Raw genomic sequence first — 553033 nt, 5'->3', positions numbered from 1 at the left:
GCTTCCCGAGTGCATGCAGAAAGAGGGTCGGGGAGCCACAGTGGGGTTTGAATCTGAAAGCCATACTGGATCTTCTACTCAAGGAATTTGGGCTTCTTATTCTGCCACCTGTAAGGAAAAGGAATTCCTGCCTACCGGGATTCTTCTAATAAACTTCAGCCTTGAGGTCTCTGAGTTCCTTTGCCACAGAGGAAAAAATAAGCCCATTCCATCCAAACGTGTTGGAAACACATCTTAACTCCAGGTTTGGTAGAGCTGGAATCTCTACCCGCTGCAGCAGTGTTTGGGACTGGCAGATTGCCCACGTATATATGATTGAATAAAACATGTAAGTGTCCCCAGGAAAAAGGAGAGAACAGGTGGATTACCTGGAGCACGCTGCTCCGGCCTGTCCCCTCCGTGTTTACAGTGTTCATGCATGTAGAATGTAGCCCTTCCTAAAGGAACGCTTGTCCCTAAATACCTCGGGGTTGCCGGAGCTGCTGTGGGTTAGGAAGACGGGGGCCTCCAGGAGTCCAGGGCACACCGCAGCTTGAGGTGTCTCAGTAGGAAGAAGTCGCATGTTTACCTAGTCCTGTTTCTCCAATGCACTGCCTGCCCACCTTACCATGGATGACTCTAGGCTCGAGGGCGACCGTTGCCCAGCCTCCTGCGCGTGGTGCATGCCGGTGAGTAGTCACCAGCAGCCCAATCAGTGGTCTACGCCAGGCCACGACAAGCACCCCCTATAACTTCTGAATTCCCTGACCTCTGACCTCCCTGGTTATTTGGCAGAGAATGATGTCCTGCATGGTGTTTGGGTGGGGATGGGAGGGTGAAGGGGTTGACTCTTGGACCCTGAGGGATGGTCACAGAGTTTCCCTCTTCAGTGTGACCAAGCCCCACCTGCAAGTGGAATTTGGAAGTGACTCCAAAAAGACATCATTCCTGATCATACATAGGGTGAACCGGTGCCTCTTCCCGCTGTGCGCACGCACCCCAAACCTTCTCGTGTTGAATTCCTGGCAACCTAGCCAAAGCAACTGTGCCACGTAGCTTCAGTCCGGCTGTGACCCTGGCTCCTGAGACGAACTTCTCAACAGCCTGTGGACAGGGCCCAGCGCTGATTAACTGGGCCCTCTGTTTCCCAGGATAGCAAAACTCCTTGTTAAGACCCAGAGATGAGGCCAACTTCAAATGACAGCCCTGAGCCTTTGCCAGGGGTGTGTGGCTCTGGTGGCGTAGGCTCCCTTCCTGGGATAGGGCTGTGCTCGCCGTCCCCAACCTGTATATATTTTGTGAAGAAAACGTCGTCCCTGAATATACTGTAGGTGAGTCGTCCGGCCAAATTTATATCTCCAAAACATTTTTAGCTTTTTCTACATGCTATGAATTGAGATGACACGCTCCACTTGTAAATAAGTCTTTTTGTACATTAAAAAAGTAATTTTTTCATAATTTATCTTGTCTATCTGCTTCTCCCTTGACAGTCGTTAATGAGAATCTGGGCAGTAAATTTGGTGCAATTGAACGGAAATTAGGCTGTATTTTTTCTTAACAGTGTCAAAATTGACTTTCCCACCTTCGCCAAGAGATGTTTAATTCTGAGGCATTTACGGGCTGTTTGCTTATCCCTTTGGGGTGGGTGTGGGCAGGGTTGATGAATATCAGCTGTTTTTCCATCGAGCTGGTCTGCACCTCTTAGCAGCTTTGCAGGATCCAGGTGTGGGCCCAGCGTTCCTCTGTTAGAGACCTCCCCGTGGTGGGTAAGCATGGAGCCCATCTGTGCCAGGCTGGGGGTGGTGGCAAGGAGATAATCGGGCCCCGTGTTGGGCAAGCGGTGTTTCCTGGTGCAGGCCAAGGAAAGACTTAGGGCAGGCAGGTGAAACCCGGATACCCACCTGCCATCTTGGGCAGAAGGGACCATGGGGAGCAGCCGTGAGTAGCAGTCAGCTATAGGGAACCATTGAACCACTGTAATAAACCTTCAGAGAATCCAGAGGGAGGCATGAGGCCCATCCTGGGGGTGGGACAGATTTAGGAACTGTGGCATGAAAACAGGAGAGAGTAAGCCCTGAGGTAGAGGGCTAAGAGGGCACCTCCGGCAGGATTAGGCTTCTGATCTCCCAGTGCAGGTCCTTGAACTCCCTCCTTTTCTCCCTGAGAACTACCTTAGCTTCAGGTAGACTACCTTGGCTTCAGGTAGTCTTGAAGCCAAAACCACATGGGACATCATCTGGCTTAGAGGGCATTCAGTTCCAAACAGATGGGATGCAGCAAGGTCTTATGGTCAAACAGTGGAGGAGACACCTAGGGGGAATAGAATTTCACTGGTCTCTAAGAGCACACCAAAGCCATCACTGTGTGCCTGGGGAAGGACCGACCTCTTCTGGGACCAGAGTTCTTGGTGGAAAGAACACAGCAGGAGCCACACTCCCGTCCTTGCTCCTCCCTCTTCCGTCTCCCTGCTTCTCCGTGGGAATGGTTGCTGGGATGGTGGGAGGACCGGACCCGGCTTGGCTGGGCCCACACTCTCTGCTTTGCTACTTTTTCCTTGGAAGCATCTGTGCTCTGGTTTGGCAGGAGAGCAGCAGGTCCCCCTATTACCCTGTGCTGCCTGAGATGGGGTGACCCCCAGTCTTTAGAAGCCCATTAAGATTATTCAACAGAGCCCTCTCTTTTGTTCCGTTAACTCTGACCACCACCGTGCCACTTGACGCTGTCCCTGGAAGCCCAGCACCATGCAATAGTGAACGCTGACTTCGATCAAGAACCTGGGTCTTCTGGGGCTTGGCTGATCCCAACTGACTTGGTTGATGTGGCTCCTGCCTCTGGGGTCGGCTGGGGTCAGCTAAGCTAGATGGCTTAGCTGGGGCAGTCTGGCTCTGCCCCACGTGACTCTCATCCTTCCCAAGGAGCAGCACACCAGCAGAAGCACAGGAGGAGAGCACGCAGGCAGAGGTGGGTCCTCTTTAGACCTCTGCTCAGAACTGGCCAAAGTAAGTACCAGGGCCAAACCTGCCATCGGTGAAGTCAATAATAGCCCGGTCTGCCCTCAGCAATGGTCATTCATGTCCCACCTGTAAAATATACTCAAGATTCCAAAAACCTGTGCAATCAACTTCAGGCTTGAAGTTCAAGATTGTGTGGTCTACGTCCATTCTGGATGTGGCTTTTGATCTAGAAACATGCAAATTGAAAAAGACAAATTATCCAGCCGACACACCCTGCACATGCCAACACCCAACACCCAGTGGGATGGATAACCAGGGGACATGCTCATCTGAGGAACGGAGACGGGGAGGCATTTGCTAATCACACATGGCTAGTGTCCTCCTCTGGGAGTGGAACATTCCCTGGAGTGACTCCCAGTTCACAGTGTTCCACACTCCGGCTTCCGCTGCTGAGACAATCATCTTCCATCACCCTTTCAACTTCTGAAAGGGACATTGGAAAATGTGCCTTTACAATTATCAAGAAAACAAGTAACAACAAATGTTGGTGAGGATGTGGGGGGAAAGGCACACTCCTACATTGCTGGTGGGACTGCAAATTGGTGCAGCCAATATGGAAAGCAGTATGGAGGTTCCTCAGAAAACTTGGAATGGAAACACCACTTGACCCAGTTATCCCACTCCTCGGTTTATACTCAAAGGACTTAAAACCAGCATACTACAGTAACACAGCCACATCAATGTGTATAGCAGCTCAATTCACAATAGCCAAGCTATGGAACCAACCTAAGTGCCCTTCAGCAGATGAATGGACAAAGAAAATGTGGTACATATACATAACAGAATATTACTTGGCCATAAAGAAGAATGAAATTATGGAATTTGCCCATAAATGGATGGAACTGGAGAATATCATGTTAAGTGAAATAAGCCAATCCCCCCAAACCAAAGGCTGAATGTTCTCTCTGATATGCAGATGTTAACACACAATAACTGGAGGTTGCAGGAAGAACAGAAGTTCACTGGATTAGACAAAGGGAAATGAAGAGAAGGGAGGGGAGATGGGAATGGGAAAATAGTGGAATGAATCAGACATCACTTTCCTATGCTCATATATGAGCACATGACCAGTGTAACTCCACATCATGTACAACCACAAGAACGGGAAGTTACACTCCATTATGTAGGATACATCAAAATACATTCTACTGTCATGTATATCTAAAAAGAACAAATTTTTAAAAAATAAATGGGTGGAGAAAAAAATGTGCCCTTTGGCAGAGGAGTAACTTTCAACCCCTTCCTGCTTCTATGTAACAGTTGGGAGCTTGCAATTCTTTGTTTCAAAAAGTCTTGGTCCCTTTGTAGTCCACAATAGCAATGCATTTGCCTTGTGTTCTCTCAAACATCATGTGGGTTTCCTATGTATTTGATTTCAGTTGAATCTATGTGCCAAAAGCTGTACCCACGATTTCTTTGGTAATATACCTCTCTTAACATTTGATGACTGATGTCCCAACATCAGGCTGCTGTGAACCATGTCCTTATGCTTTCTAGGCACCTTACTCTTGCTAAAATATCATTTTAAATGGCATCACTTCAAGAACCTTAAGACACAGGTCACTACAGTCAATGGCACATACATGTTTTGTTTTTTACTCTGAGACATGTTTCACTGGCACTCTCTGGATGTGGTCTCTGCTTCCCAGGTCGGATCATAATTTAAGAAACTTTTAGTGGCTAAGAAGACTAGGGAAATAGTCCCATTTTCTAAATTGTGCTTGCAAACTGGTCAGTTCCTTTTCTGAATTCATCTCTTGCTTGTAGTACCTTGTTATTTACAGCCCAAAGAAGTTGATGTTTATTCTGTCTGGAAACCATCCTGCCCAACTCCACTAATTTATGGATCCATCTTCTCCCTCCCAAATTAATAGCTTTCTGGTATAGTGGTTAGCATAGCTGCCGTCCAGATAAATACTAATTTTTCTGAGCAATTCTTCACCACATAACACAGGGCACCATTTTTCCCTCTTCCACCAAATTTCCTCTTTGCCTGGTTCCAAACCACTGTACATATTTTAGGAACAACAGCTTCCCTTCCCATTCTAGGTACCAATATCTGAATCAGTTAATCACTGGTTAACGACTAATGTCGTCTAATAAAATCAGAACAAAAAGCAGCAATGTAGCTCAGGTGATCCAGGTAGCCCACTCCAATTCCCTGCCTCAGCCACTTCTACGACCAACCAGAAGGGCACAGGCGAGACGCCAGAGAAGAGAGTCTGAAAAGCAAGTCTCAGATTCGACACCACGTGAACTGAAGCCCAGAAACGTTGTGAGAAGAGAAATGATCAGAATGACGTGTCCCTTATCCTCCTCAGAGACAAGAAAGAGGTGGATAGGGACGTACCCACGAAGGAGATTTTGTACCTAAACACCGCTGTCGGTTCTCCCAAACCCGCACTGTCTCTTCTGTGACACTGTCCCCTGGTAGACGACGTATGGGATCTCTCTGGCCTTGTAACCTGTGTCCCCTGCAGGCCAGTTTTGGGGTTGGCACCCTGCTGCACCTTGGGATCCATCCAGTCATGACTGCTCATGCAGGCTGGGGACTGAGCAGGGACCAAAGGCCTCAGAGCAGACTCCCACAGTGAAGCCACTGTCCCCAAGAGCTGACCCATCCCATATGGGTTTAGAAGGATGGATAGGAGTCTGCAGGAGGGGACTGGAGATTCATCTTCAGTAACCATGGAAGCCAGAAAAAAGGGAAATATTTTAAAGTGCTAAGGAAAAAAAAAAAAAAAAACCTGAGGAATGCCAGCCCGGCCCTCCACGTCCAGGACAACATCCTTCAGGGGTGGAGGTGAAACTGACACTCAGAGACAGGCAGGAAGACCCCAGGATGCGTTGCCCGTGGACTTGCTCTCCACGGCAGGAGGAAGATGTCGGATCTTCAGGATTAAAGGACGAGCAATAGAAACAGTGGACCCTTGACCATTCTTTCCTCTTGAGTTGTCAAAAATATATTCAGCAGTTGAAAGTAAAAGGCATGCGGTCCAGCGGGGTCTTCAATGTCTGCGCAGCCACAAGAAGAAACAGAGAGAATCCAAAAAACAAATGGTAGACCAAGTCCAAACCTATCCATCATCCCATAAAATGCAAATGCTCTAAAAGCCCCCAATTAAGAGAAGGAGAGTGGAACTGCAGCACTCACCCAGCCTGGTTTTAAGACTTCCTATAAAACTGCCCGAGACAAGCCAGGAGGGTATTGGTGAGGGCAGGGAGGTGGATCAATAGAGTCGAGCAGAGGAGGGCTTGTTTCGGTCAGCTGTTTTCATCACTGTGACCAAAAGACCTGACAAGAACGATTTTAGAGGAGGAAAAGTTTAGTTAGCGCCCACGGCTTCAGAGGTCTCGGTCCACAGGTGGATGATTCTACTCCTCGGGGTTGGAGGGGAGGCGGGACATCATGGTGGCAGCAGCTTAGAACATTGCACCAGAAAGCAGAGAGAGAGAGAGCGAGAGAGAGAGAGAGAGAGAGAGAGAGAGAGAGAGAGAGAGAGCGCTCCCCTGGCCACAGACAAGATATATACTCCAAAAGCACACCCCCAGTGACCCACTCCTCCAGCCACACCCCACCTGCCTACAGTCACCACCCAGGTAATCCCTATCAGCAGATTAGGGTACTGATTAGGTCGAGGGGCTCATAACCCAGTCATTTCACATACGTCCCCAACTCTCTTTCATTGTCTTGCTCTCGAGCTTTTGGAGGACACTGTATATAGTCCAAGACCAAATCTGATCATGTTCCGTTTGGGGAAGACCATGAGCTTAGAATGGTCTTTACATTCTTAAGTGTTTTATTTTTTTTTTAAATAGAGTTCCATGGTAGAACATTTGCCTAACCTGCTTGAGGCCCTGGGTTCAATCTCCAGCATCACCAAAAAATAAACTAGAGACTCACAAAGCCTAAAATATTTACTATTTTCCCCTTTGTAGAAAACATTTGCCAATCTCTGGAACAGAGAATCCAGATATAGACCTGCAAAAATATGACAATTGATTCTTGACAAAAATACGAAAGCAAGTCAACGATAAAAAGATAGACTTTTCAGCAAATGGTGTTGAAACAGGTGGATATCCATAGGTAAATAAAAGTAAAAGAACCTTGACCTCAACTTTATACCTCCTATGAAAATTAACTCAAAATAGACTATAATACTGACATAAAAATACAAAAATCATAATTCTTTAGAAGAAAACATAGCAAAAATATCTTTATGACCCAGACCAAAAATCTCATATGCATGACATCAAAAATATGACTCATGAAAGAAAAAATTTGAGAAGTTGGACTTTATAAAAATGTAAAGTATTTTCTCTACAAAGGACATGGTTAAGAGAATGAGAAGACATGCTATCCACTGGAGGAAAATCTTTTTCATCACGTATTCAACCAAACTGGATCTATAATATATAAAGAACTCTTGGAAATCAACAGTAAGAAAATGGGCACTTTTAAAATGGACAAGAGACTGGAACAGATGCTTCAGTCAAGAGGACATATGGATACAAATAAGCAAATGAAAAGGTGTTCAACGTCATTAGACGTTAGCACAACATGAATCTAAACACAATGAGACAAACCCACAGACTCCTGCTTTCCATCTGCTCTTCTGTATACAATGAGGATAAATCTTTTCTTTCTTTTGAAGCCACAGACGCTGCCTATAGGAAGAGCTAAGAGGCATGAACCCCAATGTCCTCATCTGCTAGATAAGACTGAAAAATTGTCCACCCCAAATATCATTTCAAAGATGAAATGAGAACCGATTCATAAAATGCCACACCTCTGCAGGAGTCCAATGCCACACCTCTGCAGGTGTCTGGCTGTCCGTCCCTCCTTCTCCTTCTGAGATGCCACCATCACAGACATTCCTGTGCCTAGAGACTTGGGACAGGAATTCCCCTGGAAGTCGACCCTCAGCCACATCATGGCAGAACTTAGTCGGTAACTTTGTCCCCAGAATTGGTCCGGAGGGTACATGTGACGTCTGTCGGCTTTGTGATGTGACAACTTGGTGAAGCTGAACTGCGGTCACCGGAATCCACCGTCCTCTTTGTTTCTGGCTAGAACAGGTCACAAGAAAGATACCATTGGGAACCTCGCATGAGGGCTGGGGAGGCACAGCCAGGTGCCACTAGCTGGGCAGTGACGTCTCTTCCTGCCCCAGCTCCTCTTTCCGCCTTTGGAGTCAGGGTGTGTGCTTAGTCCCTGGGGTGTCCTGACTTCAGGTGCCCAGTCCACCAAGGCCAGAGGTGACAGAAACGGAAGGGACTCGGCCTGTCCTTGCTGTCTGCAACTCTCCTCCACCCTCCTTCCAAACCACCTGCCCGTGGGCAGACGCCAGGTTCCAGCCAAGGTCCAGCCTCAGACACAGGCAAAGGCTCGCAGAGGGCCCCTGACCAGACCCACCCTACAGAAGGCCAGACGCCGGCCACAGACACATTTCTACCTCTCCTTCCTTGCTGCAGGCTACCCGTCTACCCTTTAGATGTCCATCTATATTCTGTGTCACCTATTACCTGTCTCCTGTCATCTCTCCTCCTATCACCTGTCTATTCACCTGTCAATCATCCATCCGTCCCCGTGGTCCCTTGTCCCTCGGGAGAGGCAGGCAGCTCTGCAGGTCTGGCCCAGCTTTCCAGAGGCAGCCTGGGCACGTGCCAGAGCCTCTGCGGGCAGGGAACTGTCACGAGTGCTTCCTGTGTCACAGGGGCTGTGCCAAGGACAGGTCCTCTGTTGCCACAAAGTGCTGGAAACAAACCCTAACCCAAACTCCTGGGCTTACACAAGGGTCGCTCATTGGCACCGACCTCCAGGGCTGCCCGGGCTTGGCTCAGTGGCCCTGCTCCGTGGGTAGTCATCCTGGTGCCAAGCTCGAAGGGCAGCGGTGACAGTGGCAATTGTCATGGCAATGGCTTAAGAGGATCAACAGGAACTGGCAAGGCCCCGAAGGCCTGGGCCGTGCACGGTCCCTCCTGTCCCATCCTTTGGACCACAGCAAGTGACATGGCCAGAATTCAAGTCCCAGGGCCAGGGCTTTCACTGTACCCATGGAGAAGTCAAGGCCAGGCATGTCGACGACGAGTCGGAGCAGGCACTTCTCCCACCACACACCCACCTGCACACGCACACACACGCACACACACAGGTGTCTGCCGTTGCACTGATTGGGTTCTGGAATTCCCACAGCAGCCCTACCAGATGGATTGCAAGTCAGCTTTCGGTTACTGTCACAGACGCCCGAGAAAAGCGGCTTAGAGGAGGAGAGTCTCCTTCCGGCTCACAGTCTCAGAGAATCCAGCCCATGGCTGATCAGCGCCAAGGCAGAACGTCACGGAGAGGGTGTCATGAGGCCAGCTGTCAGCCCCTGGCCCCAGGAGGCAGCGGGTGGGGAAGGGCCAGCGGAGGACACAGTCCCCAAGGACACACTCCCAGGGCCCTGCTTCTTCAAGCTAGGTCCCCCCTCCCGAGTACCCACCCACTCGGGTCATTACTCCATGAGATGGGCCATCCATGGATGAGGTCCGAGCCCTCCGGGTCCCACCACCTGCACACAGGATGGCCACCACTGCACGCGGCTCTGTTGGCACCGAGCCTTTACATACCCGTGTCCTCAGGGAACATTCCAGATGGAAACCACAACAGGCTGGAGCCACCTCACCTCTAGTGGCCTTGTCCAGGCCTCCACTGCTGGCCCTGGTGGCAGCCAGAGATGAGAGCTGGGAGAGTCTGCGTCCTCCCCTGGCTGTGGTGAGACCGTGGTGAGCAAACAGGCCTAAATGACAGGGACAGCTGACCTTGGTCATGGCACCAATGAAGGGACGACCACAGCTCTCAGGTCCACACAGGACAGACTCATGCTGCCATGAGACACCATCAAATCCCTGAGCAAGACATGAGCCCAGGGAGGACTCTCCAGGAAAGCCTAGGTCTGAGGGATGACCACACAGGGCAGGGAAGCTATTCCAGGCAGGGGAAGGGCCTGTGCAAAGGTCCTGAGGCAGGAGGGACAATTAGCTAAAGAAAGCCCTGTGGCTAGCAGGGCAGGGCCCCATGTGGGAGGGGCTGGGGAAGGAGGAAGCCCATAGTGCAAAACTCCAGGAGAGGGAGCAGCGCCAGACAGCGTTACAGAGGCTGTCACAGGAAATGACAGGTAAGGCCTTGTGCTGGAGAGCTCCATCTGAATGTGCTTTTGAGACGCCCGGAGGAGACTTTGGGGTGATGGGCTGTCGTGGTCCAGGGAGAGCCTGGGGCCGGGATGCAGCTGCGTGTGGAGACCTGGGAGCGCAGGTGTGCTCACCCGGGAGTGTGGAGCCCCAGCGGGGGCAGGCCTGCTCCCGAACCTGGAGACAGCCCCCCATCAGGGACCAGACCAGGGCTTCTGAGAAAGGCGCAGGACACGGAGGAGGAGAGCAGGGCGGGAGCTACCCAGGCTCCCAGGGACGGTGGCATTTCCAGGAGGCTGGTGACAGCAGAGACACCTGCATCCCAGGAGACGGAGCAAACTCAGCATCCGCCCGGAGCCCGGTTCTTCCTCTCACATCCCACGTCCAGTCATTCTGGAAAGTCCTTGGCTGTCACTTCAGACAACATCCAGGGACCCGTCCCCTGCCATCATAACCCCCGGGCTCCATATTAGGCTGAAGCCAGTTCACAAGGTGGTGTTCAGTCACAGGTGAGCTGCGTCTGTCTGTCTCCACCATGATACGGCGCCCTCTGGAAGGTGCCGCTGCCGGATCCCCATCTCATCCTGAGCCTCTTGACTGGTCCACCTGCACCCCCTGGCCTGTTTCCCCCGGTCTATTCGCATTCCAATCAGAGCGATCCTTTCCAAGGGTGTCACTGTTCTGCTCAGCACCCACCCCATGCTCCTCTGTCACCCAGCTCAAGTCCCATCGCCGTCTAAAACCTCAGTGCCTTTCCTCCCTCTCTGGTTTCATTTCACTCATCTGGACTTCTTACTGTCCCAAGTATACACCCAGCACAGTATACCCCAGGGCCTTTGCACTGGCTGTTCCCATTATCTGGAATGCTTTCCTGCTAGCTATCCAAAGGACTCACGCCTCACCTCCTTCCGTTCTTTGCTATCCCAACCACCCTATGTAACATTATAATTCCCCACCCCCTCCTTCTTGCGGGCTGTACTTCTTTTCCTGAAGCACAGCTGAGCTTCAATCTCACCGTGTCGGGCTGGGGACGTGGCTAAGAGGACTTGCCTAGCACGTGCATTGATTGTGCAGGGCCCTGGGTTCCATCCCCAGCATTGGGACAGGGGGACTCCCTGTGTGATTGGCACTTGCTGAATGAGCTCACAGGTGACAGGAGCCAGGCGTCATGTTGGCCTGTGTTGGAGCAGAAAGTAGTGAAGGGCGGGGAGGAGCATGGGAGGTGGGGGATGAAAGCAATTGGGGAGGAACTTTCTAGAAGCTGCCAGAAAGAGGAGAGGGAGAGGAGGGCAGGGGGAGGGGGTGCATTCTATCCAAATGCAATGCTTTACAAGGTGATGGGGGGCCCATTGGTCCCGCTGCCGGCACCCTACCGTGCAGCCAGCTGCTGGGGATTGAGGTAATCCCCCCCCACCCCCACCCTGTGTCTTTTACGGCCTCTGCTCAGTGGGAGTGACACTGGGCTCTGCTTTATGAGCTGGCAGCGGTCTCAAGGAGCAGGCCCGCTGCTGTCAATGAGGGCTGTGTTTTACATTAGGGGCGGGAGGATTTATGGCCCGCCCCAGCACTCCACAGACAGCCAGGGCCAGGGAGGCCAATGACCTCACGCTTAAGAAATCCGAAAGCTAGAAAACAGCTCACGTGTGTGTGCGTGTGCGTGTGTGCATGTGTGTGTGTGAGTGTCGCTCACACGTGTAACCATGGCTATACGGGCTCAGCCTCGCCTGCTGACCTGCCAGGTATTGGAAAACAGGAATCGCCCTGTTAAATAGGTTGTCTAGAAAAATGACATAAAATCAAACGACTCATTTCCTTTTGGCTAGGGCCCTCACGTCACCCACTGGCCATAAAGTTCTGGGGGAGAGGCAGGTGACAAGTGATGGTGGGTTCCTGCCAAATCAAACTGGACCACGCGTCCTTTGGCTGGGTGGGCTGAGACTGCGCCTGGCACCTTAGCAGAGAGGCTCAGTCCCAGGTTGTTAAATCAGTGCTGAAAGCACAGGTCTCCCCACTGGGCACCGCAGTGGTCTCCTGTCAACCTCCCCAGGAGACACAGAGCCCCCCTTTCACAGATGCGCCATCTTGGCCCACACAGGCTGGGAGCACTCAGAAACGTGCATTGGGCTGGGACGGAGCAACACAGTAGAGATCGTGGGTAAGGTGAGTCACCTTGCAACAGGTAGACCCTCTTCTTAGCCAGAACAAGAGACCAGGTGAATGGTCTGAGGCCAGGTCATTTCTTCTCCATCTTGTTCCCGACCCTCCTCTTGTCCCCCCTGCCCTGGGGATGGTGGAAACGCAGACATTTCAATTTCAAAACTTGCCACAAAGCTACAGGCATTATACAGAGGAGTACTGGCGTAAAAGTAGATCCGTGGAATAGAATTGAGAGTCCAGAAATAAATCCATTCATCTGTGGTTGATGCATTTTAACAGACTATTCAATGAGGAAAAGATATCCTCTTCAATAAATGGTGGTGGGACAGCTGGAGATTCACAGGCAAAAAACCAAAATGACACTAGTTCATACAATTCACAAAATATTTTTAAAGGAATCAGACTTATTTGGAAAAGCTACAGCTATTAAGCTCTTAGAAGAAAATACAGGGTGACTCTTCATGGCCTTGAGTTCATCACTGGGTTCTTAGCTGTGATAACCTGAGGCAGACACAGGAGAAAATGTATAAATTGGACTTCATCTGGATTCAGAACTTTTGTGCTTAAAAGAACACAATTAAGTGGAGACAACTCACTGAATGGGAGAAACATATATAAACTACTCATCTGATAAGGACCTTCAGTAGACTGAATATTCATGTCTTCCCCAAAGTCTCCTACTGAACCTAATCCCCAATACGGTGGTATTACAGGTGGGGTCTTCAAGAGGAGATTAGGTCTTCAGGGTGGGGTCCTCATCAATGAGATGAGTGCCTCTATAAGAGGCCAAGGAGACCAAAGTCCACCTCTTCCACTGTATGAAGGCACAGTTAGAAGGCACTCTCTATGAACCAGGAACGTTCAAGATCAAGGAGCCAGCAATGAGTGGCTCAATTTCTGGCTCCTTGATCTTGAACTTTCAGTCTCAATAGTGAGAAATAAATTTCTGTGGTTCACAAGGCACCCAGTTTTTAACATTTTAGTATCATTTTAGTATCATTTAGTAAAGACAGCTTTATTGTCCAGAATATATAAAGAGCTTTTACAACTCAACAATAACAAATTTTAAAAATGGGCAAGGGATCCAAACAAACATTTCCAAAGAAGATACACGAATAATCATGAAGCACACAAAAGATGCTCAATGTCTTCGTCATTAGAAAATGTAAATCAAAACCACAGTGAGATGCCATCTCATACCCGCTAAGATGAATAGAATAAAAAGACAATAACTAGTGTTGGTGAGGCTATAGTGCGATTGGAACCCTCATAGATTGCTAATGGAAATATAAAACGAAATAGCTTCCCTGGAAACAGTTTGGCCGTTCCTCATAAAGTTGAACAGAGAATTATCCTAGGACCCAATAATTTCACTCCTAGGCATAGACCCAAAAGAACTAGAAACAAGAACTGAAACAAAAATGTATATATGAATGTTCACGGCAGCATCATTCACAATAGCCAAGAGGTGTAAACACCCCAAACCTCTGTTTACTCAGGAAAGCATTAAGAAAATTTGTTTATCCATTACAGCATAGTGTTCGGCCAAATATAGAGAGGCAGTGCTGATTCAACCTACAACATGGGTGAATCTTGAAACCATTAGGCTCCGTGAAAGGAGTCAGACACAAGTGGTCACACACTGTCCTGTAGGAACTATTCAGAACAGTTGAACCCAGAGAGACAGAAATTAACTTTGTGATTGCCAGGGACTTGAGAGGAAGGGACATGGAGAGCAATTGCTTTTGGTTTTCTTTTTAGGTAAAAGAAGCATTTTAGAACAAGATATAAATGATGGGTATAATAAATTGCATTTAAAAGTTTTTTTTAGTGGGGGAGGTACCAGGGATTGAACCCAGGGGCACTTAACCACTGAGTCACATCCCCAGACCTTTTTGGTATTTTATTCAGAGACAGAGTCTCACGGAGTTGCTTAGCGCCTCACTTTTGCTGAGGCTGGCTTTGAACTCACGATCCTCCTGCCTCAGCCTTCTGAGCTGCTGGGACCACACATATCGGCCATTGCGCCGGGTGAAAGTGCGCTTTAAAATAGATGGTTTTTATGTTATGTGAATTTTACCTCCATAGCAAACAACAGGGGCTGGAATGCCCGGAGATGCGGATGGACGGCCAGGTCGGGATGGACTGTTTGGAGGCCACAGAGCGTGGAGCACAGTGGGAAGGGTAGAGTAGGTTTGGGAAGGGCAGTGAGATCCAGGACGGGGTGGGGTGGTCCTCTTCCGGGGACTTCCCTGGATCCTCCTTAGGAAGTCAGACCCTGCTCCCTGCTTCCCCTCCCCCAGAGTCTCCCATCACCTCCTCAAAGAGCTGCTTCTGTCCCCCAAAGTGTGGCCTGCTCATCTGCCACGGCCTAGGGCTGAGCCAGGCTCCCCGCACGAGTTACTCCAATGGCCCCTCACCACGAGCTTCAAAGCAGGGTTGCTACGTCCTCCTACATCCTCCTTCTCCCGCTGAGAAAGCCGAGGCTCTCAAAGGATAAATATTTGCCCACAGTCACTTGGGCGGACTTGAGAAACCAGATCTGCCCTTTGCCAGAGCCCAAGCCTTGGTCAGCCCCACTGCTCTCCTGCCAGGGCCTGAGAGCCCAATTTCCTCCTCCACCACGAGCCACCAGGCTTCAGGGACGTGCCTGCAGGTGCCACCAACAGCCTTGTGCAGGTGGCTCTCAGGCAGAGAAACCTAGACTCAGCAAGGTCCCCTGGCTTCCCCAAGGTCCCGCAACGAGCACAGGAGGCACCCAGGGATCTGGCCGTGTGTGCGTGTGTGTGTGTGTGTGTGTGTGTGTGTGTGCGTGCGTGCGCGTGTGTGTGTGTGTGTGTGTGTGTGTGTGCGCGTGCGTGCGCGTGTGTGTGTGTGTGCGTGTGTGTGTGTGTGTGTGTGTGGTGGTGAGGATTGAACCCAGGGCCTTGTGCACCCAAGGCAAGGCACTCTACCAACTGAGCCACACCCCCAGCCCGGGAGCTGGCCTTTTAAGGCCTACATGTGCGGGACCAACCGTGTCTGTCACCAAGTGGGCCATTTGTCACCTGCCCTCCCCTGCCACAAACATTATCCTGTTCTGTATATGGATATTGGATATATCAGCTTTATATTTGCTATTGTATGACACACAAATCATACACAGGCAATCATTCAGGGAAAGAAAGAAGTAAAAGAAAAGGAAAGAAAAGAAATATTATATTACCTAAAACGAAAAAACTCGACTATTTATTCAATACTTTTTTCCATGATTTTTTCACCCACCAGTTGGAACTTTGGTTCAAACGACAGGCTGAGGTCATACTATTTTATATAACTAATTGTCTCCTACTTCATAAGTGAATTTCCAAAACGCCTGTGAGGTGTACAAGTTAGCCACTTACTAAGTCATACAGTGAGGTACTGTTTCACTTTATTATTACAGAATTTTGAAATAGCCAATTTACCACCAAAAATATACATTCAGACCTTACAGGTATTTTTTGAACTTTTTCAAATCGTTCCTGTCCAAACTAAAGCCTGCACGTCCCCAGTGAAAACATTGCATCTCGCCGTGGACTGGAGCCCCTGTTTTCAATTCTGACTGCTCTCCAAGTTCTGGGTCTTTGTCTTTGGAACCGCTATGCACGAGGAGTTCATGGCCAAGGCCGCTGGAAACAGGAACCGCACCCGAAAGGGGTCGGAACAGAGTGAAGCTAACTGTCCAACCAGGAGCCTCCAAATCCTCTTCCACGTGGAACCTCATGTTGGTGAAAGGATTGATTAATAAAACTTTAGGATTGGGGTTGTGGCTCGAGAGCTTGCCTAGCATGTGCGAGGCCCTGGGTTTGACCCTCAGAACCACATAAAAACAAATAAAATGAGGGTATTGTGTCCAGCTACAACTAAAAAATAAATATTTAAATAAATAAATAAATAAGATAAAACTCTGCTCCTCTGAAGCTTAGCTGTGTACTGTAAAATTGCAACCCGTGTTATTGTTTAGATCTTGAACCAACAAAAGAATCTTTCACAGAGGGAAATGTTTCCGCCGGCCTTTAGAATTGCTGGCACAGGTTGACAATACAAAGCAGATCAGCTTTTCCTGTTTTATTGGTTTGTTGTTGTTTTTATGCAGCTGGAGATAAAGCCATCACCTCCCACGTGTAGGAAAGCGCTCTGCCACTCAACCAGCACTCTGGTCCATGTTGTATTATTTTGTGATTTTTTTTTTCATAGACTGTGTACCCATAAACCACCTGTATCCGGGGGAGATCTCACCACCCCCGTTAGCATTTTAACACAGTTCCCATCACAGCATCTACTGCCCATGTGATCAAATGAAAGCAAGGACCCCTTCTGGCCATCTAGAAGGACAAACTTTCCGGTAGATTCCTGCTCCCTGCCACAGACCACTCCCAGGACCCCCGGGCTGTCGGTTCAGCCTGTGCCTCTCTTGCTGTCCAGGGCCCAGTTCACCTCCTGCGTCCTTCAGGGTGCTGGCTACCCCATCATCCTTCCAATGCAGGTGTGTAAGGCCAGCCACCTGCACACTGCCAGGCCTTTGTTTGTCCTGCACGGAGCCACCCCAAGGTGCCTGTAGGGAGGGCCTCAGGATCCAGATCCTTTTCCATGGCACCCAGCGCCAGTCATGTGGTTGGTATTGCTGACGGAAAGGGCAGAGGATGGAGGGGTCACAGTTAGGTGACCGGAATTCCACAAAATGGCTTGATATTCCAGCAACCTGGAGGTTGCCCTCCTGTGGGAAAAGCACATCGCTCACCCCCACTTCCAGGGGGACCATGAGGGTGGGAGGTGGCGGAGGGTTAGCATCTCAGCCCTCTTCCCGGCCAGACTCTGCGCTGAGCACTGGGCATGATGTCCTCTCCAACTCACGATGACGTTTGAGACAGTGGTGTGCTGGCAGTTTAGAGGGGACTTGCGGTCTAATGAGGAGAGGTCTTGTCACTACTATGACCCTCATTTTACAAAGAAGGACATCAGAGAGAGGCTTGATGACTTGCACCAAGGCCGGGCCTCCCATGCACTGCGATCCAGGCCCTTGCCATCCCAGATGTCCTTTCCACTGCTCGCAGGCTGCAGCAAATCCCCTGCAGGCCCCGAGCTGTGTGGCTACGGGTAATGGACTGCCTGTGCAGAGTTATTAAGCTATTTGAAGCCGTCAAGGGAAACCCTGCTCTGCGTAACTATCAGCTCTGCTTGGCAAAATACCTGGAGCGGGATTTTATTTCTGCTGGGCATGATTATGGCTATTGATTTTAGAATCTGAAAATTCAATAAAACAGATTAAATCTCCCAAGGAATGAACGCATGGACCACCAAGCAGCCTCGCCGGGGGCATGAAGGCACCGTGGGTGGGATGGAGACCGTGGGTCGGTATCAGGCTGAGTATGAAGGCCCCTGGGTGAGCAGGAGGCAGCCTCAGCCTAGCTCCAGGGGAAGGGTCTACCCACAGGGTCTGTCTGTCCAGCGCCAGCCTGCAGCTCCCCGCATGCACTTTTCAAATCCAGATGAGAACTTTTTAAATCTCTCCTGCAAGACACCTGACCTAGCTCCTCAGAAAGCTGACATCCTCAGAAAAGCAGAGAGAAGGTTCTAGATCCAAAGAAACCAAAGGGACCCAGCAACCAAATGCATCTGGACTGAATCCAGACAAAAACAGGCAGTCCTGGCTCAGTAAAAACTAAATGAGGGTTAGGTGTCAGAAGATACCAGAGAATGGCTATTAATTTGTAGGTGGGATAAATAGCTTTATGAGAAAATGCCCTTATTCTTAGGAGACACACTGAAGTATTTCAGTGAGAAATGTCCTGATGTCACTTTAAAAGATCAGTCAAAAAATATCTACTGATCCTTGATCGGGTTTCGGAAGCAAATAGAACAGACGGTGAACACTTTCCAAATCCAGGAGAAAGGTTTGCAGGTATTCATTGTACCGTTATTCCCACTTGTTTTCTGTTTTTAATTTTGAATAGCAAAATGTTAAGGAAATAAAATGACAAGAGACCCTGTCTTCAAGAGATTCAGAATCTAGAGAGTTCTGTAAGATATTCACTGGTACAACAGGGAACAGGGAACTCAGCCCCTGGCATGTGCTAATGACAGGTCGGTCGGGAGATCCTGCCTCATAGAACAGCTGTTTTCTGACTTCTGACAGAAGAATGAACAAGAAAGAGGCCCAGTGAGTGTGCTTAGGGGACAGGACTCAGGCTGCCCAGGGCAGAGGCAGATTGTGCTGAGACAAGCCAAGTGAGTAACTATCATTTACCTACAAATTTAGCGGGGAGCACTTCTCATTTTGAGGCCCAGGGCATTTTAACACAGTGGCTTTCATGAGTTGTTTGGATAGATCCCTAAAAAACAAAACACTCAATGTGATGCACCAATAAAAAATATGTGGGGAAAAAATAAACACTAAGGCTGCAGCTTTCAAAAATATCACCAAGCACAACACAAAACAGACCTCAGCCCACTCCCAGCATATCGGCAATGCCCATCTGCAAGGCAGGAGTCAGGTCTGGGCCAGAAACCAGGCTTGGGGGGCCGGACGCAGGATGTGAGATGAGTTCTTCAGGAAGAGCCGATGGGCATAGCTGAGTGTCCCCGGATGCAGTTTGAAATTCTTCATGACATTTCCACAGAGCTTTAAAGCAGGGTCAAGACAACTGTGTCAGTCTCTTTGGAGAAATGACCAAGGCCAGAGATGGACAGGGAAGCCACAAGCTGAGCCTGGAGCACCTCTGCTGTGGCAGGAAGGGAGAGAGGGCTGGAAAAAATGAAGGGGACATCCACAGGAACCCAGGAGTGTCCCTGATGGGGCTCCTGCTGCCAAATCAGGGACCCGTTGGGCACCAGAATGAATAAACTATTGGAATAGGAACCTTTGTGTCTACACTAGGGGTTCTCAACCAGGAGCAACATTGGATAATGTCTGTAGATACTTTTGACTGTGAACTGGGAGGGAGATAGGCTACTGGAATCCAGTGGGAAGAGACCAGGGATCCTGCTAATCATCCTACAGTGCCTGGGACTGTCCCTATAACAAACAATTGTCTGGTTCAAAATGTCAGTAGTGTCCAAGGAGAGAAGAGATTCATAATAATGAGAGAGAGAGATTTATATAGTGGTGAAAATAAAAAGAAATAACTAAACGGGGGCCTGGGGTTTGCCTAGCATGTGTTAGGCACTGGGTTTGATCCTTAGCACTGCATAAAAATAAACAAATAAAATAAAGGCAGGCTGTCCATCTACAACTACAAAAATAAAAATTCGAAAAGAAATTAAAAAGAAATGAAACAACTAAATGGTGGTGAGTAGGGTGCAGGCTTCTTGCTTACAGAGGATCACTGCATATTGATTTGGAGGCACCTAAGCTGGAAAATCATGATTCTGTCATGGTAAAGATTGCTGCAGGCATGAAGCATTGCTGGATGCTAAATCCAGGGTGGGTAATTTTGATAAGGAGAAGAGTTTTGCAAGATCTAAAACATCTCTCCTAGATTGTTTGCTTGTTGCAAGGGGCGAGAAACTTGTAGAGAATTGCTGCCACATCTTGGCATGATGGAAAGTAATGTCACCAGGAGGGGCCAACAATGTGCCCTCCCAGTGAGAAGAACCCGACATCATCAGTGCAATATTCCAGCCAGAGGGGCATCACCTGAATCTAACCTAAAATGAGAACGTTCTAAGATTCTTTTTGTTCTAAAAAGACCTGTATCTTTCATAAATGCCAATGTCATGAAAAATAAGAACCGTGGATATCTTCTAATGTATGTGAGACAAAGAGATGTGATCCAAGGCAGGATCCTACACTGAAAGAGAAACACAGCTATAAACAACTGACGAAATTGGCATGTGACAGTAGATTAAGTATTCTATTTAAAAAGCTCCTGAGGGCTGGGGAGTGTGGCTCAGTGGCAGAGTGCTTGCCTTGCACATGTGAGGCACTGTGTTCGATCCTCAGCACCATAAAAAAATAAATAAACGAAATAAAGATTTTTTTAAAAAGTTCCTCTTGTTGCTAATTATACTATAGCTATTGTATTAATCCACTTTTCATTACTTGAATGCAATATTTGAGGCTGGGTAACTTTAGAAAGAAAAGAGGTTCATTTGGACTCATGGTTCTGGTCCATGATCAAGGAGCTATATCTGGGGAGGGTCTTCTTGCTGGCAGAGTCCCAAGGTGGCATGGGGTGTCTTGTGACAAGAGACAGGGACTATGTGTATCCTCTGATCTCTCCCACTTCTTATAAAGCCACCAGGATTCAGTCTTGGGGATGCCACCCTGATGATCTTGTCTATGCTAATCACCCCACAAGGCCCCCATCTACAAACACTGTAGTCAGATTAAATCTTCATTCTCTTAATGCCTCACAATGAGGATTAATTTTTAACACATGAACTCTTGGAAACCCTTGGGGACACTCAGACCAGATCCAAGCCATAGCAGTGATGTAAGAGAAAAATCTTATTCGCAGGGAACACATACTGAAGTAGTCATAGGCAAAGGGGCAGGATATATGCAATACCCTCAGGTTGATCAGAAAAAATAATCTATGTGTGTATGTATACATGTACTTACCTAAAGGAAGAGAGAGAGAGAGAGAGAGAGAGAGAGAGAGAGAGAGAGAGAGAGAAACAGTAGGCTAAATTACACCCTTCTAAAGAATCCACACCCTAGTCCCCCAAACCTGTGAATCTTATCTTATATGGAAAAAGGGACTTTGCGAATACAACTAAATTAAAGATCTTGAGATGGGGAGACTGTCTTGGATCATCCAGGTGTGCCCTAGATGTCATCACATTAAAAGGAGCCTTCTAAGAGGGAGGCAGGAAAGCGGAGGGAGTGGTAGGAGATGTAACAACAGAAACTAGGCATTGTAGAGATGTGAGGTAGGGGTCTGTGTTAATCAGCTTTCCTTTACTGTAACAAATGCCTGAGATAAGTCAACTTAGCAAGAAAGATGTTTTCTTTTGACTCCTATTTTTAGGGGTGCCAGTCCACGGTCAGTTGGCCCCATTACGTCTGAGCCTGTGGCAAGGTAGCACCTCATGACAGAGGAAGCTGCCCTCTTTGTGGCAGGGAAAAGAAAGAGAAGAGAAGAAAGAGAAACTGAGGTCTCACAATCCCCTTCGAGAGAACATGTTCCCAATGACCTAAAATCTCCCAGTAGGTCCCACTGCTTAAAGGTTCTACTATCTTCCAAAAGCAGAAAGCCAGGGACATTGGGTTTTGGGGGACATTCCAGATCCAAGCTTAAGCAGGGCCACAAGTGAAGGAACATGGGTGACCTTCAGAAGCTAGAGAAGGCAAGGAATTGGGTTCTCTTCTGGAAACTCCAGAAGGAACAAGCCTGCTCACCCCTTCACTCTAGCCCCTTGAAACTGATTTTGGACTTCTGGTCTACCGAACTCTAAGAGAATAAATCTGTTGTTTTAAGCCACAAAGTTTGTGATGATTTATTATAGCAGTCATTGGAAACTAATATCTTTGCATGCACATGTGTGTGTGTGTGTGTGTGTGTGTGTGTGTGTGTGTATGCATGCACACAGAGTAGATCTTCATCATTCATGCAAAATATTCTACTCACTGAAATTTCTTTGTAACACCCAAACCAATACTCGGGGGCTTTTGTGGTCATTAGCCAGTGTGCACAGCAGTGGTGAAAAAATGTGACACAAGGTATACATTCTCAGCTGAAGTAGAACAAGGCCTTCTTGTTTTCACTCTCATGCTATGAACAAATGTCCTTTCCATGGTCTATTTACACATTTTATGTTTTCTGTTGGTGATTTCACTCTTTAACGCAGCCCCCAAGCATAGCACTCTGGTGCAGTCTGGTGTTCCTAAGTGAAGGAAGGCTGTGATGTGCCTCATGGAGAAGATGTGTGCATGGGATGGGCTTGATCAGGCATGAACTGTAGTTCTATTGGCCTTGAGTTCAATGAAAATGAATCCATAATATAAAGTGCAATGATATCTTTCAAAAAGAAATAAGGCAGGGGGCTGGGGATGTGGCTCAAGTGGTAGCGTGCTCGCCTGGCGTGCGTGCGGCCCGGGTTCGATCCTCAGCACCACATACAAAACAAAGATGTTGTGTCCGCTGATGACTAAAAAATAAATATTAAAATTCTCTCTCTCTCACTCTCTCTTTAAAAAAAAAAGAAAGAAATAAGGCAGGCTGGGGATATAGCTCATATATATATTAACCAGAAGCTTACATGAAAAAATCCTGTATTTTCCTCAGAGCTCTAGTTCTGCATGCATCCATTGGTCACAGTGAAGTTATATAACATAACCATCAAGAACAAAGATCAAAAGACTCTGCATTTAGAGAAAGAATGTGCAAAAGTGAGAAAGCAAAGGGAAAGAGTGATTTGGGGTAAGGGACTATGGGTGCTCTTGGTAATATTCTTGCAACTTTTCTGTTAAGTTTGAAACTATTTCCAAATAAAGTGTTGAAACAAAGAGTGGTTGTGTGGACCCACTTGACATACAAAGTCTCATATCTGATCAGCGTGTCAACCCTCCATGTTTTAAGTTTAACGGGGAGCTGGTGTGAGGAAAAGAGATGTGGTGGTACCAGGGTGGGCTCACAGGAGCAGATGGGCTCCCCGGAGTGGTCTCCCCAATGGCTACATCGCATGGGGTAAGGAGTGAAGAAGCAGGGTAGAGACTTGAGCTTTGTGCTCCCCTGTGGCACCAAAAGCAGCCATGTCAGAGATAATGGAAGGGCAGCTCCGTGGTCACTATCCATAATTTCCTTGAGCAAGAGAGGTGGACAAGGCAGTAGCTCAGGGAGAAGCAGAGCACCTTCCTCTGTTACTGGCTAATCAGAAGAATCTGTCAGCCTTGCAATCAACCTGGCCTCTACCCAGTCTGCACACCCAGCCATAAGCTCATCTATCCTTCTTGTATTCCCTCAGGCAGCTGCCTGATGGACATTTTAAGTGGTTTCTCATCTCCAATGGAACGTGTGCACAAGGACAGTCTTGGTTTCCTCCAAACCCGACTCTCTTCCACTTGTCTCACAGATGCAGACGGCACCATTATTCACCTAGTTGTCAGTGCTCCAATGTTTTGAATGATTCTCTGACTTCTGTTTATTTTTTTTTGTCATTGCTGTGTTTCTGGTAATGTTCAGTTCAGCAGAATGGACAGATCCTAAGTGTTAAATCTGATATGTTTTGACACATGCATACACCTGTATAACCAACACTTCAGCCAGAATATAGAGTATTTCCATCACCCCAGAAATTTCTCTCATTGTACGTTGTTTGATTTTTCAAGTGTCAGACCAGTTGTGCATTCTTGGAAGTAATTTTTATTTAATCATGATTAGTACCTTTTGATATATTACTGGATTCGATTTGATAATATTTTGTTCTTCTTGGTTCGAGATAGGACTGTTTAGATTTTCTATTTCTTAATGAGTCAGTTTTGGTTAAGACATGACTGAATAATAGCCCTTAAGAGGTGCCCACATCCTCATCCCTGACATCTTTTCTGTTCCCTTCTGTGGCAAAGAGGGTTTTGAAGATGGGATTAGGTTGATGATCTTGCAATGGGGAGATAATCCTGGATTATCCAGGCAGGCACCTCACAAGTAGGAGGCAGATGGAAGACCTGACCCCAGAGGAAGAGAAGGCAAAGTGAGAATTGAAGCAAGAGACTCCCTGGCTGATTAGCTCTGAGGATTGAGGAGGAAGAGCAAAGACGGCAGCCTTAGAATTGGCAAAACGAAGGAAGAAAAATTCTCCCCTGGATCCTCTGTTGGGAGTTTAGCCCAGTCAAGCTGAATTCCAACTCTGACTTCCGGAACTGTAAGAGAGTAAACCTGTACAGTTTCAAGCTGCCAATATTTGTGGTGATTAGCACAATGGCATTAGGAGACAGGTGCAAGGAATTTTTTGTATCTAAATTCATAAGGAAAGTTGTTCTACAATTTTTTTTTATTTTCATGTCAAATGTCAGCCTTTGTATCAGGGTTATTCTGGCTTTATAAAACAATTTAGTGTTTCTTGTTCTTCCCTTTCCCGAAAAAGTTTGCGTCAAATTAGCATTATTTCTTCCTTAACTATTTTATAGAACTTCCCAGTGAAACCATCTTGACTTGGAGTTTCCTTTGTGGAGAGAGTTTTGAATTATAAATGTTCTTCTTTGTTTGAGATAGGACTGTTTAGATTTTCTATTTCTTAATGAGTCAGTTTTGGTAAGACATGCTTGAAATCTGTTCATTTCACCTATTGTCAATTATTAATATAGAGTTGTTCATATTATTTCCCTTCTTATCATTTTAACATCTGTTATATGCAGTGTTATTTCATTTCTGATGGTGGTAATTTTCACTTGCTCTCTCTTTTGTCCTTGATCATTCTTGCAAGTGTTTTTTATCAATTTTATCTTGTCAAAGAATCAACGTTTTTCTAACTTCTTAAGGTGACTAATTTGATCGTTGATTTTAATTCTTTTCTAACATGTTTCTAGTACTTTTATGCTTCTTCTAGTAGAAATTTGGCTTTAAGCACTAGGTTAGGTGCTTCCCACAAATTTTGATATATTATATCTTCATTATAATTCAGTCCAAAAACTTTTAAAATTTTTCCTTCTTATTTTTCTTTGATCTGTAGTCTATTGGCCATTTACAAATATGCTAACATCTAATCCTTGGGAATAGTCTCCTTTTTAAAAAAAAATTCCTAATTACATTCTATTGTTATTAGAAAACAGGCTATGATATTTTCATCTTTCAAATTTTATTGAGATTATTTTATGATCTAGCAAACTGTTCTATCTTCATAAATATTTCATATGCACTTAGGAAGAACTTGCATTTTGCGGATTCTCCAGGCTTGCATCCAGGTCAATTCCTTTCCAGTTATGTGAACTAAGCATATTACACAACTTCCCTGAGCCTCAATTTTCCTGAAAGTAAAATGGGAATAAAAGATAAGTTATGGATCTAAATATGTTGTAATGAGAATGAGAAAACAAGCTCTCAGTACAATGACAGCCGGTTCAGTGGTTACCTCTTCTTTCCCACTTTCACTCCTTGTTATCATGATTATGATTATTACTGTTACTATGTTGCAACCATCATCAGTTGAACTTCCCAGGGTGCTATTAAACCCTGCCCCCAGGAGAGGAGTTTCCAATGGGTTATATCAGTCAGTTTGACAGTTCTTCTCCCCAGGACGTCTATGTTCACCAGCATAACTACATCACTTGCTTTACCTGTCACTCAGAGGCTCTTATGGAAGGGGGTGCCTTCTCTACCATGTCATTGGAGCCACGGTGGTGCCCTGCTGCAGCCAGATTTTCCCAGCCTCCTGGGATCCCCTGGTGTTTGATAAACAATCTGCTTGCTGTTTGGGGGGTAACCTCGATGGTGTGTCTGTGACTGACTATCTCAGTTTGCGTACCTGCATCCAACCCTCTATATCTCTTGCACATTACAAGCACTCTTTGAGTTGTCTTTACTCTTGGCAGATGATGGGTCTAGAGGTGACCTGTCAGGCTGCATAGGAACCCTTTTCAAAATTGCCTTCTCAACCTCTGTTGCCTTCTGGCACCTGACATGGCAGAAGAGCACTCTGAGGCCAGCCTGATTCTTGTTCCCTGAAATGTAACCCTTCTCCTCTTCTGCCTAAGTGCTTAAGATGTTTTTCTTCAAAATGTGATCCAAAAAGATTCACAACAGGTATCGATAAATAGCTTCTGTGATCGGTTTTGCTTTCAGATGACTTTTTCTTGAGCCACCTACACAGTTCTTCTTTTTTTTTTTTTTAATGATACACTTGATTGCTAGTTCCACGTTATTTTATTTACTCAAAAACTATTTCTTGAAAACCACACAGTACTCCAGGGACCGGGAGGATCTAATAGGGAACTAGATAGAATTCCCGTCTGCAGGAAGCTTATAGATTAATAAGAAGCAATCAATAAACAAGGATCAACAATAAACATGGCAGCTGTCCGTAGGTCAATGGGTAAGATAAAACAGCATGGGGAGATGGGAAGAGCTGGCCAAGGGGTAGACAGAATATTAGCAGAAGGGTCTTCTTTCCTTAGGAATGTCTTTTTAAAGATTATTTATTTGTTCATTTTATTTTGTTGTGTTTAATTAATTATTATTATTATTATTAATTATTAACGACAATAATAATTGTTAATAACAACAATCATTACTTCTTCTTCTTCTTATTTATTATTATTAAGCAGGACTGAGTATTGAACCCAGGGATACTTTACCACTGAGCCACATCCGCAGTGTTGGGTTTTTTTTTATTTTTTATTTTGAGACGGGGTCTGGCTAAGTCGCCCAGGCTGGCCTCAACTTGCCATTCTCCCGAGCAGGAGTGCTCTCAGTTCTGTTCTCTAACCTGAGTATGCAGTACAGTCATTTGCAGGATCTGCATCTATTTTTCCCTTTTTCTCAGCACTCCGGAGTCACTTGCTAAATGTGTCTTCCAGTCATTAACTCGTGCAGTCCTTCCTGTCTCTGGTGGGGACCTTCCTTCCCTCTGGCATGTGGGTCCCTTCCTGCCCTCCCTCACACCTTGCTGACCTCAGCCTCTGCCTCCCTCTCCCCCAGCTTTCTGTCTCTTGCTCTTGTTCCTTGGAGCAGCCCCCTTGGCGTCTCCTTGAGACTGCTTATGTTATGCTGAGATTTTATCCTGACTTGCATTAGACGGTTCTCAGGAGCCCTCTCCCTCCTCTGCGGAGTCCTCAGAATGACTTGCCTTTCTCTTGCTCTGCAGTGTCTTTCCATAAGTCCCACCAGGAAGTTGGCTGGTCTCAACCTGCCCTTGAGTGGGGTCATGAAGTCCCCTTCACTGAGGGTCAGTGGGCAGGATGGTATTGCGGAGCTCGGGCACCATGTAAATCCCACTTGGAGTGACCACCTGGTGTGGGTTACAGGTCCCAGAGCCCAGTCCTATCCCCAGGGCACTGGGATACCACTGTCTCCTCCCCACTGCATGGGCTCGGTCACACCCAACAGATGCAGCTCTAGAAACACCTGGTTCCCAGAAGGCACTGCTGCCATGATTCCCACCTTCAGTGCTTGACTTAGGCAAGAGACCTTGGAGGGCCACAGAACCACACACGGCTGCTCCTTGAAGTCTCCCCTCCAGAGCTCCCAGAAACCCCACAGCTGGAGGGGTTATTTACGTTAACCTCCTGTTTAGAAATTAAGCTCCGATCTGGAAATTAAGGATTGTAATTTAGCATTAACCCAGATGTCAAGACGAAATGAGACACACTGTGAGGGAAATTGAATTCCATATTGCCAAAGACCCATTTTATTTATAATAACCAGCCACTCACATCGTGCCAATATTGATGGATCATATGTTTAAATTTTTGATAGCTCATTCATTTCTATAATTACATTTATTTCGAATTAAATAAGTCTCACACACCCTTGATATACAAAGAGACAAAATTAATTTGTGGATCTGAATTAACCTGCCATTCAACCCCCCGGAACTGTCCTTTCTCAAAGCCCTTGGAGAGTGGCATTCTGCCACTTCAGAGAAGACTATTTGCATATGAACAACTTTTAGCCTGGTAGGGGCTTCATCCTTGGGCTTGGAGGGAAGTGTCATGGCAAAAGTGACCCGGAGTGGACTTCCTCATCGATAGGCTCAGATATGGAGAAGAGACCATTTATCAACAGAGCTGCTCTGCCCAGAAGATAGCAAATGTAGTCACGGGTGCAGCAGCCGAGGGTTACATGAAAACGTGTGTGTGTTGACACTTGTCCCCATTCCCCAGTAACCTCAGGCAAGATTCCTCCAAGTGCCCTTCTAGAGTAGTGTGGTAGAAAAGCAGGGGAGCAGAAATACTCACTGTCCCCTGCTCACGCACACCCATTGCCAGGGCCCCACCCCCTGACCACCCCTGGCCTGTCTGAGAGTGTAGTCATGAACAATATGGCTGACCAATGGGCAGGGAGAGGAAGCTAGGCTTGCCCTGGACTCCCTGGGGCCAGTTCCTGGCACAGCAGAGCTATTTCCTCAGTATATCCTCTTGTGAGCCAGGGGACCGTGGGAGCCAGGTCCAGAGAAGCACAATCCCACAGGTCCTGGCGTGACAGTAGGACGTGGAAAAGTGGCGGGTGACATCTAGGCCTGAGAGGGTTACAGACAGCCCCCAAGGAGGTCCTGCTGGAGGGACAAGATGAGCCTGTGAGACCTGCTGCGACTCAGCGCTGGACAGAGGGATGGCCTGGGGCAGAAAATGAGGGATCAGCTCTATCCCAGAATGTTAGGGGGGTCAGTAAGGACCCCACATAGGGTGGCAAGGTAGCACTGGTCATGGCTACATGAAGACATGGCACTTTTAGGTGCTATACAGACCCAACCCAGGTGGTCATTGGGAAGTGGAACCACCCTCCCTCAGCATGTGCCTCCCACCCTCCCCCTCTCCGAATTATCCTGGTCCCAAGGACTGGAGGGCAGGGGACATTCTCAACCAATGATATTAATCGATTTCTGAATTAAACCCATCATGGTAAGAAATCACTGAATTGGACTTAGTTTACTTGTAAGTAACTTGGATCCATTTTTTTGACAAATGAAACAGGAAGTAAATGGAATGGCTCCAAAAATGGATCTTTGCTTGGTGTCCTTGACTCTAAGCACAAAATTCCACTCCTGAAGCCTGCATTTCATTTCCCCTCCAACCACGCTCGGAACCACACTGAACAGAGAACACTCCACGGAGTCATCATGACGGCTTCAAAGAGCTGGAGAGTTGGCACGTGGCAAAGCGGACTGTGTTGCCTCCTCAGAGGATCCAATGTTGGCAGCCACAGGGCCACTGTCAGCTCTTCACTGTCTCCATCACTGTGTGGAGGCTCTGCCCCAGGATGGCAGCCCTGTGTCACAGACTGCAAAGAAAGACACTCTGTTAGGCGGGCAGTTCTGCAAAAGGACTTCTTTTTTATTTCCTGATAATATTTATTTATTTATTTTTAAATATTTATTTGTTAGTTTTAGGTGGACACATATCTTTATTTTTACGTGGTGCTGAGAATCGAACCCAGTGCCTCATGCATGCTAGGCAGGTGCGCTACCACTTGAGCCACATCCCCAGCCCTATTTTATTTTTTCATGTATGATGGGGGTGATGGTAATGCAGGTACACTGCAAGCCTCTAGCATGGAGTCATGTATATTTTTATTGACACATAGTAATTACACATATTAAAAGATACAATGTGGCATTTTGATACTGTATGATTGATCAGATCAGGGTCCTTGGCTTATTTATTGCCTCAAACATTTATCCTACCTTGTGTTGGAGACATTCAAAGTGCTCTCTATTAGCTATTTTGAAACAGTCAATTAACAATTGTCCAGCATAGCTTTCCTACTGGGCTCCAGAACGTTCGAAGCCATTTCTCTCACACAGTTGCACCCTGCACCCATTGGCCATTCTACCTCTGCTGCCCCTTCCCACACCCTTCCAGGGACTCACTGGCACTCACTGTCTGCTCTCTAATTCTGTGACATCAACTTTAGCCTCCACATATCCAGAATAGGTGGTATTTGTCTTTCCCTGTCTCCCTTATTTCACTCAATGTAATGTCTTCAGCTCCAACGGCGTTGCTGCAAATGACAGAATTCCATTCTTTTTGTAGCTGAATAGTATTCCATTGTGTATATGGAACACATTTCCTTTATCCCTTCATCTGTCTGTGGACACTAGGTTGATTCCACATCTTGGCTATTATGACCAGTACTGCAATAAACATGGGAGTGCAGATATCTCTTCAATACATTGATTTCATTTCCTTTGGACATGTATTTGTTATGGTTTGGACATGATGTGCCCCCAAAAAGTTCCTACATTATTAATGCAAGCATGTTCAGATGAAATGATTGGATTGCGAGGGTTGTCACCTTATGGGTCCATCCTGGTTTGAATGCACTAACTGGGTGGTAACGGTAGGCAGGTGGGCTGTGGCTGGAGGAGGCAGGTCACTGGATACAAGTGCGTCTTCCCGATGGCTCCTTACCCCTCCCCTACTTCCTTATCCCACCACCAGCTGAGCAGTGTCTCTCCGCAGGGCGCTTCTACCATGATGTGCTACCCCACCTTGGGCCCTGAGCAATGGAGTTTGCCAACTCTTCTACCAACAGAGACCTCTGAAACCACGAGCCCCAAATAAATGTTCCCTCCTCTAAGTTCTTGCTGGGTATTGTGGTCACACCAACACAAAAGTCGACAAAAACAATACTCAATGGCAGGATTGCTGGGTCTATTGGTACATCCATTTCTAGTTGTTTGAGGAGCTACTGTACTGTTCTCCATAGTAACTATACTAATTTAGACTCCTACCAACAGCGTCTGAGAGTGTCCCTTGTCCACATCTTTAGCAGTCTCCATTGTTATTTGGTTTTGGATAGTAGCCCTTCTTATTGGGATGAGTTGCTATCTCATTGAGGTTTTTGTGTTTCTGTTTTTGGGTTCTGGGGATTGAACCCAGCAGGTGCTTAACCATTGAGCCACATTCTTACCCCTTTTTGAGACAGGATCTTGCTAAATTGCTTAGGGTCTCTCTAAGTTGCTGAGGCTGGCCTTGAATTTGTGATTCCCTTGCCTCAGCCTCCCAAGTCATGGATTCCAGTCCCGCACCGCCACTCCTGGCTTGGTTTGCATTTCTTTGGTGATTAGTGATGTTGAATATATTTTCATATACTTGTTCGTTGTTTTCATATACTTGTATGGCCTATTTAAAAGAAATGACTATTTGGACTGTTGGATGAAAAGATTTCTAAAAGTTCTAAGAAATTGGTAACTTTTTTCTCTTTTTCTTTTTTTTTTTTTTTTTTTTTTTTTTTTTTTTTTTTTTTTAGCAGTACAGGAAATGGAACCCAGGGCCTCATGCAAGCTAGACAACTGAGCCACATCCCCAACCCAACAATTCCTTATATTAAACTCCTGTTGTTTGTGCAGCTCTAGAATGAAAAAAAGTAGATGAAATCCAAGGCAAGACCCTGGGAAACTCCCAGTTACAAATACGAAGTCAATAGGGATCCTAAGCTTCTGGAAAGATTAACCCCTCAGGGGACTTGATACTCCTAATTAGCTCCTCCAATTGCATAGCAATCCAGATACTGGAATTATTATCCTGATTTGACAGGTGATAAACCAGACTCCATGGCAGTAATTAACCTGCCCAAGGTTATGCAATTAACTGGGAGCTGAAGCAAAAATGAAGCCCTATCTCTCATGCCCTTCCAAAACATCCAGGTCTCTTTAAACAACCTTTTCGTCTAGGAGAAAAAAAATGTCAAAACCCCCAACTTCCAAATCTCTTGATTACATTCTGTGGACTTCAAACAGATTTCTCAAATGAAGCCTCCACTGGTCCCATGCAAACTCTCCATCATTTTTGCATGTTTTTTTTTTCCACACCTGGAATTCAGATCTCTTTGCCTTCCCTCCCCTGAAGTCTCTTGCTCTTAGTATGGTATAAATATTTCAGACTCTTCAGGCCTACAGAAGGAAAAGGAAAAGAATCTCCCTTCATGTGCTTCCATGCACGGGTTCTGGGTCTCCGTGGACAGGGCGCTGGGGACTTCTCACAGGTGCGTGCTGCCAGGCAAGAGAACAGTCTCCACCGGTGATTGATCAGGGCTTCCTGCCCTGTCTCCTGGGGCGGCTGAGCAAGCATGCAGGTAGTCCATCAGGACTGACCCAGGCTTCCTTACCTGCTAAGGTGCTTTGTGGCTGTTACTTAGAGATGCCATTTAAAATTCAGTACTCACGGATGACTTCACGCATTGCAGACTCTTGATACTCTTGTTTATGAACTGGGAGGGAAAGAAATGGTAGAATCCAGCATGTATTGCTCACAGGAGTCTGATGCAGAGAGTCCCAGGCAGGGCTATGGGTGCCCTGGAGTCCCTGTTCTGACCCTGACCTACCCTCCCAAGTACCTCTCTGACAAAATGTGGCCACCATGAGAGCCCAGGTTACAGACCCATCCGAGGCTCCTCCAGGAAAGAGGAAGAAGGCATCAGGTGGGGGGACTCTGAGATGGAGTGTTCAAGGTCACCTAAACCCAGTGCTTTGACCAATCGTAAAAAGAAGCCTGTGGTTTCCAATAATGAAACAAAACACCTTGCTGGCTTCTCATGGTATCAACTGCTTAATGCAATAAAAATTAGACACTGGAAGAGTTATGTGAGCCCAAGACTCTCACAGAGGGTAGAAGGAGGGTTTTGCTCCATGTCTCAGGCCTGGGCAGGGGGACCCCCCGGGAGGGAACCCCTCTGTACCAATGGAGCTTACAGGTACTACAGTGATATGAACTTGCCACGTGCTGTTTGGCACTTGACTTATGAACTTGGCTCTGGCACCTTCCCCAGAAATAGTACTTTGGAAAGTAGGTATCCACTGGGCCACCTTCTGCTATGAGAGAAACTTCATCTTGTTGAAACAACAAAGTAAAACTCACTGGTTGGCAATTTTATCCTTGATTGTGCCTCCATGTCCTAGGGCTGCTGCAACAAAGGACAAACTTGGTGGCTTAAGACAACAGTAACATATTTGCTCACAGGTCTGGAGGTTAGAAGTCCAAAATCAAGGGCCCTGCTTCCTCTGGAGGAACTCTCTTAGCCGCTGGAGGCTTCTGACACTCTTTGGATCGTGCTGCATGACACTGAGCTCTGCGTCTTTCATATGGCCTTCTTTGTCTCTCCTTATGTCTGTCTCCTTCTTACAGGACAATCATGGGATGAAGGGTCTGCCCTGGTCCATTGTGACCGACTCTTAATTTCTGCAAAGTGCATCTGCAAAGACCCAATTGTCCTGAGGTCTTGGTTTAGGCTGCTACAGCAAGATATTATAGACTGAGTGCTGGGCACTCACACTGGTTTCTCACAGTTCTGCAGGCTGGAAGTTCAAGATCAAGGTGCCAGCGAGGTTCTTGGTGAAGGCCCTGGTCCTGATTAATAGATTGCTCATATTTTCACATGGTGGAAAGAAGAAGAAGTAAACACTATCATGTCTTTTCTGATTAGAGCACTTATCTCATCATGAGGTCTCCATCTTCATGACCTAATCACCTCCCAAGGGCCCCACCTCCTAACACCATCAATTTAGGAAGTTAGGGTTTCAACACTGGAATTCAGAAGGGACATGAACATTTAATTTAGTCCATGGTACCCATTAAGGTTACATTCTGATGTTCTAGTGGACAGGAATTTTGAGGACCACTCTTCACTCGATTCTAGGTGCCTGTCATTTCAGATACAGCAGCAGAAAATGAGGATGCAGGCCCTGGTTAGTATCGGATCTCTCTCCTGCTACTGGACAGAAGCTGTAGGTATACACTGCGGGTATTCTGCCCAAGCATGCTGGAGCCTTTCTACTAAGTCTGTGCAGCTTGCTTTTTAACAGCCTGTGCCCGACACTGCCCTTGAAGGACTGCCCTGTGCCAACAGCTGTTCCCTGCAGCAGACTCCTCAGGCTCTCCCAGAAATTACCCCCAGCCTAAATGCCCCCTTTCCCCCACTCAGCCTCACCCCGGGGCACTTTCTTGAGAAGATACCTGAACAGGAAGCATTGTTGCCAGGCTGCATCTGGACAGAGTTGCCAAGTTTGGCAAAAATACACTAGAAAATAATAAACAACAACAAAAAAATGTTAAGCCCCGTTCCTTCTGAATTTCACATGCAAGAAATAACTTTTAGAATATCATGTGCAATATTTCAGACATACTTACACTAAAAATTATTTGTTGTACATGTGAAACAAATTCAACTGGACATCCTGGGTCATTTTTTTGTGAGGTTTTGATGTTGTTGTAATTTATTTGATAACTCTACCACTAAGAAATCATATTTAAATCAAACTTTACTCCGATTGGACCAACTCTTGCTCCTGAACCCAGTCACATAGCAAGTGGGATAGGATAATTTATTACTAAATATAACCATGTATTATGGTTGTAATAGAATTAATATGTATTAATATAGAATTGATATGTTATAGCGATAATATAAAACAATATAGTATAATATAGTTAATATGTAACTATAGTATAATCAATATATTGTAATTAATATATGATATAATTAATAATATATTATAATCATAACATATAGGAATATATAATAATGTAATTAATATATAACAATATTATAGTAGTTATAAATAAAACAGAGAGAAGTTATGGTTATAATACACAGTTATATTATGTTGATATAGTTATGATGCATGACATCAACTATATACAGTTGATTTTTTATCTCTCATGGTCTCTGATGTCATGAATTAATGGTTTCCAAGCAGTTACTCCAGGAGAAAATACAGAGCTAGTTCTCTGATCACTTCTGGTCACAAAGCTTTGTCAACCAATCATGACTCATTCTTTGAGTGATTCTGTTTAAAGTGACCTTATTTAATCTATATTGTGACCCACTGGCATTAAACCCATGGCTAACTGTGCTTATCTCCCGCCTGAAGGAGGCATATTTAACACACATATTTTCTCCATACAGCTGAGGATCACTAGCTAGAACCCAGGAGCTATGTTTGAGAGCTATTTTAAACAGTAAAATCACACACAAAACAACACAAAGAGTGTGGAGAACGGAACATTAAATAGACTGTGGAAAGAACCTGTGCGTTCCTGCCCCTGGTCTCTACACTTACAGCCAGATCCAGGAATTGAATGAGCCAATTCCTTGGAGCAAACCTCTTAACACATTCAAGAGCTGAAGCAAGAAGGCAGAGTGTCGCCTTGTTCCATCTCAGCTGGGAACTCGCACACCCCAAGGCTCGAATTTCGCCACCCATCACATGTCTGCAAATGACCAGGAAAGCCCTGTGAGTATTGATTGGAGGGGAGGCTACAAAGAAATTTTAGCAAGTAGTTGAATTGACAAATACAGAATCTGCAAATAATAATGACCTGTAAAAATCAATGAATGACTGTATTTGCCGAGCTGCCCAGGGCTGTTTCAAGTATTCTCAAATTATGTGACCATTTCAGAGAATCGTCTACTAGGAAAATACAGGGGCTAGCTACACAAATACAGAAGTTGGACAAACAGGCACTTCAGGGAACTCTGTTTGTACAGCTATCAACATGCAGCCTCTACTTGCTGTGTAACTATAGCAGCTAGATGTATATTTACAGTGTTAACACAAACGACTTCGTACAAGGCACCATATTTGCCAAGCTATTTAGTGGCTGTATGACATGAAATTCCTGAACTCGGCCTCTAGTTGTATGATTTGCAAATGGAGTGCTGGCCTTTTTTTTAAAGAAACAGCTCTCAAAGGGAAGCGCTGTGCCCTAAGCCACTTTATAAGTTGCTGCTTCTGTTTACACAGCCACCTGCTCCAGTTCTTCTCACACTCCCAGGGTCAGTCCTTTGCAGGCCTGTTTAACCAAGGGTCTTTAAGTGTTTGGAAGGGATCATCCGCCAAAGCCTTCATTTATCTTGTGAAAAGATACTTATCTCTTGAACAGATTGACTGTTTGCCTCAAACAATCAAAACATCAAAAAGTTTTCCCTGGCTGGAGTTGGCGGTCTCCTCCCTCCCAGGAGAGCTCTGGTCACTTTTCCCAGGCACTGGAGAGGATAGCTTGGCGGGCCTGCAGGAGGTTCAGGGAGGAGGGGGCTGCTGGCATAATCTGATATTGTCATGGAAAGCCACCACAAGACGCTTCTCATGATTTTCCATTTCCCTGTATGCTCACTGATCCTGCCTGCGTGCTTTCCTGCCCCTGGACTCCACACTTACAGCCAATTCCTTGAAGTAAACCTCTTAACGCATATACACATCTTCTGGGGCTCTGCATCTCTGGTCAGTTCTAAGTGTTACTCTAGCAAAAGATCTGCCTTCCCCTGGAGGATACTGCTGTGCTCATGACGCCAGGGTATGGCTGGGTCCTGAGCAGAACCTCAGGCAGGGGCTGCCTCCCTAGGATGTGGGTCAGCAATGGCCCTGGGCAATGGTTCTCAAAGTTGGTCCCAGACCAACGGCATCCGCATCACCTGGGAACTTGTGAGAAATGCACATACTCAGCCCATTCCTGGAAATTCGGTGACGTATTCTGTAACTAAGTTAGAGAACTATTGTTCTCAGGGGACCTGGAGATGGGCCCTCTTATGATTTCTGTGCAAGGTCTCAGGGAGGGTTGGGCTGAGTCCTGTGAGATGGCCAGGTCAGACGCACTCTCAGACACACTCTCCTATCCAGGGTCCTGTCCCAGAGCCTTGTCCTCGGAGGCAATAAATCATGCACTGCCTCAATATCTGGCCTCTTCCACCATGAGCAGTTCCAGCCAATGGCTGCCCATGATTCTCAGAATGAGAACTTGCCCATGGTGTCAGGGCAAGGCCCTCATGACCTGGCCCCTGCCAGCCTCTCCAGCACCCCACCATCTGGCCCCCTCTCCAGTCTTGCTGTAGTTCCCAGAATGCTCTGAGCTCCTTCACCCAGGGCTCTGTGCACATGCTGTCCGTCTGCCTGAGACCCCCATTCCTCTTAGTTCACCTGGGCAGTCTGGGAATTTCCATAGCACTTACCACAACTTGGAATTATATGTTTATTATACATTTCCATATTCATTACATCTACTGGAATAGTATACTGTCTATATTGTATTTACACTGTCTCGGGAAGTATGCATACAGTATTGTGTGTATGTGTATATGTGATATATATATATATTATATATATCATATATATTATATATTATATATATAGTATTTTGTGTGTGTGTTTGTGTATATATATATATATATATATATATATATATATATATATAGAGAGAGAGAGAGAGAGAGAGAGAGAGAGAGAGAAAGGGAGGAGTTGGCCGAGTGTATCTGCAGGTTCTGTGTCCTTGGAGTCAATCCCCTGTGGATTGAAAATATTTGAGGGAAAACGTGCTTGTACCGAACATATTCAGACTTCTTTCCTGTCACTCTTCCCTAAGTGATACTATTTAAAACTATTTATAAGAACTCTTTATATAGGATTTCCCTTATCACGCATTATAAGTAATCTGGAGATGACTTAAAGTCCATGGGAGGGTCATGCAGATTAGAAGCAAATACTGCATCATCTCACATGAGGGGTGTGAGCCCCTGTGAAACCAGGTATCTCCAGGGCTTCCTTGATCCATCCACTGAGAGCACTAAGGGACAAATGTGTGTCAACAGCTCTATCCCATAAAGTCTAACCACGAGGACAGAGACGGTATCCACTGACTGCTCTTAATTCCCAAATGCCCAGGGCAGCCGGTGACACTGTAGAAGTCACTGATAAAGGTTGATTACATGAATAAATGAAACCTAAGTGAGTTACTCCACCCCTCTGAGATTCAGTTTCCTTTGGAAGGAAAGGGAGCTGATGATACCCACCTGGCAGGGATGTTCTGAGAGGGGCCAGTCTCCGGACCAGTCTGGCCCTGGGCTTCAGACCTCTCCTTCAAGGGCTCTAGAGAGTGAGTTAGCCTTAGGCTTGCCCACCACCGGCCCAATTAACCATCTGTTTAGAGAAGAGGGTTGATGGGCACTATAATCCCAGTAGCTCAGGAGGCTGAGGCAAGAGGATCATGAGTTCAAAGCCAGCCTCAGCAACTTAGTGTGACCTTATCTCTAAATAAAATATAAAAAAGAGCTGGGGATGTGGCTCAGTGGTCAAGCGCCTCTGGATTCAATCCCTGGTACCAAAGAGAGTGGGGAGGGAGAGGGAGGCAGGGCGGGGGGAGAGGGTGAGGTAGGGAGTCGGCATCCTGGCCCTTGATTCTCTGCACCTGGGCAGGCAGGCTGCCCAAGAAGAGATGCAGGTTCCAAAGGTAAATGCACAAGGTGGGGGGCACCCAGATGGTAGAAGGACTCTGGGGGGCCTGGGAGGAGCATCACCTCACCCGCTATACTTAGCAAAGGCTCTTCAACACTGTTCCTAGGCTCAAGCTGGGGTCTCCCGATGACAGCCAAGAAACTGTACCATTCCCAGCAATCGTGCCCGGGCGCATGGGTGCCAAGGGAAGAAAGCCCCTCCTGGCCTCCTGCACAACGCCTGCCAACTCTGCTTGTCCCCAAAGCCCCAACTAGCTTCTGGCGGCCCCCCAGCCCCCTGGTAGGTGGGCAGGGAGAGCCCTGCTCTTCCCCTGCCACTTGGGAAGTGGCTGTGGCCGCGGAGGTCAGAGAGAGCTTGGCAGACCCTTCTCCAAGGAGAGTGTGGAAAAAGCCAGATGGAAAATCCTGACTTGGCCAATGTATAGGGGCCGCAGGAAAATCCCTAAATTGGTTCCCTAACAACCAATCTCTGTTCCTAAGTCCCTGGGAAGGCAGAAAAAAAAAGTATCCCACGTAAAGGAAAATTGAAGTGCGCCCAAAAGTTCATCAATACTTTTCTGTCTTCCCCACCGGATTGCCAGCCAAAGTTGTTAGAACATGCCTGCCTCTGGGTTTAGGCGAGGTAATTTGATCCAGGCAATAATCGTCATAAATATTCATGGTTCTGCCTTAACGTTAGGATAACATCTGTTTCCAAACATCTGCAATCTGTTTTCAATGCTTCGGTAAAATGTAAATTAGCTATAACTAATACAATAAAGCGCTAATGGGGGTAATGATAATGAAAGACGCCCATTAGGGCCGGAGTCCAGTTCTGGCTCCAATGAAGTTCTGGAGTTTTCCAGAACTTTCTTTTCACCACCCAAAACTTCCCCCAAATGAAAGGGACTTTGAAAGGCCTCCACTGACTTCTTGGTGTGCAAGACGCTCGCTGGTCCAGGGCCCTCCGTGAGTTCCCAATCCTCCCAGCTGGGCAGGTCCACACATGGAACCTTCCATAGCCCACATGACACAGTCCTTTCTTTAACTTTCATTTGTCCTTTAGGACATGGTTAGTGGCACCATGAGATGCTGGGGAGAGATACTGGGCAGTCATGAGGAAATACAAGTCGTCAGGAATGATGTGAACAGAGGTTGGCGTGTGGCTCACTGGTTGAGAACTTGTCATGCACGAGGCCCTGGGCTCCATCTCCACCACCACCTCCACCCACAAAAAATCTATGATGAACAACAAATACTAGAATTTTATGCTGTAAGGAGCATAACAAGTGAGTTACAAAGATAAGGCTACCCTTCTCATTTGTTAAAAAAATATGCATACATACAGGGAGAATATTGATGCACAACAAATTGTTGTTCGCTTTGAGAGGCAGGATTGGAGGAGCTGCCTTTTCTTTTTATTTGAATTTGCTATCAAGAGTAAGTATGGATTTGCTTTTTTAAAAAAAAAAATTCACCCATTTATTAATTTTGAGTGGGAAAAGAGTAACTTTATAGTAGACAAATCCCAAGACACTCTCTTAATCGCGTTATCAAAAGGAGCATCACCCATCAGTGGTACAGATCCGCCAGGTGCCCTCTGACATGAATATACATCCCTTCTAGGGCAATTCCTGAAAAAAATGTGTGACCTGCAGGGAAGCACAGGGAATATCAGACAAGCCCAGGTCAGGGAACAATCTACAGAACAACCAACGTGCAGCCTTCAAAAACTGATGGGTCACAAACTACAAAGACGGACTAGAACGTAACTGTTCCAGATTCAAATACACTAACGAGATGGGACATTTAATCTTGCATTTTTTGTTTGCTTTGAGGGACATTACTGGGGCCACTGGAGAAATCTGAATGAGGTCTGTGGGTTTTAAAAATGATATCCTATCGACGTCAATTTCATTTGTATTTAATTGTAGGCAGGTAGAGAAGATAAGGCAAAGGTTACTTGAGGAATTTGGATAAAGTATGTATGGAATTTTTTTCCTAGTATTATTGTAACTTTCTTTGAGTCTAAAGTCACATCAAAATAAAACAAAAAAAAATAATAATTTCTAGCCAGGCATCACAGTGTACAACTATAATCCCAAAGACTCGGGAGGCTAAGGCAGGAGGATTGCAAGTTTGAGGCCAGCCCAGTCAACTTGAGAGACCCTTTCTCAAAATTAAAAAAAAAAAAAAAAGAGCTGGGGATGTGGCTTAGTGGTTGAGCACCCCTGGGTTCAATCTCCGGTACCTCAAAAAAACTTTTTTTCTAGAATCATTTCAAAAGTGTCCTCCTGTAGGAAGCCCTCCTCCATCACCTCAGGAAGCCCTGCAGCAGCCTCGTGTGCTGTAATTAACAGTTCATGTTTCCATCTTCCTTTCTTTGGTGGGGAGCTCAGGAGGGAAGGAACTTGGGTCTTTCCCATCTTACTGTCCACAGAATCTAGCACAGGGCCAGAAAAGGAGGTTTCCGAGGGACAGCCCATCCCTTGCCCTCAGAGCTCCAAGGCAGTGACGGAGGTGACAATACACTGTAACTTGGCACAGCCTTGGCTCAGTCACCCAGACCAAACTCCTTGGGTCCACTGAGCACTTGCATCTGGGAAAGGCACAAGGAAGCGCCCAGAACAGGGAGAAGAGGGATGGATCCCCAGGGAGGGCAGCAGCTGACCCTCCCTGGCCAGCAAGCCCTCCCCACCCACGGATGATCACCCACCACTGCCTAATCTCCTCTGGAGGTGGCTGGAGGCTCTCCTGATGAGTCCCTTTGCACAAACACCCATGCCACACGCTACGCAGTGGACGTGTTTGGATATCTATGCATCCACCCAGTTTGAATGAAGGATCCCACAGTGTCTGCGGGGAGATAGCACCTGGACAATAATAGTTGTCCTACTTGGATTATTTGGGAAGGCTTTGTAGCACTGGAGCTGGGATTTCATCCCCTTGGGCTTCCTCTCTGGTCCCTAGGGACAGGTGCCAGCCCTGCCTCTGTGCATTGCTAAGGGTTCCTCTTTCTGAGACTGGGGGATCCACAGGACCGATGGAACCAAGGAGGCTAAGCTGGGGTGCCCACCTCTACTTTCAGACTGAGGCAATAATGCACTTTGGGCATCGCTGAGCGACTTCTCTGGTGGGACGTCTATTATGGCCTGGATGCCATGGTGGGAAATAATCCTGCCCCAGAAATATTCTGTTCCACTTTATAGGAGAGCAGCAGGAAATCAGCAGTCCTGGATCCTGGATCCACCTCCACAAAAGGCTGCCTCTGCTATACTTACGCCAACTTTCTGTGGCCTGAACTTCACCGTCAAACAACTGGATTTACAAGAAAAAGCCAGACAGTGCTACGGCAAGCCCACAGCATCCCCAAAAGTATGGCAGGTGGAGTCTGGGATTGGTTTCTTGTTGGTTCTCTGGATTCACTCCTGAGTCAAAGGACTTCCTATGTCCTGGGTGCTAGCTGGCCAGCACCTTGGATCACTAGGAAACCCCAGGCCACTGGATCCCTGCAACCCCTGGTGCTGGGGCTCTGTGTCCCTAGTTTAGCAAGCCCCATGTGGACAAGAGTGGTAGTACAGTGCATGCTGGGCCTTGGACCCTCTTCTTCTCCACTCCCCTCCCCTCCTGTTCCCACTAGGACTGGAAACACCCTGCGCCATTTGCAAATGCAGAGCAGGGTCTGGCTCTCCATTTTAACCATGTGGGGGACTCGGGGTCCCTTGGCACAGGGTGGCTGGCCTGAGGTTCACCCCTGCTGAGCCCATGGGCACTCTGCCTAGGGTTAAGCTGGGCTTCAGCTTGCTGCACTGCAAAGTCCTGTTTCCAGCTGCCGATGTCCTTTCTTGGCCTCCCAGGGGAGCTTAGTAACTCACCCTCTGCAAGAGAGGCTGACCAAGCAGGAAGTGGGGTGAATGTCCTCCCATGATGCCCTCCCTGACCACTGGCAGAGGCATCTACTCTGACCCTTCACACTCTAGAGCTGGGGGACAAGGGCCTTGGCCAGACACTTTCCTCTAAGTGGTGACTGCAGCGAGGGCCTGAGCCAGCTAGAAGGACATGCAGAGCAGTGCAGGTGTCCATCTTGGTTGGGGCCCTGGCCACTGGGAGACAAGGGGCAAGTGACTGAACTCCTGTGCCTCCCTTCCCCACAAGCTCAAACAAGTCAATGCCTACCGGCATGGTCCCCAGAACATTCTAGAAGCTCAACACCCCTCTATCTGCCCCTTAGCGCACCTCTCTTTCTTTGATCAAGATTCTCCGAAGAATAAGGCTGGGAGACAGAGTCCTTTCCCACAAACCAGTGGTTAGTGAGCGAGAACCTTTCCTTCTCATCAAGCAGGACATCTTTGAATTTCACCTCATGAAAACCCATGTCACAACTGTCAGTCACTAAGGATATGGCCCAGTGGGTCTCCTGCCTTTTCTGCCTGGCCCACGTACGGCTCGACGTCCATTTGATCTCATTTGTTCGTGTTGGTACGTGAAAGCTTTGCTAGTCCAGATGCATGTGCCTTGCTCTCCACCGGTGACTCAGTAACTCCAGGAGGGTAACTGCAGCATCTTCCCAAGGAACAGCAGTGATTTGAAAATCGCCTCTGGGTTCTCTCACTTTGATCTCCTTGTCAGTCTCCTCATGGCCAAGTCTTGCCAAGAGCCTGTGCCCATCTGTCTCTCTCACTCGCTAACCAGATATTTCTAAGGCATTGCTATGGTGTGAATTGTGTCCCCCAAAAGATATGTTGAGGTCCAAGCTCCCAGTATCTCAGAATGTGATCCTTTTGGAGATAAGGTCATTGCAGAGGTAACTGGTTAAAATGCGGCCATACCCTGAAGGCGGGCCCTGATGCAACATGGCGGTGTCCTTGTAAGAAACAGCTGTGTAAAGACAGCCGCTCAGGGAGGAGGCCTGTGAAGACAAAGACAAGAGAGATGCAGACTGACAGCAATCGCCAGAGGTGAGGAAGAGGGAGGAGGGAGTTCCCATGGGCTCAGGGGTTCCCATAGGTTTCAGAGTAGGGTCCTGCTGACCCCCGACTCAGATTCTTAGCTTCAGAACCGTGACACAGTGGATTTCCACTGTTTGAGGCCACATGGTTTATGGCACTCTGTTACAGAGGCCCTGGGAACCAACTCAGGTACCTACTCTGCACCCAGAGGGTTTCTGGAAGCTGGGGTTCCCGTGGGGAACCTTCAAGCCACACCATGGCACTTACCCCCACCACCTCTGTAGGTAAAATATACCATAACTTTCTGAAAAGCTATTGATAAAAAAGTTACTAGTACAGACACCTGGCCAGGATTTCAAATGATTTCATGTATTTTTCTGTATTCAACAAACATCCTATATTCTTTCAGTACACAGAAAAAATAATTAAGTTAAAAAAAAAAAAAGTGCCTGATATAGTTTGCCAAGTAGATGGCCAGTAAAATAGCACTATTACCTTTGTGCGCTAATAAGAGTGTCCCATGTCTCATGTAGTTCATTATTAAGGACATCCTGTGTTCTCCATTCATAAGGCATTGATGGGGACCCCTGGGTCTGGGGGTTACAGAAAAGAGAGAGACTCAGTTTCCACCCTCCAGAAGCTTCCACAAGGTGGGTAGCAGAGTGCGGACAGACACCCCATCCACTGGTCTGGGAGACTCAGGGAGGGCCTTCCAAGAAGGGCATGGGGGGACAGGGGCTCCCAGCAGGGAGCAGGAGGCCAGGAGCAAGCAAAACCTTCCAGCCTGGGCACATAAATGGGTGGGGTGCAGGGGGGTGCCAGGGTAATGTATTTGACTTTACATGGCAGAAAATGGGGTTCCCTGTGCTACTTCTTGACCAGGAAAGTGGTCTAATCTGAGTCTCAGTTTGCGTCTTCAGTTAGGACCGCAATTATTTGCAAGTAGCAGAAATGGGATCACGGTGTTCAACGGACAAGGGTCTTTCTTGTTTGTTTTCCACAGAACATGGAATCTGGAGATGAGAGAGTCCATATCTGGTCCTCAGGATGCACTGTGTTATGATCCGTCAGGGGCTTCCCACCTTTCTGCTCCACCACCCTCCGAATGTGGCATTCATCCTCAGATTGCTACCTGGGAACAAAATGGCTGCCAACTCTCCAGCCTCATGTCTTCAGTCTTGGTAGGTGGGAAAAGCAGGAGGATTTGGAGGAGAGGGAAAGGAAGAAGCAACCAGAGTGATTATCTTGGGGAAGCAAAAGATCCCCAGGAATCCATTTACATTCTATCAGCCCAAACTACAAAGCCATAAAAGAATCTACAAAAATGGATTTTTCAGCAATGATTCTATGAGCAAGAAAGACCAGAAAACAGGTATTGGGGGCAGCCCCCAGCACCTGCCATGGTCACCTTGAGTAGATTGGGAATGGACTTGAGGACAGGTAAAAAGAGGCCTGGGGCAGGAGCAGCTAGAAGGTAGCTTGCTTTGAGCTGATGGGCGCAGGAGGTGAAGGGAACTTGACAGGAGGACTGTCATGCAGAAGGTGTGTGCAACCATCGCTGAGCTTTTAGCTGAATCTGTGCACCTTACTGGCAGTCCTGACCCTGGCCCAGATTCAGAAGGAGCACCAGGGTACCTTCCTACAGCAGCCGCATCAGGATGGAGCAGAACCTTCCTCACCTTTGAGCTCCTTGATCCAAACATACGCACACACACACACCAGGGAATGGGCCTCCTTCTTGACGGACAGGAGACGTCAGGTCAACAGTTGGCCTTGACTTTCAACACATGGCCCACACTGCTTCCCTTCCCCGCACCCTGCGTGTCCCCCTTGGGCTTCCTCCACCAACACTAGGGAAACCCACAGGGTAAAGAAAGGGGGCATGTCCAGCAGGGACCAGGCAGGTGACCTTTCTCCAGTGCAGGAGGTGTGGGCTGAGGGGGCTTGGGAGAGGACTGGAGACTGGGATTGTGTCTACCAGACGCTTTCTAGGTGCCAGGCATGTTCAGGACCCTTTCAGTGGCTTCCAGAACTTGTCTCTCCTTGTTGTTCAATTTCCTTGCTTTACAGACGAAGACGCTGATGGTCAGATGGGCTCCGATTTCTGAGGCTGCCCCAGCCTCTGAGCCAGAGTGTGCTCAGGGAAGGACTTGTAATGGATTCCATGAGGCTGGTGAGGTGGAGGCAGGTGTCAAGGGGGGTGTTCATTCTAAGTAACCCAAGTGAGAATGCCTTTGACCCTCCTGTCTGCCTCAGATGTTCAGAGGCCCCCACAGACCAGCACTTGGTGGGATCTGCACACATCTGGATTAGGGATGAGGTAGTGCTTAGCACCCACTGCCAGAAAGGAAGTTAGTTGACATGGGGCTGGAGGAAGGAGGTTCAGGCATGCGAGTTTCAGTCAGGAAAGGCTAGGTTAAGCTGCAAAAACAAGCAACCCCATGATCTCTGTGACTTTAAGCATCATGAGCTTATTTCTTATGACATATCTATTTTAGTCAGTGTTTTTCCTACTATGACCTGACAAGAACAATTTTAGAGGAAAAGTTTATTTGGGAGCTCACGGTTTCAGCTGTCTCAGTCCATAGATTGCTGGTTCCATCCTTGGGGCTTGGGGTGAGGCAGAATATCATGGTGGAGGAGACTGGCAGAGGGAAGCAGCTCACATGATGATCAGAAGGCAGAGAAAGACTCCACTCACCAGATACTAAACATATACCTCAAAGCCACGCCCCCAATGCCCACCTCCTCTAGCCACAACCCACCTGCCTTTAGTTACCACCCAGTTAATCCCATCAGGGGACTGATTCACTGATTGGGTTAGGACTCTCACAACCCAATCATTTCTCCTCTAAACCTTTTTGATTGTCTCAGGGACTTTTCAGGGACCCCTAATATCTAAACCATAACAATATCCACGCTGGAACTCAGTTGGTGTTACTCGAAACCCATCTGATGAAGAAGCCACCATTTCAAATATTGTCACTTTACTATGGTACAGGAAAAGAGCAGCTGTGGGGTCTCCCATCAGCAGAGAAGAGTCCAGCTCCTCTGGACCTCACTCACAACTCAGTGAGCAGAGGCGTAGGTAGGGATCAGCCTGGCCACCAACTGTGAGAGCCACTGCCCAGCCACCGTAAGAGAAGAACCGAGATCAGCACGCTAGCAGGAGCTAGCTTGGGAAATAGAAATTCCCAAAAGTGCATCTGTAAAGACGTCCTACTTTCTCAGCAGGCAGTGAGCAGCCCATTCCCAACTAGCCCTCGCTCCCTGGACCAGGCTGCATGGGGGGCCACCCCCACGGCAGGATTCACCTCTGAGCTACTAAGGAAGGAATACTGAGACCTGGTTCCTGGGAAGCAGCTTTCCTTCTCTGGGATCCAGTGACTCGATTCTTCTGTGTAGATTCAAGAGAACTGAAAACATCTTCCAAACTTGCACTCAAAGATTCACAGCAATATTCTCCAGAAGAGCCCCAAAGTGGAAACAACCCAAATGTCCATCAATGGACAGGTGGATAAAGAAAATGTGGTCTACAGAAGGGAAGGGAATGTGATCCAGCTATAAATAGGAATGAAGTCCTGAGACCTGCTCCAGCACGTTATCCTAAGGGAGAGAAGCCAGTCACAGAAGGGTGCATAGTCTATATCCTATTCCTGTGAAAGTCCATCATAAGGAATTCTATAGAAATAGAAAGTAGATTAGTGGCTGTCAGAGGCTGGGGTGGGGAGCAGAGTGACAACTGAAGAGGACAGGGCTTCTTTTGGGGGGTGACGGACAGGTTCTCACATCGACAGTGCATGCATATGTGTGCAAAACCACTGAGTTGCACACTTTAAATGGATGGATTGTATGGTATGTGAAGTATCCCTCAATAAAGCCTCTTGCTACTGTCTGACTGTGGAGAGCAGGCTTCCTGTCCCTTAAGGTGGCATCAGTGTGATTCAGAGACACCCTCTTAGCAAACGTTCATTAGATCTACCTTGTGCTTCCAAGATTCCCAACCGCCATCCGCACAGAGGTCCTCTTTCTCGTCATTTCAGTTATCTTAGTTCACATAAATGTATTGAGCATCGACTGTGTGCCATCTACTATGTGATCATCATTAAGATCAAGTGCCCAGGACACACAAGAACACCTGCCCTCCAGTAATGATTCCTTAAAGGAAAAACATGCAGTTATCTACAATTTTATTTAGTATAATGTTTCTTATATATAGGAGCTATTTGAACCATGCACATCTGTGCAATATGATCCAGCTGTAAATAGGAATGAAGTCCTGAGACTCCTCATGCTTATGGTTCTTCTGGAACGCCAGAACCTAAAATGGAACACAAGACGGGCAGCCAAACCAATGGAGAGGTGGAGGGCTTTCTGCTCTAGATTTGGATGTGCAGACGTGAGTCCTGGGAGCCAGGTCTTCCTCTACATCTTCTGTCCCAGATCCTGTCCCATGGCGTCTCTTGGAATTCATTCACGTGGCCAGCCCCCGTCATGTCATTTCATTGGTGTTAGTAGCCCGTGACAGTGTTCACAGTTATCAACAGCATTCCCGTAAGCACCAACCTGGGCACTTGGCTTTCAGGCTGGTCTCCCACATGATTCAGAATCTGCACAGTGATCTGAATCTGCCTGCTAATATCCTGTCCCAAGATGTCCCACCACTCAGGATCCTTTCCTCTGGCCCCATCATTCCAGCCCACCTTTTAGCCCCGTAAGACAAAGTTGACTCACTGGACATTCTAGAATGATGGAAATGCTTTATGTCTGGGCTAAGGTGGGAGCTATTGAGTCCTTGAAACGGGTTTAGTGGGAGATGGAACTGAACTTGCATTTCATTTCAATTAACTGAAACTTAATTTGTCACCTGTGGCTGCCGGCTACCTTCTGGGCAGACAGCTCACGAGGTGCAGATCTGCCCTCTGGAAAAGACAGATGCACAGACAACAGTGTGGACATATGCACACGCCGAGCTGGACCCTCACAAAGGGTTCAGATGGCAACCATTACCACAGTAATAATAATAAAATAATAAAAGACGGCAGCACATCTTAAATTCTCCCAGAGACCGGCAGGGGGCTGAGGACGTTGGGGGACGGCACTCCCAGAGCCTGGATGCTGTCCCCTACCCCAGTAGGGACTGGGTGGTCCAACCAGTGGGTGTGGATGAAGGTGCTGGTCAGGTCTGAAGGACGAAGAGGGCCAGGGTAAGGTCAGCAAGGCTGGGGCCCTCCTGGGTTGAGCAGGGGGAAGGAGACCAGGAGGCAGAGACAGTGGCTGATCCCCGGAGGTCACCGAAGCCTGAGCAGCATGGGCTCCTGAGGAGTGGGCACCATCATGGCCCAAAGCTGGAATGTCCCCGTGGACTCAGCTGCTGAAGGCGTGGTCTCCAGGTGGCACTGCTGGGAGGGGGAGGTGTGCCCTTGGAGGGCATAATAGGTCCCAGCTCCCTCTTCTCTTGCCGCCACCATGAGGTGAACTGTCTCCTCTGCCACACGCTTCCTCCCTAATGTGCCCCCTCACCTCACACCCAAGGCACCAGGGCCAAGTGACCGTGGGCTGAAAGGCAGGAAACCCTGAGCCCAAACAAGCCTTTCCACCTTTTAAATTGATGGGCTCAGGTATTCTGTCCCAGGGTTGGTGACTACTAACACAGGCACTGTCCCTCAGGTAAGGACGAGTCCCCAGAGCATAGGGGACCTCATAGGGGTCCACACTGGCCCCGACACAGAGGGCAGATGGGAGAATGGGCAAGGTGGGAGGTTGGTGGGCATCTCGGGGGGGAGATCATGGATGCCAGGCCTCGGCCGGAGACCCAGCTGGGGGTCAGCCTGCTGGACATTAGGGATTTCCTGAGAGGTGGCACCTGATGCACAAGTTCCCCCAAAGTAGAGGAGACAGAGCTTCCTTGGGGTCCCAGATGAGGCCCACGCCAGGGCTGGATTGAGGTCCCATGAGTCAGGGGTAGCCACCAGCGTGGCGCTCCCTTGCCCGACACCCCCATGGGCCCTGGGAGGAGGGGCAGACGCGGCATCCGACAGGCTGGAGCCCAGAGGAAACAGATGCCCACCTTCCCAGGCCTGTTTTTCATTCCGGTGCCACCGTAAATTGCCTGGAGCAGCCCCCCTCTCCCCCCGGCCACTGTTTTGCAGTCGGGGAGTATCAGTCATGATAAGACATTACTTAAAGCAGCGGTGACAGGGCCTAATCAGTCTTGTGAAATATAGACTTCTCCCCACACTGCGGGCAGGGCCAGCATTAATACACATTTATGCAAAGCAAGAGCTGTAGCTGTCGGGGGCTAATCTTTACAAGTATGATAAATGATGTTTATTTTCAATGATGGAACGCAACACCCCAGCCCGACAGTAATTGTAATAAAAAGGACAGATCAACTTCTATAAAGTGATTGAATTACCCAACGATTGCATTAATGTCCACACCAGCTTCCTCTGGGTTCCGAGGACAGTGGGCAGGACAATTTCCCCTTCGAGTCGTGACTGCCCTTCACCCGGGTCTCCTGGGGCAGAGGTGGCCGCCACCTGGCATGCTGTCGATCACCCCCGACTCAGATATTTTCTTCTCCTGCATAAAGAATCTTAGCTGCATGGGCACAGTGACCACCAACCTGGGCAGCCTGGAAGTGGCCAGGTAACAGAGGGAGGGTGAGAGGGATGGGATGGGTGGGGGCCAGGGGTGGAGGCGGTCTGCATCAGCCAGTCCTTTGAAGCAAAATAAATTAATAAATAAAAACCCAAACCTGTGACATTGACTTCCCTCCACCATGCTTAGAGGTTGGGACTATTATTCTGTTTCTGCAGGTAAGGAAAGAGAGACTCAGAGAGGTTAAGCAGCTTGTCCAGGGTTGCACAGGGTTGCATAGGTGTCATTAAAATGAGTCTCACGGGGTTTGAGTCAGCTTGTGACCAAAAGACCTGACTGGAACAATTAGAGGAGGAGAAGTTTATTTGGGGCTCTCCGTTTTAGAGGTCTCAGTCCACAGACACCAGACTCCGTAGCTCTGGACCTTAGGTGAGGCAGAGCATCATGGTGGGAGGGTGTGGGAAGGGACAGCAGCTCAAGACAAGACAGAACCTTTCTGTGGAGGAAATTCTGCTCACCAAGGACCAAAGATAAACCCCAAAGGCACGTCCCCAGTGACCCACCTCCTCCAGCCACAACCTGGCTGAGCACAGTTACCACCCAGTTAATTCACATCATAACCTAATCCCCTGATCGGGTGACCACTCTCATAAGCTAGTGATGTCACCTCTGAGCCTTCTTACATTCTCTCACACATGAGCTTTTGGGGGACACCACATTTCTGATCCATAACACACACCTAAAACCATTTCTCAGGTGCCTAAGGGGATCCTGGCCCTGAGCTCAGCTTCTGATTGTGACCGTGGGCCTGCCCAGCCCCGTAGCAGCCCAGAGGACCCCAGTGTCAGGCTGCTTCACAGTGGAGGTCTGCAGGAGGTCTGCTTATCACAAGGCCTGGACCAGGGAAGTGGCGTGTCCTGTTTCAGCAGCGCAGCCCAGGCAGGTGCCCGAGGGGCAGTGCAGGGACTTTGCTGGCTGATGGGCCCGGGGTTGGAATCTGGCTCTTGGGACATCATGCTCCCACATGCAAGACAGCCCCTGTCTGACAGAGCTCAATGGCTCGTCGGTGGAAAGACTTGCCCTGAATATGAGGTATCCCCCCCAAAAATCTCACGTGCCAATGCAGGACTGTGCAGAGGTGAAGGGATTAGATTCTGAGAGCTGCAACCTCATCGACTGATCAATCCATTTGGTATACTGATGATTCCAATGGATGAGTGGGTGGTGGCTGTGGGCAAGCAAGATGTGGCTGGACAGAGTAGGTATTTTAACCACCTTTTCCCTACTATGACTAAAAGACCCAACCAGAACAACTGCAGAGGAGGAAAAGTTTATTTGGGGGCTCACGGTTTCAGAGGTCTCCATCCATAGACAGCTGGCTCCATTCCTCAGGGCTCAAGGTGAGGCAGACCATCATGGCAGAAGAATGTGGCAGTGGGAAGTGGCTCATGTGATGATCAGAGGCTGAGGGACTCCACGTGAGGCCTGACCCCAATGCCCACCTCCTCCAGTCACACCCCATCCGCCTTCAGCCACCGCTCAGTTAATCCCATCCGGGGATGAATTCACTGATTGGGTTAAACCATAACAGTAGGTCACTGGGGGAGTGCCCTTGGGGATCATATTTTGCCCCTGGCACGCCTCTCTCTCTTTCTCTCTCTCTCTCTTTCCCCCCTTCCTGGCTCTCGTGAATGGAGCCCTTCCATCATGCCCTTCCACCAAGTTCCATCTCACTCAGGCCCAGAGCAATGGCATTGGCCGGCCATGGACTGAACCCCTAAAACCATGAGCTCAAAATCAACATTCCCTCCTCCAAGTTGTTCTTGTCAGGACTTTTGGTCACAGTGAGAAAAGGTGACTAACCCAGGGTTCTGAGTACCTTGGCAGGGTTCTCCCCCAAACTCAGGCACCTCTTGGAAGGTTCGGTGGCCCTGAGGGTGGGAGATGCCCGTGAGCCCTATCTTATCCACAGGAGGCAGAGGAATCTAACAAAGCAGATTGGCTGTGGTCACTCCTTTGCCTACAGCCTCCAGCCCGCCAGTGACTTGTGTTGCATTCAGAACAAATTCCTAGCTCTTTACCTCGCACAAGTTAGTCCCAGGGTCCAGACATCCCAACGTATGATGGCCCAACTTTAGACCGTTGGACACAACAGTGATGTGAATGAGATGCACTTGCAGTAAAAATCTTGAGCTTGGATTGTTTCCCAGGCCGGCAAGAGGAGACCTGATCCTCTCTAGAGATGTCAGGTGACAGCAGCCACAGCCCCCAGCCAGCCCTGCCATCCCAAGGGAAGGAAGTGACCCTCTACAGCGCACAGTGCCACTGAGCCGTGATGCTCAGTCTTCGGTTCATTTCCACTAGATGGGTTCCTCTGGACTTAGCCCCTCCATAAGCAGAGGGGCATCAACCACAAGATGACAATTTCTACTATCAAGCCTGGTTCCAGGTTCTCTGTACTCACCCTTACTCGGCCCTTTACAGGGGAAACTGACCTTTGAGAGGTCAGGGCACTTGCTCAGGGACACACAGAGCTCCTTAGTGACAGACCCAGGCTCTCCACCCACAGCAGTGGCTCCTAAGCCCGTAGATCTCTCAGGGTCCTCCTCTGGCTTTAGGGGGAGACAGAGCATCTATTCTGAACTAACAAGGTGCCCCACCAAGGAGAAAATTTTTGAGATGAGGCATTTGAATCACATTTAAGCTCAATCACAGCCCATCCGAGAAGTGTGGGTGAACAGAGCCCTGCACGTCAGGGATGCTGTATTGGCTGTGGATTTGCAGGTCTGGATCCTCATAATTAGCAGCATTCTGAGTATCACACTGCAGGGTCCCACCAATTAGCATGAGTGGACCATTGCAAAGATGGCAGCAGGTCCCTTACACCCCTAAGAAGGCTGAATGGAGGCTGCCAGGGAGCTTCGCCTCCCAGGATTGCCTCCCAGGATTGCAGGGCGGAGCCTGTCAATCAGAACCACCACCAAGCTGGTGCAAACCTAAACTCACACGGGTTAACATAAAAATTAAAATGGCTGCAAAATGGTCACATGAGAGTGTGGCCACCAAGACTTCCCATCAGGAACTGAATCCTCCAGACAGAACAGGTTTGGGAACCTAGCAAACTCTTGAAAAGTTTGAAATACATAAGGTTGGTCAGTTTACCTCTTGACTTGGTTGTTCCAATGACCTTGCGAATTTTACAATCACCCTGGTTTGTGGTAGTTTCCAGCCGCTGAACTGACCTCAATCTGCTTATCTTCCCTAAATTATGCACCTTTGGGTTCTAGAAGCCCCCTTTCTGCTGGACCTTGGTGGGGCCCTAGTCCATTTTTTAAACTGAGACCGTGGTCACAATTTGCAAATATATTCTGTGCCCGGACAAAAGTGTCCTTGCTTTTATTTTAGCCTCATCTATGATTACTTGGTTTGTACAGGTTCTATCCATCTATCGGAATACTACCCAGCCGTAAAAAAGAATGTGGTACTTGTGTGTGCTGCAAATGGATGAATTCAGAAAACAGCACCATCAGTGAGAAAAGCCACACATGAAAGTCCGCACATCCTGTGATTCCATTTAGGTAAGATATCCTGAAAATGTCAACCTATAGAGACAGGAAGCAGATTGGTATTTGCCAGGGCCTGGGGAAGAAAGAGGGCCTGGGGAGAAATGGCTTCATAGGTCTGGGTTTCCTTTGGGGGTAATGAAACTTGGATCTAGGTAGAGGTGGTGCTTAGTGGTAGCCAATTCTGTGAAGCGTCACTGTATCGTACGCTTTAAAAGGGTTCATTTCACGTTATGTCATTTCACATACAATTTTTTTTTCTATTTTTTAGTTGTCAATGGACCTTTATTTGATTTATTTATATGCGGTGCTGAGAATGGAACCCAGTGCCTCACACATGCTAGGCAAGTGCTCTACCACTCAGCCCCAGCCCCAGCCCCTTCAAAAAGTAAAGCAAAAAAAAAAAAAAAATAGTAATAAAAAAATAAAAATCCCCACAGCTTGGGGGGCCACCCCCAGAGTCTCTGATTTGACATTACCCTGCTGATCCTGGACCACACTTTGAGAACTCCCTAGGAGGTAGCCCTGGCCTCCAGGGGGCTGGGAAGACCCCAGGCTGGAGCCAGCTGCTAGCAGGAGGCTGCAGAAGGGCCGGGTGACATCAGATTCATGGAGCGGGGCATCCACGCTGCACATTAATAGTTTGGGCTTATGCACGTTCTCCTATCTAAGTTCTCATTTCATGTTTCCATAGTTTGTTCGTTATTTTGAATATTCTTCATATTTTAGCTAAAAAAGGGCCATCTCTTAAGGAAGTGTTTTTAAACAAGGCCGCTGTTTTCAGAACTGACGAGGGATGAGCTCTTCTCTCCTCCCTCCACGAGGCTCTCCCCGCACCTTCTGGGCGGTCAGAGCGGGAGGGGACTGAGGGCAGCGTGCCCTGGCCAGCCGCAGCTGCTCCCTGGACCCTGGACTCCCCAGGAGCTCTGAGCTGCCCTCTCCCCAGACCTCGGCTCCAACCCTAGGCCCCGCCTGCCACCTGGGTAACCTGCAATGGACCTGTCCTTAAACAGGGTCCTTTCCTGGCTCTCCTCTTACGGTGCACGGCCCTCTCTGTCCCCTTATGTCAGCCAGGACACCAAGAGGCATCCCTGACACAGCCCTTTCTGGAACCTTCCTAGTCCACCCCACCCACTGCCACTGCCTCCCTATTTGTCACTTGCCACCCTCGTCTGTCACCACCACCCAGGTGCAGAACATCCTAACGGGTCCTCTGCAGCCACACCTGCCTCTCCTGTGGTTCTCTACCCCCCAGGATCAGCCGACCCAGCCATGCTGCAGCAGCAACCAACAGTCCCTTGTAGCCCCCTGCTCTGGCCCCTGTGTGGCTCTCCGGCTCCTCTCCCACCACCATGTTCAAAGCCACTGCCTTCTCCACTCCATCCATCTCCAGCTGGCCCCAGGACCTTGGCTCAGGAAGTCCCCCTCTTCCTGGAGCCTCACTCCCTACTCCCTTCGCTGGCCCACCCTCTCCATAACCTCACACGTTCTTCAGCTCTTGCTTCTGAATCACATCGCCAGGGACACCTTCCTGATCCCAGGCCAGGCCAGGCCCCAGCTGAGCTCTCCTGTACCTCAGAACTCTCAGTATCTTTCCTTGGCTGTAGTTCTCCTGGTTGCTTTGCTCCGTGGGCTGCTGTAAGGCCTGGGTCTCTTTGCACACCGGGAGGCTCACACAGGCCCAGCCAGGGAGCGTTCAGCCCCCAGTCTGGTGCCTGGTACAGGAAAATGCTCAGGATCTCCTGCTCGGCCAGAGAAGGGGCTTCCGGTCTTTGTGGAGGGCCTGAGCTTTGCCCCAGAAGAGTGAGTGTGAGTGGGAGGGGTGGAGAAGAAACGGGAGCCAGGACAAGCATCCCAGCCATCTCCCTGGACTGGTGCGGGGAAGATGGCCAGGGTTGCCCCGAGTCTTCCACCCCGGGGCTGCTCTGCTTGCCTGGCTCTGGTACCCAGCAGGGCTTTTGAAGGCACCTACCTCCATCTTCAAGATCTTGCTGGCTCTGGACAGAGCATGCCCTCTCTAGATTCCTCCCCATTCCAGCCCATTTCCCCCTTCTGCTGGAACATCTCACCACCTCCTGTCACCAGGCAGGCCTGCAGGTCATCTTCAAAGGCCAGGGGACCCAGAAACTCCACAGACAGCCCAGCCACTCTGCTGGAAGATCATTATCATCAGTCTTTGATTGGGGTAGTGGCCCTTGGGCAGTGGCTAAGTGTTTGGCTGCTCCTCTGTTGTGGAGGACAGTCATCTGTGACTAATGTCACCAGAGGCAGAGAGCCTCCAGGGGTGTCCTCCAACCCCCTGATTCTAGGAGCCCAATTTAGATCCCGGGAATTTTAATCCAAAGGGAAGATGAGAAGACGTTGACTTTCCATTTATTCCTGCAAGCCACAGAGCTGGCCGGGCACCCCAGATGTCACCTACCTTCAATCGGCGAGGACTGGCAGGGAGCTCACGGGTGAGCAGAGATGAAGGAGCTCAGGACTGGGCGGGGCCAAGTGGGTGTGCAAGGAGACACCCTCCTGGGGGTGTCAGTGTGAACAAAGGCGCAGAGGCGGGCTCATCCGTGGCTTTCCTGAGTGGCGCCTCTCCCGAGTCCTTGAACTCTCAGGAACCACCAGCAGCTGTTCATTAACGGGGCAGCAGCAAGAGAATCAGTCATTTGCCAGGGCCGCCTGCTCGGAATGAATGTCGCGGCAGGGGTCTCGCACTCCTGGTCCTGATCCAGTTTGGCCCAGGCTGGAATGATCAGGGGCCAGGGAAAAGGGAGCTAATAGGTTGTTCTTAATTATTATTATGATGGCTTTTTATTAGGAATCCCGGCTGCCCAGGCCATAAGGCTGTGTATCCCCCACCTCTGCTGGAGCATAATGAAGGGGAAATGTTGGGGGGGAGACTAATGAGTTTGGCTTGGGTAAGAAATGGAAATCAGGAGGGGAGAACGGCCGGTTGGTGCAGAGGAGCTTTGCACATGGCGCTTGCCAAGATTCTTGTTAATGGGCCCAGCCGCCTCTGGGCTTTGGGGGCTGAGACGCTACAATTCCATGTGATTATCAGGGCTGTGTTGGGGAGCTTGGTTGCAATTTCTACCCTGATAATAAGGAAGGCAGGTGATGCCGCTCTGGGGGCCATTTCCCCCAGCTGTGCGTGGGAACGTGGCCCTGGTTCTCCAGAACCCTCCGTGGCTATCCCACATGGAATGAAGGAGGATCTGTAGGGACCTGGCACCATCTATGGACCTGTTGACATCTTCTCTTTTTTTCCGTGGGGCTGAGCTCTGGAACTTGGTCCAAATAAGGCATCACCCCACCTGGGATGCTTAGGCATCCAGTTCTAAAAGCTATTGTCCTTAGGAAACTTACGCAGCAAAGAAGTCTACTGTCTCCACTGGAAAATACAGCTGCCTCCTATAGGAAGCCTCCCCAGATGGCGGGACCACAGGAGGCTAATGCATCCTCTGTTCTGTCCAACAGCACTGGTAACAACTAGTACTGTTGCTCTTGGGATATTAGAGTATGATCTATTATTCACATCTCTGGCTAAATGTGAGGATCTACAGATCAGGGACTGTGTCCTGGTCACCTGGTTACCCCAAGTGCCCAACTTCTCAGAAGATGTGTGTTAGGCAGAGATGGGGTACTTACATACCTGGGCACCATTCGTTGCCCAAAAATGGATCACAGGGAATAGAGGCTATGGGGGAGGAGAACAGGGCAAAAGAAGAGACTGAAGGTCAGGCAGACTTTCAGAATGGGCATCCTGAACAAGGCCTAGAGAAAGGTCAAGCAGTGTCAGTCAGCCACACCAGGGACTGGCTCACACGTTCCCCTGATCTCTGGAGTTTCTGTGATTTATCCCCAAGTAGGCAGGACAAAGTTCTAAAAACAGCAACAACAGCAAAAGTGTCCCTCAGCTGCTACAAATTTGATTTCTACAGGGAGGCAGGGGAGGCTTCTTAACCCTGGGTTCTGAACCAGGTCTGGTGGCTATGGAGTGGGGAGGCTGGGGGCGGATTATGCCCAGATGTGTCCACCAGCCGGACAGAGGAAGATGCCCAAGAGAGACGGGCCATGGTTTCCTGTGCACCAGTTCAACGAAAGCATGGGGACACTGAAACCTTCTTTCGGTATCAAAACAAAGACAGATATACTGTAGAGAGAGGTACCTATTTTGAGTATTTTTGAAATAAAGAATGAAACATCCACGAAATGGCACATACTGATTTCTCTCCTTTGACCAGGAGGGCTGGCTTTTTTATTTTCTCTTTGCCCCTCTGGGACAGAAATGAGTGGGGGGCCACCCAGGGGAGAGGAATGATACCAGAAACCGTGGCTGAAGATGCAGATGAGGTTCTGAGTCCAGATGGTGGTGGGTTGGGCACCAGTGGTCTGGACCAAGTCAGAATTGCACACTTAGCTTCAAGGCCTGTCCAGGACTGGTCAGTTCCCTCTTCTCTTCTCTCTGGGGCTGGAACCTATGGGCAGTTCCCAGACCACCCTAAGCCCTGCCTGGCTGGTAGCATCTACTGGAATGGACCCTCCTACCCTCCAGGTTTGTTGGGGTTCAGCACTGGGAGCCCACCCAGGTTGCATGAGGGAGGCTAGAGACTGAGGCCAGGGTCTGATTCCCCAGGCTCCCTCCCCTGGAGCTGGTTTTGGGGGGCAGGGGAATGAAGGAGGTGCTGTGTCTCTCAACCAGGCAGCTCCTTCCATTTTCTCCTTCCTGGTCTCTTGCCTCTTAGGTTCTCCCGTTAGAGAGTTCTGGACTCCCCGCCCACCCACACTGCTGCACTTAGTTCAATGATTCAAGCCTCCTAGATCACCCCAATGTGAGCACAGCAGGACATCTCCTGTGGCTGCACAAGGGGAATGGGATGGAGAAGAGAGAGAGAAGCGCAGGTGTGTGGATTGGGACCAGATCCCAGATGCCAACTTTGATCCATTATCAGCGGCCTGAGCCATTGTGCTGAAGGGAACTCAGAGGCCACGCCCCAGAGTGGCAGGGGGAAGAGTGCTGCCATCCATTAGTAATGTCTGCCACTGGAGCAAGGGCTGGGAGGAGGAGTATGTGAGCCATGAGTTCTGCTATCCCAGGCCCTACCATGGAGGGTTGGGGCTGCGGGAAAAGGGACTTGGATTTTATCTTATAATCACTGAAGAGAGGGAAGGAAGGCATCATCCAAGCCATTTTGAATGGGGAAGTACCGCTCCAGGCCTTCTCTCTTCTGTGGTGTGGTGGTGAGGATGGAAAGACAGGGACAGCGGCAGGAAGGCCACTGTGATGGAGATGAGGAAGGTCAGAGAAAGGGAAATCCTGGGCACGGGGAGGCGGGGAACCATGCGGGAAGGTGAGAGATTTTGCAGTAAAATTCTTAGGACTTGGTGGGTTGTTGGCTGTCAGGGGGGATCTGTAATCAGGACCCTGGGACGCTGCAGAGGACATTTAGCAGGAGATCCCAAAGGACAAGGATGGGGAAGCGGGAGAGGATACTAGGAAGGGTAAGAGGCTCTTCTGTCTTGGAAGAAACCCCGGGCTCTCGACACACAGTGACAAATGGGGCCTGCGGTGGGCTGCTGGGCCTTGTACTGTCCCTGGTCCTCCTTAGCTGGCTAGTAATGAGGGGACCTAATTGGGAGTGTGGTGGTGGCACCATCTGGCCTCTAGGAGTGAATGACAGGAGGGGAGGGGGGTGGCAGCTGGCCAGGGCAGTGAGGAGTGTGCAGATACCACACAGGTGTCTTCTGGTCCCTGCCTCAGGACCCGGCAGAACCACTCTCTCCTCCAGGGTGAGTTTTCCTGGTGGTTTTGCATGTTTCTTTTCTTTTAATTTTAAAATTCACATCTGCTCATTCAGGAAATTAAAAAAAAATACAGCTCACTATTAGAAAAGAAAAATCACCTTCACACACACCCCCCACCTGCAGAGAGAGGTGCTATGAGGGTTGGGCTAGGCCTTTCAGACTCGTGATTTTCTTTTCGTCAGTGTATTTGATGGGAGGACCCCCTGGGCCACCAACTTGGGCCTGCAGGAAACAGCACACCCCCTTTGGTTTATAATCAACAAAGTGTGAATTTTGAGTCCCTTCTGTCCCCAACTCTGGATGGTTCCCTGGGTCTGGATCTCACTCAGAGCCAAGGTATGTGTGAGTGAGAAGGGATGGGGGAAGGCCCTGGGTCACCTGTCACTTATGTTTGTCCATATGAGTGACCCTGAGGGGGGACTGTGGCTCTGCAGCAGCCTGTGCACCTCTCTCAGATGCAGGGATCCTGGGAGAGTGTGGACACTGACATGGTGGAGCAGCTGCTGGGGGCTCCCAGTGACCTCGGACATCTGGGGCCTCTGGACCCGCCACCTCCCTGCACCCAGACTCGGCACAGAGAGTCTCCCCATCACTGATGCAGGGTGGGGGTCCTCCCTGACCCTGACCTCTCCCAGTGTCCGGCCTCTGCCTGCCACACGATCCGCCTCTTGTCCTTTCCCAAAAGACTTCAAAGGCCACAAAATCCAGAGCCTGAATCATTTGTAACCAGAAACCAGCTCCTCTAACCCCAGGGCAGGAAGGGCTAAGGCAGGAAATCCTTCCAGGAAGTGAAGGACGATAGTTGGCAAAGAAAGAGAAAAAAAAAAAAAAAGAAAAAACAACCACCAAACTAAGTCTCCTCCATGAAGCCAAGCAACCAGGTCCGTCCAGGCAAACTCAGGCACAGGTACGAACTTGAGATGGTGCTGCGCATGCTCAGCTGCTTCTCAGTTCTGTGCTGAGCATTAACACTGTGAGCATTTTCTCGTGTTCTGTGAAAATGTGATTTGGGATGGTAGTTTCTAAGTTCCTTAGTAAATGAGCCGGAACCAGGGCATTAAGTGGGTTAGAATCAGTCGTGAACGGGATCAAGAACAGATCTCCTTCATCGCTCTTCCTTTCCTTAGCCCATTCCCAACCCTAGCACCCTTTCCTGAACCCCCACCAAGAGTCTACCGTGGGCCTGGCATGGTGGTGCACACCTGTGATCCCAGCAGCACGGGAGGCTGAGGCAGGAGGATCGTATGTTCAAAGGCAGCCTCAGCAATTTATGGAGGCTCTAAGCAACTCAGCAAGACCCTGCCTCTAAATAAAACACAAAAAAAGGGCTGGGGGTGTAGCCCAGTGGTCAAGGGGTTCAATCCCTGGTACCAAAAAAAAAAAAAAAAGAGTCTACCTACCAGCTTGCAAACCCTTTCCTTAAACCAGAAGGCCTCTTCCCTCCTCTGCCCGCTCCACCCCCAGCTCTTGCCACAGGCACCCATCTTTCCCTTCTGGCCATCAGTCTCCCAAAGCCCCCACAGCCCCACCTAGCACTAGGTCCCGTTTCCTTGCTCTGCCAATGTCCCCGTCCCTCTCCAACCTTGCCCACCTTGGCCAGCAGTCTTCTAGCCCAGCAACCCCTCTCATCTGCCTGTCCTGGCATCTTAGGGTAGGGTCTGAATTGCTGCTACTCCTCAGGGGAAATGCGGGGTCCCTCGGTGGGCTTCACCTTGCTCTCCTGAGCCTGGCTGCCTGGCCCAGCACTTCTGGGAGGAAGGACTTTGCACAATACCTGCCTCCAGGTGCCTACCTCTGGGTAGGGTGTTTGTTGCCACCCAGGAGCCAGGCCCAACCACAACCTGTCCCTGGGGTTGGCAAAATGCAAACTCTGCTTCTAACTTCTCTCTTTGAGGACAAACTGCCAAAGCATCAGGGATTGGAAGGAAGGGATGTGGATTGCGGTGTGTGCTGCAGACCTGGTAGGTGCGGGCTCCACCCTCCCCGGCTATCCCTCCTGGGCAGCTCCTTCAACCTCTGCAAACCCCTGCCCCCTCTCTTGGGGGTGGGTTAAGCACTAGTGATCAGGAGGGATGTACTAATGAACAATTGCTACCAAAACCCTGGTAATGACATAGGACAATGACAGCCAGGTGCTGCACAATCTCACTGAATGGTCCTCCATAGTCTCATGGTATGGGTCACTGCTTTTATCCCCAATTTGCAGCAGAAGAAACTAAGGCCCACAGAGCTCCAGCAGCTTGGAGACTGCAGGTGCTGCAGAGATTAGTGGTAAAACTCAGGCACCTGTGCCCAAGGTGAGGCTCTGCTGAACACCTTGGCAAGGCCACATGCTGAGGGTGTGGTGCAGCCACCTGCTGTGGAGGAGGTATGGTACACCCTCCGTGGATGGGACTCAAGAACCCACCGTGGCTGTCCCTTTGTGCCCTGTCTGTGACTCTGTGATGGAAGATACCAGTTTTTAGTTAACGTGGACCTCACATCTGTGCTGGAGGGCTCCATCTTACATAAGCATTGAAGGGCTAGGAAAACCAAGGCTGGGCCATCTCCACACACTGGGGGACATTCACAAGACACTGATTAAAAACAGGAAGCAAGATAAATTTGTACCCAAGTCATGCCCAGTCCCTGAAGCACTTCTGAGCCGCTACTTGAGGGCAAGAAGTAACCAGTGTGTAAAGAATGTTCTGTCTCCACTTGTCCCTCAGTCCTGTGAACCATTCGATCTGTCCCAAAGCTCACAGAAACCTTTCATCAGAAATGTTGTGCAGCTTGGCGCAGTGGTTACACCTGTAATTCCAGTTGCTCGGGAGGCTGAGACAGGAGGAGCGAGAGTTCAAATCCAACTTCAGCAACTGCGAGATGTTAAGCAACTCAGAGAGGCCCTGTCTCTAAATAAAAAATACAAAATAGGGCTGGGGATGTGGCTCAGTGGTTAAGTGCCCAAGTTCAATCCTCAGTAGCACTCCCCCACCCCCCCCCAAAAATGTGGAGTTCACCGCCAGCCCACAGGGCAGAGTGGAGCACAAGAGGCACCCTGGATTTTCTTCCAGGACAAAATCACAAAAAGTCTGCCGCCCACGGCCCCGCCCACCCACTTCCCACTTCCCACTTCCCACTTCCCACTTCCCACTTCCCACTTCCCACTTCCCGGGCCGGCTCTGAAAGCCAAAGTTACATCTGCCTTTAAGTCCTCAGAGTGAGGGTTCCAGCATCTGTTTGAGAATGGATCCGGGAAGGGGGTTTTTAATCCTGGAGAAGAACAAGCTGAGATGGGGGACCAGAAGCCCGCCAGCGCCCCCTGCCGAAAGGAGGGATGTCCCACGCTCTGCAGGCGCAGGAGGCTGCCACCTGCCTGCCCTGGGGCACCCACCTCAGCCCTGGGAGGCCATCCCAAGGGCATCTAGAACCCCCCCTCCCATTCCCAGCCCTTCTTCCAGCCTCCTCATCTCCCATGTGAAGAAACCGAGCCCCACAGGGAAAGTGGCCTGTCCCCTGTCACAGAGGGCGTTCCCAGAGTGGACACAAACCTTGGGCCCTTGATCCTCACCACAGCCCTGGAGTGCAGGCTCTGAGAAGGCCTTCCAAGGCGTCCAGCTGCCGCTTGTTAAAGGCCCAGGCCACCCGGATGGTAGGACTGCAGATGTTCTGGGATTCAGACCAAGTACCCAAGGATGGACAGAACCCCAGAGAACCCAGGGCAGGCCTCCTGGAGGAGGGCTGATGTGTGCTTGGCAGGACAGGAGCCTCAGGAACCGGACAGGGGACCCTGGGGGAGGATTGGGCGGGGTGAGGGAGCCTGGGAGAAGACCCTGAAGAGACCCTTCTTTCCAGGGCTCTCTCAGGAAGCCCAGGCTCAGGGGGGTTGTTTGTTTCAATTTTAATCATTTTATTTAAGCCATCTGGGTCAGGTTCCCGAGACCACTCCCAGGTCCTGTGATTCACTCGGACCCAGCCCATAGGTGGAAGATGGTTAACATCGAGCAGTTGGTGAAATTTGCTAAGATTGTCTTTATTTTCAGTGCTGGGATGGAAGCCGGTCCCCACTCATACTAAGCAGGCTCTCCACCCCCCACCTGCAGCATAAGATGTTTTCTTCCCAGCAAAATGGCACAGAGTTCAAGCAGCAAGGGGTAAGGGTGAAGTCCAGGGGAGACCAGGTGCAGCTTCCTAAGTACGCCCCCCCAACCCCTGGAGAGTCACACAGGACAGAGCTGTGACAGCACCATGAGATGCCACCTACCAGGAAAGCTCCTCAGCGACCCAGCACCTGGGGGTCTGCTGCAGGCTCAGCGCGGAGACACCCTCAGCCTGGCACTTAGAGGATGCCAGACTCCCAAAAGGAGAACAGGTGTGTGGGGTCAGCCACACTGTGGTCCACATGGTCTCAGCACAGTGAGTCAGTCGCTCCCACCCTTCAGAGAATGGCGGGGACTCCGCAGCTCCTGGGTCCCCAGTGATTGCTGTCCTTACTCTGTCTTAGCCATGAGCATCACAAACCTCCATGCGGCGCTATTCCGGTCTCCCTCGGGCCCTGCTGGTTACTCCCTTTAGATCCCCTTCCCAGGGTCTCTCTCACACCTTGAATCCTAAATGTTGGGGGGCCCCTGGCTTGGCTCCCTCATCTGCTCCCGTCTACTCTGACGACTCCGAATGCCATCCATGACCCTGCCAACATGCTCCATGCAGCCCTCTCAGATGCCACCCCTGGACATCTGGTCAGCTTCTGGATCTAATGTGACTCTGCTGCCATTACCCCATGTATGTCTTCCTCCCCATCTTCAAGAAGAGCCAAGCCACCTGCTGGCATTATCCTTTCTGCCCTCCCAGTGGCACCGTCAGCTAGATCTGTCCTCTGTCCTCTCCTGCTTCTGCTCTCTGTCCCAGCCCCAACCAACGCCTCTAACCTGAATGACCACCAGGACCCTCCTGGTTCATCTTCTCCCTTGCTTTCTTACAGACCATTGTCCCTATACCAGCCAGTGTCAATTCTGCACCATGTCTAGCCACAAGCCTCCGCACAATCTAACCCTGCTTACTTCTCTGGGGTCACCTTTTATTGGTCTGTCTCTGTTTCAGCCAGCTGGGCTTCCTTCAAAAGCATCAAGCTCACCCAACCCCAGAGCCTTTGCACTTGCCATTCTCTGACAACGTCTGCTTCTAACCCTCTTCACGCTGCCTCCTCCTCCTCAGCATTTAGATATTGAATGACAGCTGTTCCTAAAGGCTGTCCTCATTCACCAGAACCTAAAAGGCCTGCTCACCCCACTCTTTGTCCCCTCAGGCTGCTGTCCATCTTCATCGGACTTACTGCCAACATTACATTGTGTAGCTAAGTAACACTGTGTCACGTGTTACCATGGAAGCTCTGTGGTGGTGGGCACTCACCTGACCACAAGGGGACTTCTTCCCACAGGGCGGTGATACTGGTGGTCATTCTTCAACTTGACAAAGACCACGACCACTACAACCCTGCTATTATTCTGTCTCCAGGCTGGGGGGACCCTTCCTTTCTGGCTATGCTTCTGACAAGATGCCGAGGATGGGGCCACACTGCATGATTCTTCTGTCCCTAAGCCCTGCCATCCTAGAGCTCCTGGTCTCACAGCTCTCTAGGTCCAGGCTGGCCCTAGAAGACACCGCGATCACAAGACCTATCCTCACATGGCTGGTCTGCAGGGGCCACAGGGCGCGACCCCTGTAGGAAAACTCCTCATGGTCCCCCAGCAGGAGACCAGGCTCCACCAAGGCCAGGTTCAGCTTCCTCTAGACCTTTAAATTCCGGGCTCAGCAGGGACCTGCGTCCCTCAAGGGCACTGTCCCACTGAGGAGCCTGCTCCTGTTTTTTCACATGCTGTTCCTTCCGCCAGGAACAACTTCCATGCATTATGCAAAACCCACTGAACGGGTCCAGTCCTGCAAGGGTTTTCCCAGCCCCTTCCCCTCCTCTCTTCCTCTAGGCTCTGCTCCTTGTCAATCAGGGCTCAGTTAGAGGCGTAGAGACACTGGGGACACACACAGTCTGTCCTAGGGACGTGACCTTACACCATCCTGCATATGGCTAGCCAGTCTAAGGGAGGCTCTTCGGCTGTGTCTGGTGCTTGGGGCTAACAGGACAGATGGCGGGAAGACAGGATGGCACGCAGTGGGCAGCAAGGACACATGGAGCCTGCCCGGCTGAGCTGGGACCCCTGAAGAAGTACTGGGCCCAGGTCTCCACTTTCCAGACTCCACCTGTGATGATGGGTGACCTGCAGAAGCTGGCACCTTCCTGAAGCTAAGCACATGCCTGGCTCCACAGCTAGGCACGCCGAGGAGGGCCCCGGGCACCAAATCCACCACCTGCCGGTCAGCGACACCAAAAGAGCGTCAGAGGCCACCCGCACCTTCTGAGAGTGAACCAAAGACATGGCCACGGTTCCACTTCTGCCCCCACATCACATGCAAACTGTCTTGGGGCCTTCGCTCACCTCAACTGCACAGGGAAGGGGGTTCTCGTAACTGCAGCTCCAGTTCAGCTGAGTTGACCATCTACAAGTGAGCGAAGGCCCCAAGACAGTTTGCATGTCATGTGGGGGCAGAAGAGGAACTGTGGCCTACTCGGGGGCTGTGGCCACTGTGCCCATCCTCAGGAAATCCAGCCTCTCTTGGGAAGGAGGACAAGCCAAGAGACAAATCTAAAACACTTTGGTTAGGTATTTCAAGAAGTGTGAACAACGGCCATGGGAACCTTAGTGGAGATCTTGTCCCCAGACAAGAGAGATCCTGCAGTGGCCCCAGGCATGGACACCAGAGCTGGGTATGGAAGGATGGAGGCTGCCAGGAAGGGCCTGGGCAAGAGAGAGTCACACTAAGACCCAGGACGGCCATTCCTAGGCCTGGAGAGGATGGTGCTTCCCTCAGACGGCAGGAGGGAGATGAGCAAAGGTCAGGTGGGACCGGCTAGGGTCAATGCCAGTGTCTGTGCCCGCTTTGCCAAGGTGGGGCTCGCCAGAAAATGGGGCTTGGGGGTGAACTCAGGGCAAAACCAATATAAATATTGCCATATCCCAGATGCCCCAGCCCAAACTAGGCTATTCCTGAAATTGATGTTATTGGGTCTTAAAAATTCCCAAGGAAATTGGGTGTTTTTTCATAAGACTACTCACAGCTTCTTTGAACTTGGGAATTGCCACCAAGTGCAGAGGGGACTGTGGGGGCCATCCAGGTCTCCCGTGACCCCATTCATCCAGCCTGCAGCACCTCATTCCCCACAAGGATCTGCAGCCAGCTCCTGCCATCTGCCGTGATTTATGGAAAGGAGGCAGTGATTAATCAGCAAGTCACCACCAAGTGCAGCCATTTTCTCTCATTTACCTGCCCCCTGACCCCCCCCAGCCCAGTCAAGGCAGCACTGGGCAAGTGTTATTAATCATGCACTTTAAAAATATTTAAAGGAGGAGCTGGGCCCGGAGCAGAGTTGTCTTTAATGGACTCCTTTTCAGCTGAGGGTGAGTATGCTAATTAGGAGATAAAACAAACGGGCTGTTTGAAATGCAAATGAGCGGGTAGAAGCACTTCTGGTCCCTTCCTTCCCCGCTGCCTCTTCAGGAGGCTAAATCTTACTTCTCCCGGCCACTTCCCGCCACCGACTACTAACCAAAAAGGATAGTGGCTGATTCTAAAGCTGAGAGAGGTGCTAGGTCTTCTTTCCACCCCTCTTACTAGGATCAAGGAGACCAAAGGACAAGTCTGTCCAGCTCCACGGTGTGGAAAAGCCGCCTCTGCTGGTTTACCCTCTCCTGGTCCCACACAGCCACACCCATCCAGTCCCCTCTGTCCCCTCGGGTTCTCTCCTCTCTCTCTGCCTCTGCTTCTGGTGTCCTCTGAGGTGCCCCACTTGCCTCCCTGCCCAGTGAGTCCCTCTCCACCCGTCACATCCAAACGCTTCCCCGGGATCTTGCCTCCCAACAAGTCTAAACCCTGCCCCCCATGCACTCCGGCCCTGTGCCACCCCATGCCACCTCTCCTTCCTAAGAGAAGCCCCGAGGCTCTTCCTGTGTCCTCCAGGTTTCTGATCTGGCACCTGACTTGGGTGACAAAGCGAGTGTGTGTTCCCACTTGTGACCCCAGGCTCTTGATCACAGGCTCTTCCTTCCCCACTGTGCCGCGCCCGCGGGCCAGGAGCTAGCATTTACTAACCGCTGGCTGCTGGGGTACCCTGGAGCTCCCAGAGCTCCCCATCCCTGTGATACGCTTGGTACCAGAAGAGGGACCTGCAGAGTTCAAGGATGACCGCCTGCTGTAAGCCTGGTCTGGAAAAGCAGCAGGGAGCATCTAGCCCAGGGCTCCCCTCATTAAAGACATCCAGTGCTCCACCTGGGAAGAAGGGCCCCCAGCCCACCCCTACAGATAGGGCAAAACGTTATTGCAACCTCTGCTGTGAGGGAACCAGGGACCTGCCCCCTCCGGCAGGTTCAGATGCAGCCTGTGAACTTGAGCCTGCTCTGCGGGTTTACTTCACACAGAAGTGATGTGATGGACAGGTGGGTCTTGGATAGCTCATTGGGTCTTGGATAGCTCATTCAGCCTAAGTAGAAGGGGAGGTAGCATGTGACAGGCGGGTGCATTTGGGGTGGGAAGTCATTGCCCTCAGACTGTTCCTTTTTCAGTATAATAATAAGTAAGATCATTGGCCTGAGAGTGTGGAAAAGGGAGAGGCTGCTGGGGATTTGAAGAGAGAGTAGAAAATGAGAGAGAATCTCCCAGAACAGAGTTGCAGGTGGTGCTTTGGGTGTCTCTTCAATCAGGCTGAGCACATGTTCCAGATACCCCCTCTCCCCCTGGAGAGCCCCTAGGTTCCCTGGAACATGCTTTAAAGGAGGAGCTAGGCCCGGAGCAGAGTTGTCTTTAATGGACTCCTTTTTAGCTGAGGGTGAGTATGCTAATTAGGAGTTCAAGAATCATCCCAGGCTGGGGGGGGGGCGGGGGGTGCAGGGCACAGGGACACATTCAGGAAAGAGGGTTTCATGTAGTCTTGGTAGACATAAATGCTTCTCATCTCTCCTCCTTGTGCCTCAGTTTCCCACCTGTAAGGGGGTGTGTTTGAGCCTGGGGAACATTTCCATCTTTCTTTGCACTTCTGGGAGGCCACACCTTCAGCCACAGGGACAGACAGGTCAAATGCTCTCCGAGTTTTCATTGCAAACAATGCTGACTGCCACAGTGCAGCACTCATTTCCATCATCTGAGCAGCTTCCAGAAAAAAACAGAATCCTTTAGGTCTTGGAGGACCATGGCTGCAAAATTCAAACTTGAAGGAACTAGGGCAAAGCTGCAGTTTTCTTGGACTTCTCATCGCTGGGCTTATTTGTCCCCAGAACCAGTTAACATCTCTTCCTCTGGGCGAATGTCAGGGCACAGCCTGTCCTGGCTGGTGACCCATCTGCCTGATGAATTCTAGTATGAGCAGAGGCCACGTCAGTGTGCTCACTGCATCTGCCCCTTCTAGTGCTATGACTCTTATGGAAACACTGTCTCTGTGTGGTGTGTGTTGCACGGTGCCTGGCGCACAGTAGGGGCTGTTTGCTGAATGGCTGAGGAGGGAGGTGTCCTGGTGGGACTCCACCTAACTCTCAGCTTTCTCTTCCTCCTCCTCCCTCTCCCTTCCCTTTGGGTCCTCGGAAGCATGGCCCTCCCCATCCCTCTGATAAATGGCCAGTCCCCTTTAGCAGAAGGAGGGGCATTTTCAGGGCCCCGCAGGGAGCTGCTAGGGCCTTGTTCTGCCTGACACCTTTATTAATCGCTCGGCCAGGAAGATAAACAGCTCTTTAATTAAATTTGCAGATGTTGTTAAGTTGGGAGGTGTTCTGATTGTTCAGTCCCAGGAAGACCGAACGGTCCCATATTGGGCCTCGGGAAGGTGGGCCTGGGTGAGAGCCAGGACCTGGGTGGCTTAGCTGTGAAGGTAACAGTCATGCCAACGTGGCCGACCCTTGCTGGGCATCCACAGTGTGCCAGGCTCTGTACGAGCCTGGGAATCATAAGCTCGGGTCCCAGCTCCTTAAGTTCTGGGGACCCAGAGTAACTTTCTATCATTCCTCAGGCCTCGATTTGTTCATATGTGCAAGATGGGGTCCCTCACAGCTGCGACATCTGTCAGGCCCCAGCCCCATTTTCCAGTTCAGAGGGTGGCCAGCACCTGGATCCCCAGTTAAGCTCCCCCACCCAGAGAGCTTAGGGGGAGCTGGGGCGGAGGGTTCTGGTAGGTTTGGGGAGGGTTGAAGCCTGGGGTCTGCAGCTGTTTACAGTGTGTAGCTGGGGAATCTCGGGGTCTGTGGGTCTAGGAGACTTAGTTGGTCTGGGGACGGTGTGTAGGGGCTTGTAAGTCAGAGTAGGCAGGTCTAAGAACATGGGGGCTGAGACTGGGAAAGCTGGAGGTGCTGGGCAGGGGATCTCTAAAGCTGATGGTTTTGGGGGGCTTGGATGTTATGGACTCTGGGGATCGGCGTTTAGGGTCTGGGACTCTGGGATGGTTTGAGAGATTGGGGCTCTAACATCTAGGATATCAGATGGTACATCTGGGGGTATGGGGAAACAGGGATCTGGGGGTCTGTGATATAGGGGTGATTGGGAGTTGGTAGGGAGTCCAGGGCATAGATAATCTGGGGAGTCAGGGGCTCTAGAACTGAGTTTGAAAGGTGTGGGTCTGGAAAGGGAGGTGGGAGGACTAAGGTCAAATATGGCTGGACAGCGCCACCTAGTGTGCATTCCTCCACACTACAGTCAGAAAGGCAGCCTGCAGGCTCTGGGCTTCTCCTCCAGAGTCTTGGGGTGGCTGGGACCTCTGTGCAGGGAGCGTGAATGAGCAGAATCTCTAGGGTTACAAACTTGCAGTGTTTGCACACACACAAGGGTCAGAGAGCGTGTCCATCTTGCTCACTGCTGTAACCCCAACACAGAATAGCGCTAGCACGTCTTGCACATGTCATACGTGTTTGTGGAGTGAATAAACAAGGAAAATTTATTCACAAGGAGTTCACCCAGCAAGGATAATACAGAAAGTCTAGACAGAGCCACTCACCAGGTGCAGCTGTGTAGAAGTTGGTCCTCCTAGAGATGAGCTGATGATGTAACTCATGCTGGATTTCAAAGAGTTTGTTTCTTAAAAAGTAGGTCTCACTAACAACGGTTTGTGCTGAGTACACATTGAAGATCACGTTTTTGAATAAGCTCACGGCATAAAATATATCACTGAAATTAACAATACCATTTTGTTTCGCTTTTTAAAACACAGCTACTAGAAAATTTTAGAATGACATCTGTGTCTGCCATTCTGTTTATTTTGGACAGTATTGGTTTGGGGTGAACCACTGATCACTGAAGAATCGAGTTCAAGGTCTCCATGTGGGGGGCAAAAATGGCTCCAGGGGGTCCTAGAGGTAATGACGGGGGAGGGGGAGCCTGGAGAGTTGCTCTTCCTGTGAGGGAGAAGTGAGCCCGGAGGAGAAGACTAACCAAGGGTGTTCCACTGGAGACAGCTGATGAGGGGCCAGACGCATAGTGCGTATTGATGGGTGATCTATAAAATCCCACCCCCGATTTCCTCTCCCCTTACCTTGTCCTTGACGCTAGGGGTACAGACAAGCTGTTCTAGACAAAGATGTCAGACTCAGGAGGAAGACCCTTCACTCAGGGAGGGATGATAGTGGGCAGAGCCAACTGGGTGGGTGCAGGTGACACAAACCTTGAGTGCAGAGTAAAGAGGTCTGCATTTGGGGCAAGTGACAGTGGTGAACTTGGGCTGCATCTGAGGGTCTCCCTGGTGGAGGGGACACCTCCCATGTGCTTGGGGCCCTGACACTTGGCTCTGAAACTCGGTTGCACCAGAACCCTGGAGGTCCCCAGTGCATGGGTCCTTCAGGGAGGCACCCAAGTGTCTGTTTGGGATGTCGAGTCTTGTGCAATTGCTTAACTGGAAAGAGATCTGCTCAGATTTTGTCCCCCGTGAAGAATCACCTAGGAGGTCAAAGCCACTCCCATGCCTCCCCGGTATTTTTTTTTGTCCTGGCTGAAGTCAAAGTCTATGGCCCTGGGTGTGAATCACATGACACTTTTTGGGCTCTGCAGTGACTTCCCAAACACGTCCCCCGAGCAGCACCTGTGCCTGTGCCCTCCAAACACCGGGATGAAGGCAGACCTTGGTCCTGTCACTCTGAGCCAGCAAAGGATCAAAACCCACACTCACAGACAGCCCCCCGAGTGTGAGGTAGACGGGAAATGATCGCACTTACGGCACACAGCCGGTCTCAGGCTGTTCTGCTGCCATCACGAAACCCCAAAGACGGGTGGCTTTTAAATAGCAGAAATCTCCTTCTTATGTTTCTGGAGGCTGGAAGTCCAGGATCAAGGTGACAGATTCAGTGCCCAGCCCATTGCCCAATTCAAGGATGGCGCCTGCTCACTGTATCCCCAAGCGACAGAAAGGACAGGCAGCTCTGGGAGGGGGGCTTCTTATGAGAGCACTAATCTCCACCCTCACGACCTGATCATTTCCCAAAGGCCTGGCCCCCTGAGGACATCCCAGTTTGGGCTAGGTCTCTGCACAGGATTTTGATGGGACACTGACATTTCTCCCACAGCACAAATGGGCGGGGTCAGAAGGGGTTGAGGCAACATCCAAAGGAGGACATCAGGAGGAGCTGGGGGTCTGCAGAAAGTTTAAGGAAGCGAGAGTGAGAGACAGGGAGGGACAGAGGCCAGGCTGGGGGACGGCGGCCGTGGTGGGACACAGCCGGACCTGCCTTCAGGGAGCTCCGTTAGGAAGGGTCCCGCCATTGCTGGGTGGAAGATGGATGGGAGAGGAGGCAGGAGGCTGGCGCATCCGTCCAGAAAGAGACAAGGCCTGGCGGTGATAAAGCAGTACTGTTGATAACAATGCGAGCAATTATTGAATGCTTACTGTATTCAGTGCATTAGCTCACTGAACATTTTCCAGAACCTTCTGTCTGCTGTGAAAGCCCAGAACAATTGAGCAACTTGCCCAAGTCACCTAACCAAGGAGCAGGATCTGTCCCCAGGATTCAATATGATAATAACACAGCGTGATTGAAAGAGGACTTTGGAGTCCTTCTGGGGCACTGGCGGGGGAGGGCGAGGGGAGCACTAGGGGCTCCCACTGTCCCTCCAGCATGCACGTCACCGTCCCCCTCACCTGCCTTGTGCTGGTCTTCTAAGTCCCCCACAGGATTGTCTCCCTGGTGGCACTCACAGGCGTGTGGAACCCCACACTCCCTGGAAGCCAAAGCCCCCTCCTCAGCCCCCCTGGATTCACAGGGAAGCCTGTATTTGATGGATCGCAGTGGGGCGGCAGCCATCTCTCCGTCAGGCCAAGAACGGGTGGGTGATTAAATTTCTATAGGTGGAAAGCGGAAAATGCAAGTTAATTTTCTGAGGAAAGAAAATCCTTGACACTTCAGCCCGATGATGAGTGGGAACTCCAATCCCCCGAGGAGGGAGGCGGGGGTGCTGCCTCAGCACTTGGCCATGGCCCCAGAGAGTCTCTTCACAGCGGGCCCCACGTGAGCGGGGACGCAGGTGTCTGGGCGAGGCGTAACAGCTGCTAACTTGACACGAACGTGGCGCGAAATCAATTCTAAGAATTTGTCAATGTGCACGCATTGAAGATGTTTAGATTTTTTTATTGCCTGTAGGGAAAAAAAACATTATTTTCTTGATGTGGATGTGGTAAGAGGTATAAATCCAATAAGGAATCACAACTTTGGGAACTGGGCACAGTGGCGCACGCCTGTAATCCCAGCGGCTCAGGAGGTTGAGGCAGGAGGATGGCAAGTTCAAAGCCAGCCTCAGCAACTTAGTGAGGCCCTAAGCAACTCAGGGAGACCCTGTCTCTAAATAAAAATAACAAAAGGAAGAAAAGAAATTATGATTCCGTGAATACACCAACAACTGTTCAGAAAATTCCAGACAGTGGGAAATGCTCATCTTTGCCATGATGGCTTGTATTGCTGCACCTTGCCACTTGTGGGGAGCGTCATACCTGGTTCTAACTCTAATGCCTTGACCTTGGGTCTTTAGTATGGGGTGGCAGGATATTTGAGGGATTTTTTAATTGGTGCATATTAATTTTATAGAATGGGGCTTCCTGTGGTGTTTCCATAATGCTTTGATCAAATTCATTCCTTCTTACCTCCCCTTGTCCTCTCCTTTCCTCACCTCCTTTCTCTACACCAATAGTCTCTCGGAGGCAGGTGTTTTGAAGGGAGGGGAGTCCCCTTCAAAACAGAGAACGCATCTTGGTTACCCACAACAGTGGTAGCAGCTGTACTTCTGTGCCGCCAAGAATTTTAACATCGCACTTAAGCATAACCATCAGTCTATAAAGAAAGTACTTTGAGGCTCAGAGAGGGTGTGGTTTGTCCAAAGTCAAAGAGGTTGAATTGAAATCTGCCTGACTCTGAAGTCAGACCAGGGCACTCTGCCTTCAGGTAAAGGTCAAAGCCAAGTTCAGACACCCTCCCCCCACCATCACCACCACCACTCCCCACCCCCGCGCAGGATCTGGAGGAAAAAACGAAAGCCATAGCAAGTGCATCCTGGGGTTTGCTGCTCTCTGACCAAGGGAAGCAAAACCAACCAGTTCCAGTCTTTTCTCTGTCTAGTAAACCAGCCAGAATGCTGGTGACACTGCCCGTGGCTTGGTGCGCCAGGTGTTCAGGCTGCTCCAGGGACTACAGATGATGGCACCTCTTTCCTGTGAGTCTGTGTCTGGCTTGATCCCCTCCCCCAGTAACTCTGTAGTATATCATCCCCGACTCAGAAAGGTTGGTGAACTGGTCCAGGGTCACACAGCTGCCACATCACCTAGACAGGATTAATACCCACGTCCGTGTGAGGACCCCAAGGACTCTGTTCATCCTTACAGACCTCTCCCTGGGGCAGCTCCCGGGGTCCTTTCTCTGCCACCCTGCACTGCCAGTGGCCTGTGGAATGAGACTCAGGCATCACCCAGACCTAGTAGCACCCTCATTTTGTCTTTTGCCCATAGTGACTTCTGGACCCAGCATTTTCTCTCCCTGAACCTCGGTTTCCTCATCAGAGAAATGGGGGTAAGAGCAGTCCCAGCCCACAGGGGTAATGTGGCCCAGGGCAGTGTCCTCCACACTTGGCTTGGTGGGACACAAGTCAAACATGCAGAGTCCTGACCCCTCCCCAGAAGTTCAGACTCAGTGATGAGAAGGGGGCTGTGAACTTGAGCCTGGGAGACCCTTTCACGAGGCACATCTGGGCCACACCTCTTCATCCATCTATCCCCTCCCCCAGGCCACTCACAAGGGTTATTATCCTAGGGCCAGGGTGGGGCCACTGCTACAGAAGGCAGGACATCTTCCAACATCCACAGGGGACATCTCAGTGGGGTGCCAGGCCATGTGCAAGCCCATGATCCGGCACCCCAAGGTGTGTGCAGGACGGGTTAGGAACCAGGGTCCCCTCGGGAGCCCGTGCCACACAGATAGCTCTCTTGAGGGAGCACCCAAGTAGGGTGACCCAGAGCCACCGTCTCCCACTCTTCTCTCCTACTGCTAGCCTGTCAAATCAACAAGGGTGTCACACTCTGTCCCCTGAGAGGAATCATCAGTCCTTTATGCAGGTTTACCCATACTGTAACCCCCCCCCAGTACACCCCAGAACCCAAGGAGGAGGGGCGCAGCTAGCACACCTGGCCCAACCTCTCTCACCCCCTCACCCCACTCCCTCCCCAGCAGGATGAACTCATCAGCAAACCCAAGTGCTTGTTCCAAGGCGTGAGCTGACAGGGACCTGCAGCCCATATCCCAGGGAGCCTGGGGTCTAACAAGCCCCACCCTGAGGCTGGCATGTGTGGCTTGAGACAGGAGGGTCTGCCGTGGGGAGGGGCTGGGCCAAGCTTAGGCATCAGGACCCTGGTTGCATATGACTTTCATGGGCCCCTCTGAAGAGCAAACAGCCTGTTTTAGGACTATCTTGCTATAAAGACCAATATAATCCACACAGATTCATTTATATATGTCCACAAATTATTATATTATTTTTGCCTTCGACTCTAAAAGATATGAAAATCAAAATATTTCCAGGGCATCTAGGAAGGTCATGGCTCTTGGTAGAAGTATGTGTCCAGTGCAGATATTGCCCACCAGGACCCACAGTCTGAGTGACAGGAATAGGGCCAGAAGACCAGGCTGGGGGAGATGCCCACCGTGCCCCTCAGGCGCTGCCTGACGCACTGCCCACCCTCTCTGAGCCACTGATTTTGTGTAACTCAAGTTCGTCCTGCCTGCTGGACAAATTACTTGTGGAAGGGACTAGAGGGACCTAGGCAGAGGGGGCTCAGAGCATCCTAGGACCCCTCCCCTCCTCCAGCAGAGAAGGAAAGAGGGAAAGTTATCTTTTCATCTCTCCATCTCTCTGCATAGATGTGTGTGTGTGTGTGTGTGTGTGTGTGTCTTATTAATATAAATTTTTTAAAAACCCACAGAGTCTCACACACTCATACGCACACTGACATTTTTCCAGGGCCAATGAGACATCTCCCTGATCACTGGCTGCCAGGCAACAAAAGCCACAGGGGACTCACTGCCATTACAGAGCCGTTTGCTAACTGCCCTGGTTTCCAGGAGAAGCCATGGTGCACGGTGGGGCCGGTGGCCCCTTCCCCAAGCACCTCTCTCAGAGAGATCACTTACTCCAAGCAAGCGGGGGCGGTGTGCCAAGGTGAGGCTGGTCCCCGGGTGCGCGCAGGGACTTGCACAGAAAGGAAGCCCGGCTGAGCAGGGAACTTCTGATAGGTCTGCAGAGGTAGAAACTTTGGTGGCGAAGGGCCCTGTGTTAGTCGGCCTTTCCTCTCTGTGACCAAAACGCCTGACAAGAACAACCTGGAGGGGGGAAAAACTTTGGTTTGGGCTCATGGCTTCAGAGGTTCAGTCCGTAGTCAGCAACTCTACCCCTTTGGGCGGGAGGTGAGACAAGAACATCGGGCAGAGGAAAGTGCTCAGCTCATTGCAGCCAGAAGCAGAGAGAGAGGGAGGAGCCCCTGGGGACAAGATGCAATCCCCCAGGCAGCCCCAGTGACCCCCCTCCTCCAGGCAAGCCCCACCTGCCCACAGTTACCACCCATTAGTCCTTTCAAATAATCCATCAAATGGATCAATGCAATGACTAGGTTACCAATCTCAGTATCCTAACTTTGCACCTCTTGCATTAACACAGGAGATTTGGGGGGACACCTCATCTCTAAACCGTAACAGGCCCCTAAAGGAGGGACAGCCAGACCTGATGCCTGGGGAAACTGAGTGTCACCAGGGACTTCCAAGAGCTTGGGAAATGTCCAAAAGGCTGTCGACTTAACAGACCTGTGCAAACCCCATCTGGCTGCATCTTGCCAGACCTCAGCATCCCAGGTGGGCAAGGCGATTAAACTTGGGGCAGGAAAAGCAGGGCAGGGCTGCAGGTGGCCTGGCAGCTGCTTCTAGGCCAGTGGGCATTCTGCAGCACTCAGGGCAGAGGCTTCTGGTGATCGGTGTGAGGGTGTGGGAGGCTGGAAACTCTACAGGACTTGAACGTGAGACCACCTGGAATCACAGATTGTGCAGAGTTTAGGTGCCCTCCTTTACCAGAACCAGCCAGTCCTGTCTCACTTCTTAGCAAGGAGACCTTGGCGCCTTCTCAGCCCCTCCCTGTTCCTCCCTGACCCTCAGCTGCCCATCACCTACCATTGTAGCGGCTGCCCAGCCCTCAGAGAAGGAAAGAGGGAAAGTTATCTTTCCATACACGCAAGGCCCAAGGACCAACGCTGGAATGATGGGGGTAGCAAGACCAAGAGCAAAGGGCTCCCTGTGTCCCCAGTTGACCCTAACACATAGAAGGGTCATCCAAATGTCCAAACCTCCCAGTGCCTCCCCACTTTGGCCAGTGCAGATCCCCTTCCCCTGAAGTCACATGGGGGGGGGGGCGGCAAGAAAAGGGAACAAAGGATCCTTAGAAGCAGACTCTGCAGTGCAATCTGCTTCTGTAAGTGTGCTTGGAGTGACCTTGACACGGCAGGGTCCCAGACATGGGGGGCCTGACATGGGTCTCCCCACAGACCCTGGAAACAGTATGGGGTGTTTTGTTTTTGTCTTTTGGCCAGTTTGGGGGTGCTTCTCGCAGACAGTGGTCATCTACATTTTGCAGAAAGTGAGAGCTTGCGTCACCCCGTGTGACATGGCAAGCTAGGGTGAAGATGTAGGACCCTGGCTGAGTAGACACGCACATTCCAGAGGCCTGTCAAGGTCCCTCCCTTCCTGCCTGCCTCGGAGCCAGGAGGTGGCAGTGACTGTGCCCTATACAGATGTCTGGGCAGCTGTTTGCTATTCCTGCCCACTGCCAGGGGCTCCCAGAGTCGGCCCAGGTCTCAGGTTTCAGGCCAGTGGTGCCTTCGTTCGTCATGCTGCCCCATGGCACAACTCCTGGCAGGGGCTGCTGCCTAGGCCAGGGGACCTGGGTCAGGCTGGCTTGGGAGGCTGTGATGGGATCTATCCTGCTGAGCAGGCCAGGCTCCAAAGACCCCTAGGGGTCCAGCCTGCAGAGTGTAGGGGTCTCCTGCCCCTGGTCTGAAGCCTGGAGCTCAGAACAATGCTGATGGTCCTGGTGAGGAGACAGATAGAGGCAGGGACCAGGGAAGGGGGTGGGGTGGGATCTTGCCAGATGCCAAGGGGAAGCCCGAGGACGGGGGGGACAGCTGCTGTAGCAACTAGAGCACCTCCCCACAGGGACTGCTGTAGCTAGGAAAGGGACAGGTGGGCATCTCCCCTCTCCACAATCAACTCTGTGTCATCCTGGCTGGGACCCTTGCTCTACACCAGCCCCTTCATGGAATGCCCCAGGAGAGCGTCCGTGGGCCACACTGGGAGACAGGCCCTTGGGGTGGATAAGGCAGGCCATCACCCTTGGGGAGCGCAGCATCAATGAAGAGCAGAGGAGAGGATAAATCAGTAGGTTAGAAATCAAGGACCAAACACAGGTTCCAGACAGCCATTAAACTGAGAGTCCAAAATAGCAGCTACTAGTTATTCGCTATGCTCTGTCCTGGCCGAGCATCAAGCAGGCTGTATATTTTTCACATTTACTTTTGGTCAGAACCCCATAAGGAGGAGACTGAGGCAGAGGGGCTCATCAATGTGCCTAAAATCAGGTCCTTGTATGTGGCAGAGCAGGGCTCCCCCATCACTAGCCACGGCTGTCCCATGCCTCTGCCCCTCCGTCTCTGAATCAACTCTGAGTCTCCAAGTGATGGGGGGAGAGACGGAGAAGAGAGGAGGAAGAGAAGGGGAAGGAGAGGTGGCGGAAGAGAAGAATAAGAGCACAGACTCAGAAAGAAGAGGGGGCATGTTATGGGATGCCACAAAGAACAAGAGCAGCACCTGTGAGCAACCCTTCAGGTGTCTGGGAGCACCCTAAGGTCCCTGTTGGGACCACCCAAGACTGGCCTCCCCATCCAGGAAGATGAGTCCTGGGGGAAGAGGGAGAGGCAGCAGCCTGCAGAGAGCTCAGGGGCCGCTCAGGAGCAGGAGAGGACGGAACCAGCCTGTTGCGATGGCAAAAGGTGCGGCTTATGCAGCCGAGAGGAGAAATAAAGAATGTCCACGCATGTGGGAAAAAGGGTACTCTTGTACATTGCTGGTGGGACTGCAAACTGGTGCGGCCAATATGGAAAGCAGTATGGAGATTCCTGGAAATCTGGGAATGGAACCACCATTTGACCCAGCCATTGCCCTTCTCGGACCAGAAGACCTTAAAAGAGCGTACTACAGAGATACTGCCACATCTATGTTCATAGCAGCACAATTCACAATTGCTAGACTGTGGAACCAATCCAGATGCCCTTCAATAGATGAATGGATAAAAAAAATGTGGCATTTATACACCATGGAGTATTACACAGCACTAAAAAATGACAAAATCATGGAATTTGCAGGGAAATGGATGACACTAGAGCAGATTATGCTTAGTGAAGCTAGCCAATCCCTAAAAAACAAATACCAAATGTCTTCTTTGATATAATGAGAGCAACTAAGAACAGAGCAGGGAGAAAGAGCAGGAAGAAAAGATTAACATTAAATAGAGACATGAGGTGGGAGGGAAAGGGAGAGAAAAGGGAAATTGCATGGAAATGGAGGGAGACCCTCAATGTTATACAAAGTTACATATAAGAGGTTGTGAGGGGAAGGGGAAAATAAACAAGGAGGGAAATGAATTACAGTAGATGGGGTAGAGAGAGAAGATGGGAGGGGAGGGGAGGGGGGATAGTAGAGGATAGGAAAGGTAGCAGAATACAACAGTTACTAATATGGCATTATGTAAAAATGTGGATGTGTAACCAATGTGATTCTGAAATATGTATTTGGGGTAAAAATGGGAGCTCATAATCCACTTGAATCTAATGTATGAAATATGATGTGTCAAGAGCTTTGTAATGTTTTGAACAACCAATAAAAAAATTAAAAAAAAAGAATGTCCACGCACTTCTGCCCCTTTCCAGTGCTTTATTCACTCAAATTACTCAATACAATTTCACTCTATAGGTTCTTAATCAAGAAAACGACAATCCTTAAGGCTAGGCACTGCAATAGACATAATCAATTCACAGCCAACAATTCTAGATTAATTCTGAGCACTGCAAAACACACTTAATCATGACAGGCTCATGACAGACATTCCCTGTCATGCTAAGTTCAAGAGTCAGATCAAAAGTCTCAAGCCTTAGGCTCTAAGTCCAGCAGGTGCACACTCACTCAGACCGTGGTGATCAGATCAGGAAGCAAGGCAGGCTTCTCCTGGGGTGGAGCTGATGGCCAGTTGAGGAGAGGGTCGCAGGGAGAAGTTGGGGGTCTCATCAGGGTCAAGATGTGGCTGTGGAGTTTGAGAGTGGTGAGGAAGATGCAGAGGATCAGGCAGATGATGAGTGGAGTTGGATGACAGTGTAGGTCCTCATCAGGCTCTCCTGTATGAGGGCATCAGTGTCGGCTGGCTGAATGCTCATTTGCTCCTTCATTTATGCTAAATCTGGGGGCTTTGACCACCCTCTCAATCCCTATCAGCTGCCACCGGGTTTCTAGTGACATCATTTACCGTGGGGGTAAAGCATCTGGTCTGGTGGTCCCCACCCTGATTTTCTGGACTTTCCCTCTTATGGAGTGAGGAAACAGGCCAGAGGCTTCACTCTGAGTTTGTCAGGGTGGGGAGAAGTGACTTGTTTGTGCCTAGGACCACACTGGAGGGCTCGGTGGGTGTACCTGGTGAGACTACAGGTTTCAAACTGGAGTTCTAAAATGGAGTTGCTTAGGCTCAGGCCCAAGGCCATCCTCACAGAGCCTCAGCAGTGGAGACCCCCAGCAGGCTCCCAACTCCCTCCTATAGGGTCAGCAGAGACAGGATGTCCAGAGAGTTCTCAAGGTCACAAACTGACAGAGCACTCCCCATGCAGAGCTTCCCAACAGTAACAGGAAGTGGGAGGAAAAACAAGACAAGTAAATGACACATCAAAAGAGGAATTCCAAGCTGAGTGTGGCAGCACCCACCTGTAATCCCAGTGGCTTGGGAGGCTGAGGCAGGAGGACCATGGGTTCAACATCAGCCTCAGCAATTTAGCAAGGCCCTAGGCAACTTAGGGAGACCTGGTCTCAAAATAAGAAATGAAAAGGGGCTAGAGATGTGTCTCCGTGATTAAGTGCCCCAGTACCAAAAACCAAAAGACAGGAATTCCACCTGAAGGATCCCCAGGAATAAAGGAGAAATCAGATAGTAGTTTTTCATATTAAGAAAAAATAATTAGCCAGTTATAATGGTGCACAGCTATAATCCCAGCTACTCGGGAGACTTAGGCAGGAGGACCATAAATTTGAGTCTAGCCTCAGCAACTTGGTCAGAGCTTGTCTCAACACAAAAAAATGAAAAAGCCTGGGGCTGTAATTCAGTGGTAGAGTTTCACTGGGTTCAGTCCACGCACCACGAAATACATACATACGAACGAAAAGCCAGGTCCAGTGGCAGGTGTCTGTGGATCCAGCTACTTGGAAAGCTGAGGCAGAAGAATCATTTGGAGTTCAAGGCCAGCCTGGGCCACATAGTGAGACTCCATCTCAACAAATAAACAAATAAGGATAATGTGTTTCTTAGGATTCAAAACAGTCTTAAAATAGACAGGAAAGACTAGAACAGATAGAATTACATCAGAAGGAATGGGAAATGATCTAGAAGAGTTCAGCAAAGAAAAACAAGAGGACAGTGAAAGTATAAAAGAAATAAAAGATACATGAGAAGCTACAAAGAAGTGAAAAAAGAGCAAAATAGAGTGGTTATGAAGAAGATGATAAATATAGAAGGATCTTTCTGAAAACAAAAACAGAACAAATGAATTTTAAAAACTAAAAATTTTAGTGGAAGAAAAACCTCCTAAAATACAAAAAGGTTAAAATTCACATAACCCAAAAAGATGCGTATCATGTCCCAGTAAAAATGATAAGTAGGGCCACCTGGACATGTCCTGGATCGTTCGTTGAGCATCAAGAATGACCCTGCGTGCGCTCAGGCATGGGGACCAATGTCTTGGGTCAGCGTCAGGGAGTGGGGGTGGGGGACAGGCCAGCCTCAGACCCTCCCAAAGCAGAATTCAGGGCCTGAGGGTGACAGTGTGAGCAGGAATGTCACCGTTGTCCTTCTGGTCTACCGTAATAGGACAAGAACTCAGGGAATGCAGTCCCAAGAGGCTTCTCGTTCAAGAGATGCACCAACACGGAGAACTGGTGAAAGGAGAAGTGCTAGGAGGTCATGGCTCAGCCCCTGCTTGCCTGCAGGACTTGGCTCACACCAAGGACTCAAGGACCAACAGGTGATGGGGGGGGGGGCAAGGGGTTTTGAGCCACTGGATTGGATGTGAGATCCAGTCGCAGCCTCCTTGAGATCCAATTGTAGCCTTTTAAACTCTAGCCCCTCCCTTTGCCCACCCCAATTTTAAAATCAGCCAATCACATCAATGGTTATCCCGAGCTCCTCCAATCAGAGGGAAGCGCAGAGCTGCTCTTGCTAGCCCCGTTCCGCAGCCTGCCCTGGTGCAGAAGTCAAGTTTGCCCGGCCCACCCACTTCTGAGCCCATGGTGGATTGCCTGTGCCACCTCGGTTTTTTCACACCTTTATAGACTGAGGTCAGCCGTGTGGGTCATTAATCAAGAGCCCAAGGTGAGCTTCCCTGATGGCCAGTACTCCTGTATTGTGTCACATCCATGTCAGGAAAGTCAGGCTGACCCCAAGGAGAAGACAACAGGCCCTGCACTCCGTGGTCCCCAGGCTTTACCTGCCTCTTCCTTTGGTTGATGTTCTTCTGTATTCAGGAGCCTAACAAGAGTGTAACAACTTCCAGTAAAGTTCTGTGTCTTTCTAGCAAAGTATCAAACCTGAGGATGGTGTGAGCACATTCTTCCCCATCCTTGCAGTTGGTATCAGAAGTGGTGATCTTGGGGACCCCAGAACTTGTCACTGGTGCCAGAAGTGACATGGGTCTCTTACGTGGACTGTGTTCCCTCCAACTTCACAGTGGGTTAGACTCTTTGCATGTGGCAAACATTTCAACACTGACATTTAAAATGAAGGCTTTGACTTCTAGACCAGATCTACTAATAGAAAAAAAATATATAAGCTCCAGTACAAATACTAGATATGTTGATTAAAATAAAACCAACATTTTAAATGACTTGACGGCATGAACCTAAAGGAAGTTGAGGGGAATCACAAAGAGCCCCAAACTAGTGAAGGGCCAAAAGGAGAGTGGTAAATATGTTCTCTGGTTTCCTGAGCTGCCTTAGGAGCTCATGGAACTATCTGGAACCTGCAGTCACTGGTTTTAATAGCCATACAGGTGAGAGAAGATAGGCCGTGGGAAGGAAGGAATGGAGGGAGGGAGGGGGACCTTTGGGAAAAACTAGAATCCTGGAGGATCCATCTATATCCTCAGCGAAAGGTGGGATAGACAAAGGAACTAATAAGAAATTTGTCTACCTTGACATTAGCTTTGTGTAGGGAACACAGGGAGGAATGGAGAGGAGGAGAAGGAGGAAAGATATCTTATCTCCCCATCCCCACTAAAACTTGAAAGGCAAATCTCCACCCATCTCATGGATTGGGGGATCTGGATTTACATTACAGGAAGGTCCAAGCAGAGACTTATTTTAGTGTGTTTCCAAGATGACAGTGGATGCCAGGGCTCCTAGTTAAACAAACAGATCCCTCCAGAGGACTGACCCCCTCAACCCAAACATCTTGGGATTTCCACAGAGTAAGATCAGCAAAACATGAACTCACAATAAAAATGAGCCAACACATGAGAAAAGAGTCCATCATGAGCAAGGGTCAGCGGAAACAACCAACGTCAGCATTAGAACGGCCAAAGACCTCACATGATGGAATTATGAACAGCAGAATTCAAACTTGTACCTTTTAAGTCTAGATAACAAATGAAAAATTTTTAAAAGTGAAAAATGGCTGAAACATCAGTTTAGGTGTATCTGCAAAAGAAATATGAATTAGACCAAGAAAGAAAAAAAGAAGAAGAAGAAGAAGAAAGAGTTGTGGGTCTTGACCATAGTGTAACTCAGAGAAATAATGACATGAGAATGAACTCCGGATTCCTCTTGCTTTCTCCCCTTGGAGAGCAGCCATGAGCTGGGCATGCAGAACAGGCAAGTATGGACAGGAGACACTGAGCTGCCAGAGGTGAACGGTGCTTCCTGGCGTTCCCTCTCAAAAGCTTCCCTACACCCAGCCTTGCATCTGCTTTGAGAGGGATTAGGGAAGTATTTGGTGTGTGTGACTTGAACCTCACACTTCACCTGAAAGGCCTCAATACATCTGTCATTCAGGAATTTACCTCAACTGAAGCCTTTTGTTTCTTGTCTGTTCTCTGTGAGCAAATCACTTTCCCGTTTTGAATTCATCTGTACCATGACCTGCTCTCTCCAGTCATTGCCAACTGTAATATTACATTGTGTTATGACATTCTGAGATGCTGCACATCACACAGCTGCTCCAGCAATTTGAGCCCTATACTCAAGGGCGAGTCAGAGAGCCCTGGCTGTTCTGCCTCCCTAAATTACCAATGCACAGCCTGAAATTTCACCATTAGAGAGTCATTTCTTTGGAGGTAAACAATGTCTTACTTCTATTCAAATGATTTTTCTTTTTCTAAATGGCCTGGGTAAAGGATGCTAATCAAAGTCAGCATCAGCCACAGCACCTCCCCGGGATTATTTTAACTATGGTTTCACAACAAACCCACACCATCCGAGATGGATCTGGTGGTAGAGGGAAGGGGGGAAATGTGGGATCAGTCACCACCCCCTGGAGGATGGGAGGTTCTGACCCCCAGTCCTAGGTGCAGGAGAAGCACAGCTGGGTAGTGAGTGTCCCGCAGCCTCGCTGCTGTTCCACCATGATGTCCAAACATGTCCTTGGTTCCTCCCTAGTCACTCTGAACAACCTTGACCCAGCCTGGCCAGCAGATGGCAGTGCAAAGCCAAAAATGAGCATGGTCAGGGTTGTCATGGTCAGAGCTGAATGGGTTTCTCTTTAAGGTGGCCTGGTGTTCAGTTTGAAGAAGGGGCCACAGGCACCCGGGTAGTCAAATGTGTGACAGATGCCCAGGCCTTTTTGCGTTTGACCCTCAGTCCCCAGGAGGTGGCCTGGTAGTGGACAGAGAAGCCTGGTGCTTGACAGGGAAGCCCATGTCTAGGGTGGGACACATCAGACTTTGTCCTTCAGCCTTGGAGGTGTGCTAGGGATAAAATGAGAAACTTAGGGGTAGACATGATTGATGGATGGATGGATTGATTGGGGCACTGGGGATTAATCCCAGGACCCCATTACCACTGAGCCACATTCCCAGCCCTTTTTATTTTTTGAGACAGGGTCTCTCTAAGTTGCTTAGGTCCTTGCTAAATTGCTGAGGCTGGCCTTGAATTTGCAGTGCTTCTGCCTCAGCCTCCATTGAGACTGAGAATACAGGCATGTGCCACTGTGCCTAGCTAGAGATGGATAGGTTTTATAACCTTCCTGGGGCTGTTCCCCCTGTGAACGTGGAAGGTCATGGGTAGGGGGCATGGCGGGCTCTGCAGGGTGCAGACAGGTTCACTTGTCAGAGACTGTGGTGCAGGTCTAGTCCCTTCATCCCTGGTGGGATATGGTGATCACGGGCAGGGAGAGGTAGAGCAGGGGCTGCTTGGGCCTGGGCACCAGACTGAGGCTGGGTGACAGTGGCCCTTAACCTTCTAAGCCTTGTTTCTAGATCTGTCTGATGTCTGTGAACTCCCCCAGGGGACCAGTTCTTTATTACAGCAACTTCTCAGAGGTGATAGAGCTCGGAGTTCAGGGGGGCAAGGGTCACCTTCACCCCACTCCCTCCAAGTCCTCTGTCCCCATGAATGCAGGGGGCTGATGGTGTTGTCTCTCCCAGGGTGCTCTGGGCAGCCTCGGCACCCCAAGCAGCCTGGCTCTGTATCTTCCCACTCAGGTCCCTGACTTGCCCTGTCCCCCCTTGCCATCAGCTGCCCAGTAACCCTCCTGAGCAGGGGAGAAAAAGCCAGCTGCTCGATGCAAAGACCTTCCTGGGAGGCACTGCCCATTCTTCAGGCCAGCCCAAGGCCTGCCCACGGGCCTCTGACCCGTCCACCCACCACAGGGGCTGGGCTCGGGGCCCCTATGCGGCCTTCGGGGTGGAACTTCTGCAAGGAACCACGCAGGACGCTGTGGTCTGACACTGCCTTCCCCTGACTGCTCCTGAGGATCTCTGGTGCTAGTTGACGTTCATATTCACATTTCAGGGCAAGGCTGGGAACCACGGTTCAGCAAGCACCAGAGGAAGGTCTTACACTCAGTTTGGGACAGCCACAGGGGGAAGGGACCAAGAGACCTGGAGCTGCAGGCGAGAGGCTGGGAGAGAAGTCTCAGAGTGAGCCCAGCTAGCCTCAGTCCTGAGGCTCCGTCTGCAGATGCCTGGGACATTTCCTCCCACCTCTTCCCTCGGCCTGGGAGAAACCAAACTTGCCAAGCTCCAAGGACCCTGCTGACCCCATGCTCATCTTTCTTTTTCTTTCTTTCTTTCTTTTTTTTTTTTTTTATAATCCAAGGGGTGCTTATAGAAGGTGGAATCATGGTCTCCCTGTTCTAATCCCCAGACCCTAGAATAGTCACTTGGCAGGGTGTAGTTGGGAGCTAGTGTCCTCCAAAGGCCTGTGGGTTGAAGGTTTGTTCCCCGGAGTGGAGTTATTGGGAGGTGGTGGAGACTTTAAGAGGCGGGGCCTCGTGAGAGGTTTTCAGGTTAATGGGGGGCGTGGTCTTGAAGGAGACAGTGGGACCCCAGCCCCTTCCCTCTTTCTCTTTCATGTCCTGGCCATCACGTGAGTAGTGCCCCTGCCATGATATGCTGCCTCGTGACAAGCCCATAATCAGTGCCTCCAACTAATCATGGATTGAAATGATTGAAAACCTTTTCTCTTTATAAGTTGAATGTCTCCGGTCTTTGTTATATAGTGACAGAGCTGACTGATACCCATGGGAAAAGGGTCTTTGCGGATGTGATTTAATCCACCATTCTGTGATGGGAAGATGATCCAAGCCTGTCTGGGTGGCCCAATAAGATCTCCAGGGTTCTTCAAGAGGGGATATCAGGGCCAGTCTCAGAAAGAGGCAGAGATGCCACACAGCTGGCTTTGAAGGTAGAGCAAGGAGCCATGAGCCAGAGAGTGCAGGTGGCTTCCAGAAGCCCACTGGGCTGAGGAAATGGCGAATCCAACAGAACATCCGGGAAGAACCAGCCCTGGACATCAGCATCCTGATGTCAGCCCAGTGAGACTTCAGTCCTGAAGAGTTGTAGGGTCACAAAGTTGGTGGCGATGTGTCACAGTGGCCACAGGAATGATACAGTGGTCTGGGTGGAAAAGCTGCTCTAGTCATCGTCCTGCCCCGTGCATGGACACTGAGGGAGCCAAGGAGCCACGGGCTTCCCAGCTCGGACCCGTCCTCCTGATGGAGAAGAGGCCACTCAGCCCCCATGTCCCAGCCACAGATAGGGGTGGTCAACATCACGCCCCGCGCGGGGAATCGACTGGTTTGCTGCGGAGAACTTTCCCTTCACCTGTTGTGCACCTGAGATCCAAGGTGCTCCAGGGAGAGGCTCAAGGGGGATGGGATTCCCAGCACCCAGCCAAGGTCCCACCTCGGCCGAGGGGCCCTGATGCACCTGGAGCATGTTGACGGAGCTGTCTCCTGATATCCTATTATGCAGCCCATTTGTAGGGACGTCACATCGCCACCCAAATCCCGTGGCTCAAGGTGACTCTTGGAGCTGGGAACACTTGCATCTTAACCAACTTGGAGCTATGCTTTCCCACGTTGATTCAGCGTCTGGCCTTTAGTTATAGGGTAGTGCCTGGAGAGAAGGGCATGGGTGGAGGGACAGGCTGGGAGAGACGCTGTGGGCAGGCGACAGCAGGCCAAGGGTGCAGGCATGTCCACCCCATCCCCACAGAAGGTCCACCCCTCTCATGGCATCTGGGGTCTAAGACACAGCATCCATAATCAGAGTGGACAGCACTGTGAAGACTCGGATTAGAGGCTGGGGGTGTGACTCAGTGGCTGAGCACTTACCCTGCATGTGCCGGGCCCTGGGTTTAAGCCCCTGCACTGGGGATTAAAAAAAGGGGGGGGGGCCTGATTGGATTCAAACCCAGCTGGTGTATCTAGCAGCTCGACAAGTGACTTAAATCCTCTGAGCCTCAGTTCCCTCATTTGCAGCTTTACATATGCACAAGTCCCTCTGTTTCTTCTCCCAAGAGGAACTGGAAGCTAAGATCTGCCCTTGGTGAAAGGGGTTCTGATCATGGAGGGAGGCTTAGTGTGGGGTAGCTGGGGCCTCTCCTTAAATCACCCAGGCCAGCTGGCTCCCTGTTCTGTTCATAGGTAAGTCCCAGGGGAGCAACCTTGCAAAAGCTGGAAGCTCAAATAGAAGTGGCTTGAGGACCTGGGAGCCTGGGAACCTCCGCCAGCCTTCTGGTGCCCCCTGCTGGCCTCACTAGGAAAAGAGATTGGGAGATCAAGGTCACGGAAGTTCCTAAGGTCAACCACGGGGGCACCTCCAGGTCTCCTTCCCAGGGACAGAAGCCTGAGGTAGCCAACTAGGTAAGGACACCCATCTCCGCAGAGCAGGATCCTGCCCTCTCCCTGCACCTGGCTTGGTGTCTATACAGGCGGTCTGGCCTGTGGGTGTAAATACCCACCAGCCAGGGCTCTGATCTGGGGGAGACTGTCACTCAGAGGGATGGGATCTGAAAATCAAATTGGCAGGACCAGACAGAATATTCCATTCTGCTAACTTTCCAACCAGGACACGTGAATGAGCTGTGGGCAGGGTAATTGCTCTAGGGGGTTTATCTGGGGCGTTTGGCAGAGACGTCTACCCGAACTAACATTTCCCTGTTGCCATGAGAAGAAATGACGATGGCCAGGTCTGGCTTGCTTCCCTGGAAGGGAACAGGCATTTATGTCCCTGTCACTGAATGAGTGCCTTCCCCTCCATGACATCATTTCTCCTTGCTGACAGCCTTTGACAGCAGAGGTGGTAGTTCTATTTTACAGATGAGTTCGTGAGGTTCAGGGAGGTGACGGGACTGTCCCAAGATCACAGCAGCCTGGCCAAGGCACTGGATGCCCGACTCTGAAGGCTTCGCACCCCTCACCCAGACTCCAGCTGGTGCATTCACTTGTGCCCTAGAGTGACCATCACGTGCCCAGACTGTCACATGGTGTTTGAGGTGTAAAACAGCCCTGCAGGATTTGGGGGTCTCTCCAGGGCCTGGCCCGGCCCACAGGGAATAACCAAGGATTGCCATCTCTGAGCACAGAGGCTTACGACTGCTTTACTTACCAACACAGAAGGGGAGACCCCCAGCCCTGGGGAGGGCTGGGGAGAGCAAATACCAGTGACCACGAGTTCTGGAACACACTGGGCTGGCGGGTGCATGGGAGTCCGGTTCTGGGTATCCCAGGATGAGGGAGGGTCTGGACCAAGAAGTAGCTGGCTGCAGGGTGGGATTACTATCTGGAAGCATGCTCTTGGGCTTGTCATTTGCCGCCTGTTTCCAGAAGCAGAGCAGGAAGTATTCAAGGACATAGCTAAGGGACAGCCCCATAGGCAGTCTGCTTGCTTGGACTGGGTTTATCTGAATTCACTCAGTTCCTTTGGTAATGAGGAGCTTCCCCACATGCCGACTGCAGACACCAGACACAGATGTAGGTGTGGGTTGTGGTGGAAAAGAAATCAGCTCCAAGAACCAGCAGCTCCGTTGGAATGAGGTGGTGTGGGGAGGGGGGGGTCCTGTACCGGTCACTATAACTGTCCATGGCTTTTTTTCCTTTCTGCACCTCTGTGAGGACTGACCACATGGTCCTTAAGGTTTATGCCAACTGCAAAGTTCTGTGATTTGGAGAGTTCTACAAAGCTAGGGGCTACTACCTATGTAATAGCCACCAAAATTCTCAGATTTTCTGGGGAGGTATTCCAAGCTGTGTGCTCTACAAAAAGCCCGGCAGTAAGCTCTTGGGCTGGAGGACTTTCAAACGCCTTTCTTGGTAGCAGAGACTAGAATCTGCACGTGGAAGCAGAAGGTTTGTGCATGGCCAGGGTTGCTGGGTCTCTGGCAGGTGGCTGGAACCCGAGCCTCCCAGCTGTGGGTAAGGGCAGGGGTGCAGGGCAAGACCTTCAGGCTCAGAGAGAAGCCAGGAGCAGGAAGTCCATGAATAACCACCTCCCGGAACATTCTAGAACACTTGACTAAGCCGGAATCCTCTATTTTTATGGGGGAGGGTGCTGTATGTTAGGAGCTTTATCTAAGATATAATTTGGTCACCTAGACCTTGTTCAAAGCCCTTGTTTAGCTGTGGTGCTTACAGCAGGACCTTCTACGGTTAGGTCAACAGCCTCCCTTGGACACCCTGTGGCCTCTGCAGATGCTGTCCCACAGCAGCCCATACAGGGTAGATGACACAGATAAGGGCCCAAGTGACCCCGGGGGAGAGTACCTGCTGGGAGCCACAGCCAATTAATATGATGCATGGCATTTTTGATTGAAAGGTGATGCCAGCTAGCCATTGAGATGATATGATTATGTTAAAAATTACATTCATATGGATACCGGACTCCTGCTGCGGGACTCCTGGAGAGTTCCCATTGGTTGGGAAAGTGCAGTAGGAGGGAATTCCGGGGAGGCGCTTGCCGGGAAGGAACCGGTAGAACGCCGCGTGGGTGGATCGGGAAGCTTCCCGGGGCACGGACGTGTTATTGGCGGTTCTTTCAAATAAAGTTTGTTCCTGTTTGAGTGGCTCGTGATCTTGTGCCCAGCCAGAGACTGCGGCAAGTACCAAATTGCTCTAAGGCCTTCCTACCAACATTACCCAATGACTAAATCAACGGTGGTAAATGAGTGGCTTTCTTTGCCAATTAAAAGTCTCAGCAAATTATCCACAGGACCAAACAACATTTAAATATAAGTAAAACCAAAACTGTCCATCTGTCGTTGGAATATGTTCTTCTACATTCTTTGATAAAAGGAAACTTTTTACTTTGGTCCTCCTCCTCCTCCTCCTCCTCCTCCTTCTTCTTCTTCATACTGTGGATTGAACCCAGGGATGCTCTACCTCTGAGGATGCTCTACTCCCCAGCCCTTTTTATTTTCTTTTGATACAGGATCTTGCTAAGTTGCCCAAGCTGGCCTTGAACTTGTGATTCTCCTACCTTGGTCTCCCAAGTCATTGGGATTGTGGGTAATGTACCACCATGCCCAGTTCTTTGTTTTAATTCTACTTTTTTCCAAAAAAAAAAGTATAATTGTGGAGCCAGCACCCAGTTTGGGGAGTATCTTGCTTTACCACTCACTGGGTGCATATGTATGAATGCAGGTGTTCAAACTTCATCCTATTCAAAGTCATGGACCATTAATAATGTCTGACTGCAAAACTAAGGAGCCACTAAATATTATAACTATTTATAAGTAATCTGTTGCCCAAGGCTTTGGGCTACTTAATGAAACTTTGAATTAATGTGTAACTTAAGAAATAGATCATTCTATGAATATAGACTACCAGAAGCATAATTTAAGCTATTCTAATTGCTCCACTACTTGGATAGGGGTAAGAGGAGTAAATGAATCACAAATACTAATAAAATGTATTAGTTTGCATGTGTCACCTCCTTGGCCATCATAATAACCCTCTAGGCGAGACACTATTACTATTCCCATTTTACAGATAAAGAAACCGAGGCTTAGGAAGATGTATGTAACGGGCCCAAGGGCACGCAGTGGAATTCAAATCCAAGTACATATGGCTTTTGTAATCACTGGACAGTGCATCTCTAGGATAGAAAGAATGAGGCAAGAAGGTGCTAGAGATCAATTAATTTGCCTTAATGCAAGTGTGGAGTTTGCTTGAGCTCACACTGATTGGTTAGAGAATGAGATAGGGAAAGGTGACTTTAGGTAGCTATATGGGTTTTATGGAAAAGCCCTTGGGAGAGGGCTGGACAGCCAAGTGGTCAGTGAGCTGCAGCCTGTGTCTGGTAGCTGGGGTGACCTGGTCACTAGCCAGGGATGAGACCGGGAGAGCCTCAGGGATCCTAGGAGGCTGGGTAGTGCTAAAAGACGCCCAAATCAGACTCATTAAAACCTTCTTGATAAGTACTTAGGAAAATCCTCCCAGATGGACTGGGCTGACCTTCAGGGGCCTCGCCATGAGCATGACCCATGTGGCCATCAAGGGAGAGCTCAGCCCACCCTCCCTTCAGTCCCACGTCCTGGGATGAGCCAGACAGAGGCTCCGTCGGCCACTGTGGGTCAATTCTGATCACACACCAGTCTGTCTCCCTGGCGTGAGACTTTGAAAGCAGTAGTGGGCAGAGAGGAGACAGGTAGGTGGGAGGGTGGTCAAGGATGCAGGGGAAGGAATGGGCATGGGGGGCACTGGGAAAGCCGGAATCTGACTGGAAGCCAATTCTGGCTGCAGCATCCATGATCCTGTTCTGTTCCCTGCGCCACATTCTTCCGCACATCATGGACCCACCCCGGGAAGACCTGGCATGGCTTGCAGATGGAGGTCCCCCAAGGAATCTGGGGCCCACCGTCATCATCCCCCTGGCTCATGTCCCTGGCTGGTGACAAGCGGGCTAGAGTCCAGCCTTCTTAATTGCTTGGCAGGTCACGCCTCCCTTCCTCTCCATTGGACATATTTAGCCCAGCACTTGCCATATGGGGAGCACCTTCTTTTTATTTCACAGGGTTGAGAGCCGAGCTCAAGCAGACTGAGGAGTGTCGACAGGGGAGGGCTCCAAGGCACTTGTTTATTTAGGAACAAAGGCTGGATTTTGGAGGAACTGGCGCTTCGAATGATAGAAGGTTCTAGAACCTCAGGTCTGGAGGTAAGGAGGGAGGGAACTCAGGGGAGAGGGGCTGGCAGCCTGAATGGAGGTACCCTCCTCTGCTGCCACCATTCTCTTAGCCTCAGACATCTCTTCCCATCGTCTTTGACAGCCTGGGAACTGTCCAGCCAGCAGTCTGCTGAACGGCAGTGGCCGCCTGAGGCTGCCCTGATGGGGAGGAGCCTGTGGTTAGTTAGCCGGAGACCTGAGGAGGAGGAGGAGGGACGAGGCTGGGGCCTTGGAGGGCAGTCCTGCCCCACTGCCATGTCTGACCCGTGAGCATTTGCATTCCTGACGTTCATGGTTGGTTAATTAAAAATAAGCCCAAGGGCCTCAGGAGGCCCAGAGCAGGGTGGGAACAGAACTGCAATGTGAGGAGATTCCAAGTTCCAGACTAAAGGAACATGAAAGGAACGGATTTTTGTTTGAGAACCTGCTGCTGTGGATGGGAGCTTGGAGACCCTGAAAAGGACAGGAGCAACTCATGGTCATGATGCTTAAAGGACACAAAAGAAATTATGCCCCCCTGGACAGTCACACCACCTGCACACAGTGGTTAGCATCTTTCCATATCTTACCCCATTTTAATAATGTGTGTGTGAGTATGTGCCAGCACCGACTCCATCAGTCCACTCAAAACTCCCACTAGGCAGGAGTTAGCCTCGTCAATGGGGAGTGGAGGCACAGAGAGGTTAAGTCATTTCCCTGGGGTTGTTCAGTGGACAGCTAGGACTTGGACACAGGCCATCTGACTCCTAGGGCCCACTCTTGACCTTAGCACCGTATGCTCTCTTCAGAAACCTTTGCTGGAAGTCCAGGTGCATATTTGAGCTTTTATTTTGAAGAGAGTAAAAACAATGAGGATAGAAAAGAATTTTTTTTGAAGATAATGGTGGCCAAAAGTCTCAGGGCCACCTGGAAATCTTAGCTTTGATTATCTCAAAGAATCTGGGAAAGACAGACACCATCCTATTCCAAATAGGACATACCCACAGCTCAAAGCCCTGGGGTCTTTCAGGTCAGGGTCTCTTAGCTGCTGGGCTCTTGTGAACCTTACCCTGGATGTGCAGGACTCTCAAGCATGTCCCCATGGTGGTCTCCTCTCATCCTTGGAGATATTCCAAGACCCCCCCCCCGGCCCAGTTGATGCCTGAACCACAGGTAGTATTAAACTCCGTAGATACTGTTTTCCCTGTACATACATCCATGTTATTACTCAGTTTTCCATCACTGTAGCAAAATTCCTGAGATAAACAAGTTATAAAGAGGAAAGGTTAATTTTGGCTCATGGTTTCACAGCTTTCAGTCCACAGTCACTTGGCTTCATTGCTTTTGAGCCCGCAGCATATCATGGTGAGAAGCAGTGGTGGAACAAGGCTGCTCACTTCATGGTGGCCTTAAAGTGAAGAAGAGAAAGAGAGGAAGAGACTGAGGTCCAAGTATCCCCTTTAAGACCACCCCCAATGACCTAACTTCCTCCCATGAGGCCACACCCCCAATGACCTAACTTCTTCCCATGAGGCCCTACCTTCTAAAGTGCCCATCCCCTCTCAACAGGCCGGCAACCATGTTTTTCACACATGTGCCTTTGGAGAACATTCTAGATCTAAACTAGAGCACCTAGGATGAACTTTAATTTGTAAGTTAGGCCCAGTAAGAGATCAACAACAATAACTACGAAACTGAACAATTATGACAATACATTATAAAACAAATTAGGCAAATGTCTCTCAAAACATTTTATTATTTCTGGAATTTTTCATTTAATGTTTTTGAACTATGGTAAACTGTGGGCAACTAAAACCATGGAAAGCAAATCCACAGATAAGGGAGGTCCACAGTATTGTCTGCCCTTCCTGGTCAATGCTTCTGTGATTGGCAGGCAGGAGACTTACCTGAGAGCCAAAGAGGCCACACCCTGTGCCCTGTGAGTGGGCCAGGTGCTAGTGACCTCTGGAGCTGCATAAGGACTGCATCAGCTCATTTACTATTTTCTGTACTTTTCTGTATCTTTGAAATTTTCCATAACAGACATTTTTTATTGTTGTTGTTTTGTTTCATTTTGCTTTGGTTTGTAGGGCTGGAGATTGAACTCAGGGCCTCACACGAGTCACCACAGAGCCACATCCCAGGCCTGTAAGTGTCTTTTTTAAAAAAAAAAAAAACATAAATAAAACATCTTTTATAGATGCCCTGTCCTCAGGGAAGTTCCAGGGAGTGGACCATCTGACGGCAGGAAGGTCTGCATGACCAGCAGTTGAAGAATCTGAGCCAGGAAGCGGGGATAGGATGTTTTCTGGAACAAGGCAGGAAATATCCCCTTAATGACATCCACTTAATCAAAGAAGACTTTTTCTTTTCTTTTCTTTCTTTTTTCTTTCTTTCTTTTTTTCCCCCCTCTTGTACCAGGGATTGAACCCAGGGGCATTTAACCACTGAGCCACATTCCCAGCCCTTTTTTGTATTTTATTTAGAGACAGGGCCTCCATGAGTTGCTTAGGGCCTTGCTAAGTTGCTGAGGCTGGCTTTGAACTCACAATCCTCCTGCCTCAGCCTCCCAAGCCACTGAGATTACAGGTGTGCGCTACCATGACCAGCCCAACCAATGCTCCTCATTGAATTTTGGTGGAGATTGAATCTTCAATGCACCTTGGAGTCAGACTACCCAGCTCACCCTCTGACCAACTGTGGGAATTACTTCCCTCTCTGCCCCTCCATTTCTCATCCACACACACATCTTCCTTCTTGTCTGGCTGCTTCCTCTCCACAGTGAACAGAGGACATGTGGCCTGCAAAAACAGGAAACACTCACAGAATGTCTTCGCTCTGCTCTCCAACAGCACACAGGCCCCGTTGCCCACGGAGAGCAAACATGCCAATCAGTTGTGTCTGGTTCCACCTGTGCCCCAGCTGTATGGATTATTGTAAGTACACAACTTAATCGCATAGTGGATTGATCAATGAAAGAAAAACACGAAAAAACGTGTCATTTCTATGAAACTTAGGTTAAAAGCTCTCGGGAAAAATCAATAAACAGGTCACCGAGAACAACGAACATTGAAGCATGAGCAAGAGAGTTGTAAAAATCTGGGGAGGGCCACCAACCTGGGATCATTTTGCATTCAAAGAGCTTTGTAAACACCTTTCAGGATCCCACTAAGGAAACAGCAACAGGAAACCGTCAAGAATGCCCCGAGGGTAAGGTTTGTCTCTGAAAGGTGGTGTGGAACTTCACAGCAGACTCACATCAAAAAAAAAAAAAATCTTAGCTCTACATCAAAATATTGGGTAGGTCTGTATTTTGAAAGTAAAATTTGAGGTTCAAGGAATATACACACATACAAGGTTTTCTGAGTTTTTGCCTATTTGTTTTGTTTTTGGGGACTGGGGATGGAATCCAGGAGCTCTCTACCACTGAGCTACATCCTCAGCCCTTTTTATTTTTTATTTGGAGACAGAGACTCACTAAGTTGCTGAGGCTGACCTTGAACGTGCAATCCTCCTGCCTCAGCCTCCTAAATGACTGGCTGATTGACTTGTACCACCTCCAGGGCTTGCTCAAAAGAATTAAAATTATTTGGGGGAAAAATATGAACCATTCAAGAGTATGAGATGATAAAACATTTGCAACAAATGTAAATGCTCCTGATGAAGCACTGCTCTCTAAAATACACAGAGAACATGAGATTCAACAATAAGAAACGGAACAACCTGACTTTGAAATGGGCAAAAGATCTACCAAGAAGATATACGATGGTAAGTGAGCATTCAAAAGGAGGCCTTATGTCAGGGGAGGATTGCATGTCAGGGGAGAATTGCAACTTAAAACAACAATGACATATACCACGCGCCACCCATCAGGACAGCCAAAGCAGGACCATAACACATGCTGGTGGTGGCTGGGGGAACAATAGCCACTCTGATTGCTGTGGGAAGGCAGAATGGCACGGCCACCGTAGGGGACAGCTTGGTGGCTCCTTACAAAGCTAAACATACCCTTACTACAAAACCCAGCGATCACACTCCTGGTATTGACCCTCATGAGTTGGAAACCAGGTCCATACCTGCACACAGATGCTTTTGGTAGCTTTATTGATAACTTTCCAAAACTCAGAAGCATCCAAGATGTCCTTCAGTAGATGGCCATCCAGAAATGTGATAGATCGAGCACTAAAAAGAAGTGAGCTGGGGCTGGGGGTGGAGCTCAGCGGTGGAGAGCTCATCCAGCGAGCTCCAGCCGTGGGTGGCAGCCTCAGCATCATGTCAAAAGCATCATGCAGGAATGGAGCTATCAAGCCATGATCGGATACGGATAAAATTTGGATGTCTATAACTAAGAGAAGAAGCCAGTCTGAAAAGACAACCTAGTCGATGATCCCTGACTATATGACATCCCTTAAAAGGCAGACGTATGGAGACACTCAAAAGATCAGTGGCTGCCAGGGGGAAGGGGAGGGGAGGGGAGGAAGAGATGAATAGGCAGAGGGTTTTCAGGGGAATGGAACCATTCTGTAGGATACTGCCTTGATGGACATATGTCACTGTACACCCATCAAATCCGGCAGAAGCTGCAACAGCAAGAGGGTACCTTAATGTCAACTCTGAACTTTGGAGGATAATGAGATACCAGTAGATCCATTGATTGTGACAAAGGCACCACCCTTGGGAGGGTCAAAGGTCAGAGAGGCCGTGTGCAGGGATGAGAGTGTGTGGGAGCTTTGTATAGTCCCACTCAGTTTCCCTGTGACCCCAAAACAGCTCTAAAACATCAAGTGTACGTATGTATGTGCCGCAGTCTGGCTGGGCACAAATCACGAGCCACTGAAGCAGGAACAAACTTTATTTCTGAACTCCACCAGCACACTCCACACATGCTCCCTGGGAACTCTCCCGAACACCACTCGGCTCCTCCAGGAACCACCAACCGGAAATCCCTCCTCCGGCACTTCCCCAACCAATGCGAACTCTTCAGGAATCCCCACGGGAGCGCAAGCGGAACTCAACCGGAACTCAACGGGAACTCCTCGAGAACTCAAAAGCCACCATCTTAATGGCTCGCTGGCGTCACCTCTCAACCACTACTTCTGGCAAAAATGCCATGTGTCATCCCGACTCGGCTGTGGCCCTCAACATGTATGTATAAGTATGTAAAACAGTTATTGAATATCAAATCATCCTATATAACATGACACACAAATACATAGATAGCCAAAAAACAAGGAGAAAGACAGTGAGGGATCTGCGTTATAGTTTTAAAGACGGCAAGCCCACGCAGCCTTAGAAGCAAGTTCTATCGTCACCTCGAGGACGACAGGAGCCCCGCCCGTGTGAGACCAACTGCCCCGTAATTTGACCAACCTTAATCTTCCTGCCTCTTTTTATAATCTTACCATGCAAATATCTTAAATATTAGCATCATGAATTCACTCTTGAATTAAAAGAAAAAAAATCCATCATGACCAATTGAATTTTTCTCAGAAATGTACAAGGAATGTTCAAGATAGAAAGGAAACTCTGACTCTAGATGCAAAGACCTGAAACCTGGATATATGGGGGCCACGCAGTGTTCTAGGACAGGAAGGATCAACCCCACGTCAATCTGTCAGTCTACAAACATGAGTCCAACAAAAACACCCACAGGATTTCTAATGAATTGGGACAAGGTGATTCGCCTAAAGTTCATCTGGAGTAGGAAATGCACAAAGATAACAAAGTGGATTTTGAAAACCATAATAACCAGGAGGTGTGTAAACTACCTTGAATCAGCTGGGTTTGGTCAGAGCAGGCACAGTTACTACAGGTGGATAAAAACTAAAATACACATGAAACATTTTCAATTTAATTAACTAAAATACTGGGAAACAGAATAAAGTGGAGAAATAAACTGAATTATTAAAATAGTCATCCATCTGACAAATATTTGAGTTTTTGTTTTGTTTGGGGTACTCAAGAGTGAACCTAGGAACACTTAACCACTGAGCCACGTCCCCAGCCCTTTTTAATATTTCATTTAGAGACAGAGTCTTGCTAAGTTGCTGAGAGCCTTGGTAAGTTGCTGAGTCTGGCTTTGAACTTGCAATCCTCCTGCCTCAGCCTCCTGAGCCACTGGGATTACAGGAGTGGGACAATCATGCCTGACCAAATATGTGTTGAAGACCTACTGTGTGTCAGCACTGTTAGAATATGCACAATGGATAAAAATAAACCAGATGTGAGAATATAAAATAAACATGGCTGGGTGCGGAGGCACACACCCATAATCCCAGCAGCTTGAGAGGTTGAGGCAGGAGGATCACAAGTTCAAAGCCAGCCTCAGCAACTTAGCAAGGTCTTAAGCAACTTAGTGAGACCCTGTCTCAAAATAAAAAATAAAAAGGGCTGGAGATGTGGCTCAGTGGTAAAGTGCCCCTAGGTTCAGCCCTCAGTACTAAAAAAAAGAGAAGAAACATAATGGATAACACCCTGGTCCCCTTGGAACGTGAACTCTAGTGAGGGAGACAAAGAAGAATGAACAGACATATCATTTCACGACACACTATTCAGGTTGGTATTTTTAGATCAATACTTCCACCGTGGAAGTATTGATTTAAAAATACCAACCTGAATAGTGGCCGGCATAGACGTGGTGGGTACCTGGAGACTGGACGCTGAGGTGAGAAACTAATGTGACTCCATTTTTTAAAATAAATAAATAAATAACAGCAGCTTCTACCTCAAGGCCTGTCCTAAGGAAGGGGGCGTGACCCTTGTCCTTGGAAAAACCCTCAGAGCACTCCTCCTAGGCACATACCCACCCTGCTGAGTTGTTTGTCTGTAAATAACAGGAGAGGTCTGAAGCACCAGGTGTCCCTGACTCAGGCTAGGTGAGGACCCATAGCAACCCCCTAGCCACCTCCAATCAGCATGAGACAGGGAAATACCTGGGATGCCAGATGACCCCCAGTAGTTTATGGTGGTTGATAACGTGTTGGGAAACCATGTAGTTCAGCATGAACGCCCCTCGTGGCTTAAACCAGTCAGTTCAAATGAACCCCCCTCTTGTACTAACCAATCACCCTACCCAACTTGTTCCCACCACTGAATGTGCTGATCAATGTTAAGAGTTGCTGTTTGATTTTCCCGTGGTGTGAAATGATTTGCTGTGTGATGTTGTGACGCATAGAGTGTCTCCCCATAACCTATAAAATCTCACTGAACGAAGCGCCGGGGACTCACTCCCTGGGACCGCTGCCTGGGGAACGGTTGTGAGTCCAGGCTGGAGCTTGCAATAAAGACTCTTGTGTGACTGCATGGGATTCAGCTCCTGGAGGTCTACTGGGGTCCCAGGAATCTGGCGTTACAGAGGGAGTGTAGGCAGGGAGGGCCAGCCGTCAGGGTGAAGGAGACGTGGGGGGGCCATCAGTCAAGTGGGAGGGGATCCAGAAGATGGAGTCCCAGGAGCAGGGGGAAGAAGCCCCTCCAGGAAATGGGTGTGGTCCACTCTGCCAGAGTCAGGAGGGAAGTCCAGCACCCATCGCTGCATTTAGCATCGTGTTGATTATCCTCATTCAAACACGCAGGGGGCCGTGCCCCGGCCCTTCAAGAAGTGTCATGCTGCACACCTGTGATCCCAAGACTTGGAGGCTGAGGCAGGAGGATGGCGAGTTCGAGACCAGCCTCAGGAACTTAGTGAAACTGTCTCAATACAAAAAAAAATAAAAAGATCTGGGGGTGTAGCTCAGAGGTAGAGCACCCCTGGGCTCAATCCTCCATACTGGAAAAAAAGAAAAAGAAAAAACTAGAAGAAAGAATGGAATTATGGGAAGAGGGGAGCTTTGTACGCTACGTTCTTCTTTTTTTTTAACTAAGAAATAAAAACAGCTCTGATGTGAACATGGCAACATAGTTACTCACTCTGACATGTGGTAACCAGTGCTTGTTATGATATTTATTTTAAACATTTTGTTTCGAATGTTGTGAAATCAAAAGGAAAACCATTTTCCAGGTGAATACTGGAAACATACATATGTGAAAAGTTGAGAATGATGGCCAAGAAACTGGGGAGTGGCTGTGCCTGGAAAACCCACCTGCATTAGAGATTTCCTGGGCATCCTCTGCCCTTGTTAAAAATACTGGAATTCCAGCTGATCCCTGCTTTGGTAGCAAGACAAACATGATATAGGCTGGATTCTTTCTTATATGCTTATTATGGCTATGTTCGTGTTTCCTTCTGATTTTAAAAGAAATTAAAATGAAACCCTCTTCAGGGCCCCCTTGGAAGAAGTGTGGCCGTGGGTGCTACGGGGTGTGATCCATGGGGGTCACCCTGGGCACTGGGCAGCATCTGGAGGCCAGGGAAGGGGGGCTTCCTTTTACTCTCTAATATCTGTTTCATTTGAGTTTGTAAAATCATGTACATTGGTCCCCTTTTTTCAAAAAGGAGGCAGGCTCTATAAATAAATGAATTTTTAAAAGGGTGGATTTTTTTGTTCTTTTTGGATATACATGACAGTAGAGTGTATTTTATGTATTATATGTACATGGGGTATAACTTATTCTAATTAGGATCCCATTCCTGTGGTTGTGCATGATGTGGAGTTTCACTGGTCGTGTATTCAGATGAACATAGGAAAGTGATCTCGGGTTCACTCCACTGTCTTTCCCATTCCGTCTCCCCTCCCTTCCCTTCATTCCCCTTTGTCTAATCCAATGAACTTCTGTTCTTCCTTCCCCACCCTACTCCCCTTATTGTATGTTAACATTTGGCCTTTGATTTGGGGGGAATTGGCTTATTTCATTTAGCATGATATTCTGTAGTTCCACCCATTTACTGGCAAATGCCATAATTTCATTCTTCTTCAAGGCTGAGCAATATTCCTTTTGTGTACACATACCACATTTTCTTTATCGACTCATCTGTTGAAGGGCATCTAGGTTGGTTCCATAGTTTAGTGATGGTGAATTGAGCTCCAATAAATATTGATGTGGCTGTGTCTCTGGAGTGTGCTGATTTTAAATCCATTTGGTTTAAACTGAGGGGTGGGATAACTGGGTCAAACAGTGGTTTCATCCCAAGTGTTTTAAGGAATCTCCATACTACTTTCCAAAGCAGTTGCACCAATTTGCAGTCCCACCAGCGATGTACGAGTGAGCCTAGAGAAGGTGTTGTTGACCTAACAGAAGATTGGGCAAGGACAGAAAGAAGCCATCAGCCCGCTGAGTAAATACAAATGCCTACAGCCACGAAAACCAGGCTCTGCTGTCTGAGAAGGAGGGACATTCTCGTCACACATGAAGAGTTCCCAGCTGGGAAAAATGGAGACTCCTGTGGCTGGGAGTGGTGCCGTGGGGGTGGGGAAACGGGCCTCTGGCGATGTCGCGGCAGGGGTGATGGGTCGATCTTTCAGGAGAGCAATGTAGGTGTTTTCTCCAGGCGTAGTGCAAATGCCTTTGGTGGGCGACTTTTATTCTAAGAAATCCAACATATAGAAAGAGTCTCTCGCACACACAAAGGTGCACTCATCAGATTTCCATTGCAGCGTTGTTGGTTTGAGCAGAAACTTAGAAATACCCTAAATGTGCATATGTTCTGGTAGGTCCGTCCTACGAGATGCTAATGAGTCACCCAGAGTAATGGGGTGAGCCTGCGGCAGGACGGGACTCCGCCATCTGCCCGGGAGGGGAGCCCGTGGCTGTGCCCAGTTGGCATCCACCTTCCCCTTGGGATGGACCTGCTGGATGAGCCTTGGGGTGACAGAGCAGGCCTGGGCAAGGGTGTGTCCCAGCTGTGCCCCTGAAGTCCGAGGCTCACCAGGAGCCTCTCCTGTCCAGGCGGTGGAGGATGGGGATGGTGGTCCTGAAGCAGCTGCCAATGGGGGAACAGGAAGCATTCCCTGGAGGGGGGTCTGGGGCCTGGACGGCCACTCGGGCAGCATCCTCCCCCCCCCCCAGGCAGGCTGGGGGGAGACCATGCGCTGTGCCACAGGCTCAAACCAACAGACCCGGGTGACCGTGGATGGAAACTTCTGAAACCACGCGCCCAAATGAACCTTTCCTCCTTTAAAGTCGCACCGGCTTAGACTTCAGGGCCGCTGGGACACTCCTCTGAGGTACCTAATCTCACAGGCAAGGACACCCGGCTCTGGGTAGGGGGTTACTGGGCCTCATGGGCAGGACCTGAGCAAGAGGGGCCTCGTGACGTCCTCAACTCGTCCCTCTCTGGGCTCTTCTGGCACTCCTGGCTTGCCGTTTCCTGGTCTCCTTGAAACTCCAAATTGAGCTGCCCTGTGGTCGAGTCAAGGTCCTGGGGCAGAGCTCAGGGCTCTGGGCCTCATCTTTCTGTGTCTCTGTGGAAGATGCTGGAAGCCAGCTCTCTTCACGGAATCTAGACAAATCTTCTAACTGACGGGGGAAAAACTCACCACAGAGACTGAGAGCTCCCACTGGCAGGCGGTAAAGTGGTGTTCCAGATGTTTCCACACCGGCTCCTGCCTGGTCTGCCCTTCCTGTGGCCGGGTCCCCCAGGGTGGCCGACTGGCTGGGCTCTTGGCTCGGCTGTCCCTTGCCAACATCTGGGCTCGGACCTGACTGTGCAGCTCCATGTCCAGGCCCCGCCCTGCTCCCTGGGCTGCTCTAAGAAGGACAGGCTCAGCCCGGGGAATCTTGTCCTCGTGCCACCATCCTGAGGAGCGCAACGTCACCCGGGTGTCTGAGTCCCTCCCCTCCGCGGCAGCCCGGCCACCTCCACCACTGCGGCAGGCTGTGTCCTGGGGGCCAGGAGCTTCAGCCCTCCATCCCCACCTGTCACGGAGGGCCAAGTTGGATCTCCACGGTCGAGCATGGGCAGCGCCACCCCGGCACCCTCCCACGTGACCCTATTGGAAGCCAGGTCTTTTCGGATGTGATGAAGGTGAGCATCTTGAGCCCGTCCTGGATTTAAGGTGGACCTCAAGTCTGATGACTCGTGTCCTTGAAAGACAAGGTCAAGGGACATTTGAGACCTGGACACAGCATGCAAGGTCCTGCACGTAGATCAGAACGTCACAGTCCAGGCCAAGGGACAAGCAGGGACAGTGGGGGGGGGGGCATGCCAGGAGCAGCGAGTGGGCAGGGGACAGGGCAGCCGGGGTCCTGGCCGAGCCTGGGCCAGGCAGCGTGAGGACAGGGGAAGGGCTATGTGCTGTCCTCCTGCCTGAGGCTCTGGGGGCCTGTCCTGCAGCTGTGGTGTCCCGGATCCCAGGTGACCCGCCCGCCCCAGCCCCCTCCCCAGAGCCAGGTGTCAGAGCCCGGTGGGTGTCAGGGAGGGTGCAGAGAGGCACGTCACCCCCTGCCCAGGAAGGAGTTCTGACTCTGCTGCACAGGGCACGGGGACAGGAGGTGTGGCAGGTGGGGCCTGCCGATTGCATGTCATTTTTCCCCTACGACCCCAACCAGGCACTTCCTGCAGACCCACACAGTAAAAGCCACACCCAGAAATGTTCCTTCAGGGAAATGGAGCTCTGTGACATCTAGGGTAGACAGCCACCGGGTGAACTTACTCTTTCGACCAGTGTTCTTGTGTTGTATGCAACCCTCACAACCGTGCCCAGCATCCCTAGGCTGGGTCTGTCCGACCTTTGGGCCTGAGAGGAAGGTATGGGCAAAGGAAGTCAGTGAGCAGATGAAGGAGGAAGGGAAAGGGGGTGACCGGTCCCCCAGCCGGAATGGCAGAGCCAGGCGTCTATCTCTGCCAGGAGGGACTAGATCTCAGGCTTTGCATAGCAGCGAGGGTTGCAGAGAGCTTGGGCCTTGTTCGGGCTCTGAGCAGTGGCTGGTCTAGAGGCCTGAGCGCTGTCCAGGAGGGGCCTGAAGCTGAGGCAGGCCTCTGGGTGTCTGCTGGATGAGCACCCAGGGTGGGGTGGGCGTGCTGCTGCAGAAGACCCTGGCAGGTCAACTGAGATGGATGCCACCCTGCCGTGAGCCCCGCGCAGGGCCAGGGGTGCTGATTCTCTCACAGAGGGTGCAGAGAATCAGCGGCATCAGTAGACAGAAGGGGAGGCGGGCAGGAGATTGGGGTGCTGAGGACCAGCCCCTGAGCCGCAGCCAGCAGGACCTTTTGGAAGAAGGCTTCAGGTGGAGGCTGCTCTGGGAGCCAGAGATGTCATAGAAAGTGATGGACTTTGGGACCAGGCAGAGCAAGTTGCTTTGCCGTAGGGGTCCTGGGATCTTGAAACAGGAGGGACAATCAGGCCCCCCGGTGCATGCCAAGACAGGAGCAAGTCTCCCGGTGACTTGTTAAATCTCCCGGGAGCTTGTCACAGGGGACATGACTATGCAAGGGCCTCATTCACGGCTGGATGTGACACAGGCCAAGACTGCCCCCTCCCCCTCCCTGACCTCCAGTCACCGGGTCCCTTGGTGCCAGAAGCACCCACTGAGCTCCAGCAAGGTGGCGCAGGGGGAGACGCCGGGCCAGCAGACATGAGTCCTGCCCTCAACCCCCGAGTGACCCTGGATGGCTCAGCGTGGGACACTGTGGGATTCCCGACCTTTGTCGCCTGCGTAAGCGAGTAGCACCGTCCGACTTAGACTCTCGTCTCCCCGAGTTTCTTTTTGGTTATGATTCGCACTGACCTAATTAGTCCTCCTCTGGGTTCTATTAGTAAGAGATTCAAAACCAAAACCTCCAGACAGATGGACTGGGTTTTAAAAAGTGATATTGAATTTCGAGTTAGCCTGTGGGATATTTTGGCGTGGGGGGTAGGGTGTGCATGTGTGTGTTCACGCGTGTGCTCTGAAGCCACAAGATAGGAGCGATCATTTCTTTTGAAATCAATAACAGTGGTCACCCTTTATAATCTTTTTGCCAATTTGTTCTTTCTTCTCTCTCTCTCTCTTTCCTCTCTGGTACTGGGATCGAACTCAGCATCTTCAGACCTTTTTTATTTTATTTTATTTTATAGGTTGCTGAGGCTGGCCTCGACTTGCGATCCTCCTGCCTCAGCCTCCCGTAGCTGGGGTTACAGGTGTGTCCCCACACACGGCTTGCTAGTTGACAATTCTGTATTCAGAAATGATCATGGGCCCCTCGAGTATTAATGAAGTCTACTGAACCTCCTGGGTGGGACCCGCCAAGCCCCAGTTCGGGTCCCAGGACTCCTTCCCTGTTCCAGCCCCCAGTGGGCCCACAGCCTCCAAGTCGGCTACCGCCTGTCTGTTCTATCGCGAGATCTTGGTGACATGCAAATCTGATCATGTCTGGCTTTTGTGTTTTAGTTTTTTGCTGTGCTGGGGCTCAAACCAGGCCTTGCTCGTGCTGGGTGACCACACTGGCCGCCCTCGATCACGTTGGTCTTCGGTTTTCATCTTTTCTCCTGCTCCTCTGGCTATGGAAGTCCAGTGTCCTTGTGTGGTGGACAAGGCCTTTTACGGAAGGTCTCTTTGCGTCTCCACATTTAACCACCTCATGTCCCACCCCCAGCCCAGGCTCTGATGGAATATTCCGGGCTTTCTGCCGCCAGGCCTGTGGGGGTTGGCTCTCCTGGAGGGGTCCTGCCCCTGCCCGCCCCCCCAGTCCTCAGCAGCCAGCTCCACAGTCTGCAGGTCTCTGTCAAGGCCAGCCTTCTGCGGTGATGCTGCTCCTCTGCCCTGGATGCCTCTGGCCACCGCTGCCCATCCTCACGTCCTTGTCCAGGGCCTCCAAGGGGCTGTGATGAGCTCGCCCTTCCTCCCATACACCACTCCCTCCAGGATGGGCTTATTTACTGCTCCCTCCCCACACCCAAAACTACCCTGGCACCAGAGAAGATGCGTGTGTAAAAGGAATCCCTAAGAATCCCAGAGACTAAGGAGGCTGAGGCAGGAGGATCGAAAGTTCGAGGCCAGCCTCAACAACTTAGCCAGGTCCTGTCTCAAAATAAAAAAATAAAAAGGGCTGGGGGATATGATGCTCAGTTATAGAGCATCCCTGGGTTCCATCCCTGGTACGGCAGAAAGAAAGAAAAAAGAAATCCCAAAGAATCTTTTGCCTGCATCCTACTCAAATCAAGTCCTTCTGCTTTGAATTCAGTTTTTAAAAAATCTTTCAAACCCTGGGTGATCTTGCCCTCTTCTGTGGAATCTACCACAATGTCCCCATACTTATTTAATAAGTCTGGGGACATGAAAATACATAGGAAGTAAGTGGGGAAAGGAGGAAAAGAAACAGGGTAAAGATGATCCATAAAAGCATGCATTATAATGCTAGAAGTGGGTTAAATGGACGAGCTTCCTAGTGGGCAAAGCAAAGAGGGAAAGATATAAACAAGGTGATTTCCAGAAACACAGGTTTTCCTAAATTTGAGATCTGAAGGTGAATTCTCCTTTGGTCCCAAATAAAGGTGGCGTCATGGGATAAGGGGACCATGTCCTGATAATATCCCCACAGCAGTGAATGTCTGTAGGTCCTTGTTAACCAGCACAGTAAGTATTTACTCTCATGACAAAATGTAATTCTGCAGACTCATGTGTCCAAGGCAGGGCCTGGACAAGCCTGGCTTGTCACAAGTAAGACATGGCGATAAAGAAACAAGGTCAGACCCACGCAGAAGCTCATCCGCAAAGGAAAAACTAAAAGTTGCTCATAGCAACCACAACAGATGCTGTTAGAGGCAGTATGGTCCCCCACAGAAGGAGAAGTTGGAGAGGTTGTGCATTTGGATGAGAATGTTCTGTTTCTTTTCTTTTTTTATCTTTTTAGTTGTAGATGGACACAGTATCTTTATTTTATTTATTTTTTGTATGTGGTGCCGAGGATCGAACCCAGCGCCTCACATGCGAGGCAAGTGCTCTATCACTGAGCCCCAGCCCTGGCCCTTTTGTTTCTCTTTGGAGGAGGAGGAGGAGGAGGAGGAGAAATTGTATTTTATGCTGCTAGGTAAGTGCTTGTCATAGCTGCTGCCTCTGAAGAGCTTCATGCTGTGTCACCCAGGCAGCTTGAAGTGGTGAAAAGCTCAGGAGTGACAGTCAAGTGGACCTGGGAACCAATCCTAGCATTGCAGTATTTTAGGTTGGGCAAGATTCTTTGCCACTCAGAACCTCAGTCTCCTCTTCGGTAGAACAGAGACTAGTGACAGAATCTCGTCCTATGCCACTTGGCTAGGAGATACTCAGTCTTTCTCTCGTGAAAGGACAGGAGGCTGCAATGTCAACCTGAGAAAGAAACCCCGGCCCACGTCCCTGATGGAGACATTAGGATTCTCTCCCTGAGCCACCAATCCAATCCTAGCCCTGGGGACTAGGATTTAGACCTAGGTCTAGGTCTTTCGACGCCCCCCCTGGGCCCTGGTTAGGAATGTGCCCTTTGGGACCACCAGGCTCCCTGGAGCATGTCAGTGGCCTGCCCTCCTGCTCACCCCAGTGGACAGGCCTGGGGAGGAGTTTTAATGGAAATTCATTAACATTTTTCTCCTACTTCTTGCTGATTTGCTGTGGGAGCATCCCCTAGCTGGGGCAGGCCGTGGGCCCGGTCTGTCTGTGGCTGCCCATGGCTGTGCTCCCCCTGGGGGGGTCGACCACGGATGCACGTGCTCAGAGCCAACCTGCCGGCTGTCACCTGGACCCCACGAGGGGTCACAGCCTGCCTCCCTGATTTTACAGATGAGGAAACCGAGGCAGCTCGCAGCCCGGCCTGAAGCCCAGCAGGCAACCTGAGGCCCGGGCAGATGGACGCACGCGCTCTGGCCGACTGCCTTGGGTGCCCATCCGTGGGCACGAGAGGGTCACCAGTGCAAGTCCCGGCCCTTCAGTCCCCCTCTGCCCAGCGTGGGGCTGGGACCCTCTGTGCCTCCAGGTGCTGGTGAGGGTCTAGAACACCCTGTCCTGCACGGCCATCATGAGCCCAGGGGCCACGTCAATTAAACTCAATCACATGAAGGATCCAGGCCCCCGGCGGCTCTAGCTGGCTCATCTGGCTGCTTAGCGACAGTGTGTGTGCGGAACCCTCCTTCCCGGTGACAGAGGGCGCAGGTGTCAGGGTTAAGTGGACCTTAGACCCCTTCTTGGGGCTCTGGGGGGAGGGGCAGCGGGCTTGGTGACTAAGACATCAGGGTGGGCGTGACACACACCTTCAGATGCATCCCAAGGTGAGGCCTGCTGGCCCCTGGGTGTGTGGCCCCCTCTGGGCTGTCTCTGCCTTCTCCGGCCCTGAGCAGGGTCACCCGCCAAGCCCCGTGCTTGTCCCAGGCCCTGGAGATGTCCGAGTGGAGCACAGGCCTGGGCTGGGCCTCTTGGGTACAGAGCTTAACACCCAGTGGCCCTGTCCCCAAGGCCAGCTGAGCCTCCCCCGTCCACAGTCCTGACTTCACATGCCAGTCTGCGACCTTTCCCCCGGCAGCCAGAGCTGGGCAGCTGATAACCAGGACAGCGGCCTCTCTGCCCAGCCCTGCCCAGCAAGGGTCCTCGTTCCCTGTTGGAGAGTCAGGCTGAGCCCCTGCTCCTGTCAAGAGCCGGCCGTCCACGCCTTCACTTCCCACCAGCACATGAGTGTGCACGTGTGTGTCTGTTTGGGGGTGCGTGTGTCTCTGTGTGCACATATGCATATTCTGTTTGTGTGTGCATGCACACACACGTAAGTCTGTGCAGATGTCTGTGCATGTGTCTGTGTACACGTCGGCATTATTTATGCACCTGTGTTCATAGGTACACGTGTGCATCTGCACATGCATGTGTGTGTGCTCGTTGTATATGTGTCTGCCTGTGTGCATATGCATTCCGGGTCCATGTGTGCATGCACGGGCACGTGTGTCCATGTATATGGCTGGGTGTGGGCATCTGTTGTACATATGAGCATGTATCTGTGTGCCCGTGTTTGTATGTACATGTGCGTGCGTAGGTGAATCTCTGTGTGTGCATATACGTGCAAGTGCGTGCTCATGTGTGTCTGTGCATGTAGCCTGTGTCACATGCATTCTGTGTGTGTGTGTGCATGCATGTGCGTGTTGTGTGTCTGTGTCTGTGTGCATTGTGCATGTGTCTGCATGTGACTATTTTTCTATGCTTTTGTGTGCTGTGTGTTGTGCTCTGTGTGTGTCTCTGTGCTTGTGTTATCCAGGGTGGAGGCCAGGGGGCCAAGGACGGAGCCCACGGCCCAGATACCCTCTGCTACCACAGACTCCCTACTGAGCAGCTCCCAGGGCCCAAATCCCACCCCTCAGAATGCACTCTGCCTGATGCTGGGCGTCCTGGGCTCACACAGCGGCGTCTCTGAGCCGCGTCTGAGATCCCCAGAGCTCCCGCCCAAGCAATGGCGCGGAGGACTGTCCCCTGGTGCAGAGAAACGGGCCTCCAGGGCAGAAGCGTGAAGGAGCTGTTTGGAGGAGCGAAGGGAGGGCAGGTGGTGGGCGGGGCCAAAGTGGGGAGGCAGGAGCCCTGGGGGGGTGGGGGCGGTGACAGGGACCGCGGCCAGCCAGGCAGCTGCCTCTAAGCTGGCAGGACGGCAGGGGAGGACAATGACTTCATTTTTAGATTATTATTCTTTAAACACGGAAAAAAACAAGAATCACAAAAGAGGTTTGTTTTGGCAACTGGACTTTCAGCATGAGCCTAGGGCTCCCCAGGGATTTGTTCCCCTGAGCCTGGGGTGCGGTGGCCTCAGGCCCACGGGGGGCCGGCTGTCCCTGTGGAGGAGGGGCGGGGGGAGCTGCCAAGTGGGATTGGACGTGAAGGAAGGGCGCAGTCACAGGGCCCCTTGTTTTGACCCTTTGAGGCCAAATGACCCGAGTAGCTGATTCGTTCTCAGTAACTGCGCCACCTGGTGGACTGAAATATCACTGCGGGGTTTACTTTTGGGGGTTTGGGGTTTTGCTGTGATTTGTCTGGTTCTTGTCTCTGCTGACTGCTGTGCAATGTGACCAGAAGCAAGGAGCCACCCTGCCAGGGCCTCCCCTCCCTGTGCACAGGGCTAGAATGTCCCATCTCCCCACTCCTGGGATCATTGTGAGACACCTGGCCAGGTTCGGGGATCCCACACTATTGATCAGGGGAGACCCTTATCTAAAAGGGCCTCCTGTAATTTAAAATCAGCATGCTGAAGTGACGCAGCCACATCAGTTTATATCAGCTCAGTTCATAAGAGCTTAACTACAGAACCAGGTGCCCTTCAACAGATGAACGGATAAAGAAAATGTGGTACATAGACACAATGGAATATTACTCAGCCTTAAAGAAGAATGGAATCATGGCATTTGCCAGTAAATAGGTGGAACAGAGACTGTCATACGGAGTGAAACAAGCCAATCTCCCCAAACCAAAGGCCAAATGTTCTCTCTAATATGTAAATGTTAACACACAATAAGGGGATGGGGAGGGAAGAATGCAAGTTCATTGGATTAGACAAAGGGCAATGATAGGGGAGGGAGGGGCATGGAATGGGAAAGACAGTGGAATGAATGAGACCTACCTTTCCTATGTTTCTCTATAAATTCACGGCCTGTGAAACTCTGCATCATGTACAACCGCAAGAATGGGAAATTATACCCCATGTAAGTATGATATGGCAAAATACACTCCACTGTCAGGTATAACTAAAAAGGACAAATTAAAAAATTTAAAAGAAAGCAGCCTACTCCAAAAATAAATAAGTAAGTGAAAGTCCCCCTGTGCCTCCTCTTCTCCTTCAATTCAGATGAACACTTTTTTCAAAGTTTAACTCCAGTCCTCCCTTTCTGGGACAGGTGGCCCTGTCTTACCCCTGGCTTACCCCTGTTGCTTTCTCCACATTGTGCAAACAGCAGGAGGGGTTCGCATGGCGACCTCCTCTCACCTGCTGTGTGATTGGAGCAAGTCGCTTGTCCTCTCTTGCATAAATTGCTCAGCAGAAGACTGGAGGCGCTGCTGGTATCAGGAAGTCCTGGGAGGGATCTGCAGCTGGCCTGGGTGCAGCTCCCCAAGGCCTGCGCCCCTCCTCTCAGTGACTCCACAGCCCTGCTTGTCCCACAGCTCAGGTGGAAGCTCCCAGAGCAAGTGTGGACTTGCTCTCCACCACACCAGACGAACAGAGCCTGCACGCAGTAGGTGCTCAATAAACAGGCTGAGCCCAGGAATAACCAAATGCACACTTAACTCTCCTCACATCCATCTGTCTGTCCAGCCCTCTCCCCAACCCATAGCACGTGCTGTAAGTGCCCTGCGCTTGGTGCTAGGAGGGCAGGCAGAGGCAGGGGCACCGCATTCTGGAGTTCTCACAGCAGAATACGACGTGTGCGCACGTGTGTGTGTGTGTGCGTGCGTGTGTGTGTGTGTGTGTGTGTGTGTGAGCATGGCTTCTCTGTACGTATGTCCTGGCCACTGTCCTCACTGCCCTGCAGAAAGACAGCTGAAAGCCAGACCCGGCCATTGGCTGGTCCCTCAGAGGTCAGCAGAGAAGGGTCAAGGTCACACCCCACAGAGTGGAATTTCTCCATAAGTCAGGAGCTCCCGGGCAGCCGCACCCGGATGGAGCCAGTTCTTTATCTGTCTGGAGCATCTGGAGGCAGCTGGGAAGGACTGGCGCCACTGTGACCTCTGCCTCAGTAAAGCAGAGGGCTGCTTGGCCTGCAGTTGGCTGTGTGTCCCCCCTCCACACCCTGGGCAGCAAGAGGCTGGCCAAGCCTGGTCAGTGCAGAGGTTCCTAACGACAACAGGAGTGACAGCAACCGCTGCATAAAGTTTGCAATCACGTGTCAGCGCTGGGGACCGGGGACCAGGCGGAGCATTGGCCAAACCTTTTTTTTTTTTTTTTTTTTTGGCTGTGCTGGGAATGGAACCCAGGGCTTCACACATTGGGCCGGTCAGGGCTCTACCTCTGAGCTCTATCCCCAGCCCTTCTCAATTTTTTTTTTTTTTTCTTTTCAAATTGAGAGCATTCCCTCTAAGAACTGAACAAGACAGGGCTGCCCTCCTTTTATTCAGCATCGTCCTTGAAACTCAAGCCAGAGCAATTAGACAGAAGGAAGGAATTAAAAGGGAGACAAATAGGAAAAGAGGAACTCAAACTATCACGATTTGCCAGAGACATAAGTCTATATTAAGAAAATCCATTAGATTCCACCAGGAACATTCTAGAAGTAATAAATGAGTTCAGCAAAGGAACAGGATGTAAAATTAACACCCATAGATCAAATGCTTTTCTTTCTTTTTTTTTTTTTTACTATTTATTTTTAGTTGTAGTTGGACACAAGACCTTTATTTTTATGTGGTGCTGAGGACCGAACCCAGGACTTTGTAAGTGCTAGGCGAGCGCTCTACTGCTGAGCCACAACCCCAGCCCCTCAAATGCTGTCCTATACATCAGAGATGAATCCACTGAAAGAGAAACTAAGAAAACTACCCCATTAACAATAGCCTCCAAAAAATGAAATATTTGGGAATCAACCTAACAAAAGAAGAGAAAGACTTCTATAAGGAAAATTATAAAACACTAAAGAAAGAAATTGAAGAAGACCTTAGAAGATGGAAAGATCACCCATGCTCTTGGATAGGCAGAATCAATATTGTCAAGATGGTCATATTGGGCTGGGGATATAGCTCAGTCAGTAGAGTGCTTGCCTCACATGCACAGCACCCTGGGTCCAATCCTCAGCTCCACACACACAAAAAAATGGCCACACTACCAAGAGCGTTACACAGATTTAATACAATTCCTACTAAAATCCCACTGACATTCTTCATAGAACTAGAAAAAGCAATCATAAAATTCACTTGGAAAAATAAGAGACCTAGAATAGCCAAAGCAATCCTTAGCAAGAAAAATGAAGCAGGAGACATCACAATACCAGACATTAAATTATACTACAGAGCAATAGGAACAAAAATGACAGGGTGTTGTCACCAAAATAGACTTATAGAGCAATGGTACGGAATAGAGGACACAGAGACAAACCCACAATAAATACAGCTATCTTATATTAGACCAAGGCACCAAAAACGCACATTGGAGAAAAGATAGCCTCTTCAACCAATGGTGCTGGGAAAACTGGAAATCCATATGCATCAAAATGAAATTAAACCCCTTCTCTCCCCCTGCACAAAACTCAACTCAAAGTGGATCAAAGACTTAAGCACTAGCATAGAGACCCTGAGCCTAATAGAAGAAAAAATAGGCTCAAATCTCCACCATGTTGGCTTAGAAACTGACTTCCTCAACAAGACTCCGAAAGCACAAAAAGTAAAATCAAGAATCAGTAAATCAGGGCTGGGGATGTGGCTCAAGCGGTAGCGCGCTCACCTGGCATGCGCGGGGCTCTGGGTTTGATCCTCAGCACCACATACAAATAAAAAATCAGTAAATGAGATGGATTCATACTAAAAAGCTTCTTCTCAGCAAAGAAAACAATTAATAATGTGAAGGGAGAACCTACAGAATGGGAGAAAATCTTTTCCACATGCACCTCAAATAGAGCATTCGTCTCTAGGATATATAAAGAACTCAGAAACCTTGATACTAAAAAAAGAAAAAAGAAAAAGAAAAGAAACAACCCAACCAATAAATGGGCCAAGGAACTGCTGAATGGACAATTCACAGAAGAAGAAATATAATCAATCAACAAATATATGAAAAAGTGTTCAACATCTTTAGCGATTAGAAAAAATGCAAATCAAAACTACACTGAGATCCCATCTCACTCCAGTCAGAACAGCAATTATCAAGAATACAAGGAACAATAAGTGTTGGTGAGGTTGTGGGGGGAAAGGCACACTCATACGTTGCTGGTGGGACTGCAAATTGGTGCAACCACTCTGGAAAGCATGGAGATTCCTCAGAAAACTTGAAATGGAACCACCATTTGACACAGACATTCCATTCCTCTATCTATTCCCAAAGGACTTAAAATCAGCATACTACAGGGAGGGGAGGGAGCTTGGGGGTAGGAAGGACGTAGAATGAATCAGACGTCATTACCCTATGTGTATATATGATTACAGGACCTGTGTAACTCTACATCATGTAAACGGACAAGTGAGAAGTCTTACTCATCTATGTATGAGGTGTCAAAATGCACTCTGCTGTCATGTATAACCAATTAGAACAAATTAAAAAAATAAATAATTTTTTCCTTTTATTTGGAAAGCGGGGGCGGGTCTCCCTAGGTTGCCAAGGTTGGCCTTGAACTTGTGATCTTCCTTCTGCAGTCTCCCGAGCAGCTGCATTAGAGGTGTGTGCCGCTCCCCTGGGCTCCATATCTCATTTAATCCAGGAGTGACCATCCGGGAGGTACCATTGTACCTTGTTTTACAGACAGAGGATTGAGGCGTAGAGGATGGGCTCCTTTCTCAGGAGAGAGGACCCCCCACACTAGAGGCTCCCTCTTTTCTGCTCCCACGGGGGAATCCTGAGCATGGTTCTTACCTCCCTGAGCCTCAGTTTCTTCACTTGGTTAAAGAGCCAGCAATGTCCCTTCAAGGGGCTAAGGCAGGCGTTGGGGACGACCTCCAGCCCTCAGCTCAGTGACTGCCATGAGGCCAGACTTAAGTCAGGGGTGCTGGGCAGCTGGGGCCTGCTCCTGCCGGGCTGCTGCACCCCTCACATCTCCGTCTGAGGCGCGTAGAGATTGGAGCTGCGGCCTCTGGCTCCAGGGGTGAAGCTACCGCCCTGCTCTGGCCTCCATGGGTAGAGGACGGCAGACAGTGTCCGCAAGCACAGAGCCAAGGCCAGCAGAAGCAGCACAGGCCAGTGCCCACCTGCACCCACACTGTGTCCCATCTGCCCGGTCAGATCAGTCATGAAGGTGGCCTGAGCTTCGGCCTTAGGGTCCTGGTGTGGGGACCTGGGGACCTGGGGACCAGGGGTCCTCTGTGGGTGGGGAGCAGGGACCGACCCTCTATCCACCCACTCCAGCTCTCTGGGGAAACTCCCTCCCGCCCTTGAGTCAGCTTGTTCTGTGTTCGAGAAACAGCATTCCTAAACCCGGAGGGGGCAGCCCCTTTGAGGGTTGTGTTTAGTGGCAACAGCAGATCTGTGGGGCAGAAACTCCACCTTCCTGTACCCCGCCCGAAAGGGAGGCCCCAACATGAGGCTCAGGGAGCCGAACAAAGAAATGCACATAAAAGTCTCCAAGTGTGAAACCGAGTACACCATTCCTGTGACGCGCGTGTCACCTGGAAAAACTGTCTGTTGTTGCTGTCAATCTAAGAGAGTGCTTTACAGAACAGAAGGGCACATGAATCCACGGGAAGGTTTGGGGCAGGGGCACAGGTGTGGGGACCATCAGACCTGCTGGCATCTGGACCTACACGTGGGCCTTTGGGGCCCTGCTTCTGGACTGTGGGTGGACGCCGTGATGGCTCTGAGCAATGCATGAGTTGGCCCATGTAGCACCCCCTGGCACATAGTAAGCGCTCAATAAAGACTTATTTATTGAGCAGGTATTTATTGAGAACCTACTCTGTTCCAGGAACTCATCTGGGGGTGTAGACACATGAGTGAACAAAACCCAGAAGAGTTTATAGTTTAAGGGGGAGAATGAGTTGATGAAATCAGTAGATCGCATCAGTGTCGTGTCCAAACCATCATGGCCAAAGCCAAAGCCGTCGAGTTTCTCCCAGGTTTTTCTTCAGTGAGCTGTAGTTCTAGTCTCACAGTTGGGGCCTTTGGTCCATTTCAAGTTGAATTCTGGGCACTGTCACCTGCACCAAGGCAAGGTGTGAAAGCACAGCACAAGGCCAGGGTCCATGTTTATTCTTGTGCATGTCCCCAGCCTGTCCCCAGCACCGCCTGCTGAAAAACCTCTCCTTTGCCAGTCGAATGGCGATGGCTTGTCTTAGGTCTTCTGCCATCTGCACGAGGCTTTAGTTCTGGGCTCTGCCTGCCAGGCCACTGGTGGACACGTGTCCCTCCAGGCCCCTGCTTTGATCGCGGTACCCTTGTAAGCTTTGAAATCAGGAAATGTAAGACCTCTGATTTCTTCTCTTTCAATTTTGTTTCAGATATCTGGGTTCAAACATAGATATTTTGTTGTTTTTTTTCTAAACTTTTTAAATGAAATGCTTCTAGACAATACAACGGGCTCTATTTCACAAAAGGGAACAGAAGACAAATGCACCCTTATACAATTTTTTTTTCTTTTTACTCGCTTTAGTGAGACTTTTAAAAATGTCATTTAAATTCTGTTTCGGCTACAATTTTGAAGAGAGCCGATGCAAATGAAAGGTTCTAAAAGACTTTTTTTTAAATGTCCAGGCACAATCCCATAAATGTCCAGTAGGAAAGAACATAATTGCAAATGAATCAAAAAGAAAAAAAAATAACTAAAAAACTGGTGACATGGTTCTAAATATTTTGGATTAAAAATTAAAAGGGTGTCAGTTTTTCCCAAAATGGATCTGTAGTTTAACCAAATTTATGCCAGAATCTTTAGATGTAGACAAAGTTTCTCCTAAAATTTATATGGGGCAGCACAGGAGTTAGAAGAGCTAAAGCCATTTTAGAGGAAAAAAATTAAAAAAAAAAAACATGGCGGGACTTGGTGGTGCATGCCTATAATCCTGGAGGCAGGAGGATTGCGAGTTCAAAGCCAGCCTCAGCAATTTAGCGAGAAGCTAAGCAACTCAGTGAGACTCCCTCTAATACAATACAAAATCGGGCTGGGGTGTGGCTCTGTGGTCCAGTGACCCTGAGTTCAATCCCTGGTACCTGCCCCCCCAAGAAGTAGAAGGAATCCCTGTACCCTGTCTTCTCCTTTGGGGGGTGGTGGGTGGGTTTGAATTCAGAGCCTCACACATGCCAAGCAAATCCTCTACCCCAAGTCACATCCCCAGGCTGACTCTATAATGACACTAAGATCAATGGGCAGAATGGAGAGTCCAGAAATAGACTCACCCAAGGGCGGCCAAATGGGTTCTATCAAAGCCGCAAATGCAATTCAGCGGACGAAGGGCAACCGGCTCAATAAACACCTTGCTGGACCAGCAGACATTAAAGGGGAAAAGCGCCCCCTGCTGGCCTTGTGAAGCCCCAGTACAGGGTGGTGGCTTGTGAGTCAGGGCAGCTAAGGGCACAGGTAGGTCCCCTTTTGCTGTGGTTGTGACCGTCCTGTGATTGAGGGGGATGCACTCTGTGACCCCAACTTCCACATGACCGTGTAAAACTTTCTTTTTGAAGTAGCCTCTTGCTTGCCTAGCACCGTGGTGACGACTATAATTCCAAAAAAGGGAGAGCTGAGGCTGGAGGGTCACAAGTTCAAAGCCAGCCTTGGCAATTAGAGAGGCCCCATGCACCTTAGCAAAGCCCTGTCTCAAAACTAAATAATAATAATTTTTCAAAGGGCTGGGGATGTGTCTCCGTGGTTAAAGCATCCCTGGGTTCCATCCCCAGTGCCAAAAATAAAAAATAAATAGAAAGCACCATCTGGCTTAATCATATTAAATTCCTTTTAAAGGGTTAGCTTCCAATTAGGAACATTTCAGGCAGAAGTCAGTTGGACGATGACATTAAAGCGTGAAAAGAAGCTCCTCACACTTCTCCCCTGTGTCCCAGCCCAAGGCCAGACAGACCCTTCCACAGAGCCGCATAGAGGGTTCTAGGATCCTATTTAGATTGGGAGGGTACAACCCAGAGAGTGACGGGGTCTTGGCTGAAGTCACACAGCAAGGAAAAAGTCACAGGCAGGGTCCTGAGTTCACTTCTCTCCTCCTCTCTGGGACGTCAGATGCCTGGACTCCACTCTATCCCTGTTGACCAGCTGAGTGACTAAGGACAGGATGTCATCTTCTCTGGAGGTTCACCCTCTGATAAAAAAAAGGACAAGGTGGCACCAACTTCTTTGCCAGGTTCTTCAAATTCCAAAGTAAAAGCAATCAACCCAACAGCCCTCCCAGTACCGATGACAACAGGGTTTGGGGTCCGTTGGGGTGGATCTGAGGTGCCACTGAAGGGCTAGGTGATCTCTCTGACCCTTGGTCTCCTCATCTGCTAAAGGGAGCAAACAGTTCCACCCACTCTGCAGGACTGTTGTGAGGTTCAAATACAAAACTGTGTGTAAAACAACTAGTACAGTGACCGGTGGCGGGAAACAGTGACTCTTGGGGTAAGAATGATCAGTCACTTCTGGCGCTGCCCATCCCCAATCCCCAGCACCACTCACCATTGACTGGGTCCAGAGTTCCCAGGGGGCTGACCCCCCCACTGTGATTTTTTTCTCAAGGTTACAGTCTAAGCGTTGGCTGGGAATCTTGTTTATGAGTAAAAGAAATATCCCCTTCTGTTGTTTAGATAAACTCACGGGGTTCCGTGGAGACTCAGGGGAGACGTGAGAGAAACAGAGCTGGATAGTGACAGAGAGGGACCCGAGAGGAGCAGGACCAGGTGGAGACGGGAAAAGAGCAGAAGGAGAGGCGAATGGGACGGCCCGAGACAGGAAGAGAAAGGGGGAGCGATCCAAAGCAAGCCAGAGATGGAGACAAGCCCAGGAGCATGCGGCCAGGAGCCCAGGGGGGCAGGCACCCCCCACCCCCATCCTGGGCCAGTTTGGTCCAGCCAGGCCCCCCAGCCCCACCCCTTGGTGAGAACTGTCATTCTGCAGTCAGGTGAGTTGGAGGCAAAGGAGCCTTGATCTCATCATCTGGGTAGAAAAAAACCACCTTCTCCAGGCCGCCTGTTCTCTGTGGGTGGCTTGGGTGGAGTTGGAGGACAGGGTCTGCCCATTTACTGCAGGGGGCAGAATGGTCCCAGTGGGTAGGGCTGGAATCCCCAACAAGGTCTAGGGCCTCGGTAGGGTGCATCAAAGTGTGGAGGATGTGGGGAGCAAAATGAAGAGTTGGTCAGTGTCGGGTGGGAGTGTCACCAAAACACAGCAAGACCAGTCAGTGGGGTAGAACAGCACCCACTGTCCCTGCCCAGAGCCCTGATTCTAGAACAAAACCTTTGCCCTGACTCAGTGAGGCTGTGTCTATTGGGAATCACTCAAGAAAACAACCTAGTGCAAAGACATAAATGTGAGCCCCTTTTTCTGGAACAGAAGACAAACAGCCTCAAACTCCTCACCGTGGGACCACCCAGGGGTGTGCGCCTGCAATCCCAGCGACCCGGGAGACTGAGGCACAAGTTCAAGGTCGGCCCCAGCAACTTGGAGAGACCCTGTCTCAAAATAAAAAATAAAAAGGGCTGGGGATGGAGGTCTGTGTGTAGAGTGCCCCTGGGTTCAATCCTCAGTTCCACCAAAAAAGAAAAACAAAGAGAGAAAGTCCCCTGTCCTCCAGGAATTTTGCCCAAAGTTTTCTGCAAAGCCCCAGGTTTGCCATTCTTCAGGTCACCTCTCGCTCCAAGCACCTGCTCCCGCTCATCAGCTCTGTTTTGTGACCATGGTGTCCTTGACCCTTCCAGGATCTGCACAGGGACCAAGTTGGGACTTGGTCCACCCCAAACCAGCTCTCCTGCAGCAAAGAGCCTGTGGTAGGCAAGAGGCATGGGCCTTGCATAAGCCGTAACTGCTGCCCAGGGGACAATGGACAGGCCAGCCCTTTCCATACCCCAGCTGCTCCTGTGGCCACTTTGTTCCATGTTGACCACAGGCTCACCCGGCCCCTGGCTCCTCTCTCCCTCTGTCTTCGCAGGCCCTCTCCTCTCCGTCTTGCCCATCTCCAGGAAATCCAGGTGGGTCTTGGGGTCTCGTGGGGAGGGGGTTTCAGCTCCCCCGAGTTCTCTTGACCTCCAGTAGCCTCTGTTCTGCAGATGCAGGCCACCCAGGGACTTCCCTCCACTCTTCTTGGAAAGAGACAGGTTTGTTTATTTATTTATTTATACCAGGGATTGAACCCAGGGGCTCTTAACCACTGAGCCACATCCCAAAGCCTTTTTAAAAAGCCATTTTATTTAGAGACAGGGTCTCCTTGAGAGGCTTAGAGCCTCGCTAAGTTACTGAGGCTGGCTTTGAACTTGGGATCCTCCTGCCTCAGCCGCAGGGAGTACAGGCACGCGGACTTGCACCCCGCTGAGACTGGGATTTTGAACAGTGAAACCCTCCTTCTGCAGAGTCCTGGACCCTCCGGGTTTGTCGCCAGCATACTTGACCACAGCACGGGCTGGGGACTCAGGAGAGGGGGGCTGTGGAGGCAGAGCCACCTCCAGGTCTCCAGCCAGGGTCTGGCACCTCTGTCTGTACCGGGTGCTGACAAAATACCTGGAGGAGCCTTCAGCCAGCACAGCCCCAGGATCACTCCTGGGGTCTTGCATCTTGTCACCCCCTGGACTTCCTCATAATAGAGCCAGAGTGAAGGCTCTGATACACAGGCTGTGTGCCCCTGCACCATGTGCTCTCTGGTTAAGGTTTATGTGCCTTCACATAACTTGCAACATTCTGCAGGAGGGAGCCCCTGCCCAGTTCTGCCACCCCTCGGGAGCCCCAGCCCTCAGAGACACCACTGGATTTCCCTAGAGGGCCTGATCTTTGGAAGCAGAGGCTTGGCCAGGAGGATCACCGTCCCCTTCTCCTGTACCTGCTTCCTTCATACACAGGTGCCCCCTCCTGTCCCATGCCCTGTCCCAGCGGCCCTGCCACCCATGCCACAGTCCCCACCCCTGTTCCGCCCCATTCCCCCAGAATCTTCTCCGTTCATCCCCAACGGCTCAGGTGGCAAAGGGCAGTGACCCAGGGCCTGGACTCTAGATGGGGGGACATCTCATGGAACCTTATGGTCATCATTCCTGAGAGGTTGAACCAATCATCTCTTACGTCATCCTTTTCTGCAGATTCTGTTTTCTCCATGTTTCTCTTTACATTTGGGGGAGTCTTCTGGAGGCCAGCAATGCCTGGGTTTGATGTGGTCCTGGCTCTTCCTAGGGGGGAGGCTTCAGGCCAATTCTTCAGCTTCCAGGTGCTTCTGAGGCTCAGTTTCTTGTGTATACAATGAGGCGGGAAGAGCTGGGGAGTGTACCTCAACTCAGGGAGACCCTGTCTCTAAATAAAATAGTTTTTTTTTTTTTTTAAAAAAAAAGGCTTGGGATGTAGCTCAGTGGTTAAGTGCCCCTGGGTTCAATCCCTGGTATAAATTTTAAAAAATCAATATAATAAAATATATTTATTAATATATAAATAAGGTAGACCTCTTGCCTTAGCAAGAGAGGGCCCTGGGTTCCATCCCTGCACCCCTAAAATAAATAATAAATAAATAAATAGGGATGAAGCTTGAGGGGTGCTGTGGGATTAGAAAAATATGCATATAAATGTAGCGTTGTTGGGGGCACCGGCCAGACGGAAGCCTCATCATTTGGCGTAACTCTGGTTCGGGTGAGAGCATTTTGACCCGGCAGCCATCTTGCACAGACAGGCGCCCAATGGAAGGCCACCCTTCTGTGTGACATGGAGAGGAGGGAAGGAAAAGGAACAGAGAGAGGCAGCTGGTGTTTTGAGTCACACGCTTGGTAAAGAGATTGGGGAAGCAGCAGCCGGACTCAGGGACCAAGCAGAAGGTTCTGGTACAATCTGCTAATCAAAAGTCAGAGTCACGGCATGAGCTACGCAGAGCCCACATCTGTGTCCCTGCCACGGTCCATCCCCAGTGTTTCCCTGAAGGACACCCACTGTCCTCTCATGCTCTCAACAGGTCTTGTCTGGAGTTCCCACCCAGGGGTGGACAGGCGGGTGATGCCTTTAATGGACATGTCCCCAGCTTAGCTCCGGTGGGTGGCCCACTGGGCCAGTCTGCAGAGTAGGGCCTTGGGGGTCTGCTCAGATGTCCCCTTGTGTCCCCGTCCTTGTCTCAAGTAGGCCCCAGTGCAAAGAAGACAGAGCTCACTCTGGCCCCCCGACTGTCTTAGGTGACAGTCCCCATCGAGACACTAGCTAATGTGACCTTGGCCACACTCCCTAAACTTTCTAAACCTCTGTTAACTTCCTCTATAAAAGGGGAATGACCGAAACTAATCCAGAGAGTTGTTATAAGGGAGAGAAATCGTAGGTGAAGTTTCTGGCATATAATTTCCATTTGATACGTGTCAGCTATTATGATTATTAGAGTCACAGAACTCCAGGATAAATAAAAGGTCTCCAACGTAAACATCTTAGACATCATGGGGTGTGTGAGAGAGAGCATGCATGTGAGTGTTTGTCTGCCCATGCTGGGCAGGGGCTGAAGTTCATCTTGCATCCAACTGCCAAGCTCAGGGGGGCCTCCGTCCCCCGCCCCCCCCCCCCCCCCCCCCCCCCGGCCACCTCAACTATCATTCTGCCCCCACCCCCACCACAGAACTCTGGGCCAGACAGTTTATTGACAGGGCTATATTGTTCTTATTTTCTTCCACATAACGTATTTAAGATGCTTAAAATTTCCTATGTCAAAGGAACCTTCTCATCTCACAGCTCACAATCCATGTCTGAGACATAGGGACATGTTAAAAAAAACTTCAAGGACCAAGTTCATGGCGCACAGGTATTAGCGGGTGAGGAGAGAAGAGGATTAGTCCATAAATAAAAGAGTTCTTTGTCTTCATGCCCACACTCACATCACTTTTTTTCCAATTCAGTTCTCCAAGGTAAGTTGTAGAGTTCCTGGTATCACCATTCAGACTACACGGTTCATCTGAGTCTAATCATTTATAGTCCTTGGATTCTGTGTCATTTGGTCTTAAAAGGGATTGAATAACTCAGGCATTACCACAAGTCTAGGAACGGCAAACAGATTTCATGCTACACGCCAATGCCAACGGACTGGAGGGTTGCCCGGAGAAGATTCCGGAGACGGATTCTACGGTCTGGTCCAGGTCTAGCTAGGAAAGACCTCTGATTGATCAGACATGTCTGCCAAGGACTAAATCTTGGGGGAGTACTGTGTGTCTCGTTTGCCATCCCTGGGTACACTGGAACGGGCTGACAAACTTTTCTATAAAAATAATAAAGTGAATATTATCTATTTTGTAAGATTAAACCCTGTCCCTATCACATATTCTTTTCTTCCTCTTTTTAAATGTTAATATTAAGGAATCAACATCAAGAAAATGGACACACCAGTATCATTCTGTTAATCTACACTTCCATCTATTTCTCTATGTAGGCATTTGGTGTTGATCTTTCTTTGATGAAAAACTACTACACCAGAGGCTTCTTTGGGCCTTCTCACCGGGCCTGCCCACCGTGGACTCTGGTGGACTTCTGTCTCCGCGGTTTTGGCTTGACAACTACATCTAACCGGTAACAATTTGCTAAGGTGAGATGTCATTGAGAAAGCTCTGTTTGACTCAAAAAATGTTTTTTTTTTCTCCTAAATTCTTCTACAGAAAAACCTCTCTTTCTGCAGTCTTTCCCCTCATTATTAAAGTAGTAAAAAGAAATCCCATGCCTTGAGGATGCCCCATCATTTACAATTTTTTGTAGCTCTCATTTTCCAACCACCATAAAATGATATAAATATGTAATTGGTGTTTATGTAAATAGTTTCTCAGCTGAGCAAACTGCTGGATGGTGAACCCTCTCTCATCTCTCTACGATGCTTTCTATCCACCCTTAACTTTGTTGATGTTCCAACCATGAGCTATGACATCTCTAGGTGAGTTATCTTTGGGTAGGTATGATTTGCCCCAAAAGTTTCTGCCCCAAACTGTAGGTCAGACATTTGGAGTGTCTCCAAAGACCCTCTGGTAAAGGCATGGCCTCCACCTTTGGCGCTATTGGAAGGTGGAAGAAACTGTAGGGGGATGGGGTCTAGGGGGAGGTGTACCTTGAAGGAGACTGCTTAGGGCCTCACTAAGTTGATGAGGCTAGCCTTGAACTGTCAATCCTCCTGTCTCAGCCTCCTAAGCTGAGATAGACCCTGTGTTTTATCTCTTGGCCACAACTTGAACAGCTTTGCTCCACAACATGTCCCCACCACGATGTGCTGTCTCGCCACCAGCCCAAATATGAGCCCAACCAATCATGCATTGAAACCTCCAAAACAGAAGCAAAATAAACTTTTCTCTGTATAAGTTGATTTATCTTGGGTATTTGTTATAGTGTCGGAAAACTGACTTACACGACATTTTTGCTTTTCAGTGCTGAGTTGTAAATAAGCTTTTTCACGGTTTTCTTAAACCCGTTAGTTCCAGAAAATGGAGCTCAATGATGACAAGCCTTGAATGGTTAGTGAGGAGATTGTACTGTGTTTAAGGGCACTGGAAGTGCCCAAACCTTTTTTAAAACAGCTGTTTGATGTATAATTGACATATAATAATCGGCACATATTTAAAATAATTATGATTATTAATTTAAAACATAACTATAATTATGTTTTGACAAGTATATACTCAGAAGCTATCCCCAATGAAGCCAATGAACATGGCTGTCCCATAGAACTTTCCTTTTGTCCCTTGGTAATCTTTCCTCTTTGTCTCTCTCCTCCCATGGCAGCTACTGATCTGTAACTCATCATAATAAATTAGTTTGTATTTTCCAAAATTTTGCACAGGTTTATTAGTATGCTCTCAATAGATCAACCTTTTTTTATTGCTGAATAGCATTTTATTATCTCTTCGTCTTTTGTTGGACATTTGAGTTGTTTCAATAGGTAAAGCTCTTATCACTTCTACAAATGGCAAAAAATGCCAAGCGCAGTGACACACACCTGTAATCCCAGCAGCTCAGGAGGCTGAGACAGGAGGATTGACAGTTCAAGGCCAGCCTCATCAACTTAGTGAGACCCAGCACAATTTAGCAAGATCCTGTCTCAAAATAAAAAATATAAAGGGCTGGAAATATGACTCAGTGGTTAAGCACCCCTGGATTCGATCTCTGGTACCAAAAAAAAAAATTGTATTTTATAATTACAAATAAACTGTTATGAGCACTTGTGTACAAGTATCTGTGTACACATATTCTTTTTTTTTTTTTTCTAATTCCCCCTTAGCTAACCACCTAGGAGTAGACTGGCTGGATTATGTGTGTAGACACACATTTAAATTTTTAAGCAGCTGCCAAACTGTTTTCCAGAGCTGATGTGACTTACCAATCTACTATGAGCATGTAAGATCTGCATTTCCTCACCAGCTTGGGGTAGTTGATTGTTCAAGTTCAGCCACTTTAGGTGTGAGCAACACCTCCATATCTCAATGAGGTTCCTTGTGAGATTTTTGTAGGTGCCCTTCCTCCAACTGAGGAAATTTTTTTCTATTTCTAGTTTGCTGAAATGTTCTTTATCAGAAATAGATGGTGGATTTTTTTCAAACACTTTCATTGTACCTGTTTAAGTTGTGCTGATTGACTTTAAATGTTAAATCAACCTAATATTCCTGAAATGATCCTAGATCTGTTGGCTAGTGTTGGATTCACCTTGTTAATTAATATATATATATATATAATTGTATTTAAGAGGAATGTTGGTCTGTAACTTTCATTATAATGTCTTTGTCATCTTAAAAAAAAAAAAAAAAAACAGGATGGGGCTGGGGATGCAGCTTAATGGTAGAGCATTTGCTTAGCATTCATGAGGCCCTGACTTAGAATTCTAAACTCTGCAAAAAGAATTAAAAATGAAATTTAAAAATTCAGAGGGCAATGGTGGCTTCACAGAATGAATTGGGAAGCATTCTCTCCTCTTCAGTTTTCATCAACTAGTACTGTTTCTTCCTTAATTGTTTGATACAATTCACCAGCAAAGCCATCTGGACCTGGCAAGGTATTTTGTGGGAAGGTTTTTAACCAAAAATTCAAATTCTTTCTAAATACAGGCTACATAATATTCATCTGTTTCTTTTTCTAAATTTTTTATTTTTAAATGTGTTTTAATTAGTTATTCATGACAGTAGAATGCATTTATGCCCTTTGATATATCACATATATATATAGGTGGGTGTCATTTCTCATTTTTCTGGTTGTGCGTGTTGTAGAATAACACTGGCCATGCGGTCATAGATCCACATAAGGTGATACTGTCTGCTTCATTCTACTGTCCTTCCTGTCCCCATATCTCCTCCCCTCCCCTCCCTTCTGTTTCTTTAGGGTCATCTATTTTTCCTTGAATGAGCCACTGTCATGTGTCCTTCAAGGAACTTATGCAATTCCTCTAGGTTGTTCAATTTGTTAGCATAAAGTTAGTCATAATATCTCTTTTAACTCTCTCAATAACTGTGGAAACTGCAGGAACGGCACCCAGAAGCTGTCCCTCCTGATATCCGTAATGCGTGTCTTCTTTTATTCCTGATCAATCTAGCTAAAGGTTTATCCATATTATTGATTTATCTCAAAGAATCACATTTTGGTTTCATTGATTTTCCCTATTCTGTCTCCTATTTCATTGATTTCTCTTATTTATTATCTCTTGATTCTATTTGCTCAGTGATAAATTTATTCTTTAAAAATTTTGTTCTTTTTTTCTTTCTTTTTTTTTTTTAAGACAAGAGCTGAGGTCATTGATTTGACACCTTTTTGCTTTTCTAGTAAAATTGCTTAGTACTATAAATTGTCCTCTCAGTACTGCTTTAGGGACACCCCACAGATTTTGATCTGCTTTAATTTCCATTCAGTTAAGAATTCTTTCTAGGGGCTGGGGATGTGGCTCAAGTGGTAGTGCACTCACCTGGCATGCGTGTGGCCCGGGTTCGATCCTCAGTACCACATACTAACAAAGATGTTGTGTCCGCCGAAAACTAAAAAAAAAAAAAAAAAAAAAAAAAAAAAAAGAATTCTTTCTAAAGTTTCTTTCTATTTCTCTTTTGACCTATGGATGGTGTTATATTGATGGTTTTCTGCTACTCCTTTCTGATTCAATTCTAGCACACTTGTATGGTGTATTAGTTTTCTATGGCTGCTGTAACAAATTCCTACAAACTTAGCGGGTCAGAAGAATACAAAATGATGATCTCACAGTTCTGTAGCTCAGGAGTCTGACATGGGTTTCACTGGGCTAAACCTACAGCGTCAGCAGGGATGCCTTCCTCTCTGGAGGCTATGAGAGAGAACCTGTTCCCTTACCCTTTCTACCTTCTAGAAGTTTCTACAATTCTCTGATTCGTGGCCTTCCTTCTCCATGTTTAAAACCAGAAATGTTCTGTACTCCATTGATCTCTCTTTTGTTTTCATAGAATCCCCCTACCCTTTTTCTTTTTCCTTATTTTGAGCAAAAGCAATGAAGAGCTGTAGGAGAGAGGAAATAGATGAACCTCCCCTGTGAGTGTTAAAATCTCTGGGCAACAGAAAATGGGTAAGTTAAAATGGTGAGACTGAACCAAAACAAACAAACGAAAATCCTGTGGGTTTCAGTTGCGATTGCTTATGCAATTTCTGAAATACTTTCATTTAACTATAGAGGAGCGTAAAAAATTAACGCTCAAGTTCTAGTCGCCGACTGAACCTCATAGCCTTATTAGCACTGTTAAACAGAGAGATTCTCCATCAAATTTACACTGCAGCTGGGCGCTGTGGCGCACACCTGTAATCCCAGCATCTTGGGAGGCTGAGGCAGGAAGATCATGAGTTCAAAGCCAGCCTCAGCAATGGCAAGGTGCTAAGCAACTCAGTGAGACTCTGTGTCTAAATAAGAAACAAAATAGGGCTGGGGATGTGGATCCGTGGTCGAGTGTCTCTGAGTTCAATTCCCATTAAGTCACCGACACCTCCAAAAAATTTACACTGCAGTTTTTGACAAAAATATTCTTGTGCTTAGCAATGGCTTTCATTTCCCAAGCTCATTTTCCACTTTATAAGTATGGAAAATAAGCACATGCTGAGGGTGGTGCTGGGGATTGAACCCAGGGCCCTATGCATGCTAGGCAAGCACCGTACCAGCTGAGCTGTATCCCCTGCTGAAAGAAATACTTTTTTAAGGAAGCTTGTCTACTACCAAGGAAAAGGTCAATTATTTTTTCTTTCTAAACAGGAAAAGGAATGTACCAGTACCTAAGTGAAGTAAAAACCCAGGCAAATCCATTATTCAAATGTTCACATTGACATTGTTTGGTGGATGAGATACTTCTAGAACTCTGCAATATCAATTTATCCTTTGCTGTTCTCCACCCAAGGTATAACACTGAAAATGGTACATTTCAGGCAAACAGTCCTCATAGGCATAGGGCAACAATTCTTCTACCTCTTCATTTGCTGCCTAGGCTCATCCAGGGACCTATAATTCATTTCCTCTGGTTCGCTGTGCAGACACTATCAAGCCGAAGTCAATTAATCACAGGGTGACTTTTAAAATCAACATCATTAACAGGTTACTTCACAGCCAGAATACTTGATTAAATACTTGATTTAAATGAATAAGTAAATGTTGGGTCACGTTCTTCTCATCTTTTGGGTTCTCTCTCTTCTTTCACCTAATGACTATTTTGGCGATTATATTAGGCCAAAATAAGTTCCCCATCTCAAAGGAGTTAATCAGCACCTTATACCCCCTTTCCCTGTAGCCTAACATTTTCTAGTGTCAGGGGATCAGAACATAGTCTTTGGGGAGGCTGTATTCTGACTACCACCCATGACTTGCACCTGCACACTTTTAAGTGTATTGAAACTCATGGCCTGAATATGATCCATCTGGTAAATGTTCTCCATGAACTTGAACAGAGTGTATTCTATCACCCTGTTGTTGGCTGGAGTGTTCTATCAATCAGGTCAAGTTGGTTGACAGTGTTACTTTGTACTTCTACAACCCTACTGGGGTATTTTTTCTACATTTTTATGAATCATTGAGAGAAGGATATTAAAATCTCTGATTATCACTTCAGATTTGGCTATTTCTCCTTACAGTCTCTCAAATTTTCCTTTGTTTTGAAGCTCTGCTATGAGAGGCAGAAACATTTAGGATTGTCATGCTTTCTTGAAAAATCGACTCCATCACCATTAAATGACTTTCTATGTCCGTGGTCGTAGTTTTTTGCTCTTAAATCTACCTTACCCAATACTAATAGAGCCACTCTAGAACTAGTTAGTGTTACCATGGTATATTTCTCTCTCTCTCTCTCTCTCTCTCTCTCTCTCTCTCTCTCTCTCTCAACCTATTTGTGCTGTTAAGCTTAAAGCAAGCTTGTTATAGTCAACATACATCCATTCAAACTCCAGTCTTCCCTTCCTATACAATCCAATAATGTCTGGCTTTCATTGGAATGTTTAAATCACATACATTTAATGATGTCATTGATGTGTTTTGACTTAAATATAACATTTTATTATATATTTTCTCTTTGTCCCTTATGGTTTTGTTCCTCTTTACCGTTTTCCTGATTATTTAATATTAATATTTAAGCAATATTTTTTTATGATTTTGTTTTATCTCCTTTGATGGTTTATTGACAATCACTATTTTGTTATTTTAATGGTTGCTTCAGGGTTTATTTTTCCCCTTGGACAATAACTTTTATTTATTTCCCAATATTTGGGTTGGTGCATTGTAGGTGTACACAACGGTGGGACTTGTTGTTTCGTATTGGTCCATGCACCTAATAGAACAATACAACTTGGCCAATATCATTCCCCAGGGTTTTCCCCTTTCCCTCTCCTCCTCCTCCCCCTGATCCTTTTCTTCTACTGGACTGATCTCCCTTTGATTTTGCTTCAGGGGTCACAGTTTGCATTTTTCTCTTAAAACAATCTAACTTCGGGTGATATTATACCACTTCACATATAGTGTATGAAACTTAACAAATGTCAACTTTGTCTCTCCCTCCTGGACTTTGAGCTACTATGTTCATGTATTTTACTCATACATATGTAACCAACCCCATAACACATTGTTGTTATTTTGTTTATTTATTATTATTATTATTTTGTTAATAATCTTTAAGTATATTCAAATCATTTTTTATACCTTTATTTATTTATATGTGGTGCTGAGGATTGAACCCAGGGCCTCGCGTGTGCCAGGTGAGCGCTCTACCGCTGAGCCACGACCCCAGCCCTATATTCAAATAATTTTTAAATCTCACATATTTATCCACGCAGTTACTTCTGCTGCTCTTCATTCTTTTTTATGAATTCATAGTTCCAATTAGTGACATTTTCCTTCTCCTGAAGGACTTCAATGTTTCTCGTGCTGATCTGTTGGTAATAAATGCTTTCAGCTCTTTTATGTCTGAAAAAGCCTTTATTTCATCTTCATTTTTAAAATATTTTTTTGCTAGGTACAGAATTCTACTCTGCTTTTTATATTTGTTTATGTTCTGCCTGTTACTATTTTATTCTGATGCAATTTTCTATTCTTTCCTTCCTCTTCAGGTTGCATAATTTCTATCGCGGTGTCTTCAAGTTTACTGATCCTTTGCTCTGCAATGTCTAATCTATGGCTAATCCCATCCACTGTATTTTTTTTTTAATACAGACATTTTTTTTTTAATCTCAGACATTGCAGCTTTGTTTCTAGAAGTTTAAACTGGATCTTTTTCTATCTTCCATATCTCTACTTAGCTATTTGAACACATTAGAGACAGCTGTACTAATTGTTGTAATACTCTTCATGACTCATTCCCACATCTGTGTCAGCTCAAGGCTGGATTAAGTCAGTTAATATTTCTCTTCATTATGAATTGTATTTTCCTGCTTCTTTGAGTGCCTGGTAATCTTTGATTGGAATCTAGACAACGTTAATTTGGCCTCTGAATCACTGGATGTTTTAGTGTAAATGTGAATATGGTTAAGATCTGTTCTGACACGTAGTTTAGCTACTTGGGAACAGTTTTTGGTGTTTTAGGATCTTGTTTTCATGAGTTTTAGTTGAAGTCACATCTAATTGAAGTTGTCTTGCTTCCTACTACTGAGACCGGTCCCTTGAGGGTACTGTACCTGACCCGTTATGAACTGCGGAGTTGCCCGGCCTACTGATGGAAGGAAGCCTGGCTCCTGGCCCTGTGTGCTTTCTGGGTCCTGTGACCTCGTCTCTTTCCCTTAACCTTGAGTAGCTTCCTCACAACCCCCCTACGCTCTGCTGAATACTCCAGAAAGATCCTCTGCGGATCTCAAGGGCCCTCTCTATGTAGCTCTATTGCTCTGTCCTGGGAACTCTGACTCCCCTCCCTTGTTCTCCCTGGACTCCCCACCCCATCTCAACTTTGGGAGTCCCCTAATCTCTCTGAACCCCTCCTCTGCTTCACATTCTTCAAACTTTCAAGGAAGGGTGTTGACAGAGCTTACTTTTTTCCCCATTTCTGAGAAATTGCTGACTGGCATGGTGTCAGATTCTTTTCTTTAAAATGATTGCTTCACGTACTTTATCTGAGCTGTTTAGATAATCTGGAAAACCTTGTTCCTGTTACATCATCTTGGCCAGAAGTGGAAGCAACTGCAGAGCTTCCTGAGCAGAAGAATCATATGCAATATATATATATATATTTTTTAATTTCAGTAGGTGACCTGGTGTAGGATATAAAAAACAAAAATCAGTACAGAATAGGAAGGGGGAAGAGTCTTCAAGAGTGTACATTGTCAAGGTTTTCAAGACATTCTGCTCCCATCAGCATCCTCCCACCTATGTTCCTGAAGAAGTAAACTTCAAGGAGCCATGACCCACTTGCCATAAGCCCAAAGATTATGGTTTCTCTCTGCTCTGACCTTGGGCCCTTAACTTGGGAAAAAACTCACCATATATGACAAAGTCATATCCCCAAGCAGGCTCCTATCTATGAGGAAAGTTATAGTCCCTCCTGCCAGCTCCTTACCCAGCATGCACTTTGTGTTAGTCAGCTTTCTGTTGCTGTTACGAAACACCTGAGAAAATCAACTTAGAAGAGGAAAGATTTATTGTGGCTCACAGTTTCAGAGGTTTCAGTTCATGGCCAACCGGCTTCATTGATTCTAGGCTTGTGGTGAAGCAAAACATCATGGCAGGGGTATTTAGGAGAGCAAAGCTGCTCACCTCATGGCAAGAGAGAGAGAGAGATCTTTTCTTCCCAGGCACACGCCCAATGGCATACCTCCTCTATCTAGGCCCCACTTCCTATAGTTTCTGGCAGCTTCCAATAGTCCATTTGATCATGTGCCCATCAATGGCTTAGTCCACTGATAAAGGTTGGAGCCCTCATAATCTACTCTTAAAACTTCACCTGTGAACTTCCCCACACTGGGGACCAGGCCTTCAACGCTCGGGCCTTAGGGGAACGTTCCAGATCTAACCTCTGACATGCTTCCTGCATCTCTTCCCTGTCTTAGGCCACTCCCTGACCTACAGCTGAATGAGGTGTCCCTTCCCACTTCTCCACAATGCCTGTGCTTTATTTGGTATAATAATAATCTGTGAGCACGTTTGGAGCCCCCCAACTGGAAATGGGTCTCCAACACTCCTGTGCCCAGCATGGAGCCAGCTCAGAATGGGCAGCAGGATTGATGAGGTGTCTTGGTAAGAGGATGAATGGAGAAATAAAAGACAGTCGGGCTCTGTGAAACCTTGGGCATGCTTTGCTGCCCCCCCCCCCCCCCCCCGTGGCTCTATCAGTTTCCTGGGGCTCTGGGTAACTTACCCAATCAAACTGAGCACCTGGGTCCTGATCCAGCCTTTCATAAGGTGGAAGGAGAAAAACAACCACTCCCTAATCTCAGAATGGAGGCTGAGTCACGGCTGACTCGCAGTCAAGGTGCTTGTAGGAAAGTTGGGGCAGAAGCGTCCATTTTTCTATGCGGTAGACTTCACTCTCTGCCCTTCCCTCCAAGTCTATGTCTCAGTGATAGAAATAAAAGGCACATGCTTTGTCCCCATCTGAAACAAGAAGGGGACAATAGCTTCTGAGGCCACAAGCCTGTCTTCCCAGCAACATCCTTCAGGGCCAGTATCTTGTTGGATCCCAGCATGCCCACGGCCAGGTAAGAAGGAAACTCCAGCTCCGGAGGGTCAGGAGGCTTGCCTAAGGGCACACAGAGACTCAAGAAGGGACGTTACTAGAATCTTCCAACCTAAGACCCCTGGCCCATGGGGGAGCGCGCGGGGCACACTGGGAGAGGTCCTCCTTGAGACAGGGAGCTGAGACTGATTGCAACTAGCCTATGAACTGGTATTTGCTCCAAGAATCATCCGTACTGTGATTACATAACATCCCATATATCTTCTCATTGACCATTTTTTTCAATCTAAGTAGTTGCATGCTATTGAAGAAGTATAAATTCATTTAAAAAAATATAACTACCTACCAGGCGTCTTTATAATTCTTATCAAACCATGAGTACCAGAAGCCCAAGGGCCGTAGCACTTTTTGATGTTTTGCTGATGTTCTTTGTATTTTTTTAGTTGTAATGGACACAGTACCTTTATTTATTTATTTTTATGTGGTGCTGAGGATGGAACCCAGGGCCATCACGTGTGCTAGGCAAGTGCTCTGCCACAGAGCTACAAAACCTCAGCCCCTTGCTGGTGTTCTTAAGAGGAGTTTCACCTATCTAATAAGTTTAGAGACTTCTGGACTCCAGTCCCTGGGATTCACGGTCCAGTTTTTTCTTTATCATGTCTGCAGTAGGAGTGCCGGAGCCCAGAGGACCTCAGCCACCCCTGGATTCCCTCTCCAGGTGGGGGTGGAGTTCACCCCAAGGACAAGGGGTGGGTAAGAAGGAAGGACAGATGCCATCCTTCCCCTGAGGCTCAGGCTGGATCTACCCAGGCACCACTTTTCCCTCCCCACCCCTCCATTCTTCCCTGCCTATTCATGCATCGGGAAAACCACAGGCTTGAGCCCCTTCCACTTTTCTGATCGTTTGGGTGCCTGGGCCTATTCTGCCAGCTTACTCTGTCACCCCGGGCTGGCACTGCACACCTGGGAGTTGTCATTTGATGCTCTGACTCTTCCTGCAGAAATTCCTGACCCTTGTGTCCAGAGGGCCCAGGAAAGATGGATCCCGAACCCTGAGAAATTATCTTGAATTGTCCCAGGAACAATACAGAGCCCTATGTCCATTCCCTTCCCAGGTATGGACCTCCTGGGGCATCAGGATCTAAACTAAGGCAGCAAAGATGATGATTGAAAGAGATCTGGGGTCTGACAGAATCCCCATTGTGCAGAGGAGGATGTATCCCTTCACCTCTCCATCTGTGAAATGGGGATAACCACATAGCTATTTTAATGGGTCTTGGTAAGGAGTAAAGAAAAGTATGGCAAGTTCCCAACTCTGAGTCTGGCATGTGGCTGCGTCTTATGTGATGTCCTAGATGCGTCCTGATGTATTGAATTCACTCCTCTCGGTGTTTGCCAGCCGCAAGAGAGATACCAGTGAGAGATAGGGAGCTAGAGAGCACGCAGGGTGGGAGTGAGAACCACAGGTGTGAACTTGCGTGCTTGCACACACATGTATGTGCGGGTACGCGTGTGCCCAGAGGAGGCAGGCCTCAGCAGGCAGACTGAAGGGCTCAAGAGAATTTCTGCTTCCGTGGACTACCTCAGATCTCATGGGGCCATGTAAGCCTCCCAGAATCAAAGCATCACCCTAGAAAAAGAAAGGAAAGCTGTGTCATTCCTAAAGAAAGGGGGGACAATAAAACTACATGTCCCTGAATGCCCCTTTCTGTTCCCAAAAACCTAGTCAAGTCAAAGGGAAAATGAGAGCAAGTCTTCAGTGGAAGGTCTAGATACGTGTTCTCTCTCTCTCTCTCTCTCTCTCTTTTTTTTTTAAGAGAAAGAGATGAGAGAGAGAGAACTTTTTAATATCTATGTTTTAGTTATTGGCAGACACAACATCTTTGTTTGTATGTGGTGCTGAGGATCGAACCCGGGCCGCAGGCATGCCAGGCGAGCGCGCTACCGCTTGAGCCACATCCCCAGCCCCAATACGTGTTCTCTTGAAGGACACTGGCTTTCTTCTGTGAGGGTGGCCTTAGGCCTGAGCCTAAGCAACTCCATTTTAAAAACTCCAGTTTGAAACCTGCAGTCTCACCAGGCACCCACAGAGCCCTCCAGTGTGGCCTCAGACAAGTCACTTCCCCTCACCCTGATAAACAGAGTGAAGCCCCTGGCAGGCTGTCCTCGTCTGATAAGATAGAAAGGCGAGAAGATCAGGGTGGAGACCACCAGACCAGGTGTTTCTGACCCCAGGGTAAATAATGTCACTGAGAAATCTGGTGGTAGCTGATAAGGATTGAAAGGTGGGTCAAAAAAAACAAAACAAAAAAAAAACCAAATTTAGTATAAATAATAGAGCAAAAGAACAGGGATTCAGCCAGCGGAGACAAGGATGCACTCTAGCTGGAGAGCCTGATGAGGACCTGACACCCCATCACTTGTCCTCATTCCTGAGCCTCTGCGTGATCCCCACCCCTCTCAACTCTACCGCCTCGTCTGGACCTTGGTAAGAGCCGCAACTTCTCCCTACAACCCTGTCCTCAACTGGTCATCCACTCCACGCCAGGAAAAGCCTGCCTTGGTTCCAGACCTGGTCACCGTGGTCTGAGTGAGTGTGCATCTGCTGGACGTATAGCCTAAGGCTTGAGACCTTTGATCTGACATTTGAACTTAGCGAGCAGAGGGAATGTCTGTCATTAGCCTGTCATGATTAAGTGTGTTTTCAGTGCTTAGAATTAATCTAGAATTGTTTGCTGTGAATGGATTATGTCTATTGCAGTGCCTAGCATTTAGGATTGTCATTTTCTTGATTAAGAACCTATAGAGTGAAATTATATTGAGTAATTTGAGTGAATACAGCATTGAAAGGGGCAGAAGTGTGTGGACATTCTTTATTTCTCCCCTTGACTGCATCCATCGCAATTTTGCCCCCTTGCGACAGTTGGGAATGAGGGCAAGTTACTGTTATCTGTAGAAAGCGGCTTTCTTTCTTTTTTTAAGTATTCCAGGTGGGCTGCTCCTTGGGATGCTGGTCATACAAGAAGCAAAGCGAGTTAATGCTGCCGATATCACTGCTTCTGTGTCTAACTTACACACCGATCCCTGTGGTAACTGGTGCAGACCAGGGCACCATGGAGAGGCAAGTGCTTGTCCAGGTGGCCGCCCTCTGCCACAGAGTGACACCAGCCTGGCCCATTATTATTGTACTTACTGACAAAGCATCTGTCCAGCTCATTGCCACTGGCTTCCCCCATAAGCATTTCTCCACGAATCCTAGTTCTCAGATCCCACCCCTGTGTATCTTCCTTGGTCTCCTGGAATTCATCCACTGCCCTAGGGAGACAGGAAGATAGACCACCCCAGGCAGCCAGGAAATGAGTCTCAAAAGAAGAAAAGGAGATAGAGAAGATTGGGAAATCGTGCTTATGGCCCCCAGTGGTCCCCACAAGGATGATCCCTTAATAGCCACCAACTACACCCAGCACAGTATTCCTGGAAAAACACTTCGGCTGACAAGCCTCTGCCCCCACCCTGTGCTGATTAAGACTTAAAATAATTTTTTTCTGCAGATTTGCTAAAGAAGACAAAAAAGGAAAGAGCTGATTGGTCCCTTTCTGAGTCCTGTTTTTAGGACTACAGGGACAATCAACTAGAGGGACAAATCAAGCCCATAAAAACCCCTAGACAGAAGACAGTCAGCAGAGTCCTCCCGGAGACCCCTCCCGTGCTGCAAGAGCCTTTCTCTGCTTTAAGTAAACCTGACTGCTCTACCCTTCGCTTGTCTGTGGATCTCATTCTTGGAATTTGTGAGCCAAGGAACCCACCTGGTGTCCACATTCCGCCTTCCACCAGAACAACTGAGCAGTAGACCGCACGAAACCTCAGACAAACTGTAATTTTTTTTAATTACTGACTTGCTCTTCCAATGAAATGAAGTCTCAAAACGAAAATGAATGTGAATGACAGAAAACTGAAGTTATAGGGGCTAAGTCTTTGATCCACTTTGAGTTTTGTGCATGGTGAGAGATAGGGGTTTAATTTCATTTTGCTACATATGGATTTCCAGTTTTGTCAGCACCATTTGTTGAAGAGGCTATCTTTTCTCCAGTGAACGTTTTGGCAACTTTGTCTGATATGAGATAACTGTATTTATGTGGGTTTGTCTCTGTGTCCTCTATTCTGTACCACTGGTCTACATGTCTGTTTTTCTGCCAATACCATGCTGTTCTTGTTATTGAGGCACTGTAGTATAGCTTAAGATCTGTTATTGTGATGCCTCCTGCTTCACTCTTCTTGTTAAGGATTGCTTTGGCTATTCTGGGTCTTTTATTTTTCCAAATGAATGTCATGATTGCTTTTTCTAGTTTTATGAAGAACGTCATTGGGATTTTAATTGGAATTGCATTAAAACTCTATAATGCTTTTTGTAGTATGGTTATTTTGACAATATTAATTCTGCTTATTCAGGAGTATGAGAGATTTTTCCATCTTCTAAGGTCTTAGATACTAGAACAGAGACCCTTCCCCTAATAGAAGGAAAAGTAGGCTCATCATGTTGGCCTAGGATCTGACTTTCTTAACAAAACTCCTAAAGCACAAGAAGTAAAATCAAGAATCAATAAATGGGATGGATTCAAACTGAAAAGCTTTTTCTCAGCAAAGGAAACAATAATGTGAAGAGAGAACCTACAGAATGGGAGAAAGTCTTTACCACATGCACCTTAGATAGAGCATTAGTCTCTGGAATACATGAAGAACTCAAAAAACTTAACACCAAAAAAAAAAAAAAAAATCAATACATGGGCTAAGGAACTGAACAGACACTTCACAGAAGAAGAAATGCAATCGATCAACAAATATATGAAACAAATGTTAAACATCTTTAGCAATTAGGGAAATGCAAATGAAAACTACACTGAGATTTCATCTTACTTCAGTCAGAATGGCACTCACCAAGAATACAAGTAACAATAAATGTTGGTGAGGATGTTGGGGAAAAGGTACACTCATATGTTGCTGGTGGGACTGCAAATTGGTGCAACCACTCTGGAAAGCAGTGTGGAGATTCCTCAGAAAACTTGGAATGGAACCACCATTTGATCCAGCTATCCTACTTCTTGTTTTATACCCAAAGGACTTAATATCCGCATACTACAGTGATGCAGTCACATCAATATTTATAGCAGCTTAATTCACAATAGCTAAGCTATGGAACCAACCTAGGTGCCCTTCAACAAATGAATGGATAAAGAAAATGTATAAGATTATATATATATATATATATATATATATATATATATATATATATATATACACACACACACACTCACATATATATACATACACACACACACACACACACACACACACACACATATATATATATATATATATATATATATATATAAAATGGAATATTACTCAGCTTTAAGAATGAGATCATGGGAGTTGGGGATTTAGCTCAGTGGCAGAGTGCTTGCCTAGCATGTGCAGGGCCCTGAGTTCAGTCCTCAGCCATGGGGGGAAAAAATAAAATTATGGCATTTGCAGGTAAATGGAGGGAACTGGAGAGTATCATGGTAAACAAAATAAGCCAATTCCAAAGAACCAAAGGCCAAATGTTTTCTCTGATATATGGATTCTAATTCACAATAGTAGGGGGCTAGGGAAGAATAGAGGTACTTTGGATTAGGTAGTGCAGGGAGGGGAGGAGGTATGGGGGTAGGAAGGACAGGGCAATGAATCAGACATTATTACTCTATGTGTGTACATACCGATACGATTCCTGTGACTCTACATCATGTACAACCAGAAGAATGAGAACTTATATCTATCTATGTCTGATGTGGTCAAAGTGCATTCTACTGTCATGTATACGTAATTAGAATAAATTTTCAAAAATACTTATAGAAAAAAGAAAATTGAAGTTCAGAGTTTGCACACCTTGGACTGAAGGGATGGAATCGCAGCCTGCCCCCTCTCCTTGCTCACTTGTGCTCTGTACCCTGTGCTTGACTCTCAAGTCCTTCCAGGTAGAAAAGCTGGCCCGTCCACAGCCACTGGATTTCCTAAGCGAGCGCCATGGCTCCGGCCTTGTGCACACTCCATCAATATCACCAAAGAAAACACTTACAACTACCGAAAAGAAAATGCAAAAAATAATAAGAGGAAGAAAGCAATGAACAACAATGAATCCTTTCCTGGGTAGCTGCACAGGACGCATGCGCAGCAATGAGCTGCCCCCCACCTACTGCAGCCCCAGGAAAGGGCTCCTTGTCCCTGGGACCAGTATTCCCTCCTTCAGAACAGGAGCCAGACATGCCTGAACACCGCCCCACCCAGACCTGCTTCCTGGGAAGTTGGCACAGGGGCCTGTCCGGGCCATTGGCGCCTGAGGCCTCTGAGAGGCAGGTGGTGGCTTGGCTCAGCTGGCTCTTTGTCTACAGCATCCAGGCAGGCCGGGTCCATGCTTGGCAGTCACCCCTGCCAGGCTGGGCCTGCCAGAACAGGGGGACGAGGCCGGGCCAGGGAATGTGTCAGGAGAGATTCCAGGGGTGAGTGGGGCGCCCAAAGAGGAAACTCCCAGGGCACCTGGGAACATGTCCCAGCTCCCCGTCTGCCAGGTCAAGCTGTGCAGCCCACTGAGGCCAGACCTGCTGTCAGGGGCAGGGAAGTGACAGGAGTCCCCAGAAATGAGCTAAGAGGTCATAAAGCAGCCAGCACTTAGAAGCCTGGGGGCGGGGAGCAGAGTGTGTGTGGCTGAAACCCGGGACACGTGTCTTCTGTTCTCTCAATCTCCATCCTTTTTCATCACCCAAACACGACCCTGCTTTCCCACCTTTGGGTGGGTGGACTAGGGTGGACCCTGCCCTCTGCCTTCCAGGTGGGCTCTATACCAGGTTTGGCCAATAGGGGGCAGCAGAGGGAGGCTCAGCATTGAGAAGTGGGCGTGGGGGGGGAAAACTCCAGCTTCAGGTCTCCTTTCTCTCTCCCGGTGACCACAGCCCGCAATACTGCTTCACTTCGGCAGCAGCTGGTCCCTCCTGCATCAGCTGCTGAATCCAGTCTGCACTTTTCTAGACCTTGAAGAACCAGCCTCTTAGGGCAGCATGTCTCTTGAGTTTTCTATGATCCCACAACTAACCTGAAGCTCCAACCACACGGATACAATGCTAGACTCATCCTGGAAGTGTAACAAGCGATACTACTGGGAGTAGAGGTGAGGAGAGCCCACAGCTTGCCGTAGAGTCGCAGAGACCTTAGAGGTGACGTGGTGTTACGCCACTGCCACTGTATCAGCCTCTGAACACACCTGCTGAGGTATTCATGTGATTGTGCATTATGCAGAGTTACCCTGGTCATGTAATGATATATGAACACAAGAAAGTTGTGTCCAATTAATTCTACTGTCCTTCCTACTCCCCATCCCCACTCCCTTCCCTTCATTTCCCTTTGTCTGATTCAATGGACTTCTATTCTTCCCATCTCCACCCTCCCTTGTTGTGGGTTGGTGTCCACATATCAGAGAGAACATTCAGCTTTTTGTTTTTTGAGACTGGCTCATTTCACTTAGCATGATATTCTCCAGTTCCATCTATTTACTGGCAAATGCCATAATTCCATTCTTCTTTATGGTTGAGTGATATTCCATTGTGTATATGTGCCACATTTTCTTTATCTGTTCATCTGCTGAAAGACACCTAGCTTGGTTCCATAGCTTGGCTCTTGTGAATTGAGCTGCTGTAAACATTGATGTGGCTGCATCCCAGCCGTGTGCTGATTTTAAGTCCTTTGGGATAGATCAACAAGTGGGATAACTGGATCAAACGTGGTTCCATTCTAAGTTTTCTAAAAACACAATTGAAAAGTGGGCAGACCCACACTGGAGCCCAGGCCTCCCCCCAGGACAGTGCTGCTGAGGCCCCAGCCCAGGACCACCCCTACCTACTGGCAGACCCATGCCCAGAGCCCATGCCCAGGCCTAGGACCCACCAGTTTGGGAGCCTAGGCCAAGCCCAGGCCCAGGAACACCCTGCCAACAGGCAGACCCATCCTGCAGCCCAGGCCCTGGCCCACCAGTCGGCAGAGCCATGCCAGAGCCCAGGCCTAGCCCACTTTCATCTTGAGACACTGCAGACATCACCCTAACCCTCCCCGTGCGGTAGCTTCCACCTTGGGACAACACATAGGGCCTGGAGACAGCTGCACCTCCTAGCAGGCAGCCCACCCTTTCAGTCCCATCTCTGAAAGTGGCTGCAGCCATCTTGGGACACCCCCACTGCTACCTTGAGTTACCTCTGTTATTGCACCACCTCCTTTGCTTGCAGTAGCATTTATCATGGGACACCGGCCAAGGACGAGAAGCCCAACACCAGGGTGAGGTACAGGTAATCTGCAGGGGCACAATAAGATTATAGGGTGGAAACTGTAATATCTCAGATCCGCCCTGCTACAAAGGGAGACACATAGATAACATGAAAAAGCAAGGAAGGAAAGTGCCCCAAACAAACCAGGATACTACAATAACAGAACCCATGGACAGAGCAGTTGATGGAATGTTGGAGAAGGAGTTCAGAAGGTTCCTAATTAAAGTGATCTGTGAATTAAAGAATGACTTCAATGAGCAAATACAGGCAAAAGTTGACCACTCCAACAAAGAGATAAGAGAGCAAATACAGGTAGCAAAAGATTACTTCAAGAAAGAGATAGAGACTCTGGAAAAATAACAATCAGAAAACCTTGAAATGAGGGAAACAACAAATGAAAGAAAAAACTCAATAGAAAGCACCACCAATAGACTAGATCACTTGGAAGACAGACGTCAAATAATGATGACAAAGTATTCAATCTTGAAAAGAAAGTTGACCACACAGTGAAGATGGTCAGAAACCATGAACAGAATATCCAAGAATTATGGGAGAGCATCAAAAGACCAAATCTAAGATTTACTGGGATAGAGGAAGGTACAGAAATTCAAACCAAAGGAATGCACAATCTCTTCAATGAGATAATATCAGAAAATTTCCCAAACATGAAGAATGAATTGGAAAATAAATACAAGAGGCTTCCAGGACACCGAATGTACAAAATTACAACAGATCCACACCAAGGTACATTATAATGAAGATATAATGCTAGGCAGCATACAGAATAAGGATAGAATCTTAAAGGCCGCAAGAGAGTTGAATTAGATCACATAGAGGGGGAGACCAATTCAGATCTCGGCAGATTTTTCAACCCAGACCCTCAAAGCCAGCAGATTGTGGAACAACACATACTAAGCTCTGAAAGAAATGGATGCCAATCAAGAATCTTATATATAGCAAAATTAAGCTTCAGATTTGATGAAGAAACAAAAACCTTTAATGATAAACAAAAGTTAAAAGAATTTATATTAAGAAAGCCTGCACTACAGAACATCTTCAGCAAAATAATCCAGGAGGAGGAAATGAAAAACAACAATGAAAATCAGCAAAGAGAGGGATTACACTAAAGGAAAGGTCAATCAAAGGAGAAACCAAGTTAAAAAACAAAAATAAACCAAAATGTCCAGGAATACAGGTTATTATTTCAATAATAACCCTGATTGTGTATGGCCTAAACTTATCAATTAAAAGACATAGGTTGACAGATTGGATTAAAAAAAAAAAGACCCAACAACATTCTGCCTTCAAGAGACTCATCTCAGGAAAAGACATCCACAAACTGAGGGTGGAAAGGTTGGAAAAAAACATACCACTCACATGGACTGCAGAAGCAAGCAGGGGTTTCCATCCCCATATCCAATAAAGTGGACTTCAAACCAAAGCTAGTGAAAAGGGATAAAGAAGGACATTTCCTACTGCTTAAGGGATTCATATATCAACAAGACATAACGATCATAAATATCCATGCCCCAAATAATGGGGCATCTATGTATGTCAAACAAACTCTTCTCAACTATAAGAACCAAATAGACCACAACACAATAATACTGGGTGACTTTAATACACCTCTCTCACCACTGAACAGATCTTCCAAACAAAAACTAAATAAACTATAGAATTCAATAATACAATCAATAAGTTGCACTTAACAGATATATATAGAATATTCCATCCATCAACAAGCAAATACACTTTCTTCTCAGCAGCACATGGATCTTTCTTCAAAATAGAGCATATATTATGCCACAAAGCAAGTCTTAGCAAATAAAAAAAGAGATACTACCCTGCATTCTATCTGATCATAATGGAGTTAAGTTAGAAATCAATGATAAAATAAGAAATAGAACTACTCCAATACCTGGAGACTAAACAATACGCTATTGAATGACACATGAATAACAGAAGACATCGGTGGAAGATAAAAAAAAAAATTCTTGGAGATATATGAGAACTTATCAAACTTATCAAAATCTATAGGACACCATGAAGGCAGTGCTAAGAGGAAAGTTCATGGCATGGAGTTCATTCATTAAAAGAAGAAAAAGTTAACAAATAAACAAGCTGACATTACAGTCCAAAGCCTTAGAAAGAGGAACAAACCAACCCCAAAAGTAGTAAAAGACAGGAAATAATTAAAATCAGGTCAGAAATCAATGAAATGGAAACAAAAGAAACAATCCAAATAATTGACAAAACAAAAAGCTAGTTCTTTGAAAAAAATGAATAAATAAAATTGACAAAAACCTCAGCCACACTAACAAAAAGAAGGAGAGAGAAAATTCAAATTACTAAAATTTGTGATGAAGGAAATATCACAGGAGACACTATTGAAATACAGAAGACAATTAGAAAATATTGTGAAAATTTGTACTCCAGTAAAATAGAAAACCTCAAAGTCACCAACAAATTTCTAGAGGCATATGATCAACCCAAACTGAGTCAGGGGGACTTACACAATTTAAACAGATCAATTTCTAGCAAGGAAATGGAAGATGTCATCAAAATCCTACCAACCAAGAAAAGCCCAGGACCAGACAGATTCACAGCCAAGTTCTACAATAGCTACAAAGAAGGATTAACACCAGTACTCCTCAAAGAATTCCATGAAATAGAAAAGGAGGGACCCCTTCCAAACTCATTCTATAAAGCTAGTATCATCCTGATCCCCAAACCAGGCAGAAACACTCAAGGAGAGAAAATTTTAGAACAATATCCCTGATAAACATTGATGCAAAAATTCTCAATAAAATTCTGGCAAATCTAATTCAAAAACATATTTAAAAAATAGTGCACCATGATCCAGTGAGGTTTGTTCCAGGGAGGCAAAGTTGGTACCACATATGGAAATCAATAAATATAATTCATCACATTAATAGACTTAAAGATAAGAATCATTATTATATTGATTGATACAGAGAAAGCAGTTGACAAAATACAGCACCCTTTCATGTTCAAAACACTAGAAAAATTAGGCATAGTAGGAACATACCTCAACATTGTAAAAGCTATCTATGCTAAACCAAGGCCAACATCATTCTAAATGGAGAAAAATTGGAATCATTCCCTCTGAAAACTGGAACAAGACAGGGATGCCCTCTTTCATCACTTCTATTAAACATAGTCCTTGAAACTCTAGCCAGAGCAATTAGACGAAAGAAATTAAAGGGATACAAATAGGAAAAGAAGAACTGAATAATGATAATGTTTATCATTATTTGCTGACGACATGATTCTATACTTAGAGGACCCAAAAAACTCCACCAGAAAACTTCCAGAATTAATGAATTCAGCAAAATAGCAGGACATAAAATCAATACCCATAAATCAAATGCATTTCTAATCATCATTGACGAATCCTCTGAAACAGAAATTAGAAAAACTACCCCATTCAAAATAGCCTCAAAAAAAAAAATATTTGGGAATCGCCTTTAAAAAAGAGCTGAAAGATCTCTACAATGAAAACTACAGAACACTAAAGAAATAAATTGAAGAAGACCTTAGAAGATGGGAAAATCTCCCATGCTCTTGGGTAGGCAAAATTAATATTGTCAAAATGGCCATACTACAGAAAGTACTATACAGTTTCAATGTGATTCCAATTAAAATCCTAATATCAATCCCAATGTCAATATTTCTCAATGAAATAGAAGAAGCAATCATGAAATTCATTTGGAAAAATAAGAGACCCAGAATAGCCAAAGCAATCCTTAGCAAAAAGACTGAAACAGGAGACATCACAATACCAGACTTTAATCTATCCTACAAAGCTATAGTAACAAAAACGACATGATATTGGCACCAAAATAGACATGTAGACCAATGGTACTGAATAGAAGACACAGAGACAAACCCAAATAAACACAGTTACCTCATACTAGACAAAGGAGCCAAAAACATACATTGGAGAAAAGGTAACCTCTTCAACAAAGATAGCTGGGGGAACTGGATATCTATATGCAGCAAAATGAAACTAAACCCCTCACCATGCACAAAATTTAAGTCAAAGTGGATCAAGGACCTAGGAATTAGACCAGAGACCCTGTGCCTAATACAGGAAAATATAGGCCCCAATCTTTGTCACGTCAGATTTAGACCTCAACTTCCTTAACTCCCAAAGCACAAGAAATAAAATCAAGAATCAACAAATGGAATGGATTCAAACTAAAAGTCTTCTTCTCAGTAAAAGAAACAATCAATAACGTGAAGAGAGAGCCTACAGAATGGGAGAAATTTTTTGCCACGTGCACATCAGATAGAGCACTAATCTCCAGAACATATAAAGAACTCAAAGACACCAATAAAACAAACAATCCAATCAATAAATGGGCGAAGGAGCTGAACAGGCACTTCTTAGAAGATATATAATCTATCAACAAATACATGAAAAAATGTTCAACATCTCTAGCAATTAGAGAAATGCAAACTAAAACTACATTGAGATTTCATCCAGGTTCTTTTTTGGGGGGAGGGGGCAGGTACCAGGGGCACTCGACGACTGAGCCACATCCCAGCCCTATTTAGTATCTTATTAGAGACAGAGTCTCTGAGTTGCTTAGTGTCTTGCTAAATTGCTGAGGCTGGCTTTGAACTCGCGATCCTCCTGCCTCAGCCTCTAGAGCCGCTGGGATTACCCAGGTCCTTATAAATACACTTCTAGCTGAATTAAGACAAAAAAAGTAAGTGGCCATTAGGTTTCTGGGAAAATGATGATGAAGGTTTTAATATTCCCCAATAATACCAAATCAGCAGCGTATCTAAGACAGCAAAACTAAAGACCCAAACTCCAACCCAAAGGGGTAATAAGGTCTCCCCAAGAGCCTCCTAATGTGAGGGAGTGGAAACCAAATACTGGCAGCTGCAAGAACTCGGTGGTAGCTCCATCTGTGCAGAGGGCAATGGGGAGGCCCTGGACAGCTGGTGGCTAGATGGAGAGGATAGCCCGAAGTCACCAGCAGGAGCTGACTGAAGCACTGGGCCAATCGGAAAAGGTCACTTCAAGCTGGGAAGGAGGGGAGGGATCCAGTAAGGGCCCGAGCCCGGTGGGACCAGGACTGAGGGTGCTGGAGCAGCGTGGGCCCTAGAAACTCATGACATTAGCAAATCAAGACTCTCCCCAGACAAAGGGTCACGTGGAGAGGAAGCAGATGGGAGAGGAATCCAAAGTAAGTAGGCCAGGGAAGAGAGAAGCCAAGGAAAAAGAAGTAGAGCAGGTAGATCTCAGGGAGCCTGAGGCCACATCTTTCATCCTCTGTGCATCTTGAGCTCTCTCAGCACACCCTAAAGAGAAAGCAAAGTCATTATCAACAAAAAGCCAACAGCAGATAGAATCAGAGTCCTGGCAGAAGTTCACTCTGAGTAAAGAGAATATGGAATATCGTAAGATTCTTTGAGAATACAGAAGAACAAGACATAAATATCTGCCACGGTGACACAAACCAGATAACGAAGCATTTAAGAAAGACGGGTCTTGTCTGTTACTGTGGTGCACGTTGGTAATCCCAGCAGCTCGGGAGGCTGAGGCAGAAGGATCACAAGTTCAAAGCCAGCCCCAGCAACTTATGAGGTCCTGAGCAACTTAGCAAGGAGGCCCTGACTCAAGATAAAAATATAAAGAAAGGGCTAGGACTGGGTGCAGTGGTGCATTTCTGTAATCCCAGTAGCTCAGGCGGCTGAGGTAGGAGGAAGGAGAGTTCGAAGCCAGCCTCAGCAAAAGCGAGGTGCTAAGCAACTCAGTGAGACCCTGTCCCTAAACAAAATACAAGAAATAGGGCTGGGGATGTGACTCAGTGGTTGAGTGCCCTTGGATTCAATCCCCAATACCAAAAAAAAGCAATGGCAAAGAACAAAGACTACAATCTGCCATTCAAAAATACCTTCTTTTTCTTTTTCTTTTTTTTAAGAGAGAGAGAGGAGAGAGAATTTTTTATATTTATTTTTTAGTTTTCGGCGGACACAACATCTTTGTTTGTATGTGGTGCTGAGGCTCGAACCCGGGCCGCTCGCATGCCAGGCGAGCACGCTACTGCTTGAGCCACATCCCCAGCCCCCAAAACACTTTCTTATAGTAAAAGAATTTATCACTAACTACATCATAAAAGAACTTACTCCATACCTAAGCAAAGTAACCTGCATGGCCAACACCAAGATGCCTTCTAGCAAATTTACTGAACATTATGAAAAAATATTTCATCATTCAAAGACCAAGTAACTAAACTTGTTCACAGGGACAGAAGATATATTACCAGGGGTCCCCAGGTTTCCAAAGGGCCATCGGTAGTGACTGACACAGGGAATACAGTTCCTTTTTTAGGGTGTTTAAAACACTCTGAACTTGATGATGATGATAGCCAAACATCACTGTGAAAACATTCAGCATTTGAATGGTGAATGTGTATTTTGCCACAAAAAAAATAGCAAGGCCCAGCTACATCCTGTCTACAAGAATTATACTCTAAACATAAAAACCAAAATAAGAAGTAGAAAATGGTAGAAGATATACCATGCTAATACTACTCAAGATGCTATTTTATTATCAGATCAAAACAAATGATATTACTAAGGATAAAAAGTTCACTGCTTAATAATGATAAAGGGATCAATATATCAAGATGATATTATAATTCTAAATATTCCAGCACCAGTCAGCAGAGTTTGAGTATATATGAAACAAAAATTGATTTTGAGCACTGAGCTCTGTCGTTTAATCTAACAAAAGAGGTGAAAGACCTCTATAGTGAAAACTACATAACACTAATTAAATTGAAGAAGGCCTCAGAAAATGGAAAGATCTCCCATGTTCTTGGATAGGCAGAATTAATATTGTTAAAATTTCCATACTACATAAGCATTATACAGATTAATACAATTCCTATTAAAATATCAACAATGTTCTTCATATAAATAGAAAAAGCAATGATGAAATTCATTTGGCAAAATAAGAGACCCAGAATAGCCAAAGCAATCCTTAGCAAGAAGAGTGAAGCAGGAGGCATCACAATACCACACCTTAAATTACACTGCAGAGCTATAGTAACTAAAATGGTATGGTATGGTATGGTATTGGCACAAAAACAGACATGAAAATCAATAGAACAGAGACACACCCACATAATAATATAGTTATTTCACACTAGACGAAGACACTGTAAACATACATTAGAGAAAAGATAACCTCTTCAACAAATGGTGCTGGGAAAACTGGAAATCCACATGTAACAAAATGAAATTAAGCCCCTAAGTCTCACCCTGCACAAAACTCAACTCAAAGTGGATCAAGAACCTAGGCATTACACCAGAGACCCTGTGTCTACTAAAAGAAAAAGTAGGCCCTAATTTATATCATATTGGCTTAGGAACTGACTTCCTCAACAAGACTCCTAAAGCAAAAGAAGTAAAATCAAGAATCACTAAATAGGATGGTATCAAACTTCTTCACTGCAAAGCAAACAGTCAAGAACATGAGCAGAGAGCCTACAGAATGGGAGAAAATCTTTATCACCTGCACCTCAGATAGAGCACTCATCTCTAGGTCACACACAGAAGCCAAAAACTTAACACTAAAGAAACAAATAACTCTATCAATAAGTGGGCAAAGGAACTGAACAGGCACTTCACAGAAGAAGACATACAAATGGTCAAAAAACATATGAAAAAATGTTCAACATCTCTAGCAACTAGAGCAATGCAAGTCAAAACTACACCAAGATCCCAGGTCACTCCAGTCAGAATGGCAGTTATCAAGAATACAAGTAACAATAAATGTGGGCAAGGATATTGGGGGAAAAGGCACACTCATACATTGCCGGTGGGGCTGCAAATTGGTGCAACCACTCTGGAAAGCAGTATGGAGATTCCGTAGGAAACTTAGACTGGAACCACCATTGGATCCAGTTATCTCACTTGTCAGTCTACACCCAAAGGACTTGGGCAGCCAAGAAGACAGGCAACTATGACCACAGGTCCTCAGTGTGTCCTGTGAGTGACTGAGGAACCATGAATCTCCAGGACAGGCGATGTGGGGCCTGGCAGGAAACCAACCCAGCCAATCGGTCCCATTGTGGAGAGGAAGACGGGAGGAGAAGGCCAAATCCTTACTTGGGCAGTCACTTTGGGGAAGGAAAACAGAACCTTCAAGGGTCTGGCCCACTCCTACTGCAAGGTTTCACCATCAGCATTTGACACAGAACATCGTCTGCAGGGCTCCATAAATGCGTACGAGGTTGACCTGAACTGGAAATGCAGAACCATAAATTTATTCCTATTAACTCTGACCTCGTTAGACTTGGTTCTTTGTAGTAAGCTGAGCTCCTGCTGGATTTACCTCCTCTCCATCCTTCACTGTTTGTTCCTAGATCTCACCTGCTTCATGACATCACAGAGCTGGTAAGTGCACACATGCTAAATCCCCTCCCCGTGGTGAAATATGGGAAGGAAGGGGACAAGGACAAAGCATGTGTGTGGCCTGCCTCTAGAGACGTCCTCAGCATTTTCCACTGGCCATTAGTTATCCATGCCTGAGTGAGGCCGTGACTCAGGGCGTCTCCACCCAATTACCAAATAGCAATGACCTCAGTTCACTCAGGCTGTGCTCCCGCAGGCGCTAGGCACAAGGCACCATGCAGAGCGCTTTCTATGGATTAGATGATTCCATCGTCAAAAGAGCCCTGTGACCAGGAAGTCAGGTGGAGTGTGGAAGGACACCATCTCTGCTCGGATCCCAATTAGAGATTAACCAGCCCTGTGTCCACAGACTCGCAATGACCCCTCCTGGTTCTGCTTCCTCTTTAATGAAAGGAAAGGATTGGCTGATAGATCCCCCTCATACGGGATATCCTCCTGTAGTCACTGTGTGACAAACTAAGGTGACACATGTGTAGTGCCCCTGCCATAGGCTCTGACAGCAATGTGCACTTAATCCACAGTAGATACTTTTATCCTTACTCCAAAGGCTGAGGAAATGTAGGATCATGGACAGTAAGTAAAACAGACATATGACAGAAGGTAGCAATCACCAAGCACCCGACATCTGCTCCCTCCATCTTGTCCTTGAGGACACCGTGAGAGATCTCACCACTGTCCTAGTGGAGTTCCAGTAAGCTCTATCTCTCTTGCTCAACAATATTTAAAGCCTGGCTTCAGAAAGACAAGTCAGTGGAGGAACTCAAAAAGGAATGTCAGAGACAGGCGCGGTGGTACACACCTATAATCCCAGCGGCTCGGCTCGGGAGGCTGAGACAGGAGGATCGCAAGTTCAAAGCCAGCCTCAGCAACTTAGCAAGGCCCTAAGCAAATCAGTGAGGCCCTGTCTCTAAATAAAATGGTAAGAAGGGCTGAGGATGTGGCTCAATGGTTAAGTGCCCCTACGTTCTATTCCCAGTACCAAAAAAAAAAAAAAAACAGGAATGTCAGAGAACTTCTCTTCTTGGCCATTCCCTCTTTCTCTTTTTCTAGATTGAGAGACCCGGGACAACAGAGCAGGAGAATCACCAGAACAAACACAGGGTCAAAAATGAGAACTGAATGAATGGAACAAATAAATGGATGGATTCATTCATTCATTCGCAATTAGTCTGGACATTGCCAAATTGACCACAGGCCAGGTCGATGGCGGTGTGGGCGGCAGTGGTCTGCCATAGTGACCACTTCTGTCGCCACAGGAATCCCTGGGAATTTTCTCCTTGGCTCCTCAGGAAATTGAACTGCTGTATGACACACGGGAACATTTCCAATGTCAAAAATTACAACCAACTATAAAACTTTTTTTTTTTTTTTTTTTTTTAATCCAAGCCACAACCACCTGTGTTGTGTAAACATGCCAGGACGGAAAATGACTTTGCCCAAGGACCCTGGCCATAAAATCCAGGCCCACACCCAGCTCTGTCGCCTGTCCCAGCTCCCATGAAGTCTTGTGACTTGTGTGGCACGCTGAGATCCTACAGGGGTGATTCAGGCCCTCACGCCTTGCCTGGAGTGAAGAGCTCACCTGGGAACCCAACTGTGCCAAGCTGAAATGAGTTATTGACCTCTCCTTGGACCTTCGTCTGCCGTGTGTCACGTGCAGATATTTTCATTGGGGCCCAAATCAGGGGGTAGAAATCCAAAGATACAGAGCAAATCATCTTCTGTATTAAGTAACTCAGGTTTCCAACAGGTGTCCACCACTCTGACCCCACCTCTCCCTACACTTTACACTCTACAACATGCACCTACCAACGAGAGCCCCCCAGCACCCATGGCCTGGCAGACCCAAGCCCCAGCGGGTGTCTCTTCACTACTCTGCCACATTTAAAGATTCAGTTCAGGGACCTGGGGTTGTGACTCAGTGGCAGAGCACTTGCCTGGCATGTATGAGGCACTAGGTTTGATCCTCAGCACAGCATAAAAATTAATAAGTGAAATAAAGGTGTTGTGTCCATCTACAACGAAAGAAAAAAGATTTTAAAAGATTCAATTCAGATCTTCTTTTCATTAGTGGAAGTTTGGAAATATCCATTACACAGGGTGTTGTTTTACAAAATCCCAGCTCAAGCAGTGCCTCCTCCTCTTCCATGAATTTTTCGGCCAATTCAAGTGTCCTGTCCCTCCTCTGGGCTTCCTAAAAACCCCGAGTCTGTCTCTATTAAAGCAGCACACAATAGCGGTCAAGGTCTTGGATTCGAGGGCAGACACATCTGGGATCAAATGCCGTCTCCACTACTGACTTGCTGTATGAACCTGGCCCCGAATTCTACTGTTGTAAAATCAAATTGATAACAACACCTCAGATGGTCACAATATGTAAATGAGGTCAGGCATTTAGGACACTTGTATAAAATCTAGCAAGAGGAATGTGCTAAATAAGGGATGCATTTGCAGATTATCATCTTAACCCAGCTGACACCATAAGGAGAGTCCATACTCATTGTCTCCCCTCTGCTCCATGGGCTGATTTTTATTCCCAACTCCTGGTAGAGGCTGGGAACAGAATATTTTTAGAGGAAAATATCTTTCAATGGACCATCCTCTCTGCAGATAACTTTTTTGAAATCTATCAAATCTGCAGACTTAGAAGCTCATTATCAAGTATTTGTTAAATAATGCCCATTCACTGGATGCTCTGAGGGGTGCAGAAATGAAACATGCAAAGTCCTGCTCCTCAAGAGGCTCCTGTTTTGGTTGGGGACAAGCAATTTAAGCCTTTGGAAATTTCAAAATAAAATTTAAAACATTGATCAGTGCATGCTGCAGGTATGTGTTGAAATATCACATGGAATCCCATAAATATGTACAACTCATTACGTGTTAAAAAATTTAAGGTGTGAATGACTGCTAACAGGTAGGTGGGTTCTTTTTGGGGTGATGGAAATGTTCTATAATTATATCGTGGTGATTACTGCCTAACACCACGAGATTACTAGCAACCGCTGAGTCATACACTTTCATATGGTGCATTTTGCCGGGCGTGGTGGTGCGCTCCTATAATCCCAGCAGTTCAGGAGGTTGAGGCAGAAGGATTGCAAGTTCAAAGCCATCCTCAGCAACTTAACAAGGCCCTAAGTAACTCAGTGAAAGCCTGTTTCTAAATAAAATATTTTTAAAAGGCTGAGGATATAGCTCAGTGGTTAAGCGCCCCTGGGTTCTGTCCCTGATACAAAAAAAAAAAAAAAAAAAGAGAGAGAGAGAGAGAGAGAAAAGAAAAGAAAAATATGATGCATTTTATGTGAATTTTATAACTCAATAAAAAAAAGAATTGCCCCAAATTTTTAAGGACGGAGGGTATAGCTCAGTGGTAGAGCATTCATCCAGTATGCTCTACTCAGCAAGCCTCTGGGTTCTATCCGCAGCACTGCAAAAGAAAAAAAAATAAATTTACAATTTTAAAAAGCAATACCTTGAATAGCAAAGATGGTAAAATAAAAATCTAACCAAGAGAAAATCAGAATTAATTGCCAGGTACCTTGCCTCCATCCCCCATAGTTCCTCAGAACCAAGTCCCTAGCCCCATCCTGGATCCTCACCCTGTCCCCTATCCCCTCCCAGGTGAGGAATTGGTTTATGAGCAGCCCAAGTCACACTCTGTCCTCCTGTCATGAGGTCTACCTGCAGAACCCAGGAAGTAGGTGTCTTTTTACCCATTTTATAGATGAGAGAAACCAAGGCTCATGGAGATTAAATATCTGCTCAGAGCCCCAAATTCAGCGAGTGGCAGAACCTGTATCCTATGCCAACCGTGTTTGACAGCCAAGTCCAGCATCCCTTCCACCTGTCCCCCACCAGGGAGGCATTGACTGAGAAAAGCACCAGGGTGTAATGCAGCCTGTGTGCCCCCTGGGGGCGTAGTTCAGTGGGAAGAAGTTATGTGCTCACCTGGAAAAGTTGGGTGTCCCGCAAAGGCGAGACTGCACACTGGGTGCAAACAACAGAAACTTAACTCTGGCTTCTGGGGAGCCCACAATCAACAGAAGGATGGTAAAACAGGCTCAGGAGATGGACAGGAATCCAGGGAGGCCCAGGAGCAAAAACCACATCCCAGAGTCCTCTGGGTACGATCCACAGAAACCTTGCTGCGCCCCGCCACAGTTGTCATGGAGAACACAATTGAACTCTCCCTTTATATCATGTTTCCCCCTTGAGAGCCCCATTGCTGGCTGGTAGGTTCTTTTTAGCCAAGTTTTGGTCCATGTGCCCAGAAATGCAGTGAGGGAATGTCTGTCCCGTTCAGTTTCCACAGTGGGTGGTTTACCTCCTGCCAATATTCACAGGACGGGGACTTACTCTTAAATAAGAAGTGGGAAAAGTATACTAAGTAGTCCCCTCCCCACCCCAATAGCAAAATCCATTGCAATGATTTTTTCTTTCTTTCTTTTTCTTTCTTTCTTTCTTTCTTTCTTTTTTTTTTTTTTTGAGAACAGCAACCATGACTTTAATACTTCTTTTATCTTATGTTGTTTTTTTCGTTATTTTTTTTTAATTTTTTATCCATTTCAATGATCAAGAAGTCGAAAGAATGAAATAGAGTACATGAGATGTGGACATGAGGAGGTGGGGTCCATAGTGAGGGTGAAATGAATTCAAGAGAGCCCCATGAAGATCTGTGTCTTGACCAGGGCCTTTAGGCACAGAGAGGACACGGCCTGTCTGTGATGCATACCCTGACCTGCTCAGCAGCCTTGCCAGGGTCCTCCGAGAGCGTCCAGGGCCTGTACACGGTGCATGTCCACATCACCATCCTTGTGACCACCATGCCAGGATCTAGCAGGTGCATCTCCATCTTTCCCCGTGATCTTGCAGGCTAGCTTCATTGGCCCTGCGTTACCAAGAAACTGAAGCTTAGAAATGACAGGTGTGACAGAGAAGTCCGGTGGGTCCTCCGGCCTGTGCCACCAAGCAGCCTGCACTCCCCTCCCAGCGTTTCATTCCTGCTCAGTGCTTTTCCCAGGACTTTTTTCACATCCCTCGTGACAATGCTCTAAAACGGTGACAGCCACCTGTGATTACCCCTCTCTCAAGCAGCCGAAGAACCCAAGGCCAAGGTCACCCAGCTTTCAAGGACTCGAGCCCACGTAGGCCTGGAGCTGGCTCTCTGCCCTGATCCAGCTGGGCAGCTGTCTTCACCCTGTGCCCCAGGTGAGGGGTGGAGCAGTTAGGGGAACGGATCCCATTAAGCCTTGCCCATCTCCACGAGGTAAGCCCACGCCCAGCCAGCCCCAGGATGCCAGCTCCCCAGAGTGCAAGGGAGCACTTGTCTGGGAGAACAATGGTATTGATTATTCTGGCAGTTGCAGCTGGCACGCTCAGAGGCTGTTTGCCCTGGGGTTTGGGGTGGCTCTAGCTTGGACGTGTGGCCCAGTTACTCATCATGCCTGCTCTGCCCGGGCCCCTGAGCTCCCTGTAACAGCCCAGGGTGTGTGCTGTCCCACCAGTCCCTGTCTCCTATGCTTCCAGGAGAGACCAGCATTATGCCTTGGCTGGGTAAGGTCTGGCCTGTGTCCCTCCAAAGACTGGGACAGGCACCTGAGCTCTCTGGGCTTGGTCCTCCCAACCTTCTTGATCCTGGCCGCGTGCAACCCATGAGAACTTTCTAAGCAAGGCTATGTCCATGCTCCATTTGCTGGCCAGCTATACGATACTCCGAATATGCTAACACCCATGAAAGGACAGGCCAGCTCCTGCCTGCCACACTGTGGTCACCTCAGTGGGCTGGAAGGCAGAAGACCTTGAACCACTCCTGATTTAGCCACCCATACAAGACCTTCTGCAGCCCTCTCGGGCCTCAGGGCCCCCAGATGTAAGATAAGAAGCGGAGTGGGCCAGACCCCAGGCCTCTGCACCCGTATCCTGCTCCAGCTGACTCTGTGGGGACATCTCTGAGTACATGCCCATTGGGCTTACCTTGCCTGGAAAGTCCTCATTCACAGTCCAGAAGAATATCTTGCAGAAGCAGCAGAAGAATCCACCTCTTTTCTCCCCAGGATGACGTCTGTGCAGCATCTGGTAGCGAGGACCAGGGATCCACCTCCAGAAGCTTCCTGACAGTGGTCATCTTTCCTGCTTCACTCCTTGGCCTGTGGCTCCTTGTCTGCTTTAGAAGTTCCCACAAAGGAGCCCAGAGCCTCAGGTTCAGCCTTTTGGGAGAACCCAGGTGAAGACGATGGGCTTGGGAAGGTCTCATGCCTCTATTCTGCAACACATGAAGGATGTTCTTTTAAGAAACATCGAGAACCAGGCATGGTAGTACACGCTTGTAACCCCAGTGATGTGGGAGGCTGTGGCAGGAGGATCACAAGCTCAAGGCCAACCTAGGAAACTTAGCAGGATCATCTCAAAATAAAATATTTTTAAAAACTGGGGAGGTAGCTCAGTGGTAAAGCACCCCTGGGTTCAATCCTCTGTACCAAAAAAAAAAAAAAAAAAAAGAGAGAGAGAGAGAGAGAGAGGGTGGGGGAGGAAAGAAGGAAGGGGAAATGGCTGCCCGTGGAGCCCCTAGAAGGTTCCAGTTGTCCCTTGAGAGGCGCTGCCTCCCGGCTGGCCACAATGGCAGAGGGAATCCCATGCATCCAGAATTTCACATGGCACCCCACCTCACCTCCCTCGTCCACGAGCCCCAAGATTCAGGGTCTGCAGGCTGGGTAATGCACACCCTGGGTCATGGGCCCAGAATTGGGGCCAAGATTCCAGCAGGTGCTCAAGATCAACAAGCATCAGGTTTCCTGGATGAGGTTTAGCACGTACAACATTCTCCCTCTTTCCAGAAGGAGGGGGAGCCTCAGAACCCAGCCCTGGTGCTTCTCTGACACCCCCTCCCAGCCCCACAACCCCTGGTCCCCCTCCACATCTTAGCCCATCCACCTGAACAGATGGGGTGCCCCTTAGAGGCACGTCTCAAGGCCGCAGGCCCCACTTCAGCTTGAAGAGCTCTAGTACCCCCACTCCGTGCCCTGAGCCCAGGTCTTACCCTGGGTGGAATGTGGCCGCGGGGACTTTGCTCCCGCAGGACCGCTGACAACACCCTGGTTCATCTCTGGCTGCTGTGGAGCCCCGGGCAGAGCTGGGAGCACAGGAGGGTGAGAGCAAAGGAGGCAGGGGCCTGCAGTTTGCTCTAGGCCATAGCTTGCTCCGCCAGGTGGCCACGCATGGGCACTGCCCCCAGCCCTCTGGCTGAGGCTGCAGGTTGCCCAACACAACCCTGTAGAGCCATTGACCCATGCGGGTCCCTGAGTCAGCTACAAATTCTGCTCGGCCTACAGTGGAAGGCCTCCCGCTCTCCCACTCCCCACTCTGCTGCCAGCACCGCTGAGGCCGCATGTCTCTGAGGGACTTTGGAGTAGGCACGGTGTGGACCACATCATCACACACCCCTTGTTTCCTTTCCCAACCTCTAGGGTCTCCAGATGGTGGATGTAGAGCAGCTCACACCAGGTTGATCCTGTGCTCAGAGTTCTTTCACAGAAGGTCAGCCTTCCAGGAGAAAGTCCTCCAGGGCCTCTCGCCTGCCCAGAGACCCAGCGTTATCCACCACCTGGCCCTCCCCAGGCCCACTCTGTCCAGGTACCCAGAGCCCATGTCACCCTTTCTCTCCATGGGTCACGGAACACTGTGTTCCTGCTCACTGGGATGCTCTTCTCCTCCTTGACAGGTGGTAACCTAGGCATCTTTCAAGAGGGCTTCATCTTTAGGGAAACTCCCCAGATGGAGACGCCCCCTGGCCAGGCTGGGTGTGGTCCTCTGGGTCCCTCAGAACTGGAGCTCATTTGTGTCCTGTCATGCCTGAGCTGACCCCTGTTCTGATTCCATCTGCTGACTGGATTCTTGGACGATAGTTCACATATCTTCTCCATCCTCTCTGTGCTCAGCAAAATCTCAGAATATAGTTTGAGAATGTTTATGGGATAGATGGATGGACAGATGGATGTGTGAATGGATGGATGAATGAACAGATAGTTGGAGAGATGGATGGATAGATGGATGATGCATGGATAGACAGATGGACTTGATGAAATAGGTGGATAGATGGATGGATCGATGGATGGATGATGGATCGATGGATAGATGAACAGGCAGATGGATGGATGGATGGGCAGGCAGATGGATGGATGGACAGATGGATGTATAGATGGGCAGATGGATGGATGGATGAATGGGCAAATGGATGGATGGATGAAGGGAGGGGTAGATGGATGGATGGACAGATGGATGTATAGATGGGCAGATGGATGGATGGATGAATGGGCAAATGGATGGCTGGACGAAGGGAGGGGTAGATGGATGGATGGATGGATGGCAGATGGATAGATGGAAGAAAGGAACACTGAATGGATCAATGGATGGCTTGAAGATTGGATGAATGGATGAAGAAGAGATACCTATAAGTAGCAAAAAAAACTTCCTAAATTTCTTTACATTTTCTATGCTTGTTAAAAAAAAACTTTGAAAATAAATAGGTTAAATCAAACTGAGACACTTTCATGAGGGGGAGAGTTTTGCCCTTGGGACACTGACTTCATGCAGTCAGCATTGATTGTAACACCTCTTGGGTGCCCAAAGCAGGAAGAAAGCTCATAAATAGAAAGTCAGGACCTGCCCACAGGAAGTTGGTACAATCACCCAAAAAAGACTAGGTGCACCTGGGAGAAACACAAGAGCCAGTCAGCCCTCTACTGAGCAGGTACCAGTTGCCAAGAGAAACAGAAGGGCAGGTATGAAACAGTTGGAGAGGGGCTCACCTGGGCTGCTCTGTGGTGAGCACCCAAATCCTTTAAGACTCTGAATCCTCAATTCCAGTTTCCTCATGGCCGAGATGTATACAAACCCCAAACTTTGGAGCTGACCCTGCAGCTCTGGTTAACCTGATGATATCGTGTGTGTGCGTGTGCGTGTGCGTGTGTGTGTGCGTGTGTGTGTGTGTGTGTGTGTTACTGGGGATTGAATCCAGGGCCTCATGCATGTGAGGCAAGCACTCTACCAACTGAGCTATATCCCAGTCCCTAACATTAACCTGAAACTACATCTTAGCTTTATCCTGGAGGCTGACTCTTGTCCCCATCCTGACCTGCACCTGAACCCTAACTGGGGTCAGATCTGGATGCAGAAATGAGTCTTCACCCACAAGAGAGGGCTCAAGAAACCATTGGAGGGGCTGGGGATGTGGCTCACGCGGTAGTGCACTCGCCTGGCATGCGTGCGGCCCGGGTTCGATCCTCAGCACCACATACAAACAAAGATGTTGTGTCCGCCAAATACTAAAAAATAAACATTAAAATTCTCTCTCCCTCTCCCTCCTCTCTCTCACTCTTTCTTAAAAAAAAAAAAAAAAAAAAAGAAACCATTGGACACAAAGGAGATGGTGGAACTCAGAAACCTATGACACTGGCAAACACAGAGCGATCCAAACAGCAGTTCCTTTGAGAAAACCCACAGCCAAGGCCCTGTGCCCATGGTGCTGATGTCCCAGAGACACATGTCCCTTTGATGCCTCCAGAAATGAATTGGGGGCTCCCAGGACCCAGGGGCCAGTCAAGTAGTCTTGGAACAGCAAAGAAGAGCGGCTGGACTTCTGTTCTGTGGGTGCCCCACCCCCATGAGCCTCATTTGTACAGCCTCTGCCAGCCATTGACCCTCAACCTGCCCTTGAGAACCTTCCTGCATGGGCCAGGACCTGAGCTGGGCACTCAGGCTTCAAGAGACAAAGTACATGATGATCTTGCCCTTGACACCCAACCTCCGTGCGGGAGGCCAGGCTTCGTTCTTCATGCATTCAACATTTCTAGGCCATCTTCTGTCATTGCCAAGCTCACAAGAGGAATGTCCCATAGCTGAAGGGTTTGGGCACCTGATTCAGGGACACTCCTGCTATAGCTCCATGTCTCAAGATGAATTCACATAGAATAAGGCTTCAGGCTGATGTGTTCCTTTATAATGAGCAATCCGGGGCCAAGATGGAAAGCCCTCTTAGCCCATGAATGACACCTCCCAAGGGCAAACATTCATCACAAACCAACCACCATTCATAGGCTACTTGGTGCACATGGATCGGAACACACAGAGCTAGATAAACTAAGTGGCATTGCCAATAGGTCCAGAGTCCTAACAGTACATTGACTAAAATGTCTCCTTGTCCTGGGCATGGCTGGCATGGACACTGTCAGTATTTACCTCTGTGCCCCCTGCCTTTCTGAGTGGCTGTATCAAAAACATTCCTTCATTAGATGCTGCAGCATGTAAAAGTGCATTTGGCTTCAGATGCTATGACAACTTCTTCCCTTACAGTTATTGGCTCATGATGAGAAGGTGGCTGCTGCCTCATCAGTCTTGCAGCCATATTCCAGCCAGAAAGACGAAGGAAGGTAATGGGGCCAAAGATTTCTTCCTGGAAAAACTTTGTCCTTCCCTGGGAACTTCTGCCTAAATTCTGGTGTTAAGGGCTGTGCCATGCGTCCATTCCTAAGTGCAAAGGAGAATGAGCAATTGAATGATTTTTTTTTCTTTTTCTTTTTCTTTTCTTTTTTCTTTTTCTTTTGGTACCAGGGATTAAAACCAGAGGCACTTCACCACTGAACCATATCTTCACAGGGAACCCTGTGTTGCTCTCTGATCTCTCTCTTGACCTTACACTGAAATGCTCAGAGACCAGGAGGCTTCTGCATTTTGAAGTCCTTGTTGGGGGACCTCACTAGGGAGCTAAGTCCCCTGAACTCCCCTCTGGGTGGCATGCTGAATGCGTGGCATTCTCTGCCCTCTGGGAATGGGTTCCAGACGTGCCCAGGACCAGGCACTCCTGGTCCTAACGTCAACGTTTGAACCCTCCATCTGTAACGTGCCTGCTCCCAGCTCTGCCTGGGCACCTGCAACCACCCTTTCCTTGCACCAGACCCACCTCCTCCAGGAAGCCACCCAACTTTACTGTGCTCTGGTGTGGAATGATGGACAGGAAGTACCACAGTTACTGGGACACTGAAATACTAAGGACATTGTGGACTTCAGTTTGGGGAGTTCCAGAATAAGGCAGTGCTTTTTTTTTTTTTTTTTTTTTTTTTTTAAGTTCTGGGGATTGTGCCCAGGACCTCACACATACTAGTCAGGCACTCTACCACGGAGCCACATCCCCAGCCCAAAGTAGGACAATGACTCACTCCTTCATCCAGTGGAGCAGTAAGTGAGCAGGACTGACATGGTCCTGCCCTCCTGGAGCTTACATTCCAGGACAGGACAGATGTAACTCCACTTTCTTCCATCCAGGTCAGAGTCCACCAGATTGCTCGCCCAGGATGGGGGTGAGGGGCATGATCTTTGCAAACGATGCTTTGAGTCTTCCATCCAGGCCACACAGCACCTGCCCCTTTTATTCCTATGTTGATCCAGCTCTCATGCCTCTTCGTCCTCCATTGTGAGCCAGGTACCATGTGCTAGAGTCGTCCTACCTGGGCCCCACCACAGCAGGGAGGGAGAATTCACCTGCCTCACCCCAGCTACTGGGTATGGAGAGCTTCTGGTGCAGAGCCCCCAAGCCGGGCCCTGCTAGGGCTCCTTAGTCCCTTTACACAGGATTTTTTAAAAAAATTTTTTTTTTAGCTGGGCGTGGTGGTGCATGCCTGTAATCCCAGCAGCTTGGGAGGCTGAGACAGGAGGACCACGAGTTCAAAGCCAGCCTCAGCAACTTAGTGAGGCACTTAGCAACTCAGTGAGACCCTGTCTCTAAATAAAATACAAAAAAAGGGGCTGGGGATGTGACCCAGTGGTTTAGCACCCTTGAATTCAATCCCCGGTACCAAAAACAAAAAGTTAAATTGGTGCATTACAATTATACACCACAGTGGAATACTTGGGGACATATTGGTACATGCACATAACATAATTTGGTCAATAAGCAGGACTCAGATTCCGGCAACCGAGGACCTGTTGCAGGCTGAACTCCCTGGAAACCAACGTGCTGGAGATTGGTGCGCAGGGCGTCTGTCCCTTAGGGAGGGCTCTGGGGTGCACGTGGGGGTCAGAGGGAAGAAAGCAGATGAGACAGAGGGACGAGTTGGGCTGTGACACAGTCTTGGTGGAGGTCTCCCCTGGTCACAGGGGCAGCTCTGGAGCTGGAATGGCCCTGCAGAGCTGTCCCAGGCTGGAGGGAGGGGCGTGCCTTTGTACCTCCACACTGTGGCCACATGAGGTCTCTCCACAAAGGGGTACAAGCTCCCTCTGCCCAGGAAGGAGGTACAGCCTTTGACCAGGGGACCAGAGCCATGCTGAGAGAGACTATGACAGGCAACCTCCAGCAGCCAGGGACACAGCGCCCCCTGTACTGAGGCAGGAGCAGGGTGACAGGGTAGCTCCAGTGTCTCCCAAAACCCCGGCAGCAAGAAGCAGTGTGGCTCTGGGGAAGAGCTCTGGGCAGCTTTGGAGCCAAGTCCCAGCCCTCTACTCCTGCAGCCACCCCCGGGCAGGCAGGGGACCCCATCTCTCTGCACCTCCTGGTTTCTGGGAGGTTGATCATGTCCGTGTGGAGCAGAAGGCTTCCTGGAGGAGCGAAGCCCGAGCTGAGGCAGGAGGGCAATGGGAGGAAGGAGTGGGCCTGGCAGACTCGTGGCTGCTCTTGGACAGGCAGGAACCTGTGCACCGTGCGCCTGGGAACCTGCACAAGCTGCCCTGGAGGGATCAGAGTAGCTAGAGATACAGCTGGACAGGACAGGGACAGGTCACACAAGCCTGGCAGGTCAGGTGAGGGGAGGCTGGCCTCATTCGCCCTTAGAAAGGAGTCTGTGTCCCTGCCATGATGGCTCCTGTTTGTACGTCTTAGTCAGTTGTCCTGGTCACCTAGCTAGTAAGTGGCTCCCAGACTATCTTGCCCCAGGGAGCACCTTGATTCTGCTTGACCCCCCCAGGGGACACCTTCCCTGGGCCAGCCAGGTGGAGATGCATGCTGATCTAAAGCTCTCCAGACTCCCAGCCCTCAAAGCAGCTTGTCTTCCAGGGACAATGCGGCCGATGCCAAGCCCTGGGGTGGTGGGCCATGGGCCAGGGACATGGTTTGGCTCCAGAACATCACAGTGATCTGTAACACCTTCAAAACTGCAAGGAGAGGCAGCGAGGTGCAGGAGGGTGGCCAGGTACTGGGTCACCCCAGGGGGCAGAGGAAGGGCCTCTCCCCACTCCACCTCCCCCCACCCCATCCCTACTGGCAACTTCTCTCCCTTACTGTGCATTGCCCGGGACACAGCCAGCCTTGGCCTCCGCAGTCACGTCTCTGAACTCTCTCTACACCCCAGGTCTACACCCCGACTGTTGCTCCTGCTCTCTCCTCCTAAGCCTCAGTGGTTCCGTGTGCAGGGGTCTTCCAGGCATCCTGCAGGGTCCTGCAGCAGGGTGAGGTCGGCTTGCTCTGAGCACCACCAACTCCAGCTCAGGGAGCTCACCGAGCAGTCACCTGCCTGTGGACAGGTGCTCTGGTTTGAAGGCCTCCTGAGGACCTGCCCCAAGCTAGGTGCTGAGTTACAGGCTCTCCCAAATATCAACAGAACCCCTCCTGGTTGCTGCAGCTCCTGGCCAAAGTGTCCAGGTGAACTGGAGCCAGGCTAGCCCTCCAGGTACTCACGGGCATTCAAAGGATGTCTTGCAGCTGGGGAGAAAAGCACCCGGGAGCCGCAGGCCTCACCCACAAGGAGCCTTGGAGGCTGGAAATGACTGAGCCCGGCTTGTACTGGGGCCAGCTCGGTGCAGAACACCCCCATCCCTCCTGGTGTCCCTCTGTGACCTCCACGGCACGGACTGAGTCCTGGAGGAGTGCAGCCCCTTCCCCAGCTCCTGTGCCCATCACAGGGAGACCAGAGCCCGGCTCTGAGCTAGTCCACAGGCACCAGGGACACAGAAGATAAATCGGGGTTGGTTCCCCCTGCGGCTAGAACAAGACGCAGGACACAGGGAAGTGACACGGAAGGATCAGGCCCTGAGAGAAGAGGTGACTCACCAGGACACATTGCAGGTTACAAAACAGACAGGGCTGCCACCAGACGCTCGCTCTCGGTGGCTTTTTTCCATTCCTTCCCTGCCCTTCCACGCCCTGCTCCCTGGGTTGCTTGAGGACATCCTGTCCCCATTGAACTTCTCACTGAACAGGGCAAGTCAGTTTTTCTCCTGTGGACCAAGGGCCCTCGGCCGACTGGGATCATCGGCTCCAGGCCCGGGCTTCACACAGGACCTGAGAGGGCCGGGCTAAAGGGCATGACTGCGCCTGCGGCTACCTGGACAACAAGTGACCAGCTAGCTCCTCATGCTTTCTGGTCAAGTTCAGCTTTGGGTTTCCTTTTTTCTTCTCTTTATCCTATTATTTTTTTGGCAGAGGGGTACTGGGGATTGAACCCAGCACTCCTGAGCTACACCCCCAGCCTGTTTTGAGACAGGATGTCACTAAGTTGCTGAGGCTGGCCTCAAACTTGAGATCCTCTGGCCTCAGCCTCCTGAGTCACTGGGAAGAGAAGGATAAAGGAAGAAAGGAAGTTAAGAAGGAAGAAAATCATTTCACTTTTGATATTATCATTAGTATTATTATTATCATTGTTACTTGCAGTACTGGGGTCTGAACCCAAAAGTGCTCTCCCCAGCCCTTTTAATTTGGAGTCTTACTAACTTGCCATCCTCCTGCCTCAGCCACCTGAGTAGCTGGGACTACAGGTGGGTGCCACCACACCCAGCTAAGGAAATTTTTTTTTTTAAGTTGTAAAAAATTGGAGCGGAATAAAACCACATTACCCTCAAGCACCCCGGGTCTTCCAAGCCGGGCTGCAGGGTCCCTTCCAGAAGGCTCCTCCCCCACCTCCCTGTGTCCTTCCCGCTTCATTTTCAGGACCTGTTCCCCACACTAGATGCTGGGTGCCTGGAGGGTGGGGACGGTGTCTGATGCTGATCTATGTCATGGTATCTCCAGCTCTGTGCTCGGCAGGGCAAACTGGTGTCTGGAGCTCAGCATGGAACAGGCACGTGCACAATGAATCACAGTCGTGCAAACCCAGCACACAGCCCAGGTGCCCGCCCCAGCCAGCCTCGTGAGGAGCCCACTGCTCAGAGCCTTGAGGCCCTGCCATGCCTGCCACCCATGTCCCTCTATGGACATGCAAAGGGAGGGCCCAGCAACTGAGGGCCAGTGGGTTATGTGGGAGGCTCGGCATGGCCACCAGGGTCTCTGACAGAGGGAACTATGGCCCTGACGTTGTAGGAACTGAGAAGAGAGCAGGTGTTTGGGACACGAGGTGAAGCCCAGTCACGTCCCCCTTTCTCCTCACCGAGCACCTTCTTGTCTGGGCTCTGCTCCAGGCACCAGAGAGTCAACAACAAATGAAATAGGACCTCGGACCAACATCCTAGCCCCACCCTGTTGGGGGGGTCTACAATGCACCTGGTCCTCTGTGGCATTGTAAGGCAGAATAAAACAGGGGACAGACAGAAAGAGACGGATGGGGGAAGAGGTTCTACATGAACGATGGGGAAAGCCCTGTCTGCTCAATGACCTTCGGAGGTGTCATTCATATGAGCCAGTGTCACATGCTGGCCAGGGCAGGCCTTTATCTGTGAGCCCTGAAGGAAACAGGAAGGAGCTATGCAGATACTGCAAGGAAGGTCTTCCCAGGTAAAGAGCAAGTGTAAGGGTCCTGAGGCAGGGAACACACCAAATATACCAGAAACAGCAAGAAGGTGGTGGTGCGGCTGGGGTTCAACCTTCAGTCCCTTTCTCCTCTCCTCATCCCAAACCTCGAATCCTGCCCTGGTCTCTCTGATGACCAAACACACTCCTGAAGCCATAGAGGGGTGGCCAGCATCTTAGCTCATTAGCGTACGGCAAACACTATCACTTTGAAGATTCCCAGGATTTTTTTTTTTTTAAGTGCTGAAAATCTAGCCCCATACTTGGTAAAGCTTTACCACTAGGCTCTACTCCCAGCCCTCATCCCAAGAACTCCAGGAGATACATGCTGGAAAACCGATGGAAACCAAATGCATATTTCACAACATCACCGTGGAGTCTGTTGCCGTCCAGAAGAGTCTTTGGCCCCCCTGAAGAACTAGCTCCTCAAAGGCCTTCTTTACGTGTTTGTTTGTACTTCTGGGGATGAATCTCAGGGCCTTGCACATGCTAGACAAGCACTGTGCCACTGAGCCGCACCCCAGCCCCTGAGCTATCTTTACTGAGGTCCAGGGATAGCTCTCTCACTGTGTCCAGGCCCCGGACCAACGCTGGAGCCCCTGGGATCTGGCAAACAAGTCCCCTGTGCTCCAGAGGCTTGACCCAGGGGCCATGGGAGCCGAGGACAGTGGCCCACACCACCTGGAGGGGAAGGAGGTCTGGAGGCTCCCTGCACAGGGGACGGCACTGTGAGGCCAGAGAGCAGACCGTCGGGCTGGGGCTTGGACTCACTGTCACTTCTGCAGGAAGAGAAGGTGTCGGTGGGCATAGGAGCCACACACATGGGCCCTCTCCATCCAGTGTGTTGCTGTGTGCATCACTCAAAACGAGGTCACCGTCCTCGGGAAGCAAGTGTGACTGTCTTTATTTAAGAGGCTCAGAAACCAGGGCCTGTTAAGTGGTCAGGGTGGAGCCACCTTGGTTCTTCCACACACCAGCAGGCCCAGCAGGCAGGAGGCCAGAGAGGCAAAGGTCCACCGCTGCTCCCACCCAGGAGAGGCCTCCCTGTGTTCCGGAGCTCCAGCCACAGCAGCCTCAATGGGAAAGGACAATGGAAAAAACACGCTGACCTCCGCCTGGCATGACTGCCCAGGGCACATGGTGGCCAAGGGCCAGGCCCCTGGGGAGGTGCCACATCTCCTACTCCCAGACCAGGCGTGTGGACCCACAACCAAGCCCTGCCCATGACCAGCATGTGGAAGAAACCAGAGCAAGGCCGGTGGGTGGGTGACAGGGAGGAGGCCCCCGAAGGTCCTGGGGACCACCTGCCAGCCCAGGTGGCCTATGTCCCAAGCCCAGGTCCTTCGTTGGCACATTTCATTTACTCTTTCTTCCTCTTTATCCAGCCAACCTCATTGTGCAGTGGAGTCAGTATACAAAACAGACGCACAGCCCGATGACTTATGACAAAGTAAACACCCATGAAGTCCCAACCTGGTCCAGAAATAAGTCACCTTTGTGCTCCCCCAGAACAGGAGCCAGCCCCGGGCTCCTCCCACTGCCCCTCCCTCCCTCCCCGTGAGGCTGGGCCACTCTCAGTGAGTCAGGACCTTGGGGTCCACACTGATGTCTCCGGCCGGGTCTCCTCGGACACCAGCTTTGGTGGGTTTTCTCACTGAGCTTTGCTGTCTCCCTGGCTCCTATCCTGAACTTCACAAAGGGACCTGCTGCCTACCAGGACATCTTCATCAAGAGCGCTGGCTGGGCTTGGGCCCAAGAGGCCACTGGCCGCTCTGGCCCCAGCCCTTCCCTGCAGGGCACTGAGCAAGTCCTGAGACCCGCCACACCACGACCTCCTCTAGGAATGTCAGCAACTTCTCTGGAGCATCTGCAGCAAGGCCTGGCATAGAGCACCCAAACCCTCTGTGATCTCCTACACCACCGAGGCCATTTGTCCTTGACCCCATGTTCTCACAGTTTCTAAAACAACTGTCATTTCCTGGGTGCCAGGGGACTCTTTTGTTCTAATGAGGCAACTCTGGTGGGCAGAGTCCTTGGCACTTTCCACCCCTCCCCTGCCCACAGGGAGCAGAGAGCTTGAGAATGCGCATGCCCATGTGAAGCTGCTTCATAAGGATCCCTGAGGTAGCCTGCGGGTTGGCTCAGAGGTAGCCGGAGCGCTTGCCCAGCATGAGGGAGGCCCTGGGTTTGATCCCTAGCACTGCAAAGACAAAACAGAAAGAAAGAAAGAAAGAAAGAAAGGAAGGAAGGAAGGAAGGAAGGAAGGAAGGAAGGAAGGAAGGAAGAAAGGAAGACGAAAGGAAGGAAGGAAGGAAGGAAGGAAGGAAGGAAGGAAGGAAGATCTAATTATAGGACACTGGGTTGGTGTCCAGCGAGTCTGCGGGAAGTGCCAGGCTGGTGCAGTACAGAGAAAACAGCTTGCTTTTCCTGCACACCTGGTGACACAGGCTCCTGGGGTCCCTGTGCTGCTCCCCTCTGCGGATCGCAATTTCCCCAGCAGCAGGAACCACAGACATTAGACCAGCTCTGGGTCTTCCCACCCTGCCGCACTTCTAGGTTCCTCCGGGGGTCCTCAGAGCCCCTCCCCAGCCGGCAGCCCCGCCCCATTGTAGTGGATCCTCGGACCACCCAGGGTTTTGAGTGTCCCCCAACCCTGTTTCCTTGGATAAATGTTGGGAGGGTCAGGTTTGGCCACAGGCCTGGGTGCGTTCCCAGGTGCCCTGCAGCGCGCCTCTCCGGGGAGGTGGCGCTGGGGTCCAGCTGGAATCCCACCAGCACGCCACCGGCCGGCCGTGTCACCCAGGAGCCTGCCCAGTCTCCATCCTCTTCTGGACCAGAGACTTTCAGGATTGCAAGAGGCTCCTGGGGAGCCCTCTGCCCTGCCTGACAGTGGGCCTCTGTGCGCCCAGCCCAGCCCCTGCTCACCCAGCTGTTTTGTATACAAACACCCACGAGGCTTTGGCAACCTGCAGTCTGGGTTTATCTTCCCAACAACATGGCATTTTTTCTTTTTATCCTTAAAGGTGACAGTGCTTAGAAGGTTGGCCAGGCAAGTAAGAGCCTCGCAAAGACTCCTTTGTTTCCGTTTTTGTACTGGGGCTTGAACCCAGGCCGGTAGACCACTGAGCCACAGCCCCAGCCCCAGCCCTTTTTATTTTTTTTTGATTCTGAGATAGGGTCTCACTTAGCTGCTGAGGCTGGCCTGAAACTTGTGTCTTTCAAGGTGCACTGAGTGGAACACCTGGAATCACAACTTTTGGGGGCAACTTAATGAACTTCTCTTGCCCCAGTGTCCTCCCCCTCCCCTCCCCCTCCCTCTCCCCCCTCCCCCTCCCCCTCCTCTTCCTTAAATGCCATCATAGGGGAGAACGCTGAACCTCCAGCTAGACTGTATTTCCCACCCAACCCAGTTGCTGGATGGGGAGATGTGACCGTGTCCTTCCTAATGTCTTATGACCTGCTGTGTTGGGTACAGTTCCAGGCCTGGTCTCCAGAACTTCTCCTTTCATCCTCCAGTTTCTCCTTAGGCCCCTCCTCTGGCTGGAAGAAGCAAAGAGTTAAGGGGTGGGCTCTGAGCCCCTGCACCATGACAGATCTACTAAATGGAAGAAACAAGGACCCCTGAGAGGCCACGTGGAATGCAGCCCCGGAGCTCACACTGGCCTGAGATAGGAGGGGAAATACACCTTTATTGTGTTGAGCCAGGAACATCTGGGGGCTGGGATTTGCAGCATCCAGCATGATATCACCTCTGGAGAGTCGCCTGCATGTTGTGGGTTCTGTGTCTTCAGACTTAACCGACTTTGGATCATGACTATTTGGGCCAGGCACAGAGGTGCACACCTGTAATCCCAGGTACTTGGAGGCTGAGGCTAGAGCAAGTTCAAGGCCAGCCTCAGCCTTCAGCAGGAAGGCAATGCCCCATCTCAAAGTAAAAGAATTTTAAAAGGGGCTTGATATAGAGGTCAGTGGTAAAATGCCCCTGGGTTCAATCCCCAATACCAAAGAAAAAGAAGAAAATATTTTGGGGGAAATTTTTGTGTCCGTACTAAACCAGCAGTTTTTTTTTCTTATCACCATTCCCTAAACAATACTGTAGAGCCACTGCTTATCAGCATTCACGTTAGATATTATAAATTATCTAGAGATGATTTTAAAGGGAGCCAGGCACAGTGTCGCATGCCTGTAATCCCAGCCACTCAGGAGTCTGAAGCAGGAGGATCACATGTTTGAGGCCAGCCTAGGCCACTTACTGAGACCCTGACTCAGATGAAAAAGAAAGGGGATATAGCTCAGCAGTAGAGTTCCCCTGGGTTCAATCCCCAGTACAGAAAAGAAAGAACAAATTAATATCTCCATAATGTGAGACTATTTTATTTCATTACTTTACGATATTTCCAACTTAGTATCTTTCTCTAATAAGGATTACCCTAGTAGTACTGTTTTATATTCTCAGGAGTCTTTTTAATGACATTTTCTTTGGAACAATTTACAGTTTAGTTGGTCTATAAACCCACTCTTCAAACTCTTAAGTCACTAGCAACAAATAAAACAGTACCCAAAATACTACTTAGCACACGTGGTTCTTCAGCCCGGGGCCCCCATGACCCCTTTCCTGGAGTCAGATTTATTTCAAAACATGGGCAACCCTCCCCAGGGAGGGGGTTTAGAGGATGGGGGGGCCACAGCTCCAAAATGGGCAGGTTGGCAAAACTAGAAGAAGCACAGAGGTTCCTTGAGATCCCAGTGGAGCCCAGAGTCCCCATTGAGGGGACAGGGTCTGCCTCCACCCTTCAGTGACTCCACACTAGGGTTCACTTACAGCTCAAAGAGAAGAGCCATTCCCAGCAGCCCAGTCCTGGGAGCAGGGGTCTCCCAGAGAGTGACATTTGCCACAAGGGGAAATTCCAGGCAGCCTGACAAAATCACCCTTCAATATCTATTCTCCTAGAATATTTATGTTTTTTATGTTCAATATTTGTTTGTTTGTTATTTTTTATTTTTATTTATTTATTTTTCACGTTTCACATTTTTTAGTTGATGCCTTATAGCCATGCATCATAACGGGATTTATTCTTACGTATTCATACCTGCTGGCCTCAAACTTGAATCCTCCTGCCTTAGCCTCCCTGGCTGATGGGATTACGGGGCATTAGTCCCCCCTTTTTTCACTTTTTGGTACTCGGGGTTGAACCCAGGGGTGTTTTACCACTGAGCCACGTGTCCCCGGCTGTTTTTTTTGTTTGTTTGTTTTACTTGGAGTCATAGCCTCGCTAAGTTGCTGAGGCTAGCCTTGAACTTGTGCGCCTCCTGAGCCTCTGGAATTACAGGCGTGCACCACCGTGCAATGTGTAGAGAGATTCAAAAGCCATCAGTCCTTGGATGTCAGAGCGGGGACCTCCCCAAGCCAGGGGAGCTGCCACTTTCTCCGAGAGCCAACATGCATGCGTAGGAGGGACAAAGGAAGGCAGGCAGAAAACGCTGAGCAGGCTTCCCTAGTGACCAGCCAGCCACCGCCTAGAGGCCAGTGAATGGTCGGAAGACCATGGTGAGCAGGAGGCATCTGGGGAGATGGAGGACTGAAGAAGTACCTTTGCAGAGCAGACGGCCACATGTTGCACATGCGGGGACCCAGGAGCCGGCTTCCTCTTCCGGGATGCACATCTCACATAGCAGCAGCATGGTCAGCAGAGGACATTTGCAGTTGTAGGGAAGATACCCATTTAGTGACCATTGATAGGTTGGGGACCCAGGGCCCCCTGACTGGGGCTGGACTCCAAGCTGAAGGCTTCCTAAGGTGGCCCCCCTGGTTGCAGGCCTTACCTCTACCCTCCCTGACTCAGGGAGGCAAGTCCGGCTGGACTGGGAGGGAGGAGGTGGCTTTAGTTCCTCCTTTTCATATAGGGCCACAGTCACAGCTGACAATTCCATAGTCATTCCCTTCCCACCTTGGCCATGCCCCAGCGGTGAGCGCAGTTGGGTAGATTGCCTGCTCCCAGGGCCCTCCTTCCCAGGGTAGGAAGATCTGGACCGAGGTGGGGTGTCCCCAGACCTGTCTGGGCCTCCTCCTTCCTGGGGAGGAGAAGCACCTTCTCCAGGATGCATCTGCTCCCTGACATCACATGGCACCGTGGAAAGACGGCAAGTCTTTGACGATGACAAAAGCCTGACTCTGTCCCCTGATCAGCTGTGTAGGGTACCCGGCCTTGAGGAGGCTACCCCACCTCTCTGAGCCTCAGTCTCCAAATGGAAATAGTGCAGACTAACGAGCTGAAAGAGGGAACTGGGAGAAAGAAGACCGCCTCCCTTACCTGAAGCACCCAGATACATGCAGTGATGGTGGGCCCGTCATTCAGTTGACAAAAGATAGATCCGTGGGTGAAAAGGCCAATTTTTATTCCCATGGATGTGGAAGCTCACACCAAAAATATGGTTCAAAGAGGTAGGTAGAATTTGGGACAGGCAATACCATCTTACTCACCGGGCACGGTGGCGCACACCTGTAATCCCAGCAGCTTGGGAGGCTGAGGCAGGAGGATTGCAAGTTCAAGGCCAAACTCAGTAACTAAGTGAGGTTCTAGGTAACTTAGTGAGACCCTATCCTTAAATAAAATATAAAAATGGCTGGGGGTGTGGCTCAGCTGTAAAGAGTCCCTGGGTTCTATTCTAGTATGAATAAATAAATAAATACCAGCTTACTAAGAAAAGGGGAGGAGAAAGGACTTTATGGGAAAACAAATTACTTTTGGGAAAGATAAATTGGCCCTTAGGAGAACAGAGAGCAGATATAGGTCTTATAGTGACAATGTCTGTTTAGATGGTCTCTTGTCCCTCTCTGGCTTCTGGACTTCTGTCTGCTGATAGGAGTCAATCCCCCTTGATCTCAAAGCGCCCAGCAAGGGGGCTCAGGACAATGGGGTTCTTTGGGAAGTCCCTGCTTTCAGGCAGATAAGCAGAGGTCAGAAAAACACGAACAAAACCTTCTTCCCCGTGTTTTCTTTCTGGGTCCCTTTAGAAGTCTGGGGATCTCCCAGTGTATGGTGTGCATTTTAGTTCTTAACTTTTTTTTTTTTTATATATATAGTTTCTGATATGTATGACCAATGTAGCCATTGCTTTAAACATAGGCACATTCTAACCAGAAAAAGAATAAAGAAGAAGAAGAAATCTAGAGAGGCCTGGGGCTGGGGGTGTGACTCAGTAGCAGAGCACTTAGCTAGTGTGAGCAAGGCCCTGGGTTGAGGGGGACGGGGAGGAGGAGGAGAGGGAGGAGGGGGAGGAGGGGGAGGGGGAGGAGGAGGGGGAGGAGGGGAAGAGGAGGAGGAGGGGGAGGAGGAGGAGGAGGAGGGGGAGAATATTCCTTTGCTCTGTGCTTTGGACTCTTCCCAGTCACCTCCTCCATCCCAGTGGTGTGTCCTCTTGTTCTAAACTGATAGTCCTGTCAGGGTACATCAGCTGAAGCACAGGCCTGAATCACAGTGGCAGCCCTCGGGCAGTCCCCTGTCTGTCCCCCAGGAGCACTGCCCAAGGAGGAAGGAGGACAAACTGACAGTCCTGGCTCAGGTACAGGAACTGAGGGGGTCTGGGGCATAAGCCCAGGGTCTGCCCAGGTCTATGTAGGTGCCAGGAAATAGGGGAGCTGCCCTGACATTGGGAAAAAGGGACCAAGCAGAGAGAACACAGGGAGGGAGAAGGAAGGGAAGGAGGAGAGGAAATGGTGGGTTTTCTCCATCCTCCTTCTCTGTGGGGTTGGGGCCCAGCCCCTTCCCCTTCCATGACCACCTCTGGGATTATCAGATATCCCCAATAGCTGCTCCTGCCTGATAAGTCCTCTCCAGATAACCCTTTTCCCTTGTAATTGAGTTTAAATACTGATCTTGCCCAACCAAGGCAGGTTAAAATTCAACCCGCCATTTGGGATACCTCCCAGCCACCAGGCCCTCTGCCCTGGGGTGGAATGACAGGAGGCCAAGGGGGGGCTGGAGCAGGCCAGGGTGCAGCCTGCGCTGGCTGCCTCTCCTCCTGGCCCTGCCAGGGTGCTGCCTCACCTAGAGGCCAGAGGAGCCCTGTCCAAGCTGAGCCTCGGGGTCCAAATCTGCAGAGTCCGGGGTCCAGTTTGCCCTCACCAACGGAGGATGGGGAAGGCCAGTCCGCTCCACCCGCGGCTCAGCAAGGAGAAGTTGCTCTGACACCTTTCTCTGGAGGATTCTGCTTGGGGGCTTATAGTGACCCCAGGATCCAAGAGTCCCCAGCCCTCCCTCGTGATATAGCCTTTACTCGATTCCCTCGGGCTCCTGAGAGTTTGGTCCTTGGGGGTCAACCTCCCAGGGCCCATCCTGTCTGCTAGCAGTAGAACCTCTATAGTCTGCTGGCACAGAGCTGAACAGTAGGCCACCCCCTGTCCTCCAGGACTTTCTCTGGTCCTCCTTGTGGACCTCGAAAGTCAGCAATAGGGCAGCCACGACTGCTCTCCAGGGCCCAGGAGAAGTGCTGGGTGTGGCGACTGGCCCCTGGCTCAGTCCGCTTTACCTTGGAGTGAGAACGGGAGATCTCAGAGGTGTGCCACAGCTCCTGGGCCTGAGATGACCTTCCTGTCCCTTGATCCCGACCTTTCCTGTCCTGCTCCTTTCCCCTCCACCCTTAGCTCTCCCTGGGTCTTCACACATTTAATTAGTTAATGTATTGAACTCTTGCAGCGCTGGGGTTGAATCTGTGACTCATTTCTCCTCTCTTCTCCTCCCAGGAAGAGGACAGGTGCCTCAAGGCCAGTGGTTGTTGGAGTGTGACCCCCCCACACTGGTGGCACCAGCACTCCCACTCTCTGGAACCTGTTAGGAATGTAAATTCTCACGTGCTCCCACCCCACCACGGAATGGGAGATGCTGGGAAGGGGGACCCAGCACTGTGTGCTAGGAGTTGCTTTGAGCTGGCTGCAACCCAGGGCCTGATCCAGGCTACGCATGTGCTCTGTGGGCCCAGGACTATCTCCCCAGCTCCCATGGAGACACTGACACCCCAGGGCATCTGTTCTGGAGCTGCAAGTCAGAATAAAAAGGCTCCTGTGGGCTGGGGATGCCTGAAGGTAGAGAGCTTGCCTAGCATATGGGAGGCTCTGGAGTTAATCCCCAGCTCTGCAAAAACTAAGTAAACTAATTAAATATGGTGTAAATTACCCCATTTAAAAAAAAAAAAAAACACCTCTGGGTGTGGTGGCACCCATAATTCCAGTGACTCAGGAGGTTGAAGCAAAAAGATTGCAAGCTCAAGGCCAACCTGGAAATCTTAGTGAGAACTTGTCTCAAAATAAAACAATAAAGCCGGGCCCAGTGGTGCACACCTGTAATCCCAGCAACTAGGGAGGCTAAGACAGGAGGACGGCAAGTTCGAAGCCAGCCTCAGCAACTTAGCGAGCAAGGACTTCAGCAACTTAGCAAGACCTTGTCTCAAATGAAAAAATAAAAATAAAAAAGGGCTGGGAATTTGGTCAGTGGTTAAGCACCCCTGAATTCAATCCCTGGTACCCAAAATAAATAAATAAATAATATATAAGAAAGGCTGGGAACAATTGAAGTCAGTATTTGCTGAAGCTAGGAGTGCCCTAATTAACTAGCAAATCAGAATGACAGTTTCTTCCCAGCCAATGAGTTGAACTTTCTTTGTATGGAAATCCTCCATTAAAAAAAAAAAATTTTTATAAGTCTCCAGTACTTGCTTTGCAATATTCAGAGTTATCTTGATTAAATGTACCCAAATTGCAAAAATAATAGTAATAATAATAATAATAAAAGGGCTGGGGATGTAGCTCAGTGGTAGAGCACCTCTGGGCTTTGTCCTCAGTATCACAACAACAAAGACAAAAAACTTTACCTATTTCTGGTTTACTGTGTGCCAACGCCTTTCAAAACTCTTCAAAATTGTTTAGTCCTGTAACGATTCCACAAGGCAGGCCCCCTTTTAGGTTTGATTAGCCCCCTTGTAGGTTTGAGGAAAGTGAGGCTCAGGAAAGCTAAGTAACCTTACCCAAAGGCACAGACCCAGGCACCAAATTTGAAGCCAAGCACCATTACCACTACCCCAGGGGTCCCCAAAGCGTGGACCCTTGACTGCAGCATTTGCATCATGGCCTGGGAACTTTGCAGCAATGCAGATTCTCAGCTCAGACCTGAAAAGTCCAAAGGTCTGGAATGAGAGGGTGGGGGAGGCAGCACCTGTTGCAGGATGATCCAGATGATTCTAAGGCAGTTGGAGAACCCAGCACCATCCCCTGATGCCCCCAAATGAGCTGTCTTATGTCACTGACCCTGAAAGCTTTGAGCCCATGTCACAGCTCAGGGATCATTGGCTGGAAGCAAACCATCCTGTCCCATGATGTGGGATTGCTTCTGACCTTGGAGAGGCAGCTGGATGGTAGTCTGTGCCCAGTGGGCTCCCCTGCAGGACCTGCCCACTGCAGAGCACCGGGCCTCTCTAGACCGCAGCCTAGAGTGTGGGAGCACCAGGCCTCACACCACCCAGCTCCTGCATCCTTCTGGCTCCTGTCTGGATTCGCTGATGAGGTTAGCGGCTACGCAAGCAGGGAGTCAGATGTGGTTAGCAGCTGTGTGGCCAGCAGTCAGGCAGAAAGAAAGGCAGGGGGTGCAGGGAAGCTCCCCAGGGCCTGGCCCCTCATGCCCTCATCAAGCACCCTAATTCCACTCTGAGATCTCACACCCAATCCCCTTGCTGCACACCCACCAGGGTGTTCCTCCAAATTCACAAGGTGACCAGGAATACCCCGAGGCTACGGTGGACAGAAGGGCCTTCCGGAGGTGACGGGGTCATGCAGGCGGAGTCCTTGGCATTGGGGTGGGTGCCCTTAAGAGGCCAGCGGGGTCATTCTCCGCACCACCACGCCAGCACGCACTGAGAAGGCGCCTCTGTGAACCAGGAAGCGGATCCTCACCAGATATCAAATCTTCTGGGGCCTTGATCTTGAACTTCTCAACCTCCACGACGGTGAGAAATGAATTCTTGTGGTTTCCGTCACCCAGTTTGTGGTATTTTTGTTCTAGCAGGCTGAAGGGACTATGACAGCCAACAGGTTCCTTCTCAAACCCAGGACGGCCAATGCTGTCCTCACTGAACCTATAGCACAAATCAGGGGGCGGGGGGCACCATCCACCTGCGCACTCCTGCACACACGCACGTGTGCACACCCACGCGGTCTTCGAGGTATAGTCAAAGCAGGGCAGATCCCACAGAGGGCAAGGAGTCACCTTGGCAGGCCGGGACCTGCATTTCTAAAGAAAAGAGTCCAAGTATTGTTTCACGAAACTCCTAAGATGTGGGTGTGTGCCGCAACCCTGAGAACTCCTGAGGATCACTAGGTTATCTGGCCCCATCTCCGGCCACACCCACGGTCCACCGTGCCACTCGGTCCACAGTGCCACTCGGGATCAGCTCCAATCCCTGCGCTGGGATTCTGGGAAACACCAGCTGCTTCCCACCCCAGGACCCCTGCCTCCTCGCGTGCTGGCCTGTGCTCACTTCAGCACCCCAAATGTGCAAGGCACGTGGCATTCCCACTGCACAGATAAGACTGAGGGTCATGGGGGGTACAGGGGATCCAAGATTCTAACTGAAGCCTCCCGGCCTGTGCAGTCTCTGCTCCTCCCATGGGAACATGCAGGCAAGTAGAGAGGAGAGGTAAAGACCAAAGTGCTGTGTAGGCATGTTGGTGCGATCGCCAGCCATGAGACTCAGGGCATACGTGATTGGAATCAAGCAGCGGGGACTAGAGATGGGGCAGACAAGCTGGGCAAAGGCATGTTCTGGGGAGGGAGGTTTCTGAGCACAGTAGGGAACGAGAGCACAGAAAATGGTCTAGGAAGGCTGATTGATGGGGTGGTGGGTGGCTGAAGCCCTGGCCCCAGCAGGAGGTGGCAAGGGGTTGGTTGGGGTAGCTGCAGAATCAGCAGAAGTGTTCAACCTTGCCCACCTGCTGATCATGCTTCAAAGATCCATGACTTTCCAGTTAGGGTGACCTGCTAGGATGGGCTGGCGTGGGGCTCTGTGATCGAGCACTTATCTAGCCTGGGCAATGCCCGGCTTCCCCAGTTCCATCCTCAGCAAGCCAAACACACACACAAAACAAGAAGAGAATAACAAGTGTTGAAGAAGATGTGAAGTCCTCGGAACCCAGGAGCAATGTTGGTGGGGACACACAATGAGGTAGCCGCTGTGGAAAACCACAGGATGGTTCCTTAAAATATTAAAAATAGAACTACCTATGATCCACCAAGACCACTTCCAAGTTACAAAATAATTAAAAGTAGGGTCTTTCTTTTCTTTCTTTTTTTGGTACTGGGAATTGAAGCTGGGGTACTTTACTATGTACCTCATCTCCAGTCCTTCTTAAAATTTTGAGACAGGCTCTCTAGTTTGCTGAGGCTGGCTTCCAACTTGAGATCCTCCTTGCTCAGCCTCCCAAGTCACTGGGATTATAGGCCTGCACCACTGCGCCTGGAGGAAGGAGGGTCTTGGAGAGATATCCACCCAGCCATGTACACTGTAGGCAGCGTCATTCACAATCCTTAAAAGGTGGAAGCAGGCCGAGCATGGTGGGACACACCTGTCATCCCAGCAGCTGGCTGGGAGGCTGAGGCAGGAGGAACGCAAGTTCAAAGCCAGCCTCAGCAACTTAGCAAGGCCCTAAGCAACTCAGTAAAGCCCTGTCTCTAAATAAAATATTAAAAAAGAGCTGGGCTGGAGGTGTGCCTCGGTGGTTAAGTGCCCGGGTCCAGGGACAATTGGAGGATAAAAAAAAAAAGAAGCACCCCCAAATATTCACTGATGGAAAAATAAAATGGGGTCTAGTTACACAATGGACTACTATTCAGACTTAAAATGGGAGGGGATTTTGACATGTGTTGCATCTTGGGCCAGACACCAAAAGACAAATATTGTATAATTCCATTTAAATGAGCTACCTGGAGTCATCAAATTCATCCAGACAGAAATCGATGGTGGTTGCCAGGAGCTGGGGAGGGGAATCAAGAGTCATTGTTTGATGGGTGCAGAGTTTCAGTTTTGCCAGGACAAAGAGCTCTGGCAGTGAATGGCAAGGATTGCACAACGCGAATGACTTCACGCCACTGAGCTGTACTCAAAAAAAGGTTAAAATGGCAACTTTTTTTCTTTTCTTTTTTTTATCCTGGGGATTGAACTCAGGGGCACTCAACCACTGAGCCACATCCCCAGTCCTATTTTGTATTTTATTTAGAGACAGGGTCTTACTGAGTTGCTTAGCACCTCACTTTTGCTGAGGCTGGCTTTGAATTTGTGATCCTCCTGCTTCAGCCTCCCAAGCCGCTGGATGACAGGCATGTGCCACTGCGCCTGGGCTATGATGGCAACTTTCATATTTAACCCCAATTCAATAAGCAAAAGAACTGGAGGCTGAGCCACAGAGGTTTCTTACAAATGAGTTTTATTTGCCTTCTGACCCAAGTACAGACCCCACATTCAGATTTCTCTCCTGCACATCGGTACAGTAACAAGTGCAAAATATGCTTTATTTCAGGTACAAAAACAACATGGCGGCATGATAGCCTGGATTTCAGTGGCCTCCTCTATAACCACTCACACCCATTTGAACCACCCCAATAGACACCCACCACCTTTAGAAAAGAATCACCCAATCTGGAAGAAGGTGGGCAAGATACATATTAACAAAGAAACCACATTAAATGCAAGAACATTACAGATAAACAGTAACTTGCTAGCCAGCCAGTGGAGGCTGCTACTACCTAAGTAGTAGTAATGGAGGCCCAGTTGCTCAGGGCTGTCTGCACCTGAGGGGTCCACAAGGAAGGACAAGCCGTGGGAGACAGGGACAGCCCCACTGCAAGATGGGCCACACCACTCCGTGCCAAGGCTCCTCAACCTCCAAGGACAGCCTAGAAACCCAGGCCTGGGCAAGGCCCTCATGGTCACCTACCAAGGCCAAACCAAGCAGGAAGAGCAGCAAGACATGTGGGAAAGTATTTGCGGACCCCAGAGAAGCTAAGCAGTCCTTGAAACTCCAGGCACTAGTTCGAGGCTGACCCCTCCCGGAACAGAAGTGACCAGCTCAGGAGACCACCACCCTTCGAAACTCAGCCGTCCACACAGATCAGCACAAAAGCCCTTTTCTGGAATCAAGCCCCAGGACTGTGGCCAGGGGATCCAGGCCAAAGGTCAAGTAGGTCTCCAGGAACTGGGGAGCAGGTGGGAAAGGGGAAGCCGAGGCCTGCTGTTATTCCCAGGGACAGGTGAGCACATGCCACGGGAGCTACTTCCTGGCCACACCAGAAGTGGGACCCACAACAGGCCCCGGGGACTCAGAGACTGCACCTCCTGCTTCTAAGCAAAATAATTTATTTAAAATAATCCTTTAACTATAAATAATCTCAGAGAATGAAATTTAAGTCTAGCTCAATGGCTAACAAACCTTTTCTGTATAGGGCTAGCATAAATGTCATAGGTTTCAAGGGACAAGAGGAAAAACTGATATTACATTGGCACAAGAGAAAACAAATTTCCACAATTGATTTTTTTTTCCACGCTTGAGTTGAGCCAGGACCTCACACCTTCTGTCAAGAGCTCTCACCACTGAGGGATGCCCCGGGACCTCCATAAGTTTTTAACTGGCGTAATTAAAGATATAGTAATTGAGCCCATTTTTGGGGTAACCAAAGACGACTACTGAGAAGAATAGATTTTGGGAGGGAGGGTCAGAAGAGGGGATAAAATGAGGTAAGCATTTCCCTTAACTGGGTTCATCAAATCAATGGCAAAAACAAAGAGCCGGGTTTGCCCCCATTTGCCCGCCCTGATGGGAGAGTGGGCAGATACTGGTAATGGTGACACACTGAGCCACAGGGTCCCCCAATACAGGGTTCCCTGTTCTCTCTGCAGCCCACCTGGCGCTTCTCAAGGTGAAGGACACAGGGACCTGTTCACACTGTGGTCCTCTGGAGAGGGAGCAGCTGATGGCCCCACCCCAGGATCTGTTAACTGTTATCATAGTGTGCAACCTGGGTCTGTGCTCAGGACAGCAGCCAGCCCCACAGCTCCCTCAGGGACCCCTGAGCATACCCAGCCAGACATGTGCTCATGGTGTAGCTGGCAGGGAACATCCAGGAGCCCTGGTAAGCATGCCAGCAGGTGGGAGTTAGAGTTGATTTCTAAAGACACGACAGGGAAGGTTCAACTCAAATTACGGTGCATGCCACCTGAGCACTGGGGGGCACCGTGCTCACCCAGGACAAGCAGGCACAAGGTCATTTGTCTATTATGTTTTTGTATTTGCTGCTGGGGGTTGAACCCAGGAACATTTGACCACTATATCATTTGAGTGGTATCCCCAAGCCCTTTTTTATTTTGAGACAGAGTCTGGGCTCCTCCTGCCTCAGCCTGGCCCATTGTAGGATTTTGATAAATGGACAGTGAGAAAAAACCTGGCACCCCTCAGATTCATGTGGCTGCAGACTTCTGGGGATGGAGCCCAGGGTCGAGTTCTCTAACAATGAACAACACTCATGGAGTACCCAGCCTGTATTCTAAAGGACAGACAGATACTCAGAGAGGCAGACACTCATGCCAAGCTCAGGTTTGGGCCCAGGATTGCTGCCCTGACCCTCCTCCTGCATCTGAGTTCAATATTCAACACTGGACCCTCTCACCTCACCTTGCTCCACCCCCTCATTCCCAGCTTTTGGACCTTCTGAGAGCCTTGCTTGGGCCTTTCTCCTCTATTCTACTGACAACAGCAAAGGAGTCTTTTTCCATTCATCTCATCAACTTGTTAATCATTTTCAGAACCGTGGTTGCTCAGGCCAGCCCCCCAGAGCAACTCTGGACTTGGAAACTTGTGACATACACTACTCAGCTCCAGCTCGTTCCCAGAAAAGCCTTCTCTAGGTTAATAGCTCTGTTTAAGGGGCCTGAGGCTGCCTGGGCAAGAGGTCACTAGGGCAATGACTGACCTTTGCTTAGGATCCCAGGCAGGACTTGGAACCCGGCCACCCCATCCAGCCTTTTCCAAATGTGTACCACCCCTTCCTCTAGCAAATCCTATTGCGGCTCTAGTGAATAGACTCCATGTCGTCATGGTACAGGTGCAAACTAGTGAACAGAGAAAGGTTTATTACAACCTTGCAAAAAGATGCTGGCTAGTCTAATAGTAAAGAACTCAGCCTGGGGCTTCCAGTTCAAGATGGCGACCTGGACCATGAGATGAGTACATGCTTGTACCTTTGTTTTCTCTGTTATAGTTTGAGTATGAGATGTTACCTAAACATCATTGTGTTGGGCAATGATGCTAGAATATTCAGAGATGAAACTCTTAGATTATGAGAGTTGTAACATCAGTGAATTAAGTCTATTTGAAGAATTAATCATTTGAATACCCACTGGGTGGTAACTCTAGGCAGGTTGTGCCTGGCTGGAGGAAGTAGGCCACTTTGGGTGTGTCCTTGGGGATTATATCTCATTCCAGGCTCCTTGTGCATACTACCTCTCTCTGCTTCTCAGCTGCCATGAGCTGACAACTCTCCTTCACCGTGATGTTCTCAACCTCAGACCCAGAGAAATGGAGCTGGCTGGCCAAGGACAGATCCTCTGAAATTATGAGCCCAAAATAAACTTTTCCTCCTCTGAGTTGTTCTTATCAAGTATTTAAGTTACAGTGACATAAAGCTCCACCACCACCAAGAAGAAAACATGACCTAGGACACATGGCCGGGGTGGTGGGAAAGGCTTGGAAGGAGATGAAGGCCCTGCAGGTCCAGGGTCTGGACTAGGAGCCCACAGGAAAGACACTGGACAGAGACAAGAAGCACAATGGTTTTTCTGTACTCTAAGGAAATGATAAACAAAACCTACTATGGTAGCTTATCTGACTCCCAAGGAAAGGATCAGCTGCTGAATTAATAGGCAAGAGAGAGATTTTGGTACCAAATAACCATTTGTACTCTACCATTTTCTCTTCCACTGTAAGAGGCAAGATTTAACTATAATCGTTAGAAGGTAAGAAGAGCAGATGACAATGAGCATGTCAGAAAATAGAAGCCTCTACTAACAGCAAACTGCAGGTGACAGACCTTTATTAGGACCTCTTTTGAAGTTAAGTTAAAAAGATCAACCTACAACATTTTATTAGAATTAAAATTTAGCCTGCCATCGCTTGGTCTGGGTGGTGGCATCACTTAGGTGTGGCGACCACAGACACATTGAAGGGCTAAAAGTCAGAAGATGAAAAAAGGTCCAGTCTTGGTCCTTCCACGAATGAGAAGTATGTCCTTGAACAAATTATTCTACTTCCGTGTGACTCAGTTTCCTCATGATTCAAAAAGGAAATGATTGGTCTAGGATCATCCAAAGGACTGGGATGTGCCATTGGAACACGGCAGGATATGTTCTGCCAAAGATGGCAGAATATCAGAGTGGAAGGACCCCAGTATTGGGAGACAGGTAGGGAGAGATGGCAAGAATAGAACAGGAGGAAGGCAGCTGTAAAGGTTGGGAACCAAACAGACTGGGGAGGGGAAAGGTGAGCTTCGTAATGACAGGATCGAGATCCATAAAGAAAGTAAAAGTCAGGGACCATTAGCAAGGGCGCCAAGATAATTCCATGGAAAAGATTAGCCTCTTAAACCATCAGGGTGGGAGAAGTTGATAACTACATGCAAAGGCATGAAGATGAATCCCTACTTCACAACATGAACAAACATTAACTCCAGATGGATCAAAGATCATTGGGAGAACTAGAACTATGAAATTTTTTAAAAGAAAACATAGGCAATCAATTTCTCCTGCCCTTGGATTAGGTGATGGTTTCTGAGAGATGACATAAAAGCAGAAGCAACAAAAGAAAAAAAAATAGATAACTTGGATATCATCCAAATTTTAAAAACTTTTGTTCTTCAAAAGATATAACTAAGAAAAGGAAGACAACCACAGGATGAAAAGTTTTTTATGTAAATCTTGTATCTGATAAAGGACCTGCATCTAGAATATGAGTTATTGGTATAACTCATACAACCTGATAATAAAAAGATAACCTAAGTTAAAATGGGCAAAGGCTCTAAATAGGCATTTTTCTGAAGAAGATATACAAACGACCAATAAGCACATGAAAAAATTCTCCACATCATTAACCATCAGGGAAATGGAAATCAAATCCAGGATGAAGCACCACTTCATGCCTACTCTGATATCATAATAAAAAAAAAGACATCATAGCAAGTGTTGGTGAGAATATGGAGAAACCGGAACCCTCATACATGGCAGGTGGGAAAGTGAAATGGTCCAGCTGCCTGGAAGTTGCTCAAAAAATTTAACACAGTTACTATTATGACCCAGAAACTCTACTCCTATGTAAATTTCCCCCAAGAAATGCATGTCCACATAAAAACTTATACAAATATGTTCATAGCAGCATTACTCATATTAGCCCAAAATCCAAAACATTCCAAATTTCCATCAATGGATGGATGCAGTAATATACATACATTGGAAAATTATTCAGCAATAGAAAGTAAGGAAGTAATGGACTGGGGGGTGGGTGTAGCTCGATGGAGCACTTGCCTAGTATGTGTAAGGCCCAGGGTTTGATCCCCAGTCCTGCAAAAAAAAAAAAAAAAAAAAAAGAGTACTAATATGTGCTCAACATGAATGACCCTAGAAAGAATTATGCAAGTGAGAGAAACCAGTCACAAAAGATCATATTATATGATTCTATATGTATAGAATATCCAGCATAGGTCAATCTATATAGAAAAGGACAGTCATGTTTTCTCTGGTGTGGGGAAGTTGGGGATCAATGATAGCCTAAGACCATAGGATTTCTTTGGGGGTGATAAAATACTAAACAACTGATTGTAATTTTATGAATCACTATAAATGGGTAAACTATATGGTATGTGAATGGTATCTCAAAAATTCTGTTAACTCACTCTTCTCTTTCCCCTAGAAAACGAATCAGGAACCCCTTTCACTCTATAGGAATAGCACAGCTACTGTATAGCTATAGAAGTGTCTCATTTCTTTATCACTGTGTGATATCACACAAGTGGCTTTGCCCTTCTGGGTCTCAATTTCCTGATCTGTAAAACAACATCTGCCCGGTTCTGACAATCTTTGAACCTAGCACAAAATTCTACAAAATTTACATTACTCAATTTTCCCATTACTTCCAATATTCCACAAAATTTCCATTTCAAAAGCTGTAACAGGCTACTCTGATAGGCACGGGGTTCACCATGGTTTGGAGGATGAGCCTAAATTCTCAGAGGTGAAGCCCTGGGTCAGTATAGATCACAAGCATAGAAGACAAAGGCTACATCCTGACTCTACCGTAGATACTGATACTCAAATCTCCCATATTTAAGATAATCCAACCATTCCAATGTTGCATTCCTAAACATACCCCCTTACAAATGAAAAAGGACAAAAATGAAGGGGCCCTCACAGAAAATACATTGTCCTTATGAAACATGAGAAAGTGAGCACTGGTCAAACAAGGTCTTCTCTCAGTGGGATTCTGCCAGTGCATCCTAAAGGTCCTGGTATTTTGATGATCAAGGTCTTCTGATGATATAATAGAATGATAATTTCCTAGACCTCCTTACCCATGATGGCTTAGGAAACAGAATTATACCAAAGTAGCAAAAAGAGGAATCATTGGGTGCTCATTCCTTCCCACTCCTGAAGATCTACCTGGGAAGAGTCATTCTATTCCACCGTGCCCACCTCCAGAACACAGACAGGCCTCGGCATTAGCATCTGTAGGCCTGGCCGTACACATACTCCGTGGTAACTATTGTACCCACACAGACATGAGCACATCTCCCTCTGGGCTTTGCTGTAACACTTAGAAACAAGGAGAAGGTGAAAGAGGCAGAAGGCAGAGAATAACCCCTCTCCCAACAATTCACCCAAGAACAGGGAAGGCAGATACCACCGGGGTGACTGATAAAGGAAACATCCACGTAGACAGAGAGAGGAGAACATACAGGGAGCAAGAGCTTTCTCTGGGGGTGGGGGGGGGCAGCAGAGTGGCCATAAGGGATCCATACAGGTGGCGCCAAGACCCTCAGTGAGCCTCCAACTAAGAGGCCTGGGTTTTCAGAGAAGGTGCCCCACGGCTTGCCTCCTTAGAATATCGAGGTTGAGAAAAAGCCCAAGGAACCATTCAATAGCTCTAGGCCAAGAGGAAAGGAAAGTGAGGGGCCACCGGCTCTCTGCATGCCAGGTTTTGTGTCCACTGGTTTCTGCTAGTTCGTGGTCTGTAGCTTTCGTAGACTGGGCAGGGTCCCTCCTAGCCTCAGATTTTCTGGTGAGACTGGAGCTGACAGTGGTGCCATTTCAACATCGCAGGCGGTCCGTGGGGCTCGGAGCAGGTGAGTGTCCTACTTCGGCTCAGAGTCCACACTTCAGGATGATGTGGTAGCCATCATTGCTCTCGGCTGCAAGAGAGGAACACCAGGCATATTTCACAATAAGGAAAGGGTCAGCGCTGTAGCGCTGTAGTACCTGGGAGTCCCACGGAGGCTCATGGTTCCAAAGCCCATAGGTTCTCATTGGCTGAGCTACAGTCTGCACCTTAACTGTTCCCCAAAGGACCATGTATGGGAGGCTTGGGCCTATGACACTATTGCGAGGTAGTGGCCCCTTTAAGAGGTGGGACCTAATAGTGGGGAGGAGCTATGTCAGTGGGGGCGTGTCCTTGAAGGAGCTGATAGGGCCCTAGCCCCTGCCCGTCCTCTGTCTTTGCTTCCCAGATAACATGGGTGAGGGGCTTCCTTTGCCACACACTACCACCACCGTGTGCTCCCACAGACCCAAGAGCAACAGGATCAGCCAGCCTTCAAAACTGTGAGCCAAATAAACTCTTCTTTAAGTGGATATCTCAGATATTTTGACACAGGCTAGATCCACAGAACAAGTGGGGGAAGTGGCATCACCATAGATGAGGGCCCATAACCCAGCCAGAGGGCTTCTGTTCTGACATAGCCCATCCACTCACCCTCCCAGACCTAAGGAAAGCCACAGCACACCTTTCTCTGCCTTTTGTGAATAAATGCATGCTCCTGGCACACAGGCTTTCTCTCTCAGCAGGCAGTGGGCATGCTGATGTCCTCTCAGGACATCTGGCTCAGGTGGGTACTCATGCTGCCCCTCCAGATCCAGACCCATTCTGCCTACCACCACATTCTATACTTGGGTTTCCCGCAGACTTCATTATGAATAAACTGAAACACATCTTGCTTCCACTTAGCATTGACTCCATGGTTCCCGCAGACTTCATTATGAATAAACTGAAACACATCTTGCTTCCACTTAGCATTGACTCCATGGAGAACAACTTGCCTGACCCCCAATTTCCCCTTCAGAAGTGACTTAGAAGCCAATATCACTAGTTCTGACCTTGCTGGGGTTAGTCTAGCAATGTTTCCGAAGAAGTTCGTATTGCTTCTTGTTTCCAAAGAAGTTTGTGTTGCTTCTTGCTGAAGGCCGCTGCAGGTAGCCACCCTCGGGAGGGGTGCTGTGCAACAGGCCCCATCCAGCCAGCTCTCCCTCGCCCCGTGCTCCCCCCACCCCAGAGATGCAGACAATGGGCTTGAAATAAACAAGGTGGGAGGGGCTTTACCTTTTAATGTGCTGAGGATAAAACAAGATTCATCTTGAAAATTCTGCACCATCTGTAAGGCAAAACAGAGAATATGTTCCCTCAATGATGAGCACATACCAAAAAAATGGCTCGGTGACACGGAGTCCAGCCACTCACAGATGTAGAAATGACTTCACCGCCGTGTCTACACAAACGCAGGCACATGGTGATGCTGGGACAATCATTGAGAGGGTCATGATACAGATCAACGTGAACTCTGTCCACAAGATAGGACCATTTCATAAGGGGCTGTGGGTCTGATTTCTTTGCTCTTGTTTTGCTTTCTCCGAGTTACTAGGTCTTCGGATCTCTACAACATACTCACTACAGGGAGGAGCATGTGTACAATAGCAACAGATAAAAAACTAAACACAGCCATGCACTGCACAACCATGTTTCCATCAACAGAGGGCCACATGCATGATGCACTGGGGTCATAAGATTATAATGGAGCCAAAACATTCCTGAGTTCCTATGACCAAGTGGTGCCACAGCAATGTAGTGGCAAAACATTTACTCATGTGTTTGTGGTGATGTTGGGGTCAACAACCTACTGCACTATCAGTAGAGAGTATGCAATTATATACAGCACATAATACTGGATGGTGATAATAAATGATTATGTTACTGGTTTAGGTATTTACTATACAATACTTTTTGTTGTTATTATTGTACTTCTACTTATCAAAAAAAACATTTGCTGTAAAACAGACTTCTAGGGCTGGGGCTGGGATTGTGGCTCAGCAGTAGAGTGCTCGCTTAGCATAGAGTGCTCACTTAGCACGGGCGGGACCCGGGTTCGATTCTCAGCACCACATAAAAATAAAGGCATGTCATGTGTCCATCTACAAAAAAAGATTCTCTCTTAAAAAAAAAAAAAATCCGACTGCTGTTATGCCAGCAGCTGCTGCAGACAGCTTGTGTTCACTGCATTATTTTGTTGCATCAAGAGCCTGTGTACAGAGATCGACAGACATCATCTATGCTTGTGTGGATGTTCACAAATGAGCCACCTAGGATGCTCACATCATGATGAAATTGCCTAACAAAGCATTTCTCAGAAGGCATCCTGTTGTTTTAGTGGCCCATGACTGTAAAAATCTTAAAAAAGAAAAGAAACTTTTGATAATGAGTAGGAGCTATGTATGAGTGGTCTAGAAGAACAAAATATAAAGGAAGATTGCCATTCCCTGGGTCTGCAGATATGGCAGGAAACTAACCAGGACTCAAGAGGCATTTCTCTGGAGTTCTTATTGTGATTAGCTCCCCAGTGACCTTGGTCAAGTCCTTCTCTCTTCCTGTCCCCTATCTGTAAAGCAGGGCTGTTATGATGATTATAAATATCAACCAGAGCCAGGCATGGTGGCCCACACCTGTAATCTCAGTGACTCGGGAGGCTGAGGCAGGAGGACTGCAAGGCTGAGGCCAGTCAGGGCAACTTAGTGAGACCCTGTCTCAAAAATGCAAATATGAAAGGACTGGGGTAGAGACCGCAGGATTCAATCTCCTGTGTGTGTGTGAGAGAGAGAGAGAGAGAGAGAGAGTGTGTGTGTGTGTGTGTGTGTGTGTGTGTGTGTGTGTGTAGAACAATGGCATCTGCTATGGGTAGGGGTATAAACCTTCAGAAAACCATTCATGTGACCTAGTGGAGATGACCATAGTGTCCTCCTACCAGGCCTGTTCCCTAGATGAACTCCCAAGTATGTACACAAAAACATGCATTAAGAATGTTTATACCCGTGCTGCCTCTAATAACACAAAATTAAGGCCAATCCTGACATCAGCCAATAGCCAACCAACTGGGATCTAATCACATATGCTGCTCAGCAGCTCCATGACCTCCAACAACGCCCCTCAACCTGCGTGAATCTCAGGGATATAAATGCAGAACGAAAAAAAGAGTCACAGAAGAATACACTATTATTCCATTTATACAGTTTTAAAATTGGCAAAATAAATAATATGTTAAGGAGGAACAAGGGAATGATTAATATAAAACTCATATTAGCAGGTGAGGGGTGGACATGAAATGAGCCACAAAGGCACTTGTAATGTAATCTTCTAGTAACCTAAGTGCAGAGATAGGGGGACTTATTAAGCAGCACAATTAAGTCTCATGTACTCTCTGCATATGTGTGCCATATCTCACAATATACATTTAAATCTTAATATACACACATATATAAACATGCACACAACACACATACCCCAACAAGATAGCAAAGCCCCTTTCTAAATTAAAAAAAAATGCATACACATTTTATCACCTGCTCTGGATTATTGCCTCAAATCTTGCAAATCCATCCTCCTGCCGACCCCTGCCCCTCCCTGCAGGGTCTAATGGTGCGTGAAGTACATTTATTCTATACCTGCCGCCTGCTCCATCTAGGACTCTTGGCAGGCCAGCCACCTGGGTATGCAAAGCCCTAAACAGAGCCCACATGGGCTTAATAAGTAACTCTCCTGTTTAATTAAGCACCCTTACACCCCGGGGCCGGCGCCGCGGCTGACCAGGTCGCCTCCAGCGCTCTGGGCAATTAAGAACCAGGGGTTTCCAATTGATTCAGGGTTAAGAAGCAAGGAGACTTTGGGGAATAAGAATCACCTACTTAGCCAAGGTGGCATTTGAGTCCTGTTCTCTGCTTCACTTGCTTAACTGCCTGGTCTTAAGGGCATGGGGTGAGCCAGGGAAGAACTTCCTCGGAGACCCATGAAATTGCAAGGGCTCCTCACACTCTTGCCTTCCGAAATACAGAGTGAGGCACCTTCCATGCCAGGACCAACTGCCCACTGCTCAGGGCACTTCCACCTTCCTGACTATTCTCAAAAAAAGCTCTCAGAACAGGAACTCTGGGCTTTGTTTTCCTTATCTATAAAATGGGTACAAAAAAATAGGAACAGGACGTTACTGACAACTTTGTCCAGATGATTTAAGGACATTTTCTACATTGCCCATGAACAAGTGCCTACTATGAACAGGGTCAATCAGAAGGTCCCCGGCTTATCTGGTGTCTCCTGGTGCCTACCCCGTTTTCTCGTTCCATCCTCACCACAGCCTGGCTGGTGAGTGTGATTCTGCACAGGCAGAAACTGAGACTAAAGGCAGTAGGGACCAGTCCAATTTCCAAGTTCACATTTTCTCTCCTTTCCCCAATCACTATTCCAGTACCTAGTTTCCTCTATAATCCTCTAAACAGGGGCTCAGAGTTCCTGGAATTGGCTTGGGTCTTCTGGGGGCTGAGTCAAGGGCTGGAGTTCGATGATAGCACCCACTTCACAGGGAGGCTGCCAGGGTTCCATGAGCCACTACATGGGGCCCTTACAACAGTAGCCCCAGTACAGTAAGCACTTGCTAGAGTTTGGGTCTTGAATGTCCCCAAAGGCCCATGTGTTGAAAATTTGATCTGAAGCCTGTGGCTCTATTGAGAGGTGGGGCCTAATGAGAGGAAGTTAGGTTATTGGGGGAGAGGGTCCTTGAAGGGGATACTGGGACCCAGGTGCCTCCTCTTTCTCTCCCTTTACTTCCTGGCTACCTTGGTATTTGCTATAGGGAAAGAAAGATGATTAACACAATACTCCACACACGCTGCCCCTTGAGACTATTATTATTTAGAAGAAGCTGGGCATGGTGGTGCATGCTTATAATCTCAGCAGCTTGGGAGGCTGAGACAAGAGGATCTTAAGTTCCAGGCCAGCCTCAGCAACTTAGCAAGATTCTCTCCGCATTTCCCCCCCACACACACATTATTTTTTGAACTTGAGATTGAACCCAGGGCCTTGTGCATGCAAGGCAAGCACTCTAGAGCGAGCTTAAACCCATCAGTTAGTTCTATAATGTGCAAGGATGCCTAGACTGTCAGCAACCTGTTAAAGACTCCCCTTCTCCAGGCATCAGGGCCCACAGCTCCCAAAGGACCCTATTCCATACCTGAGCTCACCTCTGTGGCACAAGCGTCTTTGCAGGGGACAGACCCAGGGAAGCCAAGGCACCTTAATCCCTCAGCAGAGACTTATGCTCTCATCTCCCATGAGCTACCTCTGCTCCCTCACCCAAACCCAAATCCTATTCCCCTCTCCTGGGGCGTGCTCTGGGGGCTGCCACCTACTTTGGAAGACCTGCAGAGCAAGGCTTGAGTAGGGTGCAGCTACCCAACAGCCATTCAAACCCAGACATGGACAGAGCTGTCCCCACTGCAGCTGAGGGCAGGTGGCATGCAGATGAAACCTGTCTGCCACCGGCAATCCCTGCCATCCCCGTGGGAGACATTCACGGTATGGGGTTTGGGGGCTCCTCCTGGAAGTCCGAAGCCCAGCCACCAGGGCTAGGTTAAGCAGCAGCCCTCACCTCGTTGCTCACCACCACGTGGATGCCGGTGGGGCCTTGCCGGTAGACGCGGTGGATGTGCTGGGGGGGGATGCTGTACAGGTTGGCGATCTTCTCAATCAGCTCCAGGGTGGTGAGCTCTTCCAGGAAGATGGCGTGGTATACTGGAGCAGGAGGAGCAAGTGCCTTCTTTTTAAATGGTTGTTAAATTAGCACGCGCCTGCCTATGACTCTCTCTCTACCCCATCCCGAGAAATCATTGACTCATTGGTAAGGATGCTCATTCCCAGAGTGATGGGCACCTGCCAGGAAGCCATAGCTAAGAGCACAGGTGTGATCCATCAACAGGTGAACATGTGGGCCCTGGCTCCCGTTCACTGTTTCAGTCTCCCAGACTCACCCAACACCAGTGACACTTAGCTGGGGGTGATGGCTGGAGGAGCATGAGGTGATTCTGACCTGTGTCCCTGGTGCAACCTCCAGGGACAACCTGGGGTGGATTATTCGACTTTAAGGAGGCTTGAATGCCTCAAAAGTAAACACAATTGGATTATATGTGCATTTCCTTCACTTTTTTCATACTTTCTCTCTTGATTTTGCAGTAGTCGTAGGTTTGGATCCAGGTGCACATCCCAGCCCTTTATATTTTGAGATGGCATCTCACTACACAGTTGTCCTTGCACTTGCAATCCGCCTCTCCTGGGCTCCCAGAGAGCGACTGCATCCAGCCCAAACTTCTCCTTTAACTAAGGAACACTGGTTCAGAAGACCTCATCAAAGGCTCTATGTTTTATAAAGCACACACAGAAGCGGCTCCCAGCAAGGGTGGCAGAGGAGGCTCTAGGGTTACAGCCACACAACAGATGGCTTTCAAAGAGGCAAAGCCACTGTCAGATCCTTCCTAGGGAATGGGATGACTGTCTGTCTGTGGTCCCTTCCAGGACTGACCTACCAGGTAAGAACCCCACGTCTCCTTCCTGAGACTCAGATTTTTAGAACCAAATTCTAATGATACTGCATTTTTTTTTTTTAATTTAAGAAAATCAAAGAATTTTTTCTCAATTTAATAAAAGTTTAAGTTTCTTAAACGTTTCAGAGCCAGTTCCAATTTTTCTGAATCTATTCCTAAAACAATCAGACCACCAGTAGGAAAGAACCAGAAGGATTGGAGGCTGACACCACTCATCACAATCTTATGTCGGTGGCCTCGGATGCCCCAGCTGGACATGGCCCCAAGGAGTGCTCAGAGGCAGGACAGCGAGCGAGGCCCGGGAGGGACCGTCACAGCCTCCTCAGGAGTCACTCGGGGAGCACTCTGGGGAGACGAGAGGCTCTAGCAGGGGCAACCCGGAGTGCAAGTCCCAACTCTGCCCCTCCATGAAGCCAAGCCCTGGGACCACCCGACCTCCCGAGCCCTGGGCTTGGGCTTGGAAGCCAGGCTGCAGGGCCTGAGTATCTGGGTCCCAGCCGTGGTCCCCACAACTCACCACAGAGGTTGCTGTCCCCACTGCTGTCCCGTTTCTGTTGCAAAGGTACCCGGTTCTGCTCCATCTCCTGACAGACGTAAATGGTCATCTTTGGCCTCACATTCCTGATAGGAGGAGAAGAAATATATAGTACGTACGACCGACCAGACTCCAGTGGTCTAGAATGTTCTAGAACATGGAGTGAAACCTGCGGCAGGAAGGACTTGGAGGAAGAAAAGATGGTGGTGAGGATACAGAATGCCTTGGAGGTTTTCAGCAGAGACCTTGGCATATAGCTCAGTGGTACAGGCGTGAGGCCTTAGGTTTGATATCTGGCACCAGGAAAAACAAATTATGTTCACTAAAGTTAAATAAAGTTGAAATTAAGTTTGGCTGTCTCATTATTAGGTCAATGCTCCAGGGCCCCACATGGCCAGCAGCTCCTGGACTGGTCAGCACAGCTGCAGAACATTCTGAATCTGAGAGGAAGTTCTTTGGGAAAGTGCTGCTTTGGAGTGTTCCCTGGAAACTGTAGGTGGCAATGGTGTTGGCCCTGTCCTAGTCCATGGCCCGTTAGAGGGACATAGTTCTGAGCCAGGGCCATACAAACATCCCAGAACCCAGGAAGTGGCCAAGGGCCGGGAACCAGAGGCTGGAGTCAAACGGAGAAGAAAGAAGGGCCACCAGGCAGGAACTGCTGCTGCAGACTGTGTGTCACTCCCCTGCCCTTCCCCCAGCACCTCCTCCTGCATTTGTCCCCACACTGTAGGAAGGTCCCTCCCGCCCCTTTTCCCACTAGCTGGACTATCTGTGCAGTCTAAAAGCCCTCTAAAAGAGGGGCTTTTCCTGCCACACCTGGCTGAACCCCAGCCTCCAACTGGCTTCCCCAACACCCACCTGCCTTTGATGGCATTGAAGAGGCGGATCCCATCTGCAGGGCCACAGATCTGGACCAGATCGTCTCTGGACATCTTCAGCAGGTCGGCACCTGGGTAGGGAAATGGGCTGTGGGTCACAGAGGGAAGGCTCCATCTCTGAGCGCCTGCCGACTCCCATTGAGGCTGGGGGGTAAAGAAGAGCTGGCCTCTCCCCTGGTGGGCACCCGACGTCCCACAGAGAGAAACAGCAAAGAGCCAAACAAGATCACAGCACAGGAGATGAAGCAAAAGGCTGGTGCTCACAAAAGAGCACAGAAGGGAGGCCAACAGGTCCTGCCCGCTGAGGCCTGCCTGCCCCCTCCCTCTGTACTTTTTATGAACATTAATCTACATGCTCAGATCTTATCAGGATGTCGGCATGGATTACATGTGCATGTCTCTGTGTATTAGTATTCAGCTCACTGGAGGCTGACATTCTGAACACAGCCACAGACCAAGGGGCAGAACATTACCAGCCACCCACAGTCTCGTGACAGCCACTCCCCTACCCCTGGGGAACCCCTACCCTGACTTCTTACCCAGTTTTGCTTGTTCTTTGAAGTTCATGGAAATGGAATTGAACCACAGGGTACTTTTCTAGCGCAGGCTTCCCTCACCAAGTCATGTTCAGATCTCATTTGAGTTTAACACATTAGAGATTTTTTTTTTGGTGTCCACGATGATGCAGTTTATTGCATGACTATACCATAATTCATGTATCCACTCTCTGTGGATGGGCTTTGGGGTGCTTGCAGCTTGGGGCTGCTAGGAATAGGCTCGTGAAACACTTTTCTACGTGTCTTCGGTCAATGCATGTGGCGTGTCCGCTGGGTGGTGGGCGTGCAGGTCTGGCTCTGGCAGGTAATGTCCAAGTGTTGTGTCCACCCCCACATTTAAAGGCACACATGAAGACAAGTGTCTCGTGGGGACAGACACTGGCAAGTTAGTAAGACAGCTAGCACGACATGAGGGCTGTACCCTCCTCAAAGGCAAGGGTTCCCCTAGATCCCAGCACCCAGCCGGACTTTCAAAGGGACATGTATACTAGAAGTCAAAATTCCCATCCCTTGTCTCCTGATCAGACACTCTTGGCAGAATGGCTTCCTTTCCACGGGGAGTAAAAGCCAAAGTCCTTCTACTGTTCTACCAGAGGTCTAGCCTGCCTGTACCCCTTGGACCTCAGGGCCTCCCCAAGTCCACTCTGTACCAACCACCTGGGTCCTCTGTATGACCATGCCAGGAAGCACCCACCTTGCGGTCTTTGCACTTTCTCTGCTTGGAACCCACCCCCCCAGTGCCCACTTGGTTCTGTCCGGCCTCTTTGTCCAGCCCTTGCTCAAGGTCACCTCAGTAAGATCCTCTCTCTTTCCCCGCCCAGCCCACGTGAAGGTCCATCGGTGACCAGCCCTACCCCAGCACAGACGTGCCCTGCTGCATGAAGTGGGCAGGTGGTTCACAGATCTGCACTGATTCAAAGCTGCCAGCCCTGAAGACAGGGTCACTGTCTGACCTTCCCTGCACCGTCTGCCTCAAACATCAAGAAGGCTCTTAGGGACATTGAGTTGAAAGATGAGCGGATGCCATTTCTCTTCCACGGCCACAGACGGCCTTGGAAGCCACCGCTCTGGCTAGGGCCAGACCTCTGGTCCCTGTCACTCTGGATGGGCCCTGTTCAGTGGCCAGGCTCCCTGCTCAGGTCACCTTTGTGACCCACAGCACCTGGACTTCTGCCTGAGGGCCACCAGTTGGGCCTTCGAAAAACCATTTAAAGAAGGACAAACCAGTTTCCTCATGTCCCCAGGTCATGGCTCAAGACGGCAAAATTTTGGTAAGAAAAGTGCAGAGAAGACTGACCAAGCATGCAGCACCCTGCTTGGCTAAGTGGGCTCCTCCTGGGCAGGCCAGAACCCCCACACCCCAACAGATGAGGACATCTAGATAAAGTTACCCGAAGAGAACCCTGAAGTCACTTGTCACTGGAACCCTCCTGGAGCAGCATCACGTGTGGGGAGCATGGCATCTCCCTAGCCTCTGGCCCAAGGTCACACGTGAGAGAGAAGGGACCCATGCTAGCGTGCATCTCCCAGACAGACACAGCCCAGGCCCTGCAGGGCCCGGGACAGGTCCTGGATGGTGGCTGGCCTGGCTACATACTTCCTGGACACCTGGGGGTCCTCAGGCTCCGTGTGGAGCTGCTCACCTGAGAAGCTGGCGAAGAGCCGGCAGAACTGCGAGAACCGATTGCGGTGCAGCCACTGCTGGGCGTCCTGGATAGTGGCCGACGGGAGCAGGTGCTACGGGAGAGGGGGGGCCTTCAGATGGCCGCTCAGGACCCACAAAGGGACCCCCAGGCTGAGAGCCCCGAGTACACTTACATCAGTGCCCATGGGCAGGGTCTCCACAGGGTGGGTCGGAGAGCTGTTCCTGCAACGGAAAATGGAGAGGCCATGAGGTTGGGGGGTGGGGGGAGGGACCAGGGTTCCATCACCTGGCCTGTGCTTAGGTCCTGACACGGGTGGGCCTTGTTTTAAGTGAAATGACTCAAGAATTTCCTGAGCCAGGGGCACAGAGTGTGGCTCGGTGGTAGAACACTGGCCCCAGCATGCACAAGACCCCCAGCACTGGGGAGGGAGGAGGAGGGAGGAGGAGGGAGGGGGGGAGGGAGGGAGGGAGGGAGGGAGAAAGAGAAGAAAGAAAAGAATTTTCTGGATCAGAGCAGGAAGCTTGGTTCGATCCTCCAAAATGTCTAAGGAACCCATCTGTCAGAACAGAGGTTCTGATGGGCTACGCTGCCCCCCCAGGGATCATGGAACCTCCACCCTGAGCAGTCAGCAGCATCACCAAGGCCCCTGTGAGTGGACCTCTGTGGGTCTTATCAGAATCCCCTCTCACTTGGGGGCTTCCCCGCTAAGCCCCAGCACAAGGGCAGAGCAGGCCGACCAAGGGGACCCAGGCCCAGGTCTCCCAGTAACTCAGAACCTAAGTCATCCACTAGGTCTTCCCTGTACACCACGGACCGGGGGGGGGGGTGCCCTGCAGGGAATCAAGCCCCCACAGCACAGGCCAGGCTTCCCCAGTAGGGTGGCACAGGCCCTTCTTTAATGGGAGACTTGGGAAGGAACACCTGTGCTGTTCGTGGAGGGTGCTTTATTTTGGTAAAATCAATGTCATGGACAACCTCACTGTTTGATTAGAAAGTTCTCTGTCTGCTAAGCAGGGGGCTCTAAGGCCCTGGTGGGTTCTGCACTCCCTCCTTAAACCCACCTGGCTGGGCCTTCTCTCTGCCTCCACCTCCAGCCCTGGAAAGAACCCACAGAGCCATCTCAGTGTTGCCTGGGCCTATAGTCCTGCACTGTCCCTGTCACCACATCCCTGGCCATGTTGCCTGACCCTTGACAGAGCCAGGCAGGCGGTGGTAAGACCAGCTTCAGTTCTATGAAGCCTGAAACCCAAGGTGGACCTGCTCCACTCAGTGACAACAGCTGGACAAAGAACCAGGAAGGTCCCTCCTTGTCGCCGGGGCCATCCAACACTCAGTTGGGAATGCTCTGAAAGGGTCATTCTGCCCCCAAGGGGCACCTGAGGCCACTCCATGAGACTGTCACAACCCATCTAACCACGGTGAAGCCCAGGCAGACCCCAGGCTGTGGAAAGGAGAAGAGATCAAGAAAGGAACCTATACCCATCTTCATTCTGGGGACCCACAGAGAGAAAGGTGGGACATACCCTTCACCGAGGCCAAAGCTGTTGGGAGAGCCATTGTAGCTTGGGGACGGGGCGCTGTTCACCTGGTAAGCCACATCAGGCCACGGAGAGCACTGTGGGAGGAGAGACAGGGCCAGGTGAATGGAGGTCAGCAGTCCTCAGAATGAGCTGGAAGCTGCAGAGGCACCAGCCCATGCTCCTCAGGCCCTTCCAAGCACCCATCAACACCAACACACGAGACACTGACCCATTAACACACACCCCGTGTTTTCTGGGTACCCACAACGGGCCATGGTCAAGCAGGTTACTGTGGTCATACTGGGGAAACCAAACATGGCAAGGAGACCTAACAGTCCGGAAGTCATCCTCGGAGCAAGCAAACTATGAAAGGTATCTCATCAAGCTTCCTGGTAATCAAACCACCAGAGGTAAACATCACAGTCCTGTGATCAGTTTTTTCTTTTTTGGGGGGTGGGTGGGTACCAGGGATTGAACCCAGGGGCACTTAACCACTGAGCCACATCCCCAGCCCTTATTTTATTTTATTTAGAAACAGAGTCTCGTTAAGTTGCTTAGGACCTCGCTAAGTTGCTGAGGCTGGCTTTGAACTCGTGGTCCTCCTGTCTCAGCCTCCCTAGCCTCTGGGATCAGTCATGTGCTCTTGAGCCAACAAGGAAGGAGGAAAATCAGAAACACTTTTTTCCTAGTACAGATACGTGTGTGAACGCATATAAGAAGCTAAGGCAACTTCCAAAGGAAAAATAAACAATAAAATTCAGTCCTGAAATCCATGCTGTTTGAAGTAAGAAATCCTGCCGAGAGGCTGAGGCAGGCAGAAGAGGCACTTGCACAATCTATGAAGGCCAGCTCCCCATAACGCAGCTCCATGCGTGTTTACTGTGTTTTAGGCATCCTGCTAGAGGCTCTGGGAGACACAGAAACACAAAAGATCTGATCCTTGCCCTCAAGAAACCTGAACTGCAGAAGCCAAAACCCAAACACACACGGAAGCCTCCTAAGAGAAAGTCAAGACCTCCAGGCTTTGCCTGTCCAACTGAGAGGACAAAGTGTGTGTTTCCTCCCTTGGTGGCAGTGACTTCACCTTGGAGAGGGCTGGTTTGAAGCATTCCTGAAGATTTACTATCACCCACCCAATCCAAGGGTTGGTAAATATTTAACTGTTGTGCATATGGGCTGGAATTTGTTGGTGCTAAATCCTGCGGCCTGAGAAGGAAAGTCGATGAGCTGATACAAGGGGTGCTGGCACCTCCCAAGGTCATGGCCCACTGAGTGGGCTCTCCAGCACCGCGGAGGGGGCACTGGAGATGCAGCAGGAGGCTCACCAGCACCTCAGCTCTGCTGGGAGGCCAGGAGAGGAGCAAAGAAGTCAGGCAGAGAAAAGCATCACTAGGTGGGGGGACACTCCCAGCAGTGTCACTAGCACAGAAAGCCACCAGGCATGGGAAGAAAAGGGTCCAAGTCCTAAAGCCAGAAAATGGAGCCCTCAGGTCCCGACACTTCTTTGCTGGCTGAGGGTGGGACCCTGTGGTCTTGGTGGCAATGCTCCCCAGCTGATGGTTGTCCTTAATCAGACGAAATGACAGTACCCAGGTGTGTGAGCCGCATGCATCTTTTTTGGGGGGGTGATACCCAAGATTGAACCCAGGGGCACTCTCTGCCACTGAGTTACATCCCTACTCCCTTTTATTTTTATTTTTTTAATTTTGGGACCAGGGATTGAACTCGGGGGTACTTCACCACTGGGCCACATCCCCAGCCCATTTTTATTTTTTACTTTGAGACTGGGTCTCACTATCAATTGCCATGGCTGGCCTCAAACTTGCAGTCCTCCTAACTCAGCCTCCCAAGTTGCTGAGATTACTATGGGTGTGCATCACCTAACACTACAGTAGCTTTCACACTGTCTTATTGCAAACAGTCTTCTACATGTGGCTTATTACACACATAGGAATGTAAAAACAGCAGGAACCGGCACCCTTTTCTTAGACATTCTGTGCCCAAGCCCCACCCTAACACAGCCTCAAACCCCTCGCCCCATGGCCAACATGGGTCTTATACATGCCCAGGTAGTAAACCCGATTAGTCAATGAACAAACACCAGTGCCAGTTAGTTGGTCTGACTGTAGAATAGTTGTTTCATAATAAGATAACAAAGGGCTGGGGCTGTAGCTCAGTGGTAGAACACTTGCCCCGCATGCACAAGGCCCTGTCCCATCCCAACCCCAGCCCCCCACAGAAGCCAGTGTTAAGCAATCTGACCCCACTGAGAATGGAACCCTGCAGACACTGTTCCCACATGCAAACCTGCACCTGCCAGGTACCAGCTGCACCCCCATCTGAATGACAGAATCCGGAAAGAACCATCTCTGCACCAACAAACCATCACATGTATATGACACATGGCCAGGTAAGGAACCTTGAAAGAATAGGATCAGATGACAAATAAGCTGTTAAATAAAAAAAAAGACATGGTGCAGAATAGAGTGTCACACTCTGTTGGTGTGCAGACGCAGGAGCGGGGCCGAGGTGTGTGCACACTGGTCTACCTACAGAGAAGGTCAGGTCAATACACCTGGGACCAGACATACCAGCTGCCTTGGACTGAGAAGCTGAGAGGCCAGGAGGGCTTTTTTGGGGGGTTGAAAACTCTTTTGGATTTTGAGCTGTGTAATAAAGCACATCTTCAAAATAACAAAAACGTCCCCCACTACTGCAAATGCATTCCAAAGCAGCAGAGAGCTCACAGTGGCTTCTGGAATGTATCCCCAACCTCTGGGTCTTATCAGATGAACACGAGTCCCACAGGGCACACGCCACAACTGAACGGGCTCCAGTGAAGCTCTCACCCAGGTGGGAAATCTTCCAAGACTGAACCACAGCCATGTTCCTGGCAGAGGGCCCTGGAAAAATCTGTGCCGGGCCTGGGGCTCACCTCTGTGAGAATGGTGGTTTCATAGGACGGCTGGTACTTCTCCTTCTCCTGAGCTGTCCTTTTCTCCATCTTCTCCCGGTCGGTCTTCTGTTTCCGATCAGCTCCTTTGGGCTACAAGTAGACAAAGCCACAGGGTCCAATTATTCCAAAACAGGCTAAGGAGAAAGACTCTAGTCCTACCCGCTCCCTGCCTTGCCCCAGGGCCACACAGTGCGGGCAGGATCTCCTGAACAGGACAGCAATTCTCTGACCTCCCTGTGCTCCGGACATATGGAATCTTGGGCCTGCCACCCGGCAAATCCCAGGGAAGTGCTTAGAAAAAAAATTGTTACTGATGCCCAGTGGTTTATGGAAAGGAATCCTGGGGAGCCAGGACACACAGCAATGCATCCCCGGGGATGTCCAGAGGTAGAGGGACGCTGCATGCCTGCTGGTCTCCCACTCTGAGCACTCCTGCCAAGACCTCAGCTCACAGGGTATTGTCACAGGGTCCACACTGCAGAGTACCACCTCTGTCCCGACAAGGCTAAGTTACAGCAGGAGAGGCTGCCGAACCTGGGTGCCTAGCAAACCCGAGCCATTTACAAAGGCTGGCCAGGCCTCAGAGACACCATCCTTCCTGTCTTTAGGGATCAGGAGGCTGGATGAGGGCTGAGTGGCTCCTCAGAGCTGGAGACTTAGCAGGTGCAGGCTCAGGGTCCACCTGAGTGCCCAGGTGAGCAGCCCCAGCCCGGGGCCCTCCTTGGCCTCACTGTCTGCTCTGCCGTGTTTCCCTGACAAGCTCCCACTCTTGTCAACGAACAGGAGAAAGATGACAGCTGCACAACCGAGCAGTTTTGCTAAGTACACATGGTGGCAAAAAGTCCAGGTTGGATGGCACCTTTGGAGATTTTCTCTCCAGTGCTTTCCTCCAGTGACAGTTTTTGGGTTCCCAGTCAAGGGGTTTTAGGGAAGCATCCTTCAGAGTGATGGATGCCCATCCTGGACAGAGGCAGGACAGGACTTCAGGGCCAGATGGGGACATGGAGGACAGATCAAGCACCCAGTGAGTGACAGGTATGTGGCAGCCCTACCTAGCCATCCCTCTCCACCCGCAAGACCCTGTCCCTCAAGGAGGCCTCTCCATTGTGCCCAGAAACCACAGGTAAGGGATTACAGCTAGATCATGGCCAAGCATGAACGTTTGGGGGCCACAGCACCAGCCTCATGAGGCCTTCACGAGCTCGTGGATCAGAGCAGGACTGGCCCTTTCTTCCATAACCCCAATACCCCACAAAGACACAGAGAGCAACTCCAACCCTTCAGGTGGACAGGGTCAGAGGGATGGTGGGCAGTCCAGCCTAGCTTCTGCACTCCTCTGTGAACACTGTGAATGAGAGCAGGTGGGTGTTTGTAGCTCCCCAGAGCTGCTCCTCCTGGTGGGGACTGCTAAGGCCTCCTTTAGGAGACTTGGATATGGACGCTTCCAGCCCAGTTCCCCAACCAGCACCTGGTGAGTGGTCCAGGAGCCTGGGGGAAAGACCCCTGGAGCCTGAGTTCCAGATGTCCAGCTGGAGAGAGTGGGTGGTGCAGGGAGAGGGCAGAGACCCAGCCCTTGTCCCCTGCCCCAGCCACCCAGCACAGTGAACACAGCAGAATTTGAGCTTCCACCTGTGATAGAGGAACCCAGCTTGATGGTAGGGAAGAGGGGTCACCATAAAAAGGAACTGCAGGCCAGGTGAAGACCACCAGCCACGCAGCCACGGAGAGAGATGTCCAGGGAGGAAGAGAATGACCAAATCCCAGAGTGGGCAGAAGGCCCTGAAGCTCCAGTGCCCAGTGGATGGGTGTGTGCAGCCTGCAGCGTCATGGTCCCCAAAGGTGAACATGCTCCAACCCCCTGGACATGGGGACATTACTTTATGTGGCAAAGGGGGACGTATGTTTGCAGACAGTGTTGAGATCAACTGACAGTCAGTCAGAAGATGATCCTGAGTATCTTTTTTAAATATTTATTTTTAGTTGTAGTTGGACACAATACCTTTATTTATTTATTTTATGTGGTGCTGAGGATTGAACTCAGGGCCTCGCTCATGTTAGGTGAGCACTCTACTGCTGAGCCATAACCTCACTCAGGGACCCCCCCAACACACCATACTCTATGACAAGGACAAGGAATGGCTCCTACCAACTCTTGAGGGTGGAGCCAGGGCCCCAGGCCAAGGAATAGAGAGGCCCCTGGAGGCTTGCAAAAGGACAGAACAATTCTCCTTAAAGCCTCCAGGAAGGAGTTGCAGGCCAGAGGACACCATGGGCTCAGTGTCACCCATGTCAGCCTCCTGTCCTGCCAGCACACTGTCAGATAGTCAATGCACATGAGATTTTGTTTGTTTGTTGGAGACAGGGTCTCACTCTGTTGCCTAGGCCAATCTCAACCCCCCCCCCCACGTGATGAATGTGCTTTATTTTTAGCCACTAAATCTGTGGTAATTAGCAACAGGGATCCTCCCACCTTCCTGGGAAGCCCTCTTTCCAAGGCTTCCCGGTCCTCAGCAGGTGCTGGTCCTCCAGCAGGAGAGACAAATGCCGTCCTCCCTGCCCGAGGTGAGGTCCGTGACAAGGTATCCAGATTAATCCACTGAGATTGCCCAGGGCCACAAGTCCTCTCTCTGCCCGCAGTCCTCAGGAGCCAGACCTGTTGCTATAGGGTCCCCTGATGGCAGACAGCATGGCCTCTTCCCTAAGCTTCTGGGACTGGCGTGTTCCACGAATCCCTGCCAAGGGCTCAGTCAGTACCAGATTCTTTGGAAGATGCCACACAGGATGACACACAGCCCTGGCTTCAGGGGCCACCGGGTACTAGGAAACAGCCTCAATGGCTCAGCCCCCAGGGCTTAGGGTTCTACCTGTGGGTATTTACCTCCACCTCCCTTTCCCAGCTTGGGAAGATCAACCCAGACCTATCTTTCTCTCTAATGAGTCCCTGATTCTTGGATTTTCAGCTCCAGGAAATGGAATTCTTTCAGCAGGTTCCAATTTCACCTGGACGTGAAGAGGGGCCTATGAGGCCTGCATGCGGGCAGGTGACTCAAGGCAATTCCTCGCCACAAGCTAGCTCCACCCTCTCTCTATAGGACCCTGCTGGAGTCACCAGGGCCAAACCAGCAGATTAGATGTGCAGGCGACAGGGCTGCAGGCCTGCATGGACAAGGGCCATCCTCATGCCTAGATAATGACACACAGGCCTTACAGCATCCCTCACTTCCCTGAGGGCATGTGGGACAAGCAGCTGGAATGCTGGCTCCCAGGGCCAGGAAATAATCAGTGCAGACTTCAGATGAAAAACAGTGACAGGTGAATGCACGGGATGAAGCAAGAAGGGGAGAGATAGGAAATCGCCTCTGAAAATGTTTTTCTAAGACATACTTTTTTCTTCCCCCTCCAGGGCTGGGGATAGAACCCAGGACCTCATGTGTACTAGGCAAGCACTCTACCGTTGAACTACATTCCCAAACCTTTTGTAAGATTTTTAAATTTTCAGACAGGGTTTCACTAAGTTGCTGAAGGTGGCCTCCAACTTGGTAATTCTCTGCCTCGACCCAGTCCCCTCTTTTTTTTTTTTTTGGTATCAGGAATTGAACCCAGGGCCATTTAACTACTGTGCCACATCCCCAGTCCTACACCACCACCCCCCCTTTTTTTTTTTTTGAGAAAGGGCCTCACTAAGTTGCTGAGGCTGGTTTACACTTGTGATCCTCCTGCCTCAACCTCCCAAGCCACTAGGATTACAGGCGTGCACCACCAAGCATGGTTCCAGTCCTCTTTTTCTAAGGGAAGGCCACTGCAGAGGGAAAAATGGCCAGGCCCCCAAGAAAGGAGCTGCCTGCCTTCATGTGAGAATCCGTGGGCAACTACAAAGTGCTTGAGAGGAAATATGCAAAACCAATTAATCTTATAGTCAAGTATGGACATCCAGAGATCCCAAAGCTTCTGAAGAAAGCTGAGCAGGTGCCACAGGTGACAAGAGGTCCCTGCAGAAAAGGGACAGGGGCAGACCCATGGCCCAAACAGACGTGCCGTGTGCATGCCCACTCAGGGTCCAGGTAGAAGCCCTGGGGCACCCGCTCGCTACATTCCTGGCCGGGCCTGAGAGCACGCGGGTCGACCTTGGGGTGTTGCTGGTGACCCATGGCCAGGTAAAGACGGTAAGGCGGTCCTACCTTGAACACTTTGATCTGGCAGCTGGCCGAGTGCAAGTGCTCCGAGTACTCTCCATTCTCACTCTGCTTAAATGTGTCGATCTGCACCCGGAAAGGCACACCCTTCTCACCCCCGTGCTTCCTCTGGGTGAATTCTGTGCTGATACAATGTACCTGGGAGGGGAAGGCCAGGCAGGGAGTCAGGTGGGGGTGCAGACTCCCGGGGGTCTCTCCCCCATGGAGGTTTCCATCCCTGCCTCCGAGAGCAGGCCTGCCTCGACCTTCCTGCTTTCCCAACTCCACGTCCACCCCATCAGGCCAACAGCTCCCCCATTTTCTACCTCCAGGATATGCCCTCCCCCACCTCTGTCCCTGGACCTCAGGGGCCCTGGGATCAGCTAAATGCTTGTCACTGCTCCAAGCCGCTGACCTCAATGGATCCACCCTCTCTCCTCACCCAGGGACCCTCCCTCGGCAAACCCTAGGATCTCAGGACAGATCCAGCACAGCCTTCTCTGACCCCTCTCTAACATCCGGGTGCCTGGGTGACCGGGACCAGGCTCAAAGCATAACCAGAACATTGAGACCATGACTGTATTTCCAGTAAGTATCTGCTGCATAGAGAGCACTAGACACATATTTATGGCTAGAAAGCTGTAGTAATGTTGCAATGTTATTATAACATCATAATAGTTTTACATACAATAAGATTAATGTAATTATAAAAAAGAAATGACCCCCTTGCTCTTCTTGAGTGATTCCCATGGGACAGACATTGAGTCAATGGCTTTCTGATGTATAAAATGGGCGGGGGAAACTAAAAGGTTCAAAACTTGCTGAGAAATCCGAGGTGAGAGTAAGTGAGCGCCCAGGGGAGCCCAGAACTCTACCACAAGGCACCGGCCACACCCTCCCCCGCTGCCCTCAGGTCCTGCACAATACAATGTGGGACCCACACCAGGAGCAGATAATGAACTCACTCATTCAATAACAGAAACCCTAGTGGAGAAAATACTTCCAATTATTTATGCTAGGAGATCCTGGTTTTGAAAAAGCTCTTATATTCATCCCATAAGCAGACCCCAGATAGAATTCTAGAACAGTCCAAGTCCTGTCCCCAGCTACTTCTGGGACTCGGAGCAGCACTTTTGATTCTTCTCTCCTCAGTTCCCTTCAACAGAGAACCCTTCCAGATAGGCTGGTTTTGAGAAACTACAAACTGGACCCCAAAGCTCTCCCACTCACCTGAATGAATGCAGAGGCTCTCTTCGCAGGGTCCCACAAAAACTCAACTGCGTTCAGCTGGGTAGGGCTGGCCCTGGGGTCCAAGATACCAACAGACAGTGGAATATCTGTACACACACACACATACACAAAAGGGCAACTGTCAGCCTCTCTTGAATGTTGGGGGAAAGATACTTTATCACAGTCTCAAATTCCTGCACCACAATTTGAAATGCCAAAAGTTCTGGAAGCCAGGTTTTGAATAACTCCTCCAAGGCACAGCCAGACCTGAATCAGCATGGAGCTCTTAGGAGTCTTTATCCTATTTTGTGTGAGTTGTCATTTTATTTTGCCATAAAAATACTGTGCTTGATCGCCTGATGGAAACGTTCCCTAATGCTACAGATATATTACAGCCAACCATCACTCCAGCTTCTGAATTCCAAAAACCAACTGGCCTCCAGGGGGTAAAGGACTGGGATCCGTACCTGAGCCCCCCAAATTCCATTTCAATTGTCCATCTATCTCTACGGTGCTCACTCTTCTCCTCGATCCTTATCAAACTCCTTTATAGTTCTGTATACAATAAAACTATCCTAATATAACTATCCTAATAGTTTTATATACAATAAGATTAATGGAATTATAAAGAAGAAATGATCTCCTAGCTTTTCTTGAGTGATTCCCATGGAACAGGCATTGGGAAAAATGGAAAAATGAAAAAAAATGGCCAGGCCTCTAAGAAGGGGGTTCCCTATCTTTCTGCAATGCTTCATTGAAACTCCCCTACAGGAAGTCTTGAAATCCACAGGACTTTCTTTGCTTATAAATAAGGGACTGCCCTAAGGGCAGGAACCAATGGCGGGGTTACCTCTGCTATCTCCCACAGGGCAGGGCTACACCAAAACACCCTGCAGGCAGGGTCCAGATGGCGTCCACAAAGAAGCCCAATGTGGCCTGAGTGCCTGAGGCGGGGACTGGCTGGGGAGACTCACCAATGTCCAGGATGCGGTCCCCAGGCCGGCTCCACCGCCAGCCTTCCAGCTGCTGGTGCTCCGTGTACTGTAGCCGGCGGTCATGGAAAACCACACGGATGATGCTCTAGGGGAGGCAGATGGGGTTAGCTCAAGAGAAGCCCACATCTCCACCTTACAAGGCCTCTCCTCTTGGGGTTTCTTTTCCTCATTCTCAGGTTCCACATACTAGCCCCTCCTCTGAACCCCAATAATACTGACAATGGTAAAGAAAAAAATGACTACCATTTTTTTTTTCAGGATAACGTCTAACTTGTAAACCTTTTTGTGCAGGTGGGCAAACAAGCTCAAAATGATTTAATAAGTGGCAAAGCCGGGTTTGAATCCGCTGTTTGAGCCAGAGCCTGCTACATCAGCTACATCAGCCCAAGCCCCTCTGCCCCCCGCCCCCCTCCCATGCTGCTGGTCTGGCTTTTCTATTCCCACTGGGACAATGTGCTCCAGGAATGGAATGGAGGCTGCAGGTCACCAATGGGGCCCAAGTAGAAACCCACCTCTCCCTCCCGCTTTCCCTCCCTGCAAGCCCATGTGCTCAGACCCCCAATCACCCCTCCCCTGGAATACAAGTGCCCCCAGAAGCTTACCTTGACATATTTAGTGTTCAGATCCTGAAAGTCTCCCAGCTTCCGGTTCTCCAGCAGCCGGATTTCATAGGACTGACCTGGAGGGGGGTGGTTAAGGTACATTTTCCATTTCTGAGTTGTTTCCAAATTAGGGATTCGCCCACCTAATGGCCCTCAGTGCTCACCCAGGCCTCAAGGGACTGAGGAGTTAAATAGAAAAAAGTGCATGGCCATCTCAGCTCACTCTCTGGACTAATGACCCAGCCTGTCTGTCCAGCATGGTTGGGCCTGGGACATCCCAAAAAAATGTACCATGGGACCCTACAGGGACAGTACTCTGTAACTGCCCACAAAACAGAACCCAGGCAAATATAGTTAGCATGAAAATTACAGAGCATACCAGGCAGTGGCGCAAGCCTGTCATCCCAGCGACTAGGGAGGCTGAGGCAGGAGGGTCACTTAGCAAGACCCTGTCTCAAAATTAAAAATGAAATAAAAAGGACTGAGAATGTAGCTCCGTGGTTCCATCCCCAGGAACAAAGTAATAAAATGAAAATTCTAGAACTTAACCATCTGTCTTCACTCACCACCCCCCCCCCACACACACACCTGGATGAAAACAAACCACAGCTACCTAAATCCACACTACTGAGTAAATAACTGACCACGCCATTCCTGAGCACAGGTTTAAAGGAACGACAAAGCCTGTTAAACATTTTCTCTAATGGTAGAATGAAAAGCATTTTCCGGAGTTCAAGGAATTTCATGTATTTGAAGGGTGTGGGGATCCTAGGCAGTGTGACATAAAACCAGCACAAGCTGGTGAAAGGGTGCAAGTGGAAAAAACAGCCATCCTAATAACAACAAAGCTCAATGGATCGGCAAACAGACTGAAGACCACCCCACACATCATTGGAAAAAACCCAGCTTGCATACATAGGATACAGTGCGTCCCTGTATCAGATGATGTCAATTTTCCCCCAAGTTAAACCACAATTCTGAAACACCCTAGCCCTCATCACAACTTAATAAGATATACAAAAATAAATTATTTAACCATTGGGATTGGATTTTTTTGAGTGTTGGTCCAATCCACAGCTACACCCATGCCAGGTAGGTACTCTACCAATGACCTGCACCACCCTCCCCAGCCCCCTTTTTATTTCTAATATAATTATGGGCTCATAAGAAGATATCCCTCAGTGGTGGCATCTAGTATAACTAAGGTACATTATCCAAACCAGGAAACCGACACTTTTGCACAATATAATTCCCCAAACTATAGACCTCGCCTGGATTTCCGTGGGATTTCTCTCTCATGTATGTGGATGTTACAGATCTGTGACGTTTTATGAAAAGTAGAAACTAGCTATTTTTCTGAAAGTGCAGATCCTCACCTCGCAACAAATACCCAAATAAGTTACCACCGAAATAAAAACTCCCATTTCTTTAGTTTGCTTTTCTTCTCTCTTTCTCAACCCAGGGGTGATCTTCCCCTGAGCTACACCCCCAGTCTATTTATTTTTTATTTTGAGATTTTATTTGGGGTCTTACTAAATTGTGGAGGCTGGCCTAAAACTTGCGATCCTCCTGTCTCAGTCTCCCAAGTCACTGGGATTATAGGCAGGCACCACCACAACCAAGTCAAGTCAGCTTCTTAAGGGGAGAAAGGGAGGCTAATGGTTAAAGTATATAAATCTGGGAATGCAAACAACAAACTAGGAACAGCAAACCCAGGAGCTAACAGCTATTAAGCATCTAAACAAAACAAAGCAAAAGCAAAGAAAAAATTGATTAGAAAAATGCAAGAACTAGGGATGTAGTTCCGTAGTTGAGTGTTTGCCTAGAATACAGCAGGCATGCAGCTTGATCCTCACTACCATGAAAAGAGAGAGAGAGAGAGAGAAAGAAATATGTATTAAGACTCCACACACGCTTCCAGTGGGTTGCATGGTGGTCCCCAACAAGCTATGTCATGTCCTACTCACCAGAACATGGAAAAGTGACCTTATATTTGGAAAACGACTTGGCAGATATAATTAAGGATTCTGGGATGAGATAATCCCGGATTATCCTGGTGAGCCCTAAATCCAACGACAAGTGTCTTTATGAGGGACACAGGAGGCGGCAGCCGTGTGACCTCAGAAGCACTGACTAAAGTGATGTGGCCACAAGTCCAGGAAAACCTGGACCCACATGACAAGCAGGAACCACCTGTTCTAGACCCTCCAGGAGCAGGTACCTGTGGATTTCCCACCTCCAATCTCCAGAACTACTGGAGAATATCCCTCCAGCGATGTAAGTCAACACAGGTACTTTCTTTTGTGACAGCCTCTCTCGGAGTAGCTGGGGAAAGGACTTGGAATGTTCTAGAATTCTATTTGGGTCTGCTTATGGAATGAATATAAGAGCTTTTTCAAAACCATTGAGAGAGGCTTCGCAAAACCCAAAGTCATTCCTTCCCCTCCTCAGTGAACAGCAGAATGGCAAAAAAAAAAAAAAAAAAAAAACAGAAAATTAAATCATTCATTCCAAATATCTGCTGAGCAACAATGACAAGCCAAGTACCCCGTGAATCCCAGGGACATGGAGGGGACCAGAGTCACCCAGGTGTGCATCAAGGGGCTTCTGCACCTTGCCTCCACTGGACCTGGTGAGGTCTACTGGCGAAGGCTGCCTGGCCTCCAAACACAGCCCTTGTCAGTGTCACCTTATGACATGACCAGCCAGCACATCTGGGCACACGCCAAGCCCCAGCCCTACTCAGGGGGCTGGGCTGGGTGCCTTCCACATCCCAGGCAAGAGGAGCGAACCCCAGCCTCTGTCCTGCCCTCCTGCCTGCTCAGAAGACAGGACACTTGGGTCTGGCTGCCCCATTTCACAGCTAACTTTTTGGAAAAAATTTTAAGATACATTTCCGGGCTCCTGAACCAGGAGTCACAACACTCCCTTTGGACATAAAAAAGAACATTACACACCCTAACTGGTTTTTCCAGTGTCCTCCGCCTTTCCTGATGAAGAATGTAGATGGCGCTGGCATGAGGCCCAAGGCCCAAGTGGTCATTAGGTGAGTTTACAGGTGCCCCAGGGGGCCAATTTGCACTGACCCCAGGCTCCCCAGGGCAATCTCAACTTAGGCAAGCAGGAGGTACCTCCTGTCTCAGGGAAAGTAGTTTCCAAGCCTGCACTAAGGGACAGCAACTCACGGGTGGCAAGGTCACAGCCACCATAGGGGCTTTAGACCAGGACCCCAGCCAAGCTTGCCCTCTGCATATCAGCAGCCTGATGTGGATGCTTCTCCCTCCTGTCTCCCCCCTTCACCCTGTCATCTCACAAGCACCCTCAAGGACCCCTCGCTAGCCACACTGTTCCTCCCCGCCTTGCTGGGCCTAAAGCTGGACATCCAGCCGCCCTGTCTGTGAATGCCACCAGGACAACACACGGGGAGCAGACACCTTCCCAGCCGCTCCTGCAGCTCAGCACCACACCACCGCACAGAGTCACAGACTTCTGAAGGAGGACAGGTGGACCTCGTTGACCTAGGGCACAGGCCACTTCCCTGCTTGGCCAGCATGAGCGGGAGCCATTCAGTGGGCTCTGGCAGGGCCAACGGTGCAGCTGTTTGGCACCCCCCTGAGCTATCTGGGCTGCAGAATAGCAAGTGCTCAAGACATGCTTTGATATTCTTTGTAGCGCTCTTCTAGGCTAGAATGGCAGAGAGTTTGCAAAGACACACTCTTGTCCTCAAAGGGTGAAAATCTTTAGGGTGCAGCAAATTAGCCAGGAAAATGCTAGTAGAAGGCAGAATTTGGAGAGTTTTCTAAGAGACAAAAGAGCACCAACTATAAGAAATACTTATCCAGACTGGAGAGGGGGAGCACAAAACGAGGCTTAAGGGGAAGACTGTATGACTGTATGGGCAGGGAGGAGTGGGCAGGGTTTCTACATGTAAGAGAAAGAATAATGACAAAGAAATCCCAAGAAAGGTTCAACACGGTGGGGAAGGGGGGAGGTGAGCATCTGGGAGGCAGCTAATAGGTTCAGTCACTGGGTGCATACAGGTGGCAGTCTACTGGGTCTACCCAAATCTCCCAAGAGTCAATAGCAGCGGTTAGGATTATGATCCCCATTGGCCTGGAGGAAGCAGAGGCCCAGAGAGGTTACCCAACTCAGGCAAGCTCACACAGCTAGCAAGCCGCAGAGCCAGCAGCAGAATCTGCTTCCAGCACCTACCACACTCTGCCAAAACTTCCCTTGGTGGATGTCCTTTGTTGGGCCCAGAACATTCCCAATTGTGCAAGGTTCTCTTTCAACTCCTCCCTTCTGGAAAGCACCTGCTTCTATTATGCACACCAATTAAGCCTTAACACTGTTTGTTTGTTTGTTTCTTACAGTTTTAAACAATGATTTGAGAGGGGAAATAAATCACTGCAGGAAATGAAAGTTCTAATTCACTTCTGAATTGCAGAATTGTGACCTGGTAAAATCAACAAAGATTGGTCTTAGAATTGAACCAACAGAGCAGGGCATGGGGCATGGTGGTGCACACCTGTAATCCCAGCAACTCACTGAGGGAGGAGGATCTCAAGTTCAAGGCCAGCGTACATGTAACTCAACAGGCCTATTCCTGGGTTCAATCCACAGGACCGGAAAAAAAAAAAAAAAGAAAGAAAGAAAAAGGAAAAAATTTTTGAAAGAACCAAAACTGCATAGAGGCTAACAAAAGGTCCCTTCTGGCTCTAATATTCACAGAGTCTATTCATTGTGTTTCGCCTGAATTTCTTGATATTCATTTATCATGACTCCTAACATACATCAAACCCCCCCCTTCTCTCTGAGGTTCAAAGCCCTAATATAGGTGACCTTGTTTCTCTGAGATGAACTTTAGAAGCCTCACTGATATGTAACCACGTTGTGCCACGCATTTCCTCATGCTCATTATAATACTCTCCACATTCTTTAAAGCCAGGTCTTCTGACACAAAGACAGACCCTTGGAAAACAACAGGGGGCCCACATTAGACTTAACACATATGGAAACTTGACTTAGGTCAGTGAGAAAAAAAGATGAGCCCTCTTTTTGCAATATTGTGGAATAGTTGGTCACCCATAGAGAACCATGAATCCCTGCCTCACACCATACTCACCAATAAATCAATTCCAACTGATTAAAAGATCTGAATATAAAAATAAAACATTAATATTGCTAAAAAAATATATGAGACTATGACTGTGGGTAGGAAAAGATTTCTTAAACTAAAAACAAATAATTAATAAAGAGAACTCATGCTAAAATTTACATCTTCTGGAATAAAAGACAGCCGTCTAGAAAAAGTTTCAGATTCACAGAAGACATTTGCAACTAACAAAACAAATACCCAAGGAAAAAAATCGTACAAATCAGTAAGAAAAGTCTCAAAAACACACTGTTCAACAAAAAGGTCCAAAGTGGCATATATGAAACTACTTGTAAGTTTGAAGACATGCAAAATAGTATCATTCATTTCTATAGCTAGGACATAGAGCAAAAATTTCATAACATTTGGGAACTACCAACACCAAATTCTCATCATCAGTTTTGATTCTGGGGAGAAAAGAAGGACAAAAGAAGAGAAAGGGTTAAAACCACAAACAAATTTAGCAAGACTGAAAACCTAGGTCACGTCCTCCCTCCCCGCAACACCGCTCTCTGTATCCTGGTTGCCAGGCCCTTCCATCAAAATGTTCCGCCTTGGGTGCAAGCCAGCCATAGATTCAAACTTGTGAAATCAGGACTGGGAATGTAGCTTGGTGGTGAATGCTTGTCTATCATGTATGAGACCTGGGTCCAATCCCTAGCACTGGAGCTGGTATGGGAGGGGAAGGGAGCAAACCCTCTGAAAACCAATTTTTGCCACCTTTTCTGGAAGCCCGAAGAAATGCTGCAGTCTGGCTGGGCACAAAATAACCGAGCCGCCACGAGGAACTTATAGGTTCTAACAGGAACTACTTTATTGCCCAAACTCTCTCCAGCACTCCACGCACACTCCCCCGTGCACACTCTCCGGGAACTCTCTCCTATTGCCAGACAGCAGGGGTCTATATACAACTGAATGCATATCCTGTTTCAATCCAGCATCATCCAGTCACAGCAATTATACACAGCTTAGCTTAATTATCATCATCTTTTTTTTTTTAGAGAGAGAGAGAGGAGAGAAAGAGAGAGAGAGAATTTTTTTTTAATATTTATTTTTTAGTTATCAGCGGACACAACATCTTTCTTTGTATGTGGTGCTGAGGATGGAACCCGGGCCGCATGCATGCCAGGCGAGCGCGCTACGGCTTGAGCCGTATCCCCAGCCCCAATAATCATCATCTTAATGGCTCGCTGGTGTCACCTCTCAACCACTCCTTCTGGCAAAACTGCATCTTTTTGTACTTGTTCTATGCTACTTAAAACCCGTGTAAGTTTGATCTCCAAAATCTAGGGGGAATAAAACTCAGTATTATTCTACAGAATGGGGGGCACACACCTGCAATCCAAGACTTAGGAGGCTGAGGCAGGAGGATTGCATGTTCAAGGCCAACCTCAGCAATTTAACATGGCAAACTGAGTTAGACCCCATTTCAAAATACAAACAGAAAAAGGGGAGGGGTTATAGCTCAGTGGTAAAGCATCCCTGAGTTTAAACCCCAGGACAAAAAAAAAAAAAGAGAGAGTAGTAAGAAGCTCTTTGAACTTTTTACAATTCATCTGATGCTTTAAGGACAACCCAACTGGAGCATGTCTTTCTCTGAATGAACCTAAGTTCAACTCAGTTCAATTTGGTTTTAACAAAATACAACTCGCTGGTCTTCAATGTGAGTTATTAGGCTGATTTATTTTATCTATCTGTCCATCTGCACACACACACACACACACACACACACACACATATACACACATACATACATATATACATACACATAATACATAATGTGTCGCTCATTTGTAAAAGTGTAAAAGTGCAGAGTAACTAAAATTCTACCAAGTAATCAGTAGCATCATTATCATGAAAGACAAATAGAAAGGTCTTTTTTTTCCAACCTTTTAAATGAAATCTTATAGAATCTGTGGAGTTTGGGGAATGTTTCGGTTTATGGTAGTACCAATGTTTTGGTTTATGGTAGTATAAGATGGCATTTGCAGGGTTTATAATGCCTAGGTGACTTTTTGTAAAATATTTTAAGAAAATTCTCAGAATTATGCTATTATTTGGAATAGAATTGGTGCTTACATGGGTACAGTTTAAAAAAGAAAAAGATAGGGCTGGGGATGTGGCTCAAGTGGTAGCGTGCTCGCCTGGCATGCGTGCGGCCCAGGTTCGATCCTCAGCACCACATACAAACAAAGATGTTGTGTCCGCCGAAAACTAAAAAAAAAAATAAATAAATATTAAAGAAAAAAAAAAAAGATAAACCGTTGTTGAGCACATGGATGCTTTTTCTCTTCAATCTGTTAAGTCAAGGGCTGGGTTGAGTCTCTGGTAGAACTCTTACCTGACATGTATGAGGCCCTGGATTTACTTCCCAGCACCAAAAACAATACAACAAAAATCTGAAATCTCTCTCTCTCACACACACACACACATACACACAGAAAAATACTTGGATCCATTGCTATTCTGTGTTGAACTACAGTTAAGAGCTTACTCTCCAGCCCCACCCTATAGGGAAGTTCCCAGGGCTACCTAGTGGCTGCACCCTCTTCTCACTCCATTTGGCCCAGCTACACGTGAGCGCAGGGCTAACAGTCACACAGCCATCCACATACCATCCCACAATTTTGGTACTGCAAAGGCTGGGGCTGGGGCTGGGGCTCCGTTGTAGAGCGCTCACCTAGCACATGTAAGGCGCTACATAAGGATAAAGGTATTGTGTCCATCTACAACTAAAAAATGTTTTTTAAAAGCACACCACAGTGGGTCTGGGGATATAGTTCAGTTGATAGAGTGCTTGCCTCACATGCACAAGGTCCTGGGTTCAATTCCCAGCACCACAAAAACAAACAAACAAAACACCCCACTGCACATGATGAGTCTATTTTATTTAATGAACTCACTTTTCAACTTAAATTTGGTTTTCACATAGAAATATGGTTTTCAGTGAGAAAACCATAATCATGCACCATAAATAAATAGTCAAATATGTACATAAGCAGCTGCCAATGTGCTCCTGAGTTCTCTGTTGGGACCCTGGATCAGCAGCCGAGTGTGAGCCTGGCTCACTTTCAATCCCACAGGTAGGGTGTAGCCTGGGACAGGCTGTAGTTGGAGCCTCCCTTTCTACCTGTCCAATATGTGGACAATATTAGTACTAAATGCATAGTATGCCCACAGGGTGGAGGCGCAGCCAGGGGAAACTGGTGCTCCCCAGGTCTTCAGAGAGTCTTAGAGTGGACAGAAAGGGGACAGGAAACCGGCAGGGCTAGGGACACCACTGGAAAAAGTTTCAAGGCAGTTCCCTCCAAAGACCAGGCCTAACCCTTTACTTTCAAACTGTTAAAGTCCTTAGAAAAGTCACAGAGGAAGGAGCCCCAGGTCACTGTGTGATGTAAACCAGTCCAAGGCAGGTGGCTGTCAGCCCCACCCAGGGAGTCAAGGTGACCTGGAGGGGCGGAGCTGGGGCAGAGCAGGGGCAGAGCAGTCACAGGCTCCGCCCACCACCCCACCTCCTCTCTCGGTGAGGGCTGAGCCAGGGTGAGCCGCAGACAGGGAGAGGTGGGAGTTCCTCAGCTGGATTTAGGATCAGTCTGAGGCCACTCCCCATCACACCCGTGGAGGATGGCTTGGAACCTGCCCAAAGGGGCAGGTGACACAGAACTTCCTCCGCCCTAACCTTAGGGTGGTGTCCACACTCTGGGCCCTTGCCCTTCTCGGAGTGGCAGGTTTGGGGTCAGGGATGTGGAGCCAAAATAAAACACACTGATCCTGAGCACTCAACAAACCTCACCCTTAAGCAATCCATAATATTTCTGACTTCCAGCCCAGGGTCAGCCATCAAGGGATTGGTAGTACTATTTTTGGCTTTGGGGGCCTTGGATCTCTGTCCCAGCTATTCTACCATTGCAACAGGGAAGTAGTCATATAGACCACAGAGGGACAGGGACAGGGGCAGGGGCAGCTGAGTTCCTCTGGGCATTAAAGCGTGAATTTACATATACCCTTTACCCTTCCCTTGCACTTCTTCACTCATGTGTGTGTGTGTGTGTGTCTGTGTGTCTGTGTCTGTGTGTGTGTGAGAGAGAGAGAGAGAAAGACAGTCAGACAGACAGACACTGGGGATAGAAACCAGGGGCACTACACCACTGAGCCATCCCTGTTTTCTTATTTCTGATTTTGGCACCTGGTCTTGCTAAATTGCCTAGGCTGGCCTTGAACTGGTGACCCTCCTGCCTCAACCTCCCGTGTCACTGAGATTACTGGCTGGCCGTGGGCACCACACTCAGCTTTCCCGCTTCTTTGAGTGCTTTGTCACTTTGATGGATACCCCTGCTGGTCCTTCTTCAGTAGTGATGGAGCCACGGATGCTCAACTAGTCTGAAGGCTGAGGACAGCCCCCTAGTCACCAGGTCCCCAGAACAGGTCCCCCTCCTTGTTCATAGTTTGAGATTTAAAATGAACTCGAAGTAAAAATTTTAAAGAAATTTAAATTAAGTTACAAATACCAGAACCATCAGGTGACAGGTTTTTACTTAATGGTGGCCGAATCTCATGATAAACCCCTTAAAGCAAGGAGAGCTAGAGCCAGTCAGCCAAACCAAGAAGAGCATGAAGTCTCACTCGCCCTCGCTAATGAGAAAGAAGGGCCAAGAGAAAATAGGACCCGGGTCAACTGTAAGATTGGGGGGGAAATACACATACAAATAAAATGACTTATTAACATCCCACAAGGACAAAGACACGGGGAAATGGACCCTGGCCTCACACGTGCTGGAGCGGGGAGATCATAGGTCATGAGTCTGTGTCTACTGGGCGTTTTGACAATATTCATCAATATTAACAACGCACACAGCCTAGGAGCCAAGACTCTCGTCTGTAGAAACTGCCAGCCCACGAGCTTAACTTTTTTGTGTTTAAGTATTTGCACAAGGCCATTGATGCACAAGAACTGTGAAAGCTAAACACTGGAAAGAAACTAAGTTCCTCAGTCGTGTTGCTATGCAATTATGGAATACTACGCAGCCATTCATCATAGAGAATAGAGGCACAATACCTTCACCTGGTGGTCCAAGTTGGCACTGTGTGCCTGTCCTAAGGTGGGGCCCCAGGAAGGGCAATGCCATTACTAGCCATCCCTGTTCTAGGGGCATAGCCTGAATCTAAGCACGAGGAAATGGCAGGTAAACCCAAGTGGAACCAGTCCACAGTCACCTGGCCTGGGCTCATCTTGGGAATCGTCAGTCATATAGAAGACAGAAAAGGTGAGATGGCCCCAGTACAGCAGCTGAAGGAGGGACAACCCAATATGACACCTCATCCTGGACTGATCTTGAACCCTGGCCGACACCTGCTGTAGAGAACATCATAAGTAACTGGGGTGTAGCTCCATGGTAATCTGATTTTAATAGGGCTATATGATAGGGAATGATCTAACATCAATGTTAAATTTCCTGAATTTCATAATGGAATTGTGGTTATATAAAAAATGTCCCTGATCCTAGGAACTACATGCTAAGTAGTGTTTAAGATAAAAGATCACGTTGTCTACTCGCAAATGATTCGGGAAGAAAAAAAATAAGAGAGATATGTACATTGATATATCTGTAGTTATTCCTACCTACACACAGATGTAGAGAGACAAATATCTATATATCCACAGATGCATATGTACAGATATGCATAGCTTTCTTTAAATCTGTGCATATGTATATTATGTATGTGAATGTGTGTGCATATGTATATGTATTATATATGTAATTCAAGTGAACGTAACAAACTATTAAGAAGTGGGTCAATCTGGTGAAGGATATACAGAAGTTCACCACACCAACCTCTCTACTCCTCCATAGTTTGAGATTTAAAATGAACTCAAAGTAAAAATTAAAAACAAATTTAAATGAAGTTTCAAATAAAGCCCGGGCGCAGTGGCACACACCTATAATCCCAGGGGCTCTGGAGGTTGATGCAGGAAGATCCCAAGTTCAAAGCCAGCCTCAGTAACTAGCAAGGCACCAAGCAACATAGTGAGACCCGTCTCTAAATAAAATATAAAAAAGGGTTAGGGATGTGGCTCAGTGGTTAAGTGCCCCTGGGTTCAATCCCTGATTAAATTACAAATAAAGATTAGGAAGATGTATCTCTATTACAGACATGAAAAGCCATCTGACACACACACACACACACACACACACACACACACACACACACTCTCATACACACGGGAAAGCGTGGGGCTAGAATTGTGGCTCATCGGTAGAGTATTTGCCTAGCACATGTGAGGCCTTGGGTTTGATCCTCAGCACCATATAAAAATAAATAAAATAAAGGTATTGTGTCCAACTACAACTAAAAAATAAGTATTACACACACACACACACACACACACAGAGTGTGATTGCTCTTTTGTCAGACACAGGGTGGAGTGCCCGCCTAGAATGCGTAAGGTCCTGGATTCAATCCCCTGCACTGCAAAACTGAATAAATAAACAAAATAGATTACTAAATTATGCCCACACCCCTGGATCTGTGAGTCTAACATGCATCTAAAGTGAGGGGAGGGACCTTTCTCTTTTCGATTATGCACAATTCAGCGTTGGCTTTAAACATAAAAAATTGGAATATATCACTCATAAATTTGAAAAATACATAGGATAGAGAAAAGAGACAAATGCCTCTAATTATTTCGAGCCCATAACAGATGCTCATAACAGCAGTGGCTGGGATTTATTCTTCAAGGGGCAGATAGGGAAGTCAGTCCAAGTCTTAGGATACCAATCACATGCAAGCAATGCCAAACAGATGGAGGGACATGCCCAGGGTCTCACTGGGAGACCATCCTGAGGGACCCACAGTAAAATATGAGTATGCTCATTTTAGGGATGAGGAAACAAAAGGCCCAGAGAGGGTAATGATGTACCCAAGGTCACACTGCAACTTAGTGCAAAGACTCAGTGCAAAAACTCGGTGGCTAGCTGTTGGACTGGCCCAGGATAGGAGGGGAAAAGGGTTGGGAATCTGGTAAGACTCACTGGGGTTGAGTCCAGGACCCTGAAGAACCAAGGCAAGTTCTTCCATTTCTCTGCATCTCACTCTACATCTGCAAAATGTTCTTTGCAGAACTGCTTTGAGGACGAAGCGAGATCGTGCAGTTCCAACCTGGCATGTGACAGCACTCAGCCAGTGTCAGTCACCATTACCACATCCAAACAACAAGGTCAGGAATGCACTCTCCTTACCAGGCCCCACCCAGGGGCTAGTCACTGTGCTGTGCTGCACAAATAAAATCTCCTCCCAGACCTCACAAAACCCCACTTGGAGTGACCTGGCTGCCCAAGGTCACCAAGCCAGCAGGCAGCCAGGCTGAGATGCACCCCCAGGCAGGGACTCCACCAGCCACAGCTATCTTCCAGAGGTCAGCTGCAACCACCCCAGCCCCCCTCCCCTTGAGGTGAGCCCACCAGGTGCCCCAGCAGAGCAGGGTGGACAAGCCAGAGTGGTTCTGCCCTCTGGGGAGAACCTGAACAGGAGAGCCTCTGCCTGGATCACGGTGTTCCCAAGAACAGGAGGCAATTGCCAGGCCAGCCAAGATTTACAGGTTGTTTACTCTCCAACAGTTGCTGCTTTGGGTAATTAATGCCACATAAAACATAATAGAGGCCATCATTACCCAGAGAAAGGAGGGCAGGACGCCAACAGTCCTGGAAGAATGGCAGACACACAAAGCACCACACTGCATCCATTGTGCCTGGAATGTGGAGTGTGTGTTGTCACTTGCATATGCGGGACACTGTGAAGGTGCCCGTGCCCGTGACACAGAGCACCTACAGTCAAGGAGACAGCAGGCCGCGGGGAATGGGTCTGCCGTCAACAGATCCTGAACCATGCCCTGTGTGACCTTGGACAGGGCACTCAAGCTTCTCAGCTGCTCAGGAACATCAGGGGCCAGGTTCGGTCTGGCACACAGTGGAGCCAGATAGAGAGAATGTGCCCAAAAAAGACAAAGAAAAAGGGAAGGGAAGAAGGGAGGCAGGAAGGAAGATAGAAAAAGAAATAGAGAAAAAGGAAGAAAGATCTCAAACCATCTAGCTCTGTCTGGCGCTGGGACTCACGCCTCTAACCCAGCTCCTCAGGAGGCTGAGGCAGGAGGATCATCAGTTTAAGTTCATCCTGGGCCACTTAGCAAGACCCTGTCTCAAAATAAAATATAAAAAGGGCTGGGGATGCAGCTCAGTGGTAGAGATCCCTGGTTTTCATCCCTGGTACCAGGGATGGGAGGGAATTCTCTTAATAATACAAAGGTCAGGGCTGGGGATATAGCTCAGTTGGTAAAGTGCTTGCTTTGCATGCACAAGGCCCTGGGTTTGATTCCCAGTAACACACACACACACACACACACACACACACACACACACAAAAGGGCATTAAAACATATGAAAAGTACTAAATGTCATTTATAATCAATACTATGAATTAAACAAAAATAATTTAGGGGCTGGGGTTGTGGCTCAGTGGTAGAGTGCTCGCCTAGCACGCACAAGGCACTGGGTTTGATCCTCAGCACCACATAAATGTAAATAAAGATATTGTGTCCACCTAAAATTTTAAAAATAAATATTTTTTTAAATTTATAAATAAATAAAAATGATTTAAAATAAAATACTACTATTTTCTTTTTTAAAAAACATATGATAGCAGAATGTGTTTTGACGTATTATACACACATGGAGTACATCTGCCCTTTCTTCCGGTTGTACGTGACGTGGAATTGCACTGGTCTTGTATATTCATGTATTCACTTAGGAAAGTAATGGCCGATTAATTCTACTAACTTTCCTGCTCCCGTTCCCCCTTCCTTCCCTTCCTTCCCCTTTGTCTAATCCAAAGAGCAGTATTACTCTCTGTGATTACTAATAAGAAAAGAGTTATCAGCTGGATGATAGAGTCCAGGTAAAGGTGTGGAGACCTCTGCCCAGCAGCTGGGGTATAAGGAAGAACCGTCTCTGTGGAAGGTGATCTGATGTCTGTGAATATTAAATGCACGTATCCCTCCATTTGTGTATTGAGGAAAGAGCAGACCTGAGTCTTCACTTGAGGATTCCTGAAAATATACATGAGCAATGAATAACACAGGCAGCCTCCGAGGAGAGGAAGTGGGTGCCTGGGCAGAGGCAGAAGGGAGAGACTCCATAAACCCTTTTGTGCCACTTGACTTTTGAACCAAGTAAATACGTTAACTTGCCTAAAAAATAAACGAAGAAACCATGAAGGAACTACCTAGTAAGTTAAGTAGGGCAAAGGACAGTAGAGGGTAGAAAAACACATCTCTAAGATAAGGTCAGAACTGTGAGTGACAGGCCCCTCTCCTCCCAGCCCCCGAAGACACCACAGGGTGTGACCCACTGAGGAGGAGGTCCCTGTGCTGGGCCCAGGGCAGACCCCAGTCTTCCTCCTGCAGAGGACTCCCGAGGTGGGACCAGACCTCCAGGCACTGAGCTTCTACCAGCTCACATTATCCTGCCTGCCCTGGCAACTTCCTATTTTGGCCCCTGGTGACAGGAGGATCTTTGGGGGACAGTCACTGAGGAGACAAATGGGGACTGTCAGTTCTCCCCCAAGGCACTAAAGCTGGCCCAGAAGCACTGGCACCTCCCAGGGAACTGCTCCCCGAGCCCAGCCTCAGGCTGCAGAGAGGAGAAGGGACGGGCAGGTGTAAGATCACTCCTTTGGGCCCAGCTGTGTGCCTCACAGGGTCCAGGTAAATATGTGGCCAAGTCAGGCCCACAGTTCTCTCCCTAGGACAGGGGAACCTGAGCACAAGTCTCACTGGATGGTGGCCTTGGTGTCTGTCCTGCTGCCACAGAAGCAAGGAAGCTGGTGGCAGAGGGAGCATATGACACATCCCCAGAGGGGCCTAGGGAAGACAGACAAAGCCTATGGACCCGAGTTCCAGTTGGCCTCTGAGGCCCAGTTACCACCCTGCTCCAGGGTCTCCCGTTTGCAAGGTGCCAACAGGTGGCTAAGGGTAGCCACAATAAGGGGCCTCCAGCACCCTAGGCCGAATCCATCAAGAAGCTGGACAACGGGCCTGGTGTACTAATGCACTCCTAGTCCAAGCTACTCAGGAGACTGAGGCAGGAGGATCACAAGTTCAAGGTCAACAAGACTCAAAAAACAAAAAAGGAAGTGTGGTGGGGGAGGCTGGGAATGTTAATGTTGCACAGTAGTGTTGGCCCTGAGTTCAATCCCCAGCCCAGGAGAGAGAGAGAGAGAGAGAGAGATACACACAGGCAATAAATAACCAGAGCTGGATATGGAGAAATTGGAACCCTCCTCTATTGCTGGTGCAAATGTAATATCGCACAATGGCCTTGGAAAACAGATTGACAGGCCATCAAAAGGTCGGACACAGTTACCACTTGGCCCAGCAATCTCACTCTTCCCTACAGACCCAAAGGAAAGGAAAACATAGCTCCTCAGGAAGCTTCCAGCAGCATTCTTCATATTAGCCCCAAACTGGGAACATCCCAACTGACCATCAACTAAAGAATGACTTTTGAAAATGTGGTCCATGCATACAAGGGAGTATTTTTCAGCAATGATAAGGAATGATATTCTGATAGGTGCCCGACATGCATGACCCTGAAGCATGCTGAAAGAAGCCAGTCACAAAACACCGCCATTTGCATGACAAGAAATGCCCAGAATAGGCAAACTTATGAATATAGAAAGTAGATTACTTATTGCCAAGGGCTGGGGAGAGGGAGGCAGACAATGGAAAGTGACTACCAAGGAGTGTCCTTCCTTTTAGGAAAGATAAAAATGTTCTAAAATTGGTAGTATATTTAGTTGAATATACTAAAAAAACATTGAATCTCATTCTTCAAACAGGTTAGATTGTGTGGTATGTGAATTGTCTTCCAATAAAGCTGATTTTTTAAAAAAATATTTCAGAAAGAAAGAGACCAGATGAAGTACCCCTCGATATTCTGGAGCAAGTCACCCAGTCCCTCTGGACCTCAGTTCATGTAACCATAAAACAGAAAGGCTGGACCAACGCTTTTCTAATTTTGATTAGGCAGGTTCTGATCCATGATCCTGCAACAGGCCCAGGATTCTGCATTTCTAACAAGCTCTCGGGCGATGTTGACCCATGGACATTTGAAGTATCAAGACAGTAAAGACGTTATCAAAGGCCCCTCCTGGCCCTCATCTTTCAGGAAAGGACGCCTGTCCATTCCTAGAGCATGTGTGGTCTCCCCTTCCCACTCAGCGTCCTCTAATCACCCAGACGAGAATTTCCAGACATGTCACAGGCTGAAGAACAGGAAGGTCAAGAATCCCCCAGTTACACCCAAGGACAGACCTCCCGGCTGGACACAGAGGAGGCGCTCAGTCTGCAAAGCACAAGCCATGATGAGACAGGGATGAGATGGCCCTTAAGGGACACAAAGCACATTCCCACCTAAGACTTGGTGAGAGGCAAGGTAGAAGCAGGTCAGCTGTCCACCTCCAGGCTGCACAAGGAAGACTCTTCCAAGGGAACCTCATAAAGGGACAGAGTCCTGAGAGAGTAAGGTCTGAACATCGTTTTCTAAGTTCCACAAAGAAGCACCTGTAGCCTCCACAGGTTCTTTAGCTGCCCAGCCCAGGGCCTGGTTGAGAGCCCTGGAATCCCACCAGGGCCTGGGGTCTCTAGCAGGTTGTATGACCCAGAGACACTGTAACTTTCCTCTGGGCTTGCTTCCTTCCCTTAGGAAATGAAATGATGGGGACCATCCTGGTAGCTACTCATGTTTACAACAGAGCCCCAGACACCTTCCTCATTCAGAGCACAACTCTGCACACATTCTTCCAAATACTCATTCGAAGCCTAGCACAGTGGCGCCCGAAACCTGACTCGGGAGCCGGGGTCTTCCTACCCAGGAACTTCCTTCCCACTCCTTTCACCTCCAGACACCCATGAAATACAGCTCAAGTTGGCATCAGATGGATGGTAACATTTACCAAGACACTTTGATGTACCTGGCTCTTAAATATAATGTGTCATATAAATCATAACCTTATTTGTACAGTGATCAGAGCAAAGCTTACTGAACGGTCATTCCTTCCCCCAGGCCCACTGGATGGCCCATCCTGATTGCCAGCATTTGCTTGGTGTAGGGGTAGAAGCCTCACGGGGTTCCAGGTAAGCAGCAGAAGTCACTTGGGACTACGAGACATTTGATGCCTCTTCTCGTTGAGCACTGGGGTCTACCCTTCCAGAGCACCATCATTAAGCCACGAAATGAAGTTTTAGAGGATTCGCTTATCTGTTTTCCATCAAGGAGGTCTATGGGATCCCCCCACAGAATAGAAGTCGGGGGATCCTCTGGTGGATCTTTATTAAGTGCTGCCAATCACCGTCAGTAAAGCCAGAGGAATGATTCCACTGAGGGAGCTCTGGGACTTCCGTTCTGCTCCCTGACTTTATAATCCACTTCAACTTGGGCAGGATATATTTTGGCTAGCTGTTTTTCCTTCAAAGTGTTCACAAAACATAGAGGGTTTTAATGTAATTTTTAAGAATACATCATTTCGGGCTGGGGATAGAGCTCAGTTGGTAGAGTGCTTGCCCTGCATGCACAAGGCCCTGGGTTCAATCCCCAGCACCACACACACACACACACACACACACACACACACACACACAAGAATACATCATTTCATGTCAGGCATGGTAGCTCAAGTAACTCCAGAGGCTGAGGCAAGAGCATTACAAGTTAAAAGACAACTTGGGCAACTTAGCATTTGTCTCAAATAAAAAATTAAAAAGGGCTGGGTGAGAGGTCAATGGGATCAATCACTAGTACTGGGGGCAAAAAAAAAAAAAAAAAAAAGTTTGACAGGTTAAGCAGCCCTAAATCCAAAATCCAAAAATGCTCTGAAATTTCAAGCTTTTTGAGTATCCATATGATGCCACAAATGGAAAATGCCACACCTGACCTAGTGGATCTGGTCACAGATGAAACACAACTACACTAAAAATATTGCATAAAATTACTTTCAGGCTACATGTATAAGCATATGAAATATAGATGAAGGGCTGAGATGGTGGCTCAGCGGTGGAGCGCTCACCTAGCACATGCGAGGCCCTGGGTTCAATCCTTAGCATTATGTATAAATAAATAAATAGATAAATAAATAAAAGGTATTGTGTTCAACTACAACTAAAAAATAAATGTTTTTTTTTAAAAAAAGAAATATAGATGAAATCTCATGCTTGCCAGTGGCCACACCTGCAGTCCCAGACACTAGAGAGGCTGAGGCAGGATTGCCTGAGCCCAAGACTTTGAAGCCATCCTGGGCAATGTAACAAAACTAAGTTTCAAAACAACAACAATAACAACAAAAACCTCGGGTTTAGACTTTGGTCCCATTGTCTCATGGTATTTCATATATATTCACACAAATAATCCTGAATTTGAAAAAATATCTGAAATATGCCTGGTCCCAAGCAATTCTGACAAGGGATATTTAATTTAAATTTTAAACTAATCAACTGCTCCATTATTTAAAACATAATCAAAGTTTAACATGACCAAGTGGCTATCTTTGAAGCTGAGTGTGATGGTGCACACCTATGATCCCAGCTGCTCTGGAGGATGAGGCAGGAGGATGAGGCAGGAGGATCGAGTTCAAAACCAGCCTCAGCAATTCAGCAAGGGCCTAAGCAACTTGATAAGCAACTCAGTGAGACCCTGTCTCTAAGTAAAATAGAAAAAGGGCTGGGGATGTGGCTCAGTGGTTAAGTGCCCCTGGGTTCAATCCCAGGTACAAAAAAATAAAAATAAATGAATGAAAAAGTGGGAAAACATTTCCAATGTGTATTTTATTTTAGTCTATTCTAGATGTTGATGGACGTTTATTTTATTCATTTATTTATATGTGGTGCTGAGAATCGAACCCAGTGCCTCACACATGCTAGGCAAGTGCTCTACCACTGAGCTACAACCCCAGCCTCTCCATTGTGTATTTTAAAATCCAAAATATACAAAGAGCTCTTACAAATAAACAAAAAAATAAAATTATCATTAATTCACATGAAAGGCAAAAAGAATCTGAAAAAAAATTCAACATTATTGAGGAAATGAAAATTAAAATTAGAGTACCTTATATTTTCCCTCACAGATTACCAAAGGTTAAAATCTTGGCAAAGGTAGAGACAGAGACATTGTCCATTCAGCAGGGCTGGGGATGCTGGCCTCACATGTGCAAGACCCTATGTTCAATCTCCATCACTGCAAAATAAATAACTCCATAAGTCCCTTACTTAATTCAGGCACAGAAGTTATGTATGCCAGGCACCAGGCTAGGACGGGCAGTGAACCAAGACTGAGTTTTCAGCATTCAACAAGTTTTGTGTTCCAGGTACGATAGAGGCATATACACAGAGAAGCTCACTGAAGCACTGGTTTTAGCTATTAAAAAAAAAAAAAAATGGAAACAACACCACTGTCCTCAAGAAGGCAAAATCAGGCTGTCTCCACATGATACTTGCAACCAGTAAAGATTGTTTGGTTTCGTATTCAGCTATCTATTTATTTATTTTGTGATGCTCAAAAACCCAGGATCAAACCCAGGGCCTCGTGCATGCTAGGCAAGTGCTCTACCACTGAGTACACGTCCTCCCAGGTTTTTATTTAATGTACCAACATGGAAAGAATCGAGGATATTTTATTTGGAGGAGGAAGAAAACATATGTATATATTTCCATTTTTCTTAAAAAGGAAGAGGTCCACACATCCCTGTAAGTACACATGTATGTGTGTCCGTGATTATAAATATATTGAGGGGCTGGGGCTGTAGCTCAGTGGCAGAGCGCTTGCCTCGCACGGTGAGGCCCTGGGTTCGATCCTCAGCACCACATAAAAATAAACAAATAAAAATAAAGATATTGTGTCCATCTACAACTAAAAACTTTAAAAAAAAAACAAATAAACATTGATTAATGTATGACTAAGAAAAATCTAGAAGGGAGGTCCATATTTTTATAATGTTTGGCTGTTCTGTGTTCTAAGAATGTACTACTTTCATAATCATGAAACAAAGAAGGGGCGTGGATTTTTTTTTTCTTATAAAGTAATGGACTTCAGGGTCATTTGGTGGATCCGGTTTATATTCCCAAACTTCAGGCTAAAAATTAATCTGGAAAGAAAACTTCAGCGATGAAGAAAAGATAACAAACAAAGTGACTAATCCTTTGCCTCATTCCTTAAATTCAAAGTCACTGATATAATTGGGAAGAGGGGGGAAATCTCACTGGATTCTTGCCGTTTGCCAGACATTCTCACTGAATCCTCAGGGCTATTGCCCAGAGTGAAATTGTCCCGGTTTCACAGAGGAGGAAATCCAAGAAGATGGTAGAGATGAAGTGATTTCCCTGGAGGAGAAGCAGGTACCAACAGAAGCCCGTCCCCCATTGGGTTCTGGAAGCAGAGGAGACAGGCCTGTCTACTGAAGCTCTTATCTCCAGGCTGGGGACTCTGTGGCCAGGGCAGCTTGGGTGGGGTGGGGTGGGGGTAGGACTGGTTTGGGTGTTCCTTCTCTAGGTAAGCAGCTTCTCCCCGACTCCATGCCTCCTTGCCCCTGCCCCTCTACCCCTATCCAAGCCTCATCCATCTTTCCTCGGAGCCACATCCCAGGACCAGATTGGCAGGCACAGCTCAGAGAAGGGCCCAGTGTAGAATCTTGACTGTTAGGAGCTTTCAGAAGACCATGCAGCACGCACCCACCACAGCTCAACCACTCCCAGGCCTGCCTCCTGATGGGGTGGGACAAAGGGAATCTGCGTTCACCTCTGTCCAACTGTCATCTGAAAGATGGGAATAATATATTTGGGGAGAACAACTTTAAAAGAGAATATCAGGGCTGGGAGTGTACCTCAGTGGTAGAGTGCTTGCCTTGTGTTTTCAAGGCCCTAGGTTCAATCTCCAGCACCAAGTGATAGATAAGGAATTGAAGGCAAAGAGAGGTTTGGTGATGAGATAGCTTCCCAAAGGCTCAGCCTCAGTAAGAGCTAGAGCTCTCGGTCATCTGGTCTACCCTTCCACACCATTCCTCCTCTTCAGGTTCCTAAACCTAGACATCCTGAAGCACTCGGGATTCCCGGGACACAGCACATTCAGCTGAATCCCTGTGCAAATGGCTTTTCTCGTGTCACTGAACCACCCTTCTCTTCTTATCAAGAGAACATTTTATTTTGTGAATGAATCAAAGTTAAGAGTCCTGTGAAAACTTGATATCATATTTAAAGACTCAGGGTTGTTTTGCTGGAAAATACCAAAGCTTTCCCCAAAACAAGCCATTCTTGCAAAGTTGTTTCTTATCTCCAAGCCAGGATTGCCTGGGGTTCTCTCCCCCACCACCCACCTCCTCCCTTCCCTCTGGCTCCAGCCTTCAAGAAAGATCTGTCCACAGTGACCTTTGGCCAGAGACAAAGAAGTTATCTGAGAGTTTGCAATTCAGCAGCTGTCCACCCCTTATAGAGAAAGAGGACATACTTGCTTTTTTCGAACTATTTTCACAACCTCCAAAACTAGCCATTGGGCGTGGAGTCTGAAAACCCACATGTAATGTACCCTACTCAGGCCACATGTCGCCAGGACGCGGTTTTGACACTGGTATTAGACACTATTGGAATGGGTTTCTAACCATGGATTTACAGACAGGCATCCCTTCCATGATTCAGAGAACTTTAAACACATCATGCCAGGTGTGGCAGCACAAGCCTGTAATCCCAGCAAGTCGACGGCTTGAGGCAGGAAGAGTGTAAGTTTAAGGCCAGTCTCTGCAATTTTAGCAAGACCTTCACCAGTTTAGTGAGACCCTGTCTTAAAAAGAAAAAAAATAAATAAATTAAAAAGGACTGGGAATGTAGCTCAGTGGTGCAGCATCTCTGGGTTCAATCCCCCAGCTAAAAAAAAAAACAAAAACAAAAAACATATCTTTACAAGGGAGAGGGCATGGGATGGCCTCAGATAATGTAATAAATATCATAGAGCCAATCCAATAAACATTAATAACTGAGTAGCAGACATTTTTTTTTTTTTTTTTTTGAGATTGAACCCTGGGGCACTTTACCTGAACCTTTTTATTTTTTTAATTTAAGATGGGGTCTTGCTAAGTAGTTTAGGGCCACTGCTAAATTGTTGAGGCTGCATCACACTTGGAATCCTCTTCCCTCAGCCTCCACTGTCGCTGGGATTATAAAAGTGCACTGCTGCACCCTATGAAAACTTTTCAATTAACCAAGAAGGTCTTGAATAATATGTCAAAATCACTTTCAAAAAATTTTTTAAAAAATATTTATTTTTTAGTTGTAATTGGACACATTATCTTTATTTTTTATTATTAATTTTTATGTGGTGCTGAAGATCCAATTCAGGGCCTCACACATGGTAGGTGAGCGCTCTACTGCTGAGCCACAATCCCAGCCCCCATTCAAAAAAATTTTTGAGACAGGGTGTTGCCATGTTCTCCAGACTAGTCTGGAACTCCTGGGCTCAAGTGATCTCTAGCCTTGACTTCCCAAGAGGCTGGGACTATAGATGTGTCACATCACACCCAACTCAAAAAGTCTTTTTTTGGATTGAACCCAGGGGTCACACGGAATCCCATCACCAGCCCTTTTCATAAATATTTTATTTAGAAACAGGGTCTTGTTGAGTTGCCTAGGGCCTCACTAAGTTGCTGAGGCTGGCTTTGAACTTGTGATCCTCCTGCCTCCGCCTCCCGGGCTGCTGGAATTACAGAGCCACCTCACGTGGCTCAAAATAAATTTTTAAAACTGGGTCAAAATCTATTTGTCATCTAACATAAAGGACAGACTACTCAATAAGGTATGCTGAAAAAGATGTCTACTACAACATTATTGATAATACTGGAAGAACAAACAGGAAAAATGGAAATAAAATCAATCATTTCTATTTTTAATTTGGGGGATAATTATAGAGCAGCGACTATCAAGGCATGAGATTAACGCTGGGGAGACCGTGCGAAAAGATGAGACAGGACTCAGCCATCGTCATTTCCATTCCGTATGAAAAATAGACACTGAAATAATCACTTTGTATATTTTCTTCCAGCAATTATGACAATATTCTATCCTAAGAACAAGAGGCAATAGTGAAATACATACTTTAATAACAGTGGAAAATGTTATTGTAAGAATAATGTTTGGCGTACAGTAGTGCACACCATAATCCCAGTTCCTTGGGAGGCTTAGGCAGAAAGAGTGCACTTTTGAGGCCAGTTGAAGCAATTTAGTTAGACCCTGGCTCAAAATTTAAAAATAAAAAGGATTGGGAATGTAGCTCAGTGATGGAGCAACCTTGAGTTCAATCCCCAGTATCAAAAAAATTTTTTTGAAAAGAATAGTATACAATAAAAGCAGGGCAATTGTAAAAAGTCTATGATCTTAACAGTTCTTTAAAAAAGTATAGACGTCTCAATGGTTATAAAATCAATCTGTAAGAATAAAATGATTGGGAATGGTTAAGAAAAATTATGAAAGGAACTTCTGTTCTCAAATAGTAAAACATACTTCCAAGATACAATAATTAATTCAATTTAAAAAATTCAAAATTTAAAAAAAAAAAATCAATGAATATCAGTGTTTAGGACAAATAACTACACAAGAGTCCATTTCTGACCATTTGTTTTTTAAAATGTTTCAAAAGTAGCATTTTTTGCCAACGAGAAAAGAACAAATTATGCAGTAACTGTTAGGTTAATTATCCAGAAAAAATAACCAAATTTATATCTTTATATTACATCATATATTCCAAATTCAGTGTTAAAATTATAAACTGTTAAACAAAATTTCTAATTTAAAAAAAAAAATCATTGGTTTGAGACTGTAGAGCACTGGTTTAGCATACATAAGGTCCTGGGATTGGTATGTGCGTACACACACACACACACACACACACACACACAATCAAGGTATATATCCCATTTCATAAATATAGTTATCACAATTTAGTTAAATGGACAACAACCAACAGGGAAAAAAATATTGTAACATAAGCAGCTAAAATGTTGAAGTTCTTCATAAATGGTATTCCCTTCAAATCAATAAGAGAAAAAACTTTGCAAAGGACATGAATATAGTTAATGCAGAAAAACATCAATAAACATTTTAAAATATTCAACTAGATTAGCAATCACAGGAATGCAAATTTAAGATCAAAGTCCGTGGTTTACTAATCAGGTGAAGAATGACAGAAAAAGAAAAATGGCAGCAATGCCCAATAGGGAAACAGTGAAATCTATCCTGTTGGCCACTTCTGCTGAGAAGTAATTTGGCAGTATGTATCAAAACCCTAAGGTCTTCTGCACACCCATAATCCCACTGATTTGGGAGGCTGAGGCAGGAGGATCGCAGCTCAAGCCAGCCTGGGTAATTCAGTGAGACCCTTGCCAAAATTTAAAAATTATATAAAGGGACTGGAGATGTAGCTTGGTGGGTCTTGACCCCTGGGCTCAATCTCCAGTACCAAAGGAGACGGGGACTTAACGTTCAAGTCCAGTAATTCTATTTCTTAAGTATATACAGCTGGGGCTGGGGTTGTGGCTCAGTGATAGAGCACTTGCCTAGCATGCGTGAGGCACTGAGTTCAATCCCCAGAACCACATAAAAATAAACAAAATAAATGCATTCTGTCCATCTACAACTAAAATATATATATATTTTTTAAAAGTATATATAGCTAAAAATTGGGCTGTGGCTGTAGCTCAGTGGTAGAGTGCTTGCTTCACACATGTGAGGCACTGGGTTCGATTATCAGCACCACATAAAAAAAAATAATAAAATAAGAGTGTGGGCTGGGGATGTGGCTCAAGCGGTAGTGCGCTCGCCTGGCATGCGTGCGGCCCGGGTTCAATCCTCAGCACCACATACAGACAAAGATGTTGTGTCTGCCGAAAACTAAAAAAAAAATAAATATTAAAATTCTCTCTCTCTCTCTTAAAAAAAAAAAAAAAAAGATAGTGTGCCCATATGTAACTAAAAAGATATTTTTTAAAAAGTATATATAGCTAAAAATTAAAGAATCAACATTTCACATAAAGATTTACATACAAGAATGTCCATCACAGTTTAATCTCTAACAACTGGAAAGTAAGTGTCCACAATATGAAACAAGCCAAAGGAACAGAACCAGACAGTGTAACATGTAACATGTAACCGGAACTGTACAGTGTAATCATACGTAGCCAGGACAACATAGTGGCCAAAGCGTTTTTCTTTTTTCTTTTCTTTTCTTACCTTTTTTCTTTTTTGCAGCCCTGTATGCTGAACCCAGGGCCTCACACATGCTAGGCAAGTGCTTTACCACTAAGTTATATCCTCAGCCCTTTTTAAATTTTTTTCTTTTGAGAGAGGTTCTTGCCAATGCTGGCTTGAACTCTCCATCTTCCTACCTAAGCCTATTGGGACTATAGGTGTTGCCACCACCACCAGCTCCCAATGCATTTTTAATGAGAAAAGTTCACAAACTAGTAAATGTCAGAAAAAAATAAATAAAGACAGAAAACCAGGATAAATTTTTGTAGCATGATCAGAGTTTGAAAAGATGTAAATGCAATTAGTTATGCACAAATAAGGTTAGCAGTTATTCTCTGGAAAAATTGGAAAAGATTTTAATTATGTCTTTTAATTTTTTTTTTTACAATCATTCAAATGAACATGTATTCTATCAATAATCCAATAATCGGGAAAATGTGGGCTGGGGATGGGGCTCAAGCAGTAGCGTGCTCGCCTGGCATGCGTGCAGCCCAGGTTCAATCCTCAACACCACATACAAAGAAAGATGCTGTGTCCGCCGAAAACTAAAAATAAAATATTAAAAAAAAATTCTAAAAAAAATAATAATAATTGGGAAAATGTAACTTTAGAGATATTTAGGGCCAGGGATGTAACTTGGTGGTCTAGAGTGCCTGCCTAACATATACAAGGCCCTGGCGGGGATCCCTAGCAGTACTGTAAATAGAGAAAATCTGAAGCATAGACACCAAATTAACACGGTGTGAATTCGGAGGCTAACTCCTATGTTATACAAGAGAAAAAATGCTCTTAAATCTTTCTAAAAGACCTAGCCCAGTATAGCAGCTCATACCTGTCATCCCAGCAACTTGGGTGGTTCAGGCCTAAGTATCTCAAATTCTAAGTCTCACTTAGGTCCTGACCAACTTGGTGAGACCCCAGCTTAAAAAAAAAAAAAAAAAAAAAAAAAAAAAATTGAAAGGGTGGGGGATTGGGAAAAGAAAAAGAAAGACCTAGCATGCTGACTTTCAAATTTTGTCTCAAGCTGACTGATTAGAAGGAATGGGGTAGGGGTGTCTCACATAGTGAATACAGCCAACGGCTTTGCAGATGGGGGAAGGGGACAGACGAAATGTCCTGGTCCTACAGCAAGATCCCAGACTTCTCTGCACCATGGACGTGGCCAAGAGCGGGAAAACCAGCAGCTCAGCTGACTCTGTAAATACCTTGTAATCCCTTCATTCTAAAGCAAGACAGCAGAGATCTAGAGAGGAAGGAATCTGCTCAAAGATACAGCAGTTAGGAGCATCTGACCTTCTTCTACCAAAGAGAGGAAAAAGGCAGAAGCCACTGCATACACAGGCTCAGACAGAGGCACTCGCTCTTCCACTCGGCTTTGTCCCCCAGAACATTGCAGATGGAGCACAGGTCTCAGCCCCACAGCAATCTGAGTACAGGCGTCAGCAAGACCAGCTCAAGACAACAGGGCTGCCCCCGGGGGATAAGCCTGTCCACAGAGTAGACAGGTAGACACACAGCCACCTGCTCATTCTGAGCTAGTTTCTTGGCTCAGAAGCCAGCAAGTTCCTCCGCCAGAGAACACGATGATCATGCTGGACTTCTACCCTCACCCACCTGGAAACCCAGGAGGCAAAGTTCCACTGAGGGGAGGCGGCCACGGAGGACACACTGCTGTTCCTGTAACTCAGTGTGGCCCAACCAAAACCAGGGTCCTTTGCCCTTCTGCGCTTCCAACGTAATGTAGACAGCGATCAAGCCACTAGATGCCGGGGATTTATAAGGTGACCAGAAAGAAAGTGCACTAAACACATTCACATCATCAGGACAGAAACCGCAGAAATGCCATCCACCAGGACACGATCCGGGTGCTCTTGGTAAAGGGGGCAACTGACTGAACAACCTCTAACGGGCCACTTACCTTCAATCTTGCAAGCTTCACACAAAAATTACACTTCTCGCTTTACACATGAAAACACTGAACTTCAGAGAAAAGGAAAAGGCAGTTCAAAGTCACAGAACTATCAAGAGTTAAGAGTTGGAATTCAAACTCCAAAGCTCATTCCTCCCAAGACATGAGGAGCAATCTTGTCCCCATTTCCACAAAGGGCTTCTTTCTGCCAGGCGGAACCCAGCCCTGTGGTGCACAGGTCAGCCCTCCTACTGCCCGCCAGGTGCACATCCAAGGATAGCAGACCCAGTAAATCAAAAGTACTCAATCCACACAGAGGACCATCAACCATGGTCACAATAAATAGTATTAGCAGCCGCAGTCAACGGCACGTCTGCTCCCTGAAGGTGCTATATAGTAATATTACCACATCTGGCCTCCTTTCTAACGACACAGTTGATGTTTATTTCTTTGAAACATGTTTCACTATGTTGTGAGGCTGCTCTCAACCTCCTGGGCTCCAGTGATTCTCCTGCCTCAGCCTCCCAAATAGCTGGGACTACATATGCCCAGCTTTTAATGTTTCCATATTTCAGATGAAGACTCAGAGGTTCATAGAGGCCTGAGAGCTCAGAAATGGAATCTGAACAGGTGTCCAACACCAAAGACTTCCTGAGCCCCACCCCACCGATTGGGACAACTAATAAAACCCAACAGGATCTTCACATCAACTCCCCGTTGTTCTAGAGGATGCCCCCACCCACAGGTTCCACCCTGGCCTAGGGCTCCAGTCACTACCTTGGTTGAGGTAGGTCAGGGTCTCTTCATGGAGCTTCACTGCTGGGGACGTGGCGGCACACAACACGTACTGCAAGGGTGGCAGCCGGGCCCCATTCTCGGGGGACAGCTGGGGCTCCTCTTGCTTGAAGATGGGTAGAGCCAGCACATCACTGCAACACACAGGAAGGCGGTGGTCAGGAGCAGGGCCCAGGGAGCCCACCGTCAAAGACAAAGCAAAGTTGGAGACGACCGAGACCGAGACCCCGGGGACCAAAGGCCATTCAACAAGGCCCACTGCAGCCAGCTGGCTTAGATTTGGATCCCTCCTGTCACAAACCCTCTAGATGTTTTCAAATAGAGTAAACCAGGCTGGGGCAGCAGGTGGTGTGTCTCAGTGATACATGCCTAGCATGTGCAAGGTCTTGGGTTTGAACCCCAACACCAAAAGACAAAAAAAAAAAAAAAAAAGAAGAAACCAGTCTTGCATGATTCTCGTGTTACCTGATGGTTCTCAAAAAGATTTACTGAATCAAGTTGTGGAGGAGATAAAAATGTAAAGTTCCTATTATCTACAGAGAACCTCTAAGTGACAGAGGCCAGTAACAATGAAGTAACCTTTAGAAGCCATTTGGTTTCCGTCCACCGGAGACTGCTCATCACGTGCTTTTTGGATAATAATAATCTGAACAACAACTTTTAGTTTTGAATCAACTCTTCTATTTATCAGCCACTTCTCAGACCAGCATAGCCTAGACCCGGGGCTAAAATGAAAATAAAGAACCTGTTGGCCTCACTCACCCAGGACAAGTCACCCCTCCCTCCCTTCTGAGAAGGGGACAACTGGCCCCTACCCTGTCTAAGGCTCACACTGATCTCTCAGAAATGCAAAAAGAGGAGAACCTTGGTTTTGACAGTTTTGACAGAGTTTCCTTATCCAAGTGAAAAATCTTGAGATGCTCAAAGATTCTTTTACTTCTAAACAAAACTCCCCAGGGCATTAAGAATGAGAGTCTCCTATCAGGGTGGAGGAACTTGTGTCTGGATTGTTTTCTTTCTTCCTTTCTTTTTTTTCTTTCTTTTTTTTTTTGTTGTTGTTGTTTATTTTGTTTCTGTATTTTTTGTTTGTGTTGTATTTGGGGACAGGGTCTTGCTGTGTTGTCCAGGCGGGCCCCAAACAATCCTAGGATCTCTGACTCCCACCAAAGTAGCTGGAACTCCAGGTATGCACCCCTCCAAGGAGTCAAAGAAATCCTTGAGAACATGAATGACCTGCAAGCAGGAGAGACTTGCTTAAGCCCTCTGAAGTATAAGCAGCACCAAAAAAGCAAGCGTCCTGCCCGGTCTTGACAACCCTCCTCCCTTCGTGGGTCCTGGGTTATGGAATCAAATTAGCTGACCCCACTTCACTGCATAAACACAAACTCCCTGGTACAACCTGTTCCTTATACAATATCATAAATGAGTGTCTCTGAAACACAGACCGAGCACACACCCCAACCATGTCTAACCCATTCTCGGAAAGAAAAGGCTGGCTCTGGGTACCCCTGGGAAATCTTTCCTTCAAAGGGCTTCCCTGCCACCATCTGCTGCCCCAAAGAGGGAAAGCACGGGGCTGACCCGACTTCTCCCACTACTCGCCTTCCTCTTTCCACCCCAGGAGGTTCTCTAGGAACATGGGAGAAGCAGGCAGGCTTGCTCACCTAGAGATGGCATCATTTCATGTTTGCCCAGACCATGTTAAGTTAATAATCCATGCACTGCTGCCTTTAAATTTGGAGGAAAAAAAAAGGGTGTGTGTGTGTGGTGGGGGGTGGTTTGCAAAGAGCCATCATTCAACAGTAACTTGTTTCAAACCTGGCATCCTTATTTGCCAAGAAATAAAAGTCACCAGAACATCAAACAGAAAGGGAGAAGGAGTAAAGGCCACTACTGTCAAGGTCAGACGTTTGCAGATTTTGCAGAATGAGGAGACAACAAACCAAAGACAAAAATACTCCCCCCGCCCAAAAAAAAAAAAAAAAAGAAAAGAAAAAGGACAAGACCCTCTCTCTAGAGTAGGGAGAACAGGGACATGTGCACTGACCCCACTACCCTGGCCTTCATTGAGGTCAGCCTCTATGAAGGCAAAACCCCTAGCAAGAAATAAAATTCTGGGGCTGGGGTTGTGGCTCAGCGGTGGAGCGCTCGCCTAGCATGTGCGAGGCCCTGGATTCAATCCTCAGCACCATAGAAAAATAAGTAAAATAAAGGTACTGTGTCCAACTACAACTAAAAACTAAATATTAAATATAAGAGGGCTGGGATTGTGGCTCAGCGGTAGAGTGCTTGCCTAGCACGGGCGGGACCCGGGTTCGTTCCTCAACACCACATAAAAATAAAGGCATTATGTTGTGTCCATCTACACCTAACTAAAAATATAATAAATGTTTTAAAAAAATAAGAAATAAAATTCTATCTATGTGTTTATTTAGCAGTACTGGGGATTGAACCCAAGAGTGTTCTACCACTGAGCTACATCCCCAGTCCTTTTTATTTTTATTTATTTATTTAGAGACAAGGTCTTGCTAAATTGCTGAGGCTGGCCTCAAACTTACTATCCTGGGCTCCCCAGTAATTGGAATTATAGGCATGCACCACCACACCCAGCAAGAAGTGAAATTTTGAAGCCAGGTGTGGTGGCCTACACCTGTAATCACAATGACTCCCAGCCACTGAGAGACTGAAGCAAGAGGGATCTCAAGTCTGAGGTCAGACTCGGCAACTTCACGAAGCCTTCAGTAACTTAGTGAGACCCTGTCTCAAAATAAAATAAGTAAGTAAATAAATAAATAGGGAAGAGGATGTAACTCAGTGAGATAAAGCACCCTGGGTTTAAATCCCTAGAACACCCGCCCCCCCCATAAAAAGAGGTGGAATTTTGAAAAAGACAGGGCTGGGGCTGGGGATGTGGCTCAAGTGGTAGCATGCTCGCCTGGCATGCGTGCGGCCAGGTTCGAACCTCAGCACCACAAACAAACAAAGATGTTGTGTCCGCTGATAAATAAAAAATAAATATTAAAAAATTCTCTCTCAAAAAAAAAATCTTTAAAAAAGAAAAAGACAGGGCTGGGGGTGTAACTCAATGGCAGAGTGCCAGACTAGCATGTGATCGATCCCCCAGCACCAAGTATGCACCTTCTTCATCTATGGTTTCCCAAAATAACCCCCCCAAACAGTATGTTTTTTTTATCCCCCACCTCCTCATGCACAGCCCTGGGGACCCAATTCAGGGCTTTGCACTTGCTAGACAAAACACTATACAACAGAGGTACATCCCTAGCCCCCCAGGCTTTATGGCACCTTTCACCCCAACTTTTGCCTTCCTCCCTTCATGCAATAACCCAAACCTGCAAACTTCCATGAGTAGCAGATGTTAGGAAAATTGTACTCTCATTTATAGAATCACTACCTAATAGGATGATATTTCAGGTATCTGAGAAGTTTTAAGTACACATTATCTTCAACTCAAGGTCACCTTCAAACTCATTTTGAAGATATGACAAAATACTTAACGGCCACAAACCAAAATTTAGACAAAACTTCCATGAAAACAGCAATGTGAAAATGGTAAAGACATACTCTGTTGTTGCATTTTTCATAAGGGAACAGCCACTTAATCTCCTGCAGGGAATTAACATCCTCCCAAGTGGGTTCCACCACTGCCCAGAGCAGCTTCCCTCGGGTGACATGGCCACAGTCTGCCGGCAGGCAAGCAGTCCTTAAGACCCTAGATTTTTTTTTTTTTTTTTATCACCCACTACTCTGAATAAAAACACCGGATACACCAGTCAGATCCAAGGGTTCCTCTGCTTTCTGGCAGGGGAATGTCTTCAGGGAGAAGGACTAGACAAATACCTATCAGAAGCTGGAATTTCAGATAACCTGTCGTGGCAAAACTGGGCAGGAACTTCTGGGGGCCCAAACAAGCGCAGACGGTGGGTAGCTCGTTAAGTGCCTGAGCCGCCTTCCGCCTCGCAGTTCACTTTCCCTGAGCCCACCTCAAATGCCCTTTGGGTTAAATTAGGCACATTTAATAAACTGTGACTAGGATGGAAATAAAGACAGGTTAAAGCTGGTTCTGGCGGGTTCAGAAAGTGAAATGACTGCCCATTAGTACCAGGCCAGCTGCACAACATGGAAAAAAAGGATCTTCCAGGAACTGAAGCAAACGGGGGTCCTGCTTCCTCAAAGGTAGCGGGGCGGGTGTTGCAGAGTACTTTGCAAAGCGGGCAGGACTTACTTTTCCCTTTGAAGAGCACTAGTCAAATCCCTGCAGAAGAAGAAAGATTTCCATCAAGGGCAATAAACGCTCGGGCTTCAGGCAAAGACAGCCAGCCCTTTCCGAACCCGCCCGCCCGACGGTCCACCAGGGGCTAGCGAGGCCCGACGAAGGGCACTGCGGAAAGCGCAAAACTCAGAGAGGGATCCAAGTGGAGAGGGGCAAAGAGCAGGGGATTAACTTCCCGGGGAAGGCTCCGGACGGATGGAAGAAGTTTCCTCTGCTACTCTCACACGAGCGGGAAGAGGACAGATGTGCGAGGTGGGATAGATCCCGGGAGGCTGGGGCCCGTAGGTGCCCCCGGTACCCGCAAGGGGTCGGCACGGAGGGGCCCTCGCCGGGATCCGACTCGGTGCACCCGCCTCGCCAAGCCCCCAACTCCGCGCGTCGGGTCCCACCGGGATCGGTCAGTCTGTCCCTTGGGGACACTGGGCGGGGCTCTCCCTCCCTCCCCAAAGGACCCACCGAGGATGCCAGGACCTGGTAAGCGCGCTCCCTTCCCTTCCCTGGACGTCTTGGCCGCGCCGGGCGCACCCCTCGACAGAGCCCCAGGGCTGTGGCCGTCGCGGCACGCGGGCGACGCGAGGCCCTTACCGCAGGTAGCTGCCGGAGTTGTGCTGGTTGTAGTGCTCGGGCTGCGTGTGCCAGAACAGCATGGCTGGAGCTCCGAGCGCGCCCACGTAGGCGCGGCAGCCGACGGAGACGCGGGCGGCGCCGACCTCTCAGCCACCTGAAAGCTGTGCTAGGAACCTGAGGTGGCCCTCGGCCCGGATCATTTATGGGCGGCCCGGGGGCGGGGCCGCGACCGGACCGTCCCCTAGCGGCCGGGAGGGCGGCTCCCCAGTCGCAGGCGCGCCTCGCCCGGGAGCTAGCGCCCCTCCAGGGAGCCGCGAGCCAGGGCTGAGCCCGGCCCCCAAGGGTGGGGCTCAGGTGACCTTAGCTGCAGCCCACCTGCGCTAGGCACCTCTGGGCTTTCCGATTCTGACTTCTCGCTCTGGGTGGAACTCTAGAGCTGCTTGGTGGATTGGAAGAAGCTCAAATATCGGGGACCCTGGCCCAGGCACTCTGGGGTCCCCTTTTGGGGCTCCTGTGTTTTTTTTGTTGTTGTTGTTGTTTTTCTTTTTTTGGATCACCATTCAGAGTCTGAAATCATGACCTTGTAAATTTTTACTTGTGTATGGTTTGGTCTGTCCTCCCTACAGTGGAAACTCCAAGAGGGCAGGGCCTGAGTTCTGTCACTGCCCCAGTCTTACCTAGAACACAGTGCTGGGGACAAAGTTAAGGGCTCAATAAATACTCAGGAAGGCTTCCTGCAGGAGGTGGCATCTGTGAGCATCTGGAGAAAGAGTGGCTCCAGGCAGAGGCAGCAGTAAGAGACAGGGCCTAGAGGCAGACCTGCTTTGGCGTGGGTGTCCTGGGTGACCAAGGGCAAAGAGGAAGGTAGGATAGTGGGGAGGAGGTGCAAGAAGCTGGGGTGGTTTTTTTTTTTTTTTCTTCTTTCTTTTTTCTTATCTCCCTCCCCTTCTCTTCATTCCCCTTCCCTGGAGCTTTCATTCTATGTGTGCTTTGGGTAGAGGAGTTGCATTTACGATTTGCCTTTTGGAAAGACCAGTCTGCTGGGAATGTGTACAGAGGATAGTGGGGGGCAGTTAGGAAGGAGTGGAGTTCTATGGAGCCAGGACTCACACCTAAGTGTCCTCTTGTCTCGTGGCACTGTGCCTGGCACAGAAGAGGGAACCATTCTGTCCCTGAGTATTAATCAAATAAAGTCCCTTGAAGACCTTAACCCAGCGCTCACAGCTCACAAGGAAACAGAAATGTTTCCCCAGCCGTACATCGACGTCTTCCTTGTGCCCTCAGCCACTGCCCCACTAGCATTGGTGCAGATAATTAGAGTGGCCTCCCCGCAAGGTCACTCCCCTCTGGGTGGTCCCCATTACAATAACCCTCACACCCATCTCTGCACCAATGGAGACAATGCTGATGGATTGTTTTGGTCCCAGGACTCCCTGTGGAGACGATTGAAGCCCTCCCTAGGACCTGCCTTCTGCTCAAGGTCTTTCCCCGTCTCTGGCCCAGCGGTGAACCCTAAGGGAATTCCCCAGTTAACTCCTGAACACTAGGTTCTCCACCAGGGCCCAGGACAAGCGTGTCCTTTAAACAGAAGGTACCCTGCGATAATGTGGACTGAGCATGATCTTTACTGGATTTATTTATTCTTTTCATTCTAAGAGTCTGGGGGGAAGTAGAGACCGTACTGGGAACATTGAAGGAACTTTGTCTCCAGGGATGAGTAACTGGAGGTTGATCTGTGCAGTGGGGATGAAGGAAGGGTCTCCAGTTCCAAGGTCCGGAAGAAGGGAATGGAACACGAAAGGAAACTGATGATAAGGGCTCAGACCTGGGTTTACCACTCAACTTTAGCAGAATGCGTGACCCTGTGCGGGGAAGATCCATGCTGCTTCTGTTTCTCTCCCCTCTCCCAACTGGCCTGGCCCCTGACTTGCTTTGACCTAGAATGCCGCAGAAGACTGTTCCAAACCCAGTCCAGCCCCTAAGATGCCAGGAAGCTTCTCTTGGCTGGCGGGAGCTCGGAACCACCACGTGGAGTTCCAATGTCCCGTCCCATTGGGGATGGATACCCGGCCAGCCTCCTATCCCTATGCAACCCCCCAGCAAAGTCAGTCTGCGGTGTCCAAGGGCTCATTCCAACACACCTATGAAATCGACCCAAGGCCTTCCCAAATGCAGGCTGGAGAGCAGATACATGAATGTGGCTTTAACGCACCAAAGTGCCGCATGGTTGGTTCTATACGGCGAAATGGTATAGTACCGACCCCTCTGAACCACTGGTAAAATGAAGGGGAGGATGCCGAATATCATGGTAGTGATGAAGCCGTCAGCTCTTATTCTCCAGGTGGGACTCTCCCTGCATATTTCGCATAACTGCCCACCTTCCTTTCGGTTTTTACACCTGAGGGCAGAGTTTGGTGAAGCCCCCAGAGACAACATTTGAGTCCTGCTGTAGGAATAATGATGGGCACTTCTGCCTGAGATTATTCAGTGTTTGGGCACAATTAGGCCTAGTCTGACCCCTGAGCCTTCCCTTAGGTGAAGAGAAGACAGACGCGCAGGAGGTGGCCCCCACCAGTTCCTCTTTCTGTTTTGTGAAGGCCCCACCCATTTACTTATGGTAGGAATGTTGGCTCTTCCTTGATGCCAAGCACGTCCCGTTTGCTATAATCTGCCCGAGTTTGAGAAATGGGCACAGGCGAGGAAGCGGAGGCTCGGGAGGCCGAGAGCCACGGCTGGCGTTTGAGGCCATGCCTGTGGATTCCGGGCCAGTGCTCTCTGGCTACCGTCCATTCCTGTCCTAAGGCCTGCCTTCCTTTCCTCACCCGCCTGGCAAACTTGTGATCAGATGTGTGACCGAAACCAAGGAGCCGCCAGCCTGGGCCCCCTCTTTTGGCAGCTCAGCGGGAACTCCCAGCAGCATTTGAAGATCACCATGAAGATGATGACACTTCCTGGCGTTGTTGAGTGGACAAAGGGCGTAAAGGGCGTACAGAGCACATAGAGTATGCTCACCCAAGCCCTCTCCAGAGCACCTTCAGACTAGGAGCTGCGAATCACCAATCTCATTTCTTCTCATTTCTCTCTCTCTGTGTTTTTTTTTTTTTAAAGAGAGAGAGAGAAACAGAGAAATTTTAATATTTATTTTTTAGTTTTCGGCGGACACAACATCTTTGTTTGTATGTGGTGCTGAGGATCGAACCCTTGCTGCACGCATGCCAGGCGAGCACGCTGCTACCGCTTGAGCCACATCCCCAGCCCTCTCTGTGTGTTTATGCTGGGGACAGAACCCAGGATCTTGAGCATGCTAGTGAAGCACCCTACCGCTCAGCCATAGCCCTTTTTATTTTGAGACAGGATCTTCTTAAGTTGCTGAGGCTGACCTCTAACTTATTTATGTTTTTCCGGCCTCAGCCTCCTGAGTAGCTGGGATTTCAGGTTGTGTATCATGGCCCCGCTAATTATTTCTTGAGTGTTCATCGAAAACCTTAATGTAATGGTTACAATAACATTCTGCTGCAAGTAACAGAAGCCCCCGGATAAAAATGTCTTAAACAACATAGAGACTTATTTCCCCTCTCAAGTTCTAGCAATCTAGAGTTAACACTGCCCAATATGGTATTCGTTTGCCGCAGACGGCCATTGTGCCACTTGAAATATGACTGATCTCAATCAAGATGTGCTGGAGGGGCTGGGGTTTTGGCTCAGCGTGAGAGCACTCGCTCTCATCACCACATATAAATAAATGAAATAGGGGCTGGGGATGTAAAATATGCACCAAGATCAAAGACCTTACCTTAAAAAAAAAAATGCGGGCTGGGGTTGTGGCTCAGTGGTTTAGTGCTTGCCTGGCCTGTGTGAGGCACTGGCACCACATATAAATAAATAAATAAAATAAAGGTCCATTGACTATATAAAATATATATTGCACAATTTGACCTATCAATCATTTTTATCCTGCTCATATGATGAATGTTCAATTTTTTTAATGTACTGGGCCTGGGCTGGGGATGTGGCTCAAGCGGTAGCGCGCTGGCCTGGCATGCATGCGGCCCGGGTTTGATCCTCAGCACCACATACAAACAAAGATGTTGTGTCCTCCAAGAACTGAAAAATAAATATTAAAAAATTCTCTCTCTCTCTCTCTCTCTTTCTCTCTCTCTTTTAAAATAATAATAATAATAATGTATTGGGCTAAATATATTATGGAAATTAATTTTACCTGACTAGCTTTACTTAAAAGATATATGTGGCTTGCTTTTATAGCTTACACTGTAATCTTACTGGATGGAACTGGCTAAAGGAACAACTGTCAACCAGGGGTGACTTTGCCCCCTACCCTCCCAAAGGCCTATAACACTCAGGAGAAGTTTTTGTTGTCACAACTTTGGGATGGGTAGGATGTACAGACTAGGAAAGTCGCTGAGCACCTCTACAAGGCACAGGACACTTCCCAACAGCGAAGGATCCTCCAACATAAGCTGTCAGGAGGGCTGAGAAGTGCTGGTCTAGAGGTAATCAGTCCATGCTGGTTCTTTGCTCCATATAGGATACCATTTACAAGGTGTGGACACAGTGGCTGCTGGGGTGCCAGAGGTTCTGACAGCATTCCCACCAGCCACAAAAGAGCAGGGCAGGATAAAGGCGCACCTTCTCTCTTCCAAGAAGATCTACAGACCATGGATTTGAATGTAGTCCCCTTGCTACATGGGAAGCTGGGACTGTGGTCTTTGTATTTTTAAAAGTCGGGGGGCTTCTTACTGAGGAAGACAGGAGAGTGGATCCAAGGGGAAGAGCACCTGGCAACTGTGCCAGAAGCAACGGTGGGGGAAGGTTATTCTCATGTTACAGATGAAGAAACTGAGGTACAAGAGGAGTTGCCAAGAAGCAGGGAAAGGCAGAGCCAAGTGCAAGCTGAGGTTTCCTGGCTCCTGGTGTCTCCACCCTGCACACGGGTCTCAACCCCCTCTGTGTCCCCTGAATCCCATTTGCCAGTGGCCCGGATGTCTCTCTGATGTGGTTCATCTTCCTGCGAGGTCCAAGTTTCTGCATCAAGAATTTCACTAGCTTCTCTGGAGGGGAAGAGTGACTTTTCCAAGCTGTTAATTCTAATCCAGATCAAGCTTGGTGGGTACCTAATAGTACTGCACCCTGGGCGCCGTGATGCCTGACTAAGATCCCAGGCACTGGGGAGGCTGAGGCAGGAGGATGCCAAGTTCAAGTCTAGCCCGGAGAGCTTAGGGAGAGTCTATCTCCAAAAACTAAAACAAACGAAAAGGACAGGGGATGTAGCTCCCTGGGAGAGCACACCTGGGTTCAATCCCAACTACAAACAGAACAAAACAAAAATTGTATTGCACGAAACTCAGTTTCTTAGCTTTTAAAAATAAATGTGATAATAAAAGATGCTAACGGGGGGGCTGGGGATGTGGCTCAGGGGGCTGGGGATGTGGCTCAAGCGGTAGCGCACTTGCCTGGCATGCGTGCGGCCCGGGTTCAATCCTCAGCACCACACAAACAAAGATGTTGTGTCCGCCAAAAACTAAAGAATAAAAAATATTAAAATTCTCTAAAAAAAAAAAAAAAAAGATAATTAAAAAAAAAAAAGATGCTAACGGGTTGGAGGGGGGCAGAGAAAGGGCACAGAAATTCCCTGTGCTGGCAACTTTTCAGAGAATCTAAAATTACTCCAAAATATGACTTCCTTTTGAGTGCTAAGAATCAAACCTGTAGCCCTGCATATGCTAAAGAAGCCTTAAACCCCGGGCAGCATCCCTAGCACAGAAATTCTTTTTATAAAATATTCCTTCCGATTTCAAATGGTCAAACTGATTAGTCTGGGCCTGTGCCATTTGGTTATATTTCTTTGAGGCACTGGGTGTAGATCCCAGAGCCTCAAGCATAGTAGGCAAGGGTTCTACTACTGAGCTACACACCCTTGGCCCTGATTTGGTGGTTTTTGTTTGTTTTCTTGCACCCGAGATTGAACCCAGGGCTGCTGAACCACTGAGCCACATCCCCAGCCCATTTTTAAAAATTTTGAGACAGGGTCTCGTTGAGTTGCTTAGGGCCTCTCAAAGTTGCTGAGGCTGGCTCTGAACTGGAGATCCTTCTGCCTCAGCCTTCCAAGCCTCTGGGATCACAGGTGTGCGTCACTGCGGCCACCTGAGTGGATATAGTCTAACAATCAGCTACTGTATGTCTTGCTCCTGGCATGTGCAAGTCCTGTAGGAGAACCCCACGTTCAATCTCACCATGGCCCCTTAAGATCATCGATGGTCCCATTTCACGGTCAGTCAGGCAACCTGCCTGGGGTCTTATAACCAGGGAAAGGAGAAGCTAGGATTTGAACCCTGGTGCCTCCCACTTCCTGTGACCCTCTGCCCTAGATTTCTCCCGTCAGTCTTTTAGGCAGCAGTCATTCTGAGCTGCTCGGTGCTCAGCAGTCATCACAGATTGCCCTGGGCACAGCCGGCCGCTCTCTGGCACGGTGCCTTCTGTCCAGGGTGAACTGGGAGCCCTGTTATCGGCCTCACGCCTCCTTCTGTAAACACCCCCAGGTCCAGGTGCCAGCCTCTGCAGGAGGGGCTGCAGGTAGCACCTCTTCCCCAGGGACAGGGACAAAGAAAAGCCAGGGGGGAGACTGTAGTGAGCCACTCCCCAGGGACACAGGGAAGGTGAGGAGGGAGAGAACCCAGTGCTTCCCCTTCATTCCCCCACTCCACTCTCAGCCTGCTGGGGAGGTGTGGCCGGCACCGCCACCTCACTGATGAGCAATTTGTCCAAACTGGAGGACAGGCAGGCACATGGACCCCATATACTTGATGGGGCGGCAGGGGTGGGGGGGTTACCCAGGATTGAACCCAGGAGCACTTAACCACTGAGCCACATCCCCAGCCCATTTTTTGCCTTTTTATCTTGAGACAGGATCTCGCTGATTTACTGAGGTTGGCCTTGAACTTGCAATCCTCCTGTGCCTCAGCCTCCTGAGCCGAGTCGCTGGGATCACAGGCATGTGCCACAGTGCCCGGCCCCATATGCTTGGAACCCCAAGCCCTGTCTACTGCACCCAGCTAAAATCAGTCAAGACAAGAAGTCGGAAGAATTTCCTTGACGAATTGAATACTGGGGACCCAGCCGGATCATCTTAGAGTGACCATCGGTTGGCAGTGCCTCTCATATGTTCTGAGTGGCCCATCAACAGTTTAGCTGAGAACACAAGCAGATGATCACGGATGACCAGCCACGTGAGAAAGGGCGTTAATATGAATGCGGGAAGGGGTTGGGAGTAGGAGTCAACTGGGAGGAAATAGAGACCACACAGAGAGGGGCCATTAAGAAATCCATCGGTGCTGACATTGACCATCCCTGAGCAGCTCAGGAACGGTGCAGATGGTCGCCGTGTCCTTCGGGCCGGTGTGCATGGATGTCCTCACTCTATGCGTTACTTCCAGGGCTGCAGTGCGTGGCTGCAGACTTTGTGCACTGCGGTGGCATGGGACAAGGGCAGCTGGCAGAGCTGAAGTCCAGCTCCTGCCCTCTTGCCAAGCTGTGCTCCTGGCACGGGCTGCTACCACCCAGAGGAGAAGTGCCAGAAGCATCTTTGGCTCATCCATCCAAGCGCCCATGGGCTGTGTCCACCTGGGGCCATTCTGGCTGTCAGGGGCCCATAGGCTGGTTAGACCTCAGCTTTTCGCCTCCCTGATGGTCCCACTTCCAATGCTCCTCAAGTGTCCTCTTCCTTGGCCCCAGTTTGCCTGGCTAAGTTTCAGGTGGCTCAGCCCTAGTGTCAGCTCCTCCCGGAGAGCAGCACCCCCCGCCCAGTCCAGGCTCAAGAAAAGGCGAAGCCTAGCCAGGCACAGTGGTGCACACCTGAAATCCCAGCAGCACAGGAGGCTGAGGCAGGAGGATCTCGAGTTCAAAGCCAGCCTCAACAACTTACCGAGGCCCTAAGCAATTCAGCAAGACCCTGTCTCCAAATAAAATACAAAGAAGGTCTGCAGATGTGGCTTGGTGGTTAAGTTCCCCTGGGTTCAATCCCTGTACCAAGAAAGGAAGGAAAGAAGGGAGGGAGGGAGGAGGGAGGGAGGGAAGGAAGGAAGGAAGGGAGGGAGGGAGGAGCCGGCCAAGAAAAGGCTTCTAATCCCACCTTTGTTACTAGTTCTGGGACACTGACTGGCATCTTAACCTCACCCTGACTTCCTTATGTGCAAATGGGACCTACAACGCTCCCAGGGGAGCGTTGAGACTTCACTGAACTGCTGTGTATGAAATGCCCACACAGCAGCTAACACATAATAGGTGCTCAGTTAATGTTCACTCCTTGTACCTGGGTTCCACCCGGCCCGAAACCACGCAGGTTGTGTGTGCTGGGGCCAAGCACAGTCAGGTAGAGAAAAAAACACGCACTGTGCCGCTGTCCTGAGCTCAGGTGTCCTTGGACTCACTCACCCAAACCCCAGAGCAGTGCTTTTCAAACATCTGGGACCTCTGCGGTTGCCTAGTAGATCTAAAGTGTGTGGCCCAGCAGACTCCCCATTTAGAAGGAAGCACTTGTCCCCACCCCCTCCCACAACCCAGAACACTGGCTGCTGACACCAACGCTTTCCAGAACTGTCCTCAGTTGTCATGTTTCCTGGGGCCACGTCAGTTTCCCTGGGGCCATCTGCATCCAACGACGGGTTGGAATGGGTACGAGGTCCTGGTCTCTGGCCCCAGTTTGGGACAAAGCCCCTGAGATGGGCTCTGCCCCTGCCTTCTGCTCTCCCCTGCGGCCTTTCCCTGCGCTCCAGTGCACGTGCCCAGAGCGCTCCCCTGGGGTCTCCCGCAGGCCCCACCTCGGGGTGTGTCCTGAGACGGTGGGTGGGAGGTGCCCAGGGGAGAAGGGACAGGGCAAGCGGTGCCATTCGGTTCCGCCACTCACCAGACTGCGGGAAAGCGCCATCTCCAAGTCCCTAAATTCATCCAGTTCTTAGTATTTGTTTGGTTATTAATTCATTTAACGAGTCTTTGTTGAGTCCTTCTGTGGCCGGCAGCCACCGTCCATGTCCTCAGAGAACCCAGAGTTTGAAATGGGGGAGAAATGAGCAAACAAGCGGCAGCCCCAGTGTGGGGCATGGAGTTGGGGGACTCAGGAGCCCGGGAAGGGCAGACTGCTGAGCGGGGTCACTTGGGCACAGCGCTCCTGTCCAAGCACAGGGCCCTGGGGAGCCAGCCCTCGCCCACTGGGCCTCCCCTCCCCTCCCCTCCCATGACCTGGGACCCAGAGGAACCAGGCACAAGCACCCCCACAATCCAGGCTCCCCTCCCAGCTCTTCCCCATCACCCCATTTCTAGGGTCCAAAAGCAGGGATACAATTTGTTATTGCTTTGTCCACTAAAGGCAGTGAACACATGTCACAGTTGCCTAGAATCTTTTTTAAAATTTTTCCCAGTGCTAGAGATTAAACCCAGGGATGCTTTACTGCTGAGTTACCCTCCCACCCCTTTTTATTTTTTTATTTTGAGACAGGATCTCAGTTGCCAAGGTTGACCTCAAACTTGTGACCTTCCTGCCTCAGGTATGTGCCACCACCCCTGGCTTCCGGAAGCTTTGATACCTTTTTCATGCTAATTCACAGCGTATTTCATTGAATGTGAGGTGCCCTTAATTGTAAGATACACCATTATTTTAGGAACCAAGGAAAGAAAATATTAACAATTAAACTACATATAATGCTTTTGGATGACTTGGAATTTGGTGTTCTTATTAAAAGATCCATTTATATTTCTTGAGATATAGATCTCTCTCTGTATATAAAAATGAAAACATTAGCAAAATAAGTTGGTCAACCTATTTTTACAAGTTCTCTATGGTTCGTGTACAGTTCTTTGGGATCTGAAATGCCCACACAGCACCTAACACATAATAGGTGCTCAGTTAATATTCACTCCTTGTACCTGGGTTCAATGCAGAGTTGGACCATCAAGAGCACTAATGGCCTGTAATCCCAGCGACTTGAGAGGCTGAGGCAGGAGAATCTAAGTTCAAAGTCTGCCTCAGCAATTTAGGGAGACTATAATCCCAGTCTCCCTCAAAGAGAGGGATACCAAATTATGTCATTCTTTTATCTTATTGTATTGTATTTTTTAGATACTGGGGATGGAACCCAGGGCATCTTACCGCTGAGCTATATCCTCAGCCCTTTTTAATTTTTTTTATTTTGAGCCAGGGTCTCTCTAAGTTGCCCAGGCTGACCATGCAATCCTCCTGCCTCAGCCTTTTGCAGGGATCACAGGCGTTTGCTACTGTACAGGGGCCTAGATGACCTAATTCTGACCAATGAGATGTAAGTGGAAGTTAAGTGGGTAGAGTTTGGGAGAAATGTCACAGGAGGTGAGCTAATCTTGGTGTGCTCCCTAGGTAATGTCTCACTGATGGGGGGGTGTGGGTCAGCTCCCCAAACTAGAGTTCCATTTTATCATTGTTCATTGTAGCCACAGGGCACATATTCAAGGGAAGGAGCTTCAAAACACAAAATTGCACCCTGAAATACATGTTCAGATTGTGTTGAGGCAACTACGGTATGAAACCCACCAGGCTCAGTGGCTCCTTCCTGTAACCCCAGCGACTCGGGAGGCTAAGGCAGGAGGATCCTGCCATATGTTGATGAGCCCCTCAGCCCGTGGGGGGTGCCCCAACAGTGCCCAACACTGTTTTTACATAGTGTCATTGTACTGGACTCCCATTCAGCATGCGCAGGAATCTCTGATCACAGACTGGCCAAGAGCTTCTGTAGATGAGTTAGTGCAGGAAATATCTGACTGGCTAGACCCCAAGTCTGTCACCTTGCCTTCCTGAGGTCAACTTTGAGTTATATGCCCAATGGCTTGGGTTTTATTGCATTTTTTTTTTAAGAGAGAGAGAGAGAGAGAGAGAGAGAGAGAGAGAGAGAGAGAGAGAGGTTTTTCTAATATTTATTTTTTAGTTTTCGGCGGACACAACATCTTTGTATGTGGTGCTGAGGATCGAACCCGGGAACCCGGGCTGCACGCATGCCAGGGAGCGCTTGAGTCTCATCCCCAGCCCTTTCCTGCATATTTTTGAGATTCGTCATTGGTCCTTCGGGCAAGGTGACACACGCCAGTTATCCCAGCAATTACAGAAGCGGAGGTAGGAGGATTACAAGTTCAAGGACAGTCTGGAAAACTTAGTAAGATCTTGTCTTAAAAAGTAAAATGGGGCCTGGGTTCAATCCCCAGTGCGGGGGTGGGGGGGTGGATTAATGTCCTATATCCTTTTTGGTCCCCTTAGAAATTAAATTTGTTTTTCATGATGATCCTAGTTTTTAGTGTTTTAAATTGGAATAATCTTGTCTTATAAAGTTCTCCATTATTATTGCATGTTCCTGCGCCAATCAAGTGTGCTTTGTTTAACGCTCTTTTCCGGGTGACACTGGGGATATGGTACACCCACATTACATTCTGTTGAATCTAGTATTCAAGTCTGTCATCTTTCCCACTTAAAAGTGCCTAGAGGCTTATACAAATCTGTTTTATAGGAAAGGAAGATGGGAGGGAGAATCAGTTGACCAATCTCCATTTACCCTTGCCTTTTTCCCACTCTTTGAAGTCACATGTGTAGGCTGGAACTCTGGCAGCCATATTGTGAAGGCTAAATGCCCATTCTAACATCATCTGAGCAAAATACAAATGAAGCCAGAATCCCTGGAGATATTACAAAGCTACCACTTCAGCCCTACATTGCTCCCATCAGATCCTACTTGATACTAATTCATCTTAATTTAGTACTTGAAAGTCAGTACTGCAAGTTACAGAATCGAAAGTTTGGGAATTGGCTGTTTGGGAAAAGGTTGGGGTGGGTGGTAAAGGTGATGATGTGGTGGGCACTGGAAAGTGTTGTCTTTAGTTATGTGGCAATAAAACATTCGGTTCAACTGCTGCCCGCAGTACTCTACCAACCAAGGCAGTAGGTTAAGGTGTACCATGGCTCAGCTCATTCTGGCTGCTTTGGGTCAAGTCCTATAAGAAGGAGGAAATGCAGGCGGTGCCAGGCAGTTACCAAAAAATATAGTTATTTCTTCCTATCTGGGAGTTCTGCACCCATGGATTTAGGTAACTGTAGATCAGAAATATTTTGAGGAAAAAAAGTACATCTGAACACACACAGATTTTTTTCTCTGTCATTCTTCCCTAAACAATGAGGCACACTGAGGATTTATATAGCATTTACGTTGCGTTAGATACTGTCAGTAATCTGGAGATGACTTGTAGCATAGACAAGGATAAACATAGGTTCTGTGCAGATACCATTCCTTTTTGTTTTTAATAAGAGACCTGAGCATTCGTGGATTTCAGTATCTGCAGGGGTCCTGGAATGAATCCCCTACAGACAAGGGGATTTTCTTCTTCCTCTTCTTTGAGGTGCTGGGAATTGAACCCAGGGCGTCACACATATGAGGCAAGCACTCTACCATGGCACCCTCAGCCTCAGCCCAAAAATTTATTTGTTGAAACTCCAACCCCCAGTGAAGCTATATTGAGAGTAAAGAAGAAACTAAGGTTAAATGAAATCCTATGGGTGGAGCATGATCTGAGAGGATCGGTGTCCACCAAGAAGAAACCCCAGAGCTCACTAGCTCTCTCTCCCCATCGCTGCTGAGAGGAAAGGCCGTATGGAGGCAAAGAGGCCCTCCTCCAGCCAAGACAGCCAGAAACCAAACCCTGCCAGAGCCCTGTTCTCGGACCTTCCAATACCCCCCCCCCAGAGAAATCAGAGAATTCTGTGATGAATCAAGGAGCCAAGAAGGAGACAATGAAAAATAAGATTTAGAGACTTTACCCCACTGCCAATGATGGAAAGGACAGGCAGATAGGAGACTTTAATAACACTATAAACCAGCCAGACCTGCAAGGCATCTATAAACACTCCACCCCACAATAGAATACACCTTCTTATCACGCACACGTAGGACATTCTACAGGGTAGACCACATGCTAGGCCATAAAAGCACCTCAGTGAATTCCAAAAGATTGAAATTAGACAAAATATGTTCTCCCTCCACAATAGAAATGAATACAAATCAATACAAGAAGGAGGGCTGGGGGTACAGGTCAGTGGTGGAGTACCTGCTCAGCGTGTGTGAGGCCCTGGGTTCAGTCGCCAGTTCTGAAGGAAAAAATAGGAGAAGCAAAGAAAGAAATTTGGGAGATTCATGAATATATGGGAACCAAACAATATATGCCCAAATGGGTCAGAGAAGAAGTCACGAGAGAAATTAGGAAATACTTTGAGAAGAATGAAAACGGAGAACATGCCTCAAAACATGGATGCGGCTTTGACATCAGCAACGTGACAGACCAGAATCTGCAGGTCCTTGAACCTTTAACATTAAGTAAATACCTAGAGACTAGCTCAGATAACTTATTTGGCAGGAGTTTTTGCAATCGGTCAAAATTTACAACCTCCAAGTGAAGAAATATCTGGTGAGGAAAATGTCACATTGATAAAGTTGGGGAACTGGGTGTAGTGGCCCATGCCCATAATCCCAGCTACTCCAGAGGCTGAGACCGAAGGATTGCCCGTTTAAGGTCAGCCTGGGCAACGGAGCAAGATTGTTTAAATAAATAAATAAATGAATGAAGGCTGGGGATGCAAGCTCAGGGGTAGAGTGCTCGCCTAGCATTGGAGATGCCCTAGTTTCAATCCCCAATACTGAAAAAGAGAGAATCAAAGACAGGAAACTTCATGGTGGCCCTTGCCTCACCCTCACCTCAGAGTGGTGCACCTTGGGGAAGTAGTCACCTTGTTCCTTTCTGCAGATAAAACAGAGCAGAACCAACCAAACTGGCAACAATGTAGCCCGGCTCATTCTGCCGGAGGGGTTGGTCTCTGTCATTTATCTTAGAGTTCAGAAAAGCATCGCTGCTCAGATCTCAGACTAGAGGAAGCTGTGGGTGGTAGTGGCCATAGTTTGTGAGAATTCAGCAGAACCCTGAGCAAGAGATTACTGATTGAGGATTACAGCACATTAGCTGGACCCGTTAGAGGAAGCAGGGTGACTCTCTAAGGAAAATGAAGATATTTTAAATGCAGCTACATAGATGGATTAGAAAAAAGCACATTACTAATTTTAAAAAATTAAATGCAAAAAAAAAAAAAGAAAGAAAAAAGCACACACACTTGCCTTTAAGCTGGGGTGATTTTTGAAAGTCTGCAGGGAGCCAGTCTGCAAAGACAGACCAGGAACTGTTTTGTCGAATGCCATTTTAAACAAAAGATCACAAGGCATACAAAGAAACAGGAAAACATGGCCAACTCAAAGGAACCAAATAATCTCCAGAAACTTTGCCAAGTTTACTACCCAAAATCTTTAAAACAACTGTATTAAATATGGTCAAAGAAACAAAGAATTGACAAAAAAACTAAAAGAGAGAAGAAAACTTATTTTGAATAAAATAAGTATCAATAAAGATATAAATTTAAATTTTTTTTTTAGTTGTAGATGGACACACAATGTCTTTTTTATTTTTATGTAGTGCTGAGGATTGAACCCAGTGCTTTACACATGCAAGGCAAGCGCTTTACCATTGAGCTACAGCCCCAGCCCAGAAATCATTTAAAAAAAAAAAAAAAAAAAAAAAAAAAAAAAAAAAAAAACCATACACATATTCTAGAGTTGAAAAACGTAGTGACTGAATTAAAATTTACTAAATGAATTCAATAGTAGACTCAATTGGGCAGAAGAGAGTCATAAAACTGGAAGACAGGTTATTTGAAATTGTTGTGAAATCTGAAGACAAAAGAGTAAAGAAGGACTGGAGGTATAACTCAGTGGTTGAGTACACACTTCAGCTACCTGCACAAAGAAAGCAGAGGAAGAAAATAACTAAAATTAGAATGAAAGAGAGGGCTTTGCTACCAATTTTACAAAAAAAAAAAAAAAAAGGTGGTGGTGGTGATTCTAAGATAGTACGAGAACAATTGTATGTTAAAAGGTTAAATAATCTGGAGGCAGTGGGCAATTTAGTAGAAATGCGAAACATACCAAGACTTAATTGTGAGAGACAGAAACTCTGAACACATATATAACTCGCAAGAAGATGAAATCAATAATCAAAATCTTCTGACAAAGAAAAATTGAAGCCAGATAGCTTCACTGGTGGATTCTTTCAGACAGTTAAGGAAGAACTAACACCACTTTTTCTCAGACTCATCCTCCAAACTGAACAAGAACCAAAAGTGAAACAACCACACTTCTAAACTCATTTTGTGAGTCAAGCATTACCATGATACCCAAGCCAGACAAAGATACTGCAAGAAAATAAAACTACAGACCAATATCTTTTATCAATATTGATACAAAATCACTCAACAAAATTCTGGCAACCGAAATACAACAACATATTAAATTGGATGGACTGATCGATTTTGATACTGGGCATGAAACCCAGAGGTGCTCTATAAGTACATCCCAAGCCCTTTTTATTTTATGTTGAAGCAGAGTCTCACTAAGTTGCGAAGGCTGGCCTTGAATTTTGTGATCCTCCTGCCTCAGCCTCCCAAGACACAGGATGGATTCCTGGTGTGTCCAGCAGGACGGGAAGTTTTAATATAGTTAAGGTTTTGACACTATTTACAAGTGATCTACAAAATCGAAGCAGTATGTATCAAAATCCCAACTTTTTTTTTTTTTTTTTAATTTGCAGAAATAGAACCACCCTTCCCAAAGTTCACCTGGAATCTCAAGGGACTCCAAAGAGTCAAACAATTTTGAAAAAGAAAAGGTTGCAGGCGTCGTACGTACTCTCTGATTTCCAAACTTACTATAAAACTAAGTAGTCAAAACAGAGCAATACTGGTAAAAATACATGCATACCTAGTGATGGAATAGAGTAGAAATCTCACAAATAAACCCCTGGATATGTAGCTAAATCATTTTGGGAAGAGTGCCAAAGCCATTCCATGAAGAAGGATGTCTTTTTCAACAAATGGTGTTGGGAAAACTGAATATTCACATGCAAAAGAATGAAGTTGGATCCTAACCTTACACCACATATAAGAATCAGAGCTCAATGAGTAGCAGACCTAAGAACCAAATCTACAAACCTCTTCAAAGTAAACCTAGGGGGAAGCTTCATCTATTGGATTTGGTGGTGATTTCTTGAACATGACATCCAAAGCACAGGCAACAAAAATAAAATTAGACAAATGGAACTACATTGAAATGTAAAACTTTAGCAGAGAAATAAAAACTATAAAAAAAGAATCAAGGGGGCTGGGGATGTGGCTCAAGCGGTAGCACGCTCGCCTGGCATGTGTGGGCCCAGGTTTGATCCTCAGCACCACATACAAAGAAAACTAAAATAAATAAATAAATATTAAAAAAACTCTCCATCTCTCACTTTATTTAAAAAAAAAAAAAAAAAGAATCAAGGATCTGGGCAAGGTGGAACACAACTGTAACCACAGCTACTTGGGAGGCCAAGGCAGGAGGATTGCAGGTGGATAGGTGGATTGCAGGTTCAATCATGATGGGCAACTTAGTAGACCTTGTCTCAAAATAAAATTTAAAAAAGGACTGGGGTGTAGCTCAGTGGTAGAGATTCCAGGGTTCAATCCCCAATACGGGGGTAAAGGGGATTACAGGAACTTAACTCTAGATTGTAGAATGACAGAGATATCAGCGCAGCACAAAGAACCAATCTGAAGAAAAGAAAGAAAAATAACATTGAAAATAAAATCTATACAATCTCAGGGATGTGAAAATAAAATGTTTTTAAATTTTTAAATTTTTATTTACAATATGTTTTAAATATTGTTTCAAAAATACTTGTGTTCAGAGTCCTAGGAAGAGAAAGGAAAGACAATGATGTGGCAAAAATATTTGAAGAAGTCAGTCACAATCAATATTTTCTTAAATGTGGTGGACGCACATATATAGATTATCCGAAAAGCTCAGAAAAGCCTATGCAAAATAAATACCCGCAAAGTCAGAAGGCATGTTATTGTCAAGTGGGTGAAAACCAAACTTAAGGCAGAAGTTTTGGAGGTATCCAGCAAAATATAATACAGTATATGCAGAAGATTAATGATAAAAATGGTAATCACCCTTCTCATTAGGAGCAACGGGAATCAAAGAAAGTGGGAATGGTATCTTTAAAGTCCTAAGAGGAAACAGAATTCTATGTCCAGAGAAAATAGTCTTCAGAAATGAAGGCAAAATAAAGATATTTTCATATAAATTAAAACTAAGACAATTAATTGCTATGCAATACAAGAAGCCAAAAAGATATTCTTCAGGCCAAAGGGGAATAGCAGATGGATTTCTCAGAAGTCATAAATATTTGGATAAATATAAGATTAAACATGAAGTTTTAATTTTTCCACATTTTTATTGGTGCGTTCTAGTGGTACACAATGTTGGTACCTACTGTTATATATTCATACATGCACACAATATAACAATATAATTTGGCCAATCATTCTCTAGTATTTCCCCTTTCCCTCAGCTCTTCTGTCCCCTATTCCCTTTCCTCTACTGATGACCCTTCAATGAGTAGCAGACCCCTATATACCTTTTCTTTCCCTTTTTCCTCTCTAGCTTCCACATATGAGAGAAATCATGGAAACATGGTGCACACCTATAATCCTAGCACCTCAGGAGGCTGAGGCAGGAGGATTGCAAGTTCGAGGCCAGCCTTAGCAACTTAGTAAGGACCTAAGACACTTAGTGAGACCCTGTCTCAAACATTAAAAAGGAGTGGGGATGTAACTCAGTGGTAAAACACCCCTGGGTTAAATCTCCAGTTCAAAAAAACAAAGAAACAAACAACAACAAACAAACAAAACCCAGTGGCAACCAATCACAGTCTGAAACATTAAGCCATGCAACAAAATAGCATTTTTCTCTTTATAAGGTCATTGTCTGAGATATTGGTAATTGGAACACAAACTCAGTCATTGTCCCACTAAGATTGTGTTTTGAAATTGGCAAACAGATTCTAAATCTACATGGAAATGGAAAGGAACTAGCATTGTGTAATAATTCTGTCTTGGAAAAGAACAAAAACCAATGGATTTCACATTACTTGACCTCAATAATAATAATACTTTAAGTACTTTAATAACCCTGTGACCATGGTACCAGCATGAAGATCAACAGATAGACCAATGAGATAATAAAGAGCCCAGACAGACCCACACTCACTCAGCCATTTGATTTTCAACCAATGCCAAAAGTCATCCAATAGGGAAAGAAAAGTCTTTTCCACAAACATTACTAGAACAACCATTTATCCACATGGAAACATGTTGAGACTTGACCCTTACCTCATATCATCCACGAAATACATGAAAATGATTTGAGACAGACTATAGACCAACCATTCCAGGTTTTCAAGGAAAAACACAGCAGATGATCTTTGTAACTTAAGCACAAAGATTTCCTACGTAGAACACAGAATGTGATTACCGTAAGGGAAAAAAAAAAAAAAATCAGAACCTTCCCATAATGAAAAGACCTCAAGAAGAAAATGAATGGTAAGTCACTGATTAGGGAAGGTGTCCCCCAAGATGTGTGTCTTACAAAGCACTGTTTGTTATCCAGGATGCACAAATAACTTCCAAAGGCGAAGAATAAAATGTAAGTGGGTCAATAAGAAATAGGCAAGATGTATCAATATCCAATATCGATTACTAGAGTTTCAGTTTGGAAATTAAGTGTTCCCCAATATGCTCATGTGATAGTACGGGAACATTCAGAGGTGAGATGATTAGATTATAGCTGTAACCCTGGCAGTGGATTAATCCATTTGATGGATTAATCATTTAGAAAGACTCTTCGACTGGGTGGTAACTGCAGGTGTGTGGGGTGTGACTGGGGGAAGCAGGTCACTGGGGGCCACCCTCGGGGATCAATATGGTCTCCCTGCTTCCTCTCTCTCTCTTTCTCTGCTCCCCAGCTGCCAGGAGCTGAGCATCTTTCCTCTGCCACACCCTTCCATTGTGATCCGCTGCGTCACCTCGGACCCACCAGGGACTGAGCCTCTGAAAAGTGGAGCCCCCAGATAAACTTTTCCTCCGTTTTAAGTTGTTCTTGTCAGGAGTCTTGGTCACGACACTGAAAAGCTGAGTAACACAATGAGTGACTGGGTCAATGATCACATGAAAGAGCGCTTAGTGTCTGTCATTAGTAATCAGGGAAGCGCATATTAAAACCACAGTGAGCCCCTGCAGCGTATGTCCTCAAACAGCTAAGCCAAAAAGACCAATGATACCAAATGCTGATGAGAACAGAGAACACCTTGAACTCTCATATCATGGAACACTATTTGGAAATAAAAAAAGGAATGAGCTACTAATACATGTAACAACATAAATGAATCTCAAAAATGTCATGCTAAGTTAAATAAGAGCGGACACAATATGATTCTATTTATATGAATTTTTATATCGATCTAAATTAATTCATGACAGAAGAATATCAAAACAGGGGTTGCTCTTGGAAGATGAGGACAGAGATTGATTAGGAAAGGCCTTGAAGGAACTTTCTGGAATGATGGTAGTTAAATGTATTTTATTTTTTTTTTTAGTTTTTGTCCATCTTTGATGGACCTTCATTTTAATCATTTAGTTAAATGCAGTACTGAGAATCCAACCCAGTGCCTCACACATGCTAGGCAAGTGCTCTACCACTGAGCCACAGCCCCAGACCTGTTAAATGTATTTTGACAAGATTTGGGTTACACAGACACATGGATTGTCAGAACTCAGAGAACAGGGCTGGGGGTCAGGCTCAGTGGTACAGCTCCTGCTTAGTATGCATGAGGCCCTGGATTCCATTTCCACCGTCACAAGTACAAAACCGAACCCATGAAACTCAGGGAGTGGAGATGAAATAAAATTTGATTCTTTCACTGTATGTAAACTTTTCCTCAAAAACCTAAGAAAATATTGCTGGGCACGGTGGTGTATGCCTGCAATCCAAATGACTCTGAAGGTTGAGATAGGAGGAGTGCAAGCTTGAAGCCAGCCTCCACAGTCCTGTGAGGTCCTGTTGCATAGTAAAAAATATAAAGTGCCAGGATGTAACTCAGTAGTAAAGCATCCCGGGATTCAATTTCCCAGACAATTAAAAACAAATAACTAAGAAAATATTAAACTCTAATTTTTAATGCTCATGATGAAATGTTTATTTGTAACTTACTTTGAAATTCATAAAGAAACAAAATGGATTGATGGATTGATATATGTTAAAACAACTAGAGTAAGACATTAACTGAAAAATTTGCGTGGCAAGGATACAGTGTCCGTTGTATCATTTTTTTCAACTTTTTGTTATGTTTGAATCTTTAAATAAAACAAACTGCTGGAGAAGCAATGGTCACTATGATTACCTGGGCCATCTGTTGAATTCTAGGACTGGGCAGAGACTGGCTCATCTGCTGGGTGGTCACTGGAAATACAAAGATGGTTTTAGAAACTGCACTGGAAGACTTCAAAAAGATGACATCAAGCTCAGGGCTTTCCGTTTTCCCCTTAAGAGAGAGATCAAGAAACAAGACTGCCCCCAAATAGTGTTTTTCAAGAGGAGTATTATTGGCATTTTGAGCACATTTTCCTAGACCACTCTTCACCCTGAGACTTTTCCCCTCAGGTAGGCTGTGTGTTCCTGGTCCGTCTCTGTTCACACCAGTATCACCGCCATTTTTTTTTTTTTAAGAGAGAATTTTTTTTTAATATTTATTTTTCAGTTTTCAGTGGTCACAACATCTTTATTTATATTTATGTGGTGCTGAGGATCGAACCCAGCACCTCACTCATGTCAGGTGAGTGTGTTACCACCTTGAGCCACATCCCCAGCCCTTAAGAGAGAATTTTTAATATTTATTTATTTATTTTTTTTTTAGTTATCAGCGGATACAACATCTTTGTTGGTATGTGGTGCTGAGGATCGAACCCGGGCCGCACGCATGCCAGGCGAGCGCGCTACTGCTTGAGACACATCCCCAGCCCAGCACCGCCATTTTTAAAAAATGATTTTCAATTGTGGTAAGAAAGATGTAACATAGGGTTTGTACCAATATTTTTTTGTTTCCTTTTCCTGCTGAGTAGTGTTTCATGATACGGGTGTTTAGTGATTCATCTGTCCAGTCTGTTTTTAGCTATTCTGAATACAGCTCCTAGGATCATTTTTATACATACTTTTTTTGTGTCAATGTAAGTTTTCATTTCTCTGGGATGAAGGCCCAGAAGTGTGAATGCTAAGTCATATGGTAATTCCATGTTGAGTTTTGTAAGAAACTGAACATTTCTTTTCCAAGGTCTTTTTTATAAAATATTTTAAAAATTAGTTATAGATGGACACAATATCTTTATTTTTATGTGGTGCCGAGGATCAGACCCAGTGCCTCACATGTGAGGGGCAAGCGCTTTGCCACTGAGTCACAACCCCAGCCCCTTTTCCAAGGTCTATCGATGGTTCTTTCTTTTTCTTTCCTCTTCCTGTCCCCTCACCACCCAGTACTGGGGATGGAACCCAAGGACACTCTACCACTGAGCTACATCCTCAGGCTTTTTTATTTCTTGTTTGAGACACAGCCTTGCTAAGCTGCCCCAGGTGGCCTTGAACCTGAGTACAGCTAGAAGTAAGGCATGTGCCACTGCACCCAGCTTCTGACGATCATCATTATTTTTTTTAATATATTTATTTGTTTTTTAGCTTTAGGTGGTCACAGTATTTTTACTTTACATCTATGTGGTGCTGAGGATCGAATCCAGTGCCTCGTGCATGCTAGGCGAGCGCTCTACCACTGAGCCACATCCCCAGCCCTTCTGACAAGTATTGACAATCAAAAATGCCACGATTCTCAGCATCACATATAAACAAATAAGCAAAGGTCCATCAATAATGAATACAAATACATATTTTTTAAAATGCCACACATGTATTTCCAAGCCACCTTTAGTAAAGAAGCATTGAGAAGCTTTTTCTCTCTGTCTCTCTCTATGTGATGCTGGGATTGAACCCGGGGCCTTGCACACACTAGGAACTTGTTCTACCAGGGAACCACAGCCTTGGCCAATTTCTTATTTCTTAAAGCTCCGGGACTGATGGAGCTGGACCTCAGGAGCAGATCTGATTCTACAGGTTGTTGAATCTCAAAATAGGTTGGATTCCTAGCTTTATTAGGGCTTCTTTTTTGACAGGGTATTGACAGGAAAAAATAGGGCCTCAGGTATTGGAGGAGGGACTCGGAGGGGTACAGGAACTCAAAATACCCTGTGCCCTGGATGCCTCTGATTCTCCCTGCCAGGGAGGAGGTTCGCGCCTCTGAAGGATGAGGCTAAGAACTTTTCTTACGCTCTCCTGAGGATGTCTATCTTGTGAGCTGCTGCCAGGGTCCTGCCCACTTTTCTTTTAAGTTGCTGTTTTCCTTACTGATTTTATGAGTCGGTTCTGTGTCACTGTGACCCAGGTACCTGACAAGAACAACTTAGAGAAGGAAAGATTTATTTTGGTTTCAGAGGTTCAGTCCTTGGTCAGCAGGCTATGGTCCTGGGCCCAAGGTGAGGCAGAACATCTTGCCAGAAGGCCGTGGGGTGGGGGGGCTAGGGGGCTGGGAGGAGGTAATTCTAGGGCATGTCCCCGGTGATGGTTCCTTCAACCAAGTCCAACCACCCAGTAGGCTATCTGGTAAAGAGATCAGCTCCCTCGAGATCCAATCATTGCCTGGAAGCCCTACCTCTGAACCTGGCTGCGTAGGGAACCTCCCTCTCAATGCATGAGCCTTTGGATGACGTATTACAGCCAAACCATAACATCAGTGTACAAGAGGTTTTCTTTTTCCTATTTTGATATGGGATCTTTCTTGGTTAAATATATTTCCCCATCCTGTAGCCTTCACTCTTTTAAGATTTCGCTGATGACTAGAAATTCTTATTTTTGGGGGGATGGATGGAGCCCAGCACCTCACACTTACTAAGCACCTGATGAACTATAGCCCCCCAGCTCACAGAAGTCATTCAGTTTAATGAGCTAATTTATTGATCCATTCCTAAGTGATTATTCTTCTTTGTGTCCTTTTAAATAAAGTGTCCCTGCTCGGAGATCATAACGATCGTCTACTCATTTTCCTTCTGAATGAATGACTTTGCTTTCATGATCAGGTCTAGGATCCCCCTGGAATTAATCTTGTGCATGGTGTGAGGTAGGGATCAGGCTTCTCCTCCTTTCCCCACGTGTATCCAGTTGACCCACAACATTGATTGAAAATATTTGCCTTTTCCCACCCCTTTGTTGTAAACCCAAATACGCAAGGGCCTGTTTCTGAGCTCTTTATTTTTCCTCTTCTTCTGCTTCTCTATCACACCAGAGGAGCGTGCCACGTTAATTAGTGTGAGCTTTGTAAAAATTCTGGTTTCTGATAGGACATACCTTCCATCTTGGCTTCCTTGATCTTCAGGGGTGTCTTGCTTCTTCTTGTCTCTTTGTATTTCCATAGAAAGTTTAAAATCAGGACCTGGGATGTAGCTCAGTAGTAGAGCGCTTTCTCAGAATGCAGAGTCCTGGGTTCCATTCACAAATCAGTAAAAGAAACAGACAGACAAAATCAGCTAATCACCACCCGTTGGGACCAAATTAGGATTGCATTAAATATATAGATCATCTGGGGGAGGGTCTTCCAATTCCAAATTCTCCATATTTTTGCAATGTTTTTTTTGTAGTTTTCTCCTAAGAAGTATTGCCCATTTGGGGGATTAGAATTTTTTTTTTAATGAGGTTCATTCTTTTTATTCTGTGTTTTGATTGTTTGTTTGTTTGTTTTGTTTTGTTTTGTTTTGTTTGGTGGGGCTGAGGATTGAACCCAGAGCCTTGTGCATGCAAGGCAAGCACTCTACCAACTGAGCTTTATCCCAGCCCTTTATTCTGTTTTTTTTTTTTTAAAAAGCTATTCTGTGAGTCTTTTTAAAAAATATCTTTATTTTTATTCATTTATTTTTATGTGGTGCTGGGGATTGAACTCAGGGCCTCACACCAGCAAGGCAAGTGCTCTACCACAGAGCTACAGCCCCAGCCCCCTTTATTCTGTTTTAAGGAGCAATTTGTTTAAAAATTTCCATTTCTATTTATTATTGACATTCAGTTTTTGTTGAGTTTTATCCAGTGAATTTGCTCTACTTAGTATGAATTCTAATAATTTACCTATAGATTCTTTCAGATTTCCTATTTACATAGGCATAAAACTGTCACAAATTATGATATTTTATTTCTTCCTTTCCAATTCTTATGACTTATGACTTTAATATATATATTTTTTCTTGCCCTTCTGCCTGGGGCACACCATTCAATAGAAGTGGCAATAATGTGCATTCTCTCCTTCTTTCAACATCTCATCATTAATCACATTTGCTTTAGCTTTTTAATAAATACCTGTTATCAGATTAACAAAGTCTCCTTCCATTCTGAATTTACTAAAAGTATTTTTAAAGTCATGAATGTATGTTGCATTTTTTTTAAGAGAGAGAGAGAGAGAGAGAGAGAGAGAGAGAATTTTTTTAATATTTATTTTTTAGTTTTCGGTGGACACAACATCTTTGTTTGTATGTGGTGCTGAGGATCGAACCCGGGTCGCGCGCATGCCAGGCGAGCGCGCTACCAATTGAGCCACATCCCCAGCCCCTGTATGTTGCATTTTATCAAATGCGGCTTCTACATCTATCAAATTGATCAGGGTTTTTCTTCTACCCTCTGTTAATGTGGTAATTTCCCCCTCTCCTGCAGTGCTGACTAGGAACCGGGGCCTCAGGCATGCAGGGCAAGAGCTCTAACATTGAGCTCCACCCCGTGCTCATGTGATCCATTTCATGAATTGATTTTCCAATGTTAAACCCATCTTGGACCACTACTTGATCATTGTATATTACAAGATTCTATTTGAATAATGTTTTGTTTATGATTTTTGTATCTATGTCAGTGAGTGAGATTGATCTGCAAGTTTCCTTTCTCATAATGTCTTAACAGGTTGGATGTCAAGGTCTGATAAGGCAATATTTCCTCTTGTTTTATTCTGTGGGGAGCTTGTCTGGGATAGGCATTTTTTTCTTCCTTAAATTTTTGGTAAAATTTACAAGTGCAGGCTTCTGAGATTAAAATTTCTTTGTGTGAAGGTTTTAATTTAGATATTCAGTTCTGTTAATGTTAATGATTAATATTTTTTCTTGTCACAATTCATTCACTTCACCTACACGGTGGCATGATATTGTTACCGTTGTGTTATATATTCTCATCATTTTAAAATGTACAATATAGTGGTTTTGGTGTATTCACCAAATTGCACAACCATCACCACTCATTCAAGAATATTTTTATTATTCCAGAAAAGAATTCCACATGTATTAGCAGTCACTTTCCATTCTCTGTTTTCCTTAACCCCTGGCAACTATAGTCATCCCTTAGTATCATGGAAGTGTGGTCCATCCCCCTTCCCTTGAAAACACCAAAATCCAAGAGTGCTTGAGTCCCTTGTGAAGAACAGCATAGAATTTCCATATAACCTGGGCCCATCCTCCTGTATGCTTCAGATCATCTCTAGATCACTTATAACATCTGATACAATGTAGTTGCCATGTTTGACTATGTTGTTTATAGAATAATGACACATTTAGGGAAGTTGCAATTTTTTACATAGATTTTTGATCCATGGTGGTTGAGTCTAGAGATGCAGAGCATGTAGATATGCAAGGCCAACCACACACTAATCTGTTTTCTATTTCTGTAGACATGTCTTTTTTTGACATTTAAATAAATGGAAACATACAACGTGTAGTCTTTAGTGGCTGGTACAATGTTGATGGGCCATTTATATTTTATAATACATCATAAATGTATTTATCCATTGTATTTGTGTTCCACTTTTTGGTTATTAGGATTGATGTTGTCATAACCATTATATATAAGATTTTATGTGGATTTATTTATTTTTTCATACACTCATTTATGTAGCTATACTGGAGATGGAGCCCAGGGTTGCTTTATCACTACGCATCCCAACTTTTTATTTTTTGAGATAGGGTAAGCTATATCCTGACCTTTTTATTTTTTGAGATAGGGTCTCTTTTAAATTGCTTAGCATCTCAATAAGTTGCTGAGGCTGGTCTCAAACTTGTGATCCTCCTGCCTCAGCCTCCTGAGTCACTTGAATTACAAGCATGTGCCATAGCCCCTGGCTGTTCTCTTGGGTAAATATTCAAATATTAACTTTCTGGGTTGTACGGTAACCCTATTGAACTTTTGAGGAACTGCCACACTGTTTTCCCTCACCAGCAATATTCGACGGTTCTAATTTTTCTACAATTCCGCCCCCCCCCCCACCCGAGATGGAGTTTGGCAAGGTTATGCAGGTTGGCTTTGAACTCCCGGGCTCAAGTGATTGTTCTACCATCTGAGTAGCTGGGATTATAGGTATGTATCTTGTGCATGCTAGGCAAGTGCTCTACCCCTGAGGTGCACCCTTCACTCTGCTGCCATGTCTGTCCTCAACAAAAGCTGCTTCTCATGCTATGAGGTGCATCTGTAGGGCAGCTATCCAGGGGACCCTCGTGTCCAGGGATTTGGCTCCGCAGCAGAGAAGGGGATGCTGGAAGAGCTGGGAAAGGCGTCAAGCAAGCCAATCCCCTCAGACTCCACATGTCTCCTCTGCAGCCTAATGTTTCCAGCCTTCTCCCCAGGCACCTGCCCCCTCTGCGTGTGTTTCTTAGGTCTTTCCTATTCTTTTGGAAAATATCTGAGAGACCTTATACTTGGCTGAAAACACAGGGTCCTTTGTGACCAATACTCATGTGAACAAGATCAGAACTGTTTTTTTCTTTCGGCCTTTATTTGGAAGCAAAATCAGGTTGGAAAGAAATGAGTTGAACAGGAACAGGGGACAAAGCACCACTTGTTGAGGGGGGGCCTCTCTTGGTCTGTTCAGCTACTGTAACAGAATACCCTAGACTGGGTAATTTATTAAGAACAGAGGTTTATTTTCTTACAGTTCTGGAGGCTGTGAAGTCCCAGAACATGGTGCCCACATCTGGGAAGGGCCTTGTGCTGTATCATAATGTGGTGAACGGTCACAGACAGTGGGGAGGAAGAGGCCAGAAGCCGGGCAAGCCCGACCTTTCCTCAGGAACCCATTCTTGAGATAACGGACTCACGGCCATGATGGCAGCATTAATCCACCAGTCAGGGTGACACCCGTTGGTCACCTCCTGAAGGTCCCAATAGCATTGCAATGGTAACTCAATTTCAAAGGAGTGTGGGAGGACATTCACACTGCAACAGGGCCTGAGTGGCTGCAGGAAGCCTTATGGGAAAGAGGGAAGATCCTCTGGCTTACAGTCCCCAACTTGGGTGAGGGTGTCCGTATTGGGGGTCATCCCCTCAGACACAGGTCTGTTAGGACACTGGGGTCCCTTGTGCACTGGTATTCCTTGAATGGGATCCTCAGATGTATTCTCAGAGATCTGTAAATTCTCTACAAGATTCTTAATTTGGGGGTTTTCAAGTCTGTGACAATCTGAAGAATCAACAATAATCTCATCTAGCCAGGAGCCGTGGAACACGCCTGCAATCCCAGAGACTTGAGAGGCCAAGGCAGGAGGATCACCAGTTCAAGGCTTTTTTGGTACCAGGGACTGAACCCAGAGTTCCTTGACCAATAAGCCACATCCCCAGCCCTTTGTATTTTTTATTTTGAGACAGAGTTTCACTAAGTTTCTGAGGCTGGCCTTGAGCTTGGGATCCTCCTGCCTCAGCCTCTCCAGTTGCTGGGCTTACAGGAGTGCTTCCCATACATTTTTTAAATTATTAAGTATTTGATAATAGAAAAAAAAAGCCCATACATTTGTTATAAGCTGTAGTAAAACAATCATCTTAAGCCCACTACTAATTTATAAATCACGAACATCATCCACATCACTGAAATTAACTGCCCCTTCTCCTGGTTCTCTGCCTCCTCAGAACAAGTGGGGTCTGCCCCCTTCCCAGGCCCAGTGGACAGTCCCCAGGGGTGCTGCCGGAGCGTCTACCATGAGCTTAGTGTCGGCCAACTGCAGCAGGCCTCGGGAACTTGATCATGAGAGTCAGGTGGATGGGAGACAGGACAGAGACTCAGAAGGAGCAGAGACAAAGTAAGATGGTGGGATTTGAATCCCACCTCTGCCTTACGAGTTCTGTGACTCAAAGCAAGTTACTCAACCCAGCTGCACCTGTTTCCTGTCTGTAAAATGGAAATAATCATAGGACCAACTTCCTAGGATTGTTTGTGGATGGTTCAGCAAAGCATGGAACAAAACTTGGCAAGTAAGAAGCGCCCAGAAGGTGCCAGTGATTGTCACTACTGACCCTGCAGCATGAGAATTGCAGGACTGCTGACCAGGAGGCAGGAGACCAGAGGAGGGGCACTGACCAGGTGCTGGCGCTGGACACACCTTAGGAGACTTTCACCTCACCATGGGGTGCAGAGGCACAGAGGTGGCTCTGTCCTTTGGCCCCAGCCCTTGATTCCCTGGGACTGTCCCCTCTGGAACCCAGGTACCAAGGCAGGCAGGGGCATCCTTGAGTTGCTGGGAACCGTCCCAGGAAACGCAGCACCTCCAGGAGGGGACTGAGGACCTGACACCTTAACCTGGGTTTCAGCCCTGGCAGCAGGCCCAGCTGGGGAGGGCACAATGGAAGCATTTGAATGTCTTTTAAATACATAATCTGGGCTTAGATGCCCATTCACTTGACCTTTGTCCGTTCTTGCCTGGAACCACTTTAGTACAAGTTAATAAATACTGGAGGAAATGTTTAAGGCCAGGCGGAGTTTGGGTTGAGTCTCGGTAGGAAACAGTATTCCTTGAGGAGAGAGCTTTGTGCCCAGGGGACCGGAGGACTACTGGCCTGAGATACTGGTTTCCCCTCTAAAACGGCATACAGTTCATTTCAAAAGCCCCTGTCTGGATGTGGGGTACACACCTGTGATCCCAGCTACTCAGAGACTGAGACAGGAGGATCCTAAGTTCAAGGCCAGCCTGAGCAACAGCAAAATCCTGTCTCAAAAAATAATTTAAATAAATAAATAAAGGGGCCGGGGATGTCCCCAGTGGTAGAGCACACCTGGGTTTGATCCCCAGCACTGGAAAGACAAAAGTTCCTAGATACTAAATTAGCTGGTCACCATAGTTACCTGCAATAACAGGCATGACAATCCTCAGGACGATGTTCTGTCTTGAGGATTGTCCCAAAGATTGGGAGCAAAGCCCTTCTCAGGTTTTAAGTGAAATGCACGGTAACAGCTCTGTATGGTACACGGAGACACTGGTCAGCTGCGTCAGCATGGCCTGGGAACTTGCTAGAAACCACCTCCAAAGGCTGGGGTGGAGCTCAGTGGTAGAGTGGCTTGTCTAACACGTGCGAGGGCCTGGGTTCTATCCCTGGTACAAAATAAAAACCCACAAAGGCACATTCTCAGGCCCCAACACAGCATTCCATGATTGGCAACCTTGGGGGACAGACCCAAGGATCTGCTTCCCAAGCCCCCACAGGACTCTGATATGCTCTGCAGGTAACACTCAGGTAGTAGGGAAGGGAGCTGCGAGGCCCACGTGCTGGCTCTGGCCCCAACTCCATCTGTCACCATCTGGAGGGGGCTTTTCCTTTGCCTCAGTCTCCTCATCTGGAGATTGAACATGAAAGGATCCCCCTTCTCTCTCTTAGCTCAGGATTGATGTAAAAATCAGGAGATGATAAAGAAGTCAATTTTTCAGAAGTGTTAAATAAATGCCCCGCAAAGGATATGAAGGCCGCCTCTCAAGTGCCCCCACCTCCATATGGATCTAAGAATGTCAAGGGAAGGGGCCTTTATTTTTCTTCTTCTTTTTTTGTGGTACGGGGATTTAGCCCAGGGGCATCTATCACCAAGTTACATCCCAGACCTTTGTATTTTTTAATGAAACAGGGACTTGACAAGTTGCCCACGCTGGCCTCAAACCTGTGATCCTCCTGCCTCAGCTTTCTAAGTAGCTGGGATCGCAGGTGTGCACCAGCCTACCTGGTGGGAGCAGGGGTCTTCTCATTTTGTGTGAAACTGAGTAAAGGTCCCATATTTCCTGGAAAAAAGACCATTCAGATGCCGAAGTCAAGACAGGCTGGTGGCCTGTGACCCTACTTAAAATGGCAAGGACTTCCCAGTAGCCCTGGATAAGGAAGGGCAATGGCACCAGGAGCCAGAGAACTAAAAATAGCCAAGTGTTTGCCTGGCCTGCACCTAGTATGTTCCCCCAGGGGTTTTCCACTTTGCTAATGAATAATGGACTTTGACCATAGGAGCAAATGCTCAGGAGGGAAGGGCCGGCTTCTCGGTGCTGGGTATCTCAGGCCACAGGGGGAGGTAAGGCAAGCGACCATCAGGACCTGAGCATTGATCCCGACGGCTGCTTCTCTGCCGTCCTGTCAATCCTGACAGGACCTCCACCAGCTACTTCTTAACCCAACCAATCAAAGACTGAGGCAGGAAGTGAAGTGACTTTGCCCAAGCTGGGAGAGGTGGACTGAGATTCAAACTCAAGTATGTGTGATGCCAGCACTTGGCAGGGACATCTCATAAGGGGACACAGCAGAATCACAGGATCAGGGACACAGAGTCACAGGACAGTGGCATTTGAGATGCATCCTAGAACATGATGGAAAACTCAATATTTTTCTTTTTGGTACTGGGGATTGAAACTAGGGTCTGGCATATGCCAGGTAAGCAGTCTGCTAGAGAGCTATGTCATTTTTAAAGTTTTTTTTTTTTTTTACACTTGTAGATGGACAGCAGGCCTTTATCTTATTTTTATGTGATGCTGAGGATCAAACCCAGTGCCTCACACATGCAAGGCGAGGACTCTGCCACTTAGCAACAGCCCCAGCCTTAAAGTATTTCCTTTGAGACAGAAGTTTGCTATGTTGCCCAGGCCAGTGTTGAAATTTACTCTGGGCTCAAGTGAGCCTCCAGGAGCCTCAGCCTTCCAAGTGGTGGTGATGTCTGTGCATGGTGACTGCATTTAAAACCTCTGAAACGTGTGCTTCAAAAGATTAAGATGTCAAATCTTGTGTTATGTTTCTTTTGTATTCTAGGAAATTGGGAAAACATTTTTAAAGCTTCAAAGGTGGAACCCTTAAGGTTGGTGCATGTTTCTTCTAAGACCTGTTCTTGCTGGTACCCCAAGTCCCCAAGAGATGGCAGCAATGTGGGGGACCAGCCTGTGTCGGCAGCTTTTGGTCTAGTCTCAGGAGTTAAGGTCAAGGCCTGCCTTCTGCTTCCGCTTTTCTGGAAGCTAATGTTCTCATTGATCAGATGAAGGAAATGGGGCCCAGACAAGCAAGGTGCCCCCGGAGCAGGGCTGGGGTGACACCACTGTCCTCATCCCCAGCCTTCCCGCCCCACACATCACCGGCAGTTGGCTCCCAAGGGGCCAGTCAGGTGGGACATTTCCTTGGTGACTTGACCTCTACATCACGAGGCGGTCCTCTGGAATTATTTGGAAATATCACTTTGTTCTGATGGGATAAGGAATCCGCAGGGCGCGTTGGCGATACAGGAACACCAACGCAGGAAACTGAATTAAGTTTCATTTATTCTAGGGCAAACTCAAAAGGGTTTTTTTTTTGTTTGTTTTCTTTTTTAGCAAATCCTAGCACATTATTAACAAAAAAAATCTGTACATTTGCCATGATACACTTGAAAGTGAAACAAATAAGATATAAATACAGATATGGATGTAACATGAAAAAGCCCAAAAAAACCCAAACAAAACAAAACACCCAACCAGGGTGTGGGGGGACCATGCGCATGAACACAGTGCCAAAACTATTTTGGTGGCTGATATTTTTCAGAGCATTTCTTTTCTCATTTCCAAACATTGTTAGCAGAGTCCTGGGGTTCTACAAAGTCCTTATTTGCTGTCTTTTAAAGTGTAATATTATGCTTGATAAGTAAGGGTGGCAGGGAAAGAAAAGGGTTGATGAGACAAAATCATCTGCATTACCTGGGAGGGCTGGGAAGCTAGTGTGAGCCACAGAAGAGGCTGCAGGGGGCCCCCTGTGGCACCGGGTCCAGAAGCACACGCAGTGCACTTGAAGAAAGCCGCGTGCCTCAGGGACCAGCCACACCTGCAGGACTTCGGTCTGAAGAGGGTGGCAGCAGCTTTCAGGGAAGCAGAGTCAGATGAACCAGCCCCTAGCCTGGGGCAAGAGAGTGTCTGAGGCCCTGGACAGTCAGGCAGATGGGAGGCAACAGTTTTTGCTCTGCTCTGGGGTGTCCCATGGTTTCATCTGAATAGGAGCCCTGCAGAGGGTGGCGGCAAGGCAAGGCAGCTGCGCTGTCAGGGTTTGGAGGGCAGCTGACGTGGACACAGCCACCCTGGTGAGGTGGTGGCGGCATGCGAGTCTCCTCGGCGTGGCACGGTGGGCAGCGATTTTCAGATTGAGGCCAAATGACCTGTGAAGTGATTGTTCTCTGTATCTAGTCAGGAGATTGAAGAGGGCGCAAGTGACATTCAAGGCTAGCCCTTTGTAAGTACGGGAGGACATCAGGCAATGTTCGAGAGCCTTCCAACTACACTGGGGGTGTGGTGACCTTTTGGAAGCCAAAGAGCTCCAGAAGAAGGGTCTGACTGATTAGGTGTAGGAGAACCCATAGAGAAGACCTCACCAGGACGGGTTTCCACACAGAGGGGCGACCAACAGATGCTGGGACTCAGGAGAGTATAAAAACGAAATCCCATTAATGAACTATTAACAAACAAGCAAACACACGAATAGTATTTATCATTGAAAGTAAGGCCTGGTCCTGCTATTTTGAGCCAAAGTCAGTCAATAATAGTCAACCACTTAGATGCACCCCTCAAGTTCCCTAAGCAGCAGCAGTGGGATACCTGACACCTGATAAGATATCCCCTACACACACACACCTGGAAATCAGGGGGTCTTCATACTCGGTGTCTGTTTCCAAATATATTACCTATCTTTCATAACTTCCCCCGTCAAATCTAGAGGGCCAGAGAAGGGGGTGGTGGGAATGGGGGATGAGAAGCACACACTCCGGTGCCTCAGCCTTGGTTTCAGTCCTCATAGCTGCAGAGGACTCTGCACTGGGACAGCCAAGACCTCACTAAAATTAATGTCCAAGGAAGCACTTTCCTTATGGAGGGTCAGTTCAATCAGAGGATCTAACAGTAAGTGATGGCAGATGATTTCATGATTGCATTAGACTGCCATCTGGCTTAAGAACTTTACTCAAGACTCATTTCTTTGTAGCAATTACACCCTAAAGAGCTTAAAAAGGGAGCCGGTGGTTTCCCTGGGAAGGAAACAGACTCTAAAGGTGTGTTTCAAATCCTGTAGTTCTGCCACCTGCCGCTCACCTTAAACAGTGACTAACAATCAAGGAAGTACTTCAACTTATAAAGTTAAAAATGATTTGGATAAACATGATTTTTCTACACTTTTTTTTTGCTCTTAATCTCAAATTACATAGAGAAGCCAAAACTGGGCTGGTAAAGTAGGCGTTTGCTAGATTAGCTGAGAACATTTTAGAACTGAACAGCTTAGGCAAAGCTGATGGGGAGGGAAGGGAGATGGCACCAGATTTGAATCACTGACCCAGGGAGTCCTGGGAGAATCCCTATCTCAACAGCCATTCCCCAAGACCTTAGCAGGGAGAGAGAGAGATAGACTAATACCTTCTGTGCATCACATGATGCGATCCATCTCTGATGGATGCGATTAATTTTAAGTACAGTTGGACTTAAACTTCTGGCATGGCAGCTCTGGGGCAGGGACATCTGACGAGTTGTTCAGAGGGGCCTTCCAGACTCTGTGTTCAAAGCCAGGACAGCTAGCTCCATTTTGCGTGAGCTAAGTGACAGACCAGTTTCCAGCTCTTCTCCTTTTCCTGCTAAGGCTTGAGTTCCACTTTTAGGAGGTCTCAAAACCAACCTAAAGACATGCACCCTTTCTTGGTATCAGATGGGAAAAGGGTAGGGGGCTTCGTCTCACATAGGCCGTATTCATAAGAATGTAAGCTGAGAATAAGGAACACCCCCACATCCATTATTAATTGGAAAAAAAAAGCTACTGTCTACCAAGCATTGGCTAGAGAGCTCTGATTGTTAAAAACTGCACCCCACATACATGATTTTGTGATTGCAACAGGCGGTACAAGACGTGTGTAAGTATGGCTCTTGTTGTTCTCATTCCTTTCGTCTCTACGAAGACTGCGATACAGGCCTTGCTTCCGTTACATTCAATACCAGTAAGATTCTACACAAAAGCTGGAAGGGACCAAAATACTGATTGTAATAAATATGTGCGGGCCTCCTCGTACTGACTGGGCAGCCGATGGGGGGTCTGAGGCACCACCGATGGCGTCTGACTCTGCACAGAGACTGGCACTGCCACTAGCTGTGCGTGGAGACGTCGGAGGAGGAGCTGCTGTTGCTGTTGGTGGTCTGTGCCCTCTTTATGTATAAGTTTAGTAGCTTCATCTGCAGAGAGAAGACACACTGAGTTAGGATGAAAAGCAGGAGAGAGGAAAAAAAAAAAGAAAATGAACCACCCCGATGACCACCAGACAACAGCCTGCCCCTATTCCCCTGCAGGGAACCCGTCACACGGATGTCCAACTCAGTGTTCCACTCATCACGTGCACCTGCAGGTGCTGGCCACAGCTGGGGAGGTGCTCAGGATCTAGAGGAGCAGGGAAAAGTAGTGGGCTATCACAAAAGAAGGAAGGTGTCACAACAGGCCACTGGGGCTTGGAGACCAAGTTCTCCACGGGGCAGGCTACACGTCACCATGACAGCTGCAGCCCAGTGGCTCCGTCAGCACTCGGATGGACAAGAGTGAGAACAGGAACAAGGACAAGGCTCAACTAGAGGTCAAGTCTGTGACTCCCACACTGTGCTCAAGTTCTCCCTTTCTCTAGCACCCCTCCTGCCTAGGAAACCTGCTGCCACCCGAGGCACCAGAGTCCTATCTCAAAGGCCACCCCACAAAATCTTGTTCTGATTAGAGTCTGGATGGGTTCATCTTCCTCCAAACTCTGTGGCTCTAGCTCCTCATTTGAACTCACTGAAGATGGGCTCACATACAGTTTGTGTGTGTAGGTATGTGAGAGAGCAAGAGAGAGAGAGAGAGAGAGAGACAGAGAGAGACAGAGACAGAGACAGAGACAGAGAGGAGGCTTGCTTGTGCCTTCACACAAGATTAGACCTCTGAGGTCCTATATAGCATCACAAAGTAACTCAGATGGACAGAATACTTAGCAATGCAAGGCCTTGAATATCTGTAATCTCATTTGCTTTCAACTGAAGTCCCTTTAGGTTCTTAAAACACATAAAACTTCAGATGACATTGTAGGTACTTCAGAAACGCTTGCTGAATGCTACTAAATTAATCTATTGTGCACAGAAGCAGCATCACAGGAATTATGAAAAACTTTCTGTCCACAGCCCTATATCTGTCTCACTCCAAGCAGGCTATGGGGCCGAGACCAGTATAAACATGCCCAGGGGAAGAACCTGATCTCCAGGATGACCCTGAAGCCAGGCTCATGGGAATGTGCGGGTGTGTGAGCAATGTTATGGAGCATCGAGCCCTGAAGGCCCTGCGCCCACCCCTAATGGGGCCATCTGCTGGGGTGCATCCTCCTACACCCTGACTTAGATCCCTGGATACATTATCTACGTGGAGATGGGACATAGGGTATGCTGCGCCAGGAAAATGGAGGGAGTGTGTGCTAAGTGTCACTCAATGGTCCACTCTGGGGTCTCCCCGTGGCAGGCTGTGCGCTGTCTTCCTCTTAACCATGTTAAGAGCTAACTTTATGCTAGCTTACACTACACACCATGGTTGGTTTTTGGTCCCTTCTTTTTTATTTTTCGTAGTTGTAGATACACAGCCTGCCTTTATTTTGTTTGTTTACTTTTATGTGGTGCTAAGGATCGAACCCAGCACCTCACACATACATGCTAGGTAAGCACTCTGCCACCGAGCCCCAGCCCTAGCCCCAGCCCCCTGACTTTAATTTAATTTTGTTCTTCTGAGGTGCTAGGGATGAAACCCAAGATATTGCACAAACCAACATGTCCTGAGCTGCACCCCTAGCCTTTTCCTGCCTTTTACACTCTTGAACTTCACTACAGTGGGTGGTGCTATGACGACAAGTGTCACCACTCACAGGGACTTTAATGCTTAAGGCTCAACAGATCCAGCAGAGTTCTAGAATCAACTCCACCATTAACTACTTGTGTGACTTTGGGCAAATCCGTTTCTCGCCTCAGATGCCACCTGCAAAATCAAGAGCAACGAGGACACTTGCAGTGTGTTGTCTGTGATCTGTGAGAGATGGTTCCCCCCATGCCTTCCGATTCCTACTAGAGCTGCTCACATGGTCCCTCCTCCTCCTCCCCCTTCACACACCGGGGCCCCATCCTGCAAGCCTAGCTCGGTTCCACTTCCCTCCTGCTCCAGTGGCCTGTCAACCTGCCCTCGGGGCCTGTCCCATTGTGTCTTCTACAGGTGGCTCATTCCTGGGCTGCTGTTCAGGTTTCCCTGTGTGTCAAGTGTGTCCCCCAGCTGCATCTTCTGTCCTTCCAAGGCAGGGCAAAGCCTCTGCTCTTCCTGCACCTTGGCTCAGTGTGGGGAGAACAGTCCCCAGTACACAATTGTTGGAGTAAAGAGTTAAAGGAACGGGGCTGGGGATGTAGCTCAAGCGGTAGCGCGCTTGCCTGGCATGCATGCGGCCCGGGCTCGATCCTCAGCACCACATACAAACAAAGATGTTGTGTCCACTGAAAACTAAAAATAAATAAATAAATAAATATTTTTTAAAAAAAAGAGTTAAAGGAAAAAAATAAGATCTGGAAGATAAGATAGTTATAGTTCTATGAAATCTGATTATAAATGAATTTAAACACTCTTATCCATATTTTCAACTCAAAAATCACTATCGTCTCCCGTTAGTCAGATCTAGAATGCAATTATGAGGAAAGAACATTAATAAGAGTTCATAACGTGCATGTGTTCGATGGTTTACGGGGAGCTTTTACACTGATTGTCGTATTGAGCCTTACAGAAATCCTCTAACATGGGCAGAACAGATTCTCTTCTCTTACAAAAGAAAAAACCAAGGTTCAGGAGGCTTGCTGGATAAGCTGGTTTAAAGTTGACTCTAACTTTAGGATGTTAAATGTAATTGCCACAGCAACAAAGGAAACAGCTATAGAATATACACAAAAGGAAATGAGAAGGGATTCAAAATGTTTCACTACAAAAATTTAAAAAACCCAAAGATGACAGTAATGTGGAAAATGAGGAACAAAGAGCTCACAGTAAAATGCCAGAAGTCCCTCCTGATCAGTAATAACTCTAAACGTCAACAGATTAAACCCTCCCATCAAGACACAGATTGGCAAAATGGATGAAAAAATCTGATTCAACTATATGCTGCCAATAAAAGACTCAGTTTAGATCCAAAGATAAATGGGTTGAAAGTAGAAAAGACATTTATGCAAATAGTGACAAGAGAGAGCAAGAATCAGAAAAAAACAGATCTTAAGTCAAAAGAAGTTGTAAGAGAAAAAGGAGGATAACAGATGGTTGAGGGAGAGTGGGCGGGGCGGGGTGAGGTGAGGCCCCCCAGGAGGAGAGGCAGGCATGCGGGCCATGCCTGGGCACCCAACCCAGGACTGGCCATCTCCTGGTGCCTCCGCAGTTCCTTCGAGGTCAGCTGCCCCTAGCAGTGGGTGAGGCACTGTGGTGAAAATCACAGCATCCTGGCAGCTGGGCTGGGGTGTGAAGAATTCGTGCAGACACATTAGGGAGCTACTGTCTGAAACAGGACAATTCCAGCTTTCCGAATCAACTACAAATTCCTAGGCATTTCCTGAAATTTTCACAAATGTTACAAATATTCTTTCTGGATATTAAAAAAATGCTTGGTTGATTCTGTGACAGTATTAGTTTGACATGGCGTACACATCAGTCTTTGTTCCCTGTGTATTTCACAATGAAATCAGACAAGTAACATAGGATCCATGTTTCAACCAGGAAGACTTGAAGTATAGTGGTTTAAATAGGACTAGTTCTAATCTGGTAAGAAATTTATTTTAAGAAACAATTAAAACCAGCTATAAACCACACACACACACACGATGAATGCAGCCAGGCACAGTGGTGCACACCTGTAACCCCAGTAACTTGGGAGGCTGAGGTGGAAGGATCACAAGTTTGAGACCAGACTCAGCAATTTAGTGGCCCTGAGGACTTAGTGAGACCCTGTTTAAAAAAAACATAAAAAAAGAGCTGAGGATGTGGCTCAGAGTTAAGTGACACTGGGTTCAATCTCCAGATAGACAACAACGACAAAAAAGTTTAGTAAAGCAAGAAGATAAAATAATCTTAAGCATTTACTATATAATAAGAGATCATCTAAATATATGAAGCAAAAATGGATACAACAGACAGTTCTACAGTAACAGTTGGGGACTTTGATATTTCACACTCTCAATATTGGTTAGAATGATGAGACAAAAGACAAGGAAATACAGGACTTGAACAACACAATAAACCAGATCTAACAGACCGAGCCCAAACTCTCCACCCAACAATGGCACACACATTCTCCTCAAGTGCATGTTTCCCAGCGTAGACCAAGCTTTGGGCTACAAATTCTCAGCAGATTCTAAGAGATATCATAAAAAATATCTTCTCTAACCATAGTAAGATGAAGTCAGAAATAATAGAAGGAAAACTGAAGAACTTATAAATTTGTGGAAATCACTTTTAAAAGTCAGTGAGTCAGCTGAGTGTGGCAGGGCACACCTGCCACTCAGGAGCTGAGCTGGGGGATTGAAAATTAACTACCAGGACAACTTAGCAAGAGCCTGTCTCAAAATTAAAAAGGGCTGAGGATGCAGCTCAGTGGTGCAGAGTCCCCTTTAAGGCAAAACAAACAAAAAACCAAAAAAGCCCTACAAGATTCATTCAAAAATATTTTGAGAGAAATGAAAATGAAAGAACACCCAGCATTCCAAGTTTCCGTCTAGGGGAGGGTAGAGCTGTGAGTGCCTGAACAAGCTTCAAATCAACAAGAGCTACATCCGATCCAGGAGAGGAAGATAATACAGGCAGAGCAGAGACGAAAGAGAACCGAAAAATAATAGGAAAAAAACAGATGAAACTAGAAGTTGGTTTTTTCAAAAGATCAACAAAGTTGACGGATTTTTAACTAGGTGGACTAAGGAAAAAAAAAGATGCAGATTATAAAAATAAGAAGTGAATGTGGGTACGTTGTGACTGATAATGGGAATAAGAAGGGTTATACGAATATTATTAATAATTATATACCCCAAAATGGATAATCTAGACGAAATGGGTGAATTTCTACAAACAACAAAAACAGAATCACAAAGAAGCTCTGAACAGACCTGTAACTAGTAAGAAGTAGTCAAAAAAATCTCCAAAAAGTAAAAGCCTGAACCAGATGACTTCACTGGTGAATTCTTCCAAACATTTAGAAAAATAACACCAATCTTCCTCAAATTTTTCCAAAACACAGTAGGGGAAAATGCTTCTAAACTCATTCTACAATGTCAGCACTGCCCTAATAACAAAACTACAGATGATATCTCTAATGAACACTGATTGAAAATTCTCAACAAAGACTAGCAAATAGAATTCAGCACCAAATTTAAAATATTATATACAAAGACCAAATGAGATATATTGATTTATTCCTGGAATGCAAAAATGGTTCAACTTATAAAATCATTGTAATATACGATGTTAACAGAATAAAGAAAAAAATGTGACTATTTTTTAAAAAAATATTAATTTTTTTTAGTTGTAATTGGACACAATATCTTTATTTTATTTATTTTTATGTGGTGCTGAGGATCAAACCCAGGGCCTTGCACATGCTAGGTGAGCACTCTACCACTGAGCCACAATCCCAGCCCCAAGATGTGACTATTTTAACTGGTGCAGAAAAACATCTGAAAAATATAACACCTTCCATGATAAAAACACTCAAACTAGGAATAGAAAAAAAACTTATCTTGACATATTAAGCCATATATAAAAAACTCACAGCAAAAATTATACTCAATGGTGAAAGACTGAAAACTTTTCTAAGATCAGGAACAATGTAGGGACTCTTGTTCTTACCACTCCAACACAGTACTAGATGTTGTAGCCACAGCAATTAGAAAATAAAATAAAAATAACAAAGTAAAGGCATCTAAGTGAGAAATGAAGTAAATCTTCTTTGTAGATGATATTACTTTTATGTAGAAAACCCTAATGATCACACATACATAATCTGTCAGAACTGTTAGAAATTAATTCAGCCGAGACGGTACAAAAATCACCAAGCAAAAATAATGTGCAGGTTGGGGTGATGGCTCAGTGGTTGAGCACTTGCCTAGCATGTGTGAGGCCCTGGGTTCCATCCTAGCACCATAAGAATAAATAAATAAAAATTCCCCTCCACTAACAATGAACAACCCCAAAAGAAAATGTTATGTATAACAGCTTAAAAAAACCTGAAATATTTAGGAAATTACTTAACCAAGGAGGTAAAAGACTCACACAATTAAAACTACAATATGATGCTGGGATAGTGGTGCACGCCTGTGATCTCAGCTAATGTGAAGCTTGAGGCACAAGGACCACAAGTTGAGGCTAGCCTGGGAAACTTAGTGAGATCCTGTCTCAAAAATAAATAAAGGCTAGGTATATAGCTTGGTGAGAAAATACATTCCCAGAATGTGTGAGGCCTTGGGTTCAATATCCGGTACCACAAAACCCAAACCAAACCAACAAAAACCTACAAAATGGTGCTGAAAGAAATGAAAGATTATGCAAAAAAGTGGAAAAATATCCCAGGTTCATTGGACTAGAAGACATTTGATGTCAATATTACTCAATAAGATTATGTGAATGATATATAGATTTAATGCAATATATCAAAATTCCAAAGAGATTTTTTTGCTGAATTAGAAAAACCAATCCTAAGATTCACATAGAATGTCAAGAGATTCCAAATAGTCAAAAGACCTTGAAAAGAACCAATCTGGAGGACCCATACCTCTGAAATCAACTTAGTACAAAGTTACAGTGAACAAATCAGGGTAGAACTGGCATAGAGACATACAACAAGGAGAGAAAATACAGAGCCCACAAGTGAATCTTTGCAGACGGTCAAACAATTTTTGACAAGGTGACAGGACTATTCAACGAGGAGAGGATAATATTTTTAACAAATGATGCTGGGAAAAGAGGTATCTGCATGTCAAAAGAATGAAGTTCAACTCTTCCCTAATACCAATATATAAACATTAACCCCAAGTGGATGGACCATTCAAAATGGAATAACCTGAGCGTCAGAGCTTCCTGAGTCTAAAACACTCTTAAAGGAGTGTAAGTGGCAGCAGAGCGAGAATCCAGGTCCTGGAGTCCGGCCTCTGTGTGCCCTTGAGCAGGCCAGAGAGGACAACCATCCTTATCTCACAGGGGTGTCATGAGGAACACAAGTGAAAGCATGCCAAGAGTGTGCACCAGCTCCTGGGGCAATGGTGGGCACCAGGCAACGGCCACTACTACTGTCAATGCCCACAAAGGACTCTGCTCTGATTCAGCAATTTGTTAAGCACTTATGTAAATTTCCTTAGTGCTCCTGTGAGAAACCAAGCTGGTTTCTGAATAAAGTTCCCTTTCTCCTGTGAGTAAAATAAAAGTTAATTTATTTTGCAAAAGCAGGAGTTAAAATAGATGATGATGTATCATGTTAGCATTCTCTTAAAACTTCATTACATGGCTGGCCATTTTCATCTTAAAACATGCTTTTTGAGAAATAAGGCCCAGCTGAAACACACCAATGAGAAGAAGCAGTCTGGAGCCCAGAGCCACAACAGAGCAGGCTCATGTCAAGCTGGCAGGGCCCAGGTGTGGGTGTCAGCCAGGTAACACTGTACATACCTTGCTCCCCGTGAGCTGTGCGAGGTGAGGTTTCAGGTCTTCTCCAATTACGGAATAAATTGCCACTAAGCAAAACACGCTGGCCTTCCGCACACTGCTTTCCGTGTTGTCATAACCCTAGAAGCCAAGGGGGACACAAAAAGGAAATCAGATCAAAGGCTCGCTTCATAGTTAATGCCTCAGCAACACTTCCACCAACACCCTCATATTTCAGCCCTGAACGTGTCAGTCACCATCAGGAGCTACCTAAGACCTGCAACTGAATCCCGAGGGTTTTTACCTGAAAGGAGTCAAAACTGACTTATGTTAAGAGTGACCTGGTGGGCTGGGGATGTGGTTCAAGTGGTAGTGCACTCCACTGGTTTCAATCCTCAGCACCACATAAAAATAAAATAAAGATGTTGTGTCCACCCAAAACTAAAAAATATTAAAAAATTCTCTCTCTAAAAAAAAAAAAAAAAAAAAACAGTGTCCTGGTTCGTGGGTGCAGAGGCAAGAAGGGATAAGTATGATTTGTCTGCTACCACACAGTGCTGCTCTGTAATGTGCCACCACTAAAAAGATGCCACGAGAGATGAATTAAGAAAGCAAAATTAAAGGGGAAAAATACTGGTTTCATTCACACTTCTCACAATGCTAAAGCAAATCCATGTGTGAAAATACTGTTAAAGAAACGAGAGGGCTGGGACTATAGCTCAGTGGCAGAGTGCTTGCCTCACATATGTGAGACACTGCGTTCAATCCTCAGCACCACATAAAAATAAACAAATAAAATAAAGGCCTGATATTTATCCACAACTACAAAAGAAATTAAAAAAAAAAAAAAAGAAATGAGAACTACAATCCCCCCTCTCCTCCCCTCCCATCTGAGGATAGGAAAGGTAGCAGAATACAACAGTTACTATTATGGCATTATGTAAAAATGTGGATGTGTAACCGATGTGATTCTGCAATCTTTGTAATGTTTTGAATAACCAATAAAAAAATAATAAATAAAAAAAGAGAAAAAAAAGAAGTAAATGTAAAAAAATAAAAAAATAAAAAAAAATGCAATGCCTCCGATTAAAAAAAAAAAAAAATGAGAACTACATAGTTCACTGTTACAGAAGAAAGCCATCTGTCCTCCAGTGATTGCTAGAGTCACCCATGCCCATGTGACGCATGCTCTATTCTCCCTGACTGCCTTATCCCTGCACCAAACCCAAATGGTCTATCTGATGGTCTCCAAAGAGCCCTGGTGACTTTTCCATTTTGATGCCTTTCCCTCTGGAATGATCTAGTCCCCAACTAAGGATTCAAATTCCCACCAAACGCTCAGCCAACAGCAGCTTTTTTAAATGAGAGGCTGTTTAATAAATTCTTCTTTACCTTTTTCCAGTGAAATCCTCTCCCCTCATCCCCACAACCTGCAAACTACCCCTCCATTGTGATGCAGCACATGACACTGTCACCTGTAGTAGCCATGTGGCTGCATCATGTCACATGACAGGCTGAAAGCCCCTGAGGTGGGGCCACACATGTCTCCTGCCTGCCACAGGATGCCTAGTTCACTGCCTCCTACCTAGAAAAATAAGTGTTTGTTGGGCATATGAAAGCAAGCACCCTGTCTGAGTCACACTCCTTGACTAGGGCTGGGGCCACAGGAGGTTTGCAATAAGGATCTGTTGAAGGAATGAACAAAAACAAATGATCAAAATATGTTTACAATAAACAGAAAGTCCATTCTGTGAGCCACAGTTCTGGGCTGCCAGGTGCCTGCCTTCCTGCTGCATGCAGAAGTGGGCAGACTAGAAGATGCAGGTCCTAAAGAGAGGGTTTCCACCTGCAGTTTTCCTACCTGCAGGCCAGTGAAGGAGGGCAGCAAAGACCATGTGATCCGGGAGCAGCTCACCTGCAACAGGCCCGGGATGATGTCGGCGAGGAGCTGCAGCAAGGACTCCTTGGCGATTCTCTCCACGACTTTGGTCTGCATCTTGATGGCGGCCAGGTTGATGGGGTAGTCGGCTGTCTGGATGATGGGGCAGAGCACTTTGATGCACTGCTCTGGGTGGATGGAACTGGCCAGTGTGGAGGCAGCCTCCTCAGCAGCTCGTACCACCTGAAACACCAGGTACCCAGGGTGAGCCTCATGTGCTCAAGAGGAGAAAGAACCCCACCGCTGTTTTAGTTCAGAGGCCAACGACAAGGGTCTCACTGAATGCCAGAGGGCGGCCTCAGTTTCTCTAACACTGTCAAGGTGAAGCAGAGTGGTATGGAGGGCAATCTTCAAGAGGGGCATTTTGCTAAAAACCTCAGAACAGTGGTTTTCTAAGAACGTCCTCCATCTCCAGCAGTAGCAGCATCTCTGGACCCTGACTGGAGGCGGGTCCCGTAAGCTGTATTATTAAAGCCCTTCAAAGGTTCTTTTTAAGACGGGATCTCACTATGTTGCCTTGAATCCCTGGGCTCAAGTAATTCTCCTGTCTCCACCTCCCGTGTAGCAGGGACTAGGGATACACGCTGCCATGCCCAGCTTCCCTGGGTGATTCCTAAAACCAATGCTGCAGAATCTCTGCCCTAAATGATTAGAACTTAAAGATACAAATGCTCTCCCCAATGACTAGTGGGACCCTCACAGTGGAGTCACCAAAGAGAAGCCTGAAGGAAATCAGAGTGCCTTTCACCTGCTTCCTCCAAGGGGCTGAACCACAAGGTAGCTTGGTGGGCTTGAGAGAAGTCTCTGGAAGTGTTCCTGGGAGGCTCCCAGGGAAAGCTGCTTTTCTAGGAATGATGCCCTCTCACCTTGTACTTTTAACAAAGAGCATGAAATGACTACCTCATGGTCAGAGGAGCAGCCTCTGACCTGTGGAAAGCCACAAGACACTTTGATAATAAAGGGAACTAAGTGCAAAACTCAGTAAAAGAAGGGGGAGCATGCAGAAGATGTGGTAGGAAGAAAGAAGCTGGTTTGGGCTTAGGGATCTGAGGATCTCACTAGTCCCAAGCGCAAATACTGCATTTCCTCATCTGTAAAATGGGGGTATCAAATGAACGATGAGCGCTATTCAAGATAGTGCAGACACTCAATAACTAACTGATACTTCCTCCTATTAATAGCATGGAATGTTTAACGTATGCACATTATGGAAATGATATATGAGTAAAGTCACCAGGCTAAAAGCATAGATGCATTTTCTTATGAAGTGTAATGAAAACCTAATACTTTTCTTTTAGAGCCTGCCTTGGACTGGGGATCCCAGTCCATTCTCTGCATTGTATTCTGCTGCTCAAAATAACTCAATTCCATCTTTATATAGCAACAAGAGAGAGCTACCAACCAGCCCAGTGCTTCAGGCACAGATGACCCCTGAAAACAGACGGACCACCTGGAAAGCTGGCTCTACTTGTGGGCAGAGCAAAGAAGCAGTGCACAGAGCACAGGGGTGACCCAAGCCGAAGAGCAGATAGGCCAGATCTGGATCACAGGCTCTACATGCTATTTTAGTCACTCTGAGGTCCTCACTGAGGTGTTGCCTGTCACCTGAGGGTCCTCTCTCTAGCAGGATTGATTTGGGACTCCCCAGCTGTAGCTCAGCCCTGCGCCCATCCTGAGGGGGCACTGCTCTGAGAACAGGGCTCAGTTCAGGAGTGTGCCTCATTGGTTTTGGTGTCAGCTCTACTCTGTAGACAGCAAAGGGCAGTCCTTCCAAATGATTGCATGTGCCTCATTAGAAGTTGATATATTCAAGCTGTGCAGGGGCGGCGGCAGGTGGGGGGCACACTTGTAATTCCAGTGAATTGGGAAGCTGAGGCAGGAGGATAGCAAGTTTGAACCAGCATGGGCAATGCAGGGAGACCCTGCCTCAAAGTAAGAAATAAAAAAGACTTGGGATGTAGCTCAGTGGTAGGGAGCTCTTGGGTTCAATCCTCAGTACTGGACAAAACAAAACACCCCAAAATGACACATTCCGGACCAGCCAAGATGCTAAAGGTGGATTCTTCACTATGAAGCTCCATATAGACTCTGGCTGCTCATGACCAGTAGCTGGCATTTATCATCCTAGAAACCTGGGGAATGTGTGAAAGGCTATACACACTACCTTATGGCGCAGAGGCTACATGGACCTTTATTTTCTCTATCCATTTTAGAATGCCTTCTTAGCAAGAAAACTGCATTCATTCATAAAAATGTTCCTGTGTCCTTTTCAGGACAGGAAAAGTGGCAGTCCTCCCAGCCCTGGTCCCACAGTGCCATGCTGGAGAAGCAGGCAGACTCTTGGACGTTTGCCTGGACTGACTCCAAGCCCTGGCGTGGCTGAGGCAGTACTATCACTATTGTAATCTAACGATCACTACTGTCCCAGCCTACCGTCCAACGACCCGACTCCCCTCTGATGAGCTTGAACTCTTGCTGTCCCTCAGATGTGGCGGACACATGCACCCCTGCCCCTCTGAGGGTGTCCTTGACCATCTGACTGACAACACTTTCCCCTCCTGTTTTTCCCAGTCCTTCAGCCTGTGATCCTCACATGGCACTAGAGGCGCTCTACTTTACATTCTTGGTGACATTTCTATAAATGTTTATTTTTACCAAATAGGCAGCATCTAGGATCTTCCACCTGTACCTCAGTGCACAGGGAGATCAATGTTGACAAGTTCAGTACATGTGATCAACTGAGCTTCATTCCTCTGCCTGCCTGAGGACATGTCCCTTTTCAAAGAACCCTACCTCCCTGAATTCTAATCTTCATGTTTCTTGTCAATGGCCTTTTGAACTTTTCTAGAAAGACTACATCCTTGCGGCACTTTCTACAGGTAGGAATCTTATGAGATGAGGTCATATCCATGCCCCTGGCCAATATCGGGGCACACAGTGCACACACAAGTAGGAGCCCACACTGGGATTGTGTATCAATCCCTTCAGGAGTTAAAGTGGAGTCCTGGACCAGCATGGTTTCACAGTAAATACCACGCACGCACATCTAAAAAGAAAGCCCAAGCCTGACACATGTCTGTAATCAGACAGATTCAGGAAGCTCAGGCAGGGAGACCACAAGTTTGAGACAAGCCTAGGTCACTTAGTAAGACCCTCTCTTGAAAATAAAACTAAACCAAACAAATAAAAAATAAGAAGGATTGATGACACAATGGTAAAATGCTTACCTTGTATGGGTAAGGCCCCGAGTTTCAACCTCTCTCAGTACCACAAAAAAATAAAAATAAATCAAAATAAAGGAGGACACTAGCCAGGTAAGGTAGCACACACCTGTAATCTTAGCTACTTGGGAGGCTGAGGCAAGTGGATCCAAGTTCAAGGGAAGCCTGGTCAATTAGTGAGGCCCTATTTCAAAATAAAATTTAAAAAGAGCAGTGGGTACAGCTCAGGGGTAGAGCACTTGCCTAGCATGTATGAAGCCCAGGGTTCGATTCCTAGTGCCCCAACTGTCTTCTAATTGTAGCTTTTCCCACACAGATGTTCCAAAATCAAGTGCTTTTTGGCCCTGTCCATGTGCATGACCTTTCATTTGAGGAAGGCCTCCCCTTGGAACGGGAGGAGCACACGTTCAGCCCCTGCAGCGCAGCACACAGGCCTCAGTCTAGGGCTTTGGTAAACGCTTGCTTGGTCTGAGCTTCAAATGTAAGCTCTGAGAGGGGGATTAAAACGACTCACTCTCAGTTATCTGCTGAGGAGAGAGAAGGGCATAACTCCCTTTGTACATTCTAGCTATAGCACATACGGCAGCTATAAGCCAGGGCTGGTAGGAGACCGCCACTAGCAGTGGAGTGTGGCAGCAGAGGTGCCACCCCAAGGCCAAGCACCACTCTGGGTGCTGTGGGGTATCGGAGAGCAGAGTTCCCTCCACCCACTGAGAAGCTCCATCCTCTGATGCAATATTCACACTCAACATTCAACCTGAGGCCTGGGTCCTTTCCTGCCACACCCTGCCCAGCCCAGTCTCGCTCACATCCTTCACCTGGCTGCCCATGTCTTCATTCAGAACTCATTTCCACAGAAGCCCGGGAAGCCCCATGTGCATATATTACCGTTGTAAACATCTTGCTGAAAACGCCTCTTTCACTGGATGAAAAGTTCCCTAAAGGCAAGGTCCCATCTTGGCCATCTCTAACCAATTACCCCTCCTCAGCTGATGCAGGCCCCCAAGGCCGTTCTATGTCCACAGCACACCCGGGAGAGCCACATAGAGTGAAGCAGATGGTGAGTCACAAGAAGGACTGGCAGACAGCCCTTCTCCTCCCTACTGTGGGTCCACAAAAAGACAGAGCTCTGAAGATACTGGTTTCCACTGTAACAAATCACCATGTATCACAGTGTACTGGGCAGAAAGCTGAGGAACTTTTGGGCCTTTGTGTTTAAACTTGGTCGGGGGGGGGGTGGGAGGAAAGTGTCAGAAAGACACTGGATGATTTGGTTAGGAAACCTAAGTGAGAAAATATCGATGCACAGGAACTGAGTTTAAGGTCCGTCCCCCTAAGAAAGTGGGAACCAGCTCAATGAGCAAAAAAAAATGTGGAGACAGAGGGTGATTTAAGTCCCTAAGCCACTTAAGCCTTGACAGAAGCAAGCTAAGAGCCTCCTGGTATCCCTCAGGGATGCAATGAGGATTAACGAGACTGGGCAACAAATGGCCAGGTTCACAGGGAGAACTCAGCCATGAAGTTCCCCTTCTCTCTCTCCTTCAACCTCCCATGCTCTACTGCTGTTCAGGTTGCAGTGATTTACTGTCCAGTGAGTGCTGAAAGATGGACTGCTTCAGAACTGCTGAGCTGAAACCCAAACTCAGGAGAACTTTCTCATGAAACTGCAGGGATTCAGCAGTGCCAGTGGCACAAGCCTGAAAACGCTGGGACTTGGGAAACTGAGACAGGAGGATCGGAAGTTCAAGGCCAGCCTCAGCAACTTAGCAAGAGTATGACTCAAGTAATAAAAACGGGCTGGTCAGTTTGTAGAGTCTTGCCTACCATGCACAAGGCCCTGGGTTCAATCCCTAGCACCACCACCACCACAATAAATAAATAAATAAATAAGTGTGGGCTGGGGATGGAGCTCAGTGATAAAGTACCTCTGGGTTCCGTTCCCCCAATACTGCAAAACAAACAAAACAAAATAAAACTCCCCTAGGAACTGTACAGGGGCCCTACATTAAGCATTTCATTAAATGCATGGAACACAGAGGGTTTTCTGAAAATAAAATGCCAGAAGTTACACATTAAGATGGGTAGTTTGAGGCCCTCTCCTTTACTGGGGTGAGAGAAAGTTTCCCAGGACAGACACTGGCTTTGGCAAGGGAGGCTAGTGTTCTTGACTTTCTCCGTATGCCAAGCCCCTGGCTTTGGCAGGTTGCCCAAATCAGGGTGAACTTTAGGTTTTGCCCTGTGTTCTATGTAACATAAGAAGCAAAGATTATAAATGTAAGCAAACACAGAGCAAAAGCAAACACAGGCAACAGAGAGAAAGGAAGATAACCCTGTGGCCAGAAGAGGTGAGGATCTTTCTATATGGACCGGCTGTGAGTGTTAAGAGCAGGAGCAAGTAGACTTTGGGGTTATAATTTGTCTTGGAGTGGTCAAATTCTAGTTCAATTTTGCCACTGTCTGGTTAGAAAGTTAAGAATTCCTCCTTTTCAAAGTCAAAAGGTAACAGTGTCTAGCTAGAAAGAGTTACATTTTCACATTTAGCTTTTTAAGAAAATGAAATCATTACTCAGAATTCTGATGAATGTTTGTTTAAAGATAAGGTTTCTTACTTTTAGAAGCATAGAAGTTCTTCACATGTGAAGTGCTTGTTTTAAGTTCACAAAGTTTGATTTGGCTCTATCTCAGACACATCAGGACAACGGGTTGAGTTTTGTTTGTTTTTTTTTTTTTTTAAGGAAAAACATCCAAAAACAACAATGGCTGGAATCAAAGAACTTTCCCAGTAGGGTACCTGGAGTTTATAGCTCCTGGATCACTTGGAAATTGGGGAAAAGGTTGGCGCCACCTTCTGGAAATGGCTGTAAAGACCTTATAAAAAGTATGATGCACACAAATTTCAGTACCCACCAGCATAGTGAGGGCAAAAGACCCAAGCCCCAGGCTGGCACTGAGGTCAACTGGGACTGTGGTGGAGGGAGCCCGGGATGCCTCCTTTACAGGTGCTCAGCTCCCGAGGGTGGAGAGAAGAGAAGCTCCAGGCTCTGTTTGCAGACCTGAATTTGGAACTGTGTATCATCAATGATGGAGCTGATCCTGAGGCAAATTATTTCTTAATTTCCAGGGCTTCGGTTTTCCTTATCAGTAAAATGACAGGGAAATTCTGAATGAAGAATTTTAAAAATTATTTTGGATTACAAAATCTTATCATCCATCTCTATCTGATGAGTGTCTTTCCATGAAACACACACGCGCACACACACACACATAAACATTCTGAGGATGAGGGCTTCAAAGACCCTAAGGAGACGGTATCAAATGAGATGACTTCTAGTAAGACAGTCATCACAGCCTTGCCTGGGAAGGCAGATTCAGGACAGTGGTTTCTTTTCTTTCTTTTTCTTTTTGGTACCAGAGATTGAACCCAAGGGTTCTTAACCACTGAGCCACATCCCCATCACCCCTCCCTTTTTAAATAGTTGTAGATGGACAGAATGCCTCTATTATATTTGTTTATTTTTATGCAGTGCTAAGGATTGAACTTAGTGCCTCACGCGTGCTACGCAAGTGCTTTGCCATTGAGCCACAGCCTCAGCGCCCCAGACCTCTTATTAGCCGCCCCCTTAGTTACTTAGGGCCTCTCTAAATTGCTGAGGCTGGCTTTGCCACCCTCCTGCCTCAGCCTCCTGAGCTGTTGGGATTACAGGTGTGTACCACTGCATGTGGTTGGGGTACAGTCTCTACATTCAGATGTATAAAGGCCCAGGTGGGAGACTAATGCTATTGTACTCCAAGGAGTAGAGTTGGGGCCAAAAGGGGCAAATGATGGTTTGGAAGAAGGGCTGGGAGGACTGGAGGTGGGGTGGACCTTCCAGGAAGTGCTGAGCATCAGGCTCGGGGCATATTGCATGGTTCCTGCTCTCCATCCCTAACACAGCGTCTCTTTCAAAACCCTCATGGCTGTGTTCTCTAGCCTAACACCAACAATGGACCAGCTGCTCTAGCAAAAATATGGACTCAAACCAGGCAATGGCCCAAAGACATAAGTCGTATTTATACTAGGAGTTTGAGTTTACTACTTCTTCTTGGTTTTTTTTTTCAGCACTGGGACTGTAACCAGTGGTAGTCTACCACTGAGCCACATCTCAAGTCCTTTTAAAAAAGTTTGAAATAGGCCTTGATAAATTGCCTAGGCTGGCTTTGCAATTCCTTCTGCCTAAGCCTCCCAAGTGCCTCTATGGCCAGCTACTTAATTAAATTTAAATAGCCTCTCAGGTATATTTGGAGAAATAGTTATATCTGCTTTGGGTAAAATGAAAAAAACCTGACAAGTTTAACACAAATCAGTCTACTTTTTTCAATGGAAGAGGGTAAAAAAAAAAAAAAAAAACCCCACTATCTTCAAGTTTCAATGGTGCCAGCCACTTTTTCTCACCTGGCTATCATGGGGACCCTTATGGACAGCACATGAAGGACCTTCCTCTCCTCGGTTAGCACCCAAGCACTCTAGACATCCAGTGCCTTGGTGACTTATTTGCAATTCCACAGCCTCAGAGATGGCAAGACCAGCAGGTAAGCCCAGGTCTTCCGACTCAACAGTCTAAAGTCCTGCAGGTCAGCAATGGCTCTTTCTGAAACCACAGATGCTATTAGATGGAGTCACACCTCGCTCCTAGGAGGGTCACTTCACCACAGAGAACAAATTACTCCCTCAGCCCTGAACAACAGTCACCCCATTCAGAACCAGATGCTTTTCACTTCATCATAAGCCCGTAAGGTAGGCCAGGGATCCCCAGTTGACCTGGAGACCATGATGGTCTCAGAAATATAGAGCCCTTCTGTAGCCCTGGTTCAGCAGAATTCAACCCAGGCGTGTCGGAAGTCCCTGGCTGGCTGCTCCCCTGGCTGGCTTCCTGGGCTCCTAGGTAAGAGTCCTCCCCCTGCCTGCTCCTTCTAGGCTGACCTCAGACTCTAGTCTCCTTTGGGCATTCTTCCTTGACTGTTTTAGCCCACTCCAAATTCCCGCTGCTCCTCACTCTAAAGCACACATTGATTGATTACTATAATGAGCTCAAGGACACCGTAAGCTCTTTAAGGACTGCATCCCCCCCACCCCCCTCCATCTGTCCCTGCTGCAATCACAAAACAGTGACCAGAGTTTGCTATCAGGGTCAGGCTGCTGGCTCGGCAACTTGGAATTGCTCAAAGAGACTATCTAGGCTTCTGGTTTTGTCTGTTAATTAAAAAGCAAGAAATTCCAAAGGAAATGGGGCTTCTGGTCAAATCCCAAGGTTGGATTCATGGAAAATGAGAGATTAGAACTGATGAGGATTTAGGTTTGTTACTCAATAGCAACTTTTACTATCTGGAAGCTGGATGGGACATGGATAGCCATCTTAGTCCACTCCCTGGGCTAACAGATAAGGAGGAAGCAAGGTCTGGAGAGGTGCTGTGAATTCTCCAGGTCCCCTCAGTATACTGTTTCCCAGAACCACGGACACATGGGAATTGCCCTGTGGGCTTCTGAGGGCCATTGCTCTGCACAGGGGTGTGACTGGGAGGTTAGATGGGAATTGTAACAGGCTTCTGCAGAACACCAGCTCAATAACATGGCTTCTCTGGCCTACTTGCTTTTCTATGGCCAAAAGCATTGCAGAAAGCAAAACAGGCTGGTTGAGGGAAGGCAGACAGCTAGTCCTAGGAAATTCTCTTATTTAAAAACTAACTTTGATCTGATTTCACTTTTAATTCCTTAAGGTCATAAAAGATAAAATTTAAATGGAAATGATTTAGAAATAAAATCTCACAGGCATAATAGTTATTTTATGTTTATTTAAGAATCCAACTTCCCCAAACAAGCCAAACCACCTAAAGCTGAATTCTAATGTCTTAAACACTAAGATTTTTATGTGTGGTTAGAAATATTTGGTGGTCTGATACAGTGACATGAAATGCTACTATTTTCCTCTCTATTTTAATTAATTTATTAATTTTCCCCTGTGTACTGGGGATTGATCTCAGTGGTGCTCTATTACTGAGTTATACCCTGAGCCCTTTTATTTTGAGACATGGTCTCACTAAATTGTCCAGGCTGGCCTTGAACTTGGAATCCTCCTGTCTCTGCCTCCTGAGTGGCTGAGACCACCAGTGTGCCAAAGCACTTGACTAAGTTTCCACTTTTAAGTGGGCAAATATAACTGATTATTCACTGATGTGGCCAACTTCAGAAAATGCTAACTCTAATAATGGAAAATCCTCAGTGATGTTACAACATCTTCAAGAAGTACAGTTGGCACTTCTTTCTAGTTCAAATAGAACATTTACTGACAACTTTTAAAACCCTGTGGGTTCTATAAAGACACATGTCTGGGAGCAATGATCATCTTTGCATGTTGAAATGATTTATAATTTATAATTGACACATCCATGTTTTCCCAAGAGATAGGTGCTTTGCAAATGGACAGCAAGGTCTGTGAACAGTTTTATGTAGCAATAGTTAAGCAGCATAATCCCAGTGACTTGGGAGGCTGAGGCAGGAGGATCACAAGTTCAAGATCAGCCTCAGTAACTCAGTGAAACTTAAGTATTTGGTAAGACCCTGCCTCAAAAATAAATAAGCTGGGAGCGGTGGTGCATGCCTGTAATCTCAACATCTTGGGAGGCTGAGACAGGAGGATCATGAGTTCAAAGCCAGCCTCAGCAAAAGCGAGGTGCTAAGCAACTCAGTGAGACCCTGTCTCTAAATAAATAGATAGATAGATAGGGCTGGAATGTAGCTCAGTGTAAAGTGCCCCTGGGTTAAAAAAAAAAAAAATCTGTGAAGCAGATGATAGCTTTAAAAGCTTATTTCATACTGGGAGTATAGCTCAGTGGTAGAGTGCCCGCCTGGCATGGAGAAGTCCTGGTTCTAACCCCAGAACTGCCAGAAAAAAGAAAAAAGTTTATTTCCCTTTATATATTTTTTCTCTCAACAGTCCTGCTCATACAGGGTCATAAACAAGGTGGCCAGCAGCAGGTGCTGGACCGGATTCACATCTCACAATGTCCTAGCCATCTCTTCCTCATGACATCTCTTCTTCCTCACCCAAAGAGAGATTTTGTACCTGACCCAAAAACAGACTACAAATTCTAAAAGGACAAGAGTTTAAGTTAATGGAGTTATCATGGAAAGCAGAAAATGGGCTCCAGGTTTTAAAAGGTTACTACCAAGCCTCAGCCCTTTAAGGTGTTAACTGAATGCCAACGCCACTGTAAACTGCAGACTCTTCATTACTGGCACACCAGAACTCAACAGCAACATCATTTACTAAAAATTTTTTTTAAAAAGTTAGATAATAGAAGAGATTTACTTATTAAATAGGGACTATGAAAAGATTATGTCTGGGCTGGGGTTATGGCTCAGCGGTAGAGCACTCGCCTTGCACGTGCGGAACCTGAGTTCGATCCTCAGCACCACATGAAAATAAATAAGTGAAATAAAGGTATTGTGTCCAACTAAAAAATAAATATTAAAAAAGATCATGTCTAAGCTGACAAACAACTCCTTTTAAAATAAAATGTCTAAATTTGTATCCAAATTCTCCAACCCTCAGGCTCAGGACAGGAGATCCACATTAGCTTCAGATGGGCAGCTCTAAGGGAGATTTAGTGCCTCATACATTTTCAGCGTGTTAGAGAAATGTTTTCCCCCACAATTACTTTGATTTTATTTATTTATTTTGTGGTGCTGGGGATTGAACCCAGGGCCTTACACATGCCAGGCTAATGCTTTACTATGGAGCTGCCCCTGAGTCCTCTTTAAGATAGGATCTTGCTAAATAGCCCATGCTGGTCTCCAACTTCAGATCCTCCTGCCTCAGCTCTTGAGGAGCTGGAATTAGCTGGAAATAGGGGCATGTGCCACCTCTCCTGGAACACAGTTCCTTTTAAAAGAACCTCAGAAAATAGACTCTTGTTTACAGGATGAAAACACAAGCCACCTTGTCATTAGCCTCACCTTATCTATCCTGTGCAACAGCTTTTATGACAGGTTTCAGATTCTAGAAAAGGTGTTTCTAGAAGTTGCCCTGCACTGACTACTGCGGTTCCACAGCCAGAGCTAACATACAGTGGCATGGTGACTAGCATAGCCTGCAAGGAGAGGACACCAGTGCCAGTGTCTCTCAGAGCAGTCCTCTGTGAACCAGCCACTCAGGGTTTGTTTTTTTTTTTTGTACTGGAGATTGAACTAAGGGGCACTCGACCACTGAGCCATATCCCCAGCCCTGTTTTGTATTTTATTTAGAGAAGGGTCTCACTGAGTTGCTTAGTGTCTCACTGTTGCTGAGATTGGTTTTGAACTCGAAATTCTCCTGCCTCAGCCTCCCGAGCCACTGGGATTACAGGTGTGCGCCACGTCTCAGGGTTGTTTTGTTTCTATTTTTGGGTGTGTGATACAGGGCCTCACACATTCGAGGAAGCGCTCTACTACTAGTAAGCCACCTCCCCAGCCCTCATGTTCTTATTCCCTGCTGAAGTCTGGGTTTCATCTGAAAATATAAAACGAGAAAAAGACCTAAAACCTAAATACACAGGTGCCCAAGTAGCTTCTGGCAGTGTGACAGATTGCAGCTTCAAGAGGGAATGGCAAGGGCATAGAGTCAAGGTGAGTTTGAAAGTATGCAAAGCAGGGGAGTCTGCCAACATGGGCGCTCCACTCAGAACAGTCTCCTCCACCGGCTATGTCAGGTCAACGATGACAGCAGTGTGTGTGGGGGTGGGGTGGGGGGGCTCGGGTTACAAGAATTCTATCTTCACACAGAGTTGCTGCATTTATTTGAGGCAGGAGATTTCTTGCTTTTTCCCTTGGTCAATGTAAGGGCATCGCATCCAGAAGAGCTTTCTCTTCTAGATCACTCATTTTGCAGGGAAAAAACGAAATATCCCAAGAAAACAGTAAATAGCAGACAGATGATTTAATTCTATTACCTAACACTTCTTATTGTCAAGATCTGGTTTAAAGACAGACACCCTGGAATGGAACAGTCAGTATGTGCCAATATACTGTCGTGAGCTTATGATTTCACTTTAATCTTCCATTCAAACATGTCCTTTACTGTGAAAGCAACCATTATCAGCCAGGTAAAAAAGAAAATCAATTTCACTTCATTTTTTGAAGGACAAGCTATTATGATTTTAAAAAAGTCAGCACAGGCCAGCTGTCCCTTACAAGAGACCAAGACCTGGTTCACTGCTGGGCAGGCTTCTCTGGGATCCTCCTTTCTCATCTGGGAGAACTTTGGTTGATTATATTAGCATATCCAATCCTCATTTTTAAGTGCACTATTTAAATGGAAGTGTTTTGTTCACATGTTATTGATTCTTACCATCACACAACCAGGTCAGGTTTTGGAACACAAGTTATTAGCTGGAAAACACAGCTACTGCCTATGGACTCGGAGTTGTGCTAGGACTAGCAGGTGGAGGCATGCCAAGCCAGAGCAGGGGATGCTGCCCTTGCTGAGCCACAAGTTAGTGACTAGAGAGGTTAAAACTACCACTGTTCAAGTAGCCACTGTCAAAGAGAAACACTCCATTTAGAGTCTCATTCTTTGGATTTTGTTCTTTTGTGGTGCTGAGGTCCAAACCCAGTGTTCTGCCACTGGGTCACATGCTCAATCCTAGGGTTTCCTTCTTTCCATAGACCTGTTCTAATCCCAAGTCCCTTAATCCACAAACCTGCTTATAAAAGGATCAAGTGAGAGCCAAGAGAGTAATCTGAGGAAGCAATTATGTCTCACTGGGGTCAAAGTCATTTTAAATTTTCTAACGTTTTAAATTTACAAAGTTTGTTTCCCACAGTCCTATTATTGAAGGGTGCTGCTAAATTCCTTTGTTTAGGATGGATGCCCACTATCGAGCCACAGGTACTGAACAAGTCGATGAGCATCAGCCAGGTGTCCGCCAAGAAGCCACTGTCTGTGACACATGTGCAGGGTGGACACACTTCCTGCCTGTTCTCCAACAAGCAGTTGGAGTCCTGGGGCCGGAGAACCAGAGGGATGCTTAGCTGGCATTTTAAATGTGCCTACTGCTCAGTCATAATGATGGCGATGGAAACTTCACACTGTACGATGGGCTGAGTTAGAGGGAGAGACTCTCTTTCCCTGTCCTTTCTCCCCACCCACCTGTTCCCCCAGCCCCATCTGTTCAGCAACCTTGGCTCACCTCCTTGTGGGAGTCTTTGTGGGCTTCCAGAGTCTTCATGATCGTCAGCTCAGCGTAGTTTTTGAATCTTGCAGGCTGGTTTCTCAGAATTTCCCGTAAAACTCGCAATGCCAGTGCTCGAATTGAATGCTGGGTATGAGAGGAAACGCGACCCTCAGTAACAATACACATCCTTGAGGAGCCATACCAGCTCCAGGGTCCGCCAGGCCCAGCGCCTAGTTCTGGGTTCCCCAGCATCTCAAAGACCCCTGTACCCAGACTGCATGGTTTACTTGACAGGAACTCTCTAGACAGTTAGCTCTAGGCAGACAGGCACTGTGTGGCATGGTGCATCCCAGACCCAGCCCTAGGAGGAACCACAGAGGCTTCTTGAATGAGCTTTGAACTGCAGATCAAATGAGGATGACACCTCCAAGTTCATTATCAGTTCCCTGGGGATTGCCGGATTGCCTGAGACTTCAGAATAGAAATTACGCTTCTGTAAAGTATACCAAAGGACAGACACGAAGCATCTAGCCCTTTCCTGGGCATGGCCTGTGAACTCTTGAGAGACAGCTGCAGACTTGCTGGTACGCCTGACCTTCTATGTGATGAGATCATGATGGGTACAAGCCCGGAGTTGTTTAAGGCCTGAGTCATGTGTCTGGAGGAAAGCCATCCCAAACAGACGGCTAATCTCAAGAAAAGAGAATGGAGTTTACACCAAACACAGCCAAGGAGTACATCCTGATTCCTTGTCACTCAGCTGTACAATTTGCACACGAACACACGACCACCTGCTCTCCACGGGCCATCATTTCACCTCCTGATGGAGCCCAGCTAAGCGCGACTGCTTCCCCAGCCAGTACTGGATGTAAAGAAGTTAGTGAAGACCTCTCGCTTCCCTTCTGTCTTACTACTCCTACCCCAAGCACTGAGTAAGCCACCCTCTTTTCCTCCTCTGCCACGCAAGTCACCATCATGATGACCCTGGGCCAGGCCTGGTTAGCTTCTCTCAGTCCTGCCCAATTAGCTCCTCACCACACACACACTGTAGCTGTTTTTGCTAACCTACACAAGGCCAATGTGGAGGGATGGATTTTTACTTCTAAAAAGTTTAATTCTGGCAATTCCCAACATTTATTCATGTCACAAATACCTAGTATGTCACCTTCAAGTGTCCTAGCATGAAGAGGGTCTTTAATTCTAAAACAAATACTATAGCAGTCACAATGATGCAAGTGTCACTTGACTGACCCAGATTACTGAGAGGAACTGTGAATACAAGTAGGGTGAACTAAGACGGAGTTTCAGGGGATGCAATATTTAAAAGAATCTTTAAAAAAATAAAACCTTCTACTTCTCCATTCCATGTAAAACAGAAATGAATTCACAAGGAAGAAGATGCATCCTAAGAGACACATTCTATTCTAATGAAGTTTTAAGCAATTCTGTGTCAAAGTAACTAGATGCAAGAATGAGTTTCCCTCAACTACTGCAAACCCAGTTAGAGAAGCAGAGGCCTGTAACTAATAAAAATGTTACCTTAAACTATGTGAAAACTGAATAAATGTTTTGAGGTCAACTATGAGTGCAATCCAGATATGAAAGCAGAAGCCAACACCTCCTCAGCAAAGGACATCAAAACCTGCCACACGGAAAGGGGCTCTGTGGGGACAAGTCGGCGCCTCACATCTTTGTCTCCAAGGGTCTCCAGCAGCAGCAGCAAGATGGTCTTGAAGTGCTCCTCCCAGACGCCCAGGCTGTCTTCCCTGGTGATCTTGAGCAGCTCTAGCAGGGCACCTTTCCGCTCCTCCACCCGCTCGTTGTGGTTGGACAGTTCTTTCAGCAGGTCAGCCACCAGGTCAGAATGGTCAATGGGCACTGGGGAGAAACACATGACAGATGTCACCTCAGGAGGAAACGCTGGCCACAGGGCTCCTGCAATCCTCTCCTTCTCCCCATATCCTGTGCCTTTCCTTTTGTGCTCTCCCCCAGCCCAGGCCATGACAGCTGTCCAGTGCAGTTCTTGGTGTCTCTGCCTTTCCTTGCCATCTTTTCCCTTTAATTTTAGACAGAGAAAATACTAGATCCCTCCGAAAGTCCACACCCAGCCAAAAGCCTCTTCTTGACTGTATTCTTGTTCCACTGCAGGACAGACCCACTCCAGTACACCTGTATTCTAGGTCACCATCATCTCTAACGTGTTCCCTTTGAATGTCCACAGCTTGGGAACCAGCACAGTGAACAAATATCAAAAAAAGTGTCTGCACTATTTAGAGACTATCTGTTCAGACGGGACAGCCTGCACAAGATCACTTAGAACAGTTACTTGCAAGGCCCTGAATCACAGAACCAATAGAAAGACCTATCCTTTCTCTTTCCATGTTTTAAGAAACTCAATTCTGAATATGCAACTTTAAAGAGAGAGGAAAACAGACAAATCAAGCAAATATGAAGAACTACTGAAATGTATATTTGCATATTTCTTTAGCTTCTGACAGTAGGAAGAAAAGTACACAAGGAAGTTTAAATTGTTCAAAGAAGCTTGTCACTTCCCCCCTGCCATCCCACCTTTTTCTTTAAGCCTTTTAGTACACAGTTGGTAGATAAATAATAACTGACATCCTAATCTCGATTCGACCTTAATCAAAATCCATAATGGATAAGGTAAATGATGTTCCAATTCTACAAGTGATGAAGGAAAACAGGCCACTTCTTCTAGAAAACACAGTCACAGACACTCCACACCCCGAGCCCACTGCCCAGGGACCAGTGCTCAGGCAAATGCCCAGTGCCTACACACCGCAGTGACAGTGGACAGCCAGCAGGGTCTGTTCTCCAACTCCTGGACCACTGAAGGACTTCTTTTCAAACCCAACATCTGTCACTGTTGATCCCTCTCCCTCCTTGTGTCTCTGCATCTGGCATATGCCCTTCCCGTAGCCCTTCTCTCATACTCGTGTGATCACTGTGAGCCTGCTATCCAATGGGCTTGGGCCACCTGGGCCCTCACACTTCAGAACATACAGAAGGCAGGTGTAGTAAATGTTAATTGCTTAGCGTTCTAATTTAGGGTTCTCAGTTAATTATTCACTCAAAAATAAAACAGTAGGCTTTGACATAAGACATATACACATAATTTCTATTGTTCTTTTTTTGGTGGGGGGGACAGGATGTAATACATCCTCAGCCCTTGTTATATTTAATTTTGAGACAGGGTCTCACTAATTTGCCCAGGCTGGCCTTGAACTTTCAATCCTCCTGCCTCGATCTCCCAAGTCACTGGGTTTATAGGCATGCACCACCTAACCTGGCTCAGATATATGTAAAATTTTAAAAGTCACTATGAAGTGGAAATAAAACAAGTGAACATGACAAGTGAGGTAAAAAATGATAAAAGTAAGCTCTACATTAAAAATATACCCTCAAACCTATACATTCCTACTCACTTGTTACTTAATAATAAACACTGGTCTTTTTTCTTTTATTTTTCTGGTACTGGGGTTGAATCCAGGGCCCTCTATCACTAGTCCTTGGACACTGGTCTTAATATGGGAGTAAGGAAAAACCCAAGCTAGTTCTACTGCGGACTACCTATGTTATGTTTTATGCAAGATACATAACCTTTCTGAGCCTCAGTTTCTTAATATGCAAACTGGGAAAGAAGGCCTCTATTTCAGTGAGATGAGTACTCTGCTCAGCACCACGCACACACGTGGTAAGGCAAGCGCTCCGTGATGCTCCCTGGCCTCTCTCTCACCATGGCACAGCTCAGGGAGGGCTGCTTAAGGGCTACTGGAAGAGAAGGGGGGAGCCTCTGGGGGTACTTCTGATCTCACTTCCATGGCTGAGGGAGCTGGGAAGGCAGAGGTCAAGGCCTTCCCAGACACTGTGCACTGAGCTCTGTGCTAGGATGTCCTCCCCATCAGCTCCTGCCCACTCAGGCCTGGCCTCCTCATGATGTCTCCCCAGTGGAGGAGCTAGCTGGCCTTCTCTGCATAGGTGTCCCGGCTGCGATTTTACACAGTTGGTGTGATTATTTATTCCTGGTGTCTCCATGACCAGACTGCAAGTGTGCAGAGGGCCGGGACTGCTGAAGCTTTTGTCCACTGCGTGCTCGCGTGCCGAAGCACAGGTCAGGATTCATTAAGTGGAGTCTGAGCCAACAACTGAACAGCACAGACCCAGTATTTCCATTTATAATTGATCAGTATACTCAGGGATGGTCTGATAAGAGGGAAGGCATTTCTGAATGAAGTACAACCAAGCAAAGAGACAAACCATCTCTGAGCTGCTCCATGTCATCGTCAAACACGGCCTCCTTCAGGGCGGTCTTGTCGTAGGCGTTGATGGTGTCCGAGTAGGGATACGGGTTGTACTCCCGTGCACGCGGTCCTGGGAAGGCACGCGGAGGCTGGGTGTTGAGGAGGGAGGTCTTGTTGTCCAGAGCTGTCCTGCCTCCCTCCCCTTCACTGCCTCCCCGGCCCTCGGTGGCTGGCGAGGCAGCTCCTCCGTCGCGGGACACCTGGAACACAGCACACAGTCAGTTCCCTTCTGGGACTGTCAACAGGTTTTCTTTGAATGCCCAGAAATACTACTAGGGCCAGAGATTTTCATTGGAAACCTGGCCACTGACAAAAGAACAGCTAGGAGCATCTCATAAGCTACCGTAAAGGGGAATACACCTTTAGGATTGTTGTGTCCCCCCAGTCATCCACTTACACTTAATCTACTTTACTCTGTTATTTGGGGATTGGTTGTACTCAAGCATTTCCAAGGGATTGATTCCATGACATTCTGAAGAATCTTGGGAAGGGAAAGCCGTGCCCTCCGTGACCAGTACTCGAGGACCCTCATGTGCGACAGTGAGGTCTGTGTGTCCCAGACCAGGGTGAGGCCTCTCACAGATGCCCTGCCAAAGTCCCCCAAGAGACACTCCCAGCTGCGATCACTAAGCCTAAGGCTCTCCAGCCCCCTGGTCAGTTCCTGTATGTATTCATGAGGCTGGGCCAGACAACAGCGGTCACCTCCACCGAGGGGGACCTCAGCACCTCCTGGGCAGAGGCACTTCTCCTCTGGATAGTTCTGACTCAGGGTCAAAGAATTAATCTTTGTTATTTTCTGAGTTCTGTTTTTTTTTCCCTAAGAATACTGTAAGAACTGTCTTTGAAAAACCAAAGCCCCAGTCTTCTGATGGCCCCACACCATGTCTTGGCCCCTCTATCCCGAGGGGCCTCTCCTGAGGCACACTGGCCTGGCTAGCCCCCTGTAACCGAGCCAGTATGGGCTGACCAACGGCAATGGGACAGGCTCTCTCACCCAGACACTGACTGCCAAAGTACGGGGGACATGCTCCCAGGCAGTTGGACCACCCTGGGGACTGCAAGGCAACATTTTCCTTGGGCTACTGCTGACGAGACATCTCTCTCATTTTGTGCTTATGCACTTGCTTATTTTTCTCATAGTTAAACACTTATAACATGTCATTTTAATTACTTGTGAATGTACGATTTGGTGACATTAAATACACTCGTGATGTTGTGTAAACATCATCATTATGTACACCCAAAACCTTTGCATCATTCCCAATAAAAACTCTATACCCACTAAAAAATAACTTCCTTTCCCTTCTTTCCCCACTCCATAACCTCTATTCTATTTTTTGTCTCTATGAATTTTTCTGCAAATAAAGGGAATTATAAAAATATTTGCCTTTTTATGACTGTTTTGCCTGTTTCACTCAGCATGTTTTTCAAGATTCAACCAGGTATAGCACACATATCAGGTTCCATTCCGTTTTAAGGCTGAATAATATTCCATTGTCTATATATATCATGTTTTCTTTATTCATGCATCTGTTGATGGACATATGGGTTGTTTCTACTTTTTGTCTACTGTGGATAATTCTGCTATGAACACTGGTATACAAATACGTGTTTAAAACCTTGCTTTCAATTCTTTTGGATCTATACCTAGTGAAAAAGCTGATAAGCATTTGTCTTTTAACATCCACAAATAATTTTATACCGATTTAATTAAGATAAGGATATAATATATGCATAGGCCTGAACAAATTAAGACTAAAAAGATATAATCATATCTCAATAGCAGTTACTCTGAGTAAAAGACAATTCAGAGATGATTTTAATTTTTTCTTTGCAAATTCTTCTAAAAAATAGATTGCTACTATAATGAAAACACCTTTTATTAAAGGAAAGAGATTTAAATAACTTCAGACATTTAAAAAATAATGCTACACAATCCTAGTTCTAATCACCTTTAACAATAATAAAATCTTACTTTTGTTTCATATTTATCATCCCACTCTTGGTCTATATGAGGACTTTATGCAGGGTGGAGGAACCCCAGGGTATGTAGCAGTTTATATCTTGCTTTCCTTACTCCATAAGCATTTCATGTGTGAATAAAGTTTTGTAGCCATCATGTTTAATCATATCACTAATTTTTATTTATTTGTTTTTTAAATAAGATTAACACAACTATTCCCCTTCTATATTAAAAAAAAAAGGTTTGCTTTTTGATACGTAAATAATGTTAAATACACAACTTTGTGGAAATAATTTATTTATTTAGATAAATAAATAAGTTGTTCTTTTCTTTTGCCGAGTTCCTTATTTAACACAGATTATTGGGTAAAGGATATGAAAATCACATTTGTATATATATTCTAAAACAACTATATCACTTTTCCAAGCCACCAATATTGCCCTAGTTTCTTATAACCTTTCTACCATTAAATGATGTCTACTTAAAAGCAGAATAGGACTTCAATTTCCATGCCTTGTACTCTGTGATTACTCATTAGGGGGGACTTTCCCCCATGTGTGACAATCTTGTTTCTCCTCATGTGAGCTGTGCTCCCACTGGATGGGACGTTCGTTCTGTGGTCCTCCCCCGTCCAGGCTGGGTCTGCTCATCCAGCTCTGAGAGACATACTCCTGACTTCTACACTCAATGCAGTTTTGCCCTACCTCAGCTTCTCAGCTAACCAGTTAGTAATTATGATGAAGATGCTGGACTGCAAACTTCCTCAACTCTTTGCAGTGCTGGGGACGGGAGCCAGGTCTTGAGCAAGCCAGACAAGTGCTCTCCCCCTGAACCAAACACCAGCCCTACACTTTGATTTTTTGGCTCTACTGTTACTTTTCATTCTACCCTTTCTAGTCACATCCTCACTCAGGAACAGCCCCACCTCTGGAAAACAGCAGGCCCTTCAAGTCTACTGTTCCACATCTGTGGAGTCAACCAGCTATAGGTCAAAGCTATTCAGATAAAAACCCTGCATCTGTAATGGACACGTACAGACTTCATTTTCTTGTCTCTATTCTCTAGACAATACAGTATAACGACTGTTTACACAGCAGTCACATTGTATTAGGTATTGTAAGCAATCTAAGGATGAATTAAAGGGTATGGAAGAGCTGTAGCAGTGGTGCACACCTGCCGGAGAACTACAGGTTCAAAGCCAGACTCACAATCTAGCAAGGCCCTACATAACTTAGTAAGACCCTGCCTCCAAATAATGCGAGGCTTCTCAAGCTTTGCCCTCTTTACTTCTTCCCATCAAGTTTCACTTCTTTCCATGTTCACTGTGGTTTCTTTGGTGAAAAATTATACATCACCTAAATGTTCCAAAACAGGCCACTGGGTACACGTCCCATACACATGCTGAATTATCACGCAACCATAAAAGTTCACACAGAGGAATACCAATGGGGAAAGCACTCATGTCCTGTGCCAAGCAGGACACACAATATGATATCACCCCCCTCCCCCACGTCAGATGGGTCATGTGTTGACATCATAACTAGGTTTAGAGGAAGGCACATCTGTACAGCTCACACAACAGTGTGATTTTTTGGCTCTACTGTTACTTTTCACTCTACCTTTTCTAGTCACATCCTCACTTAGGAACAGCCCCACCTCTGGAATATAGCAGGCCCTTCAAGTCTACTGTTCCACATCTACTGTTCTCATTGTCATTCTTATGAACCAAAAAGGAACCTGATGGCACTTTTATAAAAACAATATTACATATTGCCCTAAATGTGTGTGTGTACACACACACACACACACACACACACACACACAGGAACAAAGTAACTGTGGCTATATCTAGAGATAGCAATTAATTTTCTTTCCATTATCTAAATATACATTGGGCATATGTTACAGTTATAACTGGATAAAGTAACCCCTGGTAGAGGTCTGTTTTCCTAGGCTCTCTACTGTATTGATAGGACTTCCGTTTCCTCAGTCAGATCCCCTCACTCCCAGGGGGGCTTTTGGAGATACCTCTCATTCTCCTCCCCACCCCAAGCCCCAGGCTTCAGAGCAGGAGCTGCAGTGGGAACACAGTCCCTGTCCTCCCCACACGCCCACCCTCTCTCCTTCCTGGCTAAGGCCAATTGCTCCACCCGGGCCCACATCTCATGCCCCACATCCTAAAGGCTCTGTGTTCATGAGTCATCTGCTCCCTTCCATGGTATAAACAGAGATTTTTAGGTCAGTCTCTCCTACCTGAAAAGCCCCTTGAATGAACCCCATCTCTTCCCAGTTTCTCTATGTGCTTCCTCAACCCACTGTAGTCTGGTATCCATTCTCATCTCTGCATTGAACTATGCCTTCAAAAGCCAATTAACTCTTGGAAGAAACTGAATTTGGAAATTATAGTCCATGTGTATAAAGTTACTTAAGATAAAAAAAAACATGGAAGTCCAAACAATGGCCTCATTCTCAAAGAAAAGCTCTTGATTCTACATTAAAACATTTTGAAGTAAATGCATATTTCATATAACTTAGGTTTAAACAGAATTAAATATTTAATGCAAATAGTTTTAAAGAATCCATTGGCACCAATTTATTCCACCTCTGACCTGTTACCTCTTTGTCTAGAAAGTCCTTCCTCAACAGTTTGCCCACCTCTCATAACCACAGGCTCCCTGGTTCATTCTCTTGGCATCACTTGTCCTTGGGATTCTGTCCTTAACCTCACCTGGGATTTGACTCCCTGTTCTTTTCACTACCATCAAGCCACTCTTCTGCCCTCAGGCACTGGCTGACACTCCTGACTGGCATCTTTACAGGCCTAATGACCATGAGGCTTGCTTCTTTCACAGGTCCTACTGTTCACACACCCACAGCTGAATTTACTATGGCCCCAAGAGGTCACCATATACTTGAATGGCACCACTGAATGGCACCAGCTCTGACTTCAGACTCTTCTGTTTCTGTTCTTGCCCTGTCACTTCCTCCAGAATTATTCTCCATCCTCCTCTAGTGAGAGCAATCTTTCTAAAATGTTAAGTGGGACCATGCCACCTCCCTGCTTAAAACTCCTTCAAAGACTCTCCATTGTCCCCAGGACAAATTCAAGGAACAGGCTAGAAATTCCTCTAGTGTGTGGGCTCTTCTTGAGCTGACCTCTGAGGCTCTTCTTTGAAAACCTCCCCAACAACATGGTCCACCCACTCTCCACTTCAGCCATAATGAATACGAACAAACTCTGGGCTGCTCTCCTCTCCTGACCTTCACACAGGCCCTGCCTGACTACCACTCTTCTGCTGACAGACTCCTGACCGTCAGGTCACCCCAGAGGGCCACACCACCTCTGCAGCAGCTTTCTTAGCACCAGGCTTGTGGGTGTGAGTCCTGACCACATCCACTGCACCACCATCTTGTGCTTGCTTGCCTGGCTCTCCCACCACAATCTCCCAGGAGGCTGGTGTCTGTTTCAGGGTCACCATTTGATGCACATAGTAGGAACAAAATATGGGATAAACAAAAGCAAACTGAGAAAAGGACATTTGATATTCCTTGCAAAGATAGTCACGGTGACTTTTCTGAATTTTTGTAAATGTGCCTTGGGCCTCTAAAAATACTTATTCTAAGTATAGGATAAAAATAACGATGAAGCTCTGTAACCTTGGTGGTCGGGTTCAGAAGATTCAGTAACCATCAGTTAATCAATACTTAGTTCTCTGTTAGCCTGAAGATACTTACGATATCACAGTCCTTTTTGCCATCTCGCTTAATTGGCTCATTCAGATCTTCTTGGCTTCGGAAACTAAACTTTTCAATGGCTTCTGTAACTCCCCGCAGAGAACTATAGATTTCTTCAGAGTTCAGGTTCTCTGTGTCATAGTCCAGCATGCTAAAGAGCAAAAATGTTTTATTTCTTAAATGGAGGCACATGCATAAAACTGAGATATGGGCATAAATCACTTAGTAATTTACAGAACAAGATATAAACATGTTTCTCTGGGTGATTTGGAATGAAAGAGAGACATCTTTGGTTAGAGTACCATCACTGGACAACTGTACATCTTCCTTGTCAAATCTGACCCCCCCACACATTACATAAGCACTCAAGAACCAGTGGGAAACAACGATAACCACAAGAATGCAAGAACTCAAAGAGTGACAACTGGTGACTGAATGCACGAGGTAATGAAAGTGGAAAAACAACTTTCTCATTTTGAAGATGGAAAAAACTAGTTTGGTTGTTACTGGTCTCAAATGTACAAACTTAATTAAGAGAACTGGCACCTGGAAATAAAATACTATTACAAACAAATTTCAAGAGGAGCAGAGCAAATGACTTCACAAGACTGGGGTATGTTTGCCCGTCAGCAACCAACCCCGAAAACTAGGAAGATCCTACATGAAAAAACAAGAACAAAACTACCCTGTGGCTCAAAGTCAGATCCACCCTACTAGGCTCCTGAGAATATTAACTACCAGCTGTCCAACCCAGGAGCTTGCTGTGAACACTGCACTCTTCTAGATGCTTCTACACTGAGTTTTATAGTAAAGGTGGATGTTACAAAGATGTGCTACCTTCCTGGACAGACATATAAAAACACTCCGAAAAGCAAGAAACACCTGTCCTTCAAGGAAAGCGATGTCAGTTGCTGTCCTTTGAGATGCTGAGTAAAACATGACATGAAGCAAAAATGTGAAGTCTTTTGGTGTAATGCCATTTGTCAACGAGTGTCCTTAGATGTCAGAAAAGTACACTGAAACAGAGAGGACCCTGAGAACAAAACTCATTGCCATCTCTCACTGAGAATAACAAAGACCAAAAACGGGATATACTGATATAAAGAAAACAAGCATTATTTAACAGTCAACTGAGAACAAGTCAGAAAAAAAATATAACCTAGTTTAAATGTCACTTGTTTCAGCAAAGTATTCAAGGAAAGATCAGATGAGTTAGTCTAAATTAACTTTCAGAAAGTCCTTAGCTATGTTGAGGACAGTTAGGGACATTCAGAGAATCCTTGGTGTGTGTTAGTAAGTATGGATAATTATTAAGAACTAAAGAAAAGTAACTCTCTGCTCTTCAAGAGAGAGATAATGAAGAAACTAGGCACCTACTGTTAGGAACCCTTCCTAAGAGCAACACAACCGACCCATGCAATTTTGTAATTGAAAAGCAATAACTTTTAGTAAGTCCCTACCTTTACCTAAAAACAGAAAAGAAAAGAGAAGGTCTGGGCAGATGATGTGGAGAGGTACCACTGCGAGTAGCCAGCTCTCTGCTGGCTGGAGGGTGCAGCAATCCAAGTGTCTTCTAAGGCTGGCTTGGCTTCTGCAGAACATCTGAACTCCTTCCAGAGACGGAAGCTATGTGCCTAAGACGGCAAAACTGGCCCAGACAGGATCATTCTTTCTTGACAAATGAAAGAAAACACACACCCAGACTATATTTGAAGAGTTCACAAAAACACATGCCAACTCAAAGCCTTGCTCTGGTACCAAATGAATAAACGTGAACTTGAACACATCTGCAAGTGAAACTCCATGTATATTCTAACAAAAGGTAGAATAAGAACCTGAACAAAATTCAAGATATCAACCTCTTCTAAGTTCACAAGGTTGTCCCCAAGGCAGTATCTCTGGATATGCAGAAAGCACGACTGGGAGCAGAGCCCCCTCCCAGCCCCCTTTCCTAGGAACACTGCAATACCAGCTTACTTCCAGACAAAGGCATTTATACATCTGACCAGTACACTATTTCATATATAAAGACTGAGAATTATGACTCAAACAAAATATATATACAAGGTGTAAAAAAATGCCTTAAAATACTTTGTCACAATAATAAAAAAATAATAGCATAGCCCATGCAAAAGTAAAAAACAAAACCAAAAAAAACTGAAAGTGATGGATGGACAAGAGGCAGTCTGGCAGAATGTCAGTTTTTTACGGGATGTCACAATATTATTTTCCGTGTGTCGCTTCAGAGAATGTTGGCTTTCAGATAAATTCATGTCATGATTCTCAACCTGAACTTTCTTCAAACAGTTCATTTCAGTTTAATTGACTTTACCATTATAATAGCCTCTTTTGAAGATAAGAAAATAAAGGATTCTGCCAGTTAATGTTCCTCCTTCTCACTTTTAATGAATAAACCCACTTCAAACAGGACTCCTTCAGGATCACTAGATTGAGCTTTGAAGTATCTCCTTGGTATGAAGCTAAAATGGTGAGCTCCAGGTGAGAGACATACTGCTTTCCAACCAGGGAACAGTTACTTTCTCTGCTGTTCTATGCTTTGGCTTGACTTGCCTTTCCCAATCAATACCAGAAGCCCTCACTACACAGGGAGGAAGGGTCTTCCCAGGAAGATTGTTGTCGGGGAGTGGGTTTGAAAGCACTTCTCAGGGACAGCAGGAGGGCCCAGAAGCCCACTGAGAAGAGACTCCATTAGCTGCCTGCACCATGGTCTGTGTCAGGCCCTAGATGATCCCAGCACAAAGTCTTTAGGTCAAAGGCCAGGTCCTGATCACCTGTAAGCACTCTGATTAAACCCCAAAGTGCTTCCTCAGAGTTCTTTAGATTAGGAAGTTATTCTATCTGTTAATAGTCATTAACCTGAGGTCAGACCATGTTACCCAATACTGCAGCTGAATACAGCTCTGGAATTGTCCTATCAGGAGTGGGGAGGAGTGCAGGGTCAAGTCTCCAAGAAGAAACAAGAAAGAGAGGAAGCTGCTTGCTGAGGCTTTCCTCTGTCATTTTGTAGATTAAGGATGATATGGGGACTAAGTGATAAATCAGTGGGGTTTTGGTACAGAGCAAAAGACTCCTTTTTAAAGTGTCATCCACTGGTGAGTTAGATCAATATACATTATTTTGTGTTTATGGGAAAGATGATTCTAGGAATGGGATGATTCTAGAGACAGCCCTGTTGGCTGGCTGGGGCTGAGACTTAGCATGCAGGGCAATATATTGGAAGACTATCAGTAAACTGATGCAAACTACAAGACAAGGTTAACTTAAAAAAGTTAATATTAAAGAGAGCAGTGTTCTCTGCTTGGCTTAAACTTGCATATCTAGAAACAGTCACCACAGGGTTCTCTGAACATTTTACAAGTTACTTTCAGACCTGTGAGAGCTTCAAAAGAAAGATGTGAAAGCATTCTGTTAACCTGTATACTGTGTTCAGTTTTGTTGTTCTGGGGACTTAAAAGCAGGAATGCAAATCTTCTGCGCAAAAGCTATCTGTGAAGCAATTCAAAACTTCAGACTGTTTTTGTTGTTGTTTGCTTTTTGAATCCTCATTCTATCACAGAGGGCATATAAACTCTTCTTTGAAAGCACAGTGACAGCCAGACTACCTGGTGCTCTGCTCATGTAATTACGGGCTTCTGGCAAACGACTGTCTCATCTCTGCACCCAAGAGCCCCTAATCAGGCATCTGTAATATTACACAGATCCTTCTTGGTCCTGCAGACCTATCATCTGCCTTAATACCTGAGAGAAACACACTTCCTTCTTCTAGATGCCTAACACTGCCACAGTCAACGAGCATCAGGGAATGTCACTCAGCACTGATGATGGGCTTGCAAGATGACCAACAGCTTTCCTGCCGAGAAGGGGTCATTCTTTAGTGAGAAGCAACAGTGACGCCATCTCTTGGGACTTCTGTCTGGATCTGTGTGCTCAAGAGTATCACCATGTGACACAGTACGTGAGAAAGGAAGTCAGTCCATACAGTAACAGAAAGGCTGAAGGCCACCTGTGAGGTTCAGGGAAGCGCAGGTCTTGTGTGCTCCGGGGTGGAAAGCCTCTTGTGCCTGAGAAACCTGCTAACAGTTGAGACTGTTCCCACTCTCAACTACCTTTCCTGAGCTGCTTCTAGGGGCTGAGCAGTGCACTGGGCCAAAATACTCATGAGAGCAGACAGTGATGAATCTGGTCAGGTGATAAAAGGGTCACTGTCATTGTCGCTGAAACATGGTGCATACTAGTTCATGAGATTTGGCCCAGGTCACACACCTGCTCACACTTCTCACCAAGGCTCTACTCCTGCTAGGCTAAGCTGAGGCAGGAATCAAGGTGGAGGAGCTGAGAGGCCTTCCAAAACACCTGAGACGACCGTGGAAATGTAATAATATTGTGACACCTCAGACAAGTTTAACAGGTAGGGTGTTACCTGGGAGAGTAAGAGCGCCTGAGAGTCTTGTGGGAGGGAGCGGTGGGAATGGAGTTAGGCTGAGAAAAGGGAGGTGGGTGCTTCGATAACCCATCGGCACTCCAACCCCACAACCGACTGCAGTGATCAGAAGAGGAAAATCAGAGAGAGAAACACAGAAGGCACAGGGCAGGGGACGGAAGACGCTACATTCTAAGTGCCTTACACGTTCCTCTTTCCTTGAAAAAAGTTCTATCAAACTTAGCTGGAACAAAATTAACACTTCACCATTCAGAGAAAAAGAACACATTTTGTTTTATAGTTGGTCCTTAATAAGACTGCTTCATTCTCTTCTCTGCCAACCACAGGACGCATTTACCACCTAAAAGTCACATGAGATTCCAAGTGTGCCTGTGAGAGTTTGTGCATCTGTGAGTCTGACAGTGCATGTGTGAACTATGAAAGAGAGTGTGTGTACCTGCTGCTTGAGCTGGGAAGAGCATTATAAACACTTAACACACAAGAAAATATGGATGTTCAGTTTTGGACAACTCACCAGTTATTTAGAAAGAGGAATTATGGGGCCTCGGTTCAAATGGGACCAGAGTGAGCACACCAGGGAGACTTAGAAACCATGCTATTCGGACACAGAGCAAGCTGGTATGGGACAGAGTGCTCTGAGGCTGCAATCCAATCAGAGTTCAGAGATAGGCACTTTTTTTCTAAAAGAATGGCAGAACCTTGTTTGGGGCATTTAGCCTCAGCTGGTCAGTTTAGGAATCTTGATTCGTCTGCTAGTATTACTTGATATGAGAACTAAAATTCTCACTAAAATACAGGTATTTGTCTTCACTTCCCAAATGTCACTAGCTGACTTAGGTTTGCAGAGACCATGATGGAAATGTCCAAGCTCAGTTGCAATCTAAAGGGTGGAGCGAGAGACCAGGAGGCAGGAGCTGAGCTGGCTGGGAAGTGGGGTGAGAACGTGGGGTGAAGTTCATGGTATGAGGTAGGGCTTCTGTGGAGCAGTCCTGCCTTGGCAAACAGGGGAGCCCCAGCATGTGCTTTTGTTAAGGTTCTGAGCTTTTGTTAAGGTCCCTATTTTATAAGGAAAATATAGTGTGGAGATAAGAGGTCACTGTGCCATGGAGGGTCTGAAACCCTCCAAGTCACACAGGGGGTTGGGCACTAGAGGAATATGGTGACACCCTCAAGCTGGGGTTCTGCTGATGGATGAAGACCAAACAGATGTGCCCATCTGCAAGTATGGGGCAAAGGCTCCCTGCTAACCCCTATTTTGATTCTATGGATGCTTTTGATTCTCTGACAGAAAAATGTAAAATCCACTTAAAATTACTTTCCATTGCCAGGGGACTCAGAGGTGATCCATGCAGTGCCTTTCTGCTCTGCAATATATTTGCCAAGAATGTGCAACAGTCTGGAGCAAAACCCTCACCTGTTTTGTTTTCTTGATGGGAATGAACTTCAGATAATTTCTGAAGCTCTTTGCAACTCTGTTTTTCATTTGCCATAAAATCATACCATATAAAATGAGCTTAAACATAAATGTATTTAATAATGAAAAACAGTTCATAAATCTCACTAAATATCAACAACAATTAGTTGGTAACAGGTAGTCATTAAAGGGATGTTTTACAAAAGTTTAACCTGTTATCGATGGGCTGATAAAAATGACTTCCTTACCCATGATGTTTTAAAACTCTATCAAATTAGATTTATTCACCATTTTGGAAAGATTCTTTATAATTACCATGATCCAAGCATAAAAATTTTGCACCAAAAAACTGTGAAAAACGACCAAAATTCCTAGTTCATTTTGACACTCAAAATTAGATTAAAAATAAATGATTGGTGATAACTTTCCCCTTAAGAATAAAAACCTAGAGCTGGGGTGGTGGTTTAGAGGTAGAGTGCTTAACTAGCATGTGTTGAGGCACTGGTTTCGATTCTCAGCACCACATATAAATAAATAAAATAAAGGCCCATTGACAACTATATATGAATAAAAACATAACATGGTATCGCAGATTTTATTTCAAGAGCACTGCTCAGAAAAATTGCCGAGACTGTGTACTGTTTCTCGCCTCCTTAGAACATGGCAAATACCCATTCTCTTATTAGTGTAAGAATTCACTTCTTTTCCTGTTAGACAGTTTGTAGCCTATTTGAGTTTTTCTTATTTCTTCTAGTGCAACAACAACATGAGGCATGTCCCCCACTGCAGGACACCCTCTGTTGTAAGAAAAATAATTTCTCCTATTGAGCTCAAGTTGACTACAGTCATTTGGCTATTTCAGCACTGAATTGCAGGCCTTTTTTTTTTTTTTTTAAAGAAACAAGCTATGTAAATAATTCTCTAAAGAAGAATTTGTCCACAAGAAAATATGTAGGCCACATTTGGATTTTTAATAATGAATACAAATCTCTTAATTTCTCCCATTATTCTGTAATTCTAACAGTAATAATTAAGATGAGGCCAATTAAAGAGGAAAGGTGAGCTGGAAAAGTAAACTAAAATTTTTAATGATTTGAAGATCCATGAAGACTATTTTCTAGCCAGTTCTTTGGGATTCCACTAACAGCCCTCATCAAAGTTTCACCTAGGCTACTAGTGTATGGAAAAATAAGATACTTAATTTGAGTTATACCTTGTGGCTTATTACCTGAAGAATGTGATACCCTAATAATGCAATAAGTAAAAGATATATGAAATGTATATTATGGAAGAACAGATTTTGCAATTAATGTTGTAGAAATATAACATCTAGATGAAGGCAACAACTCAAGAGAGAATGCAAATTTTCTATAAAATTATACTATCAGTACTGGATCCTAGTCATTTAAGACAAACCATATAATTTAGATACAGATCTTAGCATTAGAAAAATTTAAAAAAGCTGGTGGACTCCCATTCTCACCTGGGGAAAATCAGACATATGGTTCATTAGTTTCTGGCCTCAACTCTTAACAGCCTGCTTGGAATCCTGACAGCACAGACCAGACTTGGAGATTAGCACATCAGACTTCATTATACTTATAGAATGGGGACATTTGGAGGGATACACATAAGGCAGTAGAAACTATTGCATTTCACCAAGAGAAAAATGCAAATTTGATACACTCCAAAATATTTACAAGGTAACTGAGGAAATGAAGAGGTTCAGTGGTAAGGAAGGAGTTTGTGAGATGGGATCATTTAACAATATAATTTTAAAAATATAAATTTAAAAACAAAGAGGTAAAAACTTAAAGGGAAAATGGTAGTATTTCAGTTTCATTTTAAGATCTTGATACCAGTAATCCTCAGGACACAAGCCTCTTGGTTCTTACTGTTAGTGAGACCAAAGAGCTGGATTTCACAGTGTGTGTGAACATTGTTGGTCCAGAAAAATTTAGACCTCTGGGGCCAAGTTATGGGAAGGAGTCACTAAAGCCACTATACAGACTTCTAAAGGCTCTGGTGAGATGGAGAAGTATTATCTAAAGATGCCATGGCAAAGTGTTTTCTCTTTTGAAGTCACTGTCCTAGATTCTAAGGCCACTGTTGCATGGTCCCAACAGGAGTCTGAATATGCTGATCCAATTTTTCTTTCTTTCTTTTTGGGTAATGGGAATTGAATCCAGAAACACTTTACCACTGAGCCACATCCCCCGCTCTTTTTAAAAAACAGTTGCTGAGGCTGTCCTCAAACTTGGGAATCCTCCTGCCTCAGCCTCCCAAGTCACTAGGATTATAGGTATGCACCACCATGCCTGGCCATGCTGATGCAATTTAATTCTCAGATTTTAAATCATAATCCTCCAGCCTGGCATTTAGCTTCAAACAGGAGAGTAACTATGCTTGGAATGGCCAAATGGTTGGAAAAAGTAGAGCAAACTTAGTAAGGACTGATGATAGAGGGTCTCTCTCATTAAATAAACACCTTCAGGTTCTCCTATCACTTGGAGAACAGGTAATAAACTTCCTCATGGATTCTATGCAAACAGTACTAGATGAGCTTCTGGTTCTAAAATTTATAAGTGTTAAACAGGTATGGTGGCACATGCCTGTCCTCTCAGTGACTTGGAGGCTGGGACAAGAGGATTGCAAGTTCAAAGACAGCCTCAGCAATTTTAATGAGTCCCTGTCTCAAAAAAAGAAAAGGTTTGGCTCAGTGGTAGAGAGCCCCCAGTCCATCCGCCCCCCACCCTACCGAAACAGGGGACTCAGAGGTGATCCATGCAGTTCCTTTCTGCTCTGCAATTTATTTGCCAAGAATGTGCAGCAGTCTGGAGTATTAGGGAGCATTTAGAACTAGAAGAACATTTAGCACATACTCCTCATTTTACCCCTTTCCCCAGGATCCCAGGTACAGGTGGAGCAAAGACTAAAAAACCATTGTCTTCTGAGTCAATACTCTTTTTTGACAATAAATTTAGTCTAAAAATCCAGAAACAGGCTGCACAGACATTGGGATCCTTTTGTTTCTTCATTTTTGTGGAAGTAAGCTTACCTTGGTGATAGACCCCCATGGGAACAGTTGGTAGGTGAGGTCAGAGGGCTGGTCCTGCTGCTGGGGTGTCGGGAGGGCGTCCGGCCAATTGTATTGCTTGGAGATCCCTGGGGTGAAAGCAGAGTAAGCAAAAGTTATCCAAATTCTTTCTATAGAATACAACCTCCCTCTTCCCTTGGTTTTTAAACTCATGTGTAAATGTATAAAATCTGCCACAATAACTCCCTCTCCCAGAATCACAGGGCCCATTTTGAGTGCATATAAACCAAAACTGGATACAGGCATTCTTGGAGCTGAATGACTGAATCAGCTGTGCTAAAGTAACAGACATGACTGAGCATTTTGCCTCTTTTAGTGTTAAAAGGTAAGAGGGACTCAAAGAATGAGTAAATTTGATCTAGTAAAAATTTAACTGATTAAACAAACTAAGAAAAAGGCTGTTATCAGTGTCAGGTTCATTCATTCTCCAGGAATATGCCAGGATCTGACATGATCCCACCTTGAGGAATACCACAATCTACAAGCAGAGAGAACAAGGCAGCTGGCTCTCCTCAGTGTGAGTGCTAGATATGGGACACCCAAAGGTCATGATGAGCACTGGGGCACCAACTGCAGCCGGCACTCACCACACTCGTGTTACTGGAGTTCTTGAGGTGGTTATGCAGGAGTTTGGTGGCACCATCCTGGAATGTTTTGGGCAAGGCACCAAGTAACATGGTAAATTCTGGAGTGTTCAATTCAAACAGAGAGATGAGCACAATCTGTGCTGCCTAGAAGAAGAATCAGAGTTAATTTCCATCAAAATGTTAATTAGAGTTGTTTGGTTTGTTTTTGGTAACAGAGATTGAACCCAGGGGCACTTAATCACTGAGCCACATGCTCAGACTTTTTTTTTTTTTTTTTTTAATTTTGAGACAGGGTCTTGTCAAGTTTGTAGACTCTCACTAAGTTGCTGAAGCTGGTCTTGAACTTGCAATCGTCTTGCCTCAGCCTCCCGAGCACTGGGATTACAGGCCTACATCACTGCGTTTGACTATAAACTTGATAAACAGATAAATAAAACAATCAAGTTTTTAAAAGCTTAAGATTGCTCGCTCCCCTTCTAAGAAGTCAGACCTGAATAGGGCTCCCAGTGTAAACTAGAAAGAATAAATTTCTAGATAAGTGACTGTTCGGTTATCCTAAGAAACTTCCTTCCTTCAACCCCATTTCTCTTGACTATGCAATACTAAGCAATAAAGAGGAGAGTTTAAATACATCTGAAAAACTGACTTTTATGCCTAGAAGCCAAGATGATTTTGGAAAGTAAACATGGGGTGGTATTAAGTAAAAATGTGCTCTTTTGCCTTCTGGAAAGTGTTTACTTTTCTTTATTAATTGAGACAACACATTGCAGGACTATTGCAGGACCTGCTGGCAGCATATGGGAAGCAATTAGCTGATAAAAGAGTACCAGGTGAAATCAGGCTTTCCAGCAAGTGCTTTCCGAGGTACTGATTTAGTAGCAGGCAATATGAGTTAAAAAGCAATGCCTGAGCTGGGCATGGTAGTGCATAGCTGCAATCTCAACCACTCGGGAGGCTGAGGCAGGAAGACCACAAGTAAGAGACTAGCATTAACAATTTAGCAAGAGCCTGTCTCAAAATTAAGAAGACTGGAAAATGTAACTCAGTGCTGAAGCCATCCCTGGGTTCAATCCCTAGTATACAAAAAAAAAAAAAAAAAAAAAAGGGCAATGCCCAAGGAGGAATTAATTAATTTACAAGGGTCTTGGTTTACAAAAGCTAAGCCAAAAGAAAATATTGGTAAATACCCGATTGGCATTTATTGATTTCTAAGAGTCGAGAGGAAGGAAAAAAATTATGAAAAACTGTTATTGTGGATACAATAACTTTTTTATTCATTTTTAATTAAGAGCATAAAGTCTTTCTAAGACTGTAATTTCTAGAACTGCAGTCATTATTTGAAATGCTTTTTCCCATGACAGGAAATATTTTATAAAATTGTGCTTGCTGAGAATTCTCTGGGAAAAAGAAATACAAAAAAATACCTCAATGTTTTTACAATGTTAAAATTAACTCTAGGTCCAGTTAGGACAAGATTACTTTTGTGGCTGAAGAAAGAAAAAAAAATTCAAAGACCCAAATCAAAAAGTATCAGTAGACTAACAGAATAAAAAATTACTTTTTCAGCATTTCAAAAGCATTAATTAAAGCAAAGCATTGGGCAAAAAGCACACTATCTTTTCCCTTGATCTCCAAAGATAGTCAGTAATAGCCTTTTCACCCAAGTTAAATCACAAGTGATAAGTGTACTTTTGTGATACAGGCAAAAAACAATATTACTGGTTGTACTAAAATATACTTTTCTGCATTTCCTTACTAATATATTTGCATCATTACATGAAGGAATCTATTTCACAACCAATTTAATGTACTGTTAACATGACTTGTACCTTTGTATAACAGAACAAATTTCAAATATCATGCAAAGTTACCTGTGTATTTAAAACATTTCATTAGATGTTAGGGAAAAAAACATGCAGGAAAAACTACACTGCAAGGAGAAAGAATGAAAGAACTGGAATTTTAGCAGGAAATAACATCCACATTGACAATTTATTAAAAAAAGACAGGCACTTAGATTTTGAGGACTGAAAATGGCATTTGCAAACTATAAAATGTACCAATGAATTCTTAAATAATATATCTTTATGTGAAATGTGCCATTGTCTTTAAGAGACCACATTTCTTCCCAAAATTATAGGTTATCTAATGCCACTAACTTGATGTTTTTCATGAAGCAAATTGTAAAATATGAAGGATCTTTCAGGAATAGGAAGACTGCAAAACACCAGGTCTAAAAATTATGTAAATTCATGGCTACCTACTATGAGCAACAATTATCTCTGTGGGTAAAGAAAGTGCACAACGGCCAGGCACGCAACGGCTCTAAGCACCTTAGTGAGAATCCTGACTCAAAAAATTAATAAATAAAAGAAGAATAAAAAAAGGGGGGGGGCTGGGGATGTGGTTCAGTGATAAGGTGTTAAGTGGTAAGGGTCTCTGGGTTAAATAAAAATTTTAAAAAAGAAAATGCACAATAGACTTTTCATTTCTGACCCCTACCCAGTCTGTTTTCAATAATTCCAATGTTGAGTTTTAATAAGAAATCAAATAGAAACAGGGAATTCTGAAACTATACCTAGTTAGACAGATGTGCTTGTGTGTGTGTGTCTTAGATGTATAGATGAATAAGGCTCATTTTTCAAAATGTAAATGCAAACGATTTTATATAGTTTTTAAAAGTCATTGGTTTATGGTGCTTTCTAAGTAAAATCGTTTCCTAATGAGATCCAAGCTCCAGAAATGGCAAGTATCATTTAAGTATGTTCTTTAAAAAATAATTTTTAAATTGAAGCTGTACAGAGAATAAGACTTTTTGGTCATAAAATAAAGTTTCAGAGTGCAGCTGGCTTTTTCTAATGGACAACTCCGGGGCAACTTTAAGGATCAAATGGCAACTTTAGAGGAAATGATTCTCAGTCACATCCTTATAGTGGGATTTGGGGACAGGATGGGATAAAAGGTCCTTCACATCTTAGTGATATGGTCTGAAGAGAACTCCTGGGCTGCCAACTGCCTTGAATGCTGTATACCTCACTGCAGGAAGAAATTCTTCCTAGCAGACAGGATGTAGATGAAGCTTTACCAAATCCTTCAGTGCTGATATTAATTTGGGGAAACTTTAAATTTGGGAGAAAAAGCAAAGAGTTTTCTAATTTATTAAACATCTCTTTATTGCTGGTTTCAGAGGTTGTTATTAAAATTGCTTTATAAATCACCAAATAGAAGGTATTTCAAAACCTTCAGACCTTCCTCATTTAGTATCTCTCCTTTTCACCATCCCATTGATCCATGGTGTGGTGGTGGTCTACACCACAGTCAACACCACTGTTCTGCTGGAAAGGTGGTTAATCAGACAACATCCCAACACCAACAATGAGACAGGAGCACACACACGCTCACACAGTATTGTATTAATTTTTGGTTCTGCAAAATCTTTCTGGTAACTGGTATTAATAATCTAATAAACACAAACAATGAAGTATGCTGTTTGGAATTAGTACGCGGTTTCCGGTCTACCTGTTTACAATTTTCTTCCAAGTTTCCTTCTCCAGGCCCAGAACAGGTGGATGCTGACCTAGTGGGGAAATCCTCCCCTACTCGACTACGCTGAAGCGGGGACTGGCAAACAGGAAAGTGGGAGGGGAGGGGATCAGAGAGAGGCAGAGAGTGCTTAACCAAGCCGGCTGTAGGCTGGAAAAGCAATCTGGTTTCTTACATGAAATCACCGAGGCACATAAAATCAAAAGTTGGGAATAATAAGAATCTGAGACCCTCAATCATTTACTAGGTTCTTTATTCAATGATTCCAAACCTTCCTGGAAGCAGGAATACTCTCGTTTCATATGAGGAGGTGGAAATTCAGAGGTCAAAATAAGGCTTGAGAGCTGTAATTAAGTGGAAACTGAAATCTGATGATCAAACCCTTAGCTTTTTGATCAGGCTCTGTTGCCTCAGAGATTTTTTTTTTTTTAAGTCATTTAGAAATTTCAACTTTAAGGCCATTTGTATACTTTTTCTGTTCTAACCAACAGCATCTTTATGCTTCCTAGGTTTCTTTGCCATTTCTCCATTTCCTGAATTTTTAGAGTCAACACGTGGGGGCTAGGACTTACCAAATAATTATGGAAGAATGGGGTCAACCCACTGAGAGAGACACCAAAGCCTTGGTAGGCAATGTGAGGAGGGTGCTCATGTATACACCTATGCAATCCTCTCCCCTATGTGGACTGTGGCAGAGAGATTTTGTGGATATAATGAGGCCCCTAATTGGTTGACTCTGAGTTAAATCAAAGGGAAGAATAACCTGGGTGGGTCTGATCTGATCAGGTGAGTCCTGACAAGGCTGGAGAGATTCTCCTACTGGCTTTTAAATTTTTTTCTTAACTATGAAGATGAGTTTTGCTGAACAGCAAATTCATGGTTGACGGTTTTTCTTTCAGCACTTTGAATGTTATCCTACTGCCTTCTGTTCCCCAGGGTTTCAGATGAGAAATCATTTGTTAATCTTACTGAGGATGCCTTGGGCATGATGCCTTCTTACTGCTCTCCGGTTTCTACCTTCAGCTTTCAACAGTTCCATCTGAAGTTCCTAGGGGTGAATCCTTTCCTTTCTCCCTCTCCTTTAATTCTTACTCAGAGTTGGAACTGCTTAAGTACAAAGATTAAAGTTTTTATCAAACTCGGGAAGTTTCTGGACATGATGTCTTCAAATATTCTCCTGCTGATTAGGAAGTAGCACATGTCCTGGTGGGCAGCATGCCACAAGCTGTGAATGGCCCCTGTGTGAAAGCAAGAAAGCAGGCTCCTCAGTCCTACACCTGTGAGAAACTGCACTCTGTCAAGAACAGAGCCTCAGATGAGACGGAAGCCCCCGATAGCAGCTGTGTTTCAGCTTGGTGAAAGTCTAAGCAGAGGACCCAGAGAACACACGCCAGACTGCTGACCTACAGAAACTGAGAGGTCATAAATGTATGTGGTCTCCAGTGACTAGGTTTTATGGTAAGTTGTTAGGCAACAGAAAACGAATGTAGAAGCCAAAAGAAGAGACTATGACTTTTCAAGTATAGCTTCAAAATGTCATTTGAAATGAGATCATTTCCCTGTGGGTGTTTGTATTAGTTTATTGAATATTATTTTACCAGATGCCTACTGTGTTAGTCAGCTTTGCATCACTATCACAAAACACCGAGATAAACAATTTATAACAAGGAAAGGTTTGTTCTGGCTCCCAGTTTCAGAGGTTGCCGTCCACAGTTGGTTACTTTGCCTGCTTGCTTTGGGCCTGTAGTGGCACAGTTCATCATGGTGAGAGAACATGGCAGAGGTAGCCTGTTCACCTCATGGTGACCCAGAAGCAGAGAAAGAAAGGAAGTGACCAGGGTCCCAATATCTGCCTCAAGGACAACCCCCGATTACCTGACTTCCTCCCACAAGGTCCCATCTAAAGGTTCTACCACTTCTCAATAGTGCCATAGGCTGTGAACCAAGGGGGTCTATGGGGACATTCCAGATCCAAACTGTAACTCTATGGGTACTATACTGGTGCTCAGCATGGAGGGTGACCAAGACAGTCTCCAGTGTTCAACTTCCTCAGAATTCTCTGCTTAGACACATTGGTCTACTCTCTGCTCCCAGACAAACCTCATCTTTTCAACATCGACACTGCCCTTCTCCAAAGCTCACCACTTAGGAAAATCTCCTCCATATTTTATGATGACAGATGAATCCTGTTCTCTAAGAAGCTTTCCCTAATCAATGCAACACGCATTGAGTTGACAACAGACAGAAAACCAAGCAGGCTAAAGGAAGACTTGAAGGGTCCCAACCACTAGACTGGGCTCACAGACAACAAAGGGAATTAGGGAAGGCTCTAGGGAACATCGAGGCCGGGCCTACTCCTGAAGATACTGAAGAACTAGGCTGAGCAGAATAGAATTTGTAGTAATCAGGTCAAGACTACTTCGGCAGTCTGTATGTCTTGAAGTTCAATTCCAGGGCAATGGTCTAAAATAATGGGCCTCAGCTCTGCATTAAAAATCAAGATTGCAAGGACTCTAATCAAAAAATTTTAAAAAGCCCTAGGGACAGATTCTACACTACATCAATAAAATCAGATTGCCTAGGAGTGGAGACCAGAAATCTAGGGTGATTTTAATTTGCAGCCAGAACTGAGAACTATTGATCTAAAATTTCTCAAGTTTCTCTTAAGGGGTTGAGGAGGCTGTAGCTCAGTGGTAATGTGCTTGCCTTGCATGTGTGAGGCACTGGGTTCGATCCTCAGCACCACATAAAGATACTGTGGGTTCACCTACAATTAAATAAATATTTTAAAAATTTTTTTCTCTTAAGATCAAGACTACTGTACCTGAACCAGAAACTAGCTTTAAGCTAGATCTAAAGGGAAGGAAGTAGCCCTCACAATGGGATGAGGGAGAAGCAAGAATGCAGTGGAAACAGCACATCAAGGGAGACATGGCTTTGTGAAATAACAGCAGATAATGCAAAATAACTGAAAATAAACTGTAGATTATTCAAACAGTAAATGGACCATGTGATCACTTGCAATAAATCTAATTTTCTAGTCATATCTGACCTGTGTTAGCATTAGAATAAGCTGTAATTCTAGAGCCCCAGGCTAAATAATTCAAGGAAGGAAGTTCCTACAATGTCCTGATTAGAAAAGAACAATAAATCCTAGTTTAGATTTTCTAATGTGCATTTCCACGGCAAGCAGACATTAGGTTCAAACTTGGTTACTCGCAAACAGGCCCTAACTACAGCAAGATGCAAATCTAAAACACATTTAGGCCCATGTAGGAAATACTTACAAGGAAGATTTGCCTCTAAAGCACATCCTCACACTGACACAGACAGCTGTGGTTTGAGTAGCTTTCAAGAGTCCACAGTAATTGAAGGTTTGGTCCCTAGAGTGGTACTACTAAGAGGTGGTTTACCTTTAAAAAGTGGGGCATAGGGCTGGGGTTGTAGCTCAGTAATAGCTTGCCTAACACATGTGAGGCACTGGGTTCGATTCTCAGCACCACATATAAAGAAAGATCCACTGACAACAAAAAATACGGAGGGGGAGGGGGAAGAGGGGGGAGGAGGGGGTGGTGGGGGAGGAGGGGGTGGTGGGGGAGGAGGGGGTGGTGGGGGAGGAGGGGGAGAGGAGGGGGAGGAGGAGGAGCCCAGTGGGAGATCCTTAGGTTACTGGGGGCATGTTCTTCAAAGGGACTGTGGGTCTCTAGTCTCCGTCCTCCTGTTTTGTGAGATATGTTCTTCAGTGTGCCTCAGCCACGCTGTGATGCATCCAAAAAAGGGGCCTCATAGGGCCAGCATCATGCCCTGAACCTCTGAAACTGTAAGCTGAATAAACCTCTTCTTCTTCATAAATATCCCGTTACATATTTTATTATAGGGATGAAAAGTGGACTAACATGCATACAGATGTGTCATAACTAAAGAGAGAAAGCTAGCAACTGTTTTTGGAGATTATAGGGACTGGAACCAAGGGCTTGAGCTAGGTAAGCACTCTTCCACTGGGCCACCTCCCTAGCCCGAGCAACTTAAATTTTATTTAAGCTTTTTGTTTTTAATCCTGTGATTTAAAAAATTACAACAGAAATATCTGTTCTGACTTTTAAAGCAAATAAAATCATCCAGCCACCCAACTAGTTTATTAAATGTTGTCAATGAAAAAAAAAATTTTGATAAATGTTAAGATATTTTACAACAGGATCATGAATGAAAAATATTAGCTGATATTAGATAATAATTTGAATGAGTGCTTTAAAAAGATTTTCCCTTGTTCCTTTGACAATGAGCAAGTTAGTTTATTGCTAAGTAACAGACAGTGAGAATTAAATGGACCATGATCCTTCTAAAGAAATCTCTTAGATAATTCTTTGGTTCTTCTCTTTGAACTCCGTCAGAGTTCATTGTCTATTTGCACTAGGAAATGCACCAATCATGCTGAACACTGCTTAGGATCACCCTTCCCTTTTCCCTGTCTGGATCCAGGTGGTCCACATTTTCCATCCTGCCCCAAGGCCAAAGGGCTACTGGTAGGGATGGCTGAGGAAGGAGTAGAATACAGAAGAAGAAAATGCCAGGTTGTGAGTTCACACAAATAACCACCTTGGAGTTCTGAAGGCAGAACTGAGAAATTTGGGCTTTAAAAAACATGAAAAGCAAAGCTTTTATATAAAGTAAAAGTTTGTAACAACCACGTGTGAAACCCAAGCTTTGGAAACACCCCTGATAAGAAGAGAATGAGGACAATAGCTATAACAGCCCCAATATGAACTCACACTCTGACTGTAGTGTGTCGGGGACTGATTAAATGCTTTACTGTCATCCTTTTAATGGTCTGTGAAGCAGATTAGTTAACAAGAGAAGGAGTAGTAGCCTGTGCTCTACCATGTTACATGCCTCTCAATGTTATTTCAGAAGAAGCAAATATTTCTCTTGAGCTACTAAAATGACAACAAAACAATGTGTAGGTATCAGGTGTTTAAAAAATCTGAATTCTGTCCCCACGCCACTCCATTTCCCAAATCACAGACAGCATGTTCCAAATGTGGCATATAACTAGATGTTTATTTGCTCCTCTTAAAGTGAAGAATCTGTTCTATCTTATCAAACTTTTCAACTACAGGCACCCCACTTTATTATCAGGCACCCCACAGCCTGCTAGATCTACAATTGCATCTTCAAAGCACAAGTCAGACTGTTCAGTGTTCTTGAAAAAGACACTAGACTGCTAGTGCTTTCATACCACAAAATGATAAAAATGGACACCTGGGAAACCACGATCCCATCAGATTTTTCTTGTGATAGTCAAACACTGGAAATGGACATAACAGGAAAGAGAAGAAGAAAACCTTGCTTTTCATAGGAAAAAAGTGCGTGCATGTGTGTGTGTGTGTGTTTGTGGGCAGTTTGCACATTTCTAAATGAATTTCTGGTTTCTAATACACGCCTAGGACAGTCTGTAATTATACTTTAGCTCTTTTGGTCATACCTTTCTCACATCTGAACTCTTTGGTTCTGTTGTCCAGGTAATGATTCTAGAAACAGCAAGCCTTGTCTCGCTAGAGTTTACAAAATCTGTTGGGTCCATCTGTCTGGCCAGAGACTCAATGTATTTCAGGATTGCAACTTTGACCTGAAAGACCAAACAATTAAAAGTATTAAGTATACTCAACCAATCTTTAAATAGAATTCATAAGTGGTGGCCACAGAAAAGTAAACACCATTGAGGGGAAACTCCCTTCCTTTGCCCTAGACTTATACTTCCACATGAAATGACATCCTAATCCTCACAAGTGCTGCCGGACACTTATAGGGCAGCTCTGCCACCAAATGAGAGGGCAGGCTCAACTCTGTAGTTAGTTTTTCACACATTCCAGGCCATGTCCGGCGAGGCAAGCTCGTGCTCTACTCTAACTTTTATATCAACTCGTCAAAAGGGTGTTCATTTATTAGGCCCATAGTGAAACCTCAAGACAAATTCATGATCCAGGAACAGATGACGAATATGACTACACACATCTTCCCTCCCTGTACAACAATAAGAAAATTTAGTCAAGTTATTATCAATAAGATGATTTTCCACATCTTAGAGAGGGATAACATTAAAGAAATATTCCAACAAGATGCTGATCTCAACACATCAGAAATCTTAATTTTCTAGCTTAAATATTAATTGTGAAAAAGATTACTATGCCCAAATGATGGTGAGGATGTGGAACAACAGAAACTCTCATACACTGCTGGTAGAGATGTAATATGTTATACTCATTTTGGCTTCTAAAAAAGCTGACCATGCCTACTTTATGATCCAGCAATTCTTTTACAAGGCACTAAACCAAGAGAAATGAAAACATGTCCACAGAGTGGAAAAGGAATATTCACAGATTTCCTAACTGCTAAACACGAATCATGTATTAAAAAAGTAAATTTTAAGCAACTTTTGAGTTCCTGGGGTTGAACTGTAATGACGAATAGATACTGACCTTGAGGTTTGGAGTCTGAGTTTGATCCACAATAAATCTCATCAAAATGTTAAACTGTTGATCAAATGGAAAGGAGTCCCTAGATTAAAAGAAAAGAGAGTGCTTGCTTTTAAAGATATTGCAAAAAGGAATGTCAGACTACATAACAAAAACATACTGTTATAAATTAATATATGTAAATGCCTATTCACATTCTTTAAATAGTACTTTTCGTTTTGCACAAATACCAAGTACATGTTTATATAGGAAATTTAAGAAAAGGAAAATCTTCCACTAAAGTTACACTAAAGTTACTTTGAGTAGCTCTTTTAAAGATTAAGACCAAACAGCAAACAAGGCAGTAAGGAAGATTCCTCCTGTCCTGCTCAGGGTCATCCTCTCTTCACTCCAGCTACTTTTCTGAATGCTGCTTACCCGAGAAACAGTTCCTATTTCCCAGATCTTATTTTTACAACCCCACTATGCTGCTTCCAGGTGACCTGGCTTAAGCCAAATGTCTGTTTTCTTTGTCTTGGGAACTGCCTATCATCCTATTTTGGTCTGACCAGCATAAAAGAATGCCTGTTCAAAACTCAGCAACAGAAATTCCCCACCCAGCTCAACTCACACACAGAAGCCTGGGGCCCAAGGAACCCCTTCTTTGTTCCATTTCTTGCCTGTGAATGACCCATTTCTCATAGTCATTGTGCATCTCTGAGCCAATCAAGTGACCCTTAGGGACTCCTGGCTAGTGAAAATCAGTGCTCTCTCCCTTAAAACGTGGCAATTACTAGTACCAGTTAAAAACTGCCTAATGGAGCACTATGTAGATAACGCTGATAGGATTTCTACATCAACGGAAGATAATGCAATCGGCAAGTCCTATTACAACTGAGGCTGTGTTGGTTACATTTTTTTCTTTGGAAACTTTTAGAAACCTTTCCTAGTCTATAGAAGTACAGTAAAATGAATAAAAATGTAGGTGTGAATCTACAAATATTTGAAGCAAATAATATCTATGATCACAGAATTGTTATGAAAATTAAAATAAATGATATAAGAAAAACAATAAATTTTATGAAGTGGTGCATATTAAGTGCCACCATTATCAGTATCATAATTACTAACAGAAAGCAAACCTGACCCACAGCACCCTTTCCTCTCATGTCTATCTGCACCCTGGAAGTTCTGAGGACTGCTTCTGGAGACCAAGTGCACGTCAGTTGTCAGTACACCCAACTTAAGTGACTGGTTGACACACTGCACACAAAATGCTGCTCCTTGCTTGTGCAGCAAGGGGATGAGTGGAGAATATACTTCAGGCACTGGTGTGTTTAGCCAGGAAATGCACCCTGTTGTTAGCTCAGCCACAGAGAGGAAACTCAGGCAGATTAGAATCTGTGGAGCACCTCTGAGCCACCACTGAAAGTCCCTCCAAATAACCACTGGATGGTTCCAGATGAACTTCAACAGCTGCACAGCTCAGCAGCTGAAACAAAGAAGGGAATCACAAAAATACCCTAGGGACTCAGAACAAGTCTACTGAGATTAGATTTTGTTTTACGGAAAGGGGCAGCCATGAAAATTAGAAAGAGGACACACTATATTTCTTAATTACCAAAGTTTAGTTTTCAGAATATTATAAACTATAGCCTATTTGTTTTTTTGGAAATAGTACTTTTAACTTTATAGAAATCCTAAATTAACACATCCTTATGTAGAAAATAGTAATAATAAAAAGAAAATGTCCCAAAATACATTCTAAAGTTACTTTGGGTAGCTATTTTAAAGATTAAGACTAAGCAGTAACCTTTAAGAGTATAATCTTAATCCATTAAGTTCTAAATTTTTAGTTCTGCAAATGTAACAAATATTCAAATATTATTTCAAAGTTATCATAAGTGGCATATTTGTTGTTCAGTTTAAGTATTTATAGGTGTCCCACATCTGGGTCAGTGGGACAAAATGATTAATATGCCCGTCATTCCTAAAAATCTGAAATGGACCTTTCCTTCATAAATTCACTTAATTTAAGTGACCCAGAGATCAGATCTGGCTTATACATTTTGTTTGGCCTTTAGAGGCATAAGTAATGTGTTTCCCAAATCTTTATTTCTGACCTTTTTTGAAAACTATGGTTTCACTGGGCACACATCCCACAGCCTGTCAATAACTCCCTTCTCATCACTCGTTTCTACCAGCTGTATCAGTCTATCAATTCCTGGCCACACCTTCCATTGTAATGCTCCCTAATTCCATTAAATTTAATCATCCAAACAGAGAGTCTAGTTTGAAAGTCTTATTCTGAATGCAGCATGTTACTTTTGAGTTTATAGGAAATCAGAAGAAAGGTATTTTATAACAGTACAAATTAGAAGGTTAACCAAAAGAAAAACCCCTGGCATCAGAGTATGGAGGGACAAATGTGTGTAAGGCAGCCAGAGTCCTGCACTACCTGCATGGATGGGGACGGGGAAGGGCATTTGCTGCTGTTAGTGGTGTGAGCTGGACAGAAAATAAAGGTACAAGCACTACCTCTACCCCACACTCAGGAAGGGAGGACACATGCCTACAGAGCAGCCTGGAGTCACAGAAGCAGAGAGAGGAGCAATGATCAAAAATCCTGGATGCTAATTCCCAGATGGCCACTAACACCAAGTGTGAGCCTGGGCAAAGTAGTCTGCTTCTCACTGATGATATGAACATCATCTTTAAGGTCCTTTGTTTTAAAATTTCTATTATTTCAGTTTATAAATAACAACTGGGTTTTATAAGCTGAATATGGTGGCACATGTCTATAATCCCAGTGACTTGGGAGGCTGAGAAAAGAGGATCACAAGTTCGAGACCAGTCTCAGCAACCTAGTAACACCCTCAACAACTCAATGAGACATAGTCTCAAGACAAAAGGTGCAAAGGTGCTGGGAATGTAGCACCTCTAGGTTCAATCCCCAATACCAAAAATAATAATTATTATCATTAGTATTATTATGGGGTCTTATAAAAGTTACTGCTCTAGGGGCTGGGGATAAGCTCAGTTGGTAGAGTGCTTGCCTTGCATGTACAAAGCCCTGGGTTCAATCCCCAGCACCACCACCAATTAAAAAAAAAAAAAAGTTACTGCTTTGATGATAATTTTCTGAGTGATCCAGGAGTCATTCATTTATTTATTTTTAGATTTATTTGTTTCTTTGGTGCTTTACCACTGAGCTACAGCTTTAGTTCTTTTTAGTTTTTAAGACAGCATCTTGATAAGTTGCTGAAGGTCTCACAGTTGCTGAGGTTGGCCCTGAAGATGAGATACTCCTGCCTTAGCTTCCCGAGTCACTGAGATTACAGGCATGCATCCCCGCGAGCAGTTCTGTCTATCCATTCATTTATTCATTCACTCATTTTTATTTTAGCATTAGGAATTGAACCTAGGGACCCTTTACCACCAAGCTATACCACCAGTCCAGTCCTTTTTTATTTGTGTGCATGTATGTATGCGTGTGGTTCTGGGGACTGAACCCAGGGTCTTATGCATGTGAGACAAGCACTCTACCACTGAGCTATATCCCCAGCCCTGTACTTATTTTTTGAGACAAAAGTCTCATTAAGCTGGCCTCGAATCTGTGATCCTCCTGCCTTAGCCTCCCAAATCACTGGGATTACAGGTGTGTACCACATCTGGCTCATCTGTTCTTACTAAAAGATTCATTAATCTCATACATCTCTCTCCATTTCCCACCAGATGACAATGCCAACACTACTGCAAAGTGTCTTCTGAGAACACTTAATTCTAACTCTTGTATACTGAAGATCTATAATGGCACAGACAAGGGAGAAGAGGCTTCTGAACATAGTTTTTAATTTTTTCTGAGCCTTGTAGCTTCTCTTTTCTCATAACAGCTACAAGGCTTACAACTGTTGTAATGTTTATCAAGGAACCGGTCAATTTAAAGACGGTTTCTGAACCAACAATATCTCAACATCATACATTGATAAATTTCCAGTGTGACTTAAAAGAAATTGGTATTGAGAATACTAAGAACTTCAGAAAGATATGAATATTCTAAACATTCTCTTTAAATATTTTATACAGGAAAGATAATCAATTCTCAAAGTTTTACATGTGTCTGAGGCATTCACAAAATACAATGCCAAGTCAAGGAAGATATGGGTATTTCATCTCCTGAACTGTTGGGACATGTCGACAAAAGTCAACAAGAGAACTTGAGAACTGAGCAAGAGAGAAGAGATTTGAGTGGGTGACAAAGACCATGAGTAACAGAAGACGTTGCCAAGAAATCACAGTCGAGACTTGTAACAACATGGCTGAGCCCCTTGACACTCACCTTGTGACATCTAGGGCCTTCTGAACTTTTGCTTGCACAGAGCCAAGTAAATCTGCTCCCATTTTCTTAAGTAATTGTGTGAGAAGGACAAAAAGCCAGTCTTGCAAGTCATCCTTATGAATTATTATAAAATCCACTAGAGTCTCCAAGAACATACTGAAAACCTGAACACAAATGAAAACCAAGAATTTCACATGTCTGATTCATGATTTTATCCAAAGAGTAGAAAGCATTAACAAGGCCCATGCTATTTTTACCCAGACTCTCGTCATTTATGTGAACACTGTTAACAACCGCTCATATTGCAAAGGCAAATGCATTGTGGAAAATGGAGAAAGGAAAAAGGACTGACACTTACTCTCTGTTGTGAATTCCACCGCAAACCAGGCCATGCAACAAAACAAATTCCATGTTAGTCACAGTGAATATCATTTTCATGCAGTTTCTTTAAAAATCCTGAAAAAACTACAAACTGATAAAATACTTGCTCCTCCCTCAATATTAGCCTATAAAAGTTAGTACAAAGAGGAATGAATTTTTCTGAGTTTAATCCTAGAGGCTTTTAAAAAAAAGAGGAGAAAAAGAGAGAGAGAAAAAAAACTCAATTGTCCTAATTCTATACTATTCTTGCTCATTATTGAGTATTCATGGTATAGTATAAGATACAAAAAAAGCCATTCCCTATTGTGTAGCTATTGCCTTTCATCTTAATCAGCTCTTCTGAAGTATGCCAATTTCAGATATTATGAATAAAATATTATAATAAATGATAATGACAGTTCATGTAATTCTTGTACTGCTGTGTAATTATCACAGATATCTAAGGTGAAACAGTCCACAGTGGAATATCTGTGAACCAATTTCAGAGAGATTAGTAGCACCGTGTTTCCCTACCTCTTCAGTGAGCCTTGCTCTACTGAGACAACCCACCAATCACACACCTCCTCGTTTCTAGTGCAGCAACTGTTCACCACCAGGGGTCTCCAGTGAGACAGCTCAGGAAAAAAAAAGCCAGTGGCCCTGGCTGTGGGATTCCTGGCTTCTCTCACAGACAGCTAACAAATATCAACTAAACTGAGACCTCCAAACTCACTGGACAAGAGCCTTCTGATGATAACAAATTTCCTTCTTTATCCTCACATTCTGCTTCTGAATCAGCAATCTAGAGGTAACAGGTAACAGAAATTTCATCAATGTTCAAAACCATCTAATATCCCTTATGGTATAATTCTTACGAAATGTATTATGCTTATGCTTTAACTCTTATTGCTTTTAACATTACCTTAGAGAAAAGTGTGCAAAGATTATATCTTTGAATATCTATATGGCCTCTAAACTTGACCTCTTTTGGGTTTTATTGACATTGTTAATATTATCCTTGTTGTGAAGGTTTTCCGGGAGATTTTTGCAGGGGCATAGAAGTGGAACATCGCCCTGTATTCATTCCCTTTCAGTCTTGTGAACAAAAGGCAAGGGGCCTTATCTGGTTTTTCTGTATCCCTGGCTCATAGCAGGTACTCAGTAAATACCAAATGATTGGATGGATGAGTGTGTGGGTGGGTGGATGCTACTTTAAGGACAATTCCTATGAGGAAGCAAGGATAGAAAAAGAAGACGAAATACAGCTGGCTGGAATTTCACAGTATCATAGGTTGCCTTCTCCCAGCAAGAATTAGAAGAGACCATTTTTTACTAGGGAAACTATAGTGTAATATGGTTAATCCTGCAAGTCAGCATTTAAGATCTGCTTCTGCTGGTTTAGTGTTCCATCAATATCTATACTTTAGTTTCATCCTTTATCTACTTTTGAACTTTCCCTTTATCTTCATCTTTCCATCTTCTTCATCTGAACACATCTAACAGCCTTTAAAGGCTTCCTCCCAAACAATGGTATTTATTTAAAATCTAGACTCTAAGTAATTTTATAAAGTGTCCCTCTCTCTGCATTTCCCCTAGAATGGGCCCTGTCCCACAGTCATGCAGGCACTCTCTTGTCAAAAGGGCCCAGTGTTTCTTTTGGCCCCCAGGAGGTGGGGGCCTCAGCTAATGGTGACCACCATATAGCAAGTTCTTGGGAACAGCGATATTCTATTTGGAGATATAACCTGGTTTTCCAATGAATCCATTCAATAAATACTTCCATTTTCTACCTTGTCCTATGAGAACAAATACTAAAGTTTACAAAAATAATTACATAAATATTTTTTTCACTACAACAACTTTAAAAAATGCACTATATTATATAATCGTCCATTCTAGCACTTGGCCCACTAGAGGGACACAAAAATTAAAATGTTGAATGAATGAAATACTATTATCTGATTCTCTTTCCATGAAAGCTTTCACTTGAAGTTTGAAATTTATGAACATTTAAGTTCTGAAGAATTCCTTTTTATTTTTTATTTTGCAGTATTGGGTATTGAACCCAGGGTGTTTTTGTTTTTAATTTTTTCTGTAGTTGTAGATGGACAGAATGCCTTATTTTGTTTATTTTTATGTAGTGCTAAGGATTGAACCCAGTGCCTCATACAGGCTAGGCAACCACTCTACTACTGAGCCACAGTCCCAGACCAAACCTGGGGTGCTTTGTCTCTGAGCTATGTATCTCCAACTCTTTTTATTTTGACATTATAAGGTTTCACTAATTTGTCCAGCTGGCCTCAAACTTGGAATTCTTAGATTTCAGCTTCCCCAGTAGCTGGGATTACAGGTGTGCACCACCATGCTTGGTTAAAAATTCCATTTTTGAGAGACATAACACATGCTATTGCAGAAATGGGTGTTAAATTTGTAAGGCTGAAACCTCACTGGGGATTTCTCTTTCATTCTTTGGTATTTTACACAGCTCACACACACATGCAGATGGGAATATAAGTATGATCCTAGATTTACCTTGCTATGAGGGTCAGCAAACATTCGGGTGAAGATCTCACACAGTCTCTTCAATTCTACTCGACTAGAGGAAATAAAATAGAAATAAATTAATTTAAAATGTAAAAAGTCATCACTTCAGTTAGTAATAGTTTGCTTTTAAAAATCCTTTAGACCCTAATAGAACCTAATCCAATAATACTGGGTGATTTCAACACACCTCTATCACCAATAGACAGGTCATCCAAACATAAAGTCAATAAGATAATTCTGACATAACTAATACTGTATTATGGACATAACAGACATCTACAGAATATTTTACCCCAAACAACTAAAGTCACTTTCTTCTCTGCAGCTCATGGAATCTTTTCCAAAATAGACCATATTACAGATAATAAGATAAGTCTTAGCAAATATAAACAAACTGACATAATCCTGTGCATATGATCAGGTCATAATGAAATGAAACTAGAAATCAACAGCAAGAAAATTCACAGAAACCACATAAACACAGAGAGTGAACAATATTCTTTTAAATGAAGAATGGATCATAGAAGAAACAAGAGGAGAAAGCAAGAACTTCTGAGAAACAAATGAGAACAGAGACATGACATATCAAAATCTCTTGCACAATATGAAGGCAGTTATAAGAGGAACGTTTTATAGCACTGATTACCTTAAAAATCCAAATAAATAAGCTAATGCTATACTTCAAAGCTTGAGAAAAAGAAGATTAATGTCAAAATCTGTAGAAGATGCAAAAAGATCAAAGATGAAACTAATAAAATTGAGAATAAAAAATACAAAGTATCAATGCAACAAAGAGTTAGTTCTTTGAAAAGATAAACAAGATTGATAAACTCCTAGCCAAACTAACCAACACAGAGAAAAAACCCAAATTAACAACATTAGAGATGCAAAAGGAGATACCACCACAGATACTTCTGAAATCCAGAGGATCATTGGAAATTGTTTTGAAAACTTATATTCCAATAAACTAGAAATTCTGGAAGACACTGATAAATTTCTATATACATATAACCTGTCCAAATTGAAAGAGGAAAATATAGAAAACCTAAAATAGACCAATATCAAGGTATAAAATCAAAAAAGCAATTAAAAGTCTTCCAACAAAGAAAACCCCAGGGCCATATGGATTCTTTATCAACCAGACCTTAAAAGAATAAAGATCAGTTTTCCTCAAATTATTCTATTATTCTCCCAAATACATTCTAGGAAGCCAATATGATCCAAATATCAAAACCAGACAAAGACACATGAAGGAAAGAAAACTATATAGACCAATCTCCCTGAAAAACATAAATGCAAAAATCCTTAATACAATATTAGCAAACCGCATTCACAAACACATTAAGAAGATAGTACAACATGATCAAGTGGGTTTCATCCCAGGGATATGAGATTGGTTCAAACTACATAAATCAACAAATGTAATTCACCACATAAACAGAATTAAAGACAAGAATCACATGAACATCTCAATAGATATAGAAAAGGCTTTTGATAAAATCCAGTACTCATTCATGGTTAAAAACACTAGAGAAGGAATTTACCTCAACATTATATATAACAAACCCAAAGCCAACATCATATCAAGCAGAAAAACTGAAAGCATTTCCTCTAAAATCAGAAATAAGACAAGGATGTCCACCCTCACCACTTCTCTGCAATATAGTTCTTGGAATTCTAGCCAGAGCAATAAGGCAAGAGAAGGAAATTAAAGGGATACAAACAGAAAAAGAAATCAAATTATTTTTGTTGGTTGATGACATTACCCCAACCAAGAAGCCCCCAAAAACTCAAACAGAGATTTCTAGAGCTGATAAATTCAGCAGGATACATTCACAAAGCAATAGCTTTCCCATGCTCCAATACAGAGTCTGCTGAGAAAGAAATCAGGAAGACCATCTCATTCACAATAACCTCAAAAAATAAACAAACTTGGGAAATTAATCTAACACAGGAGGTGAAAGACATCTACAATGAAAACTATAGAATGCTGAAGAAAATGGAAGACCTTCGAAGATGGAAAGGCCTCCCATTAATATTGTCAAAAGGGCCATCTTACCAAAAACACAGATACAATGGAATCTCCATCAAAATACCAATGACATTCTTCACAGAACTGGAAAGTCATTTGGAAGAATAAAAGACCCAGAATAGCCAAAACAATCTTATCCAAGAAAAGTAAAGCAGGAGGCATCACAATACCTAATCTCAAATTCTACTACAGAGCTACAGTAACAAAAACGGCATAGTATCACCTTCAAAACAGACATGAAGATCATGGGAACAGAAAAGAAGACAGAGAGACAAACCCACGTAGCTAAGTCATCCGATATTTGACAAAGGTGCCAAAAATATATGTGGGAGAAAAGACAGCCTTTTAAACTACCTCTAGCCCTCACCCTGGATAGAAGTCAAATCTAAGTGGATCAAAAACTTAGAGGAATTAGATCAGAAACTTTTTAACTGGCTAGAAGAAAAGAGGGTCAACACTCTAATACACTGGCACAGGTACCGATTTCTTTAACAAGACTCCTAAAGCTTAAGAAATAAAACCAAGAATCAGTAGGTGGGACAGCATCAAATTAAAAAGTTCTGCACAGCAAAGAAAATTATTAAGAATATGAAGAGAGAGCCTACAAAATGGGAGAAAATCTTTACCAGTTACTCCTCTGACAGGGGATTAATATCCAGAATATCAGAGTTTAAAAAGCTCAATGTCAAAAACAACAATAACAACAAAAACAACAAAATCATAATCAACAAATGAAAAAAGAATTAAACAGATATTTCTCAAAAGAAACACAAATGGCTAACATATACATGCAAAAATGTTCAACATCTCCAGCACTCAGGGAAATGTTAATCAAAATTATACTGAGATTTCATCTCACTTCAGTCAGAATGGCAATTAACAAGAATACAAATAATAAATTCTGGTGGGGAAAAAGGCACACTCATGCACTGGTGGTAAGACTGCAAATTAGTACAATCATGCTGGAAAGCAGTATGGATATACCTTAAAACCATATGACCCAGCTATCCCACTCCTTAGTGCTTATACAAACTAAAATCAGCATACTATGGTGATACAGCCACATCAATGTTTACAGCAGCACAACTTATAATAGTCAAGTTATGGAACCAGTCCAGGTGCCCATTCATGAACAGATAAAGAAAATGTGGTATATGTACATAATGGAATTTTACTCAGCCATAAATTAGAATGAAATTATAGCATTTTCCAAGTAAATGGATCATCATTCTAAGTGAAATAAGTCAGATTCAGAAAATTAAAGGTCAAATGCTTTCTCTCATACATGAAAGCTAGAGCAAAGTAAGGGGGGAAAATGTTGTTGGGGTGTTATCAAATATTATAAAGACAGAGGAAGATCAGCGGAATAGAAGGAGATTGAAGTGGAGGGAGGAGGCAATGAATGAACTTGACAAAACTGTGCCGTGTGCATATATGAATACATTACAGTGAATTCTACCTGTATGAATATTTATAAAATACCAATTAAAAATAAATAAATGAGTGGAAAACAGACCAGTAGAACAGAGGAAGAAGAATAGGGGTAGGTAAGAGGGGAGGGAAAGAAGAAGAAATGGACAATGAAATTGACCAAATTATGTTATGTGTATATACAAATACACCACAATTTTATACATATATAAAATATATCACTATTCTTTACGTTTCTCATACACCAATTAAAAAAAACAGGAGAAAATAACTTTGTTTCTGTCAACTACGCAGCTTTACCTAATCTATATTTATGCAACAGAATTTTCCACAAATAAATATCTTATTTAAATCATGAAGCTAAGAATATAAAGGCATAGATTCACTCTCATTTTAAGGTGAGGAAACTGACACTTGGAGCATGATATTCCCAAGCTCACAGAAAGTGACAAAGCATGAGCCAAACCCCCTTCAACTCCACCCAGGGCTCTTCTCCATCTGCCACAGCTGAAAAGGGTATGCAATAAATTGGAAAAGCAGCATGTGTTTCAGGGTCACAAAGACCTGGAACCTTAATTCTACTACAAACAAAGGACAATGATATCTTTAATCCTTCTCTTTAAAGCTCTGGCCTCTTCTCAGTCAAACTGGATATGCAGTATGTCACAAGGCTGCTGGGAAGGTAACACATGGCACCTACTACTGTGCCGGGGACACAGCAAACCCTCAGGCACGCTGGTGTTCTTTACCTTTTCTGATCCCTGATTGCACTACTACCTTTTTTTTTTTTTCACTCTGAAGCTGAAAAGAGGGTCCTCTCTTCCTCAAATTATCATCCATCCTTACACAGATGAGAAAGTTGGCTCAATGACCCTTTAGAACTGTTAAAAGTACAACCTAAAGTGAATGCTGATTTCTAGAGATTATTTAATAGGTACTTAGTGAACCCTAGGAATCCAAAAAATAGAATCAGCAGGAAAAAATAAATTCTGGAAGAAAAATCATCCTCATTTTATTTTTGACAGATCATGGAGTGTCATCAGAAGCCTGCATTTCAGAAGGCATATGACAGATCTTCTCACACCATCTTCAAGGACAGACGGTATAACGTGGGCAGGTGTCAGTACAGGAAAGTGGAAGCAGATGAAGAGCCACCAGGGAGGCACAGCCACTCATCAGCCAGTGCTCATCTGGCTACAAAGAGCCCAGGATGAGCCTCACCCAAGGTCACAACATAGCCAGTCTCAATACTTATCTTAAAAAAAAAAAAATCCAGAAGATATAGTACATTGCATTTCAGGGGTTCACTTGTCCTTTTCTCAATTCCCGTGTTTTAACATCCCCATAATTGAAATTCATCTTATACTTGGTGACACAGTAACACTGCCATATTTAGTAAACAGCATTTCTCATTACTTCTTTAGAGAGACATAAAATCATAGTGTACCAATGGGGCCCAAATATGGTATAAATGCATACCTTTTTGATGTTATATAATACGTGCTTATTTTAGAAAATTTATAAAATATGTAAACAAAGCAAAAAAGAAAAATGTTCAAAAAATAATGCTGCTGATTTGAAGGGCTCTGTTTTATCATCTGTTTACTCTGCATATTATAAGCTTATAAGTATTGAAAATTTTAGACTGAGACATTTTATCCTGAACCTTGAAGAGGAATACAACATACTAATTTGCAGAGTTGTTTCACTGTTCACCTGAATTGTAAACTATACCCAGATTTCTCAATAACAACATGAAATAGAAAAATATGAACCTTAAGGGAAATAAATGTTTCATAAGCCTAACCAATTATAGAATATGTGCCAGATATTTTGAAGACTTTGAATGGCAAGGATGGGTCTTACTTTTGAGTATCAACACATGGAACTTTGTAAGGACACCTTAAATGACAAGAAACCCCTTTAAGAACTTAAAAACAGTATACTAGAGGGACATAGCCACATCAAAGTTTATAGCAGCACGATTCACAATAGCTAAACTGTGGAACCAACTTAGATGCCCTTCAGTAGATGAATGGATAAAGAAAATGTGGTATATATACACAATGTAATATTACTCAGCAATAAAAGAAAAAAAATCATGGCATTTGCAGGTAAATGGGTGGAGTTGGAGAATATAATGCTAGGTGAAGTTAGCCAATCCCAAAAAACTAAATGCTGAAAGTTTTCTCTGATAAAAGGAGGCTGATTCATAATGGGGTTGGGAGGGGGCATGGGAGAATTATATGAACTCTAGATAGGGCGAGGGGAAGGGAACGGGCATAGGGGTAGGAAAGACAGTGGAATGAGATGGATATCGTTACCCTAAGTACATGTATGAACACATCCATGGCATGACTCTACTTTGTGTACAACCATAGATATGTGCTCTATATGTGAAATATGAATTGTAATGCATTCTGCTGTCAAATATAACAAATTAGAATAAATCAAAAATAAACACACACACACACACACACACACACACACACAAAGAGAGAGAAACCCCTTTAAGTCTCTGATGAGTTAAGAGGGGACTCGGGCATGACTCTTAACCCTGGTCTCCTGCCCTTACCTCAGTGTTCTTTGGCTCTTTAGCAAGTTCTGCAAGCCCAGCAACCCTTCTTTCCTTTCTGACCAATTTGAACTTGCACAGTGGTTGAGAACTTCTGCTACATCCTCGGTCTGCCGCAAATAATGGGGAATGCCGCCATTCCTGGAGCCATAGGAGCGCTCGGAGCAAACACTTGAGGCATCGCTGTTGGCGTCATCATCAGAATACATCCCATATGGCTCGTATCTCCTCCTCACAGGCTTCTTCTGATGGATCCAATGAGGGATGGAGGTGAACGAGGAAGAAATGGAAAGGTGAAATGGTCATGAGTCATATCAAATAAAAACAATAACAGAGTTAAATGGAGAAAAACACACACACACACACACACACACACACACACACACACACTTGTCCTGTGCTTACAGATCAGGGAAATAAAAACAGAAAAGCAGTCTTCCAGGAGGAAAAACAGGTAATAAGTATCACACTCCTTGGCGGGGGTGGTGGTGGGGGAACAGGACACTGGGACACACACGACTTGGCCTCTTAATACAGAGTACAGTGTATGGGTTTTGCAGTCAGGCAGACTTGGGTTACAATCCTGATGCTACCACTGACTGGCTGCATGATTTCAGAAAGCCTGTGAAGATTTTTCCTTCAGTTTCCTACTCTGCGAGAGGACGATATTTATGCCAATCCCACAGGCTTGCTTCGAGGACTCACTGGAATTCTAGGCCGAATAATCCAGCTCAGTGCCTAAGACACTGCAGGTGCGTGCACCCCTGGGGCCCCATGCAAGCTGCTTTGAGCATGGTCTATGAGCAAACTTCTGTGATGACATTTCATTAAGAAAACCTGAAACTGAAATGTCAGTGGCAGAAATATCCTATGTAAAAGAATTCTTAAACTATCTGAGCCACTTTCATTAAGGACTTTAGTTTTGCAACAAAAACTTCTTTTAAAGCAGACTATAATATCTGCTTCATTCATTTCTCTTACTCTGAATACAAAAACTACATTAAACCCACTAGCTATATAAAACTGATAAAAATTATAAAATACAAATTTTTCTGAAACCAAAACAGTCACCAGTTAAAGCTGTACAGATTCAATTTTCTATTAATACTAATTTTTATGAATCCAACTTGCTTAGGACTGTTTTGTCATCTGCCTATCTTCCCAGCATAATTATGAATAGTACCCCCTTTTTACTATTGAAAGTATTTGTGTTTGGATACTAAGTTATATGATCATCTCACTCACAGAGTCCTAAAATAATAAAAATGTCAATAAATCCATTTGTGAAATAATGACAACATAAGAACAGGCACAGATTGAGTTAATATAATGCAATTCTAATAGGAGACAGAACAGAGCATGACATTAAAATAAATGCTAACACAAACATACATAAAAAGTGATTCGATTCCATCCCTAGTAAAGGCATTGGCAGATTCAACAGAATCAGAACTCAGACCAGAATTTCTACTACATTTTGTGCTGCTTTTGCTAGATTCTAAAAGAAATATACTTGCAACAGAAAAAAAATAAAGTTGTAAACAAAAGTTAAAGCACTGGTACCTTGCTCCTGGCGTCTCCTAACAGCTGTAGGCAGGAAAATATTGAAGGATGGGGAAAAAGCATAGAGAATTATGTCAGAAGCATATGTGGGGATTGTTCTGGCAACAAAAGCGTATAGCAAAACATTTCTTAGCAAACTAAAAATACAGGTCAGCAAGCGTTTCACATCAAGCAGGTAGTAATAAAGACTGCTTTTTTTCAAAATGGCATTTCCTAACCTCTTAAACCTCTCCTAGCACCTTCTGGCTCTTGCTATAATTCTTTACTGAAACTCTTCCCATACCCATACCGATGAAGCACATCTCTAATGTGACTTTTGATCTACTATCTATTTCTAGGAGACTTTCTGTCTGTCCCTGGGGCTTTAATTCTGTAGGCAGGAATTCAGTACCATTCCTGTGCTTTAAGCTCTTCCGAAGCAGGTCACTTGAAGAGACCAGAGTGGACAGAAAATAACAAGGGCAGCCTGAGTACAAAGGGAGCTGGGGCTCAGCGAAAAGCTCAAGTCAAGTTATGCCAAAGCTCCAACTCTCCATCTTTGTTCTGCCTCCTAGAACTTTGCACACAGTCCCTTATGCAGTTCTTTAAACAACTAAGAAAGTCCTCAGCCTTAACTGGAAGTCCCATTTAGTAAGGGTTTCAGCTTCCATTGTTTCCCACTCCTCTGACCTCCACTTCCTAGGATCTCTGAACAAATAAAAGACGGATTCTAAATGCTGTAATTTGGAAGGAGAAACAGCTTCATAGAATTCTGTTCCAGCTCTTGACTCTTAAGTTAAAGCCATGGCCAGAGCAATTACCCTGAACTCCAATACCTGCCAGAAAAAAGTTCTACATATAAGGATGATGAATAGAGCTGGCCAGGCCATCTGTCTACCAGGAAAGCATTCTGAGAGCAGCAAACTGCTTGCTCACAGACATTTGTACAAGAAATCATCTGACTGAGCAAGAATAAATGAAGAAGAGACAAGAAGGGATGAAAGCAGGAAACTCCACAGCCGCAGACTATAAAGTGTCAGTCAGATGGAACATGGCTGGATTAAAAAACTCAGGGTAGGAAAGCAGGATCCTGTTATGTGTACTTTTTTCTCTACAAGAGAACAAATCTTAAAACAGCAAAGGCAAGGCTAGAGATCAGATGATTCTAAAGAATATCTATTTTGAATTCTGAGCACATAAACTGGAATATGCAAGACACTGTGCTCCCACCAGCTGAAATGCATCTTGACCATGAGCAGGTTCTACCAAGGAACTTTTGCTATAACCACAAATTAAAGGAGCTCTGGTCACTTTATGTTTTTTTTTTTAATTTTACATTATAATGAAGCAAAAACATATTCTATCAGTATTTCATACCCTCAAACAGTAAACATTAAAATTTAGGAAAATTTTCTTAAATATTTACTTTACTCTTTTTTTTTTTTTTTAAACAAACAGATCATACAGACCCACTAGTAAGGGAAAGAAATAAATGCAAGATTTTCAAACCTCAAACTATTACCTAGTGTTATAATTATGTTTAGGCTATGCCATCAAGGTCTATAAAGCAACAGAAGCAACAGGATGGAAAACAGGAAATGCTGGAAAAAAACCATGGTCCCCCCCCACAAAAAAATAGCTCAATGACATCTGAGAAGTCTGATGTCATCAAAATCTCCTTGATACTGAGGAGCCCAGACAGGTAAGGAATACTGGATACTAATATTTTTTGGAAGGCAAATTTTCATGTATGTGTGTGGATGTAAAAGATTAAGAGGAAAACAACAGTAATGTAAATCTGTTCAACGTTTATATAATTTTGAAGGGTTTCAAAGATGATTTAGTAACCTGATTTGGGGCAACTTCCTGTAAAGACAGGGAAAAACGTGGATGAATAATTCAAAGAGATTCTGCACACACTGCGCCCCTTACCAAAGCATCAGCAACTGCAGCTTCCAGATCTGTACTGGTGCTCAAAACCCGCATGGCATTCACGGAACCTGGTATTCTTCCTGGCTGGCCCAGCCCAAATCGGTCTATTTAGAAAACAAAAGCAAAAGATGTGTCACTTTAATTCACTTGCTCTCAATTCTTTGCAAGGGGCTCCTGCCTCTTTGCACCACAGTGGATAGAGGCTCTGACAAATCCCTAGCCAATTTTAACTGCATTAACTTATTTACCAGTGGTAGAGGTTAAGTTGTTTGCATTTAATACTATGGAGCCACAAAGCTCAATAGTGGAAACTGTTCTTTTAGTGGAAACTGTACCTTAGTATTTTATTACTTTGAGACATGAGAGAGGGGAACTTATTCTAGAAGGGAGCTGGACTATGAACTGAATCTTTTAATCTATTGAGTTTTTTCTCTACAGGAATGGCCTTAATGTTTCTTCAAACTAATTAGAAAGCTTCATGATTTGATCAAAGAGTGAAGTAAACAGTTAAAATTTGAAATGAATGTACTAAATTGATCTCTTTGCAAAATTTCCTTAGTCTTTTTGTTGTTTTTGCAATACTGGGCTATACCGCCAGCCCTTTTTATTTTCTATTTTGAGAGAGGGTCTGGGCAAGTTGTCCAGGCTGGACTGGAACTTGGAATCCGCTTGCCTCAGCCTCCCAAATTGCTGGGATTATAGGCATGCACCACGGCACCAAGCTGAATAATAGTCTTTATACTGAATAATAGTCTTTATACAGATAAACAAAATGGAGAGAATCCAAAGAATTTAACTTTTAACAGTTCGAACAACTATTCTAAGGTTGTTAGTGATCACAGTATATGAAGCCTTAGTTTTTAAAGTCCCAGTAAGTCAGTTGACCAGCCTTCTTTAAGAAGTGCTGGAGATTAAGACTATGATAGGAGGAAGTCAGTGTAAAAGATGCATTGGGAATGATAAAGTTTCTTAATTAAAATTCTTATGTACAAAAAACTTTGAAGAAAAATTTTAAGATAAAAAGTGTTTTCCCTGTGAACTGTTTCAACAAGGGAAATTTCTGTATTAGCCATATTCTCATATGAAACATCGATTAAGAGGGGAGCTAATATTGATTTTACATAAACTTTAGATTGGTAATAAGACACCACTATAAAACTGATGGACTTTGAAATTGTTATGTTATTTAGCTTTTATAAAATGTCAATTTCAAGCTGTTATACCTTCTACTACAACAGAAAGGGAAAATAATTTAAACATAGCTAGTCAATAGTTATACAATCATGAATTTTTATAGAGAAACAAAAATTGTATGTTATACTATCCCCTTTTTTAATGCATTTGCTGATCATTCCAAATGTCCTCTTAGTCATTGTGTTGCAAAGGTGATTTCATGTGCCACATGAAACCTAAAAAGACCACAAAATAATCACATTTCTATATCTATCTATATGTTAGTTAAATTATGAAATGAGTATAAATTTGAGATTTACAGATTTATAGATAATATTTAAGTCTTTTTTTTTCATTAAAAAAGGGTAGATAGTAAGGGATTTATGAGTAACAGAATGAAAGTAATTCAGTTATAAGCCATTTAAAAATTACCCAGCAAAACTTAAATAAATAAAACAGAGTCTAAAAAAATTTTAAAAATTAAAAAAAAGTAAATCTCATGCCAGCGATTCTTGTTCCAGGGATAATATTGTTTCATTTTGTTTTAAATCAGAAACAAAATTAAAACCTATAAGACAAATGCAATTATTCTGTGTTTCCCAGATGCAAACAGCTTTGCCATACACAGTGACTAGGATCACCTGATATAGAATACAGATAATTTGAATTGCAGATCTTGGATTTTTTTTTTTTTTCTTTCTTTTCTGTGGTGCTGGGGATGAAACCCAGGGTCTTGTGGATGCTGAGCATGTGCTCTACCACTAAGCTAACCCTCAGTTCCTGAACTTCGGATCTTAAGGGGAAATGTTTACCTGGACCTAAGCAAGATGACCAACTTTTTGTCTCCACCAACCAAAATCTGCTCTACATTCCTACTGCTCTGACACTGTGACAAAGCTCAGTAGTCCAAAGGATGGATGCATAGAGCTGTGCCCACAGTCTGGCCTCTAATCATCAGGAGAATGCTTTTAAATCCTAGCATACATAGAACTAAAGAGAAAATAACTGACTGAGGGAACTGGTAAGCACTGTCACCATCCACAGCTCATGAATTAATACTCAATTGAGAAAAATAGTCATCAGAGACTCTCTGCATATGAAAATTAGGCCAGTTAAATGTGGCAAATTGATGCTACCATATGTTTACTTTTTGCCCCTCTGGCTAGCCAGTTGATAAATGATGTGTTAGAGCTGAAATGGAAGGTTTGGGGTCCAAAGGCTGCAAAGGTTAAGCTTTGGCCTGATTTAATTACCTGAATCCTGATCTTATTTTTCCATCAAAACTTTTAGGACACTTACTTTCATATATTTGAAACTATGCATGCTATAATTTGAAGCATTGTTAACTGAACAGTACCTCCAAATAATTGGAACCTGACAGTAATAAGTAACATTAACATTTGACACTACACTGGGAAGTGAATGCTTTGGAGATGAAAGGCTGTTGGATGATATCCACACCCCATGTCCCCATGGGGCCCTATGTGACATCCACTTTGGGTGGTTGTTTTCATGGGAAGGGGGTGGTAGGAGGGGAAGATGTGCATCCCCATTTCTTTGTTTTGACATAAATATGAACACTAGAGAAATGATGCTGTCAAACAGGCAATAAAGCATCTATGGCCTATTAACAGAACCATAAACATTCAACAACTTAAAAAAATGAAAGCACATCAGGGAAAACAAACATGAGGTGCACACATGCCAAGCAGTAGCTGACACGGATGAAAACAAATGTTAACATGGGAGTGGAACTAGAACAGATGGAGAAGCCAAGTCATGCAGTTAGCACTTGTTCACCTGACTGCCCAACAGATTCAGCAGTGGAGAGAGCACTAGTGGACCTGGAATGACGTCGAGAGGCTGCAGGTAAAAGGAACGGCAACACCCACAGAATTAACACACAGGAACCAGAGGAAAGGCAGGGACTGCTACCAACAAGGCCGCATTTTCTCATGAAAAGAAATGGTGCTGGATATGAATGGACAGTAAGCGGCAACCCCCAGACTCCACGGGAGCTGCTGGCTCTCACACAGCTCTGAGACACACAGGCACAACAGAGGCACTCTTGCTGGTGCCTCCCACTATGGATGCATCCTCCAACTTGGACTCCAGGTTTAGATTCAGGATATGAAGCCTCTATCAGCCAGTATGGAAATGTGTCAAATGAAGCACATCAGGAGTCTCCGAGTACCGTCTAAACCCCCGAGTGGATAGCAGGAAGATGGATTTTTAACTCAGCTCACGAGATGTGTCATCAGTATGTGATGCATATGCCACCATGCTCCAAAAACAAAGGCAGGGAGTTCATAATGTTACTTCAACAGAAACTGAATGAAATCACAGGAAGGGGGTTCAACAACTGGAATTCCATTTTCCCTGGTCAAAATGTTTGTCGTTCTGTTGCACAAATGTCCTAATTAATGTACTTGTTTAACTGATGGAAATTCTGTGGTATTTAAGTTTAATGACCTTTCTTGGAAAGGCAGTTGAAGTACTCTGTTTCTGAGCACTGGCTTGGAAATATAACATTTAAGTCCTGGTTTGATTATAGCTAGCTATAGCACCTCAGACAATATACTAAACCTCTTTGGGTCTCAGTTTCTTCATCCATAAAATGGTGCCAATAACAGTACCTACCTCTTGGTTGTTACCGAGAAGATAACAGAAATCACACATAAAGCACTTAGTTTAAACCATGCCAGGCACAGAGTTGACAGTGGTGGTCACATTAATTAGTAATGGTGGTGGCAGTAACTGTTAAGAATCAACTCCAATGTTCATTCAGAAATAAGAATATTATCAGCAAGTAATCATAGTAAGTATATTAATTAACCAACCCAAAGAAATAAATACTAAACTCTGTCCTCGTGAGGAAAGAGAACAGCTATTAGAAATAATTATGAAATAAGAGACTTGGTTCAAAACACTAATGTATTTGATTATAGTTCCATGAAATATATGGTTCTGCATTATCTCAAGAAAAGAACCCAAAGATAAAACGCTTCCATTCCTTAGTCTGAAAAAAGTGTGGTGATTAGACCATATAAGTTAATAGATTTCACAAGGTCATACTGAGGAGTTACCTTTCATCCACATTACTATTCTGTATACATTAACACATTTAGTCATAAAATATCAAAATCTCAGATTCTTCCACTATTTTTTAAAGCTCATGTTACTTTATAAGAATGCACACATCTGTGGTATATGTGGTAGCAATTATAAGAAAAGGTTATTTGGTCAACAAAATGTTTACCAGCTTACAAAAAGAATATCCTTCCTTTCTCAATATTCACAAAAGTAAAAATAAATAGGCAATCTCTAAAACAAACATAATAAACTTACCACTTTCCTAAATATGGAAGTTGGTAAAATGTTTTTTAAGACTGAAACAAACTACACATCTATCATATTAGTATATCAGTACTGTATTTTGATAATTTAAATTGGAAATGGCAACATCTGATCTGTAGTTTCCTAAGTAAGTAGTCCTTTGCTTCTATTTCAACAGAATATTCTATAATAAATTTGTTGTGCAATGCATCCTCTGTCATGTTCACAGTGAACACCCAACGACATCATCCAAGATAGACCCACTTGCGTACAAAGCCTGATTTACAGCAGAGTTCTAGAGTCCTTTATTTCATTCAATAAATTATCATGGTAACCATTATTCATACACATTCATAGCAGTAAGATGATTTAAAACAATCATGCAAACTTAAAACAATGTATACAGCCAGCCCTCTATTCACCAGTTCCACATCTGTGGACTCAACCAACTACAGGTGAGGGAAGAAAAAAACGTCTGTCCTAAACACAAACAGACCTTTTTTCTTGTCATTATTCTCTAAGCAATATAGTATAACAATCATTTACAGAGCATTTACTTTGTATTAGGTATCAGAAATAACTTAGAGAAGATTTAAAGGGGGATGTGTAGATTATTTGCAAATACTATGCCATTTTATATAAGGGACTTGAACATCTGTGGATTTTTAAAATATTTATTTATTTATGGTACTGAGGATGGAACCCAGGGGCACTTTACTCCTAAGCTACAGCCCTTTAAAAAATATCTATATTTTTAAGCAGGACCTTACTAAATCGCTGAGGGTCTCACTAAATTGTTGAGGCAGGCCTCAAACGTGCCATCCTCCTACTTCAGATATTGAATTGCTGGGGTTACAGGCATGTGCCACCGTGCCTGACTAGCATTTCTGGATTTGGTATCAGCATGGGGTACTGAAATTAATACCCTGGGGACATGAGGAATGAATGTATTCACTGAAACATAACTATCCGTTACCTTTTTTCCTTTATGAAGGGTTTTCTATGTAAGTTGATCTAAAGGGGCACTGACAAATCTAATTTCCAACAGCAGTAGGAAGTGGTTATTAAAAATTAATGAATAAAAGAATGAACCTTCAGAGAATGTGCAATAAGTTACCTTGGGGACAACCTTTTGGAATGTGTCTCTGTATTCTCAGGTCCTAAGCCTGGAAGTCGCTGACCCAGAAACAGCTGTTGAGCACTTTCTACTGTGCCAAGCTCTGCAGGCCTTACAAAATCATTTCATATATTTTTGAGGAACAAAACGAGTTATCAAAAGTACTTTCAAATAAGGCAGGTTTGAATTCAAACCTGGATTCAAATGCTGGCTCTAGCCACTGTGTGGCCTGGAGAATGTGGCTTAGTTTCCATTTGGAGTCTGATGATGGTAACACCTATCCCAGAGGGTAACCAGAACCACAAGGTGTTATGCCTGTTGACTGCTCTGAATGGCACAGGTACACATGGGACACTGCTGTATGAGTTTAACTCAACGGAGGGAAAGGCTTGGTATAAAAATTTAACTTAAGAGACATTCCCTATTGCTCGGACCACACAAAAAATATGAGCTGATGGTAATATATTTCAACATTTTGTGTTATCATCAAGACAGTCAAGCAGATCTGCTTACCCAAAGAGTGAAAGACAGATGCCATTACTGAGTTACTAAGTGTTCAACAGGAGTTCAAGAATGCAGCATGCCTTGCCTGATCCACAGACCACATGCCAGATTACAAAGGTTGCTTCCACAGATAATATTAAAAATATCAGCACATGTATAAAGTAAAATTGCTTAATTGCTTCTAAAAGACAATATAACCAATAGAACAGAGTGAATTATTTATCTACAGATTATCTGGAAGGTCAAATAGTGGGCAAGGATGCATAGATACAGCCTTAATTTACAAGGAAAAATCACCAGTTCATTCAGAAGAAAAAAAAAATCATTGCCACCCCTGTCTCACTGAGAATTCTGCTCTAATGCTTCAGGTTTCTATGGAATACCTGACTTGCTCTAGGTAAAGGTGCCCCACTCAGGGGCTCCTGCTAACCAAGTGGAATCACTACGTCAAGGGAATCATCTTCTAGCTAACTAGAGTGGTGGCATCTGTGACCTGCTCTTTTTCAGAACCTCATAAAGGATCCATTGGTCATGAAAGCATACATATAGACTTTGATTACTGACACTGATTGGGGACAAAAGACATCGAAAGAAATACACAATGTTGGCAGGAGACAGAGGCAAATATAAAGACCTTATGCTTTTGATTTAACATTCCTCTCCTAGAGTGACACTTACATATTTTTAAAAATCACCTGCATAATTCTATAGTCAAAATCACAGACTGCTGGAGTCCATGCTTCACGTAATCATTTTAGGTCTAGGTCTAATTATTACAAAATGCTTTCTACTATGTTCATCAAGGGGAAAATATACAGCATTCAACATGCCAAAGAACTAAAAAAATAATTACTGAAGAATATGAAATATTCCTTTTCATAAAATATGTGTTGATCAGATTCCTTTGGGAATTCCATAAATTGTACTAGGATAAAATGATATATTACATGCCTATTTTAGAGAAAGGCAAGACTATTAAAACTAAAAAGGAAACTCATCTAGTTTTCTAAATGTTATTGTGGCTGTACTTTTTTTCCTCGAACTACATTATATATAAATTGATGTCTAGTAAAACTGAAGGCAAATTGTAGAAATTTAATGACTAAGGATCAACTTTGGGTTAACTTTACTTTCAAGCAGTGATTAACTTGAGTTTTTTGCCTCATGGAGGGGCTTGCCTGGTAGCAAGTGATTATAATGACGACAGTAGAGTGAAGTGGTGCTTTTTTCCTCTAGTATGTGAAAACTGGGAGTTGCTGAAATCCAAGCATGCAGAGGGGACAACAAAGGGTGACTAAGGAAGAGGAAAGAGAAGAAAGGATCACAGGACAGCAGGAAAGCAGGTCATTCCACCCAGCGGTGTCTCGGACAAGCATCGGGAGCAGGGAGAGGAACCTGCTCCTGGGGCAGCGCCTCCTTGTACTCACCGAGTGGAGGGAAGCCCCGAGCGGGGCTTGTATCTCGGCTGCTCTCACGGCTGGTATCGCGGCTGCACCCCTGACTCATGCTGGGTCGAGGGATACGGCTGCTCCGTGCTAGCGTGCAGCATGAGGGGTTTCAGAGAAGGTGAACAAGTTTAATGAAGACAGAAAACTCACAAAACGTCAGTCACATTTGGTTAATGTAATTATGACACTGTCCACCCTGGGAGTCCGGAACTGGGTCATCTATCCGGGCTGAGGTCTGATTGTTGTACCAACAAAGGGGAGTCTGGATAAATGGAATTACGCTCAGTGCCTCAGAAAGCTGGGAACTTTGTGTGAAGGTAGAATTACACCTAAAGGTAAGACAAAAAGAAACCTTTCCAAAGAACAAACTGGCTTCCTAAAGCACAAGATCAAAAGCTTTTGGTTTTTATGGCTTTGACAAACTTCGACAAGAGGACAAATCACCAAAGTTGTTTTCATAGGTATCTGGTTCTTAAAAGACAATTCAATTTGGATTAATAATCACTGAAATCCACAAACTCACCCAATTAAAAGAAAGAAGGCTAGCCTCTCCCAGGCCTTCTTTAAACAAGAAGCCTTAAAAGGCTGGTATAACTGGAGAGACAGCCAACTTGAATAAGAGTGTAGGTGCTTCAGACATACTTAATGACCTAAGCCAACAGAAGTAAAGAGTTGGGACTTCTATCTTTTCATTTTCTGATGCCAACATTTTAAATGTGCTGCTTCTACAGAAATCCAAATAGAGTTGCCTGCAGTTCCTTCTAAGCACCTCCACCGATCCAGTCTTACACACCAAGCCTACATCAAGTGGACTGATAATCTCAATATTCAGGTGAAAGATCCCTCCACTGATCTGAGGCCAGCTAACTATGATTATGTACAGATAAAGTTTATTATTCTCATGTTTTAAACACTGAGATTATAAGACATATTAGCATGCATTGGCTAAGGTCCAATAATAATATGGCTGAAGCTCAGAAAGACCATGATACCCTTGTTTCTCAATTTAATCTGTGAAAACAGAAATAAATTACTGACAAAATATTCCAAAACAACATCACATACTGATGTGTGTAGGTGGAATGCCTAACATACCAGCTTACAAAGACTACATATTTCCATCTAGTGAGCTCCGTCACTTCCAGACTGCACAAAAATGGCTTTCCTGGAGGTTTTGGAAACTGTAAACTTGACCCACAGATGTAAAAACAAATACATTATCTATACTGCAACGAGTACACCCTGTTATTTTAGAGCCAAGATTTATTGTACAAACTATAACAAGAATGTACTACTAACCAGAATCTTGAAACTCACTGAAGTTTTGTGAAGTATATGGAAGTGAAAAATGAAGTCAAATTCCTCTTGTGCTCAGCTGCTCAGTACGTGGTTGAAAAGACCCTGAAGGTTTGTAAACGACATCCAAATGCTTAGTACTATTCAGAGAAGGAAAGGTCTGGCACATGAATGCAATCTGAGCAATTAGGCAAACAGAGTGTCACTGGAATTTCACTAGAAATCCCTAAAAACTCTCCTCAATTTTGTCAGAGTGACATGGAACCCCAAATTTTCACTCCATGTAGTAGTGACTATTTAATCAACAATTCTTGATTACACTCTAAATAGCTCCTGCAAGGAGGCAAAAGCACTAGGTGCCAAATTAAATCCTTTAAAAAAAAACTAAAGGGACTGGGGCTGGGGCTCAGAGGTAGCGGCACATGCCAGGCATGTGTGAGGCACTGGGTTCGATTCTCAGCACCATATATAAATACATAAATAAAATAAAGGTCTATCAACAACTTTAAAAAAAAAAAAACAAAACTAAAGCATCTACCAACCCGACTAATAGAGAAATTTCCTAAAATGTACAAAGTAATGCTGCTAATTACCAACGCTATATCTAAGTTATGAAGAGACCTCTTCAGGTCCAAGCTAACTTACTGATCCAGCCACTTGTCCTCTCTAGGTCTCAGCCTCCCCTTACAAAAATAAGAAAGAATCCCATCATTTAACAAAAGAGAGCTATGAGATAATGCATATATGTATATACTTCTGAGTCTTGTGTTGAGTGGCATATATGAAAATCTTGTCTTCATCTACCATCCACTCCAAACAGATATTCAAACAGAAAATAAAAACAGTATTCAGCCAGGCATGGTGGCACATGGCTATAATCCCAGTGGTTTGGGAGGCTGAGTTCAAAGCCAGACTCAGCAAAAGTAAGATGCTAAGCAACTCAAAGAAACCCTGTTTCTAAATAAAATACAAAATAGGGCTGGGGATGTAGCTCAAAGTGCCCTTGAGTTCAATTCCCGGTAACACTCCTACCCCCCCCCACCAAAAAAATAAAATATTCATAGTTTTGATTGTAAAAGCATGCTTAGTTGAGCATTTCATAACTGTTTCTTCTTCTTCTATTTTTTTAAAAATATTTTTTAGTTGTAGTTGAACACAATACCTTTATTTATTTATTTTTATGTGGTGCTGAGGATCGAACCCAGCGCCTCGCACATGCTAGGTGAGCGCTCTACTGCTGAGCTACAACCCCAGCCCCTCTCAACTGTTTCTTCTTAACATGCTTGATAACTTCTATATTTTTACCCAGATCCCAACCCTTTCCTTGAGTTCATATATATGCTATAACAGTGGGAAATAAAAGTTCTCTCTTTCTCAAATGCTGAGAAGCCTTGAAAAGCTACTTGACTGGTTTTCATTTCCTGATCCTCTACCCCTACCTTCACTCTTTCTGGTGTGAATCTGGTTTATAAAGACAGTAAAGAGAATCAATAGGGATAAACAGATGGGATCTGAAATAATTGCACATGTACACTTAACAAGGCCCACCTTCCTGTTATCTAACCCAGAGTTCACACACCTGCTTGGGCTGACAGGCTCCTTTGTCATATGGCTAGTAGTGGCTTGGAGAATTCTGTTTATAATTTGTGGAAGTGTGCCCAGAGTTGCCCCAAACCTCATTAAAGTACATCTGATAGTGACTCCAATTGTTTGAATGTTTTAAATCACAAGAGGAAAAACACCCACCAACTTGTAACTATTTCCAGAGCCTAATAATCTACAAGGAGGATTTAAAATAAATATATAAATAAATGATTTTTACAGACTCATAATAAAGTGACCAAAAAAAAAAAAAAAGATCTAAAGATTCTATTAAAAGAACTAAACATTCTATGTTCTATGTAAGAATAAGATATGGAGAAGGCATAGAGAAAGAAACAAGGAAAGCATACTTGCCACTTGAACTTTCTAAAAGCAGTATTCCCAGGTTGCTCTTCAGTCTTTTGCTTACATAAATATACTAAGAAGCCTTAAAAAAACCACTCGCTTGGTTTTCACTTCCTGATACTCTACCCTACCCTTCACAGTGTTTTAATGGTAATTCTGACTTTTAGCTTCTAAGGAAGGATCCAACAAGATCTCATACCCAAAGCCTAAGTATAAAAGGATTAATGAAAAGTACTAGAAGTTAAACACCTGAAACATCTCAAGGTCTACGTGTTTTCATGTCACAATTGTCTAATTTCTTAGTTGAAATGAATTATTTTTAAATTCCCGAAATATATTTTTAATCAGAAAATCTTAAGACACTTTAAATAAATATCCATAGAATGTAAGTTATAAAAATGCCAAGTGTGCCTTTTATAGCCTTTATAATAGATAAACAGGAAACAAAGGCAAGCAGCCAGATAAAATTGCTATAGGTGCTGGCTATTCATGCTATTTTATTATCTGTAAAGTCTTCACTGTCTTTAAAACACACAAAAATGAAACAATTTACAAATGTATTTTACCACTGATTAGGTAGCTTGTGAAGAAATAACCTGCCAAGAGAATAGAAGGATTTATTTTGTTTCTTAGTTATCCAACCGGAATTATGCTTAAGAAATCTTAAATGCCAAAAAAGAACCTTGGCATCAGTTTTAAAACAAACAAGAAAAAAATGTTAGTTAAGAAATACAATTTCAAACAAAAAAAGGTACAATCAAACCAAACATAATTTGTAGAGAATGAGAAATCATTATCATTGCAATTCTAAGCTAGTTTAGATATTATTAAAATTGTTGAATTGTTTTGGAGATTGTGAAAAAAAATTCTTAAAATATCCCTCTTTTTTGAGTATTTGTATTTAAAATTGCTGTACAACAAACCAAATGTTTAGACACACACATGTATCCAGTATACACTAAATGATCATAAAGATAAATAATCTATTGCTAAAAAATGCTAATATATCTGCTACCCTATAAATAGAATCTTTAAACAGTACTATAGGAATAAGCAGACAGATATATTTTGTTCAGATATTTCTTTATATATGTGTATTCTCAATGTGAAAAAATTTAAATAAAATATCTTCTTTAACCAGAACATTATGTATGACCTCAAAGCTTCATTGTTCACTAACCTCTTAATCAGCATCAAGGAAACAACTTCAAAATAATACTTTAAATAACAGCTCTGTGGAAGAGACAAAGCTCCTTTTTAATTCTACTGATGTTTATTAATACTGCTTTTAAGAGTTTATAAAATGTTGTCTTTTCCACTATTCACAACATGAATATCATAGTTAAGACCTTGGAATATCAGATCTTAGAGTTATATTGGAAGCTGGATTACTTCCTAATTTCAAGAAAGTAAAAATAGCATCTTTAATAATTAAACACAAAACGAAAAGTTCCTAAGCAAAAAAGAATTTTTAAAACAATAATACTAGTATGGCTTGCACCCAGACATTCTTTAAACTTCAGCAATTAGAACTGCTGAAATCTCACCTAGATTTAAAATCAAATGTATTTTCCAAACCAAATCAGATCTGAACACTGGTATATTGCATCATCAGATGAGAAATTGAAGTATTCTAGCTTTGACCTTTTCTCTGGTTGCAGACACATCAATACCCAAATTTGTCAGCTCAGAGATGATGCTCTGTCATGCCCAGAGAAGTCAGCATCATGGAGAATTAAAGAAACCACTAAATACTTTTGCCTTGCTTGGAAATAGGAGTTCAAACCAAACTCTATGTGTTCTTAGATATTTGTCCCTGCCTTCTCGTAGCTCAGAGGGCCTTCTGGGGTCTTTGTGAGCTAAACCCCACCGGTCCTTCCGTCCTCCAGTTCCACACCCCTTGGCCATAGTCAAATGAATTGCTCAGGGTTCCCCCTTCTGCCTGACTCTCCCACTTTTGCATCTCTCTCCCCTTAGAACTCTTTCCCCTATCCTCCCTCCCCTGTTAACCCTGTACTTCACAATAGGACTTATTCTGGGAAGCCTCCCTTAACAGGAAACCTGGGAGGTCTGGGGTAGACAAAGGCTAAGACAACCCTTCTTTATGGACCCAGAATAAACAGTCTTAGTATTTGCCATACAGTTTTGCATTTCCACCTCTTACCAATATATAACAAAGACTCCAGTCGGAATCTAAATCTAGTTCATTTATCTTCTAATTATCAGATCTAATGAAGTTCCTAGTACATTACAATAAATATTCAAGTCAAAATTATTGAGAAGATAAATGTGAAAGATAAGCCAACAGGACTTAAGGATATGATACTCTGGTTTTATAGTAACAGATTTTTACTTTAGAAAGCACATATTGATGTGATAAAAAGTATAAATTTAAAATTTTTTGTATTCTATCACAAAAGACTTCTAATTTTATATAAAAATGTAGCACAGAAATTAGATTTTAGTAGAATAAAAGATCTTTAAGTGCAGAAGTAATTCATGATTCATATAGAATTACAGAAACTAAATACTCCAACACAAAAATAAATATTATCTTCATCAATTCCTAGCTTTTAGGTTTCAACAAAATCATATCAAAAGTAACTACTCCTATTCGTTGACCACAGGTTTCACCAAATTAAAGATAAAAATCAAAATAAATGGGGACCCTAAAAATTGGCTTTGAAAGTCAATATAGATCAATGGCTATTTAGTGTGAAATTAGTGAAATGAGGGAAAACCTCTGCCTACTTCTCCAATTCCAATGTTTTGCAAAATGACATAAAACATGAATCTATAATGATGAAATTCTTTCACATCAATTTGAACAGTAACTCCCACAGAGTTTTTTGGTTTTGACACTTCAATGTGTCATAACCTGGATAAAGCACAAATCAAAATGTCTTTTCAACACAGCCAAAATAATAACTTGAGTTAAAAAATAGATCTCTATTTCTTACATTAGACACAGTTATTAGATTACAATAAAAATTGTGACCAAACTGGAAATGGTGTTCCAAGGTATTTGAGGATCCTTACCTAATCCTATTCGGTTTGGACTTGTTTCTCGGCTACACCCCTGACTCCTGGGAATCTTGCTTCGTTTTTCTGAAGATGGTGTCACAGGTGGGCCTCTCGAAGAACCACCAGCAAGTCCACCATAGCCACTTCCCAACAATTTCCCGGGGGAACTCGACCGACTGCCAGCTAAAAATGAAGCAATACAGAAATGAATGATGGATGTAAATTGACTAATAGATTACAACAATTTCAAAATCAAGTTTTTATACATCAATTTTGATTAAATATGAAAAGAATTTTATATAAAATAGATTTTGTTGGTGGTAGTACTACTTTTTAAGAAATGTATGCACATAAAAGAATATCATAAAAAGATCACATCCATGCTTAGAAGAGTTACTGGTGGAATTCTACAAAGTTGCACAATTTCTGACTCAAAAACTGAAGGCAAATGTTAGGCAAATGTTCTACCCCTGAACTATATCCCCTGTCCCTATCATTTTGGGTTTTTATTCTATCAGAGTATGTTAAAAATTTAAGTGTAACTACCAGAAGAGCAGAAATATAACTGTAACCGAAATCTGTTAAGCATTAATTAGGGAAAATGGATTAAAAAAAATTGCCATTAATTTAACAAATGGAAGGGGAAAAAAGGAGGAGAAATAATTAGAAACATGGGTTTAAAAACATTCACAAACAATTCAATATCATAACAAAGGTGGCCAGATTAAATTCACCTACTAAAAGACAGGGCTTCTTGAAATGATTTAAAAACAAACAAACAACAAAACACATGCCGTTTTTTAAGAGTCAAATAACACATCTACAGAAAAACAAAGAAAAAACAGAATAAAGTACAGCATTTAAAAAAGATAGAGAAGGATACTTAACACTGATTTAAAAAAATAACTTTCTATGAAGGTCATAACTACAAACGTTCATGCTCCAAACAATACAGCTTTGAAATATAAAACATAAAAAAGATTAAACTGTAGGGAAAAAGTCATAATTACTAACAATGTCAAGAAAGACTAACAACCCTCTCAGACAAACTGACATAGCAAGCAGACATAATTCTATGTGTATGTGTTTTGAGTATACGTGTATATACAATCACATGCTGCGTAACAATGTTTTGGTCAATGACAGATCAGAGCAGTAGTCCTGTTTGATTATGTGGCCTGGTGATGTTGCCATCTCAATTTGTGTAAGCATACTCAGTGATATTCTCTTATCAACAAAATCACCTAACAATGCATTGCTCAGAGTGTATCCTTATCTTTAAGCAAGCTCACAACTGTGAACGCGCGCGCATAACACACCTCCTATATACATTATCCCAGCAGATAAAACATATTCTTTTCACCTTTCCAGACATAAATATTACAAGAATTAACTGCATACTAAGCCTCAATGCAAGTTTCAAAACAATCTGCAAAAGTGGAAATCACATAGACCATATTTCCTGGAAAATATGCAATACAACTGGAAATTATAAGCAATATGGTAATTTTTATTAATAGCTAAGTAGCTAAATACCAACCTAACCATTTCCTGTAGGAAAAAATTTTCTGTCAAACAGCAAAATTTTTAGCATTATACCAGTGTACACCCTAATGATCATTAACTTGGATCATGTCCTTAAGCAGAAAGGTAATAAAATTCTAAAATGCAAAGCATACATTATTATGTACCAAAACAGAATGGTCTGCAGGGCGGGGGTGGGGGGGGTCCTTTGAAACAGTACTTACCTGGAAATTTTACACACAGACAACACGCAATATATATTTTTTAAATATATTAAAACTTATATTTCAAAAATTTACATTACATTTAGTAAAACTACTATCATTCATATGAATCAGCTGGGTGACTATTTGCAAAAAAAAAAAAAACTTTAAAATGATTTAACTACATGATTGTGAAAGTCACAAAAATCAATAATACACATTACCATGAAGAACTGACTCAGGACCTATTAATTTTGCCTATAAAATTTGAGCACATAAATAAACTGCTAAGCTATGTAAAAGAGGAAAAGAAATCCATTTCAAACTCTAGTATTTGAACATACAGAAAAATGCAGGAGATTAATTAAGCTCATAAAAAAGAAAAATTAATATTGTGCAAAGAACACAGGGTGAGGGAGAATGCAAAAAAACAAAAAAGGCAAGAAGAGATATGGCTTACCACCAGCAGGATTAGCAGATCTGGATCCTTGATTATGAGAGCAGACCAAAGGACAGGCAAAAGTGGATTAAAAGACAATAACACAATATAGCAGGTCAGCATGCAACACAACGCAAATGTCTCATCAACAAACACTTCAGCAAAATAGCTATTTTTCCTGGGACTAGTTCCTCCTCATCTACTTATGTACATGTGTCTATTTTACACTCATCACACTATATTAGCATTTACTTCACATCTGTTCATAAAACATTAGTCTACAATGTGCCTGCCAGGCACAGTGTTAGGGTCAAGAGATGTGGAAAAGAATAAGATCAGCATCTCACCTTTCCAGAGAACATCTCCTCTCCAGGTCTAAGCAATATGAGGGAAGTGAGCATAATTTGCTCATTTGTATATCACTATCATCTTCAACAGAGTAAGTATTCGACATGTATCGATGACTGGAAAGAAACTGCCACTGACTAATTTCACCTGAATGTTCTACCACTTTCTTTAATCCACAAATATTTAAAATATGCCAATTATTAAGGGCTGTAAATCTAATTTTAATAAAATATACTTAGTATTAAACAGGAACTATCAATTCTGTTTTATATACATATGTACATATACATATAGGTGCATTTATGTAGATTTCTTATTGAAATAATTGCTAAAAGTATTTAATTTATACGCATAGGCTTACAGTGCAGGCTTAACCATATGCTGCTGTTTGGTGGTCTCCCTTCCTGTGGGTTAGTCAGGCAAGTAAAATAAAGCTAAAGAGGTTTAAAGTGGAGCCCTAGGGCCAGCTTCAGTATGTTGATAAGTATACAGAATTAAAAAGCTCTACCCCACTGAGTCTCTCTAGAGAAGGAATTTTGATCTTCACCACTCCCTAAGCACAAGTAACAAATGGATTCCTAAAACCTATACTAGGGAGGGAGGGATACAGTATTGACCTAGCTGAGGCAGGAACCCTGCAAAGGCCAATGCCAATGAACAGCAGACTAAAAGAAATGCTTAATATTGTTCAACCCTCATCTCTACAGAAGGAAATAACACTGTACAGTTAAAGGCAAAGATGGTTCGTATTGGACTAAATTTCTTTATATTGACCTTCATTACAAGGCTTGAAAATTTCTGGTCAAGAAGAGTTATTCACAGTAAGATCTGACCAATGTTTATGAGGACATGGCTGGACATTCCAGGAATCACAAGAATTCAACCCAAGAATGAGTTGGGGTGCGGCTAGCTGCCAAGGCAGAAGCTTCTGGGTAATACCTACACCCAGATCTGAATGGAAAACCCAGAGAAGTAAGGCTTTCTTCGCTTAACAGAGTCTATTCAGCCTTACAGTATTCCCCATCACAGAAATCCATCCCTAGATTTCTTTCCTAAGCCTCATAGTGGTCATGGATAAAGGCCACTTGATTCAGGCTGAAGCCAATATGGTTCTAATACCTGTTTCTGTTTACTGAGTGTCTATCAGTAAACATATTTCTATTTTTTCATATTTCTTAATAAATCCTCACAAAAGCCCTAGCTTCATATTTCTTAATAAATCCTCACAAAAGCCCCATGCGGGTGGGCTTTGTTTCCACTCCATTTACAGACAGTGAAACAAAGGCTCACAAAGTTAAAAGATTCATCCAACATCCCACTGGAGCCAGGATATAAAGGAATCAGTTTTGTGTGACACTGAAGCACGTGTTTGTTGCATACTGTACTGCACCTTACCACAGATGTCAGAAAGATTCTGTAGCCTCACTAGAGGCAGCAATGGGACTGACTTTCCACTATTCTTGGCAAAAAGATCTAAACTTTTTAACATGAGGACTACAATTGCCAAAAGGGACATGGAAAAGAATCTAAATTCATGGGATTATAATAGGCATTCTCAATACTAAGCAAGATCCCAAGGTTTGGCTGTAGTGAGTACCCCACAAGAGCTAGACAGCTCCTGGGGACAAGATGGTGATAGACTCATGTCAGCTAAAGAAGCTAAGCTGAGGAAATGTGAATATGTGCAGATCCAGAGAACAGGAAGACCCTTTCTCCCCACACTCCCTTTGCCCTGGGGCACGCTCTTTGTGCACAGAGGCAGCAGACCACTCACGCCTACATGGAACAGGAAAGTGAGACAGCAAGGTTGGATTTGGACACTGATCAGAATTAATCCATTCCAGCTACACTGCTTTCCTAGCTGAGCTCTCAAATGAACTGACTTCACATATACAGAAAAGCAATCATGGAAGCGAGCAGGGGCAGCTAGGCAAAGCAAGAGCCCACACTGGTGAGAAGACAGGTGCAGGCTATAAATGTTAGCACAGAGGGTTAAAGGGGGAGCATTTAATGGATTTACTTATTTACCCCTGGAAAAAACTCAGCATTCATAATTTCTGTACAGGTTCTGCCCTGTACAGAAGGGTTCCTTGTCAATAATAAAAATGGGTCACAGAACAGATAGGTTTCAATTTGAGAGACTTCAGAATGGGAAGAGAGTATACTTTAATGCTTAAACAGCACAAGGTTTAAGTCACCTGGAAAGGACACCAGATTATGACTGGAATAATCCATCTTGTAAGCTTACCAAGAAATAATGTGATTACCACAGTATCTTAGAGCCACAATAGTGCATCTTTCCCTTGAAATCAGTTCAAATACTGTGAACTGCTCAACTTCAGAACATGTTGTTGAATGAAACTAAGGTTATCAAGAAGGAAACTAAGGTAATCTTACGCTGAGACTGTGAAACCACTTTAGCACGACTGCGGCCCCGACTGTCAGAAGGTGTTGAAGCAACATTGGTGGCACTCCCGGAGCTTTGTCGTCTTGTGCGGATGCGACCTGGAGGACATAACAAAACATGTTTCCGTAACATTTTCAGCAAGTGTGACCTACTTGAGAAAAGAACCTACATCACGAGCAAAGGGCACTGATGGAGTCAACTATGCAGGAAGCAGGGGCTTTTTTTGAACCAAGTCTCCCCCCCCCCCCCCCCCCCCGCCCAAGTGAGATGTGATACCAGGATGATCAGGAATGACAGTTTTTAAAAAATTCTCCACAGGGCTTCTCTGATTTCAAGGGAGCACAAAATGCCTCTCCTGCCAATCCAATCAGAATTGGGTCTGACAGGGAAAACAGGAACTAATGTGAACATCTTCTGCCTTCTTATATTGTTCAAAGTTTCATGTACCCCAGCATCTGGCAAAGCTTGCAGAAAAGAAATGCAGAAAAACAATCCCAAGGCCTGAAGGAGGCTCAAGAAAGAAAGGTAACGAATAATAAAGAAAGCACAACATTAAAAAAAACCAAAAAACTGCAATGAATCACTTATAGTAGAAATTTAAGGAAAGATATACAAAAATTATAGAATCTATGTGAAAATTAAGTTATATTGTTTACCCTATTAGAAACTATATGTCTACTTGGAATCTTCACAATGTAAGAAGAAACTGTTGCCATTTTAAGATGAGAAAACAGAGAAACAAAGAAGATTTGTTTATGTCACAGGACTGGTTTGTGCCTGGCAGGTCAGCTGGCCTATGAATGAGGTCCTTTGATTCTCCAAAGTCACCAAAGCAGTCAGACAAAATGAACATGGAGAAATTACTGAGTCTAATTTCTTATTTTAAATTACAAAAAGATTTTTAAACTGAAGATGTAGCCCATTTAGCTTAGAAACAAAAACCCTCTTTGCTACCCCCTTAAATCTTATGTCTTCCTCCAACATTTGGTAACATGATCTTAAACAAACTCAAGTGTCCAGCATTTCCTTGCATTTCTTATTTTGTAAATAAATATATGTCCATAGTCAAGAAAATACATGGCCGGTTTTGCATAATTTAAAATTTAAATTGTAACACAAGTTATATTTTTCCCTAAAATGCACTGCTTTGCTCAATACTGTATTTGTGAGGACTCTAAGGGGTTTTTTTCCATACCACTGACCAATACTCACATTAAATTTACGTAACTCTTCTCATTGACTTACAATGCTACTTTTGTCGTCTTTTCCAAAGGTCTGACTCAATTTTTATACTCATCACAGGTGCTTTTGAAAAAATTCTACACAGTATATTTTATTAAATTATAATTTATAACTATTATTGACATAAAAATGTAATTAATCAATATATTTTTATCTTAAACCTAGGAATGCTGTTAAACTTTTACCAATTCCACTGACTTGTATATAGACTATTTGGAGGTATCAAAACAGAATGTTATCTACAAATAAGATGCCAACTGCTTCCCTTCAAATCATTTAATTTTTTTGCTGTTAATGGACTGTCTTAGTCATGTATCACTATGCTAAATAAAAGCAGTAAGGGTAGACAGGCATTGGTGACTCAAAACCAGATTTAAAACCAATTCTGAGCCAGGCATGGTGGCATACTATAATGCCAGTGACTCAGGAGACAAGGGCAGGAGGATCACAAATTTGAGGACAGTCTTAACTTGGTAAGACCTTGACCCTGTCTCAAAAAAAAAAAAGAAAAGAAAAGAAAAAAGAAAGAAAAGAAAAGTGAGGTGGTGGGGGTGGGGCTTGCTGGGGATATAGCTCAGAGGTAGAGCACCCCAATAGTATGAAAAAAAGATATCTGGAATGTCACAGTATATACAATCTTAACAGGTTAAGAATATTCATTTCTATGCTAGTAGCTAAGAACTTTTGTCATAAATGTTCTTTGAAGTTTCTGATGCTCTGCATCTTCTGAAATAAGAGCTTTTTAACTGAATGTGAACTAACCCTGGGATATACCATGTGGTCATGTCATACACACACACCACAGAGAACATGTGCATTGCACTCTAATGCTAAGGTTGAACCAGTGAGAGGAGTTCCTTCCTTTTCTGTTCTGACTTTTTCTTAAGACTGAAATGTTTCAACACCTGAGACAACTTGTATACATAACCATCTGAGTGAGCATGGTAAGTATCTTTAAAAAAAAAATTTACCACATAACTAATTGTACTTATTTATGGAATAATTTGATACATTCATACAATGTGTAATGATCAAACTAAGGTAATTAGCATTTCTCTCCAATTAAACTTTAACCATTTCTTCACATTGGGAACCTCTGAACTCCTCTCTTTTAGTCTTTCTAAAATGTATAACAATTGTTAAACTATGGACTCCTTATTGTGCTGTAGTATACTAAAAATACTTCCTCTTATCTGGCTATGTTTGGTACCTGCTGCCCAATTTCTGCCTCTCCTCTCCCCATTTCTTTTCTTTTTTTTTAATATTTATTTTTTAGTTTTTGGCGGGCACAACATCTTTGTTTGTATGTGGTGCTGAGGATCCAATCCGGGCCGCACGCATGCCAGGCGAGCGCACTACCGCTTGAGCCACATCCCCAGCCCCCCATTTCTTTTTGGGAGGTGTAGGGTAAGAGAGTTTTAACAGATTTTTTAAAAATTGCTTTTATTTTTTAAACGCATGACAGTGGAATACATCACAATTCTTATTACACACAAAGAACATAATTTTTCATATCTGTATATAAATTATGTTCACACCAATTCATGTCTTCATACATGTACTTTGGATAATGATGTCCATCACATTCCACCATCATTGCTAACCCACTGCCCCCTCCCTTCCCTTTTCCCTCCCCTCTGCCCTATCTAGAGTTTGTCTATTCCTCCCACGCTCCCTCTCCCTACAAGTTTTAACAGATTAAACTACTTAATGTAGTCTTACAACTACTCAAATTGTTTGTCTTAATAAAATAGTTTTGGGTTTTCCTGAAATTTGTCTATAATTATTTTTTAAAATTATCAAAATAAGTTGTCTCCTACTGATCCACATTTTCAACTACTTTATCTTCATAGTTAACTTGTACCTTTTTTCTGCTTCAATTGACATTTCCCAAAGTTTGCAAATTTTATTAGTTTTCAAAGAATTGAATTTTATGTTTCTTAACCCTCGCTACTGAGTGTTTATTTTCTATTTTATTAGTTTTTACTCTTATCTTCATTATTTTCTTCCTACTCTTCTCTGGATTGGCTTTGTTTGCTTTTCTAATAGACTGAAAATCAACTCCTAAATTAGTCTCTTCTAATATAAATTTAAGACTATGAATTTCCCTCTAAGCTTTGTTTTTGCTTCACCCCACAAAACCTGATAGGAGTTCAGCACATTGTCCTATATTTAAAAAATATACACTATGAATTTCATTTGATAATGTTTTGCTTTGGAAAAATTAATGGGATCATATTTCACACTTTGTATCATTAAAATGGACCTGAGATTAAAATGCAAGGGCTGGGGCTGTAGCTCAGTGGTAGAGCGCTTGCCAAGCACATGTGAGGAACTGGGTTTGATCCTCAGCACTGCATAAAAACAAATGAATTAAATAAAGGCATTGTGTCCATCTACAACTAAAAAAAAAAAAATTTTTAAAAATGTGAAATCTATGAAACCACAAATGTTCTAAAAGGACACATGGAAATACTTCTTTGTAACACAGTGAAAAACTTTCTATGATCCAAAAGAAGTAAAAAAAGACTGAGGGCTGAAGGTGTAGCTGAGTGGTAGATCACTTGCTTAGCATGTGTGAAACCCCAGGATCGATCCCCAGTGGCGGGAATTAATAAATCAATAAATTACTTAATATTTTTTAAATCCAAGCATGTCAAAAAAAGAAAACCATGAGCAAATTCAAGAAAAAGTGAAATTAGGAAAATTTTTTTTTGCAATTTGTATCACAAAGGGCTCATTTCCTTAATATATAAAGGGGTCCTAAGAATTAATAATAAGTCCTACAACCAGTGGCATGCTGGTTTAAGAATAAGTGGAGGGATGTCCTACCGATTTGCAATGTTTTCCAATTACCATGGTGCAACTATTGCCGCCATGGTCCATTTGAGGCTATGGAACGTGATTTTAGAAATCTTACAAAATCCTAAAAATTTAACAACTGGCTTTTGTGAACTGCTACAAGCCAAGCTCAAGAATAACACTGTCATAGAAAAATGGGCAAAGACCAGGAATAGAGAATTAAAAGAGAAAACAAAAATGGCTCTAAATGTATGAAAAAGTGCTCAGACTCACTACAATAAGAAAAAACTTAAGATGCCATTAAGAATACCAGTTATCACCTACCATACTGACAAAAACATCTAGAATTTGGTGACATTCTGGCATGTGGGGAAGCAGATACTCTACACTGATGAGAGTGAACATTAGAATAGCCCCCACAGAGAAATATTTGGCAACAGCTATCACAAAAGTACATACATACTTCTGACTTAACAACTCTTCTTTGGGTAATTTACCCACATGCAAAGTAATGGATATAAAGGTTAATCTTGGAAGCAGTGTTTGTGATATGAAAACACCAGAAACAACCCAAATGCCCATCAATAGGGGAGTGGTTAAATAAACTCTGTCCATACAGTGGGATATAATGTCATAGTAACAATGAATGAGGAGGTCCTGATTCAACATGGAAAGACCTTAATACCTAATAAGTGAAAATAAACAAGATGCAGAATAGTGTGTGTAAACACACTACAAAATTTTTTATATTTGCTATTATATGCAAATATAAAAATATAAGAAACTTAGGGTAATAAGGAAATTAAGACAAGGGTTACATTGTTGTGGCCTGGGGAAAGAGGTAGAAAGTAAGCAAATGAAGGACGAAAACTGGGGAATCTTTTAACTGGGAATCTTTAGCCTTTTTATGTTTTCTGAGTTTTAAACTGTGAATATATTACCTTTTCAAAACTCCATATTTTATAAATCTCCCACTATATGGATGAATTTGCAAATACATATTAATACATTTTGAGGCTATTTTAATTAGGTTCATAAAAGTCTAGAACTATAATCTTAATTATTAAAAGTTTTATTGGTACATTGTAATCCTCTTTAATAATGCTTTTTTTCCTTTTTGGTCTACTAATAATTCCTCAATAGCTTTCTTCTATATATTTCCCAGTCTATCTATAGTCTTTTAATTTGGATTTGTCCCCTTACATATCATATAGCTAGATCTTTAACAACAACAAAGAGTCTAATCATCTTCTTCATTTAAATGAAGACTGGAGTTGACTTTTGCCAGTTTATATGTATGTTTTCTATTTGTCTTGATTTTTCATTTTCCTTTGTTTCATTCTTTTGGTCTAGTTTTAAAAAGATGTCGTATACTTTACTTTCTTTAAAGTAGTACTCTTACAGTTGAAATAATATTATTTAAAATGCAGCTTCTGTTAATCATAATTTTGAGGGAAGGGAGTAGTTTAAAGGGCTTGCTTCTTTTCAAAATCAAATCTTTTAAAGACAGATTCGAATGCAGTTGTAAGAAATGAAAGAGTGTTTCTATGTGATTGTTCCCTGTTTCTCTCAATGGTAACATGTTACAAAACTATAACAAAATAAAAAACAGGATGTGGACATGGATAAAATTCATTGATCTGATTCCAATTTCCCCAATTTTATATATATCTCTTTAATTCTTCTGATTGCTTCCAATATCTTCTTTTTTTGTCTCTGATGCTCTTTAATTTCACTCTGGTATGTTTGTGAATTTTTTATTCTTCTTGGGATTTCTTGAATCTCTTGAATCTATGCTTAATAACTTTCACTAATTCTGTAAAATTCCCAACTGTTCTCTGTGTGAACACTGTCTCATTCTCAATTAGACACATTAAATTTCTTCATGTAAATTAATGCCTACCATATTTTCCAACCTGTCTTATAAACTGGACAATTTCTACCAAATTCATGAATTCTGTTTTCAGCTTCCATGATTCTGCTGTTCAATAGAACTGCTCAGTTTTTAATTTTAAACACTGGCTCTAGTTTCATTTCTAGAAGTTCATTTGTTCTTTTTCAAAACTTGTTTGGTGATTCCTTACAGTCTTTTTACTCCATTTCTAAAATTTCTTTTTATTGTTTGAAATACTAATACACAAAACGATCACTTTTTCAGGGGGGACTTTATGAGAATTCTTTAAGATATAATTTGAAGCTGAATTCCATCAGAGAGGATCTATGCTTACTTCTGCTAGTGTTCATGTGGACACAAGTAATCCACAGCCAGTTTAAAATGATTTACCCATTTGGCCTTTTTGGACCACAAAGGCAGTATAAATTCTGATCAGAAACTTGCAAGAAGGCTGCCTCATGGCTGCAAATTCTTAGTGGACCATTAGTACTTCCCCCTCCAACCAATACAAAGCTAATATGGGCAAATTTCCCATTGTCCTCTGTTCTCTTTGGCTTAGAAAAGTTAATATCTTGTTCACTGATGATGATATAGTCTCTGATGGGCCTGTATTTACTTCTGTCTACATGTTGTATAGTTATCACAGCAAATGCCCAAGGGCCCAAGGGATCAGACAATAATTTAGCGTGGAAGCCAGCTTTGGCCATCACTTCTAGGGCTCCTGGGTTTGGAGCAGGGTGGCTTCACAACTTTTATTCCAAATCAGTGATGTCCAATTGGGAGGATCATTCGCCTACTAAATTCTCTTATTAAACTTGCTAGGAAATACAAGTTTCTTTTTTCAATAAATATTTTTTAAAAAATCTCTCTCTCTCTCTCACTCTCTCTTTAAAAAAAAAAAAACAAGTTTCTTTTTTTCTTTTAAACACTTTAAATACAGTTATTTCATATTCCATCTAACAGATCCTTAAGTTTTAGGAGTTCATACTTTTCTTACTCTTTTTCTTTGTTCTCACATGTGATGAATATAATTTTGGATTATGAGCTGATATTTGGCTAATTTTAATGTGTGGAAACCCTGAGGAGTCAGATTTGAGAGTGGCTTCCTCTATGGAGGCTCAGCATTTGCTCCTGTCAGGTGCTTCTGGGGTCTACAGATGTCAATCACTTTCAAATGATTCATCAGTCCAGGGCTTCCCAGATACCACAGGTAATGGAGAGGGGGAGCAAAAACAACTTAGTTGTTAAGTATACAGCTCAGTTATAAAGTATTATGGAAGGTTGTTTTCTCCTGCGTCTAGGACAATGTCAAGACAGACATCATGGCACTATATAGACAGTTTTCTTTTTTCCCACTAGTGCACCTTTCGTGGCTATATGGTCCCTCGACAATTCTGGCTTTACGTCACCTTGGGTGAGGTAAGGTCTTGTCTCCTGTCTGCCTCAGTGATTCACATTACTAAGTATGTCTTCAGAGCAGCCTTAAATTAGTTGAAGCTCATCACAGCACATTGTGGCCCTCTTGCTTGTGAACCTTTCTTAATTGTTTTGGGAATACAGCTGTGCAGTTTAAAGGACCTCTGCTGTGTTGTACTTTAAAGAAAGAGGTGTTTTTTTGCTTGATTTCCACTCTGTTGGGCTGGCAATATTACTATAAGGGTCTGAATATGTTTTAAGAAATGATTTACAATGCTCTGGGGTTCTAGGAAGAACAAAGTCTACTAAATAACTGCAAAAACCAGTAAGAATATACTTCAGCTCTATAATATGATCTATTAAGTGACACAGACAGAAGAAAGAAGACAGATGTGAAAGAAGAAATAACAGCATAGTAAGAGCAATAAAAATAAGAGATAAATAACTACAAAACAACAAAGAAAAATTCTAGAGGAGGAACAAGAGATGCACCAACAAACCAACATGACCAGAGAAAAGCAGACAAATGACCAGAAAAACAAAAGAACTGCAGGAGAGCAAAGCCTTCAACATCCCTGGAATAAACAAGTGTTTCTATCTCGCAGCTTTTTAATACTGATACTAAGGATTCCATTCGGTCCCATTGTCATTCTTCTAGAAAAGATTCCAAAATGGGAACTGAAGCCTGGGTACTAGGTTTAACTTGTAGGCATAGATCATCAGGTTAACCTTAGGCAACTGGAAAACCACTGGATGGCTTCATATCAGTGGGCTTTTTGTCCGGTTTCAAAAATTTCAGGGCTGGGATTGTGGCTCAGTGGTAGAGCACTCACCTAGCACACGTGAGGCCCTGAACTTGATCCTCAGCACCACATAAAAATAAACAAATTAAATAAACGTATTGTGTCCAACTACAACTTAAAAATAAATATTTTTAAAAAATTTTTCAGCAAATTCCCAATTTACGATTTATAAAAATTAAAAGGTTTTCTTAAGTAAATCTCTTATTATAATTACATTAGGACACCTTGGCATACGTATGTCGGTTTTATACCTCATTGCTTGGGGATACAATTAAACCAACCTCAACTCAAATGTAGCATTTTAATAGAACCAAAATGTGAAAACTTGATCAATTATACATTTTTTAAAAAATTTTCTTTCTTTTTTTTTTTTTTTTTTTTTTTTTAACACAATACCTTTATTTTTATGTGGTGCTGAGGATCGAACCCCGGGCCCCTCCCGTGCTAGGCAAGCACTTTACCACTGAGCCACAATCCCAGCCCATCAATTATACATTTTACTACCTGTACTAACTACTAACCTCAAAGAAAACTTTAATACTTTCTTAAAAAAAATATTTGTTTTTTAGTTATAGATGGACACAATATCTTTAATTTGTTTTGATGTGGTGCTGAGGATCGAACCCAGCACCTCACATATGCTAGGTGAGCGCTCTTCCTCTTGAGCCACCACCGCAGCCTTTATTTAATACTTTTAAGAAGAAAAATGTAAAACAATCTTACTACTCTTTTACTTCTATATTTAGACATATGCATTTTTTCCATTGTCTAAAAAGGCCAATTACTTAAACTTCAGAGTTCTTGGATAAACAGACAGCAATACCAAATGTTAGTAAAACTGAACTAAAATGTAAGGTTTGTTTCCTGAAGAACAGATGAGCTATATATTTTTTTATATAAATTAACTTTCACTTAAACTCAATTATTAAGTTAAGCTTTGACACTGCATTTTTTGCCATATCTATTCATACATTTTCTCATGAGCAACATGATAGACAATACAAATGCTTTCTTCATCCCAGTTTTCAAAACTAATGAACATACTGAAAGATAACCTAGAAATAAACTGTCCCAAAATTTTCTTTTTGTAAAGAAACAAAAATTCTTCTTAATAAATTGTAACTATTAGAAGGTTCCTTGTTGTATATAATAAATAACTCCTAAAAATATTTTCTTTTCTAACTGGGTGTGATGGCACACATCTATAATTACAGATTCATGGGAGGCTGAGGCAGGAGGTTTGTTAATTCAAGGCCAGCTTGAGCAACTTAGCAAGGCCCTGCCTCAATATTAAATATATAGGCACACGTGTTTTTTTTCCCCTCAGTCACTATATTGAAGTTGCCAAAATACAAATGTATTGCCTGAACTTTTATTTATTTTTTACTTTCTTTTTTTGCCCACACTATTAATTTAGAGCATCCAACTACTACTGATTCAAAATCCTCTGATTCACACTGCTGAAAGATCATCTCTTCTTGCCTCTGGGGTAAAAAATAAAATAGGCCCAGGGCTGGAGGTCCTGCAAAGTGTTGGAGCACTTGCATTAGCGTGTGCAAGGTTCAATTCCAGCACCAAAAAGAAAAAAGCCCAGAAGGATTCTGAAAATGCTCAGAAGGCCCCAGGTGACTATCACTGTGTTTTTTTCCTAATTACTGGTGGATGGCTTTTCTAAGCATCACCAGCTAAGTTTACACAAAAGGAACAGTAATACCCCTGTAAACATCAAGGTAACAGGTTGGCCAGGGACACCTGTCCTGTCCCTCTCTCATCATGCAGGACTTAGACTGCCCTGTGGTGCTCCAGGTGTTGGACATCTGCACTCCTTCCATAAGGCTCTCTAGTGTCTGATTCTGCACTCTCTAAAAAATTAAGAGCCCTTAGGTCATTCCATTATTTCTCCTCCTAGAGGCAGGACCAGAGAGAGAGTGTGTGTCTTTTGCACAACAATTATTTAGAGGGCAATTCTGACCTTACTTAGGAATGTTAAACTGATGAGAAGAAAAAAATATTTTAAAAATCCCAAGGGCTAGGTTGGATAACAGGCTAATTACAATTCTATTCAAAGACATCAAACATCCAGATATTCTGGGAAAAAAATATATAATGTCTTTCCTTTCCTTTCCATTATATTATTCTACTCTTCCTCCAACTTCCAGCTAGGTAGGATGAGGATGCACTCAGGATTGTTTCTTTGGGTTTTGGATCCCGCCCAATGCATGATTGTTTCCTTGGGAAGAAGAAATAAAAAGTTACTCATATCAGCTGAACCAATGAAGAAAATAACCACTCAGCTTTACAACCACACCCAGCCTCAGCCTTTTGCTATGACAAATGAGGTCCTCATGAGGTCAGAGGTTTCAATGCTCAAAGGAAACGTTTCCTTTCTCAAACTTGTCCAACACCAAGAGTCAACAGTGAGGCTTGCTGGAAGTTCAGATTCTCTCAATCCTTCCAAACTTAATCAGCATCCTGAGAAGCAAACACCCAAGACTGTTTCTTTTTTTGCAAGCACCAGGTAATCTTTATATTTGAGATACATTATCTTGAGACTGTGTTCAGCTTTAAAAAAAAAAAAAAACAAAAAACAAAAACTCCTACTTTTTCCCTTAGGAACTATAGATTTATTTTTATTCCTTTTTTTAATATTTATTTTTTAGTTGTAGTTGGACACAATACCTTTATTTTATTTTTTTTTTAATGTGGTGCTGAGGATCGAACCTAGGGCCTCACACATGCTAGGTGAGCACTCTTATCACTGAGCCACAATCCCAGCGGAACTATAGATTTAAAAACTAGAATTTCACACATCAAACTAAAACTCAGTTCACTTTGTGAGCTAGCTCTTTATAGCATCTTAATAATGCATGAAAATGAACTAACTAGTTCCAGTTGTTGTCATTATCCTAGAGGCTGGCAGGTCTGAGCCACTCTTCTACTTTATGTATTTATTGAGCTGGGTGTCTCACTATGTTGCCCAGATTGATCTTCAACTCTTGTATTCAAACGATCCTCCTGCTTCAGCCTCTGAAGTAGCTGGGACTATAGACATGTGCCACCATATCTGGCAGAGTCACAATCTTAAGCAGAGAAGGCACCTCTAAATTTCAGTTTTTTGAAGTAGTATATGCTTTCCATCCGGAAACTCTGGAAAATGATGCTCTTGTCTAACACTGCTAATCAGATCGGTACAGGCTGGAATGGCTGTATCTAAAGTTCAACAGGCAATGCAAAAAATCAGAAAGAGCTTCTTGGCAGTGACTAAAAAGAAAATCCAGTGGCTTTTGACATGCCCATTGCTTTCACCATGCCGCATCCTTGATGTATACCGTAGAAAACAGCATGGAAGGCAATTAGTTCATGGTCCATGAGCGGATGGATGACAGTAAATGAATGAACGGGCCATGAGTCAGTGACACACCAAAGATGGCATCATGTAATTCAGCAATATCTTTAGGAGGGGAAGAGTATTTTGTAAAATTTCTTTATACCATCTGGTAGATTTTTTTTTTTTACCAGCCTTTAACTAAATATTTGACATGAAAATTTATATTCAAAAAAGGAAAGGCAAATCCTGAGAGGCCCACATAGAAGCACAAAAGGAAAAAAAGGAAACAAAAGCTAGGGTAGTACATTAGGAATAATAAACCCTGAGACAGGCAGCCCACAAGGACAGCAGCACACCACAGGACATCACTGCTCCTCCCCAGAGTGCGGACTCAGCATTAAAAACCACGTACAGCAAACTTCAGTGCCAAATTCACATGAACAAAGACTGAACAAGAAAAAAGGAGGAGAACTAGGTAGAAAGAGGGCAAATCCCAGGGGAGACAGAATGAAGAAGGGGTAGGGGGAGACAGCGTGCAACAGCTCATGCAGGGACCTCGGTGAGGACAAGTGGGCACCGGGCAACACTCGGTGAGAACAGAGGGCCAGAGAAAGTGAGACACACCTCAATCACAGAAACAAACCGCTTACCCTCCGCTTTAGTGGTAGTACCATCTTTATGCAAATTAAAAAACAAGGGAAGGGATAACAGGGAACAGTTAGTAACATTCAAAAAATTAAAAAAGCAGAATGTTATTAGCTACTAAAAAAAGCAAAAGTACAAGTTAAAACAAAATCAAAAGGGAAACAAGTTCAACAGCAAAGCAGAGTCTAAAGCAAGTAAGTGCACCTATGACAGAAACTAGCTGAGCATGGTGTAGTGGCTTTGCCTTTGGAAAACAGCACACAAAGGGGCGACCGAGGGTCGTGCCACAGTTGGAAGAGTGACTGGTTGTCTTTTTTTGTTTGAGTCAATCCTCATTGTCTTAAGAGTTCCTCTTCCTTGAAGAAAGTACCAGCAGAAGGGGTGGCAGGAGCAGAACAGACTAAAAGGACTAAAGAGCCACCCACAGGGCGGAGGCAGTAGGAAGCGACAAGAAGCCGAGAAGCCGGCTCTAGCAACGCCTAGCCCAACTACACGCCCAGCAGCAGCAGCTGAGAGCTCAGTACCTGCATCCAGGCCTATGTACTCCAAGTCTTCCCTCAGGGGTCTGGACTCTAGAAGTTCGGAAAAGGATCATCAGCTTTAGTGCTACACTTGTGCAGAGACGTCATGGGTCAGCTATGCAGTAACTGTTAACAGATTCTCCGTAGGACTGTGTTTTACTCAGTTTTCCATGTGTTTTGGTTTTGTTTCGGGACATAAATAAGGAAAACAGAGGGAGGGTTCTCAGGAAACCAAGAGAGTCTGAGTCCTGCAGTCTTGTCTGCAGTCAGCACTGAGTGCAGGGCTTGTCCCCAGTGGTTCTGTAGGTCAGTTCTCTGTCAAAGGTCTGGGGGCTTTTCACTAGCACTGGGGGAAGCCTGCCCAGTCCACATCCAAACACCCAAATAGGCACAAAAAAACAAGACTATGAAGGATGCTAAAGGCTGGTTTTACTTATGTTTTCCCAGCAATGAAACAAATGCTAATTATAAATAGATCAAATGAATTTAAATATTAATAGGTCAATACCTGAAAGACTGAACTAAAATTGTAACTAATTCAACATAGGAGGAAAGAGCTGTGACTTCACCCTTCCTCGACGGTGACACATCAACAGAACATTGTAACATTTCCACATAATGGTGCAATAGTTAAAGTGGTAAAAAAAGAGTTCTTACTGGGAATATATGTGTGTATGAGGTGCTTCCGTAGGAAAAAAACAAGACTGACTGACATGTGCTCTAGGATATATATCTTTCAACTTAATGACATTCCTGTCACAATCCCACTTTCACCTATCTTATAGGATGACAGTTTGCAAAGAAACTTCATACAATTTTCATAGATCCCTATTGTATATCTGAGTCAGGTGACCAGTATTAAGAGCAATTAATGGTTAGGGAGATAGACTTGAAGATTCATGGGCTTGCTCAAGGTCTCAGGGCTAACAAACAGCAGCCCCGGGGACCTTCTCTAGGTGTGTGTCCTCTCACCGTGCTTCTCACTCATGTTTCGGAACTTTAGTTTTAGAACTGACTTTGGAATTCATTAGTGGGCTACAAATGTAACTCCATTTCAGTATTTCAAGTTTAAATTTTATTAATTTCCTTAACATTCAAAGTGGAACCATTTCAGTTCAGTGCTCAGATTTTGGATGGAATGACTTGACTTTTACAAAAATACAATAAACCATCAGTCTTAAACCAAGTGAGTGTTAAGGGTTTGTTGGGAAAAAAAAAAAATGAGTGACCCACCACTATGTCAGGTATTGAAAATGCGTTAAAATAATTTTAAAGAATTTTTAAAAACCTTTTCGGGCAATCATTGGAGTACAGGTGTGCTCCTCCCAGGTGACTTGAGAAAGGATGATACTTATTGATGCAGACCTGACTATGCTGGTTAACAAGGATGTCACATTCTTTGAGTCTGCTTGTCACTCTCCCACTCTGAGGGATGCCTAGCTATAGAAACAGTGTCTGGTAAGTCCCTCACTGAGCCTTCTGCCTCCAACAGTGCCAGGAGGGGGAAAAGTCAGCTTTGGCAATATGAGCGTGGCTGAGCACTGGCTGGGCTGGCCGTGGAGAATGAGGGAGTGAGCTGAGGGAAGCCTGTGTGCGCTCAGGGCCAGCATGGCCTGCAAGGACTATGTCCTTCACCACTAAAGGGGATGGTGCTCCAGAGAAAGGAAACACTAGACAAAGGGTGGCTGGGGACCAGTTCCAGGTGTAGTTACTGTCTATATCAATCCTGCAACAGGGGGCTCTTCCTTCCATTATGGTGTCTTGCAATTTGCTAAGAGGTGAGGATCATCTTGGACACCAGAACAGAATGTGAAGAGTGGGTAGGGGGATCTGGTTACCTAAAGATGCATAGGACCCTGGAGGCAAAGCCGCTGCAGAACTGAAGGGTGTCGTGCCTGAAGACGAGGAGACTTTAGATTTGGCACTGGCAGCTGCGTTCACATCGATGTCACTTCGAGATCGCTGGAGGGATCCAGTTGTTGATACAGATTTGGTGCTAACTGTAGAAGCTTTGGTAGTGAAGGGGAAAATGTCAGTAAGGATGACAGAGAATTTCAAATATATATTTCTTAAAAACCTGATGCTCCTTTGCTTTTCTTGAAAACAAATACCAATTTGTAATAAATGCTAGAGTCTGTGGAACTGACCTGGAGTTTCCTTGCCCCGAAGATAAGGGTTCAGACAGTGCCAAAGAAAACCAAAAGTGATCTCTAATGTCACCTGTTATACCTGCTTTTTAGTAACTGTAAATCCAAAGAAATGACCCATATTTCTGGTTACTATGAGAAGAAATGATACAATGAAAAACTGGTCCCATCTGGCCAGCCTCCTCATGTTGTGGCATGAAGGCACAGGACCTACAGAGGCTCTCCCCTCTCAGGAAATATCCTCCTCTCCGACCTCTAGCAGCTATTCCACTGCTGCCACACAGGGGGCTCGTCTTCCTTCCACTTTGGTGTCCTGAAATTTGCTAAGAGGTGAGGATCATCTTGTCACCAGTAGCTCTCACTCTCTTATCACATGAGCTGACAGAAGAGCAGCACTATTTGTGGCAGCATCGAAATGCTGGAGGGAAGCAAGAAGAAATGGTCATAGCCTAATTTCTGCCTGTTAAGCCATCCTCACAATGGGTGTGGATCTCTGCTGAGGATGGTCAAGGCAGAGGGCAGAGTAGCACTTGACTCAGACCCAAGAGCAGGCCACAACTTTCTGCACTGAAACACTGTCTCTAGGATATGAGCACGCCCCAGTGGCTGGAAATTGACCTCCTGTGGCCTTCTGTGGACACTGTTCCTCTTACCTCTAGATGTGGTGCTGCCAGTTGGGCTTCTTTTGGCAGAGAGTGGCCGACTAAAAAGAAAAGCATACACATTTATTGTCAAGGATGGACCTTATCTGCAGTCACACAAATATAAACAATAACAGGAAATAATGATAATAAAGAATTATTTCAGAGTTTTCAGAATTATTCAAGCAATTGAGACCATAATTTTATAAACTGCATTTCTTAAGCTGAAAATCCTTAGCACTATATTTTGGAATATCTTTCAAACATAGCAAAACTGTAACTGAGATGGAAATTAGAAATAAAGAACAAAGATGATGATATATTAAGTGCCATGTTTTAAATAACCAGCCTTCCCAAACTTGTCTCCAAGTTAACACTTTCAAGTTCTTGGAAGACTCTCTGAGTGGTTCACACTGCTCTATAATTCATACACCTTATTCTAAAACTGTATTCTAGAAAGCCATATAAATTTAACTGAAAATCATTTATGATAGAAGCCAAGGCTTCCTGTTTCTTACCTATCTCCACAACATCTAACCTAGAACCAGAATTCACCTGAAGTCAGAGGGAATTTTAACAGGCATACATATGAAAGAGCTGGAATCTATGTTTCCACAAGCAAACTTTTAAATGTAAGCAAAGCTAAGTTCCTTACTTGAGACTCTCCTGAGAGCTGGAAGATGAACGGTCAGACTGGGGCAGAGACACTATGCTGTCGGAGTTCTTCAAATGAGACTGCAGGGCTTTCTGGTAGGAGGACTCCAGAGTATGGTATAAGTGCTCTGCTTCTCTGCTGAAGTGACCATGGAAGCCCCAGTAACATCTAGGGAAAACACACAATGCCTGGTCTGGTTTGTGAATCCTAACAGGTCTTCCTTCTACAAGATATTCTTGAGGACTCAACCTGCCTGCTAATAGCAATTCAGGGTATAAGGAAAAGGGGACAAGCCAAGGAGGCCTTGCAGGAACTCTGGCCTCCCAGCTTAGGAGCCTTTCGGCACTGGGTAAGGTACTTAAGCTCTTTGAACCTCAGTCTCATTTATAAGATGGGAATTAAAGGATCTAACTTCCAAGACTGGGAGCCTTGGGGAAGACAGAGCTAAATTACAACCATACGCAGAACACAGGACAGACTCCTTAATGGGAACATTTATAAATACAATTTAACACTCCTTAATTTGAGATATTTTCAACTGCCTTAGGTAACAAGAACAAAATAAAACTGAAAAAGAAAGATGTTAAAGGGTACTTTACTTAAAATCTGTATTATGATTTAAAGGACTATGTAAAAACTGGCAGTGGGAGAATATGAGGATAAGATATATAGCATTATCAGACAGATCATTAAACAAATTATGTCACTTGTTTTGGCAGGAATCATTCACTTCAGAGTTATAATAAACTCAGAAATAAGGAAACATAATTTAACAGTGAGGGCAGTCAAAATGTAGTAAGAAACTGGAGCAGAAAGTATTCTTGTAGCTAAGGAAAACTATAATGTTCCAGGCAAGTGAGATGAGACACAACCTGTGTCAATTAGAACAGATGGTCAACTATGGAAGTATGGAAAAGTAATCACAGGTGCAAAACCAGCCGTAATCACCTGTGCACTGCCAAGAGTGTCTCCCCCTCCCAGCCCCAACCCCTATCTGAGTGCTGGGGATGAATCCCAGAGACTTAACATGCCAGACAATCCCTCTGCTGCTGAACTACAGCCCCAGCCCTAAGTGAATTAAGTCTCAACAGCAAACTTCTGGTATTTATAGTCACATGGCAAAACTGCTTCCAGGGAGGCTCAAGATTCAGGGGGGCTATGGCCAAATGACTGGAACATACTTGGTCCTAATGTCACAACCACCTCCAACAAAGATGCGATCACAAGGAAAAAGGCCTGTGATTGTGATTTTTCATAAAACAATGAAGCATGTTGGCTCATGACATACTTTTAACTGAAATGAGCAAATTCTGTTGTCTACCTCAGTCTGGTTTATACTAAAAAATTACTCAGCCAAACTACTAAACAAACAAAAAAAAACAACCAAGAGAAATATTCTGAAATGGCCTTTGTGGGGGTATGTTTAAACATTATGACTAAGGAAGTACATTCAAGTATATTCATGGGTTTATTCAGCAAGGAAATGCATACAACATACATGAAATGTAAAAGTAGATAATTTTTTTTAAAGTGGCATACAATAAAAACTTACTTCCTGGCTTCTATTCTTGCTTCAGAATCAGCATCATGGATTCCCTTCTTTATTGTTTCAGCTAATACTGATATGTGTCTAGATATTTAGAAAAGAAAGTAATAACAATCAGAAACACATCACTTTATGTAGATGAAGACAGGTGTGTGAAACAACTTCAAAATAGGAACACAGTGTCACTGTGCCAAGGTCAGTCAACTAACCTGCTGCCCAGAAGATCAGACACTCTTCCAGGGTCTTAATTTTTAATTATGGCCCAATACTCCATCCCCAACTCCACCCCACTCTCCCCTAGGGACTGGAATTACCCTGCTTTCTTCTGTGAGTTTTTAGAACACAGCTGGCTTTTTTCACTTAGCTCAATCTTTTATGAATTCAAACAACAAAATCCTGCCCTTCCATGGTCACAGCTAGTTTCAAAACAAATTATGAGATGGATCATAACAATCCTAGCAGTGAAATAAGGAGGCTATCTATACCACTTTTCTATAATGAAACAATGTTCTCTTTTCAGGTTCCATTACTATTTAATATGGTTAGGTTATCTATCGTTGTCTTTGTTTTCTAGTACTGGGAATGAACCCAGGGGTACTATACCACAGAGCTACAACCTTAATATTATTTATTTATATATTTTTATGTTTTTGAGAAAGGGTCTCATTAAATAGCCAAGGCTGGCCTCCTGCCTCCAACTCCCAAGTTGCTGGAATTACAGATAAGTACCACTGTGCCTGGCTTTTTTAGTTTTCTAAGAGATGAGTTTCGGTAAGTTGCCGAGGCTAGGTTCAAACTTGGGATCCTTTTTCTTCAGCCTTCTGAGTAGCTGGGATTATAGGCATGCACCACTTTGCCTAGTTTAACAATAATAATTTTTTTTAAATTCTTTTTTAATATATATATATATTTTAGTTGTAGTTGGACACAATACCTTTATTTCACTTATTTATTTTTATGTGGTGCTGAGGATCGAACCCAGGGTCTCCCAAATGCGAGGCGAGTGTTCTACCGCTGAGCCACAACCCCTGCCCAAGAATAATTTTTAAAAATCTCTTTAGTTGTGTTTTACTCTAGTTGTCAAGAAATCACCAACATATTACTAAATACTTAACCAAGTTTTAAGACAAGGGAAATGACTGGTGTGAAGAGTCTCAGCAATATTGCACAACAAAGACTAGTGGCTAATTCGATCAGCACTTCAAAGTTCTTGCCTCATTCTTTTGAAAAATATTTAGCAATCACCTGCTAAGTCAGGTTCTAAGTGCTAAGAGGAAAATGAACACACACACACATTTTATCCTGCCCTCCTGCCCCACAGTGAATCCCTCATTTCACTTTCCATCTCTGAATTATATAAAACCATCACCTACTAAAGAGGATATAATGCTCATGAGATTAAAGAGCAAGAGAATATTATTAATTGTATGACTATCCTCTGCATTACAAGGGTTTTCAGATGAAATTTCACCTCTGGAAAGTTTGACTTTGTTTCACCTCTGACCAGGTGAATCAATATGGAATGGGACTCGTATTACTTAAAATTCCACTGTTAATCAAATATTTACTATGCTGCAAGTTCTTCTGAAACCATATGGTACACCATTAAAAACACGGGGCACAATCTCATTTACTATCTCCAAATATAAGACACCCAATGAGAGGCACCCAAACTTGACAGGAATGAAGGAATCGCAAAATTAATAGAAACATACTTCTTCAAGAATTATGCCACAATCTTGCTTTTTAAAATTATGGTGATATAACACTATTGTATATCAACCTGAGTAAAGAGAACTGCTGTCAAATAGAAAAGAAAACTTTCAAATTAGTGATATTTCTCTTAGTACCTAAAAGGTACACCCTGCCTAGAGACAGCATTAAATCTCTACTTCCCTGGAACTGACAGGTTTGTTGCTGCGCAGCAGCCTCAGCAAAGCATTGTGGTGGCTTGGTAGTTCTAGTCATCATTAGTGCTCATTTGCCCCCATCTCTGGGCATGTGAATATTTCAATCAACGACATTTCCCAAAAGGTTCTCCAAATATGTGTTTCACATATCTGTGGTAACAACCATAGTAATGCAAGTGAATCCTTCAATTCCTTCATTCCTTAAGAGAAGGTGGCTTGGACCACTTTATATGGCATTCAATTTCAAGATTCAATCCAAAGGGAAGAACATTTGCAAAGCAGGCAGATGCTCACCTTTCCAGTGAATGTGTCTGCCATTCTTGTAGAAGCAAATCTAAAAATTCAAAACAGCGCCTAAAAAGTGTTAAGAATTATAGAACTTAGTTAAATGTGTCAGTGAAAAGCAAACAGCGTTTTTCCTTAAGTAGCCCAATAATACCTCTTTTTCTTTTTCTTTTTTGGTACCAGGGACTGAACCTAGGGGTACACTGACTTACATCCTCAGCAACCCACCCTCCTTTTTTAATTTTGATAAAGGTCTCCCTAGGTTTCTCAGCCTGTTCTTCAACTCACAATCTCCTGCCCTAGCCTTCTGAGTTACTGGGATTACCCAATATTACTTTCCATAGTAAGGTCCTTCTAATATTTACAATTAGAAAAAGTAGAACATAAAGAAGAATCGGGACTAAACACCAAAGCATATGAATGTGAAGAAGCACTGATGGTGTCCACAGGATGACGGGGACAGGACACAGACTTTCCCTCCAATGAGAAGGCTAAGCTTATACTTTTTATCATGACTTAGCCATATTTGAGAAAATTTAGAATTACAATATTATTCTTAGGCCAGCAACAGAAGTGGGCACAGCCATTCAGAACTAGGGAAATAATTTAAGCCATAAGTGTGTACAGGCATAAATATAATTTTTATAAACAGGAAGTAATATTAAAAAAAATACATATATGTATTTATGGTAAAATTGGATCATATTTGTGTATACGATTCCCTCTAGACTGCTTCTAAAAGCTTGCATGTCCTTATTTTAACTTATTACTCCTGCTAACCATGCTCCAAGGTCACAATGTTCTTTAACTGTAAAAGGTTTTAGACAAGGGAGCTGCAACCACTGCCAACTTTGTTTTTTTCCCCCTGGAAACAGGTACTTCCACCAATTTGCTTACTGAAACTCATGCAAAGTAGTGGAGCAAAGGGTACTGTCATTTCAAGTGTATGCCCTCAGTCTGCCTAATTCTCATTAGATGTGCCCATTGGGTCTTGTCTTTTTCTTGTTTGATTTTTAATTTATAATAATTCCATGATAAACATCCTTATATCCAGCTATATACATTTTTCAATTACTTCCTTAAAATTTGTTTCTTCAAATGCAACTGATGGGCCAAATCAGGTGTAATTTTTTTCTTTTTTTTTTTTTTTTGGTGCTGGGAATTGGACCCAGGATCTCATGAATGCTAAGCTTTTGCTCTACTACTAGGCCATACTGCAAAGCTCCTTGTGGAAACTTTTAAAGCCACTTATGCTTAGGGCTAGAATGGATAAAAAAATTTAAATTTCTAACAACAAAACCTTTGTGGTATTAATATTTGTTTTAATTTCATGTTAATTGTGTAATATTTAATAAATGTCAACTTCTTCATGACATATGGGGATTATAAGGATTGTGACTATATAATTTATTACCCAAAGCAGAATCTTCCTCATACCTTTGGGAGTTAAATAAGATGTTATGGTAATTGCACTAAGATTGTGAGCCCAAACCAGGAGTTATCTGGGAAACAACATATGATCCTCCTATTAGCCAAGCATAATGATAAAAAATATCCATATACCCACTTCACAGCTGAAGAATTAAAACACTATTTTTTCACTCTCTCTCTCCTATCTGACATGCTCTGAGAGATAACCCTTCCCCAAATTTGTGTTTATCATTCCCTAGATTTTAAATAAATACTATTTAATAAAAAAAAAAGAGAAGGCTAAGCTTTATGGCAACATTAGCAAAAGGGTCTAGCGTCATTACTTGTTTTCATACTGCCCTAAATAATATATTAATACAGAATGTGCACATTTACAAAAGGTAAACACATGTTACAGAGCCAGGGGACTGGTCTTCCCATTAATTTTACAGATTGCCTTGGGAAAAAACAAAGGAGAAAATATCCTGAAAAACTAAATTCCCTCCAAGATTTCCTGTTGGGGTTCTAGGTAGTACTTGAAATAATTGGGATATTTATACAGATATAATTGGGATATTATACTGATATTTATACTGCCTTTACTCAGGGAATTGGGGTGGGGCAAGGACACAGAGGAACTATCTCAGAAAAAGGTGTACAGGGGTCCTCTCCCTGCCCCTCTCTACTACTTCCCCCACCACCACCAAACACACTCAGACACACACACAAAAATTAGAGGCTGTCCAAACTCACTTTCCAATATGTTCCTATCTTGATCCTTCAACCAAAGCAGTTGTTGCAATGATCTTAAATGCTATTAAACGTTTCAAACATAAGATTTAACCACGGAAGTAGATTTGAGAGTTGGTTTTGGTTTTTAAATAATTTAAAATTAACAAAGAACACTAAAAATTTACCTTCTAACTGCAACAGACTTAGAGGTACAGTTGCTTGTTATAACAGGTATTAGTCTAGGGATGTGTGTGTGCTGTGGAGAAAAATGAAAATCAGGTTAAAAAAAACTGAGGTAAATTCATAAATACGAAAACAGAACAGAAGACAATTAAGAGAATTCTGTCCTTCCCAATCTATTTATAGCACAAATATATTCGGATTAACGTCATCAAATTTTAAAAGAAAATTAAAATTTCAATGGCATGTCAAATGCCATCACAAAATTGACAGAGCCAAGAGCTAACAATGTAATAATATATAAATCAGTCTAAAATCAAAACAATCATTGGCATGAGGTCTAAGTAATCTAAACAGCAGAGATCTGAGTAGGTTTAAAAGGAGTCTTTACAGCTCAGGCTAAGGCAAGAGGATTGCAAGTTTAAAGCCAGCCTCAGCAATTTAGTGAGGCCCTAAGCAACTCAGTGAGACCCTGTCTCAAAATGAAATACAAAAAAGGACTAGGGAAGTGGCTCAGTGGCTGAGCGCCCCTGGGTTCAATCCCCAGTACCAAGAAAAAAAAAAAAAAAAAGGATTCTTCATGTGAATATATTCTGAAACATTGTTTCAGGCTCTCCCCCCCACCCCCCACTGGGGATTGAACCAGGGCATCACACATGTTAGGCAAGCACTCTACCACTGAGCTACACCTCGAATTCCTAGCTCTTTTTAAATTTTATTTGAAGATGGAATCTTGCAGATTTACTAAGGCTAGCCTCCAACTTGCAATCCTCCTGCCTCAGCCTTCCAAGTAGCTGGGATTACAGGTGTGCACCATCACACCCTGCTTATTCTGACATGGTTTCAAGAAAATGTACAATAATGACTTTGGGTTTAATATTTGAAGTAGGCAGCACAAACAAGAACAGTAAGAACTAAAACTAATGCAAAGTAACCTACAGTAGTCAAGAACATTCTGAATAGGGTTTATTCAGCATCATGAAGCCCTAAGGTTTCAAGAGTTGCCTCTTGGGAGAAACTGAAATGTGAAAATGGGAAGTAGGTAATATCTAGCAATTAGAAAAATGCAAATCAAAACTATTTTAAGATTTCATCTCACTCCAGTCAGAATGGCAATTATCAAGAATACAAGCAACAATAAATGTTGGCAAAGATGTGGGGGAAAATGTACAATCCTATATGTTGCTACTGGGCCTGCAAACTGGTGCAACTTTATGGAAAGCAGTATAGAAATTCCTCAGAAAACCTGGAATGGAACCACCATTTGATATAGCTATCCCACTCCTCAGTTTATACCTAAAGGAAGTAAAATAAGCATACTACAGTGATACAGCCACATCAATGTTTATAGCAGCTCAATTCACAATTTCAAACTATGGAAACAACCTAGAAGCCCTTCAACGAATAAATGGATAAAGATAATGTGGCATACACATAAACATAAACACACACACACACACACACACACACACACACACACACACATGAAATATTAATCAGTCTTAAAAATGAATGAAATATGGATGGAGCTGGAGAGTATCGTGCTAAGCCAAATAAGCCAATCCCAAAAAACCAAAGGCCAAATGTTTTCTCTGATATGTGGATGCTAATTCACAATAAGGGGTGGGGGACACTAGGGAAAAATAGTGTACTTTGGATTAGGCAGAGGGGAGAGAAGGGAGGGGAGGGAGCATGGGGTTAGAAAGGGTAGTAGAATGAACTGGACATTATTACCCTATGTGCATATATGATTACATGACCGGTGTGATTCTACATCATGTACAATCAGAAGAATGAGAAGTTATATTTCATTTATATATGATATGTCAAAATGCATTCTATTGTCATGTATAACTAATTAGAACAAATTAAAAAGTAAGTACAAATGTATGACTAATTAGAACAAATTAAAAAGTAAGTACAAAATATATATATATAATCACTCCAATGAGAAATGTCTCTATTATTTCTTAAAATTATCAATATTTACCAATTCATATTTTACATCTAGCCTTACGATATACTTACCCGAATGATTAATCTAACAGCTACAACACCAGAAGTGGCCATAATTTTGGCACTGTTTGGAATTAAATTAAATATAGTTGGCATAATGGCTTCAGCTCCATGGTCAAATTTATTTCCTAGAACCGATGACAGATGCCTACAGCAAGAAATGAACACCGTATTGTAGTTATACTTCTTATCAACAGCGAAGCACATAAACTTCTTAATACTTAAGGGCCTTCATTTAAAGTTACTATGGATAAAGAACAACAATAAAAGTACAATACGTTAAAAAATAATTCTAAAATGTACATGTAGAGAACTTGGCAAATAGCCTTTAACCCAAGAGTTTTTCTTAATCATTTTCAATCAAGTCTTAAAATAGCAAAAAAGAAATTAATCATATGCCAATAAAGCAAATATGAAAAACTCCCTTGCCCCTTTTATATTTAACCTAAAACATTCGTGCTTCAATATCTGCCTGCCTCCTGCAAATTTAAACAACTATAAATAACTATTTAAACAACTCTTGGCTATGGCTTTGATAATCTGACAGTTTCTTAACACAGTTTGGCATAGGATAAGATGTTACTGCAGCACCTGCCTTAACTTTAACTTTGTAGCTATAATACTTTTACAAACAGACTTTCTGATAATTACTCTATATCCTGTCAGCAAAATAATCAATCAATCAATGAGACATCTGAGAAACATAATTCTGTAAAATTTCATTTTTCTACATTAATATTATATTATTAATATAAATAACAGCTTCAAGTTTAAGATAGAGGCTTCAGAGATAGGTCATTGAGTAAAGTTTAAAATCGGTCACTCTTTACATCACTGAGCAGAAAATACTGCAAAGCTTAGACAGAAGTGTTAATTGGTAAGGGTCTTGGAGGTAAGTCCTAAGTCCAAGGTTATGTTAAAGTGACCCAGATGACATGGGCTAGGAACCATCTCTGAAGCTCTATGATGAGCCTATTTTATGGTGTGTGAGAACAGGGAGCATTGCGGTCCTTACCCCAACGTGATACAAGCCTCCCGCACTACCTGCGACCGCAGATCCTTAGCAGAGAGTTTAAAGGCTCCATCCAAAAGACGCAGATGTTGAAAGAAGTTGTCATACTCAGCAGCACCAGCCAAAAGTAAAGATCTAATCTTTTTTAGCTAAGGGACAGAAAAAAGTTAGGAACATACAAAATCTGTGTAAGACATATTTAACACAGAATACACAAGACAGAAGCCTTCATTAAACTTCAACTGATACAGAAATAATTTTTACAAGAGAATTCAACAAGTTAAATATTGCCTCATACATTGAACAAATCTACATATCACAAGATCAAATATTTTTTAAATGCAGTATGTACCAAATATATTCTAATTAATATCTTTAATTTCTACAAAGTGGGCTTTCTTTTTTGGTATTGGGAATTAAACCTGGATGCTTTACCACTGAGCTACATTTCCAATCCCTTTTATTTACTTTTTAAAATTTTGAGACAGGGACTCACTCAGTTGCCCAGGCTGGCCTCAAACTTGCAACAATCTTCTTGCCTCAGGTTCCTGAGTTGCTAGCATTATACATAGCATTGTATCTACCTATCTATCATCTATCTATCTATCTAGATGGTCACATTTTGTGACCATCTACAAATTGTGTTTTGGGAAATATCTTGGTATATTTATAGACTCTATGATACTAATGATAACAAGACTAATTTTGGCTTATAAAAAGCCCCTCCTAAATTTACTATCTCCTACATCCCACTCCAACTGTCATTTATTTAATGAATCAAAGAGAAGCATGGGGGCTGGGGGTACAGCTTAGTGGTAGAGCAGTTGCCTAGTACATGCAAGGCCCTGGGATCCATTCCCAGTACAGGGGTGGGAGCAGGGGAGGTAAAAAAAAACGAGAGAAGCATTCCTACAGTATTTTTATATTGTCCTCCAATGCATCTTCATTAACTGGCTGGTCTGAATGTGAAACAGAATACAACAGCAATTTTACCACCTCTTGCCTTGCCAACCATGCAGTGTAAAAACAGTTTTGTGCAGAGATGGCATGCCCTCACTTAAATGTTGAGCCACATACTTTTCATGAATCCACCTTTTAAAACAGAGGAGGTATAACTTTCTAGCATGTGATAGGAAGAAAGAAAAGAATACTGAGGGCCATATACTGAAAGTGTCACTAAAAAGCCAGTTTACTGGCCAACAAGCAGAGAATTAAATGTTGACTAAGGCAGAGGTGGAGGCAGTCTGCAGACATTCCACAGACAGGTCTGTGGTAAGAGAACAGCAAATGCATGATGGTGTAAACTGGTGTGTTTTAAAAATAGAAGCCTAAGTGAGAAACTCTATTAAAAAGTTCAAGTGAAAATATGGCATCTATATTTAAAATATCTACTATTTAAAATTCACTAAAGCTATCCTCCAAACTCATATCAAATATTTAAGATATTGAAAAGAATCTAAAGAAAAGGTAACCACATGAAGTCAATGGCTTACAGCATTTACTCTCTGCTCCCAATCATGTTTATCATCAGATAATATTTCCCTAATTTTGTTTATGGATTCTTCAAGATCGCGGCTGGAATAAATCTGCAAGTAAAATTAATTCACAATTAATATAAGATAATTTACAGAAGAGAGATTATTTCTTAATTATGTGAAGTCACAGGCATGTAGCAAGTAGAGTAAAAAGAAATTATTTCATTTATATTAAGTACCAATGAGACAGTATCTATGCAGGATTGTCCGAATAAGTTTTTTTTCCCCATTGTGAATGTTCACTGACTAGATCTGCTGCCATGTGTCAATAACCTTGACTAAAACACTCCCTTACTCTAAATGTATCAGAAGATCTCATGTACAAAAGAAAAAGAAGCCTACAAGAGAAACAGTGACGCACGAGTCACTTATTACTCATGTTATTGCTTTAAACATCATATTACACCTGTAATTTTAAATACTTTCATATCTACTTCCTCATTTATCCCCAGTCTTACTATAAGACAGGTAGGGTACCATTAACCAAAAATGCTGAGAGGGTCAAGTACTGTAGGATGAACCTGAGCTTGCTACCTGCTATAAGCACAGGTGGATCATCAGGTGGCAGGGAAAGCTGTTAGACAGTAAGTGCTACAGGAATCCAGAGCACACTTAAAGTAGACTGAGAAAGCATTATCAAGCCCTCCAGTCAATGATGGTAGGTACTGAAGCACAAAGAAGTTTAAAAAATGTTTGACTGTATCCCAAATTTTACAAATAATCTTTAATACATCTGTTAGGTAGTTAAGTGAAGCATCAAAGACAGTATAAATTAGGCTTTTATTTAACCATTCAATAGCTTTTCAGATACTAAATTCCTCAAATTTATATTTTTTTCTAAAATAGATCCCCAAATAAACAAGCTTGTTTATTTATTTTTTAACCTCACCAACAAACAAAACACTATAAGAACCAACTTTTTTCCTATTTTTAGTGAAAGATCATTTTGGGCCTTGACTTGCTACATTTCAGTCATTTAAAAGGCTCCAACATTTTCTAATCTGCACCTCAGATCCCAGAGCTAAAACGAACAAACTCAGTAAAGAATTTAGCATCTGGCAGTGCTATGGTCTGGATTAGTATTGCTGATAGGCTCCATGTCTTAAAGGCCTGGTCCCTAGAGGTGTGCCACTGGGAGGTCCTGGAACTTTGGGAGGTGGAGCCTAGCGGAGGGCCTTGGCTCTCTGGGTGGGGACCCTCTGAAGGCAATTGTAAGAGGTAACTATGATGGAAGCCTGGATCTGGCCCCACCCAATCCTCTCTGTTCCTGGGTCGACCTGTAATCACTTGCCTGCTCTCACTGTCTCTGGCCATCCACCATAAAGTAATGCAGTCACAGTGTGGCTCTCTCTGAGCCTGTGCTACACTGCACTCTTTGGACTTTGAACCTCTAAAATAGTGAGCTAAATAAACCTTTTCTCTTTGTATAAAGAGAAAGTTGCCACAGGAATTTGTCGTAGTAACATAAAGCTGACTAATACAGGCATACTTTAAAGGTGAGATCTGAAGAACATTTCTACCCTGTTTTTAATCCTACCAAGTATCTTTACTCACCTGCACTACAGGTACATCATCAAATGCTTTAATAAAATCCTCTTCATCAACAGCACCGGCACCTTCCTTTGCAGCTGTAAAAAAAAAGAAAAAAGAGTAATTTTAAAAACAGAAATAATGTACAATAAACAATGTGTAAAATATACACTGGAGGAAGACTGAAATATACACAACTAAAATTACATTTTTGAAGACTCAGAATGATGAGAGAATTTAGAAAAATATAGTAATTTTATAATACAATGTACATTCATTTACGTGCACTTGGACTAAGCAGAGAAAGTTACAGTTTAAAGTATTTAGATAATATATATTGCATTAATAAGGATTCCTTATAAACAGATATAATAGAAAATTCAATTTTTCAGGGAATAATAATAATAATTAATAATCCAGCATGATAAATTTGTGGACTATTCAAACAGCATCTAAAGAATTGCAGTTTCATTCCAACTTTATATTAATCTCAAAATATTTCCATTCCCATAAACTTGTGATAATCACACTAATTAATTTTAGCATATTTTATAAGTTTCCCCTCAGAAGCTAAGATGCTTCGTGTACTTAAAAGTTAATTGTTACCATCAGGAAAAAGTCATCTCTCTCTGCTAATGTGAACTTCATACATGAAAATTAGGTTATACTTTTATCAGTCTGCTTTTTCGTAATAATGGTTTTTAAACTGATGTCTAGGTCTTTGAAACCCTTACTAATGATTTACACTGGAAAATCTGACTGCTTTTCTAAGCGCTTCTTATCAAATATGCATCTGGCATTTGGGGTCCTGACACACTTCTTAGGCAGAAAAGGACTTTATAGATAATTCCAGGCAGTAAACTAGTAATCCTCACTCTCACTGAAGAGTACTCACACTGCCTTGACAAACTCACTAGAAATGGATAGCAGCCACACCTCATGATGTGGCGCTGTGTGTGCTCATTTCTGTTCTAACACAAGGATTGGGATCCCACTGAACAGACAGATCCTGAGCGCCTCGCCTGCATCAGGCACAGTGCAGTGTACCCAAGCTGGGAAGAAGACTCAAAGACCAGTGCTGATCTCTGAACCCAAAGAATCTGACAAGCCAGAGCTAAACAGGAAAGTCACAACTGTGGGATTAAACAAAATGAAGAAAGGGTGAGAGTGGGGCTGTGGGGAATGCAGTCCTGCTGTCTCTGCGTAATTTACCCAGAGAAAGTTCTAGAAGGGGTATAGGTAAGGGAAGGGAAGGAAAACAGGATTCTGATCATGCAGAAGTTTTCTAAGCTTTCTTTATTTAACTGATATTACCCAAGAATAGACCAAGAAGAAAGATTAGAAAGATGGTTCAGCTATTAAAAGGAATAAAGTTCTATACCTGCTACAAGGTAGATGAAACATTAAAAATGTTACCTTTAAAATTTAATGGTAAGTGAATTTAATTTTATAGTAAGTGAATTTAAGCTCAATAACCAAAAATTAATTTTAAAAACTACACATCCCAAATTAAAAGGAACTGGGAATAAAAACATAAGAAACAAAGCAATGCTTCCTCTAGTCCCTGCTTTGAATTTCACTTTCTGCTGGCAGGACAGCTCTGGCGGGAATGGGAGCAGGGTGGCGCCAAGCTAACCTAGTCAACACACCCACAGTCTGGAGCCAGTCCAGGAAAGGCCATCCAGAGGCAGCATCCTAAGACTAATGCTTCCTCCAGCTTTCACCTAGCCCAGTCAGCTTTGGCAGTTTGGGACTGGTGGGATTCCTCCCCTGCACCACCATGGCTCAAAAGTCCGATGCCAAGGTTGAGCGTGGTGTGAGCAGTGTAACTCAAGGTAGGAGGTTCACAAGGGCCTGGCCGGCTTAGTAAACTTAGCAAGATCCTGTCTCAAAATAAAATAAGAAGCTCTGGAATCTTGCTCAGTGGCAGAGGTCCATGGATTCAATTCCCAGACCACATGAAAAAAAAAAAAAAATAGCAGAGTTCTAAAAGCAGTGGCTTTGCAATTTTTAGAGGTAAAAAGTAGGAAATTTGGATGTAAATCTAAAATGTGACAGCAAAATGGCAGTTGAGAATAACGACAGATCAGACAGTCTAGAGGGGAGGAGAGAGAAGGGATTTATGGAAGAAGACATTGTAAATACACTTTTAGAGCTTTAAAGACCTAATCTATCATTTATTTAATTCCATATCTATGCTGGTATTGCAAACAATAATGCTACTTATAGAGAACAAAGTATATTTTAAAGACAGAAGGTCCAATCTCACTTCTGGATATTCTCAGTCTTGATAAACAGAAATTGGCAAAAAAGTCCCATGTCAGTTTTAGGCAAGACTAGATCCAGATGATCTAATAATGCCTCAGTATGCTCACCTCTATATTCACTTTGTCCTCCTATAGGCTCTGCCTTACCAGATTGTGGCAAAGATCCACACAGCACTTTAAACTTAGATCCTACCAGTTTATCAGCATCAATAGCACAGTGTTAATTCAATTGAAGACAGAAAGCCATAATGTGCTATTCTCAGAGTCTAGAGTTCACTTCTGAGGGACACTGCAGGCAAGTACCATGCACAGCTGGCCCCATAACACCACATGGGATTTGGTCTTACCTGAAGACTTGGATCCAAGAGTGGATGACCCAAGCCGGCGGGTGGTTCCCATTCCAACGTTTCTCCGTGAGCTTGGAGGAGCTTTGGATGACGTAGAACTGGCAGAGGAAGGTCTATTACCATCCACGGAATCTTCATCATCAAAATTTTTATCTGAACGGTAAGCACAGAAGTCATTGTTTTAAAAAAGAGAGCACTTTCTTCACTTACACATAATATAACCACCAGCCTTAGAGATGAATGGGTTTGCCTGCTCCTTTGGAAACGGAGGTGTCTGCCAGGGTCTGGAAAGGCCTGGCAAGTCCAGAATGCAGCTGCAAATATCATGTCTGCCTTCCCATATCTAGAACGCCCTCCCACTCCCAGTTTGGAAAATATTTCAGACTGTTCTTTATGCATTTGTAAATAAATTGAATAGACTATGTATCATTTAGGAATACTGGTGACTTCAAACCTGTCAAGTTTTCCTTTGTGACAAAATACTTTTCATAGAACCATTTTAATGGTTGTAAGGTACTTTGTAAATAGAAAATGCCATACTGAAACACACAATGTTAGACATTTGGGGTGTTCCTAATATCTTACCATTAAAAATAATACCTTAATTATAAATACCTTTCTACATATATGTTTTGTTTTAATTTCAAACAATTCTAAGAAAGAAACCCTTAGAAGCAATACTGTAACAGTGGTCCACTTTACGCTTTGAATATAGCTTTTGCTGCTCAGTCACTGAGACTTAGTTTTTAAATGGATGTTTCTTTCTCTTCCTCTCTCCCTGCTCTTCCCTTCCTTAATATCAGGGGAAACAGGATCACCTTTCTTCTCCCTCCTAGGCAGAGTTATCTGTCCCTGAGTACACATCCACCAAAGAAATAAAGTAATTTATAAAGACTTTGGGGATGGCACCAGAAGATCTCAGAAATGACTATCTTCCAAATTAACAAGTAAATCACAACTCCAACAGAGAACACATGGAATGTATAGCCTTTGAAACACCTCTTTAAAAAGTACCTTGTTCCACTTGATGGGCAGAATCACAGCCTCTGGGACAGGAGTCCCCTGGCTTCTCCTTTGCTAACAAAGCAATAAACCTTCTTTTTCCTTTTTCTGAGACAGTGTCCTCATTATTGGATTGGTATCAGGGACAAAAACCAAGCTTTTGGTCATAATACTATAGGGTCAAAAGTATAGAAGTATTTAATGTATATTGCCAAATTTGTCTTCAGATGGGTCGTATAAATGTGTACATTTTCCTGGAAGGTCAAGAAAATATCCATACAGCCATATCCTTGCCAACATTCAATGCTATCATTTTAAAACTTAAACCAACTGAATAGGCAAGGGGGAAAAAAAGCCCCCTCTATATTACATATATTACATTTCCCTTTCAGTAAAGTTTTGGCGGGGTGGGGAGTACCAGGGATGGAACTCAGGGGCACTCAACCACTGAACCAAATCCACAAGCCTATTTTGTATTTTTTATTTAGGAATAGGGTCTCACTAAGTTGCTTAGTGCCTCATTTGCTGAGGCTGGCTTTGAACTTGTGATCCTCCTGCATCAGCCATTAGCAGCCACTGGGATTACAGGCATGAGCCACCATGCCCGGCTTTAAATTACATTTTTTGATAAATACTTTAAAATTTTCTAAGCAGCAGTGGATCCAACCAATGCTCCTCAAGCTGTATTTAAAATTAAAAAGAAAAAGAGGAAAAACTGGAAGGTGGGGTCCTTAAAAATCAACATGTGTACAAATGACATTTTAATGATGGAGAATAAAAACTATCATGATGCTTATGTACCAAGTCCCCATGAGCAACTGTGAGTCATTTAGGAGGCTAAGTGAAATTGGAGTAATTAAAAACAGAAAAGAAAACTAAGAACATTACCAATGGATCTGAAGTAAATGACTGTTAACCAAACAACAAAAACAGATAAAAATGGCATCCTTTTCTCCTTGCTGCTTCTTAGCTAAACTATCAAAAGCCAAGACTGTGTTTACTCAAGAGCCCTGTGTGCCTTAAAACTCACCAACAATGAACTTCAAATTACTAGTTTATTCAACTCAAGGGAAGGAGAGACAGTCTTTACAAAGTCATGCTTATGTAAACCAGCTCCTTTCTCTGAGCTTCACATTTCCCAGATTGTCTCACCACGCTAAACTGTTTCAAGGGTTCTTTCAATCCACACATCAATTTCTTACTGGTTCACGTGTACAGTTTCTATTAAACAGACTCCCATATGGAGTCAGAAACTGTAAAGCACATTCATAAATTCCTTCCCAAGAGGAAAATCTAGACCTAATATAAAGGATAAGTACAAGGCAAAGGAGAGATTAGCAGCTGAGCACTGCAGGCATTAGCAGTGACAAGGACTGATGGAAACCTATCTGTCCTCCTGGGAGCTCCGAGAGTGCCTGAGCCTCTGTCATTATGGGAACACACTGAAGAACTGCTTTCTTTTTTTGCTTAGAACAGGAACAGATTCAGTCTGTGGGAAAGATTTAAAAATCAATGGGGGAGATGAAAACACTGTTATATTTCACTCCAAAATTTGTGTAAATTATGTTTGATCTAGTCTTGTAACACACACATACTATTTAGAACTGAGTTTAATTACTAAAAATAATTTTCAATGAACCAATTTTAATGAAATCCCTGGGATTTCTGCATGCAAAAAGCAAGGATCAGACTTAACCTTTTCTAAGAAACCAATCAGAATATATAAAACAACAACTTTCTGATACCGGATAATAGGCAGTGCAGAACTATGATTACCAGAACAGAAAGCAGCAAGATGAGCTATACAATCAACTTATGACCGCACTTACAACGTGAAAAATAACCAGTAAAGTGTAAAATGAACAATCGAGTATGAATATGTTCAAGCCCCAATTAGCCAGAATGGAACGTTTTCAGTGACTTATCCAAGGTATTCAACAGAGACCCCCAGAGTTGGATCTTATATTGGAGTTGAGCTATTATTTTTGCAGTGAAGGATAAACTAAACCTGCCCCTATGAGAGCTTAAAAACAGGCCTCAAGGGGATTAGACAGGTCTGCAAGTAAATTTAACTGTTTTGCTAAAACAAAGCATCACATTCTTTAAAGGAATATAACAAAATTACGAAATTCCAAAATGTAACATTCACAACATAAAACATCTAATCAAAAATTCCTAAACATGACAAGAGGCAGGAAAACATGATCCATAATCTGAGTGGGGGGTTCAGAAAATAGTAACCAACTAAAAAATGACACAGATAAAAACATACATATTGCTCATATAATTATGCTCAATATTAAAGGAACACTGACACAATAAAAGGAAATTTCAAAAGCATGAAATGGAGCTTTAAACTTTAAAAAATATCTGAAATAAAATTTTAATTAAATATGAAAAAAGTCAGAGAAGTTAAACACATAGAAACAGAATTTATCCAAAATTAAGCACAGAAACAAAGCAGATGTAAAAGAATGAAAGGAATAAAGTCTCATAAACCAGAAGGATATCAAGTAGCCTAACACAGATGACACTGTACTCCCAGCAAGATGGCGGGGTGGGTTGTTGGGTAGGGCAGGAAAAGATACTAAGCAATGATAGCCAGTCAGATGTGGTGGTGCACACCTGTAATCCCAGTCACTCAGAGGAGGCTGAGGCAAAAGGATCACAAGCTCAAGCCCAGCCTGTGCAACTCAGTGAGACCCTGTCTCAAATTAAAAATAAGAAAACAGGACTGGGGATATAGCTCAGCAATGGAACACTCTGGGTTTAATCCCCAATATTGTGAAAGAGAGAGATGGAGAAGGAGAAGAAATGGTGGCCAAAACTTTTCCAAATTTATTGTAAACTATGAACCTACATACCCAAATAAAAACACCAAACAAAACATATACAAAGAAAAGCATATGGGGGTACCTCATCATCGAATTGCTTAAAACAAGTGAAAAGCAATTAGTTCGGAAAAAAGACACATTACATTCAGAATAACAAACAAAATGACATCAGACTCCATCAGAAACCCTTTAAGCCAGAAAACAATGGAATGACTTATGGAAAATAGTCAAAGAAAATTATTAGCTTAAAATTCTATAAACATTAAAATTATATTTTAAGAATAAAGGCAAAACAAAACAAACAATTTGCCACCAGCAGACCCACACTCCAAGAAATGTTACATGACTATCTTCAGCCAAAAAGAAACACATACCAGTTGGAAACTTGGATTTATATAAAGAAATGAAGAATAATAGAGATGGTGAATGTGAATTTATGTGAATAAATATAAGACTTTATCCTAATACCTTAATTATACTTTAATTGAAAGTTCCAAACAAAAATGAAACACCTGATGTTTATTTTTCATTCTTTTTATAGCCCCCTGTTCTAGGCACATAAAATAAGCTGGTGGCCAGTGAAATTACAATGATGATATGTATTGCTATGTTACACACACAAAATAAAAAACCAACAGGGGAGCTAAGGTGTGCAGAAATGAAATCGATTTTAAGCTAATCATCCTTGACCAAGACTGAAGATGCCACACTTCACTAAGAAGACACAATACTCAGGGCAACTCATGGAAACGCCTTCAGGGTGTTGTTAGCAAGGTTTTTAAAACTGAGCTCTTGACAGTCCTACTTGGTCTTTTTACTTACCCTTTGGGAATGAATCTAACAAGCTCACTTTTCTGATTTCCTAAGCAGATTAGAAACAACTAATTATAGGGATAATGAAAAGGGGGTTGTAGGGGTTAAGCAAAGTGATGTTAGTAAGAAGTGACAGTTCGAAGTCTGGTAGTTAAACAGAAACTATGAAACACAAACACATATACAGAAAAACCTCTGCACCCAAACTATGTAAAATGCACAGACATTACAGGGATCAAATGACATCTATGTAACTGAGCTGCTCAATAGCAGGTACTGGTAGTAACCACCCAGGACCAGCATTGAAAGATTCTTTTCCATGAAATTTGTGTACTAATGAAGAGAGTAGTTCCTATTTCCTGCCGGTATTAGAAATTCAGGGAAACTTTCCAAATTAATAACTGGGCACACTGTTTAAATTTAGAGGTACTTCACCTGGAAAATATCTGGAGGATAAAAGCCAATGGAACCTACAATTTGAAAACTTAACTAACATACTGCGGAAAAGTAAGTTTAGTCTGTATTTCCCAGCTTTTTGGACACTCAGAAATTAAAGCTGGGAACTTCCTGTGTAGAATGGGCCATTCTTTAACTGGGCAATAAGCTACATCCACAACTGGATGTGTTACAGAGCGGTCAACCCAGACGGGGAGGCTCACAGTCCCCAGTCCCAGGTTCTAACCTATCTCAGAATTTCTCAATTAAATCCGTCCATACCAAGCTCTATTAGCCACTTAAATTTCCATTTCTTTAGGCTTTTCCAGTAAGCAGACATCTGTTAGTATACAGCTTCTCTTTAACTAAGACAAAAACGTGTGAAAATGAGTATTTTTAACTATGCAATCTTCTGCTGTTAAACTAGTTTAAAATTTTTCACACAATACAACAACATATGTTACACACAGAAAATCGTTTCTCAGAAAGATAAGTTCTCTCTGAGCCCAGAGAAATCATTAATTTTATCTTCAGCCACCACTGCCTTCTGACTGACACTTCTCTTATCTGACAGTCTGGGGTGGAAATCTGGTGTAAATCAACTGCAGTCTCCAGTTCACAGCCACCTCCTTTAATCTTTTACAAATCACCTAAGCTCTAGTTCTTTACAGAACTAGAAGTTTCTACAGAATGACAGTGAAATTTTCATCCAACTGCAATCACCCCACTCCTAGTAATCCAATTAAGTAGACACAGTGAAAGGGGAAGCAAAACCGCATGCCTTGATTAACAACTACTGATAGGAAACAGAGTTGAAAACACAGTGGAAGAATCCGTGCAAGAAACACAAAGGCTGGAATACAAGCACAGTCATCTGTGGGACTTGTCCCTCAGGATCCCTTAACAGAATCCATCTGACTTGGAACTGAATTTTAATCAGGCTGGGTAGGGAAAGCCATAAAGCAACAAGCCATATAGAATTCTATGGGCCAAAAAAATGATCTAAAGGACCATTATATACCATTGTGACTAGAGATCTGAGTAAGTGGGTGGCAGAGATGTGAATGTAAAGAAAGACTTCAAGTTGGTATCTGGAACTTGGATTTGCAAGCTCTAGATGATACTGTCCATTTGGAAAATTTAAACACTCATCTACAAGGACTCAAAGAAACTGCCAGTTTGGTGGTGCATGCCTGTAATCCCAGGGACCTGGAAAGCTGAGGCAGGAGCAAATTTGAGGCGAGCCTCAGCAACTTAAAATGCTGTCTCAAAAAATAAAAAGGAGTGGTAGAGCATCCCTGAATTTAATCCCCAGCATCAAAAATTTTAAAAAGAAACATCACAAAAACTAAGAAATGTCTATTCATTGCCCATCTGCGGGAAGGCCAGGACATAAGCCACAAAGCCTTTCCTTTCCTCTCTTTGCTTGAGGCAGACTTAGCATGGTGGAAGCCTCAGGGGGAGGAAATTCCTCATTCTCCAAAGCAAAGACAACTACCTCTGCTTCACTTTATCCAGGACACTTTGTGGACGCAGATAATATTCCTGACAGGGTTTCAGATTCACCCACTCCCTGCTACTGAAATTCTCCTCCAAGGGAGTAAAAAGTGAAGGAGCCTAGAAGCTAGAATATAATTAGCACTCCCAAGAAGAGGGTGCAGAGACACCATATAAGCCCAGAGGGTGGTCGCTCTTCACAAACATTCCCCAATTTTTTTCCTTCCTGTTCTTTGCAAAAGCTGTTTCTGCTGAATCCAAGTCTTGTACCAGACATCCTGATGTGTTCTGGAAAACACCAGCCTACTGTTAGCTCCCCTGAGATCCTGCCCGGGTCTGTCCAAAAGGAGTCAACAATGCCTTTCTCTGCTACCTGTCACATATGTGCCATTTATTGCACCCCACACTGAAATCATTCATCTGCAGATATGGGCTATTTCTCTGTTCCTGGAGTGGGCGGACAAAACACACAGTAGGCATTCAAACATTGAATTCTGCCAGTCCATATGAAGAAAGACAAAGTCTGCAAATGAATGCAAACTTTTCTTCACATATCTTTCTTTAGGAGCTTTTCTTTTTAAAACTGCATAAGGGTTCATTACATAATGTATTAACTTATTTTTCACCGCTATAATAAAGTACCTAATGCTGATACTTAATAAGAAAGGGGTTTACGTAGCTCACAGTTTGGGAAGCTAAAAGTCCACAATCGGGTAGCCCCATCAACCTGGCCTCTGGTGAGGGCTATGTCACATCCTGGTGGAGTGCATCCAAGAATGACCATATGGCAGGGCAGCAGACAGGTTGGGAGGGACTGGTCTTTTGCTCTTTTTATAATAATCACTTTCTAGGAAAGTGCTGACTCTAAGACCAGCACTGTCTTCTTACCAGGACAGTGCCATCAATGACAAAATCATCTCCCACTAGACTCCACCTAGTAAAGGTTCCTCTGTCTCTCACATCACCACACTGAGGACCAAGTTTTCAACACATAAACCCTTGGCAGGCACACTCAAACCACATTCAAATCAGAACGTATGATAAAGTCAAAGATATAAAAGTATCTGAGGGCAGAACAAAAAAGTAGATAATTACAACCCAAAATAGTTTAAGTTCACTGATTTGCTACCAGAAAGAAATATATATTTATACTTATATTTATTCTATATTTATTTTTATTCTGGTAGAATATGTACCCATTTTTAAATTAATTGCTGAAGTTCTGTGGTTAAGTAATTATAAGCTCCAAGAATTAAAATGCTAGCTATTTTATATGCATCTCTGGACTGTGGTGCACTCAAATATATCCATTTTATACACACATGCACACACAAAAAATGTTTTGCCCTTTATGAATATTTAGTAAATATTTTTCTGTATCAATATTTGTCTAATAAATTTTTAATAAAACTTATTACCCTGTTCACACACACCACTGTAGTTGACACATGTAGTTGAGTAACAAGAGTTGCATAGCCATGTACCAGGCCCTATGCTTGGTTTTGCATATTATGAATTAAATCCTCTTGATAACCCTAAGAGGGAAGAACTGTTCTACTCCAATCTTAAAGATCAAAACATATTTTTAAAATAAGACATTCAGAAACAATATACTCAAAGCTGTACTGCTATCAGGAAGATGGATGAAGCCAGGATTCAATCCAGAGTCATAACATCAAGTGACGACCACTGGGAAAAGGAATTTACACAAAATGGCCACTTACTTTGTGCTGGGCACAGTGCTAAGTGCTTTCTATCATCATTTTGCACAATCCTTATAGCAGATGGTTGCTTACTTATGGAAATTTTGTACTTAAGATAATTTCTTAGAGAATCATTAATGTCCCTTATGAATACAGACAAAATTCTTAACAAAATACTACTGTGGTGTGATATGATATGTATGCATTATGTATGTGTGTTTTATCCCACAACCCTTGTTATTTCCACAGTGAGCAGAACAATGTTGGAACACTTCAGGCCCCAGAGGCAGGCCTCAGAAAGCAAGGTCTCTCTCCTTCTTGCTCTCTCACTTTCTCCTGCTCTCCTTCCACCTGTTCCATTTTCTCCCCAAGGAAGGCCAAGGAAACTAAGGTTTCTCTTCCTCAAGGCAGTTCATAGAAAGTAAAAATAGACTCCATCTACCCCTGCCTCTGTCTTACACAAAAAGAAATTTTCCCGATCGTTCTGGCAGGTCATGCGATCTCCATTTCAGAAGTGGTCCTGGCCCAAGCCCATGAAGAAGGAATTCGACACAAAGGCCAAGACCCTCAACAGACTCTAAATAGACAGGCTTTGCCACGTTCCACACTCAGTCTACTAGCATGAGCTCATACTCTTTTGATCTATGATCACATCGTGACATGGCTATCCATGCTCTAATCTTGCCCGTGCAGTAAAGTCTCCATGAAATCACCAAAGGACGGTTTGGGATTTTCTGGCCAGCTGCACCTTTGGAGGCTTGTAGGAAGCTGCACCTGAATTTCAGGGGAACAGAAGCTCCAGAGCTCGGGATCCTTCCGGACTTTGCCCTATATAACTCTTCTCCTGACTGCTTATGTTTAGCCTTTAAAATATCCTTTATAATAAACCAATAAATATAAGTATAGTGTTTCTTCGCATTCTGTGAGTCACTCTAGCAAATTAACTGAACCTGAGGAGTGAGTTGTGAGAACCCAATTTGTAGCTGGTCAGTCAAAGTTTGAAGGCCTGGGCTTGTGACTGGGTCTGAAATGGTGGCAGTCCTGGGGACTGAGCCCTCATCCTATGGAAAAGGAAACTTGTGTTTTTGCTGCAGCCCAGCTTGCTTGTTGATGGGGAAAAAACCCCACAGTGTCTGTGGTCATCTCAGGGTCTTATGTAGTGTTAACTGTTGTGGTATAAGGGCAGAAGATAAAAACACACTTTGTTTTTCTTAAACACAACTGACAACCAAACCAAGAAACATACAAACATAATTATCACCATGGCTAAGTGTGATTTACCCCAGGAATGCAATGTTGGTTTAGCATGCAGTATCAATTAATTTAGTATACTATATTAACATAACAAAAGACAAAACAACACACCTTCTAAACACAGCACAAGTATTTGACAACACACAAAACCCTTTCATGTTAAAAATGTAATAACCAAGAATTACAGGGAAATTTTCTCAACCTGATAAAGACCATGTGCAAATTGGCTTCATGATGTACACCTGCAATCCCAGCAACTCAGGAGGCTTAGGCAGGAAGATTGCAAGTTCAAGGCCAGCCTCAGCAACTTACAGAGACCCTGTCTCAAAATAAAAAATAAAAAGGGCTGCAGATGTAGCTCAATGGTAAAGCACCCCTAGGTTCAATCCATAGTACGGGGGTGGGGGGGGGCATCTACAGAAACATATCACCTGAACAATACTTAAGGGTGAAAGAATTGGTATTTTCCCCCTAAGACCAGAAACTAGGTAAGATGTCCATTCTCACTATTTCTACTCTACATTGTACTAGAGGTTCTAGGCAGGACAATCAAATCAGAAGAAGAAAATGCATCCAGATTGGATAAGAAGAATAAAACCACCTCAATTCACAGATACAGAAAATGCTAAGGAATTCACTAGAAAAACTGGAACCAATAGATGAGTTCAGTGAGATTGCAGAATATGAAACCAACATACAAAAATCAATTTTGTTTTCTACACATCACCAAGGAACTTCCAAAAATGAAATAAAACAGTTCAACACCAGCAGCAAGGAAAATAAAATACTCCACAGGAACTTTAACAAAAGGAATGTTAAGACATACACTGTGGGGACAAGTGCATGGAGTACTGCATACATGGCTTCCGGTAAGGGCGCCCCAGTGGCAGGCCACACCCCTCGCACTAGGCATGTGAGAGGCAGGCTATTTACCAGGTACGTACAGCCCTGGGGTGAAGCCCTGTGTTGTAATCCCTGAGTTTGTTCTACGGCTCACTCCTCAATTGGCTACTGCAAGGACAGTTAGCAGACACTGCATTGGTGGCTGCCCATAATCTGCTTAGCTGCTGCCTGAGTATACATACATGGTAACTGTGCAATAAAAGCAGACCTGCTTCCTGCCTGGTCTCCGGAGGTCTTGATTAGCGACTATATTTCTTGCCCATGTGGCACCCTGGCTTTTCATTTTAACCTAAGCTGAAAGATGCCTAAATCTTAACCTATATTGGAGGGTGCTTATGAAAGGCATCAAAATCACAAACCACACTGAGTTAATGTCTGGATAAAAGACTATTTTTCTTCAAAATTTCTTTTTATTTTTCCTATTATTATTGTTGTTGCTGTAGTTATTATTTTGGTAGTGGGAATTAAACTCAGGGACACTTTACCACCTACCCTTTTGATTTCAAGACAGGATCTGGCTATATTGGTGAGGGTTTCACTTAAGTTGCTGAGACTGGCCTCAAACTTGTGATTCTCATGCTTCAGCCTCCTAAGTGGCTAGGAGGCATACATCATAGTACTCAGCTTTTTCAAAGTTTCTACATTCTTCCTCCATCAAAATATGAGGAGTGGACTAGCAATTAGAGAATGCAAATCAAAACTACTCTAAGTTTTCATCTCACTCCAGTCAGAATGGCAGCTATTAAGAACATAAACAATAAAAAGTGTTGGCGAGGATGTGGGGAAAAAGGTACACTCATACATTGCTGGTGGGACTGCAAATTGGTGCAGCCAATATGTAAAGCAGTATGGAGAATCCTTGGAAAACTGGGAATGGAACCACCATTTGACCTAGCTATCTCACTCCTCCAGCTATAACCAAAGGACTTAAAAACAGCATTTTACAGGGACACAGCCACATCAAAGTTTATAGCAGCACAATTCAAAATAGCTAAACTGTGGAACCAACCTAGATACCCTTCAGTAGATGAATGGATAAAGAAAATGTGATATATATACACAATGGAATATTATTCTGCATTAAAAGAGAATAAAGTCATGGCATTTGCAGGTGAATGGATGGAGTTGGAGAATATAATGCTAAGTGAAATTAGCCAATCCCCAAAAAACCAAATGCTGAATGTTTTCTCTGATATGTGGGGATGGGGTAGGGAGCATGGGAGAAATGGAGGAACTTTAGATAGGGCAAAGGGGAGGAAGGGGAAGAAATGGGGGTAGGGAAGATGGTGGAATGAGATGGACATCATCACCCTAAGTACATGTATGCAGACCCGAATGGTGTGACTCTACTTTGTGTACAACCAGAAATATGAAAAATTGTGCTCTATATGTATAATATGAATCATAATGCATTCTACTGTCATGTAACAAATTAAAAATTTAAAAAAATATACACACACACAAATATGAGGAGTGGAATATAGACATCTCCCCTAATCTAGTCAATATGCATCAGTTCTGCAATAGGACCAATCCTATTTAACTGTGCTCTGTAACAAATTATTTCTATATATACATTCAGAAGAAGAAGAAGAACCTCTCCCTTGTTTAGAAAACTAAAACATGCATTTGCTTTTATCAGAAAATAGGGCATGGGGTTGTGGCTCAGTGGTAGAGCACTTGCCTAGCATGCATGAGGCACTGGGTTTGATCCCCAGCACCACAATTAAAAAAAAAAAAAAAAAAAAACCTAAATAAACAAAATAAAAGTATTGTGTCTATCTACAACTAAAAATATTTAGAAGAAGAAGAAAAAGAAAAAGAAAAAGAGGAGGAGGAGGAAAATGGAACATATAAAATTTTTCAACCTGATTGGAAATGTTGTCATTTTTCTCAGTACAAAAATGGAAAGGATACAATGGAAGCTATGCAGGGGCTAACTGAGTGCTACTCCTGCCCTTTGGGGACTAGTAATCCTTTCCTTCCCCAGAGAACGAGAATCTGAAACACTCCCAGCCATATGGTGAGGGATCACCTACCTTCCCTTCCTTCAGCCAAGAGCTCTCTGCCAGAAAGCTAAAACCATCTCCACAAGGATACTACCAGTACAAACAAAGCAAGAAGACAGCTGAGGCAGAGACAAGAAAACTCAAAAATTCACTTTAGTTTTACTAATCTTGTTCGAAGAGAAGCAGCTAGAAGACGACATGCAAATAAAACCCCACAGAAACCACAGAGAAAAATGAAATGAAAGGTGGGCAGGAGGCAAGATCCCCCCAATACCTGGTCCTCAGAGGCAGTGCTGGAGCTCAGAGTCCACAGGGACAGAAACCACTGAGTGCTGCTTCAGGGGCAGACCAAGGCTCCATTATTCTATAAGTGTCAGTCAGGTGGAAATGTCCTGGCTGCTGCTTAATCTCTTATGAGCAGGTGTCAGTAGGGAGGCCCAGGAGAGCCCCAGAAGAGACGCAGGCGCTGTGCAAAAACAGAGTAGCCCTAGAATGGACCTGTTGGTTCCATGAAGAAATTCGGAGCTCCCACTGTGCAATAAACTGGCTTCATTAGTCACAAGCCTGTACTTTCCCCTAGCCCCCACTGGAATCAACCTCAAGATGGGGTTTAAAAAAGAAAAAGGGACAGTAGGCTTCCTTGTCTGCAAAAAAAGGACATAACCATCTCCCATGTGCTGACCCACATCAAGCCCCTTGCTCTCCCAACAACCCCCAGCAGTTCTTAGGCAACCAATCTTCCTCCCTCTCAGAGGGACCACACCCCTCCCTACTCAAGGAATGGAGAGCCATCAGGACCTGGAAACATGTGTCAAGGCTCTGCCCCACCCCCCAAGGCAGTGAATTCTAGAACCTCTCTTCCTTCTGGACTAGGAACTGAGGGGCAAGCCTGCAGCTGCTTTAAGGTACTTGCCGCAGAGCAGAGCAGAGCAATAGAAAGCAGATCAAGAGAGGCAGGAGAAGCGAGGCCTGAATGTAAGGCTTCTGTCCCCGGGGAAAGCAGGATCTACTATCAGGTCTCTCAGCTCTCAAGTCAATTCAGTTTCCATTTTACTCACACCACGCAGCATGGGCCTGTGCCATCTGCAACCCAACTAATCTTTGTTCTACAGTAATAGATTTCATGCAGATTAGACAGAATACATACGAAGACATAAGTACAGGAAAATGCAGATATTTAGACTCTAATTATTTGTTTGATACTTTTGAATACAAAAAACAAGCTCTTTAAAACATGCAAATGGAGGTAAAGAATTAGCAATAGAATTTTCCTTTAGAATGTTCTTAAGAGTATACAACTAATTCAGGCAGATGACAGAAACATACACACATGACTGAGAAGTGGAGGTAGGCACAGTCAATTCACCTTTTCTACAGCTGACTACAAAGGGAGATGATCCATTTGTCCCATCGTCAAGAAGTCTTAGTGATCTCAATGACAATTCTCTTGGGGTTACAAGAAAAGAAATGTTTCGTTTGTAAGGAAAAGAAAAAAGCCAAGTAAAGAATATGCCTCTACCAAGTGGCATCGATTCTTTAAATTTTCTCCAAACCCTCTATGGCCTCCTGTATGTGGAATTCAAGACCAGGCACAGGGTCACTGTAGACATGACTTAGTCTCAAAGTAACCCTTTTGTTACTGCTATACTGAGGCTCAGGTAGATTCCCAGGGAACCAGTGTGAACCGTGCTTCCTACCCTGGGAGGGCTGGGAGGATACCACCTCTGCATGCCAACAGCACACCTGAGCATCTGTCTTCCTTCAGCTCTCAGGTGTTTCTTTATGAAGTGCAACAGTGTCCCAGGTGCTCTGCTGGCAGCTAGGATGCAGAAAAAAGAGTCACAGCTCCTCCCCTCTGGAGCCTGCAATCCATCATGGGAACAGACACATAAAAGTAGCAGCAGTTATGATTCAGGGCGATGCTCTGCTGAGGGCATGCACAGGACTTGCCATATGAATACAAAACACAGCAAATAAATTCAGAGAGGATCCACAGTGCCCTCCTACCAACCTCCCAAAGTGACTCACTACATTACTCGTGTTCAGCACTGAGGAACTTAACATTAACTGGGAGGGTCAAATGCTTTAAATGTGTGTACATCCTACTTAACTCAGAAGCACCCTGCCAAGCTGAGCAGCCACACAGCTAGAACGAATTCAAAAAAGACAATTCAAGAACCCAAGTAATAGGGACAAGAAATCTTTGTAAGGGGATAATGAACAAACCAGCGGGCTACTCCCTGTACAGATAGGTCCAGGAGCTCTCCTACTCTGGGGATGTCCCCACTTGGGATGTGTCCCACTACATCCCTTTTTATTTTTGATTTTGAGACAGGGTTCTCACTAAGTTGTTTAGAACCTCACTAAGTTGCTGAGGCTGAACTTGGACTTGTGGTCCTCCTGCCTCAGCCTCCCAAGTTGCTGGGATTACAGGAGTGCGCCATCATGCTCAGATCAGCATGAATTTCCTTGAAGAAAGAAGAGTCAAGGTAATTTATAGAAGGAATAGGAGGCTAACTGTTATGTGATTTGAAAAATCATCTTTTTCCTTTGTCTATTCACTCAAAAACTACTTGAGTGATTACTACATTTTCAGGCACTTATCTGGGTTCTGGGAATATAAACAAATCCTGCTAACTGCCCACAGGGAACTTTTTGTACAAAGAGATACAATGACATTTGTAGACACAAACCTGTGATAAGGACAATAAAGGAAAACAGAGAATGTTCTGTAACAGAGTGGAGAAGGCAGAGGGTGGTGAGAGACACGGTGGACAGGGTGGCCCAGGGAAGACAATCACATCACGTTACTTTTGCTAAAGGCATAGACTCATCTGAAGAGGCAGGGATTCCTCAGATGTCTCTGTCACTGATGGGGAATTCACAGTAGGCACGGGAGAAGGGGAGGAAGAAGTTATCAATTTGCTATGAGCAATGAAGCAAATGCATGCCTTCAGTAGAAACAGGACAGGGCTTGCTCCTTCAGCAGGAAAAGAGCCCCACAATAAGATGGTGCCCTTCTCTTTCCCTGCCACATCCTCTACCACCTGGGTCCCGCCTCGCGGCCACCAGCACATTACACGCAGTTCACCCCAGCTGATCTGACTGCAGAAACTGAATATAGGAAGCCACATGAGAACACAATTTTCATTTCTATACAAAGAAACCCAAGTAAAATGAAGACACCAGAAATTAACTTGAATACAGAAAATAGTCAATTGTGGGGTATTTTCTCCCTCCCCAAAATTTTTAAAGCAAACGTGTTTACTTATTCAGCTTTGACCTAGTGGAAGAACCATTAAACCCCACTAATCACGTCAAAAGAACTTTCCATCTGACTGCTCAATGAATTCTCTAAGCCCCAAATGTCTGTGGGTACATGTGTCTTCCCTGACAGGGTCAGCATGTCATCTGGGCCCAGCATAAGGAGCTGTATGATCCTGTGGCATGCCAGCAGTGACAGGGCTGGCTCAGCTCCTGCCTCATTGTGAATATCCATCATAGGGACAGGCCAATAATAAGTCTCCTGACCTCAGAGCTCTACTTCTCTGTGCTAAATAAGAGTCTGGCATTTCTGGGCATGGGGTAAAATCAATGTGACAATGTGCAGTTTTACCAAGATTCACCAAGAGAAAATGCAACAATAATTGGAAGTCAGTCTTCCGCATATAACCCTCGCCTTTGGAGGCATCACTTGTAGTGGTGAAAAGTACAGATTTCAAAAAGCTCGTCCAACTTCGGAGTCCTAGCAAAACCTGTAGTTTAGACGCGTTTTTACTGAGCTTATTTCTCATCTGTAGAATGAGGATCATTTCACAAGCCTTTCTTGTATGTATGCAGAGGATGTGTTTTAAACATCTGACCTGCACCAGGCACTGGGCTGGCTGCTGGCAATCATGTAAGCCAAGCATCTGTCACTGTTCTAACAAAGTTGACCACTCCTTGGTACCATGAGCCTTGGGAAAACAAATTCCTAGAGGCTACAGAAGCCTAGTATATTAGTCCATTTTCTATTGACAATGAACAGTACCACGGCCAGGATAGGTTATAAAGAAAAGAGGTTTATTTTGGCTCATGGTTCTGGTCCAAGGTTAAGGACCCACATCTAGTCCGGCTTTCTTGCTGGCAGAGTCCCAGAGCAGCCCACAGCTGAAATACGAGCTGTGAATGTGCACACATGTCCTCTGATTTCTCTCCCTCTTTTTATAAAAAGGACTCAGTCATGGTGGCTACACCTTGATGACCCTAACCTAACGCTTCCTCAGGCTCCATCTCTATATACCACAGTCAGAATAAGTTTCTATCTCTTAATATTTTACAATGCAGATTGAATATCTACCAGAAAGCCAGACATAGCAGCACACACCTATAATCTCAAAGACTTGGGAGGCTGAGACAGGAGAATCGTAAATCTGCGGCCAGTCTCAGCAACTTGGCAAGATTCTGTCTCAAAATAAAAAATAAAAAAGGGCTGGGAACCTAGCTGAGTGGCAAAGCGTCCCTAGGTTTCATTCCCAGTACCAAAACATAAAAAGTAGAAATAAATGAATTTCAACCAGGAAACCTGGAGGCACAGTCAAACCACATCCAGACCCCGAAATCCAGGGAAGGTAGTCAGTCCCAAGGAGGCCTTTGCAATGTGACCAGAGAACTGGGCGAGTTGTTAAGCTGGGTGAAGAGTAAAGTGAAGTGTATTCTAATGAGAGCACAGGCCAGAGGCAGTGAACAAGAACTGGTGACTCAAAATAATAACTACAATGATGACAAGACCAAACTCCTTCTTGGTAGTATACTAGAAAGTAGCAGGGCACTGATATTGCCACTTGTCCCTCATGAAAGTACTAAAAGGTATAGGCCTTATTTTAAGTGAGTATATTCTGAGTTGATTTTTAAATTTTCAATGAGGAGGCTAGAGGTTTAAGCAACTTTAAGGGTCAGAAACAGGGCTGGGGTGTAGTGCAGAGGTGGGGAGCTTGAACTAACACCTCAGCAAGGGCCCTGGGTTCAGCCATAAAAGAAAAAACACACATGAACAAAGTTTGTATACTGATGACTAAAAGTTAAAACTGGACTTCCAGGAGTCAACATCTAGAATTTCAAAACCTAAATAATTTCTGAAAGTCATATTCACAAGAAATCACAGTGTATCCTTTTACTGATTAAATATTCGATTTCTCCCTTTGACCTTATTTTACCTGGGAATTTTCCCTGAAAGGGTAATACTTAATGTCAGCATCCCAAACCTACAGGCATCAGATCTACACCTTGCACTCTTTTGGAAATGTCATTTTAATTATCACTGTACCCACCCTGACCCAATTCTTCTTGACAGCAACTATGTAGGCACAAAAGCAAATCAACTGGAAAAACTCAGAGCTGAATTTGGGAAAGGGTTCCTATCAGAAAGTTCCTCATACTTAAAAGTCATTATACCAAGAGCAATTTGCCCTTTGTGCAGATAACCCTTTGAACATCCTTCTCTGTTCTAATGACCTCATTCTCAGGAACCCTCTTAGCTAGAGACAAATAACCATAACTTCTGTATAAAAAGACACAGAGAAATAAGATGACAATTTTTAAAAGAAAGACCAATGGTCTACTCAATCTTAATCCTCTAAGAGCAGCCCCAAAGATACAAGCCCACTTCAATCAAACCCACTGACAAAATTCTATGCACATCAGTTGGTCTCACCACCAGTCACCCAAGCCAAAACACACTGTTCTTATCCTGACCTCTTCCCTGACCATCTCCCACAACTTCCTTCCCTGACCATCTTCCACATCCCCTCTTGTCTCATAGAAGTTACCCTAATTCTGCTCTCCCTCCTTTTTATTACCAAAATTATTTCTTATTCCTGTTACTGAAATAGTCACCCTACTGGTTTCCATGACTAAGCTTTTTTTAAAAATAAATGACACTAGATGTTTCAAACACTCGGTGTGTTAAAAAAAAAAAATAAAGTAAGAAGACATAACCCAAATTCCAGATAAACTGTTACCTTTTTCACAGAACAAAATTAATGCAATGTAAACATGGTTAAATAATTCAGATATTAACAAAAGAAAACAAAAATAAACATCTTATTTCCCAACCCCCTTATTTCTTCAGTTTTTTTTTTTATTAAAAAAATTTCGGATTAGTATTAGATTTACAGAAAAGTTGCAAAGATAGTACAACAAGCTGAGAGCAGTAGCATAGGCCTGTAATCCCAGCAATTTGGAAGGCTGAGGCAGGAAGATCACAAGTTCAAAGTCAACAGCAGCTCAATTCTAACAATAGGTAAGCTATGAGAACCAACCTAGGTGCCCTTCAACAGATGAATGGATGAAGACAATGTGATTATATATATGTATATACACACACACACACACACACAATGAAATATTACTTAGCCTAAAAAATGAAATTACAGCATTTGCTGGGAAATGGATGGAACTGGATATTATCATGCTAAGTGAAATAAGTCAGACCCCCCAAAAAAACCAAGGGCCGAATGTTCTCTCTGATATGTGAATGCTAACACATAATTAAAGATGGGGGAGGGAAGAAGAGAAATTCATTGGATTAGACAAAGAGAAGGAAGGGGATGGGAATAGGAAAGACAGTAGAATGAATCAGACCATAACTTTCCTGTGTCCTTATATAAATATACAACCAGTGAAATTCCACATCATGTACAACTGCAAGAATGGGATCCTAATTAGAATAAGTTATACTCCATGTGTGTATAATATGTTAAAATACACACTACTACCATGTATATCTAAAAAAACGACAAAAAAAAGTTCAAGTCCAGCGTCAGCAACTTAGCTTAACATTATGGACTTACAAATATTTATTTTATATTTTGGGTTAAAATCAAACAGTACTGGGCCAGGCTGTAGCTCCGTGGCAGAGTGCTTGCCTAGCACGTGAGAGGCATTGGTTGTAAAGTATTTATCTTGTTATAGTCCTTGCTCCGGTTCTAGAATCAGCTACTTCCCCCAAGAGGTTTGGTGGTATTAGAGACCAAGATCTGGGAAGTGGGTGGTAGCTTCTTCTAGCTCTGATTCTGCAACTTGCTCTCTTTCGTGTGCGCACTGTCTGTCTCTCCCCCCCCTCCCTCCCTCCCTCCCTCCCTCCTCCCCCCCCCTTCTCTCTCTCTCTCTCTCTCTCTCTTTGTTTGTTTTTGGAACTGAGGATTGAACCCAGGGATGCTTTACTACTGAGCTACATTCTCAGATATTTTTATTTTTTATTTTGAGACAGGGTCTCTCTAAGTTGCTTAGGGCCTCACTAAGTTGCTGAGGCTGGCATCAAACTTGCTTGCTGAGGCTGGCATCTTCCTGCTCAGTCTCCTGAGTCACTGGGATTGTGCACCACTGACCCAGCACAACTGCTTTCTTTAGCTAGCATTCCGTGTCTATAAAAAAGCTATATCTTACACCTAAGTCCAACTTTCACTTCTCTTAGGATCACCTACAGTGGAATGATGTCCATGTACCAGGCCCAATGCCCCTGTGCCCACCATCTGCATGTATCCTCTTATGTACTCTTCAAGGTGGCACAAGAATCACCATCTCCAATTTGCACCAGAGGACACCCAAATGGACAAGCAGCTGCCTGCTCAGGTGACAGGCTGCTCTTGCACAGGGGCGCTCCCACATGGAAGGACTCCACTGTCACACTCATTCCAGCCCTGAAGGCACTTACAATCCATTCGCCTACACCAGTAATCTCAAAAACCTCCTAAAGGACTGGTGATATTTTTTTGGCTGATTCACACCAGTCTGCGCTAAACGAAGAAGAAGAAAAGCTGGTGAATTTCTCTTAAAGATATATTATCTCACTTACATGACTACCCTGCATTCTGAAATTATATTTTTCCTATTAGTCACCATGATCAGTCTCCCTTACTCCATTTTTAAAATTTAACTCTATGAAAAGTTATCTTAGCTTCTTAGCAAGGTACACAAGAAGGCCCTTGTCCATCTTCTCCACACTTTCTTCTACATGAACACCAAACTGCTTCTAGAAACGCACTCATCATGTTTGAATCATAATTTTCTTTTCCAGAATCTGCCTCCTGAATCTACCAGGCAAACAACTGACAAGGAACATCACATTTTCAAAGCAATCTTTTGGTTATAGGGTGCAAATTCCTGTTTTAATAATATTTCTTTCAATGCTTTCATTTTCTAATTATTCCCTACAGTAACTATTGATGGCACAACTGCAGAATCAAAGAAACCAACAATCAACTCCAGGTTTGAGCGCGACAGCAGGCAGACAGCACTCAGCCTGACAGGAGCAGAACAGACAGGAGGACTAGTTAAAGACTAAACGCTCAGGATCCTTCTCTCTGTCCCTCCACTGACACAACTAAGAAAACCTGATGCTGCAGGCCTCCTCTCATGGTTTGCTTGCCGGGAGGATCATTTAAAAAAAAAAAAAAAAAAAGTGGGAAAGTGTTCTGAAAATACTAAAACACTCCACACATGGTGGGAGAATAGCTGATATTAAAATCTGAGGATGGCCAGTGGTTCCTTGGCTAAGTATAAATTGATAAATGATTTAAATATGCCACTGCTACAGGAAGAGCCTTTAATTCTTGTTTCCTACCACATGCTCAGCTACTTAAGGTAAAAGTTAGCAATGCTGCTAAAGCTTGCGTCTCGGGTAACAGTGACCAAGCAGGCAATTTGAAACGAAATACCATGCAAAAAGTCTTTATTTTAACTCAGATGCACAAGGCTTTCTCCACAGTCTTTAACATTAAACAGTTGCCACCCCTATTAATGTGCTGTTGTTTAAAACAAAACAAGATGCAACTTCAGACTAATGGTACTTTTAAGTCACACACTTTTCAAAACCTCAAATACAAGCCTCCAAGAAAAGACACTTTAGAGCATAAATTATTTAATGCTCTTACTCCAGGTATTGATTTCTGATAGCAGCCTACCCTGAAAATAGAATATACTACAGCGAGCTATGAAACCAAAAGCCATACTGTCACTTTGTACATTAAATTCCCATCATAAGAATGACCAGAAATGTGGCTTTTTCCAATATTGCAACATTCAGCCAAACTTTTAACTTTGGTTTCAGCCAAACCTAAGTCAACAGAAATATACACCCTTAGCAGTCCCCTACAATACAAGCGCAGAGCAAAAGTGCCAGATGTGTGCCCATTTCCCCATAGTGGGAGACTAATAGACACTTTTTATTGTGCACAATTTCACTCTGCGGAATACCTGCTTCAGTGGAAGGGTTTGGAAATACCCTTCAGAGACAATAAATGAAAGTCTGCCAGAAAAAGCATCACGCGGACGAGATGGCACACAAGTTGTCCCATCCTATCAAATCCCCTCTGCTCAAAATGCAAACGTGGTTCATACAGCCTTTCAGAATCACTTCAATGATGGGTAAAAACCTCCATGGAAAGATTGATGGCTACTCAGTAGACTGTGGAAAACACTTCTTGTGTAGTTGTTCTTTTCCACTTTGGCATTTACAAGATTCTCCCTTTGAAGGGAGGAAGAAATTTAAACAATGATTCTTAAGACAGAAACGGCATCCTTCCATCGCTGATTCATATGTGCTTTGCTTTTCTACGCTCTTGGTGAAACTTAGCTATTTCTACCCAGTAGATTCTTTTGAAAGGCATTAGGCTTATTAACAAATGCCCAGTAACTACAAGAACAGATTCATTTTCAAAACCTACATACTGTGAACATAAGACCAAAGAAAAATGAAAAGCATATGAAGTAAACAAGCTGACGAAAACCCAGCTAGCCTTTGCTTTCTCTGCCTCCTCCTCCTCCTCCTCTCCTAAGTCTGAAGGTTGCTAATGTTGATGTTCAGACAACTGTTTCATAATTTTCTCCATCTAAATTCAATTAACATTCATTGCAGTTATTACATTTCATACATGATTTTCCATTCCCAAAATATATTTTAAGAATTTTATTTCCTGCCTAGTCAAGCAGCAATAATCACAAACATTTCCCACAATATAGGAGAACAGCCTACCTCTCCCAGCAGTCATGACTGTCAGTGATCTTGGTACCAAATAAAAACACTGCTCTGAAAGCTATACCTACTCACAGCAACTTAAGCATCAGCAAACTCTCCACCCACATGCTTCTTCAGCGAGATCCAGCACCAATGACAACTGCCACCCTATTCCAAAATAAAAGCCTAGACTCTATGTAACACTGACTTTTCAAAAGAGGGGAAGGGAGCAGACCTTCTCCAGCTGACTATACTCATGTAAGAGCCCTCTTTAAAACTTACTAAAAAATCATTTTTAACCAACTACCTGATTTTCCTCACCCAAGAAACAGAATCCCTAACATAAATCTTAAATTAGAAAAATAACAAAAAGTAATCTCATTTCCACATAGAAAACAGGCTGTTCATTTAACTGTGTTACTTAAACTGTTATCAGAAACAGTCTTTTCTGGGCTATTTCAAGTGGACCTCTTAACAGAGCTCAATACATTTACCAGTCTTGTAACACGTTGTGACTATGGAGACACTTCCTAAGATACTGAACCACCACCCCAAGCCTTGCAAGCTGACGTCTAATAAATAAAAGAAGGGGGAAGGGTGGGAACCCATGAGCACCTGATCCACTTATTCACAATCACAGCTATTAACAGCCAGGAGTGAATAATAATAGCTTGGCTTCTTAATAAAGATCCTCTTTTAAAGGAATGCTTTGTCCCAGCTACACCTGGCAACAATTCAGACCTTACCTAATACAATGCAGCATTAGTCTGTTTGTTTTCATATTTAAACAGGCATTTCTCATTTTCAATAAAGTAGAAATACCTTGTAACAGTTTTCAACGTATAAAATTTTTAGTATAAAAACAGGATGCATTTGGCAGCAAAATGATACCCTAGGTACAGTCATGTACAAGGTCAATAATTTTATGATTATGTTACCTAGTTGTTTATAGTTTTAATCTGCAAACATTTTGTCTAGCTACAGATTATGGAATTTTCATGGATTTAATTGACATGACACTTCTATCTTTTTCATAAACATGTTAGCTTTGCTTAAGAAGCCCAAAAGCATGTTTTTTTTTTTTTACCAAATTAATGTGCATAGGCCTCACTTCAATCAAATCCAATTAGAGATCATTAAGTGCCTGCAGATAAAGGACACTGACTACTCCATAATTACTGGCTCTTTCATTCTCAAAATCCAATTCTCCTATGAGCATAAGCACATCTGCATGATTAAAATACTTACACAGAAAATAATTTGCTTTTTGAAACTCATGGAAAGAAAAACTATAATTTTTGCTTCAAGGGGTTTGCTAATTATATGGAGATGGGAAGGAGAAAAAGAAACATCTATATGGCAACATATTTTTAACTCCCTTATTCTTGCCATTCAAAGCTGAAGGGCCTTCGGGTAACCTAGCAACAAGGAGGAATCATACAAAGATGAAGTATTCTATTACAGACGGCACATTTTACATTGCTACTCGGCTGCTATTTCATTGCTGTTTTTAGTCACAATTCTATTATACTTAAAAATAATAATAATAAGCCCACAGGCTGTATACAAAAATAATCAACTGAACTTCATAAGACATCATTTTGAACATATCAAGAACTACAGCCCAAGACGAAACCCATTTATTCTTTAAGAGTATTGCCATTATATTAACAGTTTTTTTCCAACTTAGTGCAAATCCAGAGCTTTTGTTTCTGATGCAAAAGAGCATTACTGTTTGCAAATAACGAAAGGAAAAAAAAATAGACAAATTAGATTTCATCAAAATTTAAAACTTTTGTACACCAAAAGATACTATTAAGAAAGTGAGAAGATAGCCCATTTGTAAATCATTTATCTACTGAGTCTTATATCCAGAAAGAATTCACATAGCTCAACAACAAAAGACAAATAACCCAGTTAAAAAAATGGGTGAAGGACTTGAATAGAGACTTCCATGGAAGACCTGGACATGGCCAACAAACACCTGAATACATCATTACTCATTAGGGGAATATAAATCAAAACCACAATTAGATACCACTTTACCAAGTAGGATGATTACAATTTTTAAAAAATGGAAAATAATAAGTGTTTCCAGAATGTGAAGAATCTGAAAATTGCTGGTGGGAATATAAAATGGTGCAAAACCACTGTGGAAAACAGTTTGGTAGTTCCTTAATAACTTAAATGGAATTACCATATGATTCAGCAATTCTAGTCCTAGGAAAACAGTACATATTCGAAGGAGCTAAAAACAGGTGCTCAAACAAAAACTTGTTCATAAGTATTCAGACAAGTGTTCAAAGAAGCACTTTTGTAATACACAAAAGGTAGGAACAATTCAATGACTTCCTAGAGATCAGTAGTTATATGTTATCAGTGAATAATAAACATGATTGAACTATACACTGAATTGGATGACTGTATAGTATGTGAATTCTCTCTCAATACAGTAGTTTTTCACAAAAGCATTACTGTCAATTTAATGAAAATGTACATTACATTTTAAATGCATGCCCCCCTAAACCTGAAATATGAAAAAAAAGTATGAATTTATTCTCAAATGGTGTCAATTTAAAAAATAAATATTCTCCTAAAATGGAAAAACTGGAGGAGAAATCAATCATTCTGAGCACCACACATGTCCCAGATACAGTAAGAATTTTACACATGATCTCACTTATTATGCACATTATCTCTTCAGGGTATTCACTCCATGTGACAGCTAAGCAAATGATGGCTCACAAGAATTAAGTCATTTGTCCAAAGTCACACATCACACTAAAGAGAGGTACAGCAGCCTTTCCGACAAAAGTATGTTCTCATGTTTTGATCACCTTCTAGTTTTCTGACACTGTGTCTACTCTTCTGGGGGGAATGTGGGCACCCACACTTCAAAATGAATGACCATAAAGTTTGTTAAACACAACTGCCACCTGCCCAATAGTTAACTGTCAAGTCCTTGTGCTGAGTACAGGCTGTTAAGTTTTCACAAATGGAAGTCTGAAAGACACAGATCACTGTAAAGACACTTATTGGGTCAGCCTAGGTAGCACCTCTGTAAACAGGCAGTGCCCACTAAATGCAACAGGCCTACAGGCCTTCACGTGATTGGAACCTAAGCTGTTTAGGACCCTGGAAGGGAGCCCTGTACTGCCATTCATTCTCTCCTTCAGTTTACTGAGCTCTTCAGCAGTGAACACAAGCAACATGCAACTCATATGCAACACTCTGGAATCCCACCAGTAAATAAGAATTCATGGGGAAAGCTGAAGAAAAATGAATCTGGTCACCTCAGATGCAAAGTGTTCAAGTGTGCCATCAAAATTACTATGAGATGAAAAAGGAAAATCCGACTGGCAAATGGATCAATCAGAATGTTCACTGGGACTGAGAACACAAAACAGACTATGAGGTTTTTGCTCCAAGAATGAGCAAACCCACACACACAGTGTCTATACCTGGGAGGCTCGAAGTCCAATGCAGGAGAGACAGACAGATGTGAGCCAACTAATCACCAAACAAAAACCTGCAAGCGTGACAAAAGCCAAGCATCCAAGTAGAGAATGCCTGGAGATGTTTGCCTGAAGAATCCGACACCGTTTGGGAGGGAGGGAAAGCGTCCCAGTCAGCAGAATATGGAGCAGGGCTGTTTCACAAGGAAGACCCAGTCAGTGCCATTTGTGGTACTGAAGCCCTCCCCCAGCCCTATCACCATGTAATTAATATACCAGTACTAATGTTTTTTCCTTTCTCTTTGGAAACAAATGGGATTTATAAATATATAGAATTTCCCTCTGTTCTTAGGAAACGAGAATGACAAAGGTGTGGGTCTTTTTCAGAGTTTGTTTGCAAAATTTCAGAGAAAAATACTCGTGTTCTAGAACTGATACTCAGTTTTTATTTTCTTATTTCTACTACAAAAATAGAGAAGGGGACATGCCCATTTCTTGAACCTGACTCAGATGAGGTGATCAGTGACAACTTCGTCATCAAACCAGCCCATCATTTCTGATGGGTAGAGATAAAACAAGACTGGTGTGGTACTGATAAATGTTGAAGCTGAGTTAGGGCTACATGGGGGCTCATTATTCTATTTTATCTACTTCAGTATGTATTTGAAACATCCCAAATAAATTAAAAAGGAAGATGATCAGAAGACTTCCCTCCCAGCTTTGAAGATCTCAGCCAGCAGTGCCTGATACACATCCAATCATTGGCTACAGGAAGTGCCCACTTCAGAGAAAGCAGAGGTCCAATTTGCTCAAACACAGGAAAAATAAAAATCTTACAAACTAACATAAAAAGCACAGTTCATCTAACATTTACATGCTATTTAACGCTGTCTCTGGAGAAGGAAAAAAAAAAAAGGGAACAAGAGAAAAGCTTCCATCTTTTTTTCCTCCATTTTCCCCCAGAGGTAAGCAGGCATCACTGTAGCAAGGCTTTATGGTGGAGCAACAGACGGAGGAGGGGTGAAGACCGGGGCAGGAGGCACGCTCCCAGGCTGGCTCAATAGCTCAAGAAAGATTAGACCTGACCAGCATGCAGGAGATGGGGAGAAGTGGGTGGGTTCAAGAAACACTTAAGTGACAATCCATAGGGATCAATAATAATATACACGAGAAGAGAGGTACAGAAGATCAGAGATGATACCTAAGCTTCAATTGACATGCCTAGATGGATAATAGAAAAATCATGCATAAAGGAAGTACAGAAAATATTCAGGATGCAGTGATATTTATTGTTTTCCATTTTCTTTCAGTTAGAAGTGGAATATAAATATGGCTTTAGATACATGTCTCAAATACAAGAAGAAATGTCAGGCACACAGCTGCTTCACATGCAGTTCTTGCCTCATGCAACCCTGAGGCAAGAACTGGAAGGGAGATAAACATTTATGAAAAGAATGTGATACGGTTAGTAAATAAAACTATAGCCACAGAAAGTATAAGCAGAAAGAAGGTATTGCCGAAGAATGGAAAAGGACTGGGATCGAGCTTTAAACAAATTGAAGGAGATAAGAAGACACAGACCAAAAGAAGAAGAAAGAAAAAAAAAAAAGCTATAAACAAGCCATTTCTTGGGTATAACACCTAACGTACATACAACAAAAGAAAAAGTTGGAACTCATCAAAATTAAAAGCTTTGTATTTCAAATGATAGCACCAATATAGTGAAGGAGAAAGAAATCCCACAGAATAGGGAAAAGTATTTACAAATTATACCTTAATAAGATTATACTAGATAAAACCTTATGCTGGATACCACCAGCATGTATAAAGAACTCTTAAAACTCAATAATAGACAGCTCCATTAGAAATGGAGCTACACATCAGAAATGATGGGCTGGCAAGGGATATATCTGAAAAGAAAGTATATAAATGGTCAATAAGAACCTGAAAAAGATATTATTACTTATTAGAGACATACAAATCAGAATCATGAGACACCACCATGATGACTAAAGTAGAAAAAGAAAAAGTAGAAAAGAAAGACAATAACAACTGTGGGCAATTATGTGTAGAAACTGGAACTCTCTTACGCTGCTGGTTAAGAATGTAAAATAGTGCAGCTACTTTGGAAAATAGTGCGAGTCACTCAAAAAGTTAAACATATAACCCAGCAATTCCACTCTGGTATACAGAAATGAAAATGTATATCCAAAACAAAATCGTCTACATGAACATTTTCAGCAGCATTTGTAACAATAAACCAAAAGTGGAAACAACTCAAAAGTCCATCAACAGATAAAGAAAATGCAATTTATCCATACACTGGAATACTGTTCAACCATCAAAAAGGAAGAAGTACTGATACATGCTACCATATAGATGAACGTTGAAAATAGCATGCTAAAGTGAAAGAAGCCAGACAGAAAAGTCACATATTGTGTGACTCCATTTATATAAAATGCCCCAAATGGCAAAACCATAAAGACAGAAATTAGGTTGCCAGAGATGAGAGGAAGAAGGGAATAGTAAGTTCCTACTAGTGGACACAGTTTTTCCTGGGAGTGATGAAATATTCTAGAATTAAACGATGGTGATGCATGAACATTTTTTTTAGCATAAAAAAAAACAGCTCTAAATCCTGTACTTTAAAAAAGTGAAATTTTAGGAGGTGAACTATATGTGTATTCACAATTTCTAAAATATTCTGAGAACTTAAAAAAAAAAAAAAGTCCAATACCTATCTGTGACAAAAACTCAGAAAAATAATAGATGAAAACTACCTCATGTTGATAAGGAACACCAAAAACCCCAGAGCTAACATCCCATCAATGGTGAAAGACCCAAGATGGGAAACCAGCAAGGCTGTCCAGTCTTACTCTATACAGTGCAGGAAGCTATAGTAATGCAATATGGTAAGAAGGCTTACAGATATGAGAGAAAACTGTTCTCATATGCAGATGATATGATAATTATATAGAACATTCCAAGAAGCTACAAAATCACTAAGTTCTGAAAAACTGCAATCTAAGCTTGTTTAGCTTAAAATTTCATGCAGGTCTATACTTTCAGCTCTTTACTAACTGAAGAAAGCAGAGTGAATGAGCTTTGAGAAAGTAGAACAGTCAAAGTAGAAGTCTAGAAAGTTTAAAAAACAATTTCATCTTTTTAAATAATGAATGGGAATTGTCGAGCAAAAATTTTTAAAAAGGAGGAGGAGGAGTAGAAGCAGGACAGAGGGACAGATTTTTCCATTGCTGCTACAATTTCTTCATACCACCCAAATGTTCAGTGATCTTCAGCAAAGAAGAAAATTAAGTAGTTTGTTATTTGACAGTTAATGAACATCTTACTGAGCCCTCAAAGTTCTATAGAGTAGTATCACCATTTGGGAGTAGTAATATCATTTGGATTTTATACAAAAACTCAGAAAAATAATAGATAAAAGCTACCTTTATACATATGCATTTACATTACTTCTTTCCTTGAAATAACCATATTTGGCTCTAACCATTTAAATATTAATACTACATTATCACGGTAAGAAGCTAAAAGCATAGAACCCCAAGAATTTTTAGATTGTCTTCCTTACCATTTGCTATTTTTTAAACACAGATGCCTAAAAGAACTATTTTCACCTTCAATCCTACCCTGAGCCCATATACACCTGCAGACAAAGATAGCAGACACACATATACTCACACACATATACTCACACACAAAATAAGGAAATGTGGGGGAAATATTTACACCTAGACATTTAGATTACAGTGTTGCTATGATGCACCCAGTGTTACACAACTTTGGTATTCCTGATGCTTAAATTCATATTTTTCACATTCAGAGAAATCCACAGTGGACATATATAATCTTCTAGGCAAGGCCCGAACACAGATTTGATTCTTTTCCCAAATGCTGGCACTATAATGAGATTCACTTTCATAGTGATAGTAGAGGCTATAAGAACAAACTTGCTTTACTGCTACTACTTCTAATTCCTTGCCCAGCATTTTATCTTAGTAGCAATGGTTTTTAAACTGAGAAACCACACAAACTAAACAAGTTCACACAAAACTAAAAAGCATGTGTCAGGCAGCTAACTGCCTGGGTCCCTACCTCTGGATATCCATCAGTTCCATTCATCACCGGCCCACAACTCAGACACCGGAGTTCAGTTTTAAGCTTTACCCAGGATATGCCATGAAAATCATATGCAAATTTGCAAGCTAACAGAGAAAATGATGCCATAAATAAAATTATCTATGAATTATACAGTTATAGGAAAATGAACTATAAGAAAATTTCACGAAATAAAAATGATTTTTGATGGTAATAGCTAAATTATGATAAATATTATTCATTTTTTTCTTTTAATATGATTTATATTTTTATAATCATGAAAAATAAATAAGTGGGATTAATAAAAGTAATTTTAAATCACTTTAAGCATTTTATAAGAAGCATGCTATCCAAAGCAAAATTCCTTAGAAATAATAATGGAATAATGATGGGTATACAGCAGAGTGTGTCAAAAGACCCAAACTCAGGCTGGGGTTACTGCTCAGTGGTAGAGCACATGCCTGGCATGTGTGAGGCACTGGGTTCGATTCCCAGCACCACATATAAATAAATAAATTAAATAAAGGTCCATCAACAACTAAATATTAAAAAAAAAAAAAAAAAAAAAGACCTGAACTCTTGATACCTGCTGTCTGGCCTTACATACCAAGCATGCAGCATTTTTGACACACTCAAAATATTTAAAATCTGAAGGCTATTTTATGATATACGACCCTTAACAATTCTAAAACAGGTATGATGCAATGATATTGTCAGTTAAAAGTTCTTAGGGGCAATTGACCTTCTGATGACTTTTCATTCATGCAGTAATTCACTCCTGTCTTTTCCTCCTTTACTGGAATTTGACTTGATCTCAAAAACAAGTTCACAGTATACTAAAAGGAAAAAGGGAGCTAGAAACAATAGGCTGTAGCTCATTTCATTTATTCAATAATATTTATTTCAAACCTACCACATGTCTGGGATATCTGAGGCACTAAGCTCATGCTCAGTGGGAATAAAAAAAAAAAAAAGGAAATAAAATTAAGTTCCTGCCTTCATGAGTAAACAAATATTTATTGTGATAAGTGCTAGAAGGAATCAATCAGGGTTAAGGGCAGAGATCCCTTGGAGGACTAGACACGCTGTTCTGGGTGGCTCTCTAATGAAGGGATGCTACAGCAGTGATCAGGATGAAGTGAGGAAGAGGGTCACATGATACCACAGAGTGAATGTTTCAGAAAGAAGGAAAAATAAGCATAGAGAAGCGAGACACAGTGGCGTTCACCTGTAATCCAGCGGCTCTGGAGGCTAAGGCAGGAAACTAACCTCAGCAACTTAGTGAGGCCCTAAGCAACTTGGTGAGACTTTGTCTCAAAATAAAAAATAAAAAGAGCTGGTTAAGCATCTTTGGGTTCAATTCCTGGTACCAAAAAGAAAAACAAAAAACAGAAAGCACAGAGGCCCTGAAACAAGGGATGCTCAAAATGTTCAAAATTAGCCAGTAGGTTGGTGAATGTGGCAGGAGCACAGAACTTTCAGAAAGAACAGTAGAAATGACATCAGAATGGGGGTCTGTGCCAGATCACAAAGGGGCAGGTAGACCATGGGGAGCCACTGAATCGTAGTCTGGGTGTGGATGTGAGGCAGGAAATTAGCAGCACCTGATTTATGACCCTGGTTGCTATGTTCAAAACAGACTTCAAGTGTGGACAAAGAAGAGAAGCAAGGATACGGCTGAGAGGCTGCCACAGTGCCCAGGTGACATACCACGATGGCCTGAACCAGGAAGACACCAGCAGCAATGGTGAGAATTGAGAATTTTTAAAAGCCAAGCCGACAGGATTAGCTAATGGATTCATTATGGGTTATGAAACAAAGTCAGTGATGACTCCATAGTTCCTGGCCGGGAAAAACGAATGAATGAAGGTTAGTTTTAAGACCTAGAAGCCCTTACTAAAAATTATCTAGTTCAGCTGCTCAGAAATAGCATAAACTGACATAAAACTGAAAAGGCAGAAGCAGATTCTGCTTTTTCCACTTACCGTTTGCAGATTGTATCATGTTTCCAGATTTTTGGACTTCATCAAATTTTGTAAAAATGACATTCAGCCTGTATGAAAACAAAAATGTATACAAACTATTAACCATTGCTATCTATAATTAACAAACACTAAAGTGAAGTTGAGTTCCATCCCAATAAAATTATTCATGATACAAATGCACTTAATAACATATAGCTTTATTTTGATATTAATAATATACAATAATAATTGAGCACCTACTATGGTCCCAGCACTGGTGTAAGCGCTCTACCTAGAAATCACATTTAATCCTACAAGAGTCTCATGAAAGATTACCATCACCCCATTCTATAGATGAGGAAATCGCCTCCACACATACCTTATTAAGGGGACATAATTAATGGGGTGAAGATTCCAGCGCCAACAGTGGAATCCATAGACCCCATTCCCAATTATTATATTAATCATGACTCCCTACATAAAATGTATTCATGTTAAAAAGTGCATATTCCTCCTATTTCTAAGCCCAGACTTCCAGTTACTTTGGATAAAGCTTTAAAAATCCTTTAATATCACACTACAAAGGCTTCTCTGTGGCTTATACTTAATTCAAAATGTTATAAATAATTTCTCTAGAAACCAACGTCGTGACTGCATAATTTTCAACTTAGAAAGTCTGCATGACATTTGTTTTCTATTAATGGATCATTTCACCTTGGTATTTAAATTGAAGCAAAACTCCTTAATCAGTCAAAATATTCCATCCTAGTGACATCAAAAATGAGAAGAAAAGGGTGCACACAGCATTAACTCATAGTTAATGTTAAGTAAAAAAGTGTCTCCCGAGCAAAACACAGATACATGGGAATAAGTGTAAAGGTTGAGATTCCAAAGCAAGTACTTTGCAGTCAAACCTATGACATTCATTTCTGGGACCAGATTATTAATTTAGTACTTTCTTACACACCATCCTGTGTAAATGTTTGTTTTAAATTAGAATGGAAGCACTCTGGGGAGTAAGAAGGGAACAGTATTCTTTCAGTGTCTATACCATGTACCCACAGATGATCACTTAGGAGAGTCCCATCATGGTGTTAGAGAGCTGGTACCTAACCCTGTCCCTGTTTCACTCTGGAACACTTTAGACATTTCACACATTCTGGTCTTAGTTCATTCCTTCAACAACACCTGAGCATCCATGATGTGCCTAGCACCAAGCTAACTCAATGCTAAATGTGTAAGGTTCTTAACCTCTGGAGCTTTAATTCAAAGTGTCAGGGAAGCCAAAACAACAGATCAACTTTTAAAATGAAGGGGATGAACCAGCCTCATACACTGCTTCTCCTTCTTCCCATAGAAGGTATAGTAATCTTTTCAAGTCATCTTTCCATCAAAGCTCAGATATAGCTTTATAATCCTTCCTGAAATTGCTCCAGGCAATCACTAACAAAGTGTACACTGAAATAAAACTCCAGTTTCCATCCAGGACCAGATATGAGTAAAGTATCACTCACATTCAAATCCAGTGCTTACTAAAGATCCAGAAAGATGCCTTAGAATCAATTTCATAAGATGTTTCCATTGCCTTCCCTTTTAAAGTCATAAAGATCTCCAATGGCTTGGCAAACCCATAAATACTATCACTATACAGGTTGCCAGGGCATGCCTCAACTAAGGTGTGACTTTATTTTGTCACAGCCACACCCTCTGACATGAGCTCACCTACAGGATTTCAAGTTAGGCTGAGGTATACCTCTAGTCCTGGTGTCCCTGAAATCACTGGAAAAGGGCAAGTATTTCCTCCATGCCTAGGAGAGTACTCCCAATAATAAATAGCATGTGTGTGGGTTGTCTATCAGTGGTGTGATCTAATCACTGTGGCCACATGAACCACAATCAGGTGTGGCAGAAATCAGGTGTGAGATCACTGAAAAGGGCACTGTGGTTGGCACCTGCACCTTAACTCGGAATTTCCTGGGGCAAGAGGGCCCTTCCCTCCAGTCCTACACTCTTTTTTTAGTTCTCCCCTTTACTCAATAGTGTCCTCCAAAATGTCTCCTACCAATGTCACCACCTCAAGAGAGCAGTAACCTGGCAATATGATAGAGGAACAACAACAACATCTCTTGAGAATACTGACACTTGTCTGCCACTCCGAGCACAGGAACTGAAGTGCAACCAGGCACAAGTCTAAGGGGGTGAGTCACACAAGTTCAAAGCCAGGCACAGCAGAGCACGCCTATGGTCTCAGACACTTGGGAGGCTGAGGCAGGAGGATTGCAAGCTTAAGACCAGTCAGCAGCAGGACCCCAAGCAACTCAGTGAGACCCTATCTCAAATTTTTAAAAACTCAGTGGTAAAATGTGCCTAGGTTCACTCCTCGGCATCAAAAAAAAAAAGTAAAATAAAGATAATGAGGATATAATCATTAACCTTTGAAGCCATTAGATGTATTTCTCTTTTTTTTTCCAAAGATTGAATTTTTTTTTATTATTTTCTCCAAAATAAGGGAGGGGTAAAAACAAAAACAGAGAGAAAGGGAGAGGGAACTTCATCAAAATAGAGGAAAGATCAGTAGAGTAGATGAGGGGATTGAGAAGGGAGGAAGGACAGGAAAAGGGAAGGACAGTGGAAGTGCATGCTTGAATGTGGAATGGTGGGTCCTGGCAATGGGTGTATCCACAGGACTCTAATTTTTAAAAAAGTAAGCTCTAAATGGATTAAAGAGGTATCTCTCTGGAGTGGAGGGTGGGGAGGAGTGGGGTGGGCTGTGGGTGGGGTGGGAAGTGCTGGGAAAATGAATTGGAGTGCATTGTGTTCTGTGCTTTTGTGATAATGTCATGGTGTGTCCTGGTGTTTATGTAGCTAAAAAGAATATAGTTTTAAAAATGCATGTAGATAACAACATGGTGAGCATGGTGGCATTAGTGTAATGAGGGTATTTCTGAACTTACCTTTCCTCTAAAAGGTATCTAACTGGAGAAAAAAATAGGAACTGTTTCTTCCAGTGTGAAGAGGTAGATGAACAGTGTTCAATGAAACAGGTGTCACAAGAGTAGCACTTCATGTAAAGTGGGATATATATATTTATCTGTATATATTTGGTTCCCAGTAGCTCTACAGAGAACCAAGATTAGACCTGTGTAAACTGAGCAATTAGACCTGCAAACTAGACCTACATTCCTGTGTAGGTGTTCCTCAGGAATATAGAAAAAGAAAATTGGGGGATGTTGCATTATAAGAATGATGAAATGTAGATTAATTTGATGTGAGTAAAATAAATAGTCTACATTGCAAACAATTTCCTATCCTCTTGATTGATCACTTATTTGAATTGGGAAGGAGTTAATTGCCAGTAGCTATTATTGTTGAGATTAAGCCAGCTGTTCCAGTTCAGAAAGTGTGTTTAGATACCGTCTGCTACTTTTTGGCTTTGGCCAATGGTGTTATTGCCTTGTCACTATTTAAGTGTTTTGTAGGTGTATTTCTTTTACTTTAAATCTTTGGATTGCAATTTAAAATGTATTTCTTGAGGCCAGTGCATGCTTAGCATGTGTGAGGCCCTGGGTTCAATCCCTTGCACCCCTCAAAATGAGTCAATGAATCTCTTTTACTAGTTTGACAAATAACTACTATTCACTTTCCCCTAGTTTTTCTGAATTTGAATTTTTATAAGTAAATTCTTCATCCAAACAATTTGTCTTTTTTTTTACTATAAGACTTAGATTTAACTTCTTCCTAGAAAAATCTATAATAAAAAATATGAATTTTTAAAAATTCTCTTGAATTGGGATATAGCTGAGTGATACAGCACTTGCTTAAGATGCTCAAGGCCTGGGTTTGAGCACCAGCATTGCAAAAAAGAAAGAAAAAAACAAAACTAGAATTTAAACCAGAAGCAAATACTAAAATCTCAAAGTTAACAAGCTCCATCCAAACACTCAGCTTTTAGTAAGCTTTTCAGTACTTGGTACTCAATTATGAGTATCAAGGACTACAGGATACCCGAGAAAAGATTCTAAAATGAAAAAGAGCAAAACAACCACATACTGAAAAATTCCAACTTGGACGACAGAGAGATGTTGGTGGAAAACACAAGTTTTAAGACCATATCACTGATTTTTCCAAAGAGATAGAGAAAATATTGCAGTCATAAGGCAAACAGGAAATGAACCCTGCAAAATGGCAATAAAAGGAACTCTGAAAATCTATTGCTTAAAAGAAGTAAAGAGAACACTGGCAAAACCTTTTAAAATTAACGTTGTCAAAACTCTAGAGGTTGAACAAAGGCTTGCAACAATGCAAGGGGCATTTCTTCCAGGGCCTGATCTCGGTAACAGTGAGCTTTTTGTTGTTTGGGTGTATATACCCCAGCTCTGTCTCCAGCTTGGCAGTGGAAAACCTACTTCTCACAATTGTGATGGTTTGAAAACCAGGCACCTGGCATCCACAGGAAATGCTAACAAGTCTGGATCTCCTCAAAACACCTGCTCTCAAACTGCCATGTGACCAATTATTATATTAATTGTGACTCTCTACACAAAATGTATACATGATAGAAAGTGCTATGTTCCCTGTAACCCCATTCACAGGCTTGTCATCACTTGGCCAGACTCAGAGCTGCCTTGGGGTGAGCTTCTTTTTCCTGAGGATGTGATTAAAATATGTCAGCAACCATCACCCAACATGACAATGGACTGAGGCAATACAATCAGGACAAAGAAGTTATCCAAAAAACTTTTAAAGCTGGGGAATGAGATGCCCATAGGAACTTTGAAAGCAATGAAATATTCCCCAGAATCTAGAGGCCGTGCCTGTGTGAGAGGACATGTGCCTGCCCAGGAAATACCTGAGAGGGCACTAATGTCTCACTCGGGCTGATGTTGACTCTGAATATGAAGGAAAAAAGGGAAGGCAAAGTATAAACTACCTGCCAGAGCACTGAGCACAAACCCCAAAACACACTGAAAGCCAGTCAGCAAAGACTGGGGAACTCACTGGCTCAAGGCATTAAGGAAATTCCTGTCTAATCATTAGACAACCACTGAGCTAACCACAGACTTCAGCGCCCACAAAGAACAAAGAAAATGCCTTAAGAATTAGTTCAGGAAAGTCTTTAAACAATGAGCAACAAAAACAACAGCAGCAACAAACCCAGGAAAGCAGAAAGAATCAGATTTCCAGAATTCTAAAACCTACCATTTAAAATGCTCAGTTTCAACAAAAAATTGTGAAACATTTAAAGGAACAAGAAAATATGGCCCATGGGGCTGGGGATGTGGCTCAAGCGGTAGCGCACTCTCCTGGCATGCGTGCGGCCCGGGTTCGATCCTCAGCACCACATACAGACAAAGATGTGTCCGCCAAATACTAAAAAAAATAAATAAATATTAAAATTCTCTCTCTCCCTCTTTTTCACTCTCTCTCACTCTTTCTTTAAAAAAAAAAAAAAAGAAAATATGGCCCATACATAGGCGGGAAAATATTAATCAATAGAAATTATCTGTATTGTACTAACTCAATTAAGACATGAAATGAAATTATAAGTATGTTAAAAGACTTAAAGATAATAGTTTCTAAAGAACTAAAAGTATAAGAACAATGTCTCACCCAAAGGAGACTATCAAAGCAGAGAAAGAAATTTTTACAAAACATAGAAATTCGAGAGATGAAAAGTAGATAATTGAAATGAAATATTCTATCCTGGAGACTGAGGCAGAAGGATCACAAAGTTCAAGGCCATTCTGGGCAACTTAGACCCTGTCTCAAAATAAAAAATAAAAAGGGCTCGGGGATATAGCTCAGTAGTAAAGCACCTCTGGCTTCAGTTTCCAGTACAGGAAAAAAAAAAAAAAAAAAGATATATTTGTCCACTACAGTGTTTCAATCGCAGCTTTTTTTGTTGCTTTGTTTTAAACCCAGGATATTGAGCATGCTAAGCCAAGTGCTCTACCACAGCTCCAAATGCATCCCAGCAGATCCAAACTGGGACAAGCATCAGCAAAATTGAAGGCACATCAACCAACGTTATGTTATCTGAAAAACAGCAGAAAATAATAGGGGGAAAAAATGAACACAGCCTAAGAGATCATCTTATGATAGCAATGTGCCAATATACACATAATGGAAGTCCCAAGAGAAAACAAAGAAAAAGAAACAAAACGTACATACGAAGAAGTAGTGGCCAAAGTCTTCACGGGGTTGATATAAAACATGAATCTAAATATTCAAGAATTATGACAAACTCCAAACAAGGTAAACTTAGAAATCCAAACCTAGATACACAATAAAAAAGACACTTGACAAAAAAGACCAAAAGAAAATGTTCAAGGCAGTAACAGAGAAGCCACTTGCACAAGCAATTCAATAAAATGAATATCTAATTTCTCACGAGAAAAAAGGAGGACCACACGCTGTGCATATTTTCAAGACCTGAAAAATATTGTCAACCAAGAATTATGTAGCTAATAAAACTCTGCTTCAAAACCCAAGAAGAATTTGATGTTCCCAAATGAACAAAAAAAGACCGCCTTTCAGGTTGAAATGAAAGGAAACCATACAATAGCTCAAATTCATGTGTAGAAATTAAAAAAAAATATTTAAAAAAAAAACACCAGTAAATTATATAAATAAAGAAGACATAAGTAAATTCAAAAAAATATACAAAATTTCTGTTTGTAACTCTTGCCATCCTACATGACTTAACAGGAAACTGCAGAAAGCAATAATTATAAAACTGTTCTCATGTTCTCAAAATGTAGAAAAACATAATGTGCATGATAATAGCTAGAAAAGGAGAAACACATCAATAACAATAAAGAATTAGAAGTCTCAAAAATATGTATAAATTAAATAAAACACTACACCAAGCGACAGATGGGTAAAAGATAAAAACAAAAATGAAATTAGAAAATCCTGAAGAAATCAATGAAAATGAAAACAGAACATATACAAACCAATGAAATTTGGCTTAAGTACTCAAGACAAATTTTTTTTTATTTTTTTCTTTTTTTAGTTGTAAATGGACAAATACCTTTATTTTGTTTATTTCTTTTTATGTGGTGCTGATGATTGAACCCAGGGCCCCGCATATGCTAGGCAAGCGCTTTACCACTAAGCCACAACCTCAGCCCCTCAAGAGAGAAATTTATAAATGAGGACGCCTACATTAAAAGAGAAGAGAGATCTCAAATTGATAACACTTTTCATCTTAGAAAAATTTTTTTATAAAAATAAAAACATTTAAAAATTTAAACTGTAAAAATAAAAACAAATCAAATGAAGCCTAAGGAAGGAAACAATACAGATTAGAATAAAATGTAGACTAGTAAACAGTAGGAAAAAAACTTAAGTTAGCCAAACTTAGCCAAAAGTTCATTCTTTTTTGGGGGTGGGGGGGTGGGGGAGGAGAATAACCAAATTGATAAACCTTTACCTACCCTACCCAAAAAAAGAAAGAAAACTCAAATTAATGAATTTATCACTATTGACCTACGAAAATAATGAATAGGGAATACTAGGAAGAATTATATGTTCAAAATTAGGTAACCAAGATAAAAGGAAGAGTTCCCTAGGCAGACACACACCAATCCTTCACAAACTTTTGTGTGGTGTGTGTGTGTTGGGTGGCGGGTGAGTAACCAGGGATTGAGCTCAGGGGCACTCAACCACTGAGCGACATCCCTAGCCTTTTTTTGAATTTTATTTACAAACTATTTTTAAGAAGATGATAGAAGAAACTATGGATGTGGAAGGTGATGCATAAAAGAACTTTCTCTATTTTATAAATCTTCTGTAAACCTAAAACTACACTAAAAATCTATTAATTAAAATTTAAAATACAAAATACATAGGGGCTGGGGATGTGGCTCAAGCGGTAGCATACTCGCCGGGCATGCGCAGGGCGCTGAGTTCGATCCTCAGCACCACATAAAAATAAAATAAAGATGTTGTATCCACTGAAAACTAAAAAAAAAAAAAAAAAAAAAATTAAAAATTTTTTTAAAAATACAAAACACACACACACACACACACACACACGCAGAGGATTCATTCTATAAGGTAGTATTAGAGTAACAAGAAAAGATGAAAAAGAACTAAGCAGCTTAACAAAACCCTGACTCAAAACAAAAACAAAAGAGGCTGGGATTTGGCCCATTTGGCCCAGTGGTTCAGCATCCCTAGATTCAATCCCCCACACACTCTCCAAAAGAAGAAAAATATTCCTTATAAATATTCTCTATATAAAAATATTATATATATATATATATATATATATATATATATATATATATATATTACATATATATAAAAAATATAATATATAAATATATATAAAATCAACAAAAATGCAAGGTTGGTTCAACATGTGAAAAACAAGAAATGTAACATCATATATCAGTATAATAAAAAACAAAAGCCACAATTCTCAACAAATACAGAAAAACTTTGGCTATACCCAAAATGCTCTCTCTCTTTCTCTCTCAACAACAAACTAGGAATAACAAACAACTTCTTCAATCTCATAAAGGTATATATGTACACAAAACATACAAAAACTACCCATGGCTAATATTACAATTAATTGTGAATAACTAAAAGCTTTCTAAGACCAAGGACAGAACAAAGATGTTCATTCTCACCACTTTATTCAACATTATTGTAGAGGTTCTAGCCAGGACTTTTATGAAAGAAAGAAGTAAAAGGCTGCCATATTGGAAAGGAACAAGTAAAATTATTTCTATTGGCAGATGATGTCATCTTGTATATAAAAAAGTCTAAACAATTCACAACAAAAATCACTAGAATATGGAAGTTCACAAAAGTTGCAGAATTTAAGATCAATATAAGAAATCAATTGTTTTGCTCTATATTAGTAATGAACCACATGAAATTCAAATTAAGAAAAAGGGTCTACTCACATTAGCATCAAAAAAATAAAATTCTAGGAATGAATTTTACAAAGAAGTGCAGACTTCCACACTGACAACTACAGAGCATCTGTTGAAATTAATGAAAACCTTAAAAAGTGAAAACGCATTCCACATCTGTGGATGGGAAGACCAAACATTAAGAAACAATATTCAGGCTGGGGCTGTGGCTCAATGGTAGAGCGCTTGCCCAGCATGTGTGAGGCACTGGGTTCAATCCTTAGGCACCACATAAAAATAAAAATTAAGATCCATCAACAACTGAAAGGAAAGAACTGAAAGGAAAGAAACCAATAATTTCTAAACTCATTTACAGATTCAAAATAATTTCTATTAAAATTCCAACTTTATTCTTTTGCAAATTGATAAGTTAGTCCAAAAACTCTTACAGAAATTCAAGTGATCCAGAAGAGCCAAAACAAATCTGGTATTTCAAAATTTACTATGAAAGCTATTAAAATTGAGTCAAAGATTGTGGTATAAGGATGGGGGGTATAGATCAATGGAATAGAATCCAGAGTCTAGAAAGAAATCATTATGATTATGGTCAAGTGATTTTCAAAAAAGATTCCACTAAAATTCTAATAGGATCAAAACCACAATGAGACAACCACTGGGATGATTAACAGAAAATAATGATGATGATGATGATGATGATATACACATACACACACAGACAATACCAAATAACGTGGAGAAACTGGAACCCTGCACATTGCTAATAGAATATACAATGGTGCAGCTGCTGTAGAAGATAGTCTCTCAAAAAATTAATATATGATCCGGCAACCCTACTTATGGGTATGTAACCAAAAGAATTGAAAGCAGGGTCTTAAAGAAACACTACACACCTATATTCATAATAGCATTATTCACAATAGCCAAAAAGTAGGGGTAACATAAATGTCCATCAATGGATGAACAGAAAAAATGAGGTATATAAATATGATGGAGCATTATTCAGCCTTAAAAAGCAGAGAAATTCTAATACTCCATGCAACACTGATAAGCCTCGAAAACATTATGGTAAATGAAAGAAGGCAGTCACAAAAGCCACATTTTGCATGATTTAATTTGTACAAAATGTTTAAAATAAATATTTACACAGAAATAAAAAGGAGAGTCGTGACGAAGAGGAGAGGATGAAGAATGACGGCTAATGGGCATGGGGTGTCTTTATGGGGCAATGAAAAAAATTTTTTTTCAGTACTGGGGATTGAGCACAGGGGAATTCTACCACTGAGCCACGTATTCAGTCCCTTTTAATTTTTATTTTGAGACAGACCAATGCTAAGTTGCAGAGCTGGCCTCAAATTTGAAAACTTCTGTAGCCTCCAGGGTTGCTGGGATTACAGGCATATGTGCTACCATACTGGGCTAAAACATCAAAACTAGAGAATAGTAAGGATTACACAACTTTGAGAATGTACTAAAAATCACTGAATTGTACCCCTTGAAAGGGAGAGAATAATGGTATATTTCAAGAAAGCTCTTATTAGGGAAAAAAATGATCCTACAAAAGAGGAAAATAAGAACAAAAAAAAGACCTCAAAACTAGAATAGGAGCCAAGCGAGGTAGTGCACACCTATAATCACAGTGACTGAGGCTGAGGCAAGAGGATTGCAAGCTCAATGGGCATGTGTATATATGTATGTGTGTACATATATATATATATAATATACACACACACACACACATACATACATATACACATACACATATATACACACACACATATATATATATTTCATAACAACATATAAATATTAATAGGACACAAAGCAGTAAATAACAAAAGGCTCAATGAAAACCGTTGACAATGTAGGCTTCTGAGAATAAAAAAATGGCACAGGGTGTAAAGTACTGAGGTTTTTAAAATATGTGTTTGTAAATCTTTTGTTGTTGTTGTTGACAAAAAAAATGAAATTAAAAATGAGAGGGGATGTTCAGTGCAGTTTCTCATCTGCTTTTGCCATGAGTCCTCTCTAACACTAAAAGCTTTAGCAAGTCAAAAAGAAAAAAAAAAAAATTCCAATTTTCCCTTTCCATGCAATCATTAAGTAATAATAAGTAAAACTTTCAAGTAGGTTGAGAGAGACCCAAGTGAATAGTAGGAGAGCCATTCAAAAATGTAGTTTCAGGGGCTGGAGCTGGGGCTGAGTAGCAGAGCCCTTGCTAGCACGTGTGAGGCACTGGGTTCGATCCTCAGTACCACATAAAAAAATAAAAAGTATTGTGGCCATCTATAACTAAAAATATATTATTAAAAAATGCACATTCAAGGGGCTGGGATTGTGGCTCAGTGGTAGAGCACTCGCCTCTCGCGTGTGAGACCCTGGGTTCAATCCTCAGCACCACATAAAAATAAATAAACAAAATAAAGATATTGTGCCCATGTATAACTAAAAAAAAATATTTTAAAAAATGTACGCCCAAAAGGTTAAGTATCACAATGCACCAGACAACATGTGTCTGTTCTTGAGAAGTTAAATCATCCTCAAGTTTCAGCCACTGAAGTTTTAGGATTTTGGTTCCAAATGACTATCCCAAAAGAAATGTAACATCAGTGATCTGGCTTTTTTCCAAAGCTTCACAAACTAAAATATACCATATTGACTGAAATAACATTCTGGAAGGTCTTTGAGGTGACAGTAAATGTCATAACATTCTGGAACACACATGACTTTGAAAGTCACAAGGAGTTACAGGTGATCTAAACTTTACTAAGTTTTCAGGTATGCCTTACAAAAGATCAGACAACTGAATGACATCATATTTAGCTAAAATTATATACTTACTTTCTAAACATATCACACATATGAACTGTGAAAATTAATACATGCAAAACAATATAAAAATTATCAGACACACTACCAATTCAAGTTAACAGCTCAACTCTTTGGAAATATCTGCACGGACTTTACCACTTAAGGACTCTCCAAGTTTTAGAATTCAGAGCTGAGAGACCATGTGGGTAGAGAGATACTCTAACAGGAAGATTTTATTAACTAGTTCTATCTTATTATCTCAATACGATTTTAATTGCAAGATGACAAGTAAATTAAATCCTATTTTCCAGCTCTCCTGCAAAGTGAAACTGCTTAATGTACAAGTCTCTTTTCCCAACTAATAAGCAAAAATGGACAATAAAAACTGTTGCTCAAATGAGATTACTACTCTTATTATTTAAGTTATCTATCTAATATAAAAACATGTTCACTATGTATTTTTTAGCAATATAATTAATCTTATTCTTCTCTGACAGTGAATAAACTCTTGAAGAGGACAACATTTTCATTCTAGGACTAAATCCAAATTTTGGAAAGCATTAAAAAATTCTACAATATTAGTCCTTTGGAATCTTGCTAAACTGAATAATCTACCAAGCTCCCAAAATAACAACAAAATCCATAACAAGGTAAGCAAAATCTAGACTATTCAAGACATGCAGTCAGCCACATGGAGCCAATACAGCAGAAATTAGACTTCCCAAGTAACAGCAGTACGATGCCTTAAAAGCTCCATTCCACTTGGGAATATCCCCAATGAATTCAGGTGGTAATCAGATCCCTGACACTCAGAATGTTGCATCTTGTATAATAAATATAAAGAAACCTGAAGTTTTAGCTTCTTTCACTAGAGAACAGTTTCTAAAAAAACACCCTCGTTCTCCAGAAGCTTGTGTGGTCCATATCCCTTGGCCTACCCACTTCGTTCTGGTGGTTTTATTTTGTTTATTTATTTATTTATTTTGGCGATGCTGGGGATCGAACCCCAAGCCCCACATATACTAGGTAACTGGCTCTATGCTCAGCTTCTCTCCCAGCCCTTCATATATACGTGTGGGGAGGGATGGTGGGGACTGAACCCCGGGCCTCACTCTTATAGGCAAGTACTCTACCAGTAAACTGCATTCCCAGACCCTGGTCCACAATTTTTAGAAGTTGGGCACTAATGAGAGAGCTGAAACCTTCATTCCTATTCAGACGTCCAAGCCACTTTGCTAATTCTTTATCAACATTTAGAAAAGAGAAAGCTAAGTCAAAAAATAGGTGACACGTGTGACTAGAAGGCTGGGAAAGGCAGCTTCAACCCCAGCTCTGGCATCAACCCCTGTGGGGCCTTACCTGAGTCACCCAGTATTAGGGGCCCCAGGACCACCCCAAGTCTAATAGCTCACTGGGAAGACTCACTGTACTCAGCACAGTCATACAGCCGAGAATTAATACAACGAAAGGACACAGCACAAGCAGCAAGAGGAAAGGTGTCTGGGGTAAAGACCAGAGGAGACCAGTGTGGCCTCCTAAATCTCTCCCGGGTAGTAGTGCAGGGCATGGTTAATTCACCCAGTCCTGAGCTGTGACAGCTGAGTAAAAAACTGTCCACTGGGAAAGCTCCTTAGAGACTCAGCACTCGGGAGGCTTACTGCAGGCTGAGATGCAGACACAGTTAAGCGCTCGCTGAGATGCCAGACTCCCCAAGGGAAATCAGGTGTGCAACATAAATCACAGTATATTGCAGGTTGGACACAGTGATGCTCTCTGATTCCATTCTGGCAATGGCGGAAACCTTCGCCAAATCCATGTTTCCGCACACCAGCCTGGAGCCAGACTTGTAACCAGGCCCTGCTGAGGACAGCAGTCTCAGACCTGCTGTGTTAAGTCCTCTCTGCCCTCACTTCCCTAAGATCTCATTTTCACATGGTTTTCCCCGCTGATCCACTTGCTACCTTCCAACAATGTACAGAAGCCACTCTGTAAGATAGAAACTCTGTAAGATGGTATAAATTCAGGGCTTCAGGCCTCAGGAAGCCACACAGCAACAAGAGACCATCCCTGGGAGAAAAGAATTTCTTTGTTCAAGGTAGTTATCCCAGTGACAATGGTGACCTTATCTTTAAAAAGCCTTCTCCCCCTCAAGGCCGCCCCTCCCAGTTCATCTGCACTTTTCAGCTTTCCCTAAGAGATCCTCAATATAGTGTCTTTAAGTTCTTCCCCCTTCAGTGTTTTGACCACATGCATATTCAGAGACCAGAGCACATACATTAGGTGTACCTTATATGAAACGCTTAAGACCAGAAGTGCTTCAGAGGTCTGTTATTTGGATTTGGAAATATCAACTTTACCAGTTGAGAAGGACTCTCAAGTTTTAGAACTCAGAGCATTTCAGACTTTGGATTTTCAGATTAGGGATGCTCAACCTATAATTCTATCCTCACTGATTATTTTTTGTTAAAAACATGAACAGTTTTAGTTCCATATAATTATCTTGTATGTAACACAAAACCCATATGTATAACATCCAGGCGTGGTGGTACATGCCTATAATCCTGGCGACTTGGGAGACTAAGGAGGGAGGACCATAAGTTTGGGATAGCCTGGGCAATTCATGGAGACCCTGTCTCAAAAATAATGTGGGTCAGTGGTAAAGTGCCCCTGGGTTCCATCCTCGGCACTAAAACATAACACAGGTGACTCCTCTCAAATAAGACAGGTGACTCTTATATACTATTTCAGCATTCCATTCCATATCCAGATGCCTAGTACTCTATAAACTCTTACATAAAACAGAACAGAAAAAGTTAAAAGGTAAGCAAAAAGAACAGGATATGAATCCTGGCTACAACTCTTATTGGCCATGTAATCTTTCGAAAGTCATTTTGCGCTTCTAGGACCCTGCTGTTCTAATGGACACAAAGAAAATCTCAAACAAGCTGCTCCAAAACCACACTCCCATTCTGATCTCCCAGCAATTTCCCATTACTTTCTTCCTTAAAGGAACAGCATGGGGTAAAGGTCTAGAATTGATTTAGTGCCAGCTTGGTGCCAGCTTTCTCCATCACAGTTGAAATGATAAATATACAATTGTTATATTACTTTATTTTCATTATAACAAAGAACTATTTGTGGATTCAAGTCATCTTGGGTATGACAAGACACTGGTTCCTCGAAACTAGCTTCCACACATTGACTGAACAGAAAGCTAACATTTTGAAGATATTTTCCAAAAATACTATATTATTGCTCCCAGATACATTTGGGATAGTCTTTCTTAATTCAAATAAATATATCCCAAGCACCTACCATACCCTGTACTATATACACACAAGATGCAGAACCACAGAAACTGGAAGAGTACTGGGTGTTAACACCAATCACTTTTTAAAGGTGCTTCTAAAATCAGTATGTGGCATAGGAATGGGCCAGATGTCTAAAGGAGAAAGTCGTATTTGAGAGAGTAGAATCAGAGGGGAACCTTATGTATGATTCAGTCAAGATCTCCAACCACCAACCCTCAAACCATGCATTCTTTGAATAAAATCACCACATCAAAAACAGTACTGCAAACCAAAATGGTACCTGAGAAAAAGAGCAGGGAAAGGGTAGAAAAAAAGGAAAAAGTTTGAACTCACCGGGACTGTGGCAATCCTTTTTTACTGAGATCTGCCCTCACGCGTTCTCCTACATGTCTGTAAATTTCCACTAAGCTGTTTATTGCTGCATCTCGAACCTAGATGGAAAAGAAGAGACCTTATGGATGCTGTGTGTCACTCCCCAGCACTTCCTGCTGGGTCACAACAGGCCACAAGCCACCCCAACTTATCAGCACAACTAAATACAATCCCTTATACGCACTGGACTAAAGTCTCATTTGACAATTTTCCTTCCTACAGACACCTTCCCAAAGTGTAGAAAATGCACAGGTTCCCCACCCCAACATATGTGCTAAAAGTCTATATCCTTAATTCTTTCCATTCTTTAGGATGATGTCAGAAAAACACAATTTTTAGGTCATGTTTCCATGAATTATTTGAAAACAAAAACATCATGCAAAATAATCTGAATTTAAGTTGAGTAAATAAAATGGAAACAAAAATGGAAAGTACAGGTTGCACAGACCCCATATTCGAGGAGCTCAGAGTCCTAAAAAGGAGAAGGAGGAAAAGTCCCTAAGCTTTTACATTTAATACAGGATGCAATAAACATTCAACAGCACAAAGAGCACAGTAGAAAGGAGGGTGCAGTCATATCCGGGCATGTCAAGATATGCTGTATAGAAGAGAGGGGAACCTAAAATGTGCTTGGAAAGAAAGGATGTCACCAGGTCCAGTTGGAAGGAGACAGGTGCAAGGTTTTAAACAAGATCCTGTCTGTGCTAAGGCAGAAAAGCAGGAATGCACAGCACGTGCTTCAGGAAGGGCAAGTATTCCAGTGTAGCCAGACACAAAGAGGAACCAAGACAGCAGCACAAAATCAGGATGGAGAGACAGGATAGATCCCTGCCCCCACCCTGGTCCCTTGGAGAAATTTGAATGTAGACTGTAAACAATACTATACTGTACAATATTAAATTTTTTAGGTACAAAATGACATAGGATTGAGTAAGAAACTATCCTTGCTACTGAATGATACACACTGAGGTTCCTAGGAGTTAAAGAACAATTTTTTTTTAGTATAAAAAAGGTTCTTCTGATTAATACTCCATTGTGCATATAAACATGTTTAGACTATATTATCTTGTCCCCCAAAACCTTACTCTATGAACAGATTTGTGACCATCAAAAAGTAACATCTGCATATTACTTTTAAATGGTTCATGAAAAAAAGTTATGATTGCAAAGGCATGTATATGTGTACAAATAAAAAGAGGGGGTTGCTGGGGGAAGCAGTGTAATGAATTGGTAGGCAAAGATGATTTTACATTTGGTCCCAAGCAATGAAATCAAAGTACTGGAGTGAAGGAAACAGGTAGGATAGGAATAGAAATAATTTGTGGTCTGGAAACTGCAGGCTACTCTGTGAGATTTAATAGTGTCATATGACAGGTAACTTTATTCATAATTTCCACCCCCTCTGGTGGAAAAGGCAAATCCTCAGCTATAGCATTTTTTTAAAAATTTGTTATTTTTAGATGTGCATGACAGTAGAATGTATTTTGACATATTATACATACACACAGTATAATTTATTCTAATTAGGAGCCCAGGAGTTTCACTGGTCATGTATTCATCTATGAACATAGAAAAGTTATGTCCCATTCATTCTACTGTGTTCCTATTCCCATTCCCCCTCCCTTCCCTTTATTCCCCTTTGTCTAACCCAGTGAACTTCTAGTCCTCTATTTCCCCCTTATTGTGTGTTAGCATCCACATATCAGAGAGAACATCTGGTCTTTGGTTTTTGGCACTGACTTATTTCACTTAGCATGATAGTCTCCAGTTCCACCGTTTTAGTATGAAATGCCAAAATTTCATACTTCTTTATGGCTGATTAATACTCCATTGTGCATATAAACACATTTAGGCTATATTATCTTGTCCCCCAAAACCTTACTCTATGAACTGATTTGTGTCCATCAAAATCCAAATGTTGGAGACTTAACATCCAATGTTACTGTTATGTAGAAGTAAGGCCTCTTAGGAGAATAGAGGTTAAATGAGATCATAAAGGTGGGGCCCTGAAATGAAAAGATGATTATAAAAGACATAGAAAGAAGCAGCAGAGAGAGAAGGTGGCCATTTGAAGCCAGGAAGAGAGTCCTGCCACACTGGCACCCTGGCCTCAGACTTCCAGTCTCCAGAACTGAGAGAAAATGAATGTCTGCTGGTTAAACCCCAGCCAGTCTATGTTGTTTCATCACGGCAGTCCAGAAGTTTACTCACACAGATTAACAGTTTATGTTGTTTAAAAAAAAAAAGCACAATCTCTAATGCTAGGAAACATTTTCACATAGCGATAGGCAAACACTACAAAAGTAGTCCATGACACTGTGTCTTGGCAACCAAGGAGTAAGAGCACCATCTCTGCTCACTTTCTAGTGATGCCATCTGCTCGTCACATCGGCTGGTCTCCTTAAAAAGCAACCCATACCAGTTACTTACAAAGTGTAAGCCATAAACAGTTAAAGACACTTAGTGGAATTAGTAGCTTTGAAGTCAATGTAGACCTAAAGACCGACAGAGCCACCAGAAGCTGCATAACCTTAGAGGTAATACTGAACTCCTGTAGTCTGCTTCCTCCTCTATTAATTGAGGGTTGTTTTGAAAGATGAAAGAATGGATTCACTCAGCAAATACTTGAGTGCTTACTGCTCACACAAACAAGTGGTGAATGATGAGTGAGTGGGACAAGCTGCAGGTAGTAGTGATGTGGCACTGGCAGGGGACCCTGCTAGCAGCTAGAAGAGGGAAGGCAGACTCGCACACAGGTCTCCATCACCCCACCATGGGATGATGTAGGCATGGCTCTGCCATACTTTGTACACTTTCAAGAAAAGTCAGAAAAATGTGTCTCCCTGAACACTCATCTAAAATCTCTGCGGGTAAAATTAAAACATTCTGCAAACACACACACACACACACACACACACACACACACACACACATATATAACAATCTGCAGGCTGCAATCAGATCTTAAGCCAGTTTCTGACCTACAATTTCTGTATCTGATGCACTCAACACAATAATGATCATTCTCTACATCTTTTAAACAAATATTGTTGGCCTCTAAAATAATCATTCCTCAGATTTAGAAAGCTCCAGGGTCTAAACCAACCTTTACTGAAGAAATGCAGATGAGCAGATTCTCTTTGGTCCCTGTAAGTGGGAAGGGAAGGTTAAATGAGAGCAGTTCAGTAGAGAAGGAAGGACAGCATGGTTGCTCACGAATGCACGAGTCTCACACTGCCTCTACCTGCTTACCCATCAGGCCCACCACAGAAAGGAGCCCCTAGCCTCAGGATATTCAGGCTGTGAAAGGTGCCATATATGAAGCACTACCTGCCAAGCACAAGTTGAACACTTTATCTATAAAGTTATCCAGGGTTTCCCGTGTATGCCACGGTGTTCCTTCCTTCCATCCTCAAAGGGGTCCCGTTTCCTAGACACCCAAGAGGGAGTGAAGGCTGGAGAGGTAAACCCCTGCCCCAGAATGGAAGCAGAACTGCCAACTGAGTGCAAGCCTGTGTCCTCCTTTAAGCACACTGCATCCCAACACGGATGTCAACATTAGGGCAAAAAAAAAAAAAAAAACAGAGGGCTTGACCGCTGGGGTAGTGGGTCAGAAAGGCAGCATGTAAAAGTTGCTGAGAATCTAAATCTCCCCCAACCTCCATCCTCCTGGACATGAGCACAGCCCCAAAGCCAGCTGCCTAGGCAAAAGGGTACCACAGGAGCGCACCAGTACACCCATGAAGCAGGGACACAGCAGCCCTGTCAAACCCTTCACAGAGGCCGGCTTTCTCCCCACCTCTGCACCAGCTGGGAAAGCACTGGTTCATCAGGCACGGAGACATGTTGTAGTAGGCCTTAGAAGAAGTGTGCAGCGCACAGCAACAGGGGAAAGCCACTTGGAAGCAACCCCCATTATGCTGCCTCAGGCAAGGCTAGGAGCCCAATCCCAAGGCTGTCAAGCACAACTAGGGCTCTTCCCTAGTCCAGGACTTCCTACTGTGCAGGCTGCCAGCTTCCTTAACCACTGCCTTGCCCCTCTCATCAACATGCTGGGTCTGTGATGGAATCCACACGTCCAGGAATGAAAGTCTGTCTCCTTAGTATGTGGCTATCACACAACCCTGGGACGGCACACAGGGCCTGGGATAGGACTCTCCACATCGAGATAGGAGAGAAACTGCAGGAAAGCTTATGGAATAGGTTCCTATGCTCTTGGAAAGGGACAGCTGGGGAAGAGTGAATGCTGGTCGGCACTCGATATGAGAGAATTATTCATTATTGGAGGACAGGAGGTGACAGTGTTATTAGGGTTACGTTTCTAAGGTAAAAGTCCTTATCCTCTGGCATAGTTAGGAATTAAATAATGTCTAAGATTTGCTTCAACATAATCTAAATTTTGCTTCAAAATAATGGGACGGGGAGGGGAATCAGGAAACTGACGCTGGATGGCACCCTCATTACTTCTGTGCACATTTGAACCTATTTTTTTTTTCTTTTGCAGTGCTAGGGATAGAATCTGGAGCCTTGCACATACTAGGCAGCAATCTACCACTAGGCCGCACTCCCAACCCTGTCTGAACCTTTCGATGTAAAAAGTCAACAACAGACAGGAGCTTGGGAGGTGACATCTCCCACCCACCAGGCAACCCTGCATGTGTGTGGCCTGACTGCAGAACCAAATACACTCCAAGGGGAGAGCTGTAGAGCACAGCGCCACAGTGGAGATGGCGAGATGCTCAGTCTCTGAGGATGCCACTGGGCCATTAGGAAGCTGGACCTCCCTTCAGGACTACTCCTTGTGCACAGTGGTATTTGCTCCTTGCTCTAGCAACTATAGCTGGGTTTTTAGTGACTTGCGCCAAAAGCATTCTAACCTTCATACTCCATGCATCTATGGCCACTCTGGAGGGCTTCTACTGCCCCCGAAACACTCAGCTACTAAGACACGCAGCTACGCTCAGATGACTAAGGGGGAATTCACATCCTCCGAGGCAGGAGTGACATGCAGAGTTCATTTAAATACTATGCACTCAGTGCTGGCGGCCACCTGAAGAGCTGCAAGAGAATTTCAGTGGCCACTTGGAGAGGGTATTGAAGAACTAGAGGCTGACTACTATGTCAGGCACCCGAGTGCAGTGATAGTACCAACAAAACCCAAGTGTGCTCTCTGGTCTGAGACTAGCGAAGAAGGGAAAGTTCATCCAGAGTTATGGGGTGGCCTGGAACTGTAAAGAACAGCAAGTTATAATCTTCATCCTCAAGGCCAGAGCCTAGGAGGAAAAACTGATGAAAAAATTAAAATAAAGACAAGGAAGGACATGGGGGTGCAGTTCAATGGAAGAGTGTGTACTTAGCATGCACACGTCTTGAGTTCAATCTCCAGAACCAAATACAATGATATAAAAGCACATGCAACTTACGTTAAGAACCCCAGAAGGAGCAGTGATCAACTTGATTAGTACAAGGGAAGCAAGGCGGCAGGGTTTCTGGGAGCGGTGATACATATATGTGCATGCAAATGTACAGATAAGACACAACCAAGGCAGTTTAGATATAGGGATTAATTGTAGAGTACTGTGTGTGGGATCCCCAGGTCACACATCCTGTCTACTAGTCTATGAAAAGCTGCCCATACAGTCACAAACTACATTTTATAGAGGGGAAAAAAATGAAAAAGCAATAAGAATTTTCTTCCAACCAGAGGCAAAAAGGCCTAGGACTCAATCCATAAAACTTAGCGCAGGCTGCAATTTCCTGGCCGAGGCCCCACATTTTCTGACACATAAAGAACATCCACTTAGTATATTAGGCAGGAAGTGGTAGCTTGAACTTTGGGCTTCATGAAATATTTTAAACAAGTTTTGCATTTTTCCTCTTAGAAAAAGAAATTATTTTCTTATTTCTTCATAAATATATATATATATATATAATAATCTTTATTATGATTATTTAGCATCAAGAAACAATTCCATTAAAAGGTGTTTCTTTTGCATTTAAGTTGTACTTAAGATTACTACTGAGAATCGGTCCAAAAGCATCCAGCTTTTGGTAATGACACTGATTTTTGGTACACAGAGGGTTCTCAATGTTTGGTATAAGAGAAATATGTCTATGACAATATCACAAATACATTTCAAGACACAAATGCCTGTCCTGTGATTTAAGAATTTTCATATATTCAAAACACTATATATCTAAGAATTTCTTAGAAACTCACTGGAATGGGGCAGGTGTAAGATTTCTGCAAATGAAAATGGCCATCAGGCCACAAGGAGACTTCCAAGTAACTTGGCCCTTCTAAAGGTCTTCTACTTGGCTCAAGGGTCATGCCAGCAGGTAAGAACAGTCACCCTCCCAAGTACTTTCACAAGGAGTGAGGAGCAAGGCAATCATCAGTGCCCTAGGAGGGAAACTGCAGTTCAAGATCCAAGTGCCCACTAACGTCAGCTGGCTCTAAAGTACAAAGGCAGGACCAAGCCCAGTACCGTGTTTTCCACCTAGGCATTCCGGCACCACACTAGGCAGCTCAAAGTTGTAAATACACTCTACCTTCTGTCACCTTTAAAACACTATACCAAACTGCTCAAATTTGATGCTACCTTAATCTCTTAGATAACTGAATGTTTTCCAAATACATGATCATTCTGGTCACAAGTAATTTAATCTATGCTGCTTCTAAAATAAGGAAAACCTTGCTGAAATCTCTCACAAATTAACCCCTTCTCTAGACCTAAAGGAACAAAACTGCATCAGGGAACAACCTAACACAAGGACAGATCAGTCTCTCCCTTCTGCAGAATCTTCAAGGAACTTCTTAGTGGTGATAGGGCCAGGGGTTGCTAACTGAGGCTTCCCCTATCAGGAAACTTCAGAAGAAAACTTATGAAGACTTCTACATTCTGGAGGCTTGTCTAACAGCTTTCAGTATGAGAATGTCACTGTTTCAAAACTTTAAATGTAAGAACACTTCATTCTCAGTGACGCTCAAAATCTGCATGGAATCTGTCATCTTTCAGGCAGGGAAATACTGAGTTTTTCCCCCACAGTACACATCAGTGGAGGGTCCTGGCCTAACAATGTCTCCTCCATGTGCCTCTGGAGGATGATGTCCATCTCAGTTACAAAAACAAAACCTGAGGCCCCAAAAACACCAATCCAGCAACCTTCCCCCAACCCTGCAAAGCCTAAGCTTCTACTTCTGCTGGGCCCACAGCAGAAGCTCATAGTTAGTGTATATGGAAGAAAAGAAGGGACAGAGGGGCAGAATGAGAACATGAACCACGCTGCAGTGTGGCACACAGTGACACCTGATGGTACACAGCAACATCCACCCCCCTCACCAAGTCGGACTCTGGACAATGTCAACTGTCATCCCAGGTCACATCTGTCTAACCTACCTTCACAGTTGAAGTGCACTGTGGATGTGTACTCAGGTCCAGTGTTAACATTCATGTCACCAACCTGGCCAGTGTAAGCATCTGAATTAAAGACAAATGACCTTGACTAAAGAAGATGGCATTTCTGCTTGGCAAATAAGCACCATGTATTAGGAGTGACATACTCAGTGTAGCCTCTAGAAAGGGGCTCCTCTGTTGAGGACAGCACAATGGTGCATGCCTGTAATCCCAGTGACTTGGGGAACTGAGTTCAAAGCCAGCCTCAGCAATTTAGTGAGGCCCTAAGGAACTTCACAAGACCCCGTCTCAAAAAATAAAAATGGGATGTGGCTCAGTAGTTAAGTGCCTCTGGGTTCAATCCCTGGTACCAAAACAAAACAAGACAAAAACAGACAAGACCAAGGCAGGGAATGTGGCAAGATAAGCCATTGGATAATCTAGGATTTTTTTTAACTTAAAAGTAAAACTAATACTGACTAGGAAACATGATTCAGTAAGCCTAAGTACCTAAGCCGCCACGCAGCTTCAGTGAAGGCTGGGTGGAAGAAAATGGGAAAGCAAAGGAAAAAGCAAGGACCACACAGCACAAGAGATGCCAGAGAGAAGATGAGAAACTGCCCTGGGACTCCAGAGCAAAGACAAAAGGAAGAACAGGAGGGACACAGACCCAGCGAGACCTAGGGGCTGGCACCTAAGTGAAAGAAGAGATGGCACAGACTTGTTGGAAGGTTATTTGTTAACAATTGAGACCTAAAATGAAATGCCTATTCATCAGATATATTTCTTTTATAATTTACTGCCACATTTTCTGCCCCTCTGTCTAGGAAAACATCTATCCCTCTGTATGAGCTGGTATAATAAAAATGACTCTGGGTGAGAAACAAGCAAACTGGGCAAGACAGATGGTCTTGTGGAGCTCAGACCTGGAAGCTTCCTGAGCTACCTGATGGCCACAGCAGATGTCACCAGACTGTGATGCCTAGTAACCACAGAACACGGGACCAGGTCCTCTCCACCTTTTTTTTTTTTTTTTTAAACATTCTTTATGCTTAAAAAGACAAAGACATAGCTACTTTTCATTTACTTATTGCTAAAATGAATTCAAATGTGTAATTTCTTTTATGCTAGAGCAAACCAGGAAATCAGGACACAACTGCCATTGTTAAATTTTAATCTTCAGAGAACAGGATCTCCACAAGGCAGGCCTGAAGACACTCAGATTCCACCAGTTTTTGAGATGTTCCATATTTAATTAGTGGAGGGACTGCAGTTACTTTCAGTTGTTTTCTGAAGTCATCAATTGGATCTTTCCAAGAAGTTTTTTCTCCTACTTGGCAGTGGATGAACACCCAGCCTTTACTGATAGGCTTCAGCCTCCCTGGAATGACGGGATACCAGCTGTTCCCTTCGGTGTCCTTAGAACCCATAAAGTACAGGAAAATGGTCTTGCCGAGGTGCTGCTTCACAGCCTGACTCAACTCCTGGAAGCCCAACATGCTCACCTCCTCACAGACAGCCATGGGTACTGTGCACTGCTCGGGGCAGAAGGAGTCCACTGCTGCTGGGCAGGACCCCCTAGGGTCGGGGGATACCACTTCCTGATGTCCTCTCCACTTTACACTAACAAAGGGCTTTGCCTTTTGCAATTTAGGTAAAATTTGTTTTAAGCACAATTCTTAAGGAAACAGTACAAGTACTGTTCATAGTGATACAGCAGCAAGCATAGACACTGCCCGGAGCAAAATACAGAAGATGCCCTCAGATCCTTTCCTAGTCACTCTTCCCAGTCCCACCCTCACTCTTTTTGGCTTAAGAGATAGTGACCAGAGTGGTCCTATTTGGAGGAGGAACTGGATGACAGCAATTTATAGAGGTCAGTGATTTCACAGCCCTACATAAGAGAGGGAACCAAGCAGCCACAACTTTACCAGTATTTCATGAATAATAACTGGTAGCTAATGTCATACACAATGGTCAGAATTCTTTGAAGATGAGCGAGCCCCACCCACCTACCAAGAACACCAAAGTCCATCTGAGCACTCAGTAAATAAACGATTTCCCCCCAGGATTTTCTTCCTCACTCACCTGGCTGTTTGGGTCTCCAAGTAAGTTACATATGTGTGGCACGATCTTGCTTAGTGTCAGAGTATGTGCTCCAGAGCTGAGAACAAAAGGGGTGTGTGACTGTTAGTGACAACTAAGGAAAAGAAAGAAGCCCCTTTGCCCACAGCCGCCCCTCCTCCACTTCCACCACCCTCACAATACAGCCCTCTCCACCCCAATGGAACGCACCCCAATGGGCCCTTTCCCAGGAGTTCAAGCCCCTCAGTGGCCCTGACCTTTAGAGGCTAAGCCAGAAGCCTGCTCCCACCATAGTGCTTGCCTCACCCGTGACATCTCTGCCCTGTGCTTTGTCATGTCATAGTATCTGTCCTGACAAGCTCAGTGACCAACCAAACTGCAAGTCCCTTGAAGCCACCCCTGGAGGGTCCTTGTGCTCTTTTGGAACAGCTCCTGCTATAGCAGACATTCCGTTAATGCTGCTGGATGACAAAACTGTGATGGAGTAGCCGCAGGACTTCCGACCACATGCTGCCCTGCTGGGAGACCTTCAGGTATTCACAACTCTTCCCCATCACAAGCACAGTTGCCACAAACGCTCTTTGTTAATACATTATATAAATGGTAGAGACAACTCTAGAAAATATTTCAGTAGTTTCTTTCAAAACTAAAAAATAACCCTGCCACTGTACTTTTGGGCAATGACCCAAGGGAAATAAAAACAACATACCTGCAGAAATTTAGACATATTTGTGTACACACATTTGTAGCAACTCTATTTCTAATAGTCCCAAACTATACCTAATAGTCCCAAACCCAAATTTTCTTCAACAGTTGAATGGTTCAACAAACTGGGATACATCTATAGCATGAATTCTCAACAATAAAACAAAATGAATTACTGCCACTGTCAATAACAGATATTACAACCTCAAGGGAATTATGCAGACTAAAAAGGCTCTCAAAGATTACATATGGTATTATTCCATATTTATGACAAAATGACAGAGATGGAACACAGACTAGTTATCCAGGCAACAGGGAAGCAGGTGGGAGACCTGTGAGTACTGGTGTGCATACACAGAAGCCACACATGTATACCTGGAGCAATCTGAATAAGCTCTGTGAGCTGTGCCAATATCCCTTTCCCAGAGTTGACACTGTACTACCTGCAGTTCACTGTACTGCAGTTATGGAAAATGTCAGCTCAGGCAGGGGGATACACCTCCCACTACATTTCTTTGCAGCTTCCCATAAATCTATAACTTCCAAAATAAAAAGTGTATTACAAAGCTTAAGCCAAGTAAAACTTATAAGTTCACCCTAGACTTACGCATTGAGTGTTGCAATAAGGCAGAGACAGATGCCTTCTCTTGTACGGAAATTCTTGTGTTTGAAGCCTCCAAGCATTCTGTCCCATACATACTGCAGATAAAAGAACATGTGAGAGGACAGAAATAGCTGCAGCCCTTCCCTTGGGTTGCAGAGGAGGAGCCTCTTAGAAGGTGCCAACCTGGTCCCATCCTCCATCAGCCCCCTCGGCCCTCTCCACAGCATATTGAAGAACAATGGCTCGTATAATTTTATCAAACACATCATGTTAAAATGTTCAAAATGCATACATTTATAGAATTTTATTTAATTCCATCAACACTTCTTAAAAGAGAGGTATAACTGGCCTTGTTTTATAAGTGAGAAGAACAAGCCCAAAAGAGAAGAGATGACTTGACAAAGACCCTGTAACACTCACACTGCTCTATGCTTGGGACAACTCTACCCAGGCACAAGTCACACACTTGGTCATCTTCTATGGCCAATTTAATCTTCCTCAGAAAGGTTTTTACTGATGATCATCCCCACCTCACCACCAACAATGGACAGTGGGACCCTGACAGGCTGCATCCACTCATCCCAGCAGGCCCAGCTCCACAGCAGATAGAGCCCAGGGTTCCAGTCAGTGCCCCTAGCTTCCCAGATACCAGGGCTGCCTCCTTTCAGGGAAAGGGGGGAGCCAGTGGTGAAAAAGAGTTAAAGAGCCTAATCGATAAACCAAGCATCCAAAACCCATGTTAAATCCACTAATTTATTCAAATGATGGGTTCTGCTACTAATTTAAAAATCTTATATTAGGGGACAGATTAAATATATGAAAATGCTCCCCTGTAACACACCAACTTAAAATAAATTAAATCTATGGAGTAAAACGCTGTTTATCCAAGTGGACACATGCCCACTGACCCCAGAATGCTTCTCTCACCTACCTGGGGATTAGCAGCTTGATCCATGATCTTTAGCAGCAGAGTTTGGTCTTGCTCCCTCACAGAGTCTTTAGCATCTCCCAGTCTGTCTATTAGACTTGGCAGCACTAAAAATCAACATGGAAATTGATCAAATGGAAACCAAATGGTGGTGGTGGGGGGTCATCAACTGCTAATATTTCAACTAATTAGGAAGAGAAACCACTGGCCTAACTCATGTACCTCATTCTAAAACCTCCCATTTTGTGCACAGTTCTACTCTTCTTGATGAAATGCAAGAATTCCCAAAAGAATCCACAAAATCCACTGCATTGACAAATTGCAAAACCAACTGGCTTGGTTTTGCGTCAGTTTTGCAGGGCTTCTTAAAACAGTTCTAGAAAAGAAAGGTTGCGGACAAATATGAGTGGGTCGGTACTAAAGAATGATGGCTACTTTTGCACAAGAAATAAAGTTGGCAATAACATTTCATTATCAGAACATGCATTATTAATGTTCCATAATAGAACATGAAGACTGGGGGGAAAACAACAGAAAAGTACAATGCAATAAGGCCAGTGATGTGTGGTGTGGGGAGAAGGGGGTGCAGCAGGAAACAGAGCTGGGAAGCAGGGTTGGCAGGGAGCGAAGGGTGGCTGGAGGAACTGAGAAGACTCAGGGAAGGCAGCGGGACTGCAGGGAGGAGAATCCAGGTCGGCTCCACACCTGCCCACAGCTCACCTGTGCCGATTTGCGCCTTGAACCGATCCTGCAGCCGGGTCACCAGAGCCGACAGGATGTCCATGCCCAGAAGAACCACCTGCAACGGGAAACAGCAGGAGCCGGTCAGCGGCGGGCCCAGGGAGCAATGCTCCCGCCCACCCACTCAAAGAACGCCCCAGCATATCTGGCCCGACGTTATCCGGAGCCCGTAGCGCAGGCGCTGACTGGGAAAACTAAACTGGCCAGAGGAAGGAGGCTGCCGCACAAAACAGCCGTTTACAGTTTGGGTAGAAAATACTCAGTGCCAAAAAAACGAAAATAAGCAGCCACGCGTGGCCCAACTCCCCGGGGCCAAGAAGAGCTCCTCGCGGCCCCGCCCTCTGTCAGCCCCACCCGGTCAAGCGCGTATGCAAATTATCGGTCGGCTGGCGCGAGGTCTTCTGGGTAAAACAAACCCTTCGTTTTGCGGCCCTTCGAAGCCTCAGAAAATGGGAGTAGGTGGTTTGAGTTGGGAGCTATGGTCACTAGAAGTAAGATAACTACCAGGCAGGCTAGGGCGGGACTCCTGAAATTAGTCACCACAACCCTACCTGGTATTGGCGCTTCCAGCTCGCAGTGCACGCAAGCTCGCGCTCAACCATCCTTTTCTTGGGGTTGCGTTACTGTCCAATGAGCGTCTAGTGAGGGCAGTACTGCTAACGCCTACACAACACACTCGCATCAACTAGAGCTTTGCTTTATTTTGGTGCAATTTTTGGAAAAACGAAAAACCTCTTTTCCCTGCGTCCTGGGTTTAAAAATAGCAAGCTTAATCTTAAAAGAAACTTTAGTGCTTTACATGACCATCGCTAGATGGCGTAACACACCCACTGTATTAAGTTTTGAAGACTGGATTATCACAAACCCACTCCCACTTCACCATCATCCGATTAAAGTGCTTGTAATACTGCCTGCTGTTGCCCCTCCAATTCATGATTCCTCCAACTACAGCTACCAAAGAACTGGGCTTCATATTTAGTAGTTATCCACTGCTTCTAAACAAATCCAAATTTGTCCAATAATCAGAATACATGAATTGGTGTGGCCTCTCAAGGGAATAGCTATTTGACAATATATTAAGTGAAGGTTAATTTGTAGACAAGTTTTTATACTATTATATAGTGGTATTTTAAAAAGCTAAAATAGTGACTTTTTTATATTATTATGATGTGGATTTTTCCTTTTTGTAGATGGATACAATATCTTTATTTATTACTTTGCTTTTGAGCTTTAAAAACGTTCCACATTTAACTTCCTTCTTATAAAAACAGTATAGGGCGTAGTAATCTTGCAGTGACAGATGTTACCCCAGCCAGATGATGAAGGTCAATCAGCAATCAAATCATGCTGGTGGTTTGTATTGTTGATATTATGGAAAAGGCACTCTTTATCTCTAGGACAGTCCTCCCAACAACCTGTAAGTCCAGTCTTAAGAGAAAAAAAAAAAAGCAAGAAAATTCCAAGAACAGGGCTCCTATAAAACACATGATCAGTGCTCCTCAAAATGTCCAGGTCATTAAAAACAAGGAAGACTGAGAAATTGTTACAGCTAAAAGACACCAAAGGAAACATAACAACTAATGTAAAATGGTATTTTGGATGGGATTCTGGAACAGAAAAATAACAGATTCTTCTTAAATTAAAAATTAAGTGGGGCTAGGATGTGGCTCAAGCGGTAGTGCGCTCGCCTGGCATGCATGCCACCCGGGTTCGATCCTCAGCACCACATACAAAGATGTTGTGTCTGCCAAAAACTAAAAAATAAATATTAAAAATTTTCTCTCTCTCTCTCTCTTTAAAAAAAAACAACTAAGTAAATCATCACTAGTAAAAACTAAGTAACAAAGCATAGATTTTCACCAATAATAATGTATCGATATTGGCTTATAAAGTGTAAAAAATATTCCATACTAATGTTAAATGTAATGACAAGGAGAAGACGAATAAGATACATAGGGACACACTGCATTATCTGCAATATTTCTGTAAATTCAAAACCTTTATAAAAAATAAAATTTTGTGGAGTTTTTGGGTTTGTTTTGCTTGCAGTGCTAGGGATTTAACCCAGGGCCACATTCAGGCTAGGCAAGTACTCCTATCACGGAGCTACCTTCCCAGCCCAAAGTGCAGTTTTAGAAACAAGAAACCCATCACTTCACTGGAACTGACTCTCTCTCTCCTGATGACATCCTAGGCAGCTGCACAGTTGCATTTCTGGTTGGATTATTACAAAATATTAAGAGTGTTGCCTTCAGATCGTACCACACCTTTCAAAAGTCACTCAAGACTAAGGTGTGAGAGGACTACTGCATTTTCAGATATGACAGCCCGGGTGGATTAAGCTATCCATGAGGTCTAGGAAGGCAACTTTAGCTCTTCCAGAATGCAGTTCCAGGTACTTACAGAGCAACTGGACTTTGGAGGGAAACAAAGGGACTTGCCACACACAGTTGTCTAGTTCGCCCTCAATAACAGACCCAAGGACAAGGACAGGAATCACCAACACCAGTGTGTCTTCACAGCTCAGGCCCCTCTCCTGTTTCTATTTCACCACTGAAGAAGGGGACACATGCAAAAGTCCTTGCCCAAAAGATCACTCTAAATATTAGCTGGGGAACCTCTGTGCCTTAGTTCCCTCTTCTCTGAAACAGCTACATCATAGGCGGTGGTGACCATTCAATGCAGTGTGCACATAAAGTGCGTGAGCTAGGGCCTTGTACATGGTAAGGGCTGGACTACACACAGAATAATCATCCTCACAGATCAGTGCCATTGCCACTGGCACCCACATGGGTGACAGGAACTGAGCTGGCAGAGAAGGCATCCCAGAAAGTGCACAGGGCTACATTTTGAAAGCACGGAGCTACACATCAAAGAGATGAAGAGACCTCTATGCAGAGGGAAGAGGGAATGTTAAGCTGCGGGCAGTGATACGGTCAGATACAGGAGCCACAGGGGACATCCCCAAAACAGCCAGGGGTCCCCAGATAGTGGAGAGTCACTGAAGGGCTGTAAGGAAGGGGTAGGTACTAGGGGAGCTAGCACCTTTAGAGAGGACAGTAGCCACCATGGTGAAGATGGTCTGGAGGCTCTCACCCGGTACTTGCTTTTGCAGAGCCTTTGAACACCTCCTCCAGCATTTTTTCCAGTCCCTGGTGTTTATACTTGCTTCATAGCTGAACTCCTGTAATGTGAGGAATCCTACGTCCATTTCCTCAGAATTCCCCTTGTATACAGTGGCACAGTGCTGGGTACATAGCAGTGTAGACCCCTACTCGACTAATGAACCAGACTGGAACGGATAGGTTCTCCGAGCCCAACATAGTTTCTTTATCTTAAAAACTTTAAAAAGATACTCCCATAAAGGAGGTAGATATAGCTAAGTAATTGGACCAAAGTTCCTGCTGAGAACAACAAAAAATGCTTGGCATAATAGAGCATCTGCTTAGAACCCTCTGAAGGAACAGGAGAACCACCAAGTCAAGGCACAAAAGATGACTGAGGCTTGCAGAGATGCACCCTGGTGATGGGTCCACTTCTGCCCTGGGCCATTGTCCATAGAGAGGGACAACTGAAACACTGAGGATGGTTTCTGATCTCCTCCTGACTCACCAAGCATGACAAAGTCAAGACCCCAAAGCTCTCCAGGGTTGGTGTAGAGGGGTAGCCGTCTACAACTGGGGCTAGAAATCCAAATGGCTAGGCCTTGGCTGCTGGGTGGTCCAGCAAAGTCCTAATCGCTGACCTCAGACTAAGGTGATTTTAGAACGTGTATGCCCTAAAGCCCCTCAGAGATAAAGACATAAATTATTTCAGGGTAAAGAGAACGTCATCATAGTCTACCTCAATTTATTTCTGGAAGTTTTTCAAAATCCAACCTGAGATTTCCAGGCACAAAGGGCATCATAATTTAAACTAGAAGAAATAAAGGCCCACTTGAATTCTTAACCTGAGAATAATCAGAAATAAATTTTAAAATAATAATTCTTACTGAGAAGATAAACACAGAATTGAAATTTGGGGAAGAGAAATGGCAGCTTTTGAAAAGTTACACCAATTTTTTTTAAAAACAAGTAACAGACAAAATTAAGTACTCAGTGGATGGGCTATGTCTAAAGTACATTGGATATAGTAGCTTTGGAAAATGACATAATGGCTCTTTAAAAAAATTAACATTACCATATGATCCAGCAATTCCACTTCTGGATATATACCTAAAATTAGCATCTCACAAATATTTATATGCCTTTGTTCACAGCATCATTATTTACAATAGCTGAGAGGTGAAAAGCCAAAATGTCCATCTTCAGGTGAGTTGGACATACAAAATGTGGTCTTATCCATACGGTACAACATTTTTGGCCTTAGAAAGCAAAGAAATTTTGATATACAGTTCCCTACCTTGTTCACTGTTTCTTTCTGTGGTTTGCTATACACAACCACAGTCCAGAAATACTGCCTGGAAAATTCCAGAAATAAATAATTCATAAGTTTCAAATTGTGTACTGTTTTGAAAAGCAGAATGAAATCTTGTGCTTTAACTGTTTAGTTCCACCCAGGACATTAATCATCCCTCTGGTATCCATGCTGTATACACTACCTGCCTGTTAGTTATTCAGCAACAATCTCAGCTATAAATCATCCATCAAGTTTCATAGTGCTTGTGTTCAAATTACCATCATTTCACTTAAAACAGTTCCCAAAATGCAAGAGTAGTGACTCTAGTAATTTGGATCTGCCAAAGAGAAGCTTTCTTAAAGCAAGAAATTAAACTAAGGGAAAATTCAAATGCTGAGGTTGCTCAGATCTGCAGTACAATGAGCTATTTTGAGAGAGAAACCACATTCTCATACTTTTATTATGTATACTGTTCTATTATTACTATTGTCCAAGTCTCACTGCGCCTAATTTATCACAGAACTGTGGCTAAACTTTATCATGGATAGGTATGCAAGGGAAAAAAACAAACACAGTACCTCTAGAGTTCAGTATGATCTGCAGTTTCCGGAGTTCACAGGGGTTTCAGAACATATTCCCCTCATCAGGGGGAACTACAGCACCTGCTACAACATGGATGAGCCTTGAGGGCATCATGCTGAGTGGAATAAGCCAGTCAGACAAATATTGCATGATTTCACTTATGTGAAGCACCTAGTGTAGTCAGATCACAGACACCACAGAGGGGCGGCGGAAGCCAGTCAGACAAATATTGCATGATTTCACTTATGTGAAGCACCTAGTGTAGTCAGATCACAGACACCACAGAGGGGCGGCGGGCAAGGGCTGGAGGAGGGGGAGGGGGTTGGTGTTGAGCGGGTGCAGAGTTCCAGTTGGACATCATGGAAACATTCTGGGGATGGATGTAGCGATGGCTGCACAACAGTGAATATGCTTAATGCCACTGAATTGTACACTTAAAACTGGTAAAAGTGGTGAATTTTATGTAATGTATGTTTTGCTACAATTTGAAAAATGTTTTAAAGTAATAGCTGCTGGCTATGGAGTTTTTTTGGGTGATGAAAATGTTCTGGAATTAGTGGTGAAGACACTAAGAACCGCTGGCGGGGCTGGGGCGGTGGACCCCTTGAGGAAATAATGACTGGAAATGTCCCAAACTGAAGGAAAGCATCAAGCCGCAGATTCAAGCACACAGAACACAGTAAGTTAAAGGAAAGGGAGGCGCCACAGTAAAAATGAAGGCCACGGTGGCCCCAGAGGACAAAGAGAAGCAAGCGTCAACACAGGGAAGACACAGTCACAAACTGCCAACCTAGAATTTCAACACCTGCAAAACACAGCTTTAGAGAAAGTGAAATGACTTTCTTACAAACAAAAACAGCAAGAATTCAGCACAAGTGAAGCATGAAGATGTCAAAAGGAAAAATTAAGAATAATTAAAGAGTGGGGCTGGGGCTCAGTGATGGAGTGCCTGCCTAGTAAGTAGGAGGCACTGAGTTGCATCCTCAGCATCACATAAAAATAAACAAACAAAATAAAGGCATTGTGTCCATTACAACTAAAAAACTATTAAAGAATAATTAAAGGGTAAATCTAAATACATATTGCCTCTATATTAGAAAGAATGCTTCTTGAGAAAGAAATAAAATTGCAACAATTTTTCATCAATTGCCTTAAACATTTTCTATAGCTTTTTACATTCAATTTTAGTAATTATCCTGGTGATCACGTGAAGCACTGGATTCAACCAAAGTCGGATGCTAACTGCTACTCTCACCTTCCTCCTGATAATGTTAAGATCTTAGAAGAAGAAAACTAACGGATAATAAAACATATATAGGGCTGGGCTTGTGGCACAGTGGTAGAGTGCTTGCCTAGCAGGTGTGAAGCACCAGGTTTGATCCTCAGCACCACATAAAAATAAATAAGTTTAAAAAATAAAGATATGGGTCAATCTGCAACTTAAAAAAAAAAAAAAGCTTGTAATCCAGCGGCTCAGGAGGCTATGAGGCAGGAGGATTAGGAGTTCAAAGCCAGCCTCAGCAACAGTGAGATGCTAAGCACCCCAGTGAGACCTTGTCTCTGAAGAAAATACAAAACAGGGCTGGGGATGTGGCTCAGTGTCTGAGGGCCCCTGTAACTATTAAAGAAATTAACTCTGTAAGTTGAAAGTGTCTCTGAAAAAGATAGCTTTAGTGGTTTAACAGATGAATTCTTCAAAATATTTTTAAAAAGAGATTAAATATGAGTCTTACATAAAATCTTCCAAATATAGTAAACAAAGGAAATACAACCCAACTTGTCCAACAGGACCTAAATAATTTTGATGCCAAAATCTGCATAAGAAAAATACAGATCGATTTTACTTATAAACATAGATGAAAAAGAAAATCCTACACAAAATATTAGTATTCTAATATGTAAATAAGTAATATAACAGAACCACATATTGCAGTTGGTTTAACATTAATAAATCACTCCAGGGGCTGGGGCTGGGGCTCAGTGGTAGAATACTTGCCTTGCATGTGTGAGGCACTGGGTTTGATTCTCAGCGATGGCATATAAATAAATAAATAAAGGTCCATCAACCACTAAAAAAATATTTAAAAAAAATAAATCACTCCATGTAATGTGTCACATCAGCAATGTGATTCTTCTCCTTTATTATGTTAATCATCTCAATCATGTAAAAACATCTAAGAAATTCAACATCTACTGTATTCATGGTTTAAAAAAAATTCTTAGCAGATTAGGAATTTAAAAACTCTCTTAACTTCATCAAGGATTTTTTTTTAACCCCCATAAAGCATCATACTTAACAAAAAAAGACTGAAAGCTTTCTCTTTATGTGACAAAAATATCCACTATACAAAAATTTTCAACACTGTATTTGATGTCCTAGCTTGCTAATGTTTTATGGCAAGAAAAAAATAAAAGTATAAAAACAGACAAAAAAATTCTCATTTTAATTAAAATTCTCACTGGGTTTTCCTGCTGGGGATATAATCCTGGGTTTCTCACATACTAGGCAAGTGCTCTACCACTGAGTTATACTCTCAGTCAGCTGTCATTCTTAATGGAAAAATATAGATAGAAGATTCTAGAAGAACTAAAAATATATTACAAAGTTAGTAAATATAGTAAGACTAATACAGTCAACACACACACACACACACACACACACACACACACAGATCCATTACATTTATTCCAGCAAGAATAAAAAAAGGAAATTTTAAAACTGTTTCTATTTTTAATTTTTAAAAACAGTAAATACCTAGGACTAATTCTAACCAAAATAAATCTCTACCCAAAAAAATATGGAATGATACGAAAATTAAAGATGGCCAAAATAAACAGAGAAACCATAGATCAGAATTTTCAGTATTGTGAAAACATCATTTCTCCCCAATTGATCTAAACATTCAATAAAATTCCATTCAAAATCCCAACATAGTCTGTGTATATGTGTACACACACACGCGCGCATACACACACACAATTTTTTTAATTCACAAGCTCATGCCGTGATGTGTGTGGAAATGCAAACAAAAAACTGGGTAAGACAAAATGTTCCCGCTAGATATCAAGATTTATTATAAAAGAGGAGGAATTAAGATAGCATATATCACTGTATATACTGTACTGATATACAGTATATCCATATATCACACTGATATACTGTCTCAGTTCCTGATAGACAGTATATCAGTGTGATATACGGATGATATATTGATGAATATACCAAAAGACGGAAAAGAGAACCAGACTCAAGCATATCAGGGCACTTTCTTGACAAGTATCAGGGAAGCGGGCATTAAAATTATAATGAGAGCCAGGCACGGTGGCTAATCCCAGAGGCTCCAGAGGCTGAGGCAGGAGGATCCTGAATTCACAGCCAGCCTCAGCAAAAGGAAGGCACTAAGCAACTCAGTAAGACCCTGTCTCTAAATAAAATACAAAATAGGGCCAGGGATGTGGCTCAGTAGTTGAGTGCCCCTGAGTTCAATCCCCAGAACTCCCCTAAAAAAAATAATAAAATGAAAAAAAAAAATAATGAGACACCACAATACCTCACCCAGAATGGCTAAAACAAAAAATAAAAAGACACGAGTGTTAACAAAAATGTGGTACCATGGAAACTCTTCTATCTACTTCAGGAATGTAAATTGGTATAACCAACACTATAGTAAACTTCTTGGAATTATCTAACAACCATTGCTAGGAATCTCTCCAATAGAAATATGCGCACATGTGACAGCGTGGTGGCATACTCCTGTAATCCCAGTGATTTGGGAGGCTAAGGCAGGATGATCGTAAATTCGTCACTAACCACAGCAACTCAGTGAGGTCCTAAGCAATTTAGCCAGACCCATGTCAAAATAAAAAGTAAAAAGGGGCTAGGGTTGTGATTCAGTGGTAGAGCGCTTGCCTAGCATACGTTAGGCATTGGTTCAATTCTTAGCACTGCATATAATAAGTGAATAAGATAAAGGTCCATCAACATCTAAAAATTTTTTTAAATATTTGGACTAGGATGTGGCTCAATGGTAGGGCACCACTTGGTTCAATTCCCAGTAAAAAAAAAAAAGTGTACATGTGTACATACATTCACCAGGTGACATGGACAAGAATGCTATGAGCAGCACTATTCACAACAGTCAAAACCCAGAAATCCATGTCTATCCACTATAGAATGTGTAAGTTGTGGTTTTCATCCTAAAAATGAAGTAAACAATGAAACTAAATGAATCACAGCTACCTTCAACAGTACAGATAAATCTCCTAATAAGCAAAAAGGCCATATATAAACTACACACATTTATATGAAGGTCAAAACCAAGCAAACATAAACTATAATCCAAAGGTACATGTTGAGATGATAAAACAAAAAAGAAGACCAAGAGGCCAGGAGAGCCACGCACAGTGGCACATGTCTGTAATCCCAGCAGCTCTGGAAGCTGAGACAGGAGGATTGCAAGTTCAAAGTCAGCCTTAGCAACTTAATGAGGCCCTGAGCAATTTAGTGAGACCCTGTCTCTAAATACAATATAAAAAGGGCTGGGGATTGGGGCTGGGGATGTGGCTCAAGCGGTAGTGCGCTCGCCTGGCATGCGCATGGCACTGGGTTCGATCCTCAGCACCACATAAAATAAAATAAAGATGTTGTGTCCACCGAAAACTAAAAAATAAATATTAAAAAATTCTCTCTCTCTTTCTCTCCCCCTCCCCCCTTAAAAAAGGGGGGGGGGCTGGGGATGAGGCTCAGTGGTTAAGCACCCCTGGGTTCAATCCCTGGTACACACACAAAAAAAAAAAAAAAAAAAACAATAAGAAAAGAGGCCAGGAGAATACTCCAGGGAGTGCCGCATGTTCTAACCAATGTTCAATTTCTGTTCCTGAGCAGCAATTAAACAGCTGTGAGCTTCAGAGCATTCAGCATTCAACACTCATTAAATGTTGTTTTGTGCATACTATTTACAGTTTACAATTTTTTTAAATATTGAAATTTAGAAAAGTGGGAATGATCCTGACCACTCAACCCATAAGTTTGTGACAAGTGGCTTGGACAGGTCCCTGCCTTTCCAAAACATCAGTAAAACACAGAAATAAAATCCACCATGTTCACTTTGCAGCATGAGGTCTGCTCACTGATCAGAGAAAGAAATACTAAATTCTTTTCTTCAAAAGTTGTCCATAAGAGCCGAGCAAAGTGGCGCGCCTGTAATCCCAGCGGCTGAGGCAGGAGGATCTCAAGTTCAAAGCCAGTCTTAGTAAGGGTGAGGTGTTAAAGCAGCTCAGTGAGGCTCTGTCTCTAAATAAAATAAAATAAAAAGGGATGTGGCTCAGTGGTTGAGTGCCTGAGTTCAATCCCCGGTACAAAAAAAAAAAAATTGCCAAAGGGACAAACTAGGAAGGAAGAATAGGCCATTTGTTAAGCCTTCTAAAGTCTGGACTGACTGAGTTAAAAATATTTTGACTCATACTATACCTTCTTTTGAAGGCACTTTTGGATAAATGTGAATAATTTCATAATAACCCTGAGATACTGAATAGATATTGAATATCCTTACTTTGCAAATGAGGAAAACAGACCAAAGACATGGAGAGGTTTACCCAAGGTTGTGAAGTGTGGACAGGAACCAAAGTGCAAACAAACCTGAGCTTGTGCACAATGTCAAGACCACTTCAGCACAGCAGGGTCACAACGAACACAAACCCGTGGTTTCAGGCTTGTTTTCTTTTTCCTCCCTCACTAGCTAACTGAAGACCTTGAGCAAGTCACAGCGCTTCAGGCTGGTATCAGATAACCTCTAAGACACATCAGTTCTCTGACTTCTCTGGTGTGCTGACAATGCTGAGTCTAGGAAAAGCCCTGGTTCCTGAGTGCAGCTTGGGAGGGATGCCCAGCTCCACCACCCCTCGCCAGCTGCTCAATTGCCAAGCTCCTGAAGCAGTCAGCTAATAATATACTCAACTGAAACAGCACACGAGGGTCAGCAAAGTTTTAACAAAATGCCCCCCTCCAGATAGCACTAAAAAAAATTACAGGAAACTGCAGCATGGCTCACTGAGGTACAGGGGAGACAAAGTAGGAATAAAATGCAGTGAAGAAAGTGGGGTTGCCTAACAGCCTAGCAGCAAGGACCTGTTACCACTCTGTGGCCACCCACACAACACCCAGGCACAGGTACCCTGCATTGTTTCCCTCGAGGTGCTACAGGAATCTCCTCCAGGCAATATGCAGAGTGATGTATCCCCCTCAGTGGCTATATGATATCCTATTATATCTTGGCATCACAATTACTGAGCCAATCCCCCAAACCTATACAGGCACTCAGGTTTGTATAAGAGTTTTCATTATTTTGTACAATAAGGTCATGGGTATACACTTCCACCCATGTACTATTATCTAGGACAAAGCTTGGACAAGAAGAAAACACCCAGTATACTCTTATGAGCAGTATTTTTCACATAATGTACTAAGTGCCTCTTTCAAATCAGGGCAATGCACTACTGATTTCTATACATTTTTAGTTATTTTTAAAGATTTTAAATTATAGCCTTATTAGTAAGGAGAAATTAATTAGCACTCTATACTGTACTCACTTTCAATCCAAGAATAAGAGCATAGCACAAATACAAAAAAAAAAATGTGATAAAATTAGTGCGTTGCTGCATATATATATATGGGATATCCTTAAATCAGTCACCTAGAGAATCTTGGACACTCATCTCAATGATAATTTGACTGATCAGTCTCTTTTTTAAATTCTTCTTCTGGAATTGCCCTGCAGAGACAGTTCATGAGCTACAAAAATAAAGATCTGCTAAAATGTAAGTAATTAATATTATGGTCCTTGTGAAGCTGGCTTGTTATCCGTTGCTGCCCCTACACTGATAACAAACCATTAGAAAGTCACTAAGGAACATCACGCCTCCACAGAACCTCCTCTTTTACCCATGAGGCAGTAACACGAGTCAGGCTAAGGGGTGAGTTCCACAAACAATGAGAGGCACAGGTAGTAAGCTTGGCTTAAAGATATAGACCAGTCCAAAACAACATTTTGGCAATGATAGAACCGCCGTTCTGTATTTATTCTGTCCGGTACAGTAGCCACTAGCCACATGTGTTTACAGAGCAATCAAAATGATAGATGGTGTGAACGGGAAACAGAACTTTTGATTAAATGTTACTTACTTGAACTTTCAACAGTCACATGAGGTCCCTGGCCATCATGTGTACAGATGGTTGCAAACTCAAACAAACTGATAAAAAAAAGGGTGGCCATGTGAGAAAACAGGGGACCATGAAAGCTAGACATCTCTTAAAGCTCTGGTCACTTAGTACCATGTGGGAATGAAGGCCACTATGGTCCGATCTCCAGGATTTAAACACTGACAACTTGTCAAGAAACTTAAAGCACTAAGGAGATTAAAAAAATTGTGGGGGACAGCTAATCACAGTCCCCTGAATCTGCAACCCGTCATCCAGATGCATTCATAAACAGGATACCAGGTCCCAAAACAGTTGGGGGTTGCTTAAGGGATTAGACAAAGACCCAAGCTTCCCACACGGGCTGTCAACATTCTCCCCAGGATGCCTTGCCTCTAGGCTGCCTGCCCACTCCTCTCTGAAGCAGCCCCAAGGTCCAGGTCCCAGCCCTCTACTTGTTCAGCCCATGCGATCCAGCCTATCTCCTCCAAGATCCCAGTCTAGCACACACAGCTGAGAAGAGTACTTTTCTCCAGTTTCTCCAAATGCATACTAAACATGTCCCCCTAAAGATCATAAATTGAAAATAGTGGCATGCACCTGCAGTCTGGCTACCTGGAAGGCTGAAGCAGAAGGATCACTTGAGCCCAGAAGTTCAGGGCCAGTCTGAGCAACAACAGTGAGACCTCCATCTCAAAAACAAACACACAAACTCCAAACTAGTGAAAGCAGGGCAGGTTTTTTTAATCGATCAATGTTCTTTTTTTATTTAATTATTTATTTTTAGTTGTAGATGGACACATTTATTCTTATATGGTGCTGAGGACTGAACTCAGGGCTCCACGTGCTAGGCAAGACTCTACAACTGAACTACAACTACAGCCCCAGTCCTACCACAGTATCCACGGGATGTCAGCTCCAGGACCCTGCAGATGCTAGAACCTTTAGGATAATCACATTCCTTATGTAAAATGATGTAGTACTTGCATATAACCTACACTCATCCTCCAGTATATTTCAAATCATCTCTAGATTACTTATAATACCCAATACAATGTAAATGCTATGTCAATACCTGTTAAATAATTGTTTAGGGGGTATAGATGCAGGTTTTTTCTTGAACATTTTCCATCCAAGGCTGGCTGTTTCTGCATATGCTCAACCAGCAGATAGGGAGGGCAACTGTACAACCCGCCTCCCTTCCCCTCAGCAAAGGGGGAGCAGATGGAAAGTAAGAGGGAAGGCGGGAAGGTAACTGACTTTTACCTGCACGTATTCTCTTTATTATCTATTTAATACAACAACATTTGGAAAGAAATGCCACACTATTCTTACTTTGCAGATAAGGAAACTGAGCCTCAGAAAAATGAACAAAAAAAAATGGGCAAGGTCACTCAGCTCTTATGTAGCTCAAGCATTATCCACTGATCTATTATTCATCTAGCAAACCAAATAAGTGTGATGACATTCACAAAGTCAAATCCCTCTCATGTTTACTTCAACCATCTGCCCACTGGCTGTGCTTCTGGCCAAAAGTGTATAACAGAAGCCATTCCAAGAGAGTACAGTAACTTATTTTAGGCATCAACCTATCTGTGAATTAACTCATTGGTAATAGCTCCCAGCATTGCTGTCCCTACAATGGCACTGTGGAAGCTCAGTCAACTTCTCCCCCAAAAGGAAAGAGGACTTCCTTTGAATTTTCTCAGAATTCACACCACAGTAAGATCCTGACACAAATCTGGGCCCCAGAATGATAACTGAATACTCAAAAACTTTAAAAAAAAAATACAAAAAACAAAAAGGAAATACTACTACTCCTTGAAAGTGTTGGAAATCTGGAAAACATAAAAATGGTCCATGTTTAATACACTCCTTAACCCATGAGATGCATATTTTAAAAAAAGGAGGAGTATGTGAACTCATTTATTAATTCAAAATTTATTGAGCCCTTACTAGACTTCAACGTACAAGGCCAAATATCAATCACGTTATGGGGGTAGAATGAACAAGCATTAGATGAGCAAGGAGTTTTCTTGAGCTCTTTCTTCAATACTTAGAAAAAATCTGTATCAATAATTGAAAGAATAAACCAAAAAAGGGCAAACCTGGATCTAGAAACAAAGGCCTGTCCAGAAGAGAGCCGAAGGCCTCTACCAAGAGGACAGCCAAAGGGATTCTTCAAGGGATGGGCAGCACCTGATCACCAGGTCCAGGACAGAATGAAGGCCTATTAGACACTCCAGCAAAGGAATATGGGGCCGTCTACCCAAAACCAAGTTTCCACATTGGTCTCCAAACAGGACTTGTGTTTTTACAGGGGTTTGTTCAACTTATGATTTTTTAAAAATCCACATGACAGTAGATCCGACACATGACAACTTGACTGAAGGCTCCTTCAATCTTACTGTGCCCGTCCTCCCACCTCCCTTCTTTTCAGGCCAATTTGATGCTGCAGAATCCTGGTCAGCTGTGCAACAGCAAGAGCCATGCTGTGTGTCTGTCTGTTTCCTTGGGCGTCACTTAACTTAATCCTTTCCCCCTGTATTGCCTGCAAGTGAAAGTCAGCTCCAGAGATCTGATTAGGTTCAGATTCAAATTTCTGGCCAGAATATTCTGTAGGTGGTAGTATAATCTTTGTCCTAATAATATCTTCCATATTTCATCAAATCTAAGACACCAGCAATTTTATGAACAACACTAAGGAAAAATTTGGTTGATGTGTAAAGTGAAATAATACACCATTGACCCTGAGACTCAGCTTGATAGCAGAGGTGTTAGAACTGTGGAGGAAAATAATGTGCTTCAGAATATAAATAGTTTGATTGTTACTTTAAAAAGAAAAAAAAATTTAATTGAGTCTATGGGAGTTCTATAGAATGACAACTTCAAAAATATCTTTCAAAACAGAAGGAGTCCCAAAAATGTGGGTGGGATGCTTTACTCCAATGCCTCTGGGAGACAGAAATGATCTTTCAGAACAATTCCTCCCATGAATTTGAAGATCTTGTCCCTTTCACATCCCACCCATTCCTATTAAGATGACATCCCTACACTTTAGCCATGAGGCTAAACAAAAACAAGGAGCAGGAAAAAAAAAAAAAAAACCACCTCAGGTTCTTTGGAAAAAAAACAACCAACAACCACTGGCAGTTTCTTAAAAAGTTAAATACAAATGTACCACTTAACCAGCTACTCCATTCCTAAGTATGTACCAAAGAGAAATGAAAACTTATGTCCTCATAAACAATTGCATGTAAATTAGTCATGATTCATAATAGCAGCACTATTCATAGTAGCAAAAAGGGAGAAATAACATACCTATCCACTAAATGACGAATGGATAAACAAAATGTGGAGAGATATACAATGAAAGAGCATTCAACAAGAAGAGGGACAGACTAAATGAATCACGCTATAGCTAAGATGAACTTTGAAATCATCATGCTTAAGTGGAAGAAAGCGGATGCAAAAGACTCTACTGTACAATTCTATGTATAGGAAATGTCCAGAAAAAGCAAATTCATAGAAATAGAAAATAGACATTTGGTTGCCTAGGGCTGGGGTAGGAATGGGGACTACTGCAAATGGGCATGAGGGTGACAGAGAAAAGCTCTAATATTGAATTGTTGTGATGGCTGCACAGACCTGTGAAGGTATAAAAAAAAACGACTGAACTGTACACTTTATGACATGGAAACTGTATCTCAATAAAGCTATTTTTAAAAGACAGAGAACAAAATCAGTTACTAGGCTTAAAAGAAGTCTTTTCTGTTCTTTCTGGCGATGGGAATCACAGAAGAACTCCTTATACTTGCCAAAGCTAAGTATTTGTGATCTATCTATGCAGAAAAACTGGTTATAGCAGGCAGCACATGAAGGGTCAAGAGTAGTGGGTGGACAGTAATAACAGCCTGTGCAGACCAGAAGTCTTAACAGGCTCCAGAGGACTCTCTAGAAAGCTCATGGGACACACAATTCTCAATAAGTCTCCTTGTGGCCCAGTATCACCTGTAGCTTCCTGAACTCACTCTGCTCTCACAGGCTCCACCCCCCCCCCAGGCGGTCTATGGACTCTGCTCTCTGCTCTTGTTCCTTGTTCAAGGCTCACTTCAAGCATCATCAACTCCAGTGGTCTCCCACCAGGACCCGCTAGCCTGACACATACAGCTGGGTTTCTTCTAGCAGGCAAATTCATCGTGAGCTTTGATTTTTAAATCAAAGTCTAGACTGCAAGTGTCCTAAAGACAGGTTCTGCATCTTCCTTGTCCATCATCAGCATCAACAACATGCTAGCAAATTGCGGGAGATGGACAGCGGGTAGCTGGACAAGGCAGACAGGTAAGAATGTAAATAACACGAACTAAATACGCACAGAACAAACCGAAATACAATGAATGCCACCAAGATACTATCACTTTATCCTCCCACCCCTCCTCCCCTCCTTACCAATAATCTATTTTCAATAGACAACCAGAATCCTTATAAAAAGAAAGCCATATCAAGTCACCTATTTGTGCAAAAGCATCTAATGGCTCCCCAACTCAGGTAAGAGCCAATCTTACAATGGTCTGTCAGTTCCCATAATATGACCTCTCTGAGTCCCCTACTGTCCCTGTTCCAGCATCTCCTCCAAGTCAGACCTGCCTTCTCCTGAATGAACAAATACTGCGCACTTGACATCCAAACACTTCCCACATCTGCAGTTTTTCCTTCAAGCACTTACCATTCCCAATATTCTATAAAATTCACTGCATACTCTTTTCCCCAAGTAGAATGTAAGCTCCATAAAGACAGAAATTTTTATCTGATGATTCACTTTTATTATCTAGAACCTTATTTGTTGAATAAATGAATAAATTCCATTGATAAGCCTTATTGCTCACTTCAGAAAATGTCTTTCCCCTGGATTCAAAATTAAGTTGAACATGAATGAATAATTTCTGACATAATACTTATTTCCATACTTCTTTTTGCTAAAAAATTATGCCAAAATATAAATAAGGGGAACTAATACACCAAAAAGAAAGCACCATGGGCTGGGCACAGTGGCACACACCTGTAATCCCAGCAACTCAGGAGGCTAAGGCAAGAGGATCACAAGCTCAAGGCCAGCCTCAGCAATCTTGCAAGACCCCCAGCAACTTAGAAAGGCCCTGTCTTAAAATAAAATATAAAAAGTGCTGAGAATGTAGCTCAGTGATAGAGCACCCCCCTGGGTTCAATCCCTTCTGTCACAAAAAAGGAGAAGGGGAAGGGGAAAAGCGGGGGGGGGGGGGGGGGGGGGGAGGAGGAGAAGAAGAAAAGGGCAGGTGGGGGGTGGACAGCATGAGAGGAAGCACCTTGGAAGTGTGCACGTGAGGATTCCTGCACGAAGTCAAAAGATCTACAATCTAGTGCTGTCACCATAGGCTTCAGGCACATCACCTCCACCATCTGGGAAACTAAAATTAGGAGTGTCTAAGGCCCAAGGAGATCTGTGGTTTGAATCTGGTTCCTCATACTACCCTACAATGGAGCTCACTGCCAGAGCTGTCAGCCCCCACTGCGGGGCCCTGCCCTAGGTTTCTACCACTGCCTTTCTCAAGAGTATGTAATTAGGGGAAAAAGAAAGCATGTAATAGAATTTACGCCTGCCTGGTTTTCAGCTCAGCTGGTAAGTTCTGTTTGTACATGTCTTCATGCAGTTGACAGCTTAAAGCAGTGGCCTCTAAACTTTTGATTATACATCCCTATTAGAATATATAATATGTATATTTATTTCTAAATCATACAATTGACTGTTATGTAAATACATGATAAAATTAAAGAGTATGTACAAAATGGAATAACTTCAGTTTAGCTATTGTGAATTGTGCTGCTCTAAACACTGATATGGCTGTGTCCGTGTAGTAGGCTGTTTTAAGTCCTTTGGGTATAGACAGAGGAGAAGGAGAGCTGGGTCAAATAGTGATTCCATTCCCAATTTTCCAATAAATCTCCATACTGCTTTCCATATTGGCTGCACCGTTTTGCAGTCCCATCAGCAGTGTATGAGTGTGCCTTTTCCCCATATCCTCATCAACTTATTGCTATTCATCTTCATAATACTGACATTCTGATTGGAGTGAGATGAAATCTTAGTTTTGATTTGCATTTCTCTAATTGCTAGCGATGAAGAACATGTTTTCATATATTTGTTGATTGATTGTATATCATCATCTGAGAAGTGTCTGTTCAGGTCCTTGGCCCATTTATTGATGTCCTTCAGTAGATGAATGGATAAAAACAATGTGGCATATATACACAATGGAATATTACTCGGCAATAAAAGAGAATAAAATCATGGCATTTGCAGGTAAATGGATAGAGTTAAAGAAGATAATGCTAAGTGAAATTAGCCAATCCCAAAAAAACCAAATGCCGAATGTTTTCTCTGATATAAGGAGGCTAATTCACAGTGGGGTAGGGAGGGGGAGCATGGGAGGAATAGACAAACTCTAGATAGGGCAGAGGGGTGGGAGGAGAAGGGAGGGGACATGGAGTTATTAATGTGGTGGAATTTGGTGGACATTATTATCCAAAGTACATGTATAAAGACATGAATTGGTGTGAATATATTTTATATACAACCAGAGATATGAAAAATTGTGCTTTAGGGGCTAGGGTTGTGGCTCAGCGGTAGAGCACTCGCCTAGCATGTGCAAGGCGCTGGGTTCTATCCTTAGCACCACATAACAATAAATAAAATAAAGATACTGTGTCCATCTACAAATAAAAAAATTTTTTTTTTAAAATTGTGCTCTATATGTGTAATAAGAATTGTAATGCATTCCGCTGTCATATATAAATAAATAAATTATTTTTAAAAATACCCAGAAAAAAATGGAATAACTTCAAAGAATAGAATTAAAAATAAATACTAACAGGAGCTGCAGTATTCTTATTGCAGCCCAAAGCACTGTCCTGTCCCACCACAAAACCCACTAATCTAATAGGTGAAAGCAGACCTTTTACGTTGACCGCTCTTACGTTGCCCAGATTGGAAATGGGAAAACATTAGAGAAATCCTGCAGGCATGCTAGGAAGCACATCACTGCCAAACAAGGTGAAAGAGACAGTTAAGGTGATATATTCTCAAGACCCTTAAGACTCCAAACTGGGCAAGATTTCAGAGCTACCTAGATTCTCTCAGAGCTCTGCTCAGAATGTTCCATTAAAATGACCTTATAAATTGAAGCTTTCAACCTGGCCAGGGTACCTTAAGAATATTTTATGAAAAATCAATCCAATGAATTGCAGCCATCAGCAAACCTAGACTCACTGCAGAGAGTACCCAAAAGCCATCCTTTTTTTGAATTCAAGGAGAAAGCTATTAGAGCCAGGGTCATTGTGATGGAGGTGGGCAAAGTAGACCACAGCTCAGGAGGTGTACAAACCACATGGCCCAAGGCAATCTAGCACAATGCTCAACCTGCAGAAACTAGGAGGACTAAAACAAAAAGAGGATGCCAACTTCTGGTAAAGATGTGGACAAACTGAGACCCTCTATAGTGCTGATGGGCTTTTAACATGATACAGCTACTTTGGAAAACAGAATAGCAGTTCCTCTAAGTGTTAAACTTTGAGTTATCCTGTATCCTGGTCATTCCACTCCTAGGTATACACACACCCAAGAAAACTGAACAGCTATATTCACACAAAAACACAAATGTTTAAAAAGTGTTATTCTTAATAGTCAAAAAGTACAATCAACCCAAATGTCCAATAGCTGATGAACAGATAAACAAAAGGTGGAATATCCATACAATGAAATATTATTGGGCAATAAAAAGAAATTAAGTATTAAATTTATACTATAATAGAAAAGTTTGAAAACACTACACTATAAGTGAAATAAGCCAGACACAAAGTCACATATTGGATGATTCTATCTTATGAAATGCCTATAAAAGAGATGTAAAGCTGATTAGTTGCTGCCAGTGGCTTTGGTTGTGGGGACCGTGACTCTTTATGGGTACAGAGTTCCATTTGTGTGTGTGTGCAGTACTAAGGGTTGAACCCAGGGCCTGAAACTTGCTAGACAGTGCTCTACCAGAGCCACATTCTCAGCCCTTGGAATTCCTTTTTAAGATGATGAAAATATTCAAAAATTAGATAGTGGCAATGGTTGTGCAACGCTGTGAATACATATATTTTAAAAACTCATTGAGTTGTATATTATAAAAGGCTGAATTTTATTATTTATGATATGTGAATTATATCTTAGTAAGGCACTCAAAATTATCATCACCATCATCATTGTCACGCTTATAACTACTAAATAAAACATGGTATTCTGGACTGGATTCAAGTAAAGAAAAGACATTAAAACACTCAAGAAATCCATATAAAGTTTATAGTTTGATTAAGTGCTGAATCAAGTCCTTTGTGTTTCTTCATTTTGGGAACTATACCTTGTTGGTGTAAGATGCTGATATCAAGGGAGGCTGGTGAAATACATAAGGGAATCTTCAAGTTATTTTAAAGGAAAAAGGTTATTAAAAGAAATAATAAATCACTTTAGTAGTTACTGCTACCTTAGAATACAATACAGTTACTAAAAAGAATAATTTAGACCTACATGTATTTAACATGAAAAGACATCCATATTACAGTTTTTTAAAAATACCAACCTAAAGAGCAATACATAAAATATGACCCTGTTTTTTTAAAAACTTCTCTGCAATGTTTGTACACAGTGTTTGTATTCAGAGAAGCAGGTCTGCAGGCCTTTCCCCTTGTACTTTATACATGCCTGCTTATAAATTTCCATAACAAGCACATATAAATTTGTGATTTTAGAAAGTCATAATAAAATTTGTTAATATTTAAAGTTTTAAACAAGTAAGCTTAAATCCCCTCGATACTGCCTGCCAGGAAGAAACAGAAGTTGTCTTTTGTCCAATTTTTTTTTTTTTTTTTGTGATGCTGGAGATTGAACCCAGGGCCTTATGCATGCAAGGCAAGCACTCTACCAACTGAACTATATCCCCAGCCCTATTCTGTCCAAATTTTGTCTGCAAAATAGAGAAGAATCTACATCCGAACACCCCACTGCTCCAAGATCATCTCCACCTCTAGGAATAGGGTGCATCACCATCAGGCATTCTAAGAACAGCAAGCCATGGGCAATTACTGAGTCTAGATGGGGTGCATGCTGGCTCCTTATACCATTTTCTCTACATTTGTGTAAATTTCAAAATTCTCATAACACAAAGTTAAAGACAAATAATAAAGGTGTCTTCTATGTTTGATCATTAGAATCCATCTCTCTTTAATTACCTCAGAATCAGGATTGAGTCTCTGTGATTATTGTTCTTGGACAAGATTAATTCACTGCACAACTTACCCTGAAACCCTCCTTTCCTTTCCCCTAAGTATTGCAGCACAGTGGACTGATTTCATACAACCAGTGAAGGAAAACAGAACAGTAAGACAAATATTTAGAATGAGATAAGGCAAGTTACACATGAATGTGGCCTTCTGACATACCGGACTCCCTAATAAAGGTTATTGCAGGCAGGCACACACGCATTCATATAGTTAGACGGCTGGCCTCTAATTCCCAGGCTCGAATGAATCTCCTGTCTCAGCCTCCCAATAGCTGGGACTACCACAAATGCCACCACACCTGGCTCAATTGCAGGCTTTAAAGGGGAAAAATCAAAATGAAATTTATAATTAATATACTCACTATTGCCTCTCAAGAAAACCATCATCTTCCTTCCCTGACTGGCATATCTACAATGGTCAATACATGTTTGCAGATATCAGGATTATAAAAAAAAAAAAAAATCAGAGGTCCAGTTATTCACTTTAGGTAATCAGCAACTTACAAAAAGGAGCTCAAGGTTTCATTATGTTAGGGCTTAATGACAGACCAGGGTTCTTGTCTTCCATTTATCTCAGGATGAAACTTTTACCTCTAACTGTGCTGATAATGCATGTGTTCCTATGGGTTGCAATATAAAATAGATTTCTCACTAGGACCCAAGTCAAAAGATTGACAGCCTCTGCCCTGGACAGCAAGCCCTCCCAAAGCAGGACCCAGCAACTGCCCTTTCTCTCCTTAGAGCAAAGTCCATCAAGGAACACAGGGGCCAGGCAGGTGAGAGTCTGTTTTCAGGGCCTACTAGGACCACCTGCTCTACAGTGATGAGGAAACTTCTGCTGAAGGGGATGGGTTCTTCCAGGATTAGGGAGCTGACAGAGAAGGAGCATATCACCGGGCCCAGCAAAGGGATTCTCTAAATCTGATTCTCCTCCCCACTACATCTCTCACCCCTTTTCCTGGATTCTGCCTTTCACTGATTCATCCAGATCCAGCAAAGAAGAAATAACTAACTCCAACACCTCACAGGGTTGGACCACAATCAGTTGCCCCAACACTGGTGGAGTCCTCTGACTCCTCCCATAAAGAACCAATGTGTAAAATACTAAGTGGCTCTTGAACATATTCAGATAAATGTAATTTGGAAACTTTTCCACTTAGGAGCTATCCCAAACTCTTCAATTATTTACTAGGGGATCAAACACAGGCATAGAAAAACCACAGGTAAATTTCACTTAAGCTAAGCTTTTGTCCTCTAGGGTTTTGTTACTATTCAGGTTTTTGTTTCTAAGTTTTGTCTTTCAGTGAAGTAGAGCTGGGTACAGGGAATCCTCTCCTGCCTTTGTTTATCTTGTTGTTGTTTTTGTTTTTGTTTTTGCTTTTCAGAATCTGGAAAGGGAATCACCTGTGTTTCTAAGCCTTAGTTCCTTCATCTGTAAAATGAAGTTTTAGATTAATTTTCACATCTCTTCCAACTTTGAAATGTTATAATATATGAGCAAAACTTTGTGAGTCAATCCCAACCCTGGCCAAGCTGAACACATGCCTTATACTCCCCCAGAGTCACCAGCTGAACCTCCAGGGTTCAGGGAGGCAGCAGACCCTCCCCATTTGGCTCCCACCCCAATGTGTGCCCTCCCACTCAACTGATCCCTTCCATACAGGTACAAGTCACTTCTTCTCTAACGGAGGCTTGCCCACCACCCCACATGACCTTCACTTGTCTCTCTTTTCTTTGACCTCTAACCCCCACGTGGCAGGACTACAGAAGCCAGCACTTGACTCTGCTGGACTGTATTCATAGGGCGGTTTGTCCAGGGCTGAGCAGGCAGTCAAGAGACTGCTGTCTAACTGGAGGAGACAGAAGTCGGGAAGGCTGTGTGAAGGAAGCCTTCACCGGCAGCTTGATTTTCCCAGGAACCATTATCAATAACCTGCATATTGGCTTAAAGGTCCAACATCCTGATTGGAGCTCAGGGAAGATCTGAGGGAAACTGTAAGTCATGAGTCTACCCAACTCCAAGTTAAATCTAAGGGCAGAACAAGGAGCATATACTTGATATCAAGTCTTGCAGGATATCAGAAAAGAAATGTCAAGTCCCTTCTTATACATACAATCATTTGGTCTTCCTAGTAAAACTGCTTTCCTTTAAGGGAAAGGGGAAGGGGAAGGAGAGGGGAGGGGAGGGGGGGATGCGATAGGGACCAGCAAGGAGGGGGATAAAGCAAGGAGATTTTTGTCAAGGCCAGTATCTGCTCAAAAAGGAGGCAAGAAGAATCAGGAGAAATCTCACTTCAGAGTTGAGCCCTTCCACTTCCATTCAAAAAGTTCATTCATGCTTTCAAACACACAATGAACAGTAGTTTTACGCACCCCCCCTCAAATTGTACATGCCTACACACTTTGTGAATTCTGTTATGAAAAATAAGCCAACTTGTTCTTGCACTGAGAACATAAAGGCAGAAGAAAGAAATCAAAATGAATTTGCTGCTCTAATTGCTTCTCACTTCCAACCTCTTGGAAAACAAAAAGGCCCTGGGAACTGGGAATAAACTCAGTTCAAGCCAGATTCTTCTGTACTGCCTCCTACTCTGATCCAATCCCGACCTCAAATTTCAAAGGAAGCACAGCCACATTTCAGAGAAATAAACAAAAAAGAATGAGTAAAGAATGAAAAATAAAGTTCATGACAGAATTATTTCAAATGAAGTATTAGCTGTTCAACCACCGGCAAGGATGAAAAAACAAAAGAAAGAGGAAACCTGGCCTTAATCCACTCCCCTAGAACATTCCAGTGAGAAGCCACACTGGATTCGGAGACCCTGCACTTCCTCCCCTCTGGCCCAGAATTGGACAATCTCATATCAAGACTCTAGAACCATTTGATTTTCATAATTAAGGGTTTCACCCTAATTGGAGTCACTGAAGACTGATAGAAGGTTTTAGGCTAAGGGGTTTGGGCATCATCCTGTGTCTGTCTGGTTTATCATTTTAGCAACAGACATCACCTGAACTCTCAAGACAGAAGGCTCCGAAATCTAGCGCTTTCTGTGGCATAATTTTTTCTTGCCAGGGGTGGAGAGAATTAGGAATCAGAGTCTGAAAGCACGTGCTTTTATCAATCTTTGTACCTGATAGCCGTTCCAACTAACAGAAACTCAGAAAACTGATTCCCCAAACAACCCAGAGGACTGGGGAGCACAAGTAGCCATCGGCAAATGAAATTCTTCTCCCAACACAATTTGAGAAAAGAGGGGGAGCCACAACCCAGCCTGCTCCGGCAGGCTGCAGTGGCATGGAGGCTCAGGGAGCTGGGTCCTACTTGGCTCCTATGGGCAAGAGCGGATTGGGACACTGGGATAAAGGGGAGAATGCAGGTAGACAGCGGTGCTGCCAAGGCAAGGGTAGAGAGGCTGTGTAACCAGGGGAGGAAGACAGAGGGGCCCGTGAACAGGCCAGGCTGGGCCCACTTTGCACATGGGGCTTAATTTTGTGATGAGGGTTCAGGTTTTGGGCTTTTACCAGTAGACTGTGGGTAAGGTAACCAAATCCCTTACCATCCACACTGGGCAACTCTGACATTCAGCTTGTTCTTGCACTGAGAACTGCTATAATATCAGGAAAGAGGCATAAACAGGCACTGTCACAAACAGAGTAGATACACTCTCCCTACACATGAGTCCCTTTGGCTGGAACCTTATGTCTTATTCTGCTCCCAAGACTAAGTAGGTCCTTCCTAAAGGATGGATGAACAATTGATGTGACAACTTTCTTCAGTAATTTTAATTTGCCAAAAGCAATCTGTGTATTAATTATTCCTCCTCAGGCTGTCTTTTGCACCACTCCAGGGGGCACTGTGGCCACCCTAAGCAGCAGCAGCAGCTAGTTTCTCATAAAAGGTGTGTGCTTTGCCTAATTTAAAACAAAACAAAATAAACCCTCTCTAAATGAGCGTGGAAATAAACTTCCTCCACATCCACAGTCAACCAAAGCTCTGCCCCGAAGCCACTTTCCCACTGAACTCGCCATGACCTTCCATGTTGGTGCCTCACTTGGCTGGAAAGGCTGTCAGAGCCCTGAGAGCTGCGGGCGACAGCTGAGAGCCCATGCTGTGAGTCCAGATCCTTTTTTCGAGAGGCTGTTCCAACTCTGGCCATTATTTGGCATGGTAACTCAAAACAAAGATCAGCAGGCATGACCAGCGGGTCTGCTGCTCCAGTCTAGATGCTGACAGCTATACTGAGGTCAGATACACAGCACCCAGAGGACACCCTATAGCTTGTTATGAGTCCTTTCCCCGACTGGGTAAAGGTCTGTCTTTTGTCAGTCATCCACAGGGAAATACTGAACAAAAACTTTGGGATTGGTCTCTTTTTTGAAGAGGAAATGCCCAGAAAGTTCAATGAGATTTCCTGCAGAGGTGTTCTGGGGAAGGCCAGGAATCAAGCAAGCAGAAGGAGCTAGCCCTGGACTCTGGGTCGATGCTCCTGAGATTAACAGCTGCGGGTCCTATTAATGGACCTCAGCACCCTTCTTATATTTCACTAGCTTAATCCAAGCTACAAAAAAATTCTAATGAGACCAACCCATAAACCATTCAGATGGCTCTGAAGCATTCCACTCAAGGTCTTCCCACAAGATAGGGGTGGATGTGCAGGTGCAAAAAGAATGGGGAGGAAACCAGAGGGACCGCTAGCCAGGGTCAAAGCACTTTGCATTTCTTGGGTTCCATTCTCAAATCACATGCTAGGTGTAGAATATAAATTCTCATTTTTTTTTTCATTTTTATAAATCCTAGAATTGTTTTATGAACAACAAAATTATATTGCACATGATATGTATTGTATTGCACCACACAGTTGTCCCTCGACATCAGTGGAAAATTGGTTCCACGAACTCTCTGGTACTGAATTTTGTAGATGCTTGTGTCCCTTAAGTAAAATGGTTAGCATATATCTTCGCATACACTTTAAATATCATCTGGAATTACTTATAGTACTTAATACAATGTAAATGTTGCATGAATAGATATTGTATTATTTAGGAAATAATGACAAGAAAAAAGTTCTATACATGTTCAATACAGATGCAATTTTTTTTTTCCTGAAAATCTTTGATGTGAGGTTGGTCACATCTGCAGATGAATAACCTACAAATATGGAGTGTTATCTGTACTTTGAGTTAAAAGTGTTAGTTTGCAAAATGCAGGCATTTAGTGGAAATGACCTAGCCCCTTCTTTTTCTTGTCATTGTTTTTAAATGAAACAATGACAGCTAAAGAGGTATCAAATAGTCATAATGCCACAGAGTCTACAGACAGGGCTTCCTTGGTCAGGGAGACTCAAAGTTCCAACACAGAAGGCATTTTAAGGAAAATAAAGTCAATTCATTTTGCTGAGGATTTATGAATAAAGGCATAAGCTCAAATCTTAAACACCATTAGTAATTTTGATCACAATAACTGCTTCCAATGCCAAATACGTGACCCAACCTTTCCTCAATAGTCCAATAATCATTCCAACCTTCTGACTGCTCATCTCACTGAACTTTTTTCTAGGAATTTCTCCTAACCCCCAGTTGGCTGGGACATCACCATAATTTTTTGACTTTCCAAAGTGCAACTTGAAACACTTTAGGAGCCTAGCAAAAAAACTTCAATGAACCCTATAGTCTGCTTCAAAACCAGCCTAATTGCCCTGGTATGGAACCCATGTCCTTCAAAGTCTGGACCCATCTATCTTTTTAGGAAGCCCAATGCAGTAGAAGAGTTTGGGTTCTGAACCCAGAATGTCCAGTTTCAGAAGCAAACTCTACCACTTCCCTAATAATGGAGAATAACCTAATAATGGAGAATTACAACAGCCATGAACAAGATAGTCATGAGGATGAAGTAAAATAATTTGCCTAAAAGAGCTCAGTACATAGCCTGGTACATAGAACTGTTTAATCAACATTAGCTATTTTGGTTATGCCCAGCTTCATCCATTCATTGAACAAGCATTCGAGCACTGCGGGCCAGCATCGTCCTAAGTGCTCAGCTTACAGCCTGAACAAAGCAAAATCCCTGTCTTCTTCCATGTGAATGGGGAAGGACAGCACCCAGAGCTTTCACCACTAGTGACCACAACCAGGCCAAGTGGAACTTCCCCCGAGAACACCAGCTACACAGCTTTGCCCATGTACCATATCCATGAGGAATGCTCACTTCTACTTGCCTAAATTCTAAGGCCCAACTCCAGGACCACCACTTCCCCACTTCCAAAATATTTGGGGGTTACTTCCCACACAGGCCAGGCACTCTACTGGTTATCTGTTAACACACGAGCTGCTCCTATGCAATCTGCATTTGCTCTGCTATAATAACTGGTTTGAAGGCAGGGAATGCCATTTTTCTCTCCTAAAAGAATGCAGGGAAACTGGACATTTGTACAGGCGCAGGGGTTAAGGTTGTGGCTCAGTAGTAGAGCACTTGCCTGGCATGGTGCCAGGCACTGAGTTCCATCCTCAACACCACTTAAAAATAAATAAATAAAAATAAAGATACTGTGTCCACCTACAACTAAAAATATTTTTTTAAAAATACTCAGGCACAAAAAAAATTTAGAAAATAGGCAAATAAAATATAACTTAATTATCCTCATATTCTACTACAACAAGGAGCCTGAAGAAAAAGCTACATAATAAAGAGATAATATCAGTCATCCCACATAATTCCAGAGCTCAATGACTGATCTTGGCTAAGGGGCTATAATGTCTCTTTCTGTGTGTGATTTCTTTTGTCCTAGATGCAGTTGCTAAGCCAGTAAAATTCTGGTGGGCTCATGAGTGTCTAAAGCTTTCATATTCATGAAAAAAAAAAAAAATAAGAGTGAAAGATTAAGCCTTATAGACTTCCAGGGCTTCATTAGCGAATCAAATTTCTAATAAATAATTTAAAGCATGTTAGAAATCTTTCCTTAGTATTAAAATTTTGGTGCAAGATAAGAGGGTTAAAAAAGACCAGGTAGAGAAGTAGGGAATTTAGCCACTTGTCGGGAGGACTTTGCACCTTGCTCTTAGACTTAGCGTCAATTCAGTGAAGTAGAAGCATGGCTCAGCCAGAATGGTTCAGTACAATTCAGAGTCCAGAGACAGTCCTCTGCTGAGCAGGGACGGGAGGCGAAACTCCCCCTGGAACCCTGGAGACAAACAGGACCCATGCACCAGAGCAGGGCAGCAGGTGGCCTTCAGCACTTCCCACCCACACTGGGACAGTCTGATCAGATAACAAATGACCTTAGAAAACTCAATGTGCCTTGATTTCAGATAAGGAATATGTTGTGTTCTAAACAGGCAAAGGAACAAATGAAACTTTCATAACCATAACAACTTCAGCAAAGTCTTCCCAGCACTAAGCAAGTAACAGGCTCATAGCTAAATGAAGGGATGTGTCTACCTGGAAATAGGCTTTTTCAGATAACTGAGGACTGATTCCAAACGCCAAGTGTCCATTCAGTTATTGGAAATCTCCTAAAATGTATGAGAAATGTTCGTTGTAGAGAATTTTCTAGAATGTGGCCTTTCTTGATATCTCAGGGTCACCATTACCAATATAATCATTGTGGGGAGCTGAAATTTAAGAGTTGCTTTCCAGGATCCTACAAAGCACAGAAAAGTCAGAGGAGGCCCTCTGAAATACTGAGGTCCTTAGTCATCTTCTCCTAACTTCACCTATAGCTCAGACACGGGAGGTGGCAGAGTTTGGAGCTATTGAGTTGATTTGAAAGCCGCCACGTCCTGAGCAGGTGTCATGTATCCTTTAAGCCAGAGAATTCTGAAAGGTTGGTTTCAGTAAAGCCATGGGCCTCCCTGAGACACACATGTTCAAGCCCTCATTGTGTTCACTCACTCAGTAAATATCCACTGAACCATCACCATGTCCCAAGCACCATTCTAGGCAACAGAGATTCTGCTGCTGACCAAGACAAGGCGAGAGTTCTCTGCCATCAGGAAACTTATGTGGGAGTGGGGGGAATTTTAGAGAGACAGACTAAGTGCCTGGGGCAGAGACTACTTTTGCTAGGGAGGTCAGGGGAAACTTAGGACAGGAGAGTTGAAAGTCAGACCTAAATGATAAGATGTAACTGAGAACATAAATACTTGGGACAAAGTCAACCAGCTGTTGGAAAGGTCTCCGTGCATATTCTGGAGACAGAAAGGCCAGGGTGGCTGGAGCACAGTGAAGACAGTAGTGACAAAGCCAAGGCTCAGGCAGGGTCAGGCCACTTGCATAAGGTCATTTACCCTTTAAGGCAGGATTTTAATTTTATTCTAAGAATAAGAGAGGACAAGGCTGAAACAGGATAAAATCTGATTTATAATTTTAAAAAGTTATTTTGAATTCTGTATGTACTGGAGGCTCGCTGTGGCCAATCAATCTTGTTTTCACACTGTGCTGATGTGACAGTATCACACAGTGATTAAGAATGTAGTCTGGACCCAGACTCTGCCACTTACAAGCTATGTAAACTTGGGCAAAGTACTTCTTTTATGTATCTCAGTATCCTCAGCTATAAAACGGTGATAAGCACAAAAACTAAAGCTGTTTTAGTTTCAGTTTAAAGAGTGGAAAGAAAAGATAGGAAAGGAGGACATTCAAGCATCTAAATATTACTAATAATGCAAGCATTTCTTTCCCAGAATCCTCCATGGTATTAGTCTCCCCTCTCCCTCCCTTCCCCAGAGAGGAAATGGACAGTTGGTACAATCTTGCTAACAAAGTGAAACGTGTCCTGCCTTTGTACTGTGGGAGGCTACCACTGTGGGGGGAGGGAGGAACATATCTGAAAGGTGATCTGGCATTCAGAGCCCCACTCAGCAGGATGCTGTTTCTTAAAGATAAAGGTGACCTCAGCTAAGAAAGCCTTTTCTTCTCAAAGAGGAAAACAGTTCTGTGGCTAAAGACATTACCTCTGAGAATCTGAGCAACATGGTAGAGTCCCACATGCCTGATTATTCATTTTCTAACAGCTGCAGACAGAATCTAATGAACTCTTAATGATCCATGGGCTTCCAGCCTGCCACGCATCCTCCGTCACAGACAGCACATGGATTTCAGTACAGTCAGGAAGCCCAACCTCCCTCTTAGAAGTGGGTAGGGTTGTGAATCTGTCCATATTTCTTTTACAATGTCAAAATTATACTTCATATCACTAGATTTCCTTCCCTGGGACCATATAGGATATAATTTCACGGCTTTTCTATTTGGAATATTCTGGGAACAAACCACAGTTTAAAATCAAATTCATCCATTGCTAACAAAGGTTAGGATGAATGCCAAGGCATTCATCCAACTAATACTCATTTTCCAGATTTAATGGATAGGAAGGAAACAAGGAATATTCCTGGCTGATAGCCAAGCATTCCCTCCCACTGCCCTCCTACTCCCACTTCACCCTCAAGAGACATGAAAGTCACCAATGGGATTTGGATGTCCCTTGACAGAGACCATTTCTACAAATTCATCCCACACACCTAGTCTCACTCATGAAACTAATACATTAGGACAGAACAATAATATAGGGGAAAAACTGTCACAAAAATTATTTTTTAATTACAAAGCAGATTAATCAAAAGAAATCAAAGAAAAAGAAAAGACTAGCTCAAAAGCAAGCAGAAAACACTTATACAGCTGAATGCAATTAAATTTAATAAGCAGTTACTATATGCTGGGTCCCATGGGGCAAGCAAGGGGTTCGGTGACACAAGGAAACAAAATGTAGCCCTCACCTCCAAAATCATGGATAATATAGTTAAAACAAGTACACCGAAGGCCACAACATAAGGCAAAACACGTCTGGCAAAGAGAAGTATGGGTTCAGTGGTATGAGAGAGAGCAACAGCTCCTGAGCAAATCATTTCAACTGGGAAACAGCCCAGGCCTTGCAAGGACCCAAAGCATTTCAGGTGAGTCTTCAACCAGAAGGAATTTCACAAGGCTAAGGAGAGGGAAGCCACACAGAGGCAAGGGCATTGTAGGGGAGAAGGCGGATCCAGTGTGGCTAATGAATGGAGGAAATATGATGGAACCAAAGCAAAGAATAGTATATTTAGGGCAAAATTATTAGAGGATGCTGAATACCATGCTAAGATGTTTGGCTTTCTTCTCTAGGCAGCAAAGAACTTAAGATACCAGGGCAGGGATGGACATAGCAGATCCATAGAAAGCTCGCTTTGCCTAGAGAGAAAGACTAGTTGGAAAGCTGCTGTAATAATTAAGGGGGGAATCCTATTTTAGAGACAAGCTAGAACAAAAAGACAGACAGAAGTTAGAAACATAGATAGTTCTGATAAAATAACATGACATTTTCTTTATAGGTTTCTCCTATTTTCAAATAGGTACATATTCTTAAATATGGGGGGAGGGTACAAAATGAATTATTTCAGGGGAAAAAACTACTAAAACTAATGGATAATTGGCTTGTATATATTGGAGAAGAGGGGCATCTAAGTTACCCCACTGGTGGTGACCAATAATGCCTCAAAGCTAAACAAAAACAAAGGGGTAACGAAGCATATAACTTCAATCCTCTAAGATTCATCCATTTTCTTCCAACCAATTAGAAAAGGAAAACCAAAGGCATTAAACTAGTTCAGGTCCTACTTACTCAGAGCTGGATTAAAATTACTCTGCAGTGTTCATGAAAACAGCATTCTAAGCAGAAAGGGCACCAGTACACAAAGACACATATAACAAAGTGACAGTGAAATATGATTTACCATACAGTTCTCAAGGATTGTTTTAAGGCTTTTGCCCATTCTTTTTGCAGTATTGACTTTAAAGGTGTTCTACCACTAATGTACAACCCAGTCCTTTTTTTGGTATTTTGAGACAATCTTACTAAGTTGTTGAGATGTTGGCCTTGAATTTGGCACTCTTCCTGCCTCAGCCTCCCAAGTCACGGGGATTACTGGCATGTGCAAAATTGTGCCCAGCTTCACCTTATTTTTAGTGTCCTTGACATACCAGAAATACATATGCTAATAAATTAGTTCTCTGTTTTTTAAAACATCTGTTAGATAATGTCATTGCACTCATTGGCTCAAAAGTATTGTATTATTATTATTACAGTCACCAGAGTTAAAAGAAAAGATATACTTCTTAATTGATATAATTTATTCTCTCATATTAAATGGGACATTTGTTCCTTTTTGTTCCTATTATCAATTAAAAAACCAATGAAAATAAATGACTACAAATAAAATTGGATAAACCTGAGCAAGATTGTTGAGTTGAATCAATGTCAATATTCTGGCTACATTATACCATGGTTTGGAAAAATTTTGCTATTCTGGAAAACTGGACATTTGTACAAGTGATCTCTTCTGTACTATTTCTTAGAGTTGCATGTAAATCTATATTTACCTCAAATTTAAAAGGTGGGAGGGGATCCTTAAAAAAAAAAAAAAAAAAAAAAGTCAATGGGCAGCTATGTCTTATGAAACCCTGTTTACTCTAGCTACACAACAGACCAAGAAGAAAAAAGGAAACTTTGGCAGAGGGCAGAAGGTGTTAACAGGGGCTATGGGAAGAGGCCCTGTGAGGAGGGGCAGTTGGGTAGATGTTGGTTTTCAGGACACAAAATTTCAGTTGGAAGAAGGAATATGTCCAAGAGATCTATTGTATAACATGGTGACTATATACTGTGTTCTTGAAAAATCACTAAATTTTTGAATGTTCACACACAAAAAAATGATAAATGTGAGATAATGCATATGTCACTTGGCTCAATTTAACAATTCTACAACAGGCATATTCCAATATTCATATATTATGTGGCAAATGATAAACATACAATTTCTATATGTCAAGTAAAAAATCAAATAATTTTTTAAAATAGAAGATTTTTAAAGAAAAACTTTGACGCTGATTGCTTATAGAAGGTAAAAGCATAGAACTGTGTCAGACTCTGAACCTCTGAGAACACAAAGTAAAAGAAGAAAAGGAAGAGAATACGTAATAAAGATTCCTCTGTGGACGGCTTTACACAGTCCTGTAGGGAGGGAGGTGGACATTATCCTTGCTCTCCATCAACCGGAAAGCAAAGGCTCAGAGAGGTAAAGTGACCTTCCCCTGTCTACATACCACTGTGGAGTGAAACTAAAGCAAGTGTTCACAACTCATACAAAAAAAAAAAGCCAAAACAAATGTCTATCCTACTAGGAGAGGGAGAAGGGCAGTACAGCTGTGAAGCAGAAAGCCTCCACCAAGATTTACCAAATTCTGAATCACTAAGCAAGATTTTACAGATAAAATTATAAAAAGAAAACAAAACCAAAAAAAAAAAAACCATTATTACCCTATATACATGTATGATTACACTAGTGGAGTGACTCTGAACCATGTACAACCAGAGGAATGAGAAGTTGTGCTCCATTTGTGTACTATGTCAAAATCCATCTACTGTCAAATAAATTTAAAATACATACATAATAATAAAAAAAGAAAAACTGTAAACTTGAGGTAGGAAAGAAGAATATTAATCAAATTATTACAATATAAGTTAATCCACAGTAAATGCTTTATGAGAGAGCCTTAGAGGTATATAAAAGGGGAATCTGCATTGATTTGAAGGCCAAGAAGTAAGACTTGATGAGATCAAAATGTGTAGACTATAATGAAATTGTCAGAAATTCAGCTCTGAAGCTGGGGGCGGGACACAGAGCTGAATAATGTGAAGAATTCGCTCTAAGTCATAAATAAAACTTTGAAGGGGGGTGCTGGGGTTGTGGCTCAGTAGTAGAGCACTCGCCTAGCACAGGCAAGACCCGAGTTCAATCCTCAGCACCACATAAAAATAAAGGCATTATGTTGTGTCCAACTACACCTAAAAAATAAATATTAAAAAAAAACTTTGACCATCCCATGCAAGAAAAAATGAGAGATGATAGAAAAGAACAGTGTGACAGTATGAGTCACACACTATACTACTTTGCTTAACCAACCTGCATGACCCAATCTATCAGTCTATGGTTTACCTTTGCAATAAAATCTACAGTCTGGGCATGGTCAAATTCCCACCGTTATTTTTTATTTATACTTGCTAAAAGATATAGGAAAGAAAGTCATACACTGGTGTGTAAGCTTTTCATCCCTGTAGCCAAAATACCTGACAAGAACAACTTAGAGGAGGAAATTTTAATATTTTAACCCATGGTTCCAGTTCAGTCCATGGTGAGCCAACTCCTTTGCTCGGGGCCCAAGATGAGATGGCGCATCGTGGCAGAAGAAAAGCTGCCCCATCCTTGGCAGCCAGAAAGCAGAGAGGAAAGGGGCATCAAGAAAGACGTGTCATTCCAGGGCACGTCCCATGACCCACTTCCTCTAGTCATGACCCACCTAGTTACCAGTCAGTTCATTCAAACCAGAATAGACTGATTAGTGACAGCTCTCACAATCCAACCATTTCACCCCCAAACATTGGAACATTCCTGCATGAACACAGGAACTTTTATGGGACACCTCACATCCAAACCATAATAATTAGCTAATAAGCCTCCAAAGTAAAGCAAAAAGACAATCTCAGAAAGTCACTAACAATTATTAGAAAATCACTGGGAAAATTATTATAGTCAAAACAGAGAAAATGGAACCTTTCTTTCTAAAGTCCCTGAAAACATATCACAGTTGGGATCCTTCAGTTTGTTCTATGGAAGGTGGTTGTTGGGAGGTGAGGGTTGAGACGCAGGAATCTCAGCCAGAGACAGATCTGGGTCACAGAACGTCAAAAACAAAACACAGCCCCCATTCTGCCCCACTGAAGAACATAATCTAACTGGGAGAGCTTACACAAACAGGTAGCTTCATACAGTGTGACATCAGATAAAAGCACTTCCTTGCTTTTAAGTCCAACAAGAACTCACAGGCTTATCTTGGACACTTCCTGCTTAAACCTGGAATCATCCATTTCTCAAAGGTGCCCCAATTCCTTTTACTAGGAAATGGCTCTTTCAAATTGGTTCTGTGCCCTATTAACATGATTTGAAAGGGCTCCTGCTGGCCAAATTTTGAGACAGCAAACAGATGCTCAAAGGGAATGAGATAAACACCAATTATGTTTAAATTTGTGAACTATAATAATACTCAGAAGCTCCTTTTTCTGTCATCTTTGGAGGGCTGCATAAAAGTTTAAGGAAGTAGCTGGGAACAGTGGTGTCCGCCTGTAATCCCAAATTCCAGGCCAACCTGGGCAACTTAGCAAGACTCTGTCTCAAAATAAAACAAAAAGGGCTGGGGACATAGTTCAGTGGTAAAGCATCCCTAGGTTCAAACCCCAATACAAAAAAAAAACAAAACACTAAGAACATAAAGCAGACAAACTGCCCTTCATTATATAGAATGCATTTCAGAGTAATCAGCTAAATAACGTGGCAAAGTTCTTCTCTAGAGAAGAATATCAGCTAATTTATTTATTACACATATATTATGCCTTTATGAGAAATTTATTAATACATAATAAATGTATTATTTATTATAAATATATAATATCTGTAATAAATATATAACAGTAGAATACTAATAGCTGTTGAAGCTGGATGCCAAATATATAGGAATTCACTGTTTTATTCTCTTAGGTATGTTTAAAAAATTCATAAAAAATTATGTGGGGGACAAGCATTACAATGTAGTTTGTTCATTTATTCATTTTTTTAAAAAATTTGTGGTACTGGGAATTCAACCCAAGGGTGCTCTCCAATGAGTTACATCCCAGTCCTTCTTATTTTATTTCAAAACTAGGACTCACTAAATTGCTGACACTGATCCTCCTGCTTCAACATCCCAAGTAGCTAGGATTATGGGAGTGGGCCACCACATCCAGTTTACAATGTAGTTTAAATTGCAAAATCTCTATCAATAGGAGACCAATTAGGTAAACTGTATTACGTAAGAAGAAATACTGTCAGGCCACAGACACACCACATTTTATCAAAAAAATATCCTGCTAATTTAATTCAGTAAAACAAAACAATATCCTATAGAACAGTAGGTACTACTATGATATTTGCACAGAGAAACTCCTGGAAGGCTGTTCTTCCTCAAGGTGTGGGCATCTCTGGGTGGCAATATATTGGACAAGTCATTTTCCTCAGTGTTTTCTGGGAATTTCTCATAAAGGCATTCACTCATGTAATTCCTTGGGGAGAAGAGCAAGATTAATGCTTGTTTTTAGTTTTCCCAAATTTAAAATGAGGTTAAATATAGTTTTTGTTACGATTAAATGTATAAAATATTAAAAGGCAATTATCACAAGATCTGGCACATAACTAGACATACAAAAATATTAAAGCTTTTTAAATTTTTTGTTCCAAAATCAAAATAAAGCAATTGCTTCTCATAAACTCAAACAAAAAAACTTCATTCTTTGAGTCCAATACTTCCCCTCTCTTCTTTTAGCTATTGAATACCTAATGTTTGTTTCATTTTAAAATTTAAGAAATAATTCAATCTTCATAATACATTCCCCATAAGAAAAACTATTGAAACAGACCTTTAAAAATACAATATTATCCATGTCCTTAGATAGTCACTTTGTAACAACATTTTAGATGTGAGGTTCATCATTTAATCATATAGCTTATATATATATATATATATATATATATATATATATATATATATATGTTGTAGATGGACACAGTATCTTTATTTATTTATTTTTATGTGATGCTGAGGATCAAACCCAGTGCCTCACATATGTGAGGCAGGTGCTCTACCACTGAGCTACTGCCCCAGCCCCTCATATAGCTTTCTGACTATGATGTAAAATCTTGGTGGTCAACTTGACTGAATCAAGGGAGGCCTAGAAAATTGATATAGCACAATTTGGGGTATGTCTGTGGGTCAGCAAACAAGAGTGGGAAAGATCTGCCCTGAACATGGATAGCACCATGGGAGTGAAGTGGAACAGAGAAGTGTAAGGAAGAATGTCACAGGAACATGTGCACATTTACCTCTACTTGAGCAGATGCCCCCCCCCATTGTTTTTGGAGGGGGACATTTCTCATAAATGTCAGGCTCCAGACTCTTTAGCTTTTGAACAGAGTCTTAAACCTGCTTCTCTCCAAAGGCTTCGTGAGCCTTAGCCTCAAAATGAGGTTGCCTCACTGGTCCCTGTTATTTTGAGGCTTCCAGCTTCTTGGAATGAACAGCTACCACTTCCCCTGCCTCTCCAGCCTATAGACGGCCATTGTAAGACTACTCAGCTGCGGGTCGGATAAGCCAATCTAATATATCCCTTCTTGTAATTATGTATATTTTATGGGCTCTGTTCTTCTAGAGAATGTAATACATTCACTCTTATCAAATGCCTGTGGAAATTCAGCATTCTCCCAGGACCAGATATCTCTGTAAGTTACTATCAAGAGAACCGAAGTGGTTGATGGGACCTGGGCCCTACTTTCTCACATGCACAGGATTTCTTCACATGTAGAATCCCTCATCTTCTTCAAAAAAAAGAGATATCCTTCATAAATCATAAAAATTTATTAATCATTTAAATATTTGTCCTTTTAAAATTCACAATTCAGTAATTCATAGTATATCAATAGTCTATGTACCCATCACCACTATATCAAACTCCAGAATATCTTCATTACCTCAAAAAGAAACCTGTTAACCATTTGCAACCACTCTCCTCCCCCATCCCAGCAACCACTAATGCAATTATAATTCTTACTAAGGCTGTTCTGTTATTGAAGGGGAGAGGAGGATTTCATATATTCACTTGTAAGTCAAAGGTGCTCCATTCCATGAAGTTTGTGATACACAAAGACATGCTTCAATTCCACATGTGCCATTACACATTGAGAAGATAAATAAGCATTTTCTTCTTGAATTAATCCTTCCACTAGAAAGCAAAAATTCAAACCAAACAGATTTGGCTTAGTCTGACTGCATTACTAATCAACTCTGAACATTTAGGAATGAAATATTTTACAATCTTTTATCTCAAAATTCTGAAGCAAGAAAAAGAAAGAAAGAAAAAGAAAATCTACAGCAGTTACCACACACACACAAATAAATAAATAAATAAATAAATAAATAAATAAATAAATAAATAAAAAAAAATAAGCTAAATTTAAACGGGATGCAGTGGCGCATGCCTGCAATCCCAGTGGCTCAGGAGGCTGAGGCAGGAGGATCATGAGTTCAAAGCCAGCCTCAGCAACTTAGTGAGGTCCTCAGCAACTCAGCAAGACCCTGTCTCTAAGTAAAATATAAAAAAGTCTGCAGATGTAGCTCAGTGGTTGAGCACCCCTGGGTTCAATCCCGGGTACCAAAAATAAAAAAGCTAAATTTAAAAAATAGTAAATGAAGTCATTAAAATAAGCTAAATTCATACCAATGTTTGTTCATTTAGCTGGCACAGCTTAGCAAAACAGTTCATGTATTAAATGCAGTAAAAAATTTTCTGCAGATATTTATCTTTTTAGAGCAACAGATGAAAATTTTAGGGAAAAAAGTTGAATATTCAAAGAAGCTGAATATGCCTGGTAGATCCTTAATCCTAACTGTAATATTCCTTGGTATCACCCAAATTTTAAGTGTTATTGTTACCATGAATCCAAGAGAAAATTTAAGGAATCCACTATAAGCCACTGATGATCTTTTTAAATTTCAGACACATACCTGACAAAGGAATTGCTTTTTGCAACAAATTCACTTCCATTTATTTCAGAGAACACAGTCAACATATTGGCACTAGCAAAATCCTAACAATAACATCTTGAAAACAGTTGTGAAAGAAAAAAATTTTAATTTCCATTTATAAAATAAATAAATATGCAAATTGAACATGTAGATGACAGAAAACCTATCATCTATAATTTCATTAGAGATTAATACCATTGACATTTTCACCAATTTCACATTTCTTTCTGAACTTTCTTTTTTCTTATTTCTTTCTGAACTTTCTTTTTTCTTTTTCCTTTCTTTTTCTTTCTTTCTTATTTTTTGTGGTACTGAAGATTGATTCCAGGGCTGCTCTGACACTGAATTACATCCCCAGCCCTTTTTATTTTTATTTTGAAACAGGATCTTGCTAAGATACCCAGGCTGGCCCTGAACTTGGAATCTTCCTGCCTCTGCATCCCAAGGAGCTGGGATCACAGATATATGACACCATGCCCAGCTCCAGACCATTTTTTCTACACATTGGTACACAGTTGACATTTTGCTGTATGTAACCTGCCTTATTCATTTTCTATTAGTCCACTAGCATTTCCCCTGTCACTACAAACACTATACTTGCTGCAGAGTACACCATCCTCTGGATAAAAATAGAGAAATACTTACACACATATCTTATATTCTCCTAATGCTAGTGTTTGAGATTTTCCCAACTTGAAAGCCATTATTTCTTATTTCAAGTGCTTTTAAAATCATCATTCACATATTTCTTTCATGGACACCCAACACAAGCCACATAATTTGGTCCCAAAGGACTTGGTTATTTTCATGCCATTGTAATGCAGAGTCACTGCCAAAAGTCACATTCCTGTCTGAGAAAAAATATCATCCATATCATTAGGACTTTGGAATGAACAAACAATGAGCCATAAATTCTTCAAACCACTTAGGAATTAAAGGCCGTGCCCTCAATCAGTTAAAAAGCATTCTCTCCTATCATAAACGTGCAATCAGATCCCCCTCCTGACCCCTAACACCGAAAACGTGAGGAGGGAAGATTCATTTTATTTACCTGTGTGTCACTTTGGTAATGGCTATCTTATACAGCTGACCTTGAATTTCTAATTTAGACTCTTCACAGGTAGTCCAGCATTCACAGAGGGGACTGCAGAGCAAAGGATCTCAGTCAGAACTGTCAAATACATTCATTTTTCTCCCTCTATAAAGAGGCTTTTTTGTTTTTAGGTGAGAAATAAAGATATGTTTTCTCCCTAAACTTGGTACTAAAATAATTCAGAGTATTCTTCTGGCTGTTAGAATATAGTTCCACCTAAAATCCTTATACTTCCAAGTATGTTTTTCTTATTCACCAGTGCCCACCAAGTCAGTGCCCAGTAAGAGGCTGTTGTTACTCTTCCAAGCATCTGCTAAACTTTTTTTAAACATTTCACTGAAAATTTAAATTTACTACACTTATCATTAACCCACCAGGAAATCTGACACTTGTTTTTATTCTTCTTACTCCCTATACAATGTGATTACAGACCAAAGATATACCTATCAATCCGAGGCTGAAAGAAGGCCATGAACCAAGGCTTTGACAATCTGAAGATTTCTAGTCAGATGCTGACTAGGTGCCTTAGAAACTATTAGTTGACTTGGCTTATCCAACCACTAAAACTGTATTAAGTTGAATAATAATGTATATTTTTAAAACCTGACTCAGCAGGAGGTCAAATACATTACTGTTTTGTTGTTGTTGTTATTGTTTGTTTGTTTTGGGTTTTTGTTGTTGTTCTTGTTTTTGGTATGTGTGTGTGTGTGTGTGGTGCTGGGGATTGAACCCAGGGTCTTGTGCATGTAAGGCAAGCACTCTACCAACTGCGCTATATCCCCAGCCCCCAGCCCCTATGACTATCTTATAATGTTCAGATAGCTCTTTTTCCACAATCTCGTCACCATTTATTTGGCCAAATATGCAAAGTAAACATTTCTAATTCACTTTTAGCTTTATGAAAGCAAAACCATCTTCCCTTTTTCATAGAGTGCCCATCAGGTGCCCAGACAGTGCCCATCAAAACCAGAATCTCCCCATTCAAGTCATTTCCTATTCTTGCCCATTTGTGTCCGATTTTGTGATTTTGTTCCTCATTTGTTCCTCATCTACATTTGAGTGTGTTGCCTAAAATTCCTATTGGAACTTAAACCCAAATGTAATCATATAATAGGTAGGACTTCAAGAAGTGATTAAGTCATGAGGGTGGGGCCCTCCTGAATGGGATCAGTAGCTTTATGAAAGGTTTGGAGGGAACTATTGTTAGGCCCATTTTGCACTTTGACCATGCAAGGACACAAAGTTCATCCCCTCCAAAGGACACAACAATAGGCATCATATTGCCAGCAGAGACAAGTCCCATATCAGACAATGAACCTGCCAGTAGCACCCTGATCTTGGATTCCTGATCCCCAGAGCTGTGAGAAATACATTTCTATTATTTATAAGTTCCCAGGCTGGGGTTACTTTGTTATGTAGAAGGAATCCGTTTTATGATCATTTCTATGTAATCCCCTCCAACACTGAACAACTTGGAAGGTATTCCATGACTTCTTATATAATTAGTCAAACCACCGCATACACAATGACTTAAAAATTCTCTCTCACTCCAGCCTGGTTGAGAACCAACTAGCTACATGAAGCTTAGACAGCTCTAACAAGTGTTTTGGTCTCGTTTGTTCTTCTTGGAAGGGGGGAAGTGCCCTCAAATGATTCTAATGTGCCCCATAAAGAGATGACTATTTGTTTCCAAAATAGTTTTCTTTCAAAAAAAAAAAAATAGTGGTGTATATGCCCCACAATCCATTTTAGTGCATATGTGAATGTACTAAGAGACGTGGCCCAGTAAACTCCACTACCATACTGCAAAGACACACCAATGCTCCCTCAATTGCTATCTCCTAAAAAAGAGGCTGCGCTGCACTCTGTTTATTTCTCTATAGTCTCTCTTCCTACCACTGTAAGTTTAGGCATTTTTTTTTCCTTTCAAGTTTTTGTCTTTTACTTTTCATCTTATTTTATATTAATTCATATTAATGTACAAATTAATGGGTTGTTTAAGGACAATTTACATCCATGATATAACCACAGGCAGGCAGTGTTAGTGCAGGACCCTCACAAAGACGTGAAAGAAGAATATCATATTAAATGTTATAAAACGCTCACAAAGCTAGTTAAGTATGTAGCTCTTATTGCCTGTCAACTACTTTCTGGACATGAACTTTTACCCTTATGATAACCTATGAAGTTGATGCAGCTCCCATTTACAGATTAAAAACTAAGGCATTGGGCTGGGATCCTGGCTTGGGTTCAATCCTCAGCACCACATAAAAATAAACAAAATAAAGATATTGTGCTCATGTGTAACTAAAAAAAATATTAAAAAAAAAAACTAAGGCATTATCAGATTAAATAATTGACCTAGCATTGCACAGCTAGTGTGAGAAGGAGCACAGGAAGATGTATGGATTCTAACCTAACAGTCTGGCTCCAGATTCCAAGCTTTTAACTTTTCCATTATAAACTATCTATTTTACAGAGCTGGAGCCACTTTCAAAGAAAAGAGGAGAAAGAATAGTACCACCTGGGAATTGAGAAGCAGAAGCCTTCACATTACAAAGTGCTTTCTAAATACCTCTGCAGCTTGGGAGCATTTGCCAGCAAGTTACAAAATGGTTATAGGTAGGTCACAATTTCAGAGTGTCTAAAGGTAAAGCAAGCAATAGCCAAAGTAAGATTTAGAATACAACTCCACAGAGACCAAGTACCTTAGCTTTCCATTGTCAGTGTCCCCATTTCCAGGGCTGCATCCCCTTGCCCTAAACAGAATGTAACTAGTTTGGGAGATGGCAAAAAAATAAAAAAAATAAAAATCAATTTTCCTTAAAGAAAGGAATCACAATATTATTCAATGAAAATAAAAATAAATCTTTCCACCAAGGCATTCAAGGTTTCTCTCAATTTTTTTTCCCATGGTACTGGGGGTCAAATCCAGGGCCTCCCACACTAGGCAAGTGCTCTACCACTGAGCTATACCCCCAGTCATTCAAGGTTTCTCTGAAGCACAGAGTTACCTATGGGGGAAAAAGGTGACTTCTGTTCTGTCACATTCAACCTGTTCTCTATGTTAAAGACAACAGACCTGGATAAAAAGTAAATAAACACATACCTAACAGGAATAAAGCTGACCAGGCCCTAAAGTTCTTTAAAAAGAAAAAATTTAAATGCCAGTTATATTATTAAAAACTATTTCCAAAATGAAAAGCTTAATAAAGTAGTTAAAAGAACACACCCTTCCCCCTATAAAAACATTCTATTAATAGTCTGGCATATGCAACACCAGATTTTTCCCTATGCATAGGGTAAGATTTTCCTGAATTAAACTATGCTCAATACACATTAAAAGAAAGAAAAGGGAGCAGGGGCTATAGCTCAGTGGAAGAGCGCTTGCCTAGCATGTATAAGGCACTGGGTTTTACCCTTAGCACCACATAAAAACCTAAACAAATAAAGGCATGCTGTTCATCTACAACTATTAAAAAAAATTTTTTTTAAATATTTTTATTAGTTGTTGATGAATTTTTAAATTTTATTTATTTATTGGTATATGGTGCTGAGAATCGAACCCAGTGCCTCACACATGCTAGGCAAGTGCTCTACCACTGAGCCACAACCCCAGCCCAAAAAATTAAAAAAAAAAAAAAGACACCTGGCAACCGTCCTCAGTGTGTATGTGGACATGCCCACATCCACCTGTGCTTTTTGGGCCCTGTGAGTCAAAATCCTCCTCATTCATTTTATGGGAAGAGCTGCACACTGAAGCAACCAGGTCCCAAATGCAGAGAGCCCCAGGTGGCCTCCCAGGATTGGGTCAGCAGCATGGTCAGGCCCCAGGCAACACTTACAGTGGACAGCGATGGCTTTCTCCCACATGATCTGAATATCCTTTTTTCAAAAAGCATGACTAGGCAAGTCGACTGATTCTGGCTAAAATAAATCATCTTAGGGGAGGAAAGACCTGGCGACAAGAGATCTGGACCAGAAGAGGAGAGAGGAGCACAGAGAATCCCATCCCTCAGAATAGGGGGCGGGGCGGGGCCCAGAGCCAGGGAAGGGCTAGAAATCAGGCCTGGCTGGAGTTCTGCCTTTCCTAATCCCTAATCCCCTATCATATCCCCCATTCCATTTCCTTAACACCTCCCCTTTGCTCCTAATTTTAAAATTACTGCATTTGGGACTTATAACAGCAATAATGAGCCCAAACTGGCTCTTAGAAAAATGCAAGTGATGATAAAGAAGCTCAATTTCCTTAGCTTTAATTCCCATTTCCTTAGCTACAAGAAGATACTCAGGAATAGTTTTAAATAGGATAGGCATATGGCAAGTACACAGTTGATATAACATCAAATAAATTTATATACATCAATAAGTACATGATTCAGATTTTGCATCTTTAATATTCTGAAAGAATGGCATTATACCTCAAAACATTCTGGTATTTTGATATTAGAATCCAAAAATGTAGTAAAATAATCACTATGATAAATCCTTTGCTTTAAAGGGATTGGGAAAGATGGACAAGGTCTCACTTGATGACCCAGCTAAAAACCCAAATAATAAAAGACCATCAGAGTCAGGTGCAGTGACGCACACCTGTGATCACAGTGGCACAGGAGGCTGAGGCAGGAGGATTTCGAGTTCAAAGCCAGCCTCAGCAAAAGCGAGGCACTACGCAAACCATCGAGACCTTGTCTCTAAATAAAATACAAAATAGGGCTAGGGATGTAGCTCAGTGGTTGAGTGCCTCTGAGTTCAGTCCCCAGTAACACCCCCTGCAAAAAAAAAAAAAAGATCAGCAGAAGAGAAATGAAGTACAAACACAGAGATGTACTGTCAAGCATCATTAGTCCCTCACTCCTGACCACCCTGAAGTATGCAGTAGTCTCTCCTCCTACAGACAGGAAACAGAAGCTCAATGGCATGCTTGAATCCACACAAATAATAAGCAGAGAGCCCTGGGGCAGACCCAGGCCTCTGCTCACATCTGAGTGTTGTCACTAGACACCCATGGCCTCCCAAACATTATGAAGTATGAAGCTAACGTGAGGCTCACGACTACCCCAGTGGTCATACCTGGGCCACTTGGCCCACCAAGTTCCCTTCTCTTAGAATGACTGATCCCTTGACACAAGTGGAAGCCACCATTTTCTGGCATAGCTGTGCCTCATGGCCACAATAAGTGGGTCAAGAGTTTGAGGGTTTGTTTTGAGATTTGTGGGATTTCTAAGCTGGGAAACAAAGTCTCTTTCCTGCAGTGGGTGAGCTACTCAAACTGGCTTCTCCACACCATCATAGTGAACATGAATGTAACACTGTGTCAGAAAACAAACCCACCAGGCAACAGAAGCTTGGTCCTCCACCACCCAAGTCCCCAGTGCTATCTCCACAGTGATTTCAACCACCACCATGGCCAGTGACTGTCCCTGCTGGCTAGTGACTGTCCCCATAACATCTCTTTTCAGCTCTAAGTGGTTTCAACTGAGTTTCTGTTCAACACAAAATCCATTTGACTCACCTCCTGTGATCAGAAAGGTTACTATCAGCCATGTTCATTACAAGGCTGCATTTTTAAAAACATTTTCTTAGGTTAGGCTAGAATCATATGGAGAATCAAATAAAATCACACACCACACTTCACTGCCTAACAAAAACAAAATTACTACCTATTCGGTATTATTTAGTACCTACCATTTAGCCCATTAAGAAGAGTTGAGACCGAGGTTACAGAAGGTGTTAAGTCTTTGGGGGGGCGAGAAAAAGAACAATCCAAAGAAATGGATGCAGATGGTTATTTCCTCACAATTTCCTTGAAAGATAAATAAATATTATTCTCATTTTGGAGGGGGTAGAAAGATTATGGGATAAAATAACAACAGAAAGACCTACCTTCTCTAATCCATTTCAAAGTGGACCTTGTAGAGGTTCAGAGGTCTAGCATCAGACTTCCTCCTCCAAACTACTTGCCTTCTCTGCTAAATGTTGGACATACCCCAAACAGAACCTCTTTTCATCAATAATTTTAGGGGAAAATAGGACTAACAAAAGTAAGATTATTTACTTCATTTTTCCTTAAGATTTGCTCTTGGGGCTGAGGCTGTGGCTCACTGAGGGAGTGCTGACCCAGCAGGAGGAGGCCCTGTGCTCAATCCCCAGCACTGCCAAAAAAAAAAAAAAACTGTTCTTATCCAAAAGGTTGAAGAAGAAGGAAGATTCTCTAATGATGCTTTCAGTAACACAGAGATATCTGTTGCCTATCAGAAGGAAAAACATCAAGACAAATGGTAATACCAAGGAGTGGTAAAGAGGCTTCAGGCACCCCTGATGGTGGGCAACCTGGCAAGCTCTGATCCAGCAATTCAACTTTTGGGATTTCTCAGCAGAGCAGCACAAGAGGGCAGAAACACACATCCGTACAAGGTAGTTTGTGCAGTCATGTCCTGGCAAAAACCAGTCACAGGGCTGGGTTGTAGCTCAGTGGTAGAGTGCTTGCCTCGCACACATGAGGCCCTGGGTTCGATCCTCAGCACCACATTAAAAAATAAATAAATAAAAATAAAGACATTGTGTTCATCTACAACTAAAAAAATATTTTTAAAAAAGTCACAGCCTTGATGTTAGCAACTGAGTATGGCTAGAAAAATGGCAATTAAACATTAAAAGAAGAAAATATTACATTAAAATTATTATAAGTTCTGTGATTTACTGACTGGGAAGATGACTATAACATATTGAATCTTAAAAAGCAGCTGACAAAACATCTTGTGTATTCTGATGAGTCTTACATGGCTATTCTTTCCATCTTTTTTCTATAGCTTTGAATAGTTACTTAGGGCCAAAAACTGTGAGTGATTTTTAAATTCTTCTTCATAACTTTTGGAGTCTATTCTCATACGTACAACAGGAACATATCACTTTTACTATAATAAAAACAAAATTATATTTTTAAAATCAGCATTTGCAAAAATACTTCAATGAAGCAGCCTTAAGAAATGTGTTTGAAAAGGCTGTTCCCAAGATATGTGAATAAATCACAAAGTACATAGACTTAGGACCCTCACCAAAGCAAGAAGTCAAAGATAAAAATATGTCCAAGTTATTCTTCTAAATGTTCTTCAGAAGTATTTTCGTGTCTTTTCCTTAAAATATCTTTTCTACATCAAAAAGAAATCAAATGCATCATAAGGAAAAGAACTTGGCTGTTCTTTTTTTACAAGGCTATCCACTGTCAATAAATTGTATCCTGAAGCATGAAATTTTGAACAATTGTCAAATTCACCCCAGTCCTTCATATATCCGAACTAAACCAAAGCCACCACATCTTCCTCCTTGATGCCATTATTGAAACTGGCTTCACCCTAAACTCCCCTTAATCCTAGTTCACCCTACTTCCCTCAATTCCTACCCTCAGGTAATATTCAGCACCAGGCCAGGGCTCAGGCTCTCCCTGAGGGTCTTCAGTGGCTTCCACTTATTAATACCAAGGTCCTTCTACAGTGCCACAGGGCAGTCTCTCCTGATTGGCCCTCAGGGCTCCCCTACCTGGGAAATTTGCTCAATCTCCCTGGTATATGACCAGCTTGCTCACATCCCACAAAAGGACACCTGCAGCAGCCTCCTTCCTAGCTTCTCAATCTCTCCTTAACCAGAAGAGTCCTGAAGCCTATCTCACTCATAAAGCCTCCAAGAAGCATGAAACAGAGAGTCATCAAACCCTACACAAAGAATTTATAACCCCATCTGTTTGGCCCACAGTGAATGGCCAGTTTTAGTAGCTACTCCTACTATGCCCCCTACCTGCCTACCCCCCCGCTTAATCCCTACCCAAAATTCCACATAAAAAGCAGCTATAGAAAAGCCAGGTGCAATAATGTGCCCCTGTAATGCCAACTACTCAGGAGGCTGAGGCAGGAGGATCCCAAGTTTGTAGCCAGCCTAAGAAACAGAGCAGAGATCATCTCAAAAATGGAAAGCAGCTGCAGCTTATTCCCCTAAGCGGAACTCCATTTCCCCATCTGACCTATTAAAAGGATAATTAGGGGGTCTGCCAGGTTTTCTTGCCCCTGTGACCTCTATCTGCAACTGGAAAACTTAGATCTCAATGCTCTCCTCTGTGCCATCCATTCCCATGATTTATTTTTTTCTCCTCTTGCAAAGTGTCCTTTAATATCCTGTTCAATCCAGGAAGCAATGTTGCCTTTTTCTGATTCCTTCATAATGGTTAAGAAAAATTACAGCTGGCCATCACTCCACTTGTACTTTGGCTGCTAGGAAACCAAACCAAACTTCATCACATTTTATGTTCACTAAATTATTCTGCTGCCTTAAGTAATGTATAAAAATAATTATGAATTTATTGATTTAGATAACTATACTAAGACTATGTAAATATCCTTGTTTTTAGAAAGTAACATCAATATTTAGGAACAAGGCAACATTATGTCTACAACTTACTCTCACAACAATTTAAAACAACACTAATACATACATAGAATGAAAAGCAAACACTGTAAAGAGCTAATGTTGGGGTCTGGGCGAAACGTGAATATTCTTTGTACTGCTGGGTTTTGGGTTTGGTTTGGTTTGGGTTTTTTTTTTTTTTTTTTTTTCTTCTTCTTCTTCTTCCTCTGTAGTACTAGGGATTGAACCCAGGGCCTTGCACATCCGAGGCAACCATTCTATCATTGACTTACATTCCCAGCCCTTTTGCCTGCACATGCGAGGCAGCATTCTATCACTGAGTTACATTCCCAGCCCATCCCCATACCATTTTCTGGTCTTTATTTTAATATTTTTTTTAGTTGTCGATGGACCTTTATTTTATTTTATTTTATTTTACTTACTTACATGCATTGCTGAGAATTGAATCCAGTGCCTCACACATGCTAGGCAAGCGCTCTTCCATTGAGCCACAACCCCAGCCCTTGTACAGTTTTTTGACATTTTCTTGTAGGGTCTCATATATTCGAAAATAGAAAGTTTAAATAGTATACATAGTCACGATTCTACTGAGACAAAAAAAAAGAACTATTTAAATACATTTAATCTTAAATTTTTTTTATTTGTTGGAGCATAAAATGAGATGGTTCTCACTCAGGACATAATCATAATGTCCTTATAACCTTTTCTTCATGCTCTATACAATAGGAATATTAATATTGCTGCAAAATTATAAAGAAAAGTATTGTATATTGCTTCGAAGGAGGTCTCTAAAGTCAGACTATTCAAATTAATATCCTGGCAATGACCCCTTCTAGTCATAACCTCAAGCTTTTTCTCCATTTCTCTTGGGCAGTTTCCCCAACTAAAGAATGTGAGTAATCACAGGGCTTCTCAGATGGCACCTATATCATGATTAAGGGAGGCAATGCCCGAAAGCACTTCACAGTGTCTGGAACATAATGAGTGCCTAATAAATGTGAGCTATTAGTAAACACTTGCTGTCTTGTACTCATCAGCCTCATTGTTGGCGCCATGTTCTCACCCCAGCTGTTTCTTTTTTGTTTGTTTTGACATTCAATTTATGATTTCTTCTATTATCTATAACCTTATTTAAATTTTAGTTTTCTGAAGCAACGCAATAAATAAATGTATGTTAAAAATAAAAACAACAAGTGAAATCCTCCTAAAGCAGTGGTCCTCAATGGATTCATTTATAATAGTAGGCTTTAAACTCACCCTTCATAGAATTCCCAGCCAGCTGCTGCTCTGCTCAGGGACTTTATTATTAACACTGCACAACTCAAGGATTGATATCTCGTTACAGAAGATCTGAGGCCTCTGTTCCCGGCAAGGCTCACTGGCAGGGCTACAGGGGAAGCATGCAACCTCAGTCCCACATAAAAGTTAATTTTCTATGGATCTCACTATCACTGGCCCCAGTATTTACATAATGTCTTCAAAGGCTTCCTTTTTCTGACTTTTTGCTACCTACAGAGCACAGTATTGGCACGTTGTATACACTGGCTTAGAGAATCCTCAAGATAACTATGAAGAAGGTTATCATAAGACCCATTTTACAGATGAGGAAATACATTAGAGAAAAAGGTACTTGCTCAAGACAGAGCCAGGATGGTAATCCAGTCTGTTCCCACTCAAATCTGATTTCCAATAGTCTGTTATCCCTGCATATATATAAAAACATATTTAGTAAGAAATGCCATTAATATCAGGGACACCATTTTTGCTTGACAATTCACATAAATTTTCTTGAAATAACCAATTGTCAAGGTTTGCTCTTGCTTTAGTGCTGTTCTCTGTAGTTTTTCTATTTACAACAGAAGCATGTGTCTTTTTAAATTACACCTAAGAAATTCACCTCCAGCAGCCAACACGACAACACTGCAAGGAAAACCTGGGAAGAGTGGACAGCTTTTGAAAGGATGTGTCACTTGGCGGCAGCAGGGAGCAGACTGCCAGGAAGGGAAACAGAAGTCACCTAATCTGAATCCAATAATCTTTTCTGGCTTTCATCTCAAGGACACTAGAGGGGAAATGAAAGCCTCAATAAAAGCCAAGGTTGGGAGACAGGCAAGGAAAATGAAAGGAACCTCACTTATATGTCAACACATTCCCCTTCTGTCCATAAATGCACTGATCCAGGGGCAACACTATGCTCTGTAAAGATGCTCAGAAGAGACTAACCCTCTACAGTCTACAGAGATAGCACTGCCCACAGAACAAGGAACAGAAAAGGAAGAGAGGCTGCTTAGAATTCTTTGCCACTTATTCCTTTGGATTCTTCATAGCCCTATTTTCCTACCTTTCCGTCAAGGCCTTTCTAACTAAGCATGCCTTAACGTTTTTTTCATTTTCACACTGAGGTTTATTATATACACTTGTTGAGAGCCACAGCCAAGGGGCCCCAGCAAACTTCCAGCTGATTGGCTCACCACGGCCCCAGCAAACTTCCAGCTGCCAGCTGATTGGCTCCTCTGCAGTGATGCTCATTGGGCTGTTTCCCCGCCCTTTCAGACCACGGAGCTGCTCATTGGAGGACTCTTTTGGCTCCGCCCACACGACCCAGCCAGTGGGGGGGTTGAGAGGCTCGCCAGAAGCCAGTGGTGGCAGTTGAGCTCTGAGGCAATTCCTGAAGAGCTCGTGTGGTGCAGCGTGTGTGTTCAAAAATAAAGTTCGTTTCTGCTTGACAAGTGGCTCGTGAATTGTGCCCAGCCAGACTGCGGCATACACTGTCATGCAATAACACTGAATCCTTTCCTGTTTTATGTTGTGTAGTTGTGCACATCTTCCTTAGTTATCCATCTAATCAAACCACAGATCCTTCAGGACAGAGACAGTGGAAGCTCTAGATTAATCAAGAACCCATAAATTTCAGATTCAAAGCAGTATGGCATGGGCCTTGAAACTAACGTGCATAGGAATAAGTCCACACATATCAGATTCAACAACCCTAAACAGCCTAAGCACAGACTGTTTCGTGTCGGGGCAGAGAAGTGTTCATCTTCCCCACTGTACACTGAGCTCCTGGTACAGAATCTGGCACATGTAAGTGGTTAAATTTGGGTGTTGCTTAAAGACCTGGTTCAAGTCCCAGAAATCTTTATTACCAGTTCTATCACCTTGAACAAGTTACCTGACTTCTTGGAGCCTGGTCTTCTCATCTATAAAATGGAAATAATAATACCCACTGTATCTGGTAATTTAAAGTAGTACACAGTCAATGTGTCCTGGCCACAGGTTAGGACATTATTAATCTATAGTATTAAATCATTATTATTATATAGTATTAAATGCAGGTCCATAATCACATATCAAAAACTCTAGAGACCAAAGTGTTCTGATAACAGATTTGGGGGGTGTTGGGAAGATCAGTGTATATAACCCCTTGAACAGAATCAGGGTCAGAACCCACAATCAAATATATTAATATTTTTGCAGTAAAACAGTGCCTTAAGCAGGTAAATAAAGGCTATCAATAGTCTTGTTTCAGTTCACTTCAGATCAAATGACAAATGAGTTATGAAAAACACTGGGCTTTCAGAGCTTTTGGGATTTGGGAACTGCAGAGAAGACAGGTAGGACTACATTCACAAAAGTACTGGAGGCCCCCACTAAGCACAGTCTGTGCTTAGGCTGTACCGACTGAGTCATCAAGGTATGAATGCTCACTCTGGTGAGGGTATAAGGCTGCAAGTTACAATGCTGTGGGCAATAATAAAGTTGTCAGGATGACTGGGAAAGCTGCTCAGCCTCTCAATTCCCTCCAGGTAACACAGCCCAGGCTGCGGCTCCAGAACAGGTTACTCTTGAACTTTTCATTCCTTTTACCCAAAGAAAGAGGGAGGAGGGATAAACAGGATGGCTGGAGGGCAGTGCGGGAATCTACCTCGCCATCTTTCCCCTTCTTCAAGTTTTAAATCAAGAAAACAAAAAGAGGAGCCAGATTATTAAGGACAGCCATATTCAAATTTATGGGGGTGGGAGTGTATTTTTATTTTTGATTTCCACATAATCTAAAAAAAGCCTTATGAATGAAAAGTCTCTTGTCTCCTTCCAGGTTCCCGCAGTCACTGTAATAGCACTCCCATGGTGTGGCCCTGGTGGTATTCTGGAGTATGAGTGTGAGGAATGTATGTGTGAGGAATGACCAATTCCTCAACCTCCAACATGACTTCTACTGCAAGAGTGTCCAAAGCTAGTTCACTAGATTATCAATGGTAGGTTAACAGAATTCAATATGACCCCCAATGAAGTCTGAGTGAGAAAGCCAAGAAAGGCAATATATATAAAGGGGTCCAAAAACAAACTCTAAACTAATGCTCCCACCATTCCCAAATTAGGAGCAAATTATTGGCCTTACTATTATTCTCCCAGATGAATCACTAATGATTCCCACCACTGAAGAAAAAGTGCTTATAGCAGAGGTACAAGGTTCTCAATGTTCTAGTGCAGGACCAAAGTGGCTGTAAATCATCGGAATGCTGCACATCCATCCATTTACATATTCTCTGTTGCTGCTTTTATGACAAAAGGGCCCAAACTGGTTGAATATCTACAAGAATAAACTATATGACCCACAAGACCTAAAATATTTACCTATCTGGCCTTTGAGAAAAAGTTTGCTGACCCCTGTTCTTATGAAAGAGAACTGGCTAGGAAGTCAGAGAGACCTGTATTTAAACTCCAATTCCATAATCACTAGCAGAAATTACTTCCTATTTCTGGGCTTCTGTTACCTCATGTATGATATTAGAATACCACGAGCTGCCCTGCAGGGGTGTCATACAGACTAAATGAGATGAGCCAGATAAAATGTCTTATGCATAAGCAAGGAATAAATGGTAGCTATTAAATCATAATTAATATCACAGACAAATTTGTCTATTATGTTAATAAACACTCAAATGTAAAGTTATTCAGGCTACAGCCAAATATTTTGTCAAATAAGACACTGGGCTGGCATTCATCTACCTTCCCTGTTAAGGAATAATACACATAGAGTATATTGCTTTAGAAAGCCAAAATTACTTCACCTCTCTCCTCTTATTCTCTCTTTAGTCCTTAATTTAAAAAAAGAAATCAAGAAGCACAGCCTCAAAGTTTTGTTAATATAAAGCTAATTCCTTCTATTCACACTGTTTAAAAACGCTAAACAAAGCTTAAAATGTACTTCAGAATGAGTGAGAAATCCTGATCTACAATTAAGAGGAAAAAAGGGAGGAGCCCAAAAGAAACGTTTCCAAAGTTTCAAGAAAGCAACCAGCAATACTTGATGAGCAGTATGGGTTCCTGGGTCCATTCACGTAACCAGTACTTTAAGGCACCTACCATTCCAGGCCTGGCTGTGGTTGGGAACACGACAGGCTGTCTCCACACCTGGAGAACCTAAAGACCAGGGGCTACTCAGCACTGTGTGACATAAGAACCACAGGACATGCTCCTGACTGCAAAACCATCTGTGGTAAGTCATATTAGAACTTGAGGGCTCCTAAGAGATTATCTCACCTAACATCTGTACTGAACAAGCAGGTTCACCGAACTGTCCACGGTTACAAGAGAGTTCATAGCAAACCCTGCATTCCCGATTTGACTTCACAACAAGCTGTCTTTGCTTAAGAGTTACTTCTCAACAAGTCAAATCTTAATCTTTTACTTCTCTGTGACACTGCCAATGATATTCTGGAAAAAGTACCCAATCCTCAAAATCCCAAATTCCTCTAGGCAGGGTGTCACTCCTTGGTTTTTCATTATGTTCTTCTTGTTTTATTATATTGCACACACCATAATTTTGTTCTGTGTACCAATCCTGCCCCATTGGCTGAGAGTTCACAACCACTAACACCCAAGTGTTGTGCACGTGGCAGGCATGTGGTAACTTTATATTCACTCCCATATTTAAGGCTCATAATAACTTGTCCAATATTATAGATGGGGAACTGAGCATGGAGAAGGTACCCACAGTGAAGCTGACTCTATTAATAAGCATCCATGTTACCCCAATACCATCATCAACCTTCTCCTTCCTCACAAGAGTCTGTACATTCAAGTACTCTCCCTCCTTCCCACAGCCACATGGAACTTTAGACTGGAAGCTTCTAAGAAAGGTTTCTTCCCATGTAGAAGGCACTCTTAAAGTACTCTGCTTCCCTAGACATCGCCTCAACTACTGAAAGAGCTGGGCTTATTTGAAATACTAAATTTCTTCATAGTGATTTTAAGTTTCCTGAGTCTGTTTTTAGTTATTCTCAGCCAAAAGGATCTTAATATGCACATGAATAAAGTAGTGGAGCTGTAATTCAAACAGAGAGAAGGTGACTTCACTGACCTCAAAAATGTAACAACTGGACTCTCTCTGACCTCTCATTTTTAACACTCCTACCATCCAGCACCAGTGCTGAGTCAGGAAAAACGCTCATTAATTTCAGCCAAATGGATAAAAAAAAAAAAAAAAAAACAATGAAATTCAGCTAAGCTTCCAAAACCAGGTAGGATAAATTTTATATTCAGTTTTAAATGAAATATTAGGACCCTAGGTAGAAGCTTAGCAGGTCTAAAGCTTCTCTGTTTTTAAACAAGAGGTTTAATGTATTGGGGAAATAGTGTACGCTAGAGAAAATAAAGGAATCTTGGCTTATAAGTCCAAACCAATTTCATAAGACTGTGTCAATTAACAAAAGCACCAAAGATTTGGTTTCTCTAAATCCCTTTTACAATGCCTACTGCATCTATTAGCAGTCACACAAATTCTCGATCCTCCTTCCATCTGAGCCTAGTTCCAAGTAGGCCACCTCCTCTGTAAACTGAAAGAGAGTGTGTGGAGTAAGGGGATAGGTAGAAGAGGGGACAGAGGGAGGACACCACTTCCCCATTTCAAGTCTTGTCTAGTTTCCATTCATGATAGCTCTTTGACTGGCATAATAATCAATCTTCACAACTCATTTGATGCCCACCTCTACTTCCATCCTCAAGGACACATGAAGAGCCTTAATCTTTAGACCTGAAGGATGTCTTCTGTGCCATTACACATGGATCAAGAGTCCTTGACAACCCATTCTATTTCTGGCCAAGTACCCAGCAGACTTCAAAACAGTGACCAGAGGTAAAATGCTCCACATCCTATTTTCAACTTGATCCCCAAGAGAAAAATCAGTGAAGACACCTGTTAGTCGTGAAGAGCCACTCACCAAGGTCTCATGACTCATTCACTGCAAAACACAAAATATATTTTAATGTCAAGACTACAAATGCTTGTACACATAAAAGCCTCTCCTTATCTCTTCACTTGGCCTTTTCTCAAAGAGCTTAGACAAGAATTTTTTGATCTTCAACCAAAAAAAAAAGAAAATCAGAGAAAACTCTACTTGCTCTGGAATCCAGTTTTCAAAAGCCACAACCTGCATGACTGTCTTATTCGAAGTTCAGGAATCATGCTGATTGCTCACAAAGGATAATTTTTTTAGAGACCAATTCTGATCCACCAAGGCAGCCCAGCCACCTTCAAGAGTACCTTCCTTTTATAGCACAGCTTACCTTGTAATTACTAGAGTTCACCCAAGAGGTAGCGAGTCCATCCACAAGCTTATCTAACATGGTCTGATCATGCTCAAGGTCAGCAGACTTCTGTTTATCTGAGAAATAGTCTATAAGTTCCTGGCCAACCTGCAGTCGTTTCCCCACATCCTTTTGCAACACCTGAGCCAGGCAGGACTCCATTCGAGGCTCCATGGTGGAATTCAAATCCAGATCCAGCAAAAGCTAGAGGGCAGTCAGGATGACTCCCTCCCGGTAGACGGACCCGGGAGGTTGCGTCTTTGTTTGCTGAAGGTTACTAAGAGCTTGTGTTTCAAAGATGCAATCCGGGGAATGGTAACAATGCACCATGTGTGTCTGAAGAGCAGCTGGTAGGATATTAAAAGTCCAATTTAAATAACTAGTAGGAGATAAAGGAGTGAGTGGCTGAGTGATGTTCTGCTACTGAGTCTGAAATACTTCATAATTCAGCAGTCCATTCTGAAAAGTAAGAGAAGAGAACAACAAATTAGCACAGATAACATAACACTCAATGTTGTAAAACACTAAATCAAGGACAAAGCAATTCATGCTGTAGAACCATTTATAATCACATGAGGAGTGCAAAGCATGAACACTTGGCAAACATATTGGAGTAATATAATTATTATTTTTATCAGGAAGAACATTGAAGCCCAAAGAAAAGAGCCAACGAGCCACACAGTTGGTAGGTTGATATTTTTCACAATCTCCCAGCTTGTAAATGCACTAGTCAGGAAAGCAATCTTCTGCTTTGTTTATTTGTAGCTTAATTTTGCTTCCCACCAAAAACCTAACATTACTCTGTGTCTGAATCACTGTAAGTGCTGCAGCTTATGGCATTCCTCTGAATCTTCCAAAAAACTAAGTACCAGAAGTGGGACAGGCTCCATAGACACACCACTGATGAAAGTCGCCAGCTCGGTTAAATTAACCAAAGCAAAAGACAGCGCACTTACATCACACTTCTTGCTCAGTACCTTTACAATGGGGGGAGAAGAAACCCCTGCTGCCTCCTCCCCACAAAAAGAAGAGAAAGAAGAAAGGAAAAAAGCACACAGGTGCAAGTTCTGATCAGTTACTGACAAAGTATTCTCGGTTGACAGAAGCACCATTTGGGTCTGGTGTTTTGTTATAAACTCAGATCCCAAAATCATGTTTGGACAATGCAAAACGCATGATAAGGGAGAAGTACCAACACTGTGGATTTTTTTTCCCCCAGTGCTGGGGATCAAATCCAGAACCTTGTGCATATTAGACAAGCTCTCTACCATTGAGCGGACCCCCAGCACTCCAAAACAGTTTTAACTAGATGTATTATACAATCTATCCAGTAACCTATAGCAAGCAGCTAGTACAATTCTGCACATGCATTTCTCACTTCAATTTCTTCTCTCCTAAAATTATTTGATTCCTTTCATTTTAACATAAGAAGACCCATAGGAAACCCATCTTCAAGATGCAGCACCTCCCTGACAAAATATGAAACAGGAATGTAGCTTCATACCAACAGAAAATATCAACTTTCATAGCTTTTAGCAGATAATGTGGCAAGTACATTTAAAATTCTGTGTAGCAGAACTCTTTCAATCTGACAGTGGTTCTCTCCCTTTCTAATCCCATCATATGTCTAAGCTCAACATTAAAAGAATGATATACTACCCAAACCATAGAATCATTGTTCTGTTTTGAGTACTAGAGGTTGAACCCAATTTACCACTGAATTGCATCTCCAGCCCATTTTAATTTCTGAGACAGAGTCTTGCTAAATTGCCAGGCTGGTTTTGAACTTGCATGCGCTACCATGCCATGCAGAATAATAGACTTGTTTTGGATTGGTTTGGTTTGATTTGGTTTGGTATCAGGGATTGAACCCAGTGGTGCTTAACTACTGAGCCACATCCCAGCCCTTTTTATTTTTATTTTGAGACAGGGTCTCACTAAGTTGCTTAGGGCCTCACTAAATTATTGAGGCTGACTGACTTTGAACTTGCGATCCTCTTGCCTCAGCCTCCTAAATCACTGGGTTTACAGGCATGTGCCACTGCAGCTGGCTAGAATCAAAGACTTTTGATGTCAACAGGAATCATAAGTCAAATCACACAATGAGGAATGCCCTCCTTCAAAATCCCAGCATGTCCCTGGGCACAATGGCATATGCCTATAATCCCAGCAGCTCAAGCAGTTGAGGCAGGAAGATCGTGAATTCAAAACCAGCTTCAGGAACTTAGCAAGGCCCTAAACAACTCAGCAGGACCCTGTCTCTAAATAAAAATGAATGAATGAATAAATAACAAATAAAACAGGGCTGGGGGTGTGGCTCGGTGGTTAAGTGCCCCTGGGTTCAATCTCTGGTACCAAAAAAATAAATAAAGTAAAAAACATGTGGCTATCCATCTTCTAAGTCCCTGCCTTTCTACATGCAATGGGGTGAAGAGGGAAGACACTTAATAAGATACTATCTCACAGAAAAATTCTTCCTTAAACTGAGGAGGTATCTGTCTTCCAGTCATTTCCACACCCTGGAAGTAGGCCCTCTTTCAGAGGGAAGATCTTCAAACACATAAAAGTAGTTATTAATTTTCTTCCAACTTGTGGTCCAAACAATTCCTCCAGTTCCTTCATGAGCTTTTTATATTAGACTAAAGAAGGTATCAATGATATAGGCAAACTGGAGAAACCAACAGAACCTTTTTTTTTCTGTGCCCAAAATTAGCCTAAATAAATAAATGTCAAGTAGATAGTAGTGGCAGATAAAAAAAATGGCCCACAAATTCTTTGCTACTCCTCTCCAACCCAGGTGAAGCCTAAGTCCTCTCCCACAGAGACTTGGAGCTGACCCTGTGAAGCAGGCAGAAGCTCATCAGCAATCCCTAGAGCTGGCCCTCTTAAATGCTTCCTGGGACTGTCATGTTATAGGAAGCTGGTCTAGCAACTAGAGCAAGAGAGGCCATATGGAGAAGAACCAATAGCTCCAACTAACAGTGACTATCAGACATGTTCCCAAGGCCATCTGGGGCCATCTAGCTGTTCTAGTCATCATCGGACAACACCACCACAAATAAATTCTAAGGAAACAAGCAGAGAACACCCAGCCAAACCATAGAACCACGAGAAACAACATTTCTTTGTTGTGTCAAGCACTAAGTTTGTGGTGATTTGTTACACAATAGCATAATTCTTACTCTTTCTTCCCCTAAAAAGTTATCTTCCATAGTAATGAAAAGAATCTCATATCTTTCACTCCTCCAAGGGGCCTAAAATCAACAGACATTCACCAACAGTAACACTACTAATGTCATTTTTAAGCGTCTCCATGAAGTATCAGGTTCTATGCTAGGCGGTTTCTGCATATTACTTCTGATTCATCAACCAACTCTACAAAGCAGATGTTAACTTCCCTACTTTATAGATGAAGAAACTGAAGTAAAGTAAGGGTGAGTAATTTTCCAAGGTTACCTGGCCATGTGTCTCCTTACTCCACCCTCAAACCCTTATTATTAGAAATCTGGCCTAGTTCTGTTCTGACTCAGGGAAAGGAGGCCACACTGCTGAGCCAGGAGCCACAGGCCAGAGAGCAGAGCCTTCACTCCTTAACAAACACTAGGTGCCTTCAAGCCTCTCCACCACGGCTTTTTAAATACATATGAGAAAACGTCCCTTTCAATGAAAATGTCCCTTTCAAGGAATGTACACAATTAATTTCCAACAAATATTCTTCTTGAAAGTAATTATACAATAAAAGGTTAACACACTCAAAAGTAAGTCAGAAACTCATATGTACAAAGAATGAAAAAGACTGGAAGCTTCAGGTATTAAGCGGACTGGGTCTTTCCAATCAATCTATCTCTCTCTCTCTCTCTCTCTCTCTCTCTCTCATTAAAAAGAAAAAAATGGCATTAGTAGTGTTACTGTTGGTGAATGTCTAGTCATCCTCTTCAGCATTTATTCTTACCTAACTGGGTTTTTGGGTACCTTTTTCCCATGCTTTTAGTGTTTTCCCCATCTCTACTTTCAAAGATATCCAGGGAATAGTAATCACAGAGTCCAAATTCCCAAGATATAAGAGTACTGGCCCCTGGTTCCCAGACACCTAGCTTCCCTCTCTGAAAGGAAATGTCATTAGTCTCCTGTGTATCCTTTAGAAAGATATTTAGCTTCCCAAGAAAATAAGTATTGTATGTGTTCTCCTTCCTGTATTCCCCAGGAAAAGTTTCCTAAACATTTACAATTAAATCATAAAAATAACAGAAATCAAAACCACACAAAAATACAGGCAAAACATCACATAGCAAGAATCTATAAAAACTTCATATTTGAAAATACATAAAACTGAGAAAACAAACAAGAAAGAAAAGGAGGAGGAGGAGTTGGAAGAAAAGAAGGACAAGAAGTTGTAGGGGAGGAAGAGGAATTAGAGAAGAAAGGGAGAGAGAGTAAAACTCTCTTCCTTCCACCTACATCTTGACCAGACTCTCCACTAGGAAGAGTGAAACAAGGCAAATGAGGTCTGAAATCACCCCATAACTGGCATCATGGAGGTGACTGTGTTGAAGCTAAATAAAAGCTGAGGTTCTCATACGGAAGACATAATGGAAGGCGCTGGAATACAGAATCAGTCTCTGCCCTCAGTGAGCTTATGGATAAATGCAGCCCTGTCTACAATCTGACAGTCTGCTCTGTCATTATCATTCAAGAGTACTATACACAGAGACTTAGAGCAATGGTGACATTAGAAGCTACTCAGAATGTAATGCTACCTCTACATTTAAAAAAAAAGAAAAACACATTTTTACACATTTTCCAAAAATACAAGAGAGACATAATAAAGCTATGAAAGGATAAATGAGGTTAAAATAGCAATGCACCACTTTTCCTTCTTTATTTATCAGAATAACTCTTCTCCTTTGGCAAGATCTCTCTATGACGGCTATAGAGCACAAAGGCATTGCACTGGTTACCTGGGAAAAGAGACACATTTCAGGTGCTTCTGGAAAATGTCTCAATTCCTTTCAAATCCAATGGCAACTGCATGAGATCCTTTCATTTGCCAGGCCAACATTCTCTGCCTCTACTACAGGAGTTAAGTTCCAAGCATCTCAACTTTTCCCTGTCACATATCTTCGTTTTTAGGTACAAACTAATAAAACCTCAAGATCATGGTCCTAATCACTCTCCTTTATAGCAACCTTAAAAATAGAAATTAACCAAGGAACCTTTACAAAACACAGCCTAACTCTGCTGCAGGCCAACAGGAAGATGTTAAAAATTACCAGCATCAATAATAATGTGACAGATAAGAAAGATAGCTTAGTGAAATAAAAAGAGCAATAAAGTTAAAAATTCTGGCTTCTGTTCTCCGCTCTGCCACTTCCTGAATGACTTTGGGAAGAATATTGTCTCTATGTGCCCTAAACAAGATCAGGATGGAAAGATTTACACAGGGCATTTTTTTAAAAACAGCTCCTATCTCCATCTCCTTAATTACCATATCTTTCCTGCGGCCCTTAGGTACACCATTAATAAAGAACTATTAACAATGGGGCATTGAGGGTGGGGGGACAAAACCAACTATAAGCTCTGTAACTTCTTAGTGTACTACAGAGTAATTCACAAAAGAAGTTAGAAGTAGGACCATTTTCATTTTTACTTGGCAACTTAAAACAGTGATCACTATTTCTGAGTCTATGAGATGGCTGGGCTCAGCTAGGAGATTTCTGTACTAGTCTGACCTGGGAGCATTCTGTGGCTACAGTCACCTGGCAGTTGACTATGGCTGGGGTCTATGACGGCATCATTCACATATCTAGGGAACAGATGCTGTTGTTGGCTAGACCTCTCTCCACTGAGAATCTCTAGCCATTCAACACACAGCCTAGACTTGATTACACAGGAGCTATCACTCCAAGATGGCCAAAGGGGAAGCTGGTAGGCCTCTCAAGGCCTAGGATCCAGATCCTGCACATTACCTCTGGTCAAAGCAAGTCACAAGGCCAGACCTGATTAAAAATGTGAGGAACAAAACTAGGGATGGTACCACCACATACCTGGCTATCCCACTCCTTGGAATTCTCCCAAAAGATCTAAAATCAACATACTACAGCAATACAGCCATCTCAATCCTTATAATAGCACAATTCATGATAGCTAAATTATGGAATCAACCCAGATGCCCATCAATAGATGAAGAGATTACAAAATTGTGGTATGTATGTGTGTATATATATATATACACACATACATACATACATACAATGGAGTTCTACTCAGCCATAAAAAAAATAGGAAATTAAGGCTGGGCAAGGTGGTATACACCTGTAATCCCTGTGGCCTGGAAGGCTGAGGCAGGAGGATCATGAGTTCAAAGCCAGCCTCAGCACTTAGTAAGGCCCTCAGCAACTCAATGAGACCCTGCCTCTAAATAAAATATAAAAAAGGGCTGGGGACGTAGCTCAGTGGTTAAGTGCCCCTGGGTTCAATCCCCAGTACACACACACACACACACACACACACACACACACATGGCATTTGCTGGTAAATGATGGAAATGGAGAATATCATGCTAAGTGAAATAAGCCAAACTCAGAAACTCACAGGTCAAATTTTTCTCATATGCAGCAGCTAGAGTAAATAAAGAACAGGGAAAGGGAAAGATAGAATAACATAAAGAACCAACTAAACATAAATTAACAGACAAGTGAAAGGAAGTCTAGTAGAAGAGGGGAAGGAGACTAGAGAAGGGAGGGAGGGCAAGACGGGAAAAAGGAAGAGGAAAAGGGGTGCTCATGAAGTGAAATCCATGCGTATGAGTTTGTCATGATGAACCCAAGTACTGTTTATATCTATAAAGCTCTATTAAAAAAATTTTTAAGAAAAAGGATGAGGAAATAAATTCATTCTACCTGTTAACAGGAACTGCAAAATATTATGTCATGTTCAACACTGCATATATGTATTCAGTAGAATGAATAAGTGGATAGGGTAAATATGTTTGCATCATCTGTTTATCTTCTACCAGCCTAATATCACAATCACTTTTATTTATTCATCAACTTATCAAAAACCATATCTCAGTAAAAAAGATACAAAAGAAATAACTACAGTCCAGCTGAAAGAATTTTCAACCTGCTTAAAGATAAGACATACACTCACAAGAAGCTTCATTGTAAGGATTCAACACAATCACAGAATGTACATAGTAGATTTCACCAGTAGAATACTGTACCTGCCAAATAAGAAGCATGAATGAGTACTGTGGAAATTCAGAGAAGAGATAGATTAAGAAGGCCTAGAATGACAAAGTCAAAACTATATAAACAAACCAGAATGATGACGCATGATGGTAATCCCAGTGGCTCAGGAGGCTGAGGCAGGGGGATGTAAGTTCAAAACAAGCCCCAGCAGTTTGATGAGGCCCTAAGCAACTTAGCAAGGTCCTGACTCAAAATAAAAAGTAAAAAGGGCAAGGGATGTGACTTAGTGGTTAAGTGCTCCTGGGTCAATCTCAGGTACCTCCCCAAAAAATCTGTATAAACAAAATTCAGCCTAAGCTTTCCCTTAAATTATAGATAGGAAATATTAGTTATGGCACTTAGGAAAAACTGCATCAGCAAAATAGAGAAGTGGGAACTCATGGAAAGAAATATAAGGCAGACGCAGTAAGATACCTATGGAATGGGCATTATTATTCCCTATTTGAAGATAAGGAAATGAAGCTCATAAAGGTTGGTTTCCAACTGAACCCAGGGCCTTGCACATGCAAGGCATGTACTCTACTATTGAGCTATAGCCTCAGTCTTTTTTTTTTTTTTAATATTTATTTTCAGTTTTCGATGAACACAACATCTTCATTTTATTTTTATGTGGTGCTGAGGATCAAACCCAGCACCCCATGCATGCCAGGCGAGCGCATTACCGCTTGAGCCACATCCCCAGCTCTTTTTTTTTTTTTTTTTTTTTTTAAGAGCTACAGGGGCTGGGGTTGTGGTTCCGCGGTAGAGTGCTCACCTAGTGCATGCAAGACTCTGGGTTTGATCCTCAGCACCACATAAAAATAAATAAATAAAACAAAGGTATTGTGTCCATCTACGACTAAAAAATAAATATTAAAAAAAAAGAGCTACAGCAATGTGGGGCATCAGAAGTACTAAATAAAGGCTCCCAAAACTCTTGTAAAATAATATTTCATATCAAAATACCAAGAACTACAATTTAAATTACCAGCACCTGTTAATCAATAACCATATTGAAAATCTCCCTGGAAAAATATGTGGGAAACAGTTATGATACTTAAAAAGCCAACTTTGAAAGCCAGAGATTAGCAAAATTTATTCACACTAAGTTACAAGCAACATGTTTCCATTAATAAGACAATCCTTTCTGCATCAGACAATTTTTGTAATGGTTACAATATGGTCTAAAATAAAGAAATGCACACTACCAGGCTCTGCCAGCACGTAGTGGCTGCTCTCACTCCCGGTTTCTTCTGCTCTTTCCTTCTCTTTCTCTCTCCCACAGTCCCACTCACGGTCTCTCAGTGACAGGTGTGACAGGTGCTGTACTAGATTAACTACTAGAAACCACAGGAGGAAGACGTGGTCCAGACCCTCAAGGAGGCTGCTGCCTACATGAAGGCAAAAGCACAAGGTGGCAAGTCCTAAATCACAAAGTGTGTAGAAGTGCTGTAGGTGGCCCTAAAGGGAGATGAAATGCCACTTGAGGGAAGCCAAGCCTTGGCTCTACTGGGAACTACAAGGAGGGAACGCGGTACCATGAGATGTGCCCCCCCCACCCCGTCCCTCCCCCTCCAGTGCAGACTCACTCTAGCCTGGTCCCGCCCTGTGCCATTTTTCTAGTGGCTTTGACACTTTCAACAGATAACTGGATGATGTCATTCCCCTCCTTTCTGACTCCTCAGACCTTCAACCTTCACCCTTCCAGTCATCTGTTCTCAACATCAGCAATCTCTCCTCCTCCACTGGCTCATTACCAGCCGCTTGAAAAAGTCCTCTAAATCACCATCCTATAAAGAACGGGCGCAGTGGCACATACTGTAATCCCAGTTACTCGGGAGGCCAAGACAGGAGGATCCGGGGTTTGAAGTCAGTCTGAGCAACTCAGTAAGAGTTGTTTCAAAGTAAAATTGTAAAAGGGTTTGGGAATGTAGTTGCTCAGTTAGTATAGCACTTATGTGGCATGTGTGAGAGGCCCTGGGTTCAATCCCCAGCACCACCAAAAAAAAAAAAAAGCCTCCCTTGAGCTTTTCATCAATAACAGTGTTAACAGTGAAACTTCCTTAAACTACTGTCTACACTAGCCAGCTCCACTGATGCATTTCCTGATCCCTCTTGGACCCTCTTATCTGGTTCCATGGACACTGCACAGCTGAGAGATGCTCTTGTAGGATCCTCAGGGAATGCCATGTTGGCAAACCCTAGGAAGATTTCTCTACACTTCACCAACTCCACCTCTCAGCAGCATTCCAAAGTGGACCATGGCTTCTTTCTTGTAAAATTCCCCACTCCTGGGAAAACCAAAGGATCAGGCCTTCCTGTTACTTCCCTGGTTGTACTTACTCAAGTTCCTTTAACCATCTCTACTCACGAGAGAGAAATTCTACTAGCACAGTGTTCTGTTATACTAAGCACTAAAAAGTCTGGAAATGTTCTTTTAAAAGTCAGGAAATCATCAGTCAGGTGTGGAGCAGAAGACTGGACAGAGAAGGTGAACACTTAATCTCTAGCACCAAAGGCCAATAGCACTTTGGTCTTGCAGGATACTAATTATCTTTGAACTGCAGAAGCAGGAGACTGTAAAGGTATGTAATCATTTACCTTCCTTTGTCTCGTATACTGGCAGACATATATTAAATAAAATTGCTTCAGCCAGGTGTGGTGGCACATTCCTATAATCCCACAACTTAAGAGGCTAAGGCAGGAGAATCACAAGTTCAAGGCCAGCCTCAGCAACTTATCGAGACCCTGTCTCAAACTAAAAAATAAAAAGGCTCCTCTCTATCCTACTCCTACGGCTCCCTGAATCCCCTGCTCTTTCCCTACTCCACTGTTAGTTTTGTAAAAACTTTATTTAAATTAAAACTTTATTTTTCTATCTGGTTGGGGGGAAGGGGAAAGCTATAGGCTGAGGAGTTGAGGTGGGGGATAATTTTAGGTGTTCTCCATTCCCCCATTACATGTGAATATTAGAATGTTAATTTATTTTGTTCTCTCTGTTTGTTATGCCAGAGCCATTTCCAAATGGTAGAAGGGGGTAGGTGGTAGGGATGGAGTCAGATGTGAAACCAGGGTGGAGAGGGAGCCAACTGGTCAGCGATGCTCTTCAGTGCATTACAAACAGGTGGCCTCCAAGCAGGTGCTAAGGGCCTGGTAAAAACCACTGCAGTGTGCCCTTACCTCTCTGATCCCTTCCTCACCCCACATGGTATGGCTAATGATATCCTCTGACGTCATGGTGATCACCTTGCCTCTCTGAGAGTTCCCCTCCTAGTAATTTCCCTTCTTGGCCAGGTTGTGTCCCCAGCCCCCACCTCACTAGCCTCCTGTCTGCACACACCCTGCTGAAGGTCCAAGCACGTCTCAAGCCCCATGCTTTGTAGAAAGAAACAAACAAACAAAAATTTTTTTAATTAAATTAAAACAAATAATAAAATAAATAAAAAGAGTTGGGAATGTAACTCAGTCATTCAGCACGCGTAGGTTCAATCCTTGGTACAAAAAAAAACTTCTATTTTTTTCCTACTTCTCAAAACTCCCTCAAAGATGAAACAAGATGGACATGCACTGGGAATAGCTGACACTCCACGATAAGTCCCTGAAGGTTTGTTACACTATCTCTTTGCTTTTATACGTGTTTGAAATTGTTCATAATTTGTTAAAACATTTTTTAACTTATTCAAAAGGACTGTAATATTTATATGCAAAAAGATATCAAAATAATTATAATTTTTTTTTTTTTTTAGAGAGAGAATTTTAATATTTACTTTTTAGTTTTCGGCGGACACAACACCTTTGTTTGTATGTGGTGCTGAGGATCGAACCCGGGCCGCACGCATGCCAGGCGAGCGTGCTACCGCTTGAGCCACATCCCCAGCCCTATAATAAATTTTTAACTAAATAAAATAGGATGTGAAATTTTATTAAATCATTCACATGACATGATATGCATGATCTAGTCTATGTATGCCAAACTTAAAAAAAACAAAGCATGTAAAATATTGAAGAACAGTAATAAGTTTGGGAATTATTTCTGTCCTATTTAATAATTTCTTTTTATATTTTCTTTAAAAATGATAATTTACATGCATCGGGATGGTTATTTAATAATGTTAGTTTTATTAATCAAAAAATCAACTGAAAACAAAAAAGACTTTTTATACACTGCTGACTTCTCTCAGTGCAAAATATTAGAACATATACACAGGGCTGATGTCAACATCACAACACTAATTTGTTACATAACCAAGGCAGTTAACCCTAGATAGGAGAGAATAAATAATGTAGATTACAGCTTCCCAGAGAAGGGCCTCCCTTGAGATTAGAGATCCTGGCAGAGAACCAGCTGGTTAGGGAGAAAGAAAGGCATCACAGACAGGGTGTGGCTGGCTCCTCTGGAGAGGGAATTTACATTTCCATCTACCAATACTGTACTTCTGTTGCATCTTAGAGGGAACTTCATTTAGAGCTTCAGTCTTGGCCAAACAGCATTTTCCCCCGTTTACTATGCTAATGAAAATCAGATTTCTGCGCCTCAACAACAACTTAACATGATTTTCTATAATAGCTTTACCTCATTATCACATACCATTAAATTCACCCTAGATCCAGCAGTTTTATTATATTCACAAAGTGGCACAACCATCACCACTAATTTCAGAACATTTCTATCACCTCAAAATGACACCCCATATCCTTTAGCAATCACTCCCTCCCATCTTTCCCCAAACCCATGAAAACAAATAATCTACTCTCTGCTTCAATGGATTGGTCTATTTTGGATACTGCATAAATATGGAGCAATAAAATATGTCGTCTTTCATGTTTGGTATCTTTCACATAGCACATTGTTTCCATATTGTAGTACATTCACTCCTGTGGCTAAATAACACTCCACTGGATAGATCCACATATCATTTATGTTTACCTGTTGGTAGATATGCTGATTATTTCCACAATTTGGCTACTACAAATAATGCCACTATGAATATTCATCCTGGAACAACTCATCAACACTTGTTACCACCCCCTCTTTTTCATTAAAGCCATCCTAGTGGGTATGCAGTGGTATCTCATTGTGGTTTTGATTTGCCTTTCCTTAAGGACTAAAGATATAGAGCTTCTTTTCATGGGCATGGTGAATCTTCTTTGGAGAAATGGGCAATCGAATCTTTTGCACATTTTTAATTGGGTTATGTAACTCTCTAATTGATGAGTTTTTAATATATTCTGGATAAAAATCCTTTATAGATACATGATTGGCAAATATTTACTCATTCTGTAGAATGATTTCATTCTCTTGATGATATCACTTGAAACAAAGTTTTTAATCTGGATCAAAAACCAATCTATGGGGCTGGTGTTGTGGCTCAGTGGTAGAGTGCTTGCCTAGCATGCACAAGGCCCTGGGTTCGATCCTCAGCACCACATATATGTAAAATGAAGATATTGTGACCACCTAAAACTTAAGAATAAATATTTTTTAAAAAACAATTTATTTCTTTTCTTCTTAGGTGTCATACCTCAGAAACCACTATTTGTGAAAAGGTAACTAACTTCTCCCTAATCTAAGGGCACAAAGATTTACATCTGTTTGCTTCTTAGAATTTTAGTTGCAGATTTTACGTTTAGGTCTATGATCAATTCTGGGCTAAGGTGTATACATGAGTGAGATAATGATCCAAATTAATTATTTTGCATGTGGGTATCCACTAGTCTCACCACCATCTACTGAAAAATCTACTCCTTGCCCACTAAAACATCCTTGCATCGATTCCACTGATCTATATGTCCACCCTTATGCCAGTACCAGATCTCTTAATCACTGAAGCTTTGTAGTAAGCTATGAAAGTCTTCCAACTTTGTTCTTTTCCAAGATCATTTTCACTATCCATGGCCCCTTGCAATTCCATATGAAATTTAAGATCAGCTTACCAAATTCTGCAAAGAGTCAGCTCAATTTACAAGGATATTGTTGAATCTGAAGACCAACTTGGGGAGTACTGCCATCATAACAGCATTAAGTGTCCCAATCCATGAACACAGTGTCGACTTTCCATTTATTTAGATCTTTAATTTCTTTCAATGATATTCTATACTTCAGAGTATAAATTTAATACTTCTTTTGTTAACTATGCTATTGTGAATGGAATTGTTTTCATAATTCCGTTTTCAGATTATTCATTGGAAGTATAGATGAATTCAATTGATCTTTGAATATTGATTTTGTATGCTACAACCTCCCGTAGTTTTAGAGTGTATTCCCTAGGGTGTTCTACATATAAGATCATGTTATCTGCAAATAGAGACCATTTTACTTCTTTCTTTCTAATATGAATGCCTTTTCCTTTTTCTTTCTTAAATGCCTTACAAAATACTGCAGAAAAGCAGCAAAAAGAGAACATCCTTACCTAACCCTCCTGACTGCTAATCTTAGAGGACAGCAGTCAGTCTTTCATCTTTAAGTACAAGCTGTGGGTTTTCATGGATGACCCTTCTATTCCTAATTTTTTCAGTGTTTTTATCACGGAAGGATGTTAAATTTTGTCAAACTTTTCCTGCAGCTATTGAAGAAATTTTGGGCTTTCAACCTTTATCCATATGGCATATTACACTGATTTTCAGATACTAAAAAAATGCTGCATTCTTGGGATAAATCCTACTTGGTGTATGTTCTGATACATTGCTAGATTCTGTGTGCTAGTATCTTGTTGAGAACCGTTACATCTGTATTCATAAAGCACATTGTTCTCTAGGTTCTTTTCTTATAATGTCTTTGTTTGGTTTTGAAACGTAGTTAATAATGCCCTCATACAGGAATCTGGGAAGTGTTGCCTCCTCTTTCTTTTAAAAGAGATTGTGGAGAATTTTTGTTAATTCTTCATTAAATGTTTGGTAGAATCACCAAATGTGAAGTCATCTGAGCCTGGGCGTTATTTGTGGGATGCTTTTTGATTGTTAATACAATCTCTTTACTTGTTACTGGTCTAATCAGAGTTCCTGCTGCTTCTTGAGTCAATTTCAGTATTTTTCTAGGAATGCATATATTTCATCTAGACTATTTAATTTTTTGGCCGATAATTATTCCTAGTAATCCCTTATAATCTTTTTCCTCCCTTTGAGGTCTGTATTTATGTCTTTTCTTTCATTCCTGATTTTATTAAGTCTTGTGTCTTTTCTCTTGGTCAGTCTAGCTCAAGGTGTCAATTTTGTTCACCTTTAGAAAGAACCAATTTTGTTCTGTTGATATTTCTCAACTTTTTTCCCACTCTATTTATTTACAAACTAGTCTTCATAATTTTCTTTCTTCTGCTTACTTTGGATTTAGTGTGTTCTCTTTCTAGTTTCTTTTTTTTTTTTTTTTTTGTGTGGTGCTGGGGATTGAACCCAGGGCCTTGTGCATTTGAAGAAAGCACTCTCCCAACTGAGCTATATCCCCAGCCCTCTTTCTAGTTTCTTAAGCTAGGTTAGGTTACTGATTATTACAACTATTATTAGGTTATTGAGACTTTTCTTCATTTTTATTTTTCAATATCTATTTTTTAGTTGTAGATGAACACAATACCTTTATTTTACTTATTTATTTTTATACAGTGCTGAGGATTGAACTCAGGGCCTCGCATGAGCTAGGCAAGCGCTCTACTGCTGAGCCACAACCCCAGCCATTTTCTTCTCTATTAATACAGGAATTTACAGTCCTATATCTCTCTACTTTTGCTGCCTACCCTAACTTTAGGCATATTGTTTTGTTTTGGTTTTTGCATGTAGTGTAACTGGCATTAAAAAAAAAAAAAAACATGTATTCTTGGAACAAATGATTGACAAGGTTTTGTTTAACTGTGTAAACAAACTGGTAAAATATACGTAAGTTCTGCTCATGGACGTACCATGTTTGTTAGGCAGGGAGTATGTATGGGTCAACAAGAGGATGGGAACATGGTCAGATCTGTGTCTTTGGGATCAAACCAGCTGAAGCCAGGAAAGGCCAGTTATTGCCTTTCTAAACAAAAGATCCTGATTTCCTGACTGCTCTAGTTTGTCTGGAATGTCCCCTCAAGGCCCTGTGTTAAAGGCTAGGTCCCCAGCGTGGTGCTCTGGGGGGCTCTGGGGAGAGGTGCTTTGACAGAAACTTTAGGTCAGACCTAGTGAGAGGTGTCTGGGTGACTGGGGCCAAGACCTTGAAGAGGATTGTGGGACTCCAGATTTCTCTTTCTTTCACTTCCTGGCCAGGAGGTGAGCAGTTCTCTGCCATGCACTCCCACTATGATGTATTGCTCACCAGACACAAAGGCAAAGGGGCTCAGTAATCATGGACTGAGCCATCCAAGACTGTGAATCAAAATATACCTTTTCTCTTTAAAAAAAAAAACGGTGTGTGTGTGTGTATGTGTGTATGTGTGTTTTCTCTGCTATTTTAGCCAGACGCAGAGGCAGGATTACAAGTTTGAGGCCAGCCTTAACTTAGCAAGACCCTGTCACAAGATAAAAAAATAAAAAGGGCTGAGGATGTATCTCAGTGGCTGAGTGTCCCTAGGTTTGACCCCTAGTACACACACACACACATATACACATATACACGCGGATGATTTACCTGTGTAGTCATTTTAAGGGGTACAATTCACATTACTATGTAACCATCACCACCATGACAGGCCACATTTTGTTTGCATTTACCTAACTTTTCTTGTGATTTTCTCTTTGAGCTACTGGTGATTTGGTAGTGTACAGTCTAATTTGGACATATTTGTGAATTTCCCAAATTTCCTTCTATTATTGGTATTTAATTTCATTCCACTGAGGTCTGAGAACATACTTTGTATGATTGCCATCCTTTAAAATTCATTGAGGCCAGGCTGGGGTTGTAGCTCAAGAGTAGAGCACTTGTCAAGCACATGTGAGGCCCGGGGTTCAATCCTCAGCACCACATAAAGATAAATAAATAAAATAAATGTATTATTTCCAACTACAACTAAAAAATAAATATTAAAACAAAATTCATTGAGGCTTTTTTTTATGACACAATATATGGTCTCTCCAGAAGAATGCCCATATATCCTTGAAATAATATGTATTCTTCTGTTACTGGTGGGGTATTCTATAGATATCTATCCCTTAGTGACTTAAAAGTTTGCCTGCATCTAGGCCAAGTTCCAGGGGGGAAAAAAAATGCCAATTATTTAAACTTTAAAATTTTCATGTTATTCCCCATGTTTTATATGAACTACTGATTCTATACATATCTACCTCTTTTATTTAGACCTTTTCTTTAAAGGTCTCACCTTTGAAAATAAAAATTCAGTTTCTAGCACCACATGAAGAGTTCATTTCTAGCAGCAAAACCTGCCAAAAAGCTAAGCAGGAAGCAGCATATATGCTAGGTTGGAGATTTTCTAAGATGTTTCTAAAGAAGAAAATCCCCAGACTTAGGTAAATAAGAAGAGAGGAGAGCATTTGATATGTAATTTGATAATATGACAGCTGACATGGCTATCCCAAATTTCCCAAGGGATATGGGTTACACCCAGTTGAAAAAAGAAAACCTATTAAGTACTGGCCATTTAATTTGAAGACAGAAGGTATAACACTGGGGATACAAAAGGAGGAGGGGTTTTTCTCTGCTACTGAATAAAGAAGTCAAGCTAAAAAGAAGTAATACCCCAATCATTTACAATTTGGCTTTCTATAATTCAAAATAAGCATGGCAGGCTGGAGATGTGTGGCTCAGTGGTAAAGCACTTACCTAGCATGTACTGGGTCCAAGATTTAACCCCCAGCACTGACAAATAAATAAAGTAAGTAAATGAAAATAAAATAAGCATAGCTACTTCACATTTGAAACATCACTTTCTCATTCATTGAGTGTTCATACAAATGCCAATTTGTCTAACCCCCACAATACTTTTCTAAGAATAGTATTACCATGTCTATTTTACTGAAGAAAATAGATTCAGAATTTTGGAAACAAAGTGAATTCCAAGTTCACACAGCGACTGTGAAAAAGAACTAGGATTTCAACCAGGATTTCAAATCCAGGGCTATTTCCCATTAAAATGCTATGGCTTCTTCTCACAAACACACAGAGGTCTGAGTAATTTTGACACAAAAACACACACATGAACATGCACACATGTGCATGTGTATGTATTTTTTACAAAAAGAACTATAAGGAATGATCTAACCACTGTACTTAATGTTCTCAAAATAAAAACAGAAGGGCCTGAATGCAGAGGAGCACCTAGTACCTGGCACAGCACCATATACTATACGAATGATCCAGAAAGAACAAATGAAGAGTAGGAACCGCAACAATAGTCCTTGAAGAGTGATCAGCAACTTTCAGTTCAGAGAGTTCAGTACTTCCCACAGACTGCCAAAGGCAGGCCAAAGGCAAAACCAAGAGTAGGAACAAGAAGGAAGAAAAGGGGAATGCAGAGGACTAAAGGAGGAACACAGCAAATACACGAACCATTGGGGGAAAGTGGGTGAAGGACAAATAGGAACACTCTGTATTTTTTTTTTTTTTTTGCAACTTCTCATAATTCTGTAATTATTTAAAAATAAAAAGTTTTGGAAAAAACAAAAAGAAAAAAGTTTTAAAATATACCTGATGGAGACAGGTTCTTGGTCCCAGTTTTTCTAAATTCACTCAATACCTAACGTGCTGGCTAATCTGCCAGGCACTGCCCTCAGTAAGCTCTAAGTACACTGGGAAGAGAACAAGAAGTAAGGAACGCATTCCAACACAAAATATCAAGATGCCTTCCTCAGAGACTCACTTTTCTGCTGACTCCTTAGTCATCAGAGGAACAGGGAAGACCACACACAACAGTGAAATGAACGCAAGGGTACCACTTGGCACAGTTGTCTTGGGTGTGCCAAGCATAAAAACATAGACTTTGCTTATTGACCCTTACACTCCAAGGCAATCCCCCTGTCTTCATTCCTTGCTCCAGCAACATTCATACTGAAGACAGAGAATCTGGTAGGAAACCCTGCAGCGTCATGGAGCCCCAAGGATAAGGAGCCCTGTGCTTGCTGAAGGAAAAAAAAAAACTGAAGTGAAGCTTTTACAGATTTACTTACTCATTAACAAATCATCATCTTCTCATATTTACTCCAAATCCTTTCAATACAATATAAGTGACCTGGCAGGGAAAAATAACTTAGAACATGAGCTGAACAATGGCCAAGACGACTAAAAACAACTTCGTATACTACTTGCTACTCACCCCCATGAACCATATTTCAAGCACATATACAGTATTTTAAATCTGTACTCTAGAAAAGCTTACACGTAAGAGAAAAATTTTGCAATATGTCTCAAACAAACCATAGCAGAACACTGCTGTAGTAAAATAACATCTTACATTCGTATTTTATGGATTTAGGAAAAATTTCAAAGGAAAAGCACAAAAAGAGATGTGTGCCTTAACAACTGTACTACACAAAGATGCTCAAATTTCCAAATTGATTTGTGACTGCCCCTTTTATTTTTGGCACTAGGGATTGAACCCAGGGGCACTTGACCACTGAGTCACCTTAACCACTTAATAGCCTGCCTCAATTTTTCTATGTTGACTTATTCCTATTCAACTGTAACAGATTTTTTTAAAAATACTAACATCACTCTAGTCCTACATTGAAATAAAAAGATAACTTAAACTAGGCATGATGATAACACTCCAGCAACTCAGGAGGCAGAGGCAGAAGGATCACAAATTCAGGGCCAGCCACAGCAACTTAACAAGCTCCTGAGCAACTTAGGAAGACTCTGTCTCAAATAAAAAATAAAAAGGGATGGGGATGTAGCTCAGTGTTTGAGCACCCCTGGGTTCAATCCTCAGTACAAAAAAAAAAAAAAATCACAAATGTAACTAGATAGAATCAAATACATGTTTTAATACAATGCTGATATAAACAAACTTTTATAACCATCTAGGACAATTTGGCAACATCCATCAACATCCATATGAATACATCTTTGGACCCAGTAAATTCAAATCTAAGGAAATAATGTATCAAGTATGCTAATATATATAAAGTTGTTCATTGCAGCTATTCATTTAAAAAAAAAAAAAATTACAATGGGCCGTGCAGAGTAGTGCTGGCCTATAATCCCAGTGGCTCAAAAGGCTAAGGCAAGAGGATAGAAAGTTTGGGGCCAGGTTTGGCAACTTAGCAAGACCCTGTCTTTAAAAAAAAGAGCAAGGGCTCAGGGGTAGAGCACCCCAGTTCAATCTCCAGTATCAAAAAAGCTATCTAAATTTTAGTAAAAAAGAGCAAATCAGAAAACAGCATGTTTATAATGCCACTTTCTAAAATAAAAATTGGGGCTGGGGCTGGGGCTCAGTGGTAGAGCGCCTGCCTTGCACGTGTGAGGCACTGGGTTCCATCCTTAGCACCACATAAAAACAAACGAAACAGAGGTATTATGCCCAATTACAACTAAAAAAGTAAATAAATAAATATTTTTTAAAAATAAAATGAAATGAAAATGTACTATTTATATAACAATAAATGTTAAAAATAAGAGTGGTGGTACCAATAGAACAATGCTGTAGCCTTTACAAAGATACAATGGCTTGTGTGAACATACATTACTTCAAATTCAAACTCCATCATGACCCTGGGAATGAGAAGGGGGAGAGAGGACAAGACAGTGGAGGAAGACCTACATTTTACTCTGTCCTGTGTACCTCAACACTGTTTAACCATGTATATATCATCTATTCCAAATAAATATAAATTTTAAGCATTAAAAATATTTATTGTCTAACTGAATCCATACTCTACCTAATAAATACCAGAAAGTTGTTTGTAAAGTCAAGTAAAATTATAAACCTGGTACCTAAGCCATATCAGTTATAATACCAAGTATTGAAAACAACGGAAACTGCAGTTTATTCAGTAAATTGTCCAAATCCAGCACTCATCTCTAGAATAACAACACCTATAAAGAAACAAAGCACATTTCTGAACCTCAACCAGCATGGAATTCTTGCCAAGTCAAAAATAGAAAAACAATAATGAGAAGAAGACAAATGCTCAGTTCACTGCTGATCACTGAACTAACCACAGCCATGTTTTAAGTCAAAAAAGACACATAATCTCTACAGTGGATAATGTGGCAACAGCTCTCAAAATTTTATGACATATAACACCCCAAAGGTCAATATCTGGGAATTTACATACACGCGCGCGCGCACACACACACACACACACACACGAAAAATAACAAAATATAAGATTATTCTTTGTAACACTTTATAAGATTAGAAAAATTAAATGTTATCAATAGCATACTCATTAAACTATGGTATAATTAGACAGGCACGGTGGTGCATACCTGTAATCCCAGTGGCTTGGGAGGCTAAGATAGAAGAATTGTGAGTTCAAAGCCAGCTTCAGCAACTGTGAGGCATTAAGCAACTCACTGAGTCCCTGTCTCTAAATAAAATATAAAATAGGGCTGGGGATGTGGCTCAGCGGTTGAGTGCCTCTGAGTTCAATTCCTGGTACCAAAAAACTATAGTATATATGACAAGATGCTATTCAGCTATAATATTCATTATCAGTTAAAAAGGAAGTCTTTTGTGTATTGATAGAACAATTTCCAAAATGGTAAGTTTAATGAAAAGCAAAACAGAATAGTTGATACTAAGGTATCATCTGTACAAAAAGGAGGAAAGGTGTATAGACACATTTATACATTCTTTCACGTATATAATTAATAACATTAATGCCTCCAGGAAAATAGAATGCAACTAAGTAGAAGACAACTTAAAACTTTAAACTGTGGCCAGATGCAGAGACACACACCTGTAATCCCAGTGGCTTGGAAGGCTAAGGCAGGAGGCAGGAGGATCGTGAGTTCAAAGGCAGTATCAGCAACAGCAAGGTCTGGGGATGTGGCTCAGTACCTCTGAGTTCAATCCCTAGTATCCGCCCCCCCACACACAAAAAAAATTAAACTGTGTATGTATTACCTGTTTAAAAATAAATATTTTATAATAGAAAATTTCATGTATTTAACTAGCAGTCTTCCCATTTCTAGATAATTTAAACAAGATGAAAAGAATTCTCATATACAATTACAACAGATTTAAATTCACTTGTAATAAAAGGGGCACAAGTATTTCCCCTAGGTACCTTCTATAAAATTGTATAGTCAATAATGCATGTAATAAGCTTGTAACTACAATTAATACAATGTTAACAATGCCATCACTACCCAGAAGCAACAGCAACCAGTTTCCCAAAAATACAACATCTAGCCCTCACCCTAAAATACAACATCTCTGAGACCTGTTTATTGTCTTCCATTTATTCTTGTCTTCTGTTTATTATTGTCTTCCTGTTTATTGTCTTCCAGTTCCCAAAAATACAACATCTAGCCCTCACCCTAAAAATTCCAGAATCAAGTCACTGATCAGCTGACTTCGATTCAAGTAAGTATCGAAAAAAAAGAAGTCCTGCTTTTATTAAAATATAAGGCTTTCGGCAACATGTAACTTTCAAACAGGTTTCTTCTCTTAGCAACAGTGCTCTCTTGGCTGTTATCTGTGGCCACTGCACAAAATTAGAACATGGCATGAATATTGCCAAGAGTCAGTCTCCTTATCCCATGGTCACAAGCTAGGTCCCAGCCAACACAGCTCTCTCATGAATGGAAGACAATAAACAGGTCTCAGAGTACCCAACCAAAAGAGTGCACACCTGCTTGAGGGTCCACATCTTCAGGTCAAAACAGGAAGAGGCCATATCCTTTTCCCCAGTCCCAGATTAGGAGCCTTAGTCCATTTTTGTTCCTATCACAAAATATCTGAGACTAGATGATTTATAAAAAATAGAAGTTTAACATGATGTAGCTCAGTAGTAGAGTGCTTGACTAGTATGCACATGGCCCTGGGTTTAATTTCCTATATTGAAAGAGAAAGAGAGAGAGGTTTATTTGGCTTGTGGCTCTGGAGGCTAGGAAGCCCAACAGCATGGCACCAGCACCTGGTGAGGGCCTTTCTTGCTGCGCAGAACATGGCAGAGAGCATCACAGAGCAAAGTGCAGCTCTTCCTCTTTATATTCAGCCACTAATGTCATTGTGGGCCTCCCCTACCCCATGACCTCATCTAATCCTAATTGCTTCCCAAAGACCCCTAACTCCAAATATCATGACATACAAATTGGGGATTAAGTTTCCAACATTTAAATTGGGGAGACACGTTCAAACTACAGCAGAGCCCTCTTTCCTTCTTCCCAGGGTAGCACACATAACACATGAAGTCATAACCATCTCCTAGGAAAGGAACTTCCCTTTTACAATCTTCCCTTTTACAATCTTCAGGAACAAAGCTGAAAAACCTTTCTCTCTGTGCTCAGGCACATTAGCAAACTGTATGGAAGAGTATGATCAAGTTATATAGTTTATTTGGTCTCTACTAATCACCCAAGAGATACCCTAGAATAACTCTGATTTCATTTGTTTTTAGTTTTTTCTGTACCCAGGGATGCTCTACCACTGACCTACACTCTCAGCCCTTTCCTTAGTTTTTATTTTGAGACAGGGGCTTGCTAAATTGTCCAGGCTGGCCTTGAACTTGGGATCCTCCAGCTTCAATTTGCCCACAGGCTGGGATTACAGGTGTTCACCACCACACTCAACTAACTCTCTTATCTCAATGGCAGCTGTTTCCATTAGACTCTCCTTTTTTTAGGCCCAATTTACTTTAATACACCCCCTTTCTGCATCTCTTTCAGTACCCCCACCCAACCCCAAAGAGGTCCAGTATCCAAATAATTACAATGAGACGTTCCTAATCTTCCAGCACATAGTCACTTTCAGGATTCAATAAAATCAGTACTGTGCAATGCAGCTAAATATTGTTAACTTTGTCCAAACAAATAGTCCTTTGGCAAATTCAGAAACCTGCTCCAAGTTCTGAAAAGAATGGCAGAATGGAAAGTTCTTTCCACTGATTCCACTTTGGAAATTTAAGTTATAAACTATAAGCAATAAGCTTAGCCTGCCAATCAGCAAATATAAGCAAGTTCATCAGCAACTGGCTAAAATGTTCCACTCCTTAGCCCAGATCAACTCACATTGAAAGTTATTCTTTTTAGGGGCTGGGGTTGTGGCTCAGTGGTAGAGCACTCACCTAGCATGTGCGAAGCCCTGGGTTCAATCCTCAGTACCACATAAAAATAAATAAATAAAGGTCTTGTGTCCAACTATAACTAAAAATTTTTTTTTTTAAATTAAAAAAAAAAGAAAGAAAGTTGTTCTTTTTAAAGGACCAGCCTCCTCAGAATGGAAGCACATGCTGGGAGGGTAACATATTAAGTGGGGAAAAAAAATACTCTTTGAATCAAACTTTCTGGGCAAACAATGTACACAAAGATATAGCAACAGTTACAGATTCAGATACACGCCAGCCAAACTTCTCCCAAAAGAAGGAAGGTAGTTAAAAGAAAATAAGCAGCCTCCCTCCTTCCTACTCTTCCTGATCCTACTTAAGAGAGTTGAAGTTCTCGCTGAATCATTTGTTGCCTGACAGTTATTTTGAAAGCATAGGAAATAGTATATTTGTTCTAGCCTCTCTGATGTTATGTTGCTTAGAACCAGAAAATGAAAGAATAAAATAATTCCATTATTTGTTTCTACCGTTAATAAGGATATTCAAAATTAAACATTAGGTAAAAAAACAGTATCTGAAAGTAACAGAAGTGTTTACATAACAATGAACTAAGAAACACCTTCTCAGGAGTCAAAATCTACTGGAAAACAAAACACCAACCTACGAGCTGAGCCTTCCCTCACTGCATCTGGACTGTAGATTACAAAATGGACTCCCAAGGGAAGTCTCATGGCCTAGGACAAGTAACATTAGATGCTACTGAACACTACAGAGTGTGATGGAGGGAAATATGATGAGACCCAAAGAGAAAGAGCAGATATTTCTCTACTAGTTAACCTTTGGAATTTCTAGACAATAGAAGAATTTTTCTGATGCCATTGTTTCATTTTTTTTCCTTAGAAAATACTTATTGCAAAAATTCAAAATAATTTTCAAATTAAGCATTGTCAAAAATGAAAAAGCAAGTTCTGAACATCAAAATCACCTCTAAAATAAGTAAAATTCCCAATTTAAAACTCAGTCACCAAAATCTCACACAGCAGGTCAACATTTTTTCAGGCTTTCATGCAATGAACCCAATGCTGTGTTATCTAACTGATGTTAATCCAATACCAAACATCACCAAAAAATTCCTAAGGCATTTGGAAGAACCAGGATACTATTATCAATCCCCACACTCGGTAAAGTAACTTAAAATGATCTGAGTTAAAAACCTTAAAAAATTTTTTAATACATGAGCAATAATCTTTTAAGAAGAATTTGCTGTAACTACCCAAATATATTCATAAGGATCTGTTCCATTTCACCAGTCAATCAATAATGGTTAAGCACAACACCTGCACAGTACTAGATCAGGCATCAGAGCAACGCAGGAGGTACTAGATGAGGCCCTAGAGTTAAGCCCCCTCCACAAAAGGAGGAAATTAGGAAACAAGGAAATTGGGAAATAAAGAAATACCACATATACTCTCATGCCCTCAAAGTCCTTTTAATCTATTTTTGAAACACAAACTATTTAAAAGTTAAACAGGATGCTAGAGATGTAGCGAGCACTTGCCTAGCATGCCCAAGGCCCTGGGTTCAATCCCCAGTACCAAAAATGAGTTAAATAGGGAGCTACAAGTATAGTTCAGTGGTAAAGTGCATGCTTAGCACACATAAGGCCCTAGATTCAAACCACAGCTCAAAAAATTAAAATAAAATAAGTAAAAATTAAATAATGACACACAAGAAGAAGAGACTTGGTATTTATTAAGTATCTCAAGGGGCAAAGTGATAACAAAAAACATTCATGTATCCTGTTTAAAGGGAAGAAAACAGGAGGTGGGGGGAGGTGAAGTGGGAGACCATGAAGTTAGAAAACCAAAACAAGACCAGAATCCCACCAAGTGATGCAAAACAGAAGAAATTAACACAGGTTTGTGATCCCAACTACTCAGGAGGCTGAGGCAGGAGGATTGCCAAATTTGAGGTCAGTCTGAGCAATTTAGCAAGACCCAGTCTTAAAGTAAAATTTAAAAAGAGCTGGGGCTGTAACTCAGTGGTAGAGTACTTACCTAGCATGTGCAAGGCCCTGGATTCAACCCAAGAAAGCAAGCAAGCAAGCAGGCAGTTAATTTTTTTTTTTTTTTTTTTTTTTAATTTTTAACAGTCTTCAACAAATGGTGTTAGGACAACTAGATATCCACATACAAAAGAATGAACTTGGACTTCTCACCTTATATCTTACACAAAAATTAAAGTGAATCAAAGACCTCAATGTAAGAGCTAATATTATGAAATATTAGAAGAAAACACAGGGATAAATTTTCATTACGTTGGATTTGGCAACAAATTCTTTAGATTTGACACAGAAGCACAAGCAACAAAAGAAAACATAAATGAACTAGACGCCATTAAAATTCAATATGTTATGCATCAAAAGTCATTATCAAGAAAGACAACCTACAGAGTAGGAGAAAATATCTGCAAATTACATACCTAATAAGAAATTATAATGTAAATTTATTATATATTTAAAATATATAATAAAACTCAACAACAACAACACTAAAGATAGCGGGTATGGTGGCATATGCCTATAATCCCAGCTACTTGGGGGTCACAAGCTGGAGGCCAGCCCCTTCAACTAAGCATCACCCTCAGCAACTTAGTGAGATCCTGTCTCAAAATAAAAAATTAATATAACTTGGGATAAAGCTCACTGTAAAGTGTTCCTGAGTTCAATGAGTACCAAAAAAAAAAAAAAGGACCAACAACAGATTTTAAAATGGGCAAAGGATCTGAACAGACATTTCTCCAAAGAACATATGACGGCCAACAGACAACAAAAAAGTACAACACCTTAGTTGTTGAAAAATGAAAATCAAAACCATAATGCAATACCATTTCACATGTATTATAAACAAATGTAACAAAAATATTTATTAAAAAAACAGAAAATAATAATTGTTGGTAAGGATGTAGAAAAACTGAAACTCTCATATAGTGCTAGTGGGAATGTAAAATGGTGCAGCCACAGTGAAAAACAACTTGGCGACTGCTCTAAAAGTTAAACAGGAATTGCCATACGACCCAACAGATCCATTCCAAGGTCTACCCATAAGAATCAAAAACTAAGACTCAGATATTTCTACATCAATGTTCACTGCACCACTACTGACAATAACTAAAAACTACAAACAAGGCAAATGCCATTGACATGAATGAATAAATAAAATGTGGTATATCTATACAACAGAATATTATCCAGCAGTAAAAAAGGAATGGCATTATGATATGTGTTATAACATACCTGAATCTTTAATAACCTTTACTTAGTATGCTAGGTAAAATAAGCTAGTCACAAAAGAACAAAATATCTTATGATTTCACTCACATGAAATATTCAGAATAGGTAAATGTATGGAGAGAAGTACATTAGTAATTACCAGGAACAGGGAGATGGAGAAATGAGGAGCTCAGCTCAATGAATACAGAGTTTCAATTCAAGGTGATAGAAAACATCTGGAGATAAATGATAATGGCAGTGTGAATGCCACTGAATTAATACTTAAAAACGGTCAAAATGGCATACTTTGATTTACATATATTTTACCACAATAAAATTAAATTGAAAAGAAAAAAAAAAACCCATATTAGGTCTTCAGAGATCTGAATTGTCCAAAGGTAAATTTCAAATCAGGGACTCCAATCTGAAAGGGGCTCTGGGATCACTGGATCTAAGCCTCATTGCAAGTCTAGTGGGAAGCTTCCAACACCTCACTCCTCCAGACTACAGAGGAGTCTCCAGATGCTGCCAGGTGGCAGTTCCCCCATGCAGACTACTGATCTCGCATCAAGGAAGAACAACCTGAGCTGGAAGGAAAGGAGGAGGAAAGGAAGATGGAAAGGAAGCTGAAAAACCTGAAAGCAGCCGTATGATCACACATTATTCAAGTACAAAGCCTCAGCTTCCACTCGTGAATGAAAACAGCACTTGCCTTCAGTGGTGCCACGAAACTTGCAATAGCATACCTCTAACACCCAAGCCAACACCTGGCAAATGGTGGGCATTCAATCTACCATGGCTTCTGCTACTGTGCTATTCCCGAGCCTGCCAAAGGCTGAGCAGGCAGAGACTTGGGTGGGGTCTGTCAGAACTCAAACACAATCACTAGCACCATGAGGAGACTTCCGAGAAAGAACAATTTTAATGCGGTTCAACTTCTCTTAGAAAGACTGGGCTTATTGTTCCTAGAACGAATCCAGCTACTCTTCGTTGGGAAGAGCACTGCCACACAATTCACTCTCTGTACAACAGGCCTCTGTTAGCATGTCTGAGCAACCGTTCATAACACAGTCAGCCTCTACCCGCAGGAAAGACACAATCTGTGAAGAAAATTAGCTGGAAGGGAGTCCCCAGAGGCTGCTCTCAATCTTTGGTGGCCTCAGAAGCACTTGGGGAACCTGTTAAAATAACAGATACCTCAGTCAGCCCACAGACATTCTGATTAGTAAATATTTTAGGCGGGGCTCTACTGCACAACTGTCTGAAGAAAGAAACACTTAAGGGTTGGGAATGTGGCTCAGTGATAGAGTGCTTGCCTAACATGCATGAGGCTCTAGGTTTGATCCCAGGTATTGCAACAAAAATAACACTTAAGGTAGGACACAAAAATGTTATAGGATCACATGCCAAGGTAGACAAATACAACAATCTGCCCCACAAAACAAGGTCTGCATTTTCTTGTATGCCCATCTAGAAATGCAATGGCTTTGGTGATGTTATTGGCAACACAAGCAAATAAGCTATATCATATGCACATAATAACCAATTCAAGTTTCATACAGTACTTTCATATAAAAATCTCTTGTGATTGGTTATATTTTAAATAAATACAAAATAAGTAATAAAAAACTAAAAATAATGTACCATCTACATTTCTTTTAGTAGCAAAAATATACTTCAACTATATTATTAGAAGTTGGTCAAATTTCTGTGAAACTGGTACATGCTTGGATTACTGGGAAAATTATTAACAGGTACAAATTTTTGATCAGCAATCTGACAATATGTGTCAAAAAGTGATCAACTTGGTAATCTTACTTCACTGAATTTATTCTAAGAAAATAATAACACAAAAGAAAAAAATTATATGCAAAAAGATGTCATTGTGTAATATGTGATATTAAAAAGAGATGTAAAGTATCCCAAATAGTTTATCAAAATTTGCCATATTAATTCAAATATGAAAGTATTAAATATTTAAATTATGTACATTATAGTTACAAACTATATATTAGTTACAAGTGCATAGCAGTTACAAACTATCATAAACCATGAAAAATCTAAAACTACTTCCTACAAAATATGGATACAAGGACAGTCTCAAAAGGTAGTACATTAAAAAATAATAGCTAGGGGCTGGGGACATAGCTCAGTTGGTAGAGTGCTTGCCTCGCATGCACAAGTCCCTCAGTTCGATCCCTATCACCATACACATGCACAAAAAAAGGAAAGACGTAATAGCTAAAGCTGCAGATGTGGCTCAGTGCTAGAACACCTGCTTGGCATGCATGGGACCCTAGGTTCAATCCTTGGCACCACCAAAATAAATAAATAAAGCTAATACTGGGACAGTTTAACAGGGGTTATTCCCGTCTGGTCTCTTGAATTTCTGTATCATTGCTACATTACTATAATAAGACTATAAATAAATTTGATTCTGCCTGGAGATTTAATTAAACAACATTTACACAGGTGAAGAGTGTAACATTGACCTCAGCCATCCTGAACCAAGACAAACGCACCCAAATGTGCCACAGTAACACATGGCTATGAGCCAGTTCTAAATTATTTGTCCCAAAAGATACATCTTGGCAGATGGATATAAATATGAAATCTTAGATTAATATTTTTTAAAAAGCAAGTATATGCATTAAAGGAAAGGGGGAATCTGGTTTGGCAGATAGTCACATGGCAAAGAGATCAGAAGACTTCATGAACTTCATAAACTTCAATAAAAGCCAACAAAATTATGTATCTAAGAGATAATGTGGCTCATGAGACAGAAGGCCCAGTTCTTTTCCTAGTTTTATCTGGACTGGGTTTCACTTGCAAACTTTGGTTTCTTATGTGCAAAGTGACAGAACAGAGATACTGTTGCCCATTCCCACCTTCAGGACTTGGAAGAAAAAACAATTATGACTATAAAGGTGCTTTGAAAATCATGATTTTTTTAATCTGGTTATTAATATTATGAAGACATTCATTTATGTTTCTATCCAAAAAAGGTGGGGGGTAATAATTAACAGTGTTTTAAAGGATAAATTATAAACTCCTACGCAGATGTGTCTCAGAGGAGCACCAAGATTGGCACCTCCTGTTAAAAAACTGCCTTTTCCATCAACACTGCCCTTCCCGTTATTTGCATTTTTATACCTCTTCATCCACATGTGGATAATTCTTTAAATTTTAATCTGTAAAAGCTTCCAGGCATGGAGGCACAGGCCTATAATCCCACCAACTCAGGTGGTTGAGGTAGGAGGATCACAAGTTTGAGGCCAGCCTCAGCAATTTAGCAAAGCCCTAAGCAACTTAGCAAGATCCTATCTCAAAATAAAAAAAGGGCTAGGGATGTAACTCAGTGGTCAATCACTCCTGGGTTCAATCCCCAGTACCTAAAAACAATAGCTAATGTAATCACTGACAGCAAAAATATAGAAGAAAGAATTCTCAACCTTTAAAGTGACACTCAGGTTCCATGCAGACTTAACTGATCAAAATTTCTGGATGGAAGAGAGTAAATAAATAAACCCAAGCCATTTATAATTTAACAAGTTCCCAAAGTGCTTCCAGTGACTTCTTATTGCAATTACCACAACATTGTAATTAATATTAGCTCAATATTATCATATATCACTCACTAAATATATGCTAGTCATTGTCCTAGCACTTTACATGTATTACTTATATGATCTCTACAACCATGTAAGTATGTGCTGCTATAAACACTGCCCTCCCCTCACCCTCGCTTTTATAGATGAAGACAATAAAATAGAAAGAGATTACTTAATTGGCCCAAAGTCACAAGATTAACGTGGCAAAGTTTGAAAATTGCTGGTCTAGTTTCCTACACTAGGAAAACTGTACAGTCAGTTATGGTGGTGCACACCTGTAATCCCAGATACTTGGAGGTTGAGGCAGAAGGACTGCAACTTCAAGGCCAGTCTCAGTAATTTAGCAAGACCCTCTACATCTTAGCAAGACCCTGTCTCAAATTAAAAAATAAAAAGAACTGGGAATGTAGCTTGATGGCAGAGTATCCCCAGGTTAGATCCTTAGTAACAAAAAAAAAAAAAGAAAGAAAGAAAACAGTTGTATGTAAACTCTGGTCAGGTCATATTGAAATCTGTTTTCTTTTAAAAACAGAGTTGCCCAAAGAAGCACAGTGAGCCCCTACTAAACTAGAAGGCCAGCTGGAAAAGTAGCTCAGTGATACAGCACATGCTTAACCTATGGTGCAAGGCCCTGAATTCAATCCACAGCACCAAACAAATAAACCTGCAAGGGACAAAGAACCTAAGGCTGTTTGCAGGTGTCCAATAAAACTGCCATCAATTCATGCTGTAGTTGTCTCTCCTCCTAGCCCAAGAGCCCTGAAGTGCAGGAACCATGTATGTATGCCTCTTGGTACCTGGTGCCTACCTGAAGGACTTAGTAAATGATCTAACCAATAAATCTAGATAAATCCTGATGGCTATCCTGGGAAATATGAAGGACTATTGTGTAGAGAAGAAACAAACTTAATTTATGTTACTTCGCGGGAACAATTCATGTCAACAGGTAAAAGGGGAAGACCAGATTCTAGAACAGTCTAAACACATGTCTGGCAATCAAGGCTCTACAAGAATAGAGCAGCATGCCTGAGGTTTGAGACTGAATGTAGCAGGAATATGGTAGAATGTTGGATTATGGTGCCTCTAAGAGCTCTTCTTCCAAGATACAAATCCTATTAGTCTACATTCCAAGGTATTTGTTTATCCTTTTATATAATCAGCAATTTCCACTAGGTATAAAAGTCACATTAGTAAGTTACCATGGATACCATAATGTGTTCTACAAACTTCCTGTGCTTTCAAGGACCCAGAGAAAAGTGCATGTCCACAAGTAAACCTGAGCAAGGAGGAAGGTGACTATATGACAGGAAACAGCAAGGGGTGAGACTTCCAGGTGAGAATAGTCTGAGCATAAAGTGGGCAGGAAAGCCCTGGTATAATGAAGACCCAGCTATAAAAAATCAGTAACTCTGGTGCTGTAGAGGTCACTTAGTCTAATATCTATATACACTTCATGGATGATGCTCTGCTGGCACTGAGAAAAGAAAGCTTAGTTCATTTTTTAAATTATATTTTATAAATCAAAAAATTGTATCATCAATGCTTTCTTTGCTTAGTTTTTGTTTTTATTTTTAAGACTAACAGATCCTTCACTTTTTTCAAGGAAATCATTTAAATGATTCTGCTTTTAAACATGTTTTACTACTGTCTACTATTTCAACTGTTTAATTTGACAACCAAACATGCAGTTATCACAACTGATAGCTATTAAAACTCAGATCTGGGGGGGCAGATCAACTCTGAGCCTAACATTGACCTTTAAATGATTGAGATCCACCAATAGTACTATAAAATTAAAAATATTATATTTAAAAGTAATTTTAAGTAGAATATTATTATAAAAACACAATTCCTAAGGCCAGAATTGACATCAACAAATAGAATCTCAATCTATCTCATCCAACTTCTAAATCATGACACCAAAGCCAGGTGTGGTAACATGAACCTATAATCCCAGAGACCTGGGAGGCTGAGGCAGGAAGAGGATCACAAATTCAAGGCCAGATTCAGACCCTAAGCAACTTAGCTAGACCCTGTCTCAAAAGATAAAAAGGGATAGGGATGAAGCTCAGGGGTAAAATACCCCTGGGTTAAATTCCCAGTACCAAAACAAAAGCAAAGAAGCAAAACTTAATTAATAGAAGACTGAAGCAAAAAAAAAATCTAAATCCAAAACCAAACAAAATATAACACATTTCAGTAATAAACTTCTTTTAGCCTGTAATCATTTCTCATCATCCATGTAAACTATTTTAAGGATCTGAAATCTTCCTCTATAAAAAGCAAGTTCCCATCATCTGAACTACACTTACATTCTACTGAAGTAGTTTCCAAAGCATAACACATGAAGCTTCAGATGTTTGCTTCCTTATCTACTGCACATAAATAAGGTTGAATCTGTGGGTTAATTCAAAAGCCTGACACAGTAGGAGATCTAGGGTTTGGGTTCTAACACAAATTTATGTGGTAAACTTTGCAAAAAAACCTTTTCTGTACTTGCCACATCAACTGTAACATACAGTATTTGACATCTCCACCACTAATAAAAGTCTCTTTGAAGGAGTTCTGACTGGCTAACCTTAGCTGGGAGAATTAAAAACGATGGCTGAAAACTCCTTGATAAAAATTAAAACTTTATAAACCTAAAAAGCAGTGTTACAAGTTAGCACATAATAAACAATGACTTACAGAAAATGAGATTTGAGTAACTGCTACAAAGGTGCAATTAGACAACTTTACAAAAATGAGTAAGCAAACAGCTCATCAAATTTTAAAAATTGTCCTAGCAAATGGAGAAGATAAATAATATTCCGTACTCTGGGGCACTGTGTTATTTTCCTTATCTGGATGGTCTCTGCATCAATGTTACTATTCTTCTAAACCTCTTGATGAGTAAAGGGACTGGGACTGTCTAAGATCCCTTATAGGAAAAGTTCAGTAAATGTCACGAATACCGAATAATAGTAATAAAAATACAATTCCTAAGGCCAAATTGACATCAGACTGGGACACCTGAATATGGTGCAAGGTACATGGCACATGCAACTGTTTCTCACTTCTGTCTCTTCTGCATCACTGCCTCCCAAAGGACTATAGAACCCGAAGCACTCGTTGCCACATCTACAAATTAAAGTATCATGTTTAAAGAGCTCACGGGTTCTACGAACAGGTCAGTATTTAATGAAGGAACCAAGTTACACAGAAATTCACCGGATGGAACACAACATGCTTTAAAAGACTCCACTTAATTATGTTTTTTTTTTAATTTCGGAAATAAACACAACTCTTCTTTAAATATTATGTAATAAGTTAGACTCTGGAAAACCCCATACTCATCCGAGAAGCTCAGAAAAAAAAAAAAAAAAAATTGGAAAGCAAAATTCGATTAGCTCCATTGTACCCAACCAGGCTAACGTGCAAGATCACACACTCATCTTCGTCAGAGCGTCTCTGCCAATACCAAAGAACAACAAAGGCAAGTTGAGGAGGCTGTTCAGGCTTAACTCAGCACTTGTCCGCTTTCCCAGCTTCGGAAAGAAGCTCTCGGAGGCCCCCCCCCCCCCCGAGACCACGGGGACCCTCCGCATTGCTCTCGGCGGGCTGCTCAGCTCCGCGCCGCTCGTTCAGCTTTTGTCTGGCCCGGCCGCGAGCCCGGCCGCTCGCCTCCCCGGGACCCTTCCCTCTGGATCTTTCTCCACACCCATCACTCGCCGATGACTAGTTGCTGTAGGTTTCTCTCCCGAGCCCCGTGCCTCGCAATCCCGAGCTCCTTTCCCAGGCGACCCGAATCGAGTTGGTTTCTCCCCCCGGGGCCGGCGGACTCGGGTCAGGAAGGGGGCCCGGGGTGGAGTCTGAGAGAGAGAGAGAAAGTGAGAGGGGCACACAAAGCCCGACTGACCCCAGCGCCGCCCGCCCGCCCTCTGCAAAGAAGCCTGGGATCAGCAACCTACTGGTAGGATCCACCGCCCTCACATCCCGCTCCTCACCCGGCTCCCACTTAAGGGCCGCCCCCTCCCCCCAAAGTGCACCCAAGAGTGGATGACAGCGCTGGACATCGCCCCCACCCAGACCCGGCGCCCGCCGCCGCGGGGGAGGGACCGGGGGCCTCGGGACGACTCGGGTCTAAACCTCCTCGCCCTAACCCGGTACTTACAATCCTATTATTCGCTACTGTTTGCCGCTGCGGACCGGACAGCCGCCGCCTTCTCCTCCACCCCAATGAGGTTAAGCGCTTGGTGCGGGGATTAAAAAAAAAAAAAAAAAAGAAAAAAAGAAAAAAAAAAAAAAAAAGGAGCGAGAGAAGCCCACAGCGCCTGCGCAGTGCAGTCTCTCTTTTTCCCTTTACCGCCACCGACCGGGCTGGACCATAGAGAGTGTAAATCGAGACCAGAGAGGTGGCTGCCTCTCTATGGTAACGCCCCGCGCAGGCGCCGGCCTGGCTGCGTTGAGCTTGGGGAGCTGGCAACCTCGAGAGGTTTGCCTCCACGGAAAACGTTAGTTGACGCTAATGAGGACCCGTAGGGTAAAGGTTAAGGAAAGGGTAGCCAGCGTGTAGTAGTCAGCTTGGAGAGTTGCGGCAAAACTCGGGCAAGATAAAAGGACGGACCTAAGCAACACACACCAGAAAGCAAGGAGAGTGATAGGAAGAGCTAGAGAGGAGTCAAGAGAGCGTAGATTAAAGTCGTCCGGCCGGAACTTCCTTTGGCTGGGGGAGGGGGGTCTAATACCTGAGGAAACAGTATTTCACTTCTGGGTTACGGGCGCCCCATCCCCATCGGGCGACTTTCATGAAGGAAATTGTGCCCTGTGACTGCCCGTAGCGAGGCAGAGCGTCGCTTTCCCTAGGTGGCGCGGACGCTTATCCCGGAAGCATAACTTTTGAACAGTTCTTTGCTGTTTTAGGAGCAGAGCCGCCCCCGTGGAGGCTTCGGGGACTCTTGAGTCAACCTCAAAAAAGCTTTTTTTACTTATAGGACTGCCTAAATAATGCCGCTTCTGCCCTTCCTGGCGCCTTACCCGCTGATGAAATGTGGGAAAGAGAGCTGGAGGGTGGAAAGCTATGCAAATTATAGGGCTGCCTTCAAGGATCCTGAAGGACCCACGGTTCTGCCTTGTGAAGCTTCTGTGCTCGCCGGTAATTTGACTTTGAAAGTTTTTGTGATGATAACCTACACTGCTTCATGAAAATCACTCTTAAGAATGATGTTCAATGCACGTGATTCTTCTGGAACCTCCTTGGTGCCGAGCTCCATGCTGCTGGCAGTGTGAATGGGTTGGGAGAATGGTACCGGAGAACTGTTGAGATAATGCCTTCTGGTCCCCAGAGATATAGGAGTCCTGATCGGAGGGGCTAAGCTAAAACAATGCAAGGTGTGGGTCTTGTGCAGAAAAGCTAAGAGAACTGTGGTTTGAAGGAGTAAGAAAAACAGGATACAGTTCCTGGTTGAATTTAGAAAGGGACGAGAGCACGAGTGAGCTTTTGAATATGGTTAGGTGAGAATGAAAGAGCATTCCAGAAAAGAAACACCATGGCTGAAGGCTAAAGAGGAATTGGTTGGTATGTGGGAGTATAACTAATATATAGTCTACCTGAAATGGGGAGAAGGGGAGAAAAAGGGTGATGCAAAGTAAGGTTTGATAAGTAGAATGGGAAATAATTGTTTATGTTTTTTTAATACACCTAACAAAGTTTACCATCCTCATCACTTTTCATATAGTTCAATAGCATTAAATAAGTTTACATTGTTGCGCAGCCAATCATCAGCATTCTTTTCGTCTTGCAAAACCGGCTCCAAAATCATTAAACAACAATCTTCTGTTGCCTCTCTATCCTCAGCCCTGATAACCACTATTCTACAGTGTTGTGAAGTTAACCTCTCTAGGTACTTCATGAAAGTGTAATAATATAGTGTTGGTCTTTTTGTGACTGGCTCATTTCACATAGCATCATGTCCTCAAGATTATTCCTGTTGGCTGGTTGTGGTGGCACACACCTGTAATCCCAGCAACTCAGGAATCTGAGGCAGGAGGATTGAAAGTTCAAGTCCATCCTTGGCAACATAGCAAGAGTGTACCAAAGTAAAAAAGGGTTGGGGAGGCTAGGGTTGTGGCTCAGTGGTAGAGTGTTGGCCTAGCATGGAGGAGGCACTGGGTTCAATCCTCAGCACCACATAAATGTAAAATAAAGATATTGTGTCCATCTAAAACTAAAAAATGAATATTTTTTTTAAAAAAAGGGTGGGAGATATAGTTACATTCCCTAAAAGAACCCTGGGTTTAATTACCCTGGGTCTATCCCCAGTATATTTATTTTTATGTGGTGCTGGGGATCAAACCCAGTGCTTCATGCAGTGCTAGGTCTACCACTAAGCCACAACCTCAGCCCTGCTTTCACCTTTTTGCTATTATGAATAATGCTGTTGTGAACATGGGCATACCCTTATCTCTTTAAGACCTTGCTTTTGAATAGAATGGGAAAGATTTGGAAACCAAGTAGAGAAATCCATACTTGATAGTACTGGTTTATATCCTTGACTCGGGTTAGTAACATTGGTAAGGAATAGGTTTTTGTTGTGTTGTGTTTTGTTTGAACCACTAGGAATCTAACCCAGTGCCTCCTGACTGCTAGGCAACTACTCTTAACACTGAGCTAAACCCCCAATCCAAAGAACTGTATTAGAAAGTGATCTTCCCCTCAAAGTTGACTATATACCCTTACTTAGATAAAGCATTTATGAAGGCCTTTTCTTTGCTAGGCATTATATACTACTGCTTTCTGTAAATTATTAGTATGTCTTTGAATGCATCAAGACCACGTGAGCCAATTGTTTTTTCTCACTTGTAAAATGGGCTGAGGGAAGGCTCACCAACCACACATATACACAGGGAGAAGGAAAGAAAATTGCCATGGGAGCTAGGCACCTGTGAGGCCTGACAGTTCACTGCTTTGGAAAGGATATTGGGGGGAAAAAATCACACTTAAGAGTGACTTTTCTTAAGAAAGAATAGACTGACATCAAAAGCTTTCGCTGTCTGTATAAAGCTCCACACAACAGAAGTGCATCTTTTATATTCCCTAAAAGAACCCTGGGTTTAATTACAGGTCTGCTTTTTGCCTTTAATAAATATAAAAAGGTTACGTAGGAATACCTTTGTATGTAATAGAGAAATTAATGGGACACATCCTTTCCTACTCAACACTTCATCTTTTATATCCTCAAAAAGGGGCTGGGGTTGTGGCTCCGCAGTAAAGCACTCGCCTAGCAAGTGTTAAGGCCCTGGGTTCGATCCTCAGCACCACATAAAAATAAATAAAAGTATTGTGTCCAACTCCAACTTATTTTTTTTTTTTTGAGGGAGAGAGAGAGAGAGAATTTTAATATTTATTTTTTAGTATTTGGCGGACACAACATCTTTGTCTGTATGTGGTGCTGAGGATCGAACCCGGGCCGCATGCATGCCAGGCGAGCGCGCTACCGCTTGAGCCACATCCCCAGCCCCCCAACTCCAACTTAAAAAAAGAAAAATATTTTTAAAAATACTGTAAGGGAGGCTGAGACAGAAGAACTGACCAGATGGCAACAGTGACAGGGAAATCTGAGACAGGAGGATTGCAAGTTTGAGACCAGCCTCAACAATTGAGGGAAGGCCTAAGCAACTTAGTGAGACAGTGTATCAAAATAAAAATTTAAAAAGGCTGGGGAATGTGGCTCAGTGGTAAAAACTTTGGGGTTCAGTCCCCCGTGGCAGGGTGAGGGGGTGTGTGGAGAGGGTGGATTCATGAAGTCTTTGGACAGGTAAGGAAACGGAGACACTGAGGAAAAATTCTTTGTCCAGTGAACCTGAGCCTCCAGAATTCCTACTCTGCTTTGGTCCCCCTTTGAGAGACAGTAAGATGCCTTATTAGTCTGTGTGAATGGACAGTGTTTCTATTGTCAGTCTTGCCTTCCTTGGGGATGAATGCCCAACTCTGATGAAGATAATGCTAATTTAAAAAGGAAGTACAGAATATAAGTGCATTGCAAACACCTTCATACTCTCAAAAATATTGTGTACAAACTATGTGCCAAAACTTTAGCAAAGCAGGGAAAAGTCGCTGATCTCATCAAGGAAATATTTTTGAAAGTAACGAATAAAATATATGACAGTTAGGATAAGTGTTGCAGGAAAAAATGAAACAGGCACACATAGGAAGGTAATTAATGAGGTTTGGGATTAAATTCATCAGGAGGACCCTATTGAGAAGGGAAGCTTATTCACAAAAAGGAAGTGAAGGAACAAAAAAATACCTTGTTGGGGAAAAAGAGCATTCAGGGAGAACAATAGCAAACGCAGAATTGTTCTACAGCAGGAGACACCTCCTGCATTCTAAGAACAGAAAGGCCAGAGTATCCAGTATAGAGAGCAGAAGGGTAAAAGTAGGATATGAGGTCAGAAAGGTAACAGGATGCCAAATTGTGTTGAGACCAACAGGCCATTATGAGGATTTTTACTGGGTGAGAGTGGATGCCTTTAGGAGGTTACAGTTTGACTTTTAGTACATAGTTGTAGATGGACATAATATCTTTATTTTATTTATTTATTTTTTATGTGGTGCTGAGGATCGAACCCAGTGCCTCACACAAGACAGATGAGTCCTCTACAAGTGAGCCACAACCCCAGCCCCCCTGACTTAAATTTTTAAAGAAACACTTTGGCTTCTATTTTGAAAATAGGTTGTTGGGGAGTAAGGGGAACCATCTAGGAACCTATTATATTAGTCTGCATAAGAGACAATTTTGACTTATAGAAAGTGCAAGCAGTGGAGGGGTAAGTATCTGGGTATATCCAAACAAGATGACACACAGGATTTGATGGAAATTTAGTTGAGGGTGTGAGAAAATTGGCCAGTCCAAGGTGACGTAAGATTTTTGGCATGAACAGTCTCAAGATTGCAGTTTCCATTTATTGAAATGGGAAAGATGAAACAAAATGACAAAGGAGAAAGTCAGAAATGGGAGGAAATAAGAAATTCAGTTCTATTAATTTTGAGGTGCCTATTAATTTGCCAAATGGAAATAAGGAGAAATTTAGATATAATGGTCTGATTACATCAGTATATAGATAGTATTTAAAATCATGAAATCATGATGTTAAACAAACAGAAATTTGAAAAAGATATCAAAGCTGCTGAAATAAACCAGAAAAGGAATTCACATGGTGGCAGGGGAGGCAGGGGTTCAAAGATAAACAATAATGTCAATTGCAAATGAGCTATAATTGTCTCTTGGTTTTATCATTCGAGTAGTGAAGATGAAAGCCAGATTATAATGAGTTCATAAAAGAATGGTAGAAACACAATTGGAGAGAGGGAAGAGTTTGGTTGTACAGGTAGGGAGCAAAAATATACTTAAAAGGATAGATAGTATTTAGATAATAATTTTAAATTGTTTCATCTGTAAATATATTAGTATGTTTAATAATAACTATGATCCTGCCTCATATCTTCATGGGATGTGTTCCAGGACCCTCTGTGGTTATCAAAATGAGCCACTTTTAACCTATACATAACTTCACATATACTTTAAATCATCTCTAGATTACCTGAATTATCTAATACAATGTAAATGCTATATAAATAATTGTTACACTGTATTTAAGGAAGTGTCTATACATGTTCAGTACAGATGAATTTTTTTACAATCTTCATATTTACTTAGTTAAATCAAATTTCATTATCAGCTTTATTAAGATACAATTCATACCTCATACAGTTTATTCATTGAATCATATAATTCTGCCAGGGGTGGTGGCTCACATGTGTAATCCTAGCTACTTAGAATGCTGAGACAAGAGGTTCACAAATTCAAGTTTAGTCTGAGCAACTTAGTAAGACCCTGTCTCAAAATAGAACACTTATGATCTGGGACTATAACTCACGGATAGAGTGCCCTGAGTTAAGTACCCAGGCCCACAAATAAAATTCAGGTTACTACATTCACCACAATTCATTATATAATGTTTAATTTATCCACATGCACCCTGCCCCAAAAAAAAGAAAAGAAAAAAACTACCAAAGACTGGGTGGAATGATAATGTTAACATAAGTTTATAAGTTGTAACAAATGTACGGTTCTCAACAGCTTGGGAGGCTGAGATAGGAAGATCACTAATTCAAAGCCAGCCTCAGAAACTTAGCAAGGCCCTCTCTAAATAAAATATTAAAAAGGGCTGGGGATATGACTCAGTGGTTAAGCATCCCTGAGTTCAAATCCCAATATCAAAAAATATATATACCATTTTGGTGAAGAATGTTGATGGGTGAGGCTTTGCCTTTGTCTGAGCAGAGGATATGTGGAAACTCATTCTACATCTACAGTTTTGCTGTAAAGCTAAAACTGCTCTAAAAAATAAAGTGTTTTTAAAGAGTAGTTTTAAATTTTTAATAAAAAAAAACTGTATACCCATTAATGTCACGCCCTATTTCCTCCAATACACCAGCCAACCACTGATCTTTTTCTCTATCGATCTGCCTATAGTACTTCATTATCTTTTATTGTCAGATTTGTGTGTGTGTGTGCACATTTTGTTTGTCCATTCATTAGTTGATGGACTTTGAATTGTTTTTGCTTTTTAGCTATTGTGAATAATGCTGTCTGTGAACGTTATATTACAAGATTTTCTATGAATGTATGTTTTCAGTTTTCTTGCCTTTATATTTAGGAGCAGAACTACTAGATCACTATATGTTTAATCTTTCCAGGAATGGCTTGACTGTTTTCCAAAGTTAAAGTCCATTTTATATTCCCACTAGCAATATATGATGGTTCCAATTTCTCTACATCGTCACCAACATTTGTTATTATATGTCTTTATATTTATACCTATCCTTATGTGGTGATTTTGATTTATATTTCTTTAATGATGTAACTTCAAGTGTCTTTCATATGCTTAATGATAATGTATATCATCACAGGAGTATCTGTGCAAATCCTGTGCCATTTTTAATAGGGTTATGTCCTTAATGAGTTGTAAAAGTTCTTTATTATTATAGATTATAGATATATGACTTTAAAATAGTGTCTACTGTTCAGGACATTGTCTTTTTCCTTTGCTGATGATGTCCCTCAAAGCACAAAAGTTTTTAAGCATGTTCAATTTATTTTTTTTCTTTTGCCACTGTTTTTCATGTCATAGCTTAAAAAGATCATCTAATAATCCTATTGGTTTTTTCTTATAATCTTATTCTTTGGGCTCTTAGATTTAGGTCTGTGATCCAATTTGAGTCAGTTTTTTTATGTGGTATGAGGTAGGGATTAATCTTCATTCCTTTTCATGTAGCTATCCACTTGTCCCAGCACCACTTGTTGAAAGGACTGTTCTTTTCCCATCTTGGATTGTCTTGGAAACCTGTTAAAGATCAGTTGAATGTAAATATATGGACTTCTTCCTGTATTCTCTGTGTATATATATATATATGTGTGTGTGTATATGTATATATATATATCTGTTCGTATGCCTGGTGTTTTGATTACTGTCACTTCGTAGTAAGTTTTTGAAATTGGGAAATGAGAGTCCTTCAACTTCTTTTTTCTTTTCAAATTCTTTTGTTCTATTTGGTATCCCTTACATTCCCATCTGTACTTTCTGATCAACCTGTCCATTTCTGCAAAAACAGGTTGTTGTAGTTTTCATGGGCACTAGATTGAATCTGTAGATCAATTTGGAGAGTATTTCTATCTTAATATTTTTTAAAAAAAGAGAGTGAGAGAGAGAAAAAGAGAATTTTTTTAATATTTTTTTTTTTTAGTTTTCGGTGGACACAACATCTTTGTTTGTATGTGGTGCTGAGGATCGAACCTGGGCCGCACGCATGCGCTACCACTTGAGCCACATCCCCAGCCCCTTTCTATCTTAATATTGAATCTACTAATTTATTAGCAGGAAATGTCTTTCTATTTACTTAGGTCATCTTTTATTTCTTTCAATTATGTTTTATAATATTCAAAGTATGAAATTTTCACTTCTTTTGTGTATCTATTCTATATATTTTATTCTTTTGCTGTTATTATAAATAGCATTGTTGATTTTATTTTCAGTTGGTGCATTGCAGGTGTACAGAAATGCAGTTGACTTTTGTATTGACCTTGTATCCTGCAGACTTGCTAAACTCGGTATTATTTTAGCGTATTCCTTAGGATTTTTTGTATAAATCATGTCATCTGCAAATGTACATTCTTTTTCTTTTTCAAACGGAATCCTTTGAATTTCACGTTCTTGCCTCATTTTTTCAATAAGAATCTCCAGTATAATGTTTCAGAGAAGTGACAAGAATGTGGGGCTCGCATAGAGCACTTACCTAGCATATGCAAGGCCCTGCGTTCAATCTCCAGTCTCACACACATACACAAACACACACACAGAGTATTAGGCTGGGAGTATAGCTCAGTGATAGAATGTGTGCTTAGCATGCACACACACACAAAAAAGAGTG

General features: G+C 43.8%; 2 protein-coding genes, 1 non-coding gene and 1 pseudogene across 8 annotated transcripts; 1 reads left to right on the top strand and 3 right to left on the bottom strand.

Moving 5' to 3' along the window:
* Positions 1-186022: 186022 nt before the first annotated feature.
* Tfcp2l1 (transcription factor CP2 like 1) lies at positions 186023-240929 on the bottom strand. Its single transcript, XM_077110263.1, has 15 exons — positions 240868-240929; positions 235974-236125; positions 207807-207883; positions 207184-207289; positions 206210-206316; positions 204986-205138; positions 200787-200897; positions 197855-197946; positions 196504-196552; positions 196329-196422; positions 194109-194199; positions 193233-193336; positions 191767-191909; positions 187401-187452; positions 186023-186216 (listed from the first exon to the last, which is right to left on the bottom strand). Exons 1-15 carry the CDS (start codon positions 240927-240929, stop codon positions 186170-186172), a joined length of 1440 nt encoding a protein of 479 aa, XP_076966378.1. The 3' UTR covers positions 186023-186169.
* A 31547-nt stretch (positions 240930-272476) lies between these two features.
* Positions 272477-545359, bottom strand: Clasp1 (cytoplasmic linker associated protein 1). 6 transcript variants are annotated; one of them, XM_076865838.2, is made up of 38 exons: positions 545289-545359; positions 510302-510781; positions 453984-454062; positions 453267-453370; positions 452339-452430; positions 451030-451105; positions 441506-441603; positions 426184-426251; positions 394184-394336; positions 391594-391667; positions 389998-390090; positions 388508-388653; positions 387505-387640; positions 385482-385552; positions 383164-383223; positions 380966-381043; positions 379414-379581; positions 378771-378820; positions 377809-377979; positions 375974-376021; positions 363310-363417; positions 358414-358581; positions 344554-344657; positions 342643-342666; positions 341080-341324; positions 335030-335093; positions 332138-332301; positions 327823-327901; positions 326829-326972; positions 317804-317947; positions 317178-317284; positions 308244-308394; positions 302502-302745; positions 299911-300101; positions 298239-298367; positions 284791-284997; positions 282900-283016; positions 272477-275404 (listed from the first exon to the last, which is right to left on the bottom strand). In XM_076865838.2, the coding sequence occupies exons 2-38, from the start codon at positions 510494-510496 to the stop codon at positions 275318-275320; spliced, it is 4437 nt and encodes a 1478-aa protein (XP_076721953.1). In that variant the 5' UTR covers positions 510497-510781; positions 545289-545359; the 3' UTR covers positions 272477-275317. The 6 variants fall into 6 exon arrangements, with proteins under 6 accessions (XP_076721953.1, XP_076721952.1, XP_076721957.1 ...); XM_076865837.2 differs by lacking the exon at positions 545289-545359 and adding an exon at positions 544715-544803; XM_076865842.2 differs by lacking the exons at positions 375974-376021; positions 545289-545359 and adding exons at positions 352111-352218; positions 544715-544803.
* Positions 450114-450464, bottom strand: LOC143407456 (thioredoxin domain-containing protein 17 pseudogene; annotated as a pseudogene).
* LOC143407643 (U4atac minor spliceosomal RNA) lies at positions 454602-454727 on the top strand. The gene has a single exon (XR_013092392.1). It is a non-coding gene; the product is annotated as a U4atac minor spliceosomal RNA (small nuclear RNA).
* Positions 545360-553033: the final 7674 nt, after the last annotated feature.

Source organism: Callospermophilus lateralis, chromosome 9 (assembly GCF_048772815.1).
Source record: "Callospermophilus lateralis isolate mCalLat2 chromosome 9, mCalLat2.hap1, whole genome shotgun sequence".
In the NCBI taxonomy this organism is placed as follows: domain Eukaryota; kingdom Metazoa; phylum Chordata; class Mammalia; order Rodentia; family Sciuridae; genus Callospermophilus; species Callospermophilus lateralis.
Note: the sequence above shows the minus strand (reverse complement) of the source record. Positions and strands in the feature narration are given on the sequence as shown.

Excerpts from the sequence above, each read along its gene's own strand:
- Tfcp2l1 (XM_077110263.1), bottom strand. The coding sequence starts at position 240,929 with ATGCTGTTCTGGCACACGCAGCCCGAGCACTACAACCAGCACAACTCC. Across the intron at positions 197,947-200,786 it reads AAACCACCATTCTCACAGAG|TGCTCTCCGTGGCCTGATGT; the intron begins GTGAGCCCCAGG and ends CTCCTCCCACAG. Across the intron at positions 191,910-193,232 it reads TGGGGACAGCAACCTCTGTG|TATACCACGCCATCTTCCTG; the intron begins GTGAGTTGTGGG and ends CTCCTGCTCCAG.
- Clasp1 (XM_076865842.2), bottom strand. The coding sequence starts at position 510,496 with ATGGAGCCTCGAATGGAGTCCTGCCTGGCTCAGGTGTTGCAAAAGGAT. Across the intron at positions 452,431-453,266 it reads ATCAAGCTGCTAATCCCCAG|TATGTATGGGACAGAATGCT; the intron begins GTAGGTGAGAGA and ends TTTTATCTGCAG. Across the intron at positions 300,102-302,501 it reads CATGGAGCAGCTCAGAGATG|TGCCCATTGACCATTCTGAC; the intron begins GTTTGTCTCTTT and ends GTTTCTCCCCAG.